The sequence below is a fragment of the Molothrus ater genome, chromosome 5 (assembly GCF_012460135.2).
Source record: "Molothrus ater isolate BHLD 08-10-18 breed brown headed cowbird chromosome 5, BPBGC_Mater_1.1, whole genome shotgun sequence".
NCBI lineage: Eukaryota > Metazoa > Chordata > Aves > Passeriformes > Icteridae > Molothrus > Molothrus ater.
In genome coordinates this window covers 580,406-1,131,065 of record NC_050482.2, presented here as the reverse complement: position 1 = coordinate 1,131,065, position 550,660 = coordinate 580,406, and the positions used below count along the sequence as shown (strand labels likewise).

The 550,660-nt window shown below is 58.4% G+C and overlaps 25 protein-coding genes and 1 pseudogene across 32 annotated transcripts in view; 14 read left to right on the top strand and 12 right to left on the bottom strand.

The window, feature by feature from the left end:
* Positions 1–57,364, bottom strand: part of AHCYL2 (adenosylhomocysteinase like 2) — a 66,434-nt gene extending 9,070 nt beyond the window's left edge. Inside the window, exons 1-9 of the mRNA XM_036400757.2 lie at positions 56,888–57,364; positions 20,149–20,257; positions 14,123–14,266; positions 12,145–12,245; positions 9,671–9,773; positions 7,571–7,665; positions 4,115–4,221; positions 2,848–2,964; positions 1,292–1,355 (exon numbers count right to left, since the gene is read on the bottom strand). Coding sequence (XP_036256650.1) covers positions 1,292–1,355; positions 2,848–2,964; positions 4,115–4,221; positions 7,571–7,665; positions 9,671–9,773; positions 12,145–12,245; positions 14,123–14,266; positions 20,149–20,257; positions 56,888–57,313 — 1,266 coding nt within the window. The 5' untranslated portion in view covers positions 57,314–57,364. The remainder of the gene's footprint in view (positions 1–1,291; positions 1,356–2,847; positions 2,965–4,114; positions 4,222–7,570; positions 7,666–9,670; positions 9,774–12,144; positions 12,246–14,122; positions 14,267–20,148; positions 20,258–56,887) is intronic.
* A 4,696-nt stretch (positions 57,365–62,060) lies between these two features.
* Positions 62,061–69,488, bottom strand: SMO (smoothened, frizzled class receptor). Its single transcript, XM_036401804.2, has 12 exons — positions 69,239–69,488; positions 66,618–66,823; positions 65,791–66,000; positions 65,540–65,712; positions 65,168–65,387; positions 64,956–65,079; positions 64,784–64,876; positions 64,474–64,582; positions 64,129–64,314; positions 63,697–63,845; positions 63,479–63,613; positions 62,061–63,280 (listed from the first exon to the last, which is right to left on the bottom strand). Exons 1-12 carry the CDS (start codon positions 69,486–69,488, stop codon positions 62,775–62,777), a joined length of 2,361 nt encoding a protein of 786 aa, XP_036257697.2. The 3' UTR covers positions 62,061–62,774.
* Positions 69,489–71,387: 1,899 nt separating this feature from the next.
* Positions 71,388–75,990, bottom strand: TSPAN33 (tetraspanin 33). 2 transcript variants are annotated; one of them, XM_036400182.1, is made up of 8 exons: positions 75,824–75,990; positions 74,448–74,505; positions 74,207–74,334; positions 74,023–74,097; positions 73,833–73,928; positions 73,451–73,579; positions 72,628–72,789; positions 71,388–72,053 (listed from the first exon to the last, which is right to left on the bottom strand). In XM_036400182.1, the coding sequence occupies exons 1-8, from the start codon at positions 75,926–75,928 to the stop codon at positions 71,952–71,954; spliced, it is 855 nt and encodes a 284-aa protein (XP_036256075.1). In that variant the 5' UTR covers positions 75,929–75,990; the 3' UTR covers positions 71,388–71,951. The 2 variants fall into 2 exon arrangements, with proteins under 2 accessions (XP_036256075.1, XP_036256076.1); XM_036400183.1 differs by having other exon boundaries at positions 74,210–74,334.
* An 822-nt stretch (positions 75,991–76,812) lies between these two features.
* On the bottom strand, positions 76,813–80,157 carry LOC118698261 (uncharacterized). Its single transcript, XM_036401439.1, has 5 exons — positions 80,118–80,157; positions 79,466–79,550; positions 78,530–78,913; positions 77,815–77,940; positions 76,813–76,978 (listed from the first exon to the last, which is right to left on the bottom strand). The coding sequence occupies exons 2-5, from the start codon at positions 79,521–79,523 to the stop codon at positions 76,890–76,892; spliced, it is 657 nt and encodes a 218-aa protein (XP_036257332.1). The 5' UTR covers positions 79,524–79,550; positions 80,118–80,157; the 3' UTR covers positions 76,813–76,889.
* Positions 80,158–81,577: 1,420 nt separating this feature from the next.
* On the top strand, positions 81,578–83,841 carry LOC118697672 (acrosin-like). Its single transcript, XM_036400486.1, has 5 exons — positions 81,578–81,648; positions 81,775–82,038; positions 82,171–82,436; positions 82,612–82,757; positions 83,361–83,841. The coding sequence occupies exons 1-5, from the start codon at positions 81,578–81,580 to the stop codon at positions 83,829–83,831; spliced, it is 1,218 nt and encodes a 405-aa protein (XP_036256379.1). The 3' UTR covers positions 83,832–83,841.
* A 1,468-nt stretch (positions 83,842–85,309) lies between these two features.
* On the top strand, positions 85,310–88,085 carry LOC118697673 (acrosin-like). The gene is made up of 5 exons (XM_036400487.2): positions 85,310–85,380; positions 85,507–85,734; positions 86,168–86,433; positions 86,608–86,753; positions 87,605–88,085. Exons 1-5 carry the CDS (start codon positions 85,310–85,312, stop codon positions 88,073–88,075), a joined length of 1,182 nt encoding a protein of 393 aa, XP_036256380.1. The 3' UTR covers positions 88,076–88,085.
* Positions 88,086–89,494: 1,409 nt separating this feature from the next.
* Positions 89,495–92,293, top strand: LOC118697674 (acrosin-like; annotated as a pseudogene).
* Positions 92,294–92,570: 277 nt separating this feature from the next.
* Positions 92,571–100,596, bottom strand: ARSA (arylsulfatase A). Its single transcript, XM_036401568.1, has 8 exons — positions 100,266–100,596; positions 99,052–99,292; positions 97,616–97,834; positions 96,131–96,300; positions 95,299–95,423; positions 95,072–95,199; positions 93,950–94,052; positions 92,571–93,841 (listed from the first exon to the last, which is right to left on the bottom strand). The coding sequence occupies exons 1-8, from the start codon at positions 100,505–100,507 to the stop codon at positions 93,498–93,500; spliced, it is 1,572 nt and encodes a 523-aa protein (XP_036257461.1). The 5' UTR covers positions 100,508–100,596; the 3' UTR covers positions 92,571–93,497.
* A 795-nt stretch (positions 100,597–101,391) lies between these two features.
* Positions 101,392–103,875, bottom strand: LOC118697675 (acrosin-like). Its single transcript, XM_036400490.2, has 5 exons — positions 103,805–103,875; positions 103,415–103,678; positions 102,930–103,195; positions 102,609–102,754; positions 101,392–101,890 (listed from the first exon to the last, which is right to left on the bottom strand). The coding sequence occupies exons 1-5, from the start codon at positions 103,873–103,875 to the stop codon at positions 101,525–101,527; spliced, it is 1,113 nt and encodes a 370-aa protein (XP_036256383.2). The 3' UTR covers positions 101,392–101,524.
* A 6,539-nt stretch (positions 103,876–110,414) lies between these two features.
* SHANK3 (SH3 and multiple ankyrin repeat domains 3) lies at positions 110,415–275,149 on the top strand. Of its 4 annotated transcripts, none has more exons than XR_008508403.1 (25): positions 110,415–110,486; positions 123,017–123,065; positions 132,372–132,758; positions 146,852–147,055; positions 149,710–149,781; positions 153,675–153,783; positions 156,186–156,337; positions 157,315–157,482; positions 158,998–159,114; positions 160,062–160,139; positions 161,207–161,273; positions 167,771–168,125; positions 186,621–186,811; positions 200,276–200,389; positions 204,030–204,105; positions 212,402–212,484; positions 220,292–220,416; positions 226,329–226,464; positions 231,428–231,508; positions 235,438–235,461; positions 237,094–237,221; positions 238,895–238,997; positions 249,710–252,035; positions 265,854–268,687; positions 268,768–275,149. XR_008508403.1 is itself a non-coding variant. In XM_054514835.1 (25 exons), exons 3-25 carry the CDS (start codon positions 132,495–132,497, stop codon positions 265,868–265,870), a joined length of 5,025 nt encoding a protein of 1,674 aa, XP_054370810.1. In that variant the 5' UTR covers positions 110,415–110,486; positions 123,017–123,065; positions 132,372–132,494; the 3' UTR covers positions 265,871–265,956. The 4 variants fall into 4 exon arrangements, 3 of the variants coding, with proteins under 3 accessions (XP_054370810.1, XP_054370808.1, XP_054370809.1); XM_054514835.1 differs by lacking the exon at positions 268,768–275,149 and adding an exon at positions 260,477–260,511 and having other exon boundaries at positions 265,854–265,956; XM_054514833.1 differs by having other exon boundaries at positions 265,854–275,149.
* Positions 268,446–275,149, top strand: LOC118697931 (uncharacterized). Its single transcript, XM_054514836.1, has 2 exons — positions 268,446–269,323; positions 269,534–275,149. Exons 1-2 carry the CDS (start codon positions 268,446–268,448, stop codon positions 269,709–269,711), a joined length of 1,056 nt encoding a protein of 351 aa, XP_054370811.1. The 3' UTR covers positions 269,712–275,149.
* Positions 275,150–276,335: 1,186 nt separating this feature from the next.
* On the bottom strand, positions 276,336–304,595 carry MAPK8IP2 (mitogen-activated protein kinase 8 interacting protein 2). Its single transcript, XM_036400917.2, is given in 13 exon segments — positions 276,336–277,488; positions 279,283–279,381; positions 279,810–279,880; positions 281,142–281,261; positions 282,842–282,951; positions 288,993–289,165; positions 290,198–290,273; positions 290,770–292,729; positions 292,731–292,969; positions 294,828–294,930; positions 297,545–297,787; positions 298,027–298,132; positions 304,307–304,595. Coding segments are annotated over 13 exon segments (3,438 nt in total). The 5' UTR covers positions 304,372–304,595; the 3' UTR covers positions 276,336–277,415.
* Positions 304,596–309,879: 5,284 nt separating this feature from the next.
* LOC118697676 (uncharacterized) lies at positions 309,880–311,604 on the bottom strand. The gene is made up of 4 exons (XM_036400491.2): positions 311,236–311,604; positions 311,033–311,134; positions 310,270–310,395; positions 309,880–310,191 (listed from the first exon to the last, which is right to left on the bottom strand). Exons 1-4 carry the CDS (start codon positions 311,602–311,604, stop codon positions 310,042–310,044), a joined length of 747 nt encoding a protein of 248 aa, XP_036256384.1. The 3' UTR covers positions 309,880–310,041.
* CHKB (choline kinase beta) lies at positions 311,292–322,517 on the top strand. Its single transcript, XM_036401609.2, has 11 exons — positions 311,292–311,911; positions 313,319–313,427; positions 315,335–315,448; positions 315,517–315,650; positions 316,558–316,662; positions 317,399–317,457; positions 317,541–317,625; positions 318,952–319,060; positions 320,361–320,470; positions 321,111–321,192; positions 322,212–322,517. The coding sequence occupies exons 1-11, from the start codon at positions 311,760–311,762 to the stop codon at positions 322,266–322,268; spliced, it is 1,116 nt and encodes a 371-aa protein (XP_036257502.1). The 5' UTR covers positions 311,292–311,759; the 3' UTR covers positions 322,269–322,517.
* Positions 322,518–324,439: 1,922 nt separating this feature from the next.
* Positions 324,440–339,181, top strand: CPT1B (carnitine palmitoyltransferase 1B). The gene is made up of 19 exons (XM_036401643.2): positions 324,440–324,520; positions 325,684–325,846; positions 325,917–326,056; positions 326,592–326,763; positions 327,918–328,019; positions 328,112–328,249; positions 328,787–328,864; positions 328,956–329,063; positions 330,075–330,159; positions 330,246–330,441; positions 332,081–332,266; positions 333,189–333,294; positions 334,229–334,345; positions 334,944–335,108; positions 335,793–335,927; positions 336,562–336,714; positions 338,165–338,278; positions 338,542–338,634; positions 338,951–339,181. Exons 2-19 carry the CDS (start codon positions 325,706–325,708, stop codon positions 339,038–339,040), a joined length of 2,319 nt encoding a protein of 772 aa, XP_036257536.1. The 5' UTR covers positions 324,440–324,520; positions 325,684–325,705; the 3' UTR covers positions 339,041–339,181.
* A 3,725-nt stretch (positions 339,182–342,906) lies between these two features.
* Positions 342,907–343,922, top strand: LOC129046699 (dromaiocalcin-1-like). Its single transcript, XM_054514827.1, has 3 exons — positions 342,907–342,999; positions 343,543–343,637; positions 343,716–343,922. The coding sequence occupies exons 1-3, from the start codon at positions 342,933–342,935 to the stop codon at positions 343,920–343,922; spliced, it is 369 nt and encodes a 122-aa protein (XP_054370802.1). The 5' UTR covers positions 342,907–342,932.
* A 3,073-nt stretch (positions 343,923–346,995) lies between these two features.
* On the top strand, positions 346,996–349,759 carry ODF3B (outer dense fiber of sperm tails 3B). Its single transcript, XM_054514899.1, has 6 exons — positions 346,996–347,104; positions 347,183–347,386; positions 348,107–348,208; positions 349,077–349,192; positions 349,463–349,600; positions 349,685–349,759. Exons 1-6 carry the CDS (start codon positions 346,996–346,998, stop codon positions 349,757–349,759), a joined length of 744 nt encoding a protein of 247 aa, XP_054370874.1.
* A 763-nt stretch (positions 349,760–350,522) lies between these two features.
* Positions 350,523–356,765, top strand: TYMP (thymidine phosphorylase). Its single transcript, XM_036400492.2, has 9 exons — positions 350,523–350,649; positions 351,202–351,404; positions 351,482–351,580; positions 352,020–352,149; positions 352,239–352,357; positions 353,114–353,276; positions 353,745–353,975; positions 355,083–355,223; positions 356,593–356,765. The coding sequence occupies exons 1-9, from the start codon at positions 350,523–350,525 to the stop codon at positions 356,763–356,765; spliced, it is 1,386 nt and encodes a 461-aa protein (XP_036256385.2).
* Positions 356,766–356,771: 6 nt separating this feature from the next.
* Positions 356,772–358,909, top strand: LOC118697678 (protein SCO2 homolog, mitochondrial). The gene is made up of 3 exons (XM_036400493.2): positions 356,772–356,782; positions 356,949–357,178; positions 358,130–358,909. The coding sequence occupies exons 1-3, from the start codon at positions 356,772–356,774 to the stop codon at positions 358,891–358,893; spliced, it is 1,005 nt and encodes a 334-aa protein (XP_036256386.1). The 3' UTR covers positions 358,894–358,909.
* An 877-nt stretch (positions 358,910–359,786) lies between these two features.
* Positions 359,787–370,246, bottom strand: NCAPH2 (non-SMC condensin II complex subunit H2). Its single transcript, XM_054514881.1, has 21 exons — positions 370,200–370,246; positions 368,836–369,082; positions 367,597–367,698; positions 367,001–367,056; positions 366,497–366,572; positions 366,334–366,405; positions 365,827–365,906; positions 364,695–364,837; positions 364,547–364,621; positions 363,986–364,083; positions 363,732–363,803; positions 363,565–363,631; positions 362,834–362,941; positions 362,569–362,622; positions 361,893–361,963; positions 361,724–361,790; positions 361,494–361,571; positions 361,332–361,375; positions 361,136–361,237; positions 360,013–360,162; positions 359,787–359,937 (listed from the first exon to the last, which is right to left on the bottom strand). Exons 2-21 carry the CDS (start codon positions 368,941–368,943, stop codon positions 359,788–359,790), a joined length of 1,773 nt encoding a protein of 590 aa, XP_054370856.1. The 5' UTR covers positions 368,944–369,082; positions 370,200–370,246; the 3' UTR covers position 359,787.
* Positions 370,247–370,311: 65 nt separating this feature from the next.
* On the top strand, positions 370,312–384,120 carry LMF2 (lipase maturation factor 2). The gene is made up of 14 exons (XM_036400494.2): positions 370,312–370,423; positions 371,777–372,030; positions 372,798–372,826; positions 373,360–373,556; positions 374,382–374,560; positions 376,797–376,935; positions 377,837–377,971; positions 378,512–378,617; positions 379,086–379,182; positions 379,264–379,446; positions 380,726–380,894; positions 381,731–381,842; positions 381,925–382,033; positions 383,180–384,120. Exons 1-14 carry the CDS (start codon positions 370,321–370,323, stop codon positions 383,483–383,485), a joined length of 2,118 nt encoding a protein of 705 aa, XP_036256387.1. The 5' UTR covers positions 370,312–370,320; the 3' UTR covers positions 383,486–384,120.
* A 207-nt stretch (positions 384,121–384,327) lies between these two features.
* On the bottom strand, positions 384,328–387,215 carry MIOX (myo-inositol oxygenase). Its single transcript, XM_036400495.1, has 10 exons — positions 387,198–387,215; positions 386,162–386,224; positions 385,915–385,995; positions 385,558–385,720; positions 385,407–385,474; positions 385,206–385,315; positions 385,036–385,103; positions 384,743–384,792; positions 384,533–384,645; positions 384,328–384,436 (listed from the first exon to the last, which is right to left on the bottom strand). Exons 1-10 carry the CDS (start codon positions 387,213–387,215, stop codon positions 384,328–384,330), a joined length of 843 nt encoding a protein of 280 aa, XP_036256388.1.
* A 2,052-nt stretch (positions 387,216–389,267) lies between these two features.
* ADM2 (adrenomedullin 2) lies at positions 389,268–392,368 on the bottom strand. The gene is made up of 2 exons (XM_036400497.2): positions 392,196–392,368; positions 389,268–390,774 (listed from the first exon to the last, which is right to left on the bottom strand). The coding sequence occupies exons 1-2, from the start codon at positions 392,285–392,287 to the stop codon at positions 390,372–390,374; spliced, it is 495 nt and encodes a 164-aa protein (XP_036256390.1). The 5' UTR covers positions 392,288–392,368; the 3' UTR covers positions 389,268–390,371.
* A 6,009-nt stretch (positions 392,369–398,377) lies between these two features.
* Positions 398,378–461,927, top strand: SBF1 (SET binding factor 1). 4 transcript variants are annotated; one of them, XM_036400738.2, is made up of 43 exons: positions 398,378–398,486; positions 426,333–426,418; positions 430,561–430,698; positions 431,437–431,571; positions 433,094–433,204; positions 435,546–435,569; positions 436,753–436,858; positions 437,246–437,378; positions 438,796–438,904; positions 439,321–439,434; positions 440,951–441,028; positions 441,456–441,569; positions 442,368–442,496; positions 443,585–443,683; positions 444,052–444,256; positions 444,800–444,912; positions 445,633–445,782; positions 445,874–445,942; positions 446,375–446,533; positions 446,876–447,135; positions 447,855–448,027; positions 448,405–448,478; positions 448,565–448,760; positions 449,094–449,221; positions 449,721–449,896; positions 451,102–451,241; positions 451,545–451,752; positions 452,609–452,805; positions 453,554–453,691; positions 454,874–454,969; positions 455,426–455,503; positions 456,040–456,224; positions 456,715–456,891; positions 457,358–457,459; positions 457,534–457,719; positions 457,934–458,060; positions 458,137–458,267; positions 458,787–459,020; positions 459,127–459,237; positions 459,513–459,724; positions 459,853–459,940; positions 460,049–460,180; positions 460,292–461,927. In XM_036400738.2, exons 1-43 carry the CDS (start codon positions 398,432–398,434, stop codon positions 460,388–460,390), a joined length of 5,775 nt encoding a protein of 1,924 aa, XP_036256631.1. In that variant the 5' UTR covers positions 398,378–398,431; the 3' UTR covers positions 460,391–461,927. The 4 variants fall into 4 exon arrangements, with proteins under 4 accessions (XP_036256631.1, XP_036256632.1, XP_036256633.1 ...); XM_036400739.2 differs by lacking the exon at positions 435,546–435,569 and having other exon boundaries at positions 398,379–398,486; XM_036400740.2 differs by lacking the exons at positions 454,874–454,969; positions 455,426–455,503 and having other exon boundaries at positions 398,379–398,486.
* A 10,221-nt stretch (positions 461,928–472,148) lies between these two features.
* Positions 472,149–532,295, bottom strand: PPP6R2 (protein phosphatase 6 regulatory subunit 2). Its single transcript, XM_036400299.2, has 24 exons — positions 532,222–532,295; positions 510,342–510,474; positions 501,790–502,035; positions 498,763–498,949; positions 497,906–498,043; positions 496,722–496,787; positions 495,732–495,844; positions 494,167–494,280; positions 492,539–492,665; positions 491,774–491,926; positions 490,842–491,063; positions 489,241–489,305; positions 487,068–487,183; positions 486,118–486,203; positions 485,744–485,824; positions 485,310–485,407; positions 483,364–483,421; positions 482,476–482,603; positions 481,469–481,626; positions 479,111–479,264; positions 478,661–478,749; positions 478,027–478,213; positions 473,694–473,840; positions 472,149–473,027 (listed from the first exon to the last, which is right to left on the bottom strand). The coding sequence occupies exons 3-24, from the start codon at positions 502,014–502,016 to the stop codon at positions 472,976–472,978; spliced, it is 2,766 nt and encodes a 921-aa protein (XP_036256192.1). The 5' UTR covers positions 502,017–502,035; positions 510,342–510,474; positions 532,222–532,295; the 3' UTR covers positions 472,149–472,975.
* Positions 532,296–537,975: 5,680 nt separating this feature from the next.
* The window catches only part of DENND6B (DENN domain containing 6B), a 16,628-nt gene continuing 3,943 nt past the window's right edge, over positions 537,976–550,660 (top strand). Inside the window, exons 1-14 of the mRNA XM_036400498.2 lie at positions 537,976–538,113; positions 542,339–542,377; positions 542,456–542,498; positions 543,266–543,378; positions 544,818–544,898; positions 545,928–546,033; positions 546,450–546,529; positions 546,676–546,738; positions 547,329–547,384; positions 548,028–548,150; positions 548,833–548,928; positions 549,005–549,099; positions 550,386–550,451; positions 550,570–550,634. Of these exons, the coding sequence (XP_036256391.1) occupies positions 537,976–538,113; positions 542,339–542,377; positions 542,456–542,498; positions 543,266–543,378; positions 544,818–544,898; positions 545,928–546,033; positions 546,450–546,529; positions 546,676–546,738; positions 547,329–547,384; positions 548,028–548,150; positions 548,833–548,928; positions 549,005–549,099; positions 550,386–550,451; positions 550,570–550,634 (1,164 nt within the window). The remainder of the gene's footprint in view (positions 538,114–542,338; positions 542,378–542,455; positions 542,499–543,265; positions 543,379–544,817; positions 544,899–545,927; positions 546,034–546,449; positions 546,530–546,675; positions 546,739–547,328; positions 547,385–548,027; positions 548,151–548,832; positions 548,929–549,004; positions 549,100–550,385; positions 550,452–550,569; positions 550,635–550,660) is intronic.

Genomic DNA, 550,660 nt, shown 5'->3' with positions numbered 1-550,660 from the left:
CTGGGGCAGCAACCCCGCTGCTGGGGCAGCAACCCCACTGCTGGGGCAGCAACCCCACTGCTGGGGCACAAACCCCACTGCTGGGGCACCAACCCCATCCCTGGGGCACCAACCCCATCCCTGGGGCACCAACCCCATTGCTGGGGCACAAACCCCGCTCCTGGGGCAGCAACCCCACTGCTGGGGCAGCAACCCCACTGCTGGGGCAGCAACCCCACTGCTGGGGCAGCAACCCCCCTTGCTGGGGCAGCAACCCCCCTTGCTGGGGCAGCAACCCCCATTGCTGGGGCAGCAACCCCATCCCTGGGGCACAAACCCCACTGCTGGGGCACAAACCCCATCCCTGGGGCACCAACCCCGCTGCTGGGGCACCAACCCCATTGCTGGGGCACAAACCCCGCTCCTGGGGCAGCAACCCCATTGCTGGGGCACCAACCCCACTGCTGGGGCACCAACCCCATCCCTGGGGCAGCAACCCCACTGCTGGGGCACCAACCCCATTGCTGGGGCACAAAGCCCTGGAGCTGGAGCAAGCTGAGACCCAGGCCTGCCTTAGGGAAGATGGGCACTAAAAGCCCCACTGGGTCTGGTCCCAGGGATTCTTTTCCCCCAAAACATCCCAAGTGATCCCAAGGGAAGTTCCAGAGCCTCCTGCAGCCTTTGCTCCACTCAGGAAGCTTTAGGGGTAATTAATCTCAGAGGGTTAATGAGTTTTAACCTTTGCCCAGCATAGGCAGTGCAGGGAATCCAGGTTAAAATGTTCCCAAAAATGGGATTACAGCAGGAAAAACCATTCCAGCTGCTTGGACATTAAAAATATTCCAGTAGAGCACCCACTGCAACTGGTGTGAACTGGTCCTGAGAGAAACTGGGAAAAGAGGAATATTCCCATGGGGAGAGAGGGTGGGTGAAGGGGTAAATCAAGATTAATTCTCCCTTGACCACACTGGAATGCCCAGAACATCTGCAGAACCTCTGATTTTAGTAAATTCAGATAAAATATAATATTAAAATTACAGAAATATGTGTTGTATCAATATGTGGGCATGCCAATATCCAGATATTAAAGATACACAGAATATTTAATGTATTTTTTTTTAACATTCAGCTTTGGCACCTCTTTAATAATAAAGAAATGAAGAAAACTTTCAGTTTTTGGCAAACTCCTGAGGTTTGGAGGGTCCTGCAGGTGCAGAGCAAAGACCTGAGGGTGGAGGAAGCTGTGCTGAGGGTTTACACATGGAATTCCCAGTGGGAAAAGGAGGAAAACTGGGAAAATGGAGCCCCTTACCTCCCCATAGCCACAAACCACCACCTGCTTCCCTCCAAACATCATGTCTGTTGTCCTCTTCAGGCTGAGGAAAAAGGGGAAAAAACCCAATTAAAGGTCAGAATTCCAGCCCAGCACTAAGAGCTGCTCCAAGGATGGAGCCACAGCTGGACCCTCCATCCCTGAAATTCCAGGGGAAGAGAAAACCCCAAAAACACCTAAAAATTCCCTTTTCCTTTTGGAAGGGTTGGGGTTCTTTTGTTCTCCCAACAAAGAGGATGGAATTTGGGTTTGGAGCCCTTTTTTTGTTGATTTTTATTCATTTGCCCTTTGTTTTGACACTCCCAAAATATCGAAAATCCTCTCCAAAAATCCTTCAATCTGAATTTTTATGGCCAACCCCAAGTGCCCCCCAAGGAAGAGCCCCAGGAGCAGCAGGGCAGTGGGAACGCCTTGCCAGAATCCCAGAGCTTTTCCCAAATGAAGCTGCCCCTTCCTCTGCTTTCCTCCTGCTCCCTCCCTGAGCGTGTCCTACATTCCAGGCTATTTTTAGCTCTGGAGTAAATAGGTTAGCAGTGCAGGGAAGGTGAAATTCCCTCCCTTTTCCAGGGGAATTCGGCTAAAACACACAGCAGCTTTGAGGCACCCGTGCTCTCATCTGCCCTGACCCCGCCTGAAATTCCTGCACCAGGCTGAGCCCAAATCCCAATTTACCCCCAAGGTGTTTGCATGGAATCCCAGGAGTTTTTGGGTTGGAAGGGACCTTAAATCCCATCCCATCTCATCCCAGGGACACCTCCCACCGTCCCAGGCTGCTCCAGCCCCAGTGTCCAGCCTGGCCTCGGGCATTGCAGGGATGCAGGGGCAGCCCCAGCTGCTCTGGGAATTCTGTTCCCATATTTCACCCCCTCGTTATTCCCATTCCCTGTTCCTTGCACATCCCAAATTCACGGATTGCTCATGGACTGTGCCACAAACGATGTCACAACAAGGACAAAACCTGTCCCAGCCTCACTTGGCCGTGATGGAATTTGGGGCTGCAGGGACACAGACACCCAATTCCATGGAAAGAAAGGGAATAAAGAGCTGGAGAGAAAAAAGGGATAGAGGGACACACATGGGACACAGGCAGATTTTATCCAAAGGGGAGAGGGACAGGACAGGAATTCTGATGTGCACCAGAGGTAAGGAAGGATTTTATTCTCTGACACATGAATTGAGCTGAGATGATCCAAATGGCAGCAGAGCAGGGCCCTGTGGGAATTCCTCCCCATTCCTTGTGGGAATTCCTCCCCATTCCTTGTGGGAATTCCTCCCCATTCCTTGTGGGAACTCCTCCCCGTTCTCTCGTTCCCCCATGGGAATTCCTTCCTGTTCCCCATGGGAATTCCTCCCTGTTCCCTGTGGTGATTCCTCTCTGTTCTCTGTGGGAATTCCTCTCTGTTCCCCATGGGAATTCCTCCCTGTTTCCTGCAGGATTTCCTTCCCATTCCTTGTGGTAATGCCTCCCCATTCCCCGTGGGAATCCCTCCCCATTCCCCTGGGATCCCTCCCCATTCCCCTGGGATCCCTCTCACCCATCCAGGATGGACTCCCTGCAGCAGTAGAGGTTGTCAAACTTCTGCTTGGTGACCGAGTCGTTGACGTTCATGGCTGGCACGCAGAGCTTCCCGGCCTTGGAGAGCTGGTACAGCCTGGCACAGGCACAGAGCCAGGGGTTATCCAGGGAATTCACCCCTGCTCTCAGGGGCTTTGGGATGGAAAGGACCCTAAAGATCAGCCTGGCCATGGCAGGGGCCCTGGACACTGTCCCAGTGTCCAGCCTGGCCTGGGGCACTGCAGGGATGCAGGGGCAGCCCCAGCTGCTCTGGCAATCCCAGCCCAGCCAGGAATTCCTCATTGCCAAGATCCCATCCCTGGCTGCCCTCTGGCACTGGGAGCCATTCCCTGGGTGCTGTCCCTGCAGGCCTTGGCCCCAGTCCCTCTGCAGCTCTCCTGGAGCCCCTGCAGGCCCTGGAATGTGCTGGAAGCTCTCCCTGGATCCTTCCCTTCTCCATCATCCCCCTGCTCTCAGCTCTGGGCACAGACTCAACTCCTCATAGCAGGAAAATCACTAAAAATGAATTTAAACATCTCACTGTGGCTCTTTTTTCAAGAGAGTCTGAAAATCCTGTTCCTGCTCCAGTCCTTGGGAACGAGAACCTGCCTTTGGAAATCTCTTCTTCCCACACTGGGATTTCAGATCCTAAAAATATCACCAGTCCTCCTCCTGACCCCACTGGTGCAGAGCTGGAGCCACTTCCCTGTTTCACACATTTCATTCCCTGCTCCAGGAGCTGCCTGAACCTCTGGCCAAGCTCTGATCCAGCTCAGAGCTGCAGCCAAGCCTCTCCCCCTGCAGGAGCTCAGCAAACAGTGCTGCTCTCCTCAGCTCCCCATTCCCTGGCACCTGTGATGGGATGAATTCCATGGAAAACCTCCTGTGACGCCTCCCAACCCCCAGAGCTGCTCCCACCCCAGCTCTGCTCCTGCCAGGGACTCAGGGGTTTCACTCACTCATCCCTCATGTTCTCCCTTCCCCAAAAACAGCTCAGTTCCTCTTCCCAAATCTCGCTTCTTCCCACGGATTTAGGGCAGGGCTGTGCTCCTCATCCCTCCCGTTCCATCTCCACACCAGGTGAGAGCCTCTCCTCCCACCCCAGGAGGGGCTCCTGCTCCTCGTGGGAGCTCAGAGCAGCTCCAGGTGTCCTGCTCAGATTGAAGCAGTTTCCATGCAGAGCCAGGCCTGGGGAAAAGCAGAGCCCAGCTGCTGGAGGGGGCTCAGGGCTGAGCTCTGTCCCAAACCTGTGCACGCCGGTGACGCTCTCCTCCACGATGCCCTTGATCTTCTTGAACATGTTGGGGTATTTCTTGTAGATCCAGTGGGTGAGATCTCCCCCATCGTCCAGGATCTGGAATGAAAACAGCCACAGAGTCACCTGGGGCTGGCCAGGGAGCCACTGCTGGAAGGAACACACTGGAGAGGAGTGAGGAGAGGGAAACTCTGGCAAACTGCCTTGGGAAGGCGGGCAGGAAAACAACTCAGTCCCAGAAACCTCAGAATTCCAGGGAAAAGAGAGTTCCAAGCTCTTGGCCAGTCTTATGTGTGTGGAAAGACCCGGAATGGCACCCAGGGGAGGTGCTGGGCTCAGAGGGGTCCCCTGGAGAAGAAAAGGTCCAAGAAAAGGAAAAAACCCAAGCGTGGATTTTGCCACATCCTCCTGCCTCCAGGAGGCCTGGGCAAGGTGGGAAGTGTGAGAACCCTGCTGGATTCCAGGGAAAACGGGGAGCAGAGGTCACCCAGGGCAGGAGAAGGGTCCAGGGGCCGCACAGGGTGACAGCAACACGGCCACCATCAGCCTCAGAGTCACCATCATCATCATCACCATCACCATCACCATCATCATCATCATCATCATCATCATCCTTGCATATTCCTCACACTGATGTCAAAGACTTTTCACTGCACCATCATCATCATCATCACCATCATCATCATCATCATCATCCTTGCATATTCCTCACACTGATGTCAAAGACTTTTCACTGCACCATCATCATCATCATCATCATCATCATCATCATCATCATCATCATCATCCCACTCTTTGCACATTCCCTACACCAAAGACTTCTCACTGCACCCTCCTCCTCCTCCTCCTCCTCCTCCTCCTCCTGTTTCCATATTCCACACACTGAGATCAAAGACTTCTCACTTCATCATCACCATCATCACCATCATCATCATCATCTTCATCCTCTTCTTTGCATGTTCCCTACTCCAACACAAGAAATTCTGTCGGCATCATCATCCTCATCCTCATCATCACCCTTCCATATTCCATGCCCTGATGTCAAAGACTTTTCCCTGCATCATTGTCCTCCTCCACCTCCTCCTCTTCCAGGATTTCTCACTTCATCATCATCATCATCATCAATCATCATCCCCTGGCCAGAGGCTGCTCGATCCCTCCCCAAGGGACGCTGAGGAGGGTTCAGGGACACCCAATTCCATGAAAAGAATATGGGAATTCTGTGAGAATTGGGAAATCCTCACAGAATATGGGAAAGCTGTCCTGAGGCCAGGAAAGGGCCCTGCCCTGAGGCGTCTCCCAGAATTTCCCCATCCCACAGCAGCCAGGAGTTGAAGGACGCGGCCTGCAGGGATTTGGGGAATTCGGGGTGTCCCAGATCCCCGTCCCCGCCCGTTTGCCGCAGCTGGAGCTCGGCAGGGACCCTCCGGAGCCTTCCCAGGGAAAAGGAGCTCTCCCTCTCCTGGCACAGAGGCGACACTGCCCAGCTCTGCTGGTGGCTTGGTGGGGCCACCACGCTGCCCCCCGGGACACAGAGCTCCTCGGGAACGCCGTGCTCCGTTCCCGCCTTTTCTGGAATTGCCGGAATTTCCACTGGCCAGGGAGCAGCTGCTCCTCCAGAGCTCCTGGGAGCGCAGGGTGTCCTCCAGGGAATCCCTCCCCGGCTCCGTGTCCCATCCGCAGCCTGGGAAGGGTTAAGAGGAACTGGGAGCTCTCCTGGGCCAGCCAGGGAGGAATTTGGAATCCAGAGTCTGGAATTCCCTGGCTCCCAGGACTCTCCCCGTTCAATGTTTAATCCTCTTCCAAGGGAGAATCCAGCCCCTGGCAGGCTCCCCTTTCCTGGGAGAGCAGGGGATGCAAAGCCCACAGAGGGGATCCCTGGAGGGGCTGGGAGGCCACCTTGGTGTGGCACCCCAACACCCCACAGCCCATCCCACATTCCTGCAGTATTCCCAGCTTTTTGCTGCTTTGGCCTCGTTCCTGTTCTTCCAAGCAGGTTTGGGTTGGAGTTTTGGGGGAAAACCAATTTATTTGAGATGGAAATTGTTTTTCCTAGAGAAAAGCAGGCGTGGCAGCCCTGGAGCTTTTCTGCAGGTCACCAACTCCCTCCCTCAGCCCTTCCATCCAATATTTTCTTCCAGCAGAAAATCCCTGGAGAGGCTCTTCCATGAGGGAAACCTCACAGCTTCCATATTTTTCAGGAAAAAAAAAAAAATCCCTTTTCTGAACTATTCCTGTCCAGAAGGGGCCTTCCCCTGAAGGTCAGAATCCCCAGAGCCTCCCAGGAAGGATCCCCAGAATGGAATGGTCATAAACTGGCCCCGTGTCCAAGGTCCAGGGAGCAATGATGGGAAAACTGAGAGAGGCACAGAATTCCCAGAGCAGCTGGAGCTGCCCCTGGATCCATGGAATGTGAGGGCCAGGCTGGATGGGGCTTGGAGCAGCCTGGGACAGTGGGAGGTGTCCCTGTGGAACCCAAACCATTCCATAATTCCATGACTTTAAGATCCTTCTCACATCCTGTTCCTCGCCCAGAGTCCCATTTCTTCTCTCTTAAACCATTTATAAAAATTTCTTATCTCTAAAGCCACAGATCTCCAAAATCCAGCAAAATCTCTGGGAACAGCTCCAAGATCCTGGTGCTCCCTCCACCATTTCCATGCTCCAGGAGCAGGTCTGAAATCAGTCCCAGAATGAAGAGATCCTGGGAAAGCAAATTCTGCATTTTCTGGGACTCTGACTTGCTCCAAAAGTGACATTTTGGATGGGAAATGATTCCTCAAAGAGCAGAACAAAGCTGCTCTCAGGTCTAGACTCAGTCTGATACCTCGGGGGTGGATTTTTTTGATGTTCCTGGCTCTTTTTAAAGGTGACAGCGACTGGAAGGGACAAAAATCCCACCTCAAACGAGCCAATATTGGTAAAAACCCAACTCAGATCCACGTTTCCACCTTTGATCACTTCCCATATTTAGATCAGGAGCTCCAGGGCTCAAAATCCTTGGGGAACTGTGATGAAAACAGCACATCTGACAGCTGAAAATTATTCTGCTCACCCAATTCCAGGTTCCTGTTTTCCCTGGAAACCAGGGCAGGATAAAAAGGGAGTTGGGTACCTGAGGTTTGTGTGGTTTAAAGTGTGGAAATCACAGAAAAATCTGGGCTTTGTTCCTAAAAATCACCTCAGCCAAAGGTGAGAATTTAAGGGTGAAAAGGGTGAAAAACTCTTCTCAAAAATACTGATTTGGAGCCATTTTTAGCAGCTTAAGCTGCAGCAAGATGCTCTGAAATCAAACAAAACACCCCAAAAACGGCATTAACGCAGCTTCTTTTGGAAGCACTGAAACCAAACCCCGCTTGGTGAGATCCAGGAGATTTAAGCTGCCTTTCCCTCCCTCTCCAGGTGGGATTTTTCCAGGTGGGAGTTCCCCAGGTGTTTCCCAACTCACCATGTTGGGCTGCCAGCCCTCGACGTTGACGCAGCGGTCGATGCACCACCAGAAATCGTCCTCGGATTCGCCCTTCCAGGCAAACACTGGGAACCCTGGCCAGGGAGGAACAGGGGGTTAAGGGCAGGAAAATCCCGTGGGAATCAGCTCCTGGACACTGATTTATTAGCTTATGTGTTAATTTAATAGATTCAATTATTACTCAGCTCCAGCCAGCAAGACCCACGGTGGGTTTGGCTTCTTCTGGGTGTCCCAGAGCTCGGGGTCAAACCTGTGGCTTCAGCCAGGTGAATTCCCCGACTTTATCCAGTAAAATCCTTGGGCTTACTCAGGTAAAACCCCTGGAATTATCCAGGTAAAATCCCTGGAGTTATCCAGGTAAAATCCCTGGACTTGCCCAGGTAAAATCCTTGACCTCACTCAGGTAAAATCCCTGGTCTTATCCACATAAATTCTTTGGTCTTATACAGATAAAATCCTTGGCCTCATCCAGGTATAATCCTTGGCTTTACCCAGGTAAAATGTTTGGTCTCACTCAGGTAAAATACTTGGTCTTATCCAGGTAAAATCCCTGGATTTATACAGATAAAATCCTTGGCATGACCCAGGTAAAACCCTTGGACTTACTCAGGTAAATTTCCTGACTTTGCCAAGTTAAATCCCTGACTTTATCCAGGCAAAATCCTTGGCCTTTCCTAGGTAAAACCCTTGGTCTTACCCAGGTAAAACTCTTGGATTTATCCAGGTAAAACCCCTGGTCTTATCCAGGTGAAACTCTTGGTCTTTTCCATGTAAAATCCCTGGTTTTGCCCAGGTAAAATCCCTGTCATTCCTTATAAAACCCAGGAGGAATTCCCTATAAAATCCAGGAGAAATTCCCTATAAAATCCAGGAGAAATTCCTTATAAAACCCAGGAGGAATTGCCTATAAATCCCAGTAGAAATTCCCTATAAAATCCAGGAGGAATTCTTTATAAAATCCTGGAGAGATTCCTTATAAAATGCAGGAGAAATTCCGTATAAAACCCAGGAGGAATTCTCTATAAAATGCAGTAGAAATTCCCTATAAAACCCAGGAGGAATTCCCCATAAAATGTAGGAGGAATTCCCTATAAAACCCAATAGAAATTCCCTATAAAATCCAGGAGAAATTCCTTATAAAACCCAGGAGGGATTCCTTATAAAACCCAGTAGAAATTCCCTGTCAATGCAGGAGGAATTCCCTGTCAATGCAGTAGAAATTCCCTTTGAGTCCAGGAGGAATTCTCTATAAATCCCAGGAATTATTCCCTACAAATCCCTGAAGAAATTCTGTATAAAACCCAGGAGGAATTCTCTATAAAACCCAGTAGAAATTCCCTATAAAGCCCAGGAGGAACTCCCTATAAAATGCAGGAGTAATTCCCTATAAAATCCCGGAGGAATTCTTTATAAAATCCTGGAGACATTCCTTATAAAATGCAGGATGAATTCCTTATAAAACGCAGGAGAAATTCCGTATAAAACCCAGGAGGAATTCTCTATAAAATGCAGTAGAAATTCCCTATAAAACCCAGGAGGAATTCCCTATAAAACCCAGGAGAAATTCCTTATAAAACCCAGGAGGGATTCCTTATAAAACCCAGTAGAAATTCCCTGTCAATGCAGGAGGAATTCCCAGTCAATGCAGTAGAAATTCCCTTTAAGTTAAGGAGGAATTCCCTATAAACCCCAGGAATTATTCCCTACAAATCCCTGAAGAAATTCCCTATAAAACGCAGGAGGAATTCTCTATAAAACCCAGTAGAAATTCCCCATAAATCCCAGGAGGAATTCCCTATAAATCCCAGGAGGAATTCCCTATAAATCCCAGGAGGAATTCCCTATAAAACCCAGGAGTAATTCCCCATAAAATGTAGGAGGAATTTCCCATAAATGCAGGAGGAATTCTTTATAAATCCCAGGAGGAATTCCCTATAAATGCAGGAAGAATTCCCTATAAAGCCCAGCAGAAGTTCCCTATAAATCCCAGGAGGAGTTCCCCGTGAATCCCGGAAGAAATTCCCCATGAATGCCGGCGGAATTGCCCCAAAGGCGGAGCAGGGAATGCCCGGTCCGTACCGCTCTCGGCCAGCGCAGCCGCCACCTCGTTCAGGGTGGAGTAGATGTTGCAGGCGGCCCAGCGGCACTGAGCCCCCAGCGCTCCCAGCGTCTCCATCAGCACCTGCACACAAACACCGCGAAATCGGCAACATTGGGGGTTAGCTGCAAAAATACCACGGAAATCGGCAACATTGGGGGTTATCTGCAAAAACACCATGGAAATCCGCAAAAAATGGGGGTTAGCTGCAAAAACACCATGGAAATCGGCAAAAAATGGGGGTTAGCTGCAAAAATACCATGGAAATCGGCAAAAAATGGGGGTTAGCTGCAAAAATACCACGGAAATCGGCAAAAAAGGGGGGTTAGCTGCAAAAATACCACGGAAATCGGCAACATTGGGGGTTATCTGCAAAAACACCAGCGGGAATCAGCAACATTGGGGGTTATCTGCAAAAACACCATGGAAATCAGCAAAAATTAGGGGTTAGCTGCAAAAACACCATGGAAATCGGCAACATTGGGGGTTAGCTGCAAAAATACCATGGAAATCGGCAAAAACGGGGGGTTAGCTGCAAAAATAATATGGAAATCGGCAAAAAATGGGGGTTAGCTGCAAAAACATCAAGGAAATCGGCAACATTGGGGGTTATCTGCAAAAACACCAGCGGGAATCAGCAACATTGGGGGTTATCTGGACTAACACCGTGGAAATCAGCAAAAATTGGGGTTTTATTTACAGAAACACCATGGTAATCAGCAACATTGGGGGTTATCTGCAAAAACACCATGGTAATCAGCAACATTGGGGGTTATCTGCAATAACACCGTGGAAATCAGCAAAAACTGGGGGTTAGCTGCAAAAATACCATGGAGATCAGCAACATTGGGGGTTATCTGCAAAAATACCATGGAAATCAGCAACATTGGGGGTTATCTGCAAAAATACCATGGAAATCAGCAAAAACTGGGGGTTATCTGCAAAAACATCAAGGAAATCGGCAAAACCTGGGGGTTAGCTGCAAAAATAATATGGAAATCGGCAAAAACTGGGGGTTATCTGCAAAAATAATATGGAAATCGGCAAAAAAGGGGGGTTAGCTGCAAAAATAATATGGAAATCGGCAAAAAAGGGGGGTTAGCTGCAAAAATACCATGGAAATCGGCAAAAAATGGGGGTTAGCTGCAAAAATACCACGGAAATCGGCAACATTGGGGGTTATCTACACTAACACCAGCGGAAATCAGCAACATTGGGGGTTATCTGCAAAAACACCGTGGAAATCGGCAAAAACTGGGGGTTTATTTACAGAAACACCATGGAAATCAGCAACATTGGGGGTTATCTGCAATAACACCATGGAAATCGGCAAAAAAGGGGGGTTAGCTGCAAAAATACCATGGAAATCAGCAAAAATTGGGGGTTATCTGCAAAAATACCACGGAAATCAGCAAAAATTGGGGGTTATCTGCAAAAATAATATGGAAATCAGCAAAAACTGGGAGTTATCTGCAAAAACACCAGGAAATCAGAAAAATTGGGGTTTTATTTATAGAAACACCACAGAAATCAGCAGCATTGGGGTTTATCTGCAACAACACCACGGAAATCAGCAAAAATTGGGGTTTTATTTACAGAAACACCATGGAAATTGGCAAAAACTGGGGTCTATCTGCAAAAACACCAGGAAAATCAGCAACATTGGGGGTTATCTGCAAAAACACCGTGGAAATCAGCTAAAATTGGGGTTTTATTTACAGAAACACCATGGCAATCAACAACATTGGGGGTTATCTGTAATAACATCATGGAAATCAGCAACATTGGGGGTTGTCTGCAAAAATACCATGGAAATCAGCAAAAACTGGGGGTTATCTGCAAAAACACCATGGAAATCAGCAACATTGGGGGTTGTCTGCAAAAACACCAGCGGGAATCAGCAAAAACTGGGGGTTAGCTGCAAAAATACCATGGAAATCAGCAACATTGGGGGTTGTCTGCAAAAACACCATGGAAATCAGCAAAAATTGGGGTTTTATTTACAGAAACACCACGGAAATCAGCAACATCGGGGTTTATCTGCAAAAACACCAGTGGGAATGCCCAGTTTGGGGTCAGTTTAGGGGATGAGCAGTGGGAATGCCCAGTTTGGGGTCAGTTTAGGGTATGAGCAGTGGGAATGCCATATTTGGGGTCAGTTTTAGGGGATGAGCAGTGGGAATGCCCTGTTTGGGGTCAGTTTAGGGGATGAGCAGTGGGAATGCCATATTTGGGGTCAGTTTAGGGGATGAGCAGTGGGAATGCCATATTTGGGGTCAGTTTAGGGGATGAGCAGTGGGAATGCCCCGTGTGGGGTCAGTTTAGGGGATGAGCAGTGGGAATGCCCAGTTTGGGGTCAGTTTAGGGGATGAGCAGTGGGAATGCCCTGTTTGGGGTCAGTTTAGGGGATGAGCAGTGGGAATGCCCAGTTTGGGTTTGGGTTTGGGGCTCTCACCGCTGTCTGTGCTGTGATGTGAGTGCAGCCCACGATCTTGGCCCCGGCCAGGGGCTTCTCCCCCTGAGCTCTCTTCCTCAGAGCCATCAGCGCCGGCATCTCTGCGGGGGAAACGGGAAAAGGAAAATGGGGATGGGGTGGGAACAGCTCAGGAGGAACACCTGGCATCCCCATAAACTCACACAGCTTCGAAACAGCCAAAGCCTCCAGAGCAAACACATCAAAATCCCCAAATCCCAAACACATCAAAATCCCCAAATCCCAAACACATCAAAATCCCCAAATCCCTCTGGAGTTTTCCCTGTTATGTTCCAATTTTTGCCTCCAGGTGAGGCTGCAGGAAAATCTGCTTTGGGCTGAGGATTTGGGATTTGCTGCTCCACCTCTCTTACATCCAACACCTAAATCCTGCCCGGCCTTTGCTTTTTTTATTTTTTGGAGGTAAACAAGCTAAACCAAAGTTGTGACATTTATGGGATGGATTTCATCTTTTCTACTGATTTAACAAAATGAGTTTGATTGCAGAGTACTCCTAACCCTGTAGCTCCTTTTCCATCCCCAAAATCCCATGGAAGCTTTCTCATCCCAATAGGAATGGGGTCAAGAACACCTGCCTGGTGTGCCCATGAATTTGCATGGCTGTGGCAGCTTCAAAACAGCCAAAGCCTTGAGAGAAAACCCCAAATCCATCAAAATGACCCCAAATCCCACTGGATTTTCCCCTGCTTTGTTAAAATATTTGCCTCCCAGCTGAGGCAGCAGGAAAATCAGCTTTGGGCTGAAGATTTGAGATTTGCTGATTTGCTCCACCTCTCCAATATCCAAACCCTGTCTGGCCCTTGCTTTTTTTATTTTTTGGAGGTAATCAAGATAAACCAAAATTGTGATGTTTATGGGATGGATTTCACCTGATTTAACAAAATAACTTCAACCATAGAATAGTCCTTTAATGGTTGTAGTTGGAACCACACAGCACAGCCCTGTAACTCCTTTCCCATCCCCCAGAATCCCACAGAAGCTTTCACACCCCCCAAAATCCCATAGAGGCTTTCACATCCCCTAAAACACCACAGAAGCTTTCCCATCTTCCAAAACCCCACAGAAGCTTTCCCATCCCCCAAAACCCCATAGGAGCTTTCCCAACTCCCAAAACCCCACAGAGGCTTTCCCATGTCCCAAAATCCCACAGAAGCTTTCCCATCCCCCAAAACCCAATAAAGGCTTTCCCATCCCTCCAAACCCCATAGAGGCTTTCCCATGCCCCAAAATCCCCCAGAAGCTTTCCCATCTCCCAAAATCCCACAGAAGCTTTCCCATCCCCCAAAACCCAATAAAGGCTTTCCCATCCCTCCAAACCCCATAGGGGCTTTCCCATCCCCCAGAATCCCACAGAAGCTTTCCCAACCCCCAAAACCCCACAGAAGCTTTCCCATCCCCCAAAACCCCATAGGAGCTTTCCCATCCCTCCAAACCCCATAGAGGCTTTCCCATGCCCCAAAATCCCACAGAAGCTTTCCGATCTTCCAAAACCCAATAAAGGCTTTCCCATCCCCATAAACCCCACAGAGGCTTTCCCATGCCCCAAAATCCCACAGAAGCTTTCCCATCTCTCAAAATCCCATAGAGGCTTTCCCAACCCCCAAAACCCCACAGAAGCTTTCCCAATGCCCAAAATCCCACAGAAGCTTTCCCATCTCTCAAAATCCCATAGAGGCTTTCCCAACCCCCAAAACCCCACAGAAGCTTTCCCAATGCCCAAAATCCCATAGAGGCTTTCCCATCTCCCAAACCCCCCAGAAGCTTTCCCATCCCCCAAAACCCAATAAAGGCTTTCCCATCCCCATAAACCCCACAGAAGCTTTCCCATCCCCTAAAACCCCACAGAGGCTTTCCCATTCCCCAAAACCCCCCAGGAGCTTTCCCATCCCAACAATCTGGGGCAGGAGGAGCCCCGAGGAGCAGAGGCGGGCGCCCCTACCCTGCTCGGCGATCTCGATCTCGCGGCGCCCGAACTCGGCCTGTTTGATGTTCTTGACGCAGAAGTCGCTGCTGCCCTTGGAGTTCTTCTGCTGCTTGTCCCTGGGCGAGGTCTCATCGTCGGAGCTGTCCGTGTAGGAGGCAGCTGCAGGGAGCAGGGCGGGTCAGGAACGGGGTAAAACATTCCCGAAACCCCCAGCACCCACAAGGAAGGGGGTGGGTGGCCCACAGAGGGTGCCCATCCACCCCAGCTCCTTCCGTCCCCAGCTGGGATCTCTCCTTCTCCTCGCAAGGGGAATTTTCCCAGCTGGATTCACCTGGGATGAATTCTTAATGCTCATCAACCTCTACTTCAACGCCACAGCAGAGGCGATGGGATTGAGCACTGCCTGGTTCCCACAGGGGCTCATCTCCACAGCCTTCTCCCACCTCTCTCCCCAAAGCTCTCCCACCTCTCTTCCCAAAGCTCTCCCACCTCTCTTCCTAAAGCTCTCCCACCTCTCTTCCTAAAGCTCTCCCACCTTTCTCTCCAAAGTTCTCCCACCTCTCTTCCCCAAAGCTCTCCCACCTTTCTCTCCAAAGTTCTCCCACCTCTCTTCCCAAAGCTCTCCCACCTCTCTTCCTAAAGCTCTCCCACCTCTCTTCCCAAAGTTCTCCCACCTCTCTTCCCCAAAGCTCTCCCACCTCTCTTCCCCAAAGCTCTCCCACCTTTCTCTCCAAAGTTCTCCCACCTCTTTTCCCAAAGTTCTCCTACCTCTCTTCCCAAAGCTCTCCCACCTCTCTTCCTAAAGCTCTCCCACCTCTCTTCCCAAAGCTCTCCCACCTCTCTCCCCAAAGCTCTCCCACCTCTCTTCCCCAAAGCTCTCCCACCTTTCTCTCCAAAGTTCTCCCACCTCTTTTCCCAAAGTTCTCCCACCTCTCTTCCCAAAGCTCTCCCACCTCTCTTCCCCAAAGCTCTCCCACCTTTCTCTCCAAAGTTCTCCCACCTCTCTTCCCCAAGGTTCTCCCACCTCATCCCCCAGAAGTTCTCCCACCTCTCTTCCCAAACCTTCTCCCACCTCTCCTCCCAAAATTCAGGCCTCCACAGCTCCAAGACATCCCACAAAATGCCTGCTGAGGTTTAGAGCACTTCCAAACCAGCAGGAATTGTAATTTCAGACCCTATTTCATCCCAAACAGTCGGGTGAGTTGATGATTATCCCATTTCTGTGGGGTTCCCAATCCTTGGAATGCTCCGTTTTGGTGTTCCCTCACGGTGAGGATGAGCTGCTGCTGCTGCTTGGGAGGCTCATGTGGGATGGTTGGAAGGAACTTCTCCACTGGGAGATGATCCACAAGCCTGCTGTGGACTGTCCAGGGAGCTGCTGGCTCCCCACCCTCAGGGGAATTTGGGAATTGTTTGGAAAGCTGGGGATCACCGGATCCTGTCCTGAGCCCCATGGGATGGGATTGAGGCTCTGCCTGAAGAGAGGGTGTGGATGTGCTGAATTCACTCCAGGAGCTGTCAATAATCGTCTTCCTTCCTTATCAGAGTGCTCCAAACCTCTGATTATGGAATTAGACCAATGGAAGAGCCCTTCATGGAGTTAGAAATCCCCTTTCCTGTCGGATTCCTAAAATCCCATGTACTTGAATAAAATCACATCCATTTTTGATTGGAGTAACGATGGATCAACCACCACTTTGGATCAGCTTGGAATCCTTTGTGCCACATCTTTCTGGAATTTGGATTTCGGATTGTGCCACATTTTTGGATTCTCTGGAATCCTTCCCCACTGTGGGAAACCAAACCTCTCCTTCCATCTTCCAGGACTGGCACCAGCAGCCAGAGAAATGCAACGAGCTCCGAATCCCAGCTCCTCCTTCCTCTCCAGGTGAACCTTCCAGGACCCAACTCATTCACACAGCTATTCCCTCATCCCTCATGGAACTGTTCTGCTCCAAGTCCTTCCTCTCCACGTGACCCTTCCAGGACCCAGCTGGCCATTCCTGCATTCCTTAAGGAATTGTTCTGCTCCAAGTCCTTCCTCTCCAGGTGACCCTTCCAGGACACAACTGGCCATTCCCTCATTCCTCATGGAATTGTTCTGCTCCAAGTCCTTCCTCTCCAGCTCCTGTGGTGCTTGTAAACTGAACCTGGGGCCTGGCATCCGATCCAATGATTTCGTGTCCACCCCAGAGGAATTCTGTGGTGGAACAGCTCCATCCACAATGGCCCTGGTGGAGCTGGCCGATACTTTGGATCACTGGGAATGATGGACACGGTGATGGATACTCCTCCTTCCACATCCCCACAGGCCTCTGGAACCCATGGGAGCTGCTCCAGCCAATGTCAAGATTCCCAGTTTCTTTCCACCCTGGAATGGGGCAGCAGGAACTGGGGGAGGTTCTCGCAGTGCTGATCCCAGCAGCATTCCCAGAGAGCCACAGCATTCCAGTGGCATCCAGGCCTTGAGTGGGGATGGGTTCCAACAGCCCCTTCATTCATTCATTCATTCATTCATTCATTCATTCATTCATTCATTCATTCATTCATTCATTCATTCAGAGTAAATCCAACAATCTTCTACCCTGATCAGCTCCAGTGACATTTCCACAATAAAAACCCCCAAAAAGTTGTTAAACTTTTGGGGCCATGGGGTTGTGCTTCCTGCAGGACCCAACAAGCTCAAGCTTTCCCTCCCGGCTCGTGGGAAGGGTTCCAGGATTCCAAGGAAAAAGCTCAGCCTGGGTGCTGTGGGTGTGCCAGGCTCCCCCAGAGCTGCCCAGCTCCCGATCCCAGGGAATTAGGAGGGAATTAGGCATTGCTGGAATTTCTCCCCATCCTTGCCGAGTGTTGAGCCCCACCTTGCCAACAACCCCTGAGGGCAGCGGGGCTCCAGCTCTGATCCCAATCCCACAGCAGATCCCCAGGGACCAGGAGCCAGGATTAACCACAAAGGGCACCTTGTATAAAACCAAACTCTATGTCAAGGGCCCCAGGAGAAAGGATTAATTAGTTGGAGGAGGATTAGTTCCTTGAAGAGAGTTAATCTGTGTAGAGGTTGCTTTAAAACCAGGGAGTTTTGGTTCTGGGGGTTAAAAGTAATTTTTTTGAATGAAAAAATCCTGCCTGGAGTAGCCAGATTTTCATAGGCAGGAGGTTCTATACTATTAAATAAATCTAAAATATAGAGGTGTACATATAATTGCAGTAATTAAATGAATGCTGATAGTTAATATAACAGCAAACCAAATCTCTGAAAGTCAATTTTTCCTTTGCTTTTCTGTAAAATGAAAAACAAGGACTGAAAGGAAAGGATTCCTGTCATTAATTGATGGGACAGTTTAATAAAAATATTCTCCAAAACTGAGTAATGAAAAAAAACTTCCTCCCTGGGCTTGGCATTCTGTGAGCTACGGAAAACTGAAACATCAACTGGATTATTTGTGTTGCATGTTTGAATCTCCGTCCAGAGAGGCTGAGGATTCCAAATCCCTGGATGTGTCCCAAGGCTGGAGAAGGCCTGGAGCCACCTGGGACAGTGGGAGGTGCTCCTGCCATGGCAGGGGTGGCACTGGGTGGACTCTGAGGTCCCTTCCCACCAAAACCATTCCAGGATTCCATGATTTCCATTATCCAAAAGCAGCAGGTCTCAGGCGACCTCCATCCATGTCCTGCCCCAGCAAAGCCCGGATCAGAGCCTAAACTCAGCCAAGTCTGGCTTTGCTGATATTTGAGGTGAGGGTCCACTCATGGCTGCCTAAATTGGCATCACAAAGGGCAAAAAAGGGGCAGCCTGAGCCTCTTACAGGCCCCAAATAAGGACAAAACTGGTTTATGCCCTGTAAAACCTTCCAAAAATTTGAAACATCACCAGGATGAAGTCAGAGGCCTGGAATTCCAGATATTCCTGTCCTAATCCCACCCTCAGAACGTGCCTGTGGTGGGTAACACACTACGTTGAGCACTTGGGTCATCCAGGCTGGGCTGACCTAAAAAAATCCATCCATCCATCCATCCATCCATCCATCCATCCATCCATCCATCCATCCATCTATCCATCCATCATCCATCCATCCATCCATCCATCCATCCATCCATCCATCCATCATCCATCCATCCATCCATCATCCATCCATCATCCATCCATCCATCCATCATCCATCCATTCATCATCCATCATCCATCCATCCATCCATCCATCCATCCATCATCCATCCATCCATCCATCCATCCATCCATCATCCATCCATCCATCCATCATCCATCCATCCATCCATCCATCATCCATCCATTCATCATCCATCATCCATCCATCCATCCATCCATCCATCCATCCATCCATCCATCATCCATCCATCCATCCATCCATCCATCCATCCATCCATCCATCTATCCATCCATCATCCATCCATCCATCCATCCATCCATCCATCCATCCATCTATCCATCCATCATCCATCCATCCATCCATCCATCCATCCATCCATCCATCCATCCATCATCCATCATCCATCCATCCATCCATCCATCCATCCATCATCCATCATCCATCCATCCATCCATCCATCCATCCATCCATCCATCCATCCATCCATCCATCCATCCATCATCCATCCATCCATCCATCCATCCATCCATCCATCCATCCATCCATCCATCATCCATCTGCCTTCATGGAACCGAAGTCCTCCATCAGGAATGCCAGTCTCTCTCCTTTCATTAGCAGGAAATTGAACATTTGCACAAGATAATTAATTGCAATTCTGATGTTAATTGCAAGGAGAGGAGCAGAATTCCGCAAAGTTGCTCCAAGTCCTTCCAGCTGTGACTTGGGAGCGACCACGGTGACGTCAGCCAGGAAAAGCAGACTCAGAGTCTGCAGAAATAGCCCCAAACATTCCCAGGTGCTCCAGGATCAGATGGAGTTGTGGATTCCCAACAGAGCCTGGGCTGATGTGCCTCTGGAGAGAATGTGGCATGAGCATTCCTGAGTTTCTCCCTTTTCCATGGGAACGCCGTCAGTGCCCACAGGATGGGTCACCCAGGCGTGCCCAGCCTCTGGGGGGCTCATCCCAACCTCTGGAAGAGACTTTGGAGGTTGCTCCAAGCCTGCAAAGCAGCACGGAGGAAGCAGCAAGCCGGGAGCTGGGAAAGGAGACGAAGAACAGTTGGCATTCCCACAAAAACCTGGGATGCAGCCTGGGACTGTGGTGTCCAGGATCAGATCAGAACCTCCATCTTCTGGAGAGAGCAGCTCTGCCAGGAGCTGAGTGACCAGATAACCATGGCTTTTCCAGCTCTGCTCTTCCAAACCTCCTGAGGAATGACAAGGGCTCCTCACAGCCCAGTCCTGTCCCAGCTCGTCTCCAACATCCTTGGCATCGTGGGAATGTGTGGAGAAACATCAAGGAGAGTTCCCAGTTAGGAGGACTTCTGGCCACCAGCCATGAGCCATCAGGAGCAGCTGGAGCTGGAGTTTCCTGAGGTTTTCCAAACTTGCCAGAGATGAATCAGAGCTTTGAACCTTGCAGGCTGGGCTGGATGAGGCCTGGAGCAACCTGGACTAGTGGAAGGTGTCCTTGACAGCAAGGGGGTGGAATGAGGTGAGCTCTAAGGTCCCTGAAACCACCCAGATTCTCCCCAAATACACTGTGAGCTGCCAAATATCCCAAAAATCCATTCCAGCAGGAGAAACCCCTTCCAAGAGCCCTTCAAAGTCCTCAGAGACTCCAACCTCATGTGCAACAAACCTGCAGAGGGATCCCCATGGATTTGTTCAGGAACAGGAGGGAAGATGATGCTTAAGCAGGAACAAAGTGTGGGAACACTCTTTTCCTGGGGGGATCAGGACAGGGAGGAGAGGAGGGAGTGGAAGGGAGGGCAGAAGCATCTGCACACCGGGGTTATAAGGAGAGAGCAGGAGAGCACCAGAATAATGTAATTTTCCATCCAGCTGTACAGGACAATGAGGAAAAAGGCAAACCCCCATTTCCATCCCTGCCCTGTGAGCCCAGAGCAGACTGGGAGATGCCTGTACACACCTGAGCTGTAGCTGTCTGTCGAGGACTGCGAGATGGAGCGGGACAGCGACCGGCGGCCGATCTTGGTCGGGCGCTTGTTGAACTCCTGCTTTTGGTCAGCAAACTGGATCTGTGGAAAGAAATCAGGGATTTTCTGTAAAAAACACAACAGATCAATCCCAAGAACCCAAAGCCTTGAGCAGACACCAGCACCATCTCAGTCGTGGCCCAGAGCACAATTCCTGTTATTTAATGGGGACTGGATATGGTAAATTGCCCATTTTGTTTAATTTTCAGTCCTTCCAGCCAAGATTAGAGATGTCACTCCAGGCTGTTGAATTTTGGGAGCACAGATGGCTGGAGAACACAAGTTTTTAGGAGTACACAACAGAACGACACCGGATCAGGAGCAGCCACAGGAAGGGAAAATCCTCACCAAACTCAAGTTACAGCCAGGGCTGTGCCAGGATTAACACCCTGATCCCAGCGGGACGGGGGCTTTGCACACACACCGGGGTTTATGTTCCTCCTCTAAGAAGATGCTGGCCTGAAATAACTTCCCTTTTTTGTCCTTTTTCTTCCCTTAATTTAGAACAAATCCCTCCACGGCTGAGCAGCTCCATCACAGGAGGAGGTTACTGGCGTGAAGCGGAGCTGGAGACACGCAGGGATTCTAACAAAGGGGGAATAATTTGGGTTAAATTCACATTTTCCTTTCCCACATCACCTCTTCAAGGACATCAAGCACACTTCTCACACAATGCAGTGATCCTGGTAATTCAGAGCTCCCTGAGCCCTCACACATCCAAAACCAAGTAAACGACGAAGCAAAAGAAGTCCTGAACCGACTCCAGCAGAATTAGAACTGGACTTAAATAAACCCTGTAAGGTTTAAACCCCTTAAACACTGCCACAGGCTGGGTTCAGCTTTAGCTGAGATAGCCAGGAAGTGGAAGGAAGCACCAGGAAAGGGAAATTCTGGAAGGAGCCAGGTCAAGGCTTGGATCTGCTTTTCTGCGTTGGCCGACGTCCTTTGGGTTGAATCCTTTAGGGAATAGAGAGAGTGGGGCAAAAAGGGAATTTCACACGGTCCCAGAATGATTTGGGTTGGAAGGGACCTTAAGGATCATCCAGTTCCACAGGACACCTTCTCCTGTGCCAGACTGCTCCAAACCTGCCAAACCCACAAGAGCCATGTTCCAGCCGGGCTGGGAATGCTCCAAATGGGATGAAAAGAGAGATTTGGCTCGGTCAGCTCCCACCAAAACACCTCTGAAGGCAACAGCTTCAAGGAAAAACTGTGGAGCCTTGAAGAGCTGCAGTTCCTTGCAGCTTTAGGGGCCCAAGCTGCTCTGAAGTGACACAGGAGCTGCTGCTTTTGACTTCCAGCAGGAACAAATGATTCCTGCTGGAAAACCTCACCTGCAGGGGCACAAGGGGTTAATGCAGGTGAGGTTTCACCTTTACATTCCAAATGAGCCCCTGCTCATCTGACCTGGGGTTTCCATCACAAAGAGCCACCTTGAGCTACTTCTCTGTGCAAAAAAAGTCTCCTTATCCAAGGTTTTCCTGGAAAACTTCCCCATGCCGACCCCACCAACTCCTCCAGACAGAACAACAACCCCGGAGCAACGTGTTGGCCTCGACTCTTCATCGCTCCCAAGAGAAAATTAAGGGAAGCTCTCCAGAGATCGGGATTTCCTCCAACCAAGGAGCTCCAGGAATAAGTGACTGGGTGGAAACAGCGAGGAGAGGAGGAAGAAGAGAGAGGTAGCAGAGAAACCATCGCGCTTTTGAGTAGAAAAACCATTATTCTGGTCCCCGGGAGTGCCCTCACCTGGGCTTTCATCGCCGTTGGCTCCCCGTTGATGTTGTATTTCTTCTTGTTGGGCATGGCGGCCTCGCCGGCTGCCCCGGGCGCGGCTCCCTCCAAACGGAGCAGGGAATGCCCCGATCCCGTTTATATCCTCAGCCCATCCCGATCCCGCCCGCTCCGGTTTCACCGGGGGGAGGCGAAGGGAACCGGTTGGATTTTCAGACTTTTTGTTGTTGTTTTTTGGTTTTTTTGGCAGACCCCGGGACTTAATGAGGCGTCCCGACAAACAATTCCTGCCTGTGTTTTGTGTGGAATTACAGCGTTCCCTGACCTGGGAGCTCCGCGGCAGCTCTGAGCGTGGCCTGGCTGCTGTGCGCATAACAATGCCTCATTTATGTAACCAGAACATTTCCCTGCTCGCTATAATTAACTCGCTAATTAAGCTCCTTTAACTCGGGCCCTCCCGCTCTCTCTCTTTCCCCCCAATGTCAGATGATTGCGTTAACGGAGCCTCGTTACAGGGAAATTAACTAATGAGCAACTAAAACAACGGGGGCGTTTGTCGGATGGCAAAGTGGTTTTTAATTATTATTATTTTAATTATCCCGCTCCTCGCTGTGTCCCCCACAGCAACCAGGGCAGAGTTTGTCCTTGGAAGGGTCCAGACTCCAACACCCATCCCTGTGTTGTTCCAATCCTTTGGGAATTATGGAATCGTGGAATGGTTTGGGTTGGAAGGGACCTTAAATCCCATCCAGTTCCACCCCACACCTCCCACCATCCCAGGTTGCTCCAACCTCGGACACTTCCAGCGATGGAGCACCACAGATTCTCTGGGCAGGACGTTGAGGGGTTTTTATGGGAATTATCTCAGGTAATAAATTATCAGGGATAAAACTCCTTGGATAACAAAGCCAGATGCTAAATGAGGATTAAAATGATTGTCCTGCACGGCGTCTGCTCGTTCCACAGCCTTTTAGGTGGGAAGAGATGATCCAAGGAAGAAAAAATGGGAAAAACAGGGGTGGTGAGGCACTGGCAGAGGTTGGTGGGGCTTTGAGGTCTCCTCCAACCCAACCCATCCCATGATTCCATTCTGCAATTCCAAGGAAAAGGGATCTGGGAAGCAGCAGGGCACCACTGGCTGTCCTCAGCACCAATTCTGACTGAACATGGAATAAAAAGCTCCCCCAGCCCTGATTCTTTCTGTACACCTGATTTACACCAGGTCAGATCTGATCCTGCTCCTCAACAGTTGTCCCGAAGATGGAAAACTGCCAGGGAAAATTCCTTCCCCAAAATGTTCCTTCCATGGCATTTCCATCTCCAGGGGAAACTTCAAGGAATCCACTAAAAGAGCAAAAATTCCTGAGCTACATGAAAGCAGCTCCTGGAGGAATGGATGGGGGGCAAAAAAGGAAGGAAATCCCCCCAGAATTCCTGAGTTGTACAATGACTGAAAATGTGAAAAATGGAAATATAAACTATTTCCAGTGTGGATTTATCTCAGGGAATAAGAATCTGGGATCAGCACTGTTTTTCTCACTTGATATTGCAGCCCTAGTTGTGTTTTCCAGGTAAATTTTTCATTTTCCACATTATCCATGAACCTTCTCCGGCAAAATCCTAAGGGACACATGACTTCAGCTCAGTGTAAGTCAACTCAAAGCCTTTAAAGGGGGTAAAAAACTCATTTCATGGTACCATCAAAGCACAAACTTCTTTTCCAGCAGGTTTTCACACCAAGTTACTTAAATCCAAAGGCTTTTCCTAGGAAAAAAACCCTCCTTTTTTTCCTCAATGAAGATCAAGTCCAACACATTAAAATTAAGAACCAATATTCAATAAAAATGCTAAAAATAAAAACTTTTGCTTCATCTCCACCCCAGAGCTCAGGAATCTTCTGTAATTTCTGTGTCAATCTGGGTCAGTCAAATAAAACCAGAGAGAACTACGCTCAATCCCAGTAAATTGTTTTGTTCTGAGTGTCTTTAATTGATTCTTGGCCACGGATGTATTTTTTTCTTGGGAACAAAAGGAGAAAACAAGAGGGATTAAGCAGCACAAGCTCTCCAGCATTGCTGGATCTTCCAAATCCAACTGCAAAGAAGCTGGGAATTTAAATTTCTGCATGGAATGAGTTAAAATCCATCGTTTTATGGATGGAACAGTGAGACAAGGTGGTGGCCTTGAATAACTGCCACTGCTCAGTGTCAAACTTCCTGGGAAGTCTTTTCCCAGTGGAAAAACATCTCATCCATCGATGATGCAGAGAGATAAAATCAATTTACTTTTTTTTTTTTTTTAAATAAAGGAGGGTGAAAATGGGTGAGAAATTATTTTTTGTGCTGTGACGTGAGGGGACTGAGGTGATTTTCCTGACGTCCCACTCCAAAGCTCATCCCTGTTCCCGAAGGAAAAGCTGTTTTCCTGCAGCGCTGGAGCTGCCAAGGCGGATCCTTCACCTCCTGCTCCTGGGGACACCTGAGAGGTGCTGGGGACACCGGTGCCAGCAGGAGCCTGGCTCCCAACCCTCTCCATGTTGGGAATGAGCTCCAACCCTCAGCCTCACCTCTCCTCAGCCACCTCCCGAGCCTCGATCACACCATTCCAGGACAGGGATTGTCCTAACCTGCTCATCCTGGAGTTCCACATCCCCTAAGTCCATGTGGGATCCCCCCTGAGCCAAACATTTCGCTGCAGGTCAGAGTGTTCAGATTCATCACACAGAGCTCGGCTCCAGGATTAACAAACAGGTTTAACCCTTGTGGAAAGCAGCCAGGGAACGTGCAGGTTAAAGCTGGTTTTAGCCAGAGGATTTGAGAAAGGGTGGGAATGAGGAGTCGCCCACCTGGGCCAAAGCACTTTTCCAAGGGGGTTGGGAATTCTAACTATTGATCCTTGGAGGGATCACCCTGATCCCTCAGGTTCAGCTTTTCTATTTGTCCCATTCTGTGCTGCTTTGGTGTGTGGGTCTGAGCTCCATATTATGGGATGGTGAGCTGTGTGCTCAGAGCAGGGAGACAAAACAATTCCTGCTCCAGCTGTGCACCAAGGACAAATGATCCAAATCTCAGCCCAGGAGCACAAACCCCGTGGGCTGGAGAGAGAAAAACAAGCAGGGTGGGACTGTAGGGGCTGAAGCTGGAATGGGACAATGAACTGCAAGATGCAAATGGAGCAGAACTGATCCCAGGGAGAGACCCCGGGAGCGCTGGTGCATTTTGGGGCCATTTTGGTTCATCTTGGGTGCAGCCCTGGCTGGGCTCTGGTGCTGCCCAAGGTGCATCCATGGAGGAGATCCTTGCAATAAATCCCTGCTTTATTCTGGAACTCTGCCCAGCCTCTGTCCTAGGGCAGCTTTGACAAGGCATCAAGCCCAGTGCTGGATCATGGAATAGCGGAATTCTGGTTGGGAGGGACCTCAAAGCCCCTCAGTGCCACCTCTGCCATGCAGGGACACCTCCCACTGTCCCTCAGGGCACTCCAATGTCCTGCCTGGCCTTGGGCCCTGCCAGGGATCCAGGGACATCTGACAGAGAATCCCTTGGAACTGGTGGGAGCAGGGAGGAGAAATCCTTCAAAGAAGAAAACAGCAAATCCCTAACCCAGGCGCTTCCAGTGGGGACAACAGGAAGGACAAGGAAGAGAAAAATCTCCTCCCTCAGCAGCGGAATGGGTGCCCTGGGCCATCCCAGCTCCGTTGGGCACAGTCCCACAAAAAGCAGGAAAACCTGGAAATTGGTATTTCCACATTGCCTGAACTTGCACTGAACCATGTGTGTTTTACAGCCATGGGTGTTTTACAATTTGAAGATGTGGGATCTCAGTAGCTGGAGCTGGAAAATCCCTGTGGAGTCACCGCCTGCCAGGACACCCCATCCTGAGGCATCCCATAGTTCCTCCCACAGCTGCACACGGAATCCTTCCATGACTGCTGAGGGCCTTCAGGGGGCCCAGCTGGGATTCTGGGGAAAACTCCGTCATGGAAAAGGCTGTCCAGCCCTGGAAAAGGCTGCCCAGGGAGGTTTGAGTCCCCATCCCCGGAGGGGTTTCAAAGCCCTGTGGACGTGGCACTTGGGGATGTGGGGCAGTGGTGGCCTGGGCAGGGCTGGGAATGCTTGGACTCCATGGGCTCAGAGGGATTTTCCAGCCTCAGGGATTCTGTGATTCCATCAGAGTCCCAAAATATGGGAGAACCCACATTTTAAGCTGCTTTCCCAAGAACCAATCCAAAGGAAGAATTACTATTATTATTATTATTATCATTATCACTATCATTATTATTATCATCATTATTAATGTGTATTATTTATATTATATATTATTTATATATTATATTATTCTATACTATATAATTATATTCTATTATATATATTCTATTATTGTACTATTATTATATATTCTATATTATATTATTATTATTGTTGTTGTTGTTGTTGTTCACTACTAATACAATTTTCCAACATTTGGTTAATAATAAGAGGTGGACGTAAAAACAGGGACTCAGCAAGAACATAAAGACCTAAAAGACTCTTTGAAATAATGACCTTAAAGATAATGAGCAATTTAGAGCTTGAGCTAATTATTTCTCGAAATGTGGCTGCTCCCTCCCACGCTGACCCGAGGAACCCCATAAAATGCAAATGAGCCGAGTTAAAATCCTGATTAAAAACGGCGCTGCAGGACATGACCCTTTGGAGCCCTTTGGAGATGGATTTGATGCCACAGCAGCTTTAAACCATCCATGAAATCATAAAACTGCGCTGGAAAAGGAAATTATTAAAGCAACAAGAATGAAAAAAAGTCTATTTAAATAAAGTTTTTGTCATCTGACCCCGATCCCAGAAGCACCGAATCCATAATGGAAAAATTAGAGAACCCACAGGGAGAGGTTTTGTTTTTAAGGAAAACTGCAGTTTTTACAAAGAAAAATCCACATTTGAGACTATAAATGAAGTTGTGAATGATGCAAAGTTTGTCACTGACACCCCTAAAATGCAACATTCATTCCCGATTGTTGATAAAAATATGTTAAATTTGGGGGAAGGCTGAAAGAACTGCGTCGCAAAAAAATGAGTGAGAGGCAGAACAACCAGGAATTTTACAACAAAATCCGTAACATTAAGAAAAGGGATAGCAGGGAACATAAAGCTGGATATAAGGGGGAGTAATGACGTCTGAATCCAATGCATGGACAATATTTGTAAATAAAATCAAATTCCCTTGCAGGAGCACCAGAATTCCAACTTTTTATTGCATTGGCCCAAGTGTTTTTAGAAGAACTACCAGGAAGGACAACTTCAAATCCAGAAACTGGAGATGTGAGCAGAAATATAGGAAGAAATAACAACTATTGGTCCATTTTTGGGCCACAGGACACTGACAAACCCCGGGGGACACAATCCCAGAGAGGGAATTCTGCCTTCCAAGCCCTGCCTGGTTTTTGGAGCTGTGTCATTTTATTTTCAGCTGCTTCGGGAATTCTTTCCACCAGAGAAGGAGGGAAAAGTGGATTTAATATTTGGGATCCATTCTAAACTCTTTAACCACTCAAATAGGGAGTGTTTGTTGCCCTGGAGGGTGTCTGGAAGTTTTAGAGGTTTTATTCCGACAGCAGAATGTAAGCTGCTGGTAAAAATTAAGCTGAAAAGGTGGACTTGGGATGAAATTCCAAATCTCTGGAACACGCTGTGGGTTCTCCCACTCCTCCTCCCCGCCAGTCCCAAATTCCTATAAGAACTGGTTGTGAATGCAACGGATTTGGGGTGACCGGGGGGGATAATCTTGGCCCTTATTAACGGGGAAATTCATTCATGCACGATGCTCGTTAATCTCCCACCTTAACGAGCCTCATTCCAGCTGAATGCTGGAAATAAATCTCCTGAAGTTCTCACCAGGAATCCAGCTGGCCAGTGCTGGTTAAAGGCAGCAGGTCAGTAACTCACCATCCACTCGGGCAGCTGGAAGGCGCCGGCGCCGCCGTCCCACATCTCCCGCGGCGAATCCCTCCACACTCACATCTGGGAATGCACTGGGATGCACTGGGATGCACTGGGATGCACTGGGAATGCACCAGCCCAGCCCCACGGCTCACAGAGCCCTCAGGGACAGACGTCCCACAGAGAGGCCCCTTCAGGATCCAGGCTCGTGCTCAGGGCAGCGATGGGTTCCTCATTCCTGCTCCAAATCCCAAACCTGGGAAGGGCTCGGATCCAGCCCGTTTTCACGGCCCTGATTTCCCACCGAGCCCAGCTCTGCTCGGTGTTTGAGTCAGGAACAGCCTGGCTGTGGTGTGGAGGATGTGTCCATCCATCACCCGCTGGCGATCCCAGCCCGGCGTCCCCAAAATTCCAACATTCCCATGAATCTGGAAGTGATGTCCTGCAGGCACGCCGGGATTTAGACCTGGAGGCTTCCAGCACCGGGGATTTCACTCGGCACCACCAAAATTCCTGCAGCCTCAACCCAAAGAGAGCAGGGATGCCTCGAATCCTGACCAAAGCTCAGCTCCAGCTCCAGCTCCAGCTCAGCTCCACCTGGTTCAGAATGAGCTCCACATTCCAAGAGGAATTCTTCTAAAGGATGGATCCGGTTCAGAATGAACTCCACATTCCAAGAGGAATTCTTCTAAAGGATGGATCCGGTTCGAAATGAGCTCCACATTCCAAGGGGGATTCTTCTAAAGGATGGATCCGGTTCGGAATGAGCTCCACATTCCAAGAGGAATTATTCTAAAGGATGGATCCGGTTCGGAATGAGCTCCACCTTCCGTGGTGAATGCTTTTAAAGGATAAGTGCAGGAACACACACGGAGCTGTTGGAAGGGCTGCAGCTCCCTCTGCTGAGCAGACAGGACAGGAAGGAACATTAGGAAAGGGATCTCCTGCACAATTCCACATCCAGACCGGGATACAAACACAATCCTGCCCCTCTGCAGGATGAAGGCTTGAGTTGAGGTATCATCTTAACTGAAAATCACTCAAAATTCCACATTTCCAATGTGGAAAAGCTTTCTGAGCCCTCTTTGGACTGTCATAAATGCCAGGGTGAAGGTGGAGCTGGGAGCATTTCCCCTTCTTTGTGTCCTTTGGAATTCCCGTTCTTTGCTGGGAACATCTGGGAGTTTGTTAGATTTGGGGTGGGAACATCTGGGAGTTTGTTAGATTTGGGGTGGGAACATCTGGGAGCTTGTTAGATTTGGGGTGGGAACATCTGGGAGTTTGTTAGATTTGGGGTGGTATTTTCCCACTGCTGGCAGCTCCCCCTTGCAGATGGGAAGAAGTTTCCGGTCACCGCTGCCTTGGGACTGCCCCATTCCCATCTCCAAGAACACCAAGTTTAATTTGTGCCAGGAAAAAGGAAATGTGGGATTTGCACAGCATGGATATTCCCAGGGAGCCAAAGGATTCCCAGAGCTCTCGCTGTCCTTGCACACTGGGCATTCTTTCCTCCATGGAAAACATGGAATCATTGAGGTGATTGGAAAAGCCTTTGGAGACCACGGAGTCCAGTCCAGCACTTCCAAGGCCACCATTGACCCTGTCCCCATGTGCCACATCCAGGTGGCTTTGAAATTCCTGCAGGGATGGGGACTCCAGCCCTGCCCTGGGCAGCTGTGACAGGGATAGACAGCCCTTTCCAGGAAGGAGTTTTCCCAATATCCAACCTAAACTTTCCCTGGAACTTCTCCAGTGTCCTTCCCATGTGCTCAGACCTTCAGGAACTGCTCCAGTGTTGATCCCTTTTTTCCATGGGGTCAATCCTTCAGGAACTGCTCCAGCCTGGGTCCCTTTCCATGGGCTCAATCCTTCAGGAACTGCTCCCTTTATCCATGGGCTCAGTCCTTCAGGAACTGCTCCCTTTATCCGTGGGCTCAGTCCTTCAGGAACTGCTCCCTTATCCATGGGCTCAGTCCTTCAGGAACTGCTCCCTTTCCATGGGCTCAGTCCTTCAGGAACTGCTCCCTTTCCATTGGATCAATCCTTCAGGAACTGCTCCCTTTATCCATGGGCTCAGTCCTTCAGGAACTGCTCCCTTTATCCATGGGCTCAGTCCTTCAGGAACTGCTCCCTTTTCCATGGGCTCAGTCCTTCAGGAACTGCTCCCACCACCCCTGATGGGTCCAGCCCCAGACAGGGGTGGGTCTAACGTGGAGTTTCTGGAAGCTTCTCACAGAAGCCACCCCTGTCCCCTTCCCTGTTCCCATCTCTGTGTCCAGTGCTGGGCATCCCAGGACAGGAGAGGAACCTGGAGCAAGCCCAGGGCAGGGCCATGGTGGTGGCCAAGGGAGAGGAGCATCCCTGGAGAAGCTGGGAATGCTCAGCCTGGAGCGAGGACACCTCGGCACAAGAGGACCTGGATGGTGCCAGCACCTGAGGAAAGGGGAGGACAAAGCCAGGATCTCCTCAGTGTGGCCCAGAGTGGGCAAGAGCCAGCAGGGACAAACGGGTACACAAGAAATTCCCAGTTTTCCTGGGAGGGTGACATTGCTCAGGCACAGAGATACCCTGGGGAGGCTCCATCCTTGGAGAAATCCAACACCTGATGGGATCTGGGCCTGGCCAACCTGCCCCAAGTGGCCCTGCTGGACCTGATCCCCTGAGACCTTCCTGGGAAGCTTGATCCAACAAACATTCCAATGGATTAAACCCCAAGTTGTTTCCATTTTCCACTGCAAATCTTTCCAGCCTGGGATAATCCCTCAGATCAGGAATTTCAGCACAAGTGGTATGTTCCCATCTCTTCCCATCTCTTCCCATTCTCTACAACCTTATTTCAGGAAAAAAAACCCAAAAACTAAAAAATGTGGATGATGAGTATTTAGGCTCCTTTGAAGTTTTAGATGAGCTGCAGCTTTAGGTCAGAATGAGGAAATCAGGATTTTCCTCCTTCCCTACCATGATCCCTGAACACACTGGATCCTGATGCTCCCCAACATTTAACTCCCTGTGGATGATGATTTCCAATTCCCTGACTCAAACCAAGGTTTATTATCAAAATATTGATGAAATACCAGCAGTGATCTGCCTGGAAAAGCTGTTTCACATCCCAGCTCCGGGAAAAGGAGAACAATTAGGAAAAGCTTTTAAACCTACTTTGACTGATAAATCAATTAGGGTTGAGTTTCAGAGCAAAGAACAATCCAAAACCTCAGCAAATATAAAATTCACAGTATCCAGAGGCTGAACAGGATTAAAGCCCTGACAGGAGAACAAGAATTAGGAATTATTGCCCAAATCCTCAAAAATACAGGGATTGCCATCCCTGCTGAAAGCCGGGCCCGACTCCGCGACAGAAGGGTGGGATCAAAGCCGGGCTGCTGGAAGAAGGAGGGAATGGGAGGAATTCCAGCCCAGAGGCTGCAGGAGCCCCACGCAGGCACGAGGGGGAGCGAGAGCCTGCGGGAAAATCCCAACCTTTTCATGGATGGAGGAAAACGGCAGAAACCAGAGAGGCTTTGAGGAGTATCCATGATCGGGCATTTGCAGGGATTTCTTCCACCTGCAAATGCCATGGGCTGCTGGGGAATGGAAGATTGGGAAGGGATTCAGAGCCTGTCCCTGGATGGAAGGTGGGGGGGTGTCCCCATTTGGTGTCCTGGTGTTCCCAAGCTGCACGTCCCCACCAAGGGTTCCAGCCACAGCTCAGCTGGGAGCTCTCCAGCTCTCCCCTTCCCTTGGAATTCCAGAAAATCCAGCGCTGGGGAGGCCCCATCTCAAATCCTGGGGCTCCCAAACGACCTGGAGGGGCTGGAGCATGCCCAGGGCAGGGAATGGAGCTGGGCTGGAGCACCAGGAGAACGGTCTGGAGAACTTTGGAGAGAGCCATGCAATTGGATCTCTGGGACAAGAATCAGAGATGGAAGTTTAGGAGAGAGCTGGGAGCTTTCTTCGGGCTCTGATGTGTGATGGGAAGAGGAAGAGAACAACTAAAAAATGAAATTCAGTTATAAATCAAGACTTTTGGGTTAAGTGTCCCTGGCTAAGGAGGAGTAGGTTGTGGCCAGAAATGGTGAATTCCATGCTTGGAAAAAACAATGGACGCACAGAGCTCAGCGAGAGTGGTTTAGCAGCCTGGTCTGGTGGGAGGTGGAATTTCTGCTGGAAGGCCATGGAATCTTGGAATGGTTTGGGTGGGAAGGGACCTCAAAGCCCACCCAGTGCCACCCCTGTCACGGCAAGGACGGGGTTTGGAAGCTGGAAGGAGTCACCAGGAGCTGGAACGGGACGGGCTTGAAGGTCCCTTCCCACCCAAACCATTCCATGGCTCCACAGGTCTCATCCCAGGGAACCTCTCCAAAACCCAAAAGCTGATGAGAAAACCCTGCCCTGCTCCACCACCAACCCAGACGTGGGTGTTTGGGATGGAAAAGCCAAACCTCTCCCTGAGCAGCTCGGTGACACCGGGGACTGTCCCCACAGCCAGAGGGAAGGGGGTGGCTCCAGCTCCCAGTTAAAGGGAAATGGAGTTAATGAGCGGAGCTTTAATCAGTGGAGCTTGGTGTAATGAGGAATGGAGCCCCTGGATCAGGGAATGACAGCCCAGCACTCCCTGAGCTGCCTCTTTCCCATGGGAGTGAAGTTATGGGGTCTCAGAGGGGAGGGCAAAACCCTCCAAATCCCAGATTAAGGACTGAGGACACAAATCCAGCTTTTCCCTCGGGTTTGTTGCCATTCAGGAACGCCGGAGCAGAGGAGATCTCAGGGAAGGATCAGAACAGGTGGAACACGGAGAAGAAACCCATTATCTCATTAATACTGCTCATCAATCTGCACAAAGCCAGGCCTTGTTAAGCCAGGTTTAACTCCAGTGCATGGCAGATAAAAACAAACCCACCCAAAATTCCAAGGGTTCGTCTCCAGTTTATTCCAAGGGTTCATCTCCAGTTTATTCCAAGGGTTCACCTCCAGTTTATTCCAAGGGTTCATCTCCAGTTTATTCCAAGGGTTCGTCTCCAGTTTATTCCAAGGGTTCACCTCCAGTTTATTCCAAGGGTTCATCTCCAGTTTATTCCAAGGGTTCATCTCCAGTTTATTCCAAGGGTTCAGCCCCTGTGCATCCAGGAGTTCTCAGAGCACTTTTCCCAGGCAAATCCTGGGAAAATTCCTCACAGGTTTTACTCCAACCCCCACCCCAGCTCCTTCCCCAATCCTTCAAGGAGTTCCTGCATCCCTCAGAGATGTCCATGGATGTTCCCAGCTGAGGGATGGATGTGAGGTTTTTCTTTCCCAAGGTCAAAGCTCCCAACTGGACCAATCTCAGCCCTTTTTATCCTCTGTGAGTCCCCGTTCTGGCATCCCCTGCCTTATTTTGGGTTTTAAACCCCAAATTCCAAAAGTTTCACCCCCCTGACATGGAGTCCAGGGTGCTCCAACCTTTCCTTGGACATTGCAGGGACGCAGGGGCAGCCCCAGCTGCTCTGGCAATTCCAACCCAACCAGGAATTCCCAATTCCCAAGATCCCATCCGTCCCTGCCCCTGGCAGTGGGAATCCATTCCCTGTGTCCTGTCCCTGCAGGCCTTGTAATCAGGACTGCTCTGAAATTTATCCACTGTTTTAAAATTTATTTTTGTATTTTAAACCAATTTAAATCCGGATTGGATCCTTTCCATTCCTTGTGACTTACACAAATCTCTGTTTTTAAGATCCGTATCAGTTGGTGCTTGCAGAAATTACAAATAATTCAATTTATCTCCCCCTTCCTGTGCTGAAGCAAAGCTCAAACCCGGCCTAGGCTGGTGTTTTTTACACACTGGGGATGTATTTCTGCCATTAAGGACAAAATATTCCAGCATGGGAATCAGCCCTGGGAATGAATAATGGAATTTTACAGATCCTCATGACTTTCCCCTGCACCAAGAGGAAAAGGACGGAGCAGGGATAAAATATCAAATACAAACTCAGTTATTAATTTGGAATTATTGAGGGGGAATAAAACAAAGCACAGAGAGGGAGGGGGGGGAATGGCTGGAAATCCTGAGTTTTCCCCAGGTTAATTCCTGAGCGGAATGGAGTCTGACAAGCGCAATTAAGAGCTGTTAATTTGGGGGCTTTAATCACTCAGCACCCAGAGGCTGTGCCAGACCCCAGAGCTGGGAGAGCCCAAAATGCTCCTGGGAGCACGGAGAGCCATGGAAAAGCTGTGAAGGTTCATTTTCCTGAGCTCCAAGGGATTCCCGAAGTCAGGGATGTTCCAGCTGGTTTCCTCCTCTCCTTATCCCCAGTGCTGGCACTGAGCACTGGTGATGCCCAAATCCACCCAAAACTGAGTTTCCTTGACTGTCTCAAAACAGGACTTTGGGAAAAGTGAATTGTATGAATATTCAGATTTATTTTCAAACAGCTAGATTGCTCTGGAAGACAAATCTGCCCCTGCTTTCACCCACATTTGGAGCGATTTTCCATTTTAATCCAAAAATGGTTTGGGTGGGAAGGGGCCAAAGCTCATCCCATTGCCCCCTGCCATGGGGTGGGGAAATTCCCCTATCCCAGGGTGCTCCAAACCCATTCCAGCCTGGCCTTGGGCACTTCCAGGGATGGAAAATCCACAACCCCTCTCCTTCCTGAGACAGCTGCGTTGCTCTGGGAAAGGAAGCCTGCAGCACATTCCCATACATTTACAGGGATTTATAGGGATTTTCCATCCCATTTCCTTGCTCCCTCTCCCACCTGTGGCAGCAAAGTCTGGGATTTATTCCCATTCCGACCTCCTCTCCTGCTGAGTTGGGAAAACACGGAGCAAGCCACGCTTATTTTAACCCAACCCAAGCAGGGACACACCGAAACTCGAGGATAAAGGATAAATTCCTTGGAATTTATCCTTGGAATTATGCAGGAGCCATCCTGGAGGGCTCCAATGGGATTAATAAACGCAGCCTGATAAACCCAAAAGGAATGAGAGAGGCAGGTGAATCAATTAAGGCTTTTTCATGTGTATTAAAAGATCAAGGAGGACGTTAAAATCCGTGAGAGAGCCTTAAAATGAGACTAATGAGGGATTACTAACGAGCCTCCCTCTGGAAGCCCTGACAGCTCCCAAGGAAAAGCTGAGTTATTCCCTCCCACGCCTGGGGATGGGATCCACGGGGGTGACGGGAGCGTGGAACACGTGAAACTGGCTCTTTATGGGCTGAGGATTCCAAAAGAGGCACTGAATTATGTGAATTATATTGGAATTATTGCAGGCAGAAGCTGTTCCCAGCCTTGCCGGAACGCCGGAGCAGGAGTTTCAGGGATCAATAACAATGAGTGTGCACCCAGGGTTTCCAGCAGTACTTGGTGTCCTTTTCCAGCTTTCCTGGATCCCGTGGTCCCACTCCAATCTGGTTTCCTCCCATCTGCTCTGCTCACCCACCCCCCTCTTTGTGTACGAATAGACAATAATTAGGGGAAAAAAAAAAATCACTCTGAAAACCAAGCAGGTGCTCCACCTTCGGTTCTCCACCACAAAATCACCGCTCAAAGCTAAATTCAGCATTTTTCTCGCTGTAACACACTGAACTTATCATCGTTCCCTTGGATTTATGGAAAAGATGCTAAAATCTACATTTTTTGGGATGCAAACAGCCAAAAGTGCTGATGCCACCATCTCAAATGACTCCAGGGGAAGTTCCCAGCTCCTCCAGTCTGCCCAGTGAAGAATTTTTGGGTGTTCCCAACCCGATTTAGCCCAAAATTAACTAAAGTCATTATGTGCTGACCAGGCTGGGCTTGCAGGGGCAGAAGGAATCTGGAGATCCCTGAGGAGTTTTGGGAGACAACCCCAGCCCCCGGTGGAATGTGCAGGGTTTATAAAAAGCAGGGGTTGGGAACAGCACGTATGAACAGGGATAATTAACACGCATTAATTAACACAGCATTAGTCACATTCTGCTGGAGAAGGGGCTGATAGAGGGAATATCTTGGAAAAATCCATCCCAGCTGCTGGTTTACCTGGGAATCCTCTGGGGTCTTGTCTTTAAAAAGAAAAGGGTTTTACGGGCTGGGTTCTTGTCTTTAAAAATAAAAGGATTTTTCTGGACTTGCACGTTGCCCAAACCTGCTTCATTTGCAGGATTTTGGAAGTCAGGGATTTGTCATCCACCAAATGGGTGACTCAGGAGCAGCAGAATAATTTAAAGGATCTGCTTGGGATAAATGGAGATGGGAGGGATCATGGAATGGTTTGGGTGGGAAGGGACCCCAGAGCCCCTGCAGTGCCAGCCCTGCCATGGCAGGGCCACCTCCCACTGTCCCAGGTGCTCCAGCCCCAGTGTCCAGCCTGGCCTGGGGCACTGCAGGGATGCAGGGGCAGCCCCAGCTGCTCTGGCAATCCCAGCCCAGCCAGGAATTCCTCATTGCCAAGATCCCATCCCTGGCTGCCCTCTGGCACTGGGAGCCATTCCCTGGGTGCTGTCCCTGCAGGCCTTGGCCCCAGCCCCTCTGCAGCTCTCCTGGAGCCCCTGCAGGCCCTGGAATGTGCTGGAAGCCTCCCTGGATCCTTCCCTTCTCCAGGGGAACATTCCCAGCTCTCCCAGCCTGGCTCCAGAGGGGCTCCAGCCCTGGAGCAGCTCCAGGTCCCTCTCCCAGTGCTGCTCCCCATCCCTCCATCCCCAGCCTGGATCTGGAATTGCCCAGCCCAGGCGCAGGATTTGCCCCTGGCCTTGCTGATCCTCGCAGGTTTGCACAGACCCCCCTCCCCAGCTGAGAGTGCATTTTTATTCAGTTTATGGCACTTTTAGAGCTTTCCTCTTAACTATTCCAATGGATTTTCTCCTCAGAAATCCAAATGGATTCTCCCAAAGGCTCAACAGGCAGCATCACCTCCTCCATGTCCCCTCTCTCTTCATTTCAGCTTCCCCGTGCAGAGGCAATAAAATAATTCCCAAGGAAGTGAAAAGCCTTTGGAATGTGCAGGAGCATCTGAGCCCTCCACAAAAGGTGCTGCAGCTCCTTTTCACTGCAGCTGAACCCCAGAGCTGGGCCTGTCCTCAGCAGCATTCCCAAGAGCTCAGAAAATGGGATTTAATGAGTGTGGCAGGAGGGAAAACCGAAAGGAGCAATTTGAGAGCCACGGATTTCTAAGGAGCAGCAGATTTAATGAAGAATGTCCTGGCGTTTCAAGGAAACCCACGGAGATAATGGCAGCAAAAGGCTGAGAAATCCAAAGCGTGGGGGCTTTAAAAAGCAGGGTGGAAAGGCCAGGCTGATGGAGGAGCGGGAAGAGAAGCACAGGAAGGGAAAAGCTGCACCAGGTGGGATCACAGCTCAGTTTTCCAGCTGGAAGAGAAAAGCTCTGGTGCTTGCTCACCTGAGTGAGGCTCACGTGTGGCACAAAGCCCTGCAGGCTGGATCAGGGTGCAAAAAGAGGGTGAAGGATTTTTCAGACACGCAGATAATAGCAGTAAATAAGAGTTTTTATGGAATCACAGCCAGGAATTTGGGTGGGAAGGGACCCTAAAGGGATCCAGTTCCAGCCCTGTGCCACACCCAGGGACAATCTCCACCACCCCAGGGTGCTCCAAGCCCTGTCCAGGGACACGCTGAGATTTTATATCAAATGAAATCTCATTTAAACAGCACTCCTGGCTCTCTGCACGCTGTTCCAGCTCCAGCAGGAATGGTTTTGGCACAGGGATCCCTCATCCCACCCCAGCACGAGGCTCCCAGGGGCTCAGCTGCGCACTGGGAGCAGCATCAGGAGCTGGGACATCTCTGCCAAGAAGGGTAAAATGAGAATTTTGAGCTTGGTCAAAATTCCCCAGCAGTTTTGGTTCTGGGGACTAAAAGCAATTTTTTGGAACAACAACAACAACAAAAAAATCTCTTTTTTAGGCAGATTTTTTGCTGTTAAATGCATCTAAAATATAGAAGTGTATATAGAATTATGGTTATTTCCCTGGGCACTCGCTTCAAGGCATCCTTACACAATGCACAACAAACAAATAAAATTCCAACAAACCCTCTGACAAAGGAGTGGGAGCCAAGGGAAAAGGAGATTCCTCAGGTTCTCCTGGCAAAAAGTGGGAACCCGTTTTAAAGGCAGGATGTTGGCTTTGCATCCAAGCTCCCAATTTAATTTGGGGGAGAAGAGAAAGGTCAAGGCAACAAAATCACATTAATGGCAATTTTTCCATTCTCAGCCATCCAAGCCTTTGATTTTTGCTTTCCTCGTGCCCTGAGAGTCACTCAGGCAGGTCAGAAAACATTTCAGTTAATGAGATTAGAGCAGCCCCAACTCATTGCTGTTCCTCCCCTTTGCCAACGTCCTCAGTCCGAGTGCGATCTGGAAAGGGCCCCACGTGTTTGGGGCAGCTGAAATGATCCAATCACTGCTGTGAATTTCATTAAGTTAATAGCAAAGTTAAAATCAAACTCGTTTTAGAGAGAGAAACTGGCTGGACTGGTGAAACACGGGCTGGGCAGGTATTGAATTGAAGAGAATTGAACAAAATATTCTTAACAGGACACAGAAAACAGGGAATGCCATGAGGGAAAGCATCCCAAAGCTCTCTGTCCATCCCAAAGCTTTCTGTCCATCCCAAAGCGTTCTGTCCATCCCAAAGCTTTCTGTCCATCCCAAAGCTTTCTGTCCATCCCAAAGCTCTCTGTCCATCCCAAAGCTCTCCCTGCATCCCAAAGCTCTCCCTGCATCCCAAACTCTCCCTCCATCCCAAAGCTTTCTGTCCATCCCAAAGCTCTCTGTCCATCCCAAAGCTCTCTGTCCATCCCAAACTCTCCCTCCATCCCAAAGCTCTCCCTGCATTCCAAAGCTCTCTGTCCATCCCAAACTCTCCCTCCATCCCAAACTCTCCCTCCATCCCAAACTCTCCCTGCATCCCAAAGCTCTCCCTGCATCCCAAACTCTCCCTGCATCCCAAACTCTCCCTCCATCCCAAACTCTCCCTGCATTCCAAAGCTCTCTGTTCATCCCAAAGCTCTCCCTGCATCCCAAAGCTCTCCCTGCATCCCAAACTCTCCCTGCATCCCAAAGCTCTCCCTCCATCCCAAAGCTCTCCCTCCATCCCAAAGCTCTCTGTCCATCCCAAAGCTCTCTGTCCATCCCAAAGCTCACTGTTCATCCCAAAGCTCTCCCTGCATCCCAAAGCTCTCTGTCCATCCCAAAGCTCTCCCTCCATCCCAAAGCTCTCCCTGCATCCCAAAGCTCTCCCTCCATCCCAAAGCTCTCTGTTCATCCCAAAGCTCTCCCTGCATCCCAAAGCTCTCCCTGCATCCCAAAGCTCTCTGTCCATCCCAAAGCTCTCCCTGCATCCCAAACTCTCCCTGCATCCCAAACTCTCCCTCCATCCCAAAGCTCTCCCAACCTCAATAATCTGGGAATTCTGTGCTCACACCCCACGAGAATTCCCAGCACATCCCGGTTGTCCAGGGAATGAGCCCTGGGAAAAGAGGGAGCCAGCCTCAGCCTGGGCCAGGGCAGGCCCAGCTCCCAGGTTTGGGACCATTTTCCATGGAAAGGGCTGGCACAGCTGCAGGGCTGGAGCCCCCAGCCCTGGAGGGCTTTCCAAGGCACCCGGATGTGGCACCTGGGGACACGGGCAGTGGTGGCCTTGGGGCTGGGGATGGTGGCACTGGGAGCTCCAAGGGCTTTCCCAACCCCAGCAATTCCACGATTTCCAGACAATCCTGCTGTTGGCATCTCCCAATCTCCATCCTTGGCTCTTTCCCAGCCTCCCTGAGGGAACTTCCTTCCCCATGAAATTTTGGGGACCCCAAACCATTCCCAAACCTTCTCCCCACTCTCCTGAAGCAGCCTCACCCCTCACCCCTGCCCACAGCAGCTCTGCCTTTAAATTAGTGAAATTACAGCCTTTAAAACACGCCAAAAATCCCAAAATACCCCAGATTCACCAAAATCAAAGCTCTTCCTGAAGGTTTTTCCCTCCCCTGCTGCAGCCACAGCCCCGGGGCACAGTTCAGGGTGACCCTGAATCCCTGTGGGATTTCCTGCCTGGCTGAGCCCTGCCCACGGTGCCAGTGTTTGTTTAGGGATTATTCTGTTTATTTAAAGGATTCCAAACACCAGCTTTTCTCACACAGCTTAAGCCTTCCCTCCCCTGGTTTCTCCAACTGAAATTTGGGTGCTGTGGAAAGCAAATCACCCCATTCCTAAGCTTGTCCAGCGAAACTTTGGCAATTTTAGCCCTTCCAGCAAGACCCTCACACCACAACTTCCCTTGCAGAGCCCAGAGTCCTCACGGGGTTCTGCAATTCCTCTGTAGATAAATAACTCTGCAAAGAAAAACAAATTTCTGTCCTTTTCTGTGTTTTCCCCATCCCAGGACAAAATTTTTGTTGCATCAGAGAATCATGGAATGTTTTGGATGGTTAGGAACCTTAAAATTGGGGTTTTGTTCCACTCCTGCCGTGGGCAGGGACACCCTCCTCTATCCCAGGGATACTTCCAGGGATGCAGAACCCACAACTTCCCTGGGCAAAAATGTTCCTGGGAATGCAGGGGAGAGAAAAGAACACCTGAAAACCACCCAGAGCTCCACATGAGATGGATCTAGGGAGAACCAGTCCCTAAAAGGACGGATAAAAACAAAAAATAAACCCAAAGTCCTCGCTGACCTTTCTGTCTCACCCCACAGGGACTCCTCACTCCCCTGCACGACCAAAGATTTTGGCTTTCGGTGCTTTTGGGGAAAAAAGAAAAAGAAAAGGGCAAAATCCCATTAAAAATATGGATTCCTGCCTAATTAACCTGAGGACTGGGCTGCACCTTTGAGGAATTTCAGAGCTGAACTTTGCTTGTGTTGCCCAGCACAAACTGCACCTTCCACATGAGACTTTCTGATGCCCACAAAACCTTTCCCAGCATTTTTTTTTTTTTGAGGGAAAAATTTGGTTTAAAAGCTTTGTTGTGGGAAAGGAAAGGGGAAAAGGGGAAAAGGGGAAAGGGGAAAAGGGGAAAGGGGAAAAGGAGAAAGGGGAAAGGGGAAAAGGGGAAAAGGGGAAACGGGAAAGGGGAAAGGGGAAAAGGGGAAAAGGGGAAAGGGGAAAAGGGGAAAGGGGAAAAGGGGAAAGGGGAAAAGGGGAAAAGGGGAAAAGGGGAAAGGGGAAAAGGGGAAAAGGGGAAAAGGGGAAAAGGGGAAACGGGAAAGGGGAAAAGGGGAAAAGGGGAAAAGGGGAAAGGAAATCTCCAGGCTCAAAGATCTGAAATCCAGGGCATGGCTTTGTTCTGCTTGGATTTTATCACCTAAAATACAACAATTCCAAAATAAAAATACAGAAATTCTGCTTTTCTCCTGAATCCAGCCTGCTGTGAGGGGATTCTCCATGGATTTCATTGTTCCCTCACTGCCAGCTTGGGATGGGCTGTTTTGGGGTGACAACAGCTGTTTGAGGGGACTGTTCCCAACCTCTGTGTGAAGGCTCAGGGAAGAGGGAAAATTTGGGAATAGTTTGGGTGGGAATGACCTCAAAGCACAGGCAGGGACACCTTCCACTATCCCAGCCTGCCCCAAGTCTTTCCCAGCTTATCACGGGACACTCCAGGGGCTCCAGCTGCTCTGGGAATTCCATCCCAGCCAGGAATTCCTTCCCAAATCCCATCTTCTCTGTGTCCACCTCCAACACCATCATTCCCTCCATCCCCTCAATGATTTTATCCCAAATTTACCTGTGGAAAACCCACTTCCCTTCCCTGAGGAGCACAAACCAGGCCTGAGGTGGTTTGGTTTTTTTTTGGGAAATATGGAGATTTCCAGACACTGGAATTTCCAGGATTTACCCCTCCAAACTGGAATAAACACACAATAAATAAAGGAGGAAGCAGAGTTTGTGTGACCTTCCAAATAAAACATTCCCTTTGCTCCTCCTGGTTGCTTTAATAAAATCTTAATTACCCCGGAGGTTTGGATGGCTTCAATTACCACAACACCACATTTTCTATATATATATATATATTTTTTTTAAGCCTAAAAAATCCAATTGGGCAAAAATCCTGCTGCAACCACATTTTTTATGGCTTATTATCTGAAAGTGCTGCAAGTGCAGAGTGGCAGGAGTGTTTCTCAGCCCGGAAAATCCCGTGGGATGCACGGGCAGGCTCCTTTCCTAATTGGAAAATGATTTAGGGCCCCTCCGAGGGGAAGCAGAGCCATTCCTGCCTCTCCTGCAGCCAAAACCCGGCAGTGATTGATGAGCAGGACCCGGAATTGCAAATGAACCCAAGCAGGAGCTGTGGAAATCCAGGGGATGCATGGATGGAGCAGGAAAGATGAGTGCTGGAATGGCAGGAAATGGGGCATTCCCAGTGTTTTCAGGGCTTAAATCACGGTCTGGGCTCAGAGCAAGGCTTGGTGGCAAATGCCATTCGGAGCCTTTGGATGAGGGAGCTGTGCACAATTCCATTTTCCACTGCACAATTCCATTTCCCATGGGAGAATTCCATTTCCCACTGCACCATTCCATTTCCCATAGGAGAATTCCATTTCTCACTGCACAATTCCATTTTCCACTGCACAGTTCCATTTCCCACTGCACAATTCCATTTCCCACTGCAGAATTCCATTTCCCACTGCACAATTCCATTTCCCATGGGAGAATTCCATTTCCCACTGCACAATTCCATTTCCAACTGCACAATTCCATTTTCCACTGCACAATTCCATTTCCCACTGCACCATTCCATCTTCCACTGCACAGTTCCATTTCCCATGGGAGAATTCCATTTTCCACTGCACAGTTCCATTTCCCACTGCACAATTCCATTTCCCACTGCACAATTCCATTTCCCACTGCACAATTCCATCTTCCAAGACAAAACTCCGTTTTTCGCGACAAAATTCCACTTTCTATGACAAAATTCCATCTCTTATGATAAAACTCCATTTCCCGCAACAAAATTCCATCTTCCATGCCAAAATTCAATTTCCCACCAAAAAATTCCATCTTCCACAACCAAATTCAATTTCCCACCACAAAATTCCATTTTCCACAGCAAAATTCCATTTCCAACCATGAATTTCCATCTTCCACCACAAAATTCCAAATCCCACAACAAAGGTTCTACCTTCCACGGCAAAATTCCATTTCTCATGACAAATTTCCATGTTCCACAATGAAATTCCATCTTCCATCATGGATTTCCATCTATCAACCACAAAATTCCATTTGTCACGAAAGATTTCCATTCTCCATGATGAAATTCCATCTTCCGCACCAAACTTCAATTATCCACGAACAAAACTCCATCCCTCATGATAAAACTCCATTTTCCACTGCAAATTTCCACCTTCCACCACAAAATTCCATATCCCACAACAAAGTTCCACCTTCCATGACAAAGTTCCATTTCTCACAACAGATTTCCATTTTCCACAACGAAATTCCATCTTCCATCACAAATTTCCATCTATCAACCACGAAATTCCATTTGTAATGAAAAATTTATATTTTCCATGATGAGATTCCATCTTCCACAGCAAAATTAAATTATGCACGAACAAAACTCCATCTCCCACGATAAAACTCCATTTTCCACAATGAAATTCCACCTTCCACCACAAAATTCCATATCCCACGACAAAGTTCCACCTTCCATGACAAAGTTCCATTTCTCATGACAGATTTCCATTTTCCACAATGAAATTCCATCTTTCACCACAAAATTTCATTTCCCATGACAAAAGTTCCACCTTCCATGACAAAATTCTGTCTTCCACCACAAAATTCCATTTCTCACGACAGATTTCCACTTTCCACTATGAAATTCCATCTTCCACCACAGAACTACATCTTCCACCACAAAAATCCCGTCTTCCACAGCAAAATTTCTTTTCCCGCCACGAAATTCCATTTTCCACCACAAAATCCCATCCCCCATGACAAAATTCCATTTCCTACCGCAAATTTCCACTTTCTACTTCTGCGGCCCTCCCTGACAAGGCCAAAACAAGAGAGGCCAAGCAGAGAAAAAAAAAGTAATTAAAAAGCAAAACCGACTCTTGTGTTGCTCTGTGCTCACAAGAGGGAAAACGAGGACACGCTTGACGAGGGTGATTAATTTGCTGGAGAATGATTTGGTTGATATTTGCCATAAATTGGCCAGGAATCAAAAAAAAACAAAACAAGGAAAAAAACCCCAGCCACACACGAATTACTGAGTGAGGAATGAGATTTCTCACAGAATTTGGATGTGGAGAGGTTGTTGTTGTTATTATTATTATTATTATTATTATTATTATTATTATTATTATTATTATTATTATTAAGAACAACGATGGGAAATGGAGGCTGGGGCAATCCAGAGTCCAGGATCCCAAAATTCCATCCACATTTTCCTTAGTGTTTCACTGTAAAATAATGGGAATTACAGCTGGAACAAGCAGGGACAAGACAAAAATACCAGCACGAAGTCAATTATTGAGGAATTATTCATCCAACTGCTTCAGTCCCATGCCACAGACTCCAAATAAACCCAAAACTTGAGCAGACTTTTTAATTAAAGTGAAATTAAAGCCAAGCCAAATTGTTTGAGGAGAGCTGCACTGGGTCAGAAAAATTCCAGGAAAGGGAGCGGGGATAAGGGATGGAAGGGCAGGACACAGGGAATGGCTGCAGATTGGAGGAAAGGGGAGATTTGGGTGGGATTTTGGGAAGGAATTCCTGGCTGGGAAGGTGGGGATGGAATTGCCAGAGCAGCTGGGGCTGCCCCTGCATCCCTGGCAGTGCCCCAGGCCAGGCTGGACACTGGGGCTGGAGCACCTGGGACAGTGGGAGGTGTCCCTGCCATGGCAGGGCTGGCACTGCAGGGGCTCTGGGGTCCCTGCCCACCCAACCCATTCCATGATCTGTGGTGGGTGCTCCCCCCAACGCCTTCCACCTGCTGGATAAAGGCCGAAATTCCCGGTGTTTCCAAGGGCTGTGGATTTTCCACCTTGCTGGGGAGCAGCTGAGCTGCAGGTCCCGGGGGCTGGGGCAGAGCTGCAGGGTCCCTTTAACCGCAGCCCCCGGCGCTGCCTCCCCGCTGCTGCGCAGACACAACAGAGGGCAGGACACCGAGAACAAACAAACAGCAGAAAAAGCAGCTCGGAGGCCCCAGGAACAAGGAGAGCTTTGTCCGGGCTGGGTTTCGGCCAGGAAGCTCCGCAGGTCTTTGCACACACCTACTCGGTTCTCCTCAAGCAACCCAAGCTAGGGAAATCTAAAAAATCCCACCCAAAATCACTCAGTGAATCAGGCAGAGCATCACAATCCCAGCTCCAGCTCCACAGCAGGTTTTGGTTGGACTTTTCACAGGGCCTGACCCAAGCAGCAGCTTCCTCATGCTCTGGAATCACTGTCTCAGCAGATCAGAGTGGGGTGAGACACCCAAAAATGTATCACAAGGAGCACTGAAAGTGCTTTACATGTTCAGGCAGCCCCGTGACTCATCTGTGGTCATTCTGCTGCAGAGAAACCAGAAAATGTTTCAGCTTATTTATATTAAAAATTAAAAAAAAAAAAAAAAAAGAAAAGCAAAGCACAGAAAGTTCTTGGCACTCACAGTTACCCAACAGCTTCTCTGCTGTGGTGAGCAGATAACCCAAGCCCCGTGCAGGATCTTTTCCTGAAATCAGCCAAAATAATTCTTCAGTCAGTGCTGCAAAGTGGATCTGAGAGGCTCTGCCCTGCCTCAGAGAACCGGCCCCACTTGAAGAGGCTCCCACAAAAATGACATTTACAAGCAATGCACTGCGGAACTTCAGAGCCCGAGAATTCTGCCAGACACTTTTATGGGTGCTTGAGTCATCGCCGATTTTATTTGAGACAAAAAAATAACTGGTTTAGAACGAACTAAAAACCCTTTTTTCATCTGGGGGCTGCTCCCTTTGAAAAGCTCAAAAGATATCCTGGAACAGCATTGAGCACAGCTGGGAGCAAACTCCCTCCACACCCAAGTGCTCCTTCCCATCCTCTCAGGATCCATTCCCCCTTCAGATGTCCGGAAATGAATCGCTGGGATTGCACTGGAGCAGGGTTTACAGGGGATGCTGGAAGAGTTTGGGTGTGGGAATGGCTGGCTGGGGTCCAGGCAGAGAAACCAGGCAGGAAACAAATCTGGAGCAGGGACTGATCCGGCAGGGAGCGTTTCGGGAGTTAAGGGGGAGATGGCAGACAAAAAGCTCTCCTGGAACGTGGAGTGGATGGTGATTTCATGTCTCCTGGAGTGGCAATGATCTTCAAACAGCACAGCACCAGCACTGCCTGGGCTTGGCAATGAGGAAGGCACAGGCAGAGCTGGGGAGATTTGCCCCGGGTCACCCTAAAACCACACCCAGCCCCAGCCAGGCACAGGAGGATTTTCTGTTCCTCATTTCCCTGCTTCTAACGCCCCTTCCACACCACAGATGAGTGGATCCTTGTGCTGGAAGGGACCCCAGAGCCCCTGCAGTGCCACCCCCGCCATGGCAGGGCCACCTCCCAGTGTCCCAGGCTGCTCCAGCCCCAGTGCCCAGCCTGGCCTGGGGCACTGCCAGGGATGCAGAGCCCAGAACCCTCTGGGAACCCACCCAGCCCGTGGGAGGTTTCCATGCTGAGGAGTGGATCCAAGACCCTTCCTGAACAATCAGAGTTGGTGTCTCCTGGGTTTTCCCTCCAGTGTTTGGGTGAGATTTGGGCTGGCACATCCACGGTGAAGCCCAGACCACACCAGCTCCAGCTTGCCACGAGCCCACCAAACCCACAGCAACAAAAACCCTCCAGTGCTGTGTTTGAGGCCAGGAATGAGCCAGGAAAGCAGGAACTGAAGTGTTTTTCTCCTTCTGTCAGGAACTGACAAGCAGCCCTTCTGTGCCTGCTGCTGCTGAAGAATGAACCATCCCAGACACCTCCCTTCACACAGGCACCAACCAGCTCTGCTTTGCTGCTTCTCCTGGGATCAGCTCCCAGCTCCAGCTCCCAGCTCATCCCTATCTGCCCATCTGGAGGCCCCTGGAGCTCTCCAAACCCGTGTGCCCGTGCAAGCCCCGATCTGCAGCTGGGCCTTCTCCCCAAAACGCCTCGGGGCTCCCTTCAGTGTCCTGCCTTTGTCTGCTCCTGTTCTGTACCCACAGGAGCAGCTCCCCAAAGCCAGGGGCAGACACAGCTCCCCAAAATCCAGGGGCATATACAGCTCCCCAAAACCCAGAGCAGACACAGCTCCCCAAAACCCAGAACCAGACACAGCTCCCCAAAACCCAGAGCAGACACAGCTCCCCAAAATCCAGGGGCATATACAGCTCCCCAAAACCCAGAGCAGACACAGCTCTCCAAAACCCAGAGCAGACACAGCTCCCCAAAATCCAGGGGCATATACAGCTCTCCAAAACCCAGAGCAGACACAGCTCCCCAAAACCCAGAACCAGACACAGCTCTCCAAAACCCAGAGCAGACACAGCTCCCCAAACTCCAGGGGCAGATACAGCTCCCCAAAATCCAGGGGCAGATACAGCTCCCCAAAACCCAGAACCAGACACAGCTCTCCAAAACCCAGAGCAGACACAGCTCCCCAAACTCCAGGGGCAGATACAGCTCCCCAAACTCCAGGGGCAGATACAGCTCCCCAAACTCCAGGGGCAGATACGGCTCTCCAAACCAGACATGGCTCCCCAAATCCCACAGCACACACGGTTCCCCAAACCCAGGAGCAGACACAGCTCCCCAAAACCCCAGAGCAGACACAGCTCCACAAACCCAGAACCAGACACAGCTCCCCAAACCACACACAGCTCCCCAAACCCTGCAGCAGACACGCTCCCCATGATGCCTCAAGTTTTATATTTCACGTTTTCCAGATTCTGTACTCTGCCTTAATGTGTGACTCTGAACTTCCTATAAAGTGTCAGCAAGTTCTCCTCACAGCTCAGTCAGACAAAGCAATCCTTTTCCAGCCCCTTGGTTTCTGGGCAGCTTCAGGCCCAAAAAGTGCAAACAGCAGCGAATGGAGGAGAGCAACCTGGGACTGCAGAACCTGGAGCTGGAATGGACAATGAACCCCAACATGGAAATGGACCAGAACTGATCAAAGTGTGAAAACTCATGACCAGGGGTCCATCCTGGGTGAAGCCATGGCCAGGCTCTTGCACTGCCCAAGGTGTATCCTCTGAGGCTTTTAATAAATCCCTGTTTTATTGCTTTGACACTGCCCAGCCTCTGTTCTAGGTAGCCTCTGTACCTATTGAAGGCCTTTAATAAATCCCTATTTAATTCCTTTAACCCTGTCCAGCCTCTATTCCAGGCAGCAGTGGACACCCAGCCCTGGGAGCTCCGGGCTCTGTTTGCATTTCCAAGGAGCCTTTTGGCTCCTCGTGGTGGCTGCTGCAGTGAGGGCTGTGCTCCCCTCTCCAGATCCTTCCTCCTGCTCCAAGGGCAGAGCTGCCCAGCCCCTCTCTGGTGCCACTCGGGCACAGCTCACCCTGTGTGCCAGGAGGTGCCTGTGCCACACTCCCACGGGGAACGCTGGCAATGGCAGCATGGAGAACTCTGCTCTGATTTAACCCTGAGACTGAGCTCTGCTGGCACCCCTGACACTGACAGCGGGGACAAAGCCTGGCACCGCGGGTGGCACCCCAGGGACAAAGCCTGGCACCCCTGGGGACAAAGCCTGGCACCGCGGGTGGCACCCTGGGGACAAAGCCTGGCACCAGGGGTGGCACCCCAGGGACAAAGCCTGGCACCAGGGGTGGCACCCCAGGGACAAAGCCTGGCACCCCGGGGACAAAGCCTGGCACCCCGGGGACAAAGCCTGGCACCACGGGTGGCACCCCAGGGACAAAGCCTGGCACCAGGGGTGGTGCCCCGGGGACAAAGCCTGGCACCCCTGGGAACAAAGCCTGGCACCACGGGTGACGCCCTGGGGACAAAGCCTGGCACCCCTGGGACAAAGCCTGGCACCGCGGGTGGCACCCCAGGGACAAAGCCTGGCACCGCGGGTGGCACCCCTGGGACAAAGCCTGGCACCACGGGTGGCACCCCTGGGACAAAGCCTGGCACCCCTGGGAACAAAGCCTGGCACCACGGGTGACGCCCTGGGGACAAAGCCTGGCACCCCTGGGGACAAAGCCTGGCACCCCTGGGGACAAAGCCTGGCACCACGGGTGGCACCCCTGCCCACAGCAGGGGCTGGAATCAGAGATCTTTAAGGTCACTTCCAGCCCAAACCACCCCATGGTTGTATTAAACAAACACATCCATCTGCACAACCCCCCGTGCTCTGTTCCACATCCTCGCTGCTGAGCCCCATCCCAAACCCTTTCCTCATCTCACAACCCCAAAACCGCTCTGGAACAGCCTTCCCTTCCCACATGGCTTCCCTGAACCCTCCTCTACCTCCTGTGGACACTCAACATCAGAATTTTAAACCAGAGGTGAAACTTGTTCTGATTTTTTAAATTTTTCTCTCCTTTTCTTTTTCCTCCTACGCTGCATCAGTTTGGACCAGGTTCAGCTTAAACATTCTGGGCTCCAGTCTGTAGGAAAGGTATTTACAAAATAAAGGGTGTGAAGCCTTTCCCAGGGGTGGAGGTTTTGTTACCCTCTCCTTATGGATTCTTTGTGTCCCCCAGGAACAGAAATTCCAAGAGAAACACACAAACCTATTTGACAATTAGAAACAAACAAACAAAAAAAAACCAAACCAATTATTTTTCCCTCCTCTCTTTTCTCTCTCTTTTTTCTTTTCCTCCAGATGTTGACCAAAACAATTGATCTGTTTGAAAAATCATCTGCAAAGCAGCTGTTCCACACATGGAAGGACATTTCAAAATTCACCTGCCAGGAATATCATCAAAAAAAAGGAAGAATGAGCAGTTAAAAACAGAGCTGCTGAATTCGTGAAATCTGGTATTTTTTCACTCAAAAATAACACAAGATGCACATACACAACAGGTTAAACTAAAACTAAAACAGGAAAAAAGCTTTGGGTTTTAAAAGTGCCCCACAGCACGACAAGAGCTTTGATACTCCCAAGGTTTTCCTCAAAATTTGCATGACAAATTTTTCCACCCAGCTGTGACATTTAAGGATTTCTCCCCCATTATTCCTCTGTGAATCACAGAATCATTATAAAATCAGGGAATGGCTTGGGTTGAGAGGGATGTTAAAGCTCTCTCAGTCTGTTTTTACAGGAATTCAGAGCGACAGCAGGAGAGGGAGCAGCTCAGGCTGGGCCAGGGGAGGCTCCGGGTGGACAGCAGCAGGAATTGGTGTGGCTGGGCAGTGCCAGGCACAGAGGGACCTGGTGGGCAGCAGGACAGGAGCCCTGGTGTGCCCTGGTGGCCAAGGAGCCAGTGGCACCTGGCAGTGTCAGGAGTGAGGGGCAGCACAGCAGGGAGGTCACTGTGCCCTGGCAGTGTCAGGAGTGAGGGGCAGCACAGCAGGGAGGTCACTGTGCCCTGGCAGTGCCAGGAGTGAGGGGCAGCACAGCAGGGAGGTCACTGTGCCCTGGCAGTGTCAGGAGTGAGGGGCAGCACAGCAGGGAGGTCACTGTGCCCTGGCAGTGTCAGGAGTGAGGGGCAGCACAGCAGGGAGGTCACTGTGCCCTGGCAGTGCCAGGAGTGAGGGGCAGCACAGCAGGGAGGTCACTGTGCCCTGGCAGTGCCAGGAGTGAGGGGCAGCACAGCAGGGAGGTCACTGTGCCCTGGCAGTGTCAGCAGTGAGGGGCAGCACAGCAGGGAGGTCACTGTGCCCTGGCAGTGTCAGCAGTGAGGGGCAGCACAGCAGGGAGGTCACTGTGCCCTGGCAGTGCCAGGAGTGAGGGGCAGCACAGCAGGGAGGTCACTGTGCCCTGCCCTGGGCACGGGGAGGGCTCAGCTCCAGGGCTGTGCCCAGCTCTGGCCCCTCAGCCTGGGAAGGGCCTGGGGACCCTGAGCGGGGCCAGAGGGGCAGCGAGGCTGGCGAGGGGCTGGGAACACAAACCCTGAGAGGAGCCCCTGAGGGAGCTGGGGGTGCTCAGCCTGCAGCAAAGGAGACTCAGGGCTGCCCCCATCGCTCTCTGCAGCTCCTGAAAGGTGCCTGTGCTCAGCTGCCCTTGGGCTCTTTCTCCAGCAGCACTGACACAGCCAGAGCACACAGCCTGCAGCTGTGCCAAGGGAAATTCAGGCTGGAGAGCAGGAAAAAGCTTTTCCAGCAAGGGGGATAAAGTTCTGCAATGGCTGCCCGGGGAGGTGGTGCAGTCCCCAGCCCTGGGTGTGTTTGACAGCCTGGATGTGGCACTGGGTGCCGGGGCTGGGCTGGACTCCATGGCCTTGAAGGTCTCTCCCAAGCCAGGGATTCTGTGAATTCTGTGCAGGTCAGACAAAAGCCATTATTGGTGCTTACCCTGTCAGCTTGTACAACCTCCTGATTCTACAGGAGCTGTCAGCCCTTGAGGGTTGCAAAGTTTACAACCATGGCAAACAGGTATTACCAAATACCCATCTTTTAGAAAATTTTTAAATATTCATGTGTGTGTAGATGCTTCTTCAAGCCCAGTTTTGACTCCTGCACTCACAGGGGAAACAATCAATCATACTTGCTGTCAGTGTTTTTCATGAGAGATGTTTAAAAAAGTGATACAAAGCTTCCAACCATTAAAAAACTGGACAGGCCTCTGTGAAAAACACACAGAGAAAAGAAACCTGGAAACTATTAATAAAATTTTCTTCATACCCTTTTGGAGTTTTAAACCTACTTTACCTTTCTCCTAATCCTATCTCACAACAAAAAATAAATACATTAATAATTAACCAACACCAAAATATACCACATTCTTTAATACATTAACCAAAAAAAAAATCTTAAAATTAAAAAAAACCCTTAAATTAACAAACCACTACACTTGCCAACATTTTTACAAGCTTTTGTTTTGTTGAGTGTACCCCAAGAAGTAACAAGAGACAATAAGGAAAGCTCCAGCACGGGGATTTTGGTGTGATTCTGGAATTCTGACCCAGCACAGGAACAGATCCCGGTGCCACAGCCCCTGGCAAAGGGCAGCTTGGCCATTCCCAGTTCCAAGGTTCCCTCCTGATCCTGATTTTATTTCCCTCTCCTTTCTCATCTCCCCGCTCCTCAGCCCCATGGATTGATCCTTGCACTGGGTTCCAGGCAGGCACCTGCTCCAACGTTATCAGGTTATCCCACCAAATTCAAGGATTTGATACAAAAAACCTCCCTGCGGGAAGCTTTTCCCAAAGAGCATTCCAGGCGCCTCATTCCCTGCATTTCCTGGGAATTCAGCCCCGGGGGAAGAAGCATTTATCACCAGGCAGAAGCGACGGCTGGGGCTTAGAAGGGAAAAACAGCAGAGGAAAAAAAAAAAACCAAAAAAAATCCTTAATGGAGCCGAAAAACCCTCATGGCTCTGCCTGAGAACAAAGTGGGAATTTCCACGGGAACAGGCAGGCTTTGATGCCAGTGAAATGTGCTGGGAAGCAAGGTCAGAGGCAGCGCTGAGCGAGCGGAGCCACATGAGGGTCATTTCCCGCGGCCGTCAGGTGATGTGGCAGCCCAGTGAGCAGCGGCCATTCCCGGCCATTCCCGGCCATTCCCGGCCGTTCCCGGCCGTTCCCGGCCGTTCCCGGCCGTTCCCGGCCGTTCCGGGCTCCCTTCCCGCCGGGCTCGGCACGGCCGGGGCTCTCCGGAGGGCCAGACGCGGGCAGGGACGCGAGGCGAGGCCGCGGCACCTCGTTAGCGGCGCACGGGGACACGGTGACAAAAGGCAGCGCTCCCCGCAGCCCCCGGCGCTGCGGAGGCGGCGGCACGGAGAGAACGGAGCCCACGGAATGAATCAACAGCCCCGGAGAATCAATCCCTCCCCTGGCAGCACAAAAACGCGGCTTTAATCATCACTCCGAGCTCCAGAGCACAGCTGGAAACGCGAGCGGGCAGCCGGGCTTGCTGCACAGCGCCTGGGACAGGGAAAAAATAATAATAATCATAATCATCATCATCACCTTCTGCTTTGGAGCTCGGTGTTGGCTTCATGTAAAACTCGCCTCTTGCTGAGGTTTAACCTTCCCAGTGCGGGGTGCAGGAACTCCCAGAGTCCCGAGCACCTCACGACCACTAAATTAAGAAATTAATCTGTTTAAATCCAAGTTTTTCTTGTGGCTGAGGGTCAGAACTGGATGGGCTTTAAGGTCCCTTCCAACCCAACCCATCCTGTGATTCCACCATTCTTCACAGAGTTATCATTTCACAATCAATCAAGACCTGAATCTGATTAAATTTAAGTTTTTCTTGTGGTAGGAGTCAGATCTGGATGGGCTTTAAGGTCCCCTCCAACCCAACCCAACCCACTCTGTGATTCTTCTCCCAGCCGAAGAAAGGGGCACAGAGTCATCACTTCACAACCATTAAATCAAGGCCTGAATTTGATAAAATTTAACTTTTCTTGTGGCTGAGGGTCAGAACTGGATGGGCTTTAAGGTCCTTTGCAACCCACTCTGTGATTCTTCTCTCAGGTGAAGAAAATGGCAGAGTTGTCACTTCAATTAAATCAAGACCTGAATCTGATAAAATTTAAGTTTTCTTGTTGCAGGGGTCTGGATGGGCTTTAAGGTCCCTTCCAACGCAACCCATCCTGTGATTCCACCATTCTTCATAGAGCTGTCACTTCAGAATCATTAAATCAAGACCTGAATCTGATTAAATTTAAACTTTTCTTGTGGCTGAGGGTCAGAACTTTAAGGTCCCCTCCAACCCAACCCATCCCACCTCGTGATTCTTCTCCCAGCTGAAGAAAGGGACACAGAGTTGTCACTTCACAACCATTAAACCCAGGACTGAATCTGTTTAAGTTTTCTTGTGGCTGGGGTCAGAACTGGATGGGCTTTAAGGTCCCTTCCAAGCCAGCCCAATCTATCCCCTGATTCCACCATTCTTCTCCCAGCTGAAGAAAGGGCACAGAGTTGTCACTTCACCATCATTAAACCAAGACCTGAACCTGATTAAATGTAAGATTTTCTCATGACTGAGGGTCAGAACTGGCTGAGCTTTAAGGTCCCCTCCAACCCAACCCATCCCACCTCGTGATTCTTCTCCCAGCTGAAGAAAGGGACACGGAGTTGTCACCTCACAACCATTAAATCAAGGACTGAAACTGCTTAAATTTCAGTTTTTCTTGTGGCTGAGGCCCAGAGTTGGATGGGCTTTAAGGTCCCTCCAACCCAGCCCATCCCATGACTCCACCATTCTTCTCCCAGCTGAAGAAAGGGAGTTGTCACTTCACAATCATTAAATCAAGACCTGAATCTGATTAAATTTAAGTTTTTCTGGTGGCTGAGGGTCAGACCTGCAAAATTTCACCTCAGGAATGAGGAATTCCAGTATTTCCAGCAAGAACTCAAAGGGAACAATAAATTCCTGGGATTTTCCCCAAGATTTGATCTCTAAAGCTGGCAGAGAAAAGCCCAGCACCATCTATAATGTCTGCATATAAATATATATAAAAATATCATCTATTCCATCTATTCCTTCCTGTTTTACACCCTATCAAGGTAAAATACAAATCAGAACATCTAAAAGCAGACAGATCAATAAAATGCCTAACTGACAGAAAAGAAGACTTAAAATGAGAATTAAAAGAGGAAAAGAGTCACTGAAATTTTCTGGGAACTCTTTTGGTCTCAGAATTGCAAAATCACAATTTTGTGGATTGGTATCTCAAGGACAGGTGTTAGGACTCCAAGGAAAGGAAAAAAAAAAAAACAACAAGAAAAATATATTTCTATAAACCAGCCAAGAAAAAAATACTGAGATTTTGTTTCTATCAAACACTCATAAGAATCACAGTTCCACTACAAATTTCATCTATTTTAATCAGACTTTTACCTCTATTACAGCAAGGTTCTGTTGGATCTGAGTAAAGAAATTTGTATCTTATTCTTGCTCTAAAGCTCCTTTCAGCAGATGCTTCAGCTCCACGTGCCCAGTTTCACAGCCACGGGCCCGGGGACAATTTGATGGCCCCCAAATCTGGTTTTATTCCAATGACACCAGGATATTGAATGTCATTTATTCCTCCTGAGGAGGAGAGGACCTGGATGAATGAAGAGCCTGGTTTGAGAGGCTGGAGCCTGCTGAAGCGGCTGAGAAAAGGAGGAGAAGGAACAGTTTGTACTCCCAAATCCTCTCCAGCAGCACATCCCAAGCAGAGGGGTGCAGGAGCCAGCTGGGAATTCCGGGTTTCTCCTGGATCTGTGGCTCTGCTCCCGGGATTAGGAGCAGCCAGGGAGCGAGGCAGGTTTGAAGCTGCTCCAGGCTCCCAGCCACCCTCTGAAAAAAGGGTGAGATCCCTTTTTGTGGTTGAACCCAGAAAAGAATGGAGAGGGGTGGGATGAAGAGTTTAAGCACATTTGAGGAGAAATGCAGGTGCCCTGAGGGTCTCTAAAAATAGAGATGGGATTAAGATATCAAACTCCAAACACTGGGGTGGGAGTCAGGATCTCAGAGGAAAAATGTCCTTGACTGAGCAGCTGAACCCCCTCCCAACCCTAGAGAAGGGATTTCAGGGGGAGGAAGAAACCAAGACCCAGACCTTGCCCTGCAGGGATGTGCTCCCTCCAAGGAGAAACTGGAATTTCAGGGAAGTCACCCAGGAGGAAATCACAGTTATGGAGACAAACCCCCTCAGCCTGGGCCCTCCAAAGGGAGAGGAAATTCTAGAGCAGCCCCAAAAGAGGCTGCAAGTCCATCAGCAGGGGAGGTGAGGTCTTCACCCCAAAGTTCTATGAGGTGAGAGGCTCCCTTAGGACAGGGACACTTCCTTCCCTACACCCCCAAAAGGTTCACAGGGGACAACTCCTTCTCCTGGGATTCCCAACGGCAATGATGCCAAAACCCAAGGAAAATGTGGATTTCCCTGAAGGCACAGCAGGGTACACACAACCCCCTACTCCAGGGAGCACCTGCGTCCACCTGAGGAGCTGGAGACACGTGGATGGACTCACCAGGATTGGACTCACCAGGATCCCCAGTTCCACACTCTCCTGGGGTGCAGCTGCCAGGTCACAGCACCCCTGAGAGAGGGGCACCCCCAAACCCCCCCTGACAAACCCCACACCCAGCTACGGGCACACCTGGGCCTGCCCCAGGTGCCAACATCACCGGCGACGCCCGGGACATTTTTATCTTATCCACATTCCCCAGATAACCCTGGGAACGTGAACCTGATGTGAACCCACACACCCTGCACCTGGGGGGCAGGTGAGGGGGGGAAAGGCACCCAGGGACACCTGGGGGGTGCAGAATTGGGCTGTAAAGGCATCCAGGGACACCTGGGGGTGCAGAATTGGGCTGTAAAGGCACCCAGGGACACCTGGGGGGTGCAGAAATAGGGGGGAAAGGCACCCAGGGACACCTGGGGGGTGCAGAAACAGGGGGGAAAGGCACCCAGGGACACCTGGGGGTGCAGAATTGGGGTGTAAAGGCACCCAGGGACACCTGGGGGTGTGGGAACCCAGGGGTGTAAAGGCACCTGGTGTCACCTGGGGGTGTAGAGACACCCAGGGACACCTGGGGACGCAGGGAACGGGGTGTAAAGGCACCCGGTGTCACCTGGAGGTGCAGGAGTGGGGTGTAAAGGCACCCAGAGACACCTGGCGGGGCAGAATTCGGGTGCAAAGGCACCCGGTGTCACCCGGGGGTGCAGGGAACGGGGTGTAAAGGCACCCGGTGTCCCCCTCACACGTCCCCACTGCACAGACACGGCGGGGCACAAGGCGCAGACAGACCCCCAGGCACGGCAGAACGCGTCCCCAGAATGCAGCCCCAGCCCTGGAGCGCCCCCGCGGCCACGGCAGCGGCTCGGGGTCACCGACACCCGCCGCGCACCGGGGACCGCACACCGGGCCGGCCCTGCCTGGCCGAGGCAGCGCCGCGTCCCCGAGCCCCGGGCCGGCTCCCGGTGCCCGCTGCGGGGCTCTGCCCGCGAGGATGTCCCCTGGCACGGCCCCGCCGGGAGGGCTCCCTGCCGCTGTCGCCCCCGTTACCTTCTTGACGGTGCGCGGCGCCTCGGTGACGGTGCCGTCGGGGCTCACGAGCGCCTCGGCCGCGCCGCCGCTGCTGTCGCTGCCGTCGCGGTGCCGGTGCTGCTGGGGGTGGTGCGGGTCGCTCCTCTTCATGGCCGAAGCCTGCGGCACCTTGCCGGCGGCCGAGGACATCCCGGAGGCCGAGGACATCGCGGCGGCCGAGGACAGCCCGGGGCAGCAGCCCCCCGGAGGCCGCTCGGCGGAGGGGGCCGGGGCCGCCTCACGCTCGGCGCCCGGCACGGGGCAGGCGGGCGCCGCCGCCGCCACGCCGTGCCCCGCTGCGTGAGCGCCCACAGGCTCGCACGGCGGCCCCGCCGCCTTGTCCATGGGGCCACCGAGCTCCTTCAGCTCCACAGCGGGCGCGGCTACCGCCACCTGCACCGACATCGCCGCCGACTGCTTCGGCTCCGCTCCGGGTCCGCTCCGGCTCCTTCAGGGCCGCCGGCCCCGCCTCGCCCCGCCCCGCTGCCCTTGCTGCCGCAGGGCGTGCCGGGACATGGAGTCCTCCCGCCCCGGCTTCGCCCCGTCTCGACTACAGCTCCCGGCACCCCCTGCGGCCCCGCGCGGGGGTTGGTGGGAATTGTAGTCCGCGCGCGGCCACCAGCCCCGTGAAGGCGTTTGGTTCTTTTTTCACGTTTTGGCGAATTTTCAGTGTTTCCGCCGCCCGGCACGGAATCGCAGAAGCACTGAGGTTGTACAAGACGTTCGAGACCATGGAGACCAAGCTGTGCCCGATCGCCACCTCATGTTACCAGCCCAGAGCCCTGAGTGCCACATCCAGGGATTCCTTGACACCTCCAGGGATGGGCACTCCAAACCTCCCTGGGCAGTTCCAAGGCCTGAGCCCCTTTTCATGGAGAAATTCCTGCTGATTCCCCCCTGAGCTGCCCTGGCCCAGCCTGAGGCCGTTCCCTCTGCTCCTGTCCCTGTTCCCGGCTGTGCCCTCCTGGCAGGGACTTGTGCAGAGCCACCAGGGCCCCCTGAGCCTCCTTTGCTCCAGGCTCAGCCCCTGCCCAGCTCCCTCAGCCCCTCCTGGGGCTCCAGCCGCCCCTTCCCAGCTCCTTTGTCCCTTCTCTGGACTCAATCTGTCACAGGCCGTGGTGTCCCTGCAGTGCCATGGCCTGGCCAGGCAGTCCCCCAGGCCTGGACCAAAATTATGGAATTTCAGAGCCAAAGGGACTGGAAAAACCCTCCCAAATAATGAAATCCAACCATTGCAAGGTCACCACAGATCCATGTCCCCAGGTGCTACCAGCAAGGATGGACGTCCCACCAAGGACATCCCAATGGCCAAAATTATGGAATTTCAGAGCCAAAGGGGCTGGAAAAGCCCTCCCAGACCATCAATCCCAACCAACACCTGAAAAACCCATGGGAATGAGGAGCCACAACATCCTGGCACGGGGAATGTGCCATTTAAAAGCCTGGGACTTGCTGTCCTGCCAGGCACTGAGCTCAGCCTGCAGGCACAAATCAGTAATAAACCACCACATGATTAACATTTAATGATTTAGTTTTACCACCTTTTCTAAATCCGGTTCTCTGGGAATGTGCCTCTTCTGGAGTGCAAACCCATCCTCTTATTATTTATTGAGATCAGCCCTGAGAGAAGAACTTGGGGAGCTGTTGGTGGGCAAGAGCTTAATTAATTCTCAATTCTCAAGTGCCAGTTCCAATCCTCAAGTGTCCAACTCTCAAAGCCCGGGCGACCTCGGTGTTTGGGATGAGCTGGAGGAGAGGAGGGAAGGAATCCACAGAGACCTCCCCAAAAACCAGGAGGGAGGGGAGAGATGGAAGCAGCGGAGAAGCTGAAGGAGGATTTCAGGGAGGAAAGAGGCATGGGCGAGGGGAGGAATTCCAGAGCGGATCGGAGCTAAAGGAGAAGCGGCGCATCCCTGTGAGCCCTGAGTGCGACGAGCACAATTCTCCAGATAAAGCTGGTTCCTGCTGAACGGGATCCGAGCCCGCAGCTCGTCCCTGCCTCTCTCCGGGATCACAAAACTCCGGCTCGGGGCTGATCCCGGCTCAGAACCGCCCTTTGGAACGGGAACTCTTCGGGAGCCGCCGTGGGAGGGATTTGAAGCTGGAGCAAAATCCCTCCCCTTCCATGGAGAGCAGGAAAGGTCGCGGCTGCTGCAGCGCCGCGGTTCTGCTGAGCGGAGGAGGTGGTGCTGACCTGAGGTGGGCAAATCCTCCGGGATTTATCATCTCAGATCGCACCCAAAACCCCACCAGGGTGTTCTGCAAACCCCTGACATAACGTAAAATCCCGACCCCGATCCTCCTCTGCTGAGGAGAGGAGCTTGTGCCGACCTGGAAATAGAGAAATCCTCCAGATTTTATCATTTCCTGGTGCCACAGGTCCCACGAAAAACCCACCAGGTTGTTTTGCATGCCCTTGACCAAGGCAAAATCCTGACCCTGATCCTCTTCTCCTGAGGAGAGGAGCTTGTGCTGCCCTGAAATGGAGAAATCCTCCAGAATTTATCATCACAGACCCCACAAAAAACCCACCAGGTTATTTGAGCCAAGGCAAAATCCTGACCCGGAGTTCTCCTGTGCTGAGGAGAGGAGCTTGTGCTGCCCTGGAAATAGAGAAACCCTCCAGAATTCATCATTTCCAGGTGCCACAGATCCTACAAAAAACCCCACCAGATTGTTTAGCAAACCCCCCACAAAACCAAAATCCCAACCCTGATCCTCCTCTCTTGAGGAGAGGAGCTTGAGCCAACCTGGAAATAAAGAAATCCTCTGGAATTTATCATCTCAGATCCCACAAAAAGATCCCAGGTTGTTTTGCAAGTCCTTGACCAGGGCAAAACCCTGACCGTGAACCCACCTGGCTCAGTGTGGGACCTTCCTCACCTTTTAAGGGATATTCCCAAAATCAGGAGACTGGCAGGGATGGTATTTTCCTGGGAAAAAATGCCCTGTGCTGCTGCCAGCACCCCCAAAACTCCTGGTGTTGAATGTCCATCAATCCCAGGGCTGATGCCCTGAGAATCTGTCCTAGAGCAGAGGCTGGGCAGAGTCCCAGAATAAAGCAGGGATTCATTCCAAGGATCTCCTCCATGGATCCACCTTGGGCAGCACCAGAGCCCAGCCAGGGCTGCACCCAAGATGAACCAAAATGGCCCCAAAATGCACCAGCGCTCCCGGGGTCTCTCCCTGGGATCAGTTCTGCTCCATTTGCACCTTGCAGTTCATTGTCCCATTCCAGCTTCAGCCCCTGCAGTCCCACCCTGCTTGTTTTTCTCTCTCCAGCCCACGGGGTTTGTGCTTTTGGGGCTGAGATTTGGGTCATTTGTCCTTGGTGCCCAGCTGGAGCAGGAATTGTTTTGTCTCCCTGCTCTGTGCACAGAGCTCACCATCCCATAATATGGAGCTCAGACCCACACACCAAAGCAGCACAGAATGTGAAAAATAGAAAAGCCAAGCCCTGAGGCAGCAGGGAGAGCACAGGGAGGTTATCCCAGGGATCCAGGCCGTGCCTGGTGATTTATCTGGGAAAACAACGGGTATCAGGAGAGGAGGGAGAGGCTCTTTGGGAGGGAGGCTCCAACAATTGGGGCTCTGTGAGAAGCAGAAAGCTCAGGCCTGGCTCCTTCCCTCGCTCCTGACAGAGCCTGGGATGGCTTTGCCCGGAAGTCTGGGAGAAAACAGCCTTGGAAAAGCAAAATTCCTCTCCTTGAGAGCTGTGGCTGGTGCAGATCCACAGCAGAGTTTGGTTTCTCCCACAAACAGAATTGAGGTAGAACAGGAGGAAAAACCTGCATTTTCCAGGTTGTTTTCTGTTCCAACTGAGATTCCATCCTTTTAATTCCACCTGATGGGTGGAAAATGCCAATTTCTCCCTGGGGATCAGTGGTTCGGTGAATCCACAGGGAATATTACTCAAATTTCCTGAAATTCCCCCGTTTTTCCCCAGCGAAACATCTGGGGGTGCTGGGAGATGTGTGACCCTCTGTGCTTCGCTCTCCTGCACCTCCCATGGGAATGTTGGAGCTTTTCCCTAAGGATATTTCAGGGGAATTTGCTGGATTTTGGCAAACTGGGGGTGTTTTCTTCCTTCAAAATTTTCTCCCTCTGCACCAAATCAAGGTGGGGTTTTTGGGAGGGGATGTGATTTGTCAGCACATCTCCTGCTGCTTCCAAAATTATAATAATGTGGGTTTTTCTGTTTCAAAATGGCAAATAGTTTTGTTAGAACTGGGGTTTTAACTAAGTAAGCCACAAAATAAAATATACAAAAAGAAAAAGGGCAAAAAAAGGGAGATAAGGAGAAATATTTTGTTTCATCCAGGACAATCCAGCTTTGACTCTGGAGCATGGTCAGCCCAAAAAAAAATAACAAACCCTGGAAAAATGCAATTTTCACTGACCAATTCCAGCTAAATTTCAGGGTCTGGTTTGCAGGATAACCAAACCCTGCAGCTGCATGGCCCTCAAGCAAAATAAAAAAAGGATCTTTTCCAAAAGCAGCATTTTCCCCCCAAAAAAAGCACCAGCACCGTGGGAAACTTCAGATGCCTCAGTGGGACCCCACCCAGGAGCACCCCAAAATTTGGGGCTGCCCAAATTTTGGGGGTTTGGGGGATATTTTAGCCCGTGGTGCCACCTGCTGGCAAAGGCCCCATTTGTCCCCAAAACTGCCCAGCTGTCACCAAAACCGCCCAGTTGTCCCCAAAAATGTCCCCACAGCCTCCGAGGGCATTTCCAGCCCCTCAGAGCTCCCTCCTGCAGGTGGAACAGGGGGCTCAAAGGACTTTAAAGCAGTTTTTAAATGTGCTTTAAAGCAGTTTGAAACGCTTTTAAAGGTGCTTTAAAGCCATTTGAAACACTTTAAAGCAGTTTTTGAAGCAAGAGGGTTTTTAGGAGAAAGGACAACCCCTCCCATAATGTTTTCCCTCCCCAAAAGAGCCCAGAGCAGCCACTGGGATTGAAAATCTGTAAATTTAATACTGATACAGGAGGGTTTTTCCTTTACACAGCAAAAATGAACCCGTGGAGGTCACTGGGATAGCAAAAAAAAAAAAAAAAAAAAAAAAAAAAGCCAAGAGCCTACCAGGACTTAATAAAAAAAATCCAAACACCAGCAGGGACTGGAGCCCTCCTGCCTCAGGACTCCGCTGGGTTTGCTGTGACTCGATTTTTATTTTTTTTTATCCTAAAAAAATAATAAAGAAAGCTTTGTTCTGGGGATTGCTGACCCTGATTCACTTCGAGCACCCCGAGGTTTTTGGGGTTATTTTTTTGCTCAGGAGCACCCAGGCAGCCCAAGGTGCTTCCTGTCCCATCTCCCTGGTGCTGCCACCCCACTAATCCTGATTCGGGTCTGGCTCAGCTCTCTGGGGAGCTGGAAGGCACTTTGGGGTCTCGGAAGGGACTGGGGTGAACCCAAAAGAGGGGTGCACACCAGGGATGCTGCTACTGCTGCTGCTGCTGCCCCTGACTGGGCTCACCCCGAGCAGAGGCACAACGATACAAACATTAAAAAAAATCAGAAATTTAAAAAAATTTGCTATTGGCACAAGTGGGGGTGAGCTCTACGTACCTCTAGCCATGGGTGGGGCAGAGCTGCCCCAAATCTACCCTGATCTAGGCTGTTCCCAGGTGTCCCCCTGGTCCCTAAATCCCTGTGGGAGCTGGGGCTTGTCCCACTGACAGCTCCTTTCTCCCGGTGATGCTGGAGGGAATCCCAAAACCTCTCCAGGCTGCGAAGTGCACGGAGACAAATCCTCCAAGGGGAGCAACGGGACGTGGTCAGGTGGGTGGAACATTTGGGATGGATCCCTGTGGGATCAGGTGGGTTCTGGTGCCCCCACGCCCTCCCCACATCCCTCTGGGGTCAGAAGTCCGAGTCGGGCTCCAGCAGCTCCGCGTCCACCAGGTTGGTCCGGGAGTGGATGGGGGCCAGCCCTGCCCGGTGGCCCTGAGTCCTGGGTGCTCCGGGGCGGGGCAGGGGCCCGGGCTGGGGGGGCCACAGGGCGCCCCCGTGGTGGTGCCAGCCCTGGGGCTCGGCGGTGCCGCTCTCGGGGCAGAAGGGGCTGCTGATCACGTGCAGGACGTTGGCCCTGCGGCCGCACCCGTCCCACGCGGCCCCGGGGAAGGTGGCATCGGGCTGGACAGCTGGAAGGACATCGGGGGCAAAGGCCACCAGGCAGGGCTGGGGGGGCAGGCGGGGCAGGCGAGGGACGGTGCTGGGCATGGTGGAGTGCCCCGGGCAGCGCTCAGGGTCTGGGGTCACCTCCTTCTTCTTCTTCCTCCGCTTCTTCTTGCGGCCGCTGCGCTTCTGCAGCTCTGGGGACACGTCGGCCTCCACCACCCACAGGTTGGCCCTCTCCTCTGGTGGCACTGGGGGACGTGGGGTGAGGTGGCTGTGAGTGGCCACGTCCTGCCTGTGCCTCCTGCCACCTCCCAACACCCCCCGCCACCCACCTGATCCCACGGGGATCCATCCCGAATATCCCATCAACCTGAGTACACCCTCCCAGCACACCCCCAGCCCGGCTCATCCCCCAGACATTCCCCACGAGGTCCCCAAGGACTTGCCAGGTGTCGCCACGGGTGTCACGGAGATGTCCTGGGGCAGGATGGCCCCTCTCCTGGCCACCATCTTGGTGACGTGCTGGGCCCACGCCGAGGACACGTCAGCTGACGGCTCATTGATGTTGAACGCCAAGCCGGCTGTGGGGACAGGGGGATCTGGTCAAGGGGGGCTTTGGGGACCCCGGGGGGCTGTTGGGGACATCCCTGCCCTGGGCACGTACCCACGGGGCCGTCGTGGGACACGGTGTGCATGCTGAAGGACAGCTCCTGGCCCGGGTCACGCAGCAGCTCCTTGCGCTTGGAGAAGGCCTTGGCAATCATCTTGCTCTTCTTGATCCTCTTGGGCTGGTCATCGCTCTGCCCCGTCAGCCTGGGGACACGGGGGACACACGGGGGCACAGCTGTCACAGCCGGGCAACAGGGACCCTCCCCAGCTCCCCCTCCTGCACATGGGGACACCAGACCGGGGAATGGGCTTGGGGCTGGAGGTGTCCCACAAACACCACATGGGAGAGGCCACCCCGTTCCTGAGCTGCTGTGAGCCCACAACCCGTTGAGCTGAGGGACAAACATTCTGGGAATGTCCTCCAACATCCCACTGGATGGGGCAGGAAGGGCTCCAGGGAGCTGGGGCGACGCCCTCGGGGTCCCACCTGCACCAGGTGCGCTTCCAGATGAGCAGGGTGGCCTTGGTCCAGACCCAGGTGCTCATGGAGACGCCGGTGCCGAACATGGCGAAGAGGTTGATCTTCTCCACCAGCAGGCTCGGCCGGTTCTTGATCTCGCAGTCGGGGATGGGCTTGTTGGTCTGCGTGGCGATGGTCACGTTGGCCTCACACCTGCGGGGACACACGGGGACAGTGGCCCTAAGGAGCAGGGACAGCCCACGGCCCCCCAGAGCCCTGCAGGGTGGAGATGTGGTGGCACCGCTGGTGGGACGTGGGGCTGTCCGCTGCAGTGCCAGCGTGTCCCCATCGGCCTGTGCCTGTCCCACTCACAGGACGTATTCCCGGAAGCTGCGCTCCCACTCGGCCTGGTTGAAGAAGTCATAGAAGTGGCAGCCAAAGGTGATGAAGACAAAGCCAAAGGCCAAGAAGCCAAAAATGCCTGGAAGAGAAGAGGGACAAACTCCAGCCAAGCTCCAGTGGCACCGAGACAAAGACACTACACTGGGGCCGTGCCACCACCACCACCACAGCTTTGTCCCCCTCTGTTGCCACCCCAGGAAGGGGCTGTGTGACTTCAGGGGACAAAATGTCCCCGTTCCCACCCTGATTCCCTGCGGAACAGTGCCATTGAAGCCCTCACCCAGGCGCAGCATGGTCTCGTTGATCTTGCTGGCCGCCTTCTCGCTCAGCAGCCCGGGGTGGTTGCTCTTGATGGAGAAGAGCGTCATGACCCCTGTGGGGAGGACGAGGGGGTCAGGCTGTGGGGACACCCACGGTGACCCCGTCCCTTCCCAGAGCAGAGCCACACCTACCCCGGATGAGGAAATAGCCCCCCACGATGAGCACGAGCCCGATGGGAGCCAGCACGAAGCCGGCTCGGTAGCGGTAGTTCTTGTAGCCCACGAAGCAGATGCCACTGACAGAGTCACCGTCCACCTGGCAGGGACAGGGACAGGGACAGCAGGGTCAGCTGGCTGCGGTGTCACCCTGAGACACCATCCCCTGATGGTGGTGGCCCCGTTACCTGCGCCACGGCCAGGATGGCCACGGTGAGCACGAAGGGGATGGACCAGGTGATGAGGTGGAAGTAGGAGGTCTTGCCCAGCAGCGGCTGGTAGGTGGTACCCAGGGCCTTGAAGGATGTGTGCCAGGCGTAGGTGAGCATGACAAACCAGATGACACCCGACATCAGCGAGTAGTACACGATGACGAAGATGATGACGCAGGACAGCGTCTCGTTGGAGCTGCGGAGAGGTGAGGCGAGAGCGTCACCCAACCCCGTGGGGGGACACGCAGGAGCAAAGGGGTCTCACCCTCCATGCTCCCAGGAGGCCAGCAAAGCCTGAGAGCCCTCCTTGATGTTGGGGACAGCCCTGGGGATGGAGGTGACACCTACGTGGGCTCGCCCAGCCGCATGGTGCCATCAGCCCGGCACACGATCTCGTCGCGGGCGCCGTCCATGAACTGTGCCAGCCAACCAATGCTGCCCACAAAGAAGCAGGCGTTGACGTAGAACAGGATGACGGCGGGGTAGCGGTTGGAGTTCCTCCAGTCAGCAACAAACGTGGCCTGGAGGGGTGGAGAAAGCGACAGCTCGGTGCCATTCCCCTTTTGGGGACAGCGCCCCAGAAGGAGCTCGTGCCTCACCAGGGTGAAGAAGGTGCAGAAGATGGTGACGGAGCTGAAGGCGGCGATGTAGACGTGCATCTCGCGGTGCTCCTTCTCGGTGAACAGCGGGTTCTGGCACTGGATGCCGCAGCCCTCCACGTCCTCGTACCAGCTCTTGGGGTTGTCCGTCCTCACCAGCGGCGCCTCGCACTGCCCCGAGCTGTTGAACTTGATGTTCTGCACCTCGTTCTGCCAGAGGGGAAACCAGTGAGGAGGAGGTGGAGGAGGAGGAGGAGGAGGAGGAGGAGGAGGAGGAGGAGGAGGAGGAGGAGGAGGAGGAGGAGGAGGAGGAGGAGGAGGAGGAGTAGGAGGAGACACCCCCGTGGCCAAGATGGACATCAGTCCCCTGTGGAAGGCAGGGGACAGCTGGGTTCCATCGAATTACCTGGGAATCCTGGAATGGGTTGGGTGGGCAGGGACCCCAGAGCCCCTGCAGTGCCAGCCCTGCCATGGCAGGGACACCTCCCACTGTCCCAGGCTGCTCCAGCCCCAGTGTCCAGCCTGGCCTGGGGCACTGCAGGGATGCAGGGGCAGCCCCAGCTGCTCTGGCAATCCCAGCCCAGACAGGAATTCCTCATTGCCAAGATCCCATCCCTGGCTGCCCTCTGGCACTGGGAGCCATTCCCTGGGTGCTGTCCCTGCAGGCCTTGGCCCCAGCCCCTCTGCAGCTCTCCTGGAGCCCCTTCAGGCCCTGGAATGTGCTGGAAGCTCTCCCTGGATCCTTCCCTTCCCCAGGCTGACCAACACCAGCCCTTCTCTCCTCCAGAGAGTGGCTTTCCCCCCACTCCCCCGTGCCCGTGCCGTACCGGGCAGCCCTCGGGGAAGCGATCCGTGGTGCACTTGAGGAAGTCGGGCCAGCCGCGCTCGCGCTCCACAATGGTGCAGGGTGCCCGCGTGGCCTGGCACAGGGTCTGGCTGGGCAGCTCCACCTGCCCATCCTCACACTTGGGCATGTAGACAGCGCAGAGCAGGGGCTGGATGACGTCCCAGCAGCGCGGGGCATTGCGCAGGCCTGCGGGGAAGGGACAGCACCGTCACCACCCCTGGCACGGCCACCTCCTGCCATCCCCACAGCACCCACACAGCACAGGGACCCCTCTGTGGGACCCTCCTGCCGTCCCCACAGCACCCACACAGCACAGGGACCCCTCTGTGGGACCCTCCTGCCTTCCCCACAGCACCCACACAGCGCTGGGACCCCTCTGTGGGACCCTCCTGCCGTCCCCACAGCACCCACACAGCGCTGGGACCCCTCTGTGGGACCCTCCTGCCGTCCCCACAGCACTGGGACCCCTCTGTGGGACCCTCCTGCTGCCCCCACAGCGCTGGGACCCCTCTGTGGGACCCTCCTGCCGTCCCCACAGCACCCACACAGCACTGGGACCCCTCTGTGGGACCCTCCTGCCGTCCCCACAGCACCCACACAGCACTGGGACCCCTCTGTGGGACCCTCCTGCTGTCCCCACAGCACCCACACAGCACAGGGACCCCTCTGTGGGACCCTCCTGCTGTCCCCACAGCACTGGGACCCCTCTGTGGGACCCTCCTGCCGTCCCCACAGCACCCACACAGCACAGGGACCCCTCTGTGGGACCCTCCTGCTGCCCCCACAGCACCCACACAGCACAGGGACCCCTCTGTGGGACCCTCCTGCCGTCCCCACAGCACCCACACAGCACTGGGACCCCTCTGTGGGACCCTCCTGCTGTCCCCACAGCACTGGGACCCCTCTGTGGGACCCTCCTGCTGCCCCCACAGCACCCACACAGCACAGGGACCCCTCTGTGGGACCCTCCTGCCGTCCCCACAGTACCCACACAGCACTGGGGACCCCTCTGTGGGACCCTCCTGCCATCCCCACAGTACCCACACAGCGCTGGGACCCCTTCTGTAGGGCCACTGTGCCCATCACCAGGGCTGCCCCTCCATACTGTGCCCACCCTCAGCCCCTGATAAACCATTCTCTACACTGCACCCATCCCCAGCCTCCTGCTGTACCCATCTCTGAGGCCATTCTATCCTGTTCCCCCTCGACACCACAGCCTCCCTGTACCCCAATCTCCTGCTCCTCTCCACATTACACGATCTCCACTCCCTGTTTGCTGTACAGTTTGCTGTACTGTGCCCATCCCCAGACACCCGCTGTACTGCTCCCCTCCATGCTGCTCCTATCTCCAGTCCCTTTTTTGTCAGTTTGCTACACTGTACCCATCTCCAGTCCCTTTTTAATTAGTTTTCTACACTGTACCCATCTCCAGTCCCATTTTAATCAGGTTTCTATACTGTACCCATCCCCAGCCCCCTGCTAGGCACTTTTCTACAGTGCACCCATCCCCAGCCCCCCTCTATGCAGTTTTCTATACTGTACTCATTCTCAGGCCAGTGTTATACAGTTTTCTATGCTTTACCTATCCCCACTCACCCTCTATAAAGTTTTCTATACTGTCCCCATCCCCAGCCTCCCTCTATACAGTTTTCTATACTCTACCCATCTCCAGCCCCCTGCTAGGCACTTTTCTATACTTTACCCATTCCCAGCCCCTCTCTATGAAGTTTTCTATACTGTACCCATCCCCAGAACTTTGCTATACAGTTTTCTATACTGTACCCATCCCCAGCACTTTGCTATACAGTTTTCTATACTGTACCCATCCCCAGCACTTTGCTATACAGTTTTTTGTACTTTACCCATCCTCAGCCCCCCTCTATAAAGTTTTCTATACTCTACCCATCTCCAGACCTCTGCTAGGCACTTTTGTATACTGTACCCATCCCCAAACCCCCTCTATAAGGTTTTCTATACTTTATCCATCCCCAGCCCCCCCTATGAAGTTTTCTACACTGCACCCATCCCCAGCCCCTCTCTATCAAGTTTTGTATACTGTACCCATCCTCATCCCCTCCTCGACACAGTTTTCTAGACTGTACTCACTCCCAGGCCCCCTGGATGCAGTTTTCTATACTTTACCCATCCCCAGCCTCCTGCTAGGCACTTTTCTATACTCTACCCATCCTCAGCCCCCACTCTACGAAGTTTTCTATACCTTACCCATCCCCAGCCCTGTGCTATAGAGTTTTCTATACTGTACCCATCCTCATCCCCTCCTCGACACAGTTTTCTAGACTGTACTCACTCCCAGGCCCCCTGGATGCAGTTTTCTATACTTTACCCATCCCCAGCCTCCTGCTAGGCACTTTTCTATACTCTACCCATCCTCAGCCCCCCCTCTACGAAGTTTTCTATACTTTACCCATCCCCAGCCCCCCCTCTATGAAGTTTTCTACACTGTACCCATCCCCAGCCCCCCCACACTACACCCAAACCCCCGTCCAAGCTCTCCCCGCCTTCCCCGCTCCCCATCCCCCTCCAGCCCCATCCCGGGCCTCTCCCGCACTCTCCCCGCTCCCGGTGCCGTCCCGTCCGTACCGGACCAGAGCAGCAGCTTCCCGTGCGCCTCCTCCTGCGAGGCGGAGTCGGTGGCCAGCAGCGTGGAGGTGGCTGCGTAGGGCAGCGCGGAGCCCAGGCAGGCGCCGAAGCGGAGCCGCTCGCAGGGCGCGGGGCGGCGGCAGCGCGGGGGCCCGGCCGAGGCGTTGGGGGCGGCGGGGCAGCGCCCGCCCAGGGCCAGCGCCAGGGCCAGCGCCAGCGCCCAGCGCCGCCCGCCGCGGCCCGGCCACATCGCGGCGGTGCTCGGCGGGCTTAGGGCGGCTCGCAGCGGGGCGAGGGGCCCGCCATGGCCCCGCCGCCTTTGTTGGGCTCGCCGGGAGCGAGCGGAGCGGCCCCGCTGCTGCTGCTCCTCCTCCTCCTCCTCCGCCGCCGCCGCCGCCGCCCGCGGCCCGGCCCGGCCCGCGCCCCCCGCCGGGGCGGGCTGAGGGAGGGACCGCGGGGGAAGCGCTGCGGAGGGTAAGAGACGCGATTTGTGAGGGGAAAAGTCGCTGGAAAGTGAGGGAAAAGTCTTTTTTCTGGGGAGGAAAGAGTCCCCCTCTGTAAAGGAAAAAGTTCCTCTCGCGAGGAAAGAGTCACTTTTGGTCAGGAAAAGTTTCATTTTTCTGAGGAAAAGTTCCCTTTTTCTGAGGGAAAGCTTCTTTTGTGAGGCAAAGTTCCTTTTTATGAATAAAAGTTCCTTTTTATGAGGAAAAAGTCGCTAAAAAGTGAGGGACCATGATTTTTTTTTTGGGAGGAAAGAGTTTCTTGTGAGGGAAAAAGTTCCTCTCTTGACGCAAGAGTCACTTTTGGTCAGGGAAAGTTCCTTTTTATGAGGAAAAGTTCCTTTCTATAAGGAAAAAGTCACTTTCTGTGAGGGAAAAAGTTGCTAAAAAGTGAGGGGAAAGTCTTATTTTGGGAGGAAAAAGTCCCCCTCACATAAGGCCTTTGTGAGGAAAAAGTGGCTTTTTGTGAGAAAAAGACACATTTTGTAGGGAAAATATTCCTTTTTCCGAGGGGAAAAGTTCCCTTTTGTGCAGAAAAACTCCAGCATGAGGAAAAAAATCTCTTGTTGTGAGGAAAAACATTTTTATCACAAAAAGGTCCAATTTTCGAAGGAAATAGTCACTTTTGTGACAAAACCATCACTATATATGAGGAAAATATAAATTTTGTGTGGGAAAAGTTCCTTCTTGTGAGGAAAAGATCTCTTTTTTCCTGTGAAATAAAATGCCTCTCTGATGAAAAGGCCTTTGTGAGTAAAAAGTTACTTTTTGGAGGTGAAAAGTTGCCTTTGCGGGGAAAAGAAGCCGCTTTTGGGAGAAGAAAAGCTACTTTTTAACGGGAAAAGTTACTTTTTGGGGAGCAAAAGTTACTTTTCTGGGACAAAATACACTTTTTCTGGGGGAAAAAAGTTACTTTTTTGGGGGGAGTACTCTTTTTGGGGAAAAATCAGTTTTGGGGGAGAAAGCTTGATTTTTGTGGAGGAAAGACCCTTTTTTAGGGGTAAGTTACTTTTTTGGGGGGGAAATCAGTTTGGGGCGACAAAAGACACTTTTGGGTAAAGAAAAGTTGGTTTTTGGGGACAAGTCCCTTTTGGGGGAAGAAAAGTTGCTTTTCGGGGAGGAAAGAGGGGGTTTTTGAGGGGAAAAAGCCCTTTTTTTTTGAGAGCAGCTACATCTTAGAGTAAACTTGCTTTTTCGGGGTGAGAAGTAGCTCTTCGGAGGGGAAGTTTTGGGAAGAAAAGTGAGTTTCGGAGGGAGAAAAATCACTTTTTTTTTTGCGGGGAGGTGCCATTGCTCGGGGAAGCAATCACTTTTGGGGGAAGAAATCCCATTTCGGTGGGGGGATGAGGCGGGTTTTGAGGGGGAAAAAAGCCAAAAAAAGGGTTTTTTATGGGAGAGAAGCGTCCCGGCCGCACACAAAGAGCCGGGCGCTGGGCCGCATCCCGGCTCCCTCCGCGGGAGGGACCACCCAGCCCGAGCCGAAGGGAACATTAAAAGAAAAAAACTCTAAAAACCCAACCCCAGAAACTCCACCCACGGGTTTGCGACAGCTCCGAGGGGCCGGGCCAGGCCCCTCGGCCGCTTTTCCCCGCTCGTTTTGGGGTCTCACAACAGCACAGGGCCGCGGCGCGGCCTGGCGTGGCCTCGTGTGTCCCCAGAGCCACCGCGGCGTCCCCGGCCCCTGCAGCCCGGCACAGCCCGGAGCGTCCGGCCTCGTGTGTTTATTGTCCGGGAAAGGCAAGCAATGGGCACAGCCCGGCACCCCCTCGGCCGGCCGTGCTGTGCCCTCGGCTGTCCCCGCGACCAGCGACACCGAGACGGGCACCCGGACACGGGGGGGGGACATCCCCGTCCCTGCAGCCCGGCCTGGGCGAAGGCAGCTCGGTGCACGGACGGACGGACAGACAGACAGACAGACAGACAGACAGACAAACGTCCTTCTCCAGCGCACGCGGGGAGGGGAAGCACATCCCAGTGCGAAGCTTTGTGCCCAGCAGGACGGACGGACAGACAGACAGCGATTCCCCGGCGCTGCTTCAGCTCAGCACCTCCACGCCGAGCCCAGCACCGGCTGCCGAAGGCACGGAGTCTCCTGTGCGGCCACCGCGGATCCGCATTCCCTCTCGTCCAGCGGAGCCCCTCGGGCTGTCCCCGCGGATCCGGGGCTCGGAATGGCCCCGGGAGCGCCGCCGTGCCACCCGGAGGGTGCGGGCTCAGGACCAGGGGTCTGCCCGGTGCTGCTGGTTGTAGAGCTGCAGCTTGATCTGGTCGCGGATCTGGTTGATGAGGAGCCGCGCCAGGACGATGCCCACCACCTGGAGGGGAGAGGGACGGGGAGGGAGATGAGAGAGGAAGGGAGTGGGAAAGGGAGAGGGATGGGGAGAGGAAAGGGGGATAGATCAGGAGAGGGAGGGCAGAGGAGGAAGGGGAGAGGAGGGAGGGGGAGATGGAGGAGAAGGAGAAGAAAGGGCAAGTGAGATAAAGGGAGGGCAAAGGGGAAGGAGAAGGGAAGAGGAAGGGGAGAGGAATAGGGGGGAGAAGGGAAGAGAAAGAGGAAGGGGAACAGGGAAAGAAATGAGACGGGAAGGGGAAAGGGAAGAGGAAGCAGGGAGAGAAAGGGAGAGGAAGGGAAAGGGAAGAGGGAAGTGGGAGAGGAAGAAGAAGGAGAGAAAAGCAAGAGAAAGGGCAAGAGGGATGGGGGAGAAGGAGGTACTGAGCAACACCAGGCAACGTCACCCCATGCCCCCCATGCCGGACATTTGCATCACTCCCCCACCCCAAATCCCATCCCAGCTCCCCCATCTCAAAACCAGCCACCATTAAGGCAACTTCCCAAAAAGCCCCAGAAAGCAGAGCTCTGGGGCAGCCCCTGGTCCCCCAGCCCCGTACCTGGGGCAGGGCCAGCCCCAGGGCGATGCCTCCCAGCAGGAAGAGGTTGCTGTGGGTCCAGTTGACCAGCTTGTCGATGCAGCCGTTGGTGTGGATGAAGGCACTGGCCTCCAGGTAGCCCCTGGCCTGCATCCCGTGGCCACACATGGTGTTGATGACAGCCTGGGAGAGGGGACAGAACACAGAGGGGCTGGGGACAGAACACACTGGGCGCCCTGCTCTTGGGGGGCAGCTGGAGAGACCAGACCCCTGCCTTGGTGGGGTGTCCCTTCCTCAGTGTCTCCACGCTGTCCCTCCAGAGCCACCTGGCCCCAAAGAGCCAATCCCAGCTCTGGAGAGGGAGAATTCTCCCCCACCTCACCACAGCATTTCCACACAGGAGTCCCCAAACCCAATGGCTGGGATGGGGGAACCCAAACCCAGAGGGTGGAATGGGGGAACCCAAACCCAGAGGGTGGGATGGGGGAACCCAAGCCCAGAGGGTGGGATGGGGGAACCCAAGCCCAGAGGGTGGGATGGGGGAACCCAAGCCCAGAGGGTGGGATGGGGGAACCCAAGCCCAGAGGGTGGGATGGGGGAACCCAAGCCCAGAGGGTGGGATGGGGGAACCCAAACCCAGAGGGTGGAATGGGGGAACCCAAACCCAGAGGGTGGGATGGGGGAACCCAAACCCAGAGGGTGGGATGGGGGAACCCAAACCCAGAGGGTGGGATGGGGTCCATAAGTGTTCCCTTCCCTTGGGCAGGGCTCCAGGCCCAGCCCAGCCCCCGGGGCAGGGAGGACAGGCACGGGCAGGGTCCCCTGAGGCCACCCCAGCACAGACCTGGTCAGCATCGTGCAGGCAGCAGGAGAAGGGCACGGAGCAGCGCTCGCGGCTGGGGTTGGTGGCCGTGCAGTTGAAGTACATGTTCTGGGACCAGTCCTTGTAGGAGACACCCCCGCAGCAGCTGAACTGCGGGCAGGACACGGGGCTCAGTGGGGAGGGGACCCCAGCCCACGGCAGGGGGACAGGACACTCAGGGCTCTTTGTGCCCCCAGCCCTCCCCAGCCTCCCCCTGCCACGCAGGACATCACCGTGAACATCTTGGAAGAGCCATCCAAGATCCCCAGCCTGTGCTACCCCACAGATGTAAGCCTGACATGGAAATGGGGACATGTCCCCATCCGCTGGAGGGACACCCCGCCCTTGCAGGCCCCCCTGTCACCTCCTTCTGCCCGAAATCGATGAGGTTCTGCAGGTCCAGGTCGTCCCGGTAATGCACGATGGCCCCGTTGATGATCTCGCTGACCTTCCCACGGGCCTGGGGGACAAATGGGGGGACAGCAGCGAGGCTGCCACCCAGCAGGACAGGACTGGGGTCACCCAGCACCCCCACTGCCCTCCCTTATCAGTACCTCATCAGAGAACACAAAGCCCAGCACGCCGGCCGCCAGCTGCAGGAGGAAGATGATGGTCAGGCAGACGGAGAACTGAGAGAAGAGGAAGGTGATGGTGAGGGGAAGAGGAAGGTGATGGTGAGGGGGGCACCGAGATGCCACCAGGGTCCCCAGCAGGGTCCCCACCCCTGGCAGGACTCACCACCTGCAGCAGGCAGATGTTTTCCCGCAGCGAGCCCACGCAGCCGCAGAAGGTGATGAGGAAGGTGAGGACGCCCACCACGATGAGGAGGATGGCAGGGTCCACTGCCAGGCACGCCATGGCCGCCTCTGTCACCATGGACGAGCTGTCACCACACTGCCAGCACTCCCAGGACCCCACGTGCCACCCCAACCGTGCTGGTGGCTCGGACCCAGCAGGGCTGGGGAGCCCCCGAGCTCACCTGCGTGCTTCAGCAGCCGGGCATACAGCCCCACGGCCACCATCACCATGGAGATCATCTGCAGAGGGACACAGGTGACCCCCGTGCCACACCCACGGCCCCACCTGCAGCTCCCCAAAGCCAGGCATGCACCCGAGCTGCAGCCGCTGCCTCAGCTTCCCCTTGTCGCATGGTGTGCACCGTGTCCCCTCCTACTGGGCGGTCACATCTGTCCCCACCTCCCTGGAGCTGACATCTGTCCCCACCTCCCTGGAGGTGACTTGCCAGCCAGCGCTGTTCCTCTACGGGTGGCTGGACACAGCGATGTGGTTTATGGGAAGTACGGAACTTCCTCAAAAATAGAATTGCAAACACGGAAATAACCCACCAAAAGTCCCTGCAAAAAAACCCTCCCAAAAGCATTAAAAACCCCCAAACATAAAAAAAAACCCACCGAACCGCCCAAGCAGTACCAAAGTCTCCAAAACGTTTTTAAAAAATCCTGGAAGCATTAAAAATTATTCAAGACATAAAACTTCCCAAAACCATAAAAATTCCTCAAAATATATAAAAAAAAAAACCATCAAAAAGGCCCCCAAACGTGGAAAACTGTGGCTTCCCTGCAGGAGATGTCCCTGGGGAGGGCTGGGGACAAGAGGGGCCTCTGTCCCCCTCTCTGGGGGTTGTCACCTGTGAGGGGCCAGGAAGGGTCCCAGTGAGGTGGTGGGGACCCAAAGGACCCCAAAAACCCTTGGGGAATGGGGCAACCCCTTCTGTAGGTTCTGGAATGGGGGATCCCAATGGGGTCCAGGGATGGGGACACTCCCAGGCGCCAGGAGTCCATCAGGAATGGGGGAACACTGGGGTTGGGGGGCTCCAGGGATCCCGAGGAGAGCGGATTGCAGTGGGGACCAGGGGTGGGGACAGCTCCAAAGCCAGGGGGTTCCCGGTGGGATCCTGCGGATGGAGGTGGGCTGGGGGAATGCAGGATCCCAAATAGGTCCTGGGCTGGAGAGAGGGCCAGGGGTCCCTGGGTATGGGGGATCCCAAAAGGGTTCAGGGATGGAGACATTCCAAGGGCTGGGGGTCTCTGGGTATGGGGGATCCCAAAAGGGTTCAGGGATGGAGACACTCCCGAGGGCTGGGGGTCTCAGTGGGATCTCAGGGATGGAGGATCTTAATAGGGTTCAGGGATGGAGACATTCCCAGGGGCTGGGGGTCCCGGAGATGGGGGGGTCCCAAAAGGATTCAGGGATGGAGACATTCCCAAGGACTGGGGGTCCTGGTGGGATCTCAGGGATGGGGGGTCCCGGGGATGGCGGTGTCCCAGGGATGGGGCCAGCCCGCGGGTCCGGACGTCCTTCGGGAGCGCGGTGTCCCGGTGTCCTCGCACTCACCCAGAAGAGCAGGTTGAAGAAGAAGAGCATGTACTTGGCCACCGGGCTCACGAAGGAGAAATCGTCCCCGAGGGGCCCGGCGGGGACCGCCGCTCGCTTCGCCATGGCCGAGCGGGGCCGAGCGGGGCCGAGCGGGGCCGAGCGGGGCCGAGCGGGGCCGAACCGCACCGGTCCCCGCTTCGCCCCGCGGCGAGCGCCACCGAGCCCCGCCCCCGGGTCCCGTTCCCCTTCCCGCCCACTCATTGGCTGGATCTTCCTCACTCTGCCTTTCCATTGGACAACTGCCCCGTCACTCAGCCCCGCGGGTCCCGCCCCCGTGCGTTGCCGCACCTGTCCGTGGTGGGCGTGTCCATGGGCGGGGCCAGCTCTGCCCCTCTGCCAACAGCGCCGCCCAGCGGCCATGAGAGAACGAGCGCGCTTGGGGACACCGGGACCCCACAGCCACCCCTAAATGGGGACACCGTGTGACCCCCACAGCCCGTCCCTAAATGGGGACATCCCGGGACCCCACAGCCACCCCTAAATGGGGACACCCCCGTGACCCCACAGCCTGTCCCTAAATGGGGACACTGTGAGACCCCCACAGCCTGTCCCTAAATGGGGACATCCCGGGACCCCACAGCCACCCCTAAATGGAGACCCCCCGTGACCCCACAGCCCGTCCCTAAATGGGGACACCATGTGACGCCACACCTCAGCCCTAAAAGGGTCCCCCCATACCCCACATCCCCCCTCCCAAGCCCCCTGACCCCTGGTGGGTGGGAAGGAGGGGTCACCCCCACTCTGGAGCAATGCTCTTTATTTGGGGTCGCCGGGTTTGTCCCCTCCCCAGCCATGGGACCCCGGGGTTTGGGTGTCCCCTGGAGGGCAGGGGGACCCTGCGCTGTCTCCTGCCCATCCCCGGGGGTCCGAGCAGAGCCCCCCACCCCAAACCATCGTGCAGCCCCCAAACCCATCCTGCACCCCCACCCTAGAGCATCGCCCCAGCCCTGTGCCCCCCACTGGGGCAGTCGGGGCCATGTCCTGCCCCGGTGTCACACGAGGACCAGTCCCGTTGGGGGTGGCCTCAGGCGTTGGCACTCTTGAGGTCACCCAAGGCCACCTCTCCTTCTTCCCCTGCAGCCACAGCTGTGGGATCCTGGGCTGGGCCCCGTGCTGAGGGGACAGAGAGTGGGGACATGGGACAAGCCTGGCCCCACACAGCACTGTCCCCATCCCCATCCCTGTCCCCATCCTTGTCCCGTCACCATCTGCACCCTCGTCCTCATCCCTGCCCTGTCTTCATCCCCACCATCATCGCCACCCCATTCCCTCCTCATCCTCATCCCCATCCCCATCCCATGGATCCTATCCCATGGATCCCATCCCATTGATCCTGTCCAAAGGAACCCATCTCATCCCACCCCATGGATCCCATCCCATCCCACCCCATCCCATGGATCCCATCCCATGGATCCCGTCTCATTCCATCCCATGGATCCCATCCCATCCCATCCCATGGATCCCATCTCATTCCATCCCATGGATCCCATCCCATCCCACCCCATCCCACGGATCCCATCCCATCCCATGGATCCCGTCTCATTCCATCCCATGGATCCTATCCCATCCCAATCCATCCCATGGATCCCATCCCACCCCATCCCATGCATCCCATCCCATCCCATCCCATGGATCCCGTCTCATTCCATCCCATGCATCCCATCCCATCCCATCCCATGGATCCCGTCTCATTCCATCCCATAGATCCCATCTCGCCCTATCCCCACAAGGGAGCTGCAAATCCCCTCCCCACACAGAATCCCATCCCCAGTGGACCAAAGGGTCTCCAACTGCCCCCATCCCACAACATCCCCCCTTTGTACCCCCAGCATCCCCCAACACTTCCCTGTGCCCCCCAAACACCACCCTCTATGTCCCCCAGCACCCCCTTTTGTGCCCCCACACTCCCCTTTGTGCCCCCCAGCACCCCCATTGTGCCCCCCACCCACCTGGGCGCCCCCAGCAGTGGCCCTGGCAGTGGGCACACACCAGCACCCCGATGGCCACCGCGGTGAAGGCGGCCGTGAGGACACAAATCACCATGAGCATGTCCGGCTCTGCGGCCTTGGGGACCTCTGCGGGGTGACAATGGCATGTGGGGACACCAGCTGGGCCAGCCCCCACTCCCTGTGCTGTGCCAGGCTGGGGGAACCCTAAACTGTCCCCGGGGAGCAGAGTCAGGGACAGACAGACACATTAGGGACAGACACACCAGAGACAAGGGACACGTCAGGGCATGCGGGGACCCCAAACATGGCAGGGGGACAGAGCAGGGACACCTGGCACTGCCAAGATGGGACAAGGGACAGACACTTTGTGGGGACCCCAAATAGAGCAGGGGGACAGAACAGGGACACCTGGCACTGCCAAGATGGGACAAGGGACAGACACCTTGTGGGGACCCCAAACAGGACAGGAGAACAGGGCAGGGACATCTGGCACTGCCAAGGTGGGACAAGGGACAGACACCTTGTGGGGACCCCAAACAGGACAGGGGAACAGAGGAGGGACACCTGGCATCACCCAGATGGGAACAGAGCTGGAGGAGGTGACAGATGGGTCAGGGAATTGGAGACACCCCCAAATTCTGGCACCACCCAGGGCTGGACACACCAGGGAGCAGAGGGACCCCAAAAGGGACAGTGCCACCCCTGCCCCGCTCACCTGCCACGGCGGGCTGCAGCACCAGGGAGCAGAGGAGCTGCGGGGCAGCGGCGCGGGTGGCGTAGCAGGAATAATTCCCGAAATCGGGATCGCTGAGGTTCCTCAGCAGCAGGGACACGCCGCTGTCCCCTGTCCCCGCGGCACAGAAGGCCACCCTGCCCCTGAAGCGGCTGTCGGGCTGCACGGGCGGCTGCCAGCCCGGCTCGGGGGGCGGTGGCTGCCAGCCCAGGCGGTGGCTGAGGACGGGGACAGCGTGGTGGCCGCCGGCCTGGTGGGTGCAGCTGAGGGTGACCCCGCGCAGGTCACCCCAGGGCTGCGAGCCGCAGGGCAGGCAGGCGTCCTCGCCGACGGCCGCTGTCACCGTGACGGTGACAGGAGGCTGGTCTGGGAGGGGACACAGCGGGGTCAGCGCGCTGGGACACCAGGGATGGGGTACAGGGGCCACCCGCGAGACAAGGGGACAGGGGACATCTGTGGGGACACGGCCGGTGGAGCCAGGACCAGGGGCTTGGAGGCGCCAGGACCTGGGGCTCGGTGGTGCCAGGACCGGGGGCTCGGTGGTGCCAGGACCGAGGGCTCGGTGGTGCCAGGACCGGGGGCTCGGTGGTGCCAGGACCGAGGGCTCGGTGGTGCCAGGACCGGGTGTTCCGTGGTGCCAGGACCGGGGACTCCGTGGTGCCAGGGCCTGGTGCCAGCACCGAGGGCTCGGAGGAGCCAGGACCGGGTGTTCGGTGGTGCCAGGGCCTGGTGCCCGCACCGAGGGCTCGGAGGAGCCAAGCAGCCGCCCCGTGAGTCACCGCCCTGCCGGGAACGGCTCCCCCGCCCTCCCCTCGGGGTCCCCGCCGCGGTCTCCGCGCAGGGGAGGAAAGGAGGGTTGGGGAGGGGGTCTCTAGGAGCGGGGGCTCTGCCCGGACCCCCCACCCCATGGGTGGGTACCTGCCCGGGCGAGGAGGGGGCACAGAGCCAAGAGCGCCACGACGGGGAGCAGCGCCATCCTGCCGGCATCCGGAGCGGGCAGCGCCTGGGGGCACGGCAGCCTCAACAGCGGGCACCCCAAAACCCTGGGGGCACCCCAAACACAGCCCCCCATGGGGCTGTGGGGAGGGACCCCCGGGGTATCCAACCCCCCACACCCGCCGTGAGCAGGGGCGGGGATTTTTGGGGCTGGGGTCTGGGCAGGGGGCGGGGAGATAACGAGGCTGGGGGATGGGCAGTTATAGAGCATGGGCGAGGGGATTATGGGGCTGGGGGCGGGGGTTTCATGGGGCTGGGGGCTGGGGCAGCTGTAGGGCGGGGGGCGAGGGCATTATGGGGCTGGGGTCTGGGCAGTTATAGGGCAGGGGGTAGGGGTCTATGGGGCAGGGGTCTGGGCAGTTATAGGGCAGGGGGTAGGGGTCTATGGGGCAGGGGTCTGGGCAGTTATAGGGCATGGGCGAGGGGATTATGGGGCTGGGGGCTGGGCAGGGGGCGGGGTGGGTGTAGGGCAGCGCGGTGGGCAGCAGCCCCCGGTCCCCGGGATGGTGGGAGCCCCGGCCCCGCCCGGGGAGAGGGGACAGCCCCGGCCCCGGCCCTGGCCCCGGCCCCTCACCGTGGCTCCGCTGCCGCCCGCCCGAGCCGCGCTCAGCCCCGGCCCCGCCCCGGCGCCGCCGCCCGGCCCCGCCCCGGCCCCTCCCCGCCAGATGTGCCTCGGTCATCCAGATGTGCCCCTCTCATCCAGATGTTCCCCCTGCCAGCTGTGCCACTGCCCAGCCCAGATGTGTCCTGCCGGGCTGTGCCCCATCCAGATGTTCCCCCTGCCCACCCAGCTGTGCCCATCCCCGCCCAGAAGAGAAACAAAGCAAAACATCCGATCCCATTTTTAATAATATATTCCATGCAAGATATCCATACAATTTACTAAGTTTTTAAAGTTCATATTAAGTTTTTTTATATTTAGGTTTTTTCAAGTTTCTATTTTCATGGATTAAAAGTGTGTGTAGGATTTTATCATACAAGCAAATAAATTTATATTGTATAAAGGATGTAGGGAAATTACACATTTTATATTATAGGCTATTGATGTCATGCAGAAAATAGATCTTAACATGATATGGTATAATAATAAAGAATTAAATAATATAAATAGGAAAATAATATAATATAATATAATATAATATAATATAATATAATATAATATAATATAATATAATATAATATAATATATAATGTTATGTTATAATATATAATATATTATAACATTATATATAATATATATAATATATAATATATTATAATATATTATAATATATATTATACATTATGTATATAATATATATATAATATATTATAATATATTATATATTATATTATATTAATAATATGGTGTTAAAATAGAACAAAACACTATTAAGTCTCTTTCCACATACTACAAGGATTGGTGCCTTTGTTTCCATAAATATACACTATTAACGTAATAATATATAAATATAGTAATATAGTAATTTATTAATATATAATTAATGTATTTGTGTATAATAACATATTAATGTATTGATATTTAATAATGTATTTATATATAATTAATGTAACAATATATAAAATATATTTACATTATATAATTAACAAATTATTAAAAATGTATATATTAATATCATTACATTACAAATAAGCATTATTTTATGTATTAATAAAAATTTGTAGTAATATTAGTGGCAATTAACACTGTGATGCTACAGCGAGGTTACCACCGAGGTAAACAAATTTGTACTACCATTAGTCATTATAAATTACATCTAATGAAGCACCGAGAGCCCTAATGATTAAGTATTTATGGGAGCATTGATCTCTGAGTTCCATTTTGAGGCGCCACCAGCCCAGACCCTGCTGGGCTCCCTGGGCCCAGCACAGGAGGTGGCCCTGCCCTGGCTCGGGTGGCACCGTGCTGTCGTTATGGTCCCTTCCACCCACACCCTTCCAAGGTTCCAGCGCTCTGTGACATCACTCCAGCCTGCTGGCAGCAGAGGTGACAGCTCAGCTCTGGCTCTGCCACCTGCTCTACTGGCACCTGCGATGGCTTTGCTGTGGCTGCTGATCCTGCTGGCCCTGGCCGGGCCCGTGGGGGGCACCTGGGACACCTGCAGGTCAGTGGCCCCGGGGGGCTCGGGGACCCTCGGGGCTTCCCTGGCACAGCCTGGGCACAGAGGAGCCCCTGGGGGTCCCTGTCCCTGCTGTCCCCGAGCAGGGCAGTGATGGCTTTGTGCTTCCAGAGGCACCTGCGGGCTCCGGCCCTCGGATTTTGACCACAGCTCTGTGTCTGCCAACTATGACCACTCTGACGGTGACTACGCTACCTTGGGTTTTTCTGATGTCACCTCCCTCGACATGGACAGCCCCGGCGTCCCCTCAGGGGCCTGGCCTGGCATTGTCAGTGTCCAGGCCACCCTGGAGAACGGCACGTGGCACATGTGCTCTGGGGCCCTCATCAGACCCCAGTGGGTGCTGACGGTGGCCCAGTGCTTCTTCATGTCTGGGTAAGGACGAGCAGGGACAGGAGTGTCCCCACAGGAGGGACAGGGGTGTCCCCACAGCAGGGTCAGCTGTTGGGCTGCCACATCCCATGACCCTGCTCTCTGTCACCCCTCTGTCCATCTCCTGCCCCCCAGGGACATCTCCACTTACAAAGTGGTGATGGGGACCACGGATGTGGCGCAGCCGGGCCCCGAGGCTGCAGTGAGACGCATCCAGAGGCTCCTGAAGCACCAAAACTACGTGGCTGCCACAGCCATGAACAACATTGCCCTGCTGGAGCTGGACCAGCCCGTGGAGTGCAGCGACTACATCCAGCTGGGCTGCGTGCCTGACAGCTCCCTGGCAGTGTCCGAGCTGAAAACCTGCTACATCGCGGGCTGGAGGAACACCCCGGACAGCGGTCAGTGCCAGCCCGGGGCAGGGCCGGGCCGAGCCACGGGCACACGGCCCCGGGCAGGGACACGGCCCCGGGCCGGGGGCTCTGCGGGGGCACGGCCCGGGCCAGGCCCGGGGGCTGGGCCCCGAGTGTGGGGCTCTGCCCGGGGGCCGCCGCTCAGTGCCCTCTGTGCCCACAGCCCCCAGCCCACGCCTGGTGCTGCAGGAGGCCAAGGTGCGGCTCATCGACGTCCAGCTGTGCAACAGCAGCCACTGGTACGGGGGGGCCGTGCACCCCCAGGACCTGTGTGCGGGGTACCCGCGGGGCGGCATCGACACCTGCCAGGTGGGGCTGGGCCCGGGCTGGGCACAGGGACCCTGAGCCAACCTGGGCCCCATGGAACCCCCAGAGCCAGCACAGGGACCCTGAGCCAACCTGGGCCCCATGGAACCCTCAGAGCCAGCACAGGGACCCTGAGCCCCAACATGGCCCCATGGAACCCTCAGAGCCAGCACAGGGACCCTGAGCCCCAAAATGGCCCCATGGAACCCCCAGAGCCAGCACAGGGCCCTGAGCCAACCTGGGCCCCATGGAACCCCCAGAGCCAGCACAGGGACCCTGAGCCCCAACATGGCCGCATGGAACCCCCAGAGCCAGCACAGGGCCCTGAGCCAACCTGGGCCCCATGGAACCCCCAGAGCCAGCACAGGGCCCTGAGCCCAGCATGTCCCACCCTGTCCTTTATCCCGGGGGGGCCCTTCCCTTTCCCATCCATGGATCCTTGTCCCGTGTCCCAGGGCTGCCACTCCCCATCCCTAGGCCCCTGTCCCAGTGTCCCCCTGTCCCCAAGGCCTGGCGCTCTGCCCCCAAATCCCATCCAGTGTCCCCATAACCCCGAGGTGTGGCTGTGACCCTGGAGCAGCCCCTGACCCCTCTCTCCTGTGGCAGGGAGACACAGGGGGTCCCCTGGTCTGCAAGGACAACACCGGTGACTACTTCTGGCTGGTGGGCCTGGCCAGCTGGGGCAAGGGCTGTGCTGGTGACAAGCGGCCCGGGGTGTTCACATCCACCCAGCACTTCCACAACTGGATCCAGAAGCAGATGGGAATGGTCCCATCCAAAATGCAGCCTCCTCCGCCTGAGCCACCCACCCCCACCATTGAGATAGAGCCACCAGAACTGGAACCAGAACCAGAACCTGAACCAGAGCCAGAACCACAACCACAACCGGTACCAATACCGGTACCGATACCAGAACCGGAGCCCATACCAGAACCAGAAGAAGAGGAAGAAGAAGAACCAGAGCCAACACCACCACCGCCTAAATTTATAACGATTTCATTCCCTAAAGCCATCCTGCTGAGGTTCTTCACGAATCTGCAGGAATTCCTGGAGTTCCTGCGGGACAAACTGGATTGAGCAGGAGGAGGAGCGGATCCAGTTCTGGCTGTGGGAGATCACAGCAATTCCCTGCTGGAGCCACGGCTGTGCCAAAGCCACCCCCAATGCCCAGATCTGCTCTGCCCTGCTCTTTATCCCCCCTCCACCCACCCACCCTGGTGATGAACTTCAGTTTGTTCCTGAAATAGAGTTGTTCCCAATTATCCTCATTTCCAGCCCAGTTCAGTCTTCTGCTCACAACAAGGATGGGACAATCTGGGGAAAATAGGGTGGGGTTGGCTCCTGGTTTGGGGGGGATGAGGGGCAGCCAGGGAGGGAGGGAGGGAGGGGAGGATGGGCCTGGTCCTCCACCACCTCCATCACCTTCTGAGGAGCTCTTAGGATGGCTGGGACAGGGTCAAACTCCCACCCTGAGGGGTCATCCCTGCTCATGGGCCACCAGGAACTCAAGGGTGCAGCAGAACAACCTTCAGGGATCCCAGAAATGCCCTAAAACTCATGGGGTTCCATCACCCTGTTTGTAACTCCTCACCCTGGGGGAGGTACTGGACATTCCTGCCTGCACTTTAGGGGATGTCATCCCAAGGTTTGGGGATTTGGGACACAACCACCACCACTGGACATTCCTGCATGCACTTTAGGGGATGTCATCCCAAGGTTTGGGGATTTGGGACACAACCACCACCACTGGACATTCCTGCCTGCATTTTAGGGGATATCATCCCAAGGTTTGGGGATTTGGGACACAACCACCATCACTGGATGTCTGAAGGAGGACCAGACCAGCAGGGCCACTTCAACAGCGCTGCCACCACTGCTGGTCTGGTCTGTGTGTCAGTTGTGCTCTGACTTTATGGTTTGAAGCCAATTTTTCTGTATTCTGTGCATTTATTGGATCCTTCCCTTCAAATTTCAACTCTGACTTCCAAACCCCCTGCCTGCTGAGTGGGGTTTGTGTGGGGTGAATTCCTTCCTGGGGTTTTCCTCCAAACCAGCACAGCCTGGAGGAGGAGAGAGGGAGAAACTTCTCCAGCAAAGCCTCAGGTGTGCCAGTGCTGGGAAAAGTCCTGGAGAGGGACAGCAATGGGGACAGCTGGAGCTGCCATCTGGAATCCTGTGGAGGTGCTGGAAGTGCCACCCTGAGCTGCTGCTGCTGCCACCCAGGGCTGTCCCCTCTGTCCCCAGCTTGTGTCTCTGAGGCTGCTGGGACCCATCCCACTGCTCCTGCTGTTCCCTCAGTCCCCATTGGGATCCTTGGATCTGGGACATTCCCTCTGCTCCAGAGGGACCCCGAAGGTCCCTCCAGCCCAAACCATGCCCGGGTTCACAGCTCTGTGCTGCCCTCCCCCCACCCGAGGCCACCGAGCCCCACACATGGAACAGGCCCCTCTGTGACATTACCCCAGCCTGGTGACACTGCAGGCACCACCAGGGCCCTGGGTGTCACCAGAGGTGACAGCTCAGCTCTGGCTCTGCCACCTGCAGTGCTGGCGCCGATGGCTTTGCTGGGGCTGCTGATCCTGCTGGCCCTGGCCGGGCCCGTGGGGGGCACCTGGGACACCTGCAGGTCAGTGGCCCCGGGGGGCTCGGGGACCCTCGGGGCTTCCCTGGCACAGCCTGGGCACAGAGGAGCCCCTGGGGGTCCCTGTCCCTGCTGTCCCCGAGCAGGGCAGTGATGGCTTTGTGCTTCCAGAGGCACCTGCGGGCTCTGGCCCATGGTTTTGAACGAGACCTTGGTGATTCCCGAGTACGGAACCTCGCACTCTGCCAAGGGCACAACCCTCGATGTCAACCAGGGGGCCTGGCCTGGCATCGCCAGCATCCAGGTCACCCTGGAGAATGGCATGTGGCACATATGCTCGGGGGCACTCATCGGCCACCGCTGGGTCCTCACAGTCGCCAGCTGCTTCGTCGGGGCCGGGTAAGGGGGAGCAGGGACTGGGATGTGACCCAGCAGGGACAGGGATGTGCCCTCAGCAGCATTAGGGATGTCCCCACAGTGGGATCAGGGGTGTCTCCACAGCAGGGTTACAGGTGTCCCTACAGCAGGGAAAAGGATGTGCCCACAGCAGGGACAGAGATGTCCCCACAGCATGGATGTCCCCTTGGCAGGGTCAAGGATGTACCCCCAGCAATGTCAGGGATGTCCCAGCAGGGCCAGGTGCCCAGGCTGCACCACCATGTGCTGCTCCATTGTTGTATCCATTCCCTGCTGTGGGAAGCAGAGGGCTGGGAGCTGCTGGGCTGTGCCAGCCCTGTCACTGCTCCCTGTCACTGCTCCCTGTCACTGCTCCCTGTCATTGCTCTCTGTCACTGCTCCCTGTCACTGCTCTCTGTCACTCCATGGCTTCCAGGAATGTCCTCAACTGGAAGGTGGTGGTTGGGGCCACGGATCTGGCTCAGCCAGGCCCCGGGGCTGAGGTGTTCCAGATCAAGCAGCTCCTGAAGCACCAGAACTACGACCCGGTCACGGCCCGGAACAACATTGCCCTGCTGGAGCTGGACCAGCCCGTGGAGTGCAGCGACTACATCCAGCTGGGCTGCGTGCCCGACAGCTCCCTGGCAGTGTCCGAGCTGAAAACCTGCTACATCGCGGGCTGGAGGAACACCCCGGACAGCGGTCAGTGCCAGCCCGGGGCAGGGCCGGGCCGAGCCGCGGGCACACGGCCCGGGCAGGGACACGGCCCCGGGCCGGGGGCTCTGCGGGGACACGGCCCGGGCCAGGCCCAGGGGCTGGGCCCCGAGTGTGGGGCTCTGCCCGGGGGCCGCCGCTCAGTGCCCTCTGTGCCCACAGCCCCCAGCCCACGCCTGGTGCTGCAGGAGGCCAAGGTGCGGCTCATCGACGTCCAGCTGTGCAACAGCAGCCGCTGGTACGGGGGGGCCGTGCACCCCCACGACCTGTGTGCGGGGTACCCGCGGGGCGGCATCGACACCTGCCAGGTGGGGCTGGGCCCGGGCTGGGCACAGGGACCCTGAGCCAACCTGGGCCCCATGGAACCCTCAGAGCCAGCACAGGGACCCTGAGCCCCAACATGGCCCCATGGATCCCCTCAGAGCCAGCACAGGGACCCTGAGCCCCAACATGGCCCCATGGATCCCCTCATGGCCAGCACAGGGACCCTGAGCCCCAACATGGCCCCATGGAACCCCCAGAGCCAGCACAGGGACCCTGAGCCAACCTGGCCCCCATGGAACCCCCAGAGCCAGCACAGGGACCCTGAGCCCCAACATGGCCCCATGGATCCCCTCAGAGCCAGCACAGGGACCCTGAGCCCCAACATGGCCCCATGGATCCCCTCATGGCCAGCACAGGGACCCTGAGCCCCAACATGGCCCCATGGAACCCCCAGAGCCAGCACAGGGACCCTGAGCCAACCTGGCCCCCATGGAACCCCCAGAGCCAGCACAGGGACCCTGAGCCCCAACATGGCCGCATGGAACCCCCAGAGCCAGCACAGGGCCCTGAGCCAACCTGGGCCCCATGGAATCCCCAGAGCCAGCACAGGGCCCTGAGCCAACCTGGGCCCCATGGAACCCCCAGAGCCAGCACAGGGCCCTGAGCCCAGCATGTCCCACCCTGTCCTTTATCCCGGGGGGGCCCTTCCCTTTCCCATCCATGGATCCTTGTCCCGTGTCCCAGGGCTGCCACTCCCCATCCCTAGGCCCCTGTCCCAGTGTCCCCCTGTCCCCAAGGCCTGGTGCTCTGCCCCCAAATCCCATCCAGTGTCCCCATAACCCCGAGGTGTGGCTGTGACCCTGGAGCAGCCCCTGACCCCTCTCTCCTGTGGCAGGGAGACACAGGGGGTCCCCTGGTCTGCAAGGACAACACCGGTGACTACTTCTGGCTGGTGGGCCTGGCCAGCTGGGGCAAGGGCTGTGCTGGTGACAAGCGGCCCGGGGTGTTCACATCCACCCAGCACTTCCACAACTGGATCCAGAAGCAGATGGGAATGGTCCCATCCAAAATGCAGCCTCCTCCGCCTGAGCCACCCACCCCCACCATTGAGATAGAGCCACCAGAACTGGAACCAGAACCAGAACCTGAACCAGAGCCAGAACCACAACCACAACCGGTACTAATACCGGTACCGATACCAGAACCGGAGCCCATACCAGAACCAGAAGAAGAGGAAGAAGAAGAACCAGAGCCAACACCACAACCGCCTAAATTTATAACGATTTCATTCCCTAAAGCCATCCTGCTGAGGTTCTTCACGAATCTGCAGGAATTCCTGGAGTTCCTGCGGGACAAACTGGATTGAGCAGGAGGAGGAGCGGATCCAGTTCTGGCTGTGGGAGATCACAGCAATTCCCTGCTGGAGCCACGGCTGTGCCAAAGTCACCCCCAATGCCCAGATCTGCTCTGCCCTGCTCTTTATCCCCCCTCCACCCACCCACCCTGGTGATGAACTTCAGTTTGTTCTTGAAATAGAGTTGTTCCCAATTATCCTCATTTCCAGCCCAGTTCAGTCTTCTGCTCACAACAAGGATGGGACAATCTGGGGAAAATAGGGTGGGGTTGGCTCCTGGTTTGGGGGGGATGAGGGGCAGCCAGGGAGGGAGGGAGGGAGGGGACGATGGGCCTGGTCCTCCACCACCTCCATCACCTTCTGAGGAGCTCTTAGGATGGCTGGGACAGGGTCAAACTCCCACCCTGAGGGGTCATCCCTGCTCATGGGCCACCAGGAACTCAAGGGTGCAGCAGAACAACCTTCAGGGATCCCAGAAATGCCCTAAAACTCATGGGGTTCCATCACCCTGTTTGTAACTCCTCACCCTGGGGGAGGTACTGGACATTCCTGCCTGCACTTTAGGGGATGTCATCCCAAGGTTTGGGGATTTGGGACACAACCACCACCACTGGACATTCCTGCCTGCATTTTAGGGGATATCATCCCAAGGTTTGGGGATTTGGGACACAACCACCATCACTGGATGTCTGAAGGAGGACCAGACCAGCAGGGCCACTTCAACAGCGCTGCCACCACTGCTGGTCTGGTCTGTGCCACCCACAGGGTGTCAGTTGTGCTCTGACTTTATGGTTTGAAGCCAATTTTTCTGTATTCTGTGCATTTATTGGATCCTTCCCTTCAAATTTCAACTCTGACTTCCAAACCCCCTGCCTGCTGAGTGGGGTTTGTGTGGGGTGAATTCCTTCCTGGGGTTTTCCTCCAAACCAGCACAGCCTGGAGGAGGAGAGAGGGAGAAACTTCTCCAGCAAAGCCTCAGGTGTGCCATTCCTGGGAAAAGTCCTGGAGAGGGACAGCAATGGGGACAGCTGGAGCTGCCATCTGGAATCCTGTGGAGGTGCTGGAAGTGCCACCCTGAGCTGCTGCTGCTGCCACCCAGGGCTGTCCCCTCTGTCCCCAGCTTGTGTCTCTGAGGCTGCTGGGACCCATCCCACTGCTCCTGCTGTTCCCTCAGTCCCCATTGGGATCCCTGGATCTGGGACATTCCCTCTGCTCCAGAGGGACCCCGAAGGTCCCTCCAGCCCAAACCATGCCCGGGTTCACAGCTCTGTGCTGCCCTCCCCCCACCCGAGGCCACCGAGCCCCACACATGGAACCGGCCCCTCTGTGACATCACCCCGGCCTGGTGGCACTGCGGGCACCGCCAGGGCCCTGGGTGTCACCAGAGGTGACAGCTCAGCTCTGGCTCTGCCACCTGCAGTGCTGGCACCGATGGCTTTGCTGTGGCTGCTGATCCTGCTGGCCCTGGCCGGGCCCGTGGGGGGCACCTGGGACACCTGCAGGTCAGTGGCCCCGGGGGGCTCGGGGACCCTCGGGGCTTCCCTGGCACAGCCTGGGCACAGAGGAGCCCCTGGGGGTCCCTGTCCCTGCTGTCCCCGAGCAGGGCAGTGATGGCTTTGTGCTTCCAGAGGCACCTGCGGGCTCTGGCCCATGGTTTTGAACGAGACCTTGGTGATTCCCGAGTACGGAACCTCGCACTCTGCCAAGGGCACAACCCTCGATGTCAACCAGGGGGCCTGGCCTGGCATCGCCAGCATCCAGGTCACCCTGGAGAATGGCATGTGGCACATATGCTCGGGGGCACTCATCGGCCACCGCTGGGTCCTCACAGTCGCCAGCTGCTTCGTCGGGGCCGGGTAAGGGGGAGCAGGGACTGGGATGTGACCCAGCAGGGACAGGGATGTGCCCTCAGCAGCATTAGGGATGTCCCCACAGTGGGATCAGGGGTGTCTCCACAGCAGGGTTACAGGTGTCCCTACAGCAGGGAAAAGGATGTGCCCACAGCAGGGACAGAGATGTCCCCACAGCATGGATGTCCCCTTGGCAGGGTCAAGGATGTACCCCCAGCAATGTCAGGGATGTCCCAGCAGGGCCAGGTGCCCAGGCTGCACCACCATGTGCTGCTCCATTGTTGTATCCATTCCCTGCTGTGGGAAGCAGAGGGCTGGGAGCTGCTGGGCTGTGCCAGCCCTGTCACTGCTCCCTGTCACTGCTCCCTGTCACTGCTCCCTGTCATTGCTCTCTGTCACTGCTCCCTGTCACTGCTCTCTGTCACTCCATGGCTTCCAGGAATGTCCTCAACTGGAAGGTGGTGGTTGGGGCCACGGATCTGGCTCAGCCAGGCCCCGGGGCTGAGGTGTTCCAGATCAAGCAGCTCCTGAAGCACCAGAACTACGACCCGGTCACGGCCCGGAACAACATTGCCCTGCTGGAGCTGGACCAGCCCGTGGAGTGCAGCGACTACATCCAGCTGGGCTGCGTGCCCGACAGCTCCCTGGCAGTGTCCAAGCTGAAAACCTGCTACATCGCGGGCTGGAGGAACACCCCGGACAGCGGTCAGTGCCAGCCCGGGGCAGGGCCGGGCCGAGCCGCGGGCACACGGCCCCGGGCCGGGGGCTCTGCGGGGACACGGCCCGGGCCAGGCCCGGGGCCTGGGCCCCGAGTGTGGGGCTCTGCCCGGGGGCCGCCGCTCAGTGCCCTCTGTGCCCACAGCCCCCAGCCCACGCCTGGTGCTGCAGGAGGCCAAGGTGCGGCTCATCGACGTCCAGCTGTGCAACAGCAGCCGCTGGTACAGGGGGGGCCGTGCACCCCCAGGACCTGTGTGCGGGGTACCCGCGGGGCGGCATCGACACCTGCCAGGTGGGGCTGGGCCCGGGCTGGGCACAGGGACCCTGAGCCAACCTGGGCCCCATGGAACCCCCAGAGCCAGCACAGGGCCCTGAGCCAACCTGGGCCCCATGGAACCCCCAGAGCCAGCACAGGGACCCTGAGCCAACCTGGGCCCCATGGAACCCCCAGAGCCAGCACAGGGCTCCATGGAACCCCCAGAGCCAGCATAGGGACCCTGAGCCCCAACATGGCCCCATGGAACCCCCCAGAGCCAGCACAGGGACCCTGAGCCCCAACATGGCCCCATGGATCCCCTCAGAGCCAGCACAGGGACCCTGAGCCCCAACATGGCCCCATGGAACCCTCAGAGCCAGCACAGGGACCCTGAGCCAACCTGGGCCCCATGGAACCCCCAGAGCCAGCACAGGGCCCTGAGCCAACCTGGGCCCCATGGAACCCCCAGAGCCAGCACAGGGACCCTGAGCCAACCTGGGCCCCATGGAACCCCCAGAGCCAGCACAGGGCTCCATGGAACCCCCAGAGCCAGCATAGGGACCCTGAGCCCCAACATGGCCCCATGGAACCCCCCAGAGCCAGCCAGGCCCTAAATATGGCCTTGGCCCCATCTGGGCCCAGCCCAGTGCCCTGCCAGCCCCATGTCCCCACCACTGACAGCGTCCTTTCCCCATCCCCATGTCCCTGCCCCGTGTCCCATTGTCCCCAAGGCTGGCACTGTGCCCACCTGCCCACTGGCAGCCCCAGGTGTGGATATCCCGGAGCTGCCATTCCCTGCCTGTCCCTGCTCCCTGTGCAGGGCTGGGGCAGAGCCCACCCTGAGCCAGCCCCATGCTGTTCCCAGTGAGGGTCTGGGGGCTCCAGCTGAGCTGGGAATGTGGGTCAGGCAGGGGCTGGGAGAGAGGATCCAACCTTGGCACAGCCCCTGACCCCTCTCTCCTGGTGCAGGGGGACATCGGGGGTCCCCTGGTCTGCAAGGACAACGTTCAGGAGAACTTCTGGCTGGTGGGCCTGGCCAGCTGGGGCAGGGGCTGTGCCAGGGCCAGGAGGCCTGGCATCTTCACCTCCACCCAGCACTTCCACTCCTGGATCCATGCCCACGCCGGCCCCAGCCCGACAGGGCCGGCACCGGCACCAAAGGCCACCCTGAACTCGCTGGAGCCACCAGGACTGCAGCCATCAGAACCCAGGCCACCAGAACCGAGGCCAACACAACCGAGGCCACTGGTACCAGTGCCAGAACCAGAACCAGAACCGGAGCCAGAACCTGAGCCAGAACTGGAGCCAGAACCGGACATGGACATTTCCTTCCCAAAACACACCCTGAAACGATTCCTCAGGAAGCTGCAGGAGGTGCTGGAGCTCCTGAAGCACAGGACAGGGTGAGGGGAGGGGCAGCAGGTCCAGTTCTGGCTGCAGAGGATCTCCAGCAGCCCCAGCCGGGGCCGTGGCTGCGGGGCCAAGCCAGCCCCGGTGCCCAGGGCTGCTGTGCCCTGCCCATGTTCCTGCCCTGAGCCCACCTCGCAGATCCTCCAATTGATTTCATCGTTGGATTAAAGTTTTAAAGTTGTGTTGCCCCTGGTGGGGGTTTAGGAGGGAATTCTCCGGTGTAGTGATCCTAAAACCAAACCCGTGCTCCTTCCCCTTCCACAAAAGGCAAAGATGAGGGGTTAAAAACAATTTAGTGTAAACAGCCATGAGATAAGGAATCAAACAATTATTTGCAGCAATATTAATTAGAAAAGGTGTAAGACAAAGCAGTGATTTACATGGAAATCCTGTGATTGGCAACACCCTACCACGTTTTATCCTGGAAGTAATGCCCTTGTCCATGGAAGTGAGAGGGGACACAGTGCCAGTGTCACTGCCCTGGGGTCCTGGCCATGCCCCACTCCCAGCTACTGCAAAAAATGATTCCCCTGGCCAAAATCACACACCCATTATCCACATCTTTAGCCCAGTTTGGTCTTCTGGGAAAAACAAGGATGGGACAATTTGGGGAAAAGGGTGGGGTTGGGTCAGGTTTGGGGGAAACAGGGAGGGGAGCCAGGGAGGGGAGGGGAGGATAGAGAGAGGGAGAAGCTGCTCCAGCCCAGGTTCCCCAGCAGAGCCTCAGGTGTGCCAGTCCCAGGAAAAGTCCTTGATAGTGACAGCAATGGGGACAGCTGGAGCTGCCATGCCAGGGTCCTTGGAGGTGCTGGAAGTGCCACCCTGAGCTGCTGCTGCTGCCACCCAGGGCTGTCCCCTCTGTCCCCAGCTCGTGTCTCTGAGGCTGCTGGGACCCATCCCACTGCTCCTGCTGTGCCCTCAGTCCCAGTTGGGATCCCTGGATCTGGAGCATTCCCTCTGCTCCAGCAGCTCCCAGGGAGCTGTCCTGGCTCTGGGGAAGGTGCTGGAGTGTCTGGAGAAGGATCCTGGAACGGGTCAGGATCCTGGAACACGTCAGGATCCTGCCCAAGTCCTCCCCTGGAACATCCCACACAGACCATGGGGCCCTGCTCGTTTGGGGTCACCCTGACCCCTTTCCACCCCAGCTCCCCACAAGTCCAAGGGGTCCCCGAGCCGTGGGCAGCCCCAAGGCCGAGCTGAGTTACTGGAGACGGGGCCAGGCACCTTTGGGGTGTCCCAGCTGCGGGGAGCAGCGGCAGCAGGAAGGTTTGGGGCTGCAGCCAGGGTTGCAGCAGGGCTGCAGCGAGGGGTCCCGGCCCTTCCTGATCTGGCTCTCCCCGAAGTGCAGGCGCTGCTCCAGCAGCACCTTCTGCATGGCGATGTCCTTGAGTGCCTGCAGCGCCTCGGGGCCCGGCTGGCCCTGCAGCAGGTCGTAGTTCTCGGCCGGATCCGCCTCCAGGTCGAAGAGCAGCGGGGGCAGGTGCGGGGTGAGCGGGGTCAGCCCGTGGCACGCCTGGTCCGGGGTGGTGCCGCTGTGGAAGGAACCTGAGCAACCCCCTGAGGCTGAGCTCACACCCTGCTGGCTCCCGGAGCTCCGAGCGGGCGGAGCTCATCCCCAAATCCCCAAAAACCGCCCCAAACGCAAGCGCTGACCTTGGGTGAAGTAGTGCGCCTTGTACTTGCCCAGGCGGATGGCGAAGGGGCCGTGCAGGGGGTCGGGGGCCGGCGGGAAGAAGAACACGGCCCGGCGGGGGCTCTGCGGACAGCGGCGTCAGCGCGGCCCCGGAGCCCCCGGAGCCCCCGGTACCCCCGGCCCCACCGCGGGATGGGGCCGGCAGCGGGCACGGAGCCCACCGGGCAGCCTGGGCACGGCTGGCAGCAGGGAGGAGCTGCCAGCCATGGGTCAGCCCCGGGCCCGGCTCCTCCAGGTTATGTTATATTGCATTATATCATATTGCATTATATTAATTGCATTATATTACATTACATTACATTATATATTAATTATATTATATTATATTATATTATATTATATTATATTATATTATATTATTGCATTATATTACATTATATTATATTATAAAATTATAAAATATATAAGAAAGACATTACAAAATATATTATAAGAATAGAAAGTATATGATAAAAATACTGTAAAAGATATTCTAAAAATATTACAAAACCTACTATAAAATATTCAAACAAAAATATTTAAAATAATGTAGAATATTAGAAAATATTATAATTGATACTTGAGAATCAATTATAGTTATAATGTATTAATAAATTAGTAATAATCAATAATTTAAACAACATAATAATAAGGTATAATCAATAATATTATAGCTTTAATCAATTATCATTATTATAATTGTTTTAAAATAAATTAATAAAAATCAGCTTTTCTGCATGAAAAATCTGGGTTATTACCCAGATTTTATAATATATATATATTATATATCTATTATTATATAATATAGATATAATATATATAATATAATATATATAAATTTATATTAATTTATATTATATTATATATTTAAAATAAATTAATAAAAATCAGCTTTTGTGCATGAAAAATCCGAATAATCATTATTAATATTATTATTATTATTATTATACAATTATTATACCATTATTATTATACAGTTGTTATACCATTATTATTATACACTTATTATTATTTATTATTTACAGTTCAAATAATTAAATGTAAGTTATTCTAAAGAACTTTACACAAACCACCAACCCCATCTCCTCCTCAGCAGGACTCACCTTCCCTGACCCGAAGAGCAGCGGGCTCAGGTCGAAGCCGTCCAGGGCCACCTTGGGCAGGGCAGCGCCAGCCAGGGCGGCCAGCGTGGGCAGGATGTCCAGCGTGCTGGCCAGCTCATGGGTCACCCCTGCGCGGGCACAGCGTCACCCCGCTGGCCTGGGTCTGTCCCGGTTTGTCCCGGTCTGTCCCGGTTTGTCCCAGTCTGTCCCGGTTTGTCCCGGCTCACCTGGTGCGATCCTGCCCGGCCAATACGCCAGGGCCGGCTCCCTCATGCCGCCCTCGTAGGTCGTGCCCTTGCCACACTTGAGGTGCCCGGCGCTGCCCCCGCGTGCCATGCGCAGGGTGGAGGGGCTGGGGACAAGGACACGCTGTCACCAGGGGCCCTGCCACCCTCGGGGGTGGCCAAGGGCTGTGACACACCTGGGAGGGGCACCCCACAGCTGGGGGACTCTGGGGGTGTCACACTGGTGTCCCAAACCTCTGGGGACATTTGGGGGTGTCACATGCCTGGCACAAAGTCTGGGGAACGTTTGGGGGGTGTCACATTGGTGACCCAAACTTCTGGGGACATTTGGGGGTGTCACACACCTGGTCCAAACCTCTGGGGACATTTGGGGGTGTCACACTGCTGGTTCAAACCCCGGGTGACATTTGGGGGTGGCACACGCCTGGCACAAAGCCTGGGGAACATTTGGGGGTGTCACACACCTCACCCAACCCCTGGGGGACATTTGGGGGTGTCACACTGCTGGCACAAACCTTTAGGGGACATTTGGGGGTGGCACACACCTGGCACAAAGCCTGGGGGACATTTGGGGTAGTCACACCGGTGACCCAAACCCTGGGTGAACTTGTGGGTGTCACATTCCTGAACCAACCCCTGGGTGACATTTGGGGGTGTCACACACCTGGCCCAACCCCTGGGATGTTTCTGTCACAGAACACCGAGCTCACACCCCGCGTCCCCTCCAGAGCAGGACGCGGGGGTGACACCTGGCACTGCGCACTGGGTGCCAGCTGTGCCAGCCAAGCCAGCCGTGGCCGTGCCCGCCCCTCACCCGTTGTCAGAGGTGACGAACACCAGGGTGTTGTTCTCCAGGCCGTTGTCCTGCAGGGCCTGCAGCAGCTGTCCCACGGAGCCATCGAACTCGGCCAGGGCGTCCCCGAAGGGTCCCCGGCGCGTGGTCCCCGCGAACTCCCGGCTGGCAAACTGCGGGTAGTGCGTGTGCTGGGGAGGGGAGAGGGCACCGGGATCAACCCCGGGGCTGCAGCCCTGCGGGGACAGCCAGGGACAGCCAGCCCCCCGCGGGGAGGTGACAAAAGCCACCAGCCCAGAGGAGGTTTGTCCCCGAGGCTCAGCGGTGGCACAACGGGGAGCTCTGGGGTGGGAAGTTTTCCCTGGGGATGGTGCAGGGAAGGGGGGAAAGCTGCAGGAAGCAGCAGCCTAAAAGCACCGTCCCGATAGGATCAGGAATAGCAAGCCCAGGTCATCCAGGAGCAGATTTTGGGGTGGCAGGAGGGGAGATGCTGTCCTGTCCTCCCCATGGGACTTGGGCTCCCTTCCCTTTTCTGTTCCCTTCCCTTCCCCTTTTCCCTACCCTTTTCCCTTCCCTTTTGTTTTCCCTTTTCCCTTCCCTCTTTTCCCTTCCCTTTCTCCTTTTCTCTTCCCCTTTTCCCATCTCCTTTCCCTTTTTCCCTCCCTTCCCTTTTCCCTTCCCCTTTTCCCTTCTCCCTTCCCTTCTTTTTTCTTTTTCCTTTCCCTTCCCTTCCCCTCCCTTCCCTTTTCCCTTCCCTTCTCTTCTTCCTTCCCCTCCCTTCCCTTTTCCCTTCCCCTTTTCCCTTCTCCCTTCCCCTCCTTTCCCCTACCATTTTCCCTTCCCTTCTTTTTGTTTTCCCTTTTCCCTTCCCCATTTACCCTCTCCTTCCCTTTTCCGTTCCTCTTTTCCCTTCTCCCTTCCCTTCTTTTTTCCTTTCCTTTCCTTTCCTTTCCTTTCCTTTCCTTTCCTTTCCTTTCCTTTCCTTTCCTTTCCTTTCCTTTCCTTTCCTTTCCTTTCCTTTCCTTTCCTTTCCTTTCCTTTCCTTTCCTTTCCTATTTCCCTTCCCTTCCCTTCCCCATTTCCTTCCCTTCCCTTCCCTTCCCCATTTCCTTCTTTCCCTTCCCCATTTCCCTTCCCTTCCCCATTTCCCTTCCCCATTTCCCCATTTCCCCATTTCCCTTCCCTTCCCCATCTCCCTCCCCTTCCCTTCCCCATTTCCCTTCCCTTCCCCATCTCCCTTCCCTTCCCTTCCCTTCCCCATCTCCCTTCCCTTCCCCATCTCCCTTCCCTTCCCTTCCCCATTTCCCTTCCCTTCCCCATCTCCCTTCCCTTCCCTTCCCTTCCCCATCTCCCTTCCCTTCCCTTCCCTTCCCTTCCCTTCCCTTCCCTTCCCTTCCCTTCCCTTCCCTTCCCCATCTCCCTTCCCTTCCCCATTTCCCCATTTCCCCATCTCCCTTCCCCTCTCCCCCCATCCCCACCCGGCTCCCAGCCATGCCCGCTCCCCACGTGGGACGCGTAGTAGAGCAGGAAGGGCCGGCTCTGCCGGGCGCAGCGGGCGATGAACTCGCGGCAGAAGCGGCCGTAGAGCGGCACCAGCTCGGGGAAGGACACGGGCTGCTGCACGATGCTCTGGTTCCAGAGCAGCGGCACCGCCACCACGCCCTGGTCGCACGTCCCAAAGCACTTGGTGTCGGGAGGAAAGCACGTCAGGTTCTGGCAGGGACCCTGCGAAACAAAACACGGCGGGGCTGCGAGTCCGGCTCTGGCCACGGTTCTCCTCCCTCTGGTTTGGGTCCACTGATTAAAGATTTTTTAATTTTGAGATTTTAATTTTTTTTCTATTTTACTAAAGTATCTACAAATTCATTTCCCACACTGAGCTTCACATGAGGGGATGGTGAGCTCTGTGCACAGAGCAGGGAGACAAAACAATTCCTGCTCCAGCTGGGCACCAAGGACAAATGACCCAAATCTCAGCCCAGGAGCACAAACCCCGTGGGCTGGAGAGAGAAAAACAAGCAGGGTGGGACTGCAGGGGCTGAAGCTGGAATGGGACAATGAACTGCAAGGTGCAAATGGAGCAGAACTGATCCCAGGGAGAGACCCCGGGAGCGCTGGTGCATTTTGGGGCCATTTTGGTTCATCTTGGGTGCAGCCCTGGCTGGGCTCTTGTGCTGCCCAAGGTGCAACCACGGAGGAGATGCTTTGAATAAATCCCTGCTTTAATTAATAAAGATTAAATATTATTTAATATTAAATATTACATTTCCTTAATATTATATATTATACATATATATAAGTATATAACAGTATATTTATATATAAGTATATATATTATAATATATATTAATAATACAATATATAATATACCTATCTATATAAGCATATTATATATTATATTATTAAATTTACTTATTTAATATTTTATGGGTAAATTTAAATACTAAATGCATTTATTTATTTTATCTATAATACAATATTCAGTATTATTTAATAATATATAAAATATATAATATCTGTATTATATATAATGTGTAATATGTATTATTTATAATTTATAATAGAAAATATATAATAGAAAATATATAATAGATAATATATAATACATAACATAATATTTTAAATAATATAATATATTAAATAATATTGTATATTTCAATAATATTAATAATATTTTATTTATGTATATCTTATCTATATTATTCATTTATTTAATTATTAAATATTTCATATTTATCCAAATTAAATGGATACTGAATAATTAAAAAAAATTTAAAATTTATCCATATTAAATATTAAAAATTTGTTTACCTGCCTCTGTTCTATCTCAGCCTCTGAAGGCACCATCCCCACTTGTCCCAGCAGCCCAGGGGGCTTTGCCCACCCCAAACCCGCGCCGGTGCCGCGCTGCTCCCGGCCGAGCCCCGCCAGTCCCGGCTCACCTGGTCGTGGGAGTAGGGCACCCCCAGGAAGTGGTCGAAGCCCTGGTGCACGGGCAGGAAGGAGCCGTTCTGCCCGAAGCCCAGGTGCCACTTGCCCACCATGGCCGTGGCGTAGCCGCGGTCCTTGAGCAGCTCGGCCACGGTGAGCTCGGCCAGCGGGAGCCCGCCCCGGGAACCGGGATCGAACACGCCCGGGTAGATCCCGGAGCGTACCGGCAGCCGGCCCGTCAGCAGCGCCGCCCTGCAGCGGGACACGGACACGGGCAGCGGGACAGCGGGACAGCGGGGGCACGGACACGGGCAGCGGGACAGCCCGGGACACCGCGGGACACGGACACGGGCAGCGGGACAGCGGGACAGCGGGGGCACGGACACGGGCAGCGGGACAGCGGGACAGCCCGGGACACGGACACGGGCAGCGGGACAGCCCGGGACACCGCGGGACACGGACACGGGCAGCGGGACAGCCCGGGACACGGACACGGGCAGCGGGACAGCGGGACAGCGGGGGCACGGACACGGGCAGCGGGACAGCGGGGACACGGACACGGGCAGCGGGACAGCGGGGACACCGCGGGACACGGACACGGGCAGCGGGACAGCGGGGACACCGCGGGGACAGCACTGCCCGTCCGTCCCGGGACACTGCGGGGACAGAGGGGACACCGCCGGGACAGCACTGCCCGTCCGTCCCGGGACACTGCGGGGACAGAGGGGACACCGCCGGGACAGCACTGCCCGTCTGCCCCGGGACACCGCCCGGACAGCACCGCCCGTTTATCGCGGGACACGGAGGGTTCATCCCCGCCCGTTTATCCCAGGACACGGTGGGTTTGTCCTTCCATCTATCCCGGGACACCGCAGGTTCATCACTGCCGGTTTATCCCGGGATGCAGCAGGTTCATCACCACCCGTCTGTCCTGGGACACCGCAGATTCACGACCGCCCGTTTGTCCCGGGACACGGTGGGTTTATCCCTCTGCCTCTCCCGGGACACGGCAAGTTTCTTCCCCCGTCCCTCCCGGGTCCCGCAGTTCCATCCCCGCCCATTTAGCCCAGGACACCCAGCTCCATCCCCGCCCATTTAGCCCAGGACACCCAGCTCCATCCCCGCCCGTTTATCCCGGGACACCCAGCTCCATCCCCGCCCGTTTATCCCGGGACACCCAGCTCCATCCCCGCCCGGGCTGCGGTTCCCGCCGCGGGGGCCGTACCGGGACGGGCTGCAGACGGCGGCGCTGCTGTAGAAGTCGGTGAAGCGCAGCCCGCGGGCCGCCAGCCGGTCCAGGTGCGGCGTGGCGGACGAGGGGTGCCCGTAGCTGCCCAGGTCGCCGAAGCCCAGATCGTCCGCCAGCACCAGCACGAAGTTGGGCCGGGCGGCGGCGGCGGCGCCCACCGGCGGCAGCAGCAGAGGCAGGATCAGCAGCCAGGGGTGGTGTCGGCCCTGCGGCCCCATGGCGCGGTGACCCCCGTGTCCCCCCGCGTCCCGGAGCTGTCCCAGTGCCGTCCCGGGATGTCCCCGCGCGGTCCTGGGGCGGTGCCGGCAGTGCCCGAGCCAATCACGTGATGCCCATGGCGGCCCCGGGGCCGCGGGGCGCGCTGGGAGTTGTAGTTCGAAGCGGCCGTGCCAGGCATGGGATGGGGCAGCAGGGAATGTCCCCAGGGAGGGACATCGCAGAGCACGGGATGGCCTCTGGGCAGCTCGGGAATGTCCCCAGGGAAGGACATGGCAGAGCCACGGGATGGCCTCTGGGCAGCTCGGGAATATCCCCAGGGAGGAGGCTCCACCCCGCTGTGGTCTGTGTTCAGGGCTGGGCATTCCCAGGGCAGCCCTGCCACCTGTGCAGGGGAATTCCTGGGATTTGTCCCTGCCCACTCCTCTGGTGCCACTGCCGGGACCCCCGAAACAGAGCCTGAGCCCTGCTCCTACAACAGGAGCGTGGCATGGGATCAGGCAGCCTCAGAGACACGAGCTGGGGACAGAGGGGACAGCCCTGGGTGGCAGCAGCAGCAGCTCAGGGTGGCACTTCCAGCACCCCCACAGGACCCTGGCATGGCAGCACCAGCTGTCCCCATTGCTGTCCCTCTCCAGGACTTTTCCCAGGAATGGCACACCTGAGGCTCTGCTGCGGAACCGGGGCTGGAGAAGTTTCTCTCTCCCCACCTCCAGGCCCATCCTCCCCTCCCTCCCCTCCCTTCCCTCCTCCCTTCCCTGGCTCCCCCTCATCCTCCCCCAAACCAACCCCACAAATTGTCCCATCCCTGTTTTTCCCAGGAGACCAAACTGGACACAGTGGCTAACTGGGAACTGGAACAACTCTAATTGAAGCACAAACTGGATTCACCATCAGGGTGGGCGCAGGGGTCAGAGTGGGCAGGGCACAGCAGCCCTGGGCACCGGGGCTGGGTTGGCCCCACAGCCACGGCCCCAGGAGGGAATGCTTGCCAGAACTGGATCAGCTCATCCTGCTGCTCAGGCTTTCTCTCCCTTCAGGAACTGCAGGAGCTCCAGCAGCAGGTTCAGGAATTTCCCCAGGATCTGTTGTTGGAAGGAAACCTTCGAGTAATCCTCCGAGTCATTTGGGTTGGGATTCATCTCATCCTCCAAGTCAGCGTCGGGCTCTTCCTCCGGGCTCGGGAAGGGCTCGGGCGGAGGAGTGTCAGCTTCAGGCGGGAGCAGCCCCATCTGCACCTGGATCCAGGTGTGGAAGTGCTGGGTGGACGTGAACACCCCGGGCCGCTTGGCCCCGGCGCAGCCCTTACCCCAGCTGGCCAGGCCCACCAGCCAGAAGTAGTCACCGATGTTGTCCTTGCAGACCAGGGGACCCCCTGTGTCTCCCTGCCACAGGAGAGAGGGGTCAGGATGGGCTGTGCCAGGCTGGGCCGGCCCTGCCCAACCCGACCCCTCCAGGAGCTGTGTTCCTGGCCTGGTTCGCATAGCAAGGCCCTGCGGGCACAGTGCCAGCCTTGGGGACAAGGGGACACTGAGCAAGGACATGGGGATGGGCAAGGGGGCAAGGGGACACCCATCAGTGGTGGGGACACGGGGCTGGGTGAGCACCAGGGCAGGCCCAGATGGGGCCACGCCATGTTTGAGGCCTGGCTGGCTCTGAGGGGATCCATGGGCCCTGTGCTGGCTCTGAGGGGTTCCATGGGCCCTGTGCTGGCTCTGGGGGTTCCATGGGGCCCAGGTTGGCTCAGGGTCCCTGTGCTGGCTCTGAGGGGATCCATGGGCCCTGTGCTGGCTCTGGGGATTCCATGGGGCCCAGGTTGGCTCAGGGTCCCTGTGCTGGCTCTGGGGGTTCCATGCGGCCATGTTGGGGCTCAGGGTCCCTGTGCTGGCTCTGGGGGTTCCATGGGGCCATGTTGGGGCTCAGGGTCCCTGTGCTGGCCATGAGGGGATCCATGGGGCCATGTTGGGGCTCAGGGTCCCTGTGCTGGCTCTGAGGGGATCCATGGGGCCATGTTGGGGCTCAGGGTCCCTGTGCTGGCTCTGAGGGTTCCATGGGGCCCAGGTTGGCTCAGGGTCCCTGTGCCCAGCCCGGGCCCAGCCCCACCTGGCAGGTGTCGATGCCGCCCCGCGGGTACCCCGCACACAGGTCGTGGGGGTGCACGGCCCCCCCGTACCAGTGGCTGCTGTTGCACAGCTGGACGTCGATGAGCCGCACCTTGGCCTCCTGCAGCACCAGGCGTGGGCTGGGGGCTGTGGGCACAGAGGGCACTGAGCGGCGGCCCCCGGGCAGAGCCCCACACTCGGGGCCCAGGCCCCGGGCCTGGCCCGGGCCGTGTCCCCGCAGAGCCCCCGGCCTGGGGCCGTGTCCCTGCCCGGGGCCGTGTGCCCGCGGCTCGGCCCGGCCCTGCCCCGGGCTGGCACTGACCGCTGTCCGGGGTGTTCCTCCAGCCCCCGATGTAGCAGGTTTTCAGCTTGGACACTGCCAGGGAGCTGTCGGGCACGCAGCCCAGCTGGATGTAGTCGCTGCACTCCACGGGCCGGTCCAGCTCCAGCAGGGCAATGTTGTTCCGGGCCGTGACCGGGTCGTAGTTCTGGTGCAACAGCAGGGTCTTGATGTGGCGCAGCTGGGCCTCGGGGCCCGGCTGGCTCAGGTCAGCGGCCCCAATCACCACTTCCCACCTGGAGATGTCTCTGAGGAGCAGGAGATGGAAGGAGGGGTGACAGGGAGCAGGGCCAGGGACTGCAGCAGCTCAACTCCCTTTCTGCTCTGGGCACCTCCCTGTGCTGTGGGGACATCCCTGACCCTATTCTGGGGACACCCCTGTCCTTGCTTTGGGTATATCCCTGATTCTCCTGTGGGGACATGCCTGTCCCTGCTGTGGGGACACTCTTGTCCCTGTTCGTCCTTACCCAGCATGGGCAAAGCAGTGAGCCACGGTGAGCACCCACTGGGGGTGGATGAGTGCTCCTGAGCACATGTGCCATGTGCCATTCTCCCGGGTGGCCTGGACACTGATGACCCCAGGCCAGGCCCCTCGGGGGACTCCAGCAGATTCAACCGTGTCCTGGGCGGTGCCATCAGAAGAAGCCAGGGAGTGGTAGTCGTTGTCCTGAGAATACTTAGCAACCACAGAACTGTGGTCGAAGGCCATAGGCCGGAGCCCGCAGGTGCCTCTGGAAGCACAAAGCCATCACTGCCCTGCTCGGGGACAGCAGGGACAGGGACCCCCAGGGGCTCCTCTGTGCCCAGGCTGTGCCAGGGAAGCCCCGAGGGTCCCCAAGCCCCCTGGGGCCACTGACCTGCAGGTGTCCCAGGTGCCCCCCACGGGCCCGGCCAGGGCCAGCAGGATCAGCAGCCACAGCAAAGCCATCGCAGTTGGCAGAGCCAGCGCAGCAGGTGGCAGAGCCAGAGCAGAACTGTCACCTCTGCTGCCAGCAGGCCGAAGTGACATCACAGAGAACCATCGCTGGAACCTTGGAACGGTGCGGGTGGCAGGGACCGTAACGACGGCGCGGTGCCACCCGTGCCAGGGCAGGGCCACCTCCCGCTGTGCCCGCGGAGCCCGGCTGGCCCCGGGCACCTCCGGGGACGGGGCGGCCGCGGCTCCCGGGAACCGGGGCGGCTCCTGCGGGAGGGAGGGGTCGGATCGGGGAGGAGCGGCCATGGAGGGGCTGGGCCACGGGGATTTGTGTCCCTGTGGGGCGGCTCCGGTGTCACCGCCGCTCCCCTATCCCGGCTCTGATCCCAAAGATTTGTGTTCCCGCAGGGACAGCTCCATTATCACCACTGCTCCCCGATCCCAAATATTTGTGTCCAGTGAGGGGCAGCTCCACTGTCACCACTCCTCTCCAATCCCAGTTCTGATCCCAAAGATTTGTGTCCCCTCAGGGACAGCTCCATTGTCACCACTCCTCTCCAATCCCAGTTCTGATCCCAAAGATTTGTGTCCCCTCAGGGACAGCTCCATTGTCATCCCTGCTCCCCAGTCCCAGCTCTAATCCCAAAGATTTGTGTCCCCTCAGGGACAGCTCAATTGTCACCACTGCTCCCCAATCCCAAACATTTGTGTCCCTTAAGGGCCACTCCATTGTCACCGTCGGTCCCCGATCCCAAAGATTTGTGTCCTTTTGGGGCAGCTCCATTGTCTCCCCAGTCCCAAAGATTTGCATCCCCTAAGGGGCGGCTCTATTGTCACCGCTGCTCCCCAGTCCCAGCTCTAATCCCAAAGATTTGTGTCCTTTCGGGGCAGCTCCACTGCCACCACGCCTCTCTGATCCCATCTCTGATCCCAAAGATTTGCGTCCCTTTGGGGCCGCTCCCCGATCCCAGCTCTGATCCCAAATCCATCCCTGCCCCCCCCTGGGACCGGGATCGCTCCCCACGGAGCGCTCCGGGGCCGGGGGCGGTTCTGGGCGGGCTGCAGGTGACAGATGGCTCCGGGATGTCCCCGCGCAGCCGCTGCCACCCCGCAGGCGCCAGCTGGAGCTGTCCCCGGGCGTGTTCCCGACGCCACTTCCCACAGACGGCGTCTGCTCCGCTCCATCTGCGCCTCCCGCGGCGCCAGCAGCAGCGGCAGCAGCGAGGGGAGGATGCGGGGACGCTCCGGGAGCGGCAGGAATTGGCCCGGGATCACCGGGGATTCGGGCTGGAGCCCACCCGGGCTAATCCCGGGGGCTGCTCAGACCCTAAATCCCGGGATAAACCCATCCAGCCGGGATAACACCGTCCAGCTGCACCCCTAAATCCCGGGATAAACCCACCCAGCTGCACCCCTAAATCCCGGGATAAACCCATCCAGCCGGGATAACACCGTCTAGCTGCACCCCTAAATCCCGGGATAAACCCACCCAGCTGCACCCCTAAATCCCGGGATAAACCCATCCAGCCGGGATAACACCGTCCAGCTGCACCCCTAAATCCCGGGATAGCCCCATCCAGCTGGGATAAACCCCATCCAGCTGTCCTCTAAATCCCAGGATAACCCCATCCACCTGCACCCCTAAATCCCGGGACAACTCCATCCAGCCGGGATAAACCCATCCAGATGCACCCGCGCCCCTAAATCCCGGGATAACCCCATCCAGCTGCTCCCCTAAATCCCAGGATAACCCCATTCAGTTGTCCCCTAAATCCCGGGATAGCCCCATCCAGCTGCACCCCTAAATCCCGGGACAAACGCATCGGGCCAGGATAAACCCATCCAGATGCACCTGCTCCCCTAAATCCCAGGATAGCCCCATCCGGCTGCACCCCTAAATCCCGGGATAACCCCATCCAGATGCACCTGCTCCCCTAAATCCCAGGATAGCCCCATCCAGCTGCACCCATAAATCCTGCACGTGCAGGGTTTTGGATATTCACAAGGATTTTGAACATCCCACAACTTCTTTGTGTGCCTGTGCTGATTTCTTGTTCCTGGCGGCGGTTTGGGGTGGATTTTTTTAAGATTTGGGGTGTTTTATTTTAATTTCTGACATCAGTGGGCAGTGCTGAGAAGAATTTTTCCCATCTTGCTATCCATGGCTAAAATCCCCTGAGCCTCCTCTCCCTTGGGCCGACCATTCCCACCTCGTCCCAGGAGGGATTTTTGGAGATTCTCTCCCACATTTCCAGGTTTTCCTTGCCCAGGGAAGCCTGGCACGGGAGTTTGGTGGCCGCCAGAATTCCCAAATCCTTTTGGGAAGAGCCGCTTTCCCTCCCGACAGTTCCCGGCGCTGGGCGGTTGTTCCTGCCCGGGTGCGGGGCTTGGAATTCCCCGAACTTCCCGAGGTTCCAGCGCCGGTGCCCGCTCTAGGTGGCAGCAAATCCATGGCTGGGCGGGTCCCTCCTGCCCGTTTTGGGGCAGAATCCCGGGATTACGGAAACCCTGAGAGGATCAGAATCCAACTCCTGGCCCTGCACAGACATCCTGAAATCCCCCCTGGAGCTCTGGGAATGTCACCATTCCCTGGGGAGCCTGGGCAGCGCCCCCGGGGGAAAATCCACTCCCTAAAATCCAACCCGGGATCCAGGGGAGCGGCTGGGTGGGGACATCCCGGGATTCAGGGGTGCAGGTGGATGGGTTTATCCTGGGATTTAGGGGTGCAGGTGGATGGGGTTATCCTGGAACTGATGGGTGCAGATGGACGGGGTTGTCCCAGGATTTATGGGTGCAGGTAGATGGGGTTATCCCAGCTGGATGGGGTTATCCTGGGATTCAGGGGTGCAGCTGGATGGGGTTATCTTGGGATTTATGGGTGCAGGTGGATGGGGCTATTCTGGGGTTTAGGGGTGCAGCTGCATGGGTTTATCCTGGGGTTTAGGGGTGCAGGTGGATGGGTTTATCCTGGGGTTTAGGGGTGCAGGTGGATGGGTTTATCCCGGGGTTTAGGGGTCCAGGTGGATGGGTTTATCCTGGGGTTTAGGGGTACAGCTGGATGGGGTTATCCTGGGATTCAGGGGTGCAGCTGGATGGGTTTATCCCAGGATTTAAGGGAGTGGCTGGATGGGGTTTTCCTGGCATTCCCGGCATTCAGGGCAGTGTGGAGCTGGCTGTGAAGGGACACGAGCTCTGTCCCTGTGTGTTGTGTCACCTGCTCAGGTGTGGGGACAGCCTGAGCCAGCCCTGCAGGGCTTGGTGGTGACCTGAGCTGAGCCTGCCTGGGCCTTCTCTTGATCCTGACCAAATTCTGTCCCAAACCCTGCCCAGGTCCTGCCTGGATCCTTCCTGAATCCTGGCCAAATCCTGTCCTATCCTCTGCCCAGGTCCTGCCTGGATCCTTCCTGAATCCTGGCCAAATCCTGTCCTATCCTCTGCCCAGGTCCTGCCTGGATCTTTCCTGGATCCTGCCCAGACACTTCCCAGAACTTGTCCAGAGCCTGCCTAGATCCCGCCTGGGTTTTCCCCAAATCCTGCCTGGACCTTTCCTGGGCCCTGTCTGGATTTTTCCCAAATCCTTCCTGGCCCTTCCCCAGCCTGGGGAGCACCTGGAATTTGCCAGAGCAGGAGCTGGGAACTCAGGATACAGGAAGGGGGATTTTCCTGGGAGCTGCCAGCCCTGTCTGTGTGCCAGGCAAGATCCAGGAGGGATCACAGTGGGATCAGAGGGATCCCATTCCCAATCCTGTTCCTGGTCCCATTCCTAATCCCACTCCCAATCCCATTCCCCATCCCAGTCCTCATTTCCTGATCCCACTCCCAATCCCATTCCCATTCCTGATCCCACTCCCATGTGAGGGTCTGGCCCCATTCCCGCTATCCCAGTAGGATTTGTTCCCAGTAGGATTTGTTCCCAGTGCCCTGGGGCCGCTGGAATTGTCCTGGCCCCTCGGGGAACTCCTGGAATCTGGGGGACAGGGCAGCCTGCAGGGAATGGCGCCTCCCTGGCTCTCCTGGAGGAAATCCGGGACGTTTCCCCTCCCCGAGGTAAAAAACCCCAAAAAATCCCAATGAAACCTCTGGATCTGAACCAGGCCAAAGGACAAACCCGGGCGCTGCTCCTGAGCTGGGGGTGACAACGGTGACACGGACAGGGCAGGAAGGGACACAGATCCCCGGGAATGCTGGAGCTGTCCAGGGGTGGATGTGTCCCCTCTGTCCCCGAACTCTGGGACAGCTCTGGTGACAAAAGTGGGGACAATGTTGGGCAGGGCTGTGGCAGGAGGGAGGATGGCACTTGGGGACACTGCCCTGTGTGGCTTTGTCACATGGGGGGACAGGGGAAGGGGACACAGAGAGGAGACAGGGACACTCACGGGGGCATGGTGCAGGGGATGGGGACACACATGGGGACAAGGGAGAGGCATGGGGACACACATGGGGACAGGATAGGGGGAGAGGGACATGCATGGGGACGGGGGGGGTGACAGGGACACATGGAGGGAGCAGGAAAAGGAGGTGAGGGGACACATGAGAGGGCAGGGGACAGCTGGAGGGGCACACCAGGGCAGGAAGGGCTTGGGGACACTGGAGAGGGCAGGAAAAGGGAATGGGGACAGGAAAAGGGGGGACAGGAAAAGGGGGATGGGGACATCCAGGGGGGACAGGAAAAGGGGGGATGGGGACATCCAGGGGGGACAGGAAAAGGGGGAGTGGGGACAGCAGCCGGAGGGGTCTGGGGACACGCAGGGGACAGGGGGAAGGGACATGGGGGCGGGCAGGGGGAGGGGGTGAGTCCCTCCTTCCGTGCCAAGGGTGACAGCGCTGTGAGCTGGCCCCGTGCCCGGCAGGAGCTGTGACCTTGTCCCCTTGTCCCCGCCCCGCTCCGGCACTGCCCCATTGTGTCCCCACCCACGCCTGGCCGGGGCAGTGCCACCGCGAGCGCCGCAGCCAGGACACCGCCTGTCCCCGTGTCCCTCTGTCCCCGTGTCCCTCTGTCCCCGTGCCGTGCTGCCGGCTCTGTCCCCGCCCGGGTCCCACAGGAAGGGACAATCCCGGTCCCGCCAAGGTGTTTCCTGCGCTCCCGATAGGGCCGGGCAGCGCGTCCGGAGCTGGCGCTGACCCCACAGCCGGGCACTGACCCTACAGCTGGCACTGACCCCAAACTGGCACTGACCCCAGAGACCCCACAGCCAGGCACTGACCCTACAGCTGGCACTGACCCCAAACTGGCACTGACCCCAGAGACCCCACAGCCAGGCACTGACCCTACAGCTGGCACTGACCCCAGAAACCCCAAAGCCAGGCACTGACCCCGGAGCCGGGCACTGATCCCAGGGCTGGCATGGACCCCAGAGTCAGGCACTGACCCCAAAACCAGGCACTGACCCCAGAGACCCCACAGCCAGGCACTGACCCCAAAGCCAGGCACTGACCCCGGAGCTGGCACGGACCCCGGAGACGCCAGAGTCGGGCACTGGCCCCGGAGCCGGACATGCCACATCCCCCCTGTCACCCGCAGTTGCCTGTGCCCACCCTGTGCCCCCTGTGCCCCGTCCCCACTGGCGGTGCCCCTGGGTCCGGTGGGAGCCCCGGGCTGTCCCCGGAGCCCTGTGCTGTGCCCTGTGCTGTCCCCTGTGCTGTCCCCTGTGAGCCCTGTGCTGTCCCCTGTGCTGTCCCCTGTGCTGTCCCCTGTGAGCCCTGTGCTGTGCCCTGTGCTGTGCCCTGTGCTGTCCCCTGTGCTGTCCCCTGTGAGCCCTGTGCTGTGCCCTGTGCTGTCCCCTGGGCGGGCAGGACGCGGCCGGGGGCGGTGGCCGGCGGGGCCGGGTGTCCCTTCCTGGCAGGAAAGGGGCCGAGCGGAGCCGCCGGGGCCGGGAGTTTCCTGCGGGATCCGGCCCCGCGGGCGCCAGCAGCGGAGCGGCCGCCGGCCGAGAGGGGTCCCGGGCCAGGTAACGGCACCGGGGGGTCCGGCGGGTCCGGCCGCCCCCCGAGCGCGGGGCTGGGGCTGCCCCGCTCCCCAGCGGGGCTGTGGGGCCGGGACCGGCGGGGCGGGAGCGCCCGGTGCCCTCGGAGGTGCCGGGGCGGTGCCGGTGCCTCGCCCCGTGGTCACCGGGCGGGTCGGCCCCGGGGTCCGGGGGGGTTCGGGGGGCACCGAGGAGGGAGCGGCGCTGCTCTCGCTGCCCGGCGCGGGGGTCGGCGCTGCCCCCCGCCCCCGCGGCTCATCCCGGGCTGGGGGGGGAGAACTCCGCGGGGCCGGCCGGGGGGTGCCGGGGGACACCGAGAAACGGGGGGGTCCGGGACGGGGGATGCGCAAGAACCGGGGAATCAGCGGGAGCTCGGGGGGGGTACCGGGACCCCCGCGGAGCCGCCGAAGTTTTTCCGTGCGCCCGCCCCTTCCGTGCGCACCGGGCTGGCCGTTGCCATGACAACTCCTAAAACTGAGCCCCGCTGCCGGCGGCGGGGGCCGAGCCCGCGGGGGATCCGCCGTGCGCGCCGCTCCCCGCCCGGCCCCGCCGCCGCCCCCGCCCCGCAACGCTCCCGCAACGCTCCCGCCCCGCTCCGCTCCGCCGCCGGCGGCCGCCGCGGCGATGGTGGCTCGGGCCGCGCCGCCCGCAGCCCCGCAGGTACCGGGAGCCACCGGGAGGCGCGGGGGATGCGCGGGGCGGGGGCGGGAGCGCGGGGGATGCTGCGGGGGCCGGCGCCGCCCCCGGAGCGTTCGGGGGCGGCGGGGATGGGCGGGAGTGGCGGGGGGGAGAGGCCGAGGCTCGGCTTTCCGCGGAACGGGGGCTGCGATGTGCCCGGGGCGCGTGGGCAGCCGAGCGCGGCGGGTCTGGGGGAGAAGAGCGGGGAACGGGGCTGGCAGCCATGGGCTCGTGCCGGGATTTTGGGGGCGGATTTTGCCGGGAACGGGAGCCGGCAGCAGGCAGAGTTCGGGGGTGGCGGCGGAGAGGGGGGGGGGGGGTCTGGCCGGGGCCTGGTGTTGGTTTTGTGGCTCTCCCGGTTGTGGTTCGGGCAGGATTGTGCGGATCTCCCCTCAAAAATCCGATTTTGTGGGTGCGGGAGCTGAAGTTGCGCAGGGAGTTCTGCCCGGCCGGGCTGGCCCGGGTCAGGAGCTGTTCCCGGCACTCGGGATTGATTTTTGGGCAGCCCTGAGCAGGGAATTCATGGGATTTATGGCATTTGTGGGGTTGGGATCCTTTCTGGGCCTCAGCTGGTGAAATCGCTCCCCGATGCCTTGGGAAAAGTGAATTTACCCCTCTCTGCTCCTCCCAGCCCGGGTTTGAGGAAGGAGATTCCAGAGCTGAGCAGGTGCAGGTCCCCTCTGGATTTCCCCTGGATAAACTTCCCTGGAAACTTCTGTCCTCCTGTCCTGTGGGTGATGGAGGCAGCAGATTCCCAAAATTCCTCCTCAGAGCTGCTCTTACATAACCCAAGGGGCTCTTTGTTCTTCCTGCACCTGCACGGGAGCCCTGGGCGAGGCCAAAGGGGCAAAAAAAGGCACCGAGGAGGGGCCTTTTATTCCCGAAAAATTATCCTGGAATGCTTTGGGTGGAAGGCAGTTTAAAGCTTATCCCCATCCACGGGCACTTTTCACCTTCCCAGGTTGCTCCAGCCTGGCCTGGGGCACCGCTGTTCTTTTGGGTTTTTTGGTGTCGCTGAGCAGCCTGAAAACCCTAAACATCCCAAGCTGTGGATAATTCCCGAATATTCTCAATATTATGGGAATTCTGGCGTGAACCGCCCCGGCCCGAGCCGCCCGTGTTTGGGGCTGTGCTGCTCGCTCGTGCTCTGGGGGGGGGGACGGGGAACACAAAACCACCCAAAACCGCCCGAACCCCCCCCAAAACGGCTGTGGAGCACTCCCAGCAGAGCCGAGCAGCCCGCCCTACACTACGGAACGTTCTGCCGAGATTTCCAGCCCCTAAAAATTCCCAGCGCTGCCTCCCCCGCGCGGCACCACGTGCGGGCGGCCAGGCACGTGTGGAGCGCGAGTGCGGGGAGGGGACACGGCCGGGGGGGCTGCGAGGGCCCCCCTTCCCGGCTCCCGCCTTCCTGGGATGCAGCCCGGGCTCCTTTTCCCATCTCCTGCATTCCAGGGATGCAGCCCGGGCCCCCCTTCCCATCCCTCAGTGTTCCAGGGATGCAGCCCAGGCTCCTTTTCCCATCTGCTGCATTTCAGGGAAGCAGCCCAAGCTCCTTTTCCTCTCTCCTGTATTCCAGGGATGCAGCCCAGGCTCCTCTTCCCATCTCTCAGTGTTCCAGGGATGCAGCCCGGGCTCCTTCTCCCATTTTTCATTATTCCGGGGGAGAATTTTGGACTCCTCTCCTCTCCTCTCCTCTCCTCTCCTCTCCTCTCCTCTCCTCTCCTCTCCTCTCCTCTCCTCTCCTCTCCTCTCCTCTCCTCTCCTCTCCTCTCCTCTCCTCTCCTCTCCTCTCCTCTCCTCTCCTCTCCTCTCCTCTCCTCTCCTCCTCAACCCGGGTTCCTTTTCCCATCCCTCCATGTTCCAGGGATTTGGCCCGGGTTCCTTCTTCAATCTCTTGGTGTTCCAGGGAAGCAGCCCAGGCTCCTTCTCCCATCTTTCATTATTCCAGGGGAGAATTTTGGACTTCTCCTCTCCTCTTCTCCATTCCAGGGATGCAGCCCAGGCTCCTTTTCCCTCCCTCAGTGTTCTAGGGAGCAGCCCAGGCTCCCTTTCCCATCTCTTGGCATTCCAAGGAAGCAGCCCAGGCTCATTTTCCTCCCTCCTGTGTTCCAGGGAAGCATCCTGGATTCCCTTTCCCCTGTCCCAGTGCTCCAGGGAGGCATCCTGGGCTCTCCCAGTGTTCCAAGGGAGCAGCTGGGACTCCCCCTCTCCTCTCCTCTATTCCAGGGATGCATCCTGGGCTCCCCTTCCTGCTTCTCCGTGTTCCAGGCTCCTCTTCCCTCCTGTCCTGCATCCCAAGGGAACAGCCTGAACTCTCCTTTCCCCTCTCATATTCCAGGGAAGCAGCCTGGGCTCCCCCTCTCCTCTCACAGTTTCCAGGGATGCATCCTGTGTTTCCCTTTCCCATCTCTTGCTGTTCCAGGCTCCTCTTCCCTTCTTTCCTGTATTCCAGGAGAACAGCCTGAACTCCCCTTCTCCTCTCCTGCATTCCAGGGAGCAGCCCAGGATCCTTTTCCCTCTCCCAGTGTTCCAGGAGCCATCCTGGGTTCCCCTTTCCCTCTCCCAGTGTTCCAGGAGCCATCCTGTGCTTCCTTTCCCTCTCTGTGTTCCAGGAACCATCCTGTGCTTCCCTTTCCTCTCCCAGTGTTCCAGGAGCCATCCTGGGTTCCCCTTTCCCTCTCCCAGTGTTCCAGGAGCCATCCTGGGTTCCCCTTTCCCTCTCCCAGTGTTCCAGGAGCCATCCTGTGCTTCCTTTCCCTCTCCCAGTGTTCCAGGAGCCATCCTGGGTTCCCCTTTCCCTCTCCCAGTGTTCCAGGAGCCATCCTGTGCTTCCTTTCCCTCTCTGTGTTCCAGGAACCATCCTGGGTTCCCTTTTCCCTCTCCCAGTGTTCCAGGAGCCATCCTGGGTTCCCCTTTTCCCTCTCTCTGTGTTCCAGGAGCCATCCTGGGTTCCCCTTTCCTCTCCCAGTGTTCCAGGAGCCATCCTGGGTTCCCCTTTTCCCTTTCTCACTGTTCCAGGAGCCATCCTGGGTTCCCCTTTCCCTCTCTCAGTGTTCCAGGAGCCATCCTGTGCTTCTCTTTCCTCTCCCAGTGTTCCAGGAGCCATCCTGGGTTCCCCTTTCCTCTCTCACTGTTCCAGGAGCCATCCTGGGTTCCCCTTTCCTCTCCCAGTGTTCCGGGAGCCATCCTGGGTTCCCCTTTCCCTCTCTCACTGTTCCAGGAGCCATCCTGTGCTTCCTTTCCCTCTCTGTGTTCCAGGAACCATCCTGGGTTCCCCTTTTCCCTCTCTCACTGTTCCAGGAGCCATCCTGGGTTCCCCTTTTCCCTCTCTCACTGTTCCAGGAGCCATCCTGGGTTCCCCTTTCCTCTCTCCGTGTTCCAGGCTCCTCTCCCCCCCCTCTCCTGTATCCCAAGGGAACAGCTTGGACTCCCCTTTTTCCCTCTCCCATGTTCCAGGGGAGCACCCTGGGCTCCCTTTCCCTCTCCTGCATCCCAAGGGAGCAGCTTGGGCTCCCCCTCTCCTCTCGCAGTGTTCCAGGGATGCAGCCTGGGCTTCCCTTTCCCACCTCCCTCCCAGTGTTCCAGGGAAGCATCCTGGGCTCTCCCAGTGTTCCTGGGAGCAGCTGGGACTCCCCCTCTCCTCTCCATGTTCCAGGCAAGCAGCCCAGGCTCCTTTGTCATCTCCTGGTGTTCCAGGAGCCATCCTGTGCTTCCCTTTCCTCTCTCCGTGTTCCAGGCTCCTCTTCCCGCCCTCTCCTGCATCCCAAGGGAACAGCTTGAACTCTCCCTCCCCTCTCATATTCCAGGGAGCAGCCTGGGCTTCCCCTTCTCCTCCCTCAGTGTTCCAGGGACGCATCCTGGGTTCTTTCCTTCTTCCAGGGAGGCTTCTCTTCCCTCTCCCAGTGTTCCAGGGAAGCAGTCTGGGCTTCCTGTCCCCACTCTCGGTGTTCCAGGGGAAAACCTGGGCTCCCTTTCCCATCTTTTGGTGTTCCAGGGGAAAACCTGGGCTCCCTTTCCCATCTTTTGGTATTCCAGGGGAAAACTTGGGCTCCTTTTCCCACCTTTTGGTGTTCCAGGGGAAAACCAGGGCTCCCTTTCCCATCTTTTGGTATTCCAGGGGAAAACTTGGGCTCCTTTTCCCATCTTTTGGTGTTCCAGGGGAAAACCTGGGCTCCCTTTCCCATCTCTCAGTGTTCCAGGCTCCCCTTCCCTTCTCTCCTGCATTCCTGGGAAGCAGCCTGGGCTCCCTTTCCCCTCTCCTGCATTCCAGATGGGAATTCTGTTCTCCCCTTCCCCTCTCCATTATTCCAGATGGGAATTCTGTTCTCCCCTTCCCCTCTCCATTATTCCAGAGGGGAATTCTGTTCTCCCCTTCCCCTCTCCATTATTCCAGAGGGGAATTCTGTTCTCCCCTTCCCCTCTGTGGCCGTGATGGATTTGGGGTGCAGCTCAGGGATTCGTGTTCAGTGGGGCAGCTCCCGGATTTTCCATGGAAAAGCCGTGGCTGGAGGGTCCTTGGAGCACTCCAGGCCCTCTGTGCACGGGAGGAAAATTGGGAATTGGGATGGGCAGAACCATCTTCCTGTCCTCTTCCTGCTCCGTGCCTGCTGGGATCTGCTGCTCCAGCTCTTCCCGGCTGGAGCTGTGGGGTTCAGTGGGAACTGTGAGGTGGAATTCCCTGAATTCCTAAATTCCCTGAATTCCCCAAATTCCCTGACTCCCCTGAATCCCCAAATCCCCTGGCTTCACTCAATGCCCCAAATCCCCTGAATCCCTGAATTCACTTGGAGCTGGAGCACAGGGAGAGGGTCCCATCCTCTTCCTGCTCTGTGCCCAATGGGATGTGCTGCTCCAGGACCACGAGGAGCTGTGGGATGGAGTGGGGACCTGTGGGGTGGAATTCCATGAATCCCCCAAAATCCCTGAATCCCCCAAATCCCCTGACTCCCTAAATCCCCTGACTCCCCCAAATCAAATCTCTGAATTCCCTGAACCCCCAAAATCCCTGAATCCTCTGAATTCCCTGACTCCCCTGAATCTCTGAATTCCCTGAATCCCCTGACTCCCCATAATCCCCCGAATTCCCTGAGTCCTCTGAATTCCCTGACTCCCCCAAATTCCCTGAATTCCCTGAATCCCTGACTCCCCATAACCTCTGAATTCCTTGCATCCCCTGAATTCCCTGAATCCTCTGAATCCCTCAGTTCCTGACTCTCCTGAATTCCCTGAATCCCCCAAATTCCCTGACTCCCTAAATCCCCTGACTCCCCCAAATCTCTGAATTCCCTGAACCCCTAAATTCTCTGCATCCCTGAATCTTCTGAACCCCCTGACTCCCCTGAATTCCCCCAACCCTGGACTCCCCATAATCTCTGAATTCCTTGCATTCCCTGAATTCCCTGAATCCTCTGATTCCCCCAAATTCCCTGAATCCCCCAAATTCCCTGCATCTTTGAATCCTCTGAATTCCCTGACTCCCCCGAGTCTCTGAATTCCCTGAACCCCCGAATCCCCCAAATCCCTGTATCCCCTGACTTCCCTGAAACCCCTGAATCCCCCAAATCCCTGAATCCCGACTGCTCCGAATCCCTCAATCCCTGACTCCCCTGAACCCCCCAATTCCCTGACTCCCTTGAATCCCTGACTTCCCTGAATCCTGTGAATCCCTCAATCCCCAACTCCCCTGAATTTCCTGAACCCCCAAATTTCCTGAATCCCCTGAAATCCCTGAATCCCCCGATCTCCCCGAATCCCTCAATTCCCGAATTCCCGACTCCCCGAGCTCCCTCCCCCCGGCACGGCGGAGCAGGAGCGGGAGGCCGCAGCTAAAAGGAGCACAAAGAGTAAATTGCCACCATCCCACTCCCGGAGGCAGCGCAGCTCTGTCACCGCTGTCACCGCTGTCACTGTGACAACGGGCACGGCTCGGGGGCAGGCGGAGCCCGCGTGGGCCGCGCCCGCGGTGACACCGCCGTGACAGCGCCACACTGGGGACAGCGCCGCAGCGGGGACAGCGCCACACTGGGGACAGTGCCACAGCGGGGACAGTGGCACACTGGGGAGAGTGCCACAGCGGGGACAGTGGCACACTGGGGAGAGTGCCACAGCGGGGACAGTGGCACACTGGGGAGAGTGCCACAGCGGGGACAGTGCCACAGCGGGGACAGTGCCACAGCGGGGACAGTGGCACACTGGGGAGAGTGCCACAGCGGAGACAGTGCCACAGCGGGGACAGTGCCACAGCGGGGACAGTGGCACACTGGGGACAGTGCCACAGCGGGGACAGTGGCACACTGGGGACAGTGCCACAGCGGGGACAGTGGCACACTGGGGAGAGTGCCACAGCGGGGACAGTGCCACAGCGGGGACAGTGCCACAGTGGGGACAGTGGCACACTGGGGACAGTGCCACAGCGGGGACAGTGGCACACTGGGGACAGTGCCACAGCGGGGACAGTGGCACACTGGGGAGAGTGCCACAGCGGGGACAGTGCCACAGCGGGGACAGTGCCACAGTGGGGACAGTGGCACACTGGGGACAGTGCCACAGCGGGGACAGTGGCACACTGGGGAGAGTGGCACACTGGGGACAGTGCCACAGCGGGGACAGTGGCACACTGGGGAGAGTGCCACAGCGGGGACAGTGCCACAGCGGGGACAGTGGCACACTGGGGAGAGTGCCACACTGGGGCCAGTGGCACACTGGGGAGAGTGCCACACTGGGGACAGTGCCACAGCGGGGACAGTGGCACACTGGGGAGAGTGCCACAGCGGGGACAGTGGCACACTGGGGAGAGTGCCACACTGGGGACAGTGCCACAGCGGAGACAGTGCCACAGCGGGGACAGTGCCACAGCGGGGACAGTGCCCCACTGGGGAGAGTGCCACACTGGGGACAGTGCCACAGCGGGGACAGTGCCCCACTGGGGCCAGTGCCACACTGGGGACAGTGGCACACTGGGGACAGTGCCCCACTGGGGACAGTGCCACAGCGGGGACAGTGGCACAGTGGGGACAGTGCCACAGCGGGGACAGTGCCACAGCGGCTCGGGCAGGGACAGCCCTGGGGACAGCGAGGGGCAGTGGTGGCAGTGGGTGACAGTGGGTGCCAGGCCAGGTGGCAGCTGTGGCAGAGGGTGGCAGTGGGTGACAGCGGGTGGCAGCAGTGACAGTGGGTGCCAGGCCTGGTGGCAGTGGTTGCAGAGGGTGACAGCAAGTGACAGAGGGTGGCACTGGCCAGACCTGATGGCAGCGGGTGACAGAGAGTGGCAGTGGCCAGGTCTGGGGACAGCAGGGGGCAATGGTGGCAGCATGTGGCAGAGTGGCAGTGGGTGCCAAGCTGGGTGGCAGCATGTGGCGGAGGATGGTGGAGGATGGCACAGGCCAGGCCTGGGGACAGAGGGTGGCAGTGGTGGCAGAGGGTGGCAGTGGCCAGGCCAGGTGGCAGTGGGTGTCAGCAGGTGACAGAGGATGGTACTGGCCAGGTAGTGGGTGGCAGAGGGTGACAGTGGCTGACAAAGGGTGGCAGAGGGTGGCACTGGCGGACAAAGGGTGACAGAGGGTAGCAGTGGCCAGGCCTGGTGGCAGCGGGTGACAGAGGCTTTCAGAGGGTGGCAGCGGGTGGCACTGGCCAGGCCTGGTGGCAGCGAGAGGCCGTGTCAGGCCTGGTGGCAGCGTGTGGCCGTGTCAGGCCTGGTGGCAGTGGGTGACAGAGGCTTTCAGAGGGTGGCAGCGGGTGGCACTGGCCAGGCCTGGTGGCAGCGGGTGGCACTGGCCAGGCCTGGTGGCAGCGAGAGGCCGTGTCAGGCCTGGTGGCAGCGTGTGGCCGTGTCGGGCCTGGTGGCAGTGGGTGGCACTGGCCAGGCCTGGTGGCAGCGTGTGGCCGTGTCAGGCCTGGTGGCAGCAGGTGGCACTGGCCCGGCCGCCAGGCTGGCGCTGGGGACAGCAGGGACGCGCTCCAGGGTAACCCGAGCAGGGAGCGGCCGATTCCTCCCTCATGAAATATTGAGGGCCCTGGCGGCTCGGTGGCACCGGGGTGGCCCTGGCGCGGGACTCGGGGACAAACGGGGCCGGGCGGGGCCTGGGGGTGGCAGCGCGGCTTCGGCGGGGCTGGGTCCCAGGGGGCACCCCACAGACACCCCCTGCACCCCACAGACACCACCTGTACCCCACAGACAGTTCCTGTACCCCACAGACAGCTCCTGCACCCCACAGACACCCCCTGTACCCCACAGACAGTTCCTGTACCCCACAGACACCCCCTGCACCCCACAGACACCCCCTGTACCCCACAGACAGTTCCTGTACCCCACAGACACCTCCTGTACCCCATAGACACCCCCTGCACCCCACAGACAGCTCCTGCACCCCACAGACACCCCCTGTACCCCACAGACAGTTCCTGTACCCCACAGACACCCCCTGTACCCCACAGACGCCTCCTGCACCCCACAGACACCCCCTGTACCCCACAGACAGCTCCTGTACCCCACAGTGGGGCTGGGGGTCATGGTCCTGCACAGCCCCAGCTGGGAGGGGATGGTGCTGTGGGGGGCACTTTCTGGGAATCCCAGAATCCCCAAATCCCAGAATCCCCAAATCCCAGAATCCGGGATTTCAGAATCCCGGAACACCCGAACCCAAGAATCCCAGAACCCACAATCCCCAAATCCCAAAATTTCAGAATCCAGGATTCTGGAACACCAGAAGCCCATAATCCAAAATCCCATATTCCCACAATCACAGAATCCCAGAACCCCAGGTTCCAGAGCCCCAGAACCCCACAATCCAGAACCCCAGAATCCCAGATCCCAGAACTCCAGAAACCTGCAATCCCATAATCCAGAACCCTAGACCTGAGAATCCCAGAATCCAAAACCCCCAAATCCCTGAACCCCACAATCCCAGAATCCCAAATCCCATTTTCCCACAATCCCAGAATTCCAGAACCCAGATCTCAGAATTGTTTATGTTGGAAAAAATCCCTCCAAGGTCACCGACCCCAACCCGTGCCTGTTCCCCACCTTGTCCCCAACCCAGATCCCTGAGTGCCACATCCAGGAATTCCTGGGACACCTCCAGGGATGGGGACCCCAACACTTCCCTGGGAATCCCATCCCAAATTCCGGTGGAATTTTCACGCTGGGATGAGAAGCACCAAGAGACCCCCATGGGTTTGGGTTCGGTGCCGGGCACCAAAAACCCCAAAAATGGATTTTGGGGTCGGGGCTGTCTCCCACCCCATCCCTTGGGAAGGGCTGGCATTCCTGCCCTTTTTTCGGGAATGATTTCAGCTTCCAGGCCTGGATCTCTCTGCTTTTTCTGGAAACCCTCCGGGGAGCGGCAAGAATGGCCGGAAGCGCCGTGGGGCGGCCGTTCCTTTCCCTTCCCTCCCGCAGGAAATGCCCGCGGCCCTTCCCGGCCCCGCAGCCGCGTCCCCGGGATGCTCCCGGCTGGAACGGGGGCTGCAGCTCCCGGAGAGCCCAGGAGCCCGGGATGAGCCCTTCCCGCGGTGATTCCCGAGCCTTTGGAGGGTCCCTGGGGGATCCCGTTGGGATGGGAGATCCCGGAGCTCTCCCTGGTGTCACCGCCAGCCCCAGGGGACCTTGGGGACAGTGGGATGGCAGCGGGAGGTGACAATTTTTCCAAATCCGTGGATGAGTTTGGTTTTCCCAGAAAAACTGGGGCTGGTTTGGGTTTTTTTTTCCACAGGAATTTTCTGGAAAAATGTGAGGGTTGGGATGGGAGCAAGAATCCCAGGATCCAGGATCCTTGGGAGTGTGAGGGTTGGGATGGGATCAAGAATCCCAGGATCCTTTAGGAATGTGCGGGTTGGGATGCGAAGAAGAATCCCAGAACTCAGAATCCTCTGGAATGTCAGGGTTGGGATGGGAACAAGAATTCTAAAACCCAGGATCCTTTGGGATTTGAGGGTTGGGATGGGAGCAAGAATCTCAGGATCCAGGATTCCTGAGAATGTGAGGATTGGGATGAGAACAAGAATTTCAGGATCCTTGGGAACGTGAGGGGTTGAGATGGGAACAACAAACCCAGAATCCTCAGGAATGTGAGGGTTGGGATAGGAACAAGAATTCCAAAACCCAGAATCCTTTGGGATTTGAGGGTTGGGATGGGAACAAGAATCCCAGGATCCAGGATCTTTGGGAATGCCAGGGTTGGGATCCTGACGGCTGCAAAACTCCTGGATCTCTGGCACAATTCATTCCCCGTGCCGAGTTGAATTTCTTGGGGCCAGTGAAAAACTCTGGAATCTTTTCCCTCCCATTCCCAGGAGAATCTCCTCCTGCCAGCATCCCATTTCTCTTCCCGGCGCCTCTGGAATCCCTGGATACGCGTTCCCAGGGCTGGAATTCCAGCCGGGCCTCACCTGAGCCCTGAAGGGGGCTGGAGAGCAGGAAAATCCCTCCCGGTGCTGCCGTGATCCCCGGAGCCCCCCCGGCAGCGCCTCCCCCTCCGGAACCTCTGGATCCGGCTGGGAATTCTCTCCTTGGCGCTTCCTGCCAGGCAGGGAAGCGTTTCCTCCTCCCCTTCAGCGCCGGATCCCACGGGATTTTCCGCTCCTGCTCAGGATGTCACGGCTCTTATCTCACTCCCCTCTCCTCTCCCAAGTCCCGAGGCGCCAATTCCGCCTTTTCCTCCCCCTTCCTGCGAGTTCTCCTCGCCCTTTGGCCGCTCTTCCCGCCCGTTTTGGGTTTTCCTGGGATTTGTGTTTTATGGGGAGCTCAGGCTGGGAAGGCCTGGGCTGCTCCCAGCCCTTGCCTGGCTCTGGAGCAGCCAAAATCCGGGATTTTGGGGGGTTGCCTGTGGGGGTGTTCTCCCTCATCCCAAAACCAGGATTCGCTCGGGGAGCTTGGATGTCCCTGCAGGCAGAGCATTCCCTGGATATTCCCAGGAACCTTTCCGTAGGTCCTGCACAAACCCCAGTGCCACTTCCCTGTCCCCAGGAGCGTCCCCTGCGCCGGTCCAGCCGGTGACAGCTCCAGCCCCTCGGGAATTCCGCCAGCGTCATTTTCCACACCAGCCGCGACTTTTCCAGGTGCAGGAAGGAGGAGACCTTGGGAAACATTCCCAGGATTCCGGCCAGGCACCTGCGTGGTGCTCCAGGGGTTTTGGGGCACAAAGGGCGCCCCAGGCACGGCCCTTTCCCCCTTTTTTCCCCCTTTTTTCCCCTTTTTTCCCCCTTTTCCCCCCCTTTCCCGGCTGGCAGCAGCTGCGGCGCTCGGAGAATTCCCAAGCCATGCATTTTTAATTCCCTAAGAACCAGCAGCCATTTCAGCGCCCGCCCCGAGCGCGGCTTTGGCGGCGGCGAGCGGCCCCAGAGGCTCCCTGGATGCTCCCATTCCCTGGATGCCCTTCCCGAATCTCCGGGCTGGAGGTGGGCGCTGGCCCCGAGGAGCAAGGAAAAGGGGCGACCCCTGAGGGAGGATGGGAGTGAGCCGGGAGAGGATCCCGCTGATCCAGGGTGGGAAAAGTGCAGGATCCCACTGGTCTGGGGTGGGAAAAGTGTGGGAAGAACCCCATTGATCTATGGTGGGATCGGTGCTGGGGGATTCCCACTGATCTGGGGTGGGAAAAGTGGAGGAGAATCCCACTGATCCAGGCTGGGAAAAGTGCTGGAAGATCCTACTGATCCAGGCTGGGAAAAGTGGAGGATCCCACTGATCCTGAGTGGGATCAATGCTGGAATATCCCACTGATCCAGGCTGGGGAAAGTGGAGGATCCCACTGATTTGGGGTGGGAAAATTGTGGGAAGAATCCCATTGATCTATGGTGGGATCAGTGCTGGAGGATTCCCACTGGGAAAAGTGAAGGATTCCACTGATCCAGAGTGGGAAAAGTGGAGGATCCCACTGATTTGGGGTGGGAAAAGTGCTGGAGGATTCCCACTGATCCAGGATGGGAAAAGTGCAGGAAGAACCCCAGGGTGGGATTGATGCTGGAGAATCCTCGTTTACTAAGGGTGGGAAAAGTCCTGGAAGAGCTTGATCCAGAGTGGGAATGGTGCTGGAGGATCCCACTGATTTGGGGTGGGAAAAGTGGAGGATCCCATTGATCCAGGGTGGGATTGGTGCTGGAGGATCCCACTGATCCAGGGTGGGAGAAGCATCCATGAGCCAGGTTCCTGCATCCCTCTCCCTGATCCCTGGGATGTTCCCTGGAGCTCTTGCTGGGACAGCCCAGGATAAGGACGGGATCCTGTGTTGGGCATTCTCGGGATAAGGACGGGTTTGTGAGCCAGGAATTCTCAGGATAAGGATGTGCTCCTGTGTCAGGAATTCTCAGGATAAGGATGGGTTTGTGTGTCAGGAATTCTCAGAGCTCGGAATTTTGACTTCCTTGTGACACCAGCGGTGCCCTTCCCTGTCCCTGCTGTCCCTTTCCTGGGAATTCTCCCATTCCCTCCCTCCTGCCACCCGCGGTGCCCACGGATGCATTCCCGGCGCTGCCATTCCCGGGAATGCTCTGACGTGTCCCCTCTGTCCCCGCAGGTGGATGAGGAGGGAGCGCTGTGAGCCCGGCCCGTGACTCTCCTGCCAGGTGAGCCTGGCCCTGCGATCCAGCCGGGAATTCGGGCTGGGAATGGCCCTGGGGTGGGGGATCCAGCTGGAAATGGCCCTGGGATGGGGAATCCATCTGGGAATGTGGGCTGGGAATGGCCCTGGGACAGGGGATCCAGCCAGGAATGGCCCTGGGGTGGGGAATCCAGCTGGGAATGGCCCTGGGGTGGGCGATCCAGTTAGAAATATGGGCTGGGAATGGCCCTGGGGGATCCAGCCAGGAATGCTGGCCGGGGATGGTCCTGGAGTGGGGGATGGCCCTGGGATGGGGGATCCAGCTGGGAATGGCCCTAAGGCCAGGGATCCAGCCGGGAATGCTGGCCAGGAATGGCCCTGCAGCCCCTGGGGTGGGGGATCCAGCTGGAACTCTGGGGGATCAGGGGTGGGAGATGGGGACGGGAATGGGAAAAACTGGGAAAGGGTGGCGGGGCTCGGAGCAGTCCCATTCCAGGAATGGGAATGGGGAAAGCCTGGGAAAAACTGGGAAAGGCTGGAAAAGGCTGGCAGGGCTCAGAGCAGTCCTGGCTCAGGTGTGGAGAGTTGAGGGCAGGAATGGGAATGGGAAAAGTTGGGAAAACTGGGAAAGGCTGGAAAGGCTCTGAGCAGTGCTGGCTGTGAGCAAGGCAGGAGCAGCTGTGGCTCTGGGATGTGCCATCAGCAGGAAAATCCCATGGGAATGTGGCTGGGCAGGGCCCCCCAGGAAATCCCATGGGAATGTGGCTGGGCAGGGCCCCCCAGAGCCGTGGGGCTTCTCCCGGACCCTTTGGAAGCTCCGGCTGCCCCTGGCACCGGTGGCACTGGGATGGGGACAGGGAGGGGACAGATGTCCCATGGAGGTGACCAAGGAAAAGTGTCCGGATCCTCCTGATCCAAACCCTCCCTCCAGAGGGGGTTTTTCCTTAGGGATTTTCCCAATCTCTGTCCCGACCTCTTCCTGTGGCCCTTGGAGCTCCTCTGTTCCTGGAAAAGATCCTGATCCTGATCCCCATCCCGATCAACCCAGATCCAAATCCCAATCCCGATCCTGATCCCAACCTCAACCCCAATCCCAATCCTGATCTCAGTCCTGATCCCAATCCTAATCCCAGTCCCAAACCAGCCCCAGGACCTGCTGCTTTTCCCATCTGGAGCCATTCCTGGTGCTGGGAATCATCAGGATTTGGGATTCCAGCTCCTGTCCCTGGGCTGATCCCATCCCATCCCATCCCATCCCATCCCATCCCATCCCCATCCCATCCCAGGGATGAGCTGGGAATTCCCACAGGGACACCTCAGGAGCTCTCCCGGCCCCTTCCCTGCCTGTGCCAGGCTTTGGGATGAAATCCTGGGAACCGGGGGTCAAACCAAGGAACAGGAATTCCAGAGGAGCCCAGGGGGCTTCTCCCGGCTCCAGCCTCATCCCAGAACCTCGGGAATGCACTTCCAGCGCTTTATTCCCGACCATTTCCAACCATTCCAAGCCACTCCAAACCATTCAAATCCCCGTTTTCCCACTCTGGGCGCTGCAGGCGCTTCCCTGCCGGCTGTGGGAGGGAACGCGGGAACGTGGGAACGCGGGAACGTGAGAATGCGGGAATGTGGGAGCTTTCCCAAGCTGTTCTCCCTCTGGAATGCGCGTCTGGAGTCTCCCGCTGGTGCCAGACTCGAGGGATGCCGTGGTGGGGTGACAGCGCCGTTCCCTGATTCCCTGGATTTCTCTGTAATTCCTGGGATTTCTTCCTGCTTCCCAGAATTTCTCCTTGATTCCTGAGATTTTGCCCCAGTTTCCAGAATTTCTCAGGGATTCCCTGGATTTCTCCCCGCTTCCCAGAACTTCTCCCCCACTTGCTGGGATTTCCCCCTGATTCCCAGGATTTCTCTGTGATTTCCAGAATTCCTCCCCAGTTCCTGGGGTTTCTCCCCAACTCCTGCTATTTCTCCTTGATTCCTGGGGTTTTATCCCGATTCCCAGAATTTCTCTGTGATTCCCAGAATTTCTCCCTCATTTCCAGAATTTCTCTGTAATTCCTGGGATTTCTCTGTAATTCCCAGATTTCCCCCTGATTCCTGGGATTCCTCCCTGATTCCCATGATTTCTCCTCGATTTCTGGGATTTTGCCCCAATTCCTAGAATTTTTCCACGATTCCTAGAATTTATCCTCAATTCCCACCATTTCTCCGTGACTCCCAGAATTTCTCCCTAAATCCCGTAATTTCTCCCTGATTCCTGGGGTATCTCCCCAATTTCCAGAATGCCTCCCCGATTCCCATAATTTCTCCTAAATTCCCAGAATTTCTCTCTGATTCCTCGAATTTCTCCCCAGTTCCCAGAACTTCCCTCCGATTCCCGAATTTTCTCCAGATTCCTGTAATTTCTCCCCAATTCTTGTAATTTCTCTCTGATTCTCGGAATTTCTCCCCAATTCCCAGAATTTCTCCCTGAATCCTGTAATTCCTCCCCGATTCCCATAATTATTCCCCCCCCCCCCCCCAATTCCAGTAATTCCTCCCCGATTCCCGCAATTAATTTCCCCCTAATTCCCGCAATTTCTCCCCAATTCTCGCCATTTCTCCAATCTCCAGAATTTCCCCGCCATTCCCAGAATTCACTTCCCCCCCTTCCCGGGATCCCGCTCCGTTTCCCGGCCTCTCCCGGGTCTGGCTCGGGATTAGCGGCGGCCCCGCCGAGCAGATGGAGCGGGGCTGATCCCATTAGCGGCGCTGCCGGGGGGGGGCCGGGATGTTTGTCCCGCCTGGATCCAGCTCCGGGTGGCTCCGAGCCCTCGGGCAGCGCGGAATTCCCGGGAACAGGTGAGCTCCAGCTCCCGGGATGGGCTCTGGTGGTGTTCCACCAACGCTTCCGCGGAATTCCCGGAGGTTCCCGGAGGTTTTGGGGTCAGCGTGGGGGTGGCAGACGGGACAGGACGTGGCAGTGCCACCACCGAGCCGTCCCGGGTGGCACCAGCGGGATTTCCCGGGATGAGGGCGGGAATTGTGGGATTTGTTGGTCCCCTGGTGGCACTGGGGGCTCTGGGATTGTCCCTGCGCAGCTCCGGGCCTGCTCCTGCCCCGATCCATGGGAATGCTGGCGCTCCAGGCGGGAGCTGCTGCGGGACGGGGGGGCTGTCCCCATCCAGGGATCTCTGGGGTCTCTGGGATCCTGGAATGCTCCAGCCCTGGCAGGGATTTCCTGTGTCCCGTACAAGCACAGCTCTGTCCCCTCTGTCCCCTCTGTCCCCTCTGTCCCTGTCCCCTCTGTCCCTGTCCCCCATGTCTGTCCATCTGTCCCTGTCCCCATTCCTGTCCCCTCTGTCCCTGTCCCCTCTGTCCCTGTCCCCCATGTCTGTCCATCTGTCCCTGTCCCCATTCCTGTCCCCTCTGTCCCTGTCCCCTCTGTCCCTGTCCCTCATGTCTGTCCATCTGTCCCTGTCCCCATTCCTGTCCCCTCTGTCCCTGTCTCTCTGTCACCTCTGTCCACGTCCTCCCTGTCGCTGTCCCCTGTCCCCTCTTGTGCTGTCTTGTCTGTCCCCATTCCTGTCCCCCCTGTCCCTCTGTCCCTGTCCCCATTCCTGTCCCCTCTGTCTGTATCCCTCCTGTCCCTGTCCCCTCTTTTGCTGTCCCCCCTGTCCCTCTGTCCCTGTTCCCATTCCTGTCCCTCTGTCCCTGTCCCCGTATCTCCTTTGTCCCTGTCCCCCCTGTTGCTGTGCCCTCTGTCTCCTCTGGTGCTGTCCCATCTGTCCCCATTCCTGTCCCATCTGTCCCCATTCCTGTCCCCTCTGTCCCCCTGTCCCTCTGTCCCTGTCCCATTCCTGTCCCTCTGTCTCTGTCCGTGTCCCCCTGTCCCCTCTGTCTCTGTCCCTCTGTCCCTGTCCCCATTCTTGTCCCCCCTGTCCCCATTCCTGTCCCCCCATCCCCCCTGTCCCCTCTGTCCGTGTCCCCCTGTCTCTCTGTCCGTGTCCGTCTGTCCCTCTGGCTGCGCAGGTCCCGCAGTGCCGCGCGTGGCGCTGCGGTTTCCATGGTGACGGTGCCGGGAACGTTCCCATGGATACGGAGCGGGATGGGGGAGCCCCGAAACTGGGGGGACATTCCCGATCCAGGGGGGACATTCCCGATCCATTCCCGATCCAGAGGGGCCGTTCCCAGGATGGGGAAGGTGATGGGGAGGCTCCAAAACTATGGCCTGTCCCCAATGCCTGCCCTGTCCCCAAATTCCTCTCTTGTCCCCAAATCTCTATTCTATCCCCAAATCTCTGTCTTGTCCCCAAACCTGTGACCTGTCCCCAAATCTCCCTCCTTTTCCCAAAATCTGTGTTGTGTCCCAAAATCCCTGTCCTGTCCCTAAATCTGTGTCCTGTCCCCAATCCTCTGTCCGGTCCCCAAATCTCCCTCCTGTCCCCACACCTGTGGCCTGTCCCCACACCCCTGCCCTGTCCCCAAATCCCTCTCCAGGGCCTGGGACTGCCGGGAATTTTGGGATTTTGTGGCACCAAACTCTGGGATGATCCTGGAAGGACCAGGCAGGGATGGAGCAGCTCCAGCAGTAAAATCAGGAATGTCCATCCTGGAAATCAGGAGCTCCAGGAGAATTGGGAATGTTCATCCCAGAACAAAGGAGCTCCGGGCTGACCCAATCCTGGCTTCTAGAGCCTGAAGGATCTGTGGGAAACAGGGAGAGGGAAAAACCCCAAAGGATGGAGGGACAGCACCCAGGGAATGGCTCCCAGTGCCAGAGGGCAGCCAGGGATGGGATCTTGGCAATGAGCAATTCCTGGCTGGGCTGGGATTGCCAGAGCAGCTGGGGCTGCCCCTGCATCCCTGGCAGTGTCCCAGGCCAGGCTGGACACTGGGGCTGGAGCAGCCTGGGACAGTGGGAGGTGTCCCCAGGTGGTGGCACTGGGTGATTGGTAATGTCCCATCCCATTCTGTCATTCTCTGATCCTATTCCAGAAATCTGGAGAATCCCAAATAACTCCTCCTGGGATCCCTGAATTCCCCCCCATCCCGATATTTGGGGACACTGATGTCCCCCCTCGTCCCGCTGGTGTCCCCATGTCCCCAGGGGGGTGGCGCTCGCCCTTTAATGCCCGGTCCGGCCCCTCCGCGGTGTCCCAGTGCCCCTGGAAGAGCGGGAGAGGAAAAATCCATGGAATTACCCGGCAGGCGCTGGGGACACTGCGGGGACACTGCGGGGACACTGCGGCCACCCGCGGGCGATCGATGCTCCCCGCGCTGTCCCCGTGTCCTGGCACGGGCGGGGACTCCAGGGGGACAATCCTGATCCTGTTCCTTCCCTTTCCCTGCTCCTTCCCCTGCTCCTGTCCCTGTCCCTTCTCGTCCTTTCTCCTGTCCCTGTCGCTTTCCCTGTCCCCTCTTTCTGTCCCCTGTCCCTGTCCCCGGGTTTGTCCCCGACCCCCCCGCGGTGACAAAGGACACGCGGGGCCGGCCCGGGCCGCTCCGTGTCCCCGTCACGTGGCTTGGGGACAGCAGCGGTGACCTGGCCGTGGCCGGATGAGCGCGGGGACAGCGCGGCGGGGCTGGCACCGCCCCAGGACCGGCCCCGGTGGCACTGCCAGCCCCGCGGGGGCGGCACGGCGGGGACGGAGCGGGACAGCCCCCGTGCCCCCGCGTGTGTCCCCCCCATTCCCGAGGGTTCCAGGGTCACTCAGGAGCGGCCCCGCAGGTGACGAACGGCGCCGATTGTCCCCGGGCCCCAAGCGACATTCCTGAACCTTCCCGGGAGCGATTGGATCCCTGATCCTTCCAGGATCCCTGATCCTTCCTGGGCAGGGATTGGATCCCTGATCCTTCCAGGATACCTGATCCTTGCAGGGCAGGAATTGGATCCCTGATCCTTCCCAGGAGGGATTGGATCCCTGATCCTTCCCGGGCAGGGATTGGATCCCTGATCCTTCCAGGATCCCTGATCCAGGTGAGGCTCTGGCTCCCTGATCATTCCAGATTCCCAGATATTTCCAGGAAAGGGATTGTCTCCAGATCCTTCCAGGGCTGGGTTTGGCTCGCTTGATCCTTCCAGGAGAGGGTCTGGATCCCTGATCCTTCCAGGGCAGGGTTGGATCCCCGATCCTTGCAGGAGAGGGATTGGATCCCTGATCCAGGTGAGGCTTGAGCTCCCTGGTTCTTCCAGGCTTCCTGATCCTTCTAGATGAGGGTCGGGATCCCTGATCCTTGCAGGAGGGGTTGGATCCCTGATCCTTCCAGGTGAGGGACTGGATCCCTGATCCAGGTGAGGGATTGGCTCCAGATCCCTCCCTGATCCTTCCCAGACAGGGGTTGGATCCCTGATCCTTCCAGGTTTGGCTCCCTTGATCCTTCCAGGGCAGGGTTTGGCTCCCCTGAGAATTCCCGGTGAGGGTCTGGATTCCCAGACCTTCCAGGCCCCCTGATCCAGGTGAGGCTTTGGATCCATGATCTTTCCAAGTTTGGCTCCCTTGATCCTTCCAGGGCAGGGATTGGATCCCAGACCCTTCCAGGGCAGGGATTGGATCCCTGATCTTTCCAGGTTTTATTCCCCTGATCCTTCCAGGATCCCTGATCCAGGTGAGAGATTTTGTCACCCTGATCCTTCCACATTCCCTGATCCAGGTGAGGCTTTGGCTCCCTGATCTTTCCAGACTCCCAGATATTTCCAGGACAGGGATTGTCTCCAGATCCTTCCAGGGCAGGGATTGGATCCCAAATCTCTTCAGGAGAGGGATTGGATCCTGATCCTTCCAGGTTTCCTTCCCCTGATCCTTCCAGGGGAGGGTCTGGATTCCTGATCCTTCCAGGATCCCTGATCCAGGCCAGGTGGAGCTACAGGGTTGGATCCAGCTCTGCAGGCCAGGAATTGTTTGGGATCCCTGGAAGGGCAGGAATTGTTCGGAATTCATGGAAAGAAGGGCAGGAATAGTTTGGGATCCCTGGAAGGGCAGGAATGGTTTGGGATCCCTGGAAGGGCAGGAATTGTTTGGGATCCATGGCCCCTCTCCCATGTGTCCGGGCAGTGACAATTCCAGGGCTGGAAAATCCCAGCTGGGATTTTCCCAGCTCTTCCTGGGCCCATTCCCAGTGATCCCAGCAGGATGCCAGGTCTCCCTTGGCCCTGTCATTCCCGGCTGTTTTTCCCAGGAAAAGCTCGGGAACGGCCTCACCTGGGCACACACTGAGCCAGGTGCTTCCCAAAAACCCTTTTCCCAAAGGATCCCGGATTTTCTGGATTGGGATGTGGGTGTGGGGAGGAGGCAGCAGATTCCCAGCCATCCCTGGGCTTGGGAAAACCGGGAAAGTTGGGAAAGAGAAGGAATTTGACCCTGATTCCAATCCTAGGGTAAAATTCCAATTCCCAGGTTAAAATTCCAGTTCCAGGGAAAAGCTCCAATCCCAGGGAAAAAAAATCCATTTCCTTGGGAAAAGCTCCAATCCCAAAATTCCAATCCCAGGGAAAAAATTAAATCCCAGGGAATAACTCCAATCCCAGTGAAAAGCTCCAATCCAATCTGAAACCCCCCCCCCCAAAATCTCCCAAAAAATCCCCCAAAATCCCCCCCAAAATTCCCAAAAAATCCTTTCCAGGTCTCCCCATCCCACTGCCCTTACCCCAGGACTCTCCTGGCTGGATTCCCTCTGGAATTTCTCTCTGAATTTCTGTTCTCTCTGGAATTGCTGTTCCCTCTGGAATTGCCTCTCCCAGCATTGGAATTCGGGAAAGGCTCCAGATTTATAATCCTGAAATGATGGGAAGAAGGTGGGAAATCTGGGAATTCTGTTCCCGCAGGAAAAGGTGGGAAGGAGGCTCTGCTCCGACCCTCTTGGGAATGCTTGGAAATCCGGGGAATGTTCAGAAATCCAAGGAAAGCTCAGAAATCCAAGGAACTTTCAGAAGACCAAGGAAAATGCCACCACAGGGAAAAAAAAATCTTGGAATATTTTTCTAGCTCCCTTGGAAGCTTTTCCAACCTTGTGTTTTTTCCCCCTGCTGTCAGAATGAGACTCTTTGGGCTGTGATTCCTAAAAGATTCCATGGATTCCTTGGGGAAAAAAAAAAAAAAAAAAAAAGTGGAATTGTTTGGATTTAGTGAGCAGAGAAATGGATTTAAGGAGGGAAAACGACTCTGCAAAACGGAATTCGGGGCATTATTCCGTTGTGGAATTTTTTCCAACCTTTCCCAGATGGGGCCTTAAAATTATTGGGAATTAATGAGGTATGGGAGAAAAAAAAAAAAAAAAAAAAGGGAAAAAATCCCAGGGATCGCCATCTGGAGCGCTCCATTTGTGGGATAACGAGGCAGAGAGAGGGGAAAAAATGGGAATAAATCAAACCCGGGATTTGGGAAAGGGGAGAGGAGAATTTGGGATTGGATTGGGGCATGGATCCAAAGGGATCCACAGGGATCCAAAGGGTTCTCCCGTCTGCCACAGATCAGGAGGATCCCGTGGTTTTCCCTGTTTATCCCAGTTTTTCTCCTTCCCAAGTGCATTTTCCCGGCTGGAATTTTGGGGTTTTCCTGCTCTTTTTCCTCCTCCCTCGGGGTGGGATCCCGAAATTCTTTTGTGGGGTCCCTTTAGGGGATAGATCCTGCTGGGAGAATTCCATGGAATTCCCGAGGAGATTCCATGTGAAAAGTGGGGCTGATCCCAGAAAACTCCTGGGAATGGGCCCAGCTGGGGGAATTTTTGGGATCCCTTCCCATATTTCTCCTGGTAAATTTCTTTTTTCTGGGAGTGTTTCCAGGGGGTCCCTATGGGAATGTCCGTGTCCATCCTGGGGGATCCTTTCCCAGGGGACGATCCCTGCTGGGAATGGGGGTTCCAGGGTCCCTTCCCAGATTCCTCCATCCTTGGGAATGCCCTTCCTGGTGGAATATTCCCGGGAATCCCTGTGGGAATGTCCATGGGGAGAGTGGGAGTTCACTCCTGGACATTTCCTGAGGAATGGCCCTTCCTGGGGCTATTTCCAGAGGGTCCCTGAGGGAATGTCCGTGTCCATGCCCGGGGTTCCATCCCAGATTTCTCCTTGGGAATGGTCACTTTTTCAGGACAATCCCTGCCGGGGTGGGGGGGGAGGTTTGTGAGATCCTGTGGGAATTCACTCCTGGGCTTTTCCTGAGGAACGGCTCTTCCTGGGGAGACATTCCAGAGGGGGAGTCCCCGTGTCCATCCCGGGGGTCCCTTCCCAGATTTCCCCATCCCTTGGGAACGCCGCTTTCTCCCCGCTGGCTCTGCCGGTTCCGGGGCTCCCTCGGGGGCTCGGGGATGCCGCTCCCGGGGCTGTCCCGCCGCTCCTCTCACCCCTCGCTTCCCCCCGCAGGGCCCCGGGCGGGCGCTGAGCGCGGCCCCGGCGCGGTGCGGAGCCGGAGCCGGAGCCGGAGCCGGTGCCGGTGCCGGTGCGGGAGCGGAGCGGGCGCGGGCCGCCCGCCGCGGCGCACGGAGCATGCCTCTGAGCCCCGCGGGCAGCAAGCATGAGAGCCCCGAGTCGCCGCCGCCGGAGCCGCCGCCGGAGCGCCAGCCCCGAGTCGCCGCCGTCAGCAGCAGCAGCGGGGAGCCGAGCCCCGGCCTGCGGGAGGAGCCGCGCCTGGAGCCGGCCCGGGGCCACGGCGGGCCCCGCTCGCCCAAGCTGGCGGCCCCGGCGCGCATGGAGGAGCCCGCGCCCGGCGCCATCGTGGTGCGCATCGGCATCCCCGACCTGCAGCAGACGGTGAGTGCGGAGGGAGGCACCGGGCACAGAGGGAGCAGGGAGGGAGCCCCGAGCGGCCACCGCCGAGCCGGGACCGCCCGAGCCGGGAGGGATGCGCACCGGGACCGCCCGGGCCGGGAGGGACGCGCACCGGGACCGCGCCGAGCCGGGATGCGCAGCGGGAGCCGCACCGGGAGCGCCACCGCGAGCGGCCCGCGCCGGGATGCGCAGCCCAGAGCGGCCCCGATCCGCATCCAGAGCCGCCCTCACCCGCACTCACAGCGGGCCCGGTCCGCGCCGCGATCCGCACCCGGACCGGCCCCAAACCTCGCTCAGACCGGCCCCGTTCCGCACCCACATCGGTCCCGAGCCTCACTCAGACGGGTCCCGATCTGCGCCCCGGTCCGCAGCCGGTTCGGCGCCGCACCGGCACTGGCCGCGACCCGCATCCCACCCGCTCCCAGCCCCGCTCCCGCCCCGGCGGCACCGGCAAACTTCTCCCCGCCGCGGGCCCGGCAGGACGGGTCCCATTGCCCGGGTCCCCGGTGTCCTCAGCCCGGTGTCCCCAGCCCGGTGTCCCCAGCCCGGTGTCCCCCCGCTCCCGCGGTGCCCGGTGGCAGCGCTGCCATCCCGGGTGCTGCGGTGCGGCCGCGGCGCGGGGCCGCTCCCCGCCCCAGGGCTCCGCACCCACCGGGACCGGGACTGGGACTGGGATTGGGACCAGCTCCAGGACTAGGACTGGGACTGGGACCGGGCTGGGAATGGGCAGCAGGGGCAGCTCCAGCACTGCTCTGGAACCGGGAGCAGCTCTGGGACTGGGATTGGGACCAGGACTGGGATTGGGATCGGCTCCAGGACTGGGACTGGGACCGGGGCCAGGCTGTGGAGCCACAGTACCGGTGTGTGACGGTCACTCGTGTCCAGGGGGCTCCGCTGGGCTGGACAGTGGTGGCGTGGTGGACACTGGAATGGCGTGGGGGTGATGGACACTGGAATGGCGTGAGGTGATGGACACTGGAATGGTGTGGGGTGATGGACACTGGAATGGGGGTGATGGACACTGGAATGGTGTGGGGTGATGGACACTGGAATGGCGTGGGGTGATGGACACTGGAATGGTGTGGGGGTGATGGACACTGGAATGGGGGTGATGGACACTGGAATGGCGTGGGGGTGATGGACACTGGAATGGTTTGGGGGTGATGGACACTGGAATGGTGTGGGGTGATGGACACTGGAATGGTGTGGGGGTGATGGACACTGGAATGGTGTGGGGTGATGGACACTGGAATGGTTTGGGGGTGATGGACACTGGAATGGTGTGGGGTGATGGACACTGGAATGGTTTGGGGGTGATGGACACTGGAATGGTGTGGGGTGATGGACACTGGAATGGTGTGGGGGTGATGGACACTGGAATGGTGTGGGGTGATGGACACTGGAATGGTTTGGGGGTGATGGACACTGGAATGGTGTGGGGTGATGGACACTGGAATGGTTTGGGGGTGATGGACACTGGAATGGGGGTGATGGACACTGGAATGGTGTGGGATGATGGACACTGGAATGGGGGTGATGGACACTGGAATGGTGTGGGGTGATGAACACTGGAATGGTGTGGGGTGAGGGACACTGGAATGGGGGTGATGGACACTGGAATGGTTTGGGGGTGATGGACACTGGAATGGTGTGGGGTGATGGACACTGGAACGGTTTGGGGGTGATGGACACTGGAACGGTGTGGGGTGAGGGACACTGGAATGGCGTGGGGTGAGGGACACTGGAATGGTTTGGGGGTGATGGACACTGGAATGGGGGTGATGGACACTGGAATGGTTTGGGGGTGATGGACACTGGAATGGGGGTCATGTGCCAGTGCCATTGGTGGGATGTTCCAGAGTGACCCCAGGAATGACCCCAGAGGGACCCCGAAGCCCAGGAGTGACCCCGGGGTGACCCAGGAGGGCACAGCCCTGGTGAGGGCACAGGGATCCAGGAAACCAGAATTCCCTGGACTTGGGGGATTTGTAGGGAATGAGGAGCAGGAAAAGCTGAAGGGCCGCAAGGATGGGATAATTAACAGCCCTCATTAGGGGAGTGGGCAGCTGGAGGTGACAAGGGTGAGGTGACAAGGGTGAGGTGACAAACCTGGGGTGAGCAGAGGGCACCGAGGGCAGTCAGAGCCTCTTGGACAAGAAAAGTTCTCTTGTGGAGCCTGGCATGGGGTCCCCGCGGGGGCTGCGGGGTGGTGGCACTGGGGACACCGAGCCTGTGGCCATGGCAATGGGGACTCATGGGCTGTGTCTGGTGGCACTGGGGACACTGAGCTGGCAGAAGCCAGGTGACACTGGGGACATTGAGTCTGTGGTCAATGGCACTGGGCACACAGGGCCTGGCAGTGCCTGGTGACACTGGGGACACCAAGCCTGTGGTCAGTGGCACTGAGGACACCGAGCTTGTGTCTGGTGGCACTGGGGACACAGAGCTGGCAGTGGCTGGTGACACTGGGGACATCGAGTCTGTGGTCAATGGCACTGGGCACACAGGGCCTGTCACTGGTGGCACGGGGGACACCGAGCCTGTGTCTGGTGGCACTGGGGACACTGAGCTGTCAGAGGCTGGTGGCACTGGTAGCACTGGTGGCACTGGGGACACTGAGCTGTGAGAGGCTGGTGGCACTGGTAGCACTGGTGGCACTGGGGACACTGAGCTGTCGGAGGCTGGTGGCACTGGTGGCACTGGTGGCACTGGGGATGCTGAGCTGTCAGAGGCTGGTGGCACTGGGGACACTGAGTTGTCAGAGGCTGGTGGCACTGGTGGCACTGGTGGCACTGGGGACACTGAGCTGTCGGAGGCTGGTGGCACCGGTGGCACTGAGCTGTCAGAGGCTGGTGGCACTGGTGGCACTGGGGACGCTGAGCTGTCGGAGGCTGGTGGCACCGGTGGCACTGGGGACGCTGAGCTGTCGGAGGCTGGTGGCACTGGTGGCACTGGGGATGCTGAGCTGTCGGAGGCTGGTGGCACTGGTGGCACTGGGGACGCTGAGCTGTCGGAGGCTGGTGGCACTGGGGACGCTGAGCTGTCAGAGGCTGGTGGCACTGGGGACGCTGAGCTGTCGGAGGCTGGTGGCACTGGTGGCACTGGTGGCACTGGGGACGCTGAGCTGTCAGAGGCTGGTGGCACCGGTGGCACTGGTGGCACTGGGGACGCTGAGCTGTCGGAGGCTGGTGGCACTGGTGGCACCGGTGGCACTGGGGATGCTGAGCTGTCAGAGGCTGGTGGCACTGGGGACACTGAGCTGTCAGAGGCTGGTGGCACTGGTGGCACTGGTGGCACTGGTGGCACTGGTGGCACTGGGGACGCTAAGCTGTCGGAGGCTGGTGGCACTGGGGACACTGGGGACACTGGGGACGCTGAGCTGTCGGAGGCTGGTGGCACCGGTGGCACTGGGGACACTGGGGACACTGAGCTGTCGGAGGCTGGTGGCACTGGTGGCACTGGTGGCACTGGGGACGCTGAGCTGTCGGAGGCTGGTGGCACTGGTGGCACTGGTGGCACTGGGGACACTGAGCTGTCAGAGGCTGGTGGCACTGGTGGCACTGGTGGCACTGGGGACTCACGGGCCGTGTCTGGGGACGCTGGGGACACGGGGCCTACACTGTCCCCTGTGGTCGGTGGCAGTGGGGACACGGGGCCTGTGTCTGGTGGCACTGGGGACGCTGAGCTGTCGGAGGCTGGTGGCACTGGTGGCACTGGTGGCACTGGTGGCACTGGTGGCACTGGGGACGCTGAGCTGTCGGAGGCTGGTGGCACTGGGGACTCACGGGCCGTGTCTGGGGACGCTGGGGACACGGGGCCTACACTGTCCCCTGTGGTCGGTGGCAGTGGGGACACGGGGCCTGTGTCTGGTGGCACTGGGGACACTGAGGTGGCCGAGGGCCATCCCAGAGGTGCCTCTGGAGCTCTGGACCCACGGCCAATGTCCCACCGGCTCTTCCATAAAAACTCTGCTGGAGATGGGAACTCTTTGGCATCACCGGGATGGGAACTCTTTGGGATCTTTAGTTTGGGAATTCTTTGGGATCACCGGGATGGGAATTCTTTGGGATCAGCAGGATGGGAATTCTTTGGGATCAGCAGGATGGGAGTTCTTTGGGATCATCAGTTTTCCAGCCCCAAGTCTGGCTCCATCCCGGCATTCCCAAGGTCAGGAATGCCATAAAGCTCGGGTTATGGAATTCCCATCTTTTTTTCTGGGAACATCCAGGTGGGATTTGAAAGTCCCGGGCAGTTTTCCTGCCCTCCTGGAATTTGCTCATCCCAAATCCTTGGAATTCCCTGGAAGTGCTGGAATTCACGGGTGCAAATCTCTGCCCAGTTTTCCTGGGAATAAAGGGCCTTTTCCATTGGCCCATCCCAGTTTTTATCACCTGCACCTGAGCCAGGGAAGAGGGCTTAAATTCCCCACACCTGGAAAATCCTGGGAAAGCTCCCGGTGGGTGGTGGGGCTGCTCCAGGGAGCTGCAATTCCCAAAACCTCTGGAATTGCTCCCAACCCTCGGCATTCCAGAGCTCTGGAAGAGCTTGGACAATGCTGGAAGGTCCCAGAGGTCTGAAAAATTTGGGACAATGCCTTCAGGTCAGTGCTGGGAATGTTGGGATTATTTTGTGCAGGGCCAAGAGTTGGACTTTGAGATCCCTGGGGGGGGTGTGGTTCCAGCTTGGAAGCTTGGAATGTTCTGGAATTCCGTGGGAAAGGGGAAAGTTTGGCAGGGAGTGGGGCTGTGGGAAACGAGGAATTTTTGGGGTCTTTCCTCCTCTTTTCTCCTTCTCTTCCCTTCCCAAGCGTCCCGGGGGGTGATGGGATCCCAATTCCCACCTCGGATTGTGGATGCAGGAGGTTGGGTTTTCCTGAGGTGTCCAGGGGGCCTGGAATGTCCTGGAGTGTCCAGGGGGTCTGGAATGTTCTGGAATGTGGGAGGTCGGGAATGTCCTGGGATGTCTGAGCAGGTCTGGAATGTCCTGAGGCATCTGGAAGGTTGGAGAGCCAGGGGTGTCCCACTGATCCCAGGGCAGCATTCCAGGGAATCCATGGGGTGTCCCACTGATCCCATCACAGGATTCCAGGGAATCCATGGCATGTCCCACTGATCCCTATGCAGCATTCCAGGGAAACCAGCCGTGATCCAGGATCTGGGCTCGGCCTGGAGCTCCCGGTGTTTCCCATCCTGGAGCTTTTCCATCGGGCAGGGAACTGATTTCCTTGGATGCCCTGAGCTCCGGAGATTTCCAGTTTTGGAATTTGAGGACCTGGATCACTCCCTGAGCTGGGAATGTGATCCTGGCAAAAGGAGGGTGCAGGAATCCCCGAGGATCCTTTGGAGCTTCCCCGTCCCATCCCGGAGCCGCAGATCCTTCGGGAAGAGCCGTTCCCGCCTCCGGCTGCTCCATGGGAAGGGTGGTGGAGACCCGGGATAAAATTATCCCAACCTCCCACGGGGTCCGGGAGCTCGGAGCCGGATTTTAAGGAGACAGGAACACGCCCGAGCCGGGGTTGGTTCCTCTGGAATAATTTATGGATTCTGCACTGTTAAATCCCATGGGAAAACCCATTCCTGAAATTTGGCGGGAGCGCTTTGGGAGCAGCCTCCCTCTTTAGTAGGAAAAAGTGGCAAACCCAGGGAAAATCCCGGGAATGTGCCGAGTTTTCCTCTCTGTTGGCAGTGTTGGAATCCTGGAGGTGCCGGAGCAAATCCTGGGATTCTCCCATGGGAATGGGCTCTGTGGGGGCCGGCACTGGCTGTGATTCCAAAGGTTTTCCGTTTGTTTTTCCCCTGGAAGCAGGGGAAAGCTCATTCCAAGGAACAACAGGTTCATCACATCCCAGGAAATCCGGGATGTGGAGAGAGGGGAGGCTCCTGCAGCCTCGGGAAGCTGCCAGCATTCCCAGAGCTGGAGTTTATGGGAACAGCTGGGAAAGATCAGGGATGTGTGGCCAGGGAGGAATTTTCTGGAATTTTCCAAAGGTTTTCCTCCCCCGTTTTGTGCTGGAAACTCTTCCTCTTCCCTTTGAAATCATGGAAAAGCCGGAATTCAAATAAAATCCCAGCTGGATTCATCTGGGAGCAGCTCCCGGCACTGGATGGCCCGGGAGTGTCCAGCTGGAATTCCAGAGGTTTTTCCTCATGGTTTCCAGGATGCGTTGGGAGCTCCCAGCCCTGATCCCTCAATCCTTGGAATGCCGGAGTGAGAATTCCCACGTTTTGTCCCTTCCGAGGCGGTTTTTAACTGGGAGCATCCCAGTTTTCCTCCAGCTTTGCCAAGGAGATTCCTCAGTGTTCCAAGGGTGGGTGGGAACGGGAATTCTGGTTGGGAATTCCTTTGGGATGAGGAAGAGGAGGCTCCTGCCCATCCCATGTGGCCGATTCCCGGGAAGGGAAGGGAGAACATGGAAAAGGGAGGGATGAGAGTGGAGATCCCACAGGAATGTGGATTCCAAGGGATGAGAACTCCTGGAAAAGTGAAGGATGAGGGTGGAGATCCTTCCGTGGGCATGTGGATTCCAAGGGATGGGAACACCTGGAAAAGGGAGGGATGGGAGTGGGCATGTGGATTCCAAGGGAAGAGAGAACATGGAAAAGTGTGGGATGAGGGATCGCTCCTCTTCCCACCAATTCCCTGCCTCCATCCCGAGGCTTTTCCATTCTCTGTTTTCCCAGTCCTTAGATCCCAAAATTCCTGAAATTCCCCTCTCCATTCTCCACTCTCCAGCCATGGGAACACTGTAAAAATAAAAGGGAAAATCAGGAGAATTCGATTCCTGCGAGGGGAAAATCGGGATATTGGGAATGGCCCTTGGGAATGGCCCCAAACCTTTGATCCTTCCCTCCTTTCGCACTGCGGCAAAAACCCCGGGATGTCGAGAATTCCAATGGAATTTTCCCCCGTTTTAGGGCAGAATCAAAGCGCTTCCAAACAGGCCGGGAGCTGCTTTTTGCCTGGAGCTTCCCATTGTTTTTCCATGGAAATGCCGCTCCTTTCAGATCCGCCGCATCGCGCTCCATGAATGGAGCAGCTGCTCCGCTTTTCTCCCCTCTTCCCCATTTCCATTTTTCCCGTCCCCATTCCTGCAGGTGCTGCCTGCGGATTTTTCCAGGCTTTTTGTGGCTTTTTTATTTTTTTGGGAGCTGTTTTTCCCGTGGCGGCCCTTGGAGCATCCGGAGGGAGGATCCGGATGGAGCAGAGTGAGAGTGTCCCGAAAACCAGTGGGAATCAAATGAGTGATTCCCAAAAATCCCCTGGAAGGATTCAGGTGCTTTAACCATAAATCCTGGAATCACTGAGCTTGGAAAAGAATTCCAAGATCAAATCCAAGCCGGGCCTGATCCCAATCCCAGAGCTCTGAGAGCCACATCCAGGAATTCCTTGGATTTCTCCATGGATGGCCATCCCGGCTTTTCCAGCCCCATCCCGGCTTTTCCAGCCCCATCCCGGCTTTTCCAGGCCCTTCCCAGCTTTTCCAACCCCTGATCCAGAGGAAACATGGGAAAGCTGCAGTTCCACCACATTTAAGTGGCTTTTTCCACCCCAAATCCGAAACAATTCCATGGAAATAAATCCCATTTATCCCAAACAATTCCCTTGGCACATTCCAGCAGATGCCGAGCAGCAGAACCTCCCGAAATATTCCAGCACAACCCCAAATCCCGGGAATTGCCCCGGGGGCAAAGTCACCCTCTGTGAGCTCAATCAAACAAAGTGGATCGATGGGAATCTGAGCAATTCCCGATTTTATCCGGGAGAAATCCGCCGGCAGCAAAATCCGCCCGCAAACAACCGGAGCTGCCGTGCATTCCCAATCCACGGCTTTTTCCAAGGAAAATCCGACTCGGATCAAGCCGTGACCAGCGCATTTGCAATTTAATAAATTTAAAAGATTTTACGACCAAAATTCCCTTTTTTTCTCCTCCTAAGCGGATTTGCTGGAAAGGATGCATCCATTGAGGCAATTTTCATGGAAAACATCAATCCCATCTTTTCATTTTTCCAGCCATTTTTTTTCGGGAAGAGCACATTCCGTGCTTAATAAAGAGGAATTCTGAGTCATTTGAGGCGAGGAAAAATTGGCTTGAAAAGAAAATTAGCTGAGCGCTTGGAAATATTCCTAAAAAAAAAATAAATCAGGAATAACGGCTCTGAATTCCATCTGCTGGATTCCTTGGGAATGTGGGAGCGACCAAAGAGCTCCAGCAGGAGGAAAGGAGAAAAAGGAACAGGAGAAAAAAAAGGGAATTTTTTTCCCCCAAGAATTCCTTAAATTGAGGGTTTCTTGTGGCCAGCAAAATCTTGGAGCTGGGGGTTCTCAAATTCTGGGAATTGCCTGAAACGATGGGAATGGGGAAGGAAGAGGAACTCTTGGAAGGGAAGGAAATTCCTGCCCTTGTTCCCTCTGAGGGTCTGCAGATTCCAGGCCCTTCCCACTGGGAATGCCCTGGAGGGGCTGGAAAATCTCATAAATCCTGCTGGGAATCCCAAGAATTCCAGGATTCTCTCATTCCCTTGGGATGCAGATGGGATCCCCAGAGGAGAGTGGGAATTGTAAAATTTAAGGAATGCCGTGGGATCGGGTCTGGAAACCCCATGGATACAAAAGGGAGAAGAAAAGGCTGGAATTCCGTGTCCATGGCCAGTTTGTCCCGGCAGGAAATCATGGAAAAGGGGCTGGAATTAATGAGGGAATTAAGGAATGCCCGGGATCCAGAGCGGGAAAGAAGCAGCACGAGAAAGGTTTGCACATTCCATGGGAATGTTCTGGATCCTGGGGATAAGGAGGGGATGGAGCGGGGCCGGGGAAGGGAATGGAGCTGGGAAAGGGCTGGAAAACTCCAGAGGGGTTTGGGATTTGGGCTGGAAAACAGGAAAACACCGGAGGGATTTGGGAAAGATCTGGAAAACTCCGGCTGGATTTGGGATCTGGGCTCAGCCTGGAGCAGAGGCGGCTCTGGGGCTCCTTCGGGACGGGCTCTGGCTCATCCCGGGATTCTCAGGGAAGCTTCTGGAAGCCCTGGGCCGGCCCTGGGGCTCTCTCATTCCCGAGGGATTTCCCTTTGCTTCCCAGATTTCCATCGGGCCTGGGCTGGGCTCGGGGCTGGGCGGTGCCGGGTGCTCCCGGATCCGGGATTTCCCGGCTTTTCCTCTTCCAAAGGGAAATTCCTTTTTTCTGATTTCTTTTCTTAATCCTGGATCCCATCCCACCTCATTCCCACATTTTATATTGTTCCAGCTTTTCCAGCTTTTTCCATGCTGATATCCATGAAAATTTTAACTAATTAATTCAAACCACCCCAAAACACAGATTAATTAACCCTCATCCATTCCCACATTCCAGGAATTTTGGCTTTTCCATGGAAAAACTCCTTCAGCCGGGCTGTTAAAACTAATTTTTCCGGACGATCCCATTTGGAATCAAACATTCCGCAGCCGCCTTTGTCCCGGATCTTCAATTATCCCGACATTCACGGGTCACTGGTTAATTAATTAATTATGGTTGATTAATTAACCAATCAAATCCTCCCCCCTGCTCCCGTCGGGGATCGATAGAAATTCCGGCTTTTTGTTTCTATCCTGGTTTTTTACGGAATCAGGGAAGCCTGGAGTGAGGAGCGGGAGAAGGAACGAGCTCGTCCTTGGGAATGATGGGAGTTTTTTTTTTCCCTGGAAAATTATTTCCTTTATTGGGAATTTGAGAAAATTTGGGATTTCTGGGAGGTTTTATTGGGAATTTGAGAAAATTTGGGTGGGAGAAATCCTTAAGGAACTTCAGATTCCAATGGGGATCTGGGATGATCCAAGGTCATCCAACCCTGCCCAAAATTGGATGAAAATTCCCTAAAAAAATCAAAAAATGAGGAATTATTATCCAAGCCCACTTCTATTAATTAGCAATAAACAAAATTTACTGATTAATAATTCATTTATTCATCCTTTATTAATTAAAATTTCCTGCCCAATTCCTCCTTTTCCCTCCCTTGCCATTAAATCCCCCTTGGAATTTCGTCGGATTCAAATCCCGATCTGATTTTGCATTAAACAAAATCCTGTCATTTATTATTCAGCTTTCCCGTGGTAGATTCCCATTTTTCCAGCAAAAAGTTGGAAATTTTATCCACATCATTTTCAACCCGTGTTTTCCCAGATTTTTTTTTTGCATGGAATGCATCAAATCCTTGTTTTCTCTTGACCGGTTCGTAGTTTCCCAACTTTTTTTTTTTTTTTGGTGCTGTTGCATCCTAAATAATCAGATCCTCGTTTTTTGTGGGAAGCAGGAGAGAAAATTCCATAGGAATGTGCAGGATTCCAGTTCAAGCTGGGAATTAGTGGAAGGAAAATCCCGATTTTAAGCGGGTAAAGTACAGATAGGAGGCAAAATTCCCCCTTTATTCCCTTTATTTCCCAGCTCGGAATTCCAGATTTTTCCTGGGAATCTTGAGTGTGGAGCTGGAGGCTGGAATTTCCTGGGAACGGCCCCTGGAAGCGTTGGACCAATCCTGGCAGGATTGATCCAGAGGGGAGTGGTTGGATGAATTTATCAACATTCCCAGGATTTCTTTGGCTTGGGATTCAAAGCTCCAGAGCAGCCGCTCCCAGAGGATCCATGGAAAACAGGGATACCCCATCCATGGAAAACAGGGATACCCCTTCCATGGGATTTTGTCCCCTCGGAGCATCCAGGGGGACACGGAGGGAGGACGAGGAAAGGACGGAACCGCCAGTGAGAAAAGTTGGGAATTTTCGCTCGGGGATGGAGCAGCCGGTGAGTGCTGGAGTTTCCAAGGAATCCCTGCCAGAATTCCTGGTGGGAATTCCCACCAGGATTGGAGGGATGGAGAGGATGAGGAGGGAGGAATGACGGCATTCCAAGTGGTGATTCCATAGGGAAAAGGGATTTTTGGGAAGGAGCCGCCTTCGAGACCTAAAGAGCAACGAACGGATACGGGATTTTCCATGGAAAACCGGGAAATCCCGGAGAGAATTCCCGGGGAAGTTTAACTGTTGGGTTTTCCTGGTGATGCGGCGGCCAAACGGGTTTGGAATCTTGGATAGGATTGGATGTAAAGGAAGGGAATTCTGAGAAATTCCCAGTCTGAAAATTTCAGTTTGGATTGAATTAAAAGTTCTGGAATGGCCACTTCCAGAGGCTCCTGCTGAAGCTGAATTCCAAGAATTTCTGGAAGGGCTGGAGAAGCTCCAGGGGGAAGGGAAGGAGCTTGGAATGGGAAAAATTCCCAAGGATGAATTGTGGATTTTTTTGGGAAAGTGCTGAGGAAAGGAGGGAGAACATTCCAAGGTGTTCAGAATTTGGAAGGGAATTTTGGGAAGAAGGAGACGTGAGGGCAAAGATCCAGCGGGTCCTGGAATTCCAGAGGGATTGGGAAAAATGCTGGAAAAGTGAGGCAAGGGTGCTGCTTCCCAAGGGAAAATTCCAGCCTCGATCCGTTGGATCAGGAGCTGCCAGGGATGGACTGGGAAGGCTTTTCCAGGGAATTGTGGTGTTTCCTTGGAATTCCTGACAGTTTTCCTTGTAGGGAACCTTTATCCCAGATAACTGATGGAGCAAATCCCATGGGAAGCACTGGGTGGGACGGGGGGAGTGAATTCCCTGGAAACATTCCAAGGTTTTGGGGACTTTGGGAATATTGGGGGGATCGGGGCTGTCAGTGCTGTGGAAAGTTCGGAATTCCGGGATTTTTGGATGGAGTTTTGAACCATGAGTCACCGGATGGGATTTTGGGACTGGGTTTTGTGGGATGACACAACATCCGACGCCCTTCCCGATGGATCGCCCCCTGATTCACTGGAAAATCCCAAATCCTTTGTTTTTCTGGCTCCAGGAACTCCAGGTGCTTCCTGGATCCTCCCTCTCACCCTTATCCCTTTTTTTTTTTTTTTTTTTTTTTTTTTGCTGGAAGCAGTTTCTCCCAGCATGGAATTAAACTCCGGGAATGGCGGGGCTAGGATTTTCCTCGGGAGATGATCTAAGCTCCCAAAATTCCGGCTCTTTTTTTCCCCCAGCTGGCTCCACAAACTGGTCCCAGTTTGACTCTGGAGGGTGGAAAAAAATTCCTGTGGATTCCTCCTCTCCTGCAGGATTGCTTTCCCCTGGATATCCAAAAATCCTAACTCCTTCCCAGGACTGTGGTTGGGAATGATGGGAATGATGACATCCAGCCTGGCCCAAGGTGGGATTTGGGAGCTCCAGGTGGGAATTCCCATGGATATTCCCAATCCTGCGTCTGTGATCCCTTCTCCCACCAACCCACGGGAATCCAGGAGAATCCCATGGGATTTTCCACCCTCTGGGAATGGGAATGCTGCTGGAATGGCATGGAAGGAGTAATCGGGAAGAAAACCAGGATCCTGGGAGAAATCCAAAGAGAATCCTTGGAGGAAAGCCGGGAATGTTCCCTGGGCCCGGGTTGGGGCTGGAATCTTGTCCTGGTTTTAGGAGGATCCACATCGGGATCCATTCCCAAATCCCTGTCCAGATCTGTACCCAGATCCATTCCTGGATCCACGTCGGGATCCATATTGGGATCCATGCCCACATCCATTCCCAAATCCATGTCAGGATCCATTCCTGAATCCGTGTCGGGATCCACTTTGGGATCCATGCCCAGATCCATCCCTAAATCCACGTTTGGATCCATGTCCGGATCCGTGCCCGGAGTGTGGCAATTCCTCAGGGATGGACACGGATCCGTCTTGGATCCGTAAACTTGGGAATTCCTCATTCCCCACCGGCCTCCTCCCCCCAGAACCCCCCAAACCCCAACTCCCTCCTTTCCCTCTCTCTTTCCCCCATTCCCTGAAGAACAGCCTGGTGAATTCCCGTTTTCTCCCTGTTTCCCCTTGGGATTCACCGTGGGAACATCCAAGTTTTTGTTGTTTTTTTTTTTTTTAAATGAAAAATATCAGGAAAACTTGGGAATTCTTCGTTTCCCACAGCTTTGCCTCCCCCAAAATCCCCAAACCCCAACTCTCCCTTTTCCCTCCTTTATTCCCCCATTCCCTGGAGAACCTGGTGAATTCCCGTTTTCTCCCTCTGATTCCCTTTGGAATTCACAGTGGGAACACCCATTTTTTTTCATTTTTTAAATTTTTTTTTATTTAAAAAAAAAATCATGAACACTTGGAAATTCCTGATTTTCCATAGGATTCCTCCCAGAATCACACTCTCCCCTTTCCCTCCCTCTTTTCCCCCATTCCCATGGAGAACTCTGTGAACTCCCATTTTCTCCCTCTCTTTCCCTACGAATTTCCCTTTGGAGTCCACAGTGGGAACACCCAATTTTTTTTTCATTTTTTTAAATCAAAATACCTGGAAAACTTGGGAATTCCTGGTTTTCCACAGGTCTGAACCCCAAAAACCCCAACTCCCCCCCTTTCCCTCCTTTATTCCCCCATTCCCTGGAGAACCTGGTGAATTTCCAGTTCCTCCCTCTGTTTCCCTTTGGAATTCACAGTGGGAACACCCTTTTTTAATTTTTTTTTTCCATTCTTTAAATCAGGAAATCAGGGAAACCTGGGAATTCCTCATTTTCTAGGGGTCTGACTCTCCCAGAACTCCCTGAACCCCAGCTCCCCCCTTTCCCTCCTTTCTCTGGAGAACCTGGTGAATTCCCTTTTCCTCCCTCTCTTTCCCTTTGGAACTCACAGGGGGAACACCCAATTTTTTGAGTCTTTTAAAAATAATTTATCCATAAAACCTCAGGAATTCCTCATTTCCCATAGCTCTGACCCCCCCCAAACCCCAGCTTCCCCTGTTTCGCTCCCTCTTTTCTCCCATTCCCACGGAGAACTCATTGGATTCCTGCTTCGTCCTTCTCTTTCCCTACGGGTTTCCCTTTGGAATCAACAGCGCGAACACGCGATTTTGGGGGTTTTTAAAATAATTTACCCACGAAACCCCAGGAACTCCTCGTTTCCCGCAGCCCTCCCCTCTCCACACCCCACTCTCCCCTTTCCCTCCCTCATCCCCCCGTTCCCCAGGCCCTCCCCATCCCATTCCCGGTATTTTCCCCCCGCGCTAACGCGGCGTTCCGCGCCCTTCCCAGAAGTGTCTGCGGCTGAACCCCGACGTGCCCGTGTGGGTGTCCAAGCAGAGGATCCTGTGCACGCTCAACCACAGCCTCAAGGATGTGCTCAACTACGGCCTCTTCCAGCCCGCCTTCAACGGCCGCGCCGGGAAATTCCTGGACGAGGAGCGGCTGCTGCGGGAATACCCCCTGAACCCCGACACGCCCGTGCCCTACCTGGAGGTGACCGCGCTCGAGGGGCGGCGCGGGGGTGGCTTCATTCAGTTTAAATTTTATTTTATTTTGTTTTATTTTATTTTATTTTATTTTATTTTATTTTATTTTATTTTATTTTATTTTATTTTATATTATTTTATTTTATTTTATTTTTAATTTCTTTTCTTTTCTTTTCAATTTATCTTATTTTATTTTATTTTATGTTATTTTATTTTATTTTATTTTTAATTTATTTTATGTTATTTTATGTTATGCTATGTTATTTTATTTTACTATGTTTTATTTTATGTTATTTCATTCTATTTTGTTTTATTTTATGTTATTTTATGCTATGTTATTTCATGTTGTGCTATGTTATTTTATTTTGTTTTGTTTTATGTTATTTTCTTTTATTTTGTTTTATTTTATGCTATGTTATTTCGTGTTGTGCTATGTTATTTTATATTGTTTTGTTTTATTTTGTTTTATGCTATGTTATTTCATGTTATGCTATGTTATTTTATTTTGTTTTGCTTTATGTTATTTTGTTTTATTTTCTTTTATGCTATGTTATTTTATGTTATGCTATGTTATTTTATTTTACTATGTTTTGGTTTATGTTATTTTGTTTTATTTTATGTTATTTTATTTTATTTTTTTATTTTATGTTATTTTATGCTATGTTATTTTGGATTATTTTATTCTATATTATTTCATCTTATGCTATGTTATTTTATTTTGGTTTGGTTTTTTTTAATTTTATTTTATGCTATGTTATTTTATTTTATTTTACGCTATGTTATTTTACGTTATTTTATTCTATGTTATTTCATGTTATGCTATTTTATTTTGTTTTGTTTTATGTTATTTTATTATATTTTGTTTTATTTTATTTAGTTTTTTTAGTTTTATTTTATTTTGTTTTATATTATTTTATTCATTTATTTTGTCTTGTTTATCTGAATTTAATTTCGTCTTATTTTATTTATTTTAATTTATTGATTTATTTTGTTTTATTTATCTTAATTTAATTTCATGTTATTTATTTTATTTTATTTTAGTAATTTATTTTATTTTGTTTTAAATTAATTTAATGTTATTTTATTTATTTTATTGTAATTCAATTTATTTTTACTTTTATTTAATTTTGTTTCATTTTATTTTAAATTTCAAAATATTTTATTTTGTTTTGTTTTATTGTATTTGACGTGGTTTTATATTGATTTGATTTATTTTGTCTTATTTTTTGTTTTATTTAATTTCATTTTCTTTTGTTTCTTTTGTTTTGTTTTATTTTATTTTATTCTTTTATTTTGTTTTAATTTAATGTTATTTTATGCATTTAATTTTATTTTTATTTTATTTTGTTTTACTTTTTAAAATGTTTTTGTTTGTTTTGTTTTGTTTTATTTTATTTGCATTTAGTTTTGTTTAATTTTTTTTTTTACATTTTGCTATATATATCTATATATATATAGATATATATATATATTGTCTCTTATCTTTGTGTGTCTCTTATCTCTTCTCTCTTTTCTCGATCTTTTAAATTCATTTCTCTCTTATCCTTTATCTCATATTCATTTGTCTCCTTATATCTGTTTATATGGTATCCCTTATCTCTTATCTCCATTTATCTATATATTGTATTTTGATGTCTCTTATCTCTTATCTTTATATCATATTAATTTATCTCTTATCTCACCTCTCTTATCTGTTTATCTCTTATCTCTGATTACCACTTATCTCCATTTATCTCTTATCTTCGTATATCTCTTACCTCGTCTCTCTCATCTTTCTCATTTATATTAATTTATCTCATCCCTTATCTCATATGCATTTATCTGTTATCTCTTATCTCTCCTCTCTTATCTCGGTTTATTTCATTTCTTATCTCCATTTACTTGTTACATCCTATCTTTGCACCTCCATTATCTCTTATGTTTATCTCATATTATCTTTTATATATTATCTCGTATCAAGTTAAATAAATTTACGTCTTATCTCTTATTTCTGTTTATCTCTTATCTCCTACATCTGTTTATCTCGTCTCTTTTCTTGGTATGTCTCTTATCTCTTCTGTCTTTTCCCTATCTCAAATTCACTTATCTCCTGTATCTCCTCTCTTATCTCTGTTTATATCTTATCTTTCCCGCTTATCTCTTAGCTTTGCATGTCTCTCATCTCTTCTCCATGGTCTTTATCTCATATTCCTTTATCTCTTATCTCTTTTTTTCTCTCCTCCCTTATCTAATATTATTTTATCTCTCCTCTTTTATCTATTCTTACAGCTTATCTCTTATCTCTCCCTCTTGCATTTGTGTGTCTTTTTCCTCACTTGTCTGTACTTTTATCTTATCTTCATTCATCTCTTATCTCTTATCTTTTTTATCTCTTAACCCTTATATTTATTTATCTCTTATCTTTGTCTCTTATCACTTCTCTTGTCTCTATCTTTACCTTATCTTTATCATCTTTATCTCATATTCATTTATCGCTCATATCTTATCTCCATTCATCTCTTATATCTTATGAAATATTCTCTTATCTCTTGTCCCTTATCTCATATCCACTTATCTCTTGTCTCTGTTTATCTCCTCTCTCTTATCTCACCTTTATCTCTTATCTGTTAGATGATATCAGTCCCTTATCTCTTATCAGTCCCTTATCTCTTATCTCGGCAGTTCCGCTACAAGCGCCGCGTGTATTCCCAGCCCCTGCTGGACGACAAGCAGTTCGCCAAGCTGCACACCAAGGTGAGCCCCCATCCCTTGGGATTCCCAAGGAATTCCCATGGAAAACCCCAGGAGACCCCCCGGGAGAACCCCTCCGGCCCCGGAATTCCGGGAATTTCCCCAGGAATGCCAGCAATCAATCCAGGCAGCACCAAAACCGGAATGGGAGCGGCAGTGAGCCTGGAATCCCCATGGAATTCCCGTGGAAGTCACCTGGAGAACCCTGGGAAACCCCTCCAGCCCTGGAATTCCAGGATATCCCAAGGAATGCCAGCATTCCCAGTGCCAAAGTCAGAACAGGAGCGGTTTTGGCACCGTGATTTTATTGGGTTCTATTGGGTTTTATCCAGAATTCCTTGGATTTTATTCCATGGGGTGGGATGGAGCTGGAAGAGCATTCGTGGGGTGCTGAAATCTGGGATCACGGATTTATCTTCCTTCTCCCTTTTCCCTCTTCCTTTGGCTACTTGTCCAAAGCCTGTGGAATTTTGGGAAGGAGCTTTCCCTTTTTTTCTCTTTTTTTTCCTCCTTTTTTTACTCTTTTTTTTTTTCTCTTGTCCTCTCTTTTTTTCTCTTTTTTCTTCCCCTTTTTTCCCATTTTTTTCTCTTTTTTCTCTTTTTTTTTCTCTTTTTTTCCTCTTTTTTCTTCCCCTTTTTTCTCCTCTTTTCTCCTTTTTTCTCCTTTTTTCTCCTTTTTTCTCCTTTTTTCTCCTTTTTTCTCCTTTTTTCTCCTTTTTTCCTCCTTTTTTTCTCTTTTTTTCTCTTTTTTCTCTTTTTTTCTCTTTTTTCTCTTTTTTTCTCTTTTTTCTCTTTTTTTCTCTTTTTTTCTCTTTTTTTCTCTTTTTTTCTCTTTTTTTTCTCTTTTTTCTCTTTTTTCTCTTTTTTCTCTTTTTTCTCTTTTTTCTCTTTTTTCTCTTTTTTTCTCTTTTTTCTCTTTTTTTCTCTTTTTTTCTCTTTTTTTTCCTCTTTTTTCTCTTTTTTTCTCTTTTTCCTCTTTTTCCTTTTTTCTCTTTTTTCTCTTTTTTTCTCTTTTTTTCTCTTTTTTTCTCTTTTTTTCTCTTTTTTTCTCTTTTTTTTCTCTTTTTTTCCCTTCTTTTCCCTTCTTTGCCGTTTTTGTCTCTTCCCCCCCTTCCCCCCCTTTTTTTCCTCCTTTTTTCCCCCTTTTTTCTCTTTTTCCCCCCTTTTTTTCCCCTTTTCCTCCCCTTTCCTCCCCTTCCCCCTTTCCCTTCTTTTCCCCCCTTTTGCTTTTCCCCTTTCCCTCTTCCTTGGGCTGCTGCTTTTCCAGAAACTGTGGGGTTCTGTGGGAATCCTTGGCCTTTTCCAGTCCCTTGGTAATTTGGGAATGCCAGACAGGAGCCAAAGGGACAATTCCGGCCAATCCATCCTCATTCCGTGCCCGTTGGAGCGATGCGGGCGCGGATCGACCTTTCCCGGGAAAAAAGGCTGGGATTGGAGCAGCTCCCGGGAAAAAAGGCTGGGATTGGAGCTGGATCCAGAGGGAGCGGGAGCAGGGATGGGATCCTGGCTGGCGCGGGGACACCGGGACACCCGGAGAGCCTCGGGAACGGTACCGGATCCGGGGGAACGTCAGGATAACGGGCAGGGATCGTTCCCGGAGTGGGGTCATCCAGGGAAGGGCTGGGATTCAGCTCAGAGATTCCATGGGAACATCGGGATAATGGGCCGGGGTCATCCAGGGAACGGCTGGGATTCAGCACGGGGATTCCATGGGAACATCGGGATAGCGGGCAGGGATCATTCCTGGAGCTGGGGATCATTCCCTGAGCCGGGAATGGGGCTGGAATTCAGCACGGAGATTCCCTGGGAATATTGGGATAATGGGCAGGGATCATTCCCGGAATGGGGTGATCCAGGGAACGGCTGGAATTCCGCATGGGGATTTCTTGGGAATATTGGGATAATGGGCAGGGATCATTCCCGGAATGGGGTCATCCACAGAATGGCTGGAATTCAGCACGGAGATTCCATGAGGTTCGGGAGCTGGGGAATTCTGGTTTCTGTTTCTGGGAATTTCTGCTTCAAATCTGGGGAATTCTTCCTTCAATTCCTGGGGAATTCCTACTTTGGTTTCTGGGAATTCCTGCTTTGGTTTTGGGGGAAATTCAGTTTCTGGGAATTTTTCCTTCAGTTTCTGAGAATTCCTGCTTCGGTTTTTTTTTTTTCAATTCCTGGTTCAGTTCCTGGGGAATTCCTGCTGCAGTTTTATGGGGTCTCTGCTTCAAATCCAGGGAATTTCTGCTTCAGTTTCTGGAAATTCCTGCCTCAGCTCCTGTTGGGGGGGAATTTATCCTTCAGTCCTTCAAATCCAGGGAATTTCTCCTTCAGTTCCTGGGAATTCCTGCTCTTTCATGTGTTTAATATTGAGGTTTTCCTTGGAAAAGCCGAGGTGCTGCCTCTGTGTCCCGGGGTGGGACTTTCCTGGGATTTGTGGCTCTGTCTGGTTCCTCGGGCAGGGAAAGGTTGGATTTTCTGGGATTCAAAGGGATGGATGGGATTCCCTAGGAAAGGGAGCTTGTGGTAGGATTTTGGGAAGGAATTCCTGGCTGGGCTGGAATTCCCAGAGCAGCTGGGGCTGCCCCTGCATCCCTGGAATGTCCAAGGCCAGGCTGGAGCAGCCTGGGATGGTGGGATTGGAATGGGATGGGATCTGAGGTCCCTTCCCACCCAAACCATTCTGGGATTCTGGGATCAAGGAGGCTCAGAATCCATCCCGAGGGATTTTTATGGAAGTTGGGGATGGAAAAGGGAAGGGAGACCCTTCCTGGAATCCCTGCCCTTGGAATGGAACGGGATTGGGATGGGATCTGAGGTCCCTTCCCACCCAAACCCCAAACCATTCCAGGATTCCCGGTGCCGTGGCTCTGGAGATTCCCACTGGGAGGAGCTGTGCAATTCCAGAGGCTCCGTGTTGTCCCGGCACGGCGGCAAATCCATAATTCCCTGTTTCTGTGGGATCAATGAATCCATTTGCTGCTGCCTGGAAGCGGGAGGCGGATCCATGGATTTGCTCCGGCCTCTCCCGGCTCCAAGGGCACGGCCGGCCTGAATTCCAGCTCTTGGGATTTTCCAGGACTTTTCCCAGGTTGGAATAAGCTCCCAAAAAATCCTCCAATGAAAAGTCTAGAAATCTGGGAACGTGGGAGCTGGGATTTTCCCACTGGAGCTATTCCTGCCTCAGCAATTCCCAGAATCTGGGAATTTAATAATGCCTTCATCCAGCCAGAAAGAACGGGAAAAATCCCAAAATTTGGGAATTCAAGGTGAAACTTTGGGAATTCAGCATGGGGGAACCAAATTCCAATCCTGAAATTTGGGATAGAGGGGAGGCACCAGCAGCCTGAATTCCCATGGGATGATCCGGTAATTCCAAGGAATCTTCAGCTGCCTCATCCCTGGAATTGTTGGAATAATTTGGGATTGTGGGAGGACTCCATGTCCTTGGAATGGGATGAGATTTAAGCTCCCATCCCACCCAAACCATTCCAGAATTCCCAAATTCCCTTCCAAACCTTTTCCTCATCCCGCTTGGCATTTCCAAGTTTTTTTTCCCAATTTTCCAACTGGAAATCATCCAAATAAACATGGAAATGCGGCATTTTTGGAATTCATCCCTCCCAAAAATAATCATTTTCCCATATGGAATTAAGGTGGCAAAGGTTGGAATTGGAATTTTTTCCTTGGATGTGAAATCCGGCTTCAACTTCTCCGTTTCCTTGGGGTTTTCCCAAATTTTCCCCTCGGTTCCTGACATTTCCACGTGGATTTGTGTCCCAGTCTGATGGAATTCAGTCCTGCCATCCCGATTTTCTTTGGATTTTAGGGATGGGGATGCTCCCCTGTTGACTTTTCCCAGAATTTCGGGATGTTAACGCGGTGGTTTTTCCCGAATCCAGGCGAACCTGAAGAAATTCATGGAATACGTGCAGATGCTGAACTCGGAGAAGGTTTGCCGGCTGCTGGAAAAGGGGCTGGATCCCAACTTCCATGATCCCGACACCGGAGGTCAGTTCCACGTTCTCCTCAGGATTTGGGAGCGCTTCCCACAGGGAATCAGCTCAACATTCCCAATTCCTTCCTGGAATTCCTCCAGGCTTTCCTCTGGAATTTTTCCCGCTCTAACCCAGTTGTCTTTTGGGGTTCTATGGTGCAATTCCCGCTTTTCAGGGGATTTTGGGAGTATGGCATTCCCTAGGGACAACTCTTCCCTTCCCAATCCCTTCTGGGGTTCACTGGGATGCGATCCCACATTTCTCCTCTTGGAATATTTTCCCTTCCCATTCCCGTTTCCAATCCAAGCTGCTGTTGGATGGAGGGATTGGAATCTTTCAGAAATTCCTGGATTGGGAGCTTTGGGTTTTCTTGGGAATGTTGGTTGGCTTCCCATGCATTTCCCAGGAAGTCTGGGCTGGATGCTGGAAGAGCAGGGTGGGAATGAGGCGGGAATAAGCCAGCACTTTTCCTGTTGGAATTTTTGGGGGTGGATCCTTGGGGATCCCATGAGAATCTCCCCATGGAAAAGTGGAAAATCCTGCTTGGAAAAATGGTTCCCTGCAGGATTTAATCCCATAAATGGACTGGGAATAACTGGGATGAAAAATATTGGGAAAACCTTCCTCTGCAGGGATGAATCCCGTTCGTGGGCTGGAAATAACTGGGATGAGCCCTAAAATCCCCTGAGCTGATCCCATGGATTCAAAACTTTGGGAATCTTCATTTCAATGGATTCTGGGGAAGGTTTTAAGCTGTGCCGAGGATTTACTCCCATTTTCCAAGCTCTTCTTGGATGGAAAAATACAGAAAAATCCACCTTGGGAAGCAATTCCAGCCCTGTTTGAGGCTGTTCCCATTTTGCAGTTGCTGGGAAGATATTCCAGGAAAGATTCCCGGGATTTGAAAGGGATGAAAAAGCCCCAAAAATTCACAGTTGCTGCCTGTGGGGACATTGAAAAAGTGGGAATGAAAAAAAAAAACCCCAGATCTGGGATAAGTTTCCATTGTTCTGGAATGAAAGCCAAACCCCAGGGATGATTTTGCCGGAGAAAAGAGAGAAGAAAAAATCCTTGGATGTTTAACGAGGGATATTTAACAAGGGACAGTGGGAGAGGGAGAGGAGCCCAGGGAAACGTTGGAATTACAAAGGAGGATTCAAAATCCCTGAAATGGTGTAGGGGAAAAATTGCTGCGGGAATTGGGAATGGGGGAGGGAAAGGGGCCTGGAGCCAGGCTTGGAAAACTGGGAATGTTCCCTGGAGGGGAGGAGGATCCAGGGAGAGCTTCCAGCATATTCCAGGGGCTCCAGGAGAGCTGCAGAGGGGCTGGGGCCAAGGCCTGCAGGGACAGCACCCAGGGAATGGCTCCCAGTGCCAGAGGGCAGCCAGGGATGGGATCTTGGCAATGAGGAATTCCTGGCTGGGCTGGGATTGCCAGAGCAGCTGGGGCTGCCCCTGCATCCCTGGCGGTGCCCAAGGCCAGGCTGGAGCAGCCTGGGATGCTGGGATTGTCCCTGCCCTTGGAATGGGGTGGGAATGATCCCGGGGATAGGGATGAGATGACCTTGGAATGTCCCTTCTCCAAATCATGGAATTATTGAGTCTGGGAAAGAATTCCAAGGTCACCGAGCCCAAGCTGGGCCCGATCGCCACCAGAGCCCCGAGTGCCACCTCCAGGAATTCCTTGGGCACCTCCAGGGATGGCCACTCCAAAGCTCCCTGGGCAGCCCCTGCCAAGGCCTGATCCCCTTTCCACTCTGAATCCCGGGCATTCCTTAATTCCAGCCCTTTTTCCATGATTTCCTGCTGGGACAAACTGGCCGTGGACACGGAATTCCAGACTTTCCTTCTCCCTTTTGTATCCATGGGGTTTCCAGACCCAATCCCGTGGCATTCCTTAAATTATACAATTCCCACTCTCCTCTGGGAGTCCCGTGTGCATCCCAAGGGAATGAGGGAATCTTGGAATTCTTGGAATTCCCAGCAGGATCTGTGGGATTTGTAGCAACAACCTCAAGGAAAGTTGGGAGCATCCAGAGGCTTCTCCTGATTGGAATCCACCCCTTATCCCAGGACGAGGATTTTTCCATTGGTAGCACCAGATTTGGGAATTCCCAAGGGGCTGAGAAGAACCCATTCCCAAGATCCCATTCCTGAGATATTTTGGCTGATTTGCTGTTGTTGCCCAATCCTGGAATTTTCCATCCAATTCCCACTCCTGCTGCTCAGGAGACCCTTGGGAATACCTGGGAGCCAGCATCTCCCAAATTTGGCCTCCGTTCCCATTCCAATGGATTTGATCCCAAACCCCAAGGAGATCTCGGTGGGCGCTTCCAGCTGGAAGTGAGATCCGCATTCCAGCGGATCCCATGGGTGGGCATTCCATGGGTCTCCCGCATTCCCGTCTCCTCCCAGAGTGCCCGCTGACGGCGGCGGCGCAGCTGGAGCTCAGCGCCGAGATGATCAAAGCGCTCCGGAACGGCGGAGCCCACCTGGATTTCCGCACCCGCGAGGGAATGACGGCGCTGCACAAAGCCGTGAGGTGCCGGAATCACGCGGCCCTGCTGGTCAGTGCCGGGGTTTGCCATCCTCATTCCAGCCCTTCTCCTTTCTCCTTTCTCCTTTCTCCTTTCTCCTTTCTCCTTTCTCCTTTCTCCTTTCTCCTTTCTCCTTTCTCCTTTCTCCTTTCTCCTTTCTCCTTTCTCCTTTCTCCTTTCTCCTTTCTCCTTCTCCCTCTCCTCTCCTCTCCCCTCTTTCCCTTTCCCCTTCCCTTTTCCCCTTCTTTTCCTTTCCCTCCCTTCTTTCTCTTCCCTCTCTCCTTTTCTCCCTCCCCTTTCCTGGATTTTCCTTTTCTCCTCTGTCCCTCCCTCCTTCTGCCCTTTCCCTCCCTTTTCCTCTCCCCTTCCCAGATTTTTCCTCCTTTCTTCCCTCCTTTCTTCCCTCCCCTCATTTCCCTCCAGCCCTCTCCCCAGCCAGTTCCCCACGGACATGAAGTGATTCCCTCATCCCAGCCCTTCCCAAAGGGATGTTCCCCATTCCCAAGGGACTGTTCCACATTCCCAAGGGACCATTCCCTGTTACCATGGGACTGTTCCCCATTCCCAAGGGACTGTTCCCATTCCCAAGGGACCATTCCCTGTTTCCATGGGACTGTTCCCCATTCCCAAGGGTGTGTTCCTGTTCCCAAGTGGATGTTCTCCATTCCCATAGGACCGTTCCCTGTTTCCATGGGACTGTTCCCCATTCCCAAGGGGACGTTCCCATTCCCAAGGGACCATTCCCTGTTCCCAAGCCACCATTTCCTGTTTCCATGGGACTGTTCCCATTCCCAAGGGGACCATTCCCAAGGGGACCATTCCCCATTCCCAAGGGGACCGTTTCCCATTTCCAAAGGACTGTTCCCCATTTCCCAAGGGACTGTTCCCGTTCCTTTGTGACCGTTCCCATTCCCAAGGGGATGTTCCCTGTTTCCCAAGGGGCCATTCCCCATTCCCAAGGGGGCCATTCCCCGTTCCCATGGGGCCGTTCCCTGTTTCCTGGGCAGACGCTGCTGGATCTGGGAGCATCCCCGGATTACAAGGACAGCCGGGGGCTGACCCCGCTGTACCACAGCGCCATGGTCGGGGGGGACCCCTACTGCTGCGAGCTGCTGCTGCACGACTACGCCCGCCTGGGCTGCGTGGACGAGAACGGCTGGCAGGAGATCCACCAGGTGCCAGGGCACCCGCGGGGAGGGGATCCGCCACGGGAATGCTCTCCCGGTGCTCGTGGACGGGATCATTCCATGCCTGAGGTTTAGGGCTGGGCTGCGGGAATGTTCTTCTCCTGGTGCCATGGATGGAGATCCACCAGGTGGGATGGGATCCAGCCACGGGAATGTTCTCCCGGTGCCATGGATGGAGATCCACCAGGTGCAGCGGGATCTGAGGGGAGGGGATCCACAGGGATGGGATCTGGCCACGGGAATGTATTTCTGGTACCCATGGATGGGATCGTTCCATGCCTGAGGTTTAGGGCTGGGCTGCGGGAATGTTCTTCTCCTGGTGCCATGGATGGAGATCCACCAGGTGGGATGGGATCCAGCCATGGGAATGTTCTCCTGGTGCCAGTGGATGGAGATCCACCAGGCATGGCGCGATCTGTGGGGATGAGATCCACAGGGATGGGATCCGGCCATGGGAATGTTCTCCTGGTGCTCATGGACGGGATCATTCCATGCCTGAGGTTTAGGGCTGGGCTGCGGGAATGTTCTTCTCCTGGTGCCATGGATGGAGATCCACCAGGTGGGATGGGATCCACCCCACCTCTCCTGGTATGGGAATGTTCTCCTAGTGCCCGTGGATGAGATCACTCCATGCCTGGAGTTGAGAGCTGGACTCTGGGAATGCTGTCCATGGATAGGGTTGTCCGATCCCTAGGATTGAAGGCTGAACACTGGGAATGTTCTCCTGGTGCCCGTGGATGGGATCATTCCATGCCTGGACTGAGGGATGGACTCTGGGAATGCTGTCCATGGATGGGGTTGTCCCATCAATCCCAGCCAGGATTGAAGGCTGGATGGGGCCAGCTCTGCCTCCATCCCAGATTTTCCGGCCTCTCCCCGTGGTTGGGATCTTGCCAAAGGATGGCTGGCTCCAAGGGGAACGCTTTGGGATCCCAGATCCAAATCCCAGTTGTGCCTATCCCTGTTTTCCACATGGAATCCCCTTTCCACAAGGGGACTTAGAGAAACACTTGGATTGGGAGCCGGGAATCCCAAGCTTTGTTCTTCCCAATCCTTTGGGAGAAGGAGGGATGGGATCCCATTGGAATATCTCCCGCAACACCCAGCTGGGGATAGGAAACCCAGGGATGTGTCCTGTGATCCCAGTTTATGGATCCAACCCTCCCTGCTGCTTCCATCCTCCCTGGCTGATCCCTGAATCCCGAGATGGACCAAACCTGGAGGAGAACATCCCAATTTCCCAGAGATTTGGGGCGCTGAGTTCATCCCGTGCCACCACCCAGCTGGAGGAGCCTCCAGGATGATCCCGGATATGGGATGATCCGAACTTTTCCCATTGACCCAGAGCTGATTTATCCCACGGGTGTCCAGGTGGAGCAGTGAGGAGCCACACCCATTCCCACAGAATGGAAGATTCCCTGCCTGAATCCAGAGGGGGATTTTTTTTTGGGGGGGGGCTCCCGCGTGTCCCTGATTCCCGCTTTTCCGTGTTTTCCGGAGCAGGCCTGCCGCTACGGGCACGTGCAGCACCTGGAGCACCTCCTGTTCTACGGAGCCGACATGGCGGCGCAGAACGCCTCAGGAAACACCGCCCTGCACATCTGCGCCCTCTACAACCAGGTGGGACAGGGGGACAGGGACACCATGGCGGGGGGGTGGCACCACAGTGGGGCACTCCTGGATCTCACCATTCCCAAATCCAGAGGGTGGAATCCATCCCTCTCCCAGGATGAGGCTGTTCCTCCTCCTCAGAGCTCCTGGGTTTGGGTCCCAGGGTTGAATCCAAGGGATTTGGGGACAGGGGACACTGAGGGGAGGTGGCACCACAGTGGGGCACTCCTGGCTGTCCATTCCCACATCCAGGGATGGATTCCATCCCTGTCCTTGGATGAGCCTGTTCCTCCTCAGAGCTCCAGGGTTTGGGTCCCAGGGTTGAATCCAGGGGATTTGGGGACAGGGGACACTGCAGGGGAGGTGACATCAGCCTGGGACACTCCTGGATCTCACCATTCCCAAATCCAGAGGTGAAATCCCTCCCTGTCCCAGGATGAGGCTGCTCCTCCTTGGAGCCCCAGCCTGGTTTGGGATTTCCCAAGAGAGCATTCCATGGCTTAATCCATCCCATTCCCAAAATGTTTCGCTGGGACAGAACCCTTGAAAACGGAGGAAAATCCTTGGAAAAGGGAGAGAATCCTTGGAAGAGTAGCAGAATCTGTGGAAAATGAGGAAAATCCTGGGAGAAGGGGCAGAATCCTTCAGGAGGGAAGAGAAACCTAGGAGATCTCACCATTCCCTAGGAGAAAGTGCAGAATCATTGGAAAAGCAAAGGAATCCTTGGAAAATGGGCAGAATCCTTGGAATTTGGATCTGGGTGCTCCCAAAGATCCCTTCCAACCCGATCCATACTGGAATCCCATGATTCCATTACTTGCTCCCTTTAGGGTCAGGAATACCAAATCCTTAGGGAATGCTCATCCTCCTTCTTCCCAAAGAATTTCCTGGCTCTGGATTGCTCCCAATCCTGGTCTAATTCCCCTTTTCCCTGTTTGGTTTGGTTTTTTTCCCAGGAAAGCTGTGCCAGGGTTCTCCTCTTCCGAGGCGCCAGCAAGGAAATCCGGAATTACAACAGCCAGACGGCATTCCAGGTAAGCAGAATTCCCGGGAATCCCATGGAGCTTCCCGGTATGCCTGGGAAGCTTGTCACATACCCAGGGATTTTTCCAGGTGGGATTTGTCCCACCGGGGCGGGATTTGGGGTGAGCGTTCAGTGCCAGGGCAGGAGCGAGGGAAAAGCGCATGGAATTCCGGAAACAGGATGGGAATGTGGGGGTTTTGTGGGATACGGAAGTGGGAAGGGGAAGATGTTGTTGTTTTTTGGGATGGAAATGTTTGGGATGGAGGGGAATCCTGGGAAAAGGAGGAGAATCCTTGGAAAAGGAGCAGAATGCTTGGAGGATTTTGGGATTTAGGGATTTGAGTGTTTGGGGATTTGAGGATTTAGGGGTTTGGAGGTTTGAGGATTTGGGGATTTGGGGATTTGGGGATTTGGAGGTTTAGGGATTTGTGGAAATGGGGAATGAGGGATTTGGGGAATCAGGGATTTTGGGACTTCAGGATTTAGAGATTTGAGGATTTAGAGACTTTGGGAATTGAGGACTTGAGGATTTGGGGACTTGGGAGACGTGAGGACTTCAGGATTTGGGAATTTGGGGGCTCGAGGACTTGGGGGTTTGGGGATCTGAGGATTTGGAGATTTGGGGATTTGGGGGTTTGGGAATTTGTCTGCTGGGAAATCCCCTCCCATCAGGAACAGGCTGCCCAGGGCATTCCCAATCCCTGGAAATGTCCCCAAATCCTTTGGATGTGGCCCTTGGGGACACATGCAGTGACACATCCAGCCGGACTGGCTGATCCCAAAACTCTTCCAGATCCCACGATTTTACCCAGGATCCTAACCCAACACCCTGGAACCATTCCAGGATTTGGGATAAATTCCTGGCTGGAATCTGAGGATTCCAGAGGACAGGGATTGTCCCCGAGCCAGGGCCACCCAAACCCGCTCCGGCCACTGTCCTGGGAAGGCGTTGGCACCTCAGAATTCCCGGATGATCCGAGGCAGGAGAATCCTTGGCTTCCCCCCTCGGGAAGCAGCTGTTCCCATCCATATGGACGCTCCGGAGCCGCTCATCCCGGTTTCCCGGCTCTTTTCCAGGTGGCCATCATTGCAGGGAATTTTGAGCTGGCGGAAATCATCAAAACCCACAAAGAGTCCGATGTTGGTGAGTTGGATTTTTCCTGGTTTTCCTGTTTTTTTTTTTTTTTTTCCTTTCCTGTGGATCCCAGGGATGGAGTGGTGGGGGTGGGGGGAGGATTAATGGATTTTCCTGGTGTTGCATCCATGGATTTTCCCAGTGTTGGATTCATGGAAGCTGCTGCCACTTTGGATCTTGGAAGTGTCTGAGAGATTCCTATGGGATCCAGGTTGTTTTTTCCAGCCTTGCTGACATTCCCAGACTGTGGAATTATCCTGGATTTGCTCTGCTGTAAAATCCTGATTTTTCCTCTCTTTTCGCATCCCTGAGGGATTTCATTCCCAGAATCCTGGGATGTGGGGCAAGCAGGGAAAATCCTCTGGGAATAGGAGCAAAGTGGGTGTTGTTCTGGTTGGATTTGCTTTTTTAAGGAATATTTTGGGAATTTTGGTCCTTCGGGTCACCTTTCCTGTCCTTCCCATGTCCCCGTGGGAGAAGTTCCAGGGAAAAGTGTGCTTGGATCAGGAATAAAATCCACACTTGTTGCATCTCCTTTGGATTATCCTTGGATTATCCTGAGGAATTTACGGATCCAGGGCTGCCAATGGTAGGAGCAGTGGGAATCCCCAGCACAAAGGAACAGAGTCACGGGATCAGCAGCTGGAAAAAAAATTCAGGGAAAAATTCCTGCCTGGGAGGGACTGGCACAGAATTCCCAGAAAATTCCCCGTGGCTGCCCCTGAATCCCCCTAATGTGCAGGGTTGGAGCAGCCTGGGATCGTGGGAAGGGGTGGGATTGGATGGGATTTAAGGTCCTTTCCCACCCAGATTCCTGGAATTCCATAAAAACACTGAAATTAAGGAAACCAGGGTTCGGTTCTTCCGGAATTTGCAGCAGGAATTGAGCTTGGCTCAATCCCAAAAAATCCTTTCTCCCATTTTTTTTTCCCCAGTTCCCTATTCCTGATAGCCAGAACTGGGAACTGGGGGTGGGATAGAAAAGTTGGGAAGGATTTTGGGAAGAGCCTGAGAACTCCTTTGCCTGCAAGGTCATGGAATTAATCCAAGAAAAAAGTCTGGGAATAAACGACCTCCAAAGGTCCGGCCTAAATTCCCCTTGGGATCTGCACCTGGGACTGAGCATCTCCATGATTTTCCCTGGAAAAAAAACGCAGGAAAAGCAGCACGGAAAGCTGTCAGGAGCAATGGAAAGTCTGGGAATCAGCTCCGGATAAAAAATAGGTCAGGGAAGAATTCCAAACTAATTCCAACCCAAGCAGCAGGTCCAGATGGTCCTGCCCGTGGCCGGGAGCTTCCTAGGGTTTGGAAATTGGGTTTGGAAACTGGGATTTGGAAAAGTTAGGATTTGGAAATTGGGGCTAGAAATTGCGGTTTGGAAAAATCGGGGTTTGGAAATTGGGTTTGGAAATGGGGGTTTGGAAAAATTGGGGTTTGGAAATTGGAGGTTGGGAATTTGGTTTGGGAATTGGGGTTTGGAAATGGGGATTTGGAAATTGGGGTTTGGAAGAATTGGGTTTGGAAAAATTTGGTTTGGGAATTGGGGTTTGGAAGTTCAGCAGGAGCTGAGGAATTTTGTTGGAGCAGGGGACGGCTCCTGCTCGTGTCCTTTTCCCAGGGTTTTACGGGAATAAGGAAGGAATTTGGTGGGATTGGGGTTGGAATGATGCTCGCGGAGGGGTTTTCCTGTGGAATTCCCAGTGGGAAGCTGGGCTGGGTTGAGGTGGGGTTTGGTGATCCCAGTGCAGGAGGGGAAGGGGTGGGAACTTCCCAGGAGAATTCCAGGCTCATCCACATTTCCCTTGGGATCCAGAGTGCTCTGCAGGGCTGGAACTTCCTTTTCCCTCTTGCCCTGGGAATTCTCCAGTTCGGGACGTTCCATGGGAATTCTCCACTTTGGGAAATTATTTGGGAATTCTCCAGTCTGGGAAGTGCCCCGGGAATTCTCCAGTTTGGAAGATGACTTGGGAATGCTCCAGTTTGGAAAATGCCATGGGAAATTTCTGGGAATTCTTGGAAATGTTGTGGGAATTCTCCAGTTTGGAACATTCCATGGGAATTTTCTGGTCTGGGCTATGCCCTGGGAATTCTGCAGGTTGGGAGATTCCATGGGGAATTCTCCAGTCTGGGATGTGCTGTGGGAATTTTCCAGTCTGGGAGGTGATTCGGGAATGCTCCAGTTTGGGAGATTCCGCGGGAATTTTCCAGTCTGGGAAAAGCCCTGGAAATTCTGCAGGTTGGAAAGTGCTGTGGGAATTTTCCAGTCTGGGATGTACTGTGGGAATTCTCCAGTTTGGAAAGTGTCCTGGGAATTCTCTAGTGTGGGAAATGTGGGAATTCTCCAGGCAGGGAAGTGCCCTGGGAATTCTGTAGTGTGGGAAATGTGGGAATTCTACAGTTTGGGAAACGCTTTTCCCCTCCGGGCCATTCCAGGCTCCTTCCCCACTTCCCTCTGGAATTTTCCAGGATTAAAATGGAATCACGGCCTGGAAGCGAGCAGACATTTGCACTCCTCGTGCTTTTCCATGAATATTTATTATCATGGAAGCAGCGAATCCAAACAAACCTCGGAGCGTTGATTGCGCTTCCCTTCCTCCAGCTGCCAGGAATTTTCAGGAGCCTCTGGAGCATCTCCGGGCTGAGAATTCCTCAGGGAGCTTTGGGTGTGTCCCGCTCCCCTCAGGGAGCATCCAGACCCCTTTTGGAAAACAGGGATCCGTGTTTTCCTTTGGAAAACAGGGATCAGGCTGCTCCGAGCAGCGCTGTCATGGTAACGGACGGGATTCGTTGTGCCGGGAGAAACTCGGTAAACAGACCTGGAATAAAGTCTGGGAAAGGTGTGGGAAGGAATATCCGGAGCTCATTGTGGGAATTTGCTCCGAGTTTTGTTCCTTTGTCATCTCCCTCCCGGGATTTTCCCACTGGAAATTGTGAATTCCGGAGGATGGGATGAGGAAATATTCCACGGAACTGGAAATCTGGGAATGTCCTGGTCCTGGATCCTGGAATTCAGGCTTGGTGGTTCTTCATCACCATCATCATCATCATCATCACCACCACCCTCTCTCCCTTTCCCTCCCTTTCTGTCCCTTTTCCCACTGGGAAATGTGGATTGAGGGGGGTGGGATGAGGAAGTGTTCCCTAAACTGGGAATCTGGCAGGAGTCTGGGAATGTCCTGATTCTGGCTCCTGGAGTTTGGACTTTGGTGATTCTCCTTCTTCATCGTCGTCACCATCATCATCGTGCTCTCCCAGACAGTTTGGAATCCCAGAATCCCGGGGTTACTGAGGCTGGAAAAGAATTCCAAGGTCACTGAGTCCAAGCCCAGCCTGAGCCCCGAGTGCCGCATCCAGGAATTCCTCGGACAACTCCAGGGATGGCAACTCCAAACCTCCCTGGGCAGCCCCCGCCAAGGCCTGACCACCCTTCCCATGGAAAAATGATCCCAAAAATCCAATCCCAACCTCCCCTGGCACAGCTTGAGCCCGTTCCCTCTTGGGAAGTTCTTCAGGCAGGATTTTCGCTTCCCGGATTTTTTTCCGGGGATTTTCTGTGAGGAGTGATGGCGTCCAAGATGAAACACCTCCTGGAGATGCGTCCCGTGCCTGGGTGACGCCTGGCCTTGGTGGGACATCGCTCTTCCGGTGGCCCCCGGGGACGCGGATCAGTGGTGGCCTTGCAGTCGCTGGGTTGCGTTGTCTGGGAGGGCTTTTCCAACCCCTTCGGCTCCGAAATTCCATCATTTTGACCTAATTTTCCCATTGGGATGGCCTTGGTGGGGCATCCATCCTTGCTGGTGGCACCTGGGGGCACGGATCAGTGGTGGCACTTGCAAATGGTGGCCTTGCATTGGTTGGGTTTGATGGCCTTGGAGGGCTTTTCCAATCCCTCTGGCTCCGAAATTCCATAATTTTGGTCCGGCTTTCCCATGGGATGTGGCCCCGAAATTCCATTGTTTTGTCCAGCTTTCCCATTGGGATGTCCTTGGTGGGACACCCGTCCTTGCTGGTGGCCCTTGGGGACACGGATCAGTGGTGGCCTTGCAGTGGTTGGGACTGATGGCCCTGGAGGGCTTTTCCAATCCCTCTGGCTCTGAAATTCCATAATTTTGCTCTGGCTTTCCCATTGGGATGTCCTTGGTGGGACATCCATCCTTCCTGGTGGCCCTTGGGGACACGGATCAGTGGTGGCCTTGCAGTGGTTGGGACTGATGGCCCTGGAAGGCTTTTCCAACACCTCTGGCTCCGAAATTCCATCGTTTTGTCCCAATTTTCCCACCAGGATGTCCTTGGTGGGATGTCCGTCCTTGCTGGTGGCCCTTGGGGACACGGATCAGTGGTGGCCTTGCATCGGTTGGATTCCATTGTCTGGCAGGGCTTTTCCAACGCCTCTGGCTCCGAAATTCCACAATTTTGGTCCGGTTTTCCCATTGGGAATGGCCGAGGGCGTTGGGAATGGCGGTGGGCGCTGAGGGCAGGGGGCGCCGACAGGATCCGGGAGGCACCGCTGGTGCCGGGAGAAATTCCCACACCCGAGGCTGGAACTCATCGGAGAACGAACGCCGGGCGTTGCCACGGCAACGGGAAGAGTTCCAGGAGCCTGAAATCCTCGGACTTTGAACCTCAAATATTCCTCGGGAAAATATTCCGAGCATGGCCGTGCCCAGCCTGGGCCTGCTCCTTCCCAATCCCAGGATTTTCCTTCTCCTGGTGGCCTCGGAGCATCCTCGGGATTCACCTCTGGAAGGTGCCACGGGAGCAGTGCCCTTGGAATGGCAGCTCTGGGAATATCCCGAATCCAGAGGGCTTGGAATTCCCTGCTCCTTGTCCCCTGTTCCGGCTCAGAGCTGGAGCAATCCGTGTTTTTCCCGATGTTTTGGCAGCAGGAATGGGCTGGATGCGGCCGGTTCCGGATTTCCCGCTGGATTTTGCCACAGGCGCCGGACAAATTTTAGGGATGTTAAACTTCGGGATGGGAACGAGCTCATTGAACAAAATATTGTAAAATCCCGTTTTCCTGGAAGTTTGGAGTTCAGGGGCCCCACAGCTGAACCTCATCCCTTTCCGGAACATCCGGATCTGTTTCGCGGATCGCGGAATTGTTCAGGCTGGAAAAGTCCTTTAAGACATTGAATCCAAGAATTCCCAACACTTCCAAGGCAACCACTGATCCATGTCACCAAATCCCACTGAAATCCTTCCAGGATGGGGATTCCACTCCTGGTCCCTCGGTGGAGCCGGAGTTTGCACTTCCAGGTGGATCCGGGAGGCCGCTTTTTCCCGGCATTCCCAAGGATTGGGAGGGAATTCAGGGCAGGGAGTCGTTGGTGATTTATTCCACATGTTGGGTATTCCCATCTTTCTCTTGGCACATCCCTGGAGCTATGGAATAAGGACTTGGAATAGGAGGAGCAGCCGGGATTTGTGGAAGTGTCGATCCCAGTGGCAGCTGGATGTGGATTGCTGGGAATTCCACTGGCCCTGTCCTGGTCCATCAGAGCTTCCTGAGATGCCACTTCCAAACCCTTCCCAGCCCTGATCCATGGTTGGATCCCATGGATTTCCAGTGCTGGGAGAGAAACTGGGAGACCATTCCCTTCTTCCCAAGTCAGCTCCATGGGAATTCCCAACCTTTGCCTCCACTCTCTTCCTTCTTTTCCCACAACTGCACTCCCAAAACCTAATCCTGCATTCCCACTTTTTTGGTGTTTAGATTCCCACCTAATCCCATATTCCCATTTTTTATTCCCAGTGCCTTTCTGAGAAACTCCCAACCTTCTTCCCAACCCAACTCCAAACCCATTCCCAACCTTCTCCTCCTGAGTCCCACACCTCCTCCACCCTATTCCATCTTTTCCCACAACTCCCAACACATAATCCCGTATTCCCACCTTTCTGGGGCCTTAGGTTCCCACCTAATCCCATATTCCCATTTTTTGGGCCTGAAATTCCCACCTAATCCCACCTTCCAATTTTTCATTTCCCATTGCCTTTCCAAGAAACTCCCAACCCAATTCCACACCCACTCCCAACCTTCTCCTTCACTCTCTTCCATCTTTTCCCACAACTCCCAACACCTAATCCCATATTCCCATCATTTTTAGTCCTTAGATTCCCACCTAATCCTGCATTCCCATTTTTTATTTCCATTGCCTTTCCAAGAAACTTCTTGGAAGTTTCCCAACCGAACTCCACACCCATTCCCAACCTTCTCCTCTGCTCTCTTCCATCTTTTCCCTCAACTGCCCTCCCAAGACCTAATCCCCAATTCCCATCTTTTTTAGTCCTTAAATTCCCACCTAATGCCATATCCCCATTTTTTCCAGCCCAAGATTCCCACCTAATCCCATCCTCCTGTTTCCCAATCCCGCTGCCTCGCCGTGAAACTCCCAGCCTTCTTCCCAAACCCCAGCTCCACGCCCTCCGCTCTCTCCCCGCTCTTTTCCCGCAACTCCCAACGCCTAATCCCGCATTTCCCGGTGTGTTTTTTTTTTTCCCGTTCCCAGTGCCTTTCCGAGAAACCCCCAGCTACACCAAGCGCCGCCGGCTCCTCGGCTCCGGCGGGCTGGCGTCGCCGCGCCTCCTCCAGCGCTCGGCCAGCGACAACAACCTGAAGGCCGAGAGCCGCGCCTCCTACTCCCCGGTGCCGTCCCTGCGGAGCCTCCCGCCCCAGCTCCTGGTCCAGATGCAGGAGGCGGCCGCTGGAATGGCGGCCGCTGGAATGGCGGGCTCCGGAATGGGGGACGGGAGCTTGGCCGGCGCCCGCAGCGCCCACAGCCGCTCGCCCTCGCTGCAGCGCGTGCAGGAGGAGAGGGAGGCCGAGGCGCCCTCGCTGCGCCGGAGCAGCCGCGGGAAGGGCAGGTACGGGATCATCGGGAACGGCATCCCGGGGATTGGCATTGGGACTGGGATGGGGGTGTGGGAGGGGGCAGAGGTGGGAATGGGATGCCGTGGATTGGGTTGGGGTGTGGGAGGGGGCAGAGGTGGGAATGGGATGCCGTGGATTGGGTTGGGGTGTGGGAGGGGGCAGAGGTTGGAATGGGATGCCGGGGACTGGGAGAGTGTGAAAGGGATTAGATGGAGTCAAGGATGCGATCCCATGGATTGGGGGCGTGTGGGGAGAATTAGAGCTGGGAGTGGATCCCAAGGATTGGGTTGGGGTGTGGGAGGTGTCAGAGATGGGAATGGGATGCCATGGATTGAGTTGGGGTGTGGGAGGGGTCAGAGATGGGAATGGGATCCCATGGATTGGGTTGGGGTGTGGGAGAAGTTAGATGAAGTTAGGAATGCGGTCCCGTGGATTGGATTGGATTGGGGTGTGAAAGGAATTAGAGGTGGGAAAGGATCCCATAGACGGGGGGGGAATGGGAGAGGGATTAGAGCTGGGAATGGGATAACATGGATTGGAAGAGTTTGGGAGGAATTAGAGCTGGGAATACGATCCCATGGATTGAGGGGGTGTGAAAGGGAATACATGGAGTTAAGGATGCGATCCCATGGATTGAAGGCGTGTGGAAAGAATTAGAGCTGGGAATGCGATCCCATGGATTTGGGGGTGTAGAAGGAATTAGAGCTGGGAATGCGATCCCATGGACTGGGGGAATGTGGGATGTGGGGTGGGAAGAAGGAAGAGTGGGAAAGATTCTGATGAGGAGCGGGGTTATGGTGGATCATTGGGTTTCCCATGGGTTTTTCCTGCTATTCCAAGGTCAGATCCAGTTTTTCCCTGGGTTTTTCCCTCCATCCATCCCAGCATCAAATTTGGTTCTTCCCTGGGTTTTCCCCTCTGTCCCATACTCGGATTCCATTGTTCCCTGGGTTTTTCCTTGGGTTTTTCCCTGGGTTTTTCCCTGAGCTTTTCTCTGGGTTTTCCTGCCATTCCATGCTTGGATCGTGGATACCATGGACGTAATGGATTCATGGATATCGTGGATGATGCCGAATTTTGCCCCAAAAGGCGAGAAATTACTGCTTAAGAGACTCAGTCAAATAAGCAGGAGGTATTTTATTACGACGTCGGAGAAATCCTAAAATGGGATTTCTGAATCTTTACAGCAAAAGCGTACCTTTTTATACAATTTTAGGTTTGGGATTACATCATATTCATGCATATACATATGGGGAGTGGTGTAGGCGGAGCGTGGGCGGGGACTTCTCTTTTGAGGATCTTCTCAGGGGTCGTTCCGGTCGGCCTTCATCAACTTCGAGGAGTCTTCCTCTTTAAACTTTTGAACCTCTCTCCAAATTTGGTCAATTCCCGGTGTAGTTGGCTTAGCCTCCAGGCCTTGGCAGGGGTCTCAGGGTCAATTTGACATGTTGGCCCTAAACGTGCCTTACCCAGCAGTTCTTCTTGGCTCTGAAATGCACTGAACTTATCACTGTCTGTCCTTATCTCTTCCCTGTCATTGTGTTCCACACCTTACCCAATTTATTGCTCTATGTGATTTCCTAACATTGAATATTTCCCATAACTGCTTTATATTCTATGCTTTAACCCATCATCTCTTGAAAGTAACTGTTTTAGGGGCTTCATTTCCCTCCTTTTCTTATAACTTACGAATTCTTTCGTCAAGTTCTAATCCTTCGGGGCGTTGATACGCCCGCACCATCGCCCAAATCATTTGGATCTTACTCATCAAGGATTTCAGCCTCCACCACAAGCATAGGTTCATAAAAGTCAGTATAAGCATTGCTATAGTTAAAATTAGTATCGGGTGTACCAGGTAATGAAAGACCTGTGTTGCTGTTGGGGAAAATCCTGTGAAAACGTCCCACCAGTGATGTTGGCCTACTTGTTCTACTTCAGTCAGGATGTTTTTTATTCTTTCCGAGTTGTGCTCCACCTGTAGGACCATGCGCTTAACTGTTTGGTTCACTTTTTGCACCAGTCTTCTTACTTCTGGATGCACGAGCATCGCCTTAAGAACCTCAACATCCATATCTATCTGTAATTTTGGCAACTCATGATACAGGTCGTAGTCTGCATTAATTAGCTGCTGGGTGGTTACAGGAGCGGTATAGTTAAAATCACAACCTATAATCTTGGTAAAATTACATACACAAAAGTTAGTATTGTTAGTTTCCTCTTGGCAACTATCTACAGTTACGTTACTGCAAGCTGTTCTGACGCAGGCGCATCCATTCCCTACATAATAAACCTGCGACCGTGCTCTATTGTGTGGAAGCATTTCAAAAGTGCATACACTATTTTCAGCATCTAAGCATAAATCTTCTGTTTCTACTATAGCATTTTCACATATGTATCCTAGTTGCCCCCTAGGAATACATGCTTCTGTACTAACAGACTGCCACTTATTTTTGGCGTCATCATAACTCGCCCAAACATTATGATCTACTGGCCTAACAAGGACATTCTGATGTACGGTCCCTAAGGTAAGGATAGGGAAAATTGCCCTTTCCTCTGCAGCACTGATGGTAAGAACATAGGCTTCAATGTGCTCATGCTGTGGTACATAAGTAAAGTTTACTAATTGCCACCAGGCTTGATGGTCCCTTTCAAATTGTGTAGTATGACTATCCCTCAGTATCGTTTCTCTTATTTCCTGGGACAGCGTTCCTGACGTTCCTTCTCTTATTATCCCTGCTGCCACTGACTGTACCCACTGTTGTGTTTGTGTGCATTGGATAGCGAGCGCAATTTCCTTGCTAATGTCTCCTGTATAGCCGGCAATTCTAGCAAAATCTTCAGCAGTGTGATTTGCTACCAGGGTTAGTAACCTAACTACCAGTGATTGTGTTTCTGCCAATGTAAGCATGGATGAACTCAGGGGCACTTTAAGTTTTCCTAAGTTGGTGGTGACAGTACTCAATTTGTTAACCAATACCTCTTGATCTATGGTATTCAGTATTCCAAATCCAGTGCCGACCCATCCACTTATATCCCTTTGCGCCCGCCTGTGATAAGACCTAGTAGCTAGCCATGCCTCCCATCCTTTAAGGCTTTGTTGTATAAACGGTTGACAGTCCTTTTGCAGATGGGTAATGTTAGTCTGAATATTCATCTGCACCTTTTTCAGAGAGTACGTGGGGTCTAGCAGCAGTTTCAGTTCATTTGACCTCCTTACTACCTGGGGCCCGATAAAGGTTAAGTTATGCACCTTTCTACATTCAGTTGGTGGAGTAATTTCTTGGGGCAAGTCTAAATTTGGATATAAGGAGATCACGTCTTCCGGTAATGCCACTTCGTATCTGGTAACACGTCTGGGGAAACTAGTACCCTGTTCCAGCGTTTTCGACTCCCTTTCACATGCGAACGTCATCGACTGATCTAATCTAAATGCCATCTCACACTGTGCTTTCCCTTCCTCGGGACCGCTAGATGCTACGATCTTTCCCACAGGAAAGAGGAGAGGGTGAGGGTCAAAGGTTATATTTTGAGGATGTAGTTCCCCAAGTGAATCTTCTCTATAAATTACCGAGTTTCGGGGTTGTGATCCAGGTGGGTCTTCCCTGAAGTCACTCCACAGACATGAAATTGGGCCCTTTTGCTGGATCCAAACGGTGGGCTTGCCCATTTTCACTGGACTAAAGGTAATCAGATTATGTTTAAAAGTTGGCATCAAGGGTTGGATTGTTAATACCAGCCGCCTTGTTTTTCCTTCTACTGGGTCAAGTTCCCGGCACCCAATTTGGATTTGATCTCCCTTTTGTGCCACTAGGTATGTCCGCTTATCCCATTCCTCTTTTGGGTATGGCTGATTGTTACGCAAGGCATAAACCTCGAAATAGGGCCCCTTCATCCCTGACTCCGGGTGAATACACTGGTGTGCATTGGACCATGGGTCTATTGGGGCAGAGTTTCGAGGAAAAACTACATTCTGCCCGAATTGTATGGATGTTAGAAAAATAACTATCATAAGTATGGTTTCCCCCATTGATCTTCCTGCCATTTATATTTCCTTAGTGTGGGTGGTGCTGGATTCTGACGTCTATATTGCCTAAAATAAATTTGGTTAACTCGTGTAATAACCTTTTCTAATTCTGAGTCCAAATCTCTCTGTTTTTTAAATGGTCCTATTTGTTCAATTGTAAGAGAATGTTTTGGAACAGATGCATGACATCGGGCTGTTAATACTTTAGAGCGACTAAGCTTTAAACACTTTTGAAACCAGCGTTGCGCTTTCCAAAAACACCACCCTAATACCACTTGTTCAGGGGCCTCATATAATTCTCTGGCATCCAAAATAGACTTATCAGCAAACTTTTCCAAAGCTAAATAAGGATCATCATCTCCTATTTCTTTGGAAATACATTCATAACATTGAAGATCCTCTAAATTGCTTTGCACATTCCAAAATTTCCTATCACACCCGCCACAAAGAAAACCAATCTGTCCAACACAATTCTTTTTACCACAGCAGTAACACGGTTGGTCGTAGACGGGTTCCTGTGGGTCCGGCCCCTGATGACTGTATGTTTCAATCCACGTTGTCCACGATAGCGGTGCGCTGTCTAGTGCAGCTCTAGCTTCAGCATTAAATTCTGCTATGGGAAATAAAAGTTTCGGTAAGGTTAATGTCAGTTTGTGCTGGATTCTCTCGTGATCCCGAGGGGTCAGCTGATTCAGAAGGCTCCACATCCAAGGCAAGTCTTATCCATTTAGCTGGGATCCAAAGAGAACTTGGCTGGCATTCATATGGAACCCCAGGGGTCTGATGATCAGGTTAGTAGGGGTCTGGAGTGGAATCCGGGTCACGGTGTCTACTCCTCTTGTTTACTCCCCGGTGCTTTCTTGACCCGTGAGTAATGGATCCACGTAGGTCGCTCCTTGATTCGAACCGCGGTGAAGGTGGTCAGCAGCACTTGGAAAGGTCCCTCCCACTTTTCTTGTAGGGGTTTTCCTAAAAGATTCTTAACATACACCCAATCACCGGGATTAAAAGGATGCAACTTACAGTTAGGTTGTTTAGGTTGGTGGTCAATCACCACCGCAGCATTCTTGTCAAATTGCTTCCCCACCATAATCACATAATCATAAATATACTGATTACCTATTTGATCTACAGCGTCCCCATTTACAGTTTGCATAGCATAAGGTCTGCCGTACAGAATTTCAAATGGGCTTAGCCTTTCTTTCGATCTTGGCTTGACTCTCAGTCTAAGCAGAGCAATAGGCAAAGCTTGATACCAATGCAAATTAGTCTCCTGGCATATTTTGGCAATCTGCTGCTTAATAAGATGGTTCATCTTTTCCACCTGGCCGCTGGCCTGTGGGCGATAGGGCGTGTGTAATTGCCATTTGATTTGTAGTGCTTTGCTTATTGCCCTTACCACTTTTGCACAGAAATGTGTACCCCTATCCGAAGAAATGCTCTTCGGTACCCCAAACCGTGGAATGATTTCATTCAACAGTACTTTGGTCACTTCTCTTTCCTTATTTGTTCTGCAAGGGAATGCTTCAGGCCACCCAGAAAATGTATCAGTTAATACCAGCAAATATCGAAACCCTCCTTTTCTTGGGAGCTCAGAAAAATCAATTTGCCACACTTCACCTGGGAATTTACCTCGATTTATGGCCCCTGGATGTATCTTAGTTCCTGTATTCGGGTTGTTCTTCAGGCACCTCTCACACTGGGATGTGACATGTTTTACAGTGGTGAACAATTTTGGTCCTGCTATCCGAGCCTGCAAATACTGGTATAGCGGGTCCAAACTCCAATGGGCTTTCTCGTGTTCTGCTTTCACAAACTGCCACATCGTATTCCCTGGTATTATTAACTGTCCCGTTTCCAATTGACCCCAACCATTCTCTAACATTTTACCTTTATTTCTCTGAATCCACCTGTGATCTGACTCCTGATATTCTGGCCGAAAATTTGTGTCTAACTCACCTGGTACTAGAGCTGCTACTTTTATTTCTTCAGTTCTTGCAGCAGCTAATTTAGCCTCTGCGTCTGCTTTCCTATTCCCTATCTCCGGGATAGTGTCCCCCTTTAAATGTCCCTTACAATGCATTATGGCCACCTGTGCTGGGAGCTGGACTGCTTCCAGCAGTCGCAGGACCTCTTTTGCGTGTTTGACTGTTTTTCCTTGAGCAGTTAACAGTCCCCTTTCTTTCCAGATGGCCCCATGAGCATGTACGACGGAAAAGGCATACTTAGAGTCTGTCCATATGTTGATCCGCATGTTCTCCGCCAATTCCAGGGCTCGAATCAGAGCTATCAGTTCTGCCTTCTGGGCTGAAGTCCCTGCGGGTAAAGGGTTCGACTCAATTACCTCTTCTGCGGTGGTAATTGCATAGCCGGCCATTCTCACTCCCTGCCTCACGAAGCTGCTTCCATCCGTGAACCAGTCGTCCGCATCTTCGAATGGTTCTTCTTTGAGGTCCGGGCGGCTGGAGTAGACGGCCTCAATTGTTTCCAGGCAGTCGTGCTCGATCGGCTCTGCTGGGGCTCTCCCTTCTAGGAATAAAGCTGGGTTCACAATGTTAGTGACCTGAATAGTCACGTCATCTGACTCAGCCAAAATGGCCTGGTATTTTAAAAATCTGGAAGGTGACAGCCAGTGGTTACCTTTCTGCTCCAACACAGCTGAGACGGTGTGAGATACCAGCACCGTTACCTTTTGGCCGAGCGTGAGTTTCCTGGCCTCTTCGATATTAATGATTACTGCGGCCACCGCTCTCAGGCAGCCAGGCCATCCCTTGCTTACTTCATCCAACTGTTTGGAGAAGTAGGCCACAGCTCTCTTACGTGGTCCTAACTGCTGTGCCAGGACTCCTAGGGCCATCCCCTGTCGCTCGTGGGAGAACAGCCAGAATGGTTTTGATACATCTGGGAGACCTAAAGCTGGTGCTCTCATTAGCTCCTGTTTCAGCTTTTTGAAGGCCCCCTCTGCTTCGGGAGTCCAAACTAGGACACTCTTGGTCTCTTTCAACAAATCATACAGCGGTTTAGCGAGCATCCCGTACTGGTAGATCCATAGCCGACACCAACCTGTCATCCCCAGGAAGGCACGCAGTTCTCTCACCGTCTCTGGTTTAGGCATCTGGCAGATGGCCTCTTTTCTGGCTGCTCCCAGGGATCGCTGTCCTCTGGAGACTTCGTATCCCAGGTACACCACTTCTTTTTGCACCAGCTGCGCTTTCTGTTGGGAGACTCGATATCCACTTAAACCCAGAAAGTTTAACAGGGAAATAGTCCATGCAATGCACTCTTCCTCTGTCACTGTTGCTATTAGGAGGTCGTCTACGTACTGTAGGAGAGTGCCATCTCCCAGCGGCCTTTCCCACTGTTCTAACTCTTTGGCTAACTGATTCCCGAAAATCGTGGGGGAGTTACACCATCCTTGGGGTAATACTGTCCACGTAAGTTGGGTCTTTCTTCCTCTATCCACAAATTCCCACTCAAAGGCAAAAATCTTTTGACTCTCAGGAGCTAAAGGAAGGCAGAAGAATGCGTCTTTCAAATCCAATACGGTGAACCATGTCAAACTATCTTTCAGTTTAGTTAAAAGCGTGTATGGGTTAGCAACTACCGGATGTAATGTCTTGGTTATCTCATTTACTGCTCTCAAGTCTTGGACTAATCTATAAGTTCCGTTAGGTTTCTTTACTGGCAGAATTGGGGTGTTAAAATCTGATTCACATTCTATCAATAATCCTAATTCTAAGAACCTTTTAATTATGGGCTCGATTCCCTTTCTATCCTCTAACCTCAGTGGGTATTGTTTCCTAACCACCGGCCTTGCTCCAGGTATAAGTTCAATAATGATAGGTGTTGCTTGTTTTGATTTCCCAGGTGTATCAGTAGCCCATACTAGTGGGTATACTTCACTTAGGATTCGCCTGATGTTGTGATTCTCAGGCTTGGGTTCCACACAGCTGATTGTCAGGCTTAGAGCTGTGATCAGCTGTTCCTCATTTACTTGGAATTCCAATTTGTCTTTGTTGAACTTTATTATGGCTCTCAAATTCTCCAATAGGTCTCTCCCCAATAAGGGCTTTGGCGAATTTGGTAAATACAGGAACTGATGAATTTCCATTTGTTTCCCAATTTTGTATTTGATGGGTTTTAAAAAGTAAGCTTTTTCTGGTTGGCCTGTTGCTCCCACAACTTGCACAAATTCATCACTTTTAGGTACCAATTCCTGATTTAGAACCGAAAAGGTTGCTCCCGTATCAATCAAAAAGTCCAATTCCTTTTCACCTTCCCCTAGCTCCATTTTAACCAGTGGGTCTGCTAGGGAACGGCCCACCGGTCCCCCTCAGTCGTTATCCTGTTGTGTGGCCATAGTAGTGCCCAATAGTCTCTCCCTTAACTGGGGGCATTCCTGCTTCCAGTGTCCCATTTTCAGGCAGTACGCACACTGGTTTGGCCCCACTCTAGTTGGATGGGGTTGGAGTCTCCCCCCCCCTCTTGCCGGATTGCCTCTACCCCTTCCCCTGGTTCCAGGTCCCGAGTAACCTGTATTCTGAGCTGCCACGGCTACAGCCACCACTCGAGCTATTCTCCTGTCCTCCTTTTTCTTCTCCTCAATTTCCCTATTATTATACACCTTCCATGCCTCATTTAGCAGTGTCTCCAGGTTTTTATTTGCTGGATGCTCAAGCTTTTGCAATTTCTTCCTGATGTCTGGATTACTTTGTCCCATCATTAATCCTAACAGGTGTTGTTTCCCTTCTTCCGTCGCTGGGTCCAGGGGTGTGTATTGTCTCATGGCTGCCCTAAGTCTATCCAAGAACTCTGATGGGGTCTCATCCTTTCCCTGCCTGATGTCATATAGCATTGACCAATTGATAGCCTTGGGGATCGCGTTACGCAAGCCCATTGCTATCAGTTTTCTATACTGCACTAACCGCTGATAGTGGTCTGCATTGCCCGGGTCCCATTCTGGTTTGCTGCTGGGAAAATTATCTTCTAGTCTCCCCGATAATAGTTGAGCATGTCGCTTTCCTGTTTCCAATACGAGTTCCCTTTCTGTATCTGTCAGCTCTGACAACATCACCTCTATATCCTCCCAATCAATATCCAAATTCTTTGCCATTAATTCAAACCTCTTTGCTACTCCCTCCGGATTCCTTCTAAAATTCTTTGCCTCATCCCTCCAATTATTTAAATCATTGGTCGAGAACGGCACCTTTACTCTTGTCCTTTCCCCTACCATTGGCACAACTTGTCGGAGGGGAGCTATCGTGTGGTTCCCCCCCTCTCTTTGCTTTGCTTCCTCCCGTGCCACAGATCTGGTATAATACGAGTGGCTGATCCCTTCCCCGGGATCTTCTTCCTGTACCTCGGTGCCTTCTCGATTCTTTCTCTTCTCTTTTCTTTTTTCCCCTTCCTGCTCTTCAGTCTCCTCTCTTATCTCTATTACACAATCCACCCGATTCTCGTTCTGCGTCTGTTGCCTCCTTTGTATCTGCCGGCTCTTATCCTGTCCCGGGCTGCTGTCCCTTTCATCTTCTACTCCGCTTCCACTTCTCTTATCCTCTATCTGAATTACTATGTTCAGTTTCTGTGAGTTGCTCCCTGCCTCGCTCTCGCGTGTCTCATTACTGTTCTCTTCACCGTATCTCAATTTGGGGACATCACCTCCCGGTGAGTTGCTTTCGTCCCCAGTCTTTGGTGTGCTGGTTTCCATTTTACGAGCACCTCCATTCCTGGGTGTGCTACCGTCCCCATACAAGCTTAGTTCGGGGGGGCTACGCGTCTCCCCTCGGCTCTCTGCTCCCGTCGGACTACCTTCCTCTCTCTCAATCTCTAATCTAGGTGGGCTTCCAGCATCTCTGTAGCTTCCCGACCCCTGCGGACTATCCAATCCCTGTGGGCTGCCTTCTCCCCTGTTATCTTCCGACCTTAACGGGCTAGCCTTCCCCCAACTCTTATCTAACTTATCAGGGCTGCACTCAAACTTAGATTTCCACCATCGTTCCAGTTCTTTTAATGGGGTCGGATCCTCTCGTTCCTCTCCTGGTTTGGGGAGGGGCCCTGGATGGTATTCCCACAGGCTTATTTCACTCTCTTTTCCACTGTCCCTCCTTGTTAGCTTAAGACATTGCTGCCCAATGCTACATGCATCGCAGCAACGTTCTTTAGGTTTTGAGCCTTTCTTATCTTTTTCCAGGGCTAGTACTAGAGGGTCTTGAGGGGCTGCATTAATTCCACACTCCTTTTGCCACTCAGGTTTATTTCTCAGGGTGAAGAACATGTCTGCATACATTACCTCATCCCATTTATTGAGCCGGCGGAGGAAGAGCATTAGTTGTAAAATGGTATTATAATTAATTGTCCCCTCTGGTGGCCATTTCTCACCATCATCCAATTTATACAACGGCCACCACTGCGTGCAGTATTTAAGGAGTGTCTTTTTACTTATATTTCCTCCTGGAATCCCCCCCAAATCCTTCCAATGCTTCAGAATACATCCTAAGGGGGTTTTCATATTTATATCTTTGCTCGGTTGACTCCCCATTGCTATTTTCTGGGTCCGTGTTTCTTATCCCACCAAGTAAATCTCTTTCCCACAAGCACTATATACCAGTTTATCTTAGCACCTCATTCATACAATATCCAAGCGCTTCGTCCTTTTCTGACCTGGCCTCTCGCGAGGGACAGGAACTGCAGAGCCGGACTCCCACTCGCTTCGCAGCCGGGCTGCGTCTCAGACACACTCTCTCATACACGGTGCCAATTCATTCAAACTGTCCTACCTTTCCGTTTTATCAGAATACACTGCTTTACCGTAAGATGTCGCCGGCAGACCGTAAGATACCGATATTGGTCGGCTCCAGGCCGTCACACACTCGCAAAACTGTAAATCAATAGTACGGTTTTGCCGATAATATCACAACAAATTTCAGACAACATAAAAACCACTAAACTCGTCCCTTTGCAAAAATCTTACAGTCAATACATCAAAGCATACAACAGGGTTAAACAAAGGTATAAAACGTATACACTCCTTCCAAGTTCCTCCAAGGGAGTGGAGAAAATTGGACCGAGTCCCGGAATTTAGTTCAGTTCAGATAAAAACAAAAACTGACCACTCTTTTTAACCCTTAAATCACAGTTTCAAACAAACCAACAAGATCAATACAAGAACAAGTGTATTAGAGTCTTGCCTCTTTTTTCTTACTCTCCTTATTTTTTTTTTTTTATTTTTTTCCTCTTTTTTTTTTTTTTTTTTTTTTCCTTTTTTTTTTTTTCCTTTTTTTTTTTTTTCCAATTACCAAAAGGTACCCACCAAAGGCATCAATTACTGGTTAGCAAAGACACCAATTACCAAAAGGTACCCACCAAAGGCATCAATTACTGGTTAGCAAAGACACCAATTACCAAAAGGTACCCACCAAAGGCATCAATTACTGGTTAGCAAAGACACCAATTACCAAAAGGTACCCACCAAAGGCATCAATTACTGGTTAGCAAAGACACCAATTACCAAAAGGTACCCACCAAAGGCATCAATTACTGGTTAGCAAAGACATCAATTACCAAAAGGTACCCACCAAAGGCATCAATTACTGGTTAGCAAAGACACCAATTACCAAAAGGTACCCACCAAAGGCATCAATTACTGGTTAGCAAAGACACCAATTACCAAAAGGTACCCAAAAATACCAATTAGGGATTCTTTACCAGAGCGTCCTCTGGTTTACCCTCCGGTGGTCACGTCTGACCCCGTGTTCCCATAAAGCGCTTTATCCTAAAACCAATGAACAATGATAAAAAATACCTCTTTAATTTGGAGCAGGAGAAGCAGGAGATGCAGGGAACTCTTCGTCCACCAAAGAGCGCTTGGTCCGAGGGGGAGTCTCTTCTGACAAAAAGTCGTCAGGGGCGCCCAGAGGGTCCCAGCCCCGGACCCAGCGAGGGGACTCCTCAGATCCTGGATCCCCTGCTTCGTCCCATCTGGGTCGCCAGAAATGATGCCGAATTTTGCCCCAAAAGGCGAGAAATTACTGCTTAAGAGACTCAGTCAAATAAGCAGGAGGTATTTTATTACGACGTCGGAGAAATCCTAAAATGGGATTTCTGAATCTTTACAGCAAAAGCGTACCTTTTTATACAATTTTAGGTTTGGGATTACATCATATTCATGCATATACATATGGGGAGTGGTGTAGGCGGAGCGTGGGCGGGGACTTCTCTTTTGAGGATCTTCTCAGGGGTCGTTCCGGTCGGCCTTCATCAACTTCGAGGAGTCTTCCTCTTTAAACTTTTGAACCTCTCTCCAAATTTGGTCAATTCCCGGTGTAGTTGGCTTAGCCTCCAGGCCTTGGCAGGGGTCTCAGGGTCAATTTGACATGTTGGCCCTAAACGTGCCTTACCCAGCAGTTCTTCTTGGCTCTGAAATGCACTGAACTTATCACTGTCTGTCCTTATCTCTTCCCTGTCATTGTGTTCCACACCTTACCCAATTTATTGCTCTATGTGATTTCCTAACATTGAATATTTCCCATAACTGCTTTATATTCTATGCTTTAACCCATCATCTCTTGAAAGTAACTGTTTTAGGGGCTTCATGGATATCGTGGATTATATGGATATCGTGGATATGGCATCCGGTGGTTCTGGTGGGATTGGGATTGGATTTGGGATTGGGATTGGATCTGACATTATCCCGCTGCTCCTCATCCCTGCCAGCCCCTCCCATTCCCATGGGAATGTTGGTTTGCCTGGGATTGGGAACGGCCACCAGTTCCGGTGTCCCCGACGTGTCCGGGGATTTTGGGACATCCCTGTGGTGACCGTGGGGTCTGGATTTGGATTCAGAGGATTCTGTTGGGATTCTGTGGAACCCTGGAATGGGAAGGATCCTAAAGCTGATCCAATTCCACCCCATTCCAAGGGCAGGGACACCCCCCACTGTCCCAGGTCGCTCCAACCTGGCCTTGGAATTTGGGAAGCTCGGGAATTTGGGACGTGCCGGAGGCAGATCCAGAGTGGGATACAGAAGCATTGGGAGGTCAAAAATAGCGTGGGATTTTAAAATCCGTGGTCTTGGAAATGTTCCCGAAATTCCCTGGAGCAGCTCTGCCCAACTCCTTGTCCAAACTTCCCGAGGATTCCTGGATCTGGCTCTGTGATTCCCAACCTTTTGCAGGGAAAATATCCCCAGGAACGAGCATTTTGCTCTGTTATTTCCAGGTTTTTCCAGGGATAGAGGGATCACAGAATTCATTCCATGGAGCTGGGGCAGGAGAAATTCCCAGGTTTGCAATCCGAACAGCCCAGGTTGGGAAAAAAACCTTGGAAGTTTTAATTCCCTACAAAAACTCCTTCACTCCACGGCAAGGGATATCCATAATTACCAGAGTCCTCTCACATTTTCCTGGAAAAATCCTGGAGAAAAGCGGATTCTGGGGCAGGTTTTCCAGGGAATATAAGGAATATTTAGTGTAGTCCCAATTTTTTTGTTCCAAGGGGAGGTTTTCCAGCCCCTTTTGCCCTGCTCCTTCCCTTCCCTTTTCCTGCTCCAGAGCTGCGCCCAGAATTCCAGGGGGATCCCTCAGCCATTCCCAGGAGCAGCAGGGCTGGGCCGGCAGAACTTTTCCATGTGTTTTTCCAGGTTTTAGCTGGATCCCTCCTCCCTCCCTCCCTCCCGGCCGTGACTCTGACTCATTCCCCACGTGCCGGAGCCTCCGGAGCCTCCGCGCTCTTCCCAATCCCACTCCAACACCACGAGTTCCCCATCCAGCTCCTCGTGCTGGGATCATCCCTCCGGATGTTTCACTCCTTACGTTCATCCCAGCCTCATTCCCGGGTTTTGGAGACCTCTGGATTTAGGAAGGGTCTGGGATCCATCCTGATTTTCCTGCTCAGCTCTCGGTGTATCCTGGATATTCCCATTTTGGGAAGGGAGGCTTCGGAGCAGGGAATCATCCCCTGGATCTGGGAAGCGCCGGGATTTTTAGGATCAGCTCCTTTTCCCACTGATCCATGGCAATTCCCTCTGATCCCGCGTTTCTTCCATCCAGGCTTTGTTTGCTCCAGTTTGGTTTTTTTTTTTTTTTTCCCCAAGGGAATTCAGTGTCTGAATTCCTCCGGTTTTCCTTATTCCCGTTTTTTTTCCCACTCTCCTGGACACACAACCAGAGTTCCCAAAATAATTATTGGAACACTTTAATCCCTCCTCAACATTCCCGATGTGTCCGGCCAGGCTCATCCCAAAATCCCTCTTTCATTCCTGCTGCTCCTTTCCAGGTGGGATCTTCCCCAAATCTCCCTGCTTATCCCAGATTTCAGCAACTTGGAATTTCCACATCCATGGGGAAGTTTTCCCTCTCTGCTGTCATCCCAAGGAACACCAGGAATTCCCAGCAATTCCTGGGGATTTTTTTCCTGCTGCTGCTGGATTAAGGGAATGAAGTGAACCGCGGGAATTCCCTCCATGGGCATTTCCCGGTGGGATGCAGAGGTTTGGATTTGTCCAGGAGCAATTCCAGGTGTGCGGGTGGTGTTTGGAGTCAAATCCCGCCCCTGGAAGTGCCCAAGGCCGGGTTGGATGGGGCTTGGAGCAACCTGGGATAGGGAAAGGTGTCCCTGTCCATGGAGAACAATCAGTCCTGGGAATGTTGGAAAGAGATCCTGGGAATGCTAAGAATGCTAGGAAATGATCCTGGGAATGCTGGGGAAAAGGAAATTTTAGGGAAAGGATCTTGGAAGCACTGGGAGAACAGTCCTGGGAATGTTGGGAGAATCATCCTGGGAATGTTGGGGAAACCATCCTGGAAACTTTGGGGAAAAGATCCTGGAAATGTTGGGAGAAGGATCCTGGAAATGCTGGGCAAAAAGTCCTGGGAATGTTGGGCAAAGGATCCCAGAAATGTTGGGAGAAAGATCCTGGGAAAGTGTGAGAATCCCTGGGGCTGAATCCGGATTCGTGGCAGCTCCGGGTGCCACTCCCAGATCCCACCAGCCTGGGAAAGAGGGGCTGGAAATCCTGGAAAACAGGGTCAGAAATCCCAGGAAAGAGGGTCAGGAAACCTGGAACCGCGTCCAAGTGCAGAGAAGGAGAATCCCAGGATGCTCCCGGAGGGAGGAATTCTCCTAAGAGCAGGAATTCTTCCTCATTCTGTGAGACAATTCAGGATTTTTTCCCGATATCCAACCTAAAATTCCTCTGGCAGTGCTCGAGGCTGTTCCCTGGGATTTCCTGGGAGCAGATCCCAAATCCCACCCGGCTGCCGCCTCCGCCATGGAATTCTGGAGGGAAAAGGTCCCTCCTGATCCTCCTTTTTCCCAGGATGAGCCCCCACGGCTCCCTCCGGATGATCTTCCCGGGATTTGGGCTCATTTTTCTGGGAAAGAGGGGTCAGGAATCCCGGAAAACAGAGCCAGAAATTCTGGGAATTCCAGGAATTCTCAAGGGAAGCGTTGTTTAAACCAAACCCAGAATCTTTCCCCTGGAATTCACTTCTGATCATTCCCATGAATTCCCATGGAAATTAAAACGTCCTGGATTTTTTGGGATCGTTGGATGCATTGGAAGCAATTTTTGGGAATATTGTGGTCCGTTCACCCACCTGGAATGGGAATTCTCTGGGGGTTTATTCCAAGTTTATTCCCGAGGAGGTTTTTCCATCCTGGAATGGGACAATTCCCAATGGAAGCACCACCAGGTGCCCAAACCCAGCCGGACGCTTCCATGGGCTGGAACTCCCTGGAATCAGACACGGAGTGCCATCAGTCCCACCTGGAATTCCAATGGGATGGAGGCGATCCAGGACAAAAAATTCCATGGAACGCAAAACTGAAGGTGGGAGGGAGAGCTGCTGCTCCTTCCCAGAATTCCCTTTCCCTTCGGAATCCCGTGGGAATCCCGGCGGGAGGATGTGGGCACCGAGCGTGGAGAAATCCCGGATCCACCGGGAATTTTGGGGATCTCACGAGCCACTTAATCCCCGCTGTTGGATTTATCCGGCTGCCGCTCGGAAATCCAGGATGAGCTCGGGATTCATGGAACGAGGGCCTGGAGCCTCCTGGTGCGGGGAGATAAAGGGGATGAAGGGAAAACTCCGCTGGAAAAGCGCCCGGGAATTTGCTCCCGTGGAAAACATCCAACCCCAGCCGGGCAGATTCCCTCATGGAATTTTTTTACTCACGGAATTTTTGTTGCTGATGGAATTTTTCTCCTCGTGGAATTTTCTTCTCCTCGTGGAACTTTTTCCTTATGGAATTTTTCTCCCCGTGGGAAGTGGGGTCAGGCATTGGCAGGGGCTGCCCAGGGAGCTTTGGAGTCGCCATCCCTGGAGGTGTCCAAGGAATTCCTGGAATTCCGCTCAGAGCTCTCCTGGGGGGCTCAGGATGGGCTCGGTGACCTTGGAATTCTTTTCCGAGCTCTGGAATTCTGGGATTCGTGATGAAAGCCGAGCTCTTCCCACAGTTTTCCCCGGGAATTCTTGGGGCTCCGCCCGCCAGGAAAGAAGGGAGCGGAGCTGGGAAAGGAGGGAAAATTCCGGAAGGAGCCGGGAAAGGGCTCAGCCCGGGGCACAGGAGGAGGGCACAGGTGGCACAGGTGACAGGGATGGCACCAGGGGCACTGGGGCACGGGGTGGCACAGGGGACAATGGGGCACGGGTGGCACAGGGGACAGTGGCACCCAGTGTCTCTGTGGGCACTGGCACGGGGGTGGCACAGGGGACAATGGGGCACAGGGATGGCACCAGGGGCACTGGGGCGCAGGGTGGCACAAGTGACAGTGGCACAGGGTGGGTGGCAATGGGCACAGGGTGGCGCAGGTGACACCGGGGCACAGGTTGGCACAGGTTGGCACGGGTTGGCACAACTCGTGGTGGCACCAGTGTCACTGTGGGTGGCATTGGGGCACAGGTGGCACAAGTGACAGTGGCACCCAGGGACGGCACGAGTGGCACTGAGGCACAGGGGGACAGTGGCACCCGGGGTGGCACCGGTGTCGCTGTGCCTGGGCGGGGCTCTGCCCCCTCAGTGCACTCAGGGATCCTCCCGGAGCATTCCCGGAGATTCCCGCAATTTCCTGCATTCCCGCAATTCCCGCGTTCCCGAAATCCCTGGAATTCCCGCAATCCCCGCAGTTAGGCCGCAGTAACTTGGGAGGGTGGGGGCAATTATGGAATTGGGGTGAAAAAAGATGGAATTGTGGGGGCAAATATGGAACTGGGGAACGGGAACCGGGGACCCCCAGGCCGGGAACGGGAGCCGGGAATGGGTACCGGGAATGGGTACCGGGGACCCTCCCTCCTTCCTCCCTCCTGTTCCCGTCCTTCCCTCCATCCCTGTCCCTCCATCCCTGTCCCTCCATCCCTGTCCCTCCATCCCGCTCCCGTCCCGCTCCCTGCTCCCTCCTCCCCGTGTCCTCCCCGCCCCGGAGCCGCTCCCTTTGCTGCCCCCATCCCGGTCCCGATCCACACCCGGTTCCATTCATGTGATCCCGCTCTCATCCCAGTCTTGTTCCCACACCCGATCCCATTCCCACTCCCATTCCCAATCCTATTCCCACTCTCGCTCCCATTCCCACTCTCATTCCCTCTCCCACTCCCATTCCCATTCCCAATCCTACTCCCATTCCCAATCCTACTCCCATTCCCATTCCCAATCCTACTCCCATTCCCAATCCTACTCCCACACCCATTCCCATTCCCATTCCCACATCCATTCCCATTCCCGCTCCCACTTCCGCACCGGTTCCCTCCCCGGGGCAGCGCCAGCAGCGGCCGCCAGGGGGCGACTCTGGGCGGGCCCCGCCGGGACCGGGAGCGGGATCGGGATGAGGAGCGGGCTCGGGATGAGGAGCGGGATCGGTCCCGGGATGGCTGTGGCGCGGTCCCACACCCATTCCCATTCCCACACGGGATTGCGGGTGGTGCTCGACAGTCCCGGGATTGGTCCCGGGAGCGGGGTCGGTATCAGGAGCGGGCTCGGGATCCGGGATCGGTATCGGGGAACGGGAGCGGCATCAGGATCCAGGAGTGGGATCCAGGAGTGGGATCCAGGAGCGGGATCAGGAGCGGGATCAGGAGCGGGAGCGGGGTCGGGACCGCGCCGGCAGCGGGGGCGGCGGCGGCGGCGGGAGCGGCGGGAGCGGGGGCGGCCGGTCCGGCGGCGTCCCCGCCCGCCGGGGGAGGAGCCGCGGGCTCCGGCCCCACCTGCCCCGGGCCATGGTGCGCCGGAGGGAGCGGAGCGGAGCGCGGGGCGGGCGGCGCCGCTGCGCCATGGAGCCGGCGGTGGCGGGCGGCGGCCGCCCCGCAGCCGGTGCCGCTCCAGCCTCCGCCGCTGCCCGCGCCCGGGCGGCGCCGCCGGGGCCGCGCTGAGCCCCGCGGGGGCCACCCCCGGCCATGGCGCAGCCCGCGGGGCGCGGCGGGGCGAGCCGCGAGCTGCCGGGCATCAGCACCGTAACCTACGTGTTCGTTTACAGCCCCGCCGGCCCCGCCGGGCCCCCCGCCGGCCCCGGCACCGAGCCCGCGCCCCACGCCGCGCCCGCCCCGCTGCGCGGGCCCAAGCGGAAGCTTTACAGCGCCGTGCCCGGCCGCAAGTTCATCGTGGTGAAGAGCTACGCGCCGCAGGGCGATGGCGAGATCCAGCTCAACCGCGGCGAGGCCGTCAAGGGTGAGCGGGGACGCCGGGACGGCGGCGGGGACGCGGGGACAGCGACGCGGACACCGGGACGGCGGCGGCGGGGAGCGGCCGGGGAGGGCGGGAGGAGCGGCGGGTGCTGCCCCCGGTGCTGGATGCGGCAGTGGCGGGGCCGCGGCTGGGGTGGATGGGTGGGATGGGAGCGCTCAGGTGCGGCGTGGAGGGATTGGGGCGTCCTGCCCACCTGTGGGGCTGCGGCTCTTGGGGCGTCCTGCCCACCTGTGGGGCTGCGGCTCTTGGGGTGTCCTGCCCACCTGTGGGGCTGCGGTGCCCCGGGATCGCGGCGCAGGTGTGGGGCTGCACAACCGTGGGGTCTGCAGGCTGCCTGTGGGGTTGCAGATTTGGGCACGTCCTGCCCACCTGTGGGGCCGCAGGGCTGTGGGGTCTCCAGGCTGGCTGTGGGGTGTCCTGCCCACCTGTGGGGCCGCAGGGCTGTGGGATCCCCTGCGCAGGGGGGGCTGCAGAGCTGTGGGGTCTGTGGGCCGCTTGTGGGGCTGCAGGGCCTCGGGGTGTTCCAGGCAGTTTATGGGGTCTCCAGCTGGTTGGGTTGCAGCTTTGTGGGGTGTCCAACCCGCCTGTGGGGCTGCAGAACTGCGGGGTCTCCAGTCTGGTTGTGGGGCTGGAGCTTTGTGGGGTGTCCAGCTCACCTGGCTGGTCTCCAGCCCAGTTATGGGGTTGCCACTTTGTGGGGTCCCCAAGCCACCTGTGGGGCTGCAGTTTTGTGGGGCTTCCAAGCCACCTGTGGGGCTGCAGCGCTTTGGGGTCCCCGGGCCGGTTCTGGGACTGCAGCGCTCTGGGGTCCCCGGTTCAGCTGTGGGGCTGCAGCTCTGCGGGGTCCCCTGGTTGGTTTTGGGGTTGCAGCTTTGTGGGGTGCCCAGCTCAGCTGGGTGGCCCCCAGCCCAATTATGGGGCCACAGCTCTGTGGGGTCTCCAGTCCTATTGTGAGGTTTTGGGGTCCCCAATCCTGGTTATGGGGTCCCCAATCCTGTTGTGGGGTCTCCAGGTTGGTTGTGGGGCCCCTTCCTGTGGCTGTGGGGTCCCCATCCTGGTTTTGGGGTCCCCAGCCTGGTTTTGGGGCTGCAGCTTTGTGGGGTGTCCAGTCCTGTTGTGTTGTTTTGGGGTCCCCAATCCTGCTTTGGGGTCCCCTTACCGGTTTTGGGGCCGGAGCTCTGTGGGGTCCCCAATCCTGGTTCTGGGGTCCCCAATCCTGGTTTTGGGGCTCCCATCCCGGTTTTGGGGCTCCCATCCCGGTTTTGGGGCTCCCATCCCGGTTTTGGGGTGCGCAATCCCGATTTTGGGATCCCCAGTCCTGTTTTGGGGTCCCCATTCTGGTTTTGGGTCTCTAATCCCGGTTTTGGGGTCTCTAATCCCGGTTTTGGGGTTCCCATCCCGGTTTTGGGGTTCCCATCCCGGTTTTGGGGCCGCTCTCCCGGCCGGCCCCGCTCCAGCTCCATTCCCATTCCCGGCTCCATTCCCATTCCCGGCGTTCCGGGGCCGTGTCCTTGTCCCCCCCGCTCCCAAATCCCGGCTCCGCTCCCAAATCTCGGCTCCGCTCCCAAATCCCATTCCCACATCCCGAGTTCCCAACCCCCCTCGCCCATTCCGGCTTCTCCCGGCTCCGCTTCCCGAGCTGCAGCGGGAGCCGGGAAATTCTCATGGATAACGCCAGGGAAAAAAAATTCATGGATAACGGCAGGGGAAAAAAAAAATCCATGGATAATGACAAGGAAATTTTCATGGATAAAACCGGGGGGATTCTCATGGATAAAGCCAGGGGGATTTTCCTGGATAACGGCAGCGCTGCCGTGGGGTTGGGCTGGGAATTCTGCTGGAAGCTCGGAATTCCAGCTGCCAGCTTCCCGAGGAAGGGAATTCCCTGCCAGCCGGAGAATTCCAGAGTTTTTCCCCCCCTCCGGAAAGTTTCGGGAGCTTCTCCTCCTCTCCCTCCTCCGCGATTTTTATGCGGATTCCTGGCACGACGCGGGGCCGGAGCCTCTGGAATGACGGGAGAGGGAGACCGGGAATATTCCCAGCTTGGAATTGCGGCTCCCACATTCCCGCTGCCCTTCCCATGGATTTGTTTTCCCTGGGGAGAGCGGGAGCCGGCTGGGAAGGGGAGGGGGCGGCTGTGCTGAGGAATTCCTGTGGATTCCTTGGAATTCCGTGAGTTTCACGTGGGGTTCCGGCATTCCTGGGACGCAGGTGTGGAATTCCAGGATCCGGGAAGGATTCCTGGGATGTGAAATGCTTTTCCCGATGTTTCCCCCCCCGCCGCCTCCCTTTTCCCTGTTTTTCCTCGTGCTGCCGTGGAGTGGGTGGTCCTGGAGTCGCTGCCACAAAATCCTTGGGATTCGCTTCTCCATCCCAAAATTCCTGGCGTGTGATCTCCAGGGAAAAACAACCCGTGGGAAGAGGGAGGAGGAGGACGTGGAGTGACCCCTGGGAGCGGGAACCGCTTCCCGCTGGATATTCCCGGAGTTCGGGAGGATGAGGGGCTCAAAATCGATCCCTTCCCTCATGGAATTCCTCCAGGAGAGGCTGATCCGTGGATTTTTTTTTTTTGGGAATCTTGGCAGCTCCGGATACGGCGCTGCTTTGTCATGTTCCATGGATTCGGGACAATCCCTGAGCTCGGGGGGTGGCCGGGAATGTCGGGAGAGGCTGGAATGGGAGGAATTCCGGCCGAGGGAGCTCTCCAGGGTTCTGGAATGACGCGGGGGCAGGGATGGTGGCGATTCCTGGGAACGGGAATGTTGGGAATGGAGCTGGAAGGATGGGAAAAGGTTTGGGAATGGAAAGGGATTGCTGGATGAGGATGGGGAGCTGGAATTTCAGGAAATCCAGCCATGGGAATCCAGCCTGGGAATGCACAGGATCCTGGAATGATTTGTGGGATGATGGATCTCATCCCTACCCGTGAGATCATTCCCATCCCATTCCAAGGGCAGGGAAATTTCCACCATCCCAGGCTGCTCCAGCCTTTCCTTGGACATTCCAGGGATGCAGGGGCAGCCCCAGCTGCTCTGGGAATTCCAGCCCAGCCAGGAATTCCTCATTCCCAAGATCCCACCCCAATCTCCCTTTCCCAGTGGGAAGCCATTCCCTGTGTCCCACCCTTCCATTCCTTTCCCACATTTCAGCTCTCCTGGAGCCCCTTCAGGCCCTGGAATGTGCTGGAAGCCCTCCCTGGAGCCTTCCCTTCTCCAGGAGAACATTCCCAATTTTCCCAGCTTTTCCTCCCAGCTCCATCCCTTGAATCCTCCCGGTGCCTCCCCTGGATTTGCTCCAACAGCTCCGCGTCCTTCCCGGGATAATTCCCAATCCCATATTCCCATTTTTCACCACATTTCCCAGGATCAGCTCCTTCCCGTGGCTTCTCCAGGGCTCGGAATTCCTGGGAAGTTTTTCCTTCATCCCAAGGTCAGGAATTTCTCCTGCTGCTCCTGGTTTTCCCTCTGGGAAGGTCGTTTGGGAAAGGTTGGGAAGAAGCCAGGATGCAGCTGGTTCCCAGCTGGAAAATCATCCGAGCCCTCGGGAATGCCATCTGTCCCAAATCCCGCTTTTTCCCAGGTTATATTCCTTCATTTCAGGTCAGGCCGGGATTTTTCCATTGGGATTTTCAGGATTTCAGGTCACCAGGAAAAGTTTTGTGGAATTTTTGGAGCCACCCCACTTTGAACTTCCCCAAGTCCAAATTTCCTGACTGGAACTCCAAGGAAAAATTCTCTCCTGGATATTGGGGGAAACAAAAAAAAATCAGGATTTAGGGATGGCTTGGTGGGATGGCCTCAGGATTTTTGGGATTTTGTTGGAAAAGGAGTCGGAATTGTGGCTGCTCCATCCCTGGAGTCATCCAAGGCTGGTTTGGAGCAACCTGGGAATGTGGGAATTGGAATGGGATGATCCCAAAGATCCTTCCCACCCAAACCGTTCCAGAATCCCAGGAATTCTTGGCTCCACCTCCCATCCAAGTGGGGGGATCTTGCTCGGGATTCAAAAATTCCCAACTTTTCCCGTGCTTTGCTTTTCCTTCAGCATCGATTTTTGCCAGGGAAGATCCCTCTTCCCAAATTTCCGTATCTGCAGGGAAGCTGGACAGGACAATTCCCGGGTTTTTTATTCCCCGCCTCCCTGTTTTTAATGGAATTTCTTCCTTATTTGAGGAGACCAAGAATTCCCACGGTGTTCCTTGGTCAGGGTCCATTGGAGTCACCCCAGAGTTTCTGAAATTCCCAAAAAGGGAGGTTTTCCAAATGTGTGGATGGAAATCCATTGGAAAATCATGGAAATATCCAGGATGAGGCTGGGTTATTCTAGAAAATTCCCATAAAAATGACATTCGTTCCTGGAATCTGGGAGAACGTTGGGAACTCTCATCAGTTATCCCTGGAAAAATCCTTGGTGGTAAGACAGGGAGATCCCATCAAAAACTCGGATTTTTGGGAGAGAATTCCCACAATTCCTGCTTTTTTCTCTCTGTTTTTTGGGACACAATTTCACATTTCCTACTTTTTTTCCATCTGTTTTTTGGGACAGAATTCCCACAATTCCTGCTTTTTTTCCCCCCAGTATCCCAAGCCTGGGCTGGGATTTGTGGGCTCAACTCTGGAGCTGGATCCAAATCCATGAAAATTCTTTTGGGATTGATTGGCACAGGAGTTCCCAAGGTGTTACTCTGATTTCCAGGTTGATCCCGATGGATTTTCCCTAGATCTTGGTTTTGCATGGATCTTTTCCTTTGGAAAAAAGGGAGAGCGGAACCTCTGGAATGGGATCGATTTCCCCACTTGAATGAGCTGGAAAACTCTGCCTTGGCACCAAAACCCTTCCCTGAGTTCATTCCCAAAGCTGGAATTCTGGGAATTCCAGATTTTAAAAAAGGATTTTTCCTGGAATTCTCGGGAAGAGCCTCCGTTATAAATCCAGTTCTCCAGGCCGAGGCTTTTCAGATCCCTGGGATAATTTCATGGATCTTTTTGGGGAATCAGTGGCTGGAGCGGGAAGTGCTCCTGGTAGGAAAAAATCTTCGGACACAGAAATCTTAAATTTAGTGGGGAAATTCCCGGAATTTTCCAAAAGAAACAAAATTCCCTCTCTTTAACGTTTTAAGGAATAATGTTAAGGATTCATTTTGGTGTTCCTGTGTTTCCTGGAGCTTTTCCTGCATTTGAATTCCAGAATTTAGTCCTGGAATGTTGCTTTTCTCCATCCTCTGGAAAAGTCTCCTTGTGCTTCCCCCTTCCCATGGGAATTCCATTGGGGATCCCTAAATTATGGGATATTCCTAGAAAAAACAGGGTAGCGCCTCAAGAATGGAAATCCCATTGGTTTTTTGGGAATAATTTCAGGATTTTCCTGGGAATTCCAGATGGATTTGCTCCCTCCTTGGCTCCAGACAATCCTGGGAATTGTTATTCCCACCTGGAATTCCAACCCTTAAACGCGGGGCTCCAAGTGACCCCAAATTCCCAGCTGGAATTTGGGAAGTGCCTTGGTTTTCCGTGGAATTGAAGAAACCCGGGAGATATTCCCGTCAGGAATATTCCGCCGCGCGCTGAGCTGGCGGCCGGCCCCGATTCCCATCCCAAAATTAGAAAATTCCTCATTAATTCCACTCCGCATCCCGGTGACCTCGGAGCTGTCCCAGTTTTCCAGCGTGACCCAAAATAGGCGGGAAAATTCCAGAGGGAATTGAGTTCCCCTGGGAATGGAAATGACGGAATGTTCCGGGCTGGGAAAAGCCGGGAATTCGGGGAGGTGGGAAGAGCGGCCGTGGCGCCGTTGGGTTTTCCTGGATCGGCTTCCCTGGGATCTTGTCCGGAATCTCGGCCCTGTTTGGGATCCTGGGTTCAAAGCGGGGGGGTTCGGGCTTGGATTTGGGGTTCGACCAAATTTGGGGTTGGAGGGGGTGTCCGTGGCCTGCTCTGGAATTCCAGACGGATTTGGGATCTTTTCGGGGATTGGAGGGCTTGTCCGTGGTCTGACCTGGGATTCCAAGGAAATTTGGGAGGGTTTTTTGGGAATGTCCATGGTCTAACCGGGGTGTCCAACCTGATTTGGGGTTTTTTTTTGGGTTTGGAGAGGTTCTCTGTGATCCGACCTGGAATTCCAAGGAAATTTGGGGCCTTTTTTTTGGGATTGGAGGGGTCCTCCATGGTCCGACCTGGAATTCCAAGGAAATTTGGGGCCTTTTTTGGGATTGGATGCGCATCCATGGTCTCAGCCTGGGTGTCCAACCCGATTTGGGATCCAGGGTTGGGTTTTCCGGGGCTCTCCGTGCTCTGACCTGGAATTCCACCCAGGTTTGGAGTCTTGGGTTGGGATTGGAGGATATGCCCATGGTCCGACCTGGAATTCCAACCAAACCTGGGATCTTTTGCTGGGATTTCTTTTGTTGGGAGCTGTCTGTGCTCCTGACCTGGAATTCCACCAAAACTTGTGATCTTGCGTTGGGATTTAGGGATTTTCCACAGTCCTGACCTGGAATACCAACCAGATTTGGGATCCTTGGTTGGGTTTTTTGGGATTGTCCATGTTCTGGCCTGGCTGAGGAGTCCACACGTCCCTGGATGACATTCCAGGCCATAATTCCAGGGATTTAGCTGGAGACCATTCCCACGTTTCATTTCCACGTTGTTCTGCTTGTGCCTCTGCACATTTTCCATGGGTTTTTTTTCTCTCTTTTCCATGTTTTTTTTTTCTCTTTTCCATGGTTTTTTTTTCTCTTTTCCATTCCCATCCATGCTCCAGACCAGCAGCTCCGTGAAGTAGGTAACTATGGAATTTTTCCTTGGGATTTTTTTTTCCCCTTCCCAGCTTTATCCTTTTTCCCACATTTTTTCCTCGCTGTGGCCTCCAAGTGTGGGGAGTTTTCCAGGATTTTTGGAGCTCGGCTTTTCCCGGTTTTCCCTCCACTCCTGCTGTTTATTCCAGATGGGATCGGGGCTGGGGGGGCAGAGGGATCTTCCTCTCCCATCCCGGTTTTCCTGCACTTCCCAAAGTTTCCCTTTCCTCGTGTGTCCTGAAATTCCCAGAAAACCCAAACTGGGAGTCGCCTTCTGGGAATATTCTGGAATGGGAGCTGTGGGGGAGGAACTGGTGGGGGGAATTGTGGATTGGGAATTCTGAAGGAGGAATTCCATGGGGATTCCTGCTGCTCAGGGATTTGGGATGTTGGGGCACAATTCCCGGTGCTCTCGAAATGGCTTTGGAATTTCCGATGCCAGGAATATCCACCCCCTCCTGGCGATCCTGGAAATCTGATCCCCGATCCAGGGATGGGGGGATTGGAAAGCATCCAATGGGGGCTGGAGCTGGTCCCAAAAAAATTCCCTTGGACATCCCAAGGTTTCCATGTGCTCCCGTCACTCCTCTGCTGCCGAATCCATGGAAAACCCCATGGAAAACGCTCTTTCCCTGCTGTTTGCTGCTGGCTCCAGGTGGATTCCCATTCCCAGGAAAATCCCATCCAACTGGAATTGGGATCAGCTGGATTTAAACCTGGGAGTTGCTGTTCCCATCAGGAAAATGGAATTTTTTCCCTCCAATTCACACGGATTAAGCCCAGGAATGCCATTGGAGTTGGGAACTCCAGGTGCCACAGAATTCCTAAGGGAACAGGGGATGGGAAAACATGGAATGGCCTCAGGCTGGGCCAAGGGAGGCTCAGTTTGGATATTTGGGAATTTTTCCATGGAAAGGGGGGTCAGGCCTTGCCCAGGGAGGTTTGGAGTCACCATTCCTGGAGGAATTCCAAGGAATTCCTGGATGTTGAGCTGGGGATAAGGTGCGAATGGATAACCCAGGAGGGCTTTTCCAAGGTCGGGAATTCCAGGATTTCGGGGTTTAATCCTGGATTTTTCCAAGGGCTGGGAAGTGCCGTGTCATGCTCTGCTCCAACTGCAGAGGCTGCTCAGAAATCCTGGAATTTCCATGGGAAAATGAAACCTCCAGGAGCAAAACGTCCACAGGTTTTTAAGGAAAAGGTGACGTCATCATCCTCCTCCCTGTTTTCCACCAGGATCCGCTTGGAGCTGCCAATTCCAAGTGGGATCCGTAACGTTTTCCTGGAGTTCAGATTAATCCACGGAAATCAGAACTATCCCAAATGATCCAGTGGGAATCCAGTGTCAGCATTCCCATAGAAAAGCTTGGAGATGGAATTTTTCCATCTCCTGGTGCATGAAAATGAAAAATAAGGAAAAATCCAGGAATATTCCCTGGGAAACTGGGGGTTTTCCATGAGTTTTGGGGAATGTGGATCCAGGTTTTCAGTGAGTTTTTAGGCATGTGGATCCAGGTTTTCCAGGATTTTTGAGTGATGTGGATCCAGGTTTTCCATGGGTTTTTGGGATGGTTCTGCCCTTTGTGCCACATTCCAAGCGGGATGGACCCATCCCAATCCCTGACATTTCCAGGGCTCTCCTGCCGGATTCTCTGGGAATTCTGGCCAGGATCCAGCATTCCCAGGGCTTCCCATGGAGCTCCTCATCCTGCCAGGAGCTGCTCTTGGGGTAGGAATTCCAGGAATTCCTTCTCTAAGGACGCTGAGGACTCTGTCTCCCTGGGATTTTTCAGGATGGGGAATTCCCAAATCCCACTGTTTTCCAGCTGGGAATTCCACCAGGGAGTGATCCCCAAATGTTCCTGAATCCCTGCTTACAGGGCTGATCCCAGTTTTTTCCTGGAGTTCGGGTGGGAATCAAGAAAATCCCCTCAGACTTGAATAACATCCAAGACGTTTCCCAAGCCGGATTATCCAAGGAATTTCCGCCTCTGGAATGGCGCTAATCCCTCAAACACATCCTGGCTTTTCAGCGGGAAGAGGATTCCTGTGGGTTCCAAAGGGATTCCCTGAACTCCCGGGGCTCCTCCTCCTCCTCTTCCTGGGAAAAGCTTGGAGCAGCCTGGCAGCCGGGCCGGGTTTCCTTGGATCCCTGACTCCTTTCCCATCCATGTTTTCCGTGGGCACGGGTGTGAGACGGCTCCGGCTGCTCTTCCCTCCTCTCCGGAGCTCGGGAATGCTGAGCCAGGAAAGCTCCTGGAAAAGCCTGGGAAACATCTGAGGAATAAACACTGGGAGAAGGAGCTGGAGCCAGGCTGGGAAAATCTGGGAATGGGGAGGCTCCAGGGAGAGCTTCCAGCACATTCCAGGGGCTCCGGGAGAGCTGCAGAGGGGCTGGGGCCAAGGCCTGCAGGGACAGCACCCAGGGAATGGCTCCCAGTGCCAGAGGACAGCCAGGGATGGGATCTTGGCAATGAGGAATTCCTGGCTGGGCTGGGATTGCCAGAGCAGCTGGGGCTGCCCCTGCATCCCTGGCAGTGCCCCAGGCCAGGCTGGACACTGGGGCTGGAGCAGCCTGGGATGGTGGGAATTTCCCTGCCCTTGGAATTCGATGGGATTTCTGCTCCATTCCCACCCAAACCATTCCAGGATCCCTTTCCCAGGGGCAGTCCCAGGAATCCCGCTGCTTTTCCCACATTTTGGCTCTTTCCTGGCTTGGAGCAGGGATTGGAGGACATTCTGTGCTCCAGCATTCCCGAGGCTCGGGAATTTCTGTTTCCAGCTGGAAATGGGCTTTTCCCTGGATTTCCTGTTGGGATTGGCGCCTCATTCCCGCTTTTCCCTCCTGGACCCCTCAGCCCCTCAGAATTCCCTGGATTTGCTGGTCCAGATCCAGCAATGCCAGGATCCCGCTGCTCTCCCAGTGCCGGGAGATTGCAGGAAAAGGGAATTTCTCCCTGGTTTTCCTATGGAATGTGCTCAGTCTTTTTTTTTTATTTTGTTTTCCCTCCTTTTGTTCCCCGGGATGATCCCATTGTCATTCCTGGGTTATGGAAAAGAGGGAATAGCAGGAAAAGGAACATTCCAGCACAATCCCTCCTGGCTTTGATCCTTTTGGATCCTTTCCAGCTCCAGCCATTCCAGGATTTTCTGACCTCTGGCCTTTGCCAGCTGGGATTTGAGGGATATCCATGCTTGGGAATTTCCTGAGAATCTGCTGAATCCAGGTGCCTTTGGATCTCCCCGATCCCTCCGGGATCCTCCCTGTATTCCCAACATCCTGGAATTGGCTCCCTGACGAATCTGGGATCCATGGGATTCGGGAACAGCTTTCCCTATCCCATGGCTTTGCCAGGAGCTGGAATTCCCTGGATCCCGGGGGATCTGGATGGGATTGATCCCAGGTTTTGGGAATGGGGCCCTTGTAAATATTCCAAATATTCCCGCCTTTTATCTTTAAGGGCCATTCCAGGGCCACTTTCCCTTGGGAATTCTGCTCCTGTGGTGCCCACCCCACTGGAGCTGCCAGGAATTCCTTGGATAAAGGAAAAGTGCTGGGAATGCCAGACTGGGAATGTGGGAAAGATGAATTGTGCCAGGATTCATCCCAGTTTTCCAGGCGGGATCAGCTCTGGGAAGGTTTGACTGGGAATTCTGGGGGGGGGAAATCCTGGAATTCCAGCCCATAGAAAACCCCGATATTCCCACTGTGGGAATCTCTGTGTGTGTGGGATCCAGGTCCTCAGGAATAGGGAAGGAAAATGGGAATGAGAAAGGGAGAGGAAATCCTGGATCACGGGAAGGATCCGAAACCTTTGGATCAGCAAATCCCATTCCCAAGCTCCTTCCTGCCCCCCAGTCCCGAAATTCTGCTGAGGCCGAAAATTCCTCAGGAACATTTTCCCGGCTCCATCCGTTCCCTCCCTTTCCCGTTCCCTTTGATTGCCGCTATTTTTTCCAAGGAATGCTTGATTAGAGCCGGAAGGACGGGATAATGACGGGAATCAAGGCCGGATCTGTTCCCAAATCAGCTCCGCAGCTGGAGCCGGCGGAGCGGGAACGGCTCCGGGGATGATTCCTGCATCCATCCAGAACCATTCCCAGTGCTGATTCCCGGATCCACCCAGAGCAGGAACAGCTCCCGGTGCTGATTCCCGGATCCATCCGGAGCTGTTCTAGCTTCCGGTGCTGATTCCCAGTGCTGATTCCTGGATCCATCGGATCCATCCAGAGCCATTCCTTGTGCTGATCCCTCAGATCCACCCAAAGCCATTCCCAGTGCTGATTCCCAGATCCATCTGGATCTATTCCCAGTGCCGATTCCTGGATCCATTGGATCCATCCGGAGCCATTCCAGTGGCTGATTCCCAGATCCATCGAATCCATCTGGATGAATTCTTGGTGCTGATTCCCAGATCCATCCAGGGCCATTCCGGCTCCTGGTGCTGATTCCCGGATCCATTGGATCCATCCAGATCCATTCCCGGTGCTGATTCCCAGATCCATCGGATACATTCCCACCCCTCATTCCAAACACAGAACTCTGATTCCCTGCGGAAATCCCTGCTGGAATTCCAGGCTGGTCCAGGGCCTGCGGGATGAGAATGGGGAGCGTTGGAAGAGAGGAGCGAAAATTGGGAATGGCTGCGGGAGGGAAGAAGAATCCAGGGAATGAAAGATGGGAAAAGAGGGAACGGCCTGGAGGGGAGATTCTGGTTGGATTTTGGGAATATTTTTCCATGGGAAAGGGGGTCAGGCTTTGGAAGGGGCTGCCCAGGGAGATTTGGAGCGAAGCCCCAAATCCCAGAATTCTTTTCTGGGAGGCCAGAATTCCAAAGGGCTCCAAAGCGGGAATTTTCCAGGGGTAACTGTTGGGAGCAGAGCAGTGGGAATTGAGCAAAATCCAAGATTTGGGATCATTCCAAGGCCTGACAGCACCAGAACCTTTGGAGAGATGGAGAATTTGCATCCCAAAAAAAACCCTGGAGGAGCCTGAAGGGATTTTGCTGTTTGGCTTTTCCTTGGATTAGTTTTTCCTTGGATGCCTCCAGGCAGGGTTTAATTCCTGGATCCTTCTGGGAATTCTTTGGGATGGATGGAGCAGGGCTGGATTTCCGGATGCCTGAAGAAATTTGGGATTAGCTCTGATGAATGCGCGGGAATTGGAGCTGGGATAAAGCTGGGAAGGGTCAGGAGAAACGCGAGAATGGGGCAGCAAATCCCGGAGGAATTCCAGGGGTTTTTTCTTTTTACGAAACCCTGGGATGGTTTGCTGGGAAGGGACCTTAAATCCCATTCCAAGGGCAGGGAAATTCCCACCATCCCCGGCTGCTCCAATCCTTCCTTGGGCACCGCCAGGGATGCAGGGGCAGCCCCAGCTGCTCTGGCAATCCCAGCCCAGCCAGGAATTCCTCATTGCCAAGATCCCATCCCTGGCTGCCCTCTGGCACTGGGAGCCATTCCCTGGGTGCTGTCCCTGCAGGCCTTGGCCCCAGCCCCTCTGCAGCTCTCCTGGAGCCCCTGGAATGTGCTGGAAGCTCTCCCTGGATCCCTCCCTTCTCCAGGGGAGCATTCCCAGCTCTCCCAGCCTGGCTCCAGCTCCTGGATCCCTGGAAGCATCCAAGGCTTGGAGCCCCCTGGGATCATGGGAGCTTTCCCTGCCCTTGGAACGAGGTGGGATTTGAGGTCCCTTCGCACCCAAACCATTCCAGAATTCCATAAAATCAGCAGAAGTTTGGGATCCACCCAACTTCAGCCTTTGGATCGGGACCTGCTCCAAGGAATGAGCCCCAGGAAAAGAGGGAGCGGCCTCAGCCTGGGCCAGGGGAGGGCCAGGTTGGATTTTTGGGATAATTTTCCATGGAAAGGGCTCAGGCCTTGGCGGGGGCTGCCCGGGGAGGTTTGGAATCCCCATCCCTGGAGGTGTCCAAGGAATTCCTGGAGGTGGCACTCAGGGCTCTGGGATCAGTCTGGACTCAGTGATCTGGGAGGGCTTTTCCAGCCTCTGGAATTCTGGGATCTGGACACTCCTGAGAGAATTCGCACCTGGGGAACACCAGGAATGTGCTGCTGGGATCTGGGGATCCGGAGTGGCACAGTTCGGGAATTCGGACATCCAGAGTGGGAAAATTCAGGCATCCAGACTGAGAAAATTTGGAATTAAGGCATTTAGAGTGGGACTCTTTGGGAATTCTAGCATCCAGAGAGGGAAAATTTGGTCCTTTGGGTGTCCAGGGTGGGACAATTTGGGAATTTGGGTGTCCGGAGTGTGAAAAATCAGGAATTGGGTATCCAGAGTGGGAAAATTTGGGATTTGGTCACGAGTGGGACAGTTTGGTAATTTGGGGATCCAGACTGGGAAAAGTTGGGAATGTGGCATCCAGAGTGAGAAAAATCAGGAATTTGGAAATGTATGCGTCTGGAGTGGGAAAATTCGGGGATTCAGAGCGGGAAAATTATGGGAATTTTGACATCCATAGTGGGAAAACCCAGCAATTCCAGATTTTCCCGAAGGAACTAAACCCACAGAAAGCTCCACATTCCTCAGATTCCCTCCAGCTTTGCCTCCCGGATTCCGGCGGCGCCTCCTCCATCCCGAGCCCCCCCTTTTCCCGGGATACCCCCCCCTGACTCCCGATCCCTGTTTTCCGCAGTGCTGAGCATCGGCGAGGGCGGATTCTGGGAAGGCTCCGTGAAGGGCAGGAGCGGCTGGTTCCCGGCGGAATGCGTGGAGGAGGTGCAGATGCGCCAGTACGACTCCAGGCAAGGTCGGTGTCTCCCGGAATTCCCGGCCGGAATTCCGCACGGAACCGCCAGAGCGCTCCTCCGGCGGGGTGGGGGTCGCGGGGATTTGTATCCCGAGGGATCTGCTCTGGCCACGGATCCATCATCAGGGAATGGAAGGGTTGGGGTTGGTCGGGACGGGAGCAGACGGAAAACTGGGAAAATTTGGCCTGGTCAATCGGAGAAGGTCCGGGGTGTCCCGGAATTCCAAACACAATTCTCGATGGAATCAGCAGAGCGCTCCTTCGGTGAGGTGCGGGGGGAAGGGGAATTGTGGGATTCGTATCCCAAGGGATGAATTCCAATCACGGATCCATCATCAGGGAATGGAGAGGTTGGGATTGTTTGGGATGGGAGCAGATGGAAAACTGGGAAAATTTTGGATTGCGTAGCTGGAGGTCAGTATCCTGGAATTCTGGCGGAATTCCCAACGGAATCAGCAGAGCGCTCCTTCATAGCGGGGCGGGGGGAGGGGAACTGTGGGATTCGTATCCCAAGGGATGAATTCCAATCATGGATTCACCATCAGGGAATGGAGAGTTTGGGATGATGGAGGGGTGGGAGCAGAAGAAAAACCTGGGAAAACTGGGATCGGTCAGCCTGGAAAAGAGGAAAAATCCAGGATGATCCAACTGTGGCATCCAGAGCCTGAAGTGGCCGTGGAAAAGAGGAAAATATCAGGGAATATCAGGAATATTTCTAAGGGATGGAGGGACAGGAGACAGGGAATGGTTCCAAATTCCAGGGAATTGTGGGAATTGTATCCCAAGGGATGAGTTCCAATCATGGATTCATTGTTGGGATCTTCTGCAGGGAATGGAGAGTTTGGTATTGGTTGGGATAGGAGCAGAGGAAAAGCTGGGAAAACTGGGATTGTCCTGCCTGGAAAAGAGGAAGATCCAGGATGATCCACAGAATCGGCTGGAACTGCCCCAGCTCTGACGGGAATTCCGTAATTCCAAAGGAATTCCTGTTCCGCTGAGGGGGAGTTTTCCATGCCTGGAAAAAGGAGGATCTGGGCGGGTTTCATCCCTTTTCCCAACTTCCTGCCAGGATCCGAGGCAGGATTGGGATCTGCTCCCAGGGAAAAGGGATAGGAAAAGAGGGAATTGCCTCAGGCTGGGCCAGGAGAAGTTGGGATTGGATTTTTTGGGAATTTCCCCATGGAAAGGGCTCAGGCCTTGGCAGGGGCTGCCCAGGGAGGTTTGGAGTGGCCATCCCTGGAGGTGTCCAAGGAATTCCTGGAATTCCACTAGGATTGGGCCGAGTTTAGACTACGTGTCCTTGGAATTCTTTCCCAACCTCTGGAATTCTGGGATTCCACAATTCCCTGCCTGTGTCCAAAATAAATGAAGGAAAAATCCCATTCCCCAAGAATTCAAGGATCAGGAATCTTCCCTTTAAATGGAATTCATCAAACTCCAAACTCTCAGTGGAACCAGAATTCCAGACAGGAGGAAAAGGGATCTCCCCACATTCCGAATGGGATTTTTTTCCCAACTTATTTGCAACCCAGGATTGATTCCCGGGAAAAAAAAAAGAGGATGAGGCATTCCTGGTTGGTTTTCCAGCTTTTCCCCAGCATTCCCTGTTCCCAGATTCACGCTGGAAGGGCATCCTATGGAATTCCATGCCATCCATATCCCATAAATCCCATCCCATCCCTTCTCCAATCACTGAGTCCTTCCCGATGATTTTCCAGCTGTCCATTATCCCAGAAAAAAGCAGGCTCATCCTTTCCCACTGATTTAATCAGGATGCCGAAATCCGGGCTTTTCCCAAATTTCTGCACCCTCCCTTGGCAGATCCAAGCACATCCCAGATTTATTCTGGGCCTGAATTGCCAAGGATTTTGGTCATGGATTCGAGGAATGTTTAGGTTGGGAAGGGCTTTAAAGCCCATCCTGATCCCATTCCCTGTGGAAACCTTCCGCTATCCCAGATTCCATCCCGTCCCATGGATCCCATCCCATGGATCCTGTCCCATCCCATCCCATGGATCCCATCCCATGGATCCCGTCCCATGGATCCTGTCCCATAGATCCCGTCCCATGGATCTCATTCCATCCCATCCCATGGATCCCATTCCATCCCATTCCATGGATCCCATCCCCTGGATCCCATAAATCCCATCCCACGGATCTCATTCCATCCCATCCCACGGATCCCATAAATCCCATCCATCCCATGGATCCCATCTCCTGGATCCCATCCCGGTCTCCTCGGGCTCATTCCCGTTAATTTCAGCCGCTCCGTGTCCCTGCGGATCCCGGCTGCTCCCGGATCCATCCATCAGCTCCGGAGGCTCCGTGACGGCTCCATTAAAAGCGCGGCTATTTTTGGGAGCCGGGAAGGGAGCGGAGCCGCTGGGCCGTGGACAGCCCATAAATCCCGGCTTTTCCTCGGGAATGGGATCCGGGAGGGGCTGGGGATCAGGGAGAATGTCCGGAGGGATGAGGAGAAGGGATGAGGGGGATCGGGAATTCCGAAGGGCTGGGATGGCAGGAGAAGGGGGCAGGACGAGGGAATTCCTGAATTCCTGGTGGAATGGGAGGTGCTGGGAAAGGCCAGGGCTGGATGGATCAGCTCATGGAGCTGTCGGGATCTGCTGGGAATTCGAGGTCTGGAAATTCAGGATCTGCTGGGAATTTCCTTTCCTTTTTCCTTTTTCCTTTTTCCTTTTTCCTTTTTCCTTTCCTTTTTCCTTTCCTTTCCTTTCCTTTCCTTTCCTTTCCTTTCCTTTCCTTTCCTTTCCTTTCCTTTCCTTTCCTTTCCTTTCCTTTCCTTTCCTTTCCTTTCCTTTCCTTTCCTTTCCTTTCCTTTCCTTCTCCCTTCCTTTCCTTCTCCCTTCCCTTGGGATTCATTCCTGGATCGGCTCCACAGCTGCTCCCTGCTGCCGTCTCCTGGTGCCGAGCGGGAGCTTCCCGAGCTTTTCCTTCTCCTTGGAATTTCCCTCTGGGATCAGAGACCCCTCAGACCCGTGAGGATTTTCCCATCCTGATCCAAGCAGAGAATTCCCTGTTTTAATTCCTTGTGCTGCCGTTACCTAGGAGCTTCCCAGGCTTCTTCATTTCCTTGGAATTTCCCCCTGGAATCAGGAGCCCCTTGGAGCGGTGAAGATTTCCCCAGGCTAATCCAGGGAAAAGGGCTGGGAAACTCCAGAGGGATCATTCCCATTTCTTCCCATCCATTCCCAGGTGGGAAAAGCGTGGAAGCAGGGCGGGAATGTGGCTGCTCCCTTGGGATTCTCTCCCTCATTCCCAGTTTTCCTCAGAATTCCAGCATTCCCAGAGATCTGGTGACCTCCAGGACAGCACAGAATTCCCAGCATTTCCCATCCATTCCAACACTGGAAAAGGAAGGAAGAGGGGCAGGAATGTGGGATTTGGGGTTTCCATAGGGTTGAGTCTCCTCTGTCATTCCACCCAGGAATTTTGCTGGAATTTCCCCCTGGATGATTTCCGGGAACGGCTCCAACATTCCCAGGAATTCCTCGGCCACACGTGGGCCTCTCATCCACGGAGAAATTCCCGCCTGGAATGGAATTCATTCCTGAGCTTTGTGGATCCACTGGGGAGGGCGGGAAAAGCCGGGAATAATTTGGGATGTGGATTTTTCCCACAGAAACCAGGGAAGACCGGACCAAGCGGCTTTTCCGGCACTACACCGTCGGGTCCTACGACAACTTCACCTCCCACAGGTAAGGAGCCGCTCCCGGGAATCCCGGGAATTCCCGTTTCCATGGAAAAAACCCCGCCCTTTTCCTCACGGAGGTTTGGAATTCCACGGGAAGGGGATTTTTCCAGGAGTTTTGGGCGGTGGGAGGAATTCCAGAGGGGGGGAGGTCCCTGGGCAGGATCCAAGGTTTTGGGGAATTCTGGGAACGTGGCTGCATTCCTGGCTCGTATTCCAACGGATGATCCAACATTCTGGAAGAGTTTGGGAATGTGCTCCCATTCCCGGCTCCTGTTCCAGGGAAGGATCCAAGGTTCCGGAGAAGTTTGGGAATGGGCTCCCATTCCGGGCTCGTGTTCTAATGGAGAATCCAAAGTTCTGGAGAATTCTGGGAATGTTTCCCATTCCTACCTCCTATCCCAGTGGAGGATCCAGCATTCCGGAGAAGTTTGGGAATGTTTCCCTTTCCCAGCTCGTTTCCCAATGGATGATCCGAGGTTCTGGAGAAGTTTGGGAATGTGCTCCCATCCCTGCCTCGTTTCCCGGTGGAAAATCCAACATCCTGGAAAAGTCCGGGAGTGTTGTGCCGTTCCAGGCTCCTGTCCCGTTGGAGAATCCAAAGTCTGGGAATGCTTCCCCATTCCTGGCTCATGTCCCAGTGGAGAATCCAAAGTCCCGGAAAAATTTGGGAATGTTTCACATTCCCAGCTCACATTCCAGGGGAGGATCCAACGTTCTGGAAAATTCTGGGAATGTTTCCCATTCCTGACACATCCCAGTGGATGATCCAAGGTTGTGGAGAAGTTTGGGAATGTGAAACATTCCCAGCTCGTGTGCCATGGGAGGATCCAAGGTTCCAGAAAAGTTTGGGAATGTGCTCCCCCTTCCTGGCTCCTGTCCCGTTGGAGAATCCAAAGTTTGGGAATGTTTTCCATTCCCAGCTCATTTCCCAGGGGAGAATCCAACATCCTGGAAAAGTCCGGGAGTGTTTCCCATTCTTGTCTCCAGTCCCAGTGGAGAATCCAAGGTTCCAGAAAAGTTTGGGAATGTGAGCGCGTTCCCAGGTGGGACAGCAGGGGGACATTCCTGGACTGTGGCTTCTCCTGGCGGATTTGGGATCGGGAACGGGAAGGGTTGGATTTGGGGATGTCCCCGAGCTCTGGAATTCCCGGAGGGATGAGCAGCTGCTTCCTCTGGAATGGGGACGCTTCCCCTTTTTCCAGGGAAGTTTCAGAATTCCCAAATCCATCGGAGCCAGAGGAGGGGTTTTTCTCCTTGGAAGCCACGGAATTGTGCAGAACCGTGGAATTCTGGGAATCTTGGAGCTCATCCACAACATTTTCCTGCTTTTTTTTGAGCTCCTTATCCCAAATTTTGCTTCCGGGAGCATTCCCGACTCCGAGGAATTTGTGGGATTTGGGTGGATCCTTAAAATTCCCAGGATTTGCTGCTCTGGGGCTGTTCCTGTGGGGGAAAACCGGGAAAGAGGAAAAAAATGAGGGAAAAATGGAGGGAAGCTCTGAAAAATCCCTGCTGGGATCGTGGGAAGAGCGGGAAAAAAGTGGGAATTCATGGATGAGGTGAAATTCCATTGGTTCAGAGGAAGAAAGGACAGGATTGAATCCATGGGAATCGCAGGCAAAGGAATTTTCCTTCGGGAATCACATCCTGGGGAAACAGCAGGAGGAGCTCTTGGGCCAGGAGTTGGAATTCCTGGGAATTTTTCACTGGGAAAAGATTCCCGGGAATTCCAATGGAGGAGTGGGGCAGGAAGGGGAATTCAAGGCGCCGTATCAAGCATGGAAAAAAGCTTGGGAAGACCCCCCAGAATTCCACCAATTCCTTGGAGCTGGAAATGCTCAGGGGAACTAAATTTGGGATAAGGGGCTCAAAAAAGCAGGAAAATGTTGCGGATGAGCTCCAAGATTCCCAGAATTCCATGGATCCACAGCATTCCTTGGCCCAAGGCAAATTTAAGACAAATTTAAGGAACCGGATCCGGAAAAAACCTTGGGAAAAGCCTGGAGTGGGGTTGGATCCACAGGGAGGGCTTGGATTGGTCCCGCTCCAGGAAATCCCTTGGGAATTGTTTGAATTCCAGGAAGAAGCTCCCAGAGAAAATCTGGGGAGTTTGGGGAATTGCTGGGAAAGGGAAAAATCCCAAAATTCTGGATTGCGGATTCCGCGGGACCGTGGAATGGTTGGGAATGACGGAATTGTGGGATCATGGAATGCTTTGGAATGATGGGACATCCCCAGGAATTTCGGGGTAAATCCGGATTGGAGATGGAAAAAGTCTCCCAGGATGGGATTCCCAGCATTCCCAGATTTCCTTTGGATTCAGGAATCCCTCCAAGGAGGAGCAGGGGCCACTCCAGAGCCGGGATGTTATGGATGCTTCCAAAATTCTGGTCATTCCCAAAATCTGGGAATGGGAAAAACGGGACAGAAAAATTTACCTGGAGGAGACGAATCTGAGCTCGGCTTTGTCCGGGAGAGAAATCCCGGTGGGAATTGCCCTCGGAATTAAAGGCGGGGGGGATTAAAGAGGCTCCAAATTAATTTGAGTATTAAAGCTGGGAGCAGCTGGGAAGGGGAAAAATTGGGAGCAGGAGCCAATCCCGGATTTGTGTCGGGGATTAGGGAGAGGGACTTCACCAGAAAACAGGGAAAACGTGGAAAACATGGAAAACATGGAGGGGGGAAAAGGGGATTTCTCGGCCCTGGAATGCCGAGGCTGGGAAAAGGTGTGGAGACAGAAAATTGTGGAATGAGGGCGGTTGGAATGATGGGATTATGGAATAATGGAGGTTGGGATTAGGGAATTACAGAATAATTTTCCTGGAGCTGGGAAATCTGGGAATTCCTTCCCGTGTTTCCAAGAATGGGAATTCTACAGGGAAAGGGAGCTGAGCTTCCACTGAGAAAAGTTTTCCTTGGATTTCCCTGTAATTCCTGAGATTTCCATGGTGTTGTTGCCTCTTCTCCCATCCCTCTGGAAATCTGGGAATTCCTTCCCGTGTTTCCCAAAGCTGGAATTCCCCCATCCAAAGGGGCTGAGTTTTCATTGGAATTCCACCTGGAATGGGACCCGGAATGGGACCAGGAATGGGATCTGGAATTCTCCCTGTCCCTGTGGAACACCGGGAATTAAAGATGGGCTTTGGATCAGGCAAAACTATGGAAAACCCATGGAAAAGGCTTGGAAAAGGAATTCCTGGAGAATCCTCCACCATTCCACCCTTTGGTGCCCAAGGCTGAGCAGAAAACCTGGAATTGGATCAGGAATGGGACCCGGAATGGGACCTGGAATAGGACCTGGAATTTTCCCCGTCCCTGCGGAACGCCGGGAGTTAAAGGTCAGGTTTGGATCAGGCAAGACTATGGAAAACATGTGGAAAAAGATTGGGAAAAGGTTTGGAAAAGGAATTCCAGGAGAGGCCAGAACCATCCCAATCCCGCCCTTTGGTGCCTGAGGCCGAGTGGAAAACCTGGAATGGGACCTGGAATGGGACCCGGAATGGGCCTGAAATAGGATCAGGAATGGGACTGGGAATGGGATTGGGAATGGGAGCTGGAATTTTTCCTGTCCCTGTGGAATGCTGGGAGTTAAAGGTGGGCATTGGATCAAGGAGAACTATGGGAAAGAAAGAAAGAAAAAAAAAAAAAAAAGGGAAAAGATTGGAACAGGAATTCCTGGAAAGGCCACCACCCTCCTGTCCTTTGGCGCCCGGGGCCGAGCAGAAAACCTGGAATGGGAGCTGGAATCCCAGGAATGGGAGCTGGAATGGGAGCTGGAATGTTCCCTGTCCCTGTGGAATGCTGGGAGTTACAGGTCAGGTTTGGATCAGGCAAAACCACGGAAAACCCATGGAAAAGGATTGGAACAGGAATTCCTGCAGAGGCCACCGCCATTCCACCCTTGGGTGCCCGAGGCCGAGCGGAAAACCTGGAACGGGAGCCGGAATCCCAGGAATTCTCCGTCCCTGCGGAACACCGGGAGTTAAAGGTGGGCGTTGGTCTCAGCACCACCCCCGGCAATTCCAGCTCCTTTTAGAATCCATGGAATCTGCAGGAATCAATGGAGCGTGATTCATCCCGGGCTCCCACGCTTCCCGAGGCTCCGGTGACGGCTCCGGGCTCGGATCCCACACCTGGATCCCGCCCACATTCCCGGTGACGCCGATCCCGTGGAGGTAACGCTCCGCCCGCATTCCCAAAGTTTGGGGAGCAGCCGGAAAAGGCAGCCAGGAGAGGCCGGGAAGAATTCCAGGTTGGGAAAACAACCCTGGGGCAGCCTGGGATAGCGGGAATTGTCCCGGCCCCATGGAATGATCCTGAGTCCCTTTTCCAACCCCAGTCCTGGGGTTCTAAAGGAAAACGGGGGAAACTGGGAAGGAAAATCAGTTTTCATGGATCTACTTGGATATTCCCATGGGAAAAACCATCGGAAGGTGTCCCAGCTTCCCAGGAAAACGCTGGAATGTTGGAGTGGCTGGAGAGGGATTCCACTCCCCTGGGAATTTTTGGATTCCTCAAGGAAAATTGGAGTTCGGCTGAAGCTGCTGGAGAGATCCTGAATTCCATGGAATTCCTGAGGTGGGAAAAGCCCTCCGAGGCCACTGAGGCCAAGCTGGGCCTGATTCCCAACCCGGAGCTGGAATTCCGGAAATTCCCTGGACATCTCCAGGGCTGGGAAGGCAAATGGAAATTCCATGGGAGAATCCTGGAATGGGTTGGGTGGGAATGGAGCTGAAATCCCGCCCAATTCCGACCCTTGGAATTCCATCCCAGCCCCTCCCCACCCTCCCGGCCAGGAATTCCTTCCCAAATCCCATCTGGCCCTGCTCTCTCTTTCCCATAGAATGGGAAAAGCAGCTCCACGGAGCCCCTCCGGTGTCCTCAGGCTCGAATTCCCAGTTTTCCATGGAACTGAGACTTTTCCAACCCGTTTTGTCTGAGGAATGGGATCATGGATTCCCCTGGATTCCTGGAAGCTTCCCAGGCCGGGTTGGAGCAGCCCGGGATCCCGGAATGGGATGGAATTCCAGGAGCTTGGAGTCCCTTCCCACCCCCCAAACCCTTCCATGATTCCCAGAATTCCTGACACTCCCTGAACGCGGGAACCGATCCCAAAAGCTGCTGCCCCCAGACAGTTCCAGAGGCTTGGGAATGCTCCCGGTGGCATTCCAGGGAAACCTTTCCAGGAAGAGTTTTCCTTCCTTCCCTCCCTCCCTCCCTCCACATTCCCATTTCCATGGAATGACGTTGCTCCAGCCCGGAGCTTTTCCAGCTTTTTCCATGATTCCATGAATCCCATCCCACCACCCCAAGAGCAGGGGAGCCACCAGCCCACAGTGGGTGCATGTCATGATTCCAGGAGTTGGGAAGCGGGAAAACACTCTGGGATTAGGAGCTGTCTCCCTGTGGAATGGATTCCCAAAGTGTTCCCGGCAGGAATCCATTCCCTCCCAGTGATCCAGGAAATCCAAGGTTTTCCTGTCAGGGATCCTTTCCTTCCCGGTATTCCCAGTGTTCCCTGCAGGGATCCATTCTCTCCCAGTATTCCCGGGAATCTGAGGTTTTCCCTCTGGAGGAGCCGGCCAGGCCCAGCCCCGCCCCTCATTCCCCAGTGGAATTCCAGTCCCTCCCTGTGCCTTGGGAATGGATCCATGGGGAATTCCCCCTGCCAATTCCAACTGTTCCTGTGCTCCCCACCTCTCCCATCAATCCCTTCCAAACACTTCCATGATTTTCCATCTCTTCCTATCACTCCCATCACTCCCATCATTCCCATTGTTCCCCATTATTCCCATCACTCCCATCATTCCCATGGTTTACAACACTCCCCATCGTTCCTGTCGTTCCCAACATTCCCCATCATTCCCATTGTTTCCATCACTCCCCAACACTTCCCAGCATTCCCAGCGCTCCCACTGATCCCATTGCTCCCATCTCTCCCAATCCCTCCCCAACATTCCCGTTGTTCCCAGTCACTCCCCATCTCTCCCATCCCTCCTTATCCCTCTCCAATATTCCCAATCCTTTTCCATCCCTCCCCATCTCTCCCATCCCTCCCATCCCTCTCCAATATTCCCAACCATTCCCCATCTCTCCATCCCTCCTCACCCCTCCCATTGTTCCCATCCCTTTCCAAGATTCCCAATCATTTCCCAACATTCCTCACCCTTTCCTGTCCCTCCCATTGTTCCCATCCCTCCCATCCGTTCCCATCTCTCCATCCCTCCCAATCATTCCCATTGTTCCCCATCTCTCCCCATCCCTCTCCCATATTCCCAATTCTTTTCCATCCCTCCTCATCTCTCCCATCCCTCCCAATCATTCCTCCCACTGTTCCCATCCCTCCTTATCCCTCTCTGATATTCCAAATTCTTCTCCATCCCTCCTCATCTATCCTTCCCCATCCCTCTCCAATATTCCCAAACTTTTTCCATCTCTCCATCTCTCCATCCCTCCCATCGGTTCCCATCCCTCCCATTGTTCCCCATCCCTCCCATTGTTCCCCATCCCTCCTTATCCCTCTCCAGTATTCCCAATCCTTCTCCACCCCTCCCCATTGTTCCTGTCCTTTCCCATCCCTCTCCAATATTCCAAATAATTCCCACCCCTCCCATTGTTCCCCATCTGTCTCCAATATTCCCAAACCTTTTCCATCTCTCCATCCCTCCCATTGTTCCCATCCCTCCCATCCTTTTCCATCTCTCCATCCCTCCTCATCCCTCCCATCCGTTCCCATCCCTCCCCAGTATTTCCAAACCTTTTCCATCTCCCCATCCCTCCCATTGTTCCCAACCCTCCCATCCCTCCCCAATATTCCCAAACCTTCTCCATCTCCCCATTCCTCCCATTGTTCCCATCCCTCCCATCCTTTTCCATCTCTCCATCCCTCCTCATCCCTCCCATTGTTCCCATCCGTTCCCATCCCTCCACAATATTCCCAAACCTTTTCCATCCCTCTCGTTGTTCCCATCCCTCCCAATCCCTCCCCAATATTCCCAAACCTTCTCCATCCCCCCATCCCTCCCATTGTTCCCATCCCTCCCATCCTTTTCCATCTCTCCATCCCTCCTCATCCCTCCCATTGTTCCCATCCCTCCCCATGCCTCCCCTATATTCCCAAATCTTTTCCATCTCCCCATCCCTCCCATTGTTCCCATCCCTCCCGTTGTTCCCATCCCTCCCATCTGTTCCCATCCCTCCCCAATATTCCCAAACCTTTTCCATCTCCCCATCCCTCCCATTGTTCCCATCCCTCCCAAGCTCCGTTCCCATCCCTCCCCTCGCTCCCTCCCGCTCTGGCTCCCACTTCCCGGCTCCTTCCCAAGCTCCTTCCCGGCGCTCCCGGATTATCCCGGCTCTGATGTCACCCCTGCGGCTCCGCTGGGAGGGACCTGCGGCCGCCGCCCCCTCCCGCCGCTCCTAGAGCCCATCTGGGGAGGGGGCTCCATCCCTCCATCCCTCCCTCCATCCATCGCTGGATCATTCCCGGCTTTTCCCAAGGATGCTCCTTCCCCCCGGCTCCTGGCAATCCGTCACTTAGCAACGCCCGAGGGGGGGAAATTTTGGGATCAAATCCGCCGGGATGAGGATTTAAACTCTGCCCCGCTCCTGCCCGGCCAGCGGCGAGGAGGCAGCGCCGCTTCCATCCAAGAATCCCGGTTTTTATTCCCGCGGGAGACGCGCTTGGCAAGTGTGGGAAGAGACGATTCCCGATGGGGCTCCGCGTTTGACGGGCGAAGCTCCGGATCCCGAAATTCCCGAAATTCCTGCGTGGGCTCCGTTATCCCTGCATTCCTGCGAGGGCTCCGTATCCCTGCATTCCTCTGCAGGTGACTGCGAGGGGCCCGGTGGGCAGCAGGGAACATCCACGATTTCTTCTGCTGCTTCTTCTTTTTTTTTTTTTTAATTCCCTCCTCCTCCTCCTTTTCCTCCTTTTCCTCCTCCTCCTCCACGCCGAGGCAAAAGTCGCTTCCGTCTTTTTGGTGTGACTTTGGGCGAAAAAAAAAAAAAAAAAAAATCCAGGAGGAAAAAAAGAAAAAAAAAACCAAAAAACCAAGGAAAAAAAGAGAGAGAGAGAGAAAGAAAGAAAGAAAGAGAAAGAAGGGGAGGGGAAGCAGCGATCCCTGCGGAGATGAAAGGCTGGATGCGAAGAGTGACAGAGGCCACCCCTGGCTGGTGACAAAGGCCACCCCCGGCTGGTGACAGGGCCACCCCCGGCTGGTGGCAGCGGCCACGGCGCTGGCAGCGATGGTGCTGCGCTCTAACCCTGGCATCATTCTCTTGTGCTCTTTCCTGCCCAGTGACTACATCATCGAGGAGAAGACGGCCGTGCTGCAGAAGCGGGAGCATGAGGGCTTCGGCTTCGTCCTGCGCGGGGCCAAAGGTAAGCCCGGATCCGCTTTTCCAGGCGTGTTTTTCCCAGGATTTCTCTTTTTTCCGTTTTTTTTTTTTTTTTGTGGTTGTTTTTTTTTTTCCCCAGGGTTTTTTGGGGTTTTTTTTCCGTGGATTTTTTCCGGCGTGGTTGTGCAGCGCTGGAGGGGATCGGGCTGGGGCGGTGGCGTGGAATGGGGTTGTGGGTCTGGGGTTTCGGGTTTTGGTTTGGTGCTGGCGGTGCCTCGGGATTTTTGGGAATTTTCACTCCTTTTCCGTCAGGGAATGGACGGCTCAGGGTTCTCATTCCCGCTAATCCTGCGGGGCTCCAAAGGGATTTTCCTTCCCTGGCTCGGTTCGGTGGCGTGGTCTGGGGTTGTGGGCTTGGAGTTCCGGGGGCTGTGGTGCTGGTGCTGCTCATGGTGCCTTGGAATTTTTGGGAATATTCAGTTCACTTCCCTGAGGGAATGAACAGCCCCTGCTCAGCTCCGGAGCCTCATTCCCAGCCATCCTGGGGGGCTCCAAAGGGATTTTCTTCCCCGGGTTTCTCTGGTTCAATGCCATGTCCTGGTGCCATCGTGGCTCTCTCGGAATTTCGGGGGTTTTGGTGCTGGTGGTGCCTTGGAATTTTTGGGAATTGTCGCTGCTTTTCCCTGGGAGAATGAATGGCTCATGGTTCTCATTCCTGGGATTCTCATTCCCAGGCTCCAGAGGGATTTTCCTCCCCGGCTCGTTCAGTGTCGTGGTCTGGGGTTGTGGATTTGGGGCTTGGGGGGGGAGGTTTGGTGCTGGTGATGCCTTGGAATTTGTAGGAATTTTCACTCCTTTTCCCTGTGGAAATGAGCAGCCCTTGCTCGGCTCGGGATCCTCATTCCCAGCAATCCTGGGGGGCTCCAAGGGGATTTTCCTCCCCGGATTTCTCCGGCTCAGTGCCGTGTCCTGCTGCCATCGTGGCTCCCGCAAAATTTCGGGGGTTTTGATGCTGGTGCTGCTCATGGTGCCTTGGAATTTTTGGGGAATTTTTGCTCCCTTTCCCTGGGAGAATGAATGGCTCCGGAGCCCCATTCCCAGCAATCCTGGGGGGGCTCCAAGGGGATTTTCCTCCCTGGATTTCTCCGGCTCAGTGCCGTGTCCTGCTGCCATCGTGGCTCCCTCACATTTTTGGGCAGGTGCTGCTCGTGGTGCCTTGGAATTTTTGAGAATTGTCGCTGCTTTTCCCTGAGGCATGAACAGTTCAGGATTCTCATTCCCGGGATTCTCATTCCCAGGCTCCAGAGGGATTTTCCTCCCTGGCTTGTTTGGTGTCTTGGTCCGGGGTTGTGGATTTGGGGTTTTGGGCGGGGGGGTTTGGTGCTGGTGGCTTGGAATTTTTGGGAATTGTCACTGCTTTTCCCTGAGGGATGAACGGCTCAGGATTCTCATTCCCAGTAATCCTGGGGGGCTCCAAGGGGGTTTTCTTCCCTGGATTTCTCCGGTTCTCTCCAGTTCTGTGCCGTGTCCTGCTGCCATTGTGGCTCTCTCGGCATTTTGGGGGTTTTAGTGCTGGTGGTGCCTTGGAATTTTTGGGAATTTTCTCTTCTTTTCCCCCATGGAATGAACAGCCCGGGATTCTCATTCCTGGTTATCCGGGGAGGGGCTCCAAAGGGATTTTCTTCCCTGGGTTTCTCCAGTTCTGTGCAGTGTCCTGCTGCCATCGTGGCTCTCTCGGAATTTTCAGGAGATTTTCTGTGGATGCTGCTTGGAATTTTTGGGAATTGTCACTTTGCTTCCCGGAGGGATGAGCGGCCCCTGCTCAGCTCCAGAGCCCCATTCCCAGCAATCCTGGGGGGCTCCAAAGGGATTTCCTTCCCTCGTTCTGTCCTCTCCTTTCCCACTTTCTGGGGATTTTGGTGTGGATGCTGCTTGGAATTTTTGGGAATTTTCACTCCTTTTCCCTGTGGGAGTGAACAGCCCCTGCCCAGCTCCATCCATGGCTTTCTGGGGTTGGAGTGCTTGGAGCTTTTCCCTGGATTTTGGCCGGGGGCAGCTGGGGGCTTTTGGGATCCCTGGGGAAAACCGGGAGAGCTTTTCCTGCTGCTCCCACCCCGGAGCTCATTCCCGGCTCATCCCGGGGCTCTCCCAGGGCCGGGATCTTTCCTGGGAGTTTCCCATGGCTCCTTTGTCCAGAATTCCACCTTTTTGCTGCAAAAAAAAAAAAAAAAAAAAAGAATCCCTTGGAGACTTGGGAATGTTCCTATGGATCTAGGGAAGAGGAGGCGGGAAAAGCTCGGGATGGAGGGACCTCTCCACCCCCGGCATTCCCAGGAGCAGAGGGACAGCGGAGCTGTTTTCCATGTGGGAGGAAAGCTGGGAAGAGCTGCAGATCCAGGCTGGAATGGGATTTTCCAGGAGAACTCCTGGATTTCTGTCCCTTCTGTCCCTCCTGTCCCAAGGTTTGCATCCCAGTGGGAATTTCCCTCCCATTCCCTATGGATTTCCCATCCGTGGAGCACCAAGTGAAACTTCAGGGCCCAAAATGGCATCCATGGGGTTTTTTCCTGGGATCAATCCCACAGCTTTTGTGTCAGAAAAAAAATGGGAAATTTAATCCCATTCCCTGGGTTTTTCTTCCTCTTTTTTTTTCCTTCCTGGCTCTCCTGCCATTCCCGGTTTCCCTTCATGTGCTGAGGCTGAGGGAAGCGCTTGGAGTGGGCATGGGGCATGTGGGATTTGGGAATTCTGCGGGATTTGGGAATTCTGTGGGACACAGGGAGGTCATGGATGCAGGGGGTCCTGGCCTGGAAGATCCAGAATCTGGGAATGCTCCCTCTGGAGAAGCATTCCCAAGTTGGGGAAGTGGCTTGGAATCCCCCCCATTTCCTAGCCCCTCATCCCGGTATTCCATGGATTTTGGGCCGGAATTCCATGGATTTTAGACCCAGAGTTGTCCCTGTCCTTGTCACCACTGCTCCCTTTGGATTTTCCTGGAAAACCACTCCAGGCCTGTGGGGAAAAGAGGGAAAAGGAGCTGGGAAAGGCAGGGCTGGAAAAGGCAGGGCTGGAGCTTCATCCCGGGCAGGGAGAGGGAGGCGGATTTTGGGATGATCCTTGAAGAAATTTGCTCTTCCTGCTGCAAATTCCTCCCTGGAATTTTTCCCACTCCATGGGAAAAGGCCCTGCCCACCCTGGGGTCCTTCCCAGCCCATCCCAGCTCCGGCTCTTCCCAGTTCCTGAGGGGAACGTCCCATCCCGTTCCGTCCCAGGGATCGGAGTTGTTCCCGTTTATCCCAGTCCCTGCAGCTCTCGGAGCTGGCTTTGCCCCACATCCAATCCCTTGGGAATTCCCGGGGAATCTGTGGCTCTCCCTGGATCCCTGGGATTGCCCAGGGCCGGGCTGGAGCAGCCTGGGATCATGGAATGCCATCCTGGAATGGGATGAGCTTTGAGGGCCCTTCCCACCCAACCCATTCCACAATTTTATGGAAAACAGGGATGTGTCCTGAAATCCAAATTAAGGGAACGAATCCAAGTTTTTGCTGGATGGGATGAGCTTTCCTTGGTGTGCCTGGAGAGATCCGGGTCATTCCCAAAATTCCTAAGAGTATTCCTTCCTGTGGATCTTCTGAAGGAGCCAGCCCCATGGGAAAGGAGGAAAGGGAACAGCCTGGAGCTGGGCTGGGGGTTGGATATTCCAGGTGGGAATTCCCTGAGCTCAGAACTTGCCAGGATCTGTGGAATCAGTGGATCCTTTGGGAATTCCATGAGCTCTGGCGCTTGCCAGGATCCGTCGAGGATTGAAGGATCCTTTGGGAATTCCCTGAGGTTGGAACTTTCCGGGATCCCTGGGATGGGGACCTGCTCCAACTGCCTCACCACTCCAGGGATGACCAGGATGGGAATTGGTGCTTCCAGGATGGAATTTTGTCCTCCTGGATGGGATTTTGGTGTCCCCAGGATGGAATTTCGGTGTCCCCAGGATGGGATTTGGTGCTTCCAGGATGGAATTTGATTCCCCAGGATGGGATTTGGTTTCTCAGGATGGGATTTGGTTCGCTGGGATAGATTCGTTGTTCCCAGGATAGGATTTGGTGCTTCCAGGATGGAATTTAGTCCCTTCAGGCTGGGATTTGGTGCTTCCAGGATGGAATTTTGTCCCTCTGAATGGGATTTGGTTCCCTCCAGGATGGATTTTGGAGCTCCCAGGCCTTCCTGGTGACCCGGCTCTGCCAGGGCTTCTCCCGCAGCTGGCTCTGGAATTCCAACTGGGAATTCTGGGAATTTAAGCCCAGGAATTCCCAATTCCCCAGCCAGGGCCGTGATGGCTCCTCAGGGGTTCCGATAGCGCTTCCCAGAATTCCAAGTCCGGAGTTTTGGTGGGAAAGGCTGAACCTCCTGGTCAGGGAATTCCCCTCATTCCCAGTGGGAGCTTCCTGGATTTAATTCCCAACTTTTTGGTTTGGTTCTCCTGTTGGATGGGAGACTCTTCCCATTGGATTTCTTCCCTGGGAGGGCATTTAGGGATAGATTTTCCATTATTTCCACACCTGGAGCATTCCCTGGATCGCGTTTGGTCCCAAACTGGTTTTGGGAACGGCTGAGCTGGGAGAGGCGGATCAGGATTCCCAGGATTTGCCGGGAGCAGGGATGTCCTTCTCCTCTCCCTTCTCCAGTCCCAGGGGTTGTAAAACCTGGGAGAAAAATTCCTAAAGGCAGGACAGGGCTTGGAGCACCGTGGGATCGTGGGAAGTGTCCAAGGGTTGGAATTGGGTGGGATATGGGTCCCTTCCCACCCAAACCATTCCAGGGGGAGCTCCAGTGCTCCCGACACCAGGAGGACCTGGAAATCCCGGAGCAAATCCAGAGGGTTGGATCAGCTTCCCTCTGAAAAACTGGGAATGCTCCCCTGGAGAGGACAAGGATCCAGGGAGAGCTCAGAGCCCCTGGCAGGGCCTGAAGGGGCTCCAGGAGAGCTGCAGAGGGACTGGGGCCAAGGCCTGCAGGGACAGCACCCAGGGAATGGCTCCCAGTGCCAGAGGGCAGCCAGGGATGGGATCTTGGCAATGAGCAATTCCTGGCTGGGCTGGGATTGCCAGAGCAGCTGGGGCTGCCCCTGCATCCCTGGCAGTGCCCCAGGCCAGGCTGGAGAAATCTGGGATGGTGGGAATTGTCCCTGTGTCCCTTTGTCCCCTCCTGGATAAAATTCTGCTCCTGGAATTATTCCGCAGGGAGACAATTCCCAATTCCCGAGCATTTTCCCATTTGCCAAATCCTTCAGGCTCTGGCAGCGCTTCCCAAATCCTGGATCACGACGTGCACCCGCCGTGGGCTGGTGGCTCTCAGCCCACGGAAAAAGCTGGAAAAGTGCCTGGAATGACACATGGATAACTCAGGGGATGGATGGGCATGGGATGCTGTGGGATCCACGGGAATGTGGGATTTGCTCCGTGAAATTTATCCCAGAGAATCCATGGCTGGGATCCCTGGACGTGTCCAAGGCCAGGTCGGACACTTGGAGCATCCTGGGATCAGAGGAGCTGAGATCCTGGAAGGATCCTGGAGGGTTTGGAGAGCGCTCCGACACTCCGTCGGAATGTCTAAAAATAGGGATGAGCTGTCAAGCGTTTGCCACTTCTCCCGGGAAAGGCAGAAATCGTGGAAAGCCGTTGGTGGGAAGCAGCTGAGAAGCTTCAGCACAGGGAGGGGTGGCAGGGAAAGGTTCCCTGGGTGCGATCCGTGCCGGAGTGGAAAAATCCCGCCTAAAATGTGGGAGAAAAAACGGAGAGAGGAGGAAAAGTCTTGGATCTGGGTGGAAACGGAGGCTTGGTTTGGCGGGAAGGGAGGGGAACGCTGGGAATGTCGCTGGAAGGGCGTCAAAGGAGAGGCCACCGGGGTCACCTCGGGGATCTGGGATCCATCCGCTCCTAAAAATCCATTTCTTGGGATAGTCTGTAGGGATGAGAGTTTCTCCTGGCTCCTGATCCGCTCCAGGCGGATTTGGGAATGAGGAGACCCTGCGGCTCCGTGGGAAGGACTTGGCTGGAAGTGAGAGGGATGAGGGAAAACTTGGGATAAGGAGAGCAGGAAGGATTGAATGGATGGATTTTCCTCAGGCTGGATTGTCCCAGTGGGAATTTCTCCTGTTTTCCAGAGCTCTTGTGGGTCTGGGTGGATCCTCTGGATCTATTCTGGAAGCCAAAGGTTTGGGATCGACCCAGGGTGGAATTCCCAGATCCTGGCAATGGAAACCATTGGAAAACTTCCTGGGCTGTGCCCATGGGATCTCCTGGATCCTGGGGGATCCTTGGGATGGGCTGGGGGGTCCTTCCCAGGCAGGCCCCACCAGGGTTGGGGAATTGTGGAATCCTTGCCCATGGAATGCCGGCAGTGCCTCGGGAAGGGCCCCCGAGCCCCCCAGGGATCCGTGCAGGGAGAGCCTGGGAAAAGTGGGATGTGCCCTGGGCTGGGGCCAGGGCAGCTCTGCCGGGATCGGGGCAGGGATCGGGAATGTCCTTCTGGGCCTGCCCAGCTCCTGCCAGGAGCCAGCGGGGATCGGGATCTGCTCCAGGGAATGAGCCCCGGGAAAAGAGGGAGCGGCCTCAGCCTGGGCCAGGGCAGGCTCAGCTCTGGGATTTGGGATCGTTTTCCATGGAAAGGGGTCAGGCCTTGGCAGGGGCTGCCCAGGGAGCTCTGGAGTCGCCGTCCCTGGAGGTGTCCAGGGAATCCCCGTTCCTGGTGGGATCCAAATCCATGTGGATGCAGCACTTGGGCACATGGATCGGGGGTGGCCTCGGCAGTGCTGGGAACGGTTGGATTTGATGTTCTCCAAGGGATTTTCCAACCCAAATGACTCCATGACTCCATCATTGATTCCATGACTGATTCTATTATTGGTTCCATCATTGATTCCATTGTTAATTCCATGACTGAGTACATTGTTTATCCCATCCTGGATTCCATCACTGATTCCTTCTTTGATTCCTTTATTGATTCTTTCATTGATTCCATTATTAGTGCCATTATTGATTCCATCTTGGATTCCTTCATTGATTCCATCATTGATTCCATCTTGGATTCCATCTTGGATTCCATCATTGATTCCATTATTAGTTCCATTATTGATTCCATCTTGGATTCCTTCATTATTCCCATCATTGATTCCATCATTGATTCCAATACTGATTCCACCTCGGATTCCATCACTGAGGTGGGAACAGGGGCAGGACAAGGGCTGGGATTCAAATCCATGAATCCATGGATGTGGCACTTGGGGACACGGATCAGGGGTGGCCTCGGCACTGCTGGGGACAGTTGGATTTGATGCTCTCCAAGGGATTTTCCAGCTCATAATTCCATCATTGATTCCATTATTGGTTCCACCTTGGATTCTATTGTTGATTCCTTCATTGAGTCCATCTTGGATTCCATCATTGATTCCATTATTAGTTCCGTTATTAGATCCATTATTGACTCCATCTTGGATTCTTTCATTGATTCCCTCTTGGATTCCATCATTGATTCCTTCTTGGATTCCATTATTGATTCCATCTTGGATGCCTTCATTATTTCCATCACTGATTCCATCATTGATTCCAATACTGATTCCATCACTGAGGTGGGAACAGGGGCAGGACAAGGGCTGGGATTCAAATCCATGAATCCATGGATGTGGCACTTGGGGACACGGATCAGGGGTGGCCTCGGCACTGCTGGGGACAGTTGCACTCCGAGGCTTTTCCAGCTCCGTAATTCCACGATTTTAGGAATGCTGTGCACGGGCTGAGCCTTCCCTTACGGAATTTCCTTGGAAATCCCTCAGTTCCCCTTCCCGTTGTGTTTTCCAGCCGAGACCCCGATCGAGGAGTTCACGCCCACGCCAGCATTCCCAGCGCTGCAGTACCTGGAATCCGTGGATGTGGAAGGAGTCGCCTGGAGAGCGGGATTGCGCACGGGGGACTTTCTGATCGAGGTGAGCTCCTCCCGGAATTCCACCCCTTCCCAGCGAGTTTTGGGAATTGCCCAGGGGTTTTGGAATTCTACCAGGTATGGGTCAGGAGGAGCCGTAGTCCTCCAGGTCATGGAACTTCCAGAGGTTCTTTGGGTGTGGATCCAGAGGGATCCCGGAGTCCTCCAGGTGTGGATCAGGAGGATCTGGAATTCTCCAGGTGTGGAGATCCAGAGGGATCCAGAGTCCCTCAGTGCCAGTGAATCCCCGTGGAATTGTGGGTGCTCCATCCCGTGGAGAACACACCGGGATTTTCAGGGTATTCCCTGAATTTGTTGGTGCTTTAGGGATTTTCCTGGCTGGAGGAGGAACTTGGGATGTTCCCATGGGATTGGTGGGACCAGGACAGGGCTGGAGTTTAGAAAGGCGGAAAAAAGGTTTCCCAGTAGGAAATCCAGGGAATGATTCAGGGACTGGATACAGGCACTGTTTGCTTGGAAAAGGATCATGGAAAGTTGGATTGCAATGGAATGTGCAGAGAGTTGGGATTGGGACGGATCCTGCCAGGCTGGGAGAGCTGGGAATGTTCCCCTGGAGAAGGGAAGGATCCAGGGAGAGCTTCCAGCACATTCCAGGGGCCCCAGGAGAGCTGCAGAGGGACTGGTGCCAAGGCCTGCAGGGACAGCCCCCAGGGAATGGCTCCCAGTGCCAGAGGGCAGCCAGGGATGGGATCTTGGCAATGAGCAATTCCTGGCTGGGCTGGGATTGCCAGAGCAGCTGGGGCTGCCCCTGCATCCCTGCAGTGTCCAAGGAAGGATTGGAGCAGCCTGGGATGGTGGGAAGTGTCCCCAGAATGAGCTTTGAGGTTCTTCCCACCCAAACCATTCCAGAATTCTATTTGGGATAAATTTCTGGCATTTTGTGCTGCAGGACGTGCTTTGGGTGGGAATCTGATCCTGATTTTCTCCACACTGAGGATTTCAGGCTCTGTCTCCATGGAAAGCTGGGAGGAGACCTGGGACATTCCCACTCCTGCTTGTCCTGACTGGAGAAGGAGGAAAACAAAGCCCGGAGGGATTTGGGATGGCTGGAGGCTCCTTTCCATGGAGAAATTCCCAAAAATCCAATCCAAACCTGCCCTGGCCCAGGCTGAGGCCGCTCCCTCTTTTCCCGGGGCTCATTCCCTGGAGCAGATCCCGATCCCCGCTGGCTCCTGGCAGGAGCTGGGCAGGCCCAGAAGGACATTCCCGATCCCTGCCCCGATCCCAGCAGAGCTGCCCTGGCCCCAGCCCGGGGCACATCCCACTTTTCCCGGGCTCTCCCTCCACGGATCCCTGGGGGGCTCAGGGGCCCTTCCCGAGGCACTGCCGGCATTCCATGGGCAAGGATTCCACAATTCCCCAACCCTGGTGTGGTTTGGGTTGGAAGAACCTCCCAGCCCATCCACTTCCAACCCCTGGACACCTCCCACCATCCCAGGCTGCTCCAATCCTTCCTTGGGCACTGCAGGGATGCAGGGGCAGCCCCAGCTGCTCTGGCAATCCCAGCCCAGCCAGGAATTCCTCATTGCCAAGATCCCATCCCTGGCTGCCCTCTGGCACTGGGAGCCATTCCCTGGGTGCTGTCCCTGCAGGCCTTGGCCCCAGTCCCTCTGCAGCTCTCCTGGAGCCCCTGCAGGCCCTGCCAGGGGCTCTGAGCTCTCCCTGGAGCCTTCCCTTCTCCAGGGGAACATTCCCAAATTTCCCAACCCAACTCCAGAGGGGTTCCAGCCTTGGAGCAGCTCCAGAGCCTCCTCTGGATTCATTCCAGTGGATTCAGGAGCTGTTTTGGGAATTCCCTCAGCTCTTCCCTTCCCCACTGGGAATTTTCCCTTTCCCTCTGAGCTCTGGGAGCTCCTTTTATCCATGGAATCCAATTTCCGGATTTTCCTCCTCTCCGCCTTTTCCATGGATAATTTCCCAGCTCCAGCCTGGCATATTCCCTGAACTTCCTTTTGGGGCCAGTGTGACACCGGGAATGTCCCTGCTCAGCGCCCGGGAGAGGCTTCCCAAAATCCTGGAGCTGTTCCCATGTGCTTCTCCTCAGAATCCCAGGATCCCTGGGCTTGGAAAAGAATTCCAAGGGCACCGAGCCCAAGCTGGGCCTGATCCCCAGCCCAGAGCCCCGAGTGGAATTCCAGGAATTCCCTGGACACCTCCAGGGACGGGGACTCCAAAGCTCCCTGGGCAGCCCCTGCCAAGGCCTGACCCCCCTTTCCATGGGGAAATCCCTGCGGATTCCAAGCTTCCAGAAATCCTCCAGGTGTGGATCCAGAAGGATCCAGAGCTCTCCAGGTGATGGAGCTTCCAGGACTTTTCCAGGCGTGCATCAGTCGGTTCCAGAGCCCTCCGGGTGTGGATCAGGAGGTTCTGTAATTCCAGAGATGTGGATCCAGAGGGATCCAAAGTCCTGAACATGTTGAAGCTTCCAGAAGTTTTCCAGATGTGGATCCAGAGGGCCCTGAGGTCCTCCAGGTGGTGGAACTGCCAGGAGCTCTCCAGGCGTGGATGAGGAAGTTCTGGAATTCTCCAGGTGTGGATCCCGAGGGATCCGGAGGGATCCAGAGTCCCCACATTCCCTTTGGGAATTGGGTCACTCCTGGAGGTGTTCCGAGCTGCCCTCGGTGCCAATTCCAGCCCTGAATTCCATTCGGGAAGGCGCTGGCAGGAATTCCTCCCGGAAAATCTGGAGCAGCCTCTGGAACAGCCACAGTTTAGGCTGGAAATCAGGAAAATTCCTCCTGGAGGGAGGCAAATCCCAGTGGATTCGGGGGACCCGGATCCAGGGTGGCCCTGGCAGAGCTGGGAATTCTGGGATTTGATCTCCAAAGGCTTTTCCAACCTCCAACAATTCCATGATCCCATGAACCACATTCCGGGAATGGCTCCATGAGGAAATTCCCGGTGCCAGGCTGGGGAATTGCCAAGATCCAACCTCTCCGGGGGGGGGGGGGGATTGGGAAAATCCCACCAGAATTCCAGAGGAAAATCCAGGATTTCCAGCCTTTTGTCTCCCTCCATCCTGGGAGGTTTTCGGTCCTGGAATTTTTTCCATGAGGAGCCTTGAAAGTGGAGAACTTTGACCACTTCCATGAGAATTCCATGATTCCTTGAGGATCCATGTGGGAATTCCCAGGATTTGGGATACAGACATGGCTGGAAATCCATGGATATTTCCAGGATTTAGGGACGGATTTTATTGTTATCCCGAGGTTTTTTGAAGGGAAAACTGGAATGAGGGATCCAGGTGGGATCCCGGCATCCCCTGGGGAGGTTTGGATGGGATATTTGGGAATGCTGCTCCATGGGAAAGGTTGGGAAGCTTTGGAAGGAGCAGTGGTGGAGTCAAATCCTTGGGAATGTTCAAAAAAGCCTGGATTTGGGAATGTGGGTTAGTGGTGGTCTCTGAGGGCTTTTCCAACCTCAACAATTCCATGATTTTCTTTGGGAATGAGGAAAAAATCCTGTTCTGGGCAGTGGTGGGAATGGGATGATCCCATCCCAACCGTTCCATGATCCCAATGAACAAAATTCCAGAGTTTTTTTTTAAGGACACAGAGCCCAAAAATACAGGAGGGGAGAGGGGAAAAAAATCCTCTGGGACAAAAAATTCCCCCTCTGGAATTGCGGGAATGAGGGAGCGCTGAAACATTCCCGGATCCTCTCCCTGCTGGAAAGGTCAGGAAGCAAAAAGCAGGAAATGCGGATAATTCCGGCTCCGGAGCGTGGGAGGTTGATAAAAAGGATCCGAGGAAATATCAAAGGCCGGGATTTCGGATCATTGGGAATTTGGGAGCATTGGGGGAAAAAAAAAAAAAAAAAGGAAAAAAAAAAGAGGCTGATCCAGCTCCTCCAGTTTTTTATGGAAATGCTCAAAATTTGGGATATTCTGGTGTGGGGAAAAAAAAAGCTGGAATGTTCTGCTCCGAGTTGGGAGCGAATGCGGAGCTCGGATTTCTCCAGGAGATGTCTCAGAACACGAAGTTTCCCAGTAACCAAGGAGAGAGGAATTCCTAAAAATATCCATTCCCAAATTACCGGGCTGGGAGAGCGGATCCCGGAGATCTGCGGGAGGGGGCTCTGGGAATGCTGCTCAGCCCTGGAATTCCGGAGGCTCGGGATGAGCGTTGGGCTCTCCCAGTTTTTCCGGAGGGAGGGAATTGAGGGAAATCGAGGCAGGGATGAACTGGGAGCACAGGGAATTCCAGGATTGAAATCCCAAGGAATTCCGTGGGGGTGGAGGTCGGGCTCAGGTTATCCCAAGGGTTTTGTTGGAATTCCTTCAAATTCAGGTGGAAGTAAATAGAATTAGGAGTGGGAGACAATTCCCAACAATTCCCTGGCTGGATCCAGGTGGGAATCGGGATCTGATCCCGAGGGAAAGGGGGACAGGATGAGAGGGAATGGCCTCAAGCTGAGCCAAGAATGGAATATTTGGGAAAAATCCTTTGTGGAAAAGTTTGGGAAGGATTGGAATGGGCTGAGCAGGGCTGTGGGAATCGCCATTCCCAAGGGGTTTCAAATCCATGGATTGGGGGTGGGAATGGCAGTGCTGGGAATGCTCCTGGCGGGATTTCCAGCCTCAGAGATTCCCAGATTCCAGGATTTCATTCCCAGCCTGGGAAATGCTGACGGGAGAAGCTTGGGAATTTCCCATTCCAGCAAACCCTGCCAGGCAGGGAATGGAGGTTCTAGGCTCGGGAATTCCCTTGGGAAAAGGGAATTCTCCCAGGAATTTCTAGATTTCTCCTGGATTCTTTGGTTGGATGTGGCAGATCCTGGAAGGACAAAATTCCTGAGCTCCCTGAAATTCCCACTTGGATCCTGGATGGGGGATGGACCCAGCAGGATTGGTATGGGAGCTGGGAATGATTCAGGAGGTGGGAAAAGGGATGAGGATCCAGGGATTCCTGGCTCTGGGATGCAGGTGTGGAATTCCAGCAGTTTGGAAGGAGCTCAGTGCACATGGAGAGAATTCCCTGGAAAACCATTCCATGGATTCCAGTGAATCCCATGGGAATTTGCCCATGGAATGGGGTGGACTTGGAGAGAGGGGAAAGGTCCAAGCCGAGATCCTCGGGAGGATTTGGGGATCTGGAGAATCCTGGATAATCCCAAATTCTCTGGAATGGCAATCCCTGGATTTCTGCTCTTTCCTCTTGCTGAAGGTTCATCCCAAAATTCCTGTAGTTCTTCCCAACGCTCTTTGTTTATCCCATGGATCCATCCTTTGCTCCGGGAAACTCCGGATTCCCGGGAATTGTTGGTAGCTCTGAAGGTTCCTGAAGCAAAGGAGCCGGGATGGGCTCAGGGCCGTCCCTCGGGATGGATCCATGGGATAAACACAGAGCATTGGGAAGAACCCTGGAATTTGGGATGAACCCTCACCAGGAGGAAAGAGCAGAAATCCAGGGATTGCCATTCCAGAGAATTTGGGATTATCCAGGATTCTCCAGATCCCCAAATCCTCCCGAGGATCTCGGCTTGGACCTTTCCCCTCCCTCCAAGTCCACCCCATTCCATGGGCAAATTCCCATGGGATTCACTGGAACCCATGGAATGGTTTTTCCAGGGAATTCTCTCCATTCTGAACACTCCACGATCAGACACTCCAAAAAGCCCGGGAAAACCCCTTTTTTTTTTTTTTTTTTTTTGTTTCTTTTGGAATCTCCCAGCAGGAATTGGCCATTCCCATCATTCCCATCTCCTCCTCACCGTCACCGGGCGCTGATTCCCAACCGCCGCAAAAAAGACGGGAAAAGCTGGGGAAAAAAACCAAAAAAACAAAACAAAAAAAAAAAAACAGGAAAAATGGGATTTTTTGCTGACCACTTTGGTATTTTTTTTTTTTCCGCACTGGGAATTCTGATCCATGTTTTTTTTCCCCCGGGAGCGCAGGTGAACGGCGTGAACGTGGTGAAGGTGGGGCACAAGCAGGTGGTGGCGCTGATCCGGCAGGGCGGGAATCACCTCCTGATGAAAGTCGTGTCCGTCAGCCGCAAGCCCGACTCCGAGGAGGGATCCCGCAAAAAGGGTGAGCCGCAATTCCCGGGAATCCCGCGACTCCGGGGGCTCGGGACGGGGCCGGGGCGGCCCCGGCGAGGAGAGGGAGTGGCGGGGGTGGAAAATCCCGGGGCGGGATGCGCCGGGTTTTGGGATGCGCTGATTTTTGCCATGCGTCTGTTTTTTTGGGATGTGCCTGGTTTTGGGATGCGCCAGTCCCAGGATGCGCCGATTTTTGGGATGTGTTGATGTTTGGGGTGTGCCGGTTTTTGGGATGCGATAATTTTTGGGATGTGTCCATTTTTTCTAGGATGTGCCAGTTTTTGGGATGTGTCCATTTTCTAGGATGTGCCGGTTTTTTGGGATGAGCCGACTTTTGGGATGCGCCGGTTTCTAGGATGAGCCGGTTTCTGGGATGTGCCAATTTTTGGGATGCGTTGATGTCGGGATGTAATGGTTTTTGGGATATGTCCGTTTTTTGGAATGTCCCAGTTTTTGGGATGTGCTGGTTTTTGGGATACGTCGGGTTTTGGGATGCGCCAATTTCAGGATGCGCTGATTTTTGGGACGTGTTGATGTTTGGGATACGCCAGTTTTCGGGATGTGCTGGTTTATGGGATTTCAGGGATTCCGGGGATTCAGGGAGGGCTGGAGTGGCCCCAGCAAGGAGAGGGAGTGGCGGGGGTGGAAAATTCCAGGTGGGAAGCGCCATTTTTTTGGGATGTGCTAATTTTTGGGATACACCAATTTCAGGATGTGCCAGTTTTTGGGATGTGTTGGCATTGGGACGCAATGATTTTTGGGATGCAATGATTTTTGGGATATGTCCATTTTTTGGGATGCGCCGGTTTTTGGGATACACTCGGTTTTGGGATGCACCAATTTCAGGATGTGCCGCTTTTTGGGATGTGTTGATGTTGGGATGCAATGATTTTTGGGATGCGATGATTTTTTGGGATGTGCTGGTTTTTGGGATGTTTCCATTTTTTTCAGGATGTGCCATTTTTTGGGGAGATGTGCCAGTTTTTGGGATATGCTGATTTTTGGGATGCGTCAATTTTAGGATGCGCCGATTTTTGGGAGGTGTTGATGTTGGGATGCGATGGATTTTAGAACGCAACGATTTTTGGGATACGTCCATTTTTTGGGATGTGCTAGTTTTTTGGGATGTCTTGATTTTTGGGATGTGCTGGGTTTTGGGACACATTGATGTTTGGGATGCAAAAATTTTTGGGATTTGCTCATTTTGGTTGTGCTGATTTTTGGGATGCATTAATGTTAGGGATACAAAGATTTTTGGGATGTCCCCATTTTTGGGATGTTCCTGTTTTTGGGATGCGCCTGTTTTTGGGATGCGCCCTTTTTTTTGGGACTTGTTGATTTTTGGGATGTGCCAGTTTCTGGGATGCGCTGATTTTTGGGAATGTGGGAGGCGGGCAGGGAAGATCAGGAAGGTCCCAGCCACATCTGTGGAATTGTGGTGTTTTTGGGGAATTGCTTGGATTCCAAAGATAAGGAATTTCTGGAATTGTGGCAAACAAGGAACAAGAGTTTTGGGAACTCATGGATGCGGGAAGGGAGGGATTTGGGGAGTCCCGGGATGGGTTTTGGGAATCACTTTTGATTCCCATGATCTGGAATTCCTGGAATTCCCATCAGCTGCTCCAGGCTCCGGCTCCACCTCGGAATTGTTGGGATGGGAAGCAAGCCTGGGAATTTCTAGGAATGTTGTGGGGCAGGATGGTGATCCCAAAGGATCACTGGGAATTCCGGGATGGAGCCAGGGAGTCACTGTGGGAATTCCTGGGCACAACTGGGAATCCAGAGGGATCCCAGAAAGTTCTGGGATTTAATTCCATGGGTTCTGGATTCCAGGAGCAGATCCAAGTGCTCGGGCAGGGCAGGGATTTGTCCAAAGGGACGGGAACATCTGGAAGCACAGGAAAGAGCCAGGAGGGGTTTGGGGGGATTGGGGCTGAAATTCCAGGGAATGGGAGCAGAGGGATGGGAAAAGGGGGTGGAATTATGGAGATGGGAAGAGAAGCTGGAATCAGGGGGATGGGAGTTTGGGAAGCAGGATTAGGATGGGATGAACAGGAGGAGGAAGATGGAAGCAGGGATGGAAACAGGAGATGGAAGCAGAGGGATGGGAGCAGAGGGATGGAAGCAGGGATGGAAACAGGGATGGAAACACAGGGAATGGAAGCAGGGAATGGGAGCAGAGAGATGAGAACAGGGGATGAAAGTGGAGGGATAAAAACCGGGAACGGGGGAATGGGAGCAGGGAATGGGAACATGAGGATGGAAATGGGGGGACAGGAGGGACAGGAGGAGGGATGGGAGCTGGGATGGGAGCAGGGAATGGGAACGGGATGGGAGCAAGGACAGGAGCAGGGAATAAAAATGGGGGAAAGGAGCAGGGGGTGGGAGTTGGGATGGAAGTGGAGGGACAGGAGTAGGGATGGGAGCAGGGAATGGAAACACAGGGACAGGAGCAGGGGACACGAGAGACAGGAGCAGGAATGGCAGCAGGAATGAGAGCAGGGATGGGAGCAAGGGATGGGAGCAAGGGATGGGAGCAAGGGATGGGAGCAAGGAACAGGAGAGACAGGAGCAGGGGATGGGAGCAGGGAATGAAAATGGGGGAAGGAGCAGGGGATGGGAGCAGGGATGGAAGTGGAAGGACAGGAGCAGGAATGAAAGCAGGGAATGGAAACAGGACGGGAGCAGGGAAGAGACAGGAGCAGGAATGGCAGCAGGAATGGGAGCAGGGATGGAAGCAGAGGGATTGGAGCAGGGATGGGAGCAAGGGATGGGAGCAGGGATGGGAGCAGGGAATGAAAATGGGGGGATAGGAGTGGGAGATGGGATCAGGGGACAGGAGAGACAGGAGCAGGGATGGGAGTGGGAGATGGGATCAGGGATAGAAGCAGAGGGATTGGAGCAGGGAATGGAAATGGGGGAAGGAGCAGAGGGTGGAAGTGGAGGGACCGGAGCAGGAATGGAAGCAGGGAATGGAAACACAGGGCCAGGAGCGGGGACAGGAGAGAGGAGCAGGAATGGAAACTGGGTTGGGAGCAGAGGGATTGGAGCAGGGAATGGAAATGGGGGAACTGGAGCCAGAGACGGGAGCAAGGGATGGAAATGGGATGGGAGCAGGAGACAGGAGCAAGGGATGGAGGGAAACAGGAATGGGAGCAGGAATTGGAAACAGGGATGGGAGCAGGGGGGTTGGAGTAAAGAATGGGAGCAGGGATGGGAGCAGGGATGGAATCAGGGATGGAATCAGGGGGATTGGAGCAGGGGATGGGATCAGGGGGATGGGAGCAGGGATGGAATCAGGGATGGAATCAGGGGGATTGGAGCAGGGGATGGAATCAGGGGGATTGGAGCAGGGATTAGAGTAGAGAACGGAATCAGGGAGTGGAGTCAGGGGATGGGAGCAGGGATGGAATCAGGGAGTGGAATCAGGGGGATTGGAGCAGGGGATGGGAGCAGGGATTAAAGAATGGAATCAGGGAGTGGAATCAGGGGGATGGGATCAGGGATAGAATCAGGGGATTGGAGCAGGGGATGGGAGCAGGGATGGAATCAGGGGGATTGGAGTAGGGGATAGAATCAGGGGGATGGGAGCAGGGATTAGAGAATGGAATCAGGGAGTGGAATCAGGGGGATTGGAGTAGCGAGTGGAGCCAGGGGGATGGGAGCAGGGGATGGAATCAGGGGGATGGGAGCAGGGGATGGGAGCAGGGATGGAATCAGGGAGTGGAATCAGGGGGATTGGAGTAGCGAGTGGAGCCAGGGGGATGGGAGCAGGGCTGGAGCAGGGGGATGGGAGCGGGGAATGAGGGGGGCCGGGATCGGGGCCGCTCCCAGCGCAGCACGCGGGGCTCGGGGGAGGGAAGGGAGGGAAGAGGGAAGGGAGGGAAGGAGGGAGCGCTGCTGGCACGAGGAGCTCCAATTATCCTGTCACGGCACAAAGGCACGAGCCGTGGGAACGGCTGGCAGCCTCGGGAATTCAGCCGGGAATTCAGCCGGGAATAATCCTCGGGAATTCGGCCGGGAATCAGCGCTGGGAGCCCCGGCGGGGCCGCTCGGGCCGCTGCAGCCCGGGGTGAGCCGCTGCCCCTCGGCGCTTCCCGCCCTGCCCGGTGCCTTCCTCGTCCCGCTCCTCCGCATCCCCGCGGCCGCTTTTCCAAGGGATCCGAGGGGCGCTGGGGGGACCGGGGGGGGCTCATGGCGTGTCCCCCCCACCCCGGTGACAGCGCCTGTGTGGGCCCGGCTGGGGCTGAATCCGCCCCGCTGGATCCCTGCCGCAGGCACAGGGATGCTTGGAGCTGCCGTTGCCATGGCAATCCTGGAGCGTTATTCCAGCATTGTCAGCGAGGAGCAGCGAGGAGGAGGAGGAGGAGGAAGAGGAAGAGCTTTCCACTCATCCTCGCTGCTCCGGGAAGCGCGCGGTGGGGGGGGGGGGGGGACGCTCAGGGAATGCGGGATCGGGAGCTTCTGGGATCATCCCGGGCCATGCGTCCTTGGGCAGCTCCCGGCCGGACGCCGGCGCTTCCATAGGGTTGGGATCCACGGCCAGGAGCAGCAGCAGCAGCAGGAGGAGGAGGAGGAAGAGGAGGGTGGGGTGGGCTGAGGCGCTCCGGGGGCTGCGCCGAGGCGGGAAGAGGATCCCGAGCTCAGGCTGGACACATTCCCGGTTTCCCCGCATCCCTCCCGGCATCCCCCGCCTCCCCGGGGCCATGGCTCGGGCTCCGCGCTGAGCGGGGGGGGGCCCGCATTCCCGAGGGCCGCGGGCACATTCCCGGCGGGAATCATGAAGAAGTTCGCGTCCACGCGCAGCCTCAATAAGATCCTGCAGCAGTGCGACTCCTCGTCCCGGGAGTACGAGGAGATCCAGGCTGTGGAGAAGAAGTGGCACCTGCACCTGGCCACGCCGCGCAAATTCCGCGAGAAGCGGTGCAAGATGCCCTCTCTGTTCCTTGCAGCCCCGCCGCCGCCCAAGAGAGCGCCCAGCACCACCCTCACGCTGCGCTCCAAGTCCATGACGGCCGAGCTGGAGGAGCTGGGTAAGGCCGGCACCGGGACGGCGCCGGGACCCCGCAGGAGTCGCGGGGGGTGCTCGGGAGCCGCTTCCCAGCGGTTTCCCAGCGGTTTTCCAGCGGTTTGCATGTGCGCCGTGGGGGTGTGGGCGGCGCGGGGGAGCCGGATCCCGTCCCTGTCCGGAGGGATGTCCAGAGGATTGTCCATTGGGATGTCCAGGGGGATGTCCAGGGGGATGTCCAGGGGGATGTCCATTGGGATGTCCATTGGGATGTCCATTGGGGTGTCCATTGGGATGTCCATTGGGATGTCCATTGGGATGTCCATTGGGATGTCCATGGGGATGTCCAGGGGGATGTCCAGGGGGATGTCCAGGGGGATGTCCAGCGCTCCGGGGGCGCGTCCCGGCGGAGGTGGGCGTGGGAAGGATGTTGGGAGTCTCCAGGTGGGTGTGGAGGGGTTGGTGTGCCCTGGCCTTGGGCATCCTGCTCTTTCTCTGCTCCTTCCCTGATCAATTCCTGATCCATTCCCTGCTCCATTCCCTGATCCATTCCTGCTCCTTCCATTCCCTGCTCCTTTCCCTGCTCCTTCCATTCCCTGCTCCTTTCCCTGCTCCTGCTCCTTTTCCTGCTCCTCTTCCTGATCCTCATCCTCTGCCTGCTCCTCTCCCTGCTCCTGCTCCTCTTCTCTGCTCCTCTCTCTTCTCCTCTTCCTTTCCCTGCTCCATTCCCAGCTCCTTTCCCTGGTTCTTTCCCAGTTCTATTCCCAGCTCCATTCCCTGATCAATTCCTGATCCATTCCCAGCTCCTCTCCCTGCTCATTTCTGTGCTCCTTCCATTCCCTGCTCCATTCCCTGATCTGTTCCCTGATCAATTCCCTGCTCCTGCTCCTTTTCCTGCTCCTTTTCCTGCTCCTTTCCTGCTCCTCTCCCTGTTCCTCCTACTCCTCTTTCTGATCCTCATCCTCTGCCTGCTCCTCTCCCTGATCCTGCTCCTCTCCCTGATCCTGCTTCTCTCCCTGCCTCTGCTCCTTTTCCTGATCCTCTCTCTTCTCCTATTCCTTTCCCTGCTCCGTTCTCTGCTCCATTCCCCGATCAATTCCCTGCTCCTTTCCCAGATCAATTCCCTGATCTATTCCCTGATCCATTCCCAGCTCCTCTCCCTGCTCGTTTCTGTGCTCCTTCCATTCTCTACTCCATTCCCAGTTCCTTTCCCTGTTCCGTTCCCTAATCCTTTCCCTACTCCTGATCCTTTTCCTGCTTCTCTCCCTGTTCCTCTCCCTGCTCCTCTCCTCACTTTCCTCACTCCTTTCCATGTTCCTCTCCCTGCTCCTGCCCTTCTTCCCGATACCCTCCCTGCTCCATTCCCAGCTCCTCTCCCTGCTCCATTCCCAGCTCCTTTCCCTGCTCCCTTCCCTGCTCCTGCTCCTTTTCCTGCTCCTCTCCCTGCTCCTTTCACTGTTCCTCCTACTCCTCTCCCTGCTCCTCATCCTCTCCCTGCTCCTGCTCCTTTCCCTGCTCCTTTCCCTTCTCCCTGCTCCTCTCTTCCCTCTCCCGTTTCCCCATCCCGCTCCTCTCCCTCCTTTCCCACACCCGGCAGTCCCAGGCTTTGATTTCCCATATCTGGGCAGATCCCAAACCCTGCCTGGTGAGCTCCAGGAGAGCTCTGGAATTCCAAGGGAGCTCCAGGAGAGCTTTGGCAGAGCCTCTGGAATTCCAGGGGAGCTCCGGGAGAGCTCTGTGAGAATTCCAGATGAGCTCCGGGAGAATTCCAGGAGATCTCCAGGACTGCCCCGTCCCCCCCACCCCGCTGCCTCTCCCACATTTCCTGCTGCTTTCCCATCCCGCTCCACATTCCCAGATTCCCTGAAATCCTCTCCACTCCCACCATTCCCTGCTTCCCACTGCCAGAATTCCTTGTTTTTCCCAGCCCTCATGGCCACCTGGGATGTCCCCAGGACCCCCTGGCAGGGTGGGAGCTGATCCCGCTCCATCCCTTCCCCTTTTCCCATATCCGGTGGCGCTTTGTCCCTGGATGTGGCCATGGAGAGATCCCAAATCCCAGGAAAACTTTGGAGCGTCCCTGGGCTGGCTCCAAGGCCATCGATGCTGCCCCAGCTTCCATGGGAATTTGGGATTTTCCATGTGGGAATGTGGCACCCTGGAGCCTCAGCAGGATCCCACATTACCCCTGGTTTTCCCTGTTTTCCTTGGTTTTCCATGTTTTCCCTAGTTTTCCATGTTCTCCCCGTTTTTCCATACCTTCCTTGGTTTTCCAAGCTCTCCCTGTTTTGCATGCTCTCCCTGGCTTTTCCATGCCCTTCCCGGTTTACCGTTCCTTCTGCTTTTCCATGCTCATCCTGGTTTTCCTTGGTTCTCCCCGTTTTCCTTGGTTTTCCATGTTTTCCCTGTTCTCCATGCTCTCTGTTTTTCCATTCCTTCTGCTTTTCCATGCTCTTCCTGGTTTTCCAAGCCCTTCCTATTTTCCACACCCTCCATGGTTTTTCCATGCCCTCCCTCTTTTTTAATTCCTTCTGGTTTTCCATGTTTTCCTTGGTTTTCCATGTTCTCCCTGGTTTTCCACACCCTCCTTGGTTTTTCCATGCTCTCCCTGTTTTCCATGAACTCCATGGATTTCCGTGTTCTCCCTGGTTTTCCATGCTCTCTGGTTTTCCATTCCTTCTAGTTTTCCAAGCACCCCTCCTTTTTTCCATGCCTTCCCTCTTTTTTAATTCCTTCTGATTTTCCAAGCTCTCCATGGTTTTCCATCCCCTCCCTGTTTTCCACGCTCATCCTGGTTTTCCATGCTCATCCTGGTTTTCCATTCCTTCTGGCTTTTCCATGCTCTCCATTTTTTCCCCTGCTCTCCCTATTTTCCATGCCCTTCCTGTTTTTCCATTCCCTCTGGTTTTCCGTGCCCTTCCCAGTTTTCCAAGCCTCTCCTTGCTCCCTGTGCTCCTCCTTGGAGCCAGATCCTGTGGGATCAGATCCCGGAATTCCCAGACTTGGTCAGCTGGGATTGATTCTATCCTGAGCCTCTGCCTGGATTCCCACACTGGAATTCCCACCCTTGATTCCTGGCATTTCCAGACCGTTATTCCCAATCCAAGGGCTCTTTTTTTGGTGGGAATTCTTGGGATCAGAGCCAGACCGGCTCCTTTTTCCCACTTTTCCCCCATCCCGGATCCTGGGATTCCTCCTTCCACCCTCCCAGCAATTCCTAGTTTTCCTGGAGAGGGATTGGGAGCAGCAATCCCAGAGAAGGATCTGGAGGCCGCTCCAGCTCTGATCCCACAATTCCCATGAGTTTTTCCGGGAATTGAAGTGCTCATCCCTATGGATCCAAGGAATCGGCTGAAGCCATTCCAGGGAAAACAGGGGACCCGTCCTCTTCCCATCCTTCACTCCGGGTTTTCCTGTGGATCAGCATTCCCAGGATTTGGTCTGGAGCCGCTCTCCTTCCCAAGGAACAGTCAGGGAAAGGGATATTCCCAAAGAAAGCTCTGCCGGGTGCTTCCCACCCCGTTTTCCATGGATCCCAAACACCCCCTGTGCCCTTCCCGACCCTTTCCCTGCCATTCCAATCCCCTTGGAGCAGCAGATTCCCAGCAGGATGCTCCAGGATCCCTCCTGGGCCAAAATCCATGGGCTTGGATGCAGGGAATTGCCTTGGGAGCTTTTCCATGGCTTGGGATGAAATTCCAGCCAATCCCGCTCCAGCTTCCCTGGATCCATGAGGATCCATGAGGGACGATCCCAGCCTTGGGATAAATCCCAAATCCCAGGTCAGAGGGACAATCCCACTGGATAAAGGCTGGAATTCCCAGGTGCCCTGCCCGAATCCCACATCCCAGGCCGGATCCCGCATGCCAGAGGCCGGGAATTGTGGGAAGAGCCGGGAATGGGGGCGGGAATTGTTCCATGCCGTTGATTCTGTGTTTTGTTTCCCATTCCAAGCCTCCATGCGGAGAAGGAAAGGGGGTGAGTGAAACCAAAATTCCCGGGATTCCGCCCCTTCCTGCCAGCTCCCGCTGGGATCCCACGGGATCCAGACTGGGGAGAGATCCCGGCATCCCGAGGGTCGCTGTTCCTGCAGCGTCTCAGGGAATTCAGCCAGGAATTTGGGAATTTGGGATCAGCTCCAGCATCCAGGAGCCGCTCCAGTAGGAACTGGAACGCCTGGAATTGAAATGCCAGGAATTGGAATGCCAGGAATTGCGAGGCCGGGAGTTGGAACGGGCACGTGGGATTCTGCTGGGCACGGGCAGAATGCTCCTGTATCCCAGAATTCCCGACCCTGCCATTCCCAGGTGTGATTCCTGCTCTGGGTTTTGCCCACGGGAATGTTCCGTGTGGGATCCTTGGGAATGACAGTGTCCAGCTTTATCCCAAATAGCCAAAACCTCTCCTGGCAAATCCAGGGAGTTTATCCCACTATTCCTGGCAGTTCCAGGGAGTTTATCCTGTTATTCCTGGCAGTTCCAGGGAGTTTTTCCTGCTGTTCCTGGAAGATCCACGTGGATTATTCCGCTGTTCCCACCCTGAGGGTGTGCCGGGAATGTCGCATGAGGTCCACAGAAAAACTGGGAAGTTTTTGGTGGGAGAGGTTGGATCTGGATGGGATTGAAGGTCCCTTCCCACCCAACCCCTCCTGGGATTTTCTGATCCAGGATTTTCTGGGATGAGCTTTAGGTACTTCCTACCCGAACCAGTCCGTGATTCCATGTCCCACAATTCCATGGAAGGTCCGAGGACCAGTCTGGCTTCAGGAGAATCCCGGGGCTACAATTCCCACCTGGACACAGGTGGAGCTGCCCAGTCCCTCTCCCAGGGCAGGAATTTGGGATACGGATCCAGCTGGATCTGGAAAGCGCCATCAGTGGCACAGAGCCAACGGCCCCAGCCTCCCATTCCAGTTGGGAATTCCATAGGCTCGTCTCAGGTGGGATCCATGGAAATGAATCCACATCCACCTCCTGCCTTTTCCCATATCTGGAGGTTCAGGATTCCAGCTGGAATTCCCGAGGGAATGGATCCACTGGGACACATCCAGGCACAGCTTGGTGTTCCCAAGGGATAAAAGTGCCAGGGTGGATCCTGGAGCTGGGAATTCCAGTCCCACTCCCCATTCCCTGAGCTCGGACACGGCTGTGGTGGCTCTGCTGATATTCCCGATATCCATGGGCACGAATCCTGCCCCAGACATGGAAAGCTGGGATCATTCAAGGAGTCCATTCCGGCTGGGAATATCCCAGTTTATCCCAAACAAACACCGGATGTGCCGGAGCCTTGTGGATCCCACGGACATCTCCATGTCCTGGGATTCCCTGGATCTCCCACCCTCCTGGCAGGACTCGACTGATCCCAAATACTCAAAATTTGGGATGAACTCGCTGGTTAGCTCCACGCAGATAATTCCTTGGAATGCGGTGGGGGAGAGCATCCATGGAATACCCCATCCGAGCGGGATCAGCCCCCACAAATCCATGGAAAACCATCGGCTGGGGAGAGGAGCTGTGGGGGGCGATCCCTCCTCTCTCCGGGATGAGCTGCGGGAAGGGAGCGGTGCCGGGGCTGAGCCCCCGGGATCAGCCGGTTTTCCTTGGATTCCAGAGAAGCTGGATGAGATCCTGGCGGCCGCGGAGCCGGCGCTGAGGGCGGAGCTGGTGGAGGCCGATTCCAGGGCGGCCACGGTGAAACAGCGCCCGACCAGCCGGAGGATCACGCCCGCGGAGATCAGTGTGAGCCAGCGGGAATCCCGCGGGAATGGGACGGGAATGGGATATGGGAATGGGAATGGGATCATGCCCGCGGAGATCAGTGTGAGCCAGCGGGAATCCCGCGGGAATGGGACGGGATATGGGATATGGGAATGGGAATGGGATCACGCCCGCGGAGATCAGTGTGAGCCAGCGGGAATCCCGCGGGAATGGGACGGGAATGGGATATGGGAATGGGAATGGGATCACGCCCGCGGAGATCAGTGTGAGCCAGCGGGAATCCCGCGGGAATGGGACGGGATATGGGATATGGGAATGGGAATGGGGTCACGCCCGCGGAGATCAGTGTGAGCCAGCGGGAATCCCGCGGGAATGGGAATGGAATGGGATATGGGAATGGGATCACGCCCGCGGAGATCAGTGTGAGCCAGCGAGAATTCCACGGGAATGGGGGCATGGAATGTGGGAATGGGAAGAAAAGGAGCCAGAGGATCACCCCTGCAGAGATCAGTGTGAGCCAGCAGGAATTCCCTGGGAATGGGGGCGTGGAATGTGGGACTGGGAAGGGAATGGGATGGGAAGATCACCCCCGCGGAGATCAGTGTGAGCCAGCGGGAATTCTGCAGGAATGGGGGCATGGAATGAGGGAATGGGATAGAAATGGGATGGGAAAATCACCCCTGCAGAGATCAGTGTGAGCCAGCGGGAATTCCACGGGAATGGGGAAGTGGAATGTGGGAATGGGATGGGAGGGAGCCAGAGGATCACCCCTGCGGAGATCAGTGTGAGCCAGCGGGAATTCCCTGGGAATGGGGGCGTGGAATGTGGGAATGGGATGGGAGGATCCCCCCTGTGGGGATCCGTGTGAGCCAGCGGGAGTCGGGGATTGGAATTCCCAGGAACAGAGAGTGAAATTCCCAAGGAAGGAAGGAGAGGGATGGGAGCACATGGAAAGGGATGGGAAGGATCTGGAGGATCTCACTGAGGAGATCAGCGTGAGCCAGAGGAAATCCCACCAGGAATGGGGGCCTGGAATGAGGGAGAGGGATGGGAGGGAATGGGGAGCGGCGTTCCCAGGAATAGGGAGTGGGATTCCCGGGAATGGAAGGAGAGGGAAGGGAGCCCATGGAGGAGGATGGGGGGGAATGTGGTGCCAAGGGGAGCTGGTTCAGGAGCGGAATTCCCGGGAATGCAGAGCCTGGGAGACCCAGATCCACAGCGGGGCCTCAGCGCTCCCCCAGCTCCCCAGGATCCCCATCCAGGCCTGGGAATCCGCATGGATTTCCCAGGGAAGGCTGGAAGAGCAGCTTGGGGGGAGCCTGGAGAGCCGGGCTGGATGCGGGGATGGAATTCTGCCGGAATCCGAGGGGAAGCACAGAGGGAGGAGGAGGAGGAGGCTCGGGATTGTGCCGGGAATGCTGCGGGTGGGAGGCAGCTCCAGGAAAAGCGGGACAGGAGCTCCCGGAGCTACCCTCACCGGATTCCCACCTGGAGCGGGCAGGGGGATGGGACGGGACCCAGGGAATTATCCCAGCATTTGGAATTCTGCTGGATGGAGCAGCAGGAAGGCGGAGGCAAGGGCGGTCTATCTTGTTGGGAAGAGCTTCCATCTTCCCGCAGCTGGAAGTTCGGGTGGGAATGCCGGGTCCTTCCAGCAGCATCCAGACTGGGAATTCCCTGTTTTTCCCTTCCAGTCCCTGTTTGAGCGCCAAGGAATGGCCCATCCCGGGGTCCTGGCGGGAACGGAGAAGCCCCACGTGTCCCTCCGGAAGGGAATTCCACGGACCAAGTCAGTAGGTGAGGAAAAACGCGGGAGTATCCCTTGGGAATGAGGAGGGAGGGTCCCTGTGGGATGTGGAGTGGGCGGGAAAGGCTCGGCCCTTCCCAGGTCGCTCCAGCTCTTGGATTTTGGAGTATTCCATGGAATTCCAGCTTGGAGGGATGCCTGGTCCTGCTCGGAGCGGAAGGTGGGATTGGAGAATTCCAGGAGAGAATTTCGGGAGGGAATTCCAGGAATTCCCGGATTGGCTCTGCCAAGGGCAGGGGGGGCTCTGCCACCCCAGTGTTGGCACTGGGCATTCCCAGCGGGAATGGCACTGGAACCAGGAATGCCAGAGTTGGGGCTTAAGAGGAGCAGGGTGAGGTCTGGAGGAGGCACCTGGATGTGGTGGATCCTTGAGCTTATCCCAAAACATTTATGGAGTCTCCAAACCCAAAGCCATCTCTGCTGGGTTCTTGATTCTGATCCCAAAGATCGATGGTGCCACCAAACCCAAAATCCATCTGTGGGAAGCCCTTGACTCCGTTCCAGAAGGGTTTTGGTGCCACCAAACCCAAAATCCACCTTTGGTGGGTCCTGGACTTTGTCCCTAAAGATTTCTGGAGCCTCCAAACCCAAAACTGCTTGTTGTGGATCCTTGAGCTTATCCCAAAAGATTTATGGAGTCTCCAATTCCAAAACTGTCTCTGGTGGGTTCCTATTTCTGTTCCCAAAGATTTCTGGTGCCACCAAACCCAGACCTGGCTGTGGAGGATCCCCGATGTTGTTCCTCAGGATTTCTGGTGCCACCAAACCCAGAATGCCTGTGGTGGATCCTTGAGCTTATCCCAAAATATTTATGGTGTCTCTAAACACAAAATCCATCTCTGGGATGTCCTGGACCTTGTCACGAAGGTTTTTGGTGCCACCAGCCCCAAACCAGCTGTGGTGGGTCCTGGACCTTGTCCCTAAAGATTTCTGGAGTCTCCAAATCCAAAACCATCTCTGGTGGGTTACAGATTCTGATCCCAAAGATTTCTGGTGCTACTAATCCCAAAATCCATTTGTAGGTAGTGCTTCACCCCATTCCAGGTGTTTGGTGCCACCAAACCCAAAATCCGTCTGTGCTGGGTCCTGGAGTTTGTCCCTAAAGGTTTGGAGTGCCTCCAAATCCAAACCTGGCTGTGGGATGTCCTGGACCTTGTCCCTAAAGATTTATGGAGTCTCCAAATCCAAAATCATCTGTGGTGGGTTCTTGGTTCTGTTCCTAAAGATGGATGGTGCCGCCAAACCCCAAACCATCTGTGGTGGGTCCTGGACCTTGTCCCAAAGGTTTATGGTGCCGCCAAACCCAAAATCCATCTGTGGGGTGTCCTGGACCTTGTCCCAAAGGTTTATGGTGCCACCAAACCCCATCTGTGGTGGGTCCTGGACCTTGCCCCTAAAGATTTCTGGAGTCTCCAAACCCAAACCATCTGTGGTGGATCCTTGAGCTTATCCCAAAACATTCATGGAGTCTCCAACCCCGAAGCCGTCTCTGGTGGGTCCTGGACCTTGTCCCTGAAGATTGATGGTGCTGCTGAACCCAAAACCCTCTGTGGTGGCTCCTTGACCTTGTCCAAGAAGGTTTTTGGTGCCACCAAACCCCAAAATCCAGTTGTGGTGGTTCCTTGAGCTTATCCCAAAGTGTTTGTGGTGTCACCAAACCCTGACTTGGCTGTGGGGTGTCCTTGGCCTTGTCCCTAAAGATTGGTGCTGTCACCAATGCCAGAACTTTCAGTGGTGGTTCCTTCACCTTGTCCCTGAGGGTTTCTGGTGCCACCAATCCCAAACACAGCCGTGGGAAGCCCTGGACCCCTTTCCGAAGGTTTTGGGTGCCACCAATCCCAAAATCCATCTATGGGAAGTCCCTGACCCCATTCCAGAAGGTTTTGGGTGCCACCAATCCCAAAATCCATCTATGGGAAGTCCTTGACCCTGTTCCAGAAGGTTTCTGGTGCCCTCAATCCCAAACTCAGCTGTGGGAAGTCCTTGACCCCGTTCCAGAAAGTTTTGGGTGCCACCAATCCCAGACCTGGCTGGTTTGGGTCCTTGGAGCCTAAAATATAAAGGAAAATTGGGGGTTTCAGGAATTATGTTGGTTCAGCTGCTCCTGTGCCAGGAATTCCATGGAAAATATGTTCCCAAGGCTCTGGAAGAGCTGGGATAAAACGGGATGGTTTGTGTGGGATGTGAGGGATGGATCCGTGTGTGCACATGGAGAAATCCCATCCCAGCATCCCAAACCTGCAGTGTCCGGGGGGGAAACTGGGACTTTTATCCTGGTTAATCCCATATTTTGGTCTTGGACGTGGATCCTGCCCTGGTGGCATTGGAATTGGGAGGATCCAGGAGATTCCCAAAGCGTGTCGGGAGTTTCTGGGTGAGAATGTTTGGGAAGAAGCTTTGGAAAAGCTGTTCAAGGGCTGGTATGCTCGGAAGAGCTGGGAATGATTTGGAAAAGGATCTGGAGTGGGAATGGCGGCGTTATCCAGGATGGATCATCCACTGGGAATGCATCCATGGAATTGTCCAAGGGCTGGAGCCAGGCTGGGAGAGCTGGGGGTGCTCCCCTGGAGAAGGGAAGGCTCCAGGGAGAGCTCAGAGCCCCTGGCAGGGCCTGCAGGGGCTCCAGGAGAGCTGCGGAGGGACTGGGGCCAAGGCCTGCAGGGACAGCACCCAGGGAATGGCTCCCAGTGCCAGAGGGCAGCCAGGGATGGGATCTTGGCAATGAGGAATTCCTGGCTGGGCTGGGATTGCCAGAGCAGCTGGGGCTGCCCCTGCATCCCTGGCAGTGCCCAAGGAAGGATTGGAGCAGCCTGGGATGGTGGGAGGTGTCCAGGGGTTGGAAGTGGATGGGCTGGGAGGTTCTTCCAACCCAAACCACACCAGGGTTGGGGAATTGTGGAATCCTTGCCCATGGAATGCCGGCAGTGCCTCGGGAAGGGCCCCTGAGCCCCCCAGGGATCCGTGCAGGGAGAGCCCAGGAAAAGTGGGATGTGCCCCGGGCTGGGGCCAGGGCAGCTCTGCCGGGATCGGGGCAGGGATCGGGAATGTCCTTCTGGGCCTGCCCAGCTCCTGCCAGGAGCCAGCGGGGATCGGGATCTGCTCCAGGGAATGAGCCCCGGGAAAAGAGGGAGCGGCCTCAGCCTGGGCCAGGGCAGGCTCAGCTCTGGGATTTGGGATCGTTTTCCATGGAAAGGGCTCAGGCCTTGGCAGGGGCTGCCCAGGGACCTCTGGAGTCGCCGTCCCTGGAGGTGTCCAAGGAATTCCTGGAGGTGGCACTCAGGGCTGTGGTGGGGATCGGGCCCAGCTTGGACTCGGTGACCTTGGAATTCTTTCCCAGACTCAATAATCTGGGAATTCCGTGCTCACACCTCCGTGAGAATCGCCAGCACATCCCAGTTATCCCAGACATTCCCAGCCCGTGCAGCCAAACCACCCTGGAAAAAAGGGATTAAAACCATTCCTTGAATCTCCATCTCCAGTGGGAGAGTCCCTGCTCCAGGCAGGAATGGCTGCCGCTGCCACAGCACATCCCGACGAAAAACTCCAGGGAAAAATCCCCCCCAGGAGCACCAGATCCATCCCCACAGCGGGACAACCCCTGGAATGGAGGGGACCCAGCCCCAGACCCGAAGCAGCTCCTGGAAGAAACCATTCCCGTGGAATTCCAGGGAAACGGGGATGGAAAAGAGGCGGAGAGGGAGGAATCGGGTGGGAATGGGGCTGGAATTAGAAGTCCTTGAGCTGTCATTCCACACCCACGGCCGGGAGCTGTGCAGTCACTTGATTCCCGGGGAAAAATCCCTGCACGGGCAAGTAAGGAGATGGAAAAGCAGTGCTCGGATGGGTTTTTTTGGGAATAAATATTCCCTGGCATTTGCGTATTCCAGCAGCACTGCAGATTCCCAGGGAGAAAAGATCAAAAAGATTCCGGGGGGGGAAAAAGAATTCCCGGGATAAAGGTGGTTAACCCCTGGCTGGCTGGAATAAAAAGAGGGAGAAAAGATTTCAGGAAAAAATCCCAGGATAAACCTGGTTAACCCCCAGCTGGCTGGAAATAAAATGGGAGAAAAGATCAAAATATTCTGGGAAAAAATTCCTGGGATAAAGGTGGTTAACCCCTGGCTGTCTGGAAAAAAACTGGGAGAAAATATTCCAGAAAAAAAAAAATTACTGGGATAAAGGTGGTTAACCCCCGGCTGGCTGGAATAAAAAGTGGGAGAAAAGAGCAAAAAAAGAGTCCTGGAAAAATTCCCTGAATAAAAATCAAGGATGGGAGGAAAATGTAAAAAAAAAAAAAAAAAAGCGGGATGGGAGGAATATTTGGAGGAAAAAGGGAAGGAGTGGGGGGGAAGGGGAGGGGAGATAATCCCTGTCAGACTTCCAAGATTTCTGCCAACGCCATCTGCTCCGGCAGCGGAGTTAAAAACACTCCGGAGGCTGCGGAGCTGCCATGGCTCCCGGAGAGAATTCCAGAGGGTGGAGCCGCTGCCTTTGGAGGGATGGGAGGGATTTGTGACCCCCTCAGGATCATCAGGAATATTGGGGGGAGCTGGGAAGTGTCCTGGTGTTAACGTGATATCCGGGATGGAATCCTGGAATGGTTTGGGTGGGAAGGATCCTCGAGATTCCCAAATCCCACCCTATTCCAAGGACAGGGACACCTCCCGCTATCCCAGGGTGCTCCAGCCTGGCCTGGGACACTTCCAGGGATCCAGGGGCAGCCACAGCTGCTCTGGGAATCCAGGGCCAATCCCAGGTGCTGGAGGATGGAGATTCCCACCCCTGGACATCAAAAATTGGAGATTCCCATCCCTGGATGCCACAGGACAGAAATTCCCATCCCTGGGCTCCACAGGACGGAGATTCCCAACCTCGGATACCAAAGGATGATGATTCCCATCCCTAGACACAAAAGGATGGAGATTCCCAACCCTGGGGTCCAAAGGATGGAAATTCCCATCCTTTGATACCATAGGACAAATAATCCCATCCCTGGGCTCCAGAGGATGGACATTCCCAACCATGGATGCCATAGGATGGGGATTCCCTTTCCTGGACACCAGAAATTGGAAATTCCCATCCCTGGGCTCCGGAGGATGGAGATTCCCATCCTTAGGTTCCAGAGGATTGAAATTCCCATTCCTGGGCTCCAGAGGATGCGGATTCCCTCCCCTTTCCCAATCCAGTATTTGCACCCTCCTGCTCCAGGTCTTTTTTTGGGATTCACTCCCTCATCCCAGCTCAAATCCCTGGAAAACCTCATTCCATCGCTAAGGTATGCATGGAACGAGGTTTTCCAGGGATTTGGGCTGTTATGGCAACGGCCTGGGAGCTTTCATGGCGAGGCTTTGTGTTTTCCTTGGAGATTAATTCCACGGAGTGCGCTGGGAATGGCTCCGGGGGTTGCCAGGCTACGCTGGGAGCGCCATTCCCATTCCAGGGAATGCTGGGAGCTGGTCCTTGCTGGTGGCTCCATTTGGATTCCGGCTCTTTATTCCCGAGCTCCGGAATCTGATCCCAGCGATGTCCCGGTGTTCTGTGGGAAGCACGGGAGTCTCCCATGGCCCCAGGCGGGGTTTGAGGGGAGCAGAATTCCATGGAAAACAGCAAAAGAATGGCTTGATTTGGGGTTAAAAATTCCTGGGAATGGGAGGACTTTTGGGACTTTTCCCGGAGGATATTCCCACTTTTCTCCCATGCCTCCAAAGAGCCTGGAGCAGCTCCCAAAACTCCGGATTCACCGGGAACTTGAAGGTTTGGACACACTGCGCTTTCCTGGGACACAGGGAGCAGGGATTGAGATCCAGGGGTGAATCATGGAATCCTGGAATGGTTTGAGGACCTTAATCCCATCCCATTCCCACCCCTTCCGTGGGCAGGGACACATTCCACCATCCTGGATTTTTCCAACCTGACCTTGGACACTTCCCGGGATCCAAGAGCAGCCACAGATTCTCTGGGAATTCTGTCCCAGAGCTGGATGTTCTGGATCTGCTCCCTTTTAGGGATCTTTGAGGATCCTTTAGGGATCTTTTCCAAGGACAAATTCCCTTGGGAATTCCAGGAGCATCTCCAGGCTCCAGGTGCTGCAGGGATGGAGCCCGATCCCAAAATTCTCCACACCTGATCCAGCCCCCAGCATTCCAGGCTGCTCCCAGGGGATCGCTCGTGGCTTTTGTTCCCTGCTGGAGATTCCCAGGCAGATCCCGGCATTCCATGAAAAGTAAATAAAGCTTGGGTCTGGAGCATCCATGCTGGGAATAAAGAGATCCTGCTTTTCCATGTTCCTCAGAATTCCTGGGAGGAATTCCCTCCTCTCCCGAGGCTGGCCATGGCAGCTGGGATGTGGAGAGGATTTGGGCAGGAGGAGACAACGAGAGCCCCGGAATTTGGGAAAAACCTTTCCTGAACCCAGCAACTCCACTGGAATTCCAAAGGATCCGCTGGGAGCGGAGAAGGACCTGCTCGAAAATTTTGTCCCTGAGGCCAGCGGGATCTTGGGATGGATTGGGAAGAGCATTCCCAGCAGGACAGGGAGTGCTGGGTCCAGGTCTGGGATCCTTGGGACAAGAGGGAGCTCCCGGAGCAGATCCTGGAGGAATGGGAAGATGAGAAAGGGACAGGACATGGTATTGTGGGAACAAGTCCAGAGGAGGAACCAGGATGATCCAAGGCTGGGAAAATTGGGATTGTCCAGCCTGGAGAAGGGAAAAAGGGAAAAAATCGAGGGTGACCCAACTGTGACCTTCCAGGACCCGCAGGATCTCCAGGAATGGCTCCCAGTGCCAGAGGGCAGCCAGGGATGGGATCTTGGGAATGGGGAATTCCTGGCTGGGCTGGGATTGCCAGAGCAGCTGGGGCTGCCCCTGCATCCCTGGAATGTCCAAGGAAAGGCTGGAGCAGCCTGGGCCTGTGGGAGATGTCCCTGCTCTTGGAATGGGATGGGATTGGGATGGGATTTGAGTTCCCTTCCCACCCAGACCATTCCAGGATTTTTCCATGGGAAGAACATCCAAACTCTGGAGGCTGTGGAATCTCCTTCCCTGGAGATATTCCCGCTCCATCCGGACACATCCCTGAGGAACATTCCCAACGTCATCTCCAATGGTTCCTCCCCCATTCCATGGTTGCTCTGGGCTCCCTTTTCCAAGGAACCCTGCCCAGATCCAGGGAGAAGTTCCAGGATCCGGGAGCGGAGCCACTGCCGAGGTGACCCCCAAGGTGCCTCAGCTGCTCCTCCTGGGAATGGCTGGAAAACCGAGGGATGATCTGGGAATGATCCCGTGGCTGCAGCTCAGCCACTGCCACAGGGAGCTGCTCCGGGCCTGGAATGCCGGGTGGGAATGAACATGGAATTCCTGGGATGTGCTGTTCCGCAGTGTCCCTTCCACTCGGCAATTCCTTAGATGATGTTTTCCATGGCGTTCCCTGCATTTGGCAATTCCTATGGATGTGTTTTCCAGAGCATTCCCTGCCCTTGGATGTGGTTTTCCGTGGTGCTCCCTGCCCTTCACAATTCCTTGGGTGTAGTTTTCCATGGTGTTCCCTACCTTTGGCAATTCCTTGGATTTGGTTTTCCATAGTGTTCCTTACCTTTGGCAATTCCTTGGATGTGGTTTTCCGTAGCGCCCCTGCCCTTGGCAATTCCTGGGATTTGGTTTTCCACAGTATTCCCTGAATGTGGCAATTCCTGGGATGTGTTTTTTCCATGGTATTCCCTACATTTGGCAACTCCTTGGATTTGGTTTTCCATAGTTTTCCCTGCATTTGGCAGTTCCTTGGATGTGGGTTTTTCCCTGGTATTCCCTGCATCTGGCAATTCCTATGGATGTAGTTTTCCATAGCATTCCCTACATTTGACAATTCCTTGGGTTTGGTTTTCCCCTGGTATTCCCTGCCTTTGGCAATTCCTTGTATCTGGTTTTCCATATTCCCTACCTTTGTCAGTTCCTGGGATGTGATTTGCCAGAGTCTCTTCCACTTGGCAATTCCTCGGATGTGATTTTCCATAGTGTCCCGTCCTCATTTAGGGAAAAATGGAGGAGGGTTGGATCCAAGGACTGGATCCAAGGGCTGGACATCCCAATGTCACCCCTGATCCAGCAGCCATGCCCAGGACATTCCAGAGGGAAGATCCTGGTTTCCCACTGGATTTCCTGCCCAGCTGGATGCCACATTCCCAGGAAAAGCTCCCCTGTTCTGGGTCCTGGGACATTCCCGGCCCAGGGATGGTGCTCAGAGCTTCCCAAATATCCCTGTGTCACCTCCCAGCCATTCCCAGAAATCTCAGAAAGGCAGAACTGGGGTTTATTTTGGGATCTTCCTGCTGCTCCCAGAACATTCCACGGCTCCATCTAGTGCAGGTTCCCAGATTCCCAAGGGAAAAAAGGGGCAAGGACGGGATCATTCTCCCAAATTCCCCCTGCTGGTCTCGGCTCCGGGATTTCAAAAAGCTTGGGAAAGGCACATTTTCCATGGCTTTGTCCAGGCTCCCTTTGAACCCGTTCCGTGCTGCCGGTTCTTTATTCCCACGGCACATCCCCACTTCCCAAAAATAGCCCAGTTTCCAGCACGACCAACAGCATGGGATGGAATTTCAGTGCCAAATTCCTCCCTTTTGTCCCCATTGGATTCTGCCTCGGGTGGAATCGCTGACGGATTCCGGGCGGAGCTGCCGGAGCCTCTCAGTGCCACTGGAAGAGCGTTTTCCATAAAGGAAAATTCGCTCCAGAGGCCAGAAATAAAAAAAGCCCAAATCCTCTCCAGAGCCGTTTGAAAGCTTGGGAAGAGCGGAGGAGGGATTGGGAAGGAGGAATTTTCCCTAAGGACAGGTGAGCACGGCAGATCCAGGCTTGGGAATGAGGCTGGAGCTGGGAATGGAGGGAGGGAATTGTGGCGTGAATGGATTTTAGGATCAGGGAATGGCTCGGCTTGGGAAGGCCCTGAAATCATCCCAACCCACCCCTGGTTTGTTCCTGCTTTCCCATCCAAATCCTCGCAGTGTCCCCGAGTATTCCCTGAAAAAGCAGGAACTCCTGCTAGACCCTGCCGGGCTCAGTCTGGCACTCGGGAACAGATGTCACCCCTCGGGAAAGCGGGAAGCGTGACGGGAGCCGCGCCCGTGCCGGTGGCACTCGGATGTCTGGCACGTTGGCGGTGGCGGCGCTTCCGTCACCGGAGCTGCTCGGGAAGGGGCGGGAACAGCTCCCGGGGGAAGCTGATCCCACGGGAATGTGGCTGTGGGGAGGCTCTCAAGGAATCGTGGAGTGGTTGGGGTTGGAGTGAGCTCAAAGCTCATCCCATTCCCAGCCTTTCCGTGGGACGGCTTCCGCTATCCCGGGGTGTCCAACCCCAGGGATCTGGGGGCAGCCACGGCTTTCCTGGGAATTCTGGCTGGTTCCTCCAGTCTCGGAGCTTCCACTGGAAGTTGCTCCAAGCTTTTTCCAGTGAGGCTTGGGCAGAAGAAAAGTCTCAGGAGCAAAGTGGGGTGGGAGGAACAACCGCAGCCACTTCCCAGTTTGTCCCAGTCTGGGAATTCTCTGGGAATGTCCTCTTCGCTGCTCTCCTTGTTTTCCTGGTAGAGATGAGAAACTCATCCCCGGTTCCATTGTTTTCCTTGTTTTCCAGGGGAAGATGAGAAACTTCTCCCTGACTCCACTCTTTTCCTTGTTTTCCAGAGACAACAAATTCATCCCTGACTTTACTTTTCTCTTTGTTTTCCTTGGGAAGACAAGAAATTCATCCCAGATTCCATAGTTTTCCTTATTTTTCCAGGTGGAAGATGAGAAACTCATCCCTGACTTTGCTCTTTTCCTTGTTTTCCATGTGCAGACCAGAAACTCATCCCTGATTCTGTTTTTCTCCTTGTTTTCTGGGTGGAAGATGGGAAACATCTCCCTGACTCCACTCCTTTCCTTGTTTCCCAGCTGGAGACCAGAAACTCATCCCAAACTCCACTCTTTTCCTTGTTTTCCATGTGGAGAAAACAAATTAATCCCTGACTCAATTTCCTCTCCTGGTTTTCCAAGTGGAGACAAGGAACTCATCCCTGACTTTGCTCTTTCCCTTGTTTTACACATGGAGACAAACAAATTCATCCCTGACTTCACTTCTATCCTAATTTTCCAGGTGGAGACAAGAAACTCATCCCTGACTCCCCCGTTTTCCTTGGGAAGACAAGAAACTCATCCCTGATTCCACTGTTTCCCTTGTTTTCCAGGTGGAGACAAAAAACTCATCCCTGACTTTAGTTCTCCTTGTTTTCCAGGTGGAAGATGGGAAGCTTCTCCCTGGCTCCACTCTTTTCCTTGTTTTCCAGCCAGAGACCAGAAACTCAGCCCTGACGTTGCTTTTTTCCTTGTTTTCCGTGTGGAGATGTGAAGCTTCTCCTTGACCTCAGTTCTCTCCTTGTTTTCCAAAAAATTCACCCCTGACTTTGTTCTTTTCCTTCTTCCAGGGGAAGATGAAAAACTCCTTCCCTGACTTAACGTCTCGTTTTCCAGCTGGACACCAGAAACTCACCCCTGATTCCACTGTTTCCCTTGTTTTCCAGGGTGGAGACCAAAAACTCATCCCTGACTTTGGTTCTCCTTGTTTTCCAGGTGGAAGATGGGAAACTTCTCCCTGACTCCACTCTTTTCCTCGTTCTCCCACCAGAGACCAGAAACTCATCCCCGACTCCCCCGTTTTCCTTGTTTTCCAGGGGAAGACGAGAAGCTGGCCGCGTCCTTGCTGGACGGGAAGTTCCCGCGGAGCACCTCCATGACGGACACGGTCCGGGAAGGCCACGGGATCCCCCCTCCCCCGCAGACCGCCCCTCCCCCGCCCCCCTCCCCCTATTACTTCGACACCGGCCCCCCTCCGTCCTTCTCGCCCCCGCCGCCGCCGGGCCGGGCCTACGACACCATCAGGTCCAGCTTTAAGCCGGGCTTAGAAGCCAAACTGCACGGGCTGCCGCAGGTGCTGAGCGCCGCCGAGATGTACGACCAGGCCAGGGGCTCCATGCCCTACCCCGAGCGGCAGAAGAGGGCCCGCTCCATGATAATCCTCCAGGATTCCTCCCACCTCCCCGTGGAACCCACCGAGATCCCGCGGCCCGGCCCGGCGGCGACGCCCCCGGAGAAGCTCAAGAGGAAGGGCCGGGTCATCGACAACCCCTACGCCAACATGGGCCAGTTCAACGTGAGCCTCTTCGCCCCCACCAAGCCGCAGAGGAAGAAGAGCCCCCTGGTCAAGCAGCTCCAGGTGGAGGACGCCCAGGAGCGGGCGGCCTTGGCCATCACCGGCGGCTACTCCTCCCGGGAGCCGTCCCCCACGCGCCGCAGCCACCGCCTGGACTACCAGCACCACCCCGGCATCGCTCAGGTGGAAGCCGCCGGCCTCCCCTTTGCCACCGCCATCGCCGCCGGCGTCATGAAGGACCGGGACCGGCGGCTGGACGAGAGGAGGAAATCCACGGTGTTCCTGTCGGTGGGAGCCATCGAGGGGCCGGCGCCGGGCGGCAGCGAGATGCCGTCGCTGCAGCAGTCGCGCTCCATCGACGAGCGGCTCCTGGGCAGCCGGGATGTCCTCCTGCCGTCCCCCGTGTCAGCTTTAAAGCCATTAATCAGCAGCTCCTCCTCGACCTTCATCCACCCCCTGACGGGAAAGCCCCTGGATCCCAACTCGCCCCTGGCGCTGGCGCTGGCCGCAAGGGAACGGGCGCTGTCCTCTCAAGTCCCATCCCGGTCGCCCACCCCGATCCACAGCCCCGACTCGGACAGAGCCGCGCCCCTGTTTGTGGACATCCAAACCAAAGAACCGGACAGAGGGGACCTGGAGAGCTTGGTGTCCCCCGCCTACTCCCCCGGAGGGAAGGCGGTGATGGCGGCCGACGCCGGCGCTCTGACCCCCACCAAGAGCCCCTGGGGGACTCCGACCACCCTGCGGAAGGAGCCCGAGGTGCGAGCGGAGACGCCGGGCAAGGAGGAGAAGAAACCCGAGGACAAGAAGTCCATGATCATCAGCATCGTGGACACGTCGCAGCAGAAGACCGCCGGCCTCATCATGGTCCACGCCACCAGTAATGGTCAAGACGAGATAGGCCTGGAGATCAAGGAGGAGAGCCCGGCCGTGCCCGAGGTCTGCGCCGAGCCGGCCGAGTCGCCCAAGGTCGAGCCCCAGCCCAGCCCCGTGGGGAAGCCGCCGGCCAGCCCGGCCTCGGAGAAGGCGCTGGGCCAGGGCAGCTCGGAGGAGGAGGTGGAGCCCTACACGGTGACCCTCCCGCCCGCCCAGCTGTCCTCCAGCGACGAGGAGACCCGCGAGGAGCTGGCCAAGATCGGGCTGGTGCCGCCCCCGGACGAATTCGCCAACGGGGTGCTGGTGACCACCCCCGGCACCCCCGTGAGCCACCTGGCCGCGCCCGGCGCGCCGTCCCTGCCAGCGGCAGCAGTAGCACCTTCTCCCCCCGGCGCGACACCCTCAGGGAAGCCCTCGGACGCCCCCGCGGCCCCGGAGTCGGCGGCGGACTCGGGAGTGGAAGAGGTGGACACCAGGAGCTCCAGCGACCACCACCTGGAGACCACGAGCACCATCTCCACGGTCTCCAGCATGTCCACGCTGTCCTCGGAGAGCGGCGAGCCCACCGACACCTACACGTCCTTCGCCGACGGCCAAACTTTTCTACTCGAGAAGCCACCAGTGCCTCCAAAGCCCAAACTCAAGTCCCAGCTCAGCAAGGGGCCGGTTACTTTCAGGGACCCACTTTTGAAGCAGTCTTCGGACAGCGAGCTCATCTCCCAGCACCACGCGGCCACGCTGGCGGCCACCAGCACGGCCCGGCCACGCTACCTCTTTCAGAGAAGGTCCAAGCTATGGGGGGACCCCATGGAGAGCAGGCCCGGCCACGGGGCCGAAGAGGACAAACCAACTGTGATCAGCGAGCTGAGCTCCCGCCTCCAGCAGCTCAACAAGGACACGCGCTCCTTGGGCGAGGAACCGGCCGGCTCCGCCCTGGATCCCGGCAAGAAGTCGCCGGTGGTGGCCGCACGGTAAGAGCCGGGCGTGGCCGGGGCTGGGGACGGGGCGGGTGACGCTGCCGAGGAGCTGGAAGTGGCTTTGAGGGACACCTCGGAGCTTCGGGAGCTCGGTGGAGGGGCTGGAATGTCGGCAGGAGTTTGGGATGGGCTCCTGGCGTGCCGTGGCTGTGGCTGCTCCCCCCGCTCTGCCCTTCCCGCCGCTCCGTGTCCTCCCCTCCCCGTGGTGACAATGGCGATGCTGTGGTGACAATGGCGATGGTGAGGTGACAGTGCTGATGCCGTGGTGACAATGACGACATGAGAATGACAATGCTGTGGTGACAATGACAATGTGGTGACAATGGGATGCTGTGGTGACAATGCTGTGGTGACAATGACAATGTCGTGGTGACAATGACGATGTCCTGATGATGATGATGCTGTGGTGACAGTGATGCCGTGACAGTGACAATGCTGTGGTGACAATGACGATGTGGTGACAATGCGGATGCTGTGGTGACAATGATGATGCCGTGGTGACAATGACAATGTCCTGACGATGATGCTGTGATGACAATGATGATGTCATGACAGTGACAATGCTGTGGTGACCGTGACGATGCTGTGGTGACAATGGCAATGCTGTGGTGGCAATGCTGTGGTGGCAATGACGATGCCATGGTGATGATGCTGTGGTGACAATGACGACCTTGTAGTGACGATGACAATGCCATGGTGACAATGACGGCACTGTGGTGACAATGAGGATATTGTGGTGATGATGACAATGCTGAGGTGACAATGCTGTGATGGCAATGACGATGTGGTGACAATGATGATCCCATGGTGACAACGCTGTGGTGACAATGCTGAGATGACAATGTCGAGTCTGGGGTCACCCCCTCCATGTTGTCTCCCGGCCAAGCGCCAAGGATGGGTTTTTCCAGGCCTTTTCCATTTCTGAGGATCTCCAGGTGTTGTCCCACTCAGGAGGTGACAAAGGTGGCCCGTGGCACCCCCTGGACAGGACACGGTGGCACCAACGCCACCCTGGCTCTGCCTCACCCCCCTGACCCTAAAAAGATCCCAAACCTTCCAAATGGGAGCACAAACCCTTAAAAAGCTTGGGAATATTCAATCCCAGCAGGAAGTGACCCAGTATTCCAAGTCTTGTCCTGCCCTTTCAGGCGTGGCCCCACAGAGCCGCCATGGGCTGGTGTCACCCGCTGTCACCCAGTGCCACCCGTGGGTGCCAGGAGCTCTGGATCAAGGGCAGCCCTTCCCATGGGAAAAGCTTTTCCAACCAAACCATCCTGGCCACGGCTGCTCCTGGCACAGGGTGCTGGCGCAGACGGTGACATTCCAGGTGGTGGCCTTGGGGACAAAGTGTCCTGGAGCATCCTGGGATCACTCTGGCCCATCCCAGCAGATCCAAACTGGGAATACTGGGAGCGGATCCAGGGGTGTCTCCCTGCCCCAGGGTGTCATTCCCTATGGAGCCGGGTGTCACCCGAGGTCCCCTCCCTCATCCCGAGCTGAGGCCATTCAGGGATCCTCTGGAATCGAGGCTGTGCCCGTCTCCAGTGGCTCTGGAATTTTGGGAATTCTGGGCTTTTACAAGCCCTTTTACCAGGATCCCACGCTGGTTTGGGATTCCCTGCTGGGAATCCTCCGTCTCCCAGTGACATCGGAACGTCCCTTTCCATGTCCCTATCCCTTCCATCCGTGTCCATCCAATCTCCCGGTTTTCCCCTGGAGCAATTTCACCGATTTCGAGGATCAGCCCTTCTCCATCCTCTCTTCCTGCTTTCCCTGCAATCCCTGCAATTCCCAGGGCTTCGTGCCCCACTCATCCAGCCCCTGGAGCCTCCTGTTTTCCTGCACATCCCGTCCTCACTCCCCACCGGAATCCGGCCCTTCCAGCGATCCCACAGAGTCCCACATTCCCAGTTTTTGCCTTTTGGAAAAGTCATGGCCTTTCATCTCCCAAATTTTGGGATGTCAAAGAGTTGAAACATTTCCCGGGAATTCGGTGGGGAACGGAATTTTTAATGATGGCAGCTGCTCTCCCGCATTGTCCGAGTTCTCCTGGTTTTTTTATGGAATTGCTGTGAATTCAGGGAATAATGGGAGCACGGTTAGGTAAGAGGCGGTGACCCAGTTTGGGATGCGTTTTCCAGGCTCTGGAATTGTCCAGAGAAGGGAAGTGTCACCTGAATGTCCCTCAAGAGCCTCCAGGAGCCAGAGGTGGCTTGGAATCCCACAGGGATGGGGGCAGGGAGGTGGCCTGGAATTCTGCAGGGATGGCGACACTGAGGTGACCTGGAATTCCAAACGGGGACATTGAGGTGTCCTGGAGACCCACAGGATGGGGACTCTGGAATTCTGTAGGGATGGGGACACTGGGGTGACCTGGAATCCCCAAAAGGACACTGAGGGGTCTTGGAATTCCTCAAGGAACAGGGACACTGAGGTGACCTGGAGTTCCACGGGGATGGGGACAGGGAGATGGCCTGGAGTCCCCAGAGGGGACAATGAGGTGTCCTGGAATCTGGGAATGGGGACACTGAGGTGGCCTGGAGTCCCAGCGGGATGGGGACACCGATGTTCCCATACCTGATCCCCCCCAGCCCTTCCAGCAGCTCTGAATCCGTGGGATTGGCGGAGCAGCTGCCATTCGGGAATCATCCTGGAATTCCTCCCTCCCCACATTCATCCTGAATTCCCAGCAATTCCATGCAAGCTCAGGGAATTCCCTGCTCCAGAGCAGTGCCCAGCACCTTTCTCTGACCAATCCCTGTGGGAATGCTCCCTGGGAACCCCGGGAAGCCCCGATCCATGGATTTTTCCCGAGCTCTAACTCCGGCTCTGTCTCCTCCCAAGCCGGGCGTCCACGGAAGGACCTTTGAGCCGAGGGACTGGGAAAGAGCCCAAGGAATTCTGACAGTGGGAACGTCAGGTCACAGTTCAGGCCACTGACGGTGACAATCCCGGGACCAGGGACACCTGGGACGGTGACAATGGCAGCGGAGCAAGGGGACAACTTCCCTTCATCCGTGGTGGCCCTTGGTGGCCGCGTCCAAGAGCAGCTTCCTCGTGTTTAATCCAAAACCCTGGAATTGTTGAGGTTGGAAAACCCCTCTGATCCCACCGAGCCCAGCCATTCCCAGTGCTGCCCCGTGTCCCCAGGCGCCACATCCACACGGCTTTTAATCCCGCCGGGAATGGGGCTCCCACCCCTTCCCTGGGCATCCCATCCCAGCGCTTCATCAACTTCTCGGGAGGGAAATTTTCCCAAAAACCCAACTTCACCTCGAGGTGACCCCCTCTTGTTCCGTGCCCCGGCTGGAATTCCTCTCCGGGATTCCTGGAGCGGTGGCGGGATCCTGGAAAACCCGGCATCCTGGGAAAACCCCGCTGAGCCGCGGGAGAATCTCGGGATGTGCCGGGGCCGAGCGCGTTCCGCGTGTGACGTCCGTGTCCCCAATAAAGCTGACGGTGACCGTGACCGGTGTGTGTGTGTCTTTGGGGACACGGCCATTCCCAGCGTTCCGGGAGCCGCGTTCCATGCCTGGAGCCAGCTCCAGCTCCAACGCTCCAACGCTCCAGGCTGGCATTCCCACAAAATTCCCCGCGACATTCCCGTCCCGTGTCCCCGCCCGGCCCTGCCAGGCTCCCGCCATCCATAATCCCAGCTGGATCCATCTTCCCAACCTCTGGGGCTCACTGGGAGCATCCCAAACATCCCAAAAAACCTTTTGGCTTTTCTAATCGATTGATCGCGGTTTAATTCCCAGGAATTTGGGATGTGGAGGGCCCAGGATTTGTCCAGGTTGTTCCCAGGTAGAGTCTTGTATTTTCCTCTGGAATTTGGAAGGAGGCTCCAAGTCCAGAACCGTGGGAGCTTTGCCCGTCCCAAGGGTTTTCCCAGCTAAATCCCAGCCACAGGTTTCCAGCTTTTCCCAGAGTTTTCCGTGGCGTTGATAAATCTCCGAGGCAGATTCCAGGAGAGTTCCGAGGTTTTGGGGCTCCGGAGCCGGGCCAGGGGAAGCTTTTCCAAAGGGACCTGGCTCCTGGGGACTTCCAGGAACATCCCGCTGGTCCCAGTTTGGAGCTCCGGATCCAAGCTCAGGGAAGCTTTGCCAACCAGTCCTGGCTCCAGTTTGGAGCTCTGTATCTGAGCTCAGGGAAGATTTTCCAAGAGTTTCTGGCTCCCGGGAACTCCCAGGAATATCCCAAATGTCCCAGTTTGGAGCTCTGGATCCCAGCTCATTGGAGCTTTTCCAACAGCTCCTGACAACTTCCAGGAACATCCCAAATGTCCCAGTTTGGGGCTCTGGACCCAGATTCAGGGGAGCTTTTCCAAGGAGTTCTGGCTCCTAGGGACTTCCAGGAGCATCCCAAATATCCCAGTTTGGGGCTCCAGGTGAGGCAAGGCTTTGCCAAAGGCTCCTGGTTTCCAGTGATTCCCAGTTTGGGGCTCCATATCCGAGCTCAGGGAAGATTTTCCAAGGGCTTCTGGCTCCTCAGACGTTCTGGGAACATCCCAAATGTCCCAGTTTGGGGTTCTGGATCCAGATTTGGGGGAGCTTTTCCAAGGAATTCTGGCCCCTGGGGACTTCCAGGAGCATCCCAACCAGGGCTTTGCCAAAGGCTCCTGGTTTTCCAGTGATTCCTAGGAGCATCCCAAGTGTCCCAGTTTGGGGCTCCATATCCAAGCTCAGGGAAGATTTTCCAGGGGCTTCTAGCTCCTCAGAACTTCCAGGAACATCCCAGATTTCCCAGTTTGGGGCTCTGGATCCAGATTCAGGGGAGCTTTTCCAAGGAATTCTGGCCCCTGGGGACTTTCAGGGGCATCCCAAGTGTCCCAGTTTGGAGTTCTGGATCCGAGGGAAAATTTTCCAAGGTTTTTTTTGTGTCTTTTCTCGTGCCTTTGTTTCTCTTTAACCCCAAAAAGGCTCCTGGGAAGCGGAATTCGAGCTTCCAAAGGGAGCGTTTCCAGTGCTGCTCTGCAATTCCATGAATTCCTTTGTATTCCCACAGATCTGAGGGAGAAGAGGAAGACACTTGAGCCCTTTGGGGTTTTAGTTCCTTTTAGGGTAAAGCTGCCTCTTTTTCTCCGATCCCGAATGAATTCCGTGTCCCGGGAGTGGTGTCACATCCCAGCAAAAGCTTGGAAAAACACCCCCCTGTTTCCTTGTAGGCTTGGGGGCTTTTCCCGGGGAAATTCCCACGAGAAGCAAGGATTTGGGATGAAAATCGAGGGAATTGGCTGTGGAGAGGGAAGGGAAAGGGGGAGTGGGATCACTGAGCGAGGGAAGGTGGGAATTGAGGGGATTTGTGTCGCAGGGAGGGGTGGGGACAAGGTGGCCACTTCTGGAGAAGAGGTGGCCGGGATTGAGGAGGAGACGGCCAAGTTTGGGAAGTGACCAGGATTGGGAAGGATTGGGAAGGAGGTGGCCCCATTTGGAGAGGAGGTGGCCACAACTGAGGAGCAGGTGGCCAAGTTTGGAGGGAAGGTGGCCAGGATTGGGAAGGAGGTGGCCAGGATTGGGAAGGAGGTGGCCAGGATTGGGAAGGAGGTGGCCAGGATTGGGAAGGAGGTGCCACCCTCCCCACATCTGGAGAGGAGGTCACCGGGATTGTGAAGGTGACCCGGACTGGGAAGGAGATGGCAAAGTTTGGGAATGAAGTGGCCAGGATTGATTGGGATGGAGATGACCAGGATTGGGATGGAGATTCCAGGATTGGGATGGAGGTTCCAGGATTGGGATGGAGATGACCAGGACTGGGATGGAGATTCCAGGATTGGGATGGAGATGACCAGGACTGGGATGGAGATGACCAGGATTGGGATGGAGATTCCAGGACTGGGATGGAGATGACCAGGATTGGGATGGAGATTCCAGGACTGGGATGGAGATGACCAGGATTGGGATGGAGATTCCAGGCTTGGGATGGAGATTCCAGGATTGGGATGGAGATTCCAGGACTGGGATGGAGATGACCAGGCTTGGGATGGAGATTCCAGGCTTGGGATGGAGATTCCAGGATTGGGATGGAGATTCCAGGACTGGGATGGAGATGACCAGGCTTGGGATGGAGATGACCAGGATTGGGATGGAGATGACCAGGACTGGGATGGAGATTCCAGGACTGGGATGGAGATGACCAGGATTGGGATGGAGATTCCAGGACTGGGATGGAGATGACCAGGCTTGGGATGGAGGTGGCCACGCTGCCGATGGCCACAACCCCTGTGTTCTCCACCCTCCCTCCCGCTGGGCTCCATGGATTCCACTTCCCGTGGGAAGAGGCTGCTGCAGGGGTCCCTGGGCTCAGTGGGATCCCCTGGATCCCCTCCCCTCTGGGTTTCCATGGAATTTCCCCAGGTCCTCAAAGGCTGGGGACCTTTGAGGTCCTCAGGGAGGCTGAGCTGTGGAAAACCGGGAATTCTGGGGGGGCTGCACTGAGCGGACCCTCCCAGCCCTTGATCCCAGACACTCCCGAGGTGCCGCGGGATCTGGGCAGGGTTTGATGCCTACAAGGAGACAGGGCCCCAGCACGTGTCCTGTCCCGGTGTCCCCACGTCACCGCTCCGCTGGCTTCTCCCATCCCAGCACCACCCATCACCCTCATCCCTGGGAAATGGGCTTTTTTGGGAATTTGGGAAGAGCAGTGGGGCTGCCTGGAGCTCCACGGGATGAGCTCCAGGTCCTGAGGGAGCCTCCGAGTGGGAAGAGTGGAAGTGTCCCCATGTTCCCATCAAACTGGGGCTCGTCACCTTTTCCTTGAGGTGGGAATCGTGGGAAAAGGGGTTTTTCCTTGGAGAAATCCAGAGGGATCCATTCCAGGAGGAGTTCAGGGAAGCTCCGGATGTTCTGCAGGATCTCTCACGGGAAGAGATTGGCTTGGGAAGGCCCAGGGGCAACGCTCGAGGAATCGGGAATTTTCCTTTGGGCTCCAGCCCGGAATTCCCTTTTCCTGCTGGGATCAGAGAAGAAAAAAAGGGAATTTTAGTTACAACATCCCTGACCCTGCCAGAGCTCCCTGCTGGAGCTTCCCGGATGCTGGGATTGCTCCGGATTGTCCCTGCTCCGGGACGGAGCTCACGGATAAATCCCAATCCCAAAACCGTTCCGGACAAATCCCAGCTGGAGCCTGAGACCCTCTTGGGTCTCCTCCCCATCCCTGCTCCGACCTGGGCCCCTTGGGGTGTTTTTCCCAAGGGATAACCACATGTCCTTCAAAAAAAATCCCAAATCCACATTCCCAAGCGTTCCCAGACTCTGCTCCAATGGCAATTCCCAACTTCTGGCATTCCTGAGGTGTCCCCGCTCCCGGCACAGCTCCGGCTTTTCCTGCCTGTTCCACTGCAGAAAGAGATAAAATTGGGAATAATCCAGGGAGTTTGGGGCGTTTGAAGCAACCAATCCAAACCTGGAAGCTCCTGGTCCTTATCCGGGTGGGATGAGGCCATTCCCCCCTTCCCGACAGCACAGCCCAGGGATTCCGGGGAACTTCCACAGGTTATTCCCTCTGGGAAGCACTGAATCCCCGGGAACATCCCGTGGCCTTTGGGGGTGGCCGATGGCACCGTCACTGTCACCAGCCCCGGGGGGACATGGAAAAATTTGGGAATTTTGTGTCGGCTGCTCGGTGTTGTTTTGGCTGTGGGGCATTTTTCTCATGCATTTGTTGTTTCCTTCCTTTCCCAAATCCCTGCCTTTCCCAAATTCCTCTTTCCCAAATCCCTGCCTTTCCCAAATCCCTGTTCCTTCCCAAATCCCTGCCTTTCCCAAATTCCTCTTTCCCAAATCCCCCCTCCTCCCCAAATCTCTCTCCTTCCCAAAGCCCTGCATTTCCCATTTGCCTGCCTTTCCCAAATCCCTGTTCCTCCCCAAATCCCTGCTTTTCCTGAATTCCTCTCTTTCCAAATCACCAATCCTTCCCAAATCCCTGCCCTTCCTAAATCCCCGCATTTCCCATTTCCCTGCCTTTCCCAAATTCCTCTCTTTCCCATTTGCCTGCCTTTCCCAAATCCCTCTCTTTCCCAAATCCCTGGTCCTTTCCCAAATCCCTCCCTGCTGTTCCCTCTTTTCCCAGCCCTCCCAGCAGCTCTGTCGCTGTCCAACCCTCCAGGCTTTGGCTGAATCCATGCAATTCCAACCGCCCCATTCCCGGCCGGCCACGCCCTCACCCATCCCACAGGAGCCATCCCGATCTCCCCGCAATTCCCACCCCCTCCCATTCCCCCATTCCCGATCCCCAACTCTCCCCAAACCCAACCGGGGGTCTCCACTCAGGGAACACCAAGGCCGGATCGATTCCCGCGGTTCTCCCGGCCCCGAATCCCTCGGGATCGACGTCCGGTGGCTTCTTTTTTCCGTGTGGCGCTTCCCGGACCGGAGCTAACATTTCTCTCATTGCCTCTTTTCCTGCTTCCATGTGCATGTCCCGCTGCTCTGTCCTAGATCCGCCTCTGGCCTCCGGAGGGTGGGCGAGTTGTGTAAGTGAGCACGTTCCCATTCCATAGCTCCATCCCACCGGGAATGTCCCATTCCTCACCTGTCTCTCCCCCGTCCCCGCTGCCGCCCCGCTCCCGCCGGCGTTCCCGATGTTCCGGAGGGAGCGGCGCCGGCTCCGGGATGTGCGCGTCCCTCGGGAGCATGGCCCTGTCCCTGTGCTGTGGTGGCGTGTCCGGCTCTTCCCGCTGGTGTTCCTGCTGAGGAAATTCCCGTCGGGATCCCGGGGGATTGAGGCCGTGGGGTGGGGAGATCCCGGAGCAGCTCAGTCCTCCGGGAAGGGTGGGAGAGACACCAGGAATAGTGGGAAAGGATCCCAGAAAAGGTGGGAAAAGACCACAGGAAGGGTAGGGAAGGACACCAGGAAAGGTGGGGGAGACCCCAGGAATAGTGGGAAAGGATCCCAGAAAAGGTGGGAAAGATCTCAAGGATGTTCAAAGAGACTCCAAGAAAGATGGGAGATATCCCAGATAAGGGGGGAGAGACCCCAGGAAAGGTGAGAGAGATTCCAAGAAAGGTGAAAATGACACCAGAAAGATGGAAAAGATCCCAGGAAGGGAGGGAAAGACATCGGGAAGTGGGAAAAGAGAAGGAGACCAGGAAAGGTGGGAGAGACCCCAGGAAAAGTGGGAAAGGATCCCAGGAAAGGTGGGAAAGATCTCAAGGATGTTGGAAGAGACTCCAAGAAAGATGGGAGAGATCCCAGCTAACGTTGGAAAGAGACCCCAGGAAAGAAGGGAAAAGGATCCCAGGAAAGGTGAGAGATTCCAAGAAAGGTGGGAAAGACCCCAGAAGGATGGAAAAGATCCCAGGAAGGGTGAGAGAGATCCCAGGAAGGGTGGGAAGGAATTCAGGAAAGGTGAAAAAGATCCCAGGAAGAGTGGGAGAGATCTCAAGGATGTTGGAAGAGATCCCAGATAAGGTGGGAGAAACCCCAGGAAAGGCGGGAAAGGATCCCAGGAAAGGTGAGAGAGATCCCAGGAAGGGGGAAAGGACCACAGAAAATGTGGGAAAGATTCTGGGAAAGGTGGGAAGGACACTGGGAAGGGGGGCAGAGCATCCCCATTCCAATCCCAGCAAACCATGGATGCACCGGGATCCATCCATGATTCCCCAGGGTGGGGGCTCCCAGGTCACCCTCTGGAGCAAACATTCCATGAGGCAGAGGAAGGGGCTCCTGGGATCCTGCTCCATCCCAATCCCCCAGGGAAGCCACCCGAGGCCACAGCAGGAAAACCGGGATCCAGGGATTCCCCTTCTCCAGCAATGATTCCAGGATATCCCTGTGGCTTCCAGAGCTTCTGGAAGGACTCCCCAGGCTGGGATGGGAGAGCAGCGGGATCCCGGGAAAAGCTGTTCCCACTCCAGCTCCCTGGGGCTGGAAGGGGCAACCCGTGGGATTGGGAGGGCCGGAGAATTCCCCCTGGGAATTTCCCAGCGTGCATGGCCGGCTCTGTGCTCCTGGTTGTGCTTCCTGCGTGTTGTCCCCGTGTCCCGTCCTCGTGTCCCGTCCCGTGTGCGGAGCTCGGCTCCATCCGTGTCCCGGCTCCCAGAGCCGTTCCCGGTTGATTTTTCCTTGTCCTTTTCTGCCAAGCGCTGAATTCCCGAGGCCGCGGCCCCGTCCCGGGAGAGCGGCGCCGGATCCCGACGCTCCGGGAATGCCAGGGGCCGCGTTCCTGACGGCTGCTGGATGCCATTCCCAGGGATTTGCTCTGCTCCCGGGTGGGGCGGAGGCGTGGGATGCTCGGGAGCTCCCGGCCTGCTCCGGATCTTTCTGGGAACGCCCGGAGCGGGGTCGTTCCAAAGGCTCCTCTCAGCCATGGGGGGCTCATCCCATTGGATCCAGCCGTGGATTCATTCCCTCAATCCTGGCACTGGTGTCACAGAAATTTGGGATATTTGGGGGACACCAGGGGGGAACCGTCCCCTGTGTTGGCACTGGGGGCACTTGGATCATCCTATGGATCATTCCAGGGCTTATTCCAGGACTCATCCCAAGGTTCCTCCCTGGGCTCATCCCAGGGCTCATCCCGAGGTTGATCCCAAGATTCCTCCCAGTGCTTTTCCCTGGGCTCATCCCAAGGTTCCTCCCAGGGCTCATCCCAAGGTTCCTCCCTGGGCTCATCCCAAGGTTCCTCCCAAGGTTCCTCCTGGGCTCATACCAGGGCTCATCCCAAGGTTGATCCCAAGATTCCTCCCAGTGCTCTTCCCTGGGCTCATCTCAAGATTCCTCCAAGGCTCATCCCAAAGCTCATCCCATGGTTCCTCCCAGGCTCATGCCAAGGCTCATCCCGAGGTTCCTCCCAGGGCTCATCCCACATCTCCTGGGTTCAGGACAGCAGGAATTCCATGTCCTGCTCCCACACCTGCTCCTGGATCCTTTGGGATGGCCACATCCCATCCACTGGAGTGACCAGGATCAGGAAAACCTCAGACAGTGTTTGGTCCTTGCCCGGAATCCCTGCCCAGCTCCCAGTATCCATGCCCAGTTCCCAGTATCCATGCCCAGCTCCCAGAATCCCTGCCCAGCTCCCAGGAAAAGCCAGGGGTAGGGTTAGGGTGAGGATTGGGATCAGGGTCAGGGTTGGGATCAGGGTCTGGATCAAGGTTAGGATTAGGATTGGGATCGGGATCCAGACCAGGGTTGGGATCGCCTGTGAATTGGGATCAGGATTAGGGTCAAGTTTGGGATCAGGGTTGAAGTTAGGGTCAGGTTTAGGGTTAGGACCAGGATCAAAATCAGGATCAGGGTTGAGGTGAATTTAGAGTCAGGGTTAGGATCAGGGTTAGGATCAGGGTTAGGATCAGGGTTAAGGTTAAGTTTAGGGTCAGATACAGGGTTAAGATCAGAGGCAGGGTCAGGATTAGGGGCAGAGTCAAGGCTGGGATCAGGTTTGCACTTGGGATCAGGGTTAGGGTCAGGATCAGGGTCAGAATCAGGGTTAGGATCAGGATTGGGATTGGGATTAAGATCAGGGTTAGGATTAGGGTTAGGCTCGGGGTTAGGGCTGTGTTTGGGATCAGCATTGGAGGAAGCTCCATAGTAAAGAAGGAAGATCCATAGGATCCATTGGCAGGGAGATCTCACAGGAAGATCCGTAGAGAGGTTGGAACGTCCTTGGGAATGTTGGAAAAACCTCCACTGGAATGTTGGAGAAAACCCCTCAGGAAGGCTGGAGAAGAGGAAGATCCATGAGGAGGTCAGGAAATGTCCATAGGAAAGTCGGGAAGATCCATAGGAAGGTTGGATGGAAGATCCGTCAGAAGACTGGGAAAACATCCATAGGAAGATTCGGAGATGATTTGGAGGAAGATCCGTAGGAAGGTTGGGAACAGGTGCGCACCAAGGCCAGAGGAAGGTGGGCGTGGTCACAGCCCCTTTGGAAGCCACCATGGGAATTGTGGGAGACAATTCCAAGGGTCTGAGGGCCACCACGGAACACCGGAGCAACCGCACGGGAGCCTCACCAAGGAACAGGGAACGATCCAAACGATCCCAGGAGTGATCCCAGCAATCCCAGGAATGATCCCAGAGATCCCAGGAACGATCCCAGAGATCTCTGGAATTATCCTTGCAATCCCAGGAACAATCCCAGGAACGATCCCAGTGATCTCGGGAGCGATCCAAAATAATCCCAGGAATGATCCCAGCGATCTCAGGAACAATCCAAATGATCCCAGGAATGATCCCAGCGATCCCAGGAATGATCCAAACGATCCCAGGAAAGATCCCAGAGATCCCAGGAACAATCAAAATGATCCTAGGAACAATCCCAGGAACAATCCCAGCCATCTCAGGAACGATCAAAATGATCCCAGGAAGCATCCCAGCCATGCCAGAAACAATCCCAACAATCCCAGGAACAATCCCAGCCATCACAGGAACGATCCAAATGATCCCAGGAACGATCCCAATAATTGCAGGAAAGATCCCAGCGATCCCAGGAACAATCCACATGATCCCAGGACATTGATCTTTTCCCGGTCAGAGCTTCCTGAGGGTGATTCCTTCTCTGCTGTGCCAGGGAAGCAGAAAAATGGGAATTATCAGGAATGTGGCTCAAAAATGGGAATTTTCAGGAATGGGGCTCATGTTGCACATCTTCAGCCGCATTCAGCTCATCCCTTCGGAGCCATGGATTTATGGGATCTTTGGAGCTCATCAACATTCCCAAAACCAGGAGGTGGCAATCGAGGCAGTGGTGGATCCCAGCAGCATTCCAGAGTGTCCTGGTTTTCCAGGAGGGAGCTGAGATGGGAGGCCCGGCAGGGAAACTGAGGCACCGGGATGCAGGAAGTTTATGGGATAGTTCTGAGGACAAGTGGAGAGGCAGGGATGGGATGGGATGGACTCAAAACCCCTCCAGGGCCACCTCCCACTGTCCCAGGCTGCTCCAGCCCCAGTGTCCAGCCTGGCCTGGGGCACTGCAGGGATGCAGGGGCAGCCCCAGCTGCTCTGGCAATCCCAGCCCAGCCAGGAATTCCTCATTGCCAAGATCCCATCCCTGGCTGCCCTCTGGCACTGGGAGCCATTCCCTGGGTGCTGTCCCTGCAGGCCTTGGCCCCAGTCCCTCTGCAGCTCTCCTGGAGCCCCTGCAGGCCCTGCCAGGGGCTCTGAGCTCTCCCTGGATCCTTCCCTTCTCCAGGAGAACATTCCCAGCTCTCCCAGTCTCTCCAGAGCAGAGGACTCTGATTTTCTAGGACTCACCCAGGTGTCAGATCCCTTTCCTTTCCCGTTCCCTGTCCATCCCACGGGGACAATGGCAGGATGGGGACAATGCCAAGGGGACAGCAGCACTTTGAGGAGCTTTGTCCCCATCCAAGATTCCCACGGTGGCACAGCCAGGGGGTCCCACATGTCCCAGTGCCAAGGGGACACCGGCCTGGCCACCCCTGGGCTCCTCACACCACACTGTCCACCAGGTGACCGCCACCAGGGGTGTCCAGAGGGTCCCCCCCATCCCGGGAAAATGCTGGAAGGTTCCCTCTTTTCCCAGCTTTTCTCCGCTGGGTCGCTCCCATTCCATGTGGGATCAGCACGGGGCGGGGGGACGGGGCAGGGTGAGGCACAGAGTCCTGGTCCCCAGGGCTGGGGACACTTTGGGGGGGCGCAGAGCCGTGCCAGGAGGGCAGCACCGGCCGGGAGCCCCCACCCTGGAGGCGCTGCCGGAATCCTCGGGGCATCCCAGCGGGATCTCCCTCCCGAGCCGTGTCCCCCACCCCGGACCTCCCCCAGCCCCGCTGGATTCGCGCCCCCATTCCCAAACCCGGCCTCACCCCTTCCCTCTCCTCTCTTTTCTCCCCCGCCTCCCCGCTCTCTCCGCAGACTTTTCAGTAGTTTAGGAGAACTCAGCACCATTTCCCAGCGCAGCTCCGGCACCACCTTCACCGTGCGGCCCGGCAGCCGCTACCCCGTCACCCGCCGCACGCCCAGCCCCGTCAAACCCGCGGCGCTGGAGCGCCCCGAGCCCCTCAGCACCGTCCGGCCCTACGGCCTGACGCCCCCCACCATCCTCAAGTCCTCCAGCCTCTCCATCCCCCACGAGCCCAAGGAAGTCCGGTTCGTGGTGCGCAGCGTCAGCGCCCGCAGCCGCTCCCCGTCGCCGTCGCCGTCGCCGGGGCCGCCGCTGCACACGCTGCACCCGCCGCGGCCCTTCATGCAGAAGCCGCTGCACCTGTGGAACAAGTACGACGTGGGGGACTGGCTGGAGAGCATCAACCTGGTGGAGCACCGGGACAAGTTCGAGGACCACGAGATCGAGGGCACGCACCTGCCCGCCCTGACCAAGGAGGACTTCGTGGAGTTGGGGGTGACCCGCGTGGGGCACCGCATGAACATCGAGCGGGCGCTCAAGCAGCTGGTGGACAGCTGACCGCGCCCGGAGCCGCCGTGGGAAGGGCGGGGCGGATTTCCCAAGCCAAGAAAACCCACTCGGATTCTCCTTCTCCTTCTCCGAGCGCTGCACTGAGGGCGTGGGGCCGCCCCTCCCCGGCTCCCGCCCGCTCCCGCCCCGGCCCCGCGCCGCCGCCTCCGGCCCAGGAATGTTGCATGAAATTCCTCCTCGTTCCCGTTCTCCCAGAGAGGCTGGCCTGTAAATCGCTCCGTGTGCCCCCGCCCGGGGTGGCACCGGCGACACGCAGGGACGCGCCGCGGTGGTGGCACCTCGGCGGCGACACGGCCTGGAGCCCCCGAGCGGGCGGGTGGCACCTGCGGGGGTGGCACCTCCCGGGTGGCCCTGCCACGCTCACAGGTGGCCCCAGGTCCTGACACCCCCCAGGTGTCCCTTGCAGGGTCACAGTTGTCCCTGCCAGGCTTGGAGGTACCCCAAGGTCCTGAACCCCCCCGGCTGCCCCTGCCAGGGGGTGGCACCAGGTCCTGAACCCCTCCAAGTGTCCCTGGCAGGGTCAGAATTGTCCCTGCCAGGGGATGGCCCCAGGGGATGGCCCCAGGTCCTGTCCCCTTCCCCAGGGTGTCCCTATCGGGGGGGTGGCCCCGGGTCCTGAACCGCCCCAGGTGTCCCTGCCAGGGGGTGGCCCCGGGTCCCCCCCCCAGGTGTCCCCATCGGGCTCAGAGGCGGCGGCTCCAGCGGGGCCATCCCGGCGGCGCTTCCGGAGAAAGGAAGGAAAGAAAGGATGAAGGAAAGGAGGAAGGAAAGGAGGAAGGAAAGGAGGAAGGAAAGGAGGAAGGAAGGGCCGGGAAGGCTCCAGCGGCAGCCGTGCCACCCCGAGCCGTGCCAGGCCGTGCCAGGCCGTGCCAGAAGAGCCCCCCCCGCCAGGAGGACCCCCCCGGACTCTGAGCTGCTGCCCCGGCCGGGTGAGAGGGAGCGAGGAGCGCATGGATCGAAGCATGTTTGGGAATGTCGGGAGGCTGGGGGGGGACGAATCCCGCAGCAAAAAAAGAAAAAAACAAAAAAAACGCTTTGGCAACGTTTAGAGGGGAGGGGGCGGGGGGTGGGAAAGGTTTGATTTCCTCTGGGCTTGGGGTCTTGTTTTTTCCAAAGGGGGGGGAAAAGCGTTGATGGGAAATTATTTAATCTCCGTGCATTTATCTAGAGAGCAGCTGATAAGCCCCACGAGATAACGAACTACAGGATCCTCCCCCCCCACCACACACCCCCCTTCCCCCCACAAAATCCTGCTCATCCCTCGTTTTGCATCTTTTTAAGCAGCTCTATATTTGGAAAGAGAGAATATCTATATATCTATATCTCCAGAGCTATAGCCACCTGATTTTTGTTAGGATTTTTCCTAAAAGAATTCCTATCTCTGGACTGGAGGAGACGCTCCCGGGACGCCCGTGGCTCGCGGGAGTTTTTAAGCGACTGAATGAATGTGAAAAAGTCTTTTTAAACACACCACAAAAACCCCTAAAATTCCCTCCCCCGAAACAGCTCCTTTCAGACGCTCTGGATTTGTAAAGATTCAGAGAAATCACAAAAAAACACACACACACACACACACACAAAACAAAAACACAAACTTGCGTTTTGGGACACACCGAGTCTTCCAGGCACACAGCAGGGAGGTCCCCGGGGGCCGCGTCCCCGATTTTGGGGGTCCCGGGGCTGGTGGTGGCCGCGGGGACGATGCCCGGAGGAGGGGACACTCCCCGTGGCGGTGTCCCCAGCGCCACCCGCGTGTCCCCCGGGCGGGGGCAGCCCGGCTGGCCGGGAGGGGAGGGCTCGGTGCTCCCAAAAGCCGAGCGAGGCCCCCAGGAAGGCATTAACAAAAAACTCTTCTGGTGCTAAGAGGGGAGGACAGGGAGCTCCGTCCTGACCCTCAACATCTCCGAACCTTTCCGACCCTGCCAGGGAAAAGGGCCCGGAGCTCCCCCGGGCTGTCCCCGGGATGTCCCCTGTCCTATGTCGGGGTATCGGGACCCCCCCGGGATGTCCCTGCCCTGTGCCAGGGCACCGGGATGTCCCCGGGATGTCCCTGCCCTGTGCCAGGGCACCGGGATGTCCCCGGGATGTCCCCGCCCTGTGCCGGGGCACCGGGATGTCCCCGGGATGTCCCTGCCCTGTGTCGGGGCACCGGGATGTCCCCGGGATGTCCCTGCCCTGTGCCGGGGCACCGGGATGTCCCCGGGATGTCCCTGCCCTATGTCGGGGCACCGGGATGTCCCTGCCCTGTGTCGGGGCACCGGGATGTCCCCGGGATGTCCCTGCCCTGTGTCGGGGCACCGGGATGTCCCCGGGACGTCCCTGCCCTGTGTCGGGGCACCGGGATGTCCCCGGGAGGGTCCCCGGTGCCATCTCCTTGTCCCCGAGCCCTCACCCCCGTGGCGACCCCCGCCGTTCTCCGGCAGCCCCCGGGGGCCGTGGCCTGTCCCTGTCCCCGGCTGCCACCCCGCTGTCCCAGCCGGGAGCGGGGAAGGGCCCGGTGGGCGACGAGCCGGGAAAAAATATCCCGGGAAAAACAAAATAAAAAAAACCCGGGAATGGCGGGCTCGGTGAGCCCGGACACGTCCCGACCCCTCCCCTGCGCCACCGCGGTGCCACCGCGCCCGCCGGGTGTCCCTGCCCAGCTCAGGTCCTGCCCCTCGGCCGCGTCCCCGCAGTGCCACCAACGTCCCAAGCCCGGCCTCTCCCGCCGCCAATCAGCGCCCGTGTCCCCAGACCTGCCCTGCCAGCCCCGCTGTGTCACCAAGTGTCACCCTCGGCCCCCAAACCCTCCGTGCCAGCCCCGCCCTGCGCCCTCCCATCGGGACCCAAAATCCATCCCACCCTTACCCACCAAATCCATCCCACCTGTGCCCCAAAAATCACCTCACCTGTGCCCCCAAATCCATCCTACCTGCTCCCAAATCCATCCCACCCTTACCCCAAATCCACACCACCTGTGCCCCCAAGTCCATCCCACCTGCTCCCAAATCCATCCCACCTGTGCTCCCAAATCCATCCCACCCTGTGCCCCAAATCTACCCCATCCACATCCCCCAAATCCAGCCCCACCCTGTGCAATCTCCCCCAGATCCATCCCACCACTACCCCAAATCCTTCCTACCTGCTCCCAAATCCATCCCACCTGTGCCCCCCAAATCCATCCCCACCCCCCTCACCCAGCCGGTGCCACCCTGGCCCTGTGTCCCCGCTGTGTCCGGCATTCCCGGGACATTCCAGGCACAGGGACAGGCCGGCAGCCCCCACCCCAAATCCCTTCCCAAATCCCATCCCAAATCTGATCCCATCCACCTCCCATCCCAAATCCCATCCCAGACAATCCCGTGCCACCCTCCTGTGCCTCCCCTGCCCCTTCTCTCCGTGTCCCCTCTGTCCCCTGTGTCCCCTGTGTCCCTCCGCCACCTCCCGGTGCTGTCCCGAGCCCTTCCGCATCCCGCCGGGAATGTCGCACGCGGGAATGTCGCACGCGGGAATGTCGCATGCGGGAATGTCGCGTGCCGGAATGTCGCATGGCGGCACGGTCCCGGTGCCATGGCGCGGTCTCCTTCCCCCGCTGTGGGATTGGGGCATTCCCGGGAATTCCTCGGGCTGTCCCTTCCCGGGGCCACTCCCCTGGGGGATCCCGGTGGGGACGCGCCCGTGGCTGTTTTGGCCGCGCCGCGCCGCACCTGGCACCTGGCTGTCCCCGCGCCTGGCACCTGGCTGTCCCCGCGCCTGGCACCTGGCTGTCCCCGCGCCTGGCACCTGGCTGTCCCCGCACCTGGCACCTGGCTGTCCCCGCGCCTGGCACCTGGCTGTCCCCGCCTTGGGGACACAGGCGTCCCCTCGGAGCCCCCCGCGAGCGCTCGGCTTGGCCACGGCCCCGCACGGCCACCGCTGGTCCCGGCTGGGCCACCCCCGTCCCCTGGGTGCTGTGCTGGTCCTCGGCACGGCCTGGCACTGCCCACCCTGCCTGGCACTGCCCACCCTGCCTGACGGCCCTGCCTGGCACTGCCCGCCCTGCCTGGCACTGCCCACCCTGCCTGACGGCCCTGCCTGGCGCTGCCCGCCCTGCCTGGCACTGCCCAGCCTGCCTGACCATCCTGGCTACCCCTGCCTGGCCACTCCAGCCTGGCACTGCCCGGCCTGGCAGGCACTGACCACCCCAGCCTGGCACTGCCCACCCATGCCAAACACTGCCCACCCTGCCTGGCATTGACCACCCTGCCTGACCATCCTGACTACCCCTGCCTGGCACTGCCCACTCTGCCTGGCACTGCCCACTCTGCCTGCCCACCCCAGCCTAGCACTGACTGCCCTGCCCACCCCTGCCTAGCCCTGTCCACTCTGTTTGGCCACTCTGACCACCCTGCCAGACACTGACCGCTCTCTCTGACCACCCTGCCTGGCCACCCCTGCCTGGCACTGCCCGACCACCCTGACCACCCTGCCTGTCATTGACCACACTGTCTGACCCCCTGACCACCCCAGCCTGGCACTGCCCACCCTGGCTACCCCTGCCTGCCCACCCTTGCCTGGCACTGCCCACCCTTGCCTGCCCACCCTGCCTGTCCCTCCCTGTCCCTGCCTGTCCCTGCCTGTCCCTCCCCACTCCCCGCAGCCCCCGGCAGCCCCCGGCTCTCTCGGTGTCCCCTGGGTGGCACCGCTGTCCCGGTGTCCCCGCGCGGAGCCCCGCGCTGTCCCCTGGGGCTCGGGGGCTCCGCCGGCGCCACGGGCGCGGGTGGAAGGTGACAGTGGTGGCCTGAGCGCGGGCAGCCCGGCGCCGTCCCGCCGGGTGTCCCGGGGTCTCCGCCCCTTCCGCAGCTGTTTTTTGGGGCCACACCGAGACGGAGACCCCCGCCCGCGGCCGCCTCTCGCCGCGAGAGGCCGAACCCGCGGAGCGCAACCGCTCCGCTCAAGCTCGCTCTGGGACCGGAGAGCTGTGCGCCTTCTCGCCATTTCGGAGGAGCCTTCCCCTCCCTCTCCCTCCTCGTCCTCTCCCTCCTTGTCCTCCTCCGCGCCCCTCGAGGGCGGAAATGGCGGTGCCCGCTCCGCGCCCGCGGAGCCGCGGCCGTGCCCGGCCCGCACCCCCAGCTCCCGCTGAAGCAGCTGCAGCCGTACCTGTGTTGGCGAACACTGAGTGTCACCCGCGCCGCTCGCGGGGACACCACGGCTCGTCCCAGTCAGGCCCCACGCCAGAGAAGGCGACTTCCACCCGCGCTGCCCGTCCCGAGAGCGCCCGGGGCTGCCACCGAGCTGCCCCGTGTGTCCCCGCAGCCTCCTCGTCCTGCTGTCCCTGTCCCCTGTCCTGTTTATCCCTGTCCCGTTATCCCTGTCCCCTGTGCCAGGCATCCCTGTCCCCCTGTCCCGTTTATCCCTGTCCCCTGTGCGACTCATCCCTGTCCCCCTGTCCCGTTTATCCCTGTCCCCTGTGCGACTCATCCCTGTCCCCTGCGCCAGGCATCCCTGTCCCCTGTCCCGTTTATCCCTGTCCCATTTGTCCCTGTCCCGTTTGTCCCTGTCCCCAGCCCTTCTCATCCTTTGTCTCCTGTGTCATTCGTCCTGTCCCCTGCCCCGCTCATCCCCATTCCGTTTCATCCCTGTCCCCTTGTCTCGTTTGTCCCTGTCACCTGTCCTACTCGTCCTTGCCTCCATGCTACTCATCCCTGTCCTCCATCCCATAAATTCCTGTCCCCAGCCCTGCTCACCCCTGTCCCCTTGTGCCACTCATCCCTGTCTCCTGTTCAGGTCATCCCTGTCCCCTGCTCGTTCGTTCTTGTGCCCCGCTCCACTCATCCTGTCCCCCACCATCGTCATTTCTGTCCCCTGTCCTGCCCATCCCTGTCCTCTGTGCCACTCACCCCTGTCCCCCTCATTTCCCACCCCTGTCCCCTGTCCTGCCCATCCCTGTCCCCCTCATTTCCTATCCCTGTCCCCCGTCCTGCCCACCCCTGTCCCCCTCATTTCCTATCCCTGTCCCCTGTCCTGCCCACCCCTGTCCCCCTCATTTCCCATCCCTGTCCCCCGCCCTGCCCATCCCTGTCCCCCTCATTTCCCACCCCTGTCCCCTGTCCTGCCCACCCCTGTCCCCCTCATTTCCCACTCCTGTCCCCGGCCCTGCCCACCCCTGTCCCCCTCATTTCCCACCCCTGTCCCCCGCCCTGCCCATCCCTGTCCCCCTCATTTCCCACCCCTGTCCCCTGTCCTGTCCATCCCTGTCCCCCTCATTTCCCACCCCTGTCCCCCGCCCTGCCCATCCCTGTCCCTTGCCCACCCTTGTCCCCTGCCCCGCTCATCCCTGTCCCCCACCCTGCCCGTCCCTGTCCCCTGCCCACCCCTGTCCCCCACTCTGCCACGGGGATGTGGCAGATCTGGACAAGGGACTTCCAAAAGGCCATCAGGGTCCCCGGGCGAACTGGTTTCGCCCGGGGCGGCCCTTCCAGCTGCCAGCACAGACCCCCGGTGTCCCCTCCGTGTCCCCTGTGTCCCCCCAGTGCTCCTCTGCACCCCCAGCCTGTGCCCCGCAGTGCCACCGGCAGCCAGGGTCACCCACCCGGTGTCACGGTGCCACCACCAGGACCCCACGGTGCCCCTCGGCCACGGGTCGGTGCTGTGGCCGTTCCCAAAGCGCTGCCGTCCCCTTCCCGGGAGTGATTCCCGGTGTCCCCAGCTCCTGTCCCCGCTCTGGCCACCTCCGGAGCCGGGGCCACCTTGCCTTTGGAAAAGCCATCCAGGAGAAGGCAGAGCGGGAGCCCAGCTGACCCCTGACCCCGGCCTGGCCCCTCGGCCGCCCTGACCCCTGGGTCACACTGACCCCTCGGCCACGCCAACCCTTCGGCCGTGCTGACCCCTCGGTCACCCCCGGCTCTGCCAACCCCCGGGTCACACTGACCCCTCGGTCACAACAACACATCGGCCACGCCAAACCTTTGGCCACACTGACCCCTCGGCCACACCAATCCCAGGGTCACGCTGACCCCTTGGCCATGCCAACCCATCGGCTGTGCCGACCCCTCGGCCACATTGACCCCTCGGCCACGCCAACCCTTTGGCCACGCCAACCCTTTGGCCATGCCAACCCTTTGGCCATACCGACCCCTCGGCCATGCTGTGGCCACGCCAACCCATTGGCCAGGCTGGCCCCTTGACCACACTGACCCCTTGGCCATGCCAAGCCATTGGCCGTGCCAAACCCTTGGTCAGCCCTCAGACCCATTGACCCCTCAGCCACACTGACCCCACAGCCACGCTGACCCCTAAGCTGTGTTGACCCTTTAAGCACCCTTGGCCCTTGGCCATGCCAAGCCCTCGGCCACGCCAGCCCATCGGCCGTGCCAACACTTTGACCACCCTTTGGCCCCTTGGCCACGCCAACCCGCCAGCCATGCTGAGCCCCCGGCCACGCTGACCCCTTGGCCACGCCAATCCATTGGCTGTGCCAAGTCCTTGACCACCCTTCAGCCCTTTGGCCATGCCAATCTTTTGGCCATGCCAGCCCCTCGGCCGTGCCGATCCCTTGACCACCCCTTGGCCCTTTGGCCATGCCAACCCATTGGCCGTGTTGACCCCTTGGCCACGCCAACCCATCGGCCGTGCCGACCCTTTGACTACTCCTTGGCCACAGCAATCACTTGGCCATGCCAATCCATTGGCCGTGTTGACCACTTGGCCATGCCAACCCCTCGGACGTGCCAACCCTTGGCCACGCCAGCCCATTGGCCACGATGACCCCTTGACCATGCCAACCCCTCAGCCATGCCAACCTATTGGCCGTGCCAAGCCCTTGACCACCCCTCGGCTGTGCCAACCCCTCGGCCATGCCAACCATTGGCCGTGTTGACCACTTGGCCATGCCAACCCCTTGGCCATGCCAATCTATTGGCCGTGCCAAGCCCTTGACCACCCCTCGGCCATGCCAACTCCTCGGCCACGCCAACCCCGCGGCCGTGCCGGCCCTTTGGCCACGCCAACCCCTCGGCCACGCCAACCCCTCGGCCGTGCTGACCCTTTGACCACCGCTTGGCCACGCCGACCCCTTGACCACGGCTCGGCCACGCCAACCCCAGGGCCGTGCCGCCCCCGGCCGCGCCGCCCCCGCCCCGGGCCGCGGCGTTACTGTGATTCCTCTCATGGCTTCTCCACCACTCGGGTTTTTCCGCTGTACAAAGGGAGACACTTTTCCTTTTCTTTTCCCCCCGCTTCCAAAGGGGTTTTTTCCCCCCCAAGCTGTCGATATTTTTCCGTTGTCCAGCCCGGCGCCATCGCCCCCCTCCATCCGCCCGTCCGTTCCCCCGACTGTGACAAAGAGCAGAACCCCCCGGGGTCACTCAGCTCCCGGGGATCCCCGGCCCTGCCAGCCCCATCCGCGGCGGGGCCGCTGTCCGGCCGGCCGGCCGCTGTCCGGCCAGGCCCTCACTGCCCATGCATGTGCCACGCCCTCACGCCCGCTGCATGTGCACAGCCCGGCCCCGCCACACTCTCGGTTCCGTCCCCCAGCCGGACTCACCTGTGGGTTTTCGTTCCGTTTTTAATTTCCCAGGGTCAGTTTGACTTCACCCTTAATTTTGTATGGATTTTCGGAGGAGCTTTCTCCTTCTCCGGAGTCACGGAGGTGCGGCCATTCGCCTCCCGCCCTTGACGTTGTGATACACATCCCCCACAGAGATCTATGTTTCTTATATTATATTATTATTATTAATTATTATTATTATTATTATGTAATAAATTTATAAGAAAGCTCCGCCTGGTCCTGTGGTCGCTCGGATCCCGCGGTGGTCCCGGCCCTACGCAGGGGGGGGACAATGGGAGCCCCCAAGGGACAGAGCCCCGTGGGTGGATTTTGGGGTGTTCCTGTTGAATTTTGGGGTGTCCCTGTTGAATTTTGGGCTATTCCGGGTTAAATTTTGGGGTGTTCCTGGATGGGTTTTGGGAGGTCCCCGGTTGAATTTTGGGGTTTTTCCGGCTGAATTTTGGGATGTTCTCAGCTGAAATTTGAGGTGCCCCGGGTGAATTTTGGGGTGTCCTTGGCTGAATTTCGGAGTGTCCCTGAGTGAAATTTGGGGTGCCCTGGCTGAATTTCGGGGTGTTCTCGGTTGAATTTTGGGAAGTCCCGGCTGAATTTTTTTTGAGGTGCCCCAGTTTAATTTTGGGATCTTCCCAGCTGAAATTTGAGGCGCCCCTCAAATTTTGGGGTGAATGAATTTTGGGTAGGATGGGAGGGATGGATTTTGGGGTGTCCCTGGGTGAGATTTGGGGTGTTCCTGGGTGAGATTTTGGGGTGTCCCTGGGTGAGATTTGGGGTGTTCCTGGGTGAGATTTTGGGGTGTCCCTGGGTGAGATTTGGGGTGTTCCTGGGTGAGTTTTGGGGTGTCCCTGGGTGAGATTTTGGGGTGTCCCTGGGTGAGATTTGGGGTGTTCCTGGCTGAGTTTTGGGGTGTCCCTGGGTGAGATTTGGAGTGTCCCGGCTCTCACAGGTGCCACACCAATGGCTCGAAGCCACCGTCCCCAGTGTCACACCCCCATCAGGTCCCGGCCACCCGCTGGTGTCCCCAGGGCCAGGGCAGGGGGGGACACTCGTGGGGCATGGCCAAGGGACAAAGGGACAGGGAAGGGGCTGGGGGTCCCCACTTTTCTGGGTGTCCCCAACTCACCTGAATGTCCCCAACTCATCTGGGTGTCCCCAACTCATCTGGGTGTCTGCCCTGCCCTGGATGTCCCCAGGAGTGTCCCAGCAGTGTCCCCACCCCCAACACTGACCCCAGCACTGTCCCCAACAACTGTCACAGCAATGTCCCCAGCAGTGTCCCCAGCACTGTCCTGAGCAGTGTCCCAGCCCTGTCCCCACCCCTGTTCCAGCAGTGTCCCAGCCCTGTCCCCACCCCTGTCCCCACCCCGGTTCCAGCCCTGTCCCCGGGACTGTCCCCAGCTCACACCAAGCATATATTTTATTGAAAGACCAAGTGGGTGACAACGGCGTGGGGACAGCCGGGGTGGCACAGTGGCTCGGGGGCTCCTCTGGCTGCTGAGTACAGATAAATACCGGGACATCGAGCGGGTGGCGATATAGTCACGATAGCGCTGGGCGACAGGGCCGAAGCGAGGGACCACCAGGCACAGCAGTGAGGAGGGGGCGGCCCCGGGACCCCCCCGGGGCCCGAGCTCGGTGGCGGGGGCGGGGGGGGATAGGACAGCCGGGGACACCGACACGAGGGGCAGCACACCCGGGGCGGGGGGGGCGGCTCTGGGGGATCCCCGTTCCTTTGGGGGGGCAGCGCGGATTTGGGGGTGCGCGGAGATGCCCCCTCCCCTCCCCCGAGCTGCCCCCGGACCCCCCCCCCCCCGGACCCCCCCGTGCCCCCAAAGCCGCGGGCCCGCTGCCCCCCGGGCTGGCCGTGCTCATGCAGGGGGGGCTGCTCGGGCCGGGCCACCCCCCCGCTGGGCTGTGTCACCCCCCGAGGGGACCCCCGGACCCCCGAGAGATGGGGGGGGGCGTGCGGGGGGGGCGCGGGGGGGCCAGAGACTCTGGGGGTCACACAGAGAATCCCTGGGGGTGACACAGGGTCCCTGGGGTGACACCGAGTCCCTGGGGGTGACACTGAGTCCCTAAGGGTCACACAGAGAATCCCTGGGGGTCACACAGAGAATCCCTGGGGGTCACACAGGGTCCCTGGGGTGACACCGAGTCCCTGGGGGTGACACTGAGTCCCTGGGGGTGACACAGAGTCCCTAAGGGTCACACAGAGAATCCCTGGGGGTCACACAGAGAATCCCTGGGGGTCACACAGGGTCCCTGGGGTCACACCGAGTCCCTGGGGGTGACACTGAGTCCCTGGGGGTGACACAGAGAATCCCTGGGGTCCCACAGAGGCCCTAAGGGTGACACAGAGTCCCTGGGGATGATGCAGAATCCCTGGGGTGACACCGAGTCCCTAAGAGTGACACCGAGTCCCTGGCTGGGTGGCCCCGGGTGCCGGGGGTGGCCCCGGGTGCCGGGGGTGGCAGGGACCCTACTCCAGGTAGATGTCCTCTGTGGGGCAGGCGTACTCCAGGTGCTCCTGGTAATATTCCTGAAACGCTCGGCTGGGGGGGCAGGGATGGGGAGGGGGGGTCAGCGAGGGGAGGGGGCACAGAGCGGCACCCCCAGACCCACTGAGACCCTGAAACAGGGGGCTGGGACCCCCAGAACTGGACCCCGGTACCCACAGCACCCCCAAACCTGCCACAGCCGGACCCACAGCCCCCCCAGACCCTCAAACCTGGCACAGCCAGACCCCGGCACCCACAGCCCCCCAAACCTGGCACAGCCAGACCCACAGCCCCCCCAAACATGGCACAGCTGGACCCACAGCCCCCCAGACCCACAAACCTGGCACAGCCAGACCCACAGCCCCCCCAAACATGGCACAGCTGGACCCACAGCCCCCCAGACCCACAAACCTGGCACAGCCAGACTCAAAGCCCACCCAGACCCCCAGAGCTGGCACAGCCAGAACCCGGCACCCACAGCCCCCCCAAACCTGGCACAGCCATACCCACAGCCCCCCCAAACCTGGCACAGTTGGACTCACAGCCCCCCCAGACCCCCAAACCTGGCACAGCCAGAACCCGGCACCCACAGCCCCCCGAAACCTGGCACAGCCGGACCCACAGCCCCCCCAGACCCCCAAACCTGGCACAGCCAGACCCACAGCCCCCCCAAACCTGGCACAGCCGGACCCACAGGCCCCCCAAACCTGGCACAGCCAGAACCCGGCACACACAGCCCCCCCAAACCTGGCACAGCTGGACCCACAGCCCCCCCAGACCCCCAAACCTGGCACAGCCAGACCCCGGCACCCACAGCCCCACAGCACCCCCAGTGTCTTGGCACACAGAGCCCCCATTCCCAGCCCTCAGCACCCCAAAACTCCCGCACCCCCTGATCCCAGCCCCAGCACAGCCAGACCCCCCCTGCACCCCATAATGCTGCACCCAGCCCCCAATTCCCTGGCACCCCAATCCCTGGCACCGCAATCCCTGGCACCGCAATCCCTGGCACCCCAATCCCAGGCACTGCAATCCCTGGCACCCGAATCCCAGTCCCTGGCACCCAAACCCCCCGTGCCCCCCATGCCCCTCATGTCCCTCATGTCTCCAGTGCCCCCCAGTGTCCCTGTACCCCCCCATACCCCCTGTACCCCCCATGCCCCCAGCCCCATGTCCTGCCCCCCATGTCCCCTGTACCCCACGGTGTCCCTGTGTCCCCCATGTCCCCCATGTCCCCCATGTCCCCTGTGTCCCCCATGTCCCCCGTACCCCCTGTGTGCCCCCAGCCCCATGCCCTGCCCCCGTGCCCCTGTACCCCCCTCGCCCCCCTGCCCCCATGTCATCTACACTCCCTGTACCCTCCGTGTCCCCTGTACCCTCCGTGTCCCCTGTACCCCCCTGTGTCCCGGTGTCCCCGTGTCCCCTGTGCCACTCATGTCCCTCATGACCCCAGTGCCCCCCATGTACCCGTGCCCCCCATAACCCCGTGCCCCCAGCCCCATCCCAGCCACCCCATGTCCCCTGTAGCCCCGGTGTCCCCATGTCCCCCATCTCCCCTGTACCCCCCGTACCCCCCATGTTCCCTGTACCCCCTGTGTCCCCCATGTCCCCTGTACCCCCCATGTCCCCTGTACCCCCTGTGTCCCCCATGTCCCCTGTACCCCCCATGTCCCCTGTACCCCCTGTGTCCCCCATGTCCCCTGTACCCCCCATGTCCCCCGGTGTCCCCTGTACCCCCCGTGTCCCCCATGTCGCCCATGTCCCCTGTACCCCCCGTGTCCCCCATGTCCCCTGTACCCCCCATGTCCCTCGGTGTCCCCTGTCCCCCCCGGTGTCCCGGTGCCGTACCCGACACACTCGGCCACGTGTCTCATGGACTCCTGTGACACGAACACGTGGCAGGCGAAGCGGCTCAGCACCGGGTGCTTGGTGATGAACCCGAAATAGCTGCGGGTGTGGGGGGCACGGGCTCAGGGGGGCGCCCCCAAACCTGCCTGGGGCAGGCTCTGCCAGGGGACACCCCCAGAGCCCCAGGACGGCCACCCCGGGGACACCGGGGCGGGCAGGGGGCTCTGGGGTGGCACCTGGGGGGGGGGTCCCTTGGGGTGTCCCTAAATGCAACGAGGGTCCCTTGGGGTGTCCCTAAAGGCAATGAGGGTCCCTTGGGGTCCCTGGGTATGGTGGGGGTTCCTGGGGGTGCCCCTGGGAGGGTGGGGGTCCCTTGGGGTGACCCTGGATGGGGTGGGGGTTCCTTGGGGTGTCATTAGGTGGGGTGAGGATCCATTGGAGTGCTCCTGGCAGGGTGGGGGTCCCCTAGGGTGCCCCTGGGCAGGGTGGGGGTCCCTCAGGGTGCCCCTGGGGGCAGGGGGGCTCACCAGCTGTTCCGGGGGTGGCACCCACAGAAGGAGATGTTCTTCATCTGGAAGAAGTGGCTGCAGCGCTCGAACTGCGGCGGGACAGGGGCACAGGAGGGGCTGGGTCAGGCCTGGGGGCCCAGAGCCCCCCAAAATCCGTGCCCCCCCTCAGCATCGGCCCCCAAACCCACAGCCCTGCAGCCTGCACCTGCCAGGCACCCCCAAATCTGCTCCACTCACCTCCAGAACGCTGAGCCCCCCCAAAACCCACCCCCCACATTCCTCCTGTCCTGATCACTCCCAAACCCGGGCCCCTGAGCCCCTCATTACCTCCTTGCCCCCCAAACTCAGACCCCCAAAGCCCTGACCTCGTGGTCACCTCCAAATCTGAGCCCCTCATCACCCCCCAAACCCACCCCCACATTCCTCACCTCCCCATCACCCCAAAACTCTCTGTTGCCCCCCCAAACCCACACCCCAGCACCCCTTTCCTCCATGTCCCCGCAAACCCAGAGCCCTGTCCCCTCCTCTATCCCCAAACCCAGACCCCTGTCCCCTCCTCTATCCCCAAACCCAGACCCCTGTCCCCTCCTGTCCCCTCAAACCCAGACCTCTGTCCCCTTCATGTCTCCCCAAACCCAGACCCCTGTGCCCCTCTGTCCCCCTAAACCCAGATCCCTGTCCCCCCCGGTCCCCTCAAACCCAGACCCCTGTCCCCTTCATGTCCCCCCAAACCCAGACCCCTGTGCCCCCCTGTCCCCTCAAACCCAGACCCCTGTGCCCCCCTGTCCCCTCAAACCCAGACCCCTGTCCCCCTCATCTCCCCAAACCCAGACCCCTGTCCCCTCGATGTCCCCCCAAACCCAGACCCCTGTCCCCCCCTGTCCCCCCCAAACCCAGACCCCTGTGCCCTCTGTGCCCCCAAGCCCAGAGCCCTGTCCCCTCCTCTATCCCCAAACCCAGACCCCTGTCCCCTCCATGTCCCCCCAAGCCCAGAGCCCTGTCCCCTCCTCTATCCCCAAACCCAGACCCCTGTCCCCTCCTGTAACCCCCAAGCCCAGAGCCCTGTCCCCTCCTCTATCCCCAAGCCCAGAGCCCTGTCCCCTCCATGTCCCCCCAAACCCAGAGCCCTGTCCCCTCCTCTATCCCCAAACCCAGACCCCTGTCCCCTCCTGTAACCCCCAAACCCAGAGCCCTGTCCCCCCAAACCCAGAGCCCTGTCCCCTCCATGTCCCCCCAAAGCCAGAGCCCTGTCCCTTCCATGTCCCCTCCATGTCCCCCCAAGCCCAGAGCCCTGTCCCCCCTGTCCCCCCGGTGTCCCCGCGGTGTCCCCCCTGTCCCCCGGTGCCTGACCTCGTGCTCGGGGCTGTACTCGGTGACGGTCAGGATGAGTTTGATGCCCTGCAGTGTCACCTCCAGGTCACAGCTGGCCGGGGGCCGCAGGTGCACCGTCAGCTTCCGCGTGGTGGCGATCTGGGACAGCGGGGACAGCGGGGAATGGCAGCAAAGGGAAAATTACAAAATATTTAAAAGAGATTGTGAAAGGGAGCCCTGTGGGGTCAAAGCTGGGGCCTGCTCCCTCTGCAAAGCACGGCTCAGCAACAGCTCCCAAGTTCCCACGCCAAATTGATCATTATTTATTAACTATTAACTATTAATTTATTATTATTATTATTATTATTGTTAATGTTATTAACTTTTCATATTATTAACTGAATTTTCATGTTATTGACTTTTCATATTATTAATTGACTTTCATATTATTATCATTATTACTGCTGTTATTGCTGTTGTTATTATTATTATCTGACTTTTCATATTATAATTAACAGACCTCTATTATTATTATTATCTGAATTTTCATCTAATCAACGGTATATTATTATTATTATTATTATTATTATTATTATTATTATTATTATTATTATTATTATTATTATTATTATTATTATTGTTATTATTTTCATATTATCAACTGACTTTTCATATCATTATTATTATCACCAACTGACTTTTCATTCTCAAGATTGTTTGGCAATCTTGAGAATGAAAAGTCAGTCAATAACAATTTATGTATTCCTGGGTAGAAAACAGGCTGCGCCTCTAATAAGAAGAGATCTGTTCCATGAGAATGAGCAGAAAAGGCGTGGAAATGGACTAAAAATAAAGAAGTTTGACAGATACGTGAAATAGTGATGAACTGAGTGTGTGTTGTTAATTACAATTAGATCTGACAATAATAATATCATCTTAATCATATCATATCACATCATATCAGATCACATAATATTCATATCAATCATATCATATCACATTGTATATTATATAATTATTCTATATATTTATAGAATTATTCTATATTATATATGTTTGTGTTTAGATAATATTATTTATATTATTTAATAATATTGTTATTTATATGACATTAATTGTATTATTTATTACTATTTCAATTATTTATATTATAAATATAGAATCTAATTTATGTATTAATATATTATATATAACATTTAATAGATAATATTACAATTAATAATTATAGCATATAATAATTTGTATAATTAATATATAATTAACACTATAATATATTTATAATATTTATACTATAATATTAATATTTTATATAATAATTATTTTATTATTATATAGTTATAATTATTATATAATAATATAATAATATAATGATGTTGCTTTAACATAATTTAATAGTTATGGTATGTTTATTTTATTTATAATCATAATATAATATAATATAATATAATATAATATAATATAATATAATATAATATTATATTATATTATATTATATTATATTATATTATATTACATTACATTATATTATATTGTATTATATTATGTTATATTATAAATAATATTATAGTATACATAATCGATTTTATAATATTAATTACGAAATATACAATAATCAACGTATACTAATAAAAATACCTTCTGATAATGCCATCGAATATGAGCTGTGCCATGGAAAACACAAAAACCCAGGTTTTCTGCCCAAAGGAGCGAGTGCGGCCGTTTTTGGCCCGCTCACTCACCTTCTGCATGGCCGCGCAGAGGATGCCGTTGCCCTGGTGGTACGGGACCTCCACGGAGCCCAGGAACTGCACGTTGAACCGCTCCACCCAGCACGGGTTCCGCTTCAGGCCTGCGGCACGGCGGGGCAACGTGAGGAGCCGCGGAACCGGGGATCACGGAACGGCGGGACGTGGGCATTGCGGGATCACGGGGGTACACGGGATCGGGGAATCGGGAATCGGGGATCAGGGAACGGCGGGACGTGGGCATTGCGGGATCACGGGGGTACACGGGATCGGGGAATCGCGGAATCGGGGATCAGGGAACGGCGGGACGTGGGCATTGCGGGATCACAGGGGCACACGGGATCGGGGAATCACGGAGTCAGGGATCACGGAACGGCGGGAAGTGGGCATTGCGGGATCACGGGGGCACACGGGATCGGGGAATCGCGGAATCGGGGATCAGGGAACAGCGGGACGTGGGCATTGCGGGATCACGGGGGCACACGGGATCGGGGAATCGCGGAATCGGGGATCAGGGAACAGCGGGACGTGGGCATTGCGGGATCACGGGGGCACACGGGATCGGGGAATCACAGAATCGGGGATCAGGGAACGGTGGGACGTGGGCATTGCGGGATCACAGGGGTACACGGGATCGGGGAATCACACAATCAGGGATCACGGAACGGCGGGACGTGGGCATTGCGGGATCACGGGGGCACACGGGATCGGGGAATCGCGGAGTCAGGGATCAGGGAACGGCGGGACGTGGGCATTGCGGGATCACGGGGGCACACGGGATCGGGGAATCGCGGAATCACACAGAATCAGGGATCACGGAACGGCGGGACGTGGGCATTGCGGGATCACGGGGGCACACGGGATTGGGGAATCGCGGAGTCAGGGATCACGGAACGGCGGGACGTGGGCATTGCGGGATCACGGGGGTACACGGGATCGGGGAATCGCGGAATCGGGGATCACAGAACGGCGGGACGTGGGCATTGCGGGATCACAGGGGCACACGGGATCGGGGAATCGCGGAGTCAGGGATCACGGAACGGTGGGACGTGGGCATTGCGGGATCACGGGGGCACACGGGATCGGGGAATCGCGGAGTCAGGGATCAGGGAACGGCGGGACGTGGGCATTGCGGGATCACGGGGGCACACGGGATTGGGGAATCGCGGAGTCACACAGAATCAGGGATCACGGAACGGCGGGACGTGGGCATTGCGGGATCACGGGGGCACACGGGATCATGGAATCACGGAATCGGGGATCACGGAACGGTGGGACGTGGGCATTGCGGGATCACGGGGGCACACGGGATCGGGGAATCGCGGAATCAGGGAATTACGGAATGGTGGGATGTTGGGATTGCAGGATCACAGAGTCACACAGAATCGGGGAATCACACAATCAGGGAATTACAGAATGGCAGAATCTCGGGATTATGGAATCACAGAGTCACACAGAATCAGGGAATCACACAGAAACAGGGAATCACAAAGAATCAGGGAATCACACAATCACACAGAATCATGGATTCACACAATCGCAGAATCAGGGAATCACACAATCATAGAATCACACAGAATCAGGGAATCATGGAATCTCAGGATCACAGGATCATGGAATCATGGAATCACACAGAATCACACAGTCAGAGAGTCACAGGATCACACACAATCAGGGAATCATGGAATCACACAATCAAACAATCATAAAGAATCACACAATCAATCACACAGGATCACACAGGATCACAGAGGATCTCACATCACAGAATCTCACTGAACCACACACAATCGGGGAATCAAGAGAATCACACAGTCAATCACACAATCACACAATGTCACACAATCACACAGTCACAGAATTCACAGAATCCCTGGCTTGGGAGAGACCTTCAAGGCCATGGAGTCCAGCCCAGCCCTGGCACCCAGTGCCACATCCAGGCTGTCAAACACACCCAGGGCTGGGGACTGCACCACCTCCCCGGGCAGCCATTGCAGAACTTTATCCCCCTTGCTGGAAAAGCTTTTTCCTGCTCTCCAGCCTGGATTTCCCTTGGCACAGCTCGAGGCTGTGTGCTCTGGCTGTGTCAGTGCTGCTGGAGAAAGAGCCCAAGGGCAGCTGAGCACAGGCACCTTTCAGGAGCTGCAGAGAGCGATGGGGGCAGCCCTGAGTCTCCTTTGCTGCAGGCTGAGCACCCCCAGCTCCCTCAGGGGCTCCTCTCAGGGTTTGTGTTCCCAGCCCCTCTCCAGCCTCGCTGCCCCTCTGGCCCTGCTCAGTGTCCCCAGGCCCTTCCCAGGCTGAGGGGCCAGAGCTGGGCACAGCCCTGGAGCTGAGCCCTCCCCGTGCCCAGGGCAGGGCACAGTGACCTCCCTGCTGTGCTGCCCCTCACTCCTGACACTGCCAGGGCACAGTGACCTCCCTGCTGTGCTGCCCCTCACTGCTGACACTGCCAGGGCACAGTGACCTCCCTGCTGTGCTGCCCTCACTGCTGACACTGCCAGGGCACAGTGACCTCCCTGCTGTGCTGCCCCTCACTCCTGGCACTGCCAGGGCACAGTGACCTCCCTGCTGTGCTGCCCCTCACTCCTGGCACTGCCAGGGCACAGTGACCTCCCTGCTGTGCTGCCCCTCACTCCTGGCACTGCCAGGGCACAGTGACCTCCCTGCCGTGCTGCCCCTCACTCCTGACACTGCCAGGGCACAGTGACCTCCCTGCTGTGCTGCCCCTCACTCCTGGCACTGCCAGGGCACAGTGACCTCCCTGCTGTGCTGCCCTCACTGCTGACACTGCCAGGGCACAGTGACCTCCCTGCTGTGCTGCCCCTCACTCCTGGCACTGCCAGGGCACAGTGACCTCCCTGCTGTGCTGCCCTCACTGCTGACACTGCCAGGGCACAGTGACCTCCCTGCTGTGCTGCCCCTCACTGCTGACACTGCCAGGGCACAGTGACCTCCCTGCTGTGCTGCCCCTCACTCCTGGCACTGCCAGGGCACAGTGACCTCCCTGCTGTGCTGCCCCTCACTGCTGGCACTGCCAGGGCACAGTGACCTCCCTGCTGTGCTGCCCCTCACTCCTGACACTGCCAGGGCACAGTGACCTCCCTGCTGTGCTGCCCCTCACTGCTGGCACTGCCAGGGCACAGTGACCTCCCTGCTGTGCTGCCCCTCACTCCTGGCACTGCCAGGTGCCATTGGCTCCTTGGCCACCAGGGCACACCAGGGCTCCTGTCCTGCTGCCCACCAGGTCCCTCTGTGCCTGGCACTGCCCCGGCCACACCGACCCCAGCCCAGAGCCAGGCTGGGGCTGTCACTGTCACTGGGCACTGAACTTGAGCCAGCCATGGGCCCTGCTGGCCAAGAGGGCCATGGAAGCCATTGGCAGGCACTGTTCTGTACTAACTTCTGCAAATTATTGTAATTTAGTAATGCTTGTAATCTCTGTTTAAATCATATAGATTATTTAGTCTATGTTAACTTTATAGATTATTTATTCTATATTAATTTTACATTATTTATTTTTATATTATATATAAATTACATATTACTTAAATATTTGTATATTTTACATAGTATTTACATATTATTTATTCTTTATACATTATTTATATTTATATTTATTAAATTTATATATTATATTATATTATATTATATTATATTATATTATGTTATATTATATTATATAACATATAGATATATATATATCTTTTTATATATTGTAATTTATTATTTATCCTATATTAACTTTTAAAAATTATTTTAATTTAGGACAGTTGATAATCTCTTTTTAAATAATATATATTTATTCTATGTTAACTTTGTAGATTTATTCTATATTAACTTATACATTATTTTATATTATATATAAATTATTTATACATTTATGTATTTTATATAGTGTTTACATATTATTTATTGTTCATATATTATTGATATTTTATATATAATAAATGTATATATTATTATTTATTATTAAATGTTGATAGATATTTTAATATATAATTTATCCTATATTAACTTTTGAAAATTATTTTAATTTAGTACAGTTGATAATCTCTTTTTAAATTATATATATTACTTATTCTATATTAACTTTATAAATTATGAATTCTATATTAACATATATATTATTTATTTACATATTATATATATCAATTACTATTGACATTATATATTATATAACTTATATATTATGTCTATATTAATATATTTTATATTATTTATATATTATTTATTCTTTATATATTTTTATATATTTTATGTAGATTACATTTATTTTTTATATATTTTATTTATTTTCTAAGATACTATTTATTATATATTAACTTTTGCAAATTATTTTAATATAATTAAAATTTGCAATCTCTTTTTAAATATAATAAATTATTAAATCTCTTTTTAACTACTTTTGATATAATTTGATATAATTTGTCATTTTTTATATAATTTCTCAGCCTTTTGTGGTCAAAACCCTAATCCCTGTGTAGATCGTATATTTTGGTGTGATAATTATATATTATTGTTTCAAATAATAAATTATATATAAGTGTATATTATAGATATATTAGTTTAAAGTGTAATTATTTTAAATTTTGCTTTCACAAAATATTAATATAGAAGCTACGTGCTGTGTGCTGTAACCTTAACTTTCACAACAGTAATTGTAGTTATGAAATACTAACTAATGCTTTTATTTTTGGAACTAACTGAGAGTAGTGTGCGAGTAACCCGGATAAGTTTGTGAAAATAACTAAAACTCTCTGTGTGATCAAATAACATTAAAAAAACCACACAGATAATATGGGAAAAAAAGATGTAAAGAAGATTTCTGCCACTGACCCTTCAACTATCAATAACTCCCCGTTTAGTTGTGGAGAAATTACATACACATTGGGAAAAAACAGCATAAACATTGTCCAAAAATGCCATTCACCACTCCCAAAAATCAAATATTCACGATTGCACGACAGGTCAGGGGTGGAACCAAACTAAAAAGTGCCCAGAGGATGTAAAAGAACTCAAAAACGTTTAAATATGTATAAGCCTCATAAATAGGTATGCAATCAATGCAATATAAATAATATATAATTTATAAATAATATATAATTTATATATTATATAGAAATAAATAATGTATAAGTTAATATAGAATAAATAAAGTCAATATAGAAAATCAATATAGAAAAAATCCATATAGAAAGAACATCAGTATAGAAAAATAAGTATGGAAGTAATAGAAATGAATTTGGAAATAAACATAGAGATAAATGTAGAGATAAATATAGAGATAAATATTGAAAAATCAATATAGAAAGAAAATCAGTATAGAAAAATCAATATAGAAATAATGGAAATAAATATAGAAATAAATATAGAGATAAATGTAGAGATACATATAGAAATTAATATAGAAAACTAAGTGTAGAAAAATAAATCTAGAAATAAATATAGAAATAAAATTGGAGATAACTCTAGAAAAATAAATGTAGAAAAATAAATCTGAAAAATAAAGTCTAGAAAAATAAAATCTAGAAAAATAAAATCTAGAAATATATCTAGAAAGAAACTTTTTATAGAAAAATAAATCTAGAAATAATAGAAATAAATATAAAATAAATAACAGCAATTCAATATAGAAAGAAAATCAATGTAGACAAATAAATATGGAAATAAAAGAAATAAATCTAGAAATAAATATGGAAATAAATATAGAGATAAATGTAGAGATAAATCTAGAAATAAATATAGAAATAAATCTAGAAAAATAAATCTAGAAAGAAAATTTATATAGAAAAATAAATCTAGAAATAATAGAAATAAATATAGAAATAAATAACAATAAATCAATATAGAAAGAAAACCAATATAGAAAAATAAATATGGAAATAAATATAGAAAAATAAATCTAGACATAAATCTAGAAATAAATCTAGAAAAATAAATATAGAAAAATAATTTAGAAAAATAAATACAGAAAAATAAAAATTATTATAATAAAGCAGTGTGACCAGGCTACGGCCGCACCCCCAACGCTTTTATCATCACTCATGAAAAATTAAAGACGTTAAAGAGCAGAGCTGGTTTCCCCCAGAGAGGGCCCCCCACGCCCCCAGCCCGCTCCCCGTTGCGGGGGTCCCTGTGCTCGTACCGACGGCGTCGCGGGCCTGCCCCACCACCTCGTGGGCGTAGAAGGCGGGGAAGATGCCGCGCTCGCCCGTGCGCATGTTGTAGCCCCGGTACCAGTAATCGTCCTCCTCCAGCTCCACCAGGATGGGGTCGTCCACGTCCAGCTCCAGCTCGTCCTCGTGCCGCGGGATGAACCTGGGGGGACACACGGGGGGACGTGGGCAGCCCCAAAGTCACGGCTCTGACCTCGTGGGCAGCCCCAAAGTCACTGCCATGATGTCCTGGTCATCCCAAAGCCACTGCCCTGAGCTCCTGGTCAGCCCCAGAGTCACAGCTTGGCACCCTCAGGTCACCAGCACCCCAATGCCACTGCCCTGATCAGCCCCAAAGCCATGGCTCAGCACCACTCAGATCACCATCACCCCCCAAAGTCACTGCCCCGAGCTCCTGGTCAGCCCAAAGTCACTGTCCTGACCTCATGGTCAGCCCCAAAACCACAGCTCTGAACTCCTGGTCAGCCCAAAGCCAATGCCATAATGTTCTGGTGAGCCCCAAAACCACTGCCCTGCCCTCCTGGTCAGTCCCAAACTCACTGCCCTGCCCTCCTGGTCAGTCCCAAACTCACTGCCCTGTCCTCCTGTTTGGCCTCAAACTCACAGCCCTGCCCTCCTGGTCAGCCCCAAACTCACTGCCCTGACCTCCTAGTCAGCCCCAAAGCCACAGCTCGGCACTCCTCAGGTCATCAGCACCCCAAAGCCACTGCCCTGATCTACTGTTTGGCCTCAAATCCACACCCCTGCCCTCCTGGTCAGCCCCAAATTCACTGCCCTGCCCTCCTGTTTGGCCTCAAATTCACACCCCCGACCTCCTGGTCAGTCCCAAATTCACTGCCCTGATCTCCTGGTCAGTCCCAAATTCACTGCCCTGCCCTCCTGGGCACCCCCAAACCCAGACCACCACCCCTTCCCCTCCTGGGCACCCCCAAACCCCCAGCTCTGTCCCCCTCATCACCTCCTCACCCCCCATGCTCAGATGCCACCCCGATGTTGTGGTCACCCCCAAACCCTGTGGCAGCTGTGGGGTGCCTGCCCTGGGGGAGACGACACCCCCAAACCCAGGGACAGCCACTCTGGCAGCAGGCAGGGGGCCCTGGGGTGGCACTGCAGGGTCGTGGGTGTCCCCAGCAGGGGCTGGGGGTCCCTTGGGTGTCACCTGGGGTGGCCTCACCTGAAGACGGCGCGGTGGGTCTGCTCCCGCTCCTCCCCGTTCACCATGCAGGAGAACAGCCCGAAGGACTCTGTGCCTGTAGGGACAGCAATGCCAGGGACACGGGGACAGCTGCCACCCCCACGGGGACACCCCCACCCACGTCCCTGAGGGGCACTCGAGGGGTCAGAACCCTCCTGGGGGTCCCACCTGGGCCCTGCCCAGCAGAGCAGGGCTGGGGACCCCTGTGGTCACTGTGAGCCTGCCCTGTCTCCCGTGACATGTCACGACGTGCCGTGACATCCCAGATGTATCGTGACATATCGTGACATGACATGGCACACGGGAATGGTGCCAGGGACAGGACAGGGAGGGCAGCTGGTGTGAGAAGAGCCAGGACAGCATGGCGCAACATGTCATGACATCCCAGAACGCATCATGACATGCCGTGACATGTTGTGACATGCCACAACAGGGTACACGGGAATGGCTGGGGCAGGACACAGAGGACAGCCGGAGTGCCAGGGTCACCCAGACCAGCCCAGGACACCGTGACACGCCGTGACACATCACGACATGACACCGCCACTTACTGGAGGAGCGCGAGGTGCTGTTGACGAAGACATTGAGGAACTTCTTGGAAAACTGCAGGTCGGCCTCAGGGGACGAGTCCTCGGAGGAGCTGCGCACGTCGGGGGCCACCAGCCCGTCCCCAAAGGCCACCTCATCGTCGCAGGCCCTCAGGATGTCACTGTCGTCGCTGAGCACGGACGTGCAGCGCCGCAGGCTGACCAGCTCCAGCTGCGTGTGCTCGTCCACCACCAGCGTGTACTTGACCGAGTCGTAGGCCAGCGACTCGTCCAGCGCCGGCGGCTCCGGCGGCACCGGCGCCTCCCCGGCCGGGCTGCCCCGGCGCGAGGCCACCAAGGCCGGCTCGGCCTCCTCCAAGGCCATGGCAAAGCCGCGGTTGGTTTTGGCCGTGGACACGTCCAGCGCGGCGGGGTCGGCGTCGGGCGCTAACCGGACGTCGTCAATCATGGAGTCGGCCTCCAGCACGCCCGAGTCCAGGTCCCCGTCGAGGGCCCAGCGCCGGGGGCTGGCGGGCCGGCGATCCCCGCCGGTGACGGCGGGCTCGGCACCGGGGGACGCCCGTGGGAGCGAGGCCGGGCAGCAGCCCAGGGTGGCCAGGACCTCGGAGGCGTCCAGGCGGCCGAGGGCGACGGGGCGGCCGGGGCACACGGGCGCGATGGTGTCGTTGGTGGGGTTGCTGAGGAACAGGAAGGGCCCCGGCTCCTCGGCCGGCGGCTCCGGCGGCGGCTCCGCGGCCGCATGCTCGGCCTCGGCCAGGGAGCTGCGCAGCGTCTCCATGTCCACCAGCTCGATGGCGCCGCGCTGGCACCGCGCCCCCGGGGCCGTGTCCGCCAGCGCCGCCGGCGAGTCCCGCGGGCCCGGCTCCTCGTCCAGCGCCTCGCTCAGGATCTCGGGCTCCAGGTCGGAGGCGGGCGAGATGGTGTCGCACAGCGAGTGGCTGTTCTGGAAGCACTCGTCCGGGCACTTGATGGGGTACGAGCCCTCCGAGATCATCTTGTTCACCAGGTTGCTGAGCAGCCATGGCGAGTCCGAGTCCTCGCTCAGGTCGGGCTCCGACTCCGAGTCGGAGTCGTACTCGCTGTTGTCCTCTTCGTCTGCCTCGGGCATCAGCTTGGGCCCCACGGGCAGGTAGAAGGAGCGGCGGATGCTCTCCAGGCTGTGGTCGGGGTCGATCTTCAGGTCCAGGGGGCTGGCGCTGGACACGTCGGTCTGGCCCTCAGGCGCGGGGCCGTCGGCCGGGTCCAGGCTGTCGTAGTAGGCGTCCATCTTCAGCTCGGCCAGGCTCTCCCTCCTGAGCACGCCGTGCTCCGGTGGGCCCATCTCTGCCGGCTCCTCCTCATCCTCCTTGCCCTTGTCGAGCAGCAGCGAGTCCTTGATGCCCAGCAGGCCGGGCGCCTCCAGCTCGGGCTCCAGCTCGCCCTCGGAGCCGGGCGAGCTGGCCTCCTCGATGGAGTTGGTCAGGTGGGACGAGCGGCCGCTGCTGCTGTCGCTGCTGAGGTCCAGCTCGGTCTCCGAGATGGACGAGATCATGTTGCTGACCAGGCGCCCGCCGGCAAAAGCCGCCTCGAGCTCCCCGTCCACGTCCGAGTCAGAGCCGGGCGAGCTGAGCTCTTCCCCGCGCCGCCCGCCGGGCAGGAAGGGCTTGGCCGTGCGGCTCGTGAGGTCGGCCTCGATGCCTGGGTCCGAGGAGGGCGAGGTGGTCTCCGAGGAGCCCGAGGGGTGGCCGCGCACGCTGGCGGCCCGGCCGGACTGGGGGCCCTCCCCGTCGGAGCTGAGCGGCTCCGCGGGAGCCCCGTCCCGCTCCGGCCGGGGGGGCCGCGGCTGCGGCTGCGGGCGGGGGGACCCCGGGCTGCCGCCGCCCTGGGGCTGCGTGGGGGCCTGGGGGGCGGCCTGGGGCGGGGGGGGCGGCCTCGGGGGCGCCGGGGGGAGCCGCGGGCCCTGTTGGAGAGAGACAGGGGTGAGGCGGGGGCGGCTGGCGGGGGCGCGGCGGGGAGAGCGGAGCTCGGAGCGCAGCGGAGATGAGGTTCATGTTAAAATCGGGCGCGGCTCTCGGGGGCGATGGGTTACCATGTGCCAGGGACTCGGGGCTGTTGCCTTGCGAGTCCAGGGGGGAGGGCGGCAGCGAGGGGGGAGCCCCCCCGGGGCCCGGCGGGCTCTCCAGGCAGGGTCCGTCCAGGATGCAGGCGTGGGGGGACGAGTGTCCTGCGGGGAGGGCGACACGGAGCCGGCGTCACCCCGCGGGGCGGCCGCGGGAGCCGGCAGCACACCCGCGTTGGCACAGCCCCACGGTCACATGCCTGCTGTCACACCTGCATTGTCACACCCGCACTGGCACAGCCCCATTGTCCCAGCCCCGCTGTCACACCCGCATTGTCACACCCGCGTTGGCACAGCCCCACTGTCACAGCCCCATTGTCACACCTGCATTGACACACCCGTGTTGGCACAGCCCCATTGTCACAGCCCCACTGTCACACCCGCATTGTCACACCCGCGTTGGCACAGCCCCACTGTCACAGCCCCATTGTCACAGCCCCATTGTCACACCTCCATTGTCACACTCACGTTGGCACAGCCCCACTGTCACAGCCCCATTGTCACACCTCCATTGTCACACTCACGTTGGCACAGCCCCATTGTCACAGCCCCATTGTCACACCCGCATTGACACACCCGTGTTGGCACAGCCCCATTGTCCCAGCCCCGCTGTCACACCCGCATTGTCACACCTGCGTTGGCACAGCCCCACTGTCACAGCCCCATTGTCACACCTGCATTGACACACCCGTGTTGGCACAGCCCCACTGTCACAGCCCCATTGTCACACCTGCATTGACACACCCACATTGGCACAGCCCCATTGTCCCAGCCCCGCTGTCACACCCGCATTGTCACACCCGCGTTGGCACAGCCCCACTGTCACAGCCCCATTGTCACAGCCCCATTGTCACACTCACGTTGGCACAGCCCCATTGTCACAGCCCCATTGTCACACCTCCATTGTCACACCCGCGTTGGCACAGCCCCACTGTCCCAGCCCCATTGTCACACCTCCATTGTCACACTCACGTTGGCACAGCCCCATTGTCACAGCCCCATTGTCACACCTGCATTGTCACACTCACATTGGCACAGCCCCACTGTCACAGCCCCATTGTCACACCTGCATTGACACACCCGTGTTGGCACAGCCCCATTGTCACACCTGCATTGTCACACCTGCATTGTCACACCTGCATTAGCACAGCCCCACTGTCACATGCCTGCTGTCACACCCGCATTGTCACACCCGGGTTGGCACAGCCCCATGGTCCCAGCCCCACTGTCACACCCGCGTTGGCACAGCCCCACTGTCACATGCCCGCTGTCACAACCCCACTGTAACACCTGTATTGTCACACCTGCACTGTCACACCTGCGTTGTCACAGCCCCATTATCACAGCCCCATTGTCACAGCCCCGCTGTCATATGCCCGCTGTCACACCTGCATTGTCACAGCCCCACTGTCACAGCCCCGTTGTCACAGCCCAAATGTCACACCCGCATTGTCACAGCCCCTCTGCCACACCGCCATTGTCACAGCCCCATTGTCACACCTGCGCTGGCACAGCCCCACTGTCAAAGCCCAAATGTCACACCTGCTTTGTCACAGTCCCACTGTCACCTCGCCACTGTCACAGCCTCACTGTCACACCTGCATTGTCACAGCCCCGCTGTCACCCTGCCACTGACATAGCCCCTTTGGAACCCCACCATTGTCACAGCCCCACTGGCACATGCCCGCTGTCACAGCCCCGCTGTCACCATGCCACTGTCACAGCCCCGCTGTCACTGTGCCACTGTCACAGCCCCACTGCCACCGTGCCCCTCTCACAGCCCCACTGTCACCCCGCCACTGTCACAGCCCCACTGGCACATGCCCGCTGTCATAGCCCCGTTGTCACCGTGTCATTGTCACAGCCCCACTGGCACATGCCCGCTGTCACCGTGCCACTGTCACAGCCCCACTGTCACCGTGCCAGTGTCACAGCCCCACTGGCACGCCGCCACCGCGCTCACCGGTGTGTGAGGAAGAGGAGGAGGAGGAGGAGTGCAGCAGCGCGTCCTGCCAGCTGGGGCGCGGCGCGGGCGGGGCGAAGCCGCCGTTGTTGTTCAGGGAATCCTGCGGGGACAGCGGGGCCGGGGCGATCAGTGGGGACCCCCCGACCCCGGGAGCGCTCGGGGACTCCGGGGGACACCGGGATGGGGAGTGGGAATGGGAGATGGGGATATGGGGGATGTGGGAATGGGGATGGGGATATGGGGGATATGGGAATGGGGGATGGGGATATGGGGGATGTGGGAATGGGGATAGGGATATGGGGGATATGGGAATGGGGGATGGGGATATGGGGGATGTGGGAATGGGGATGGGGATATGGGGGATATCGGAAAGGGGATGGGGATATGGGGGATATGGGATATTGGGGATGTGGGAATGGGGGATGGGGAAATGGGAATGTGGATGGGGATATGGGGGATGGGGGAATGGGGGATATGGGATATGGGGATATGGGGGATTGGGATATGGGATGTGGGATATGGGGGATGTGGGATATGGGGATATGGGGGATGTGGGAATGGGGGATTGGGATATGGAGGATATGGGATATGGGGGATGTGGGAATGGGGGATGGGGATAAGGGGGATGTGGGAATGGGGGATGGGGATAAGGGGGATGTGGGAATGGGGGATGGGGATATGGGAATGTGGGAATGGGGATGGGGATATGGGGGATATGGGAGATGGGATATGGGAGATGGGGATATGGGGGATTGGGATATGGGGGATATGGGATATGGGGGATGTGGGAATGGGGGATGTGGGAATGGATCCTAGCGGGGACAGGGATGGGAATGGGTGCAGGAGGGGACAGGAATGGGGGGACATTCCCAGAGATGGGCTCTGGGGGACAGGGATGGGAATGGGTGCAGGAGGGGACAGGGATGGGGGGACATTCCCAGGGATGGGCTCTGGGGGGACAGGGATGGGAATGGGGGATGTGGGGACAGGGATGGGGGTACAGGAGGGGGTGCTGGGGTGGGGATGGTTCCGGGGGTGTCACAGGGAGAGCTCAGAGGTGCCTGGCACCCCCCACGCCACGTGCGCGGGTTTATCCGGATTAGGGCCGCTGCATCCCCGCATCCCCTGCCCGGCCAGAGCGCGCCAGGGGCCGGGCACGGCACGGCACGGCACAGCACGGGTGGCACGGTGCCCACCCCGGGGACAAGCCCAGCAGCGGCGCTGACCGCAGCACAGCCGTGTGGGACCCCAGGAGCAGCAGGGCCCCAGCCCGCAGGGGTGTGCAGAGCGCCCGGGGTGTTCGGGAATGTCGCGCCGGCAGCTGCAGCGGGATTAGTCCCGCCGGGAAGCGCGGGCAGCGCTAATCCCGGCAGATCCCAGCACATCCCGGCGGGAGCAGGGATTAGGGAGCACGGCCGGGGCTGCGGGGAACCAACCGGGGTGGCCCTGACAGGGACTGGGGTGGGCACCGAGGGGACAGGGAGATGGGAATGGGGGGTGACAGGGATGGGGGAATGGGAATGGGGAGATGGGAATGGGGGATGTGAGAAAGGGGAGGGATGTGGGAATGGGAAGGGGAGATGGGAATGAGGGGAGATGGGAATAGGGAGAGATGGGAAAAGGGGATATGGGAATGGGGGGATGTGAGAATGGGGAGATGGGAATGGGGAGAGATGGGAAAAGGGGAGATGGGAATGGGGATGTGGGAATGGGAGATGTGGGAATGGGGAGATGGGGATGGGTCCTAGCAGGGACAGGGATGGGAATGGGTGCTAGGGCGAATGAGAATGGGTGCAGGAGGGGACAGGGATGGGAGGGGACGGGAGTGGGTGATGAAGGGCATGAGGACAAGCGCTGGAGGGGACAGGGATGGGGGACACGTTGTGGGAGGACAGGTGAAGGGTGGTGGAAGGGTTAAAGATGGGGTACAGGGGATGGGGGGACAGGGATGTGTTCGGGGAACACAGGGATGGCTGCAGGGGGACAGGGACACAGGGCCCAAGGACCAGGATGTCACCTCCTCCCGGGACCCCTCGACAGGGCAGATCCAGGGGCCCCACCCGCCCCTCCAAGGGATGACGGAGCCACGTGGGGACCCCTGGGCTCTGTCCCCTCTCGGTGACCGCCACCCCCCGGAGCCCCCCCAGCCCGGCAGCGCGGGGCCCCCCCGGGAAAAGGGCGGGGGGCCCGAAATTCCCGAGGGCCCGCGGTTCCCTGGCAACGCCGGCGGCTGCAGCCGCTCCGCACGGCGCTTCCCACACACTGCGGCGGCGCCTGCGCCGCGACACGGGGACATCCCTGCGGCGACACGGCTGGGGGGACACCCCCGGGCAGCCCCGAGCCCGGCAAAAGGGGGGACACGGCGTGGGGGTGGGCACCGGGGACGGAGAACCTCGGGAGGGAGGGGACAGTGACCTCAGGGGGAGGGCACAGTGACCACAGAAGGGAAGGGACACACACCCTGGGGACAGAGACCCCAGGGGGAATGGGGACACAGACCCCGGGGAGAGATGGGGACAGTGACCACGGAAGGGAGGGGACAGTGACCGCAGGGAGAGGGGACAGTGACCCCAGGGACAGTGACCACGGAAGGGAAGGGACAGTGACCAGGGAGGGAGGGACAGTGACCTCAGGGGGGAAGGGGACACAGATTCCGGGGGTTTGGGGACAGTGACACCACGGGAAGGGGACACCTGCGGCCAGCCTGGCCTCACCTGGGTGCCCGGGGCCGTCAGGTTGAGGGTGGTGGGGCGGTGCTTCTGCGTCTCCTCCAGGGCGGGCGAGGGGATGGGCGAGGCCGAGGGGGACGGCGGCGCCTCCAGCTCGTTGCCTTCCTCCTCCTCCTCTTCCTCGTCGTCGTCATCGTCGTTGTCGTCGATCATCTCGAACTCCTGGAAGTCGTCCTGGAAGGTGCACACGGGGTGCGGCTGCTCCCCGCGCTCCAGCACCAGGCAGTCCTGCGGGTGGCACCGTGTCAGGGACAAGGGGACAGCCGCGGGCCACCCTCCCTGCCACCGAGGGGTGGCAGCGTCCCCAGTCCCCGCTGGGGGGTCCTAAAGGGGACAAGGGACCCCCGGCTCACCCCCTTTGCCTCAGCACCCACAGAGCCACCAAAGCCACCGCTGTGGGTGAGTGGCGGCAGCCCGGTGTCCCCACAGCCCCCGCGGTGTCCCCAAGGGCCACCAGGCTCCTGCACCTTCTCGTAGTGGTCCGAGTCGTAGTTGAGGCCGATGCCGCAGTCGTCCGTGATCTCCGACAGGTCCTCGTCATCAAACTCCTCCAGGCTGATGTCCTGGGGGGGCCTGGGGACACAGGGGACACAGGTCAGCAACGGAGCAGCCAGGCCCTCGTGGCAGCATGAGAGCAGAGTGGCACCACGGGGACAGAGGGGACACAGCTCAGTGACAGAGCAGCCAGGCCTTCTTCCGTCAGAGCAGAGTGGCACCACGGGGATAGAGGGGACACAGCTCAGTGACAGCCCGGCCAGGCCCTCGTGGCAGCATGAGAGCAGAGTGGCACCACGTGGACATCCGTCTGTGCACGGGTGACACTCTCAGTATGGGAGCACCAGGGACATGGCACCAGGACACTGCCACCCCTGGGTGCCACATGGACATGGCACCACAGCCCTGCCACCCCTGTGTGTCACACGAACATGGCACCACAGCCCTGTCACCTCTGGTGCCACACGGACATGGCACCATAACCCTGTCACCCCTGGGCGCTGGCACAGGACAGACAGAGGGACATGTGTCCATAGCACAGGGACATGGCACCAAACCCTGTCACCTCTGGGTGCCATCACCAAGAGAACCACAAGGACATGTCACTACAACCCTGGTGCCACTGGCGCCACATGGACATCACCATAACCCTGTCACCCCTGGTGCCAGCACGGGACAACCACAGGGACACATCACCATAACACAAGGACATGGCACCGCAGCCCTGTCACCCCTGGCTGCCAGGTGGACATGGCACCACAGCCCTGTCACCTCTGGGTGCTGGCATAGGACAACCACAGGGACACAGGGACATGTCACCATAACACAGGGACATGACACCAAACCCTGTTATCCCTGGTGCCACATGGACATGGCACCAAACCCTGTCACCCCTTAGTGCCAGCACAGGACAACAACAGGGACATGTCACCACAACCTTGCCACCACTGGTGCCACATGGACATGTCACCATAACCCTGTCATCCTTTAGTGCCGGCATGGGACAGCCGCAGGAACATGTCACCATAACACAGGGACATGTCACCATAACACAGGGACATGGTACCACAGCCCTGTCCCCCCCGGGTGCCAGATGGACATGGCACCACACCCCTGTCACCTCCGGGTGCCAGATGGACATGGCACCAAACCCTGTCCCCCCTGGGTGCTGGCACAGGCGAGCCACGGGCACACGTCACCCAGGGCTGTCACCACGCGGTGGCACCGGCTGGGCGGAGGTGCCGAGGCCACCGCATGTCCCAAATTCCTGTCCCCGCAGAATCCCCAGAGCCGAGGTGGGGAGGGGACGGTCACCAGGTCTGGGGTGACCTGTGCTGCTGGGGGGGTCACAGCGGCACGGCTGGGGGTGACAAAGGCTGTGACACCCCGAGGGGCCCTGAGCGCATTCCCAGGGAACGGGGGTGCCATGGAAACCAGCGGCTCCTGCGGGAACAACGGAACCGAGAGAAATCCCCAAATCCTGAAATCCCAAAATCCCAGCAGGGTTTGGGGCTGGAAAACAGAAACTGGGGGTTTGGGGGGGCTCGGTGAGGGGGGAGATACAGCCTGGGTGCCACCGGGACCCTCTGGTCACCCTCCATGGGGCTGGGGACACACGGGACCATCCCCAGGGGTGTGTGGCAGCATCCAGGTGCCAGCAGGACCCTCTGCCAACTCCCATGGGGTTGGGGACACACGGGACTCTCAGCTGGTCCCAGGGGGATGTGGCAGCACCCAGGTGGCAGCAGAACCCTTTTTCCATGGGGTTGGGGACACCCAGGACCCCCCAGCTTGTCCCCAGCGGGGTGTGGCAGCACCAGGGCACCAGTGGGACCCTGTGCCCACTCTCTGTGGGGCTGGGGACACCCAGGGTCCCCCAGCAGCACCTGGACATCAGTGGGAACCTCTGGTCACCCTCCGTGGGGCTGGGGACACCCAGGGCCCCCCATTCCAGTCCCAAGGGTATGTGGCAGTGCCTGGCTGCCACTGGGACCCTGTGCCCACCCTCCATGGGGTTGGGGACACCCAGTGGCCCCCATTCTGGTCCCAAGGGTGCCTGGGTGCCACTGGGACCCTGTGTCCCGCCCCGGTGGGCTCGGGCGGGTGCGGGGGCTCAGCCCGCAGGGTGGCAGCAGGGTCAGACCCCAAAGGGGACCCAGGGCTGTCCCCTGTCCCCCCCGCGGTGCAGCCGCTGCCGATTCCCCGGCAGGAAGATTCCCCTAATCCCATAATTCCCAGAAGTAGGGCACGGCCGCGCCGAATCCGCGCAGATTTGGGGCAAAAGCGGCAGAAACGGAGCCGGGGCCGGGGCTGCGGCGGGAGCGGGGCTGAGCGGGGCCCCAAAGGACACAGGGGACAGGGGAGCCCTGGGCTGGGGGGTGAAGGGTCCCGGGGTGTTGGGGAGCGCAGCCTTTTGGGGTGCAGAGCCCTGGGGTGCTGGGATGGGAAGTCCTTTGGGGTGCAGAGCCCTGGCGTGTAGGGGAACTGAAATGTTGGGGTTCAGAAACCTTTGGGGTGCCGAGCTATGGGATGTGGAAGTGCAGAACCCTTTGGGGTTCAGAACCCTTTGGGATTTCAGGGTGCCAAACTCTGGGGTGTTGGGGTGCAGAGCCCCGGGCTGTTGGGGAGCAGAAAGTTTTTGGTGTGCAGAACCTTTTTGGGATATTGGGGCACAAATCCTGTTGGATTGTAGGGACCACAATCCTGTTGGATTGTGGGCCATTGGGGAACAGAGTCCTGGGGTTTTGGGGTGCAGATCCTGTTGGGTTAAAGGTCAGAGCCTGGCGTATTGGGGAACAGAGCCCCGGGGTTTTGGGGTGCATAACCCCAGGATGTCAGGGAGCAGAACCCTGAGGTGTTGGGGTGCAGAGCTCTTTGGGGTGCAGAGCCCAGGATGTTGGGGTGCAGGGCCCTTTGGGGCACAGAGACCTGATTTGTTGGGGAGCAGAGCCCCAGAATGCTGAGGAGCAAAGTCTTGGGGTGTCAGGGAGCAGAGACTTTTGGGGTGCAGGGCCCAGGGGTGTCAGGGACCAGAGTCCTGGGATATTGGGGTGCAGAACCCAGGATGTCGGGGTAGAGATCCCAGGATGCTGGAGAGCAGAGCCCTACGGGGAGCAGAGCCCTATGGGGTGCAGAACCCTACGGGGTATAAAACCATCTCCCCAACCCCACAGAATATCAGGGGCTGCCCCCCTGCAGGACCCTCTGCTGTCCCCGGGCTCTTAGGGGGTCCTGTGGGCACAGAGGGGGACAGGGACAGCGGGGCTGAGTCCTACTGGGGTGGGGACCTCGGGGTCCCCTCCTGCACCCCACCCTCAGTGGGGGAGAAACTCCTGATCCTGGCTGGGGGACACGGGAATGGGATGGGATGGGATGGGATGGGATCCATGGGATGGGATGGGATGGGATGGGGACACTGCAGTGGGGTGGGGACACTGTGGTGGGGTGGAAATGACATGGAGGGATGGGGACACTGCTTTGGGTTGGGATGGTCACATGGGATGGGAATGACACAGTGGGATGGGGACACTGTGGTGGGATGAGGTGGTGGCAGTGGCATGGGGACACTATGGTAGGGTGGGAATGGCACAGTGGGATTGGGGTGGTCACAGTGGGATGGGAATGACACAGTGGGATTGGGACACTGTGGTGGGGTGGGAATGGCACAGTGAGTGGGGTGGTCACAGTGGGATGGGGACACTGCGGTGGGATGGGGCAGATACAATGGGATAGGGGCACTGTGACGGGATGGAGCCAGCAGTGAGAGCCCATCCAGCCCCACAATCTCCCTTGTGGGAGGGACCCCTCGGGACCAGGCTGGGGCCAAAGGCAGCGCCCTGGCCATGGGTGCAGGGACACAGCACCAGGGATGAGCAGCGGGAACGAGGACAGTGCCCGGCCCCACCATGGGGACACTCCTGGGACCGGCTGGCACTGAGGGAGCCGAGGGTGGGGACAAGGCCAGGGGGCCTCACCCAGCCCCACACACACACAGAGGATCGGGAAGGGCAGGACCCCCCCTCCCCACAGCATCCCAGTGACCCCAATGCCAGGATGGGCCGGAGGGGACAGCATCACCTGGCGGGGGGCAGGGGGCCAGGAGGGCTGGGCAGGGGACAGCGGCGGTGCCAGCGCTGCCAGCGCTGCCAGAGCCGGGAGGGCTGGTCAGGGGACAGCGGCAGTGCCAGCGCTGCCAGGGCCGGGAGGGCTGGGCAGGGGACAGCGGCGGTGCCAGCGCTGCCAGGGCCGGGAGGGCTGGGCAGGGGACAGCGGTGGTGCCAGCGCTGCCAGGGCCGGGAGGGCTGGGCAGGGGACAGCGGCGGTGCCAGCGCTGCCAGGGCCGGGAGGGCTGGGCAGGGGACAGCGGCGGTGCCAGCGCTGCCAGGGCCGGGAGGGCTGGGCAGGGGACAGTGGCGGTGCCAGCGCTGCCAGGGCCAGGCTCCCTCCCCGGGGAGCGCTGCTGGCGGCGCAGGCCCCGGGCGGGTGGAATTTCCTCATCGCTGCCAGCCCCGCTCCCTGCGCACCACCCGGGGGGCTCCGAGAGCCGGGACGGGACCCCAGAGCGGCCGGGAGGGGAAGGGACCCCCACAGTGGCCGGGAGGGGACCCCCACAGCAGCCTGGGACCCCTCCTGCTCTGTGCCCGCCCACTCCCGGAGCCGGCTCTGACCCTGTGGTCATCCCAAATTGGGGACCGGGGGCTCCTGACTGGCACCTGGGGCTGCCACGGCCCGAGCGGGAGGTGGGAGCCCTCCCAAGCAAGGCCCGGCTGCGTGCGCGCCTGGAATTCCCTCATCGAGGGAGCATTCCCTCATCCAGGCAGCATTCCCACCTCGGGCATTCATTCCCACCTCGGGCATTCATTCCCACATCCAGGGAGCATTCCCAGCCCATTCCGGCCTCTCCAATCCGGCCAGGGGGTCTCACCCCACCGGGCACCCCAAGCCGGGCTGGGCACCCCCTCCCTGCCCGCGGCTCCTTAGGGAAGGCACAGCCAGGTTCGGGTTCGGGTTCTCCGTCACCATTCCCGGCTGGATCTCGGCATGCTCGGGGAGCCCCAGGGAGCGGCCCCGGGTTTGGGATGGCTCCGGGCACAGCTCCTGCTCCCCACACTGGGCCCGGCTGCCCCAGGGCCCGGCCCGGGGCCGAGCAGCCCCAGCGAGGCCGTGGCGTCCCCTCCCTGCGCCACCGCGGGCAGGGACACCCCAGGGTCCTGCTCTGCGCTGCGGCCCGGGAAGGGGACAGCCCGGCGACAGGGACATCCTGGGGACAGGGACATCCTGGGATGCTCAGAGAAGGGGACATCCTGGGGTTGGAGATGCTCAGAGAAGGGGACATCCTGGGGATGGGGACATCCTGGGGATGGGGATGCTGAGGGAAGGGGACATCCTGGGGCCAGGGACAGCCCAGAGAAGGGGAGCCCTGCCCAGCACAGGCCACCGCCACCCAAGGGCACGTCCCGCAGCCCCGCTGTCCCCTGCTCCTCTCTCCGCAGCTCCCGCATCCCCGGGGCCCTCCAGGTGCCCCTCACGGCCGCCTCCTGCCCTTCCCATTCCGCTGCCGGGCGCCTCGGCCCCGCAGTGCGCCAGCCCGGCCCGCACCCCGCACCCCGACCCCGCACCCCGACCCCGCTCCCCGCGCCCAGCCAAGGTCAGGAGCGGGGCGGGCCCCGCCGCGTCCCCTCCCCGCGGGACCCCCGGCGGCCCTGCGGGAAGGTGACCGATCCCGAGGCCCCGGTGCGGCGTCCCGGCTGCGGGAACCCCCCCGGAATCCCCTCGGCATCCCCCCGGCCGCGCCGAGCCTCGGGGGGCGCTGAGCCCCCGCTCCCCCCGCTCCCGGGACCGGCCCCCCCATCCCCGTCCCCATCCCGGGGCCGCTGCGGCGCCTCGGGAGAGACAAAGAGGCGGCGGCGGCTCCTCCCGCAGCGGCCCCGGGATGCGGCGGCCCCGGAGGCCGGGGGGGGCTCCGGGCTCCGGGCCCCGGCCTGGGGAAGGGGACGGAGGGGACCCCGCGCCCCCCGCCCGCGGCGCTCCGGGGGCTGGATGGCGGCGCCGTTAGTGCCGGGAAGGGCCGCGTTGGGGCGGGGGCCGGGAGGAGCCCCCCCGGTCCCGCATCCCAAGGTGAACGCACGGGCGGGGGGAGCGGCGGGCGGGGGGGCCGGGGTGCGGGCCCGGTGCAAGGGCGGCACGGCGGCAGGGGAAGGGCAGCGCGACCCCGCATCCCCCCCGCGCATCCCCCGCGCATCCCCCGCTCACCGGCAGCCGGGCGGGGAGAGCGAGTGGAAGGTGGAGAGCGAGAACATCTCGGCGCGATCCGCCATTTTCTCCGGCCGGGGCTGCGCCGGACTGCGGAGCTGCGGGAGCGGGGGGGGAGCGGCGGGAGGAGCTGCGGGAGCGGCGGGGGAGCGGCGGGGGGCGGGAGGAGCCCGGGAAAGAACGGGGGGGGGACGGGGGACGGGAGGAGCTGCGGGAAAACGGGGGGAGAGGGGCGGGAGGAGCTGCGGGAGCCGCGGGGGGAGAGGGAGGAGCCGGGAGGGGCGGGGGCGGCGGGAGGGAGGGAGGGACAGGGAGGGGGTTATGGGATGGGGTGGGATGGGATGGGGTGGGATCGGGTGGGATGGGATGAGGGGCGGTCCAGGGGTCTAGAGAAGGAGGGGTCTGGGGGTGTGGGATGGGATTGGGGGAGTTATGGGAATGGGGGTGGGATAGGGAGGGAATGGGGAGTGGTCCTAGGTGGGCGGGGGGGGGGGGGGGGAATCTCCTGAGGCGAGGGGAGGGGAGGGGAGGGGAGGGGAGGGAAGGGAAGGGAAGGGAAGGGAAGGGAAGGGAAGGGAAGGGAAGGGAAGGGAAGGGAAGGGAAGGGAAGGGAAGGGAAGGGAAGGGAAGGGAAGGGAAGGGAAGGGAAGGGAAGGGAAGGGAAGGGAAGGGAAGGGAAGGGAAGGGAAGGGAAGGGAAGGGATCAGGAGGGAAAGCTGGGACGGAGAGGGGCAGGAAGGGGTCGGATCGGGGAGGGGGAACAGGGGGTCAGTAGGGTCTCTAGGACATCAGGGGTTTTATAGTGGGGTCAGGGGGTCTATAGGAGGGGTCGAGGGTCTAAAGTGGGGCCAGAGGGTTTATAGGGGTGGCCAGGGGGTCTGTAGGGGGTTCAGGGGTTCTGTAGTGGGGCACGGCAGTTTATAGGGTGGTCAGGGGCTCTGTAGTGGGGCAGGGCGGTTTATAGGGTGGTCGGGGGCTCTGCAGTGGGGCAGGGCGGTTTATAGGGTGGTCAGGGGGTCTGTAGTGGGGCATGGCGGTTTATAGGGTGGTCAGGGGCTCTGTAGTGGGGCAGGGCGGTTTATAGGGTGGTCGGGGGCTCTGCAGTGGGGCATGACGGTTTATAGGGTGGTCAGGGGGCCCATAGGGGGTTCAGGGGCTCTGCAGTGGGGCAGGCCGGTTTATAGGGTGGTCGGGGGGTCTGCAGTGGGGCAGGGCGGTTTATAGGGTGGTCGGGGGGTCTGCAGTGGGGCAGGGCGGTTTATAGGGTGGTCGGGGTGTCCATAGGGTGCGCGGGGCTCTGTAGGGGCGGTGACAGGGCCGGGGGCGGAGCTGTCCGCGGTGCTGAACGCGGGAAAGGGGAACAGGGGCTGTACGGGGGAGCAGAGGGGCTATAGGGGATCGGGGGGGCTCTGTAGGGGATCCCGAAGCTCTGTAGGGGTGCCGAGGGATCCATAAGGGGCTCAGGGGGTCTGTGGGGTCGGAAAGAGGGGACAGGAGCTGTGTGGGAACTGGGAGCAGAGCACAGGGGCTCCGGCGTCTATAGGGGATCGGGGGGCTATAGGGGGTCTATAGGGGATCTGGGGGAGCCTATAAGGGGGTCAGGTCTCTGTAGGGGATCGGGCCCTATGGGGCGCTCTATGGGGTCGCTCTGTAGGGTCGCTGAGCGGGGCCGGGAGCCGCGCAGGGCTCGCGAGCGGAGCTGTCCCTGGTGCTGACACCGGGACCGGACAGCGGCCGCCGCTCGTGGCCGCAGGGGACACCAGGGACGGTCCCAGTTCGGGGCGCGGGCAATGCGACCCCCGAACTGCCACCCGTGGGATGTGGGGTCCCTCAGTGTCCCCGTGTGTCCCCCATTCCCTCAGTGTCCCCCTGTGTCCCCCATGTCCCTCAGAGTCCCCACACCCTCAGTGTCCCCCATGTCCCCAAGCGAGGCTGAGGCCACTTTGGTGCCACCACAGGGTCAAGGGGACACCGAGGGCACCCCAACCCCCACCCCTCTATGACCCACTCCTGCCTGTGCCTCTTCCCAAAATTCCCATCCATCCCAACTTCCCATTCCAAACCCTCCCAACATTCCCTCCCTCCCATCCATCCATCCATCCATCCATCCATCCATCCATCCATCCATCCATCCATCCATCCATCCATCCATCCATCATCCATCCATCCATCATCCATCCATCCATCCATCATCCATCCATCATCCATCCATCATCCATCCATCCATCCATCATCCATCCATCCATCATCCATCCATCCATCATCCATCCATCCATCCATCCATCATCCATCCATCATCCATCCATCATCCATCCATCCATCATCCATCATCCATCCATCCATCCATCCATCCATCATCCATCATCCATCCATCATCCATCCATCCATCCATCATCCATCCATCCATCATCCATCCATCCATCCATCCATCCATCATCCATCCATCCATCCATCATCCATCCATCATCCATCCATCCATCCATCCATCATCCATCATCCATCATCCATCCATCATCCATCCATCCATCCATCCATCCATCATCCATCCATCATCCATCATCCATCCATCCAAACATTCCCATCCACCCCAACACCCCCATTCCCAGTTTCTACCCCAACGTTCCCAGTTTTCACCCCACTTTCCCATTCCTTTCTTCACCCCAACATTCCCATTCCCAGTTTCCACCCCAACATTCCCATTCCCATCTTTGTTCCTTTGGGGTTTTGGGACATGGCCCCACCCCAGCCGGGGTTTGGGGTTCCAGGAGCTCCCCCCGGGGTGTTTGACCCCCATTCCACAGGGAAAACATTCCCTGAAAACCGAGCAGGGTCTTCCCAAGCCCAGGGATTCCCAAACTCCCAGAGGGAATTGTGGCTTCAAGGGACTTCAAAGGTTTTCCAAGGATAAGCTGGGCTCGATGCTCCTTTGGGATCCCACTCCAGATGTTCCGGGATTCCTCTGGCCCCTGCCAAGGCTTGGCCCCCTTTCCATGGAAAATGATCCCAAGTATCCCCATTGGCCCAGGCTGAGGCCACTCCCTCTTTTCCCAGGGCTCATTCCCTGGATAACTGGGATGTGCTGGCAATTCTCACGGAGGTGTGAGCACAGAATTCCCAGATTATTGAGTCTGGGAAAGAATTCCAAGGTCACCGAGTCCAAGCTGGCCCCAATCCCCACCAGAGACCTGAGTGCCACCTCCAGGAATTCCTTGGACACCTCCAGGGACGGCGACTCCAGAGGTCCCTGGGCAGCCCCTGCCAAGGCCTGAGCCCTTTCCATGGAAAACGATCCCAAATCCCAGAGCTGAGCCTGCCCTGGCCCAGGCTGAGGCCGCTCCCTCTTTTCCCGGGGCTCATTCCCTGGAGCAGATCCCGATCCCCGCTGGCTCCTGGCAGGAGCTGGGCAGGCCCAGAAGGACATTCCCGATCCCTGCCCCGATCCCGGCAGAGCTGCCCTGGCCCCAGCCCGGGGCACATCCCACTTTTCCCGGGCTCTCCCTCCACGGATCCCTGGGGGGCTCAGGGGCCCTTCCCGAGGCACTGCCGGCATTCCATGGGCAAGGATTCCACAATTCCCCAACCCTGGTGGGGCCTGCCTGGGAAGGACCCCCCAGCCCATCCCAAGGATCCCCCAGGATCCAGGAGATCCCACGGGCATGGCCCAGGAAGTTTTCCAAGCGTTTCCATTCCCAGGATCTGGGAATTCCACCCTGGGTCAATCCCAAACCTTTGGCTTCCAGAATAGATCCAGAGGATCCACCTGGACCAACAAGAGCTCTGAAAAATGGGAGAAATTCCTACTGGGACAATCCAGCCTGAGGAAAATCCATCCATTCAATCCTTCCTGCTCTCCTTATCCCAAGTTTTTCCTTTTCCTTCTCACTTCCAGCCAAGTCCTTCCCACAGAGCCGCAGGGTCTCCTCATTCCCAAATCCTGGCCCCTCTCCACATCCAACCCCCACCACTTCCCACCCAAACATGGAACATCAGCTCCTGGAGCAGCAGCTGGAGCAGCTGGAGCTGAGATTCCACCCAAAAAAAACCGAATTTCCCTTTGGAAGAGGAAAAGCCAAAGCCGGGAAATCCCGGATCCGCACCAGCACCGCCCAGCCCCGAGCCCAGCCCAGGCCCGATGGAAATCTGGGAAGCAAAGGGAAATCCCTCGGGAATGAGGGAGCCCCAGGGCCGGCACAGGGCTTCCAGAAGCTTCCCTGAGAATCCCGGGATGAGCCAGAGCCCATCCCGAAGGAGCCCCAGAGCCGCCTCTGCTCCAGGCTGAGCCCAGATCCCAAATCCCTCTGGCGTTTTCCAGCCCAAATCCCAAATCCCTCCGGAGTTTTCCAGCCCCCTCCCCAATCCCTCTGGAGTTTTCCAGACCTTTCCCAAATCCCTCCGGTGTTTTCCAGCCCAAATCCCAAACCCCTCCAGAGTTTTCTAGTCCAAATTCCAAACCCCTCTGGAGTTTTCGAGTACCCTCCCATAGCCCTCTGGAATTTTCCAGCCCTGTTCCCTCCCTGGCCCCATTCCAGCCCCTCCAGGGCTCTCCAGGATTCCGGCTGGGGCCTCACCGGGGCCACCTTTGGAAAATTTGGGAAAACTCCCAGAAAGGTTTGGGATCACCATCCCCGTAGGGGTTTCCATCCCCACAGAGGTGGCACTTGGGGACACGGGGGGTGGCCTTGCCCCGCTGGATCCCAGGGGATTTTCCAGCCTCCATTCCCCCCCCCCCGGGCAGGCCGGGGTGGCAGCAGCAGCTGGCACAGATGCCACCACCCCCCGTCACCCATCTGTCACCCCCGGCCCCCCCGACACTTCCCGAGGTTCCGGACATAATCCGGGATTGGGGCCGGGCATCGCTGCCACCCCCGAGCCCGGGAATGTCACACGGGGGGGACAGGGTGACCCCAGGAATGGACACAGCTGGACACGGACACGGGGCGGGCCCGGAGTTTATTGGTGACCATGGGCAGGGGACACAGTGGCCATGGGGGGACAGGGTGACCATGGGCAGGGGGACACAGTGGCCATGGGGGGACAGGGTGACCATGGGCAGGGGGACACGGTGGCCATGGGGGGACATGGTGACCATGGGGGGACACGGTGGCCATGGGGGGACATGGTGGCCATGGGCAAGGGACATGGGACCATGGGCAGGGGGACAGGGTGACCATGGGCAGGGGGACATAGTGGCCACGGGGCAGTGTGGGGTTTCCAGGGGGGGCTTTAGGGCTGGGGGTGTCTGTGGGATGGGAATGAAGTGTTTATGGGGTGGGACAGGGCTGGAGGTGTCTGTGGGGTGGGGATGGGGTTTTTGGGGGGCATTATGGGGCTGGGGATGTCTGTGGGGTGGGCACAAGGTGTTTATGGGGTGGGACAAGGCACAAGGTGTGTCCATAGGGGCACTGTGTGTTTATGGGGTGGGCACAGGGTGTCCATAGGGGGTACAGGGTGTTTATGGGGTGGCACAAGGCACTGTGTGTTTATGGGGTGGGCACAGGGTGTTTATGGGGTGGGACAAGGCACAGAATTTGTCCATAGGGGTACAAGGTGTTTATGGGGTGGGACAAGGCACAGGGTGTCCATAGGGGCACTGTGTGTTTATGGGGTGGGCACAGGGTGTCCATAGGGGGTACAGGGTGTTTATGGGGTGGCACAAGGCACAAGGTGTTTATAGGGTGGGCACAGCCAGGTCCCCGTGCCCTCAGCCCACTGTCCGTGGCCGGCCGGGGGGTGGCTCAGGGGGTGTCCCCGTTGTCCCCCTGTGCCAGCAGCAGATCCAGGTAGGCCCCAGAGATGAGGTCCTGCTCCCCGATCCCGAATTCCTGCAGCAGCTCCCGCGCCAGGCGCTGCCCGTCCTCCTCGCTCTGCTCCGGCCGCAGCACCACCTGCGGCCACCCACGGTCACCCGGGGCCACCAGGGTCACCCAGGGCCACCGGGGGTGCCACTCCCCCTGTCCCCTCACCTCCAGCTCCAGGAAGTCCCCGAGCCCCTGCACCCGGTCCAGGTGCAGCCGGGTCTGGCCCAGCAGGAACAGGAGCCGCTCCTTCCTCACCGTGCCCAGCACGCCCAGGGACTGCGACAGCACCGCCTGGGGACAGGGACAGGGGTGACACAGGGCCCAGCATGCCAAGGGACTGCGACAGCACCGCCTGGGGACAGGGACAGGGCTGACACAGGGACCCCACAGTGCCCAGGGACTGCGACAGCACCGCCTGGGGACAGGGGTGACACAGGGCCCAGCACGCCCAGGGACTGCGACAGCACCGCCTGGGGACAGGGACAGGGGTGACACAGGGCCCAGCACGCCCAGGGACTGCAACAGCACCGCCTGGGGACAGGGACAGGGGTGACACAGGGACCCCACAGAGCCCAGGGACTGCGACAGCACCGCCTGGGGACAGGGGACAGGGGTGACACAGGGACCCCACAGAGCCCAGGGACTGCGACAGCACCGCCTGGGGACAGGGACAGGGGTGACAGGGGTGACAGGGGGTGACAGGAGTGACAGGGACCCCACAAAGCCTAGGGAATGGAAGAGCACTGCTTGGGGTGACACGGGGACAGGGGTGACAGGGGGTGACACAGCGACCCCACAGAGCCCAGGGCCCGTGCCACCACCGCCTGTGGGCACAGGGGGTGACAGGGGTGGCACAGGGGATTACAGGGGTGGCACAGTGGGTGACAAGGTGGCACAGGGACCTCAGCTCTCCCCCAGCCCCGCTCACCTGCAGCCCCTCGGGGTCAGCCGTGGGGGTGATGCTGAACCTGGACAGTTTGGGGCCGGCGCTGTCGGGGCGCTCGTAGAAAATCAGCTCCCCCCGGCCGTCCTGGGGACGGCCACAGGTAGGGACAGGTGAGAACAGGGACAGGAGAGCACGGGGACAGGTGAGGACAGGGCCAGGGCCAAGCCCCTCCAGCCACCCCTCACCTGTGTCTGGCGCAGCTTGAGCCGCCCCCGCGGCACCCGGAAGAACGTGTCGGTCTGGAGCAGCACCTGCCCGCCCCCGGGGCACACCTGGGGCGGCTCCTGCCCCTCACCCGTGCCCCGTCCGCCCCCGGGGCACACCTGGGGCGGCTCCTGCCCCTCACCCGTGCCCCGTCCGCCCCCGGGGCACACCTGGGGCGGCTCCTGCCCCTCACCTGTGCCCGGTCCGCCCCCGGGGCACACCTGGGGCGGTCCCTGCCCGGCCCCGGGGCACACGGGGCACACCGGGCCCAGCCCCCGCAGCCTCAGGGCCGCCCTCAGGGCTTCCTCCCGCGCCCTCAGCCGCGCCTTCACCTCCACGTTCCGCCGCATCCCGCCGAGCGCGCCCATTGGCTGCCGCGCACGCACCACCTCCCCGAGGTGGCTTTCTATTGGTCGGTTAAACCGTCAATCAGCGAACCGCGTTGTTATTGGTTAGAGGCTGCCCGGTCGCCGCCCTGGCCGAGCGGAACGGGGCAGGGGCGACCATGGCGGCGGCGGCGGGGGGCCAGGGCAGCGGCAGCGAGGACGGCGATGTCCCTGCCGCCACCCGCCTGCAGGCCTACGCCTGGTGCCGCGAGTTTCTGGCCGGCTCCTGGAAGCTCATCGGCCCGGACGAGTTCGGCATCTGGCCCATCGGGTAGGAAGCGGAACGGGCGAGAGCGTGTTTCCCCCCCCGCCCTCTCCGCGGTGGTCTCGTCCCGGGGTTTAGGGAAGCGTCCCTCACAGCGGCCCCGGTTACCCCGCAGCGGTGTCCCTGTCCCCTCCCAGTGTCCCCAGACCTGTGTCCCAGTCCCCTCCCAGTGTCCCTGCTGCCCTCCGGACCAGTAGCCCAGTGTCCCTCCCAGTGTCCCCGGACCAGTGTCCCGGTCCCTTCCCCGACCCTCTCCCAGTGTCCCCAGCTGCCCCACCCCGAAGCAGCATCCCTGTCCCCCAGTGTCCCCAGCTGCCCTCGGGGCCGTGTCCTAGTGTCCCCTCCCAGTCGCCTCCCAGACCATCATCCCTGTCCCCCGGTTGTCCCCACGGACTGGTGTCCTGGTCCCTCTCCCAGTTGCCCCCAGTTTTCCCCCGGACCCGTACCCCAGTGCCTCTCCCAGTGTCCCCGGGCATTGTCCCCATCCATTGTCCCCAGTTCTCTCCCAGTGTCCCCAGTCCATTGTCCCTAGTGTCCCCATCTCCTGCCAGGTGCCCAGCACATCCTGAACAGGGGTGTGGCTGTCCCCCCATGTCCCCTGCAGTTACCTGTGCCACTTCAGTGTCTCCCCTTCTCCGCCTGGCTCCCAGTGTCCTGGTGCCCCCTGACCCCACAAATCCCACGGCGGGGAACTCTTGTACGAGTGTGCACTGCCCGGGTGTGTCAGTGTCCCCCTGGTGTCCCCAATGTCCCCAGTGTCCCACAGCGGGGGGCTCAGTAACCTGCTGTACAAGTGCACGCTGCCTGAGGTGTCCCCCTGGTGTCCCCAATGTCCCTGTCCCACAGCGGGGGGCTCAGTAACCTGCTGTACAAGTGCACACTGCCCGGGTGTGTCAGTGTCCCCATGGTGTCCCCAATGTCCCTGTCCCACAGCGGGGAGCTCAGTAACCTGCTGTACAAGTGTGCGCTGCCCGGGTGTGTCAGTGTCCCCCTGGTGTCCCCAATGTCCCCAGTGTCCCTGTCCCACAGCGGGGGGCTCAGTAACCTGCTGTACAAGTGTGCACTGCCCGGGTGTGTCAGTGTCCCCCTGGTGTCCCCAATGTCCCCAGTGTCCCTGTCCCACAGCGGGGGGCTCAGTAACCTGCTGTACAAGTGCACGCTGCCCGGGTGTGTCAGTGTCCCCATGGTGTCCCCAATGTCCCCAATGTCCCTGTCCCACAGCGGGGGGCTCAGTAACCTGCTGTACAAGTGCACACTGCCCGGGTGTGTCAGTGTCCCCCTGGTGTCCCCAATGTCCCCAATGTCCCTGTCCCACAGCGGGGGGCTCAGTAACCTGCCGTACAAGTGTGTGCTGCCCGGGTGTGTCAGTGTCCCCATGGTGTCCCCAATGTCCCCAATGTCCCTGTCCCACAGCGGGGGGCTCAGTAACCTGCTGTACAAGTGTGCGCTGCCCGAGCACGTGCAGAGCGTGGGGGACGAGCCCCGGCAGGTGCTGCTGCGCGTCTATGGGGCCATCCTGCAGGTGAGGCCGCAGCCACACCCCGTGGGGACCCCAAACCCCACGGGGACCCCATGGGGACCCCAAGAGACCCCCTGGGATTGGGGATCCGGCTGGAGTGGGAGTGCTGGGGTTGGGGATTCTGGGGCCATCCTGCAGGTGGGGGGACAGCCACTCCCCGTGGGGACCCCCAGGACCCCAAACCCCATGAGGACCCCAAGGGAACCCCCTGGACTCCCTGGGATTAGGGTTTTTGGGTGCCCTCCCTCTGGGGTGGGAGGTGCTGGGGTTTGGGGTTCTGAGGCTCCTTGGGGTGCTGGGTTTGAGGTCCCGTTTTTGGGGTGCCAGTATTGGGGGTGCTGGGTTGGGGGCCCGTTTTTGGGGTGCTGGTGTTGGAGTTACTGTTTTGGGGTCTCGGTTTTGGGGTAACGGTATGGGGATCCTGGTTTTTGGGGTCCTGTTTTTGGGTCCCATTTTGGTGTCCTGTTTTTGTGGTACCATTTTTGGATTTCCTATTTGGGGTCCCGTTTTTGTGGTCCCATTTTTGAGTCCCATTTTTTGGGATCCCTGTTTGGTGTCCTGTGTTTTTTGTGTCCCAATTTGAGATCCCGGTTTTGGGGATCCCATTTTGGGGGTCCCATTTTGGTGTCCTGTTTTAGTGGTCCCATTTTTGGATTTCCTATTTGGGGTCCCATTCTTGGGGACCCCATTTTAGTGTCCTGATCTGGGATCTGGTTTTTGGGGATCCCTGTTGGTGTCCCATGTTTTTTGTGTCCCGTTTTTGGGGATCCCTGTTTGTGTCCTGTGTTTTCTGTGTCCCAATTTGTGGTCCCATTTTTAGGGATCCCTGTTTGGTGTCCCGTGTTTTTGGTGTCCTGACTTGGGGTCCTGTTTTTGGGGATCCCCTTTTGGTGTCCCATGTTTTTGGTGTCCCAATCCGTGGTCCCATTTTTGGGGATCCCTGTTTGGGGATCCTGTGTTTTTGGGTCCCAATTTGGGGTCCCATTTTTGGGTCCCATTTTGGGGATCCCTGTTTTGTGTCCCGTGCTTTTGTGTCCCAATTTGAGATCCCATTTTTGGGGATCCCATTTTGGGGATCCCATTTTGGCGTCCTGTGTTTTTGGTGTCCCAATCTGTGGTCCCATTTTTGTGTCCCATTTTGGGGATCCCTGTTGGTGTCCTTTGTTTTCTATGTCCCAATTTGTGGTCCCATTTTTGGGTCCTGTTTTGGGGATCCCTGTTGCTGTCCTGTGTTTTTTGTGTCCTGTTTTTGGGGATCCCTGTTTGTGTCCTTTGTTTTCTATGTCCCAATCTGTGGTCCCGTTTTTGGGTCCCGTTTTTGGGGCTCCCTGTTGCTGTCCTGTGTTCTTTGGGATCCCGTTTTTGGGGATCCCCGTTTGGTGTCCCGTGTTTTTGGTGTCCCAATCTGTGGTCCCGTTTTTGGGTCCCGTTTTTGGGGCTCCCTATTGCTGTCCTGTGTTCTTTGGGATCCCGTTTTTGGGGATCCCCGTTTGGTGTCCCGTGTTTTTGGTGTCCCAATCTGTGGCCCCGTTTTTGGGTCCCATTTTGGGGATCCCCGTTTGGTGTCCCGTGTTTTCGGTGTCCCAATTTGTGGTCCCGTTTTTGGGTCCCGTTTTTGGGTCCCGTTTTTGGGGCTCCCTGTTGCTGTCCTGTGTTCTTTGGGATCCCGTTTTTGATGATCCCCTTTTGGTGTCCCATGTTTTTGGTGTCCCAATCTGTGGTCCTGTTTTTGGGTCCCATTTTGGGGATCCCCGTTTGGTGTCCCGTGTTTTCGGTGTCCCAGTTTGTGGTCCCGTTTTTGGGGCTCCCTGTTGCTGTCCTGTGTTCTTTGGGATCCCGTTTTTGGGGATCCCCGTTTGGTGTCCCAATCTGTGTCCCCGTTTTGGGGCGCCCCTGTCCCCCCCCTGCAGGGCGTGGACTCGCTGGTGCTGGAGAGCGTCATGTTCGCCATCCTGGCCGAGCGCGCGCTGGGGCCGCGCCTCTTCGGGGTGTTCCCGCAGGGCCGCCTGGAGCAGTACCTGCCGGTAGGATCGGGGTCCCCCGCGCCCCCCGTGCCCCCCCCGGGCACCCCCAACCCCCCGTGCCCCCCCAGAGCCGGCGGCTGCGCACCGAGGAGCTGCGGGACCCGCGCGTCTCGGCCGAGATCGCCGTCACCATGGCGCGCTTCCACGGCATGGCCATGCCCTTCAACAAGGAGCCCAAGTGGCTCTTTGGGACCATGGAGGGGTGAGGGGACCTGATCCCACTGGGAATGGGGATGGGGGAACAAAATCCCGCTGGGAACAGGGAATGGGGCAAGGGGACACAAACCCCACTGGGAATGGGGAGGGGGGACCAAAATCCCACTGGGAGCAGGGAATGCGGTCAGGGGACCTGATCCCGCTGGGAATGGGGAGGGGGGACCAAAACCCCACTGGGAACGGGGAGGGGGGACACAAAATCCCACTGGGAACAAGGAATGGGGTGAGGGGACCCAAAATCCCACTGGGAATGGGGAGGGGGGACCAAAATCCCACTGGGAATGGGGATTGGGGTGAGGGGACCAAAATCCCACTGGGAACAGGGAAGGGGGACCAAAATCCTACTGGGAACAGGGAAGGGGGACCAAAACCCCACTGGGAATAGAGAGTGGGGAGGGGGGACCCAAACCCCACTGGGAATGGGGAGGGGGGACACAAAATCCCACTGGGAACAAGGAATGGGGTGAGGGGATCCAAAATCCCACTGGGAATGGGGAGGGGGGACCAAAATCCCACTGGGAATGGGGAATGGGGTGAGGGGACCTGATCCCACTGGAACAGGGAAGGGGGACCAAAATCCTACTGGGAACAGAGAGTGGGGAGGGGGGACCCAAACCCCACTGGGAATGGGGAGGGGGGACCCAAACCCCACTGGGAGCAGGGAGTGGGGACCCCAAGTCCCATTGGGATCAGGGAGTGGGGACCCCAAGTGCCAGCAGGTCCAGAGCCCGGGGGTTTCCTGGCTGCTTCCAGAGGGTCCCGTGTGACACAGAGGGGACAGCGGGTGGCCTTGGGGTGGCCCTGGGGTGGCCGGGGCTGGGCAGGGAGCTCTGGGGCTTCTGTCCCCTGTGTCCCCACGCTGTCCCCATGTCCCCACTGTCCCGTGTCCCCAGGTACCTGCAGCAGATCTCAGAGCTGACGTTCTCAGAGCCATCACAGCTGCAGCAGCTGGAGCAGCTCCGGGGCTACAACCTGGAGCAGGAGATGAGGAGCCTCAGGTCACTGCCACCCCCTGAGTGTCCCTCTGCTGTCCCTTGTCCCCGCCCGGCCCCGCGGCGTCCCCAGGGCAGGGGGGTCTGTGGTTCTCTCTCCTCCCCTCTGTCCCCTCTGTCCCTGCTATCTCAGGTCCCTCATGTCCTCCTATCCCTGGTGTCCCCCATGTCCCACATATCCCTGTGTGTCTCTGTGTCCCTGGTGTCACCTGTGTCCCCCATGTCCTCAGGGTGACCCTGGTGTCTCCCCTGTGTCCCTTGTATCCGTGTCACCTCTATCTCCTGGTGTCACCCATGTTTTTTGTTCCTCTGTGTCCCACATCCCTGCATCTGCCATGTCCCCAGTGTCCCTGTGTCCCCCATATCCTTGGGGTGTCCCCTGTGTCCCCTGTATCCCCCATATCCCCGTGTCCCCATTTCCTAGGACCATCTCCATGTCCCTGGTGTCCCCATGTCCCCATTTCCCTGGATTCCTGTGTCCCCCGTGTCCTTGTATGCCAGGTATCCCCCTTGCCCCCAAAGTCCCTGTGCCCCCGTGTCCCCAGATCCCTGCATCCCCCATGTCCCCGTACCCCTGGTGTCCCCCCATGTTCCCATATCCCAGGACCCCTCCATGTCCTTGGGCTGTCCCTCATGTCCCCATACTCCTGGTGCCCTCCCATGTCCCCGGGCTGTCCCTCTGTCCCCACCCTGGTCCCCCAACCCCTCCCCGTGTCCCCTCTGAGCCCCTCTCGCCCCTCAGGGACCTGCTGGAGGCCACCCCGTCCCCGGTGGTCTTCTGCCACAACGACGTGCAGGAGGGTGAGTGACACAGGGTGGCCCTGTCCCCCAGATCCCCCAGATCCCCCAAAACCCCATAAATCCCCCAAACCCCGACCCTACAGGGAACATCCTGCTCCTGGCGGGGCGCGAGGCCTCCTCAGACCGGCTCATGCTCATCGACTTCGAGTACAGCAGCTACAACTACCGGTGGGCTTGGGGGCCCCTGGGGGGTTTGGGGTGTCCCTGAGGGGATCTGGGGGGTCCCTGGGGGGATTTGGGGGGTCCCTGGTGTTCCCTCATGTTCCATGATCCCACTGGGATTTCCCCACTCCTGCTCACATTCCACGGTCCCGGTGGGATTAGGAGCTCCCCCTCACAAGTCCCTGATCCTGGGGGGATTTGGGGGTCCCTGGGGGGATTGGGGGATCCCGGGGGGGGGGGGGTCCCTCACACTCCGTGATCCCACTGGGATTTGGGGGCTTCCTGCTCATATTCCTGGTGGGACTTAGGGGCTCCCCTTTCTGAGTCCCTGCTCTGTTTTTTTAGGGAGATTTTAGGGGGTCCCTGGGAGCTTTTGGAAGCCCTTGTGGGGATTTGGGGGTCCCTAGAGGATTTGGGGTCCCTACAGGGTTCCCCACACTCCATGACTCCACTGGGATTTGGGGGCTTCCTGCTCATATTCCGTGACCCCGTTGGGATTTGGGGTTCCACCTCTCTGCTCCATGATCATGATGGGATTTGGGGGCGCCCTGTCCCCGCTCCATGCTCCCAGTGGGATTTAGGGCTCCAATGCCCTCTCCACACTCCCCGTGGGGTTTGGGGTTCCCTCTGAAGGCTCCCAGGTGGGTTTGGGGTGGCAGTGGGGTCGGTGCTGATCCCCAGTGATTTTGGGGCTCACAGTGGGGTCGGTGCTGATCCCCAGTGATTTTGGGGCTGGCAGTGGGGTCGGTGCTGATCCCCAGTGATTTTGGGGCTCACAGTAGGGTCAGTGCTGATCCCCAGTGATTTTGGGGCTCACAGTGGGGTCAGTGCTGATCCCCAGTGATTTTGGGGCTCACAGAGGGGTCGGTGCTGATCCCCAGTGATTTTGGGGCTCACAGAGGGGTCGGTGCTGATCCCCAGTGATTTTGGGGCTCACAGAGGGGTCGGTGCTGATCCCCAGTGATTTTGGGGCTGGCAGTGGGGTCAGTGCTGATCCCCAGTGATTTTGGGGCTGGCAGTGGGGTCGGTGCTGATCCCCAGTGATTTTGGGGCTCACAGTGGGGTCGGTGCTGATCCCCAGTGATTTTGGGGCTCACAGAGGGGTCAGTGCTGATCCCCAGTGATTTTGGGGCTCACAGTGGGGTCGGTGCTGATCCCCAGTGATTTTGGGGCTCACAGAGGGGTCGGTGCTGATCCCCAGTGATTTTGGGGCTCACAGAGGGGTCGGTGCTGATCCCCAGTGATTTTGGGGCTCACAGAGGGGTCGGTGCTGATCCCCAGTGATTTTGGGGCTCACAGAGGGGTCGGTGCTGTGTGACCCCCCCGCTGCAGGGGCTTTGACCTGGGCAATCACTTCTGCGAGTGGGTTTACAGCTACAGCCACGAGGGCTGGCCCTGCTTCCAGGCACACCCCGAGCACTACCCCAGCCGCCAGCAGCAGGTCTGGGGGACCAGGGCCCCTTTGGGGGGGCTTTGGGGTCCCGGGGGGGTCCCTTGGGGCTGGAGGGTCCCTTTAGGGGTGCCTGGGGGTGTCTCCTGGGTCTGGGCAGGGGTGCCTTGGGGCTGGGGGAGGGGTTCTTTGGGGTCTGGGGGTCCCTTGGGGCCGGGGGGTCCCTTTGGGGTTCCCTTGGGGGGTCCCAGCCCCAATCCCAACCCTTCCCACCCTCCCCAGCTCCATTTCATCCTCCAGGTTTTTCACCCGTCCGAGATCTCGGGGAGTCCCAGGGCTGGGCAGGGGCTCCTTTGGGGCTGGGTGGTCCCTTTGGGGTCCTGGGGACATTCCCTGGGCAGGGGTCCCTTGGGGCTGGGGGGTTCCCAAGGGATCCAGTCCCTGCTCCCAGCGCCCGTGCCCCTCCCCAGCTCCATTTCACCCGGCACTACCTGTCCCAGTGCTCAGGGGTCCCTTTGGGGCCGGGGGTGTCCCTGGGGTGTCCCTTTGGGGCCAGGGAGTCCCTCTGAGGTCCCAGCCCTGCTCCCAGCCCCTGTACCCCCTCCCCAGCTCCATTTCATCTGGCATTACCTGTCCGAGTGCTATGGGGTCCCTTTGGCACTGGGGTGTCCCTGGGGTGTCCCTTTGGGGTCCCAGCCCCTGTACCCCCTCCCCAGCTCCATTTCATGCGGCATTATCTGTCCAAGTGCTCAGGGGTCCCTTGGGTGTCCCTTTGGGGCCAGGGAGTCCCTTTGGGGTCCCTTTGGGGTCCCTTTGGGGTCCCAGCCCCCGTGACCCTCCACAGCTCCATTTCAGCCACCATTACCTGTCTGAGGTCTCAGGGGTCCTTTTGGGGCTGGGGGTGTCCCTGGGGTGTCCCTTTGGGGCCGGGGAGTCCCTTTGGGGTCCCTTTGGGGCTGAGGTGTCCCTGGGGTGTCCCTTTGGGGCCCCTTTGGCATTGGGGTGTCCCTGGGGTGTCCCTTTGGGGTCCCAGCCCCTGTACCCCCTCCCCAGCTCCATTTCATCCGGCATTACCTGTCTGAGGTCTCAGGGGTCCCTTTGGGGCCGGGGAGTCCCTCTGGGGTCCCTTTGGGGCCGGGGTGTCCCTGGGGTGTCCCTTTGGGGCCGAGGGTGTCCCTTTGGGGTCCCTTTGGCATCGGGGTTGTCCCTGGGGTGTCCCTTTGGCACCGGGGTGTCCCTTTGGGGTCCCTTTGGCACCGGGGATGTCCCTGGGGTGCCACTTTGGGGTCCCTTTGGCATTGGGGTGTCCCTGGGGTGTCCCTTTGTGGTCCCAGCCCCGTGTCCCCCCCAGCTCCATTTCATCCGCCATTACCTGTCGGCGGCGCTGTCGGGCGGCGCCGGGCGGGCCCCGCAGGAGGAGCAGGCGCGCCTGGAGGAGGAGATGCTGCGGGAGATCGAGCGGTACCGCGGGGGTCCTCAGAGGGATGTTTTGGGGGGCTTTGTGCCTCTGTTTGGGGCGCTCTGTGCCACTTTTAGGGTCCTATGTGTGATTTTTGGGGGGTTTTTGTACCTCTGTTTGGGGTTTCCATGCCACTTTTGGGGTCCTCTGTGCCAAGTTTTGGGGTTTCTATGACCTCATTTTGGGTCTCTGTGCCATTTTGGGGGGGTCCTCTGTGCCACCACAGGGGTCCTCTGTGCCACTTTGGGGTCCTCTGTGCCACTTTTGGGGTCCTCTGTGTGGTTTTTCGGGGTCTTTGTACCTCCCCTGGGGGTCTCTGTGCCACTTTGGGATGTCTGTGCCACTTTCAGGGTCCTCAGTGGGATTTTTGGGGGGCTTTGTACCTCTATTTGGGGCCCTCTGTTCCACTTTTGGAGTCTCTTTACCTGTATTTGGGTTCTCTGTGCCATTTTTAGGGTTCTCTGTGCCCCCATTTGGGGTCTCTGTGCCTCTTCTGGGCCTCTGTGCCCCTGTTTGGGGTTTCTGTCCCTCATGGGGGTTTCTGTGCCATTTTTAGGCTCCCCTGCCCCACGCCCCCCTCCCGTGGGTGTTTCTGGGGTGCCCGGGGGGGATTTTGGGCTCTCACCGCCCTTTTCCCCCCAGCTTCACCCTGGCCTCACACTTCTTCTGGGGGCTCTGGTCCGTGGTGCAGGCCAAGATCTCCACGATCCACTTCGGGTACCTGGTGAGCTCTGGGGGCCGCTGTGCCCCTGTGGGGGCTCCACGAGCCCTCAACACCTTTCAGCCCCTTTCCCCTTATTTCCCCTCCCTTTCCCCATTTCTCCCCCTTTTTCCCCCTTTCCCCTTTCTTTCATTTTCCCATTTTGCCCCCCACTTTCTCCCCATTTTCCCCACTTTTTCTCCCATTTCCCCCCTTTTATCCCCCCTTTTCCCTCCTTCCCTTGCCCTTTCCTCACTCTTTCCCCCATTCTCCCTTTTCCCCCCCATCTTCCCCCCTTTTCTCCCCCTTCTTCCCCCTCTTTTCCCCCCATTTTTCCCCTTTCCCCTTTCTTTCCTTTTTCCCGATTTGCCCCCCATTTTCTCCCCCTTTTCCCCAATTTTTCTCCCATTTTCCTCCTTTTATCCTCATTTTTTTCCCTTTTCTCTCCTGCCCTGCCCCTTCCTCCCTCTTTCCCCTTCTCCCTTTTTTCTCCCCTATATTCCCCTTCCCCCCCTTTTCTCCCCGTTCTTCCCCCCTTTTCCCCCCATTTTTCCCCTTTCTTTCCTCTTTTCCCGATTTGCCCCCATTTTCTCCCATTTTCTCCCCTTTTTTCCCACTTTTTCTCCTATTTCCCCCCTTTTATCCCCCCCTTTTTTCCCCCTTTTCCCTCCTTCCCCACCCTTTCCTCCCTGTTTCCCCTTCTCCCTTTTCCCCCCCATTTTCCCCTTTCCCCCACCTTTTCTCCCCCTTCTTCCCCCCTTTCCCCCCTTTATCCTATTCCCCCCCTTTTTAACCCTTCCCTCCCCTTTTAAACCCATTTTCTCCCCTTTTTTGCCCATTTCCCCCCTTTTATTCCCCCCTTTTCCCTCCTTCCCTGCCCTTTCCTCCCTCTTTCCTCTTCCCCCTTCTCCCCTTTTCCTCCCCCTTTTCCTCCTCCTTTTCCTCTCCCTCCTTCCCCCCATTTTCCCCCTTTCCCTCCTTTTTTGCCCCTTTCCCCCCATTTTTAACCCCTTTTCCCCCTTTTTTGCCCCCTTTTCCCCCAGGATTACGCCCAGAGCCGTTTCCAGGCCTATTTCCAGCACAAGGCTCGCTGCTCCTGAGGGGATCCCCCAAATCCTGCCCCCCCCGGGCTCAGGGGGGGCGTTGGGACGGTTGGGGGGGTTGGTAACGGTTTGGGGGGGCCCTGACAGTTTGGGGGGCACCACAACGGTTTGGGGGGGCTGAGCCCCGGGACCCCCCCCGCACCCCGGGACTCGGCAGCAGAGGTGGGTGGGACCCCCCCCCCCCAATAAGGGTGGGATTTGGGGTGGGGGGCTCTGGAAACCCCCAGATCCGCACTCCTGGCCAGTAACGGGGGTTTGGGGTGGTTTTGGGGGGTTTGGGGCGTGGCACAGGGGGTGGGGGACCCCCGGTTGTACCTCAGTGCCCCCCGCGCCCCCCGCCCGCAGCTCTGGGGCCGGGGGCTCCCGGGGCCCCCGTTTCGACAGCAGAATGTAAAACTCAGACCAATAAAGCCGCGCTGGGGCCGGCGCTCGAGTCCGCCTTCCCTAATCCCGCCCTAAATCCCACCCCTTCGGATTCCTCCATCCCAAATTCCCCCCCCAAAATCCCGCCCCAAATCCCACCCCCTCAGATTCCCCCTTCCCAAATCCCGCCCTAAATCCCACCCTAAATCCCGCCCTCTTCAAATTCCTCCCTTCCCAAATTCCCACCCTCTCAAATCCCCCCACCCGGCAAATCCCACCCCAAAATCCCGCCCCAAATCCCACCCCCTCAAATTTCCCCCTTCCCAAATCCCGCCCTAAATCCCACCCTAAATCCCGCCCTCTTCAAATTCCTCCATCCCAAATCCCGCCCCAAAATCCCGCCCCAAATATCACCCCTTCAAATTCCCCCTTCCCAAATCCCGCCCTAAATCCAACCCCTCAAATTCCCCCCGCCCCAAATTCCCCCCTCTCTGCAAATCCCACCCCTCAAATTCCCCTCTCTGCAAATCCCACCCCTCAAATTCCCCCGCCCCAAATCCCGCCTTCCCCAAATCCCACCCCCAAATTCCCGACTGCTGCTTCTGCCCCCTCCCCAAATCCGCCCCCCGGGACCCCCCAATCGCCGTGGGGCAGAGCGGGGGAGGGGCCGGGGGGGGACACAAGGGACACACGGGGGGGGTGACATGGGGGGGCTCTTTGGGGTGGGGGTCCCGGGTGCTGGAGACCCCTCCCCGTGTCCCCTCAGCGTGGGGCAGGGGACAGGCAGGGGACAGCCGGGACAGAGGGCAGGGAGGTGACACTCGGGGTGACGGGCAGGTGACAACCGGGACAGGGGCCAGAGGTCGGGCAGGTGACAAACAGGCGGCAGGCAGGTGACAGCCAGTGCAGGGAGCAGGTGACAGGCAGGGCACGGGGCCGGTGACAGGCGGGGCACAGGGACAGGGACAGCAGCCACTGCCCCGGGCATGGACACCCGGAGCCCCCAGCCCCCGTGGCAGAGCCGCTGTCCCGGGTCCGTGTCCCTGTCCCTGATGTGTGTCCCTGTCCCAGGATGGGAGTCCCTGTCCCGGGTGTGTCTCCCTGTCCCCGTGCGTGTCCCAGTCCTGGTCCGTGCGTCCCTGTCCCGTGTGTGTGTCCCAGGATGTGCTCGTGTCCCTGTCCCTGATGCGTGTCCCAGTCACTGATGCGGGTCACTGTCCCAGGATGGGAGTCCCTGTCCCCGTGCCTGTCCCTGTCCCATGTCCCTATCCCGTGTTCCTGTCCTGGTCCGTGGGTCCCTGTCCCGGGATGTGTCCCTGTCCCGGGATGTGTCCCTGTCCCCTGCGCGTCTCCCTGTCCCGGGATGCACATCCCTATCCCAGGTCCTTGTCCCAGGTGCGGGTCCTGTCCCGGGATGTGTCCCTGTCACGGGACGTGGGTCCCCCCGGGGTGTCGCTGTCCCCGTGTCCCCCCGGGGTGACGCTCCGTGGCCCGGGCTGCCGATGACGCCCCAGCCCGGGGATGCCCGTTCTGTCCCGGGATGTCCATTCCCGTCCCGGGACGGGGACCCCCGGGGATGTCGGGGTCCGTGTCCCGGGGATGTCGGGGTCCGTGTCCCGACATGTCGCTGTCCCCCGGCCGGGGATTCCTGTCGCATTCCCGGGATGCCGCTGTCCCCCGGGACACCGCTCCGTGTCCCGGGATCCGGGTCCCCCCGCGCTGCCGCTGCCGTCCCGGTGTGTCGGGGTCCCCCCGGGTGTCGCGGTCCCCCCGGGGGCGGAGCGGCTCCGCCCGGCCCCCGCCGGTGTCCGGTTACCGGCTGCCGGCTGCCGCGGCCGCAGGAGCCGCCGTCCCGCGGAGCCGCGGCCCCCGCGCTGCCCACGCAGGTACCGGGCCCCGGGGAGGGGGCGCGACGGGACCCACGCGCGGGGGCGCCCCCGGTACCGGCATCCCCCGGTCCCTCCCGGGGCGTCGCGCCCGGCGCCGCCTCCCACGCGTGTCCGTGCGGAGCCACCCCCGCGCCCCCCGCGTGTCCGGGGTCCCCTCCGCGGGTGCCCTGGCGGTGTCACCGCCCGGGGTCCCGGAGCGGGGCCCGGCCCCACGCGGGGGGGGGACAGGCGGGGCCGTCCCGGGGCTGCGCATCCCGGCCCCGGAGCCGCGGTGACCTTGGGCGGGGCGGGGGGACACGGCGGGAGTGTCCCCGGTGCCACCCGCCGCAGAGGGGCGGGCAGGGCCGTGCCACGGTGCCCCGCGGGGTGACACAGGGCGGTGACACAGGGCGGTGACACAGGGCGGTGACACACAGCCGGGCAGCGGCAGTGCCGCGGCGCCCTGCAGCGCTGGGGATGTGGTTTAATGCCCAGGTGTGCCGTGCCGGGCCAGGCCGTGCCGTGGGGTGCCATGGGGTGCCATGGGGCGCAGGGTGGTGACCGCACGAGGTGCAGAGGGCGCAGCAGCCCCGCCGTGATCGGGTCGTGGCTGTCACCCTCAGCCCAAGGCCACCGTGGGAAAGGTGCCCGTGTTGGGGACAGGGGGGTCACCCCCCGACGCCTCGGGGCTCGGCCCTGGCTGTGCCCGCACCGGGGGGTCCCAGAGCCGGGGGTGCTTTGTGGCAACCCCCGGAGCGGGGGGGGTCTCCAGGATCCCCGTGGTGTCTCAGGGGCTTGGTGGCACCCCGAGGCCCCCGGCCGTGTCCGTGCCGCCCCTCCCGCGCTCCCGCAGGGGACGCGGGGCAGGGGACGGCGTGTGCCACGTGCGGGGGCGCGGGGGCCGGGCTGTCCTCCCCGATGTCCCCTCCGGGGCCGCGCTGGCGGCGGTGACAGCGCTGACCCTTCCCTCAGTGGGCGCCGGGCCAGCGCCACGTGACGCCGCCGTGACACCGCCGTGACGCGGCCCGGGGCTCCCGGGGGCCGCCGCCGGGCTGGCCCCGCCCCGGGGACACCGGCCGGGGCACCGCTGTCCCCTCCGTCCCCGCGGTGCCCCCTCCGCCCCCAGGTCCCGTGCCGGGGGTGGCCGTCCCCCCGCCCACCGGGCCGGTGTCCCCCCGCAGGTGTCACCGGCGGGTCCCCAGGATGGCGGAAGCTCACCAGGCCGTGGCCTTCCAGTTCACGGTCACCCCCGAGGGCTTGGACTTCCACCTGAGCCGCGAGGCCGTGCGCCAGCTCTACCTGGCCGTCGTGCACTCATGGAAGAAGCGCTTGGTCCGCGCCAAGGTGGGCTCGGCCGCCCGTGTCCCCTCCCGTGGCGGCCGCCCGTGCCCCCGTGACCCCGCTGTGCCCACAGAACAGCTTCCTGACCGGCGTGTACCCCGCGTCGCCCTCCAGCTGGATGGTGGTGGTGATGGCCACCGCCGGCTCCTGCTACTGCCAGGTGGATCCGTCCCTGGGGCTCATCGCCCGCATCCAGCACTGGCTGCCCCGCAGGTGAGCGGGACACGGGCCGGGACACGGCACGGCCAGCGCGGGGGGACAGCCCGCGGTGGGGACAGCCCGCGGTGGGGACAGCCCGCAGGGACCCCCGGCAGTGTCCCAGGGACAGACCCCAGACCCAGCGTGGCCGTGGGGGCCCGGGCCAGCCCTGGGGGCTCCACCCTGCACATCCCCGCCCCATTGGGGATGTCCCTCAAGGGGTCCCACCCCACGGAGGGACCCCAAGGCCCAGAGGGTGCAGGAGGCCTGTGATGGCTCCATTTAGGGGATGTCCCTCAAGGAATCCCACCCCACAGAGGGACCCCCACCCCCAGAGGGTGCAGGAGGCCTGTGACATCTCCATTTGGGGATGTCCCTCAAGGGACCCCACGCAGGGACATCCCCGCGGGTCCCACTCCACAGGTACCGCCCCACCTGGGGACATTCCCTGGGAGTGCCACCAGGGGCACAGCCCCACCTGGGGACACCCTCCAGGGATGCCACCCGCGCTGTCCCCAGCGCTGAGGCCGTGTCCCCCGCGTGTCCCCAGCGAGGCGCTGACCCCCCAGGCGCAGACCGTGGTCAGCACCGTGGTGTTCTCCACGGGGGCCTGGCTGGCGGCCGTGCTGCTCTTCCGGAGGCTGCTCCGCCTGCTGCTCTCCTACCACGGCTGGATGTTTGAGCCCCACGGGCGCATGAGCCGCAGCACCCGCCTCTGGATTGTGAGCGGCACCCGCACCGGGAGATGCGGGACATGTGGGGGCCGTGGGACATGTGGGGGCTTTGGGAACTGTGGGGGCTTTGGGAACTGTGGGAGCTATTGGAGCTGTGGGAGCTCTGGGAGCTCTGGCTGCTGTGGGAGCTTTGGGAGTTTTGGGTGCCGTGGATGCTTTGGGAGCTGTAGGAGCTTTGGGAGATGTGGGAGCTGTGGGAGCTTTGGGAACTGAGGGAGAAGTGGGAGCTTTGGGAGATGTGGGAGCTTTGGGAGTTTTGGGTGCCGTGGATGCTTTGGGAGATTTGGGGGCTGTGGGAGTTTTGGGTGCCATGGGAGCCACAGATGCCATGGAGTTGTGGAAGCTGTTGGAGCTGTGGGAGCTCTGGGAGCTGTGGCTGGTTTGGGAGCTTTGAGTGCCATGGATCCCATGGGAGTTGTTGGAGCTGTGGGAGCTGTTTGAGCTGTGGGAGATGGGGGAGCTTTGGGAGATGTGGGAGCTTTGGGAGATGTGGGAGAAGTGGGAGCTTTGGGAACTGAGGGAGAAGTGGGAGCTTTGGGTGTTTTGGGAAATGTGGGAGCTTTGGGAGATGTGGGAGCTTTGGGAGATGTGGGAGCTGTAGGAGCTTTGGGAACTGTGGGAGATGTGGGAGCTGTTGGAGATGTGGGAGCTGTTGGAGCCATGGGAGACATGGATGTTCTGGGAGCTGTGGGAGCTGTGACTGGTGTAGGAGCTGTGGGTGCTGTGGGAGCTTTGGGAGATGTGGGTGCTTTGGGAGCCGTGGGTGCCTGGAGTTTTCTGGGAGCTGTGGGAGCTTTGGGTGCCGTGGGAGCTGTGGAAACTCGGGGAGCTTTGGGAGCTGTGGGAGCCTTGGAAGGTGCGGGAGCCTTGGGTGCTTTGGGAACAGGGAGTTTTGGGTGCTGTGGCAGCCACAGATGCTATGGGAGCTGTGGGAACTTTGGGTGCCGTGGGCGCTGTTGAAGCTCTGGGAGCCATGGGGGTTTTGGTAGCCGTGGATTTTTTGGGAGCTGTGGGAGCTGTGGCCGGTGTAGGAGCTTTGGGTGCTGTGGGTGCCTGGAGTTTTTTGGGAGCTGTGGGAGCCGTGGATCCTCACCCCATCTCTCCTCCTCCTCCTCCTCCTGCCGCTGCTGCCGCTCCCGCAGGCGGTGATGAAGGTCATGTCCATCCGCAAGCCCCTCCTCTACAGCTTCCAGAGCTCCCTTCCCAAGCTGCCGGTGCCCCCCGTGAAAGCCACCATCACTCGGGTACGCCGCCCCCGTGGGGCTGGGGGCCCGAGGGGTGCCCGGCGGTGGCGGTGGCGGTGGCGGGGGGGTCACCCCGTGTCCCCTCCCCGCAGTACCTGGAGTCGGTGCGGCCGCTCCTGGACGATGACAAATTCCGGGAGATGGAGGCGCTGGCCAAGGAGTTCCAGGAGAAGACGGCGCCGCGGCTGCAGCGGTACCTGCGCCTCAAGTCCTGGTGGACAACCAACTATGTGAGTGTGGGGGCACCCGGGGACACGGGGACCCCGCGGCCTTTGGGGTGGTGACCCCGGAACTGGTGTCCCCTCCCGGCAGCATGAGGAGGGATTTGGGATCTCCTGGGTGTCCTGGCTGGAGCGGTAGGGGCAGAGGATCCTGTCCCCCGTCACTGTCCCTTGTTTCTGTCCCTTTCTCCTGTCCCCATCCCTATCTCTGTCCCTTCCACCTCTCACCATCCCTGTCCCTTCCCCCTGTCTCCTGTCCACTTTCCTGCCTCCTAACCCTTGTCCCTGTCCCCCATTCCTGTCCCTGTTCCCATCCCCGTTCCTGTCCCCTATCCCTTGTCCCCGGTCCTCATCCCTGTCCCCTCACCCTTATCCCTATCCCTGTCCCTCTCCCATCTCCCTGTCTCCTGTCCCCATTCCTTGTCTCCATTTCTGTCCCCTACCCCATGTCCCCCTCCCTGTGGCCTTTCCCGGTTCCCTCTCTCCATCCCTGTCCCTGTCCCCTGTCCCCTGTCCCTGTCCCTGTCCCTGTCCCCGTCCCCGCAGGTCAGTGACTGGTGGGAGGAGTACGTTTACCTGCGCGGCCGCAGCCCCCTCATGGTCAACAGCAACTACTACGCCATGGTAAGGGCTGAAGGGGGATGGGGCACCCCCAAACGCCCCCGGGGACCCCCCCGGCACCCCCCGCGACACGCACCGTGTCCCTTGTCCCCAGGATTTCCTGTACGTGACCCCCAGCCGCATCCAGGCTGCGCGGGCGGCCAACGTGGTGCACTCCATCCTGCTCTACCGGCGGCGGCTGGACCGGGGCGAGATCCCCCCGGTGAGGGGGGCCTGGGGGCTTGGAGGGGGTCCAGGGGGTCCCGGGGGGAGGGGGTGAATGTGGTCCAGCTGTACCGGCAGCAGCTGGAATGGGGGGAGACCCCCGGTGAGGGGGGACTGGGGGGCCCCAATGGAGCTGGGGAGGTCCCAGGGGATGGGGGTTTGGGGGGTCGCAGGGGGTCGGGGGAGCTGAGGGGCCCCAGGGGGATGGGGGGGCTGGGGGTCTCAGGGAGATGGGGGTTTGGGAAGGTTCCCAGGGGGATGGGGGTTTGGGGGGGTCCCAGGGGGATGCGGGACCTGGGGGGTCCCAGGGGGATGGGGGAGCTGGGGGTTCCCAGATTGATGGGGAGCTGGGGCGTCCCAGGGGGATGGGGTTTTTAGGTGGTCCCAGGGGGATGGGGGTTTGGGGGGTCCCAGGGTGATGGGGGTTTGGGGGGTCCCAGGGTGATGGGGGTTTGGGGGGTCTCAGGGGGATGGGGTTTTTAGGTGGTCCCAGGGGGATGGGGGTTTGGGGGGGTCCCAGGGGGATGGGGTTTTTTGGTGGTCCCAGGGTGATGGGGGTTTGGGGGGTCTCAGGGGGATGGGGTTTTTGGGGGGTCTCAGGGGATGGGGGTTTGGGGGGTCCCAGGGTGATGGGGTTTTTGGGGGGTCTCAGGGGATGGGGTTTTTGGGGGGTCTCAGGGGATGGGGGTTTGGGGGGGTCCCAGGGGGATGGGGTTTTTGGGGGGTCTCAGGGGATGGGGTTTTTGGGGGGTCTCAGGGGATGGGGGTTTGGGGGGTCCCAGGGGGATGGGGTTTTTGGGGGGTCTCAGGGGATGGGGGGATCCTGGGGGTCCCGTGGGGTGGAGGGAGCCGTGGGGACCCCATGGATTCGGGGCTCCCGGCAGAGCCCCGCGGGGCGGAAGCCGGGCGGTGCCACACGGGGCTGCCGGGGGGCGCGGAGCGGGGGTGGCAGCGGCAGAGATGGGGACACCGCCCCCCCCCGAGCCCCCCTGAGCCGTGTCCCCCCCAGATGATGGCCCTGGGCGTGGTGCCCATGTGCTCGTACCAGTCGGAGCGGATGTTCAACACCACCCGCATCCCGGGAAAGGAGACGGGTACGGGCCCGGGGGGCGGCACCGCGCCGGGGGGGGGGGGGGGTCCCGGGGGTCCCCGCCGCCCTGACCCCCCCGTGCCCCCCCAGACACGCTGCTGCACCTGACCGACAGCAAACACCTGGCCGTGTACCACAAGGGCCGCTACTACAAGGTGTGGCTGTACTACGGGGGGCAGGTGCTGCCGCCCGCCGACCTGGAGATGCAATTCCAGAGGATCCTGGAGGATCCCTCGCCCCCGCAGCCCGGCGAGGAGCGGCTGGCGGCGCTCACGGCCGGGGAAAGGTGTGAGGCACTGGGAACGACGGGAATGGCGGGGGTGTTGGGCGTACCGGGATGTGCTGGGCACCTGGGAACTCCGGCAATAACGGGGATACTGGGGATGCTGGGGACACTGGGCACCTGGGAGCTCTGGGAACACCGGGAATAATGGGAATACTGGGGATACTGGGGATACTGGGCACCTGGGAGCTCTGGGAACACTGGGGATAATGGAAATAATGGGAATACTGGGGATACTGGGCACCTGGGAGCTCTGGGAACACTGGGGATAATGGAAATAATAATGGGGATATTGGGGATGCTGGCCACCTGGGAGCTCTGGGAATAATGGGAATAATGGGAATAATAATGGGGATACTGGAGACACTGAGCACCTGGAAGTACCAGGAACTCTGGGAATAATGGGAATGTTGGGCATACTGGGATGCTGGGCACCTGGGAACTCTGGGAATAATGGGAATAATGGGAATGTTGGGCATACTGGGATGCTGGGCACCTGGGAGCTCTGGGAACATCAGGAACACCAGGAATGATGGAGATAATGGAGACATTGGGCACCTGGTAACTCTGGGAACTCCGGGGATAATGGGCATGCTGGGCATACTGGAAACACCGGGAACACTGGGAATAAGGGGAGCAATGGCCATACTGGGAATACTGGGGATGCTGGGCATAATGGGCTCCTGGGAACTCCGGGGAAAATGGGCACACTGGGGATACTGGGAACACCCGGAGTGTTGGGAACCCTGGGCCACCAGGGCGTCCTGTCCCCATCCTGTCCCCATCCCTGTCCCCGTCCTGTCCCCGTCCTGTCCCCGTCCTGTCCCCATCCCTGTCCCCATCCTGTCCCCATCCTGTCCCCATCCCTGTCCCCATCCTGACCCATCCTGTCCCCATCCTGTCCCCATCCCTGTCCCCATCCTATCCCCGTCCTGTCCCCATCCCTGTCCCCATCCTGACCCATCCTGTCCCCATCCTGTCCCCATCCCTGTCCCCATCCCTGTCCCCATCCTATCCCCGTCCTGTCCCCATCCCTGTCCCCATCCTGACCCATCCTGTCCCCATCCCTGTCCCCATCCTATCCCCGTCCTGTCCCCATCCCTGTCCCCATCCTGTCCCCATCCCTGTCCCCATCCCTGTCCCCATCCCTGTCCCCATCCTGTCCCCGTCCTGTCCCCGTCCTGTCCCTGTCCTGTCCCCATCCCTGTCCCCATCCCTGTCCCCGTCCTGTCCCCATCCCTGTCCCCATCCCTGTCCCCATCCTGTCCCCATCCTGTCCCCATCCCTGTCCCTATCCCGGTGCGGGATGCCCGGTGCGGGGTGCCCGGTGCGGGGTGCCCAGCTCTGCCCGGTGCGGGGTGCCTGGTGCGGGGTGCCCGGCTCTGCCCGGTGCGGGGTGCCCGGTGCGGGGTGCCCAGCTCTGCCTGGTGCGGGATGCCCGGTGCGGGATGCCCGGTGCGGGGTGCCCGGCTCTGCCCGGTGCGGGGTGCTCGATGCGGGGTGCCCGGCTCTGCCCGGTGCGGGATGCCCGGTGCAGGGTGCCCGGTGCGGGATGCCCGGCTCTGCCCGGTGCGGGGTGCCCGGCTCTGCCCGGTGCGGGGTGCTCGATGCGGGATGCCCCGCGCTGACCGGGGCTGCCCAGGGTGCCGTGGGCCGAGGCGCGGGCGCGGTTCTTCAGCCGCGGCCCCAACAAGGCGGCCCTGGACGCCATCGAGCGCGCCGCCTTCTTCCTGACGCTGGACGAGGACGAGCACGGCCAGGAGCCCGCCCGGCCCGGCTGCATGGACGCCTACGCCAAGTCCCTGCTGCACGGCCGCTGCTACGACCGGTGCGTGAGCCAGGACACCCCAAAACCCCAAAACCTGCCCCGGGTACCCACAGACACCCACAGACACCTCAAACACCCCAAACACCCACCCAGCTCCATCCCTGCTGCACGGCCGCTGCTACGACCGGTGCGTGAGCCAGGACACCCCAAAACCTGCTCCGGGTACCCACAGACACCCCAAACACCCACCCAGCCCCGTCCCTGCTGCACGGCCGCTGCTACGACCGGTGCGTGAGGCAGAACACCCCCAGACCCCAAAACCTGCTCCGGGTACCCACAGACACCCCAAACACCCCAAATCCCCACCCAGCCCCGTCCCCGCTGCACGGCCGCTGCTATGACCAGTGCACACCCCAAAACCACCCCCAGGACCCCAAAGCTGCACCCCAAACACCCACAGACAGCCACAAATACCCCCAGACACCCCAAACCCCCTCCCAGCCCAGGCCCTGCTGCACAGGCACTCTTCTGACGGTGAGCACCCCAAAGACACCCCCAGGACCCCCTCACAGCCCCTTTGAACCCCCCCCATCATCCCCAGCCCCCCCAGACCCCATCACCCAAGTCCCCATTGCACTGCTGTGACCGATGGGCACCCCAAAACCCTGCTGGGACCCCAAATCCCAGCCCAGCACCCTCAGCACCCCCATCCTACAATCCCAGACTCATTCCCAGACCCCCCCCTAGCACCATCAGACCCCCAGCACCCCATCCCTGCTGCTCCCACCACCTGTGGGCACCCCAAAACCCTGCTGAGACCCCAAACACCCCCCCTGCCCCTTCAACCCCCCACCTTCCCCTGCCATCTCCCCAAATCCCCCTCTTGCCCTCCTCCCTCCCGGTGCCCCCTGCCCCCCCAGTGCCCCCCAAACCCTCCCCAAACCCTCCCCAAACCCCCCCAAACCCCCCGTGCCGCCCCCAGCTGGTTCGACAAGTCCTTCACGCTCGTGGTCTACAAGAACGGCAAGGTCGGGGCCAACGCCGAGCACTCCTGGGCCGACGCCCCCATCATGGGGCACCTCTGGGAGGTACCGGGGCACCCCCGGGTGGAGACACCCCAAATGGGGCAGGGACACCCCCAATGGGGCACCCCCGGCACGGGCAACCATCCGGTGGGGCACCCCAGGGCTGGGGGTGCCCGGGCTGGGGACCCCCTGATGGGGACCCCATGGGGCGCCCCAAGGGCTGGGGACCCCTGCCAGGCACCCCCAGACTGGGGACCCTCAGGGGGGACCCCTATGAGGCCCCCCAAGGCTGGGGACCCCGTTTGGGGGTGGGGAGGGGGAGCGGATGTGGGGGTTCTGCCCGGGGCTGTGCGGGGTAAGGGTCGGGATTCTGGGGGGCTGGGGGGCTCTGAGGGCTTGGAATTGGGGGGCTCAGGGAGTTGGGGTGATGGGAGCTTTGGGGGACAGGGGCGTTTGAGAGGCTTGCAGGAGCCGGGGGGGATTGCGGGGTTGAGGAGCTTGGGGATTTGGGGATTCGGGGTTTGGGGAGCTCCAGGGTTGGGGGCCCATGGAATTGGGGGATCAGAGGCCAGGGCCTTGGGGATTTGGGGTTTGGGGAGCTCAGGTGTTGGGGGCCCATGGAATTGGGGGATCAGGGGCCCGGGCCTTGGGGATTTGGGGTTTGGGGGACCATGGAACTGGGGGCCAAGGGATTTGGGGATTTGGGTGTTGGAGGGTCATGGGATTGGGAGGTCAGGGGGCCTGGGGATTTGGGGTTTGGGGAGCTCAGGGGTTGGGGGGCCATGGAATTGCAGGTCTGGGGGCACAGAATCGGGCGATCGGGGGTCTTGGGAATTCGGGGTTGGGGCGGTCATGGATTGGGGGGTTGAGGGTCCTGGGGGTTTGGGGTCCGGGCGGATCTTGGAATTGGGGCGCTGGGAGTTATGGAGTTGTGGGGCCGGGGGTTTTGGGGGCCGGGGGTCGTTGCCCCCTCCCCAACGCCCCCTGTCCCCCCCAGTTCATGCTGGCCACGGACACGTTCCAGCTGGGCTACACGGAGGGGGGGCACTGCAAGGGGGACCCCAGGTGGCAGCTGGCCCCCCCCCAGCGCCTGCAGTGGGACATCCCCCCCGAGGTGGGTGACAGGGCGGGGACAGGGCGGGGACAGCTACAGGTGAGGGTGAGGGCACAGGTGAATGCTGTGCCATGCCGTGCTGTGCCGTGTCCCCAGGCGGTGGCAGCCATCCAAGGGTCACTGTGGGTGGCTCAGCTGTGGGCACAGGTGAGGGCACAGGTTCAGGTGTGGGCACAGGTGAGGGTGCCATGCCGTGCCATGCCATGCCATGCCATGTCCCCAAGGGGTGGCAGCCATCAAGGCATTGCTGCGGGTAGCTTGGGTGTGGGTACAGGTGTGGGCACAGGTGAGGGTGCCATGCCATGCCGTGCCATGCCGTGCCATGTCCCCAGGTGGTGGCAGCCATCGAGGCGTCACTGTGGATGGCTCGGGCACAGGTTCAGGTGTGGGCACAGGTTCAGGTGTGGGCGCAGGTGAGGGTGCCATGCCGTGCCATGCCGTGCCATGCCGTGCCATGCCGTGCCATGCCGTGCCGTGTCCCCAGGCGGTGGCGGCCATCGAGGCGTCGCTGCGCGTGGCGTGGGCACAGGTTCAGGTGTGGGCACAGGTTCAGGTGCCATGCCGTGCCATGCTGTGCCATGCCATTCGGTGTCCCCAGGCGGTGGCGGCCATCGAGGCGTCGCTGCGCGTGGCGCGGGCGCTGGCAGAGGACGTGGATTTCTGCTGCTTCCCGTTCTCCACCTTCGGCAAGGGGCTCATCAAGCGCTGCCGCACCAGCCCCGACGCCTTCATCCAGATCGCCCTGCAGCTGGCACACTTCCGAGTGAGCGACGGGAACGGAGCTGCGGGAATGGGATCTGTGGGGTGGGATAACGGGGTGGGATGGGATGGGAGGGGATGGGATGGGATGGGATGGGATGGGATGGGATGGGATGGGATGGGATGGGATGGGATGGGATGGGATGGGATGGGAGGGGATGGGAGGGGATGGGATGGAAGGGGATGGGATGGGATGGGATGGGATGGGATGGGATGGGATGGGATGGGATGGGAGGGGATGGGAGGGGAGGGGATGGGATAGGATGGGATGGGATGGGATGGGATAGGATAGGATGGGATGGGATGGGATGGGAGGGGATGGGAGGGGATGGGATGGGATGGGATGGGAGGGGATGGGAGGGGATGGGATGGGATGGGATGGGATGGGAGGGGATGGGATAAGGATGGGAGGGGATGGGATGGGATGGGATGGGATGGGATGGGATGGGATAAGGATGGGAGGGGATGGGATGGGAGGGGATGGGAGGGGATGGGATGGGATGGGAGGGGATGGGATGGGATGGGATGGGGTCCATGGGATAGGGTGGCGCAGGGCCAGGGAAGGATGGGATGTGTCCCGGGCGCAGGGCGGGGCCGTGGCCAGACGAGGAGGGGTGTGACAGCAGCAGGCGGGCACTGGGACGAGCCAGGCCCATGACGCCGTGTCCCCACGCCGCCATCCCCGCAGGACAAGGGCTCCTTCTGCCTGACCTACGAGGCGTCCATGACGCGGCTGTTCCGCGAGGGCCGCACCGAGACCGTGCGCTCCTGCACCTCCGAGGCCACGGCCTTCGTGCGCAGCATGGCCGACACCCGGCGCAGCGTGAGTGCCCCGGGAGCGACACGGGGCCGGCCTGGGGATCCTCCACACCCTCCCGGGGGTCCCCATCACTCAGGGGGTCCCCATCCCTGCCGGGGGTCCCCATCCCTCACAGAGATTCCTGTCCCTCACAGGGTGCCGGGTGCCTGTTTGGGGTGCAGTTTGGGGTGCAGTTTGGGGTGCAGTTCCCCAGCCCCTCCCCAGCATGCAGAGGGGCAGCAGCAGCAGCTGCTCAAGGTGCAGATTTGGGGTACAGGTTTGGGGAGCGGGTTTGGGGGTGTGTTGGGGTTCAGTTTGGAGTCCAGCCCCACCCCGGACCCCCCAGCGCTTGGAGGGGCAGTGTCTGTTCAAGGTGCAGATCTGGGGGCTGTGGCAGGGTCCAGGTTTGGGTTCAGTTTGGGGTTCCAGTTTGGGTTCAGTTTGGGGTTCTGGTTTGGGGGGTCAGTTTTGGGTTCAGTTTGGAGTCCAGCTCCCCCCTGGACCCCCCAGCGCTCAGAGCGGCAGCAGCTGTTCAAGGTGCAGGTTTGGGGCTGTGCCGGGGTTCTGCTTTGGGCTCAGTTTGGGGTGCAGGTTTGGGCTCAGTTTGGGGTGCAGGTTTGGGGTGCAGCTTTGGGTGTAATTTGGGGCTCACCCGCAGCGCTCGGAGCGGCAGCAGCTGTTCAAGGCGGCGGCCGAGAGGCACCAGCAGCTCTATCGCCTCGCCATGACCGGCGCGGGCATCGACCGCCACCTCTTCTGCCTCTACCTGATGTCGCGGTACCTGGGCACGCAGAGCCCCTTCCTGGCCAAGGTCAGCGCGGGGGGACACGCACGGGGACAGGGGACACGGGATGGGGACACGGGACGGGGACATGAGAGGACACGGGACAGGGACACGGGATGGGGACATGAGGGGACACGGGACAGGGACACGGGACGGGGACATGAGAGGACACGGGACAGGGACACGGGATGGGGACATGAGAGGACACGGGACAGGGACGTGGGATGGGGACATGAGGGGACACGGGACAGGGTCATGGGACAGGGACACGCACAGGGACAGGGGAAGGGGACACGGGACCGGGACACGGGACGGTGACGTGAGGGGACACGGGATAGGGACACGGGACAGTGAGAAGGGACAGGGACACAGGATGGGGACAGGGGAAGGGGACACGGGACAGGGACACGGGATGGGGACACGGGACGGGAACATGAGAGGACACGGGACGGAGACACGGGATGGGGACACAGCAGGGCACGGGGGGAGCAGCACATGGGACACTGAGGGACACGGGACAGGGGACATGGGACAGAGACACAGGATGAGGACACAGGACAGGGACATGGGATGGGGACACGGGGGGAGCAGCACACAGGACACTGAGGGACACGAGACACAAAGGGGACAGGGACACGAGGGGGCAGTGTGGGAGCAGCACACGGGGGTGGCACTGAGGGACACGAGGGGGGGAGCATGGGGGGACACGAGCGGCACGGGGGTGACACAGGACACGGGTGGGAGCACAGGGGGAGCAGCACACGGCACTGAGGGACACGGGGGGACGTGAGGGGGCAGGCGGGGACATGGGGGAGCACATGTGGAGCCGCTGTGGGACACGGGCAAGGGGGCACAGGGGGACGCAGAGTGGCACCGGGAGGGGCACGGGAGGGCACAGCGGGGTACAAGGGGGCACTGCCACCCACCCTGGTGTCATCACATGTGGAGTCCCGCTCTGGGGCTGGGGTGCCATGGGGCACACTGGGGTGCACTGGGGTGCACTGGGGTGCAGTGGGGTGCCATGGGGCACAGTGGGGTGCAGTGGGGAGCCATGGGGTGCAGTGGGGTTCCCTGGGGTGCCGTGGGGTGCCGTGGGGTGCAGTGGGGTGCTGTCGGGTTCCCTGGGGTGCAGTGGGGTGCAGTGGGGTTCCTTGGGGCTCCCAGGGGTGCTGTGGAGTACAGTGGGGTGCCCTGGGGTTCCCTGGGGTGCAGTGGGGTGCAGTGGGGTTCCCTGGGGTGCTGTGGAGTACAGTGGGGTGCAGTGGGGTTCCCTGCGGAGTCATGGGGCGCAGTGGGGTGCAGTGGGGCTCCTTGGGGTGCCCTGGGGTACAGTGGGGTTCCCTGGGGTGCCATGGGGCACAGTGGGGTGCAGTGGGGTTCCTTGGGGCTCCCTGGGGTGCTGTGGAGTACAGTGGGGTGCAGTGGGGTTCCCTGGGGCTCCCAGGGGTGCCCCGGGGTGCAGCGAGTGTCCCCACAGGTGCTGTCAGAGCCCTGGCGCCTCTCCACCAGCCAGACCCCGCAGCAGCAGCTCAAGATGTTCGACCTCGAGAAATTCCCCAACCACGTCTCCAGCGGCGGCGGCTTCGGCCCCGTGAGCTCCAGGGGGCACTGGGGGACACCGGGGGGCACTGGGGGGCACCGGGGGGCACCGTGGGGCACCGGGGGGCACTGGGGTGCGGGGGGGCTGTGGGCTCTGTCCTGCGTCCTCCCCGTGGGTTTGGGCCGGGGGTGCCCCACACTGGGAGCCCCCAGCCCCACATGGGTGACCCGGGGGGCTTCAGCCCAAGCCCACAGCCCGGGTGGGTGCCCCAGGTGGGTCCCAGGTGCCCCATGGCCCCTCTCCCCCCCTTGCAGGTGGCAGACGATGGTTATGGGGTGTCCTACATCATCGCCGGGGAGAACCTCATCACCTTCCACGTGTCCAGCAAGTTCTCCAGCCCCGAGACGGTGAGGGGGGAGCGGGGCTGGGTGGGGGCTCTACCAGAATCCGTGGGGTCACCTGCGGGTCACCTGTGGGTCTGGGGCAGCCCCTGACCCTGATCTAACCCTGCTGCATCCTGCCCCCCCCTCCCCTTCCTGTGGGACCCCCACCCCATCCATGCCAGGGCCATCCTCTGGGACCCTCCCCACATCCCGGTCACCCCCACGGGGTGCAGCCCGTGCTGGGGATCCCCCAGCTCCGGGGGGCCCCAGGGTGGGCACGGGGGGGGTTCGGGTCTCCCTCTGGGCGCTCGGGGCGGGCTCTGAGCGGTGCTGCCCGCAGGACTCGCAGCGTTTCGGCCGCAACATCCGCCAGGCCATGCTGGACATCGCGGCGCTCTTCGACAAACCCCCCCCCGCCGCCGGGAAGTGACCGCGGCGGCTCCCGGGGGCTTTGGGGGGCCGGGGGGCGCCGCCCCGGACCCGCTCCCAATAAAGGCTCTTGGTGTGACCCCGCCGTGCCACGGGGGGGACCCCGGGGGCGTCCGTGGGGTGCAGCCAGGGCTGGATCCATGGATGGAATGTCGGGGTGCATCCATGGAATGCTGGGGTGCATCCATGGGGTGCCAGGGCTGGATCCATGGAATGCTGGGGTGCATCCACGGGGTGTCCTCGGGGGGCCAGGTGGGCACCAGCCAGGGCCGGTGAAGGCATCCAAAGGGCCATCCCTGGGGTGGTGACCCCGGTGGTCCATACCCAGCCCCACCCCACTGATCCATGCCCATCCCTGTACCCGTGCCCTTGCTGTCCTGGTGACCTGTGCCCATGCCCATCCCAATGATCCATGCCCATCCCAGAAATCTGTAGCCATTCCAGGGTCCATGCCCATCCCAGTGATCCATGCCCATCCCCAGCTCCGTGCCCATCCCCATCCCCATGCCTGTGCCCATGCCCATGCTTGTCCAGGTGATCTGTGCCCATCCCCATCCTGATGATCCATGCCCATCCCAGAGATCCATAGCCATTCCCAGGTCCGTGTCCATCCCAGTGATCCATGGCCATTCCCAGATTCATGTCCATCCCGGTGATCCATGCCCATGCCCATGCCCATGCCCATGTTTGGCCCGGTGATCTGTGCCCGTGCCCATCCCAATGATCCACGCCCATCCCAGTGATCCATGGCCATTCCCAGATTCATGTCCATCCCGGTGATCCATGCCCACGCCCATGCCCGTGTTTGTCCCGGTGACCTGTGCCCATCCCAATGATCCATGCCCATCCCAGTGATCCATGGCCATTCCCAGATTCATGTCCATCCCGGTGATCCGTGCCCATGCCCATGCCCATGTTTGTCCCGGTGATCTGTGCCCATCCCAATGATCCATGCCCATCCTGGAGATCCAGAGCCATTCCAGGGTCCGTGCCCATCCCAGTGATCCGTGCCCATCCCGGTGCCCGTGCCTGTCCCCATCCCGGTGATCTGCTCCCATCCCCGGCCCCATGCCCATCCCCATGTCCGTACCCGTACCCATCCCGGAGATCCGTGCCCGTCCGGGAGATCCATGCCCACCCCTGTCCCGGTGATCTTCTCCCATCCCCAGCCCCGTGCCCAGCCTCGTACCTGTGTCCATCCCGGTGATCCATGCCCGTCCCGGGATCTGCTCCCATCCCGCTGCTCCGCGCCCGTCCCGGGATCTGCTCACGTCCCGGTGCTTTGTGCCCATCCCCGTGCCTGTCCCAGTCCCGCTGTTCCGTGCCCATCCCTGTCCCGCTGCTCCGTGCCCGTCCCCATGCCCATCCCCATCCCGCTGTTCCATGCCCGTCCCTGTGCCTGTCCCCATCCCGGTGCTCCGTGCCCATCCCCGTGCCCATCCCCATCCCGCTGCTCCGTGCCCGTTCCGGTGCCCATCCCCGTGCCGCTGCTCTGTGCCCATCCCCGTGCCCATCCCCGTGCCGGTGACGGGGGTGCTCAGCGGGGCACAGCGGCACGGGCGGGCCCTGCGCAGAGCCCTTGGGCCGTGTCCGGCCCGGGGGTCGCCGCGCCCCGGGTGGCACCGCTGGCACCGTCCCCGCCCTCCCTCCCTGCCCGCCGCCACCGCCCGCAGCCGCCCGGCGCCGCCAGCCCGGAGCCACCGGCGGGCGAGGGGCCAGAGCGGGCACGGGCATGGGGACAGCCCGGGAGAGGGGACAGGAGGGGCATGGGGACTGGGGACAGCCCGGGAAAGGGGACAGGAGGGGCATGGGGACTGGGGACAGCCCGGGAAAGGGGACAGGGACCGGGGACAGGGACAGGGGACACCCGCGGGAGAGGGGACAGGGACAGGGGACAGGGACAGGGGACACCCCCGGGAGAGGGGACAGGGACAGGGGACGCACCAGGAGAGGGGACAGGGAACAGGGACTGGGGACACCGCGGGAGGGGGGACAGGGACAGGGGACACCGCGGGAGAGGGGACAGAGCGAGCAGAGGGATGGGGGACAACCCCCGGAGAAGGGCCATGCTGGGGACAGGGACAGAGATCCCCCGGCAGAGGGGACAGACCGGGAACAAGGACAAAGAGCCCTCTGGGGAAAGGGCCCAGGGACAGAGACCCCGTCCCCGCGGGCATCCCCCCAAGCGGGGCAGCGCCCCGTGGGGTCACTGTCACCCCCGGCACCGGGGCTGTGTCCTGCACCCCGACCCCATATCGGGGTGACATCCCCCATCCCCACCCCATATCGGGGTCCCATCCCGCTGTCCCCACGCTGGGGCTGTGTCCCCCCCTGAGCCCCCACGGCCGGGGGGGGCTCGGAGCTGGCTCTGGACTGTCCTGGGTGCCGTGGGGACCCCGGGGTCACCGCTGGGCGCTGGGTGGGCTGTGCTGGGACCCCGGACCGCGAGGGGCTGTCTGTGTCCCTCGGTCCGTGTCCCTCGGCCTGTCCCTCTGTCTGTCCCTCGGTCTGTCCCTCAGTTCATGTCCCTCGTTCCGTGTCCCTCTGTCTGTCCCTCGCTCCGTGTCCCTCTGTCCCTTGGTCCGTGTCCGCCGCAGCCGCGCCCGCTCCCCCTCCCTCCCTTATCAGATCCCTTATCAGATCCCTTATCAGATCCCTTATCAGATCCCTCGTGTGAGCGCACCCCAGCCCGGCACCCCCGGCCCCTTCACCCCCCTGTCCCCACTCAGGACACCCCGGGGATGGCCCTGTCCCCTCCCGTGTCCCGCTCTGTCCCCTCCCGGCCCGTGCCCGTGCTGGGGGCTCACACGGGGCCGTGCCCGGGCCCGGCCCGAGCCCCCCGGCCGCCGGGTGACCCCCGGTGCCCCGAGAGTGACCCCCGAGCCCGCCAGGGACCCCCGGTGCTGTCACGGTGACACCGGCGGTGCCCCCAGCGCTCCCCCCGGGGGTCCCGGGCACCCCAAGAGCGGGGGCAGCGCCGGGGGGCTCGGGGGGTGCCCAGGGGAGCGGCCCGGGGGTGCCAGCGTCGCTTTTGTCGCCGGTGCCTTTGATGCGGTGCCAGCGGCTCCACGAGCGGGTGCTCCCGGCCCGGCCCCCCCGCACCCCACCCCCGCTCGGGCCTATAAAGGGCTCGGGTGCCCCTGTCCCGTCCGCCGGGGCCGCTGCCGGAGCTGCGAGGTGCCGGGGGCTGGGGGGGACCCGGGAGGCGCTGGGGAGGGGTCCTGGGGAGGTCTGGGGGGGCTGGGGAGGGGTCCTGAGAGTGCTGGGGGGATCCTGGGGGCGATGGGGAGAGTCCTGGGAGTGCTGGGGGTGCTGGGAGGGTCCTGGCAGTGCCAGGAGGCTGGGGGTGCCCGAGACTGGTCCTGGGGGGGGTCTGGGGGTGCTGGGGAGATTTCCTGGGGGTCCTGGGGAGGGTCCTGGTGGTGCTGGGGGTCCTGGGGTGAATGTGCAGGGGGCACTGGGGCAGGGGTGGGTGCTGAGACAGCAGTGGGTGCTGCAGGGGTGGGTGCTGCAGCGGTGGGTGCTGCAGGGGTCGGTGCTGGGGCAGGGGTGGGTGCTGCAGGGCTGGGTGCTGCAGGGGTCGGTGCTGGGGCAGCAGTGGGTGCTGCAGCGGTGGGTGCTGCAGGGGTGGGTGCTGGGGCAGCAGTGGGTGCTGCAGGGGTCGGTGCTGGGGCAGGGGTGGGTGCTGGGACAGCAGTGGGTGCTGCAGGGGTGGGTGCTGCAGCGGTGGGTGCTGCAGGGGTGGGTGCTGCAGGGCTGGGTGCTGCAGGGCTGGGTGCTGCAGCGGTGGGTGCTGCATCGGTGGGTGCTGCAGGGGTCGGTGCTGGGGCAGGGCTGGGTGCCCGGCCGCGCCCCCCCGGCCCTGCAGCCCCCCCATTGCAGGAAGGCTGAGGATGGGTCCCGCCACCTTCCTGGGGCTCTGCCTGCTGGGGTGCCTGGTGCTGGCCCCCTCCCTGCCGGGTGAGACCCCCAGACTGTACCCTGAGACCCCAGAATGTGCCCTGAGATCCCAAACTGCACCCTGAGACCCCCAGGCTGCACCCTGAGACCCCACATTGTGCCCTGATCCCCAAAACTGCACCCTGAGACCCCCAGACTGCACCCTGAGATCCCAAACTGCGCCCTGAGATTCCAAACTGCACCCTGAGAGCCCAAAGTGCGCCCTGAGAGCCCAAAGTGCACCCTGAGACCCCAAACTGTGCCCTGAGACTCCCGACTGCACCCCGAGACCCCCCCCGCACCCCGAGACCCTCCTGCCCACACCCTGAGACACCCCACTGTACTCTAACCCTCCAAACTGCACCCGAGAGCCCCAAATTTCACACAGATCCCCCACCCACACTCTGAGACCCCCAAAGTGCCCCCTGCCCACCCTCTGCTTCCCACCCCCATCCCTTTGCCCCAGCCTCAGCCCCCCAAACAGGCCCGGAGGTGCCCTGACCCCCCCCAAAAGCCGCCGCAGCTGGGCTGGGGGGTGACGGTGACACCCCTGTCCCCCCCCAGGGGCTGAGGCCACCAGGTGTCCCCGGGGGTGGCTGTCCTTCGAGGGACACTGCTACGGCTACTTCGGGCAGCAGCTGAGCTGGAGGAGGGCTGAGGTGGGTGCGGGGGGCAATGGGGGGTGCCGGGGGTCCCCCCGACCCCCAGGGCCCCCCTGCAGGCGGCTGTGTCCCCAGGCGTGGTGCCAGGCCACCCGCGGGGGCCACCTGGCGTCGCTGCACAGCCCCGAGGAGCACCGGGCGCTCGCCGCCTTCCTGGCGCGGCGGCCGCGGCGCGGAGAGGACGACGAGGAGGGCGAGAAGGACAGGGACAGGGACAGGGACAGGGACAGGGACAGGGACGAGGGCGTCTGGATCGGGCTGCACCGGCGGGTGGGTGCCTGAGCGAGCTGCGCCTGTCGGTACCTGTCTGCCACACCCCGGTGTCACACCCCGGTGTCACACCCCGGTGTCACACCCCGGTGTCCCCTGCCTGAGCCCTGCCTGTGCGCCCCAACCTGCCCCGAGCCCGCCCTGCCGCTCCTTCGTGTCTCCATGTGCCACCCCGGTGTCTGAGCCCTCCCTGCTCCTGTGTCCCCCTGTCCCCCTGTGTCCCTGTGCTGTCCCCTTGTCCCCCTGTGCTGTGCCCCTGTGCCCCTGTCCCCCTGTGCTGTGCCCCCTGTGCCCCTGTGCCCTCTGTGCTTCCTGTGCCCCTGTGCCCTCTGTGCCCCCTGTGCTGTCCCCCTGTGCCCCTTTGCCACCTGTGCCCCCTGTGCCCCTGTGCCCTCTGTGCCCCTGTGCTGTCCCTGTGCCCCTGTGCCCTCTGTGCCCCTGTCCCCCTGTCCTCCTGTGTCCCTGTCCCCCTGTGCCCCTGTGCCCCCTGTGCCCCTGTGCCCCTGTCCCCCTGTGTCCCTGTCCCCCTGTGCCCCTGTGCCCCTGTCCCCCTGTCCCACCTGTCCCCCTGTGCCCCTGTGCCCCTGTGCCCCTGTCCCACCTGTGTCCCTGTGTCCCTGTGTCCCTGTCACAGCGCCAGGGCTGGCTCTGGGCTGACGGGTCCCCGCGGCACTACTGGGCCTGGGAGGGGGACGATGGCCCCAAGGGACATCCCTGCATCGCCCTGGAGGACTCGGCAGGTGAGGGGGGCACTGGGACCCAGGGCTGGGGACAATGGCCTGGGGACAATGGCCTGGGGACAATGGCCTGGGGACAGCCCTGTGCCACACTGGGGGACTCAGCTGGTGAGGGGACCCAAGGGTTGGGGTGCCAGGGAGGGTCAGGGAGGGACAGGGCAGGACAGGGGGGTCAGGAGGTGTCAGGGAGGGACTGGGGTGTTGGGGGCTCCGGGGCTGTCAGAGTGTCCCGTGTGTCCCCTGTCCCAGCCCTGGCTCGTGTCCCCGCAGGGTTCATGGCCTGGGAGGGCGAGGCCTGTGGCGAGCGCAAACCCTTCATCTGCAAATACCCGGCCTAGGGGCGCCAGGACCCCTGCGCAGCCCCCCGACTTTGGGGCCTGACCCCCACCCTGCATCCTGCCCCCGAACCCCATCCCAGACCCCAATCCCTGCTCCCAACCCCGCCCCTGCTGTGCTGCCCCCCAAATCCCACCCCCCAATTCCACCTCCTGTCCCCCAAATCCCCATCCCAGAGCCCAATCCCTGCTCCCAGTCCTGCCCCAAATCCCACCTCCTGCCCCTGACACCCCACACTCTGTGCCCCAAACCCTGTGTCCTGCCCCCCAGATCCCAGCCCCTTGACCACCCCCAAACCCCAGCCCCCAAGTCCCACCCCCAGCCCCCCCAACCTTTGGTTCTCTGCCCCCCAGCCCCACGTCCTGCCCCCATCCCAAACCCTGCCCCCCAATCCCCTCCTCCCCCAAACCCCTGTCCCGCACCCCAATTCCCACCCCCCGCCCCCCCTACACGGAGACCCCCCAATAAAGTGACCGAAGCACCGGGATGTCCCCGTGTCCCTTTGCTGTGTCTGCGCCCCACGGGTGACACCAACGGGGGACGGGGACCCTCGGTTCCCCATGGGAGATGGATGGGGGGCATGACCGGAGGTGTCCCCAGGACAGAGGTGTCCCCCAGGGAAGGGTTGTCCCCAAGGCAGCCCCCTGGGGTCTCAGCCAGTTTCTGTGTCCCCATGTCCCCCCATGTCCTTGTGTCCCCCTGTCCTCCTGTGTCCCCCATATTCCCATGTCCCCACATCCCCTGTGTCCCCCCTGTCCCCATGTCCCCTGTCACCCCTTCACCCTCTCCCTGTGTCCCCGTGCTCTTCCCATGTCCCCCCCTATGTCCCCATGTCCCCCACGTGTCATTCACATCCAGGTCTCCCTGTTCCCCTGTCCCCCACTGTCCCCATGTCCCCTTCCATGTCCCCTCCTGTCCCCCTGTCCTTGTGTTCCTGTGTCTCCATGTCCCTCCTGTCCTCTCCACGAGGTCTGGGTGGGGGGGGTCATATATGGGCTTCTGGGGGTTCAGATATAGGATCCAAGGGGTGCATCCATGGGGTGCCAGGGGTGTACCCATGGGGTGTATTTTTGGGGTGTACCCATTGGGATGTACCCATGGGGTGTATTTTTGGGGTGTACCCATTAGGATGTACCTATGGGTTGTATTTTTAGGGTGTACTTATGGGCTGTATTTTTGGGGTGTACTCATTGGGACGTACCCATGGGGTGTATTTTTGGGGTGTACTCATTGGGATGTGTCCATGGGGGGCGCCGGGGTTTATCCATGGGGTGTATTTTTGGGGTGTACCCATGGGGTGTATTTTTGAGGTGTATTTTTGGGGTGTACTTATTAGGATGTACCTATGGGTTGTATTTTTGGGATGTACCCATTGGGGTGTACCCATGGGGTGTATTTTTGAGGTGTATTTTTGGGGTGTACTCATTGGGATGTACCCATGAGTGTATTTTTGGGGTCTACCCATTGGGATGTATCCATGGGGTGTATTTTTGGGGTGTACCCATTAGGATGTACCCATGGGGTGTATTTTTGGGGTGTACCCATGGGGTGTATTTTTGGGGTGTACTCATTGGGATGTACCCATGAGGTGTATTTTTGGGGTGTATTTTTGGGATGTATCCATGGGATGTATTTTTGGGGTGTACCCATGAGGTGTGTTTTTGGGGTGTACCCATCGGGATGTACCCATGGGGGTGCCGGGGTTTATGCATGGGGCTCCCAGCGTTCCTTCCCGGCGCTGTCACTGTTGTCACCGCGGGGTGCTGAGCGCGCAGGAGGGCAAAGCGCTGGAACCCCGGGGCCGTTGTGACACCACGGCCACCCCGCCGCCGCCCGCGGCCCCGCAGAGTCCCTTGTCACCAGGGCGCCGCTGCCACCAACACGGCCATCCCCGCATGCCGGCGCCGCTGCGCTCGCCCCGGGCAGCCCCGCCGGGGGTACCCGCGCCTGCCCCCGAGGCCTCCGGCCGGGGGCCCGAGCCTGAAGCGGAGACGCCCCCAGCGGAACCCCCCATGCCGAACGACGCCCGGGTGGGCCCCTGGAGACCCCACCGGCCCCGGGGGCCCACCTCGGCCGCGTACGGCAGCCCCGGGCCCAAGTACGGGATCCCCGGCTGCATCGGTGAGTGCGGGGCCGCGGGGCCCGCGGGGGACGGGAGCCGGGGGGGCCGAGTCCCACGGAGCCCCTGCCCGCCCCCAGGCAAAGACCAGCGCGACCCCTCCGGCCGCCGAGCCCCCGCCTACACCTTCGGGATGAGGCTGGAGGCCCCCGAGGAGCCGCGCTCCCCCGGGCCCCAGTACCTGGTGCCCCCCGGCTGCACCGCCCGCGGCCCGGAGCGCGGCCCCGCCTTCACCATGAGCGGCCGCCCCCGAGAGCGCCGGGCCAGCGACACACCCGGGCCAGGTGGGTGAGAGTGAGTGGGTGAGTGAGTGTGAGTGAGTGAGTGAGTGAGTGAGTGAGTGAGTGAGTGAGTGAGTGAGTGAGTGAGTGAGTGACGGACTGACTGACTGACGGACTGACTGACAGACTGAGTGAGTGAGTGAGTGACTGACTGACTGACTGACGGACTGACGGACTGAGTGACTGACGGACAGACGGACTGAGTGACTGAGTGACTGACTGACGGACGGACTGACTGACTGACTGACGGACAGACGGACGGACTGAGTGACTGACGGACTGACTGACTGACAGGCTGACGGACTGAGTGACTGGCTGACGGACGGAATGACTGACTGACAGACGGACTGACTGACTGACTGACGGACTGACGGACTGAGTGACTGACGGACTGAGTGAGTGACTGACTGACTGACTGACTGACTGACTGACTGACTGATTGACTGACTGACGGACTGACTGACTGACGGACTGACGGACTGAGTGACTGACTGACGGACGGAGTGACTGACTGACTGACTGACTGACTGACTGACTGACTGACGGACTGACGGACTGACTGACAGAGTGAGTGAGTGACTGACTGACGGACTGACGGACGGAGTGACTGACTGACTGACTGACGGACGGACTGACGGACTGACTGACTGACGGACTGGGTGAGGGGCCGCAGCCCCGCGCGGTGCCGCAGCTGACGGGGCTGACCCCGCTGTCCCCTTGCAGCGCATTATTCCCCGGAGCAGGCAACCAGGGTGACGCTGCCCTCGGCCCCCGCCTGCTCCGTGAGGTCCCGCAGCCGCCCGGACAAACCCCAGCAGACGCCAGGTGAGACAGGGAGGGGGGCGGGACGGGACCCCCGCGTCCCCCGGGCTGGGACCCCGTCATACCCCTGGGGCTGGGCTGGGGCCCCCAACATCCCCCCTGGGCTGGGATCCCCATCACTCCCCCTGTGTTGGACTGGGCTGGGATCCCCATCATTCCCTGTGTGTCGGCCTGCACTGGGATCCCCATCATTCCCTGTGTGTTGGGCTGGGCTGGGATCCCCATCATTCCCCCTGTGTTGGACTGGGCTGGGATCCCCATCATTCCCCCTGTGTTGGACTGGGATCCCCATCATTCCCTGTGTGTTGGACTGCACTGGGATCCCCATCATTCCCCCTGTGTTGGACTGGGATCCCCATCATTCCCCCTGTGTTGGACTGCACTGGGATCCCCATCATTCCCCCTGGGCCGGACTGGGCTGGGATCCCCATCATTCCCCCTGGGCCGGACTGGGCTGGGATCCCCATCATTCCCCCTGTGTTGGACTGCACTGGGATCCCCATCATTCCCCCTGGGCCGGACTGGGCTGGGATCCCCATCATTCCCCCTGGGCCGGACTGGGCTGGGATCCCCATCATTCCCCCTGGGCCAGACTGCTCTGGGATCCCCATCATTCCCTGTGTGTTGGGCTGGGCTGGGATCCCCATCATTCCCCGTGTGTTGGGCTGGGCTGGGACCCCCTCATCTCCTCTGGGCTGGGCCCCCCATCTCCTCCTCCTCGGGCTGGGATCCCCCATCCCCCCGAGCCAGACTGGGCTCCCCGACATTCCCTGGTTGGTCTGACCCGCCCAGCGCCCCGGGGCTGAGCCTTCCCTCCCAGGCCGTGGGAGGGTGAAGCCCCGTGTCCCCCTGAGCCATGTCCCCTCCCCAGGCCCTGCCACCTACCAGCTGCCACCCGTGGTGGGCCCCCGCCTGGTGCACAAGACATCGACCCCCCAATACACCATGACAGGACGAGGCCACAGCATCTTCGACAACGATAAAAAGGTGGGGGCTGGGAGGGCCGGGGGCCTGGGGGGGCAGGGGGCTGGGGGGGCAGGTGCAAAGGGACTGGGGTGCTGGGGGACTGGGATCTGGGGTATCAGCATCCCGGGGAGGTGGGGTACCTGGAGTGTGGGGTGCCAGGGGTCTGTGGGGTTGGGGTACCATGGAGTCTGGAGTGCCACGACTGCGGGGGGCTGAGTGTGGGGTGCAGGGGCTCGGGGTACCAAGGGTGTGGTGTCCAGGGGGTGACGTGACCCGCCCCTGTCCCCGCAGACCCCAGGACCCAACAATTACTGCACTGTGGACACCAACCTGTACATGGCACGGGCGCCCCGCTGCACCATAGTGGGGCGGACCCGCTCCCGCCTGACCTCCAACACGCCCAGCCCCAGCGACTACTACCCCAAGCCGGTGAGCGGGGACGGGGACAGGGACAGGGCTGGGGGACAGGGACCCACAGCCTGTCACCTTCACATCGCCCCTGTCTTCCCGCAGGACCGCAAACAAGGACAGACCTTCGGTGTGCGCCACTCGGAATCCGTGGTCCCCGTGATGGACTTGCAGCTGTAGGAGAGCGGGGACGTGGGTGACGCTGTCAGCCTGTGACAAACACGAACCACAGCAGCACTCGCTCGCTCTCCTTCTGTCCCGCTGCGTCGCACGGGGACCGGGGGCTCCCCTAAAGCCACACTTGGCCCATCCCGAGGGAGACCCTGGCAAGGCCACGGAGAGGGACCCCATGGTGGGGTGGGACGTGCCAGGGGTGAGGGATGTGCTGCCAACCCCCTCCCTGCTCCAGTCCCATCCCATCCCACCCAGCACCTCGGGGCACGGGGGGCTCTGGAGACACGGAACAGGGAGGGAACGTGCACACCAACGCCGCGCCCCGAGGACTCCCCCCACTCTGTGGGAGCTCTGGGATGGGGGGGATCCCTGGCAGGGCATCACCTGCGAGCGTCCAGGGTGAATGAGGGACCCGGGGGCCACCCCTCGTGTCACCCCCCGTGTCACCCCCGTGTCACCCCCCGCCGCGGCCTCTCCCGTGCCCCGCTCGTTACCCCGGGCTCAGAGTCCACGGCCGGAGCCGCCTCGCCGCCCGCGGGCAGCGGGCACCGGGCACGGGGCCAGGCCGGGCACGGGGCCAGGCCGGGCAGCGGGCAGGTCCCGGCAGCGCCGGGGCAGGCGCGGCCCTGCGGGCTCGGGGTGGCGGCTCTGAGCAACCGGGGCGCGGCCGTGCGGGCTCAGGTGCCATCGGCGCCACTTCGGGCTGTGACCGCTGCCACATCGCAGTGCCGGCCGTCCCAAAGCGGGGTGCCCGCTGTCCGGGGCAGGGATGGACGCCCCGACCCCTCTGCCGACCCTGATCCGCAAGAAGCGGGACGGGGAGCGCCTGGAGGACGCCGAGATCCGGAGCTTCGTGCGCGGCGTCACCGAGGGCACCGCGCAGCAGGGACAGATCGGTGCGGGCGGGAGGGACGCGGGGACAGCCCGGGAGCGGAGCGAGAGGGCAGCGGAGGGAGCGTGAGGGGCGGCACAGCCGGGAATGCGCCGATGGGACGGGGACGGGGTGGGGAGCGCGGGCAGAGCCGGGGGGACATGGCCAGGGGAGTGACACGGGCACAGGGGAGTGACACGGGCACAGGGGACACCGGGCCAGCGGGCGGCCCCAGCAGCGGGAGGGACAGCAAGGGAAACCCCGGGATGTGCCAGGGGGTCCTGGGCAGGGGACACGGCTGGGGGACCACCCTGGGAGGACAAGAGAGGGACCCCGGGACATAGCAGGGGGTCCTGGGCTGGGGACATATCTGGGGGGGAGAGAGGGGGACCCCAGGACGCGGCAGAGGGACACGGCCAGGGGATGTGGGTGTGTGGGGGTCCTGGGGAGGGCACTGCGGTGGCCCCGCGTGTCCCCGGGTGCCACGCAGATGGCATCTGGCTGCGGGGCACGGGTCAGGCTGGGGACAGGGGAGGGGACCGGAGAGGTGACATGCGGCCGGCCGCTGTCACCGCAGGGGCCATGCTGATGGCCATCCGGCTGCGGGGCATGGACGCGGGTGAGACGCTGGCCCTGACCCGGGCCATGGCCAGCTCTGGCCGGACGCTGGCCTGGCCGCCCGCCTGGCACGGGCTGGTGGTGGACAAGCACTCCACCGGTGGCGTTGGGGACAAGGTCAGCCTGGCCCTGGCCCCCGCGCTGGCCGCCTGCGGCTGCAAGGTGAGGGGGACCCGGGGATGGGGCGGGGACGGGGAGGTCCCCGAGCCGCATCTGTGCCTACCTGTGCCCCTCCCCAGGTGCCCATGATCAGCGGGCGCGGGCTGGGCCACACCGGGGGCACCCTGGACAAGCTGGAGGCCATTCCCGGGTTCCGTGTGTCCCAGAGCCCCGAGGAGGTGACGGACGGGGACACCACGGGCACCCTCACACCCTGCAGGAACCGGGCTCGGGGGCACCGGGCCGCCAGAGGGCTGGGGGTGACAATGGGGTGATGATGGGGTCCCACTGGGGCACCCGTCCATGGGGTGTGGGGTGCCAGTGGGGCGTCCATGGGATCCAAAGAGGGGGTGGATGCCATGGGGTACAGATGGGGTACGGGTGCCAACAGGTTGTGGGTTCTCACGGGGTCCCAAAAGGTGCAGGAGAAGATGGGGAGTGCCCTTGGGGTGTCCGTGGGTTGTGTGGGTGTCCCTGGGGTGTCCGTGCTGTGTCCGTGCTGTGTCCGTGGGGTGTCCCTGGGGTGTCCGTGGGGTGTCCCTGGGGTGTCCATGGGGTGTCCCTGGGGTGTCCATGGTGGGGTGTCCGTGGGGTCCCACCGCACACCGGCTCCCGCAGATGCAGCACATCCTGGCGCGGGTGGGCTGCTGCATCGTGGGGCAGAGCGCGGAGCTGGTGCCCGCGGACCGGGTGCTCTACGGGCTGCGCGACGTCACGGCCACGGTGGACAGCCTGCCGCTCATCACCGGTACGGGCACGGGGCCGCGGGGCCGCGCGGGAGGGGCGCGGGAGGGGCGCAGGCAGGCGGTGACGCCCCCGCCCGCCCGGCCGGCCCAGCCTCCATCCTCAGCAAGAAGGCGGCGGAGCGGCTCTCGGCGCTGGTGCTCGATGTGAAGTTCGGGGAGGCGGCTCTGTACCCCACCCAGGAGAGCGCGCGGGAGCTGGCGCGGAGCCTGGTGAGACCCCGGGGACCCCCGGGACCCCTGCCCGGCTGCCCTGCCCGCCGTCCCCTCCCGCTGTCCCCGTCCTCTGTGCCCGCCTGCTGTCCCGGGCCGTTCCCGCTGTCCCTGTCCTCTGTGCCCGCTGTCCCGGGCCATTCCCGCTGTCCCTGTCCTCTGTGCCCGCCTGCTGTCCCGGGCCGTTCCCGCTGTCCCTGTCCTCTGTGCCTGCTGTCCCGGGCCGTTCCCGCTGTCCCCGTCCTCTGTGCCTGCTGTCCCGGGCCATTCCCGCTGTCCCTGTCCTCTGTGCCTGCTGTCCCGGGCCGTTCCCGCTGTCCCCGTCCTCTGTGCCTGCTGTCCCGGGCCATTCCCGCTGTCCCTGCTCCTGTCCCTGTCCGCTGTTCCTGTCCTTGCTCCTGTTCCTGACCCTGCCCGTTGCCCCTGTCCCTGGCTGTCCGTGTCCTCACGTGTCCCGTTCCTGCCCACACTGCCTGCTGTCCCTGTCCCTGCCTGCTGTTCCTTGACCCTGTCTGTTCTTCCTACTGCCCCTGTCCCTGTCCCCACGTGTCCCCACCCCTGCCCTGTCTCTATCCCTGCCCACTGTCCCCGCTCCTGTCCCTATCCCTCCTTGTTCCCTATCCCTGTCCCTGTCCCTGCCCACTGTCCCCTCCTGTTGTCCCGGTCCCTGTCCATCCCTATCCCTGTCCGCTGTCCCTGTCCTTTCCCGCTGTCCCCGCCCGCTGTCCCCACCACCCCACGCGTGTCCCCGCGCAGGTGGAGGTGGGCGCACACCTGGGCATCCGCACGGCGGCCCTGCTGAGCCGCATGGAGCAGCCGCTGGGCCGCGCCGTGGGCAACGCGCTGGAGGTGCTGGAGGCGCTGCAGTGCCTGGAGGGGGGCGGCCCCCCCGACCTGCGACACCTGGTCACGGCTCTGGGTCAGTGGGTGACACGGGGGGACACGGGGGGACAAGGGAGGAGGCGGCCTGCGACACCTGGGTCACGGCTCTGGGTCAGTGGGTGACACGGGGGGACACGGGGGGACACGGGGAGACAAGGGAGGGGGCAGCCTGCGACACCTGGGTCACGGCTCTGGGTCAGTGGGTGACACGGGAGGGGGCGACCTGCGACACCTGGGTCACTGCCCTGGGTCAGTGGGTGACACGGGGGGACACGGGGGAGCCAGGGTCTGCACACACGGGTCCTGTGTCCAGTCCCAATCCTGGGGTCCCCCTCACACTCTCTGTCCCCTCATGGGGTCCCTGTCCCACTATCCTTGCCCTGGCCCCTCATCCCCGTCCCGAGCGGGGCTGGGGGCGCAGAGAGGCAGTGGGGCAGGGTTTGGGGGCTCCCCAGGAGTGGGGGTCCCTGTGGGGGTCCCAGCCCGTGTCCCGTTTGGGGTGCAGGCGGGGTGCTGCTGTGGCAGTGCGGGATGGCCGCGGGGGCCGAGCAGGGCCGTGAGCGCCTGGCCCGGGCTCTGGACGATGGCTCGGCCCTGGGCACGTTCGAGGCCATGCTGGGGGCGCAGGGGGTGCCCCCCGACACCGCCCGGGGCCTCTGTGCCGGGACCCCCGCCCAGCGCCGCCAGCTCCTGGGCGAGGCCAAGGTCTGCGAGGAGCTGCCCGCGCTGCAGGAAGGTCAGAGGGGACCCCAGCCCAAATCCTGCACCCCAAACTCCCCACCCTCTCCTCACCCCGTGCCCCTTCAGGGGCTGAGGGTCCCCCCCATTCCCACTGCCCCCGTCCCTCGCCATCCCCTCGCCCCTGCCCGGGATGGTCAAGACTCCCCTGGATTATTGCCCCCACCCTGAGAGCCCTCATCTGCAGCCCCCTGCCCCCCATCCTCTGTGCTTGGGGGTGCCCAAACCCCCCTGCCCCACACACTGTTCCTCGAGGGTCCCTGGTTCCCAGTCCCGTGTTCTGGGGGTCCTCACCTGTGCCCCTGCCCCCCATCCCTGGGCAGTTCCTGATCCCTGGGGGATGCCATATCCTGACCTGCCCGGGCTGAGGTCTCCCCATCATGTCCCTGTCTCCTCCCCTCCATGTCCCTGTCCCCCTCCATGTCCCTGTTCCTCCTCCATGTTCCTGTCCCCTCTCCATGTCCCTGTCCCCCCATGTCCCTGACCCTCCTCCATGTCCCTGTCCTCCCCCCATGTCCCTGTCCCCCTCCATGTCCCTGTCCCCCTCCATGTCCCTGTCCCCCCTCCATGTCCCTGTCTCCCCCAATGTCCCTGTCCCCCTCATGTCCCTGTCCCCCCCCAATGTCCCTGTCCCCCTCCATGTCCCTGTCTCCCCTTCATATCCCTAGCCCCCCGCCATGTCCCTGTCTCCCCCAATGTCCCTGTCCCCCCATGTCCCTGTCCTCCTCCCATGTCCCTGTCCCCTCTCCATGTCCCTGTCCCCCCCCATGTCCCTGTCCTCCCCCCATGTCCCTGTCCTCCCCCCATGTCCCTGTCCCCCCCCATGTCCCTGTCCTCCCCCCATGTCCCTGTCCTCCCCCCATGTCCCTGTCCCCTCTCCATGTCCCTGTCCCCCCCATGTCCCTGTCCTCCCATGTCCCTGTCCCCCCCATGTCCCTGTCCCCCTCCATGTCCCTGTCCCCTCTCCATGTCCCTGTCCCCCCCATGTCCCTGTCTCCCCCAATGTCCCTGTCCCCCTCATGTCCCTGTCCCCCTCCATGTCCCTGTCCCCTCTCCATGTCCCTGTCCCCTCTCCATGTCCCTGACCCCCACCCCCTTTGCCCAGGCTGGGTGCAGCAGGTGCGGGCGCTGCCCCTGGCGCGGGTCCTGCACCGCCTGGGCGCGGGTCGGTCGCGGGCCGGGGACCCCGTGAACCCCCGCGTGGGCGCCGAGCTGCTGGTGGGCACCGGGCAGCACCTGCGGGCAGGTGAGGGCGGCTCCCTGGAACCTCCATCGCCGCCGTGTGCCCCACGGGCATCCGCGTGTCTCCCTTCCCTCAGGCGAGCCCTGGCTGGGGTGCACTCGGGTTCGGGGGGATATCTGGGGGATCAGAGCCCCCCGATAACCCCTCTGTGCCCCCCGGTTGGGGAGGATATCTGGGGGATCAGAGCCCCCGATAACCCCTCTGTGCCCCCGGTTGGGGAGGATATGGGCGGAACAGAGCCCCCCGATGACCCCTCTGTGCCCCCCGGTTGGGGAGGATATGGGGGGATCAGAGCCCCCCGATGACCCCTCTGTGCCCCCGGGGTGGGGAGGATATCTGGGGGATCAGAGCCCCCCGATAACCCCTCTGTGCCCCCGGGTTGGGGAGGATATCTGGGGGATCAGAGCCCCCCGATAACCCCTCTGTGCCCCCGGGTTGGGGAGGATATGGGGGGATCAGAGCCCCCGATAACCCCTCTGTGCCCCCGGGTTGGGGAGGATATCTGGGGGATCAGAGCCCCCCGATAACCCCTCTGTGCACCCCGGTTGGGGAGGATATGGGGGGATCAGAGCCCCCCAATGACCCCTCTGTGCACCCCGGTTGGGGAGGATATGGGGGGATCAGAGCCCCCCAATGACCCCTCTGTGCCCCCGGGTTGGGGAGGATATGGGGGGATCAGAGCCCCCGATAACCCCTCTGTGCCCCCGGGTTGGGGAGGATATGGGGGGATCAGAGCCCCCCGATAACCCCTCTGTGCCCCCCGGGTTGGGGAGGATATGGGGGGATCAGAGCCCCCCGATAACCCCTCTGTGCCATCGGGTTGGGGAGGATATGGGCGGAACAGAGCCCCCGATAACCCCTCTGTGCACCCCGGTTGGGGAGGATATATGGGGGGATCAGAGCCCCCCGATAATCCCTCTGTGCCCCCGGTTGGGGAGGATATGGGGGGATCAGAGCCCCCGATAACCCCTCTGTGCCCCCGGGTTGGGGAGGATATCTGGGGGATCAGAGCCCCCGATAACCCCTCTGTGCCCCCCGGTTGGGGAGGATATGGGGGGATCAGAGCCCCCCGATAACCCCTCTGTGCCCCCGGGTTGGGGAGGATATGGGCGGATCAGAGCCCCCGATAACCCCTCTGTGCCCCCGGTTGGGGAGGATATGGGGGGATCAGAGCCCCCGATAACCCCTCTGTGCCCCCGGTTGGGGAGGATATGGGGGGATCAGAGCCCCCCGATAACCCCTCTGTGCACCCCGGTTGGGGAGGATATCTGGGGGATCAGAGCCCCCCGATAACCCCTCTGTGCCCCCGGTTGGGGAAGATATCTGGGAGGATCAGAGCCCCCGATAACCCCTCCGTGTCCCTCTCCCTCAGGCGAGCCCTGGCTGCGGGTGCACCATGAGGGCACCCTGGGCGCGGAGGGCCGGCGCGAGCTGCAGGACGCGCTGTGCCTCGGCCCGGAGCCCCCCCGGGACCCGCCGCCGCTGGTGGCCGAGACCATCGTGCCCTCGGGAGCCCTGCCCGGGCCATGCCGGGACTCGCAATAAACCGCGATGATCGCGATGTCGGGGCCATGTCGCGATTCACACACACACCCACCCACGAGTCTGAGGGCTGCGGCGCGGGGCGGTGGCGCCACCTCGTGGGTGAAGGGGGGAGTGCACGAGGGCCCGGTCACGCCCCTCACATTGGCCACGCCCCTCCCGTTTGACCACGCCCCGCCCACTTAGGCAGCGCAATCTACAGTCCGGTCACGCCCCTCATATTGACCACGCCCTTTCATTTTGGCTACGCCCCGCCCACATCGGGCACGCACCTTATAGACCACGCCTCATTCCGCCGTGGCCCCGCCCCCTCCCACCGTGGCTCCGCCTCCTCCCGGTATTTCCGGTTCCGCCGGCAGCGGCGCGGGTGCTCCGGGCGGGACCGGCGGTGGACGGGGCGCGGGTGGAGGCCAGAGGTCAGCGGGGACTGCACATCTCGGGTGGAGGGAGGGCACCGGGAGCGGGGAATGAGGGGCCAGAGGGCGTTCGAGGGGCAGAGCGGGGGCCCGGGAGTAGCAGCCATCGGGATGGGGTCCCGAGGGCAGCAGGACGTGGGGTCAGGGCGCATTTGGGCTGGGGGTCCAAGGGCACGACGGGGGCAGGGGGTATTTGGGGGGCAGGGTTGGAGTCCAAGGGGATCAGGAGTGGTAGGATGGGGAGTCAGGGGGCATTTGGGTTGGAGGGCTGGGGGTCCAAGAGCAGCAGGGCACGGGGGGCAGGGTTGGGGTCCAAGGGGTGGGATAAGGGGCCAGGGGGCATTTGGGGGACAGGGTGGAAGCTCCAAGAGCAGCAGGATACCGGGTGGGGGGGCAGGGGGCATTTGGGGGAAAAAGTGGAGGGTCTAAGAACATCAGAAGGGGTGGGATGAGGGGTCAGGGGATATTTGGGGGACAGAGTTGGGGTCCAAGGGCATCGGGAGGAATGGGATAAGGGGTTGGGAGGCATTTGGAGAACAGGGTTGGGGTCCAAGGGGTGGGATAAGGGGTCAGGGGGCATTTGGAAGACAGCATGGGGGCTCCAAGAGCAGCAGGATATTGAGTGGGGGGTTCAAGACCGTCAGGTGGAGTGGATTGAGAGGTCAGGGGACATTCAGGGGACAGGGTTGGGGTCCAGGAGCATCAGGAGGAGTGGGATGAGAGGTCAGGGGACATTTGGGGAGCAGACTGGGGGCTCCAAGAGCAGCAGCGTATTGAGTAGGGGGGCAGGATGCATTTGGGAGAAAGAGTAGGCATCAAGGAGCATCAGGAGAGGTGAAATGAGGAGTCAGAGGGCATTTGGGGGACAGGGTTGGGGTCAAACCCACCACGGGGCGGGGACCCCGGGGCAGCTCCCCGTGTCCCCTGACCCCCCCTCGCCTCTCCGCACAGCCCCAGCGATGCTGCGGTCCCTGCGCCCCATCCCGCGGCTGTGCCCGCGGCTGTGCCCCCCGGGGCCGCGGCAGCCCCGGCGCCGCCTGGCCGCGCCCCCCGGCGCCGCGGGGCTCCCGCTGCGGCAGCGGCTGTGTGTGGCGGGCGCGGTGGCGGGCGCGGCGGCGGCGGGCTGGCTGTACGTGCGGCAGCAGAAGGAGCGGCAGCAGCGCTCCCGCCGCCTCCAGCAGCTCCGCCGGCTGGCGCTGGGCCAGGGCGACTTCCAGCTGCAGGACACGTCGGGGGCGGCGCGGAGCAAGGCGGATTTCCTGGGCCGCTGGGTGCTGCTCTACTTCGGCTTCACGCACTGCCCGGACGTGTGTCCCGAGGAGCTGGAGAAGCTGAGCCGCGCCGTGGAGCTGCTGGAGCGCGACCCGGCGCTGCCCCCGCTGCAGCCGCTCTTTGTCACCGTGGACCCCGAGCGCGACGACGCGGCGGCGCTGGCGCGGTACCTGCGGGACTTCCACCCGCGCCTGCAGGGCCTCACCGGCACCCCCGAGCAGGTGCGGGCCGCCGCCAACGCCTTCCGCGTCTACGTCAGCGCCGGGCCCCGCGACGACGACGGGGATTACGTGGTGGATCACTCGGTGCTCACGTTCCTCGTGGATCCCGACGGCGTTTTCCGGGACTGCTACGGCCGCTCCCGCACGGCCGAGGAGGTGGCGCGCAGCGTCAGGGGACACATGGACGCCTACGAGCCGCTGCCCCCCGCGGGAGGGCAATAAACGGCCGTGACCCCCACCCCCCGAGTGGGGTCTGTCGTGATTTGGGAAATGGGGGAGGGACTGATGGCAACCCCCAGTGTGTCCCATGGGAGGGACAGAGCCCACAGCCTCTGAGGAGTGTCACATGGCAGGGGAGAGACACTTGACAGCCCCCAGGGGCATCCTGTGGGAGGGACAGAGCCCACACCTTGGAGGGGTGGCACATGGAGGGGGACATCTGACACCTGCAGTGTCCCCCAGGTGTGTTCTGTGGGAGGGACAGAGCCCACACCCTGCAGGGGTGGCACATGGAGGGGGACATCTGACACCTGCAGTGTCCCCCAGGTGTGTTCTGTGGGAGGGACAGAACCCATACCCTGCAGGAGTGTCACATGGCAGAGCGGGGACAGCTGACAGCCCCCAGCTGTGTCCCATGGGAGGGACAGAGCCCTGACAGCCTGCAGGGGTGGCACATGGCAGAGAGGGGACACCTGACAGCCCCCAGTGTCCCCAGGAATGGTCTGGGATGAGGGAAGTTTTGCGTGGGCAGGTGGAGTGACCCCCAGGTGTGTCTTGTGAGGGGGAGAACGTGGGTGAGCAGGCGGAGGGACCCCCACCAGCCCCACTGCCCCCCAGCAGTGTCACATGCTGGGGAGGGACCCCTGCAGCCCCCCGGGAGCGTCCCATGGGGCAGGGGGCTCTGCATAGGTGAGTGAAGTGACCCCTCCCCAAAGGGAGACCAAAGGTAGGTGGGCAGAGGGACCCCCCAGGCCCGTCCCCACGGCTGGGGGTCCCTGTGCAGGTGACTGAAGGGACCCCCCCCCAAATCCCAGTGCAGCTGTATCCTGTAACCCCCCCATGCCCATTACACCCCCCCAGGGAAGAGGCCTCTCCTTAGCAAAGGGGGGGGGGGGTTTATTGGGGGCCAGGGTCTCTCTGGGAGGGCAGCTGGAAGTGCTGGAACCTCTCGTGCGCCGGGCGGGCCGAGAGCAGCCGCAGCCGCGCCGTGTCCAGCGCCGCCTCCAGCCCCGGCTCCTGCGCCAGCTCCACCTCCGCGTCGTTGGCCTGGGGAGGGGACAGAGGGTGGCAGGGGGGTCCTGGCACACCCAGCGACCCCCCAGGGAGCCTCCAAAGCCTTACCAGCTGCAGCGAGGCCAGCAGGTAGCGGCACACCTCGAACGGGGCCTGCCCGGCCACCAGGCTGGCCAGAGAGTGCCACCGGCCCAGCTCCGCGCAGCGCTCGGTCAGTGCCAGCCCGTAGGCGCGGACATCGAAGGGGACACGGCTCTCCTGGGGGACAGCAAGGGGACAGGGAGTGTCACCAGTCAGTGCCAGCCCATAGGCATAGACATGGAATGGGACACAGCTCTCCTGGGGGACAGGGAGTGTCACCAGTCAGTGCCAGCCCGTAGGCACGGACATCAAAGGGGACACGGCTCTCCTGGGGGACAGGGAGGGGACAGGGAGTGTCACCAGTCAGTGCCAGCCCGTAGGCATGGACATGGAATGGGACACGGCTCTCCTGGGGGACAGGGAGTGTCACTGGTCAGTGCCAGCCCGTAGGCATGGACATGGAATGGGACACGGCTCTCCTGGGGGACAGAGAGTGTCACTGGTCAGTGCCAGCCCCTATCCATGGACATCGAAGGGGACACGGCTCTCCTGGGGGACACGGAGGGGACAGGGAGTGTCACCAGTCAGTGCCAGCCCGTAGGCATGGACATGGAATGGGACACGGCTCTCCTGGGGGACAGAGAGTGTCACTGGTCAGTGCCAGCCCCTATCCATGGACATGGAATGGGACACGGCTCTCCTGGGGGACAGCAAGGGGACAGGGAGTGTCACCAGTCAGTGCCAGCCCGTAGGCACGGACATCGAAGGGGACACGGCTCTCCTGGGGGACAGGGAGTGTCACTGGTCAGTGCCAGCCCCTATCCATGGACCTGGAATGGGACACGGCTCTCCTGGGGGACAGGGAGGGGACAGGGAGGGTCACTGGTCAGTGCCAGCCCGTAGGCTCAGACGTGGAACAGGGCACAGGACTCCTGCAGGTATGAGGGGACAGGGGTGGGCAGGGGGCTCAGGGGTGGAGAGAGAGGGGCAGGGGGTGCTCACGTGTGGGCAGGGGGCTCTGGGTGTGGGCAGGGAAGGGCAGAGGGCTCAGAGTGGGTGGGTACTGGGTGTTCGGGGTGAGCAGGGCAGTGCCAGCCCCCTGCCCAGCCGGGCAGTGCCCCCCAGGTGCCAGCCCGGCCCGGGTCCGTGCCTGCTCCTGCAGCAGCGGCTCCATGCGCTCCTCCCACTGCCGGATGCGCTGCGACAGCTCCGTCTCCTGCGCGAACTTCTGCGAGCTGGCCATGAACAGCTCCTGGGGACAGGGACAGCAATGGGGACACGTCCGAGCCTCCTGGGGACACCCTGACCCTCTGGAGTCACCCCCGGGTCCCCACACCAGCACCTACCACGTTCCTGCGCACCAGCTCCTCGTAGCCAGGTTCGGGGGGGTCTGTGGGAAAAAGGGTCACCAGAGTGGGGGACAGCACCCTGCCACCCCCCTGGGAGGGACAGGGACCCTCAGGGACAGATGGGCCAGGGAACTGGGGAGGGAAGGGTCAGCAGCTCACCCAGGTTTCCTTCCTCCAGCTCCTCTGGTGCCTCAGGCTCCATGTCCTCGTGCTCCACAAAATCATCATCATCCCCATCTGCCAGGATGGGGACACTACTCAGTGTCCCCTGAGACCCCCTCAGTGCCCCCTGAGACCCCCCCCAACCTTCTAGGACCCCCCCCCAGACCCCCAGGAAGGAAAGAAAGGCTCCCCAGGCTGGGGGGATTTGGGGTTTTGGGTTCCAGCACCTGCCCCTTCATCACTGTCGGCACCACGCTCCTGGTCCAGCTCTGGCTCCGGCTCCCTCAGCAGCTCCTGGGGGGAGGAACAGCCCTGAGCCCCCCTGAGCACCCCCAGAGCATGGCAAGGGGATGCTGGAGCCCCCCAGCCTCCCAGTTTAGCCCACACCCCGCTCACCCCCCGGCTCCGGAGCTTCCTGTGCGCCGCCAGCCGCTCCTTGAACTGCCGCCAGTACAGCACCTCCAGGTCTGCAGGGGTTGGGAGCAGGGATTTGGGATGGCCCCTCTGCACCCCCCCAAAGCAGAACCCTCCCAGGCCCTTCCCCTTTGCAGGAGCTGCTGTCCATTCCCCCCAGTTTTGGGGTGTCCTTCCCCTCCATGCACTCCCCACTGCAGGATCCAGTCCCTGGTGTCCCCCCCGGGTTTTGGGTGTCCTTCCCCTCCATGCCCTCCCCACTGCAGGATCCAGTCCCTGGTGTCCCCCCCGGGTTTTGGGTGTCCTTCCTCTCCATGCCCTCCCCACTGCAGGATCCAGTCCCTGGTGTCCCCCCAGGTTTTGGGTGTCCTTCCCCTCCATGCCCTCCCCACTGCAGGATCCAGTCCCTGGTGTCCCCCCAGTTTTGGGATGTCCTTCCCCTCCTTCTACCCCACTGCAGGATCCAGTCCCTGGTGTCCATTCCCCCCAGTTTTGGGTGTCCTTCCCCTCCATGCCCTCCCCACTGCAGGATCCAGTCCCTGCTGTCCATTCCCCCCTCAGTTTTGGGTGTCCTTCCCCTCCATGCCCTCCCCACTGCAGGATCCAGTCCCTGGTGTCCCCAAGGACAGGGAATGTGTCCCTGCCCTTGTCCCCTCACCTGCAAAGGTGGGGCCCTTCCTCCTGCTTTTCCGTCCCTCTGTGACGTTGTTGTCTGGGGCGAGCAGATCAGGAACAATCATTGGATGGAAATTCCATGGATTTATCCAAGTTGGAAAAGCCCTCTGAGCCCATCAAGTCCCCCCCCAGCACTGCCAAGGCCACCCCTGCCCATGTCCCCAAGTGCCACATGCACAGGACTGTTAAATCCTTCTGTTAAAGATTTTTAAATCCTTTTGGATCCCAATCCCACAGAAATCACTCACAGGCTGCAGAGAACCATCTCGTGAAATCCTGGAGCTTCCTCGGGCTCCTCCTCTTCCTCTTGCCTCCAACCACGTCATCCAGGCCGTGTGGCACCAGGAAGGGCCTCCCTGCAGGTGACACAGGTGACACCGGGTGTGCTGCCACCACCAGGGGCTGGGAAGGGGCCCCTCTGGATGTCGTGGGGCTGGAATGACCCAGTGTGGGGACAGGGACATTTGAGGATGTCCAGTGTGGCTGGGAGTGACCCCCTGTGGGGCTGGGAAGGACCTGCCATGGGGATGGGGACGTGGGGCTGGGAATGTCCCTCCATGAGGTGGGAATGTCCCCCTGTGGGACTGGGAATGTCCCCCTGTGGGACTGGGAAGGACCTGCCATGGGGATGGGGATGTGGGGCTGGGAATGTCCCTCCATGAGGTGGGAATGTCCCCCTGTGGGAGCAGGAGTACCCCACTATGGGACTGGGGACACTGAGGGACACATAGCCAAGAATGACCCTCCCATGGGACTGGGAAGGATCCACCATGGAGCTGGGAATATGAGGGATATGGGGCTGGGAATGACCTTCCATGAGCTGGGAATGTCCCCCTGTGGGACTGGGAAGAACCCACCATGGGGCTGGGAAGAACCCACTGTGGGGCTGGGGACACTGAGGGGCAGGTGACCAGGGATGACCCACCACAGGCTGTGCTGTCCCTGCTCCCCTGGAGCTGCCCAGTTTCCCCCAAAATACCTTTCCTGAAGGGCTTCTCCTCGGAGTCTCCAAAAGGGTCGAGGCTCTGCCACGGATTGGGCTCCTCCTGGCACAGGGGTGAGCATGGGCAGGGGCTCTGGGGCATCCCAGATTTGGGATCTCCCTGGCTCAGATTTGGGATCTCCCTGGCTCCAGGCCCCCCTTACCTTGCTGAGGGCTTTGGGGTCGTGGCTTGGGGCTCTCTCCCGCAGGACGTACCCCCGGGTCCGGGGCGTGCTCTGGGGGACACGGAGAGGGGCAGTGAGGGACTGGGGGGCAGGGAAGGGCTGGGCTGGGGGGATCCAGGGCTCCAGGAAAGGAGCAAGGGGATCCAGGGAAGGAGCACAAGGCTCTGGGGAAGGAGTGAGGGGATCCAGGGAAGGAGCACAGGCAGCCCCCCAAGCCCCTGCCCCACACAGACCCTCTGAGCCACGATGTGTTCGTTAGGGACCGGGGTCACTTCCATGTCAGCCCCCAGGGGGGCCCCGGGAACGTCGTCATCCTCAGGTCCTGCATCATCTGGAGGGGTGGGAATGGGCAGAGGCTGGAGAAGCTTCCAGAACCCCCCATTCCCACCCTGTCTGCCAAGGAATGCCCCCAGGAGCTTCTCCTGCCAGGGCAGGAGCAGGGAATGCTGCAGTTGGTACGTTGGAAAATCCCCCAGAGCCCAAATCCAAGCTTTTCCAGCACTGCCAGGGCCACCACTGCCCATGTCCCCAAGTGCCACATCCACAGGGATGTTAAACCCCTCCAGGGACAGGGACCTCACCCCTGTGCCAGGGCTGCACGGCCCTTTCCAGGAGGAAATTCCCCAAAATCCAGCCTGAGGCCGTTCCCTCTCCTCCTGTCCCTGTTCCCTGGGAGCCGAGCCCAGTCCTGACTGTCCCCTCCTGTCAGGGATGAATTCACCCCTCACCCTCCTCTGCAGCCTCCTGGACGGACAGAGGGACCCCAGGACACCCTGGCAGGTGCCACCCCTCACCTGCCTCCTCGCAGAAGCTCAGTGCCCTCACCAGGGCCGTGCTCGGATGCTCCGCGGGGCTGGATCCCGGAGCCGCTGCTGGGGACAGCGACAGTGAGTCCTGGCAGGGACAGCGACAGCGACACAGGCACCCCAGAGCCCCCAGTACCTGTGGCTGTCCCCAGGCGCTGCTCAAGCTGCGGGTGGGTGGGGGAGAGCCCGGCCAGCTCCAGCAGGAAGGCGCCCGAGGCGTGGGGGGTGGAGGTGTTCATGCGGAAATCCCTGCGGCTGGCCAGCACCTCGCCGCGCCGGCTGCGGGGACACGGCACGACACTGTCCCCAACCACGGCCCCTGGGCACATCCCCGGAGCGGCCTGCTCCTCCACAGATCCCAGCAGGAACTGCGTGCGTGTGCTGAGGGACCCCGGCTGGAGCAGGGGAGGGGACACGGGACAATGCCACCCAGGGGAGGGGACACGGGACAATTCTACCCAGGGGAGGGGACACGGGACAATTCTACCCAGGGGAAGGGACACGGGACAATTCTACCCAGGGGAGGGGACACGGGACAATGCCACCCAGGGGAGGGGACACGGGAGAATTCTACCCAGGGGAGGGGACAAGGGACAATCTCACCAGGGACTGGAGCAGGGGAGGGGACACGGGACAATGCCACCCAGGGGAGGGGACACGGGACAATGCCACCCAGGGGAGGGGACACGGGAGAATTCTACCCAGGGGAAGGGACAAGGGAGAATTCTACCCAGGGGAGGGGACACGGGACAATGCCACCCAGGGGAGGGGACACGGGACAATTCTACCCAGGGGAGGGGACACGGGACAATGCCACCCAGGGGAGGGGATGTGGGACAATGCCACCAGGGACTGGAGCAGGGGAGGGGATGTGGGACAATCCCACCCAGGGGAGGGGATGTGGGACAATCCCACCCAGGGGAGGGGACATGGGACAATTCCACCAGGGGAAGGGACACAGGACAATCCCACCCAGGGGAGGGGACATGGGACAATTCCACCAGGGGAAGGGACACAGGACAATGCCACCGGGGACTGGAGCAGGGGCGGGGACACAGGACAATCCCACCCATGGATCCTGACTGGAGCAGGGGAGGGGACATGGGACAATCCCACCAGGGAGGGGACGCAGGACAATCCCACCCATGGATCCCGACTGGAGCAGGGGAGGGGACATGGGACAATCATATCCAGGGACTGGAGCAGGGGAGGGGACACAGGACAATCCCACCAGGGGAGGGGACACGGGACAATCCCAGGAGTGGCACCTCAGGAGGGGGTTTTCCTTCTTCTCCCCCTCTTCCGGGGGCACCAGGGACATTGGGGTGAGGGGAACGATGCTCACGGCCTGGAAAGGGACAGGGAGGTGGCACAGAGCCTGGGAAAGGTGTCATTGTCCCCAGGGCCACCACCCCAGCTGGATGGCCCCAGGATTCACCTGGGAAAATGGTGCCGTGGAGGGGAGGAAAGAAGGGAAAAAGGAAAGGATAAAAAGCGGGATAAAAGGAAGAAAAGAAGGAAAAAGGAGAGGGAAAGGAAGGGAGAAAAGGAGGGGGAAGAGAGGGACAAAAGGAAGAAAATGAGGAAAAAGGATAGAGGAAAGGGAGGGATAAAAACAGGGATAAGAGGGAGAAAAGGAGGGGGAAAGGGAAGGATAAAAAGAAGGAATATAGGGAAAAAGGAAGGAGAAAAGGAGGAAGGAGGGATAAACAGAGGAATAAAAGAAGGGAAAGGAGAACTAAAAGGAGGCATAAAATGCAACTGGTTTCTCTTACGGCAGGCTGCTGATCCCTCCTCATGTCCACGCTGGCCTGGCTGGTTTCTGGGATGTCATCCAGGGACAGGAACTGCAGGAAAGCCCCCCCAGTGTCACCCCAGCTGGCAGGGACACCAGGGGACCCTCCTGGAGCAGGACAGGGAGCACAGAGCCCGCCTCACCTCCTCCTCCTTCTCCGTGAAGGTGGCGTCGGCATCGCGGCCGTCGGGGCCCAGGGAAGTGGGGAGCTTCTCCCTCCTAGGGAAAAATGGGCTCAGGATCCAGGGAATGGTGGCCAAGGGTCCCTCCAGCCCTGCTGTGGCCCCTCCAGGTGGGAAAATCCCCCAAAAAATAACAGGGTTTTCCCTCTCGTTCGTGTCAGTGTGGAAGTCCAAAGGAGCTGGCAGCACATTCCGAAGGGATTTTCCTTTTGGAAAAGGCTCCCTCAGGCTCCTTTGGGCTCCTGAATCCCCATGAACCAGAAGGAAAACCAGCCCTGGCTTTGTGTGTTATCCCTGTGATGACATTCCTAAGCCTGGGATGCACCTCCCAGGGCAGGGATGGGAGTGGGGATGGCCCAGGACAGACCCAGGGCAGGGATTCTGCAGGACAAATTCTCCTCTGGGAAGGGAAAATTCTCCTCTGGGAAGGGAAATTTCCCCCTGGGAAGGGAAAATCCCACTCACTTTTTCTTGGAGATGCAGTCCAGTGTCTGGCAGACCAGCATGTACAGGTGTTCCACCTGGAAAACAGCACCTGGAGCTGGAAAAGGGGGGAGCAGCTCCTGGGAAAGCCCTTCCACCCAAGGGACTCCCCCTCTCCCATCACGGGGGTCAATTCCCTGGGGTTTGCTGCTCTTTTCCCTTTTTTCAGCCATTCCACGGCCCGACTGGGGGAAATCCCTGGAATTGGAGCAGCCTGGGACAGTGGGAGGTGTCCCTGCCCATGGTGGCACTGGATGGGCTCAGAGGTCCCTTCCCAGCCAAACCATTCCAGGAATTTGTGGTCCAAAAGCTCCAACATGCCACAATTTTGTGACAAAATAGGATTTTATATCCCACCCTGGAGAACAGCAAAATTCCTGCTGTTCCCTGGGGCTGCCAACACCTACAAAGGGATCCAGTTTCGGAAGGATGAGCTGAGATTAACAATCAATGACTTGAAGCCAGGGGGAATTGTGGGGTGACCGCAGGGACTCGGGGTGGCTCAGGATCATGGGATGGGATGGGATGGGATGGGATGGGATGGGATGGGATGGGATGGGATGGGATGGGATGCTCACCTTCCTGCTGTAGATGCAGGCAGAGCCCTGGATCAGCAGCGCTGCCTCCATGAAGTTCATGGTGGTTTTGCCATTGTCGAAGGAAATGCAGATCTGGTCCAGCTGGGAGGGGCAGGGCAGGGTTTGGGTTTAGCTTTTACAGAGGTGTTTGAAAAGGTTTTATTCTCTAATCAGTCTCAACGAAGGGTGAGATATAAAAGATTTAAAACTCAGCACTGTTCTACTAAAAGCTAACTTATTTTCTGGTTACAACACCTTGTAAATATTTTTCACCCTATTAGCTTCTGCCACACAATATTGCTGTTAATTCTAACACTGACCACTTGCAATTAATTATGTTAATTCTAATATTGCTGTTAATTCTAACTGATCATTTCTATTTTTCCTCCATGTGGTCTTGCTACCATGCATCTTTCCCAGTTTTAATTCTCTAAGATTAAGTTTTTTATTAAAACTTAATTAAATTAAATTTTTTTTTCCTTTAAAATTCTTTTGCAAGGCCATATTTTGAAACTCGTTCCTACTTCAATCTCTCTCCCAACAATGTCATTTCTATTTTATGGCTTTAAGTCAGCACACCTTGTTTCAGTGTTTGCATACAGAGGTATAAAACTGTGAGAGCTTTCTGTGAGGTTTCGGGAATTCTTTATACATCTGTTCCTCACAGGCAGGAGGAGAGGATGAGCCTGGCAGGGTCTGGGGTGCCACAGGGATGAGGGGAGGTGGCAGAGAGCCTGGGAAAGGTGTCATTGTCCCCAAGGCCACCACCCCAGCTGGATGACCCTGGGATTCACCTGGGAAAATTCACCTGGCCATGGAGGGGAGAAAAGGAGGGATAAAAATAGGGAGAAAATGAAAAAGGAGAGAGGAAAGGAGGGGGAAAGAGAGGGATAGAAGGAAGAAAAAGAGGGATAAAAAAAGGGATAAAAGGAAGAAAAAGGAGACAGGAAAGGAGGGGGAAAGGGAGGGAGAAAAGGAAAAAAAGGGAGAAAAAGAGAGAAAAGGAGGGATAAAAAGAGGGGGAAAGAGACAGAGGAGTAAAAGGAAGAAAAGAAGGGATAAAAAGAGAGAGAAAAGAAGGAGAGGGATAAAATGAAGAAAAGGAAGACAAAAAGGAGAGAGAAAAAGAGGGATAAAAATAGAGAGAAAAAGAGCAGGAAAGAGAGGGATAAAAGGAAGAAGATGAAGAAAAAGGAGAAAGAAGAGGAGGGGCAGGGGACACGAGGGTGACCCTGTTACCTCCTCCAGGTACTCCCCGAGCTGGGCAGCCACGTCCACCTCCCAGTTCTTGGTGAGGTCCCGGATGGGCTGCAGCAGGTGCAGGAAGCGGGAATCCACCTCTTCCATGGTGGGATCCCCCTTGCAGACACCCCAAAAGCGGCCTGGGAGCTCCCCGCCCTGGAGGAGGGTCCCTCAGGGAATGAGTGTCCTGGGCTGCAGGGCAGGGGACAGCTCCAGGGGAAGCTCTGCAGGAATCACAGCTCGGCTGGGTGGGAACGGGGACACAGCTCAGGCAACGGGGAATTGTTTGGGCTGGAAGATCCCCACCCCAATCCCAACAGCAATCCCGATCCCGACACTCAGATCCAACCCCACTGCCAAGCCCAGTCCCGATCCTGACCCTGATCGTGATCCCAACCCCAATCCTGACCCTGACCCCAACCCCAGTCCCAGCCCTGGCCCCGATTCTCACTCTGACCGTGATCCCAATCCTGACCTGATCCTGACCCTAACTTCAGTCCCAACCCTGACCCCGACCTCAAACTCAATCCCAATCCCAATCTGGAACCCAGTCCCAGCCCTGATCCCGCTCCCCACCCTGATTCTCACCCCAATCCCATCCCCTATCCCAACCTTCACCTGACCCTGACCCCAATTCCCATCCTTAACTCTGCCCTGGTCCCGAGCCCAACCTCAATTCCAATCCCGACCCCAATTCCCATCCTAATCCCTACCCCAACTGCACTCTCAACCTCGATCCCGACTGTGATCCCAATCCCAATCCTGGTCCCCATCCCGACCTCAATCTCCACTGTGATCCCGACCTGATCCCGGTCCCCATCCAAACCTCGATCCCGACCGTGATTCCGATCCCAATCCCGGTCCCGCTCCCCATCCAAACCTCGATCCCGACCGTGATTCCGATCCCAATCCCGGTCCCCGTACCCATTCAAAGCTCAGTCCCGATCCTGATCCCGGTCCCGATTCAAACCTCAATCCCGACCGGCATTCCGACCCCGATCCCATCCCGGTCCCCATTCAAACCTCAATCCCGACCCTGATCCCGGTCCCGCTCCCCATCCAAACCTCGATCCCGATCGTGATTCTGATCCAGATCCCAATCACGGTCTCGATCCCGACCTGATCCCGGTCCCCATTCAAACCTCGGTCCTGACCGTGATCCCGATCTCAGTCCCGGTCCCCATTCAAACCTCAATCCCGATCGTGATCCCGGTCCCGGTCCCCATCCAGATCCCGATCCCGATCCAAACCTTGATCCCGATCCCGGTCCCCATACAAACCCTGACCCCGATCCCGGTCCCGGTCCCCATACAAACCCCGATCCCGCCGTGTCCCCACTGCCCGCCCCTCACCAGCCCCACCTCGTCCCCCGATCGCCGCCGCCATTTTCGTCCTTCCCGCGCTCCGCGACGCACCCCGCGCGCCGATGACGTCACGGCATCGCTGACGTCAGCGCCGCGCGCCGCCGGGCCCGGGGCCGCCATGGCCGCCATGGGGGAGCTGGCGCGGCCGCGGGCGCTGTTCCTGGCCGGGCTGGCCGCCGTCTACATCGCCGCCTTCGGCTCCCTCTACGTACAGATCCCCGGTACCGCGGCGGGCACTGCCGGGCGGGACCGGGAACGGGCACAGAGCCGGGACTGGGGCGGGGGAACCGGGACAGGGCAGGGGGAACCGGGGCAGAGCCGGGACTGGGGCCGGGGAACCGGGACAGGGACGGGAGTGGGTCCGGGAGAATCGGGGCAGGGACGGGAGTGGGGCCGGGGAAACCGGGATAGGGATGGGAGTGGGGCCGAGGGAACCGGGATAGAGATGGGGATGGGACCGGGGAAACCGGGACAGATCCGGGAGTGGGGCCGAGGGAACCGGGATAGGGATGGGGATGAGGCCGGGAGTGGGGCCCGGGAAACCGGGACGTAGCTGGGAGTGGGACCGGGAGAACTGGGATAGGGCTGGGGGAACCAGGACAGAGCTGGGAGTGGGGCCGAGGGAACCGGGCTAGGGGCGGGAGAACTGGGACAGGGACGGGAGAACCGGGATAGGGCTGGGAGTGGGTCTGGGGGAACCGGGGCAGAGCCGGGAGAGAGCTGGGGACGTGGCCGGTGGAGCCGAGAGTGGGACCCGTGGAACCGGGACGGGATCGGGGTCGGGAGGGGACCGGCGGAGCCGGGGCAGGGACAGTCCGTCCCCGTCCCGCTGCCGGGCCGATCTCTCCGTATCCCCGTTATCATTTTCCCTTCTCCCGCCGCCTCCATCTCCCGTTTCCCCCCTCGTTTCCCTCCCTCGTTTCCTTCTTCCCGGGAGCACCGGCCGTCCCGGCGCGGCTCCGGTCCCCCTGAGCCCCAGCAGCCGCCTGCGCCCGTCCCTTCCACGTGGCTTTGGCAGCTCCTGGCTCGCACCTGGGCTCTTCCCGCCCGCTCCGGCAGGGATCAAGGCCGGGAGAGCCGGGAGGGAGGCAGGGATGGAGGCAGGGACGGGACCGGGTCTCACTCCCGATGCCTCGGGTTTGTCCCGGCACCAGCCCCGGCTCCTCGGGGGGGTTCCGGGTGGTGCTGCCGGGTTTTTTTCCCGGGAATGCCGCGGTTCTCGGGGGAATGGCGGGGTTTTCCCCCGAAATATGGGGTTTATGCCGGGTTTTCCCCGGGAGTGCCGGATTTATGCCGGGTTTTCTCCCGGGATTACCGGGGGTTTTTCCCAGATTTTCTCCCGGGAATGTGGGGTTTATGCCGGGTTTTCTCCCAGGCATGCCGGGTTTAAGCTGTGTTTTCCCTGGCATGCCAGGTTTATGCCGGGTTTAAGCTGTGTTTTCCCTGGCATGCTGAGTTTAAGCCGTGTTTTCCCTGGAATGCCGGGTTTTCGCCAGGTTTTCCCCGGAATGCCGTGTTCAAGCCGGGTTTTCCCCGGAGTGCCGGGTCTAATCCGTGTTCCCTGCTGTCCGCAGGGCTGTACGGCCGCGAGGGGCTGCTGCCGGCGCGGCGGGTGCTGCGGCTGAGCGGGAAGGGGCTCTGGGAGCAGCTCCGCGATGTCCCCACGCTGCTGTGGCTGGGGCCGCGCCTGGGGCTGGACACGGAGCAGGGCATGGAGCTGCTCTGCCTGCTGGGAATGCTGGCGGCGCTCGGGGCGCTGCTCTGCGACTCCATGCGGGACTGCCTGGTGTTTGCCCTGCTCAGGATGTTCTATCTGTCGCTCTACCAGGTGCGGGGACGGCAGGGGACAGCGGGGTGGTGGCTCGTCCCGCCAGCTCCTGGCGTGCCCAGGGTGCTGGGGGAGGCACAGTGATGGAATCAGGGAAGGATGGGGTGGGATGGGGCTGTTAATCCCATCCCATTCCAGCCCCCACGGGCAGGGACACCTCCCACTGTCCTGGGGTGCTCCAACCCCGTCCAGCCTGGCCTGGAGGTGCAGGGGGACAAGGCCTGCAAGGACAGCACCCAGGGAATGGCTCCCAGTGCCAGAGGGCAGCCAGGGATGGGATCTTGGCAATGAGGAATTCCTGGCTGGGCTGGAATTGCCAGAGCAGCTGGGGCTGCCCCTGCATCCCTGGCAGTGCCCCAGGCCAGGCTGGACACTGGGGCTGGAGCAGCCTGGGACAGTGGGAGGTGTCCCTGCCATGGCAGAGCTGGCACTGCAGGGGCTCTGGGGTCCCTGCCCACCCAACCCATGCCAGGATTCCCTGGATGCTCCCTGGTGTTGGGGCTGGAGCTGCAATGGGTCAGAGCTGGGTGTGGGGCGAGGAGGAGGAGGAAGAGGAAGAGGAGGAGGTTTCACTTCCCTCTGAAATCAGGAATTAAGGAAGGGCAGATGATCTGCGTGAGCCCAGCCCTCCCAGGGGTGGCTGTTCCCTCCACTGCTCCCGTGCCAGGGGGGCCCAGGGGGTCTCTGCCCACCCCTCTCCCCATGGGGAGGTGTCGGGGGGTGTCAGACCCCCCCCGGCTGATCCCCACCCCGCTCCCTCTCCGCAGGTGGGACAGGTGTTCCTGTACTTCCAGTGGTGAGTCAGGCCCCCCTCACCTTTGGGGCTTTTGGGGGGCTCAGGGCTGGGGAACCATCCTGGGCCCCCAGGGTGGGGGGCACAGAGGGTCCTGGAGGGTGGGACAGGGGGCACAGTGGGGTGGGGGGCTCTGGTGATGGGACAGGGGACATGGGGGGCTCTGGGGACCAGACACGGGGATCTGAGGGGCTGTAGGGTCTGGGGGACTCCCCAGGACCTGGATGGGGGGCACAAGGGGCTCTGGGGACCAGGACAATGGGCTGCCCAAGGGACAGGGGACACAGTGGGGTGGGGGGGCTCTGGAGACTGGGTTGGGGCGCACAGGGGGCTCTGGGGATCAGGACAGGGGAGGTGGAGGGCTCTGGGGAATGCAGTGGGGGCACAGTGGGATGGGGAGCAGGGCGTGGCTGTGTCCCCACCCCACATACAGGTCATGGCCGTGTCGCCAGCTCCACGAGCAGGACATGCCCGTGTCCCCAGTGCCCTGTGGGGTGCAGGGTGGGGGTCTCAGCGCTGTCCCCCCCATCCCCCAGGGACAGCCTGCTGCTGGAGGCCGGGTTCCTGGCCGTGCTGGTGGCCCCCCTGCGCCTGCTGCGATGGGGGTCCCCGGCCTGGAGGCCCCACGACGCCGTCACCTTCTGGGCCGTGCGCTGGCTCCTCTTCCGCCTCATGTTCGCCTCGGGCGTGGTGAAACTCACCAGCCGCTGCCCCACCTGGTGGGGGCTCACCGGTGAGGGGGCTCAGCTCTTGGGGAGAATTCTCCAGTTTTAGGGGTTATGAAGCTCATGAGCTGCTGCCCCACCTGGTGGGGGCTCACCGGTGAGGAGAGCTCAGCTCTTGGGGGGCTCACAGGTGACAGGGGCTGCTTTGGGGGCTCACAGGTGACAGGGGCTGCTTTGGGGGCTCAGCTCTTGGGGGGCTCACAGGTGACAGGGGCTGCTTTGGGGGCTCAGCTCTTGGGGGGCTCGCAGGTGACAGGGGCTGCTTTGGGGGCTCAGCTCTTGGGGGGAATTCTCCAGTTTTAGGGGTTGTGAAACTCACCAGGTGCTGCCCCACCTGGTGGGGGCTCACGGGTGAGGGGGCTCAGCTCTTGCGGGGCTCACAGGTGAGGGGGCTGCTCTGGAGGTTCAGATGTTGGGGGGCTCACATGCGAGGGCTGCAGCTTTCAGGGTTCAGGTGTTGGGGAGTGCTGCAGCTTTGGGGGGGAGCTGTTTGGGAGGGCTCACAAGTTTGGGGTTTCAGGTGTTGGGGGACTCACAGGTGAGGGCTGCAGCTTTGGGGGCTCAGCTATTGGGGACTCACAGATGTGGGGTGCAGGTGAGATGAGGGTGGGAAAAACCAGAATTACCCAGAATTGGGGTGAATTTTTAGGCAGTAAATTATGGAAAGCCCCCCCAAAGCTCCCTGTATCCCTCAACCCCGAGGAACCCCTTAACCTGGAATCACTTTTGCCCCGGGAAGCTTTTCCCTGGTTAGCCCTGGTTGTACTCAGCGATGGGAAAAGCCGGGATTGCCCGGGATTGGGGTGAACGTTTGGGGTTTGTGTGCCCCCCAGCTCTGACCTACCACTACGAGAGCCAGTGCATCCCCACGCCGGGCGCGTGGCTGGCCCACCAGCTGCCCGTGTGGTTCCAGAAGCTCAGCGTGGTGGCCACCTACGTCATCGAGGTGGCCGTGCCCGTGCTCTTCTTCGCGCCCCTGCGCCGCCTGCGCCTCTTCGCCTTCTACTGCCAGGTGGGCAGGGGCTCCTGCCTCTGGGGGTGGGCTGGGGTGGGTAACCCTGCACTTCAGGGGGCTCCTGCCCCTGGGGATGGGTTATCCTGCCCTTCAGGGGGCTCCTGCCCCTGGGGATGGGCTGGGGTGGGTAACCCTGCACTTCAGGGGGCTCCTGCCTCTGGGGATGGGCTGGGGTGGGCAATCCTGCCCTTCAGGGGGCTCCTGCCTCTGGGGGTGGGCACTGGTGGGTAATCCTGCCCTTCAGGGGCTCCTGCCTCTGGGGATGGGCACTGGTGGGTAATCCTGCACCTCACTGGGCTCCTGCCTCTGGGGGTGGGCATTGGTGGGCAATCCTGCACCTCAGGGGGCTCCTGCCCCTGGGGATGGGCAGTGGTGGGCAATCCTGCCCTTCAGGGGGGCTCCTGCCTCTGGGGGTGGGCTGGGGTGGGCAATCCTGCACTTCACGGGGCTCCTGCCCCTGGGGATGGGCTGGGGTGGGTAACCCTGCACTTCAGGGGGCTCCTGCCCCTGGGGATGGGCATTGGTGGGCAATCCTGCACTTCAGGGGGCTCCTGCCTCTGGGGATGGGCTGGGGTGGGTAATCCTGCACTTCACGGGGCTCCTGCCCCTGGGGATGGGCTGGGGTGGGTAATCCTGCACCTCAGGGGGCTCCTGCCTCTGGGGATGGGCTGGGGTGGGCAATCCTGCACCTCAGGGGGCTCCTGCCTCTGGGGATGGGCTGGGGTGGGTAATCCTGCCCTTCAGGGGGGCTCCTGCCTCTGGGGGTGGGCTGGGGTGGGCAATCCTGCACCTCAGGGGGCTCCTGGAGAGGTTTGGGTTTGATTATTTGGGATTTTGTTGGTTTCGGGATTTTTTGGGCGGTGTGCTAATGAGGGTACTGGGTTTAGTGTTGGTTAATTACTGGTGTGCTCGCTTTGTTGATTTCAGATTTTATTAAGGTTTTTTGGGTGGTGTGCTAATGAATGTACTGGGTTTAATGTTGGGTAATTACTGGTGTACTCGCTTTTTGTTGATTTGAGGTTTTATTAATTTTGGGATTTTTTTGAATGGTGTGCTAATCACTGTGGAGGGTTTAGTGTTCGTTAATTCTTAGTGTATTCACTTTGTAAATTTGGGATTTTATTAATTTTGGGATTTTATGGGTGCTGTACTAGTGAGTGTGGTGGGTTTAGTGTTGGTTAAAGATTAGTGTACCCTTTTTGTTAATTTGCTATTTTATGAATTTTGGGATTTTTTTGGGTGTTGTACTAGTGAGTGTGGTGGGTTTAGTGTTGGTTAATTACTAGTGTGTTCACTTTTTGTAAGTTTGGGATTTTATTAATTTTGGGATTTTTTGTGTGTTGTGCTAATCACTGTGGAGGATTTAGTGTTGGTTAATTACTGGTGTATTTGCTTTTTGTAAAGTCAGGATTTTATGAATTTTGGGGGGTTTTGGGTGGTGTAGTAGTGGGTGTGGTGGGTTTAGTGTTGGTTAATTACTGGTGTATTCACTTTTTGTTGATTTGATATTTTATGAATTTTGGGATTTTTCAAGTGGGGTGCTAATGAGTGTGGTGGGTTTAGTGTTGGATAAGTACTTGTGTACTCACTTTTTGTAATTTGGGATTTTATTAATTTTGGGATTTTTCGGGTGGCGTATAGTGAGTGTGGTGGGTTTAGTCTTGGTTAATTACTGGTGTACTCAGTTTGTTGATTTCAGATTTTATTAAGATTTTTTGGGTGGTGTACTGGTGAGTGTGGTGGGTTTAGTTTTGGTTAATTATTAGTGTACTCACTTTTTGTTGATTTCAGATTTTATTAATTTTGGGATTTTTTGGGTGGCGTATAATGAGTGTGGAGGGTTTAGTGTTGGTTAATTACTGGTGTGCTCGCTTTTTGTTAATCCAGGATTTTATTAATTTGGGGATTTTTTGGGTGCTGTACTAGTGAGCGTGGTGGGTTTGGTGTTGGTTAATTACTGGTGTGCTCACTTTTTGTTGTGAGATAGGATTAGTAGGAAGGTAAAGCAAGTTTAAAACTTTAAAAGGATGTAAAGAAAAACGTGTCTGTGACACCCCTGGGTCTCTCTGTGCCAGGGGGGTCCCCACGGGGGCCTCTCCAGGGCTGGGGCTGGCTCGTCCCCACAGGCACTGGGAGGGGAGGTGGCCACACTGGAGGTGCTGGTTGGGCTGTGCCCAGTGTCCTCTGCCCCCCTGGCCCTGTGACACCCCCAAACCCCCCCTGTGCCCCCCAGGTCCTGCTGCAGGTCCTCATCATCCTCACGGGCAACTACAACTTCTTCAACGTGCTGACCATCGTGCTGGCCTTCTCCCTGCTGGACGAGGAGCACGTGGGGCACTGGCTGGGCCGGCCCCGCAGGAGGCCCAGCAATGGTGAGAGCCCCAGGCTGGCACAGGGGACACTGTGGGAGCTGCCACACTCACCCCAGGGCAGGGGCTGTGCCCATGGGACACCCCAGCTGTGAAACCAGGGAATGATGGGGTGGGAAGGGACCTTAAATCCCGTCCCATTCCAGCCCCCATGGGTGGGGACACCTCCCACTGTCCTGGGGTGCTCCAGGGCCATCCAGCCTGGCCTGGAGCTGGACAGGGACTGGGGCCAAGGCCTGCAGGGACAGCACCCAGGGAATGGCTCCCAGTGCCAGAGGGCAGCCAGGGATGGGATCTTGGCAATGAGGAATTCCTGGCTGGGCTGGGATTGCCAGAGCAGCTGGGGCTGCCCCTGCATCCCTGGCAGTGCCCCAGGCCAGGCTGGACACTGGGGCTGGAGCAGCCTGGGACAGTGGGAGGTGTCCCTGCCATGGCACGGCTGGCACTGCAGGGGCTCTGGGGTCCCTGCCCACCCAAATCATTCCAGGATTCCCTGATTCCTCCCTGGTGTTGGGGCTGGAGCTGCAATGGGTCAGAGCTGGGTGTGGGGGGAGGAGGAGGAAGAGGAGGTTTCTTTTTCCTCTGAAATCAGGGAATTAAGGAAGATAAATAATAACAGATAAATGATCTGTGTGATCATCCTTCCTGGCATTGCTGTCACCCCACAAGGAGCTCCCAGCCTTTGGAATTCTGTGTCCCAGTGAGGTTCTGCTGCTCCTGGGCCTTTCCCTGCTCCTTCCTTTCCAACACTGGCGGCAGTGGGACCCCCAGCATCCCTGGTTTGGGGGTCCTTTCCAGGCTGGGCAGGGGACAGGTGACAGTGCAGGCAGGGCCCTGTGCCCGTGGGTGACCCCAGGGCTGTGAGGGGGGGCCCAGGCAGGCTCTGAGCCCCTCTGTGCCCCAGGCTGGCCCCCCAGCCTGGGCTCAGTGCTGGGCACGCTGCTGGAGCTCAGCACCTACGGGCTCCTGCTCTGCTGGACCGTGCACTACTTCGGCCTGGAGATTGACTGGGACAGGAAACTGCTGGACTCCAAAGTGGGTACGTGCCAGGGCACAGCCTGTGTGCCCCTCCTGGGCACAGCCCGTGTGCCCCTCCTGGGCACAGCCCGTGTGCCCCTCCTGGGCACAGCCCGTGTGACCCTCCTGGGCACAGGGGCCGGCCCTGACCCCGGGCTGTGCCCATCCCAGGGCTGTCCCTGTCCCATGGCTGTCCCTGACCCCGTGCTGTCCCTGACCCCATGTTGTCCCCGACCCCGGGCTGTCCCCGACCCCGGGCTGTCCCCGACCCATGGCTGTCCCCGACCCATGGCTGTCCCTGACCCATGGCTGTCCCTGACCCATGGCTGTCCCTGACCCCGTGCTGTCCCCGACCCAGGGCTGTCCCTGTCCCTGGGCTGTCCCTGATCCCGGGCTGTCCCCGACCCCGGGCTGTCCCTGACCCATGGCTGTCCCCGACCCATGGCTGTCCCCGACCCATGGCTGTCCCCGACCCCGGGCTGTCCCCGACCCAGGGCTGTCCCCGACCCAGGGCTGTCCCCGACCCCGTGCTATCCCTGACCCCGGGCTGTCCCCCCTGCAGCCTTCACCTACCATGAGTTCACCATGTGGCTGCGCACGGTGACGCTGCCGCTCGTGGGGGTGGCCTCCCTGTCCCTGTCCTGGGAGATCCTTGCGGCCATGTACCGGTGGGTGTGGGGGACACCAAGGTGATCCCAGGGCTGTGGGTGAAACTGGGGTGATCCCAGGGGTGTGGGGGACACCAAGGTGATCCCAGGGCTGTGGGTGAAACTGGGGTGATCCCAGGGCTGTGGATGAAACTGAGGTGCTCCCAGGGGTGTGGGGGGACACCGGGGTGTCTCCAGGGCTGTGGGTGAAACCAGGGGTGTAGGGGGACAGTGGGACCCAGGGGCGTGGGTGGAATTGGGGTGCCCCCAGAGGTGTGGGTGAAATCAGGGTGCCCCCAGGGGTGTGGGTGGAATTGAGGTGCCCCCAGGGGCGTGGGGGACACTGGGGTGTCACACCCTGGGAGCTGGGAAGGGGTGGTCCCACTCCAGAATTCGAGCTATCAGATTTAGTGTGGAGGGGTTTAACCCCCCCAAACCGGGGGGGCTGAGCCTCTTTGCCCCCATAACCCCCCAGTTGTGCCCCCCCAGCTGTGCCTGCGTCCGGGGATGCTTCTGGAAGCTGTGGGCCACCCTGCAGTGGGCCATCATGGCCACGGCCACCGTGGGCCTGTTCGCCGTCAGCCTGGTGAGGCCTGGGGGCCACGGGGCTCTTGGGGACCCCCAAACCCCCCCAGGCCGTGACAGAGCCCCCCCCCCGTCCCCCCAGGTGCCCTTCACCTACATCGAGCACGAGTCCAACGGGAAGCTGTGGCCCGGCATCCACCAGATGTTCGGGGCCGTGGAGCGGTTCCAGGTGGTCAATTCCTACGGGCTCTTCCGCAGGATGACCGGCGTGGGCGGCCGGCCCGAGGTCATCCTGGAGGGCAGCTACGACGGGCACAGCTGGACGGTGAGCCTGGGATGGGCATGGCTGGGCACAGCTGGATGGGGAGCCTGGGATGGGCACAGCTGGATGGGGAGCCTGGGATGGGCACGGGGATGGGCACAGCTGGATGGGGAGCCTGGGATGGGCATGGCTGGGCACAGCTGGATGGGGAGCCTGGGATGGGCACAGCTGGATGGGGAGCCTGGGATGGGCACGGGAATGGGGAGCCTGGGATGGGCACGGGAATGGGCACAGCTGGATGGTGAGTGTGGGCTGGGCACAACTGGACGCTGAGCCAAGGGTGGGGACACCGAGTCAGGGTTGGGAAGGGGCTCTGAGCTCATGGAGTCCCAAGGCCCAGTTTTTCCTGCCAGGGAATTGCCCCAGGAGCTCTTCCTGCCAGGGCCAAGGGGCAGCAGAGGGCAGGAGCAGGGAATGGTGCAGTTGGTCTGGTTGGAATCATGGGGATCGTGGAGTCCAATCATTCCCAGCACTGCCAAGGCCACCACTGCCCATGTCCCCAGGTGCCACATCCACACAGCTTTGAAATCTCTGGGGGTTGGGGACTCCAACCTGTGCCAGGCCTGGGGAGCCCTTTCCAGGAGGAATTTTCCCAATATCCAACCTAAACCTTCCCTGGTGCAACTCGAGGCCGTTTCCTCTCATCCTGTCCGTTGCTGGGATTAGAGCCACCCTGGGTCCTTTTCCTGGGGCTGTGGTGACCCTGGGCAGGACCAGGCCCTTGGTTGGATCAGGTTCTGGAGGTGTCCTGCCCCAGAATCCCGGGATTTTGGGTGGGAACGTCCTTTCCCTGGGTCTGAGGTGACCCCAAGCAGGATGAGACCTGTGGTTGGGTCAGCTGTGGTTGGTGCTGCCCCTGTCACAGAATCCCAGGATTTGAGGTGGGAATGGCCTTTTCCTGAGGTTGTGGTGACCATGGGCAGAACTGTGCCCTTGGTTAGATCAGGTTCTGGAGGTGTCCCTGTCACAGAATCTCAGGATTTTAGGTGGGAATGTCCTTTTCCTGGGCTCAGGTGACTCCAAGCACTGGAGGGGATTGGGTTCTGGAGGTGTCTCTTTTACAGAATCCTGGGATTTGGGGTGGGAATGTCCTTTTCCTGGGGCTGAGGTGACTCCAGGCACTTGGTTGAATCAGGTTCTGGAGGTGTCCTGCCCCAGAATCCCAGGATTTTGGATGGGAATGTCCCTTTCCTGGGCTGAGGTGACTTGGGGCCCTGGCTGGGGCTGGGTTCCGGAGGTGTCCTGTCCCCGTTGCCATGGCAGCCGTGGTTCCCGTCCCCAGGAGATCGAGTTCATGTACAAGCCCGGGAACGTGAGCGCGGCGCCGGCCGTGGTGGCCCCGCACCAGCCCCGCCTGGACTGGCAGCTCTGGTTCGCCGCCCTCGGGCCCCATCAGAACAGCCCCTGGTTCAGTGCCCTGGTGCTGCGCCTGCTGCAGGGACAGCCCGACGGTCAGACACCGGGACAGGGGACACCGGGACAGGGGACACTGGGACAGGGGACACGGGGACAGGGGACACGGGGGCTGCGGGCTCTGGGGGCCGAGGGTATGGTGGGACCTCCCCAGCATTGGTGCCACCATGGTTTTGAGGTGTTCCCTGTTTGGGTTTGGGGTGTCCCTGGATGGATTTGGGGTGTCCCCACAGCCTTGGAGGTGTCCAGGTTTGGGTTTGGGGTGTCCTTGTTTTGGTTTGGGGGCTGTCCCTGGCTGTGTCTGGGGTGGGTTCAGGCTGTCCCCAGGTGTGTTTGGGTTGCATTTGGGCTGTCCCCGCCGTGCTGGGGCTGTCCCCAGGTGTGTTTGGGCTGTCCCCAGGTGTGTTTGGGCTGCCCCCAGGTGTGTTTGGGCTGTCCCCCCGTGCCAGGGCTGTCCCCAGGTGTGTTTGGGCTGTCCCCAGGTGTGTTTGGGCTGTCCCCAGGTGTGTTTGGGGTGTCCCCAGGTGTGTTTGGGCTGTCCCCAGATGTGTTTGGGCTGCCCCCAGGTGTGTTTGGGCTGTCCCCAGGTGTGTTTGGGCTGTCCCCAGGTGTGTTTGGGGTGTCCCCAGATGTGTTTGGGCTGTCCCCAGGTGTGTTTGGGCTGTCCCCAGGTGTGTTTGGGGTGTCCCCAGGTGTGTTTGGGCTGTCCCCAGATGTGTTTGGGCTGCCCCCAGGTGTGTTTGGGCTGTCCCCAGGTGTGTTTGGGCTGTCCCCCCGTGCCAGGGCTGTCCCCAGGTGTGTTTGGGCTGTCCCCAGGTGTGTTTGGGCTGTCCCCCATGCCAGGCTGTCCCCATCCCTGGCCCCTGTCCCGCAGTGATCCGCCTGGTGCAGACGGACGAGTCCCGGTACCCGTTCCACGCCCGCCCTCCCACCTTCCTGCGGGCCCAGCTCTACAAGTACTGGTTCACATCCCCCAGCGAGGGCAGGTGAGCGGGGAGGGGCCCCTGTGCCCCCAGCCCGGCCCTGGGGGAGAGGGTTTGGGGTCACCTGAGCCCCCTGTGCCCCCAGGCCAGGCCCAGCACCGTGGTGGCGGCGGCAGCACGTGCAGGAGTTCTTCCCAGCCGTGTCCCTGGGACACCCCACGCTGGAGTCCCTGCTCAGCCAGCACGGCCTCAAGGTGGGCACGGGGTCACCCCTCCCTGGCTCCTGACCCCCGTCCTTCAACACCCCTGGCCCTCCTGCCATGATCCTGACCCCCCTTCCCTTACCCCCACTCTCTCCCTGACCCTGTTCCACTGCTCGTGACCCTTTCTTCCTTCACCTTGATCCCCTTCGCTCACCTTTGGCCCCCCAAGCCCCCATCCCTCTCCCCTGACTCCCTTTTCTGGCCCCTGATCCCCCCTTCCCTTACCCCTGAGCCCCCATCCCTCCCTGTCCCTCGGCCCCCTGACCCCTTCCCTGTCCCTTGTTCCCCTGGCCCCCTCTTCCTGGCCCCACCTCCCCCTCCCTGACCCCCTTCACTTACCCTGACCCCTTTTCTTCGCCCCGACCCCATTCCCTCACCCTGATCCCCTTTATCAGCCCCTGATCCCCCCTTCCTTTACCCTGACCCTCTTCTCTCCCTCTCCCTGTCCCCTGACCCCATTCCCTCACCCTGATTCCCTTTTTCAACACCTGGCCCTTTTCCCTCACCCCCAATCCCTTCCCTCCCTCAAACCCATTTTTTCTCCAAGACAATCCCCCCTGATCCTGTTCTCCCCCAAGACAATCCTGCCTGACCCCCTTTTTCCTCCAGGACAATCCCCCCTGCCCCCTTTCCCCCAGCAGAAGCCCCCCTGAACCCCTTTTCTCCCCAGGACAATTCCCCCTGAATGCCTTTCCCCCCTAGACAAGCCCCCCTGACCCTGTTTGTCCCCCAGGACAAGCCCCCCTGAACCCCTTTCCCCCAGGTCAATCCCCCCGACCCCCTTTTCCCCCCTGACCCCTCTCCCCATAGCAGAAGCCCACCTGACCCCATTTGTCCCCCAGGACAAGCCCCCTGACCCCCGTTTCCCCCCTATTCCCGTTCCCCCCCCAGGACAAGCCCCCTGATCCCCGTTTCCCCCCTATTCCCGTTCCCCCCAGGACAAGCCCCCCTGACCCCCGTTTCCCCCCTTTTCCCATTTCTCCCCCCCAGGACAAGCCCCCCTGACCCCCGTTTGCCCCCTTTTCCCATTTCCCCCAGGACAAGCCCCCCTGACCCCCGTTTCCCCCCTATTCCCATTTCTCCCCCCCAGGACAAGCCCCCTGACCCCCATTTCCCCCCTATTCCCGTTCCCCCCAGGACAAGCCCCCCGTTCGCCGCCGGGCTGAGGCGCTGCTGCCGCGGCTGCTGAGCTCCGTGCGCCGCCTGTGCCAGCCCGTGTCGGGCCCGGCCCTGCTCTGGTCCCTCTACCTGGTGGCCGCCACCGCGGGGCTGCTGCGGGCCCTGGCCCGGCGGGGGCCGCCCCCCGCCCGCCACAAAGGGCCCCGGGAGCGGGGAGAGCGCAACGGGGCGCGGGGCACGGAGGGGACGCGGGGCACGGAGGGGACGCGGGGCACGGAGGGGACGCGGCCCGAGGGCCGGCCGGCCAACAAGAGGAAGAAGTAGCCCCCGCAGCCCCCCAAAAACGGGGGGCAGGGAGGGAGTCCCCAGCTGGGGGGGCAGCGCTTGTTGGACCCCAGCCCGGGCCAGCGCCTTCAGCACGGTGTGGCCATGCGGGGTGGGGACACACCCGGGGCTTGGGGACACCTCCCACTGCCTGTGGGGACACACCCGGGGCTTGGGGACACCTCCCACCGCTACCTGGGGACCCTTGGGGACACCTCCCCTGTGTCCAGGCGCTCCTGGGGACCCCTCCCTAGGGTTTGGGGGCTGCTTGGGGACATGTCCCAGTGTCTTGGGACCCTGCACCAGTGCCCAGAGACCCCTCGGGGACCCAGCCCCAATGTCGGGGGACCCCTCCCCAGTGCCCAGGGACCCCTCCAGGCCCCACGGTGGGGGGGCTCAGCACAGGTCAGGGGCTCAGAGCAGGTGGGGGCTCTGTGCCCACGGGCTGGGGCAGTTTGGGCAGTGCCAGCCCTCCGGTTACCCTGCCCAGCCCCTCAGGTCACTTTGGGGTCCCCCCCGGCACTTTGGGGTGCTCCCCCCAGCGGGCTCTGCCCATCCCGTGGTTCCCCCCTGCCCGGCTCAGCCCGAGCCCAGAGGTTTCCTATAATTTTCTAATTAAAGCCTTTGACATTCCAGCCCTGCAGCTCTCCTGGGTTTGGGATTTGGGATTTTGGGGGTCCTGCTCTGGGCAGGGTGACCCCTGTGGAGGGGGGCACTGACACAGGGGTGCAGCAGGAGCAGGTTTATTGTAGAGCCCCAGGGCGGGGCCTGGCAGGGTCTGGGGGTCCCAGCAGGGTTTGGGGGGGCTCAGCGGGGTTCGGGGGTCCCGCAGGACAGGGGGGTCACCAGCAGAGCTGCCCCGGGCAGTATTTGTCGATGAGGCCCTGGTAGTAAGCGCGGAGCTGCTGCACGTCAGGCAGCTCCTCCTGCTTGGTGTACAGGTCAAACTTGCTGCGGGGGCAAACGGGGGGGGGTCAGGGCGGGGGCTGCACCCCCCACAGCCCCGGGGGGGCCCGGCCGAGCCCCCAGCCCCTCCCGGGCACGCACTTGAGCTCCCGGAGCCAGGGCAGCATGCGGCGATCCTCCTCCGAGCACAGGTGCCCGTAGTCACCGTGGGCGTGCCAGGGGTAGAAGGAGTGGAAGCGAACCATGTAGAAGGCCTGGGGTGGGGGGGACACGGGGTTAGGGTGCTCCCCCCCGCACCCCCAAACCTCCCGGGGGTCCCTGTCTGAGTACCCCCCCCCAGGCTGAGCTCACCTCCTTGGGCAGGGCGAAGTTGTTGAACTTCATCACTTGGTACATGTACTCTGAAAAGGGGGGGTGAGCGTGGGCAGGGGCTGGAGCCCCGCTGGGGGGGACCCCGAGAGGTGCAGAGCCCCCCCCGGGAGCTGCAGCCCCCCCAAAGAGCAGCCCCTGCCCCACACCAAGGGCTGCAGTCCATGCAGAGGGGGCAATGGGGGGGTCAGCACAGCCCCTTTGGGGGGCACCCGGACCCCTTTGGGGCAGGGGGCCCTGCGGCCAGGAGGGAACCCCCGGCCCCCCAGACTCACCATCGTGGCCCCAGGACATGAGGACGTTGTCCAGGCCGCAGCCGGGCTGGTACATCCCGTACTCGGTGCTGGGGATGGGGTGGGAATTGAGGGGCTGGACCCCCCCCTGCAGCACGGCCGGGCCGGGGGTGCAGCCCCCGCCCCCCAAACCCGCCGGGGGTCCCGCTCACCTGTACCGGGGGTCTCTGGTGTCGGGGTTCTCGTGGAAGGTGGAGTCCCCGTACACCACCGACTTCTGCACCTTGCAGCCCACCGGGAAGGTGTCCCCGACCACGGCCCACTGCCGGGGGGCACGGGGGTCACAGCGCCCCCCGAGGGTCCCCCGGCCGCGGGGGGATCCCCCCGAGCCCCCTCCCCGCCGTGCTGCTCACCTGGGGCTCCCCGAACAGCACCAGCACCTTGCCCAGGTCGTGCAGGAGCCCCACGAGGTGGAACCAGTCTGGGGGCGAGCGGGGCCGTGTCAGCCCCGGGCCGGGACCCGGCGGGGCGCAGGGCGGGGCACAGGGCGGGCTCCGGCCCTACCTTTGTCGGGGTGCGCCCGGCGGATCCCCTCGGCCGTCTGGAAGGCGTGGAAGGAGTTGGGGAAATCCACGTCGGGGTCCGACTCGTCCACGAGCTGGTCCAGCAGCTCCAGCGCCTCCATCACGCTCATCCTCCGCTGCGAGCAGGAGCCGTACTGGGCGCTCTGGGGACACGCGACACGTGGGGACAGCGCCATCCCCTCCCCGGGGGGCCGGTGCCCCTCGGTGCCCCCAGCCGGGCTGGGATGGGGCGGCGGGGCTGGGTTTGGGGTGCGGGGGGGAAGGGCTGGGACAGCCCCGCTGTGGTGGCACCGGGGGACGGGGGGTGACGCCGGGGGTGGCCCGGGGCAGGTGGCACCTTCCTGCGGACGAACTCCACGGTCTGGTGCGTGTGCATGAGCCGGTAGGTGTTGAACACGCGGTCGATCAGCTTCCCCTCCTGCGGGGCAGCACCGGCGGCTGGGGGCGCTCCGGGGCTCCCCCCGTGTCCCCACACCCAGCCCGGGGTGCCCGAGCCCCCCGGGGCTGCTCCGCCAGCAGGGCGGGACCCCCGGGAGCCGCCCGGTTTGGGACCCCCGCGCAGCCGGGACCCCCACTCCACTCACGGTGTAGTTGCGGAGCTCGCTCTTGGCCTCGCCGGGCTGGGGCTGCTCGGAGCTGTCGGGACCCTGCGGGGACGGGGGCTCAGGGGGACCCGCGTGGGCACCGCGGCACGGGGACAGGGACAGGGGACAGGGACAGGGACAGGGAACCGGAGCGGCTCAGGGGCCCCATCCTGCCCCAGCCCGGGTAATGTGGGACAGGGACAGAGGGGTCAGGGGTCCCGTCCTGCCCCAGCCTGGGTAATGTGGGATGGGGACAGGGACAGGGGACAGGGACAGAGGGGATCAAGGGTCCTGTCCCGCTCCTCTGGCCGAGGCTCTGCAGGACAGGGACAGGAGGTTGGGGACAGGGGGACAGTGGCACCAAGGAGAGACCTGGTCGGGCGGGATCACACTGTCACACAATGTCCCACATATCACACACCGCCACACAATGTCACACTTTGTCACACGGTGTCGCACCCTATCACACACTATCTATCACGGTGTCACACGGTGTCACAATCACCACGCACTGTCCGTCCCCGGGGCACAGACGGACCTGGGGGTGCCATCCCCGATGCCTGGGGGGGTCCAGCCCCGGCTGTCCCTCGGTGGGGACACCAGTCCGGGGGCCCTGTTGGGGGTCTCTGCCCAGCCCCACGGGTGCTGTGGGACACCCCCCGGGCTGGCCCTGTCCCCCCAGCCCCACCCAGGGTGGGGAGCAGCTCCCCATAGCCTCGGGACCCCCTGGGCTGGGACCCTTTGGGGTGGGGTGGCACCTCCCAGCAGGGGTGACATCGCCAAGGGGTCTCCTCTGCCCCCCGGGTTTGGGGTGGCCCGGGTGTGTCTGTCCCCCCCCCAGGTGTGTCTGTCCCCCCCAGTTGTGTCTGTCCCTCCAGGTGTGTCTGTCCCCCCCCAGGTGTGTCTGTCCCTCCAGGTGTGTCTGTCCCCCCCGGGAGTGTCTGTCCCCCCTCCCAGGTGTGTCTGTCCCCCCTCCAGGTGTGTCTGTCCCCCCCAGGTGTGTCTGTCCCCCGGTGGAGCCCCCTGCCCCACTCACCTCCTGCAGGCTGCTCATGCTGGGTCTGGGGGCTCCGGGGCTGGGGGTGGCCGCCGCAGCCCCGCTTTTATGGCGGGGGTGGCGCGGGGGCCCCGCCCGGCCCCGCGGGGACAATCGGTGACAATCGGTGACAATCGGTGACCAGTTAACCCGCCCCGGTTAATGTTTGACCCCGCGCCCGCCCGGAGGGGGCTGGGGGACCCCCGGGTGGGGCCGCGGAGTGACCCCGCAGGGACACGGGAACAGAACGGACCCTGGGGACGGGGGGCACAGCGGGGACACCGGGATGGCACTGCCCCGTGGAGGCGATGGCACGGGTGTGACCGGGCACGGCCCGGGCTGGCACGGCTGACAGGGCACGGGTGGGCACGGCCAGACATGGGCACGTGTGGGCACAGGCACGGCGGGACAGGGCACGGACACAGCCGGGCAAAGGGGTGACACACACACACACACACACACACACACACACACACACACACACGTGTGTGTCCCCACTGTCCCCACATCCCCGTGGACACAGCCCCCGCCTGTCACCTCCTGCCCCTGAGGGACCAACGCCTGTCCCTGGACACGGCTGCCCCTCGCCCACCCCCTGCCCCATCCCCAGGGGATCACTGTGCCCCATCCCCATGGGATCACTGTGCCCCATCCCTGCCCCATCCCCATGGGATCACTGTGCCTCCTCCCCATGGGATCACTGTGCCTCCTCCCCATGGGATCACTGTGCCCCATCCCTGCCCCATCCCCATGGGATCACTGTGCCCCATCCCTGCCCCATCCCCATGGGATCACTGTGCCCCATCCCTATGGGATCACCGTGCCCCATCCCATATCCCATCCTCATGGATCACCATGTCCCATCCCCATGGGATCACTGTGCCCCATCCCTGCCCCATCCCCATGGGATCACTGTGCCCCATCCCTGCCCCATCCCTATGGGATCACTGTGCCCCATCCCTGCCCCATCCCTATGGGATCACTGTGCCCCATCCCTGCCCCATCCCTATGGGATCACTGTGCCCCATCCCATATCCCATCCCCATGGGATCACCACCCTCCACCCCTGCCCCATGCCCATGGGATCACCACGCTCCATCCCAGCTCCTCCTCACACGCTTTGTTTATTCCACACAAACCAGGATTCCCAGGAAGCAGCGACCTGGGCCAGGGTGGGTCAGGCACCCACCAGGCTCAGCAGGGGCACCCAGGGGAGGGGACAAAGGCCTGGGGACCCCGTGCCCTTCAGGTCCCCCAGCGCCCCTCAGCAGCTCCATGGGATTTAGGAGGTCCTGGGACACCTGTGGGGATGGACACACAGGGACAGCTCCGTCCATGGGGCACCCAGGGGACATCCTGTCCTGAAACTGGGACACCCAGGGACAGACACCCAGGGGCAGCTGTGTGGCTGTGGCACCCAGGGGACGTCCTGTCCCAGAACCTCCCGGGACACCCAGGGGCAATGGGGAATGGGCGCTGGGGAGCTCCTGGGAGGATTGGGGTGCTCCCGGGAATGGGGTGCTCTGGGAATGGGGGTGCTTTGGGAATGGGGGTGCCCCGGGAATGGGGTATTCTGGGAATGGGGGTGCTCTGGGATTGGGGGTGCTCTGGGAATGGGGGTGCTTTGGGAATGGGGTGTTCCTGGAAACAGGGGTGTTCTGAGAATAGGGTGTTCCTGGGAAGAGGGTGTTCCCAGCAATGGGGTGCTCTGGGAATAGGGTGTTCCTGAGAATGGGGTGCTCTGGGGGGAACAGGCACATTCCTGTGGGACTGGGAATGCTCTGGGAATGGGGGTGCCCCGGGAATGGGGTGTTCCTGGGATTGGGGGTGCTTTGGGAATGGGGTGCTCTGGGAATGGGGTGCTCTGGGAATGGGGTGTTCCTGGGATTGGGGGTGCTTTGGGAATGGGGTGCTTTGGGAATGGGGGTGCTCTGGCAATGGGGTGCTTTGGGAATGGGGTGCTTTGGGAATGGGGTGCTCTGGGAATGGGGGTGCTCCTGGGAGTGGGGGTGCCCCGGGAATGGGGTGTTCCTGGGATTGGGGGTGCTTTGGGAATGGGGTGCTCTGGGAATGGGGGTGCTTTGGGAATGGGGTGCTCTGGGAATGGGGGTGCTCCTGGGAGGCCAGGGCTGTTCTGGAGGATATGGGGGTGCTGCTCTTGGGGGGCTGCTCAAGCTGCTCCCAGGAGGGGGTGGGACAGTGACCTGGGGTCACACATCCCTGTCCCACTGGGCCATGGGGTGACAGCAGCACCCCGGGGTGACAGGGATGTCACACGTGTCCCCTCGTGTCTGTGGGCCACCAGCCGATGTGGGCACCCACTGAGCCTGTGGGAACACAGTGTGGGGGTGCAGCAGGGGGCAGGGTTGGACAGGACAGGGCCAGGAGCGGGGACAGGTCCAGGACAGGCAGCAGTGGGGCACAGGACCCCAACCTTTCCGCTGCCCCCCGCATTTGGGGACATCTCCCTGTGGCCAGCTCCCGCCGGGCTGTGGGTGACACAGGCTGGGACAAGGTGCCAGGGGAGGGGACAACATTCACACTGAGGAATTTGTCCTGGGAAGGTGCCAGCCCCAACCAGGACCCCCAAGTGGGGACGGTGCTGGGGCTGCCCCGTCCCCCAGGCCGGAGCAGGGTCCCTGGGCCCTGTCCTTGCAGGGTCCCTGTGCCCTGTCCTTGCGGGGCCCCCACAGCCCCCGTGTCACCCTGGGGAAGTGCTGGGGCGCTGGGGGTGCCCTGGGGGGGCTCCGGGGGTGCCACGGCCGGCACGGGAACGCTGAGTCAGCCGGAGCGTCTTGCACAAGGCGCCGGTGCTGCTGCGGTCAGCGGGATTCCCGGTGGCCCTTGGACCTGGCCCGCACAGACTGACCGCTGCCAGCCACCCCGGGTCACCACGGGCCACCACCAGCCACCAGGGGCCACTCTGAGCCACCGAGAGTCACTACGGGCCAGCACCGGTCACCGTGAGTCGCTCCGGGCCACCGCCAGTCTCTGGGGCCACCGCCGGCCACCACGGATCCCGTTGGGTCATCGCGGGCCACCAGCGGTCCCGCGGTGCCGCTGCAGCTCCTGTCCGTCCCTGGCCACCCCGGTGCTCCGTCAGGAGGTTCCGGCGCCCGGAGGAGCCCGCGGCGGTGCTTGGGGGGTCCCGCGGGGCGGGGGCGCGCCCCCCCCTCAGCCGTAGCTGTGGGGGCTGTTGGGGTTCATGGGGGACGAGTCGCGGCGGCCCGACTGTCCCCGCAGCTGCCACAGGCGGTGGCTCAGGTTCTGCACCTGGCAGGTGCCCAGCACGCAGCCCACCCGCACCAGGTGCGCCCCGGCGTGCCGGCGGCCCCGGGCGGCCCGGGGGTCCCACCGGGGGTCCCGCCGGGGGTCCCGCCGTCGGTCGTGCCGCAGGACGAGGCGCCGGACGTGCCACGGCGGCGGCCGCGGGGCGGGCGGGCGGTGCCGGGGGGCGACCCACGGGCCGTGCCGGGGAACCGGGGCTCGGTGCCGCAGGGGCCCGACGGGCTGCGGGGCCGGGGCGTCTCCGGGGAGAGCGGGGATCCGCGCCGGGGGGCTCCGCGCCGGGGGGGCCCTGCAGGAGGGAAGGGACACGGTCAGGGGACACAGCTGCGGCTCCCGGGCTCTGCTGGGGGGAACCGGGCAACGCCGAGCCCGGAGCCAGCGCTGAGCCCGGGGCTTCCGGAGGGGCGGAGGAGAAGGAGGAGGAGGAGGAGGAGGAGGAGGAGGAGGAGGAAGCAGCCGCTACCTGCAGGCACACACGTACCCCGAGCACACGGACACGTGTCCCGCACACACGACACCTCCGGGCAGCCGCCGGTCCCGCCGGAGCCCCCCCGGCTCCCCCCGCTCCGCCCACCCCGTTCCCACGTGCCCCGGCACCCACGCCCGAGCCCCGGGCACCCGCGGGGGGGTCCGGCCTCGGTGCCACCACCTCGGTGCCACCGCCTCGGTGCCACCACCCGCCCCGTGCCTCAGTGCCCCTGTCCCGCGACACCTTTCCCTCAGGGGACCCCTCCTCAGTTCCAAGGAGCTTGGAGCTTTTGGTCTGCGTCCCGTCCTTCTCTTTTCCCTTTCTTTTAACATCTCCTCCCCATTTTAACCCTCGTCCCGCGCCCCACGGGCCCCCAGCCCAGCCCAGCCCCGGCAGGGGTGCCCGGCGGGGTCGGGGTGCCCCGGTGCCCCCCACGCACGGCGGTGCCAGGGCTGCTCCCCCCGCACGCCCCGAGCCAGGCGGGGATCCCCGGGCGCCGGGGCCGGCCCGGGCGCGCTCCCCGAGCAGGGACACGAACCCGCACGTGCGGGGCGTGCACACGCACACGGGGGGGCCGGCCCGACCCCAGGGACCCCCCCGGGCACCCACAGCGGCCACGGGCACCCCCGAGATCCCGCGCACACAAAATCTCTGTCCCGGCGTGTGCCAGCCCCCGCGGCTCTGGCACACCTGGCGCACCTTTGCACACCTTGGCACACCTGGCACACCTTGGCACACCTGGCACATCTCGCACACCTTTGCACACCTTGGCACACCTGGCACCTCCCGCACCCCCGGGGGTGCCCCCGGTGCCCCCAGCGCTCACGGCGGGGGCCGGGACCCAGCACACCCCGCCCGGTACTGGGTCCCCGGGGTGGGGGCCCGGTAGGAGACGCTGCCCCGGGACCCCCCCAGGGCCCATCCCGGGGGGAACGGGGAGGGCGCGGAGCTGGGGGGGGGGCAGGGGGTGCGGGAGAAGGGGTGTGGGGAAAGGAGGTGCGGGCGGGCAGGACGAGCGGGGAGGGGTTCGGCAGGGGCCAGGGCCGGGGCTCGCCCCGGGCAGGGGGCTCCGGAGGGGTCCGGGCAGGGATGGGAAAGGGGGGCGCGGGCAGGGAGTGAAGGCAGGGAGTGAAGGCAGGGATCGAGGCAGGGATCGGGGCAGGGATCGAGGCAGGGATCGGGCAGGGATCGGGGCAGATATCGGGGCAGGGATCGGGCAGGGATCGGGCAGGGTCCCTCACCTGCGCGGCGGCAGGGCCCGGCCGTGGGGCAGCTCCAGCAGGCACAGCGCGAAGCTGACGCAACCCAGCGCCAGCGGGGCCGGGGCTCGCATGGCCGGACGGGACGGGACGAGCGGCGGCGGCTGCGGGAGGCACGGGGAGGGTGGCTCGGCGGGGGGGTCGCGCTGGGGTCCGGCTCCAGATCGCAGCCCCCTTCTGGTCCTGCCCCCGCTCCGCTCCCTGCCTGTGCCGCAGCCGGGGGCGGCGCGGGGTCCCGGCGGTGCCTGAGCGGGACCGGGCTGCGCTGCCTCGGGCTCGGCTCTGTCCCCGCTCGGCGCTGCCGCTCCCCGCCCCGGCCCAGGTTAAATATCGCCGGGGCCGGCGGGCGGGAGGAGCCCAACGGGACGGGAGGAGCCGCGGGCGGGAGCAGGAGCAGCCCCGCACCGCCCTCGGCTCCGCACCGGCCCCGCACCTTCCCGGCCCCGCAGCGCTCCCGCGACCCCCAAGTCCCGCAGCACCCCAGCCCCGCACTGCCCCAACCCAGCCCCGCACTGCCCCTCTCAACCCCGCACTGCCCCATCCCAGCCCCGCACTGCCCCATCCCAGCCCCGCACTGCCCCTGCCAGCCCCGCACTGCCCCATCCCAGCCCCGCACTGCCCCATCCCAGCCCCGCACTGCCCCTCTCAGCCCCGCACTGCCCCTGCCAGCCCCGCACTGCCCCATCCCAGCCCCGCACTGCCCCATCCCAGCCCCGCACTGCCCCTCTCAGCCCCGCACTGCCCCTGCCAGCCCCGCACTGCCCCAACCCAGCCCCGCACTGCCCCTGCCAGCCCCGCACTGCCCCATCCCAGCCCCGCACTGCCCCATCTCAGCCCCGCACTGCCCCTCTCAGCCCCGCACTGCCCCAACCCAGCCCCGCACTGCCCCTCTCAGCCCCGCACTGCCCCATCCCAGCCCCGCACTGCCCCTCTCAGCCCCGCACTGCCCTATCCCAGCCCCGCACTGCCCTATCCCAGCCCCGCACTGCCCCATCCCAGCCCCGCACTGCCCCTGCCAGCCCCGCACTGCCCCTGCCAGCCCCGCACTGCCCCATCCCAGCCCCGCACTGCCCCTCTCAGCCCCGCACTGCCCCATCCCAGCCCCGCACTGCCCCATCCCAGCCCCGCACTGCCCCTCCCAGCCCCGCACTGCCCCATCCCAGCCCCTCACTGCCCCCGGGCCCCTCGGCCCCGCGCCGCCTTCGCACCTTCCCTGGCACCGCCCCAGCCCCGCAGCACCCGAGGGCCGAGCCCGCCCCGAGCCTCGCCCCGTACCGCACGTACCCGGCCCCCTCGGCCCCGCTGCCCCCGGGACCTTCCTGGAGCGGGGCCGGGGCTGGGGAGCGGCCCCGGGGCCGGGCTGGGCTGGGCTGGGGGATCCCTCTGGGGGGCAGAGGGACGGGGCTGGGCCGGGACTGTTGGGGGGTCTGGGCAGCCCCCGGCCGGGCTGGGTCCGGGCTGCCCCGTGCCACGTCGCGCCGGGCCCTGCCAAGCCCGGCCCTGCTCTCCCGCCCGGCACCCCCGGGCACCCCGGCACCCCCCAGTGCAGCCCAGTGCCCCAGCAGCGACAGCTGCATGTGCCCCCCGGGCCCCTCGGGGGGCAGCGCCACCCCCGGTGCTGCCAGGGCTGATTCCGTGTTTAAAGCATCACATGGGGCCTTGCAGAACAACCGAGGAATGTAAATCCGCAGGGATCAGACCGGCCCCGCTCCCGCCGGGCAGCAGCTCCCCCAAACCGGGATCTTGGGGTCCCGGGGGGGCTCCTGGGGGGCTGCTCCTGAGCTGGGCAGGGGAGGGGTCCCCACAGCTTCCCTCGCTGGGACCCCCGGCCGGGACCCCCACCCCTGCTCGGGGCCGGAGCTCCCGGTGGGATCGGGGGACGCCCCCCCAGCACCCCCGGGGGCCCGAGCCGGCCCGGAGCCCGGGGCTGGGGGTTCCCGCTCCCCCCGGCGCGGCTTCCCCAGGCCGAGGGCCGGGGGCCTCCGCGTGCCCGGAATCGCTGGGATTCTTCCGCATTATCGGGACACAAAGGCTCCACACACCCGGCCCCGTGCGGGGGGATTTGGGGCAGCACCTGATCCCGGCGCGGGGGGGACGGGCGGGGGCGGCGGACGCGGCCCTGAGCGGGGCGGGGGGGGGCACGGCCGGGCCCCGCCGCGACCCCCGGTGCCGCCCGGCTCCCGGGGAATCCCTGCCGCGGTGCGGGCTCTGCCGCTGGGCTGCCCCAGCGAGAGGGAAAAGCCGGCTCAGAACAAGGCCGAGAGCCGCGGCTGGGGGACGCGGGACACCCCGGGCCCTCCGACCCCCGCCCCGAGCCCGCCGCCGCCACCGCGGTGTCCCCACGGCCGCGCCCGCGGGTGTCACCCCGTGGCTCTGGGGCGCGGATCTCGGAGGTGACATCTGTCCCACAGCGACCCCAGGGCCATCCCGGGCTCCGGGCTGGGCTCCCCTCCCAGGCCCTTGTGCGGGTGCCCGTGCGGGGCAGGGCCAGCCGCTGTCACCCCCGGGGACAAAACCGTGTCACCAGGGTGAGTGTCACCAGAATCACGAGGAGGGGGCTCTGGGGACACCGCAGCGGTGCAGCTGAGCCCCCGGGCCCGCAGCACGGGCAGGAGCCGTTTCCCTGCCCTCCTCCTCCTCAGGGATCACCACCCCTGGGGCACAGGGAGGGACCCCGGGCGCTGCCCGGTCGTGGGGGGTGACAGATGTCCCCTCACAGCCACCCTGGCACGGGTGACCGCCGGAGCCACCCCGGGAGCTGCTGCCACCCGCTCGTGCCACAGCTGGACCCGCACCGGGAGCTGCCGTCCCCGGGTCACCTCATCTGTCCCCGGGGCCCGGCAGCGCTTTCCCTCTCCCTCTTCCTCTCCCTCTTCCTCTCTGCTGGCTCCCGGCCCTGGGAACCCAGGAGAAGTTTTAATTAGCTTAATTGCCTGCTGGCTGAGGCCCCGAGGACAGCCCCGCTCCGGGCACCCGCTCCCCAAAAAGCTCCTCTGGGTGCTGGGACCCCCCGAGCAGCACCCGGGGGGCGGGGGGCACAGCCGGGACCCCCAAACCGAGCAGCCGCTACCCCATCCCTGAGCCCACCGGGACACCCGAGGTGGCCGCACACGGCCCCGGAGCCGTGTCCCGCTGGGCAGCGGGGACAGGGACATTCCGCGACACCGGGCTCCGTGTCCGGGCCGCGGGAACGGCCGGGAACTGCCGGGAGAGGGGAGGAACCGCGTCCTCCAGCCTGCGGACACCTCAGTGTCACCAGGGTCCCCAGGGTCCCCATTGTCACCAGCATCCCCAGTGCTCCCAGCATCCCCAGTGCTCCCAGTGTCCCCAGTTCTCCTAGTGTCCCCAGCATCTCCAGAAACGCCAGCACCCCCCAGTGTCCCCAGAGTCCCCAGTGTCCCCAGCAGCAGCTCTTGCCCGAGAGGATCCCGGGCACACGGCACGACCGGGCTCTGCACGTGCCTCGTGTCCCCGTGCCCCGTTCCTGTCCCCGTGCCCGTGTCCTGCTCTCCCCGTGCCCGCTGCTGCCCCTGCGGGTCCCGCACAGCCCCTGCTGCCGTGTCACCGCTGCCACCACGGCCCGCGGCACCGCCAGCCGCCACCGGGCCCTGCAGTGCCACCCCTGTGCTGCCAGTGCCACTCCTGCGGTGCCGGTGCCACCCCTGCGGTGCCGGTGCCACCCCCGAGGTGCCAGTGCCACCCCTGCGGTGCCGGTGCCACCCCTTTGCTGCCAGTGCCACTCCTGCGGTGCCGGTGCCACCCCTGCGGTGCCGGTGCCACGCCCGAGGTGCCAGTGCCACCCCCGCGGTCCCGACCCCGCCGGTGCAGACCCCAGCAGTGTCGCCGTGCCCGTCCCACGCTGGCACAGGCGCGGTCACATCCGCACGGCCCCGGGCGCTGCCAGGCTGGATCAGCCCGGTTTTCCCGTTCCCGGCCTCCGGCACCGCTCCGGTCCCACGTCCCCGCTGTCACCTTTGCCGGGTAGCCGTCCCTCGGGCTGTCCCCGAGCGGTCACCCTGCTGGTGGCCCCGTGTCACTGTCCCACGGGGTCACAGCGGGTGTCCCCTGCTCTGTGCCCGCACAGCCCCCCGTGCTCCCTGCAGACCGGGGTGTGGCTCCGTGCAGGGGACACGGGGACACGGGGATGTGAGGACACGGGGACACGGGGACGTGGGGACATGGGGATATGGGGACACGGGGATGTGGGGACACGGGGATGTGGGGACACGGGGACACGGGGACATGGGGACACAGGAACACGGGAATGTGGGGATATGGGGACACGGGAATGTGGGGACATGGGGACACGGGGACACAGGGATGTGGGGACACGGGGATGCGGGGACACAGGGAGACGGGGATGCAGGGACCCGGGGATATGGGGACGCAGGGACGCAGGGATGCGGGGACACGGGGACATGGGGATGCAGGGACACAGGGATGCGGGGACGCGGGGACACGGGGACACGGGGATGCGGGGACACGGACACGGCCACCCCGGTGCCAGGCCGCAGCCGGCCGATGGCCGAGCCGTGCCGCAATGGGCACATGGCACAGGGACACCTGCGGCTCGGTGCCACCACCGGTCACCGTTTGCCCACCCCGCGGGTGTCCCCAGGAGCCGCCCTGGTACAGCCCTGCCCGGGGCGGGCCCGGTGCGGGGCACTGGGGGTCTCTGCGCGGCCTTGCCCGGCGGGCGCGGCGGGGCCGGTGCCCGGCACGGAGCCAGCCGTGTCCCGACACGCCGCACATGTCCCGACACGCGGCGGGGCCGGGCGGGAGGCGCAAGGGCCGGGCTGGGTTGCATCACCCCCGGCCGGGTGCGGGCTGCGGGGTGCGAGGGGACCCCGCTCGGGGGGTGCCGGGACCGGCCGCGCACCCCGGGATCCCCCCAGGCCGGGGGGTGAACCCCAGGGCCGGGGATGGGGATGCCCTGGGCTGGCCCTGCCCGGGGACGCCGCGGGGACACCGGGGCTGAGCCAGGGCTGCGGGAGCTGCCGCTGCTGCCGGGGCTCTGCCCGGACCCCGGCGCCCCTCGGGCCGCCCCCATCCCCACCCCACGTCCCGCTCCCGTGGCAGTGGGGATCGGGAGCTCCGATGGGCGATCCCCGGCTCGGCAGCGGCCGTGCCCCGGCCGGGGGCACCGGGGCGGGTCCTGCCGGAGTCCCGGGTTTGTCCTGGGCCTGGCACGGGACGGGACAGGACGGGACTTAGCGGCACGGGCACAGCGGCAGTACGGGCACTGCTCGGGCCGACCCCAGCCCCCGGAGGAACGGCACGGGACCCGCGCTGCCCACGCGGCCCTGCGGCCACCGCCACCCTCGGGCGGGGCCCCGCTGTCCCCGGGGGAGGGGTGGCACGGAGCCCCGAGTGCCGGGGACACCACGGGATGGGCACACCGAGCCTCAGGGTCGTGGACTGGAGGTCACATCTGTGTGTGGGGACACCTCTGTGTGTGTGGGATAACAACTGTGTGGGTCACACGTGAGTGTGTGGGGTCACATCTGTGTGTGGGGTCACATCTGTGTGTGTGGGGTAACACCTGTGTATGTGGGGTAACACCTGTGTGTGTGGGAACACCTCTGTGTGTGGGGTAACACCTGTGTGGGGTCACACCTGTGTGTGGGGTCACACCCGAGTGGGATCACACCTGCGGGGTCCTTTCCCGGGGGACTGTGTGCAATGGGGGTCGTGTACAACCTGTGGGCACCCTGGGGGCCGTGCACACCTGTGGGGAGTCTGAGCTCACGGGGGGTGTCCCCCTGCATCCGGAGGGTCTCCACACGTGTGTCCGTGCACACCTGAGGGGTCCGTGCACACTCGGGGACGGCCCCGCACACCCCGGGATGGCCCCGCACACCCCTGGGTGTCCCCATACCCCAAGATGTCCCCGTGTCCCCCCGACTCCCGGACCCTCCCTCCCCCCCCTCGGGGAAGCCCCTCGCCCGGCCCCGCCCCCTCCCGTCAGGCCCCGCCCCCTCCACGGCCGGCCCCGCCCCTCAGCTCGCGGCCAATGGGAGGCGCAGCCCCTCCCGCCCGCAGCCAATTGGAGGCGCGGCCCCGCCCCCCGCGGCGGCCGGCGCTGGCGCAGGCGCGGTGCGCGCGGGGCCAAGATGGCGGCGGCGGCGGGCGGTGGGCGCAGGCGGGCGGCGGCGCCCTGAGGAGCCGAGCGCGGCCTCGCGGGGCTCCCGGGGCCGGCCTGGGCCGCCCCCGCCGCCATGGCCCGCCTGGCCGACTACTTCGTGCTCGTGGGATACGACCCCGGCAAGCGCGGTGAGCGGCGGAGGGACGCGGGGGGGCCGGGCCCGCGCGGGGCCGCCCCGGCCGGGGCTGCGGGGCCGGGGCCGTGCAGTGGGCGCGGGGCCGGGGCCGCGGGGTGAGCCCGGGCCGGGGGTGCGGGGCGGCGGTGCAGGGTGGTCCTGGATCCGGACGAGGCTGTGGGGCCGTCCCGGGCGTGCGGGGTGAGCCGGGCCGGGGGTGCGGAGCCGTGGCGGGGCCGTGGCCGGTGCCGGGCCGGGCAGCACCGGGCCGTTCTCAGCCCGCCGTGAAGCCGCTCTGAGCGGCCCCGGGAAGCTCCCGGCAGCCGGAGCCGCCCCTGCGCGGCTCGGCGCGTTCACGGTTTGGGTGTTTTCGGTCTGTCTCCCTCCCCCGCCGTGCGCGGGCTGTCACCGCTCCGGAAACATCGGCTGCGCCTGGGGGGGCACTGCTGTCCTCGGCCTGCTCCCCCTGCGCATCTCAGCCCCGGCCATGGGACGGGCTGCTCCCAGTCCTGCTTCCAGTGGGCGCCCACCGACCCTGCCTGGGATGAGGGGCTGTGCCCCCAGCCCCATTCCCTGCGATGGGGGGCTGTGGCCCCAGCCCCATTCCCTGCGATGGGGGGCTGCACCCCCAGCCCCATTCCCTGCGATGGGGGGCTGCACCCCCAGCCTCATTCTCCGGGCACCCACTGCCCCCTCGGGCAGGTCCTCGTGCCCTCCCTCAGACGCTCCTGACCCCCAGATCTGTGGGATGTCCCACAGTTTCCCTGTCCTCTCTCGCATCCTTGCTCGCTGTCAGGTGATGCTGTTGGTTGTGGTTGTGGGGTGTTCCTTGTTGTGGCTTTAGGGTCTCTTCCCATCGTGTTTCCTTCTGGTTCCTGCCCCCAGAGCTGTCGGGGCAAACGAGCTTTGGCAGCGTCACAGAGGAGGTGAAGTGCCCTAAAATCAGGAAATGAGGCCTTTGCTGCAGAACCCCCCTCTTGAGTGTCTCTTCCCACCTGGCACGCTCCCAGGCTGTGGCTGGGCTTGTTCCATGCCCGTGCTCGCAGCTGGGGAAGGGGAATGCTCATTTTGCTGTGGGTTTGTCCATCAGGGGATGCTGATGGGGCTCAGATGCACAATCCCAGGGTGGATCCCAGCCCCATGCCGGGGTCCCTGGAGGAGGGCAGGAGGAGTGAGGTGTGTGTTGGGAATGCTGGAGAGCAGAGCTCTGGATCAGAGCTTGGTGTTCCCTCAGGGCTTTCTGCTCGTGTGCTGTCAGTTTGGTGTTTTGCTGTTGTTATTGCCGTTATTGCAGTCGTGTTCCCCCAGTGTCCCCTTGTCCTCGGGCACTGGGATGGGCAGGAGCTGCCATCCCATGGCTCACACCGTGCTGGGGTGGGAGATGCAGGGGGGATTCCAGGATTCCATCTGGGAGCAGCTTCCACACCCTCTCAGGAGCCATGCCGGGTGGCTGTACCCCCTTTGTCCTGCCTCCAGGTGCTTCCTCCTGCATCTTCTTCCTCATCTCCTCCCTGAGGATGCTGCAGCTGGGACCTGCACCCTCGAGCTGGTGCTGTCAGCTGGTTGGTGGCTGGTGGGGATCAGGGGCCTGGGGCTCCTTGCTGTGACTGCCAGAGCCTGAGCTTCCCAGGGAGCAGAAATGTCCCACGTGTGCCTGGGGTCATTTGGGATTTGTCTGGGGGGGAGGGATGGTGCTGTGAGGTGATGTGCTTGGCTGCAGTGGGACAGCCAAAAGGAAGAACGGGTTTAGGTGGGATATTGGGAGGGAATTCCTGGCTGGGAGGGCAGGCAGGCCCTGGCACAGCGTGTCCAGAGCAGCTGGGGCTGCCCCTGCATCCCTGGCAGTGCCCAAGGCCAGGCTGGGAGCAGCCTGGGACAGTGGGAGGTGTCCCTGCCATGGCAGGGGTGGATCAAGATGAACTTTCTGTTCCCTTCCCACTCAAATCACTCCATGATTCTGTGCCACTGGGAAGGGAAGAGCTCACACTTAACAAATTATGTTCCTTTGGTGTAAATATTCCCTTTATTTTGGGTTTGACTCACCTCTGCAGGGAGGGGATGGCTCCAGGATATTGTGGGGAGATGGATCCAGGATGCCCTGGGGGGATGGATCCCGGTTCCCCTGGGAGGGGACAGGTCCCAGACACCAGTCCAACCCTCCTGGCTGCTGGGATGGCCCCGTCAGAAGTGGCCTGTGCAGGATGAGGCACCCAGGAGTTGTGGCCTCTCTGTGCCGGCCCAGGCAAACCCCTTGCCCTGCCAGGCTGGAGGTGTCCGAGCCGTGTCCCCAGGGCTGGACCGACACCGGTTCTGTGGTTTTTGGGATCAGGCTGGCAGCATTCCCAGCTCTGTTTTCCCACCCCCCTCCCTGCTTAGATAATGCTGGAGGAAGGGCAGCGGCGCTCATCTGCCGGTGACTAATTGCTGTACAGGTTGGGTTGCTCTGGCAGAGCCGTGGGCTGTGCCAGGCTGGGCTGTGCCAGGCTGTGCTGTGCCATCCCTTAAGCCTCACCTGTAAACAAAGCTGGGCTGAGCTGCACCAGGGCTGGATGAGCCCCTCGGCACTGCCAGGGCATGCAGTGCCTGTGGGGTTTGGGGTCGGGCAGGGAGGGGTTTGCAGCGGGGATGTGAAAGGGAAAGGTCTGGCGGGGTGCTGGGAGGTGAGGTGGCTCTGCAGCATCTCCAGAGAGACAATGGCAGGCTGGGCTGGGACCCCAGAGCCCCTGCAGTGCCACCCATGGCAGGGACACCTCCCAGTGTCCCAGGCTGCTCCAGCCCCAGTGTCCAGCCTGGCCTGGGGCACTGCCAGGGATGCAGGGGCAGCCCCAGCTGCTCTGGCAATTCCAGCCCAGCCAGGAATTCCTCATTGCCAAGATCCCATCCCTGGCTGCCCTCTGGCACTGGGAGCCATTCCCTGGGTGCTGTCCCTGCAGGCCTTGGCCCCAGTCCCTCTGCAGCTCTCCTGGAGCCCCTGCAGGCCCTGCCAGGGGCTCTGAGCTCTCCCTGGAGCCTTCCCTTCCCTCCCAGCCCGGCTCCATGAGATGCTGCCGTGGCTCAGAGCAGTTTGTGGGCACAAAGCCGAAAGCAGATCCGTGCTGGAGTGGGCTGTGCTGGCTTCCCTGGGGTCACTGGGTGCTCCTGGGGTGTCCTGGAACAGCCTCATCCCCGTGACCTGGGGCTGTGCTGCAGGGCCTGGGACCATGTCCTGCTCCTCGGGCAGGGGCACAAAAGGGCTCTGAACTCTCTCAAGGGCTCTGGCTCTGGCTGTGGAGCGGGGCCTTGAGCTGCTCTGGCTGCACGGGCTGTCCAGGACCAGGGCAGGCATCCAGACGCTTTTCCTGGTTTGTGGAGCCGTGGGGGATGTTCAGGAATGCAGAGCATGGGCACACCACCTGCCTGGCACAGTGTCCCTGTGCCCCTCTGCTGTGCCAGGCACCCAGCCCGCTCCGTGGGAGAGGGGCTCCAGGGAAAAGTGTGGGGTGAACGCTCCCGGCAGTGGGAACCACCAGGCAGTGGGAACCAGCTCCTTCCATGGCAGGGTCTGTTTCATTGTGTGCTGATGGCTCACATTATTCCCTGGAAATGGATGGGTTTTATTCTCCTGGCTCTTCCTTCAGCTGCCCAGAGCTGGGATTGTGCTGGGTTTTACCTGGGAATGGCAGCTTCCCAGAGCTGGGATTGTGCTGGGTTTTACCTGGGAATGAGAGCTTCCCAGAGCTGGGATTGTGCTGGGTTTTACCTGGGAATGACAGCTGCCCAGAGCTGGGATTGTGCTGGGTTTTACCTGGGAATGAGAGCTTCCCAGAGCTGGGATTGTGCCTGGTTTTACCTCGGGATCTGAGGGGTTTTCTCTGTGCATCCCCCATACCCTGAGAGTCCAGGACAGCTCAATTCCAAACCCTGTGGCTGAAGGTGTCTGGAAGTTTTGGGTAAGGGAGCACTGGATGGGCATGACCTGGATGACTGGAGCCAAGACTCAGTTTGGGATTGATTTGGGATATTGCAGGGGATTTAAGCTGCCAGAGGGCAGCCAGGGATGGGATCTTGGCAATGAGGAATTCCTGGCTGGGCTGGGATTGCCAGAGCAGCTGGGGCTGCCCCTGCATCCCTGGCAGTGCCCCAGGCCAGGCTGGACACTGGGGCTGGAGCAGCCTGGGACAGTGGGAGGTGTCCCTGCCATGGCAGGGCTGGCACTGCAGGGGCTCTGGGGTCCCTGCCCATGGTGCCCATCCCGTGACTGATCCCTGTGCAGTCCCAGGAGGTGCCGGTGTCCCGTGGGTGCTGATGTCCCGTGGGTGTCCCGTGGGTGTCGGTGTCCCGTGGGTGTCGGTGTCCCGTGGGTGTCCCGTAGGTGTCCCATGGGTGCCAGTGTCCCGTGGGTGTCCCGTGGGTGTCCCGTGGGTGTCCCGTGGGTGCCGGTGTCCCGTGGGTGCTGGTGTCCTGTGGGTGTCCCATGGGTGTCCTCTGGGTGTCCCATGGGTGTCCCGTGGGTGCTGGTGTCCTGTGGGTATCCCATGGGTGTCCCGTGGGTGCTGGTGTCCTGTGGGTGTCCCATGGGTGTCCTGTGGGTGCCGGTGTCCCACGGGTGCCGGGCTGCCTGCGGAGGATGCTGTGGCTGCTGGGAAGTCCCGGTGGTTTCTGCGTTTCCGTGCTCAGGGAGCAGCATTGCCCCGCGCTTGTGCCCTCCTCAGACACCGGCCTGGGGCTCAGCAGCTCCGTGGGTGGCTGGGCTGGCAGGAGGAAGCTGCTCCGTGCTCGGGGCTGCCTCTTTCCATGAGGTGCTTGGGGCAGGTTTTGGGCTGCTCTTTGTGAGCAGTGAGGGCACACACAGGACACATCCTGCCCTTCCCCAGGTGCTCCTGAGGCTGCTTCCTGGTGGGAGAAGCTGACTGGATCTGCAGGCCAGGGCAGGGCTCTCAGGGCTCATCCTGCTGCTGTCCCAGCTGTTTTGGGTTGGATGCCAGCTCTCCTGGTGGCACCCATCCGTGTCACCGTCGTCCGTGGCCGTGGCCCAGTGACTCAGGGTTTGACTCAGCTGAGTTCTGGGAGCATCCAGCAAAATCCCAGCCGTGGAAAAGCCCCCGGGGCTGGCAGCAGTGCTGGAGCTGTTTGCTGGGTCAATATTTGCACAGGGAAAGAGAGGCTGGGAATGGCCCTGCCACGTGCAGAGCTGCTCCCACCCACGTGCCCGGCCTTGGGAAAGGTGGGGATGTGAGACAGAGCAAATCCAGAGAGGCCCCGGAGCTGCTCCAGGGCTGGAGCCCCTCTGCTCTGGAGCCAGCCTGCGAGAGCTGGGGGTACTCACCTGGAGGGTCCAGGGAAGAGCTTCCAGCACATTCCAGGCCTGAAGGGGCTCCAGGAGAGCTGCAGAGGGGCTGGGGCCAAGGCCTGCAGGGACAGCACCCAGGGAATGGCTCCCAGTGCCAGAGGGCAGCCAGGGATGGGATCTTGGCAATGAGGAATTCCTGGCTGGGCTGGAATTGCCAGAGCAGCTGGGGCTGCCCCTGCATCCCTGGCAGTGCCCCAGGCCAGGCTGGACACTGGGGCTGGAGCAGCCTGGGACAGTGGGAGGTGTCCCTGCCATGGCAGGGCTGGCACTGGGTGATGTTTAATCCCTTCCCACCCAAACCAGTCTGGGATTCCCTGATTCCATGTGCAGCCACTGGCTGCCTCTGGAAGGGTCACCCCTCCCGCCGGCCCCCACAGCTTCCAGCTGCATCCAGGCCTGGGAACTGCAGCTCTTTGATCCCAGCTGCTCCATGAATCCTCCTCTCCTTCCCTTTGAACTCCTGCCCGGGAGGAGCAGCTCTGTGGCTGCAGGTCCCACGTGGGAGTTGGAGGCCAAGCAGTGACAGTGACAGGGGCAGTGACAGGGCCAGAGCTGTGCCAGGGCTGGGCCTGAGCTGAGCCTGAGCTGAGCCTGAGCTCCTCCAGCTCCAGCGGGGTGTGTTTGTGGATGGGGAGAGATTCATCTTGGAATCATGGAGTTGTTTAGGTTGGAAAACCCCTCAGAGCCCATCCTGCCCAACCATCTGCAGCACTGCCAAGGCCACCACTGACCCTGTCCCCAAGTGCCACATCCATAAGGATTTTAAATCCCTGCAGGGATGGGCACTCCAAACCCCCCTGGGCAGCCCCTGCCAAGGCCTGAGCCCCTTTCCATGGAGAAATTCCTGCTGATTCCCCCCTGAGCTGCCCTGGCCCAGCCTGAGGCCGTTCCCTCTGCTCCTGTCCCTGTTCCCGGCTGTGCCCTCCTGGCAGGGACTTGTGCAGAGCCACCAGGGCCCCCTGAGCCTCCTTTGCTCCAGGCTCAGCCCCTGCCCAGCTCCCTCAGCCCTCCTGGGGCTCCAGCCCCTTCCCAGCTCCGTTCCCTGCCCTGGACACCCCTGTCTGCCCCTCCTTTTCCATGTTGTTGTTATCGGTGTGGGATGGATCAGGCTGGACCTAGAGCAGCCCCTGGGCAGGGAAATCAGAGCTGCAGCTCTGGGCTGGTCATTTCTCCCCCTTGGACACATTCCTGTGTCCAGCTGGGTTTCCTTGCCAGAATTCCCTGCTGCTCTCACCAGGGATGGTGTCTGGCATTCCTTGGAGAGTGGCAGTCCCTGTTTTGGGAAGGTGGCTGAAGGTGAGGTGGGCACACAGCCCTAACCCAGGTGTTGTACCCAGATCCTCGCCCCATTTCTTGCTGGTATTTTGTGTGCTGCCAGTGAGGATTTAGCACTTTTCTCTCTGCTCTCTCTCACCCCAGCTCGTGTTTTCCCCGAATCTGAAGCCTTTCCTTGCAGCCAGTTCCCTTTTCCCGGTGCTGGGCTGGAGCAGCAGCTGCGGTTTTATGGGCGCTAAAAACACAAACAAACCCCATTGGAACGTGCCCTGGAGCTGCCCGGGCTGCAGGGGAGGAGTTAAGCCCCGGAACGCCTTTGGTTTGGTTGCCTGCCGCACCTGGGGGAGCAGGGACCATCCCGTGGGGCTGGCTGGGATCTGCAGGAGCTTTTCTGCCACCTCTCTCCGCGATGGCGGCGGTGACGCCTCCAGGGCCGCTCTGTTCCTCCTGTGGCTCCAGAGCTCCTGACCACTAAATGCTGCTCTTGTGGCAGAGGCGAGCCGGAGAGCCTGCTGGCCTCGGGGCAGGGAATTCCTGCTCCTGGGAACCGGCCTTCCCATATCCCCAGCGTGTTCGTCCCTCCCGGGGTGGCAGCTGCTGCCAGGGGAGGCCCAGAGGGTTTGGGGCTGCAGGCACCCTCTGAGAGGGTCCTTGGTGACTCGTGGGACCCTCTGGTGTGATTTGGGGGCTGCTGGGATCCTCTGGGGAAGTTTGGGGGCTGTTGGGACCCTCTCAGAGGGTTTGGTGACTCTTGGGACCCTCTTGGAGGGTTTGGAGGCTGGTGGGACCCTGTGGGAGTCCTTGGTGACTGGTGGGACCCTCTGGGGGTTTGTTTGGGGACTGGTGGGATCCTGAGAAAGGGTTTGGTGACTGGTGGGACCCTGTGGGGTGATTTGGGGGCTGCTGGGACCCTCTGGGGAAGTTTGGGGGCTGGTGGGACCCTCTTGGTGGGTTTAGGGGCGGATGGGACCCACCTGGAGGAGTCTGGGGACTGGTTGGATCCTGAGAAGGGGTTTGTGACTGGTGGGATCCTGAGAAGGGGTTTGTGACTGGTGGGAGCCTATGGAAGGATTTAGGGGCCGGTGGGAGCCTGTGGAAGGGGCTGGGGACTGGTTTAGGGGCAGGCTGTGGATGGGGGTCGGGGCAGTGGGGAGCAGCAGTGGGGCCCTGCCTGTCCCTCCCTCCCGCGGCAGTTCCAGAGGTTTTTGTGTTTGTGGAGTGGCTCCAGTGCCACGTGTCCCCTGGCAGGGAGCAGCCGCACGTCCCCAGCTCCTGCAGCCTCCTCGCCGGGATGCAGAGAGTCTCACACGTCGCTTTGGTGTGTCTGAGCTGTGTGAGGGAGATGTGGCAGCACGAGGGGGATTTTGGGGAGGAGGAGCCGCCCGTGCTGTGTGTGCAGCTGAGGTGCAGCTGCAGGAAGTGCAGCAAAGCAGCTCCTCCGTGAGCTCTGCAGCACCTTCCTGCCCAGCCTTCCTGGGCTGCTGATGGCCCAGATAAGGCCTCTTGTGTCTTGTCACTGCCACTGTCACTGTCACACCCTCCCCAGGGCAGCCTTGGGGCTCTGCTGGTCTGATCAGCTTCTGATCCCAGCCTGGATGCTCTGAGGGGCTTGGCCCTGCATCCGTGGGAACAGTGACAGTGGCCTCCTGCACATTGTCCCTCCCAAACCTCCCAGTGCTCCTGTCCAGGGCAGGGAATGGAGCTGGGAAGGGGCTGGAGAACCAGGAGGGCTGAGGGAGCTGGGCAGGGGCTGAGCCTGGAGCAGAGGAGGCTCAGGGGGCCCTGGTGGCTCTGCACAAGTCCCTGCCAGGAGGGCACAGCCGGGAACAGGGACAGGAGCAGAGGGAACGGCCTCAGGCTGGGCCAGGGCAGCTCAGGGGGGATTTTGGGGAAATTCCTCCTGGAAAGGGCTGGGCAGCCCTGGCACAGGGCTGGAGTCACCTGGGGACAGGGTCAGTGGTGGCCTTGGCGGTGCTGGGGAATGGTTGGACCCAATGCTGTTCCAACCCAAACAGTTCCCTGATTTTGAGTCAGCTCTGCTCAGAAACTGCTGTAATGATGCTGTTTTATGTGGGGAAAGCCTCTACCCTGGTTTTAGGACCTTGCCCTGGTGTTTGGTGTTTTTGAGCTACCTGCAGCAAATTCCCGTCAGGATGCCCAGCCAGGCATTGGGAGATGCCAGCTGGGTGTTCATCCACACCTTCACCTGCCAGCTTTTGTGTCCCTCAGCAGGGAAAGCTGGGGAGGAGCTCTCTGAGGGCAGGGAAGGGGCTGGAAGTGCTGGGAATGAGCTCTGCAAGGACAGAGAAGGGGCTGGAACCGCTGGGAATGAGCTGTGCAAGGGCAGGGATGGGGCTGGGACCACTGGGAATGAGCTGTGCAGGGACAGGGATGGGGCTGGAAGTGCTGGGAATGAGCTGTGCAGGGGCAGGGAAGGGGCTGGAAATGCTGGGAATGAGCTGTGCAGGGACAGGGATGGGGCTGGGAATGAGCTGTGCAGGGGCAGGGAAGGGGCTGGAACCATTGGGAATGAGCTGTGCAGGGGCAGGGAAGGGGCTGGAAGCACTGGGAATGAGCTGTGCAGGGACAGGGAAGGGGCTGGGAATGAGCTGTGCAGGGGCAGGGATGGGGCTGGGAATGAGCTGTGCAGGGGCAGGGAAGGGGCTGGAAGCACTGGGAATGAGCTGTGCAGGGGCAGGGATGGGGCTGGAAGTGTTGGGAATGAGCTGTGCAGGGGCAGGGAAGGGGCTGGGAATGAGCTGTGCAGGGGCAGGGATGGGGCTGGAAGTGTTGGGAATGAGCTGTGCAGGGGCAGGGAAGGGGCTGGGAATGAGCTGTGCAAGGGCAGGGAAGGGGCTGGAACCATTGGGAATGAGCTGTGCAAGGGCAGGGAAGGGGCTGGGAATGAGCTGTGCAGGGGCAGGGAAGGGGCTGGAACCATTGGTAATGTGCTGTGCAGGGGCAGGGAAGGGGCTGGAACCATTGGGAATGAGCTGTGCAGGGGCAGGGAAGGGGCTGGGAATGAGCTGTGCAGGGGCAGGGAAGGGGCTGGAAGCACTGGGAATGAGCTGTGCAGGGGCAGGGATGGGGCTGGAACCAAGGCAGGTACTGCTGCTCTGTCCCTCTGCGGGGCTGTGGGCGCACAGGGCCGGGCCGCAGCTGTGGGGACACGGCCCTGCTGTCCCTCGGACACAGTGGCTCTGTCAGGGCCCAGCTGAGGGCTGACAATGGCTGCCTTCAGCCGTGCCACGGGCTGGGGCTGGGCTGAGCAGAGCTGGGGCTCTGGTGCCTTCAGGGGATGAGGCCAGCGAGGGCAGCTGGGCTCCCCTGCACGGGCAGGGGATTGGAAAGGACAGGGATAAGCTCCTGGAGGGGATCAAGGTGAGCTCAGCAGGAAGGAGGTCAGACAGTGCTGGTTCCTCACAGGAGCAGGGGGAGCTGATTCCTGCAGGAGCGGGCTCTCAGCTCTGCCTGGGGATGTGTCAGGGGTTCCCAGCACTGGGAATTCCTGCAGACATGTGTGGAAAGCCCAGCAAGGTGGATTCCTACAGCTCCCTGACAGGAGGGAGGGTCCAGGTGGAGTCAGGCTCTGGAAACAGGGGCAGGAGGAAAGGGAACAGCCTCATGCTGGGCCAGGGGAGGGGCAGGGTGGGGAGATATCAGGAGGGATTTCCCCATGGAAAAGCTGGTCCAGCCCTGGCAGTGCCTCAGCACCCTCACAGCCAAGAATTTCTTGCTGATATCCCATCTAATTCCATCTGGCAGCAGAGGCCATCCCCCTTGTCCCAAGTGCCTCTCCAGTGACATGCCAGCAGGGCAGGGGGCACAGGGGCACTGCAGGCAGCCCTGGGTGTCCCAGAGCCTCTCCTGCCCCGGCTCCTCCCTGCAGAGTGGGGCTCTCCTGGGGCATTTCTCCGTCCATTTAACTTCTCCTTCCTCCCTCTCCGAGTTCCTCTCGGCTCTCCTGGCTCAGGTCTGTGTTTTCACTTCACGTTTTCTTTCCCCTCTGCTTGGATGGGTTTGGGCTGTATTTGGAGGCTGCTTTGCTCCTGTCACACACGATCTGCATCCACATTCTTCCCACTTTCCCTGGCATCCCTGTTTTCCCTTTTTCCTCCCAAGTCCTGGCAGTGCAGTCACTTTACCATCATTAACACAGAGGGAGGAGATGTGGATTTTCTTCTGGATTCTCCCTCTGACCCAAGGTTTTCTTGGCAACTCTGGTTTAATACGAGGACCCTTCACAAGTGTTGGATTTCCTGGGAATTCCATCGAGGGTGTTGGGATTTTGTACTTATGTTTAATGCTGGTGCAGAACTCGAGGTTTGCTGTGTTTGGGATCCAGGCCTGGTTTCAAGGAGCAGCTCCAAGAGCTTCTAGAGCTCCTTCCTTCATCCCCATCCCTGGCAGTGCCCAAGGCCAGGCTGGACACTGGGGCTGGAGCAGCCTGGGACAGTGGGAGGTGTCCCTGCCATGGCAGGGCTGGCACTGCAGGGGCTCTGGGGTCCCTTCCCACCCAACCCATTCCAGGATCCCCTGATTGCAATCCTGGCCTTTTCAGGGAAGTTTTTTTCCCAGGAAAAAGCGGCTCCTTTTTCCCAAAGGCCCTTGTGAGCATCCCTGGGCGTGTGCCAGCCGTTCCTCCTGGCCCGAGGGATGCAGGTGGCAGCAGGCCAGGCAGGAGGAATGTGATCTGTCATCCCGGCACGTGGGCATGAATCGGCAGCCCCAGAGATCCAGCGCTCCGGCCTGGAGCCTGCCGGGTGGAGTCATGAGACAGGCACAGGGCTGGGATCCTCTGAGTCATCCTGGGAGAAATCTGTTCCCGGCTCCAGAGCCCGTAGGAAGCGGAGGGAGCAGCTGGGAGCCGTGGAGCCCATCCCAGGGAGGGTGCTGGGGTGTGCGGGGAGGAGCAGGGCTGGGGGCAGCTCCCCCAGCTGCGATTTGCTGCCTTTCACCATAAAAGGGGAAATTCTCCTTTCACACCTCGTGCCGAGCGTGTGTGAGTCTGCAGGGAGTGGGAGAAGGGAACATCCGAGGAGGGAAGGCTGGAGAGGGTGTGGCCGTGAGGGAAAGGAGGTGGAGATCTCGTGTCCATGGGGACATGGGATGGGGCTGCAGGGATGTGGGGCTGGAGATGGGATGTGGGGACAGAGATGGGATGGGGCTGCAGGGATGTGGGGCTGGAGATGGGATGGGGTTGCAGGGATGTGGGGATGGGGCTGCAGGGATGTGGGGCTGGAGTTGGGATGAGGCTGCAGGGATGTGGGTCTGGAGTTGGGATGGGGCTGCAGGGATGTGGGTCTGGAGTTGGGATGGGGCTGCAGGGATGTGGGGCTGGAGATGGGATGTGGGAACAGAGATGGGATGGGGCTGCAGGGATGTGGGGCTGGAGATGGGATGTGGGGCCGGAGATGGGATGGGGCTGCAGGGATGTGGGGCTGGAGTTGGGATGAGGCTGCAGGGATGTGAGTCTGGAGATGGGATGGGGCTGCAGGGATGTGGGGCTGGAGATGGGATGGGGCTGCAGGGATGTGGGGCTGATGTCCTGACTAAGGAGGCAGTTCCAGTTTGAGAGGTGAAGTTCCAATCTGTGTCCCAGTGGAAGCACTGGATGCAGCTCCAGGAGGATCCATAGCCTTGTGGAGTTACAAAAACAAACAAAAAACTGCCAGACTAAAGAGCCCCCCCACCCCAAACCAGTCCCAGTTCCTCCTGGTGTTGTCAGCCCATGGAATTGTTCAGGATTTGACCCCAAGTTCCTGGGAATGCTGCAGGGCACAGCAGCTGGCAGCCCACCTGGCATGGTGGGGAACCCCGAATGGGGGGGAAGGGAAGGATGGATGGGGGCCAGGACAGAATTCCCAGTGGGAAGGGAGGGAAGGGATCGTGTCCTGCCCCGCAGGCAGGGGGTGAGGAGGGACCTGTGCTCCCTGGGGATTTGCTGAGATGTCCTGGGAGCAGTGCCAGCCTGGGGCCTGTCCCATCCAGGGCAAGGCTGCTGTGGGATTTGCAGCTCTTGGTCCAGATGGAGACTGCCAGGCTCCAAGTAAATCCCGGGATTTACCAGGGTTTCCTGGCTGAGACGGGGCGGGAGCGGTGCTGGGATGGGCATGGGGGGGAGTGAACGTGGATGGGGTCAGCCAGGGACCCCTGGGAGGGGACAGGACCCTGCTGTGGCCACAGGGCAGGGACATGGATGCATGGAATGGTTTGGGTGGGAAGGGACCCCAGAGCCCCTGCAGTGCCAGCCCTGCCATGGCAGGGACACCTCCCACTGTCCCAGGCTGCTCCAGCCCCAGTGTCCAGCCTGGCCTGGGGCACTGCCAGGGATGCAGGGGCAGCCCCAGCTGCTCTGGGCACCCTGTGCCAGGGCCTGCCCACCCTCCTGGGATGCTGGAGATCCAAAAAAAGGGGGAAGGAGACCTCGGGGTGTGCTGAGGGCTGGGTGACATTGTTCAGACCTTGGGGTGTGCTGAGGGCTGGGTGACATTGTTCAGAGCTCGGGGTGTGCTGAGGGCTGGGTGACATTGTTCAGACCTTGGGGTGTGCTGAGGGCTGGGTGACATTGTTCAGAGCTCGGGGTGTGCTGAGGGCTGGGTGACATTGTTCAGACCTTGGGGTGTGCTGAGGGCTGGGTGACATTGTTCAGAGCTCAGGGTGTGCTGAGGGCTGGGTGACATTGTTCAGAGCTCGGGGGGAGCTCACCTGGCTGCAGCTGCTCCACCTGCCCCCACGTGAAGCTCTTGTGCTTCTCTGTTCCCTTGGGTGTTTTTAATGGAATCATGGAATTGTTTGGGGTGGAAAATCCCTCGGGGCTCATCCAGTCCAACTGTTCCCCAGCACTGCCAAGGCCACCACTGACCCTGTCCCCAAGTGCCACATCCACATGGCTCTGAAATCCCAACAGGGATGGGCACTGCAGAGCTCCCTGGGCAGCCCCTGCCAAGGCCTGAGCCCCTTTCCATGGGGAAATTCCTGCTGATTCCCCCCTGAGCTGCCCTGGCCCAGCCTGAGGCCGTTCCCTCTGCTCCTGTCCCTGTTCCCGGCTGTGCCCTCCTGGCAGGGACTTGTGCAGAGCCACCAGGGCCCCCTGAGCCTCCTTTGCTCCAGGCTCAGCCCCTGCCCAGCTCCCTCAGCCCTCCTGGGGCTCCATTCCCTGCCCAGCTCCATTCCCTGGCAATGTCCAGGCGGTTCTGCTGCCTCTGTTGCCCCAGGCTCAGGAAGGACCCAGGCCCTTGAAGGTGCCAAATTCTGTTTAGGGATCATTCCTGCAGCACCAGGTGCCAGTGCTGGGAGCAGAGCTGAGGCTTTGGCACACAGGAATTCCCGGGATAACCCAGGGTAAGTCCTCCTGAGCTATTCCAAGCTTGTCTGGGGGACCGTGGCACCAGCCAGGCTGGGAGAGCTGGGGGTGCTCACCTGGAGAGGAGAAGGATCCAGGGAGAGCTTCCAGCACTTTCCAGGGCCTGAAGGGGCTCCAGGAGAGCTGCAGAGGGGCTGGGGACAAGGCCTGCAGGGACAGCACCCAGGGAATGGCTTCCCTCTTGCAGCCATCCCATTGTCTGTCCCTGAAGTCATTTCAATGGGATTATTGCACGTTATTTTCCTTGGCTCTGCTGCTTCATCCCAGCCCACGAGGGCTTTGGGGTTCATGGAATTTTCCGAGCACTGGGGTGGCTGGAAAGGAGTGACAGAAAAAGGGGGACAAGGTGGGAATGTCACCGTGCACCACCCCAAAAGCAAAATCCCATCTCCTGGCCCTGGCTTTGGGCAAAAGGAGGATGAAGAAGGGGCTCTGGAGGAGCAGGGAGGGTTGGGAGCTGCTCACAGCTCTTGGATCTTTTCCCAGAAATGTTTGGTGGAAAATGTGGACTCTTCTCCCTGGGTCTGGAGCGAGAGACAGGGAGGTGCTGGGCTCATCCCAGCTCCTGCTCCAGTCTGGGATGGGTGGGAAGGAGGCAGTGGGGAGGTGCTGGGCTCATCCCAGCTCCTGCTCCAGTCTGGGATGGGTGGAAGGAGGCAGTGGGGAGGTGCTGGGCTCATCCAGTGCGGTTCCAGTGCTCCTTGTCTCGTTCTGGACAGATCTGGGGCATTTTTCCCACTTCCCAGTTGATGCAGTTATTGCCATCAGGAGCCTCCGTGTCCTCCCTCGCTCTGGTGTCCACCCAGAAGCCCTGGGCAGGGGCTGTGCCTGTGTCCCAAGCCCCATCACCCTGGAATGCCCTTGGCCCCGCTGTTTTCCCGGAGCCTTTGGGGTCAGTGCTGGTTCCCGTTCCCGTCGGGATCGCCCCGTGCCTGCAGCGCTCCCAGCAGGCCTGGCATGTGTCTGTGGGATTTATCCCAGCCCTGGCTTTGTCCCAGCCCCGTGTGCCCACGCAGGGGTCATCCCCAGGGCTCTGGGGTCATCCCCAGGGCTCTGGGATCATGCCCAGGGCTCTGGCATCATTCCTGCCTCCGGGAATGTCGCTCCTGCCCTGGGACGGGGCGCGGGAGGGTCCCTCCCGTCCTGCCTCCCCCGAGCTCTGTGCATCCAAACCAGCCTTACTCCTTAATCCATGTCCAAGTTTGGAATGCTTGCAGCGTGTTTGCCCCGTTTCCTGGCTGTTAGCCCGTGGTTTTGGGGCTTTTAGGTGTTTTTTTGCTGGGACTGGTGTGTCTGGAACCAGCTGTGCTGCTGAAATCCCCGGGGGGACGGGGTCAGCACGGACATCACTCAATCTTCCTGAAAATCCAGGCAGGACAGGAAGCTGACGTTGGAGAAAGTGTTTGAATTTTTGGTGTTTCTGTCAAATTTATCGTTAATTCCCATTTTTTTTGGTGTTTTTCAATAGTTTGTTACTCATTTTCCCCTGACCTTTGCCCCATGTCTGACTTGGTTTTACCCGTATGTCATCTTGGTGGTTTGGGGTTGTTTATTTTATTGTTGAACTCTTTTAATGGTTGTTTTTTTGTCCAGCTTGGTAAATCCCAAGATGGTTTGGCTGAACGGGGGGTCAGTCACTTGTTGAGGGTTTGGAAAAACCTAAACCTACGCCAGAGATGGGATTTATTTGGGTCAAATTCCAAGTGCTTTTTCTGGGAAATCAGGGTTTTGCTGTGGGGGAAGTGAAGCAGTTTGGGGCAGAGGGGTGGCTGTGCCCGAGCACCTGGGACAGTGGGAGGTATCCCTGCCATGGCAGGGGTGGCACTGCAGGGGCTCTGAGGTCCTTTCCCACCCAACCCATTCCAGAATTCCACAATTCTCAGTTTTTCTGGCAGAGCAGCAGCAGAGATGAGTGTTTGCTCTCTCAGGTCTGAGCTGTCATTCCAAGGCTGGAAGCTCCATGTGTGGAATGTGCCAGGCACATCCATGAGGAGCACTCCTGCTCCAGCTGGATTCTCCTCTGCTCCCCAGGACAGGGAATTCATCTTCCTTACTCCACTGAGGCTTTCCTGTCTTCTTCAAAGTCAAAGTGATTCAAGGATTTCAGTTGAGTTTTTTAAGGAAACAGGAGATTTTAGGCTGGTGGAGGTGGAGGAGCTCCTTGAGTCTCATGGGAGCCCGTGGAGTGTTCCGGCCGTGTCCTCTGCTGCCCGGGATCCCCTCCAGGGCGGCTCCCAGGTGTGTGAGGGCCCAGCCCCTGCCCGGCTCTGTTGGCTTTGGGTGGAGGAGCAGAGCAGTGTTTCCTTCTGGGAAGGATCCCACGGGGCTGTGATTCCCAGTCCTGCCCATCAAACAGAGCCTCTGCCCCTGGCCCAGCTCTGGGTGTGCCTCGGGGTCAGGGAGTCCTGGAATGGGTTGGGTGGGAAGGGACCCCAGAGCCCCTGCAGTGCCAGCCCTGCCATGGCAGGGACACCTCCCACTGTCCCAGGCTGCTCCAGCCCCAGTGTCCAGCCTGGCCTGGGGCACTGCCAGGGATGCAGGGGCAGCCCCAGCTGCTCTGGCAATTCCAGCCCAGCCAGGAATTCCTCATTGCCAAGATCCCATCCCTGGCTGCCCTCTGGCACTGGGAGCCATTCCCTGGGTGCTGTCCCTGCAGGCCTTGGCCCCAGCCCCTCTGCACCTGGCAAACTGAATTCTCCAAGAACTTCCACTAAAATGGGGAATTTTGAGTCATGTTTTGTATTGATTTCTTCCCAATATCCCATCTACATCTCCCCTCTTCAGACCCCTGGGATAAGCTGGGAAGGGCCCCATGTCCTGCTGGTCTCCAGGAGTCAGGGTCAGGCTGGGAGCAGCTCCAGGGACAGGTCTGCAGGTGAATCCTGGAACTTCCTGAGCTGGAAGGGAGCACAGGGATCACAGCTCCAGCTCCTGGCCCTGCACAGACACCCCAGCAATCCCAGGGAGGGGATTGCATCCCTGGGAGGGGAGCTCTGGCAGCCCCGGGGCCGTGCCCAGCACCCTCTGGGGCAGAACCACTCGGCTCCGTGACCTTGGGACTCATCCCAGCCTGTTCCAGCCTTCCCAGATAATCCATGTGGGGGGATGAGGTGGGTTTGGGGGAGCTGGGTGTTGGTGGGGTGCATTGGGAGCAGAAGCTGCTGGGAATGTGCTAATCCCAGGAATCCCTGGCAAGGCTCAGAGCTGGCAGCACTCCCTGGTGCTTCCATTCCCATCTCCCTGCTCACTCCCTAGGATCAGAGGGAGAGGAGCTGCTCCAGGTCACTGGGACCACGGCTGGACCCTCTGGGGTGGTGTGCCATGGGGTTTGGGGCATGGACATTCCCAGGGATGAGCATTCCCAAGCCTGGGCAGAGCAAGGCTCCTCTCCAGGCTGTGGGGTCAGGCTGAGGGACAGCTCCAGGCTCTGGGGCTGCAGGTGCTCCATGGGAGCTGTACCTGCTTCAGAAAATTCCCCGGTTCTCTGGGAAATGCCAATGAGGAAGCTGAGGGCTCCAGGGCAGGATCATTTCCCCATCCCAGAGCTGTCTGTGGTCAGTGGGGTTTCAGTTCCCCTTGGATTCAGCCTCTTCCTCCTTCTGCACCCTCTGCTGTTCCTGCTGCCCCAGGAGAGGCAGATCCCTGGTGGGGGCCCTCCCTCATGGAGGGGATTCCCTTCTGCAGCACAGATCCTGTGAGGAGCCCTGAGGGAGCTGGGCAGGGGCTGAGCCTGGAGCAAAGGAGGCTCAGGGGGCCCTGGTGGCTCTGCACAAGTCCCTGCCAGGAGGGCACAGCCGGGAACAGGGACAGGAGCAGAGGGAACGGCCTCAGGCTGGGCCAGGGCAGGGTCTCAGGGTGGATTTGGGGAATTCCCTCCTGGAAAGGGCTGTGCAGCCCTTGAACAGGGCCGGAGTGCCCATCCCTGCAGGGATTTCAGAGCCGTGTGGATGTGACATTTGGGGACATGCACAGTGGTGTTCTCGGGGAATTCTCACAGTTCCCTCATTGATGGGACATTTCCTCCCCTGTCAGTTCTGGTGGCTCTGGCTCTGCCGAGCCCAGCTGAGGCCCCTGTGGAAGCTGACCCCATTCCCACTTCTCCATTCCTGCCCCGTGGTTCCCGTCCCCGTCCCTGTCCCTCCCTGCAGGGCTCCCCCCGGCTGTGCCACGCTCCGCCCCGCAGCCGCCGCCTGTGTGGGACACAGGGAACAAAAGCTCCTTCTGCCCTGTGGGAGATGTTGATGCTGGCAGAGGCTGGGTGGAAATGATCCCTGCAGGGTCAAGACAAACTGAGGCAGGGCTTGGATCATTCCCTGGGCCCTGGCAGCATGGAGCAGGGAGGGACTTGGGCACCCACGTGTGATCCGTGAGGGGCAGCCCTGGCTGGGATTTGGGTTTGGGGTTTCCCTCTGTCCTTGGCTGCTCTGCAGGGAATTGCCCAGCATGGACAGGAACAAGGCTGGCACTGAGGTCTTTTGTCCTGGAGCTTGGAGCTGCTCTCTGCCTGTGGCTGGATCCTGTCCCGCTGTCCCTCTGTGTCCCTTTGCCAGTTGGGAACAGCTCTGCCCTGGAGCCAGCCTGGGAGAGCTGGGAATGTTCACCTGGAGGGGAGGAGGATCCAGGGAGAGCTCAGAGCCCCTGTCAGGGCCTGCAGGGGCTCCAGGAGCACTGCAGAGGGGCTGGGGCCAAGGCCTGCAGGGACAGCACCCAGGGAATGGCTGCCAGTGCCAGAGGGCAGCCAGGGATGGGATCTTGGCAATGAGGAATTCCTGGCTGGGCTGGAAGTGCCAGAGCAGCTGGGACTGCCCCTGCATCCCTGGAATGTCCAAGGAAAGGCTGGACACTGGGGCTGGAGCAGCCTGGGACAGTGGGAGGTGTCCCTGCCATGGCAGGGCTGGCACTGCAGGGGCTCTGGGGTCCCTTCCCACCCAACCATTTTGTAATTCCCACATATTTTTCCTACAGGGCAGGAGGGGCCATGGGAGCAGCTGGGGCTGTTTTTAGGCCGTGGGTTAATGTTGGCATCCCCATAATTATCACCCAGGGTGCCAGTGGAGCTGGGAATGGCTCCCCCGGGAAGCGGCTGGAATTTGGCATCAGGTAAAAATAGCAGAGGTTCCTCCCCAAAATGCTTTTAGCAGCTCTGGCCACGGGACCATGGCTGGACACTGGGATCCTCCTCCTGGGGGAGCTGAGCCACAGCACCCACCTGGCTCCAGGTCCTGGAATCAAGGAGGCATGGAATGGGTTGGGTGGGAAGGGACCCCAGAGCCCCTGCAGTGCCAGCCCTGCCATGGCAGGGACACCTCCCCCTGTCCCAGGCTGCTCCAGCCCCAGTGTCCAGCCTGGCCTGGGGCACTGCCAGGGATGCAGGGGCAGCCCCAGCTGCTCTGGCAATCCCAGCCCAGCCAGGAATTCCTCATTGCCAAGATCCCATCCCTGGCTGCCCTCTGGCACTGGGAGCCATTCCCTGGGTGCTGTCCCTGCAGGCCTTGGCCCCAGTCCCTCTGCAGCTCTCCTGGAGGCCCTCCTGGACATTCTCCCCCCAGCTGGGTGTCGCTGTCACCTGGCTGCTCTTGGTGGAACCCCGGAGCATGAGAGGTCCAAAGGGACCTTCAGGGGTCACCTGGGATTCCTTAAAGCAGCTCCTGGGCCCTCACAGCTTCCAGTTTTCCTGGAGGGCTCCTCCAAAGGGACCTCTGGCTCCTGCCCCGTGTGGGTGGTGGTTTGAGGTGGTTTGAGGTGGTTTGAGGGCTCGTGGGGCCGTGTCCCCAGGACTGATGGAAGCCCTTCCTGCTGCAGCCGTGGCTGTGTGAACGGTGGCAGCTGCAGGCCGTGTCCATGTCCCGCTGCCAGGATCGCTCGGGGCCGCTGGCGCTTTCCTGCGCCGAGCTCTCGGAAGCAGGCGGGGTTTTTAAAATTTAATTACTTCCTCTTCTGCCTTAATGTTTCCAAAGATAAACACAGCTCTCCCTTGGAACGGGGTCAGGGAACAGCTGGGCTCTGCCCAGGCTGTGCCGAGCCCGCTCCCAGGCACAGCTTTGGGAGGTGGTGGGGATCTCCCAGGATCTGACCCTGTCGGGACAGCAGGGATTCCATGCCGGGCTGCTCCCTCTTCACTGACCGCTCCTGCATCCTGGGATCTGCCCTGGGGCACGGGCTGAGTGCCATCCCAAAAGTGCTGGCTGTGGGCAGGATCCAAGTGGATCTTCCTGCAGGATCTGGGGCGGTGGGAGAGCGGAGAGCCCCACGTTCCACAGGCTCCCGGGATTTTCCAGCTGTGTTCTGTGCCAGGGATTTGCCAGCGTTTCTGATCCCTGGGAGTCTGCACCCCAGCTCCTGGCAGGGCACCTGGGCTGTGTGCAGAGAGAGAAGGCTCTCTCCAGCATTTCTCCTGAATTTGGGGGGGATTCGGGAGAGGTTGAGAGGGACTGGGAGGAGGTTTGAGGAATAATGACATCCCGGAACAGGACTGGTGTGAGCCAGGGTGGGGGGATCAGCACTGACCCCTCCATCACCTGCCTCATTTCAGCTTCCTAAGACACCCTCATCCTGAGCCTGCCAAAGCCATTGCTCCCTGAATTCCATAGGGAATGGGAGCTCCCTGGAAGTGCCATGCTGGGAGTGTCCCCAGGTCCAGCTCCCCGCGCTGGCCGGGCCGTGACTCCCCCTGCTGCTGCTCCAGGGTGTTGTAACTGGGAGTGAGCGACCCCGGGCTGGAGGGCTTTGCCTCCCGTGGGAAGCGTTCCGTGGCTGGAGGGAGTTTTTCCAGCCTGGAATTGCATGCAGACAGTTTGTTTCCTCACCCAGCTCTGTGTCCCAGGCTGTGGGTGATCCTTATCTTCCCTGGGTGATCCTTATCTTCCCTGTGTCCAGTGGGTCAAGCACATCCTCAGGCATCACTGAGGTGACCATTAAACAGGGAGTGAGGCCCTTATTCCTAAGTTTTTCCCTTTTTTTAGCTGCATTCAGGACAGGAATTGCTGTTCCAGGTGTGACTGGGGGAGACTTTTGCCCTAAATCCCCTCCAAATCCCTTTGGCCAAGCCAGAGGTGTCCCTGTCACCCTGCTCCTGCAGAGTTCCTGCTGTCTGGGAAGGGCTGTGTCCTTCCCAAGCTCCTTGTCCCATGGGATTGCACTAAAACATGGAGAGAACCATGAATGGGAAATTATTCCTTGGGATTTTGCATGTCCCGTTCTGGGGGCACAGAGGCCATGGCACAGGAGGATGTGGCCTTGGGGACAGCTGGAGGGGACACTGGGGGTCTGGTAAGTGCCACTTCAGGAAGAATTTGTCCATGGAAAAGGTTGTCCAGCACTGGAACAGGGATTCCATTGCCCAGGGAGCTTTGCAGTGCCCATCCCTGGAGGTGTCCAAGGGATTCCTGGAGGTGGCACTCAGGGCTCTGGGCTGGGGACAGGGTGGGCATTGGGCACAGTGGGACTTGATGATCCCAGAGGACTTTTCCAGCCTCAGGGATGCTGGGATTGGCACAGGGAGCTGCCAGCACCTGCCCTTGGTGCTGGTGGGGACAGGGCTGTCCCATCCCATGCTGGTGGCCAGGGCTGGGACAGGGGCTGTGTGCTCTCCCTGGGCTGGGTGGGCTTTCCTGGCCGCCCCAGCCCCACAAACAGCCCCTTTGTTCCCTCCATAGAAAGGCCATTCTCGGGGACACGTCACAGGGAACAGTGGCTCCTTTGTCCCCACAGCAGACACTCGGGTGTTGTTCTGGGTGGGCTTGGGGGCGGGGGGCTGCAGGGCTAGGCTGGGATGGGATGGGCTGGGATGGCTCATCCCTGTCTGTGCCTTATTCCTGCTCTTTGGGAGGGAGGCAGGAGCTGATGGCCAGGGCTGGAATAGCCCAGCTCCCCACTCAGGTGATGGTTCCTGGTGAGCAGAGGGGTGAAGGATGGGCTGGTTGTCCTCAGGTTGGTGTGACATGTGCAAGAATCATGGATTGGTTTGGTGGGAAGGGATGTCAAACCCCATCCAGTGACACCACTGCCATGGCAGGGACACCTTCCACTGTCCCAGAGTGCCCAATGCCCCTGAAGGGGCTCCAGGAGAGCTGCAGAGGGACTGGGGCCAAGGCCTGCAGGGACAGCACCCAGGGAATGGCTCCCAGTGCCAGAGGGCAGCCAGGGATGGGATCTTGGCAATGAGGAATTCCTGGCTGGGCTGGAATTGCCAGAGCAGCTGGGGCTGCCCCTGCATCCCTGGCAGTGCCCCAGGCCAGGCTGGACACTGGGGCTGGAGCAGCCTGGGACAGTGGGAGGTGTCCCTGCCATGGCAGGGCTGGCACTGCAGGGGCTCTGGGGTCCCTTCCCACCCAAACCATTCCAGGATTGTGCTGGAGATGTGGGAAAGGGGCTGCAGCTCCTGGACGTGACAGGAGGTGGTCCCAGGGGTTTGGGGCTGGGCCAGGATGGGATGGGATGGCATAGGATGGGATGTCACCATCCCAGGCCATCACCCCCTGGTGTGGCACACAGCCTGTGCCTGTCTGGGACTCCTGGCAGCTGCAGGCTCACCGTGTTCCCACAGGCTTTTCCTGCCTCCGGAGCTTCCTGCCCGCTGCCGGTGCCACGCGGGGCAGGTGCTGCAGCCGGGCCTGGCCCGGGCCCAGCTCCTGGGCTCTGCCAATCCCGGATCCTGGGGAATTCCCGGGGGAGCTGCTGCAGCCCCGGTGCCAGGCTTTGATCCCGCCCTGGCCCCCCTGGTGTGTCCCAGCAGCTGAATGGGGCAGGTTTGGTCCTTGGGCCCACCTGGGCTGGCAGCGGCTGCTGGTGACAAATCCCACGGGCTCCATCAGCGTGGGAATGGCCTGACAGGGCTTCCCTGGGGACAGGGCTGTTCTCTCCTGACACCGTGGATTCATGGAGTCAGGTTGGGAAAGCTCTTCCAGACCATTGAATCCAACTGTTCCCAGCACTGCCAAGGCCACCGCTGGCCCTGTCCCCAGGTGCAACATCCGCATGGCTTTGAAATCCCTGCAGGGATGGGGACCCCACCACTGCCCTGGGCAGCTGTGCCAGGGCTGCCCAGCCCTTTCCAGGAGGGAATGCCCCAAAATCCCCCCTGAGGCTGCCCTGGCCCAGCCTGAGGCCGTTCCCTCTGCTCCTGTCCCTGTTCCCGGCTGTGCCCTCCTGGCAGGGCCTTGTGCAGAGCCACCAGGGCCCCCTGAGCCTCCTTTGCTCCAGGCTCAGCCCCTGCCCAGCTCCCTCAGCCCTCCTGGGGCTCCAGCCCCCTCCCAGCTCCATTCCCTGGACACTCCAGCCCCTCCAGGGCTCTCCTGGCAGGAGGGGCCCGGAGCTGCCCCAGGATTCCAGGGGGTCCCAGGGCAGGCCCAGCACAGGGCACAGTCCCTGCCCTGGGGCCGTGCCCACGCTGGGGCTGCCACAGCCCAGGGCCCATCGGCCCCCCGGGCCCACGTTCCAGCCTGGCAGTGCCCTCCCTGCTCTGACTGTGTGCCAGGCCCTGGCAGGAGCCACCCCTCAGTGCACAGGTAGGGCAGAGTGTGACTGCAGGATCAGGGAGTCCCAGAGTTGGTTGGGTGGGAAGGGCCCTCAGAGCCCCTGCAGTGCCAGCCCTGCCATGGCAGGGACACCTCCCCCTGTCCCAGGCTGCTCCAGCCCCAGTGTCCAGCCTGGCCTGGGTGCTCCCAGGGATGCAGGGGCAGGGGCTGCTGGCAGGGCTCCCCACTGTGTTGGTTGGTGCTGGTTGATGCAATCGCTCCCAGGGCTTGCAGGACATTTCCCAATCCCTGTTTGGTGCTGCCCCAGGGATCCGTGGCTCTTTCCTCATTCTGAGAACTCCATCAATGCCCTGCACTGGGCTGGGCTGGGCTGGGCCTCGTTTGCCTGTGCTGGAGCAGCCCTGGGCTGGGCTGGGGTCAGAGCTCGGCTCTGAGTGCCCTCAGCAGCAGCTCCGGGTCCTGGCAGGTTGTGTGGCCTCGTGCCTGCTCTGTCCCTGCCTTTGCAGGAGCCGCCTCCGGGCAGGGCTTTGGAGCACCAAGGATTTTCTGGTGCTGTAAAGCTGCTGGATTTATAAATAATTCCTGCAGCAAGAAGCTCTTGGAAGCCTCAGCTGATGCTTCCAGCAGGGATGAGGCTGCCCCTGAACCTGGGGGAGCTGGAGAATCATTAATGGTGTGAAATGAATGTTTCTGGAATAATTTAAGGTTTCTGAAGGTACTGGATGTTTCCAAAGTGATTCCACACTCTCCTGGCTGGACATCACCTCCAGGTTGGAGCCTGGGGGGAAGGAGGGCTGGAACAGCTCTGGCTCCTTTGGGGAGGGCTTGGAATCATGGAATAGTTTGGGATGGAAGGGACCTTAAGTCTCATCCAGTTCCATGGCAGGGACACCTCCCACTGTCCCAGGCTGCTCCAGCCCCAGTGCCCAGCCTGCCCTTGGGCACTGCCAGGGATGCAGGGGCAGCCCCAGCTGCTCTGGTGACCTGTGCCTGCTCCAGCTCTGAGCTGTGTTGTCTGAACTTTGTGCTCCCCTGGATGATTTCATTCTGAATTTCCAAGGTTCAGGGGTGTGGGAGTCGTGTCCCAGCCTGCAGAGGAGCCGTTCCTGGGGGCTGGCCTGACCAGTGGTCCCGTGCTGGTGGTGAAACACCTCCAGTCACCTGGGAGTGGAGAGTGTCAGGTGTGAGGGCTGGGACAGGGCTTGTTCCAGACAAGCTCCTTTGCCTCAAATCCCTGTGAAAATTCCCTTCTCTCTCTCTGTTGTATATAGCTCCTCAGGAAAAGGAGACTCAGGGCTGCCCCCATCGCTCTCTGCAGCTCCTGAAAGGTGCCTGTGCTCAGCTGCCCTTGGGCTCTTTCTCCAGCAGCACTGACACAGCCAGAGCACACAGCCTCGAGCTGTGCCAAGGGAAATTCAGGCTGGAGAGCAGGAAAAAGCTTTTCCAGCAAGGGGGATAAAGTTCTGCAATGGCTGCCCGGGGAGGTGGTGCAGTCCCCAGCCCTGGGTGTGTTTGACAGCCTGGATGTGGCACTGGGTGCCAGGGCTGGACTCCATGGCCTTGAAGGTCTCTCCCAAGCCAGGGATTCTGTGATTCTGTGGATTCTGTGAATTGTGTGAATTCTGTGAAAGGGCTGCAGCAGCTGCTGCAGGGTGGTTCCCTGCCCACGCCCCGTGGCTGCTCTGGAGCAGGACCTGCCTGTGGGGCTGGCATGGGCTGGAGCTGCCGTGCTCTACTCGTGAATCGCCCGGGATTTTCCAGGGAGGATGGGCACCTCCTGCAGGCCCCGGGAGCGCCCCAGGCTGGGAGGCCGAGGCCTGGCGGGTGTGTGTGCGGGGCTGAGGTGCAGCTCCTCTTGTCCCACCACTCAGGGCACACGGGGGACGCGCCCGCGTGTCCGTGACCCCGTCCGGAGCCGTTCCCGGCAGTGTCCGGCCGTGTTCCCGGCGTGCCAGCGCTCCCAGCCGGGCTCATCCGGTGCCGTGCCTCAGCCCCGTGTTTAACCTCTGCGCTTATTTAGAATTTCCTGTATCACAACAACATCCCGTGACCTTCCAGCGCGGCCCGGGGCGGGGCCGGGCTCCCCAGGTGTCCCCCAGGAGCCGCAGGAAGGACGGAGCAGCAGCTGCCTGCGGGCCGAGGTTCACAGGCACACGTGCATTCCCAGGGATCTCCAGCTTTCCCAGGGATCTCGGTTGGGATGGCAGGAGAATGGATGGGGCAGGTCCAGCTCTCCTGGGCAGGAAGGGACGCGCCCATCCCGCAGCCCCGATACGGAGCTGAATGCTGGGAAGTGGGAAAGCTGGGATCAGGCTGCCCCAGCAGCAGCTGAGGGAAGTGCTGGGTTCCTGAGTCAGGCTGTTGGTGACAGTCCCTGAAATCAGGATGTACCTGCTTGCAGCTGGCTGAAGGTGGCAGCTCCTGGCTCTGGGAAAGCCCTGGGAGCTGAGGTTCCCATTGTTCTCAGCAGCCCTTGGAATGATTTGTGTTTGTGTTGAGGATGATGAGCCTGAGACCCCCCAGCCCTGGGCTGAGCCCCAGCGTGGGCAGCAAGGAAGGGGGATCCTGCCCCTGAGGTGAGACCCACCTGCAGAGCTGCCCCAGCCCTGGGGACACAGCAGCAGCACCTGGAGCTGCTGGAGAGAGCCCAGAGGAGGCCCCGGAGCTGCTGCAGGGCTGGAGCCCCTCAGTTCCCAGGGAGCCAGGCTGGGAGAGCTGGGGGTGCTCCCCTGGAGAGGAGAAGGATCCAGGGAGAGCTCAGAGCCCCTGGCAGGGCCTGCAGGGGCTCCAGGAGAGCTGCAGAGGGGCTGGGGCCAAGGCCTGCAGGGACAGCACCCAGGGAATGGCTCCCAGTGCCAGAGGGCAGCCAGGGATGGGATCTTGGCAATGAGCAATTCCTGGCTGGGCTGGGATTGCCAGAGCAGCTGGGGCTGCCCCTGCATCCCTGGCAGTGCCCCAGGCCAGGCTGGACACTGGGGCTGGAGCAGCCTGGGACACTGGGAGGTGTCCCTGCCATGGCAGGGCTGGCACTGCAGGGGCTCTGGGGTCCCTGCCCACCCAACCCATTCCAGGATTTTGTGTCTTGTATCCTTTCCCCTTTAACTGAGGATACTGCAGCAAAGCTGTGGCAGGGCTGCATGTGGAGGGCACAGCTTGGAGCCATAATCCTGACGCGTGCATCTCAAGGGATTTTCCTGTCTGGAGCTTGAGCCGAGCCCTTGGCACTGGGAGCGGGCAGCCTATGGCCAGGGCTGGGAGCACTCGGGGCCAGGGCTGCTTCCAGGGGGACGTGGGGATGGAGCAGGGTCAGGAGCAGGGACGTGGTGACAGAGCAGGGCTGTGGTGACAGAGCAGGGCTGTGGTGTCACAGCACGTGGCCAGGCAGGATCTGGTTGACCCCATCCTTGTGGATATTTGGTGCCCAGTTTGGCTCCAGCCTTTCCATTTTGGGCCCAGGGCTATAAATGCCCCTTTCCCTTTCCCTTTCTCTCTCCCGGCTAAATCCAGCTGTGGCTGCTGGGCGGTGAGCAGGACCCTGGGGACTTGTCTGGGCTCCCAAAATAGCCCTTCCCCGGGGCTCCTCCTGCTTTCCCAGCCCCATTCCATGGCCAGGACCCGGCTCCTGGGATGGGCGAGGCCTCGGGTGGTCCCTGGAAATGGATAATCCCTCCCTCTGGAAGGGGCTGGAAGGAGCCCCCTCTCCCCACCGTGGGGCTGCCTGCCTTCGTGGCTGGGCCAGAATCCTTGTGATTTGTGATTCCCAGCTGGATCCAGGAGCAGCTCTGTCTCTGGAGCAGCGTGAGCAGTGTGGGAGCCCTTCCCAGCCTGGCAGGGTCTGTGACAGGAGCATTTGGTGGCACTGTCACCTCAGGCTGTCCCAGAGCCAGCTGCTCCTGGAGTGCCCACCTGCCCTGCTGAGCCTTTTCCAGGCTGTCCATGGGAAACAGCAGGATTTAGGGTCTGGAATGGTGTGGGCTGGGGGGGAGGTGAGGGTTTGGAGGGCTCCCAGTGCTCCATAAAGCCCCAGGGAAGCAGGAGCTGTCAGGAACCCAAAAGCAAACCCCGGGCAGGGCTGTCTGGGGAAGGGCCAGCGGGGAGGTGAGGAGCAGGGAGTGCAGCTCAGGCCGGAGGGTGCTGTCCATGTTGGGATCACAGGGAAGGAAGTTCTGCCTGGAGAGGGACCGGAGCTGCTGCTCCAGTACCACTCCCACCTCCAGAGAAGGCTCTGGGATTCCTTGGAATCTCTGCTGTTCCCTGCTGGAGTGGGCAGTGCTGCTCAGCCTGGAAGGGGCTGGGCTCTCTCCTGTGCTGCCCCATCCATGGAGAGCTGGAGCACCCCGGGGTTGTTCCAGCTGGGCATTCCCAGTGGGTGGGGGGTACCTGCTGCCCTCTAATCCCATCTTGTGTCCACAGGGAGCGGGGATGGACAGGGCCAGATCCTGCAGCGCTTCCCGGAGAAGGACTGGGAGGACAACCCCTTCCCACAAGGCATCGAGCTGGTGAGTGGCTGGGGACCCATGGGTGACACTGGGGGTGACACTGGGGGTGGCACTGGGACACATCCCACGGGGTCTGACTGGGGGGCCAGGAGGGAGCAGTTCCCTCCTGCCCTGGGTGCATCTCCAGCTGTGGAACTCTCCAGAAACGGTGGGATGGATCCAGCACAGGCTCCTCTCCTGGCCTCCTGCTACCCCTCCTCTTCTGGGATGCAGGAATGCCTCCTGGAGGAGCCATGGATGCAGCCTTAGTGTCCACAGCCCCCCAGGAGAATGGCCAGGCCTTTCAGCAATCACACAGAACTCACAGAATCACAGAATCCCTGGCTTGGGAGAGACCTTCAAGGCCATGGAGTCCAGCCCTGGCACCCAGTGCCACATCCAGGCTGTCAAACACACCCAGGGCTGGGGACTGCACCACCTCCCCGGGCAGCCATTGCAGAACTTTATCCCCCTTGCTGGAAAAGCTTTTTCCTGCTCTCCAGCCTGAATTTCCCTTGGCACAGCTCGAGGCTGTGTGCTCTGGCTGTGTCAGTGCTGCTGGAGAAAGAGCCCAAGGTGAGCACAGGCACCTTTCAGGAGCTGCAGAGAGCGATGGGGGCAGCCCTGAGTCTCCTTTGCTGCAGGCTGAGCACCCCCAGCTCCGGTTGCCCTGCCCAGGCTGGGTCCTAGGGCCAGGGCCTGGGTGTCCCCAGCCCTCCTGACATGGTCACCAGCTCTCGGGGTGCTCTGGGATCAGCTCAGAGCTGGGACATTCCCAGGATGGGGATCCTCCAGATCCTCCAGCTCATCCAGGAGGGTGGGATTGTTCCCCTCATGGCTGAACTGGAGTGGGAGCTCTTCCCAATCCCTGCCCTGTGCCCTGGAGCTCCAGGGACCCTGAGGGAGGAGCTGGAGCTCCATTCCAGTGAAAAGGCTGGGACAGACCTGCAGGCTGAGCCCTCTGGAAGCTGCTCCATTCCCCCTGGGGTTCATGGAATCACGGGTTTATTTGGGTTGGAAAATCCCTCCGAGCCCACTGAGTGCAATCAGTGGTGCCAGGGCCACCACTGCCCATGTCCCCGAGTGCCACATCCACATGGCTTTGAAACCCCTGCAGGGATGGGGACTCCAGCACTGCCCTGGCAGCTGTGCCAGGGATGGACGTCCTTTTAGGTGGGATCTTGGGAGGGAATTCCTGGCTGGGAGGGTGGGCAGGCCCTGGCACAGGGTGCCCAGAGCAGCTGTGGCAGTGCCCAAGGCCAGGCTGGACACTGGGGCTGGAGCACTTGTGACGGTGGGAGGTGTCCCTGCCCATCATCCCTGGGATCACTGGCTCCTCATCCCATTGTTACTGGGATCAGCAGTGTCCAGCTCCTCTTCCCATCACGTGTCCCCTAAAATTCCAGTGCAATTTGGGACCTTCCTGTGCTGTTTAATCTGAGGCAAAACCACGCATTTATTGTTATATTTACTTTTATTTTTCTGCTCCGAGTTTCCTGGTGTCTGCAGGGACTTGGGAACTGTCCCAAGCAGGAGCAAAGCTGCTTTTTTTTCCCAAGGGTCAAACTGTCCGGCCAAAAAATCCTTGGAATTTAAACAATTGGAGCCCTGTGCTGTTGGGAGGCAGGGGTGGCTCCAGGGCTTCCCACAAACTCTCAGAGTGTCCTGGGGGAGCAGCACGTGGGGCTGCTCCGAAGGCAGCTCGGGAAATCCGCGGGAGCCCGTCCCAGGGCTTGGGTGGGACATGTCCCTGCGCTCAGGGCTCATCTCCTTGACAGCTTTTTGGGGAAAGAAGCGTTCCCAGGGTGTGCAGGGAGCTGGGCTTTGGAGCTCCCGGCCGTGCACAGTGTCCAGCAGCAATTCCCAGCAGAAATATCTCATTGTAATGGATGGAGTTCCTCTGGGGACAGGCACAGAGTGTGGATAAGGCACCCTGGGAGCCTCTCCCTGCCGGCCCAGAGCTGTTTCTGCAGAGCCCCAGGAGCTGCCTGGTGGGGGCATTCCGTGGGGATGGCATTCCCAGGGTCTCTGCTGGACCAGGGGGATCCAGGTGGGAATGGAGATCCCTGTAAATCCAGGGGCTCCCTGTGCTCCAGTGGCTCTCAGGGCCATTCCCATTCTCCTTTTTGGATCCTTCCTTGGCACTGGGCTTTAGGACCTTCCATGCCATGATCCCACAGGTCTGCTGGACTCTGTGTGGGATTTTCCATGTCCTGAGGCAGCTCTGGGATGGTTTTGGCACCTGCTGGGTGTGTCCATGCCTCCAGACCTGCTCCACCTCTGCCAGCATTCCAGGGCATCCAGCAGCTTCCAGGGCCTGCAGGGGCTCCAGGAGAGCTGCAGAGGGGCTGGGGCCAAGGCCTGCAGGGACAGCACCCAGGGAATGGCTCCCAGTGCCAGAGGGCAGCCAGGGATGGGATCTTGGCAATGAGGAATTCCTGGCTGGGCTGGGATTGCCAGAGCAGCTGGGGCTGCCCCTGCATCCCTGGCAGTGCCCCAGGCCAGGCTGGACACTGGGGCTGGAGCAGCCTGGGACAGTGGGAGGTGTCCCTGCCATGGCAGGGCTGGCACTGCAGGGGCTCTGGGGTCCCTTCCCACCCAACCCATTCCAGGATTCCCTGATTCCATGATCCTGACCCAGCAGCTCTGTGTGCTCTGGGCTCCTCATTCCCACAGTGCCAGGAGATCGTGTGGGGCTGGGAGCGGTGAGGGGCAATTCCCACCTTGGGACAGTGACACCGGGACAGTGACACCGGGACAGTGACACCGTGTGCTCACCCCCATGTTCTGCTGAGCCAGACCTTCCCCTGTGCTCCCATGGGAGCCTGCAGGGGGCCCTGGGATGGAAGGGCCCCGGGATGGAGAAGCCCCAGGATGGAGGGGCTGTGGGTGTTGTTTTCCAGGGACACAGAATGTGGGAAGCAGCTCCTGGGGTGCTTTCTCCTCCCGTCCCTCCTGCTGCCACCCCAAGGATCCGGACAAAGCCCAGCTCTGTGGGCAGGACAGGAGGATCCGTGGGCGCTGTGAGCAGCTGGGAGACTCAGGTGGGATCCACCTTGGGCTCCTGAGGGAGCTGGGGCAGGACTCCTGAGCTCGCCAGGCCCTGGTGCCACGTTCTCCTCCCGGGGTTTGCTGTTCCCGTGTCCTCAGCGTGCCTCCAGCCCCGGGAGGAGCCGGGCTGGAAGGAGCCGGGCTGTCCCACACCAGGGAATTTTCCACGGCTCCTCAGCAGCCAATTGCAGCCCTGAGGAAATCGAGAAAATCCCCTGAGACTCGGGAAGCGGGGGGAGTCTGGAATTACCCCGGCCCTGGGAGGGGCTTTGGGAAGTGCCCGGGACTGGTGCAGTGAGATGGCACAGCTGCGCCTGTGTTTGTGCCAGGGGAGTGGTGCCACCTCCTGGAGCCACTCCAGAGCCCGTGTCCCACGTGTCCCCTTTCCTTGTGGGCTCTGTGTGGTGCTGGCATGGGGTGTCTGGCCCACGGTGGGATGGGGGCAGTGCAGAGTTTGGGGGGTCTCTGTGCCATGGGGGTCTGGGGGTGTGCAGAATTTGGGGTCTGTGTGCCATGGGGGCATTGCAGAGTTTGGGGTCTCTGTGCCATGGGTTCAGCACAGAGTTTGGGGTCTGTGTGCCATGAGGGTCTGAAACTGTGCAGAGTTTGGGGTCTCTGTGCCATGGGTTCAGCACAGAGTTTGGGGTCTGTGTGCCATGAGGGTCTGAAACTGTGCAGAGTTTGGGGTCTCTGTGCCATGGTGTCAGTGCAGAGTTTGGGGTCTGTGTGCCCTGGGGGGACCTTCCCCAGGATCTGGGGGCTCCTGCCTGGCTAGGTGTCCCATGGTGACCCCTCCCAGTCTGGGTCTCTCCAGGCAGCTCCTGCTGTCCCTGCAGACAGGAGGGGATATTGCTGGTCCTGCTTCCCTGCAAGGGGGATTTGGGAATTCCAGGAGCTGGCCCAGCAGGGTTGGCAGTTCCAGGAGCCCTGGGGCTCTGCCTGGTCTCTCCCAGCTCCTGGCCCATGGAGCTGCCATTCCCCCCAGGCTCGGTGTGCGCTGTGGGCCAGGGCTCAGGGCTGGATCCCTCAGTGTGGATGAGGGTGGCAGCCTGTGCTGAGCCCAGCCTGTGCTGAGCCCAGCCTGTGCTGAGCCCAGCCTGTCCCTCCCGCAGTTCTGCCAGCCCAGCGGGTGGCAGCTCTTCCCCGAGAGGAACCCCCCCACCTTCTTCGTGGCTGTGCTCACCGACATCAACTCGGAGCGGCACTACTGCGCCTGCTTCACCTTCTGGGAGGCCGTGGAGAGCCCGCAGGTACCCACACGGGGACACACACGGGGACACACACGTGGGGACACACGTGGGGACACACACGGGGACATGGGGACACACACGGGGACATGGGGACACACAGGGGGACACACATTGGGACACACACGGGGGCACAGATGGGGACATGGGGACGCACACAGGGACACGGGGACACACAGGGACACACATGGGGACACGGGCACACACAGGGACATGGGGACACGGAGGCACACAGGGACACGGGGACATAGGGGACATGGGGACAGGGGCTGGCGGCGCTGACGGGGGAGCATTCGGCTGCCTTTGGCACTGGCCAGGGGTTCCTGCCTTCCCTGTGCCACTGGAATCCATGGATGGATGGATGGGAAGGGTGGCCAGCAGTGCTGGTGGAGAAGCATTCAGTTGGATTTAGCTCTGGCCAGGGGTTCCTGCCTTCCCTGTGCCACTGGAATCCATGGATGGATGGATGGGAAGGGTGGCCAGCAGTGCTGGTGGAGAAGCATTCAGTTGGATTTAGCTCTGGCCAGGGGTTCCTGCCTTCCCTGTGCCACTGGAATCCATGGATGGATGGATGGGAAGGGTGGCCAGCAGTGCTGGTGGAGAAGCACCCAGCTGCTTTTGGCACTGGCCAGGGGTTCCTGCCTTCCCTGTGCCACAGGAATCGGGAGCTTGGCCCTGGGAGCTTGGGACAGGGAGGAGCATCCCTTAACTCCCAGCCCGGACTGGTTTGTGTCTCCGCAGCCCCAGAGCCATGGCAGGAACGGTGAGGGCGAGGAGGAGGAGGAGGAGGCCTCGTCCCTGGTGCAGCCTGCCCAGCTGTTCGCGCCCAAGAGCCTGGTGCTGGTGTCGCGGCTGGACCACGCCGAGGTGTTCCGGGTGAGTCAGGAGCAGGGGTGCTGCTCAGGGGGCAGGGCAGCTGTGCTGGGGAAGGCTCCCTCCCTGTGGGAGTGGGAACACGCTGGCACGGCCCCTGGGAGCCTGGCTCCATCCTGCCCTGCCCTTGGCACCCCGGAGCTGTGGGGCTGCAGCTGCTGCTGATCCCGGATGGCTGCGGGACACGGAGCAGCTGCCGGCCCCAATCCTGGGAACCCCTGAGGAACGGCCTGTTCCTGGGAGCACTGGCTGTGCCAGCTCTGCTGGCTCCAGAGGTGCTGCATTGTGTGCCTGGGGAGGCCTTGGGAGGGCTGGGTACGGATTGTATCCATGGGGATGGGCTGGGAGTGTCCAGCCTGGAGAAGGGAGGGCTCCAGGGAGAGCTCAGAGCCCCTGGCAGGGCCTGAAGGGGCTCCAAGGACTGGGGCCAAGGCCTGCAGGGACACAGGGAATGGCTCCCAGTGCCAGAGGGCAGCCAGGGATGGGATCTTGGCAATGAGGAATTCCTGGCTGGGCTGGAATTGCCAGAGCAGCTGGGGCTGCCCCTGCATCCCTGGCAGTGCCCCAGGCCAGGCTGGACACTGGGGCTGGAGCAGCCTGGGACAGTGGGAGGTGTCCCTGGCCTTGTGTGGTGTGGGAATTCTCTGAAATACGGGATCTGTTTTCCTAAGCCTGGGACAGCAGAGTGGGGTCCTGCCAAACACAAGCTGGGGCACCTGCAGAAAACAGGGTCCCCTCACTTGTTCCCAAGGACAGAGGTGTCCTGTCAGCTGCTCTCCTGGGACAGAAACAGTTCCCAGCTCCTCATTCCAGTGCCCAGGAATCTGAGCTTCATCTTCCCTCGTTATTCCAGCGGGCAGGGGTTTATCCTGCTCTTCCCTCATTATTCCACTGTGCCAGAGTCTGCCTGGCCTTGCTCTCCAAAGCCCAGGATTTGTGTTTTCCCTTTTCCTCAGTGGTTGGAATGCAGCGTCCCGAGGGTGCCTGCAACACAGATTCCTCAAACCCCTCATTCCCAGCTTGTCCTGGGGGCTGCCCTGTGCTGGTGCCCCCAGAGCTGGGACTGCTGTTGCTTCCCAGTTGGAATAGGGTGTTTTTGTGGGAAGGGACCTGCAGTGACCACCCAGGGCTGAGGCGTGTTGAGGCGTGCTGTGAACGGCACCACCCAAATTCTGGGCATCTCATCCAGCCCTCGCTGGGAAAGGATCTCCTGCCATGCCTTCCTTGGGGTTTGTGTGGGACTGGGGTGCTAGCAGGCTGGAGCAGAGCAGCTGCTCTGGTCACCTCTCTGCTGGAGCTTTGGAAAGCCCCTCGGTGCTGCTCCCATGGAGCTCTGGCCTTGGGGACACATCTCGGGCTCCAGTGGGGTCGGTGCAGGGATGGGGACATGCTCCTGGCTGGAATATCCCATCCCTGTGGACAAGGAAGACCTGGAGCTGGCATTGCCAGGGTGTGGCCAGGGACAAGCCCTGGGGGTGTCCCCAGCTGCCTGCACTGCTCATCCCTGCTCTGCTCCCCTCTCCAGAACAGCCTGGGGCTGATCTACACCATCTACGTGGACGGGCTGAGCGTGTCCCTGGAGAACGTCATTGGGAACCTGCTGACCTGCACCATCCCCATCACGGGGGGAGCACAGGTGGGCCTGGGGTTCTGCTGCCCCTCCCTGTCCTCGCTCTGTCCCCTCAGAGCCCAGCCCTGCTCCCCATGCCCAATTGGGCCCCGTGGGCAGGCCTGGCTCAGTGCCCCGCTGCCTTCCCGAGTGCTTCCGAGCACAAATCCCACTCAGATCCTCAATTAGCCAAGGAGCTCCTGCTGCAGCTTCTGTCCTGGCTCCTGCTGCCGTGGGAGGGAGCACCAGGGGCTTGACGTGGGTGCTGCTCAATCCATGCGAGCATTCCCTGGTCCGTGGGCACTGCTGGGGTCTGGCTCTGTGCTGAGCCCTGTGGGATCCCCCTGTGGACAGAGAGCTGCTCCAGAGCCAAGTGGTCACGGGCCATCTGTGAGAGCAGGGCTGGGACAGCTGCGGGGACACGGGCCAGCAGGGCCAGGACAGAGCCTGGAGCTCTCCTCAGGGCACTGGCCTGGTGCTGTGCCCATGTCTGTGCCAGGTTCTGTGCCAGGTCCTGTGCCCATGGCTGTGCCAAGTCCTGTGCTGCTGGGTCCTGTATCTCTGTCTGTGCCAGGTTCTGTGCCCATGGCCATGCCAAGCTCTGTGCCAGGTCCTGTGTGTGTGTGTCTGCACCGGGTCCTGTGCCTGTGCTGGGGGCCTAAGGAGCAGCAGCTTCTCCTGCAGCTGAGGCCACCAACACCCCTGCTGTCCCCTCAGAGCCATGTGTCCCTCCAGCCTGCCCTGCTCTGGGCCAGCTGGGCTCAGCTCATGGAGCTGGGAGGCTCCTTGGGGGTGGCAGAAAGGGAAAGGCCAGCTGGAGCCCCTGGCAGAGGCAGTTTGTGCCCTGGAGCTCTCGTGCCCTGCTGGCCCCTGGGATGTCCCTGTGGATGTGTGTTTGTGTCCCCATGTGCCTTCCCTCAGCTGAGCTCCCCTTCCTCCAGCACAGAGGGCCAGGAATGATCCCACATCCACACTGATCCAGTGGTGGAGCCTTGGCCAGGCTGGGACAGCACCATGGGGCACTGGGACAGCACCATGGGGCACTGGGACAGCACCATGGGGCACTGGGACAGCAGCACGGGGCACTGGGTTAGCACTGCAGGGCACTGGGACAGTACAATGGGACAGCAGCACAGGATATTGGGACAGCACTGCAGGGCACTGGGACAGCACTGCAGGGCACTGGGACAGTACAATGGGACAGCAGCACAGGATATTGGGACAGCACCATGGGGCACTGGGACAGCACCAGGGGCACTGGGACAGCAGCACAGGCCCTGGTGCCTCCACAGGGATGTCCTTCCTGTGGTGCCCTGACCCTGAGGGGGCTCTCCCTGATCCCAAATCCCAGCAGGATTTGGGGCAGGTGCTGCTCCTCGTTCGGGGCTCTCTCTGGCACCCAGAGCCCTGCGGGTCCCCGGAGATGCCAGCAGTGCTGCTGGGGTTTGTGCAGGGGGTGGAGCCAGGCCTGTCCCAGTGCTGGGGCAGAGTGAGGTGCTGCCCATGCCCGAGCTGTGCCAGGGTTTGCAGTCCCTTCCCGTGGGATCTGCCCGGATCCGGCTCCTCCCGGCGGGACCAGGAGCGACTGCCGCAGCAGGACGGCTTCTCCTGCCACCATGGCTCGCTGAGCTTGGCACAGATCCGTGCCCCCAGCTGGGGCAGGATGGCTCTGTGCCCTGGGAACGGGGACTGTGTGACAGGGGGGACAGTTTGGTGGTGGCACTTCCCTTCTCGTGGTTTTCCTGCTCTCCTGCCGTGTCCAGCCCTCCTTCCCTGTGCCGTAGGCATTGCTTTCACTCTGTGTCTGTGGGCTCCTCTCCCTTCCCATTGTCCCTGCTGGTGTCCCTGTCCATGTCTGTGGGCTCCTCTTGTCCCTGCTGGTGTCCCTGGCTGTGTCTGTGGGTTCCTCTTGTCCCTGCTGGTGTCCCTGTCTGTGTCTGTGGGCTCCTCTCCTGTCCCATTGTCCCTACTGGTGTCCCTCTCTGTGTCTGTGGGCTCCTCTCCTGTCCCATTGTCCCTGCTGGTGTCCCTGTCTGTGTCTGTGGGCTCCTCTCCTGTCCTGTTGTCCCTGCTGGTGTCCCTGTCTGTGTCTGTGGGCTCCTCTTGTCCCTGCTGGTGTCCCTGTCTGTGTCTGTGGGTTCCTCTTGTCCCTGCTGGTGTCCCTCTCTGTGTCTGTGGGTTCCTCTTGTCCCTGCTGGTGTCCCTCTCTGTGTCTGTGGGCTCCTCTCCTGTCCCATTGTCCCTGCTGGTGTCCCTGTCTGTGTCTGTGGGCTCCTCCCCTGTCCTGTTGTCCCTGCTGGTGTCTGTGTCCCTGCTGTGCCTGTCTGTGTGTCCTAACTGACTGTGCTCTCTGTCTGTCCCACCTCAGCCTGACGTGGAGGACGAAGCTGTGGTACGAACTCCTTTTCTTTCCCATCTTCTTTTCCTCACCTTTTCTCTCCCGGCTCTGGGTCTGTCCCCTCGTTAGCAGCCTCCCTGTTAATTGCTGTGACCCATCCCCAGGTCCCGGTGGTCTCAGGGCACCCTCGGGTGTGTGTCCCTGTGTGTCACAGCCAGGGTGTCCCTGGGCTCTGGGAAGGGGCTGAATTCCAGGCTCACCTCTCTGGGTGCCCTGCTGGAGTTGTGACAGCCCAGCTGAGGGCTCTGGCTCTGCTCAGCCCTGGATTTTGGGGCTGTTCTGCCAGGAGGTGGCTGCAGTGGAAAAGCTGCTCCTGCAGGAGCATTTTCCCTGGAGAGGTGTGGAAAGAGGAGGAGAGGGGCCTGGAGACAGCTTGGGGGTGTTTGAGTGTTCCTGTGTCCCTGGGAACGAGCTCAGGGCTGGGAATATTCAGTGGTACCAGGGAAGAAGCACCCATCCCGTGCCCGGGGTGCCCATTCCTTCCCCCAGGATATTTCTCAGGATATTCCTCTGGATATTCCTTCCACTGGAGAGGCTGTGGAGCTGGGGCTGCTCCTGGGCACAGCCAGGCTGGGGCAGGGGAGCTGCTCCCTTGGCTCCAAGGGCCTGGGAGAGGCTTGAATTCCCCTTGAGTCCTGGGGAGTCCTTGAGTCCTGGGGAGTCTTTCCATCCTGAGGGAGCCCTCTTATCCTGGAGAGCTTTTGAATCCTGGGGAGCCCTCTTGTCCTGGGGAGCCCTCTTATCCTGGAGATCCCTCAGATCCTGGGGACCCCTGGGGAGCCCTCATGGCCTGGAGATTCCTTGAGTTCTGGGGAGTCCTCAAATCCTGGGGAGCCCTCGTGTCCTGGAGAGCCATTGTGTCCCATGTGCACATGGATCTTGGGGCTGTTGGGACATTGCTGGTGCTGCCTGGGGATGTTGCAGGAGGTGCCCTCCTTTCCCTCAGCCCAGGGACCCTGTCAAGCGCCCAGTGGCTGCTGTGGCAGCATCTTCTTCTCTCTTTCCCTTTTCCTTTTCCTCTTTCCCTTTCTCTTTCCCTTTCCCTCTTCCCACAGCAGATGGGGGTTGTGCTGGGGTAGGGTGGCACTGGCCCTGTGCCCAGGGGGTCTGGCTGCCCCTGCCCTGGCCCTGTCCCTCTCTGGGTGGCCCTGGTGACCAGGTGTGTGTTCCCTTGCAGAGGACGATCTCTCTGGGAGCGGGGGACAGGCAGGTCATCCAGACCCCCATCAATGACTCGCTGCCTGTCAGCAGCTGCAGCGTGGCCCTGCTCTTCCGCCAGCTCGGTGAGATGTGTCCCCACCCTGCCCCGTGGCACCTGGGGTCCCTGTGGGCCACCTCCCTGCGGGTCACCTCCTGCATGTGGCCCCGAGCTCTGGCCCCGCTGTGCCATCCCTTTTCCAGGAGGGTGGGACTGGGGCTGGGGTCTGGAGGAGCAGCCTGGGGCTGCCACTGGCCTTGTGTCCCCCAGGGAAGGCCACCAGCCCTGAGGAGGGACAGAGCTGTCTGGGAAGGGGGGAGCACACCTGACATCCCCCTCTGGGGGATGCTGAGCTCCTCTCCTGGCAGGATGCAGGGATGGGGAGTGGGCTGCAGCCTGGGGGGGGTCAGGGGTCTCTGAGGGGTGTCAGAGGGACCCCCTGATTCCTGAGCCCCTGCTGTGCCCTGCCCAGGCATCACCAACGTGCTGTTCCTGTTCTGCGCGGCGCTGACCGAGCACAAGATCCTGTTCCTCTCCAGCAGCTACCAGAGGCTGACGGACGCCTGCCGGGCCCTCCTGGCTCTCATGTTCCCCCTCAAGTACAGGTGAGGGTCCCCGAGCCTCCAGCTGTGCCAGCTGTGCCCCTGTCCCACCCTCGGTGTGTCCCAGGGTCTGGGCAATAACTGGAAATCTCCCAGCCCTGCCTCCCTCTTCCCCCAGGCAAAATGGGCTCTGGCACTGGAGGCAGTGCTGGGAAGTGTTCTGGACTTCCTGCTGAGCAGGGACAGGACCCAGGGAAGGGCTGGAGCTGTGCCAGGGGAGGGACAGCATGGACAGCAGGAAAGGCTCTATTCCAAGGGTGCTGGACACTGCCCAGGCTCCCCAGGGAACGGGCACAGCCCCAGAGCTCCAGGAGCGTTTGGGCAGCGCTGCCAGGGATGCACAGGCTGGGATTGTTGGGGTGTCTGTGCAGGGCCAGCAGCTGCATCTGTGAGCCCTGTGGGCCCTTCCCACTCAGGAGATTCCATGGTTCCATGAGCAGGAGTGAGGTGTTCCCAGCAGTGGCCAGGCCCCCGTGGTGACTCCTGTGGGATGGCTGGAACCTCGCTCACCCTGGGAGCTGGGAATGTCCCACGGGGAGCGGAGACACAGCCCTGGGGCTCCTGGCAGCTCTGTTCCTGACCAGCTCCTATCCCCAGGCTGCAGAGAGGCTGTTGGTGTCCCAGAGGAACCTTCCTTTTCACAGAATTATGGAATCCCTGCGTTTGGAAAAGCCCTCCAGGGTCACCAAGTCCAAGGTGTTCCAAATCCCCTCCTTGTCCCCAGCCCAGAGCCCTGAGTGCCACCTCCAGGAATTCCTTGGACACCTCCAGGGATGGCCACTCCAAGCCTGGGCAGCCCCTGCCAAGGCCTGACCCCCTTTCCATGGGGAATTTTTCCTGAAATTCTTCTTTTGGAGTTACTTGCTCTGCTGGAAACCCTTTCCTTGGTCAGACTTTGACAACCCCAAGACCAGACAGTGATCATATCATGGAATCATGAAATCCCAGGATAATTTGGGTTGGAAGGGACCCCAGAGCCCCTGCAGTGCCAGCCCTGCCATGGCAGGGACACCTCCCACTGTCCCAGGCTGCTCCAGCCCCAGTGTCCAGCCTGGCCTGGGGCACTGCCAGGGATGCAGGGGCAGCCCCAGCTGCTCTGGCAATCCCAGCCCAGCCAGGAATTCCTCATTGCCAAGATCCCATCCCTGGCTGCCCTCTGGCACTGGGAGCCATTCCCTGGGTGCTGTCCCTGCAGGCCTTGGCCCCAGTCCCCCTCAGGGCATTCACAGGGATGGGGCAGCCACAGCCTTTGGCGCTGTGTGGTGCCCAGGGGGCTGGGGGTGCCAGGGGCACCCTGGGCACAGCTCCAGAGCCAGGATGGTGTCTGGCTGTGCCAGGACAGGGCTGGGGTGTGGGGCAGGGCTGGCCTGGCTGCAGTGGGGCTGTTTGGGGCTGGTTTTGAGGCTGTTTCTGGTTGCAGTTTCACCTACGTGCCCATCCTGCCCGCCCAGCTCCTGGAGGTGCTGAGCACCCCCACCCCCTTCATCATCGGCGTCCACTCCATCTTCCAGTCGGAGACCCAGGAGCTGGTGAGAGGCCACGTTCCCTGCCCTGCTGCCAGGGGGCTGGGGAGGAGCAGCGTGGGTGTCACAGCTCGGGTGACAGCTCCATCTGTCCTGAGCGTGCCCAGGGCACAGGCTCCGTGTGCTCAGCCCGGGATGCATCCAGGTGTCCCACAGGAGCCAGGGGGATGGCTGGGTCAATGGGAATGGCTGGGTCCCTCTCCTGGCAGGTGTCGCTCTGTCCCCCCAGTGAGGGATCCCAGTGTGTCCTTTGATTTGGGGATGGGATGGGACACAGAAACTGCTCAGGGAAGGTGGGGAGGAGCCAGAGCCTGCTCCCGGCCCTTTCCTGAGCCAGCTGACCTGGATAGCTCCCCATCACCTGTGGGATTGGGATGTGGGGTTGGGAAGTGGGGCTGTGTCCCACTGCTGTCCCCTCCCAGCTGGACGTGGTGATCGCGGACCTGGACGGCGGCACCGTGAATGTCCCGGAGTGCGTGCACATCTCCCTGCTCCCCGAGCCCCTGCTCCAGCAGACACGGGAAGCCCTGTCCATGGTGAGTGCCACGGCACCCCTGGGGTGCCAGCAGCATCCCCTGGCAATGACGCAGTGGCCAGGGAACTGGGAGGGAGACAGGGCGCCTCTGTGAGCAGGGTTCCTGCCTTGGGGTCCTTCCTGTGCCTTGGGATCCTGCCCATGCCTTTGGGGTCCTGTCCATGCCTTTGGGGTCCTGTCCATGCCCTGGGATCCTGTCCATGCCTTTGGGGTCCTGCCCATGCCTTGGGCTCCTGCCCATGCCTTGGGCATCCTGCCCATGCCTTGGGATCCTGTCCATGCCTTGGGGTCCTGCCCATGCCTTGGGCTCCTGTCCATGCCCTGGGGGTCCTGCCCATGCCTTTGGGGTCCTGTCCATGCCCTGGGATCCTGTCCATGCCCTGGGGGTCCTGCCCATGCCTTTGGGGTCCTGCCCATGCCCTGGGATCCTGTCCATGCCCTGGGGGTCCTGCCCATGCCTTTGGGGTCCTGTCCATGCCCTGGGATCCTGTCCATGCCTTTGGGGTCCTGTCCATGCCTTGGGATCCTGTCCATGCCCTGGGATCCTGTCCATGCCCTGGGATCCTGTCCATGCCTTTGGGGTCCTGTCCATGCCCTGGGATCCTGTCCATGCCCTGGGGGTCCTGCCCATGCCTTGGGCATCCTGTCCATGCCTTGGGATCCTATCCATGCCTTTGGGGTCCTGTCCATGCCTTGGGATCCTGTCCATGCCTTGGGCTCCTGTCCATGCCTTGGGCTCCTGTCCATGCCCTGGGGGTCCTGTCCATGCCTTGGGCATCCTGTCCATGCCTTGGGATCCTATCCATGCCTTTGGGGTCCTGTCCATGCCTTGGGATCCTGTCCATGCCTTTGGGGTCCTGCCCATGCCTTTGGGGTCCTGCCCATGCCCTGGGATCCTGTCCATGCCCTGGGATCCTGCCCATGCCTTTGGGGTCCTGCCCATGCCTTTGGGGTCATATCCACGCCTTTGGGGTCCTGCCCATGCCTTTGGGGTCCTGTCACAGGGACCATTCCTGATCCAATGGCCTCTGGCCAACGCCCTGGGAATGGCACACATTTCCATGGGAGCTGGGAGTGGAGCAGCAGGGGTTCCTTCCTCTGTGATTCCTGCCCTGGGGTGCTGCTGCCCCTGTCCCAGTGGCCATTCCCAGTCCAGTGCCCTCTGATGTCCTGCAGTGCCGGGGGGGTTCCTTTGGCAGAGGTTTCTGGGAATGTGGTGCTGGCTCTCTGCCCAGGGCAGGAAGCAGCTGTGGCCTGGCTGCTCCTGCGTTCCCAAGGCGCTGCTGGAGCAGCTCCTGCTCCTCCTGGGGGCAGTGGGGGGTGAAGGTCTTCCCTGGGATCCCAGTGCCAGCTGTGCTTCCCAAGGCAGGGTCAGGCCCAACAGAGCATTCCTGATCCCCCATGGTTTGCCTCCAGGCCCCTCAGAGCATTTCCAAAGGGGCTGTGGGGTCTCTGGGGAAATGCCCTTGGCTTCTCCAGCCAGGATGGGGCCTGAGCTGAGTGTCCTCCCTGGACAGGTCCTGGACCCAGAGCTGGAGGTGGCCGACCTCGCCTTCCCCCCTTCCACCATTTCCGCCTCTTCCCTCAAGATGCAGGTGAGTGGTGGGAGGGAGAAGCACCCTGGGTGAGGGGCTGGGCAGGAGGAGAGGGTCCCTGGGTGAGGGGCTGTTCCCCAGGGCCATCCTGGCTCTCACACACCATTCCAGCCCCGTGTCCATCTGAGCCACTGCTCCAAGCCATGGCTGGATCCTGCAGTGCCATGGGCTCCAGATTCACAGCCAGGCTGGAGCAGACAGGGAATGTTTGGGCTTGCAGCATTCCCAGAGCTGGAGAGTTCCTCTCCTCCCTGTGCAGCTCTGGGGGGCAGAGCAGTGAATCCCATGCCCCTTTTCCTGGAAGCTCAGACGCATTCCCTGCCCTCACCCCGGGGTTGATCCCGTGCTGGGGGGAAATCCCTGCCCCAGGAGCTGCCCCGTCCATCCCCTGAGCCCCACCGGCCCGGGCTGTGCTTCCCTGTTGCAGGACAAGGAGATCCGGGCCGTGTTCCTGCGCCTGTTTGCTCAGCTGCTGCAGGGCTACCGCTGGTGCCTGCACATCATCCGCATCCACCCCGAGCCCGTCATCCGCTTCCACAAGGTGAGGGCCTCCTCGGGGCCAGGCTGAGCCAGGCTGGGACAGCTGAGTCCAGGAAACAGCCCTGCCTTTCCAGGCAGTGACCTCCCCAGCGTCCCTGCCAGCCCACCTGCATCCCGTGTTTGTCCTTGAGTGTGCCGAGGTCTCCCAGGGCAGGAGCGCTTCCCTGCCTGGGTGTTCCTGCAGAGCTCAGCCAGGAGGGAGCCCCGGCCTGCAGCTGGGCGTTTTGGGAGATCTTGGCACTGCTGAGGGACCACCTGCAGTTCTCTGGCCCTGAGTCCCTCTGGCCTTGTGTTCCTGTGCCCCTCTGGCCTTGTGTTCCTGAGTCCCTCTGGCCCTGTGTCCCTGAGTTCCTCTGACTTTGTGTCCCTGAGTTGCTCTGGCCTTGTGTCCCTGAGTCACTCTGGCCTTGTGTTCCTGTGCCTCTCTGTCCCTGTGTCCCTGAGTCCCTCTGGCCTTGTATCCCTGTGTCCCTATGCCTCTGTGTCCCTGTATCCCTCTGTCCCTGTATTCCTGTGTCCCTCTGTCCCTATATCCCTGTGTCCCTGTGTTCCTGCATCCTTGTGCCCCTATGTCCCAGAGTCCTTCTGGCCCTGTGTCCCTGTGTCCTGCCTCTGCATGCCAAGGTGACACCAGAGTCCTTCCCTTGCCCCTTGTCCTGCTGCCATGGGCCAGAGGCTCAGGTTTCCATGCCAACTCTGTCCCTGAGGAAGGAGGTGGCACTGTCCCAGTGCCACCCAGGTGCCCACCCAAGGCTTGGTGTCACCCACTCTGCTGATGGCCCTGCTGTTCCCTTGGCAGGCGGCGTTCCTGGGCCAGCGGGGGCTCACGGAGGACGATTTCCTCACCAAGGTGCTGGAGGGGATGGCCTTCGCTGGCTTTGTCACCGAGCGCGGGGCTCCCTACCGCCCCATCGACCTCTTCGACGAGGTGGGGCCTTGGGGCAGCTCCCCTTCCCACACCCCGGGGTCTGCGGGGCTGAGAGCGGGATCTGTGGGGTCTGAGCGGGATCTGCAGGGGCTGAGCGGGATCTGTGGGGTCTGAGTGGGATCTGTGGGGCTGAGCGGGGTCTGCGGGGCTGAGCGGGATCTGCAGGGGCTGAGCGGGGTCTACAGGGGCTGAGAGCAGGATCTGTGGGGTCTGAGTGGGATCTGTGGGGTCTGAGTGGGATCTGTGGGGCTGAGCGGGATCTGTGGGGTCTGAGCGGGATCTGTGGGGCTGAGCGGGGTCTGTGGGGCTGAGCGGGGTCTACAGGGGCTGAGCGGGATCTGTGGGGCTGAGCGGGATCTGTGGGGTCTGAGCGGGATCTGTGGGGTCTGAGCGGGATCTGTGGGGCTGAGCGGGATCTGTGGGGCTGAGCAGGATCTGTGGGGTCTGAGCGGGATCTGCAGGGGCTGAGCGGGATCTGTGGGGTCTGAGCAGGATCTGCAGGGGCTGAGTGGGATCTGTGGGGCCTGAGCAGGATCTGCCATGGCCTGAGTGGGATCTGCAGGGGCTGAGCGGGATCTGTGGGGCTGAGCAGGATCTGCCATGGCCTGAGTGGGATCTGCCATGGCCTGAGCGGGATCTGTGGGGTCTGAGCGGGATCTGCAGGGGCTGAGCGGGATCTGTGGGGTCTGAGTGGGATCTGTGGGGTCTGAGTGGGATCTGTGGGGTCTGAGCGGGATCTGCAGGGGCTGAGCGGGATCTGCAGGGGCTGAGCGGGATCTGTGGGGCCTGAGCGGGATCTGCCATGGCCTGAGTGGGATCTGTGGGGTCTGAGCGGGATCTGCCATGGCCTGAGTGGGATCTGTGGGGTCTGAGCGGGATCTGCAGGGTTGAGCAGGATCTGTGGGGCCTGAGCAGGATCTGCCATGGTCTGAGTGGGATCTGTGGGGTCTGAGCAGGATCTGTGGGATCTGAGCGGGATCTGCCATGGCCTGAGTGGGATCTGCCATGGCCTGAGCAGGACCTTCATGGCCCCAGCTTTGGGAGAGGCCCTGGAGCTGCCCCTGTCACTCCTGTCCTGTCCTCCCCAGCTTGTGGCCTACGACGTGAAGCGCATGAAGGCGGAAGAGGGGAACAAGCAGAAAATCCTGAGGCACATCAAGGAGCTGGCAGAGAAACTCTACAAAAATGTGAGTCCTGGAGCCCCTGGGCAGGAGTGGGGATATACTGGGGGATGTGGGGCAGGGAGAGCCTGGGTGCAGTCAGTCCTGGTCACTCTGTCCTCCCTCCATAAGCTCGTGGTGACAGATCCTGTCCCTCCTTGTGCTGTCATGTGTGATGATGCACATCCTCGTGTGCCCAGAGGTCCTGGGGCCTGCAGATTCCAGCTGGGAGCAGAGCAGGGGGCTGGGGGCTCCTCTCCAGGAGGGGATTGGGGGAGCACATCCTGGGGCCTGCAGATGCCAGCTGGGAGCAGAGCAGGGGGCTGGGGGCTCCTCTCCAGGAGGGGACACGCTGTGGGTGACCTCAGGGCTGAGCAGGAGCTCTCCCCACGCAGGAGAACCCGTACCCTGCCGTGACCATGCACAAGGTGCAGAAGCCCACGGAGGGCTGCCACCTGCGCCTGCACCAGAAGCCCTTCCCACACCTGGACGAGGGCACCGTGCAGTGGATCATCGACCAGGCCACGGCCAAGCTGCAGACAGCCCCGCCCGCCGTCAAGGCTGAGAAAAAGTGCATGGTGCCCTCGGGACCCCCCATCGGTGTGTGGGGCATGGGGGGACCCTGTTCTGGGGGGCTGCTGGAAGCCAAGGTGCCCTCGGGACCCCCATTGGTGTGTGGGGCACAGGGGACCTTGCTTTGGGGGGCTGCTAGAGGCCATGGTGCCCTCAGGACCCCCATTGGTGTGTGGGGCACAGGGGACCCTGCTTTGGGGGGTTGCTGGAAGCCATGGTGCTCTTGGGATCCCCATTGGTTTGTAGGGCACAGGGCCCTGTCCTGGGAGCTGCTGGAGGCCATTGGTGTTCTTGAGACCCCCATTGGTGTGTGGGGCACAGGGGACCCTGCTTTGGGGGGCTGTTGGTGCTCTTGGGACACCCCATGGGTATGTGGGGCACAGGAGGACCCTGTTCTGGGTCACACCACAGGAGTAAAACATGGAGAAGCAGCAGCTCCAACCCCCTTGGGGTTCTCAGCTCCCCAGGGAGCCCCTGAAGGCCCCGTGGTCACTTGGAGCAGGGGGACACAGTGTCCCCCCTGGGTGCCAGCCCCACCCCACCCAGACCGACAGGATCTCTCCCATCCAGCTGCCATCCTGGAGCGCAACGGGAACGCCCTGGCCAACAGCGCCCGGCGCCTGGAGGTGGTCAGGAACTGCATCTCCTACGTCTTCGAGAACAAGATGCTGGAGGCCAAAAAGGTGAGAGAGGCTGGGGATGGGGGTTGGTGTCCTCTGTGGATGGAGAGGACATTCCCTGTCCTGTGCCCACGTCCTGCTGATTGGCTTGAGCTCAAAAAGTTGTGGAATCACAGAGTTACTGAGGTTAGAAAATCCCTCTGAGCCCATTGGGTCCAACCATCCCCAGCACTGCCAAGGCCACCGCTGACCCTGTCCCCAAGTGCCACATCCACACATCCTTGAAATCCCTGCAGGGACGGGCACTCCAAACCTCCCTGGGCAGCTGTGCCAGTGCCTGACCACCCTCTCCATGGGGAAATTCCTGCTGATGTCCCCCCTGAGCCTTCCCTGGCCTAGCTTGAATCTGTTCCATGTCCTCCTGTCCCTGTTCCCTGGGAGCAGGGCCCCACTCCCACCTCAGTAACAGGCCATGGAGCCATTTGGATTGGAAATCCCTCTGGTACCATCAAGTCCCACCATTCCCCAGCACTACTGTGGCCACTACTGACCTGTGACTTGTCCCCCTCCTGGTGTTCCTGGGATTTTGGCTGGTGGCTCCACACCAGCCCAACTCCATGTCCCGGTGCCCCTGGGCTCCTCCCCCTCCTCCATGGCCATGTCCTGCCAGCCTCAGCTGGGATCGTGCCCTGCTTTGTCTCCGTGTCCGAGTGCATCCCCTGACACTGGTGTGGGAGCAGGGCTGTCCAGGCCCATCCCAGCCCACAGTCCCTGTTCCCACAGCTGTTCCCGGCCGTGCTGCGCGCCATGAAGGGCCGGGCCGCCCGGCACTGCCTGACCCAGGAGCTGCACCTGCACGTGCAGCAGAACCGCGCCGTGCTGGACCACCAGCAGTTCGACTTCGTCATCCGCATGATGAACTGCTGCCTCCAGGTAGGGCAGGGCTGGGGGGCTCCTTCTTCCCGTGGGACACGGCAGGGGTTGGCCTTGGAGTGTCCCCTGGTCACCCCTGCTCCTTCCCCAGGACTGCACGGCCATGGACGAGCACGGCATCGCTGCCGCCCTGCTGCCGCTGGTCACTGCCTTCTGCAGGGTGAGTGACCGCAGTGTCCCTGCCCCGGAGCCCTCAGGATCCCCCAGAGGCTGCCAGCCCCCAGAGGTGGCAGACAGAGGCTGCAGGGGGGTGTCCCCTCAGGGCTTGTCAGCCTATGGCTCCTGCCCAGAATGTTCCACCCAGCCCAGACTGGCCCGAGGCTCCCAGGGAGGCTGGAACACCTGTGGGAAGGGGCTTGCTCTGGAATGCCAGCTTGATCCCATGGCCAGGCTGGGCTGGGCTGAGCCTCTGGGCTCTGGGTGGGCTCTGAGCAAGAGAATTTTCAGGGAATGCTGGAGGAGCTCTGGTGCAGACATCCCTGCTGCCTGCCTAGGGCTTTCCCAGTGGTCAGTTGGAGGAGCAGGGACACCTGAGTGGAAAGTTTGGCACAAAGGCTCTGTGCAGATGGATCTTTTCCACCTCCTTCCACAGAAACTGAGCCCTGGCATCACCCAGTTTGCCTACAGCTGCGTGCAGGAGCACGTGGTGTGGACCAACATCCAGTTCTGGGAGGCCATGTTCTACTGTGACGTCCAGAACCACATCCGGGCCCTCTACCTGGACAGTGCCGAGGAGAACCACACAGAGCAGGTGGGAGGGTGGCCCAGGAGAGCTCTTCCCAAAGGGCTGGGGCTCATCATGGAGTTATAGAATCATGGGATGGGTTGGATGGGAACCCCAGAGCCCCTGCAGTGCCAGCCCTGCCATGGCAGGGACACCTCCCACTGTCCCAGGCTGCTCCAGCCCCAGTGTCCAGCCTGGCCTGGGGCACTGCCAGGGATGCAGGGGCAGCCCCAGCTGCTCTGGCAATCCCAGCCCAGCTGCCTGTTCTGGGCACCCTGCTCAGCTGAGGACGAGGGGCTGCACCCCAGTTCTGGGAGATCCCTGTGGGTCTGTCCATGCCGACAGCCCCATCCCTTCCCCCTGCCCCAGGAGAGCGCGGAGGAGCCGCAGGAGGCCAAGTCGGCGCTGGAGATCGCGTCGGAGCAGCTGCGGCTGTGGCCCACCATGAGCCGGGAGAAGCAGCAAGAGCTGATCCAGAAGGAGGAGAGCACGGTGTTCAGCCAGGCCATCCACTACGCCAACAGGATGAGCTACCTGCTGCTGCCCCTGGACACCAGCAAGAACCGCCTGCTGCGCAGCTCCGGCCTGGGCGACGTGGAGAGCGTCAGCAACAGCTTCGTCACCAACAGGTGCTGGGGACACCGGCGTGACCCGAGCTGGGACACAGCTCCTGGGGTGGGCTGGGCTGCTGGCAGGGAAAGATCTCCCTGCTCAGTGGGGGGGGGTTGGACCCCTGTGAGGGTTCTTTCCAATCCCAGCCATGCTGGGATTCCTGGGTTATGTCAGGATTGAGGCGGACTGTGGTGCCCAAGGGGGTTTCTGGGAGTGGGAGCTCTGCTGGGTCCATGCTGGGAGTGGGAACAGTCTTGGACTCTTGTCAGGAGTGGGAGGGAGCTTTCCAGGATCTCTGTCAGGAGTGGGAGCTCTCCTGGGATCAAATCAGGAGTAGGAACTCTCCCGTGCTCCTATGAGGAGTGGGAGCTCTCCTGGGATCAAATCAGGAGTAGGAACTCTCCCGTGCTCCTATGAGGAGTGGGAGCTCTCCTGGGATCAAATCAGGAGTAGGAACTCTCCCGTGCTCCTATGAGGAGTGGGAGCTCTCTTGGGATCAAATCAGGAGTAGGAACTCTCCCATGCTCCTATGAGGAGTGGGAGCTCTCCTGGGATCATATCAGGAGTAGGAACTCTCCCGTGCTCCTGTGAGGAGTGGGAGCTCTCCTGGGTCTGTATCAGCACTGGGAGCTCTCCTGGGACCATATGAGGAGTGGGAGCTCTCCTGGGTCCGTACAGGGAGTGGCCCCTGGCCGGGGCTGTCCTGGGCTGACCCTTCCCCGTTTCCCTCGGGAAGCATCGCGGGCAGTGTGGCCGAGAGCTACGACACTGAGAGTGGCTTCGAGGACGCCGAGAGCTCGGACGTGGCCAACTCCGTGGTGAGGTTCATCAACCGCTTCGTGGACAAGGTGTGCACCGAGAGCGGCGTCACCAACGAGCACCTCAAGGGGCTGCACGTCATGATCCCGGGTGAGGACACTGGGGTGGCCACGGGGATCCCGCAGGAACAGCGGGAGAGGGCAGGGCGGGATTTGGGAAAGGCAGGGTGGGGTTTGAGCGGGGCAGGGCAGGATTTGGATAGGGCAGGTAGGATTTGGGCAGGGTGGGATTCAGGTAAGGAATTTGGATAAGATAGGATGGGATTTGGGCAGGGACAGGGTGGAATTCCAGCAGCATAGGTGGGATTTGGGCAGGAACACGGGCTGGGATTCAGGCAGGACAGGGTGGGATTCAGGCAGGTCAGGTGGGATTCGATCAGGTCAGGTGGGATTTGGGCAGGGCAGGTGGGATATGGGCAGGGACAGGGTGGAATTCGGGCAGGGCAGGGCTCACCCCCTGTCCCACAGACATCGTGCAGATGCACATTGAGACCCTGGACGCCGTGCACAGGGAGAGCAAGAGGCTTCCTCCCATCCAGAAGGTAGGGATGCCCTGCTGGGCTGGGAGCAGAGCCAGGGGGGCTGTGAGACCCTTCCCCCGGGCCTGAGCCCCCCGTTGTTCCCCCAGCCAAAGCTGCTGCGGCCCAACCTGCTGCTGGGGGAGGAGTGTGTGATGGAGGGGCTCCGCGTGTACCTGATGCCGGACGGGCGCGAGGAGGGGGCCGGGGGCAGCATCGGGGGGCCCCCCCTGCTCCCCGCAGAGGGAGCCGTGTTCCTCACCACCTACAGGATCATCTTCAAGGGAACCCCCACCGACCCCCTGGGTGAGGGGCTGCGGCCCTGGGAGAGGGGGGACGTCTCGGGGGGTAGGGGAGAGGGTTGGGGATCCCTGGGGATCAGAGGGCTGGCTGGAGATGCTTAGGGAGCAGGGGGCTGGTCAGTGATCCCTGCAGGTCAAGGGGTTGGTTGGTCAGTGATCCCTGGGGAGCAGGGAGCTGGTCAGTGATCCCTGGGGAGCAGGGGTTGGTTGTTTCTGGCCGCTGTGTCCCATGGACCCATGTCTGTGGTGGGACAGATACTAGAGGTGGCCTGGGGTGGCCTGGCCCTGCCCGGGGCCGAGGCAGGGATGAACTGACCCCTTCCTGTCCCATGTCCAGTGGGGGAGCAGGTGGTGATCCGGTCCTTCCCCATCGCCTCGCTGACCAAAGAGAAGAAGATCAGTATCCAGGCTCAGGCGGATCAGTTCATCCAGGAGGGATTGCAGCTGCGCTCCTGCACATTCCAGGTGGGACCCCGTGCTGGGAGAGAGCTCCCAAACCTGCTGTGCACAGGGACACCCAGGAGCAGGAGTGGGGACTCCAGCAGGAAAGGGAATGGGGCGGGGGAAAGGGAATGGGACAGGGGAAAGGGAATGGGACAGGGGAAAAGGAATGGGGCAGGGGAAAGGGAATGGGGCAGGGGAGAGGGAATGGGGCAGGGGAAAGGGCATGGGAGAGGGGAAAGGGAATGGGGCAGGGGAGAGGGAATGGGGCAGGGGAAAGGGAATGGGACAGGGGAAAAGGAATGGGACAGGGGAAAGGGCATGGGAGAGGGGAAAGGGCATGGGAGAGGGGAAAGGGAATGGGGCAGGGGAAAGGGAATGGGAATCCAGGGAGAGGCAGGGCAGCCTCTCAGTCCAGCCTGTGCCCATGGTGCTCCTGGGCGGATCCGAGCTCTGCCCTGATCCATGGGAAGGGCTGTCCCTGGCCTGACCCCACTATCACCCCTGACCTGTGCCTCCCCAGCTGCTGAAGATTGCCTTTGACGAGGAGGTGGCCTCGGACAGCGCCGAGATCTTCCGGAAGCACCTGCACAAGCTGCGCTACCCCCAGCACGTGCGCGGCACCTTCGCCTTCACCGTGGGCCAGTCCCCCAAGCAGGCCATGCAGCCCAAGGCCAAGGAGAAGAACCCCTCACTCAGGTACCTGTGCCAGGAGAGGGGATCACACCTGGATGTGCCTCCTCCTCTGGGACTCCCCCTCCTGTCGCTGCTCCGGCAGAGCCACCAGGAAGGGGACACGGGGAGCTGAGCCCTCCTTGCTCAGACCCATCCTGGTGCAGCGTTTGCGTCGCTGGAGATCAGAGAATCCTTAGGCTTGGAAAGGTCCTGTGGGACAATGACTGCAGCCATTCCCAGCACTGCCCATGTCCCCAAGTGCCACATCCACACAGCTCTTAAACCCCTCCAGGGATAGGGACCCCCTCCCTGTGCCAGGACTGCATAGCCCTTTCCAGGAGGAGTTTCCCCAATATCCACCCTGAGGCTGTTCCCTCTCCTCGTGTCGCTGTTCCCTGGCAGCACAGCCCGACCCTCAGCTGTCCCCTCCGGTCAGGGAGCTGTGGAGCCCAAAGAGCTGTAGATGTCCCCTGTCCTGCAGTGTCCCCAGCCCCACACAGTCACACTGGGAAGGACAGGTCACACTGCAAAGTGGGAGTTTGTTGCAGTGGCATCCCCTGCCTGAGGAGGTGTCCCACAGGAGGGGTTCCAGTGGCCTGGGTGGCCCAGGGACACAGTGCTGCAGTGCTGGGTGACCTGGGGACATGGCCCTGCAGTGCTGGGTGACTCAGGCACATTGTCCTGCAGTGCTGGGTGACTTGAGGACACATTATTCCTGCACTGGGTGACTCGAGGACACTGATTTTGCACAAGGTGTCTCAGGGATGCAGTACTGGGTGACTTGGGGACATGGTCCTGCAGTGCTGGGTGACTTAGGGATGCAGTGCTGGGTGACTTGGGGACATTGTCCTGCAGCACTGGCTGCAGCCCTGAGCCCAGACTTGGCTGGCAATGGCCCTGCCATGGATCCTCTGGTAGGGGGGATAGGCCCAGGTCCCTGTGCTGGATCCCTGTCCCTTGCTGTGATTTGGAGCCTCCCCTGGGATGAGCCAGAGCTCAGCCTGTGGCAGCTCTGGTCCAGAGGTTGGGGCAATGCCCCATCCCATCTCCCCAGCTCCTCAAATCCCTTGGGAATGGCAGGAGCTGTGGCTCCTGCAGGGCCGAGTCGCTGGCAGGTGACACGTCCGTCCCCTCCCATGTGACAGTGAGCACCAGGGCTGAGGGCTGCTCCTGGCTCTGGCTGCCTGGGTGACAGCATTGTCCCTCTGTGTCCTTGCCCGTGTGCCCAGGACGCTGTCCAAGAACCTGGTGAAGAACGCCAAGAGGACGATCGGCCGGCAGTACGTGACCCGCAAGAAGTACACGCCTCCAGCCTGGGAGCAGCGGGGCAGCCAGCACTTCCCCGAGGACAACGAGGACGAGATCTCAGGTGGGGAATGTCCCCGGGGAGGCAGGGAGCAGCGGCACCTGGGAGAAGTCCCGGAGTCCCTGCGGTGGGAGCAGCATGGGAGCATCTCCCGGTTCCCGGTGCTGCCCCGGCCCTTGGCTGCTGCTGGTGGCCAGGCAGAGAGCCCAGCACGGAGAGAGGTCTTGAGCTGGCTGGAGAATCTCCTGGGGCTGGCGGGTGACAGCAGCAGGGTGTGGGACATTGCTCCAACCAATCCACCTCCTCCTGCTGCTCTGGGACACCGTGTGTGCCCTGAGGCGTCCCAGCCCCGCCGTGTCCCCGCAGTGTCCGAGGAGCTGGACAGGAGCACCCTGACGCCCAGCAGCACCATGAGGCCGTCGGAGAAGATGACCATGACGCACGTGGTGGAGCGCGCCTGCTGCCGGGACTACCAGCGCCTGGGGCTGGGCACGCTGAGCAGCAGCCTGACCCGCTCCAAGAACGAGCCCTTCCGCATCTCCACCGTCAACCGCATGTACGCCATCTGCCGCAGGTGAGCCCGCCCGGGCACGGGCCCCTGCTGGTGTCACCGGGACACCCAGAGCCACCGGCGCCAATAAAAATGGTGCCATCGTGGCTTTGTCCTTGGCCAACCTGCTCCCAGCCTGAACCCCCCATGACTGTCCCACTTATTGATACATTTTCAGCCGATGTTCATTGGTTCTGAATTGCTCAATCCTCTTCATTAATCGCTGTTCTGCCCTCTATTGAGTATTGATTTCTCGCTTCTTATGATTAGTCTGAATTTCCCAATGTTTTATCATGTTTTTCCCACATGAGGAGTTTCCAGCACTAAGACTGAAGTGTCTTTGTTAGTGTTTCCTTTGTCTTCATTTACTCCTACGTGTCCTTGGATGACCATAAATCCTGGGCACTCCATTGTGTCTTTGGATGGCCATGAGTCCTGGTCACTCCATCGTGTCCTTGGAGGGCCATGAGTCCTGGTCACTCCATCGTGTCTTTGGATGGCCATGAGTCCTGGTCACTCCATCGTGTCTTTGGATGGCCATGAGTCCTGGTCACTCCATTGTGTCCTTGGATGACCATGAGTCCTGGTCACTCCACTGTGTCCTTGGAGGGCCATGAGTCCTGGTCACTCCACTGTGTCCTTGGAGGGCCATGAATTCTGGCTCGCAGGTGTCCAGCCTTTAACTCCCTCAGGGTTTGTTGAGTGCAGCTTGTCAGGGTTGGTTTTACCCAACTCGGAGTTGTGATTTAATGATCTGAGGAGCAGTCAGGTGTGTGGAGAAGGGTGATCAGTGCTGGCTCCAAGTGGAGCTCGGGATTAATGAAAGCACTAAGGAGAGCAGCTCAGGAGAGCCGTGCCATCACGGGGTTTGTGTCCACAGCTACCCCGGGCTGCTGATCGTGCCACAGAGCATCCAGGACAACACCATCCAGCGGATCTCGCGCTGCTACCGCCAGAGCCGCTTCCCCGTGGTGTGCTGGAGGAACTCCCGCACCAAGGCCGTGCTCCTGCGCTCCGGGGGCCTCCACGGCAAGGGCGTCGTCGGCCTCTTCAAGTCCCAGAACGCCCCGACCCCAGGTGACCCTCCCACCCTGGCTGGAACGGGGGCTGGGGCCATGGGATCGCCCCTGGCTCCGGGCGGTGACACTTGGGGGTTGGGGCGGTGACACTCAGGGATCCCCTGGCTCAGGGCGGTGACACTCAGGGGTCCCCTGGCCCTGGACAGTGACACTCAGGGGTACCCTGGCTCAGGGCAGTGACACTCAGGGGTCCCCTGGCTCAGGGTGGTGACACTCAGGGGTCCCCTGGCTCAGGGTGGTGACACTCAGGGGTACCCTGGCTCAGGGCAGTGACACTCAGGGGTCCCCTGGCTCAGGGTGGTGACACTCAGGGGTCCCCTGGCTCAGGGCGGTGACACTCAGGGGTCCCCTGGCTCAGGGCGGTGACACTCAGGGGTCCCCTGGCTCAGGGTGGTGATGCTTTCAGGTCTCTGGCTCTGGGGTGACACTGAGCTGTCCCCTGGCTCTGGGGTGGTGACACTCAGGGGTCTTCCTGGCTTGAGGCAGTGATACCTGGGGGTCTGCATGATCCAGGCAGTGACACTTGGGGGTCTCCAGCTCTGTGTGGTGTGTCTGGGAGTCCCCTGGCTCTGGGAGGTGACACTCAGGTGTCTCCCTAGCTTGGTGCAGTGATACCTGGGGGTGTCCCCAGCTCCGGGCGGTGACACTCGGGGGTCTCCCAGCTCTGGGTGGTTACCCTCAGAGGTCGTCTGGTTCTGGATAGTGACATCCTGGGGGTACCCAGGTGACGCTGGTGTCCCCTGCAGGCCCCTCGCAGGCGGACTCCACGAGCCTGGAGCAGGAGAAGTACCTGCAGGCCGTCATCAATTCCATGCCCCACTACTCGGACGCCGGCGGGCGCAACACCCTCAGCGGCTTCACCTCGGCTCACATGAGCAGTGCAGGTGAGGGGGGCACAAGGGAGGGGGACAGGTGGGCTCCTGCCAGCCCTGGCTCCTGCTCTGCATCCCAAGGGATCTGCTCTCCCACATCCCAGGAGGCAGCGCCGCCTCTCCAGAGCTCCCAGCTCCAGCTGGGTCTCCCTGGCTGCGGGTGGGGATGGGCTTTGGGACATCTGGTGTCCTTGGAGCTGGGAGCACCGGGAGCCCTGGGGGTTTTGGGAAGCCCAGTGTCCCTGAGCTGGGAGCACTGGGAGCCAAAGCCTGTGCTGGGATCTGGGCACTTTCTGGGGGCCAGTGGGGACAGACCCTTCCCACCAGGATCTCAGCACTGTGTGTCCCCCATGCGTGGTGCTGGGGTCGGTCTGGGGACCCCTGGTAAGTCTGTGCCCAGCTGTCCCTTCCCAGCCAGACCTTCCCAGCTGTCCCATCCCAACTGTCCTTTCCCAGCTGGCCCTTCCTGCAGGGCAGAGCTCCATCCCACCCTGCCAAACTCTGGTGCCATTCATGCTGTCCCAGTGCCATCCTTGCTGTCCCAGTGCCATCCTTGCTGTCCCAGTGCCATCCGTCCTGTCCCAGTGCCATCCATGCTGTCCCAGTGCCATCCATGCTGTCCCAGTGCCATCCTTGCTGTCCCAGTGCCATCCATGCTGTCCCAGTGCCATCCATGCTGTCCCAGTGCCATCCATGCTGTCCCAGTGCCATCCTTGCTGTCCCAGTGCCATCCATGCTGTCCCAGTGCCATCCATGCTGTCCCGTCACCCCACCCATCATCACTGTGGACACATCAGGGGCTGGGGGCTCTGGGAAGCCCAGGGGGGCTCCCTGATCCTGAAGGCAGAGAACTTCCCAGAGCCCCTCCGAGGCCTTTCCCCAGTGCAAAGGGTTCAGAGCGCGGGGGCTCAGCCTGGCTCTGAGGGTGGCACAGGTGACCTGGCAGGGCTGGCGCGGGGTGACCCCACCCTGTGGGTGGGCTGGGGGCCGAGCCCCCTCCTCCAGGGCTGCCCCGGGCACTGGTTTTCCGTGGCTCCAGCTGGATGGTGCTTCCTGCGCTGGCTCTGCATCCCAGGGCTCTGCTTGCTGCCGCTTCCTCCCGGCCCTGCCCGGCTCCAGCAGGGCCTCGGGAGCTGGGCAGGGCCTCGGGAGCTGGGCAGGGCCTCGGGAGCTGACCTTCTCTTGGTGCTGCAGATTTCTCCGACAAGAGGCAGCAGCCTAAGCTGGGATCGCTCATGAAGCAGGTGATGGGAGGGAAGGACGAAGGGCCTGGGACTTTGAGCCGCGGAGGTGAGGACGGGGCGGGGGCGCTGCCTGGGGGCCTCGCCGAGACCCCCAGCCCCGGGCAGCTCTCGTAGAGTAGATGCTTCTCTGGGGGGAGCAGGTGATCCCCTGGGAGAGCAGGTGATCCTCTGGGGAGAGCAGGTGATTCCTTGGGAAGAGGAGGTGATTCCTTGGGAAGAGGAGGTGATTCCTTGGGAAGAGGAGGTGATTCCTTGGGAAGAGGAGGTGATTCCTTGGGAAGAGGAGGTGATTCCTTGGGCAGAGCAGGTGATTCCTTGGGAAGAGGAGGTGATTCCTTGGGAAGAGCAGGTGATTCCTTGGGAAGAGGAGGTGCTCCCTTGAGCTGCAGCTGCAGGGAGGGAGGGAGGGCTCTCCCACAGCCCCGGTGCCATCGCCTCCATCCCATTCCCTGTCCATGACTCTGTGTCCCTTGCTGAGGTCACTTTCATCCTGTGCCCCCAGGGCTGGGTCACAGAGCCAGGGTCATCACCCTGTCCACCCCCAAGTGCGCGTCGCCGAAGGGCCGCGAGACGCCCCGAGGTACGGACGCGCCCGAGCCGGCCGGGTGTGACTGACCCCTGTGACTGACCCCCACTCACCCACTCTCTCCCTCCCTGCCCCTCACCACTAATGCCCAGTAACCCCAGTAACCCCCGAGCCCCCGCTGCTCCAGGTGTGCCACGGGCACGGTAAGTACCGGGCAGCCTCGCCAGGTTTGCTTTGGGCTCCTGGGCTCTGCGGTGCGGGGCAGCGGTGCCGGGGCGGGGCGCAGCTGGTGGCAGGGCTGTGGCACAGCGGGCAGGGCCGTGGTGCAGGTGGCAGGTCCCGGTGACGCTGGAGTGGGGTGTGACAGTGCCAGTGACGAGACACGGAGCCAACGGGGCCGGAATCCAGCGGGCAGGAATTCCTGCAGCACCCAGAGGGAGAAGGAGCCAAAGCAAACCTGGTGCCCAGCACCTCCCTGGCATGTGCCCCCCGGGCCGGGCTGCGGGGACAGCTCGGTCCCCCGGCTGGGGACGTGGGGCTGTGCGGCCCCTGAGCCCCGGTCCCGCCCTGATCCGGCCCCGGTCCCGCAGGGAAGTGGGGCAGCATCCGGGCCAGCGGCCGCATGAGCAGCTACGCCCTGAACGTGGAGATCGGGTCCCGCCTGGCGGGGAAGGACCTGCTGGGGACACAGCACAACGGGACCCCCGCCGAGCCCTCCTTCCTGCGGCAGCACCGCGCCTCGCTCTACATCATCGGGGACAAGTCCCAGCTGAAGGTGACACAAACCCTGCACCGCCACCTTGGGGAGGGACAGAGCTGGGAAGGGGCTGGAGCCCCAGGAGGGCTGAGGGAGCTGGGCAGGGGCTGAGCCTGGAGCAAAGGAGGCTCAGGGGGCCCTGGTGGCTCTGCACAAGGCCCTGCCAGGAGGGCACAGCCGGGAACAGGGACAGGAGCAGAGGGAACGGCCTCAGGCTGGGCCAGGGCAGGTGAGGTTGGACAGCAGCAGGAATTTCCCCATGGAAAGGGGGTCAGGCCTTGGCACAGGCTGCCCAGGGAGCTTTGGAGTGCCCATCCCTGCAGGGATTTCAAGGATGTGTGTGCATGTGGCACTTGGGGACAGGGTCAGTGGTGGCCTTGGCAGTGCTGGGGAACAGTTGGACTCCACGGTCTCCAAGGGCTTTTCCAGTCCAGAGAATTCCCTGGTCCTGATGGTGGCAGTGGCTCAGGCCAGCCCAGGGCAGCCCAGGCCATGCTGTCCCCCGCAGGGTGTGAAGCCGGACCCGCTGCAGCACTGGGAGGTGGTGCCCATCGAGGTGTTCGACGTGCGCCAGGTCAAGGCCAGCTTCAAGAAGCTGATGAAGGCCTGCGTGCCCGGCTGCCCCTCCAGCGACCCCAGCGTGGCCTACCTGCGCTCCCTGGAGGACTCGGAGTGGCTGTCCCAGGTCAGGCACCCACAGACAGGGCCCTCCCCTCCCCTGGGGGCTCTGAGCAAGGATGGGCTCCAGTGCCCTGTGCAGAGCAGCACTGGGACACCCTGCGGACATGCAGAGGGGTGTGAGGGACAAGGGTGGGACAATCCAGAGCTCAGCTCCATGGTGCTGGACAGAGCTGCCAGCCAGGAATGCCAGGCAGGATCCACGGGATGCTCCAGAGGGGCTGGGACAGGGCAGTGCCAGGGTGAGCCAGGGCAGCAGCCCAGGGGGGCTGGTCCAGTGTGGAGCCATGGGAGGGGTCCCACTCTGGAGGGGGTGAGGGTCCCCTGTCCCTGCTGCTGCTGCCGTGTCCGAGCACAGGGTGGTGGCCCCTGTGACCCCCGAGCGTGGCCTCACTCCGGAGAAGGGGACGCTGCCCCCACACCCAGCCCAGGAACTCCCTGTGCCCTCCTCACTCCTGGCCCTGCCCTGGCAGATCCACAAGATCCTGCAGATCTCGGTGCTGGTGGTGGAGCTGCTGGACACGGGCTCGTCCGTGCTGGTCAGTCTGGAGGACGGCTGGGACATCACCACCCAGGTGAGGGCACGGCGCTGGCTGGGGTGGCCCCATGGCTGTCCCCCCACAGCCCCTGGAGCTCCCTGTCCCCGCAGGTGGTGTCCCTGGTGCAGCTCCTGTCCGACCCCTACTACCGGACGCTGGAGGGCTTCCGGCTGCTGGTGGAGAAGGAGTGGCTGTCCTTCGGCCACCGCTTCAGCCACCGCGGCGCCCAGACCCTGGCGGGGCAGAGCAGCGGCTTCGCCCCCATCTTCCTCCAGTTCCTGGACTGTGTGCACCAGGTGAGCCCTGGCGCCTGGGCCACGGGACCCCCAAGGGACATGGAGGGACCCCTGAGTGCCCCCCAAGTGCCCCCAAGGCTGTGAGTGTCCGGTGGGAACCCCAGCACCCAGAGGGACCCCTCAGTGCCTACTGGAACCCCCGAGTGTGCCCTGGGCCAGGCGGGAGGGCCCAGCCCGTGTGCCTGATCCCAGCCCTCCCGGGGCTCTCCCGCAGATCCACCTGCAGTTCCCCATGGAGTTCGAGTTCAGCCAGTACTACCTGAAGTTCCTCAGCTACCACTACATTTCCAACCGCTTCCGGACATTCCTGCTCGACTCGGACTACGAGCGCATCGAGCTGGGTGAGCGCGGCGTGCGGGGCCAGGGATGGCACCTGCCCCTGCCCCCGTCACACCCGGTGTCCCCTCTGTCCCCCAGGGCTCCTGTACGAGGAGAAGGGCGAGCGGAAGGGCCAGCAGTTCTCCAAATCCATCTGGGATTACATCGACCGCCTCAACAAGAAAGCTCCCATCTTCTTCAACTACCTGTACGCACCTGAGGACGGGGAGGTGAGAGCTGGGGGCACCTGCAGGGGGGCTGGGAGCACTCTGGGATCCTCCCTGCAGGAGCAGCTGGAGCTGGGATTTGTCCCCTGGGAAGGGACCCCAGAGCCCCTGCAGTGCCAGCCCTGCCATGGCAGGGACACCTCCCACCATCCCAGGCTGCTCCAGCCCCAGTGTCCAGCCTGGCCTGGGGCACTGCCAGGGATGCAGGGGCAGCCCCAGCTGCTCTGGCAATTCCAGCCCAGCCAGGAATTCCTCATTGCCAAGATCCCATCCCTGGCTGCCCTCTGGCACTGGGAGCCATTCCCTGGGTGCTGTCCCTGCAGGCCTTGGCCCCAGTCCCTCTGCAGCTCTCCTGGAGCCCCTGCAGGCCCTGGAATGTGCTGGAAGCTCTCCCTGGAGCCTTGTCCTCTCCAGGCTGGGCATTCCCAGCTCTCCATGTGGACACGGTGTCCCCTTGGTCTGGCCAGGAATGTCCAGCCTGGCCCCGCTGCCCTTCCTGAGCCGCCCCCACCCCTCCCGCAGGTGCTGAGGCCGTACAGCAACATCTCCAACCTGAAGGTGTGGGATTATTACACGGAGGAGACGCTGTCCGAGGGCCCCCCGTACGACTGGGAGCTGGCGCAGGGGCAGCCGGAGCCGGCGGAGGAGCCGGATCGCCAGGACACGGCGGCCCCGCAGAGCAAGCGCCGCATCATCTGGCCCTGCTACGACAACCGCAGCCGCGTGGAGCCCGACGCCATCTCCAAACTGCTCGAGGTGGGCACCCTGCCCCGGGGATGGCACCCGGCAGAGCCCTGGCACAGGGACGGCGGCCCCAGGGGGTTTGTCCCCTCCGGGGCTGATGCTGGAATCCCCCCCACAGGAGTTGCAAAACCTGGAGATGGAGCTGGGGCAGGTCCCGGAGCGCTGGAAGGACACGTGGGACAAGGTGAAAGCGTCCCAGCGCACGGAGGGGCGGCAGGAGGGCAACAGGGTAGGTGACAGGGGGGGACAGGGCTGTGCCAGGCACTGTCACAGGATGTGACAGGGTGTGACAGGGTGTGGGCATAGCTGTGGCAAGGGCTGTGATGGTGTGACAGTGGCTGTGACAGGACTGTGACAGAGGTGTGACAGGGTGTGGCAGGCTGGTGCTGCTTCTGGGTGCTGCTGCTGCTGGTTCTGGTGGTTGTGGTGATGGTTCTGCTGCTGCTGCTGCTGCTGCTGCTGGAGCTCAGCCCCAGCCCCCCTCACGCTGTCCCTGTCCCGCAGACCCCCAGCTCCCTGCTGATGTCATCGGGGCTGTCCCACCACCGGCGCTCGCTGGGCGTGTACCTGCAGGAGAGTGGGGTGGGCTCCACGCTCAACCTCAGCCTGGACAGCGACACCAGCAGCACCTCCACCCCATCCAGCGGGAAGCCGGGCGGCCGCCGCAGCACCTCCACCCTCTACAGCCAGTTCCAGATGTCCGAGAGCGAGAACAGGCAGGCGGGGCTGGGAATGGGCTGGCAATGGTGACGGCAGGAGGAGGATCCCTCCCGGGGGGCAGGATATGGGTCCCAGTGGGCTTCCATCCCTGACCCCGCTGTTCCGGCCCCTTCCTGCCCTGCAGATCCTATGAGGGGTCTCTGTACAAGAAAGGCGCCTTCATGAAACCCTGGAAGTCTCGGTGGTTTGTGCTGGATAAAACCAAACATCAGGTACTGGGTGGGCCCCGGGGTCTGTCCCATCCCATCCCATCCCATCCCATCCCATCCCATCCCATCCCATCCCATCCCATCCCTGCCCTGAGCGTGGCTCTCCCACAGCTGCGGTACTACGACAGCCGGATGGACACGGAGTGCAAGGGCGTCATTGACCTGGCCGAGGTGGAGTCCATCACCCCAGGGACCCCCACCATGGGGGCCCCCAAGACGGTGGATGAGAAAGCTTTCTTCGACGTGAGTGTCCCCAGGGGCTGGTGCTGGGCAGCTCCGGTCGCTCTGGGCTCCGGCCGCGGCCCCGGAGCTGTCCCTGGTGCAGCCCTCAGCCCCTCCTCTCTCTGCCCGCAGCTGAAGACGACGAAAAGAGTTTACAATTTCTGCGCCCAGGACGTGCAGCTGGCCCAGCAGTGGATCGACCGCATCCAGAGCTGCCTGTCGGACGCGTGAGCCCGGCTCAGCGGAGCCGCAATTCCAGGCACGGCTGCCGGGCCCGCAGCGGGAGCAGAGGCAGCGCCAGGCTCCAGGCCGAGCCCGGGACTGAGGGAGAGGAGGAGCGGCCCTTCCTCCCAGCCGCCGGGCAGGACGGGCGTGTCCGGGGAGGGGTGGCACAGGGAGGGATTCCTCGCGTTGAAGCGGGCGGGGGCCCCGTCCCGCCCCCGGCCCCGTCTGAGCCGTGTCGTGACCCCGTGTCCTCCGTGTGCCCCAGCCCCGCTCCAGCTCCCTGGGCAGGGGGTCCTGCGCCCCACACCCCCACCCCACACTGCTGGGGGAGGCAGAGCTGCCCCCTCGTCCTGCCCCTCGTCCTGCCCCCCTGCACGTCTGCCAGAGCCCCCGGAACCTGCCCTGCCCCTCCCGGCCCGGGAGCGAGTCCTGGGCTCCGCTCCCGTCCTGCTGGAGCTGGGACCTGCAGCTCAGGGGATGGCAGAGGGGACAGAGCCCTGCAGCTCAGGGGATGGCACAGGGGACAGCATGGAGCACCGGGACCATCCCGTGTCCTGTCCCACCCTGGAGCTGCTCCCAGCTGTGCACAGGAATGGGAATGCTGAGATGCTGCAGGTGCTGGCTCTGTGTCCCTGGCAGGGGACGTGGCTGTGGCCACTCTGCTCCCAGTGGGCAGGAGGCTCCTCGGGCTGTGGCCAGGGGGTCCCTGTCCTGGCTGGGACAGTCTCTACCTCCAGGTGGCTGTCCCGGGGGGCACATTCCCTGCGGGAGATGCCAAATGCTGCGGCCTCCTGGGTGCCCCTCTGTCCCCTGCCGGGGCGTGGGGACCAAACCAGCCCCGGGATGAGGGTCCCCTCTGGCTGAAGGCACGCGGGGCTGCGACAGGGCTGGGGCAGTGGCCCTGCGAGTGCCACCTGGTCTCTGCAGGGTCTCCTTTGCACAGGTCACACACCCCCCCCCCCAGGGCTCCCCTGCCTCCAGCCCCCCACGGGTGCCCCCTTTGTGCTCTGCCTGTGCCCAGCCCGGGGGGACCCAGGGGAGCAGCTCCTGTGCCGCTGTCCCTGTCCCAGCCCCGCTGTCCCTGTCCCAGCTGCTGCTGCCCCTCAGTGCCGGGGGTGGCTCTCGGTACCGAACTGGCTCCTGCAGCCCCCCCGCCCCTGCACTGGTGTGAACTGGGGGTTCGGCGTGGGGGGACCCCAGAGGGCACCGTGAGGTCACTGCGGCCCCGCTGCTGCCCGGGACCCCTCAGCACCCCCAGGACTGACCCCCCCAGCTCCGCCAGCCCCTCCACCCGTCTCGTTTTTAAAGTCCAGCGTTTTATTTCAGTGCAGAGCTCTTTGTACAGTCGCCCCGTTCCTCTGTACCATCCTGGCTGTGCAGGTGTAACACGGAGGTTTTGTAACTTACCCGAGCAGTTGTAGATTATTGAAGTTTCTGTACATTGTGTCAAACATGCAGAGTCCTTGTATTGTATTTGTGCCTAGAGGAAAAGGTTATTCTATAAAGAGAAAACTAACGGAATTTAATAAAAAAATTAATATGAGAGATGCTCCTTTTGCCTTGCTGAGCACAGGGAAACAGGGCAGAGCCTCGGGCCAGCACAGGGCAGGCTCAGCTCCTGTGTGACAGGGCAGAGCTCCAGGGGGGATCCTGGCACAGGAACCTTTGTTCCACGCTGGATCCGCTCTGTGCCACCCGCTCCTGCTCGGCTGCCACCATTCCAACCCGACGGGAGCAGAGGGAACGGCCTCAGGCTGGGCCAGGGCAGCCTCAGGGGGGAAGCAGCAGGAATTTCCCCATGGAAAGGGGCTCAGGCCTTGGCAGTGCCCATCCCTGGAGGTGTCCCAGGAATTCCAGGAGGTGGCACTCAAGGCTCTGGGCTGGAAACAAGGTGCAAGTCGGGCACAGCTGGGACTGGGAGGGCTTTTCCAGCCTCGGGGATTCCATGATTCCATCAGGAGTCCAGCCCCACTCCTGGCCCTGACCATCCCAGAGCCCCCTCGGGACCCTTGGCGTGTCCTGCAGGATGGAGGAACCCAGCACTGGCACGTGAATTTTGAGCTTTTATTGATAGTTGGAATTTACAGCCTAAAACTGACAACATAGAGAGATGCAGACTTTTTTTCCTTTTTCTTTTTTTTTTTTTTTTCTTTTTTGGTCACTTTTTTACAAAAAAAAAAAAAAAAAAAAAAAAAAAAACCAAACCAAAAACCAAAATAACCAAAAAAGCCACCAGCATCAGATTTACAATATAAAAGTTTTGACAGTAGAGAGACTAAAGTACATCTGGAATTACTCAGAAAAATAAACAGGGAAAAGGCAGTAATTTCAAATTTGTCCCTCATATTTACACATAATACACAGACATTGCTTACAAAGACCCGGATCCCAGTTTAAGGGCAGTTGGCATCGTGAGAAGGCTCCCCTGGCATCGCCCTCGGGCCCCGGCGCCGGGCCGGGAGCGGATCCCGGGATCTCCCCGCGGCCCCTCCGTGGTTTTATTGCTTTGCGGGGCCGGTGGTTGTGGAGAAAGGCATCGAATCCGCCCCGCCCGCTGCTCCCGCCGGGACACCCCCACCCCTCGGGAACTCCCTCCCTCGGGAACGGGGCATGTCCCCGGTGCCAGCGCAGCTTTTCAGGGAGACCCAGCTCGGGACACCACGGCAGGATTAGGGAAGAGCGGGAAGAGGAGGAGGAGCGGAGCGACGCTGAAATTCCGGGCTCGGCCTGGGGACCCTCCTGCAACCTTCCCAAATCCATGAATCCCCATCCCCGCGGCAGCAGCGCCTCCCCCTGCCCGGGCTGTTGGATTTATGGGATCTCCTGTGCTCAGGGAAGGCTCCAGCTCCCATCCCACAGCCTGGAATCAGCTCTGCTTCGGCCGCGACATGGAGATGGCAGAGGTGCCATTCCCAAGGCCTTTTCCCAAAATGAGCCAAGGCAAGGAGCCAGGCACGGCCTGGGATGGGCACGGAGCCCCCGGGATGGGCACGGAGCCCCCGGGATGGGCACAGATCAGAATCTGCTCCCTCAGGAGATGCCTGGATGTCCCTGCCAGCCCCAGGCACTGCTGCGGTCCCAGAAGCTCCTGCTCTCCTGGAGATCAGAATTATTCCCACCAAACAGCCTGGCTTGGGTCACCTTGAGATCAGTCTGGGGTCCTGGGGCCGGAGGCGGCACCGGCGTCTCCCGGGGGATGAGTCCATGGTTTGTGCTAACAGTCACAGAGCCGAGCGTTCCCGGCAGGCCCCTGCAAGGGAAAGCCCTGGGAAAGCCCTGGAAAAGCGGCTCCAGAGGCTCCCACTCAACAGCAAACATGGAATGCTCCGAGTGCGGATGGACGGAGGAGGCCGGGCGGGAAAGCAGAGCCAAGGAGGGATTTGCTGGAGCCAATTCACCAGGGAAAACCACCGGGAACCCCTGGGGACTGGGATGAGCCAGCTGGGATCACCCCCGTGGCCATGCAGATCCCGGGACTTGGGAGGGATAAAGGAAAGGTTTGGAAAATGTCACACCAAGGAGAATGCCTGGAAAACTCCACATTTCCACCCAAATTCCCCTCAACTGCCGCTGCAGCCGGGTCAGACATGGAAGGCAAAGACAGAAACGAGGAAAAGGGAAAATCCATGACCTCCAAGAGCGCCAGGGACACCCTGGGACAGCTCCAGCCTGGAACAGCCTCTCCCACATGGAGAAAATGGAACAGGGATAAAATGAAGGGAAGGAGTTGCTCCATTCTCAGCCCTGGGACCCCTGGAATTCCCAGCCCTGCCCAGCACCCAGGACTGGGACTGGGACTGGGATTGGGATTGGATTGAGTTGTACGGACGCCGGAGCCACTGGGAAGGTGCAAATCTCCTGCTCCAGGAGATCCCAGCAAAGCCAAAAGCTCTGGGAAAAATGGGATTCGGGTGAGTTTAGAAATCTCTGCAATAGATTTTTATAAATATTCCCTATTTACAGCAAACACTGGGAATGGGAGCGTGGGGAGGGAAGGAGGAGCCAGGGACACGCTCAGAGCAGCTCCTGCTGCCACTGCCAGGATGCTCCTGCCTGTCCCCAGTGTCCCCCCTGCCCTCATTCCATGGATCCATCCCCTCTGGAATGTTCCTGCCTGTCCCCAAGGCTGGGGGAGAAACCAACCACCTCCTTCCCTGAAATCCCGAGGATTTAAGGTCTCTCCTCATCAGTTTCATGGTCCAACCCTCGAGTCACAGCCTCAGCCGAACAGGAAACCCACAGGAAAGGTTCTGGCTCCCTTGGGAACGGGGGTGGAGGGCCAGGTCCTGCTCCTAAATCCGCCACGAATCCAGGGCGTCCGACTGCTCTGGCCCCGCAGCAGCTCCTTTGATCCCAAACAGGAAAAGGGGGATCCCAGCCAGGGAAACCCCAACCCACCCCAGGGAATTCCTAATTCCAGCCCCTCCCTCTGTGCCCAGGTCCAGGTTTAAGGTTGGATCCCAGCACTGGCCCCTCCACTCGGGAGATCGGAGCATCCCTGGTGTTTGCCACCATCGGCTGCCAGGGGACACAAGGACAATTTTAAGAGGGGAAAGCTCACCAGGGAATTCTCTGGGACTGTCTGGCAGAAAATCCCTTTCCATTCCACAAACCCCAGACCCAGCAGGGGAATGTTTATATTCCAAGGGGGGGAATATTTACAGGTCCAGGAAGTTTTCATTTAAATTCCATTAAATAATAAAATATTTGGGATTAAACACTAATTCCATTCCATCAGAAAATCAGGAATAATCCTTTCTTTCTGGTGCTTTTAGCCCCGTTTCTGTCCTACTCGGAGACAGCTCTGACGCCCAGGCTGGAGTCTGGGATCCCTGTGGGGCAGACAGGAAATGGACACAGAATTCCCGTTCCCTGCCCCACAGCCCCACTCCCACGGGATCCCCATTATCCCCTGGGAAGGGATCAACTTCTCCCTGCACGGCCCCACAGGGAACCCCGGGAGCTGAGCGTTCCCAAAGCACCTTTTCCTTCTGTTCCTGGGATTCTGACAGGGCCCATTCCCAAACAGCATCCTCACATCCCAAACCCAGCGCAAGTGCAGGGAAGGTTCCTGTGACCAAATCCCATCTGGCTCTGCCCGGAGCTCATGAGGACACTGGGATGGGTGAACTGGGACACTGGGATGGGTGAAATGGACACTGAAGGTGGATGAACTGGGACACTGGGATGGGTCCCAGTGAAATGGGACACTGAAGGTGGATGAACTGGGACACTGGGATGGGTGAAATGGGATGGATGAACTGGGATACTGGCATGGGTGAACTGGGATACTGGGATGGGCTAACTGGGACACTGGGATGAACTGGGACACTGGGATGGGTGAACTGGGACACTGGGATGGGTGAAATGGGATGGATGAACTGGGATACTGGGATGGGTGAACTGGGACACTGGGATGGGTGAGCTGGGATACTGGGATGGGCTAACTGGGACACTGGGATGAAATGGGATACTGGGATGGGTGAACTGGGACACTGGGATGGGTGAACTGGGACACTGAGGGTGGATGAACTGGGACACTGGGATGGGTGAACTGGGACACTGGGATGGGCTAATTGGGATACAGGGATGAACTGGGATACTGGGATGCACTAAGTGGGATAAGGAGCTGTGAGGTGTAGCGGGAAGAGCACAGGGAACAGAAATCCATTGTTGGAATTGGGATGGATTTAAGGCACTCGCAACAGTGGGAATTGGGAATGACTGTTATCCAAGGGCTCGAGCACAGGACATTCTCCTCCTGTGAACTGGGCTGGAACAGCACTGGATCCAAGCTGGAATGGGAAGAGGTGGCTCCTTCCAGACTAAATCCAAGGCTTTGGATTGCTTTGGAACCACCAGTGTGGTCAGTGCCTGCCCTGGAACAGCTCCTGGATCCAAGGGGCCTCAGAGCTGGAAGTGTCTGAGGGAGCAGAACCATTTTTGGGAAAGCTGCAGCAGGTCTGGAGGGAGGGGAGGAGCAGGGATGGGAATTACAGGGATGTGATGAATACACAGCAATTAACTGCAAATTAACAGGATCCAGGGAAAGGGAAGGGAAGGGAAGGGAAGGGAAGGGAAGGGAAGGGAAGGGAAGGGAAGGGAAGGGAAGGGAAGGGAAGGGAAGGGAAGGGAAGGGAAGGGAAGGGAAGGGAAGGGAAGGGAAGGGAAGGGAAGGGAAGGGAAGGGAAGGGAAGGGAAGGGAAGGGAAGGGAAGGGGGTTTTCCCCATTTTTCCAGATTGTGCCTTGGCCAATCAGACACAGATTGGAGTTTGAACATTCCTGGGACCACAGAGAGGAGCAGGGAAAGAGCTGAAGTGTCCATGCAAAGTCACTGCCAGGAGTGGGAACAGGGAGCTGAGGAGCAGGGAAGGGCTGCAGGGAGCAGGGATTAACTGCAAGGATCAGGGAACGCACGAGGGCCAGGGAACAGCTGCAAGGACCACAGAACAGATGTGAGGATCAGGAACTGCAAGGAACAAAGGATGACTCCAAGGACCAGAGACAACTCCAGGGAGTCAGGAATTCACAGGAGGACATGGAAGGCACACAAGGACCACAGAACAAGGGAACTCCAGGCCCAGCTCCGGGCTCTGGAGCGGAGCAGCCAAAATTCCCTGTCACAATCCCAGCACCCCAGGGGCCACTCGAGGTTCTCCAGCAGCAGTCTGGGAAAGAGGAGAATGGGAGAAGCATTTCCATGGAGAGAAGAACGTTTGCTGTGCCTGTGGATCCTCACGCTTGGATCCATGAGATCTGGCCAAGGGGATTCTCTGGCAGCGCCCTCACTGCAAAAGCACCAAACCCACCCCCGCAGGGGAATCCCTACAGCATTCCCAGAATTCCTACAGAGTTCTGCAAAACTACCTCTGAGCATCAAAATTACAGGAGAAAGGATTTATCCCTCGTTTCCATCTGTCCAAGGAATCCGAGGGAATCAAAAATAGAAGGGAAGGCTCCGCCCTCCAGAAAAGCCCCGAATTCAGGGAGAGAGGAAAATCCCTCTCTTCCCATCAGCATCAAATACAAAAATACAGTTTCCATGGGAATATCCCACTGCTGGGAGAGGTGATGAGGACCACCACGGAATACCAGGAATTCTGTACAAATCCAGGTGGGAGCTGGGACACCACAAAGCCCTTCCTGGATGAGGTAAGAGAGGTTCAGGTGAGCAAAGCCACCGGGGAGGAGCCAAATTGTTCCACTTGTCCCAAAGTTCAGCCCTAAACACACTTGGAAAACTCCTGGGTTTGCTGGAACTTCCCACCACAGAGGGAAAAACCAGATGAAAAATCCCATTCTCAGCCCAAGCCCAAGAGCATTCCTGATGAAGTCAGAAACGTTATCCAGGACGAAACCAACGGGAACTGATCCAAGCCATCTTCCAAAGGATCTCAGACCTTCTCTGACGGAACGCTGGAGCTGGTCCAACGCTTCAAGGGCACCATTCCTGCCACTGCCACTGTCATTAACTAACACAGGTAATTATTCACTAATTACTCACTAACACTGCCGAATCCCAGAGCCGATTCCTGACTGGGAACACCAAAATCCCAAATCCAATCTCGGCAGAGCAAAGGGAAAAATCCCGATAATGAGTCAAAGGGAGAACAGTCACAAGGAAACCCCTCCAGCCGGGTTTCCATGGATACACCACAGCAGCACACCCCATTCCAAGGGTGCCAGGTGCCCCAGCCTGGGACACTGAGCAGCCTCCAGCCCTTCCCTGAGGACACGGCCGGGATTCCAGGGTGGCACATCCCTGTGCCCCCAGAGGAGAGCACAGGGAGTGGCACAGGACGGAGCCAGGAGAGCGGGAATGGGGAATGTTCCATGGCAGGAACAGCTTCCCAAGCGTGGTACGGAGCCAGGAGAGCGGGAATGGGGAATGCTCCATGGCAGGAACAGCTTCCCAAGCGTGGTACGGAGCCAGGAGAGCGGGAATGGGGAATGCTCCATGGCAGGAACAGCTTCCCAAGCGTGGTACGGAGCCAGGAGAGCGGGAATGGGGAATGCTCCATGGCAGGAACAGCTTCCCAAGCGTGGTACGGAGCCAGGAGAGCGGGAATGGGGAATGGCAGGAGGAGCTCCCAACCCCAACACGTGCAGGTGCAGCTGGTGAGGAGGGGACCAGGGATTCTCTCAGGGCAGCACCAAGCCCAGTGAGCCCCAGTTTAAACCAGTTCAGAGCCAGTCCATGAGCGACAGGACAGTGGGAAGACGGGTTCAGCTCGGATACACCCTGGGCACGCCCTGGGCACGCCCTGGGCCCTTCACCAAGCACCACACTCTAGCTTTTCCAATAGATCAATTCTGGTTTTTCCAATGGATCAACTCCCAGCCCACCCAGTGGGGCAGAAAGGTTCCCTCAGGATGAGGGAGATCCCCGAGGGGTTGGGATTTCAAGGCCTGGCACAGGGATGAGCTCCAAGGATTGCCACTGATAAATCAGGATTTTAATGACAGCTCCCTGGCCAGTGTGGGAAAAATGACTCTGGGATGCCACTGGAGAACAAGAAAGTAATTTAGAAAATGATATTTCCTTCAGATATGTTCTTTGGGAATGTCCCTGCACCTTCACTCCAAACCTTTCACTGGGAAGTCTGGGAACTGGGATGCCCAAGCCCTTTGGAACAGACACTGAGGGCAACACTGGGCTTTTAGGGGTTTTTTTTGGTAACTTTTTTTGGTATTTTTCTTTTTTTTCCAATCTGCGTCCCCCAGGGTTTCCATTCCCTGCACACCTGCAGCTCTCCAAAGAAATGTTCTTGATGAAACCTTGTGCTGGAACCTTGGGATTCCATCCCAGGGACAGCAAAGCCTTGGGACTTTGCTTGGGGAAATTCCCTTGGGCTTTGCTGAGGACACAGGACCCCAACAAACACCTGGGATTTTGCCTGCCTCAGGAGGAGAGGGAATTCTGTTTTAGGGAAGTTTTTGGCTGTGGAATTGCTGAGGGAATGATGGGAATACCCCTGCTGGCCGCCCTTCCAGGGTGCAGTGGGATCTCCGGCCTGGGACACGCGGGGAATTCTGGACACACCTCTGGATAACCCTGGGTTGAGGGGGTACAGAGCACCCCCAGCCTGTCCTGAGCCCAGGAATGCTCAACCCCAGCCACTCCGGCTCCATGGGCCAGGGGATCGCAGCTCCACACACACACTGGGATTTGGGATTCCCCGCCCTCCAGCTCTGCTCCCCTCCCTCACTCTGCACCCGGTGCCCCCACAGGGCCGGGGGCACTGGGAAGGGGCGCCCGTGGGACAGGGATGGGGACGCTCCCAGCACCAGGGCGGGTTTTCCCATCCCCGAGGAGCCCGTTCTTCCCACATCCCACCCAGGACAGGCGTGCCATGATCCAGGGATTCCCCAGGACTGGCCAAAGGGATGAGGTTCAGCTCTAACTGTGCCCAGGAGCCCCCTTCCCTCCCATCCCAGTGTGGAGCAGTTGGCACAGCGGGATCACCAGATCCCCACAGCAATGCCCAGGCGGGCAGAGCCACTGCACGGAACATTCCAGAACCATCCCCCAGGAACCTGCCCTTGCTGCTTTTGGTCTTGAGCCTGGAGATAAAAACCCAGCTCCTTGTGCTCCCAGTGCCCCCTCCCCAGGCTTCTCACGAGATCCAAGTGTGTGTGTATGAACATCCATGGAATGACACAGATCTGTGTCCACCCACACCCTCAGCAGCCCCAGGGGCCCCCTGTGATTATGGGAGACCCCAAGCACGAGGCAGGAGGGAAGCACGGAGCAGGACTTGGAGGGAGCCTTCATCAGCTGGGCACTGAGCCCAGCAGGGCCAGGCAATGAGGGGACAAGGGGGACAGGGAGTTCCATGCTCAGAAGCCAAGAGATCCTGCTCCAGCCCTGGGAAGCCCTTCCCTGGAGCACAGGGAGAAGGAAAACCCCAAGTGGGACACTCCAAGCCCTCCACACCCGCTGTGCCTCCAGAGGGACTGGAAGCTCTGCTTCACAAGGATTTCCCATTCCTGGAATCCCCACAAAACCACTGGAGCCAGGCCAGGAAGTGGCTCTGGCTCTGTTCAGAGCTGCAAACGCCGGCAGCCCAGGCAGCAGGAGCTGGGTCTGGATCAGGCCCTGGCTGGTGGGAAGAACAAGCCCAGGGAAGTGGAGAGGTGGAATGAACTGAGAGCCTCAATCCCAGCCGTGGAGGGATCATCCACAGGCACCCAACCCATGGAATTTGTGCATCTCCACAGGTCTGACCAAGCCCCAGTGATGTGTCTCAGCACTAAGTAATAAATTAACCCACTAGTGAGCCCCCGGGAACGAGCTGTGTTCGGATCTGGATATGCCCAAGGATATTATTATTATTATAATCATTATTATTAATATAATTATTATTATTAAAGCTCTCACTGACACGCAGGGACTCAAAGCCAAAGCTGAGGAATGCCAGGCTGGAATTGCAGCAGAAGGCACAGCCAGCCCCAGCTCTGGGGACGGGGTCACGGCTGCCCCATCCCTGTCCAGGTGGAATCTCTGCTCCCAAAGCTCAGCAGCCTGGGGTTGGAGGCCCTGTCTGTCCCTCAGAGCCCACCCAAAGCACGGCTGCCACGGGAAGGGATCTGAGCCGGAAGGATGATCCAGCTGTGCCTGCCAAGGACATTCCCCTCACCCCTGATCCCACACGGATCTGGGCACAGCTGCCCCTGGGGCAGGCACAGGAACAGGCTGGAAGAGCACCCTGGCATCCCCTGGGATCCAGCCAGGCTGTACCAGCACATGGATCCTTCAGCTCCCATGGAATCAGCTCTGGGGCCCCAAGGATGCCCGATGTCCAGCAGAACTCTAGCACCAATCCTTGGAAAATTAAGACTTTAATGTGTCTCCAATCAGGACCTCAAAGCCACTGATCCTGTCTGAGAGTCCTGGCTGGAGTGGGATTGATTCCTGAACACCAAGCGGGGGAAGCAAAGCACAAAGTGAGATTTTTTTTTCCCTCCCAGTGCAATTAACTTTAAATTATTAATTTTAAATTACACGCAGCGAGTGAAGACTTCCCGAACAAGAGCCCTGCACCACCTGCCTCCCACGGAATTGGGGCTGGGGGACAGCCCAGCCCTGCCAGCAGCACACGAGTGGCCCACAGCCCCAGCACCCTGCAGGATCCCAGCCATCTCAGCACCCCAGCGCCTGGATCCAGCCCTTTCCCTACGAGCAGAACTGACCTGGGCACACAGGGCTGAGCCAGGGCTGTGGGAATGGTGCCCTTGGACCCAGCGGAGCAGCCCCACAGTGGCAACACCTGGCTCCCCCACTGCCCTCCCTGCCCACCGAGCACATCCCACCAGCAGACACCAGAGCACAGGGAAGGGATTTCTGCCTGTTGGGAGTGTGAGGTCCTTCCCACCCTCAGGAATCATCCCAAAGCAGCGGTCTGGCTCCCTGTGTGCCAAGCTCCAGCCTTTGCTCCAAAGGGAGGGTTTTTCAGGATTCCACATGCCGGGGGTTCCAGCTCAGCCGCCCCAGTGCCCCTCATGTGCCCCCCAGGCTGGGCTGGCAGTGAGCTCCAGCCTGGGCACATCCCATATCCCATGTCCCACATGCCATATCCCAGCTCCAGGTGCTCCCTTCACCTGGCCCTGCTCCCCCATCCCCCCTGAGGGATCCGGATGTCCCCCAGGGCTCTCCCATGCCCTTCCCCAACGCTGTCATCACCAGGTACAAAGTGCAAAAGTGTTGCTGTTCCTGCATCCATTAAAAACTTTAAAAACAGAACAAAACAAACAGAAAAAGGCTTTCCATCATCATTTGCAAATACATTAATTCAGTCTCCAAAAAGCCAGCAAAGCCCTGGTCACCTCCTCGTGGGCAGGGTCCCCTGCGGCCAGCACGGACATTGGCAGGAGAGGCCACCTCTGCCCCAGCCCCTGCCCTGATCCAGCACGTGTCCATGGAGAGCCCGGAGCAGCGCTGGAATGCAGGGACATCCCGTTCCCTGACAGCCGGGCCTCAGCGTCACTCCCCAGCTCCGGCCGGGGACAGCCCCGGCCTCGGCCCTGCCAACCCAATCCAAGCCCTCCCTGCTCCCCCCACGGAAGTGTTGGCATTCCTCCTCTCCTGTGAAATGTTTCTGGTAAGGCTTTATTGCTCTACAAAGCGGTGCAAAGGCTGCCCGAGGACAGCTCCATCAGGAACTTTGGTCACACGGCTGCGGGATTTGTGCGCTGGCCCCGGCCGCCGCTGGACCTGCTACCTTCCCAAGAGAAGCTGAATACTGTGTGCAATAACACTGGGAAAACAGCACTGAACCCCAAATCCAAAACAAAAACCAGGGGCACGGGGAAGGGGACAACTCAAATCAGGCAGAAGGCTTGGGAAGAGCCTGTCATTCCCGTGAGGACTGAACTCAATGCTACATTTCGACAATGCCGAGTGTCTTTCCGAACGGATCGGTGCTGTTGGATCTGCGTGTCTGGTCCTGAACGCCAGCTCGCTCTCATCAATGCAGCATTTATTAAAAAATAAAATTAAAATGAAAAAAAAAAAAAAAAAAGAATTGACAAATTGCATCACCAGGGAGCAGCCTGGCCTGGCTCACACACGTCCCAGGGCGGCGGCGGCATCAAGCGGGGCCGTTCAACGTGGCTTCGGCGCAGGGCAAGGCCTCGTCACTCCTGCAGGGACACCAGGGAGCAGCCTTAGGGACATGGCACAGGCCAGGAGAGCTCCCAACGCTGCCCTCATTCCTCCTGGGAGCGCCCTTCTGCTGGGACCTGAGCCCCCCCCGGTTGTGCTCTGTCTGTGCAGTGAGGTGCTCTCAGCTCCCTGTGGAGAAACTCCCCCAGTGCCTCATGGAATATTACAGGGAAAACCAACATGGAATCAGGGAATGGCCTGGGTGGGAACAGACCTAAAAGCTCTCTATTTCCAACCCCTTCCAAGGTGATCAGAGGGATGGGGCACCTCCAACTCGAGGGCAGGCTGAGTTAGGAATGCTCAGTCAGGGAGAGCTCAGAGCCCCTGGCAGGGCCTGAAGGGGCTCCAGGAGAGCTGCAGAGGGACTGGGGCCAAGGCCTGCAGGGACAGCACCCAGGGAATGGCTCCCAGTGCCAGAGGGCAGCCAGGGATGGGATCTTGGCAATGAGGAATTCCTGGCTGGGCTGGGATTGCCAGAGCAGCTGGGGCTGCCCCTGCATCCCTGGCAGTGCCCCAGGCCAGGCTGGACACTGGGGCTGGAGCAGCCTGGGACAGTGGGAGGTGTCCCTGCCATGGCAGGGCTGGCACTGCAGGGGCTCTGGGGTCCCTCAGCACACCCAGCCATGCCAGGATTGTGGCCTCACCTGTCTCTCGTGGCCGTTTCTGTGGCAGTTGTGACAGCAGGGGCTGCTCTCTGGTGCCCGTCCGTGTGCGTGGCCGCGCTGTTCCGGGCTCGGGGGGCGCTGCCGTCAGCCGCGGGAAGCGTCTCCGGAGCCTTTCCGTCAGAGCCACTGCGGGAGAGGGCAGGGACGCGTCAGTGCAGCTCAGCCCACGGGAAAAGCAGGAATGGGGCTGGAATGGGGCTCGAATTCCAATGGGGAAAACAAAATTCCTCCTGCCCTCCTCACACAGGCCTGAAGATCCCATTGGGAATGAGAACTGGCAATAAGCTGGGATTCAAATCAGCGGGCACATCCTGGAGGCTCCAGGTGCCAAACCCAACAGGACACACCAGAACAGCTCCTGGAGAGAGGCATTCCCAACTCCTGCTGCAAGTCCAGTCTGAGAGCTCCCAAAGCACCATTCCAACTGCCATTGCTGGGATGGCACAGCCCCCTCTGCTCGGGCACGGACACAGACCCTGCTCTGCTCCACAGGCTCTGCCCAAGGGGCTCCTCAAGCTTCTGGGACACCCAGAAAATCCTGGGTTTAGGGGTAGATCCTAAAACCCCATGGAGGAAGACCCCCAGGGATTGGATGTCCAGAATCCAAACATGCTGAAGACACTCCAGGGACCATGGATGTGCCACCTGAGGGACAATGTCCCCAGTGAGGCACCAACAACCAAAGCTCAAATGCTGGGAAAGGAGAACTGCAGGAGCAAACCCTCTCAATCTCTTGTTTGGAATAAACCCACCCAGATTTGCAGCTGGAGAAGGGAGTTCTGTGCACATCCCATTTTTTGGCTTCCAAGGCAGAGGATGAGCTGCCCCAGGAATGTTTTCTTCCCAGTTTCCATCCAGAACAATTCTTTCTCCCTCTCTCCCAGAGCAAACCTCCACAAAAGGGAGAAAAGATGGAGATGGCTGAGCTGAATCCTGTCACTGGCTCTGGGGGAGTTTATGGAATAAAATAATCCCAGCTGGATAATTGGACATGTGATGGAGATTGGAGACTGAGGTTCTATTTCTGGAGCACTTCTCTTGAAAAAAAACATTAGAATGAGGAATAATGAGATCCAAACATTCCCTTTTCTCCAGGCTCACAAGCTCCTCAGAAGTACCAAAATACACCTTGGAGAGACACGGATGGAGCTGTGTTCCCAGGAATGTCACTGGAAAAAACCACTTCCCACACAAAAAACTGGAGCTCAACATCTCCATGGCTCAGAGAGAAATATCTGAAGCCCAGTCCCTGAAGTTCCCAGGGCAGGAGGATTCCAGAGTTACCTGAGCACCCATGGGGGCTCAGGAATTTCTCTGCCTTCCCTGGGCTCCTGGAAAATCCCAGCTGGACACACATCCCTGGTCACCCAGGGGTGACACAACCCAAACAAGGAGTTTGTGTGGGATGTCCTGTTGTCCCCTGGACACCCCTGAGGTGGGACCCCAAACCTCCCTGGGCAGCGGGATCCAAACTGGGGAGCTGAGAGCAATTCCTGAGCTGCATCTCCCTAAGGATCCCGCTGGGAGCTGGGATGGGGCTCACAGAGGGTGGAACATCTGGAGGATTCACTGGACTGCAACATCTGGTTCTCCATGGAATCCACAGAGGCCCTGGGCAGCTCCAAGGATAAAAGACCTCCAACGTGGATTCCAGGGACAAGGGGAAGGAAAACCCTGAGTCCCTGAGCAGCTCCAAGGAGAATCAGAGATCCCTGTGTGGATTCCAGTTATTCCAGGGGCACAAGGGGATGGAAAAACTGCCCCTACAGCAACAGGAATGGGGTTTGGTGCAGGTTTTGGGGAAGTGCTTGGAAGAGAGTCACAACCCCCAGAATGACTCCAAAATGTTCCTGATTTCCCTGGAATCATTAAGGAATGTGGTAAGAAATGGACATTCCCACTGCAGGCAGAGTGGTCTGGGAGAGCTGAGGACACTGGGAGGGCTCTGGGTGGTGATTCCCACTGGAAGCCCAGGCCCGGAGCAGCTCCAGTCCCAGCTGTGGCACTGCCCCTGTCCTCCCACAGCTCCCCCTGGGATCTCTGGCCATGGACACAGCTGTGGAGAGCCACAGGCACCTGTCAGGGGAGGCCCTGGGTGCTCTTTGCCACACTGGAATCAGCAGGCAGGCAAAGGCAGGCAGGTTTGGGAAGCTTCGTCCCTATGGAATGTGCTACGGACACTTGTCTGGAGAGGAAAACATTCCCCATGTGCCAAACCAGGAACAAACACTTCCCTCCCGCCAGGAAAGCAGGGAAGAGGTGAGAACACCTCAAGGAAGATGGACACAGGAACAGGAAGAGCTGGAGCTGGGTCAGGGAGGGTTAGGTGCAGTATCAGGAAAGGCTCTTCCTCCAGAGGGTGCTGGGCACTGGAACAGCTCCCCAGGGAATGGGCACGGCTCCAGAGCCCCAGGAACGTCTGGACAACTCTGGGATTGTTGGGCTGTCCTGGGCAGTTGGGCCAACGACCCTGTGAGTCCAGTTTAGGACATTCCCCGATCCTACTGGGAACCCAACCAGCCCCAGGCAAGGTCCTGCTGTGCCCACACCATGGGCCAGGGCAGGAAAAGCACCTGGAGCACCCTTTGGATCAGATCCAATGGATCCAACTCCACACAATCCAAGATAAGGAGAGGCTGCTTTCAGCACAGCTGGAACTGCTGTGCCTTCCCACACCCTCTGCTTCCCACCAAGCCACAGCCAGGCCTTTCCCAGGCACAGAGAGTGCATTTATCAGAATTAATGCATTTCTCAGAACTAATGCATTTATCAAACTGAAACGTATCAAAATTAACTGTGTTTATCAAAATGAATCCATTTATCCAAATTAACTGCATTTATCAGAATTAATGCATTTATCAAAATCAACCGTATTTATCAGAATTAACGTAATTATCACAATTAATGCATTTCTCAGAATAAGCTGCTTCCAACCTAACAGACACTGGGATAACTCCTGCCCTAATTCCAGGGAATTCTGCAATCCCAGTGGTTTCCCAGCCCCAGGCCCCCAGGAGCTGCTGCTGGCTGAGCACACCCAGGGATGACCCCAAACTGTCACCAAGCATTGCTGAAGGAAACTCCTGGTCCTGAGTCAGGTGCACAAACCCAAGGACTCAGGTAAAAAACACAAGGAAATCCATGGAAGAGTATGAGGAAAAACCTCAGAATCTTAGAACTGAGTAAAATCTCTGTGGATGCAGCAGATGCTGACTGGGCTGGGCAGCAGCTCATCCCCTGTGATTGGAGCAGGCTGGATTGAGGATCCAACTCTTACAAACCTGCCCAATCCCTGCATCTGCTCCAGCCTTTCCTGGTGCTTTTATTATTGAATGACTTTGGGGAAAACAAGAACCTGAGTGGGTTAAACCTTCCCCCCATGGCTGCAGGAGGATCCCCTGGGAGCCTTTACTCTTCTTTTCTGAGCGATCCCACCCAGATCCTGCCCCGGGTCTGATCCCAGATCATGGACAGAGACGCTCCTGTGACACTGGAGTGCCCAAAGGACAGGGACAGAGATGCTCCTGTGACACTGGAGTGGCCTAAAGGATGGGGACAGAGACGCTCCTGTGACACTGGAGTGCCCAAAGGACAGGGACAGAGATGCTCCTGTGACACTGGAGTGGCCCAAAGGACAGGGACAGAGATTCTCCTGTGACACTGGAGTGCCCAAAGGACAGGGACAGAGACGCTCCTGTGACACTGGAGTGCCCAAATGACAGGGACAGAGATGCTCCTGTGACACTGGAGCACCCAAAGGACAGGGACAGAGACGCTCCTGTGACACTGGAGTGGCCCAAAGGACAGGGACAGAGATTCTCCTGTGACACTGGAGTGGCTCAAAGGACAGGGACAGAGATGCTCCTGTGACACTGGAGTGGCTCAAAGGACAGGGACAGAGATGCTCCTGTGACCCTGGAGTGGCCCAAAGGACGGGGACAGAGATTCTCCTGTGACACTGGAGTGCCCAAAGGACAGGGACAGAGATGCTCCTGTGACACTGGAGTGGCCCAAAGGACAGGGACAGAGACGCTCCTGTGACACTGGAGCACCCAAAGGATGGGGACAGAGATGCTCCTGTGACACTGGAGCACCCAAAGGACAGGGACAGAGATGCTCCTGTGACACTGGAGTGGCCCAAAGGAGCCCCAACCCTTCCTTGGAATAACCCTGTGCTAAATATGTCCCTCAGCCCCCCTGTGCCATGCCAGGGCAGGACCTGCTCCCAGGGGATACGGGGACATGGAGCCCACAGGAGAAGGGACACTGGAGCCACGTGGGGCCATCCCAGCCCACGCAGATCCCTTCCCACCTGGAGGGAGCTGCCCTGTCCTTGCCGGGCTCCTGTGCCGTGGCCGTGGATTCCGTGCCAGCCTTGGCCTTGTCGTCGTCGTCGTCGTCGCTCTCGGAGCTGCCCGAGGAGCTGCTGTCCAAGGCCACCAGCGGTGCCTTCCGCGTCCCACACGCGTTCCACACACAGGGAGAGGCAGCAGTGCTGGCTGGGGGAGGAAGAGCCCACACTGGAACCTCGGGAAAGCTGCCTGGACCAGCCCGAGGGGTCAAACAGGGCCTGCAACCACTGCAGATGGTCTGGGGATCGTGGGATGGGTTGAGTGGGAAGGATCTCAAAGCCCACTCAGTGCCACCATGGGCAGGGACACCTTCCACTGTCCCAGAGTGCTGCCAGCCCCGTCCAGCCTGGCCTGGGACACTTCCAGGGATAAATGAAGTGCGCCTGTGATATCAGTTCCAACCCACTGCAGCTCCATCCCTTCCCTGCTGACCCTGTCCCAACAAACCCTGGGGTTGTCTGCCTTTGTTTCGCTCACTGACCCCGCAGGGAATGCTCAGAGCAGGGGCCCTGCAGGGAGCTTTCTCCTGCCCCAGGGGCTCCGTGCAGAGTTCCCAGGGGCTGAGAGCTCCCCGTGTGGCCCAGTGTCACTCACAGTTCTTGTCCTGGCCCTGCGCCGGGGTCCCGTCGGTGCCGCCACTCTCGGTGTCCACGGGGGAGCTGCAGCGAGGGCCGGACTCGGAGCTGGGGAGGGAAGAGCCCTGAGCACGGAGCCAGGATCATCCCAGAGCCTCCCAACAGCCCCAGGAGCAGCCACCAGCCCTGCTCTTCCTTCCCATCACTACTGTGAATTTCTCTAAACCTTATTTCCTGGTTTTCTACCCCAGTGAGGACACAGAAAGCGGGGCTGTGTCCCACCCCAGTCAGGAGCACTGGGAAGCACAAAGGAGCCCTGATCCAGGATCATCAGACAGCATTAAACAATAAAAGGGAAGCGATGGGAAGGGGAAGAAGAAAGGATTGCAGCCAGGCACTCCATCAAAACGTACCCCAAATACTGCCCGGTTCCCAAGCCCCAGGGGAGCTGGGATTCCGTGGCTCTTACCAGCAGAAAGGCTGGAAGTCTGTGAACTTGGCCCAGCCCTTCTCCTCCGGGGCGCCGCTCTGCGGGGCGGCCGAGTCCCACACGCTGGAGCCCACGTCCATGGCCACGGGCGGCGTGGGGCCCGCGGGCTCGAACACGGCCGTCCAGCCAGCCCCTAGGGACACCACAGCCTGGGTGCCAGCCCGGCCTCAGCCGGCCAGGAGCACCCCAGGGACACTGCAGGCAGCCAGGGACATGCCAGGGACATGCCAGGGATCCCAGGGACACAGCAACCCAGCCGAGGAACATCCCAGGGATCCCAGGGACACAGCAACCCATCCCAGGAACATCCCAGGGATCCCAGGGACATCCCAACTGCACCCAAGGGATCGCAGGGACACAGTAACCCAGCCCAGGAGCACCCCTGGGATCCCAGGGACACAGCAACCCATCCCAGGAACATCCCAGGGATCCCAGGGACATCCCAACTGCACCCAAGGGATCACAGGGACATAGTAACCCAGCCCAGGAGCACCCCTGGGATCCCAGGGACATCCCAACTGCACCCAAGGGATCACAGGGACATAGTAACCCAGCCCAGGAGCACCCCTGGGATCCCAGGGACACAGTAACCCATCCCAGGAACATCCCAGGAACATGCCAGGGACACAGCAACCCAGGCCAGGAACATCCTTGGGATCCCAGGGGCATCCCAGGGACATCCCAATGCATCCCAGGAACATCCTTGGGATCCCAGGGACACAGGGACCCATCCCAGGGCCCCCCTTCCCCACCCGCCTGTGTCCCACAGAAATCTCTCTGCAGATGTTTATCCCCAGGAGAGGCACCCATGGAGACAAATGACACCAGGGGTGGCTTCATCCCCCAAGCCAGTGATTCCCAGCTCCAAGTCCCTCAGTTCCCTGCCAAAAGGTCCCATCTCCATCTCCAATGGTTGGGTTTCAGGTAAAGAACTGATCAATGGATTCCAATATTTAAGATCCTAAAAATCACCCACTGCTTTTTTCACAGTCCTGGACAATTCCTCCTCCAGAACCTCCTTCCACTTCTAGTCCCACTTCCAACTTCCAGTCCTACAAATCCCATCTTTGGAATAGCATTTTTCCTTAGCTTTCCCCAGGGAAAAGGGAGGATTGCAGAGCTCTGCAGGAACAGAACCAGGCAGGAGAAGCCCCTCGAGGCTGTATCCCCAAAAGTGATCCCAAATTCCAACTGAATCTGCAGAGGGTGACTGGGCTGCCACACAGAGAGCCCACTGGAACCAGAAGGTTCATACTGGTTCTTCCCAATGGACTGGAATTATCTGACACTTCCAAAGGGGTGCAGAGAGCAGGAACCTGGGATAATCCTGCCTGGTGCTCAGAGTGACAACACAAAGGCAGCACCCAGAGAAAAAAATGGTATAGAACTCAAAAAGCATGGAAAAATGGATGGTTGGGAAAGTGTTTTGTCCCTTGGAATTGTTCTGCTGACAGCACCATGTGTGTCCAGCATTCTCATGGTGTCATTTACACAGAGAGTTGTGAAAACACCTGAAGGGAGCAGACAAAATGGAAAAGGACAATGTACAGGGGCCTGGAGGGACAGGACACAGGGAATGGCTTCCAGCCCCAGGTTTAGACGGGGTCTTAGGAAGCAATTCCTGTCTGGGAGGGTGAGCAGGGGCTGGGCTGGGATTGCCAGAGCAGCTGGGGCTGCCCCTGCATCCCTGGCAGTGCCCCAGGCCAGGCTGGACACTGGGGCTGGAGCAGCCTGGGACAGTGGGAGGTGTCCCTGCCATGGCAGGGTGGCACTGGAGGGGCTTTGAAATCCCTTTCTACCCAAACCCATTCCTGGGATTCCAGGAAAAGCCAGTCCCTCTGCACTCCTGCCCCAGTCACTGTAGGGATGGGTTTGCCACAGGCAAAGCACAGCTGGAAAAGCAGGAGAACAGGCAGGGATGAGGGTGTGGAGACACCTGGCAAAGGTGGGCACACAACTCCTGTCCTGGGATGGGAAGAGCTCAGGTCACATCCCTGCACTGCTGCTTTGATTGGGATTGGCACTGAAGGAGCTGGGATTCAGGGAGCCACAGAACCATGGAATGGCTTGGGTGTGAGGTGACCTTACAGCTCCTCTCATTCCAAGTCCTGCCATGGGCAGGGACCCTTTCCCTGGGAGTCTCCCTGTGGGGCTGCCTGACACAAGGGCCGTACTGGGGCAGGGCTGCAGCTCCAGAGACTCAAGAGGCACAAGGTGAGCCCTGACATTCCCGTTTCCCCTGGCCAGGAGGAACTGGGGATTGCCCAGAGGAGCTGGCAATGTGTGAGTGCTGCTGTGATCCCTGCAGCCCCAGGGATGCTCTCCCAAGCCCGGTACCTTGGCAGGAGTCTGAGTCCTTCTGCTCTGGGCTGCTGCCCTTGTGTGGGGAGGGCGGTGGTGGCCGCTCCTCCTCCTCCTCTGAGTCCACGCTGCCGTCGTGGTCCCCGTTCTCCAGGTCACTCTTGGAGCTCTCTGACGTCTGTGAGGCTCCAAACCTGAACGGGAACTGGGAATGAGCCACGCCTGGACCCCTCAGCTCCTCCTCCCTGTCCGTGGGGAAACAGCCCAGAGCCTTTGCCACGGTTGCTTCCCCCAAAATATTTCCCCCAACTGCTCAGGGCAATCGTGGGTGCTCAGAGGGATTCCCCCAGATTCCTGAGGGCTTTGCTGCCAGCATTCCCTGGAGGTGCAGGACAGAGCCAGGGCTGGGGACACCACACAAACCAGTGCTCAGAGAGGGGACAGACACTGGTGTGGAGCCCACCCTGTGCCCAGGCAGGACCTGAGGCTGTTCATGCTTGGCAAGGACACAGGGAAGCCTTGGATGTTTTCTCCGTTTCCTTTGATCACACTGCAGATTGGGAATTATGGAAATAACTTTATTTTAATGAGTGGCTCTGTCAAAGGGATGAAAAATTATTTCAAAGCCCAAGATGCCCCTGGGAGGCCTCTTGTTCTCACTTTTCTGATTTGAATGTTCTGAGAAAGAATGTTCTGCCCACTCCCCTCCGTCTCACCTCCTCCTCCTCCTCCTCCTCCTCTCCAAGGATGAGAGAAGGAGCAAATTCCAAGTGTTTCACACTAAGGGTCGGGGTTTTTAACGTGTTTGATGGAAGACTCATTAATTAGGTGTTCCCATTGTTAATGAATTCCCTTGAACTGGATCTGTTTCCAGTTCAGGAGAACCCCCAGCACAAGTGGCAGGGAAAAGTGCTCAGGGTTGTGTCAGACAAAACCTCACAGCCCCAAAATGACACAAAACCCAAGGAATTCCTCCTGGCCTGGACTGAAATGTGCAGATTCCCAGCAGCAGGGGGAAAATCAGAGCTCTGCTTTCACCTTACCGTGTCCTGGACTTGACCTGGGTGGCGTAGGAGATGTCCTTCTCCTCCCAGATATCCTCCTCCTCCTCGTTGTCGTCGAACTGCTGGATGCGCTCGTTGCAGCAGGCCTCGAACAGGGAGGCGTTGGGCTGCAGGACCAAAGGGAAATCACTTTCCACAGGTTCTCTGGAGACACTGCTTTAAGCCCAAGTCTCAGGGCTGACCAAATCCAGCTTTGCTCAGGAGCTGGGATCCCCTGGGACCACCACAGTCCAGGTGCTGCTTTGCTTTGGGGCAACAAACCAGGAAAGGCCAGGAACAGCCTGGCAATGTTTAGATCCATGAGAAATCCATTTCTGCCTATGCTTCCCCAATCTGTGTCTGGAAAGATGACCTAAAGCTGTGAGAGCTGGGGTTGTTCACCTCGACAGGAGAGGAATCCAGAGATATCTCAGAGCCCTTTCCAGGGCCTGAAGGGGCTCCAGGAGAGCTGCAGAGGGGCTGGGACCAAGGCCTGCAGGGACAGCACCCAGGGAATGGCTCCCAGTGCCAGAGGGCAGCCAGGGATGGGATCTTGGCAATGAGGAATTCCTGGCTGGGCTGGGATTGCCAGAGCAGCTGGGGCTGCCCCTGCATCCCTGGCAGTGCCCCAGGCCAGGCTGGACACTGGGGCTGGAGCAGCCTGGGACAGTGGGAGGTGGCCCTGCCAGGGACTCTGTGCCAGGGGTGCTGCCTCAGAGGGAACATTCCCTGGCAGGAAGCCCTGAGGGGCCAGCAGTGCCCAGCTCTCTCAGGCCCCTGTGCATTGCCCAAAGCCCCCAAAGCTTTGCTGTCAGCATGCAAGCAGCACCTTTGCAGCACCTTTGCAGCAGCACCCTGACCCCAGCCCCAGCCCAGAGCCCCACTCACGCTGTCGTCGTCAGCGTCGATGTTGAAGTTGATCTCGGCGATGCGGTCGAAGGGAGCGCTGGGAGGGAGGAGGGAGGGAAGAGCCTCAGGAGTGGCCCGTGCTTCCCAGAGGGACAGCAGCAGGGCCAGAGGCACTCCTGGGCTGGGATCCCTGCACAGCCACTCCTGCCCAGGGTGTACCCTCAACGAGGGAAGGGTTATTCCAGCCTAGAACATTCCCTGCCCATGGCAGGGGGGGCACTGGAGGGGATTCCTGGGGCACAGCCGGGGGTCGGGCTGTGCTGCAGGGAACAGGGACAGGAGCAGAGGGAACGGCCTCAGGCTGGGCCAGGGCAGCCTCAGGGGGGAATCAGCAGGAATTTCCCCATGGGAAGGGGGTCAGGCCTTGGCAGGGGAAATTTGGAGTGCCCATCCCTGGAGGTGTCCCAGGAATTCCTGGAGGTGGCACTCGGGGCTCTGGGCTGGGGACAAAATGGGCATTGGGCACAGCTTGGACTGGATGGGCTGGGAGGGCTTGTCCAGCTTCAGGGATCCTGGGATTCTGTGAATCTCAGTCTCAAAGCCCAAGGTGTGCTGTTCTGTGAATATCCCAGGATGTGAATATCCCCGGATGACCCAATTCCCAGTCCAAGGCAGGGGAGCCCTGCTGGGAACAGCAGAGGGTGCTGCAAGCCCAGAAATTCCCAATTCCCAGAGTTTGGATTCAGGAAGAGCTCACTCTCCCTACTCATGGATCTATGGCTTTTCCAGTGTCATTTTCTTTGAAAGACTCTCCTGTTCAACACTCCTGCAATCGCAGGGACATTGACACATGACTGATAGTCCTTCAATATTCCAATTCACTTCCAGCCCAGTGTCCACCACCTGGAAACAGCTGGCAGGAAGCACCACCCCCAGAATATTCCTGGTTTTGTAGGACATTCTCCTTTTCCAATCACAAACAGAGCTACAACATGCCAGGCAGACGTTTTCCAGTTTCATGTTCATTTTACACCTGGCACAAAGTCCCTGGGGCAGCTCCACAGGGATTTAACTCCTCCCTGCCCCTCACTCACATGGGGCTGTATTTGCCAGCAGTGAAAAGTCTTTTATTTATTTTATTTTGTTTTTAAAAAATTATGTGTAGAACAGAATAATTTCTGTTCGTTTCAATTCTGATTCTATTCTAGAACTTTTTGGCCTTATCAAATTTCTGACATCTCTGAGGCTCAGGAAAAACACTGGATGGGAAGGGCAGAAGTGCTGCCTTGGATCCTAAGGAATTCCTGGGATGGAGACAAACCCAGGAGCACTGGGATCCCCTGGAGCACTGCTCTTTCCATAATTGGTCCCAATTTCAGGACTGTTATGGCCACTGGGATAATCCCAGTGCTAGGTACATTTCTAAGGAGAGAGGATGAGCTGCAGCTTAAATGGGATTGAATGAATTCTGTAAAAGCAGCGAATTCCAAGCTCTGGATTCAGCAAGTTGTGTAACACTGAATCCCCTTCCCTGTCTCCCTGAAATGCCACTGCTCCTGATCATCCCTGCTCCCTTCCTCAGGAGGGGGAAAATGGCTGCATTTTCCATGGATCCCATCAGAGCATTGTCCCTTCACTCCTCCTTCCAATAAGGATTTAATGCCTTGGAAAAGATCTGTTTAACTGCCCAGAGTTTGCTCTCATGCTTTGTCTTTAAACTCATTCCAGACCAGGGCTGGACAACAGTTGCCTGCTTTATTTCAAATATCCCTCTTTGAAATGAAAGAATACTTTTCCTTGCTTCTCCACCTGGCTCTGGAGATCGGGCTGGGCTCCTGGAAAACAAGGAGCTGTTTACAACCTGAGGAGGGATAACAAGGCTCATTTGTAAACCTGAAGCAGAGGGAGGATGGGATGCAAAGAGGCTGAAATGCCAATCACCCCCAGACTCACTCGGTGCTGCCACCAAACACCCCCAGACTCACTTGATGTTGTCATCCTGGTCTGCAAACTCCTCGTCATTGAAGCCAAACTGATCCACGAAATTGGCTGTCATCTGCTGGATCTGGTACTCAGAGAAAGCCTGGGAAGGGATCCCAAAAAATCCATCAGCAGGGTGTTCAGAGACACTCCAGAAACAGTCAGTGGAGCTCCTCCAGGAAAACACTAAAATCCCAGGGAAGAGTGTGAAATCTGCACTCTGACCCCTTCCCAGAGCAGGGTCACACAGGCATTCCCATCCTGATGCCTCCTGCCCTGCTCCCAGGTGGATCCCAGGCCATGGAACTGCTCTGGGAAAGCCCAAAGGAACTGAACACAGACTGGGAGCAGAGTTCAGGAAGCTGCTCCACACCAGGATGGACCAAAGGCAACTGGAGCAGTGAGTTTCCCAGAATTAGTGCAGATGTTCCCAACTCACCTGCTGGAGAGTGAGCTCGTTGGGAAAAGCACTTTCAATGTCCTCATCCTCGCTGGAGGAGTGCAGGTGGTGGGTGCTCACCTGGGAAAGCACAAACCAGTCAGGGAACCAGGGAAAGCTGGAAAAGCTCCAATGTTTCAGTTCCACCAAAGCCCAAACTCCTGCCCAGGCAGGTGCTGCCCCAAGGAATCCCAGGGACCAGCTCAGCACCACAGATCAGCTCTGCTGAAGGACTGTTATGAAACACGTTCATGGAAATGCTTTCTACTCTGCCTTGAAGCATTCTTCAGCAAAAGAAGGAAAATGAGAAAAACCAGGAATATCCCTTTCTTCTGTGAGGGGAAGCCCAGCAGGCACTGGAGTGACCAACTCACCAAATCCACCGTGTTTCTCCGGTTTGTCTCCGTCAGCGTCTCCTCCACAAAACTCTCCCACCTGCCCCTGCAGTCCTCAGGCAACTCTGGAACAAAAGGGACACAGAAACCATGGGAGTTCTGAGCCAGCTGAACTCCCTGGGGACTCACCCGGGCTGAGGACTCACAGCTTCTCTCACCTTGGGGGTGCCCTCCCCTCCCATCTCTCCCAGCCCAGCACAACTGGGAGCACAAAGGTGAGCAGAACTTGAGGGTTGAGGCAGGGAAATGGAGAAATAATACAAGGAAAAAAGAGCAGAAGATTGTGCCCCCAGATTGTCACTGCCCGGCTGTACCCCCTCCCAGCCCGGCAGGGGCTGAGCAGTGGGGATGGAAAATGTGGAAAATGGAAAATCTTCCTTCCTCCCACCCAAAGCCATGGGACAAAACCAGTTTTCCAAGTGGATCCAGTGAGGGCAGGATGGACACAGTCTGGCAATGGGAATATCCCTGATGAGCACATCTGGGGACACAACCTCATGTCTCTTCCTCAGAGAGTCATGGAATCATGGAATGGGTTGGGTGGGAAGGGACCTCAAAGCCCATCCAGTGCCACCCCTGCCACGACAGGGACTCCTCCCACTGTCCAATCTTAACCTCACTGTCTGAAAACCAGGAGCAGCCAAATGGGGTCTCACCATACTTTAAATGATGGCATATTGTGGGATTTCCCTGGGAACACTTTCCAATGGGAAAGGATCTTGAGGAAATACCTGCAGTGAGCCCTCCCAGGAGCTCCCAAGGGTTATTTTTCCCTGGAGAGCAGTGAAAAGTGAAGGAGAAGGAGGAGGAGAAGGAGAAGGAGAAGGAGAAGGAGAAGGAGAAGGAGAAGGAGAAGGAGAAGGAGAAGGAGAAGGAGAAGGAGAAGGAGAAGGAGGAGGAGGAGGAGGAGGAGGAGGAGGAGGCGGTACCTTTGATGAAGTCACTGATCTGGGCCTGCATGGGCCCCTTCTCCATGTTGTGCACCACGGCGTTGGCGATGCGGGTCAGGTGCCCCATGTTCCCTCTCCTCCTGCCGCCCTCTGCCCTGGAACAGAGAGCAGCCGCTACCCACAGAGCCGGGACACCCTCGGGGCCAGGACACCCATGGAACCGGGATACCCTCGGAGCCGGGACACCCTCAGGGCCAGGATACCCATAGAGCCAGGTTACCCATGGAACCGGGATACCCACGGAACTGGGATATCCACAGAGCCAGGACACCCATGGAACTGGGATACCCACAGAGCTGGGATACCCACAGAGCTGGGATACCCACAGAGCCAGGTTACCCATGGAACCAGGATACCCACGGAACTGGGATATCCACAGAGCCAGGACCCGCGCAGAACTGGGATACCCACAGAGCTGGGATACCCACAGAGCCAGGATACCCATGGAACCGGGATACCCACGGAACTGGGATACCCATGGAGCCAGGACAGCCATGGCACTCAGGTACCCATGGAACTGGGATACCCACGGAGCCAGGACACCCATGGAACTGGGATACCCAAGGAGCCAAGATACCCATGGAGCCAGGATGGGATGCCCATGGAGCCAGGATAACCACAGAGCCAGGACAAAGCCCTGGGAATAGCCACAGCATTCCTGCCCCAATGCCCACAGAATTCCAGCCACAATGGCCACAGCATTCCTGCCCCACTGGCCACAGAATTCCAGCCCCACACAGGGATCAGCCCTGCTCTGGCAGGATGGGCTGAGCTCGGCCCCAGCACAGGGACCTTCCTTCATTTTGCCCTGTTCCCTCCTGATCCCTCCTCCTGCCCAGGTAACATGGGAGGGGCTCTATACAAGGAGCTAAACATGGAAAAGATGCAAGAATAAATCTGATTGCAGTTCCCAGGGAAGAAAACGCCCAAAGTTAAGGATCTACAGCACAGCTACTGGCAGAGCTCCAGGGTGGGACTGGGATTGCAGCAGTGACTCCCCCAGAACAGAAGACATTCCCATCCAAGCATGGGATTGCCCCTGGGATAAAACCAGTTCCCAACACAGAGCCCGAGCAGCCTCGAGTCCCTGCTCTGGCTCCTCACTGCTTCCTTTCCTGCAGAGTGAAGCCGTGCTCCAAACCAGCCCAGGGAATGGTTTGGGTGGGAAGGGACCCTCCAGTGCCAGCCCTGCCAGTGTCCAGCCTGGCCTGGGGCACTGCCAGGGATCCAGGGTCGGTCCCTGCTGCTCTCCATCTGCCCACTGAGAGCAGCCAAGGAAACTCCACCTTCCCAAAGCCCCAGCTGAGATTCCTCTGCTGAAATCCCTGGTTTTTTCCTTCCACTCAGATTCTTTCCAGTGTGGTGGTGGCTGGAACTCTGGCAGGAAGTAGGGATGAGCTCTGGCTCCTTTCTGGTTTAATCAGGAAAACTCCCAAGCAGCACCCAGGGATATTTTTGGTCCTACAGAACTGGGCAAGGAAATGCCCAGCAAAATTCCTTATGTGGACAAGAGGCTGTAAAAAGAACCAAAAACCCAAAACCCCAAATCACAGCAACAAAAAAAAAAAAAGTAATCCAGATCTCAATCCACCAATTATGGCCTAAACAACTCCACTGGGACTCCAAAGGCCTTGGAAGCCACCAGGAGCTCAAAATAGAAAGGGAGGACCAAACACTGAGCTGGACACGGAAACTGAAGCCTCTGGAATATTTCCACTTGAATGTTTTAGTTCTTTTAGAATATTTAGTTCTTATCAGCCCAATCAGCACAAGGGGTTTATAAAGCTAAAATAGGAAATCCAGGCCACAAATGCTTGGCCACCCCAACTTCCAACAGTTTTCTACTCTGGGAAGAATAAAATTGTACACTTGAAACAAACAAACAAAAAAGTTTAAAAGGTGAATATTCCATGGGGTTCCCTGAGAAAGCAGGAAAGCAGAAGACTGAGTGTTTGGGATGGGGTGTTGGAAACATCCACAAAACCAATCATGCCTTCAAATCTGTCTGTTTGGGAATTTGGCTTGTCAGCATGCAAACCACCCCAGTTCCAAATCCCAACCAAAATCCAAGTCTGTTTGGACACCATTCAAATGGAAATTCTCCAAGAATATTCCCAAGTCAGTGTGCAGCCCCAGGCCAGCAATTCCTTACTGGATTTTGTCATTGGCTTCCCAGGCGTCCAATATCCTCTGCACCAGGCAGCACTTCTGGAACAGCTGTGGGGAAAAAGGGAGGATATTCAGGATTTTCCAAAGGAGAACTGTGGATCCTCCTGCTCCTTCCCTGGCCGCTCCTTTCCTTCCTGGTTATTCCCCAGAGGATCCCAGCACAGCAGCAACACCTGGAGCATCCCCAGCAGCAGAACTAAAGCACTGCTGGCATTTTCCAGCCACCACACTGAGGCCTGGCCACTCACAGCTGGAATGGTCTTGGTTAGCTTTTTGTCCAAAATTTGTAGTAAGTTTTACTTTAAAAAATGGAATTTGAATAATAAATGGAGTTAATTTTAATAAATACCAAGGGATTCACAGGGTCATTAAATGAGGGGAGTTTTAATGGGATGCTGCAAATAAAGGCACAAAAGCCACCACAGCTCCATGAGAACCACTACAAATGATAATAACAAAGCCCACTAAAAATAGATAAAAATAATAATAAAACCCACTACAAATTATAATAAATAATAATAAAACCCACTAAAACCAGATAATAATAAAGCCCACAAAAATTTGATAATAAGTAATAAAAACAATTTTAAAGGCAATAAATTATAAAAAAAACCCCACTAGAAATTACATATAAAACCAAATAATAATAAAAAAATCTACATTGAGACAAGTCCCTGCTCTGGAACAACCCACCCCAGAGATCCCTGCTGACCCCAGCCCCAGACCAAGGATCCCTGGTGAGCCCAGCCCCAGACCAAGGATCCCTGGTGACCCCAGCCCATCCCAGAGATCCCTGGTGACCCCAGCCCACCCCAGAGATCCCTGGTGATCCCAGCCCATCCCAGAGATGCCCTGGTGATCCCAGCCCATCCCAGAGATCCCCGGTGACCCCAGCCCATCCCAGAGATCCCTGGTGACCCCAGCCCATCCCAGAGATCCCTGCTGACCCCAGCCCATCCCAGAGATCCCTGCTGACCCCAGCCCCAGACCAAGGATCCCTGCTGACCCCAGCCATCCCCAGAGATCCCTGGTGACCCCAGCCCATCCCAGAGATCCCTGGTGACCCCAGCCCATCCCAGAGATCCCTGGTGACCCCAGCCCCACCCCAGAGATCCCCGGTGACCCCAGCCCATCCCAGAGATCCCTGGTGACCCCAGCCCCAGACCAAGGATCCCTGGTGACCCCAGCCCATCCCAGAGATCCCTACTGACCCCAGCCATCCCCAGAGATGCTCTGGTGACTCAAACCCATCCCAGAGATCCCTGGTGATCCCAGCCCATCCCAGAGATGCCCTGGTGATCCCAGCCCATCCCAGAGATCCCCGGTGACCCCAGCCCATCCCAGAGATCCCTGGTGACCCCAGCCCATCCCAGAGATCCCTGCTGACCCCAGCCCATCCCAGAGATCCCTGGTGACCCCAGCCCATCCCAGAGATGCCCTGGTGACCCCAGCCCCACCACAAGGACCCTGGTGACCCCAGCCCATCCCAGAGATGCCCTGGTGACCCCAGCCCATCCCAGAGATGCCCGGTGACCCCAGCCCAGCCCAGGCACCCCGCGGCCCCATCCGCAGCCCAGCTCTCACGTGGGTGACCATGACGTTCTCGGTGGCTCCGGCAGGGGGCTGTGTGCGCTCCGCGGGCTCCGCGGGCTCCGGGGCCGCGCTCCCGCTCGGAGCCTCCTCTTTGCTGCCCGGCTCCCCCGGGCTGGGCTTCCCCTCCTGCACCGAGTGGGACAGGATGGCTGCTATGGACAGCTCCACTTGGAAATGCAAAAAGTTATTCCACGTGTATTTAAAAAATAAATCCTGGAGGAGAAACGAGAGATGGAAGAGTTTACTCAGGATAAATTTTCCTGGTTTTAATGATATCAGGGATCTTTAGGAATCTTCCCAATTCAACCCATCCCAGGATTCTGGGACTCTGGGATACTAAATTGTTGCCCAAGCTGTTGTTTGATCAAGCAATTCCACTCAAACGGTTTTCCTGCTACATGCCAGCACCCAGTGCAGGCTGGGCTCTGCATTCCCAGGGCACTCAGTCTGCTGGGAAATCAGTGAATATTCCCAGTAAATGGAGCACTTAGGAATCCTCTCACACAGCACTCACAGCACAGACACACTGAATTAAACAACTTAACTCTGCTGGGGCTCAATGAAGCCTAGGAAAAACAGGAACTAAACCACTGCTAAGGGTGGAATCAATTCTCTTAAGGCAGCCCAGGTTCCGGAAGGCTTTTTCCAGCCTCAAGGATCCTGGGAGAAAATTAATCTCTCATGATTCCAGGAGCTCACACACACAGCACAGACTGTTTCACACCTTCTCCACTGAACGGACATGGAATTGGAAGTGTGAGGCTCAGTCCAAAACCCCAAACAGCCGGATTCAGGTCCCAAAAGCTCTTCCAGGGATCTGCTCCTCACTGGAGCAGGTAAGGGGAACGCCACGACATGGCCCCCTGCACAAGCCCTGCCCAGAAGGGCTCCAGGTCCCATCCCTGGTGCCCCCGGACACTCACAAGTAACAAGTCCATGGTGCCGAGCCGGCAGAGCTCGTGGTTGATGCTGGGCGTGTTGGCGTGCAGCAGCGCCGCGATCAGCCGCGAGCCGTGCAGCCGCGCGTTCCCCAGCGGCTCCTCCAGCACCCCCAGCGTGGTCAGGATCGCCGGTTTCTGAGGGCAGGGAGGGCAGTCAGGGCAGGACAACGTTCCCACAGCACACCTGCACCAGGCTTCTACAGGGCCGTAAATCCAACCGTGGGAATTCCACCTCACCAGGGGCAAGAGCTTCCCATGGAGGGGACAGAGCCCTGGAACCCTGCACTGCCCCGGGAGGGCCTCATCCCCCAATTCTGCAGACATCCCAATCCCAGCTGGACGTGTCCCTGTGTCACCTGCTCCAGGTGACCCTGCCCTGCATGGAGTAGCACTGGATGATCCCTAACAGCCCCAGCTGTTCTGGAATTCCCAGATTTAACAGAACCCACCCATTTCAGGAATGTTCTCAGCAGGGAAACCTAAACCACCTTCCCAAGAGGATGGTTCTGGGGCCACTGGGAGATTTAACTTCCGAATCAGAAGATTAAAATCCAACTATCCACTGAAAGTTTCTTCCTCTCCATCCCTTCCCATCTCCCCTCAATCCCCCCATCCCAAAGATTTCCCTGAACACAACTCTCAGACTCCTGCTGCTCATCCCTGCAGGCCTGAGTTACAGGATTTGCTGTGGATTTCCCCTCCCTGGCCCCGTGTCCAGGCCGGAGCTGTCTGGAGTGCGGGCGGTACCTTGGGCGGGCACAGCAGCAGCTGGTGGAAGTCCTTGAGCCGGGGCTCGATGCCGTGTAAGATGCTGCTGTTGACAGTGTAAGACCTCTCGAATCCCTGAGTGTACGAGTCCATCAGGCCTTCCACTCTGAGGGAACACCAGGATTCACTCGGAGTCACTCACCATTCCCTCTTCCCGCTCTGAACAACCAAGCGATACCAGGGTCCTCAAGGTCCCTCCCAGCCCAGTCTGTCCTGGGATTCTGGGACTTTATATTAAACCAGCGCCCAACCTGGTGTTTAATCAGCAATTCCACTAAAACCATTTTCCTTCTGCACTTCCTGCATTCCATCTTCCTTCTTCTGGGACCCAGAACTGCCCCCAGTATCCAGAGGTGCAGATTTTGTTAAAGAGCCTCCAGTCACACTGGCTATGTCAGTAGTTTTCAAAAATGAGGATGAAAAATAATAATATTCAGCTCCTGAACACATTCCCATACCTGCACAGTATTGACCCTATTATATCAGTTATTTCTATTATTTATTATACTGTATTAGTTAATATTGGTATAATTTCCCAGGTGCTGCTCACACAACCAAACCTGCGCCGAGCTCAGGAGGAGCTGACCAGAAATAACCTCCCAGCAGAGCTGGCAAACCACATTCCCAAAGTGCTCCCTGGAGTTCCAAACTCCCAAACACTTCCAAAGAAAATGGCTCAGCAAGAGCTACCTAACAAACGTGTGTTCCTCCCACTGTCCCAGGCTGCTCCCAGCCCCAGTGTCCAGCCTGGCCTTGGACACTGCCAGGGATCCAGGGGCAGCAGGGCCTGCCCACCCTCCCAGCCAGGAATTCCCTCCCAGTAGCCCACCTAAGACTCCCGCCTTCCAGCCTGAAGCCATTCCCTGTGTCTGGGCAGTGCCTTTCCCTTTGTGCCCCCAGCACAGCCTGGAGCCCCCGGTAATCCTGGTGATCCCAGTAATCCCAGCGATCCCGGTGATCCCAGAAACCCCAGTGATCCCAGTAATCCTGGCGGTCCCAGTGATCCTAGCAATGCCAGTGATCCCAGTGACCCTGGTAATCCCAGGGATCCCAGTGACCCCAGTGATCCTGGTAATCCCAATGATCCTGGCAATCCCAGTGATCCCAGTGATCCTGGACATCCAAGTGATCCTGGTAATCCTGGTAATCCTGGCAATCCCGGCGATCCCAGTGATCCTGGCAATCCCAGTGATCCCGGCAATCCCAGTGATCCTGGCAATCCCAGTGATCTGGCAATCCCAGCGATCCCAGTGACCCTGGCAATCCCAGCAATCCTGGTAATCCCAGCAATCCCAGCGATCCCAGTGACCCTGGCAATCCCAGCAATCCCAGTGACCCTGGAGATCCGAGCGATCCTGGTAATCCCAGCAATCCCAGCGATCCCAGTGACCCTGGCAATCCCAGCGATCCCAGCGATCCCAGCGATCCCAGTGACCCTGGAGATCCCAGTGACCCTGGCAATCCCAGCGATCCCAGTGACCCTGGCAATCCCAGTGACCCTGGCAATCCCAGCAATCCCAGTGACCCTGGAGATCCGAGCGATCCTGGTAATCCCAGCGATCCCAGGGATCCCAGCGATCCCGGCAGCGGCGGCGGTCGCGGCTCACCCGGAGCGCCGCGTTTCCAGCAGCGTCAGGAGCACCTGGGTTCCGTTGACGATGCAGGTCTCGCTCTGCTCCCCGTCGAACATGTTCCTGAGGAGCTGCTCCACGCACTCCTGCCTGGGGACACAGGGCTCACTCACACGGGGCTGCGCTGCTGCACCCGCCCAGGTGCTGTCTGGGCAGCCACGGAAGGCACAGGGAAGGTCCCACTCTTCCCACAGCTCTGTGCCACACCAAGGAATGACGGGGGGCAGGAACAGGAGGCTGAGGCCGGCCCTGCTCCCCAGTTCACACCATCACTGGGTTGGGAGAGACCTTCAATGTCATCGAGTCCAGCCCAGCCCCTGGCACCCAGTGCCACATCCAGGCTGTCAAACACACCCAGGGATGGGGACTGCACCACCTCCCCGGGCAGCCATTGCAGAACTTTATCCCCCTTGCTGGAAAAGCTTTTTCCTGCTCTCCAGCCTGGATTTCCCTTGGCACAGCTTGAGACTGTCCTCTGGTTTTGTCAGTTGTTGCTCCAGTTCCTGCAGCTCCTGCTCCCCTCCACATCCCAGCTCTGTCCCTCAGGGACAGCTCCCCAAAATCCAGCCCTCAGGAAGTCCCTTCCCTTTCCCTGCTTTCCCCAGTCCCACATCCAGCCAAACCCAGCATCCCTGGAGTTCACAGCCCAATCCTGACTATTTTCTAACACTCCAAAAAGTCTCCTTTCCATGGGTATAAATAAAATATGAGACAAAAATGTAAAAACAGCTGAATAATTCACGAGGGAGGATTATTTGACAAGGAGCATCTAAATACCCTCTGTCAGCAGAGCAGGGGAGGCAGAAGCAGGAAAAGGAGGCAATTTTCTGTAATGGACCAAATTCCCTTTATTGCACCCAGCCAGCAGCTCCTGAACCTGGATTTGGGGCTGATTCCCTGATCCCACCTCCGTCACGCTGATCATTCATTCCTGACTCAGGGATGATAAAAGTTATCCAAAACCCAAAGGTCACTGCAATGCTGGGAAAATTGGCCAGGAAGGGTAATGAGCTTTGTGACCTTCAGCAGAAAGGGAAGAGGAGTAAGAGAACCCCTTTGCCCAAAATTGCTCCTTTATTTTGAGCAGGAATTCTGGAGATGGTTCCTGGAAGTGCAGGGTCCCACAGCCCTCTCCAAAACTACAAAGAAAGCCTAAAATTACCAAAAAAGTCTGTAAGTACCATGTCATCCATGGCCATCACCCCTGCCTCTGCAGGGAATCACAGCCCTCCTTAAAGGTCCTGGGATTCCTTTGAGATCCCTTCAGACCCTGAAGGTGCTGTGAGGTCCCCACACAACCCTCCCTTCCCCAGGCTGGAATTCCTTGGGTTTTTGCCTCAGCCTGGATCAGGCCGGGGGCTCCCTGACCCCCTCTCCTGCCTCTGGACAGAGCCCCAAGCCCCCCAACACTGAAGAGGCCATTCAGAGCTGCTCCGGCTCCAAAGGAACATCCCTGCTCTGTCTGCTCCCTGCAGAGCGATCCAGGAGCCACTCCCAGTGCACCCAGCGCCCCCAGCGCGCCCAGTGCCCTCAGTACTCACGATTCCAGTGCTGTGAGAAGTGGATCTGGCTCCGGGACATCCTGGAGCTGAGTGCTCTGGTCTCTGCTCAGCCTGATGATGTCACACAGGGTCTGGGAAGCGTTGGATTGCCTCTGGAAACAGGACAGGAGCAGCGTCAGCGCCGGGGGGGCCAAGCCTGGCCGGGCTGGGAATGCTCTGGCTGGGATAAACCCCACTCCTGCTCCCCCTGGAGTTACTCAGGGCTGGACACTCCTGGAGCAGCAGCATCAACAGGCTTTGCACTCAAAGGAGATTGGCCCAAACGTGACCATCAAGAGCAGTTCAGGAGCTCAGGGGTGAGGATTCCTTTTTCTCTCCTCAATCCTCTAATCTGCACATCTGCAACACAAACATCCCATCTTTCCTCCCACTGCTCAGCTTTCCTGCTTGAGAAAAACCTTCACCATTTAATTCCTGGGATTTAAAAGGCTTTCCAGGGGTGTTTGAGGAATTCATCCTCTGCTTCTGGCCATCAGGCAAAGCCTCTCTGGAGCTGCTGTACCTCAGCATCTGCTCCAACACAAATCCAATCCATGGGGATGGTCCCAGTTTTCCCCTCACAGAGGGAAGTTTGCCTGGGATGAGCTGAGGGAACTGGGCTCAGAGAACTGCATTTTCTGGGCTTTACAACTGAATTCCTACTTGGGGCTAGAAAGATATGAAATGGCATAAAGTGGCTGATTTTAAAGGATCTTCCAGGAACAGCAGGCTCTTCCCTAATCCCAAGGGAAATCCCCACTGTCTGTAGGACTGAGATGAACTGAGGGAGCAGAACCAAGAAATTTGGAGTAAAATAAGTCAAAAGCAGGTGAAACCACTCCAGTTCCCCTCATCTGGTGCTGAGCAGAAGATGGGACATGCCAAGGCCATCCCCGGTGGCTCCTCCACAGGTCACCGGGACAAGGCAAACGAAATCTCCCGGACCCTGCAGGGCCCAGCCCCCCAAATCCCAGCCCTGGTGCCACTCACATCCTCATCCTGGCTCGAATGGATCAGCTCCACGAGTCTCTGGATAATCCTGGCTTCATTCAGCCACTGCAGGGAAAAGAGCAGCAGAGAAAATCCTCCATGGATGCCCGAGAACTCAGAACAAGAGGGGCTCTGGGAAACTCTGCAGGAAGGGGAAGCCCTTCCTTCCCTCTCCAATCCCATCCCTGAGGCAGAGACAGGGATGGATTCAGATCTGCATCAGCATGGATGGGGATGGATTTGGATTTGCATCCTGCCATGGAACTAACACACAGGCCCCTCTGGAAAACATGGAATGCTCCAGGGACAAACAGCCTCATGTGAGCAGCGTTGGCAGAACCCCACCACATTCTCCCAGCAGCTCCTGTTCTTCCTGCTGCTCACACCCAGCAATTCCACCTCCTGCCAGATGTTGGAACAGTTGTCACTGCACCTTCACCTTGCTCCACAACTTCCTGTTCTCCATGAAAACCATTCCCTATCCCCTTTCTGGCCCAGGCAAACCAGGAACATCCTCTCCAAAGGCTCCCTTCCACTCCTCCCTCCCAGCCCCACATGCAGGCTCAGCCCCTCATCTCTACCCATTTCCATTCACATCCCACTCCTGCTCCAGGAAAACTGCTGCATGTGTGACATCCCCCAGACTCATCCCAACAATGCCCAAACTCAGCTGCCTGGGAAATGAGTAAAGTTCCATGACAAGGAAAAACATTTCCAGGGATGAGTCTGGAGCCCCTCTGCTCCTGAGCCTGGGACAGTGGAAGATGTCCCCGCCATGGCAGTGGTGGCACTGGAGGGCTTTAGGGTCCTCTTTAACCCCAACCATTCCAGGATTCCCTGACTCTATGATTCCTTGAACATGGTAAGGAATTACACTAATTGCTGTCCCAATCAATGTCTGAATTTCTGAACACTGGGAAAACACAGTTTCCCTTTCTCCAAGCTCTCCAGCTGGACTAAAGAGAGGTTGCTCCATGAAAAATGAGTGGGAACCCCTTTGCTGCCAGGAGTGACCCAGGCTGCTGCCCTGGAGCCACAACGGGGCTGAGGAACCCCAAGGAGTGACCCCAGCCCTGGGTACAGGAGCTGCCTGAGGGGTGGATCTGCTCCTGGGATCAAACACCCACAGACCCCACCTGTCCCGAGCCAGGCAGGGGCAGGGGCTGGGAGGGGAAGGCCCTCACGTTGAGCACGTCCTGGCGCAGCGCCGTGGGCTCCACGCAGCTGATGAGGCGCAGCAGCAGGTCCATCATGGCAGAGGTGTCGATGTGCTTTAGCACCAGGCTCAGGAACTTGTCCTTTTTCCTCAAAAATGAGATCACCTGTGGAAACAGGACCCTGCATCAGCTGCCAGCAGGATACACAGCTCCCTCACAAATCCCCCCACAGCTCCCTCAGAAATCCCCCACAATTCCCCCACAACTCCCTCACAGATCCACCTCAACTCCCTCACAACTCCCTCACAGCTTCTCCTTTGTGTCTCAACCACCGACCTTGGGCTGGGAACCCTCCAGGGAACAAGGGAATAATTCTTACTCCAAGGCAACACCAAATCAGATCTTTTCAGCCAACTTTTCTCCCCTCTGTGCCACAGAGAAACCCAATGCCATGGAAATAAGTGAAGCTGGAGGATTTTCCTTTCCTCTCAAGCTCCCTACTAGACAGCATTTACAACCTTGGTATTTACTGGGATGTGAGTATTCCTGAATCCCTGCTGAGCCCATGCCTCAGCACCCCTTCCACAAGGATGAGCCTGAGGCCTTGTTTATGGATTGAGATGACTCTGATGACCCTCAAAATGCCTTGGCACGAAAAGTGAAGATTTAGCTGTGCCATGAGGATATCCCAGCCGTGGCAGATCCCAACTCAAAACTCTGGGAAGAGTCTGTCCACACCAGCATGTCCCTGCACTGAGGAATTCTGAGAACTTTCCAGAGACCCCATTTCACCTCCAACCTTGAACCCAAGTCCAGGAGTACCACGAGCTCACAGCAAGGGCACAGCACGGGAATTCCCTGGATCGGGACAGACCCATCCCCACCTGTTCTGTTTTCCGTGCAATGAGGTTCCCGATGGTCTTGCTGAAGAAGCTGGCGAGGAGGGGGTTCAGGGGGGGCTCGTGGTCCAGGAAGTCGTAGAGGATGTTGAGCAGGGTCTCGTCCCCGCCCAGTTTGTCGTTGATCTGCGGCACGTCCGAGGTCAGCAGCTCGCAGGCTGTGTTGGGATACCTGCAGGGACACACCCAGAGCCACCACGGGTGAGATGGGAACTCTCTGGAGATCTGCCCTCCACAAAGAAGTGAAGGAGTTCCTGCCTGGCAGGGTGGGCAGGCCCTGGCACAGGGTGCCCAGAGCAGCTGGGGCTGCCCTGCATCCCTGGCAGTGCCCCAGGCCAGGCTGGACACTGGGGCTGGAGCAGCCTGGGACAGTGGGAGGTGTCCCTGCCATGGCAGGGTGGCACTGCAGGGGCTCTGAGGCCCTTCCCACCCAGCCATTCCATGACTGATTCCCTCTGGTGAGGGCACTTTTCCCACAATGGGTTATTAGTGACTTGTGACCATGCCAGGTTTCTACACCAGGATCTTTCCCAATCTCTGCATTCCCTACAAGCCACTAAGACAAGCCACTTCCAGGCCAGCTGGGAGCTCTGACCCTTTCCCTGCACCATTCCCCTCCCCAGCAGCCTCCTCCTGTTCCTGCAGTTCCAGCCCTGGAGGTTCCAAAAGCCCCTCAGGCCCTGCTGCTGCTGTTCCAGGCTTGGCTCTGCCCAAGGAGCTGAGGATGTCACTGCCACCACCACAGAGGGACCTTCCAGCCCTTCCATCCCTTACACCCCCGAAGGGACACCACGATTCTTTTCTCCTTTTCCTGCCTCATTCCATTCACAGAACATCCACAGTTCCTAAAGATCTGTGTGTGGAGCCTCCCTGGGATACAGATCCCATGGACAGGAGAGAAATGGGAGCTCTCCCTGTCCCAGCAGGTGCTGCTCCTGCAGCTCTCACAGCCCCAGGTCTGATCCAACCCCTCACCATTCCCGCTGTGGCACCACATCCCAGCCCTGGAGGTTTCCAGGCTGCAGGGACCTCACCTCACCCGAGCTCCCCCTCCAACCCCGGCAAGCCGAGCTTCTCTCACCCTTGGGCTCAGCAGCTCATTGGCAGATCCAAGATTCACACTCTCCTTTCCTGCTCCAGCCTCCTTTCATTCCACCAGTTCTGCTTGGATGGGGATTTATTGGGGATTTTCCTCTTTGCAATTTCCCCTCTGGACTTTATGAACCTCCATCCCACTGTTCCAGGGATAAAGCCCTTGGATGATCCCCTCCCCATGCATCCCCATCCCCAGATCCTTCCAAAGCTTTCAAGTTTCTCCCTGTTCCACTTCACCAAATTTATAACCTTTCCTGAAGAGCCAAAGTGGGATTCCATCTGGATTTACACAGAGTCCACTCTTCCTGCTCAGCCTTTATTTATCCCAAAAGCTTCCCTCGTTTCTAATGAGCTCAAACCCTCCTTCCCCTCTCCAGGCTTTGGAGACGCTTCTGGGTCTGCTCTGCCTGGGAGTCCCAAGAGCTGCCAAGAAAATGCTCCATGAACATCAGCCCTTGGTGTCCCAGCAGGAATTTCCTTCTTGAAACCTCTGTCCTTGTGCCCCCCTTCCCTCATTCTTCACCTGCTTGGTAACAGCCAGGGAATCCTGGCATGGCTGGGTGGGGAGGGACCCCAGAGCCCCTGCAGTGCCAGCCCTGCCATGGCAGGGACACCTCCCACTGTCCCAGGTGCTCCAGCCCCAGTGTCCAGCCTGGCCTGGGGCACTGCCAGGGATGCAGGGGCAGCCCCAGCTGCTCTGGCAATCCCAGCCCAGCCAGGAATTCCTCATTGCCAAGATCCCATCCCTGGCTGCCCTCTGGCACTGGGAGCCATTCCCTGGGTGCTGTCCCTGCAGGCCTTGGCCCCAGTCCCTCTGCAGCTCTCCTGGAGCCCCTGCAGGCCCTGGAATGTGCTGGAAGCCTCCCTGGACCCTTCCCTTCTCCAGGGGAACATTCCCAGCTCTCCCAGGCTGGCTCCAGAGCAGAGGGGCTCCAGCCCTGGAGCAGCTCCTTGGACTTGCTCCAGGTCCTTCAGCTGCTGGCCCCAGGGCTGACGCAGCTCTGCAGGTGGGTCCAAAATTCACCCTTCAGAGCAGGATCCTTGCACAGCAGCCACAGGATATTCCAAGTTATTATCCCACATACTCCCGGGCATTCACTCCCCTGGGAACAGCCACCCCACATCATTATCAACTCTTACCCAAAACCACACCTGAACACGGCACTTCTGTGGCTTTCCACCAACCCCATCCCTGATCCATCCCCACCAGGAAAAACCTGCTCAGTTTCATTTATTTATAGTCAGAGCAGCCTTTTATTTTTATATAAACTTCACAAAAGAAAACAAACTCCCCAAACCCAAATGTCAATATTTTTGAGTATACATTGGGTTAAAAATACACAAACACAACTCTGGTGAAGAGAAAACCCCTGTGAGGAGCTCAGTGTGGTCTGAGCAGGGGCAGGGCCTGCCCAGAGCTGTGATTCCTAAGATCAGCAGGATCTGGACATGCAGCACACTGAAAATACCCCAGATTTTATTCATTTTCCAGCTCACTTTGTTCTGTGGGATTGGAAACCCACTGAGTTCAGAGATTTCTACCTCTTGTGCTTCCCTTTCCTATAAAAACCTATTCAGGGGGCTTTGGATTTTGAGGGAACAGCAGATTTTTTGAGACTTTATTTGAGATAGGACTATTTCTTTTACGTTATTTCAGATTTGATTATTTGAGATATTACTTGAGCTATCTTTTTTTGGAGACATTACTTGAAATACGAATTTTTTTGGAGACCAACTCACTGTCAAACCATCAAAACCAAACCAATTCCCTCCAAACCTCCAAAGCTGGAAGATCCCCAGAGCTCAAAGCCTCCCTCCCCCCGCGGAGGCGCCACAGCGGAGCCCAGGTGGAATCTCAGTTTTCAGCCCCGGGATCCCTGGCTGGCATGTCCCGGGGAGCAGGGATCCAATACCTACTTGAATCGGACCTTCTCGTCCATGTCCACGGGGGGCTCGTGGGTGATGAGGGTGACCAGCTGCTCCATGCAGTGCTGCTGGCACAGGAAGTCCAGCAGCCGCCGGTTCTGGGCCTTGCATTCCTGCAGGACGTCATCCTCGTCCATCAGCTCCTCCAGGGTCACATCCTCCTTGTCCAGCAGCTTGTCCACGTGTGACGTTGTGTTCAAATCAAACTTCCAGAACATGGTGATGGGACACGACTGGCTGGGGGCAGGAAAGCACCGGTTACTGCTCCACACCCACTGTGCATGACCACAGCATTGCTGAGGTTGGAGAAGACCTCTGAGACCACTGAGTCCCACCATCAACCCCATCCACTGCCACCCCGTGTCCTCAGGTGCCACCTCCACACATTTTCTGAACACTTCCAGGGATGAGGAGTCCAGCCCATCCAGTGCTTTCCAACCCTCCTGGGGCAGGAATTTCCCCAAAATCCCCCCTGAGCTGCCCTGGCCCAGCCTGAGGCCGTTCCCTCTGCTCCTGTCCCTGTTCCCGGCTGTGCCCTCCTGGCAGGGACTTGTGCAGAGCCACCAGGGCCCCCTGAGCCTCCTTTGCTCCAGGCTCAGCCCCTGCCCAGCTCCCTCAGCCCTCCTGGGGCTCCAGACCCTTCCCAGCTCCATTCCCTGGACATGCTCCAGCCCCTCAGGGTCATTCTTGGGGCACTGCACTTTGAATCCATTTCCATGCACTCCTACCCCAACCCTAGTTTGCCCTTTTGTTATCCTGATTTTTCTCTATGTGAGTACTATTAATGATATTTTTCTACTTTGCTCTCCTAATACCTGAAATTTTGGAAAAGCTGTGAGTTACACCAAAGCACAGCACTGTTCAGACCACTCCTAGGAGACTCTTCCAGGGCTCTTCCTCTTGTTTAACACTTCCTCTTCCAATTCTGCCCTTCACCATCTCACCTCAGCTCCTCAACAACCCTTCACAGTCCTGTTCTGGCCACAGGACCAGGTACAGAATTCATGGAATCCTGGAATGGGTTGGGTGGGAAGGGACCCCCAGAGCCCCTGCAGTGCCAGCCCTGCCATGGCAGGGACACCTCCCACTGTCCCAGGCTGCTCCAGCCCCAGTGTCCAGCCTGGCCTGGGGCACTGCCAGGGATGCAGGGGCAGCCCCAGCTGCTCTGGCAATCCCAGCCCAGCCAGGAATTGCTCATTGCCAAGATCCCATCCCTGGCTGCCCTCTGGCACTGGGAGCCATTCCCTGGGTGCTGTCCCTCTGGTCACATCCTGGGCAGTGCCAGCCCTGGCTCCCATGCTCTGCACACGCAGCCCCTGGGCTGAGCTGTGTCCCTGTGCCACATTCCCAGATGATCCAGCAGCACCATGTGATTCCATACCCAGGATCACAAGGCTGTTTTTAACCTAACCCACATCCCCATTTCCGCACACAGAACTCTCTCCATCCATTCCTTTGGCTTTTTCCAGCATCCAAAAATGTCCCTGTGCCTGATCCTCTGCTGGTCGCACTCTGCATGCCCTCAGCTACAGGACAGCCTGGACATTGTGCTCCTGAAAGCCCATTTTCCCCCCAGGAATGACACTGAGGGGGCTCTGCCTTCCAGCCACCAGAGCAGGGCTTTGCAAAAAGCTGAAGACCCCAATCTTCTCATTAGACTTTAAATCTCTCAGTCCTTCGTGGTGAATCTTCCAGAGTGAGTCTTCAAGTGAAGCATTCACAGAAGCAGGACATGGATCAGAGGAAAAACTGAGTTTCTTTTACACATCAGGATTTTCCCACCCGGAATCCTGGGGGCAGCTCTGGAGAGCCCTGGAGGGGCTGGAGTGTCCAGGGAATGGAGCTGGGAAGGGGCTGGAGCCCCAGGAGGGCTGAGGGAGCTGGGCAGGGGCTGAGCCTGGAGCAAAGGAGGCTCAGGGGGCCCTGGTGGCTCTGCACAAGTCCCTGCCAGGAGGGCACAGCCGGGAACAGGGACAGGAGCAGAGGGAACGGCCTCAGGCTGGGCCAGGGCAGCTCAGGGGGGAATCAGCAGGAATTTCCCCATGGAAAGGGGCTCAGGCCTTGGAACTGCCCAGGGGGGTTTGAAGTGCCCATCTCTGGAGGTGTCCAAGGATTTCCTGGACTTGGCACTCAGGGCTGGGGACAGGTCGGGGTCAGGCACAAATTTGACTGGATGGGCTGAGAGGGCTTTTCCAAGCCCAGGGATTTTGGGATTCTAGCACTGAATTTTGGAGTTGGGAGCAGCCATCTGAATGTTCAACCTATGTGACACTGCAGTGACAGCACTGCTGGGCTCGGTGTGTTCCTCACAAACTGTTCTTTGGGTATTTTTAACCATCTCTGCTTGGTTATAAATTCACCGAGGGAAAATCTGGCACCAAAGGCCTTCAGTGAAGGAGGTTTGGGGGCTCAGTCAACCCAAATGCAGAAATATTCCTTCCATTGGTGTGGAATCCACACAGAATTCTCACCTTCCAAACTGACACCCATTGTAATCCTGGCAATTCCACAGCTTTCCTGAACTTTTTATATTTCTCCAGGGAAAGCTGCCTGACTTTCCCTGCAAGAGTGGAGAAGGGCTGGGCTGGGATTGCCAGAGCAGCTGGGGCTGCCCCTGCATCCCTGGCAGTGCCCCAGGCCAGGCTGGACACTGGGGCTGGAGCAGCCTGGGACAGTGGGAGGTGGCCCTGCCATGGCAGGGCTGGCACTGCAGGGGCTCTGGGGTCCCTTCCATCCAACCCATTCCAGAACTCTCTGATTCCATGGGATTTACTACTTCTCCCATCTCAGTGCTTAAATTTAGGTCACTCTTTCCACCAGTAAAGCAGAGCTGTTTTCCCTTTGTTCAGGTGGACACTCACAGCCCTCCCCAGCTGCTGATTTTATTTCTGGAATATCCAATGAGAGCAACGCCCACGAGGGCTCCAGGAGGGCAGCTCTGTGTCAGTACCTGCTGTGGGGCTGGACCTGAGCTGCATTCCAGGGAGCATCTCCCAGCCCCATGCAGGGAAATTCCCATGTCACCCCAAGCCCTGAGTTTGCCACCAAGGCTCTGCAGGAGCTGCAGGGCTGGGAAGGAGCAGTGAGGCTGCAGCCAAGGAGAGCCCCACGGCAACCCCTGCGGGCACCAGGCTCTGGGAGAGCTCATTAACAGGAGCAATTACAGATCCTCTGGGTGGGCACTGCAGCCCAGGGAATTCCCAGGGCATGGCTGGGTGGGAAGGGACCCCAGAGCCCCTGCAGTGCCACCCTGCCATGGCAGGGACACCTCCCACTGTCCCAGGCTGCTCCAGCCCCAGTGTCCAGCCTGGCCTGGGGCACTGCAGGGATGCAGGGCCTGCCCACCCTGCCAGCCAGGAATTCCTCATTCCCAATATCCCATCCATGCCTGCCCTCCCCAGCCTGAGGCACCAGGGAAGGTCATTTCTGTAGAGGTGATTTTGGGCCCCACCTGGATTGAAGCCCCCCTGTCCCAGCACTGCAGCACCAGTTTCCAACCCATAAATGAATGATAAAAAACACTGTTGGGGTGTTTCAATTTTGGGACAATGCAGGAGATATTGAATCTCCCTTTTCCAACACAGAATTCCAAGACTAACAAACCCTGCCTCCTCAGGGCTGGGAGTATTCAATTCCCTGCCAACAGAATTCCAGCTGAGTTTATAGAAAGTTCCAACAAGTAATGCACTTGCTGTTAAAAATCCCAAACAAAGAACCCCTTTTGCCACCCCTGCTCTGTTCTTTTTCTCCTCCTCCATCTGCTCAGGAGCTAGGGGGAGGACACATTTTATTTATTTTGGTTATGTGTTATTTTGTGTTATCTTATTTTATTGTATTTAATTTTGGTTCATTTTCCCCCCTCCCCAGAGCTGTGTCCTGGACAGTACCTGCCCCAGAGCTGCTCATTTGCATAAAGGACAAAATCAATGTTTTACACAGAATGTTCTGAGCCGAGGAGCCGCTGGCTGGGAATTCCAATGGGGAATTTGTCCTTTAATTATTTATTTTTCATGGATGATCACCCAGCTTCTTGCTGCCAGCAGCTCCAGAAAACCAAGGCTCCCTTTGGGGACTGCAGTGGGAACAGCAGGGAAGCAACCCGGGAGTGGTGCTGGGGACAGGGTCACCCTCGGGTGACTCCAAAGGGTGCTGGTGACAGGGTCACCCTCAGATGACTCCAAAGGGACAATGGGCTGTGGTTCCAGTGACAGGGTCACCCTCAGGTGACTCTAAGGGAACCCCGGGCTGTGGTTCCGGTGACAGGGTCACCCTCGGGTGACTCCAAAGGGACAATGGGCTGTGGTTCCAGTGACAGGGTCACCCTCAGATGACTCCAAAGGGACAATGGGCTGTGGTTCCAGTGACAGGGTCACCCTCAGGTGACTCTAAGGGAACCCCGGGCTGTGGTTCCGGTGACAGGGTCACCCTCAGGTGACTCCAAAGGGACCCTGGGCTGTGGTGCTGGTGACAGGGTCACCCTCAGGTGACTCCAAGGGACCTGGGGGCAGGGTTCCAGTGACAGGGTCACCCTCAGGTGACTCTAAGGGAACCCCAGGCTGTGGTTCCAGTGACAGGGTCACCCTCAGGTGACTCCAAGGGAACCCCAGGCTGTGGTTCCAGTGACAGGGTCACCCTCAGGTGACTCTAAGGGACCCGGGGCTGTGGTTCCAGTGACAGGGTCACCCTCAGGTGACTCTAAGGGGACCCAGGGGCGTGGTTCCAGTGACAGGGTCACCCTCAGGTGACTCCAAGGGACCCGGGGTGTGGTTCCAGTGACAGGGTCACCCTCAGGTGACTCCAAGGGACCCAGGGGCGTGGTTCCAGTGACAGGGTCACCCTCAGGTGACTCTAAGGGACCCGGGGCTGTGGTTCCAGTGACAGGGTCACCCTCAGGTGACTCTAAGGGGACCCAGGGGCGTGGTTCCAGTGACAGGGTCACCCTCAGGTGACTCCAAAGGGACAATGGGCTGTGGTTCCAGTGACAGGGTCACCCTCAGGTGACTCCAAGGGACCCTGAGCGTGGTTCCAGTGACAGGGTCACCCTCAGGTGACTCCAAGGGACCCCGGGCTGTGGTTCCAGTGACAGGGTCACCCTCAGGTGACTCTAAGGGAACCCCGGGGCGTGGTTCCAGTGACAGGGTCACCCTCAGGTGACTCTAAGGGGACCCAGGGGCGTGGTTCCAGTGACAGGGTCACCCTCAGGTGACTCTAAGGGAACCCCGGGGCGTGGTTCCAGTGACAGGGTCACCCTCAGGTGACTCTAAGGGGACCCAGGGGCGTGGTTCCAGTGACAGGGTCACCCTCAGGTGACTCTAAGGGAACCCCAGGCTGTGGTTCCAGTGACAGGGTCACCCTCAGGTGACTCCAAGGGACCTGGGGGTGTGGTTCCAGTGACAGGGTCACCCTCAGGTGACTCCAAGGGACCCCGGGCTGTGGTTCCAGTGACAGGGTCACCCTCGGGTGACTCCAAAGGGACCCGGGGGCGTGGTTCCAGTGACAGGGTCACCCTCAGGTGACTCTAAGGGGACCCGGGGGCAGGGTTCCAGTGACAGGGTCACCCTCAGGTGACTCCAAGGGACCCGGGGTGTGGTTCCAGTGACAGGGTCACCCTCAGGTGACTCCAAGGGACCCGGGGGCAGGGTTCCAGTGACAGGGTCACCCTCAGGTGACTCCAAGGGACCCGGGGTGTGGTTCCAGTGACAGGGTCACCCTCAGGTGACTCCAAGGGACCTGGGGGCAGGGTTCCAGTGACAGGGTCACCCTCAGGTGACTCTCCCAGCCCCCTGATCCCACAGCTCCAGCAGTATCCAGGCCCTGGGTTGCTGTGATTTCTCCCAGGGTTATTCCCAGCCAGTTCTGTGTCACCAAGGGCCCCCCTGAGCCTCAGCAAACACAGGCACAGAGGAAACACCCAGAGCATTTCCCAACCTTTCCAGAATGCTCTGTGCACTCAGTGCCAGGAAAAGTGAACAGGGAGGGGCAGGAACCCCCCAGGCAACTGCTCCTGGAAATCAGGACAAAACTCCCAAGATTTACTGATTTTCTAGGCCCATTTAAGATCATTCCTGCTAAAATAAATCACTGAATGTTTTTACTAGGTGGGGGCACATGGAAGTGCTGAAGGAGGGACATTCCCAAACAGAGTTTTGGGATGCTCCCACCATTCCAGTAACACCCAGTACAAAATCCCAAAGCCAGCCCCAACTCCAGCAGCTCTGGCCCAGATGAACAGGTCTCAGTTCCATCCAGGGTGGATTTTAGTCTGGACAGACACAGATTCCTGATGGGAATCTCAAGCTTATTCTTTTTTTTTGCCAAGTTTTAATACAAAATCTCCTCTATTTCCTCCATAAGAATACATCATTTCAAGCTTTGCTACACAAAGCAACAAAAAATACCCCAAAACGCAGGGAATTCCCTCCAGTTCCAGTATGGGAAGAAGTCTGGAGAACACCAGGACCACACATCCATCCAAGAACTCTCCACCTTTAATTCCAGTTATCCAGTAACAGTTATCCCAGCTCCAGGGAATAAAATCTCACTTTACTGAACCTGCTGAACGTGAACCCCCAAATCAGCTTTTCCAGCAAACTGTTCCACCACTGGCAAATCCTCCTGGAAAACACAGATGGACAAGGCCAGGCTGATCAATGGCTCAGCTGAATTCCCACGGAAGGGCTGGGCATGGAATTCCCAAACAGCTTTAGAGCAAATCTCCCTCCCTCTGGTGACTCAGCAGCGGGGTGAAAGGGAAGAAATGAATCAGCACAAATCAGAAAGAGGAAAAGGCACAGGCAGATCCCCAACCAGTGGATTTGGGAGTGATCCCAGAAGGATCACTGTTCCCAAGAGGAACAGCAGGGAATCAACATCTGCTTGGGACACTAAAATAATTAGGCTGAGCCTACCAAAGCTGTCACAAGGACCAGGGAGCTCCAAGCCCCATGCAGCCTGGCCTTGGACATTTCCAGGGATCCAGGGGCAGCCACAGCTTCTCTGGGAATTCCATCCCAGCCCTCAGCACCCTCCCAGCAGGAATTCCTTCCCAATATCCCACCTAACCATTCCAGTCTGTGCATCTTTTAACTCATCACCCATTTCCATGGGAGAACTTGTTTTTCATAAAACCTCTCCCTTTGGAGCATTTTCCCAACGGAATTCCCAAGAGGAAAATGCCCGAGTCAGCCACTCCAGTGCTGGCCCTGGGAAGGATCCTGCTCCTCCCACACCTCCAGGGAATGCCAGGGCACTGAATCCCCAAAGGAACTGCTGCTGCAGGAGAGGGCAGCTCCTGCTGTGTGTGTGCCCTCAGCTGCTCTGCTGGATGGTTCCCACTCCTCCCTGGGGAACTCTGGTCAGAGATCCCTGTTGCCTTTTCCTGCCCCAGGATGAGGGCACAGGGTGGCACTGCCACAGGGCATTTCCTGCCACAGCCACAGCAGTGCCCAGGAGAACAGGGAAAGAGGGGTTCCATGCCCTTCCCAGCCATTATGGACCTGAGCTCAGGTTCTGAGAGGCATTTTTTCCCCCGTTGAACCTGGTTTTAGGGAGGCTCCTGGCCAGCACACCATGAATCCCAAAATCCCTGAGGCTGGAAAAGCCCTCTGGGATCACTGAGTCCAGCTGTGCCCAATGCCCTCCTTGTCCCCAGCCCAGAGCCTGAGTGCCACCTCCAGGAATTCCTTGGACACCTCCAGGGATGGGCACTGCAAAGCTCCCTGGGCAGCCCCTGCCAAGGCCTGAGCCCCTTTCCATGGGGAAAAAGGCAGCCCAGGCTCAAAGATGGCACAGGGACACAGGGACTGAGCCCCTGAGCCCGGACTCCATTCCCAGAACATCCCTGGGACTCCACAATTCCCTCTCAGATGACTCAAGGTATTAAATACCAGGATCAATGGCAGGAGCAGCCACCAGACCTGAGCACCCAGCATCACAGAGCTCATCCTCATTACTAGGAATTAATTGGCCCCTTAATGAGGAACTTCACAGGCCCTGGCCAGAAATTCCCCAGTGCTGGGCGGATCCCCCAGGGGAGGGGGTTCTACCCCTTTGCTCAGGTGAGAGCCCACCTGCAGAGCAGCCCTGGGGCCAACAACAGCAGCACCTGGAGCTGCTGCAGGGCTGGAGCCCCTCAGTTCCCAGGGATCCAGGCTGGGAGAGCTGGGGGTGCTCCCCTGGAGAGGAGAAGGATCCAGGGAGAGCTCAGAGCCCCTGGCAGGGCCTGCAGGGGCTCCAGGAGAGCTGCAGAGGGGCTGGGGCCAAGGCCTGCAGGGACAGCACCCAGGGAATGGCTCCCAGTGCCAGAGGGCAGCCAGGGATGGGATCTTGGCAATGAGCAATTCCTGGCTGGGCTGGGATTGCCAGAGCAGCTGGGGCTGCCCCTGCATCCCTGGCAGTGCCCCAGGCCAGGCTGGACACTGGGGCTGGAGCAGCCTGGGACAGTGGGAGGTGTCCCTGCCATGGCAGGGCTGGCACTGCAGGGGCTCTGGGGTCCCTTCCCACCCAAAGCATTCCAAGACAAAAGGACAGGGAGATGTTCCTACCTTCAGTAGAAGTTTCTTCAAATGTGAAATCTCCTCCACGGACAGAGAAACATTTGGGTTACAGTTTCTGGAATAGACCCAGCTTCAGGAAATGGTTTTCATCCAGTGTGAATTTCTTTGCAAGCTTCTAATCCTGGAAAAGATTTTTTAAAGTTACTAATAAGCAAAGGTACCTGAGGGCCAAAGGCTTTTATTTTTTTCCCTAAATGAACTTTCACAGAACCATTTGGCTCAAAGGAAGATCATAGGGACTGACAGTGCCTGCCAAGGAATCACCAGTCAGGCCACTCAGGATCCTCCCAGTTATCCCAGTTCCCCTCCTCCTGCAGCACTGGGCAAATGTGAACTGCCCAGCCCTGGCAGTGTCCAAGGCCAGGCTGGATGAGGCTCAGAGCAACCAGAGATCACAGGGGAAGAGCTAAGCCTGGCTCAGCCCATGAGCTCCCCCACCACTCCAAGCTGGGCTTTAACCAATCTCCTGAAATCCAGGAATTCCTGGTGTGCTGTGGGATACACCCAGACAGAGACCAACCAGCAGCAGGTCCCCACATCAATGGAAATGAAATGTAATGTGAATATAAATTTATTTCCTCATCATCCAATCAGTGATTACTTAACTGCAGGTACAACATTCACCCAAACCAAGGGCATTGATCGGAACAAAAACTGCTCAGGGTTTTATTTCTAAACTTCGTCACCCTTTTCCCCAGAATCCGTGCCCAAAGGTCTTTGACAGAGTCCCAGATTCAGAGAGGTTGGACAAGCCCTCCCAGCCCATCCAGTCCCAGCTGTGCCCAATGCCCGCCTTGTCCCCAGCCCAGAGCCCTGAGTGCCACCTCCAGGAATTCCTGGGACACCTGCAGGGATGGGCACTGCAAAGCTCCCTGGGCAGTTCCAAGGCCTGAGCCCCTTTCCATGGGGAAATTCCTGCTGATTCCACCCAGCCCCTCCCCTGGCCCAGCCTGAGGCCGTTCCCTCTGCTCCTGTCCCTGTTCCCTGGAGCACAGCCCGACCCCTGCCATAAACAGGGGCACCTCAAACAAGAACCTCCTCAGCAATTCTCTGCTGGGCCCCAAATGCCAAGAGTTCCAGAAAATACTGCACAGCTCTGGCTTAAATGGACACTGATGCTTTGGAGAGCTCAAGGCTGGAAGAGCCATGGAAGAACACATGGAATTCTCACAATGCACAGAAGAAGCTGGGACAGGGAGCAATGGGGGTATGGAAGGGAGAACTTGTCTTAGTCTCAGTTGGCTTTGCATTCCACAACCATGGAGTCCTGGGATGGGTTGGGTGGGAAGGGACCCCAGAGCCCCTGCAGTGCCAGCCCTGCCATGGCAGGGACACCTCCCACTGTCCCAGGTGCTCCAGCCTGGCCTGGGGCACTGCCAGGGATGCAGGGGCAGCCCCAGCTGCTCTGGGCACCCTGTGCCAGGGCCTGCCCGCCCTGCCAGGCAGGAATTTGTTCCCAATATCCAACCTGAGCCTTCCTCCATCAGTTCTCACAGGCACTGCACATCCCTGTGGAGCCAGGACACCAAGGGGCCCAGCCTGGCTGACCCCAGCAACCCTGAGCTCTGTCACATCCTCATGGGAACGGCTCTGGAGAGCCTCCAGGGACACCATGGACACAGCCAGCACTGCTGCCACCACCACGTGTCACTGCGATGGCACCACAGCCAGCACTGCTGCCACCACCCCTGTGTCCCTGCCATGGCACCACAGCCAGCACTGCTGCCACCACCCCTGTGTCCCTGCCATGGCACCACAGCCAGCACTGCTGCCACCACCCCGTGTCTCACTGCCACGGCACCACAGCCAGCACTGCTGCCACCACCCCCGTGTCACTGCCACGGCACCACAGCCAGCACTGCTGCCACCACCCCTGTGTCACTGCCATGGCACCACAGCCAGCACTGCTGCCACCCCTGTGTCACTGCCATGGCACCACAGCCAGCACTGCTGCCACCACCCCGTGTCTCACTGCCACGGCACCACAGCCAGCACTGCTGCCACCACCCCTGTGTCCCTGCCACAGCACCACAGCCAGCACTGCTGCCACCACCCCTGTGTCACTGCCATGGCACCACAGCCAGCACTGCTGCCACCACCCCGTGTCACTGCCATGGCACCACAGCCAGCACTGCTGCCACCACCCCTGTGTCCCTGCCATGGCACCACAGCCAGCACTGCTGCCACCACCCCTGTGTCCCTGCCATGGCACCACAGCCAGCACTGCTGCCACCACCCCTGTGTCACTGCCATGGCACCACAGCCAGCACTCCCTGTCACTGTGGCACCACAGCCAGCCACACACCATCCCATGTCACTGCTGTGTCATTTCAGCCAGCACTCCTGCCGCCACCCGTGTCACTGCTTTGTCACCAGGACACATCTGCTGGCCAAGGGACACGCCTGGTGACAGCAGCAGCTGCTGGCAGTGCTCCCCAGGGCCAAGGGGCTGGCACAGCCGCCGATGATCACAATTCCCTCCAGCCAGCCTCATTCCCCCCACAATTCCCTCCACCCAGCCCCACTCCCCCCACAATTCCCTCCACCCAGCCTCATTCCCTCCACAATTCCCTCCAGCCAGCCTCATTCCCTCCACCCAGCCCCATTCCCCCCACAATTCCCTTCATCCAGCCTCATTCCCCCCACAATTCCCTTCATCCAGCCTCATTCCCCCCACAATTCCCTCCATCCAGCCTCATTCCCCCCACAATTCCCTCCACCCAGCCCCATTCCCCCCACAATTCCCTCCATCCAGCCTCATTCCCCCCACAATTCCCTTCATCCAGCCTCATTCCCCCCACAATTCCCTCCACCCAGCCCCATTCCCCCCACAATTCCGTTCATCCAGCCCCATTCCCCCCACAATTCCCTCCAGCCAGCCCCATTCCCACAGCAACGGAGCCGTGTCCCCCTCGGGAGGGAGCGCTGGCCAAACACCCACAGAACTCACCCCGAGTCTGGTGGGAGCAAAACCCAAAGGGAGTTCAAGAGGCTGCTGACCTGCAGCTCCTCCCATGAGACAGCAGCTGGCCCCAAAGATCCCAAATATACACAAGGAGCTGTGGCTGTCATTGGAAAGACACGGCCCAAATAATATGAACAAATTAAAAATATCAGTCAAGACTGAACTCCATTTTGTATAAATCAGGAGGCCATGGAATGGTTTGGGTGGGGAGGACCTTGAGGCGCACCCAGTGCCAGCCCTGCCATGGCAGGGACACCTCCCACTGTCCCAGGGTGTCCCAAGCCCCAGTGTCCAGCCTGGCCTGGGGCACTGCCAGGGTGGGGCCACAGCTTTCAGGGACATGGCTCAGATCCAAGCACGTGAATGAAATCAGAGTGTGTGGCAGCTTTTCCACACATCTCTATGACAATATCCCGTGAGCAGAGCCCACCTTCCCCACCTTGGCCACACCTTCCACGCCTCAGGACAGATGGCCCCAAGATATTGCACAGGAATATGGAGTGGAATCCACTTTCCATGGAATCCACCCAGGCAAGCAAGGAAAGCTCGTTACTGAGCAGACTAAAACCCACTGAAAACCTCTCCGGTGCCTTTAGAAAAGCATTCACACATTAGCAAGTCATGAACAACTGTTCAATACATCCCAGCTCCCCTCCCAGGCTCTCCTCAGTAAACTTGCACCTGGAGCAGCCCTGCTGGAGGATCTGCAGAGCCCAGGAGGAGCAGACCCGTTGTTCTGTGCCTGTTCCTGTGCCTGTTCCTGTGAGAACGTGTGCCAGTGCTGCACACGGGGCTCAGAGCCCATCCCAGAGCCTGCACCAGGATCCCTGAGTCCAACCAGCAGGGACAGGGATGGGCTCTGACAGGGTCTGGATCCTTCCCTGTGCCCCTCTGCTTAAGGGAGCTGGGAATTCAACACCCAGCACGTGGATGGAAGCAGAGAACTGTCCTTGGACTCATGGAATATGCTGAGCTGGAGGGGATGCACAGAGATCACCTGCACACACCCCCCAGATCCCATCCCTGGGAGCACTGTCCAAACACTCCTGGAGCTCTGGCAGCCTCGGGGCAGCACCATGCCCTGCTCAGTGCCCAGCATCCTCTGGGGAACAACCTGGCATTTATTCAGCCTCTTCCCACCTGCTTTAAGAGCAGCCCCGACAAAATCCCAGGATCCCTGAGGTTGAGAAAGCCTTCCCAGTCCAACCAGTCCAAACTGTGCCCAATCCCCATCTTGGGATCCCACCTGATCCTGCATGCCAGGATCCTGCTCTGTGCCAGCTGCTCTGGGGAAGGCAGGAGAAGGGATGCACAGGGGCTGCAGGGCCCATTAACAGGGAGAAGGGATGCACAGGGGCTGCAGTGCCCATTAACAGGGAGAAGGGATGCACAGGGGCTGCAGGGCCCATTAACAGGGAGAAGGGATGCACAGGGGCTGCAGGGCCCTTTCCCCAGGGAGAAGGGATGCACAGGGGCTGCAGGGCCCTTTCCCCAGGGAGAAGGGATGCACAGGGGCTGCAGTGCCCATTAACAGGGAGAAGGGATGCACAGGGGCTGCAGGGCCCATTAACAGGGAGAAGGGATGCACAGGGGCTGCAGTGCCCATGAACAGGGAGAAGGGATGCACAGGGGCTGCAGTGCCCATTAACAGGGAGAAGGGATGCACAGGGGCTGCAGAGCCCCTTCCTCAGGGAGAAGGGATGCACAGGGGCTGCAGGGCCCCTTCCCCAGGGAGAAGGGATGCACAGGGGCTGCAGTGCCCTTTCCCCAGGGAGAAGGGATGCACAGGGGCTGCAGTGCCCATTAACAGGGAGAAGGGATGCACAGGGGCTGCAGGGCCCATTAACAGGGAGAAGGGATGCACAGGGGCTGCAGTGCCCATTAACAGGGAGAAGGGATGCACAGGGGCTGCAGTGCCCATTAACAGGGAGAAGGGATGCACAGGGGCTGCAGGGCCCCTTCCCTGAGGGAATTCCACACCCACTATTGCTCTGAGCCAGCTACAAGGAAAAGGTTCTTTGCCTGCAAAAGGAACTGGAAAAGGATGAGGAGAATCAGGAATTCCTCAATAAAAACAATCAAAAGGTCCATGTAACCCTTAAACATGAGCCTCACAAGAGGAACAGAATTCCTGCCTTTCCCATACATCCCATAGCACATCCCAGGAGGCAGCAGTGGGATGGGAGCATTTGGAAAAGGACAGGCACATACAAAATCCAGCTATTTTTAACAAAATTTAAAGTCTTCCCACTGCCTCAGTTACTTTATCATGGTTGATCAGAACTATCAGCCCAGATGAGCTAAATTCAACCTTTTATATAAGTTAGAACTTCCCTCAAGAGTTCACGGATAAAGGAAGAGTTTAAGCTGTTGGAATTAAGAAAAAGCAGCATTTCCCAGGGTACCTGCACTGCTGACAGAGCAGAACAACCACAAACTATTCCCTAATCAATGTCCACTCACATGAATTTTGGGATTTATCCAGCCTTTTCCCACCTGCTATAAGAGCAGCCCCAACAAAATCCCAGAATCCCTGAGGCTGGAAAAGCCCTCCCAGCCCATCTGGTCCAAACTGTGCCCAATCCTCATCTTCTCCCCAGCCCAGAGCCCTGAGTGCCACCTCCAGGAATTCCCTGGACATCTCCAGGGATGGGCACTGCAAAGCTCCCTGGGCAGCCCCTGCCATAGCTAAATACACTCAAAGGAAAAAAATTATCCCAGCCTAAACCAGTTGGACTTTCCAGCTTCTTCTCTCCAGCAGAAGTGAGCGATGCAAAGACTGGGAAAAATGGTCAAGAGGCCTTCCCATTTTGGGGGTTCTATACCATCAACACCTGCACTGATTTGCTGAACTTGGGGTTTTATGACACCTGCAGCTCATCCCTAAGCCTCCTTGTCTGTGCCAGGAATTCGGGGATTAAAGGGTGGAAGAGCTGTAAAACCATGCAGGCACCGCCCCGATGCCCAGCCAGAACGGCCAAGTGACCACAAACACCAAGTGACCAAGATGGTCACTCCAGACAGTCCTGCCTCCTTCCAACCCACACACTCCTGCCCCCATTCCTGACTCCACAGAGCCCACTGGGATGGGCTCTGCTCTCTGCTGCTGCCTCACTTCCAGCAAATAAATAAATCAATAAACACACACACACATACATACATACATACATACATACATAAAGATCCTTCCAGCAACTCTTCTGAACCTCAACCCTAATAAGGAATTGAGAACCAGTGCCTCTGGGAGTATTTAACAGTAAATAAACAACAGCTGACACAAACTGCTGGACAGAGTCCAGAGAGCACAGAGCTGCTCCAGGGCTGCAGCCAGGCTGGGAGAGCTGGGGGTGCTCACCTGGACAAGGGAAGGCTCCAGGGAGAGCTCAGAGCCCCTGGCAGGGCCTGAAGGGGCTCCAGGAGAGCTGCAGAGGGACTGGGGCCAAGGCCTGCAGGGACAGGACAAGGGGGTGCCCATGGCAGGGGCACCTCCCACTGTCCCAGGCTGCTCCAGCCCCAGTGTCCAGCCTGGCCTGGGGCACTGCCAGGGATGCAGGGGCAGCCCCAGCTGCTCTGGCAATCCCAGCCCAGGCAGGAATTCCTCCCCAGTATCCCACCTTACCCTGCCCTCTGGCAGTTTCCTGGAGTTCCTGTTCCATCCCCGTGGAGGAGCAGCCAGCCCACCCCTCTCTGCCCAAAGGCTGCCAGCTGCTCCCAGCCTCAGCTCATCCCTAAATCCACTCCTGGCAAGCATCATTTCAACTCTTCCTTCATCACCTCAGGGTCAGAGCAACAGCAAATTTCTTTTCTTCTGCATGTGGACATTTGGAAAACGATATGCAAATCATGAGATCCCTGGAATGATCCTGGTAACTGGAGAAGCCACCAGGACCAGTTACTATTTTAAACTCTTGGCCAAGCTCTGGGAATCTTCCACAGGAGCTGATCCAGCACACAACCAGCACCTTGTGCTGCCAGAGCCTGCTCCAAATCTTTTCAAATCTCCATGGAGCTGTGCCAGGGGAGGGATAGCATGGACAGCAGGAAAGGCTCTATTCCAAGGGTGCTGGGCACTGCCCAGGCTCCCCAGGGAACGGGCACAGCCCCAGAGCTCCAGGAGCGTTTGGACAGCGCTGCCAGGGATGCACAGGCTGGGATTGTTGGGGTGTCTGTGCAGGGCCAGCAGCTGCATCTGTGAGCCCTGTGGGTCCCCTCCTACTCTGGAGACTCCCTGATTCTGTGATTCCAGGTACACCACAGGATGGACGTGCAGCTGCTGTGGCTTTCCAGTCAGACACTTAAACCACAGCAGGTCCCTCCCCAAGGTCAGGCAGCCCTGGATGAGGAAACACAGCCCAGGACTTCCCAGTGCAGTTCCTGGTGGCAATGAAGTGCCCACACCTGCAAGCAGAGGCACTGTTGTTGCTGTTGTTATCATTTTATGGTTATCCCAGGCCAGGGCTCCCTGGGAAGAAGCTGGAGCCTGCAGAGCATGGCCTGCAGGGAGATGGAGGGTGCCCAGGTGTCCCACTGCTGCCTGGTGACTCCCAGCCCTTTCCCCCCTCCTGCCACACAGCTCTCCCTCCCTGCCCGGCTGGAAGCCAGCCCTGATCCATCCCCAGGCCTGTCAAGCACTCCCAGGAGAGCAGGCGAGGAGCGCTGCCAGGCTCACACACAACACCCCACTGCCACCTCACAACAACTTACGCTCGCCAGTAGTTTTATCCCCAAGAAACTGGATCATTTGGGTTATCAACATTTCTCCACTGCACAATTCCACTTCCCTAAAAAGGACCCACATTTCCTTGAGAGAGAAGCAAACACTGTGCAGAATTCAGAGCACCCTGTAAATGTCTCAGGTCAGCCCTGAGGGGGGCTGCAGGCACATCTCAGAGTCCTCCTCCTGTGAGTGCTGGACAAGGGAGACAAGAAGTCACCATCCTGCAGGAATTCAGCAGGAATTCCCCCATGGAAAGGGGGCTCAGGCCTTGGCAGGGGCTGCCCAGGGAGCTTTGGAGTGCCCATCCCTGGAGGTGCCCAAGGAATTCCTGGAGGTGGCACTCAGGGCTCTGGGCTGGGGACAAGGTGGGCACAGCTGGACTCAGTGATCCCAAAGGGCTTTTCCAGCCTCAGTGTTTCTGGGATTCTGGGATTCAGTCTGCCAGGGGAAGAGAATCATGAGCTACTCAGTTATTTCAGAGCTCTCTCAACCTCCTTAGGCTCCCACCTCAGACTCCTGAGCAACACACTGCATCTCTGCTTCCAAGATGGAATAATTCCCACATTCATCTTTAACACAGCAAAGACTGGATCCAAGACCTTTGTGGATTTCTCTTCAGAGGAATGGTGGAGGCACCAAGGATGGTGAGAAACTCCAAAGGAGGAAAGGAAATGCTTCCTACACCAATCCTGGAGCTCAAGGCCAGGCTGGACACTGGGGCTGGAGCAGCCTGGGACAGTGGGAGGTGTCCCTGCCATGGCAGGGCTGGCACTGCAGGGGCTCTGGGGTCCCTCCCCACCCACAGCAGTCCGGGATTCCACAATTGCATGAACCCAGCCCCTCTGCTCTCAAATTACACCATGCCAGGAGCCCATCCTGCGCCAGCCATGAGGAACAGCCAAGGGACAGGACCTGTGGAAGGAAGGTTCTCCACCAAGGGGCAGCTCTGCAGCTCTGGGACACCCTCCCAAGGGGCAGCGCAAAATTCAAACAGCTCCTTCGACAGCAGGATTTTACATAACTCCATTCTCACTCAGCACCTTTCCCTTTGCTCCCTGCCTCTCTCATTTGCTCAATTCTTTTTGGAATCCCTGACTAAAGGCAAAGCAGGACCCAGCAGAGGCCTGGAGGCAGTGATCCCAACTCACTGGCGGTTCATCATTGCTACACACCCCCAAAAGAGGCACTTCAGCTCCCTGAGACATTCCCTAGCCCGAGCTGTTTATTGAAAACCACTGGGATACACTTAAAATTCACACATAAACTTTCAACCAAAATATTTCACCAATTTGCCAAGAATCTCCTTTTGTTTTCCCCTTGTGAGCTATGTAGATGAATTTCTTCATTATTCCTTAATATCTGACAAATTAAAGAGATCTCTGCATTTGCATTACAAAATCCTGGCACCATTTAGGTTGGAAAAGCCCTCCAAAGCCATCCAGTCCAGGGATGGGGACTCCAAAGCTCCCCAGGCAGCTGTGCCAGGGCTGCCCAGCCCTTTCCAGGAGGAATTTCCCCAAAATCCCCCCTGAGCTGCCCTGGCCCAGCCTGAGGCCGTTCCCTCTGCTCCTGTCCCTGTTCCCGGCTGTGCCCTCCTGGCAGGGACTTGTGCAGAGCCACCAGGGCCCCCTGAGCCTCCTTTGCTCCAGGCTCAGCCCCTGCCCAGCTCCCTCAGCCCTCCTGGGGCTCCAGCCCCTTCCCAGCTCCGTTCCCTGGACACTCCAGCCCCTCCAGGGCTCTCCTGGCAGGAGGGGCCCGGAGCTGCCCCAGGATTCCAGGGGGTCCCTGGGCAGGCCCAGCACAGGGCACAGTCCCTGCCCTGGGGCCGTGCCCACCCTGGGGCTGCCCCCCCTGCCCCCTGGGCTCGGGCCCAGCCGCTGGCACAGCACCCCCAGGGCCCTTCCCAGCTCTGCAGCGCCCCAGGGGCTGGGGCTGACCCCAGGGCAGCACCTGGCACCCGGCCTGGCTGTGCCTCCCCTGCTGTCCCCAGCCCCCTGCAAGCTCCCACCTCCCACCAGCTCAGGGCCACCCTGGGTTCCCTGGCCACCAGCAGGAACCACAGGCACAGTGGGATGGATGCTGCTCTGCATGGAACGGGGCTGTGCTGGGCTTTTTAACAAAAAACTGCCCCGGCAATAAACCCTTGAAGGCCTCTGTGTTGGACAAATGTGCACCCGAAATAAAGAGCTCCTTCTAATCCTTCCTGGCCTCTGAAGCTCCCAAAAACAGAGATGGTATCAGGAGTACTTTGTTTTGATCATCAACCTTATCCTCACCCAGTATCTCGTTAAGCAGCCTCCTAATTGCTGCCCTACCCCATGCTAAAGACAGAATTTGCACAGCTTCTCGATTTAAATGTTACTTTTTAAATTAACTGCTCCACACCCAGACACGAAGAAACCGAAACCGCAGCACTTCAAAAGCTGCAGGAAAAAGCTGCAGAAAAGGATCCCAAACGCTCTGGGAACAGAACAGCACAAAAAAGGCCTTTTTTACCCGCTCAGTTGGCACACATGGAGCTCAATACATCCCTAAAATTCACCTCTGTGAGCTGCTGGGCTCCCATCAGCTCTGAGGGCAGAGGAATCTCCCAGTTTGTGATCTGTGTTTCAGCAATAATCCAGCAGGATTGGTATTTCCAGCTGCTCCTCTGTGCTGACCCCACAGAAGCAACACCACTCCCAAGGAACCCTGGCGGGACTCGGGGCTTCCCATTAAATATTAACCTCTGAGTGTGAGATTTGCAACTGCATTTGAATATTGAACCAGCAAAACGAAGTCCTGGGGTGCTGGACGCGTTGATTTCCCTCCCTTGCAGGACTCCAGGCTCCTCCCTCTGGGCCTGCCTGGCTCGCTTTGATGCCGCTCAGGGCTGGTTACTCCTCTGCTCCAAGCAACAAGTGACATTTTCTCGCGGGTCACCCCAGCCCAGCCCCACAGAAATCCCTGTTCACGACCACACTGGGATCTCCGAGCAGGGTGTTGGTTGTACTGGGGTGCACAAGCAGCGTTTCACAGAAATCCCACTCTGCCCTGCCTGGACCTTGGATGTTTTCATCTTTGCTGCCCGCAGCCTAAGGCGATGCTACAAAAGACACCTCTTTGTACTCAGACTGAGGGCCGGCATTTGCAAACTGAGATTTCCTGCTGCACCCCACGGGGAGATCAAGGGCTGCCCGTTCCACAGACGCCTATTTGATCAACACACGGCCTCAAGTGAGCCAGTGAAACAACTGCTGTGCTCCTTTCCTGCTCCTTCATCCCAGTTCAAAGCTCCCAAGGTGAGCTTGTGGCTGTACCTGCACCAGAACATCCCAGCCCGTCACACACTGCAGCTCCTACCAGAATATTCCAGTGCTCCTCCACTCAATGGACCCAGAACCGAGGCCCCAGCAAAGCAGAGCCCTCAAACAGGACATTAAATAAATGCATTTTCATTGCCTCAAGCTTTCAGGGCATTACAGACACAGTCCATGCAAAGTTTAAGAAGTTTTGCAGTTAAAATAAATAAAGACTCTTCAGAAGGAGCTGAGGTTGAAAAGAGCATCAAGTCCCAGCTGTGCCCAATGCCCACCTTGTCCCCCAGCCCTGAGTGCCACCTCCAGGAATTCCTTGGGCACCTCCGGGGATGGGCACTCCAAAGCTCCCTGGGCAGCCCCTGCCAAGGCCTGAACCCCCTTTCCATGGGGAAATTCCTCCCTCTTCACCCAATTCCTCAGAATTGGGTAAAACACCTTTCCCAGAACAAGGCACCACCAGGCTGTTCTCCCTCCATGGCACCACTTCACCTCTATTTATGAGGCAGGCTTCATCCATCATAAAACACCCTGAAAGGAAAACAATCCCTGGGAACTCTCAGAGCCACCCTTCAGAGTTTTACCTGGACAAAGAAACATCAAAGCTCAAGCTGCTCTGGGAATCCCAAACCAGCAGGACACACTCCTGATCGGAGGCCACGGCTTGCTGGGTACTAAACCTGCACTGCTGGGAAAAAATGGGTTTCCTCTGCCATACAGTATTAGCAGCAAAAAAATAACCAGCTGGGTCATACCCCCAAACTGGCTTCCAACACTGCTGTAGGAATGTCTGAGCAGGGAGGGAGGGCAGGGCAGCGAGGAAGGATGGAGCAGCAGGAAGGGGACAGCATTCCAGCTGAAATGTCCATCCAGCTTGGGCTTGGAGCACTAATCCAAGGAGTCACTCACACTGTGACTGAATTCCCTCAGTCATAACCAAAACCACTCATAAAACCCATGGAATCTGTGGGGTGAGCATTTCAAAAGACTGAAAAGGATGACACTTGTTTTCCCAAGCTTATTAAAGAATCCTAGAGATTGGATCAACATTGGGAAAATAACTGAACATCCACCTTGCACAAGTGATCATCAATAGTTCTCTTGGAATGGTTTGGGTGGCACCTGGAGTCCCCTGGGATAGTGAAGGTGTCCCTGCCCTTGGCAGGGGCTTTAAGGCCCCAGCCATCCTGGGATCCCGTGATTCCCCCCAGGACTCTGAACGGGCCAACCCACAGGAATTGCAGCAATTTCCTCAGCAGGAATGGCCCCTGAAGCATCAAAATCTAAACCAGCAGGGCCCTGGAGATCCTTGATCCTTTCAGCAGGGCCCTGGAGATCCTCCTGCTTCCCCCAGCACTGGCCCTGCTGGTTGGCTGCTGTGATCCCACCTGCTGTTCCCCAAGTAACACATTCCTGACCAGGGCACTGTCCACAGCTCCAAACAAACTGGGATTACACAACAGGATTTTCCCCACATGGCCAAAGTCTCCCGTGCCCACCAGGTGACCCCGCGTCACTCCACTGCTCCTCGGAAAACTCCAGCACAGATCCAAATCCCAAGCACACACTCAATACTTCTCCTTGCTTTCCTCTTCTAAAACTAAAAATAACTCAACAGTTTTGTTCTTGGGAACTGCACTGCTTTATTTCAGCATTTGCTTCCAGGTATTTGAGGAAGCAGCACAAAGAAGCTCCAAGAACCCCAGGATCCCTGGGGCTGGACAAGCCCTCCCAGCCCATCCAGTCCCAGCTGTGCCCAATGCCCACCCTGTCCCCAGCCCAGAGCCCTGAGTGCCACCTCCAGGAATTCCTGGGACACCTCCAGGGATGGGCACTGCAAAGCTCCCTGGGCAGCCCCTTTGAAGGCCTGAGCCCCCTTTCCATGGGGAAATTCCTGCTGATGCCCAAAATTCACCTGTCCAAAATGAAGTGGCCATTTGTTTTCCTGCAAGACACAGCATTCCCCAGGAGAGCTGCTGCTGGAAATGGAGGGCAAAGCAGGAGCAGGGAGGCCATGGACACACTGGATCCCCACACTAACATCACTGCCCTGCACCAGTTATTTCATGTGTCAGAACAAAGGTGACAGAAGGGAAGGAAAAACAGAAGGCCTGAAATTGCCTCTTTTGCAAGAGGAAGTTACAGTGTAACAGCCATGAAATCGGGTGTGCAGTCACTGCTGGCACCCCATCCCAAACCCCCCACCGGCATCTGGCACCCTAAAGCCCCTTACAGCTTTTGGAAACTCCTGTGCTGCCTCATCCTTGAGATTCCAGAGCCCTCAGTCACACACAGCAGCCTAGGACCAGCCACAATTAAACAAATTTTCTCTAAAGCAGAAAGAAAAAACTCAGTAAAATATTGATAAACTTCTCCTGAGCTTTGGGTCCTCCCCATGCCAGGCACTGAAGAAGGTGGGGAAACCCTGTCCCCTGTCCCCCTGCCTGAAGGGCCTCAGAGCCCCTGCAGAGCCACCATGGCAGGGACACCTCCCACTGTCCCCAGTGTCCAGCCTGGCCTTGGGCACTGCCAGGGATGCAGGGGCAGCCCCAGCTGCTCTGGGCACCCTGTGCCAGGGCCTGCCCACCCTCCCAGGCAGGAATTTTTTCCTAATATCCGATCTAAACCAATGCATCCCTGTCCTCTGGCAGTGGGAATCCATTGCCTGTGTCCTGGCACTCCAGGGCTGATTCAGGGTCCCTCTCTGGCTCTCTTGGATCCCTTCAGGGCCTGGAAGGTGTTGTGTGGTCTCCACATGACCTTCCCTTCCCCAGGCTGAACATTCCCAACTCTCCCAGGCTGTCTCTGTATGGACGTGCTGGGCTCCTCTGGACCTGCTCCAGGAGCTCCACGTCCTCCTGATGCCAGGAGCAGCAGAGCTGTGCCCCACACCCCTCCCAGAACTGAAAACCAGCTGTGCTGGGCATGGGCACAACAACAACTTGGATTTGCTTCAGTGCTTTGGCCCTAGAGAGATCTCCATGGTTCTGAATCCCTGCCCGCTTCCAGCAGCAGACTCATCCACCTGCTGTGGGAGAGGGAGAGGCCTCCCCGGGCAGAGCCCAGGGTGTGGACATGGCTGAACATCAGCATCTCACAGTCACAGAACCGTTCAGGTTGGAAAAGCTGCCGGGGAGCGCCCAGCCCAATGTCCTCCGGCTGCCTGACCCAGGTGAGGAGGTCCCTGTCCCTGTCCCTGTCCCTGTGCCTGTGCCTGTGCCCTGCCCAGGCTGGGTCTCCCCCGAGGTGCAGCTCCTCATGCTGAGGATGACTGAAGCCAGTCAGTCACACAGATCCCCTGGGCAGGAGAGGAACGAGCGCTTCTCCAGCACAGCTCAGCTATTTCAGACCCCTGCACAGACAGGGAATGAGCACCTGGCTCCTCCACTGACTAAAAAAGGAACCCTGAGCCACTGAACCTCAGAAAGAAGGATTTACATCACAGAGGTGTGAACCTAGGGAGAGGTTCCAGCCCCTGGAAAGCCAAGGCAAAGTATGAAACACACTGTTGGGGAAGGGGAAATACTTAGAAAGTCACGGAAGAAAAATTAGGATATACCATGGACAGTACAAGATTAAATAATGATACAGTAAATCAGGGAATCATAGAATGGTTTGGGTTGGGACTTTACAGAACACCTCATTCCAACCATGGCAGGGAACAAGGACTAGGAGAATGCAGAAGAAGTAAATAACAACTGAGCACAAAGAAAAACAATCTTCCAACTTAAAAATAAAAAGGAAACAAGCTGCAGAGCTAAGCTGAAAAAACATCCTTTGGTGTTTTCCAATTTGCTAAATGGTGCAGACTGAGCACCTGCTCAGCAGGAGTGGGGTGTCGTGGCTCAGGGCTGAGGGCTCTCAGGATAACCTGGATATTCCATTCCCTGGGCTGAGCTTGACTTAACCTAACCCAGAATCATGGCTGTCAACACCAGTGGAGCCCCACTGCTGCAAGCCCATCACATTTCAGCCCATATTCCAACTGCCTGGCAGAACTTCCAGCAGTGGGACTCAAGTTCAGTGAAACACAAGTGCAGAGTCATGAGATGGGTTTGGGTGGGGAGGGACCCCAGAGCCCCTGCAGTGCCAGCCCTGCCATGGCAGGGACACCTCCCACTGTCCCAGGTGCTCCAGCCCCAGTGTCCAGCCTGGCCTGGGGCACTGCCAGGGATGCAGGGGCAGCCCCAGCTGCTCTGGCAATCCCAGCCCAGCCAGGAATTGCTCATTGCCAAGATCCCATCCCTGGCTGCCCTCTGGCACTGGGAGCCATTCCCTGGGTGCTGTCCCTGCAGGCCTTGGCCCCAGTCCCTCTGCAGCTCTCCTGGAGCCCCTGCAGGCCCTGCCAGGGGCTCTGAGCTCTCCCTGGATCCTCCTCTTGTCCAGGTGAACATTCCCAGCTCTCCTGGCCTGGCTGCAGGGCAGAGGGGCTCCAGCACCTCCATGGCCTCTCTGGGTTCACTCCAGCAGCTCCAGGTCCCTCTGCTATCGGGAGCTGCAGGCTCTCAGAGGCAGCAGCAGAAGTTCCCAGGAAGGGGAGGTGTCTGAGTCCTGCTCCCTGTGAGCCCGGCACAGGCACAGCCACACCAGGAACACGTTGCACCACGATGCTGCCAGCGCCATCCAACCACGCCCTGGTTAAATCCCAGGACGGCCCTGCCCCTGTGCTCCTCCCTGGCTCCCAGGTGCCCGTGCTGCCCCCGGTGCCAGCGCTGCCGTGCGCTCCAGCTGCGGAGCTCCCGGCGCTGGCCCCGTGCCCGCGGCCGTGCCGCTGCCATCCCGCACGGACGCGCTGCCAGCACAGGGCAGCCTGGCCTTCTGCCCGCTCCTGGCACGGGGCAACCCTGCCCTTCGTCCTCTGCCTCGGGGACACGGGGACAGTTTGCAACCTGTGAGCTCACAGGCTCAATTATCCTTCTCAAAGAAAAGAAATCCATCTTAACATAAAAGAATTCAATTAAACGGCGTCCCGGGGGATCTGCCGAGGGAAGAGAACACAAATAAACAGCGAAGGAAACACAACCTTCTCATCCCAGCCCGCTGCACAGCCGAGCAAGGAGCTGCAACGAGCTGCAGGCTGTGCAGGGCTACGGGAACGGAAGGAAAGAAGAAACTGCCACACGGAAGAAAACCCCAAATGTCACAGCAGAGCCAGCGGTGTGCTCTCTGAGGTGTGACACAAGTCAGCCCTCACAAGGAATCGAGCACAAAACTGAAACTGAAGCAGCTTCTTGTGTTCTATTTCCTTCTTCCTTCCTGTGGCTGCAGCAGTCAGACCATCCCCACTCCTGCAGGTCCGTGCCTCTCCCAGTGCCAGGCTCTGCTCTGCTGCCACTGTTCCGAAAGCTGCCCAGGGAAATCAGAATCAAAGTGACTCCGGAGTCATCAGTGTCACTCCGGGCCACAGAGCTCTGAGCAGCAGCAAACTGCAGGACTGAAATCCCACTGCAGCCCCAGGTTCCCAGCACAGGCACCAGCAGGGGCACTGCCAGGCCCACACAAACCCTGAGCTGAGCAGTCCAGATGTCTGGGAAGTTTCCCTGCAAAGCCAAAGTTCCACCTGGCTCCAGCTACCTTCAGCACCTTCTCAGGTGACCTGGATGCAGCCTGAGGGGACACCAGGGAAGCGTGCAGATGGTACCAAACTGGGAGGAGCTGCTGCCTCCCCTAAGGCAGAGAGGCCCTGCAGAGACCGGACAAATCCGAGGGCTGGCAACCACCAGCAGCGTGAGGTTTAACACAGGCAGGTGCTGGATTCTGCAGCTGGACCAGGGCAGCCCTGGATGCACCCACAGACTGGGATGGGGAGACTGGAGAGCAGCTCTGGAAAGGGACCTGGTCCTGGTGGATGACAAGGGGGACCTGAGTCAGCAGTGCCCTGGTGCCAGGAGGGACATCCCTGTCTCGGGGGGCACCAGGGACAGCAGCAAGGGAGGGGATTGTCCTGCTCTGCACTGGGGAGGCCTTACCTCCACTCCTGGGATTGGGCACCTCAATATACAAAACAACTAAAGCTCCTGGGGAGCATCCAAAGGAGGGACATGGGGATGGGGAAGGGTCTGGAGGGGCCACACAAGGAGCAGCTGAGGGCACCTGGAATGTCCAGCTGGAGGAGACTGAGCTCAGACGTCCCCAGGGGCTGCAGCCTCATCCCAAGGGGCAGCTCTGATCTCTGCTCCCTGAGAGCAGGGACAGGACCCAAGGAATGTGCCAGGGAGGGTCAGGCTGGAAAGCAGGAAAGGCTCTGCCCCAGAGGGTGCTGGGCACGGCCCCGGGGCTGCCAGAGCTCCCCTCCCAGGGATGCAATCCCCTCCCTGGGATTGCTGGGGTGTCTGTGCAGGGCCAGGAGCTGGAGCTGTGATCCCTGTGCTCCCTTCCAGCTCAGCAGATTCTGTGGAAAGCTGTGCCAGAGAAGCTTTTCACTCTGCCCCGGCCAAGGAAGAGCTCTGAGCTCTGCCTGCCCCCAGTGACTCCCTGCCCTTTGCCATTTCACCAGAAGGTTTTCTCTTCACGCCTTGCAGCTCCCCCTCCTGCCCAGATGATCCCGGTGTCCTCAGGCACCCCGGGCTGGCTCCAGGGGAAGGAATGGGGTGTGTGGGTACCGTGACACCAGGGACAGCCACCCCCAGAGTGCTCCCGGCTTTCAGGTAACAGGTGGACACAGCAAAGAGAGACTGAGAAGGACAAGGAGGAGCAATCCCAGCCCAGCAGCTGCAGAGCTGCCAGCTCAGGCTGAGGAGCTGCACTTCCTCCTGACAGCACCTCACCCTCGCTGTGGTGACAGCCCCCGGTCACGGCTCCGTGCCACGTGGGGTTTGGTTTAAAGGCGCCCCTGACAAAAATGACAATTCTGGTCAGGCTTCAGGCCCTGCAGACGTTTATTACTGTCACTCTCGAGGTGCCCCTGCTCCATCTGGGACTAACAGGCACTAAGAAACACAAAGATGGAACTTCCCACTTCCACACCTCATCTAACAGCAATATGTGTGGCACTCAAATTCCACCTAAATCTGAGCCTTTTTTGTCTGGTATTTTCAAGCTTGGCTGCAAAAGCTTCATTTCCTGAGATAACTGATATTTATTTGCCCAAGTTTCCTTCCAAACCAGAGTTAAGGTGCAGGTAAAAATAGTCCAGGCAGTGATAATAATGTCAATATTGGTTATTGCAGTGCTGGCAGCTGGGTAGGATCAAAACAAGGAGCAGGGAAGTCCATCAGGAGTGAGGGGAGGATGGTGGGAGGAACAGGGACAGAGAGGGAAAAAGAAAAGCTCAAGTAGAGAAACAGAGCAGCAGCCAGGAAAGACAACACACTCCTGCTTCCAATAATATTGAATCAAAGGAGACACTTAAGAGCCTTTGTTGCTACTCCTGGTCACACAGAGGCCACATTCCTTCCCTGAGCCTTAATAAACCCCGACATCTGTGGATTTTCCATGAAAAGGAGGTAAAACCACCGCAGTCCATAAATGTAACTGGGAGCAGGGCCGTGTTCCCTACACAGAGGGCCAGGAGTGAGGGACTGCTGCTCCCGGCCGAGCTCAGTGACAGCCCGGCCTGAGCACTGCCGTCACTCATTAACTCACTCTATTAACTCCTCAATTAGTTCTCCAGGAATTCTGCATCCAGCAAAACAAGACCTCCCACAAACCCTCCTCCCTGTAAAGTTCTCTGAAGTTCTGACAACCTGGCACAGGCTCCCCAGGGAATGGGCATGGCCCTGGGGCTGCCGGACTCCAGGAGCACTTGGACAACACTCCCAGGGATGCACAGGGTGGGATTTGGGGGCTCCTGGGCAGGGCCAGGAGCTGGACTGGATGATCCCTGTGGGTCCCCTCCAACTCGGGATATTCCTTGATCCTGTGAGTGAAGCACCCAGCTCCTCCTTTGCTCTCAGCTCACCGACCTCACCCGTTTCTCCCGCACCATTTGCACCCAAATTTCCCAGTTATTCTTGTTCTACTCCTGTTCCAAACCCAAGATTTCCTCCAACAAGAGACTCTCCTATTTCCTGGCATTCCAGTTTGCCCATTTTTACAGCTGAGCTGCAGCTCCTGCCCTTCAGGCACTCTGACTCTGTTAAACCATCCTGCTGGATGACATCCACGGCCGTGATCCCGAGCACAGAACCCCGGGCTGCTCCACCTGCACCCCCGGCTGTCAGCAAGGAGAGCAGGAGAGCTCATCCCTCTGTTCCCAGCCCCGAGCTCCCCCCAGACTCTGCTGAGCAGGGACAGGACCCAGGGAAGGGCTGGAGCTGTGCCAGGGGAGGGATAGCATGGACAGCAGGAAAGGCTCTGTTCCAAGGGTGCTGGGCACTGCCCAGGCTCCCCAGGGAACGGGCACAGCCCCAGAGCTCCAGGAGCGTTTGGGCAGCGCTGCCAGGGATGCACAGGCTGGGATTGTTGGGGTGTCTGTGCAGGGCCAGCAGCTGCATCTGTGAGCCCTGTGGGCCCTTCCCACTCAGGAGATTCCATGGTTCTGTGATGCTGGAATTCCTCTATACCACTGCTGGGCTCAGGGAAGAAAAGTTTTGGGTCCCCTTTGCCAGCAGAAAACTCAAATGAAGCATTCTCTGTACAGAGCATGGAAAAGCACCACAGGAAAACACTGGAATATCTCCCTACCAAAGAGGAGAGGAAGCATTAACAAACCAACACCCCCTTCCTGCTCAGGATCTTACTGTGGGGAACAGCAGGGATGGGATTCCCTCCAGCTGTCTCCCAATCCAACCAGGAAACTGTGATCAGGACCGGGGGATCCCACTCTGGAACACAGCTGGGCTCCCCAGCCCCCTGTTCCCCAGGGAAGCTCTGCCAACAGTGGCCTGGAGCTTCCCAAAAATCCTGTAAGCCCACAGAGCACTTTTCTCCTGGTAACAAACCCCCGAGCAGCAGCTCTCACACAGTGCTGCCTCGTCGTTATTATTTTTGACAGTTTCCAATTTGTGAAGTCAGAAATCCACCCTGTCCCTCCCACAGCACACGCAGAGCTCCTGGAACACCAGGCTGAGCAGGAGATGATCCACAGCTCCTGCATCCCACAACAAACCTTCCCCCAGCGTGAGGTTCTGCAGGAACCTCTCCTGCACCACCTGCCCGACAGGCACCTGCTGCTGCAGCACCAATCTGTCCCCAGTGCCAGCCAGGACCTCGTCCCACATCCGTGGATTTCAGCGTTAATCCAAAGGAAGTACAGAAAGCACCAGGAATGTCAGTGTACGCACAGAGAACAAGCCTTGGTTTCAGACCGGTTTGTTCCTACCCAGCCCTCAGCACCTTCTGCCGAGCAAATGTCACCCAGGCCAGCCCAGGCCATGATGTGCTCCCACTGACAGCCCAAAATTTAACTTTGCTTCCCATGAGATCACCATTGGTTGCCATGGAAATCCCTATACTACCATCCACCAAGGGTTTTTTTTACCACTGAAGTATTTTGGCAGCATGTTCGCTTTTAAGTGTCAGAGTAATAAGAGAAAACATAAATGCTTCTTCTCTCATCAGGCTTTAAACAGAGCTTTATAACCCAAATCTGCTCCTAAGACCTTGGTTCAAACCTGTGGGGCTGGGCAGGGCTGGAATCACCACCTTCTCCTTTCTGAGACACAAAATAAACAATGAAAACAACCTTTAAGTTTTTAAAACATTGATTTTTAAGCGGGGGATCAAGAGAGGAAAAACCTCTTAGGCCCCTCCAAGTTCTCTCAGTTTCTCTTTTTCACTTCCTAGTTTGGTTTTTTTTTTAGCTGGTGCAAAACAAGGCCCTCAAATTCAGCAGGGCCCTCCCAGCCTCTGCCAGGAGCCGCTTTCCTGTCAGATCAATCTTGTGGTGATTCCAGCGGGGCCTCCACTCCTACCCCGGCTTCTGGTCGTTAATAAAACCAGCACAGTGACATTTACGGCCAAACTCCGCACCCTGAGGTGGGCAGGTCCCCAGGAGGGTGACACCCGTGGGAGGCTGATCCCCCTCCCGTGACCCCCGGGAGGGACCTGACCCCGGGAATGGACCAGACCCTCAGGAGAGGGACCCTGACCACTGATCCCTCTCCTCTCACCCCCGGGAGGGACCTGACCCCCGGGAACAGGACCAGAACCCCAGGAAGGCGACCAGACCCCCTCAAAGGGGAGCAGACCCTTGGGAAGAGCGGCAGACCCTTGGGAAGGGGAGCAGAGCCCTGGGAAGGGGGATCTGACCCGCCAGAGGGGACCAGACAGCCGGGAGTGACTTGACCCATAGGAGGGGAACCACACCCCAGGTAGGGGGACCCTCAGAAGGGAGATCTGACCCCCGGAAGGGACCTGACCTCCGGGACTGACCTGACCCCCAGGAGGGGGACAAGAACCTCGAGAGGGGGACCTGACTCTCGGGAAAGGGACCAGACCCCCAGGGGGGTGAGGTGCCCCTCGGGCACGGGACCCCCGGAAGGTGGCCAGACCCTCGGGAGTGCGCGCTGAGCCATAGGAGAGGGATCTGAGTCGCAGGAAGGGTGACCTGACCCCTGACCTTGCCACCGCCACCACTCCCGACAGCTCCGGCCACTCCCGGCCGGCCAGGTGAGCTCCAGGACCACCTGGAGGCCGCAGCCCCAGCCCCCAGCCCCGCCAGCCCGCCCCGCACGCACCAAAACACGGCAAAAGGAAACTGTCACGCGCAGAGCAGGCGGATTTAACCCAGATCCGCACGGAACGAGGCGGCGGGACCACGGCCCAGCCCCGGACAGCGGCTCGGCGGGAGAGATTTTTAACCCCCCAAACGGAACCGAACCCCCAGAGCTCGGGGGGCGGCTCCGGGAGAGCGGAGCGGAGCCGGGGGGGCGGCGGGGCCCAGTCCGCGGCGCCGGGCCCAGCCCCGACCCTGGACCCGCGAGGGCGGCGGTGACAGCCGGGTCTCACCTGCGGGTGCCGGGCTGCCCTCGGGCGCTGCCGGGCCGGGCTGCGGGCCGGGCCCGCGGGCTGGGCCGGCCGGGGCTGCGCGGGCAGCGGCGGCGGAGCGGCGGCGGCGGCGGCTCCAAAATGGCGGCGGCGCCGCGGATCCCTCAGGGCGGGGGAGAGGGGCGGGGCCGATGGCGAGGGGGCGTGGTCTGTATTGGGCGTGGTCGTTTGAGGGCGGTGCTATCGGAAGTGGGCGCGGCTGGGGCGGGACCGCGGGGACACGGGGACAGGGATGGGGACGGGGACAGGGGGACGGGAATGAACGCATGGAGATGGGCACACGGGAATGGGGACACGGGGATGGCGACACGGACACAAGGACACGGGGACGGGGGCAGGGATGGGCATGGGGATGGGCACATGGGGACACGGACACCGCGGGACGGGGATGAGGACTGTGGGACGGGGATCACGACTCGGGACGGGACGGGGGGACGGGACGGGGGACAGTGGGACGGGAATGGGGATGGGGATGGTGGGGCGGAATGGGGACGAGGACAGGGGGACGAGGATGGGGACACGCGGACGGGAATGGGGATGGGATGGGATGGAATGGGATGGGATGGGATGGGATGGGATGGGATGGGATGGGATGGGATGGGATGGGATGGGATGGGATGGGATGGGATGGGATGGGATGGGATGGGGGACAGGAACGGGGACAGGGAAGACAGGGACGGGAATGAGGATAAGGGGACGGAGACTCGGGGGCGGAGATGGAGACACGGGGCGGGGACTGGGGACAGGGAGATGGTGGGACGGGGATGTGACAGGGACCGAGACACGGGGACACTGGGATGGCCACGGGGACACGGGGACAGGGGGTCGGGGATGGTGGGGCGAGGGCGGGGACAGGGGAACGGTGGGGCGGCCCCCGCCCCGGGGACAGGGGCGAGGGGACAGCGACAGCCCTCGGGACGCCGGGGTGGGCGAGCTGCGGCCCCCGGGGGTGGTCACGGCCTCGGGGGGAGCACGAGGACAGGACCCCGCGGCTGGGGGGACACGGGGACAGCGGGAGCCCCTCCCTGGCCTTCAGGTGGCCCCAGCATTACTGCAAGGGGGGGACCCCCGAGATGGGGGTCGGGGAACTGGGGTGGGGACAGCGTCCACCGTGTCCAGGGATGTGGGGTGAGCACGGAGAAGGGAAGGGAAAAGGGAGACGGAGGGAGCAGGGAGCCAGGGCTGGAGCAGGGATCTCTGAGTCATGCTGGCTGCCTGGGCTCCTGGATCCGCTGTCGCCGTGCCCGGATTTGTCTTTGTCTCGTGGATAAACTGCTTTCCAAGTGCCAGCATCCTCCAGGAACCAGCAGGAAGCCATCCAATCGTTCATTCCAAAGTGAATTCCTGCCATGAGATTTACCACTAAGCTGCTCCGTGCTGCTCTCGCCGAGGCCTTGACCCTGCACAGATTCCTGCACGTGGTTAAAGTTTACAGGGAAAACGTGGCCTTTGCCACGGGAAAAGAGGGACGGTTTTGTACTGCCCTGCTCCCAGGGGGCACGGAATCACGGGATCCTGGAATGGTCAGGGCTGGAGGGAGCTTAAGGCTCATCCTGTGTCACCCCCTGCCACATGCTGGGGTTTGGCCATGGGACTGTGCCATAGAAATGCCACTAGAAGTGTCCCCCATGACCGAGTGGGTAAAATTCCTCATTTATGGACACTTTTCCAGTGTAAGGGCAGCAAGGGAAGGACTCCTAGAATTTATACAGCAGCCAGTGTGGTAATTAGCACGTTGGTGGCCATTAATGTGGGAAAAAATAGCACAACCTCAGGAGTTTCACTTCCCTGTTTCGTTCTGTTGGAGGGAAATGGGCTTATAAAGCATTTTTTGTGGCTTACTGTGGCTTCTGGGGACAGGACGAAACCATCCAAGCAAATTCCCAAACCTTCCAGCTGCCCCCAGAGCCCATTCCCACCCCCAGGAGGGCTGGGGTTGTACAGCCTGACTCCTCCAGCTGATTTCTAGAGTTCCAACCCTTGAACAGCTTCCCTTCGTCTCTGCTCCAGCCCTCTGGAACACACTAAGATACAGCTGAACTCTGGGCTTGGCAGCAGCAGGGCCAGGAGCTGCCAGCTCCCCTCTCCCAGCAGGGACAGGGACAGACACCCCAGGCCACGGTTCTGTGCCCTGGTTGTGACACAGGGCACCGGATCCCACTGGGAACAACAGCTGGAACGTCCTCAGCACCGACACAAGGGGCTGAGCCCAGCTGTGGCAGCGCCAGGCTGGACACTGGGGCTGGGAGCAGCCTGGGCTCACGGAAGGTGTCCCTGTCCCTGGCAGGGTGGCACTGGGTGGCATTAGGGACCCCCTCAATCCAAACCATGGCAGGATTCCCTGCAGGTGCTCTGTGTGAGGGCAGCCCCTCGGCACAAGGAGCGCTCTGGCTGCAGAGCTCCCAGCTCTGGAGCAGGGAGCGGAGCTGAGCCTGAGCAGGATTCCCAGCGGGAGCGGGCACACGCTGGGTGGGAGGCTGCAGGCCCAGAATAGGCTGTGGATGATGAAGAATTCTGGGATCTATTCTTGGCTCAGGATTGAGGCGTGATCTGGTGCCTCCAGCAGGCATCAGAACAGGATCTCCCAGCGCCAGTTTGACATTAATCTGAGCGGCCCTGCAGGGAGGAGGGGACGAGCTCTCCTCCCTCCTCCCGCAGCCACAGACTCTGCCGAGCACCCAGCGCTGCTCTGGGAGCATTTCCAAACCCCGGCGTTTCTCTCTGGCTGCCTTTTGGGCCGAGTGACCAGGCCTGGTTCGAATCCCACAGCTCCGAGTGCCCGAGCGCAAACAGCCCGAGGAGCAGCTCGCATTCCTTGGCCTGCGGCACCCCGCACGTTCCCGGGGCTGCAGGGAATGTTCCTCGCTGCTCTGGGGAACATTATCCCGCCCGGCAGTGCGGGAGCGCGGGCGGCCAGGGCAGCGGCTCCTGCGGGGCCGGGGCGCACGGTTAATTATAGCCGGCAGGGTTGGGCAATGTTGTGTTTGCCGGGTTGCCGGGGAGATGAGCAGCGGCCCCAGCGCTGCCCCGGCAGCTCCGCGCTCGGCACCAGCGCTGCGCTTGCAGAGCTGCACCACCGACCTTCCCAAATATGGTCCAGCAGCAGCCGGAGCTCCCCAGCTCAGGCCGGGCTCTGGGATCAGCCGGCTCCTGCCATCGGACCCTCACAGCCTCTCCTGAGAGCACCAAGCTCAGCCCTCCGGGAAAATCCCGCTCTGCAGCCTCCCCTGGGCTGGGCAGAGCCCGAGCCCCGCAGGGCTCCCGCCGGGAGGTACCGGGAGGAGCCAGGCAAAGGAGGCCTGAGGTCTCGGGGGTTTCAACAACAGGAAACCAAAACTGCTCTGGGGCAGGTCCTCAGGTCAAGGAAACCTCCTGTGGAGCCCGGCTGGGAGAGCTGGGAATGTTCACCTGGAGTGGGAAATGCTCCAGGGAGAGCTCAGAGCCCCTGGCAGGGCCTGCAGGGGCTCCAGGAGAGCTGCGGAGGGACTGGGGCCAAGGCCTGCAGGGACAGCACCCAGGGAATGGCTCCCAGTGCCAGAGGGCAGCCAGGGATGGGATCTTGGCAATGAGGAATTCCTGGCTGGGCTGGGATTGCCAGAGCAGCTGGGGCTGCCCCTGCATCCCTGCAGTGCCCCAGGCCAGGCTGGACACTGGGGCTGGAGCAGCCTGGGACAGTGGGAGGTGTCCCTGCCATGGCAGGGCTGGCACTGCAGGGGCTCTGGGGTCCCTTCCCACCCAGCCATGCCAGGATTCCCTGATTCTGTGATTCCAACATTTGTCTGTCCTGCCTCGTGACTCTGGGAAATTCTCTGTGAAGGAATGGGGATGCTGGGTGTGACCTACTGCCCCTGACAGTTCCATGCCCAGGGACAGGGCTCTGCTCCCATTCTAATGGAAACCCTCCAGCCCTCACTTTTATACTTCTCAGATGTTCTAAGCACTTTTATTGCCCTTTTTATTCACAGTTAATTTTCTTCTGCTTGGCCAGGTGGGAATGTTCGTGTGGCTGCAGTGAAATCAGCCATGGGAGACCCCCTGGGACAAGATTAAAACTAATTTTTACTGCGGGACAAAGAGTTACTGAGGAAAAAATGTCCAATATTTTTAATTCATATTTTCCCTGTCTTTTCCTCCTCTCCCTTGTGTGGCAAGAATCAGCTCCAAGTGTGGCAAGTGTAAATGCAGTGTTGCAGGCTTTATTACAAGCCTGTAATAAATCATAATCAGCATTAATTAGCAGTTCATGGGACAGGGCAGTGTTTAAGTGCAGCTCCTCTGCTCCCTGACCAGGGGAGCTCGACAGGGGTGGGGCAGGTGGGGCAAGGACATTAAAGAGCTGAAACTGAACGAACTGCACGGGGGGACCAAAGAAGTGCCAAAAATCAAATAACCAAACCGACGGGAGCGATGCTGCTGTGGGAGCTCGGCAGCCTGGCCATGGGATTCCTGTGGAAAACAGCTCCTGCCAGGAGCTGGTGTGTCACCACACACCCGGGGAGCCTGGGGGGACACTCAGGGTCACTTGGACACCTCCGGGCACTCTGGAATCATGGAATGGTTTAGCTGGAAGGGACCTCAAAGCCCACCCAGTCCCGTGGGCAGGGACACTGTCCCAGGGTGCTCCAAGCCCTGTCCAACCTGGCCTTGGGCACTGCCAGGGTGAAATGGTTCCTTTTCACATTTTCTCTTTACACTGCTCCTACTCTTCTGCTCCGGGCCTGACCCTGGCAATAAATAACCCCCCAAAGTGCCTGGGTGCTCCTCAGCTCCTCAGCAAACCTGCCACAGATCTGTGATTTATCCCCGATATTTCCCATTTCCCAGATGTCCCTGAGCAGGAAGCAGCTCGTGCACTGCATTCACGTGCCTGGAATCCCACAAAAATCACGGTAACTAACAATCCCGGGCCAGCCTTTGCCCTCTGCCCTGGAACAGCCCCGTCCGTGCCCGGCTCTGCCAACAGCCCCGGGACAGCTCCCGGCCCCGGGGCTCCCCGGTGAATCCTCATTCCCGGGGAAAACTGCTTCTAAAGGGATCTAATTCATTTTCTCACCTTTGTAAACGTAACTGAGGCGTCAGGTAACTTCTACAACAGGAGTCGCTCAATAAAAGAACTCTCTCTCAAGCGAAAGTCAACTCTCAGCTGGGTCAGGTGAGGTCACACAACGAATTGTGCGCTAGGCAGGTGGAGAGTGTGAGTTACACCGGGGCGGGTCTGTGCAACTTCTCCTGTAAAAGAGATGCCATTTTTTACCCCTTCCTGAGCTTGCTTTGTGGAAATCTCCTCCTCACGCCCGGCAGGGAATAAACAGCGCCTTTTCTAAAACGGTGTTTGGAACGCTCCTAAAACCGGCCCCGCGGGACGGGCTGCGAACGGGGGTTCAGACCGGGCACAGGCGGGGGCCGGGGGAGGCTCCGGCCGGCACACACGGGGGTCCGACAGGCCCCGGCCGGCACAGGCGGGGACCGGGCGCTGAGCGGTGAAGCGGCCGCGGGTTCAATAGACCCAAGCCCCGCGGAGCCCTCACGCCGCCGCCATGACACCCGCACAGCCCCGCCCGCGCCGCTCTGCGCGCCCGCTCCCGTCTCGATGGTGCTCGGGACCTCCTGGCCGCCAGGGGGCGCGGCGCGGCCGGGCGGGGGCGCGTTGGCGCGGGGTCCTCCCCGCCGGCAGGGGGCGCGGCGCGGGGCGGGCCGCGCGCGGGCGGCGCCGCCATGGACGCGCTGAGCCGGGCCGGGCCGCGGCCCCGCCGCGCCGCCGCCGCCTCCCCGCTGCCCTGGGGCCGCTTCGCCGCATGGATCGACTGCGTGTGTGTGGTGACCTTCGATCTGGAGCTGGGACAGGCCATGGAGGTGCGCCACGGGCACGGGCACAGCGCCTCAGGCTGTGAGGGGAGCCGGGATGGAGAGGAGGGGAGCGGGAATGGGGAGAGGGAAGGGGGAATCAAGGATGGGGCTGAGGGTCGGGAATGGGGAGAGGGAATCGAGAATAGGGAGGTGACAAGGGGAGTCAGGGACTGGGGGTGTGGAGCGAGCAGGGATGGGGAGAGAGGGAATCGGGGATGGCGGAGTGGAAGGGGAATTAAGGACGGGAACGGAGGGGATTAGGAACGGAGAGGGAGAAGCGGGATAAAGAACGGAGAGGAAAAAGCGGGATAAGGAACGGAGAGGGAGAAGCGGGATTAGGAATGGACAGGGAAGAGCGGGATTAGGAATGGACAGGGAAAAGCGGGATTAGGAATGGACAGGGAAGAGCGGGATTAGGAATGGACAGGGAAGAGCGGGATTAGGAATGGACAGGGAAAAGCGGTATCACGGTTGGGGGTGTGGACAGGGGGACCAGGGTTGGGCTGGGGGCAGCGAACAGGGAGGGGAGGGGGGCCCGAGCAGAGATTTGGGGTGAGGGGGATCTTTGTGGGGTGGGGGGTGCACAGGGCAGGGAGGGGCCAGGGCAGCATCCAAGAGACCTTTATGGAATAAAACCTGCCCAGGGTGACACGTCCCATGGAGCCCGGCTGGGAGGGAAGGGAAGGATCCAGGGAGAGCTCAGAGCCCCTGGCAGGGCCTGAAGGGGCTCCGGGAGAGCTGCAGAGGGACTGGGGCCAAGGCCTGCAGGGACAGCACCCAGGGAATGGCTCCCAGTGCCAGAGGGCAGCCAGGGATGGGATCTTGGCAATGAGGAATTCCTGGCTGGGCTGGAATTGCCAGAGCAGCTGGGGCTGCCCCTGCATCCCTGGCAGTGCCCCAGGCCAGGCTGGACACTGGGGCTGGAGCAGCCTGGGACAGGGGGAGGTGTCCCTGCCATGGCAGGGCTGGCACTGCAGGGGCTCTGGGGTCCCTCCCCACCCAACCCATTCCAGGATTCCAAAGACACACATTCCCAGCAGCCAGGGCAGGGAGGTGTCCGTGCAGGATTCCCAGGGAGGGGAAGTTCCCTGGCTGGGTTGGAGCAGGGCTGAGCCCCTCGTGGGGCCAGAGGGGGTGGGATTGGGGTGGGAAAGGCTGGACAGGGCTGTTCCCAATTCCCTGGAATGCCCAGTGCTCGTCCTGCAGGAGGGTCTGGGGGGAGCTGGGCTCCTCAGGGGCTGCTCTCTGAGGAAAGCAGGGAAGTGTGGATTTGTCTGAACCTGAGGCATCACCTCAAATTCCTTCTTATTTCTTGTGTGGTTGTGGGAGTCACTCCTTGCTCTGCCCTTTTTAGGGAGATTGATCTTGTTTTCAGAGAATTCAGCCTTCCCAGTTTTAAATGCTGGAGCTTCCAAAGGGAATGGGAAGCAGGAGGAACCAACTCCACCTTGTTGCTGCTCCCTTGCCTTGAACACTTGATTGTTTCTTTCCCTGAAGCCTCAAAGTGAATAAAAAAATCTCCTCCAGACCCGAGTTTCACCTGTTTGATCCTTTTTCCTGCAAAACCCGGCCTGAAATACCCCAAGAAAGGGAGGAATACTGGGATAATAATTAACATGGCGAATTCAACACTTTGTAGTTGTGTTTTGATGTGGAAAGGTGGGTTCTCACCTGTCTGCCTTTGTGGATGAGGGATGCAGGAATGTAGTTTGTTCATCCCTAGAAAGGAATTTTCCTTCTTTTCCTCCATTTGCCTGCATAAGTTTCAGTGGGAAAATGTTCCTTATGTGGCACAAATGACTTAGGAAAACTGGGAACATGTCAGTGGGGATGACACAGCCCCCCTGTCCCCCTTCCTTTGGAAAAGCATTGTGGAATTCTGTTCCAGAGGGAAGGGGAAGGGGCAGGGATGAGACATGGGAAGGGAAGCCAGGAAGAGGAGAAGCTGTGGGGGCTTGGGGGGCTCTGGGGGTACCAATTTAGGGGGTCTGGCCATACAAACCCAGGGGGTTTCTGTGGGTACAAACCTGGAGGGTCTCTGAAATTCAGCAATGGGAGATTCAGAAATCCAGAAGTCTCTAAGGGAGGGCCCAAAGATCCTGGAATTCAGCAATTCCCACTCTGCTTCCATGGACAGTGGAGAAGGTGTTGGAAAGCAGAGCCCAAATCAAGGCAGGAATTAAATGGAATTCCTGTTTCTGGCCCCCCCACCTTCAAATAACCAAATAAACACTTTAGGATGGGATTGAAGCCCTTTTGGGCTGCTCTGGAGACATCCAGGGACTTCTACACATCCTAATTTCCTTTTCATTTGCCTTTTTTTGGCTTTTGAAAAGTTATAGTGACTCAGATTCCTTTTGGCTTGAATTTGAGATTTTGAACTTTTGGATTTTTGATGATTTCCCTGCGCCCCAAAGAGAGAAACAGCAGAGTTTAAGTGAAGGGGAAGCTGAGATGAGGGATTAAGGTTGGAAAAGACCTCTGAGATCATAAATTCCAGCCCTGGAGGTTAAAGCCTGATTTTCCAACCGTTCTCTGGCAGAAAGCCCCCCCAAAATCCAGCAGGAGAAGCTGAAGCCTTGTCCCAACTCCTGCTCTGAATTAGGCAGCAAATGTTGAGGAAAGCACAATTGCTGGGATTCACAGGCTCCTGATGGACCAGGATCAGCTGTCCAGGGCTCCCTGGCCTGGCCATGATTCCCTGGGAATTAACAGATAAATCTTTGGGTAGGGGCTCATTAGTCCCAGCCACGGGGAGGTGTTGGGGGTCCTGGCACAGAACAAGGGGAGCAGGGAGGTGATGGATGCCCTGGGACAATCCCAATCCCCTCCCACTGCAGCATCCCAGCCCTCCCTGTCCACGCTGAGGTCCCAATGCTCGGGGATCATTTTGCCTCGGGGTTTTGGTGGCTTTTCTCTCCCAGCAGGGCTCATCAGCAGCGCTGGTAATTGGGAATTGGGCTGGCACGGCCAGAGCGCCGCCCTCGCCAAGGGATCCGCGGGAATTGTCAGAGCTGGGTGAACTTCCAGCCCCTGGCACGGGGCCACCCGGGCTATTTCTAGCCTGGAGAGGAGAGTCAGGCACTGGGGGAGCTCCTGGCTGCAGCTGCAGCTGACTCTGGAGCACAGCTCCCGAGGCTGACACGGGAGATCCAGCTCAGCCCGGCCCGGGCCGGCTCCTTCTGCTCCGCTGCAATTCCTGCACTTCAGAGGGGCTCTGTGGGATCCTTCTCCTCGGGACCCACCCTGTGCCACCCACCTGCAGAGCTGCCCCAGCCCTGGGGACACAGCAGCAGCACCTGGAGCTGCTGGAGAGAGCCCAGAGAGACCCCAGAGCTGCTGCAGGGCTGGAGCCCCTCAGTTCCCAGGGATCCAGCCTGGGAGAGCTGGGGGTGCTCCCCTGGAGAGGAGAAGGATCCAGGGAGAGCTCAGAGCCCCTGGCAGGGCCTGAAGGGGCTCCGGGAGAGCTGCAGAGGGACTGGGGCCAAGGCCTGCAGGGACAGCACCCAGGGAATGGCTCCCAGTGCCAGAGGGCAGCCAGGGATGGGATCTTGGCAATGAGGAATTCCTGGCTGGGCTGGCATTGCCAGAGCAGCTGGGGCTGCCCCTGCATCCCTGGCAGTGCCCCAGGCCAGGCTGGACACTGGGGCTGGAGCAGCCTGGGACAGTGGGAGGTGTCCCTGCCATGGCAGGGCTGGCACTGCAGGGGCTCTGGGGTCCCTGCCCACCCAACCCATTCCAGGATTCCCTGACTCTGTGGTCTCTGTGGGTTATGAGGAGCACAGAGTCAGGCTGGAGAAGCCCTCCAAGGTTATCAGTTCCAGCACTGATGGAATTCCTCCCTTGGGGTTTGTCTCAGCCATGGCTGTTGAGCTCTCCTGGTTCCCCCTGCAGTGCATCCCCCCACACCCCCCTGCTCTTTCCCAGCTCCCTCTCCACCCTGTCCCTCCTGTGTGTCCTGCCCTGCTCCTGACAGAACAGATGTTTGCACATCTGGAATACTCCCAGATGATTTGGGGCTGTTCATTCACTCAGCCATCAGCTCTCAGCAATAAATCTAAGCCAGGAGCCTTTGGGTCTGTCCAGAAATGCAAATAAAGCCGGGTTCAGTGACAGGTTCAGAGTTTAAATCATCCCAGGTGCTCTCCTGCGGGCTCTGTTGGGATCAGGGAGGCGTTGTTGTGTGTGCAGCTGTGGGCACAGGGGCTGACAGGCTCTGCTCTCTCCACAGCTGGTGTATCCCCACGACTTCAGGCTCACCGAGAAGGAGGTAACCACCCTTCCTTCCCCTCCTCCCTCCTCTGCCGGCAGCTCGCAGGGCTCTCACTGGGTGTTGGTTTTTTTGCAGAAAACGAGCATCTGCTACCTGTCCTTCCCAGACTCCTACTCAGGTGGGTGATCCCGGGGTGACACAAGTGTCCCTGCTGGAAGGACAGTCCCTGGGGTGGAGCAGGGCCGAGAGGACTGCAGGGAGCACCCTGGGGCTGGGCCAGAGCCCCCGTGCTCTGCTGGGTGGGAACCTGTGCTCCCAGGGAATTCCCGGTGTGGCCAGGAGGGGTGGCAGCTGTCACATTCCTGTGTTTGGGAGCAGGAGCTGGGGAGGGGACACTTCCAGCAGAAATGTTCCCAAACCTGAGTTTATGCTTCACAAAGGGACAAAGAGAAATAAATCCGCTCATCCTGCCAGGCCCTGGGGCTTTAAAGATTTCTGCATTTCCATGGAATAATAACCCCAGTAAGAGTTTCTGCATTTCCATGGAATAATAACCCCAGTAAGGGTTTCTGCATTTCCATGGAATCCTGGAATGGGCTGGGTGGGCAGGGACCCCAGAGCCCCTGCAGTGCCAGCCCTACCATGAGGGACACCTCCCACTGTCCCAGGTGCTCCAGCCCCAGTGTCCAGCCTGGCCTGGGGCACTGCCAGGGATGCAGGGGCAGCCCCAGCTGCCAGGGCCTGCCCACCCTGCCAGGGAAAAGCTTTTTCCTATAGCTCCATTTCCTTTTTCTTTCCCATTCCACTTTTCCCCTTTCCCCTCCCTTTTGGATTTCTCTGCTTTGGTTTCTCCCCCGTCCCTCCCCGTTCCCTGCTGGATTTCCCCACAGCCCCTCCCGTTGTGCCATTCCCTGTCACTGTCCCTGTGTGCTGTCTCTGCCCCAGGTGGCCTCGGGGACACCCAGTTCAGCTTCCGGCTGCGCCAGGCCGGGGGCTCCCGGAGCTGCCCGTTCCAGGATGAGGGCAGGTACAACCGCGAGGCCCCGGTGACGCTGCAGGTGGGTCCTGGCCTCACACCCGCCGGGGAAAGCCAAGGATGCCATGGACTTGGGGGCCCTGGGGAAATCCTCCTTTTCCTGGCTGTGGGAACTGTGAGACAAGAACGGCTCAGCACAGGGATTTCCTTCTGTGCTCACGGGGAGGGAGAGCAGGGCAGGGAACTGCTGGGACAGGGAATGGGATCAGGGGACAGGGAATGGGATCAGGGGACAGGGACTGCTGGCACAGGGAATGGGATCAGGGGACAGGGAATGGGATCAGGGGACAGGGACTGCTGGGGCAAGGAATGGGATCAGGGGACAGGGACTGCTGGGGCAAGGAATGGGATCAGGGGACAGGGAACTGCTGGGACAGGGAATGGGATCAGGGGACAGGGACTGCTGGGGCAAGGAATGGGATCAGGGGACAGGGAACTGCTGGGACAGGGAATGGGATCAGGGGACAGAGAACTGCTGGGACAGGGAATGGGATCAGGGGACAGGGAACTGCTGGGACAGGGAATGGGATCAGGGGACAGGGAACTGCTGGGACAGGGAATGGGATCAGGGGACAGGGACTGCTGGCACAGGGAATGGGATCAGGGGACAGGGAACTGCTGGGACAGGGAATGGGATCAGGGGACAGGGACTGCTGGCACAGGGAATGGGATCAGGGGACAGGGACTGCTGGCACAGGGAATGGGATCAAAGGTGGGACTGGATCAGGGGTCAGGGAACTGCTGGGAGAGGAAGTTGTGCTGGGAGAGGGAATTAGGTCAGGGAGATCAAAGAATGAATTGAATTGGGGAGAGGGAACTGAACTGAGTCAGGGGGACCCCCCAGATATTTTGGGAGGTGGACCAGAATTAGGGAGACCCCAGGTCCACTGGGAGAGGGAACTGAATTTGGGATACCTCAGTTGTTTTGGGAGAGGGAACTGAAGCAGGGACACCTTCCACTGTCCCCAGGCTGCTTCCAGCCCCAATGTCCAGTCTGGCCTTGGACGCTGCCAGGGATCCAGGGTCAGCCACAGATTTTCCTCTAGGAATTCTGTTCCAGGGCCAGGAATTGCTCATTGCCAAGATCACATCCCTGCCTTCTGGCACTGGGAGCCATTCCCTGGGTGCTGTCCCTGCAGGCCTTGTCCCCAGTCCCTCTGCGGCTCTCCTGGAGCCCCTTTTAGGTCCTGCCAGGGGCTCTGAGCTCTCCCTGGAATCTTCCTCTCCATGTGAGCACCCCCAGCCCTCCCAGCCTGGCTCCAGTTGTGTCTCTCCCTGTGTCCCCATGGGAAGCTCTCTTGGAGGGCTGGGAGGTGTCAGAGCAGGGGGGTGGCTCAGGAGGGGTTGGTGGCAGTGGGGCTGGGCTGTCCTTAACTGTCTCTCTGTTCTTTTCCTGTTCCTCCCTGTCTCTCTCTGTCCCTCTGTCACTCTCTGTCTGTCCCTGTCCCTCTGTCCCTGCAGCGAGAGGCTGCTCACTATTTTGGGTACGTGTACTTCCGGCAGGTCAAGGACAGCTCCATGAGGAGGGGCTACTTCCAGAAGGTCAGTGCCGAGTCTGGAACCCCAGGGTCCCTGGGGCTGGACAAGCCCTCCCAGCCCATCCAGTCCCAGCTGTGCCCAATGCCCACCTTGTCCCCAGCCCAGAGCCCTGAGTGCCACCTCCAGGAATTCCTGGGACACCTCCAGGGACGGGCACTGCAAAGCTCCCTGGGCAGCCCCTGCCAAGGCCTGAGCCCCTTTCCATGGGGAAATTCCTGCTGATTCCACCCAGACCCTCCCCTGGCCCAGCCTGAGGCCGTTCCCCCTTGTCCTGTGCTGGTCCATGGGGACATCTCAGTCCCAGCAATGTCCTGAGCTTTGTGCCCTCCACCTCCAGGAGTTCCTTTCAGACTCCTGCTAATGCAGAAATCAGTTTTTCCATCCCCACTAAACCAGTGAGTTTTCCACTGGAACAGTGGGATTGCTCAGGGAAGGAATTATCAGACTTGGATGAGGTTTGAATTCAAATGGCCAAGTTTGGGGCTGGACAGGAGGGGTTTAAATGACTCCTGCATTCCTAATTAATGCACTCATTAATGGCTTGAGGAAGAGGAGAGTCAGTGTAACAATGAAACCTCCAGTGAGGCTGGGTTGGGACAGCTGTAAAAACCAGGGATTTATTTCACAAGAAAACCCCAATTGGAACAAAAAGGGCCTTCCTGGACACAATTTGTTATTCCAAGCTCCTTTGTCCTTCCCCAGCATTCCTTGACTTTATCTGCCCAATTCCCATTTCAGGAGTCACTCTTTTGTGCTTCTCCACCTGAAATGGTTTTTGGGAGCTTTGAACCCACCAGCAATTGACTTTTATTCCCTCTCCAGCTGCTCCTTTGCCAGGCCATGCTCCCATCCCTTTGCTCTCCCAAATCCTGGCTCACGAGCAGGTGGCAGCAAGAACTCCACCAAAGTGCTGCTTGGGAGCTGCTCCACGGGTTTAGTGCTGGGTTTTTAAAGTTCACCCCTCTCTAAGCAGTACAGAAATGTGCAGTGCTGGGGTCATGGGGGTCCTGATCCCAAATGTGCCGTTCCCAGTCCCTGGTGCTCGTGTCCCGCCTTCCCTACGTGAACCTGTTCCAGTGCCTGCTGCAGCTGATTGCTCCGGAATACTTCGACAAGCTGGAGCCCTGCCTGGAGGCAGGTGAGCTGGGGGCAGGAATTCCAGCCTGGGATAGAGGGGCTGCATTGGGAGGTTCCTGGAAAACAGCTGGAATGCTCCGAATGGCTTCATTCTGGAGCACATTCCAGCAGGGAAGAACTTCCTCCTGCTTGTCCAAGCGGATAAGCAGGTGTAAAGCAGGGATTGTGGGGAGGGAGGGGGTGGGGCTGTCAGTTTGGATGCAGGGTGTTCCCAAGGAACGCAGTGTATTCCCAAAGGCAGGAATCTGCTGTGCCTCCATCCGGCCTTCCCTGCCTGGGTCATTTCATCCTGATCTATCAGCTCTGGGTCTGCCACAAGCCAGGGGGAGCTGGGAAAGGGAACAATTCCCTTTCAGAATGCCAGGATGAGCTGGATTCTCTCTCAGGTGAAACTCTTCCCTTCCCTGTGTCCCTCAGTGTGCAACGAGATCGACCAGTGGCCACCCCCAGTGCCTGGCCAGACCCTGAACCTGCCCGTGATGGGAGTTGTCATCCAGGTACCTGGACCTGTTCCACGGTCCTGCATGTGAAATCCCTGCCCAGCCCACATTCCCCACAGCCTTTCCCGCTGGAAATGGTGGCTGGGAAGTTTCTGCCCCGCCAATCCCACCCCAGTGCGATCCCTGCTCTCCTTGTCCTGCAGGTGAGGATCCCATCCCGGGTGGACAAGCCAGGCTCCAGCCCAGTGAAGCAGTGCAACCAGGAGGTGAGAGGGGCTGGCACAGAGGGAGGAGCTGGATCCTGAATCCTCTTGGGAATCCTTTGGCCCGGGATCACTGTGGTCTCAGCAGCTCCACGCCAGGCTCTCCTGCCTGGGGTCATACAGGGCTCTCTGCACCCAGTCTGGGTGCTTTACTCACTGCTCCCCTTGCTTTTCCTGGGAAGTCAGGCCCTACTGGGTCTCCTGCCTTCATCCTGGAGTTGTTCTGAATTTGCTTCAGTGTTTTGGTTCAGCTCTGGTTTGGATTCCTTCCCTCTCCCTTTCTCTGCTGTGACTAACACTGGTTTGGTGCCACATCTCTAACCCCGCTGGCTCTGCTGTGTCTCAAACGCTCTCCCACCAGAGGAAACCCTGGAAAACGAAGGAGCAAGCATGGACAGCCTTTCCCATCTGGAAAAAAAAGGGAATCTTCCTTAGTTTGTAGGCACAAGAGTTAGTTTGGGATTGAGTGCTGCCCACCTCAGGGTGTGAGCCTTGTTCCCTGTGGCTGGCTGGTGGAATTCCAGGCAGGCTGCTCCCATCTCCTCACAGTTCACTAACAGCTACTAACAGCCTTTTCTCCCTTCCTCATCCAGAATCTGTTACCAGCCCCCCTGGTTCTCCCCAGTGTTCATGAGCTGGATCTGTTCAGGTGAGAGGCTCCTCCCAACCCTCTCCCCTCCACCTGCCACCCTCTCCCTGCTGGGAGCATCCCATAAATTGCAGGGATGGTGCAGAATCAAACGCTGCTGCATTCCAGGGACTCCTTTGGGATTCTGGGCAGGGTTTGAGCTGAGGGTTGTGCCCTGCACAGCACCGGGGGCAGGGGAGGGGCTGGGGGTGAGAGCTGGACCTGACCCAGCCCAGAGCCCCCCAGCCCTGGGCTGAGCCCCAGCGTGGGCAGCAGGGGAGGGGGATCCTGCCCCTGTGCCCCCTCAGGTGAGACCCCCAGCCCTGGGGACACAGCAGCAGCACCTGGAGCTGCTGGAGAGAGCCCAGAGGAGGCTCCAGAGTGGCAGGGGTGGCACCGGATGGGCTTTGAGGTCCCTTCCCACCCAAACCATTCCATGATTTTCTGATCACAGATTGCCTGACTTTAGTTAGAGCATTTCCTTTAAACTTGTATGAAACAACTGAGTGACAGCCCAGGTGAAAACACCTGAATTTCCCTGTGGAATGCTGGAAGTCCATCCTAGATCTCAAATTCCCAGACAGGAGCACACCAGGGGGGGCTTGCAGGCCACAGCTGTGTCTGTCCATCCTGACTGACCCTATCATTGTTCCCATTGTCCCAGGTGCTTCCAGCCAGTGCTGATCCACATCCAGATGCTCTGGGAGCTGATGCTGCTGGGGGAGCCCATGGTGGTGATGGCACCATCCCCAACCATGTCCTCAGAGATGGTCCTGGCCCTCACCAGGTAGCACCCACAGGGTGGGAGGGACTGGGAGCTGTGACAGCAAATTCTGGCAGCTTTTCCCTCCCACATGCACTCTGTGCTGCTCACCTGGGTTGGGTTTAGTTTGCTAGCAAACTGAAGCTTTGCAAGACAAACTGCAAATATTCCACGCTCATTTTCCAGCAAGGATAGAGAGGAGTACAAAGGAATCTCCCCTGATAAGTCCAGCTCTGAGGAATGTTCTCTCCCCAGCTCAGAGCTCTGCCTTAGCACAAAACCCCAAAAACCTGCAGCTTCCCCAGAGAGGTTCAGCCAGGCCGGGTGCCAGGTGCTGCCCTGGGGTCAGCCCCAGCCCCTGGGGCGCTGCAGAGCTGGGAAGGGCCCTGGGGGTGCTGTGCCAGCGGCTGGGCCCGAGCCCAGGGGGCAGGGGGGGCCGAGGGACCCTGGGCTGTGGCAGCCCCAGCGTGGGCACGGCCCCAGGGCAGGGACTGTGCCCTGTGCTGGGCCGGGGTGACCCTGCCATGCCCAGGGTGACCCTGCCATGCCCGAGGTGACCCTGCTGTGTCCAGGGTGACCCTGCCATGCCCGAGGTGACCCTGCCAGCCCGGGGTGACCCTGCTGTGTCCAGGGTGACCCTGCCATGCCCGGGGTGACCCTGCCATGCCCGGGGTGACCCTGCATGGGTCTGTGCCTGTCCCTGCAGCTGCCTGGCCCCCCTGCGTTACTGCTGCGACTTCCGGCCCTACTTCACCATCCACGACAGCGAGTTCAAGGAATACACCACGCGCACCCAGGCCCCGTGAGTGCCCCTGCCCTGCCGCCTCCCCTCAGGGACTGCCAGGGCCACCAGCGCTCAGCCTGTCCCCTCCTTCCAGGCCCAACATCGTCGTGGGTGTCACCAACCCCTTCTTCATCAAGACCCTGCAGCACTGGCCGCACATCCTGCGGGTGGGCGAGCCCCGCATGTCAGGTGAGCTCAGGGTGAAGGGAGAGCTCAGGGTGAAGGGAGAGCTCAGGGTGACTGCCAGGGGAGCTCAGGGTGACTGCCAGGGGAGCTCAGGGTGAAGGGAGAGCTCAGGGGGCCTGCCAGGGGAGCTCAGGGTGAAGGGAGAGCTCAGGGTGACTGTCAGGTGAGCTGAGGGCGCCCACCAGGGAAGCTCAGGGGGCCAGGGTGGCTGCCAGGGTGTCACAGTCAAGACAGCCACGATACACAGAGCATCATCCCCCAATTTCAGAAAGCTTTAAGCATTCCCCCATACACAGTAACACCTTACCATTCAGGAAGCTTCAGGCATCTGCCCATCCAGAGCAACACCACACCACTTCAGGAGGCTGCAAGTGTCTGCCCTTGCTGTTCTTAGCCCACCCTTTTATGCCCTCCTGTTCATGCAGTGCACCTGTGTGCCCTCTGCTCCCTGGGTGGTTGCTCAGCACACCTGGGCACCCCATGGCTGTCAGTGCTGCTCACCTGGGCACCCCATGGCTGTCAGTGCTGTCAGTGCTGCTCACCTGGGCACCCCATGGCTGTCAGTGCTGCTCACCTGGGCACCCCATGGCTGTCAGTGCTGTCAGTGCTGCTCACCTGGGCACTCCATGGCTGTCAGTGCTGTCAGTGCTGCTCACCTGCTTCTCCCAGGTGTGCCATGGGGATGGGCTGGGGCAGCCCCACTCCCCATCACCACAAACTGCACCTACACCAGGGGTGCTCAGGATGAAGGGGGAGCTCAGGGTGTCTGTCAGGGGAGCTCAGGGTGCCGAGTGAGCTGGGGGTGAAGGGGGAAGCTCAGGATGGAAGGAGAGCTGGCCCAGGGCTCTGTGGGGCTGGCAGAGCAGCTGGAGGCTGCAGGGAGCAGCCCTGGCAGTGATGATTTACTCTCCTGGGAGAGCCCAGCAGCCACAGGAGCTCACCTCTGGCTGTGGCCATGTGCAGGATGAGCACGGAGCTGGGGCAGGGTGTGGGGAGCAGGAATTGCTGTCCTGGAGCTTCCAGGAGAGGAAAAGCCCCTCCTGGGCAGGAAATTGAGAGAGGTGGAGAGAGAGAGAAACCCCCTCTCCTTTATCGAGCACCTTTGTAGACTGGGAAGCCAAGGAAGGCCTGGGCAGGAGGAGCTGGTTTTTAGCACATCCTCATCCCAGAATTCCAGCAGGGAAGGGAGCTGGGACTGCTCTGAGGGTGGGCAAGGGCAGGGCTGGGTGTCCCAGGTGCCGTCACAGCAGGAAGGACGGAGCCTGAATTGTCCCTGCTGTGTGTCACAGGAGACCTGCCCAAGCAGGTGAAGGTGAAGAAACTGGCCAAGCTGAAGACCCTGGACACCAAACCAGGTGGGTGCAGGCCTCGGGAATCCCTCAGGACTGACCCTTCCCCTGGGGATTGGGCAGCAGGGAGCTGTGGCCGTTTGGGACTCCTGATCTTTCCTGATCCCGTGCTTTTGCCATCCAGGAATCTACACTTCCTATAAAACATTCCTTCACAAAGACAAAACCCTGATCAAAAGGCTGCTGAAGGTAAGCACCTCCCACTCTGTCCTGGT

Bases quoted from the DNA above. Each gene is read 5' to 3' on its own strand.
- SMO (XM_036401804.2), bottom strand. From the start codon at position 69,488: ATGTGGCCGGGCCGCGGCGGGCGGCGCTGGGCGCTGGCGCTGGCCCTG. The intron at 64,877-64,955 runs GTAGGTGTGGCT...TCCTCCCCACAG, and splicing joins GGGCTATTTCCTCATCCGGG to GGGTCATGACGCTCTTCTCC. The intron at 64,583-64,783 runs GTGAGGGCTTCA...CTTCTCTTCCAG, and splicing joins CGAGACCATGCTGCGCCTGG to GCATTTTTGGCTTCTTGGCC.
- TSPAN33 (XM_036400182.1), bottom strand. From the start codon at position 75,928: ATGGCGAAGCGAGCGGCGGTCCCCGCCGGGCCCCTCGGGGACGATTTC. The intron at 73,580-73,832 runs GTGACAGGGGGG...TCCTGCCCGCAG, and splicing joins TCGATTTCGGGCAGAAGGAG to TTCAGCTGCTGCGGGGGTGT. The intron at 72,790-73,450 runs GTCTGTGCTGGG...CCCCTCTCCCAG, and splicing joins GCCTGCACGATGCTGACCAG to GCTGTCATCAACACCATGTG.
- LOC118698261 (XM_036401439.1), bottom strand. From the start codon at position 79,523: ATGGCGCTGCTCCCCGTCGTGGCGCTCTTGGCTCTGTGCCCCCTCCTC. The intron at 78,914-79,465 runs GTACCCACCCAT...GTCCCCTCCCAG, and splicing joins CCCCCTCCTCGCCCGGGCAG to ACCAGCCTCCTGTCACCGTC. The intron at 76,979-77,814 runs GTGGGTGGGGGG...CTGTCCCCTCAG, and splicing joins CCACTGCTGGGGGCGCCCAG to CACGGGGCCCAGCCCAGGAT.
- LOC118697672 (XM_036400486.1), top strand. From the start codon at position 81,578: ATGGCTTTGCTGTGGCTGCTGATCCTGCTGGCCCTGGCCGGGCCCGTG. The intron at 82,039-82,170 runs GTAAGGACGAGC...CCTGCCCCCCAG, and splicing joins CAGTGCTTCTTCATGTCTGG to GGACATCTCCACTTACAAAG. The intron at 82,758-83,360 runs GTGGGGCTGGGC...CTCCTGTGGCAG, and splicing joins GCGGCATCGACACCTGCCAG to GGAGACACAGGGGGTCCCCT.
- LOC118697673 (XM_036400487.2), top strand. From the start codon at position 85,310: ATGGCTTTGCTGGGGCTGCTGATCCTGCTGGCCCTGGCCGGGCCCGTG. The intron at 85,735-86,167 runs GTAAGGGGGAGC...CATGGCTTCCAG, and splicing joins AGCTGCTTCGTCGGGGCCGG to GAATGTCCTCAACTGGAAGG. The intron at 86,754-87,604 runs GTGGGGCTGGGC...CTCCTGTGGCAG, and splicing joins GCGGCATCGACACCTGCCAG to GGAGACACAGGGGGTCCCCT.
- ARSA (XM_036401568.1), bottom strand. From the start codon at position 100,507: ATGGGGCCGCAGGGCCGACACCACCCCTGGCTGCTGATCCTGCCTCTG. The intron at 97,835-99,051 runs GTGAGCCGGGAC...TTTGTTTCGCAG, and splicing joins TGCCCTACTCCCACGACCAG to GGTCCCTGCCAGAACCTGAC. The intron at 95,424-96,130 runs GTGAGGGGCGGG...CCTTGTCCCCAG, and splicing joins TTCGTCACCTCTGACAACGG to CCCCTCCACCCTGCGCATGG.
- LOC118697675 (XM_036400490.2), bottom strand. From the start codon at position 103,875: ATGGCTTTGCTGTGGCTGCTGATCCTGCTGGCCCTGGCCGGGCCCGTG. The intron at 103,679-103,804 runs GTCAGTGGCCCC...TTGTGCTTCCAG, and splicing joins GGCACCTGGGACACCTGCAG to AGGCACCTGCGGGCTCCGGC. The intron at 103,196-103,414 runs GTAAGGACGAAC...CCTGCTCCTCAG, and splicing joins CACTGCTTTGCCCATGCTGG to AGACATCTCCAGGTGGGAAG.
- SHANK3 (XM_054514833.1), top strand. From the start codon at position 132,495: ATGCCTCTGAGCCCCGCGGGCAGCAAGCATGAGAGCCCCGAGTCGCCG. The intron at 157,483-158,997 runs GTGCCAGGGCAC...TTTCCGGAGCAG, and splicing joins GCTGGCAGGAGATCCACCAG to GCCTGCCGCTACGGGCACGT. The intron at 168,126-186,620 runs GTACGGGATCAT...GTTCGTTTACAG, and splicing joins AGCAGCCGCGGGAAGGGCAG to CCCCGCCGGCCCCGCCGGGC.
- LOC118697931 (XM_054514836.1), top strand. From the start codon at position 268,446: ATGTCCCCGGGATGTCCCTGCCCTGTGCCAGGGCACCGGGATGTCCCC. The intron at 269,324-269,533 runs CTGCTCCCAAAT...AATCCTTCCTAC, and splicing joins TGCCCCCAAATCCATCCTAC to CTGCTCCCAAATCCATCCCA.
- LOC118697676 (XM_036400491.2), bottom strand. From the start codon at position 311,604: ATGCGGCGGAACGTGGAGGTGAAGGCGCGGCTGAGGGCGCGGGAGGAA. The intron at 311,135-311,235 runs GTGAGGGGTGGC...GGCCGTCCCCAG, and splicing joins TCAAGCTGCGCCAGACACAG to GACGGCCGGGGGGAGCTGAT. The intron at 310,396-311,032 runs GTGAGCGGGGCT...CCCTGTCCCCAG, and splicing joins CTGACCCCGAGGGGCTGCAG to GCGGTGCTGTCGCAGTCCCT.
- CHKB (XM_036401609.2), top strand. From the start codon at position 311,760: ATGGCGGCGGCGGCGGGGGGCCAGGGCAGCGGCAGCGAGGACGGCGAT. The intron at 313,428-315,334 runs GTGAGGCCGCAG...CCCCCCCTGCAG, and splicing joins TCTATGGGGCCATCCTGCAG to GGCGTGGACTCGCTGGTGCT. The intron at 317,458-317,540 runs GTGAGTGACACA...CCGACCCTACAG, and splicing joins CCACAACGACGTGCAGGAGG to GGAACATCCTGCTCCTGGCG.
- CPT1B (XM_036401643.2), top strand. From the start codon at position 325,706: ATGGCGGAAGCTCACCAGGCCGTGGCCTTCCAGTTCACGGTCACCCCC. The intron at 326,764-327,917 runs GTGAGCGGCACC...CCGCTCCCGCAG, and splicing joins GCAGCACCCGCCTCTGGATT to GCGGTGATGAAGGTCATGTC. The intron at 336,715-338,164 runs GTCAGCGCGGGG...GTGTCCCCACAG, and splicing joins AGAGCCCCTTCCTGGCCAAG to GTGCTGTCAGAGCCCTGGCG.
- LOC129046699 (XM_054514827.1), top strand. From the start codon at position 342,933: ATGGGTCCCGCCACCTTCCTGGGGCTCTGCCTGCTGGGGTGCCTGGTG. The intron at 343,000-343,542 runs GTGAGACCCCCA...GTCCCCCCCCAG, and splicing joins GCTGGCCCCCTCCCTGCCGG to GGGCTGAGGCCACCAGGTGT. The intron at 343,638-343,715 runs GTGGGTGCGGGG...CTGTGTCCCCAG, and splicing joins TGAGCTGGAGGAGGGCTGAG to GCGTGGTGCCAGGCCACCCG.
- ODF3B (XM_054514899.1), top strand. From the start codon at position 346,996: ATGCCGAACGACGCCCGGGTGGGCCCCTGGAGACCCCACCGGCCCCGG. The intron at 348,209-349,076 runs GTGAGACAGGGA...TCCCCTCCCCAG, and splicing joins CAAACCCCAGCAGACGCCAG to GCCCTGCCACCTACCAGCTG. The intron at 349,601-349,684 runs GTGAGCGGGGAC...GTCTTCCCGCAG, and splicing joins GCGACTACTACCCCAAGCCG to GACCGCAAACAAGGACAGAC.
- TYMP (XM_036400492.2), top strand. From the start codon at position 350,523: ATGGACGCCCCGACCCCTCTGCCGACCCTGATCCGCAAGAAGCGGGAC. The intron at 352,150-352,238 runs GTACGGGCACGG...CGGCCGGCCCAG, and splicing joins CAGCCTGCCGCTCATCACCG to CCTCCATCCTCAGCAAGAAG. The intron at 353,277-353,744 runs GTCAGTGGGTGA...TTTGGGGTGCAG, and splicing joins ACACCTGGTCACGGCTCTGG to GCGGGGTGCTGCTGTGGCAG.
- LOC118697678 (XM_036400493.2), top strand. The intron at 357,179-358,129 runs GTCAGCGGGGAC...CTCTCCGCACAG, and splicing joins GGCGCGGGTGGAGGCCAGAG to CCCCAGCGATGCTGCGGTCC.
- NCAPH2 (XM_054514881.1), bottom strand. From the start codon at position 368,943: ATGGAAGAGGTGGATTCCCGCTTCCTGCACCTGCTGCAGCCCATCCGG. The intron at 363,804-363,985 runs GTCTGTGTGGGG...CGTGTCCCCCAG, and splicing joins AACACATCGTGGCTCAGAGG to AGCACGCCCCGGACCCGGGG. The intron at 362,942-363,564 runs GTATTTTGGGGG...TGTCACCTGCAG, and splicing joins GGAGAAGCCCTTCAGGAAAG to GGAGGCCCTTCCTGGTGCCA.
- LMF2 (XM_036400494.2), top strand. From the start codon at position 370,321: ATGGCCGCCATGGGGGAGCTGGCGCGGCCGCGGGCGCTGTTCCTGGCC. The intron at 380,895-381,730 runs GTCAGACACCGG...CCTGTCCCGCAG, and splicing joins GCTGCAGGGACAGCCCGACG to TGATCCGCCTGGTGCAGACG. The intron at 382,034-383,179 runs GTGGGCACGGGG...CGTTCCCCCCAG, and splicing joins TCAGCCAGCACGGCCTCAAG to GACAAGCCCCCCGTTCGCCG.
- MIOX (XM_036400495.1), bottom strand. The intron at 385,996-386,161 runs GTGAGTGGAGTG...GCTGCCCCGCAG, and splicing joins GCGAGCTCCGCAACTACACC to GAGGGGAAGCTGATCGACCG. The intron at 385,475-385,557 runs GTAGGGCCGGAG...GCTCGCCCCCAG, and splicing joins CCGGGCGCACCCCGACAAAG to ACTGGTTCCACCTCGTGGGG.
- ADM2 (XM_036400497.2), bottom strand. From the start codon at position 392,287: ATGCGAGCCCCGGCCCCGCTGGCGCTGGGTTGCGTCAGCTTCGCGCTG. The intron at 390,775-392,195 runs GTGAGGGACCCT...TCCCTCCTGCAG, and splicing joins CGGGCCCTGCCGCCGCGCAG to GGCCCCCCCGGCGCGGAGCC.
- SBF1 (XM_036400738.2), top strand. From the start codon at position 398,432: ATGGCCCGCCTGGCCGACTACTTCGTGCTCGTGGGATACGACCCCGGC. The intron at 398,487-426,332 runs GTGAGCGGCGGA...TTGTGTCCACAG, and splicing joins ATACGACCCCGGCAAGCGCG to GGAGCGGGGATGGACAGGGC. The intron at 449,897-451,101 runs GTACCTGTGCCA...CCGTGTGCCCAG, and splicing joins GAGAAGAACCCCTCACTCAG to GACGCTGTCCAAGAACCTGG.
- PPP6R2 (XM_036400299.2), bottom strand. From the start codon at position 502,016: ATGTTCTGGAAGTTTGATTTGAACACAACGTCACACGTGGACAAGCTG. The intron at 495,845-496,721 runs GTGAGTGGCACC...TCCTGTTTCCAG, and splicing joins ATTCGAGCCAGGATGAGGAT to AGGCAATCCAACGCTTCCCA. The intron at 487,184-489,240 runs GTAAGGAATTGC...TCTCTGTTCCAG, and splicing joins GAAGCCAATGACAAAATCCA to GGCAGAGGGCGGCAGGAGGA.